At 39.5% G+C, this 523,628-nt stretch overlaps 2 protein-coding genes, 1 long non-coding RNA gene and 2 pseudogenes across 17 annotated transcripts; 3 read left to right on the top strand and 2 right to left on the bottom strand.

Annotated features, from left to right (window-relative positions):
* Window positions 1-49,317: 49,317 nt before the first annotated feature.
* LOC147372608 (MORF4 family-associated protein 1-like) lies at window positions 49,318-50,439 on the top strand (annotated as a pseudogene).
* A 74,548-nt stretch (window positions 50,440-124,987) lies between these two features.
* On the top strand, window positions 124,988-387,179 carry PLEKHA5 (pleckstrin homology domain containing A5). 13 transcript variants are annotated; one of them, XM_086401872.1, is made up of 30 exons: window positions 124,988-125,143; window positions 125,300-125,379; window positions 127,671-127,728; window positions 280,888-280,971; window positions 281,862-281,982; window positions 284,844-284,948; window positions 287,282-287,354; window positions 293,985-294,085; window positions 298,274-298,389; window positions 304,199-304,666; window positions 310,034-310,583; window positions 314,663-314,746; window positions 317,548-317,667; window positions 318,465-318,518; window positions 342,163-342,243; window positions 347,976-348,038; window positions 349,232-349,312; window positions 349,449-349,598; window positions 362,423-362,524; window positions 365,382-365,493; window positions 366,397-366,443; window positions 367,229-367,417; window positions 368,256-368,373; window positions 373,277-373,395; window positions 378,341-378,550; window positions 379,409-379,549; window positions 380,023-380,147; window positions 381,796-381,941; window positions 383,517-383,622; window positions 386,289-387,179. In XM_086401872.1, the coding sequence occupies exons 1-29, from the start codon at window positions 125,052-125,054 to the stop codon at window positions 383,609-383,611; spliced, it is 3,885 nt and encodes a 1,294-aa protein (XP_086257998.1). In that variant the 5' UTR covers window positions 124,988-125,051; the 3' UTR covers window positions 383,612-383,622; window positions 386,289-387,179. The 13 variants fall into 13 exon arrangements, with proteins under 13 accessions (XP_086257998.1, XP_086257985.1, XP_086257987.1 ...); XM_086401859.1 differs by lacking the exon at window positions 367,229-367,417; XM_086401861.1 differs by lacking the exons at window positions 317,548-317,667; window positions 367,229-367,417.
* Window positions 313,172-313,500, bottom strand: LOC147372607 (ubiquitin-like protein 5 pseudogene; annotated as a pseudogene).
* A 7,180-nt stretch (window positions 387,180-394,359) lies between the features above and the next one.
* AEBP2 (AE binding protein 2) lies at window positions 394,360-518,516 on the top strand. Of its 3 annotated transcripts, none has more exons than XM_086401875.1 (9): window positions 394,360-394,514; window positions 479,480-479,687; window positions 487,095-487,202; window positions 503,637-503,823; window positions 506,521-506,645; window positions 511,959-512,026; window positions 513,950-514,063; window positions 516,352-516,378; window positions 516,931-518,516. In XM_086401875.1, exons 2-9 carry the CDS (start codon window positions 479,496-479,498, stop codon window positions 516,974-516,976), a joined length of 867 nt encoding a protein of 288 aa, XP_086258001.1. In that variant the 5' UTR covers window positions 394,360-394,514; window positions 479,480-479,495; the 3' UTR covers window positions 516,977-518,516. The 3 variants fall into 3 exon arrangements, with proteins under 3 accessions (XP_086258001.1, XP_086257999.1, XP_086258000.1); XM_086401873.1 differs by lacking the exon at window positions 394,360-394,514 and adding an exon at window positions 456,665-457,537; XM_086401874.1 differs by lacking the exon at window positions 394,360-394,514 and adding an exon at window positions 457,698-457,900.
* Window positions 412,439-432,272, bottom strand: LOC147372605 (uncharacterized). The gene is made up of 2 exons (XR_015164218.1): window positions 430,718-432,272; window positions 412,439-416,513 (listed from the first exon to the last, which is right to left on the bottom strand). It is a non-coding gene; the product is annotated as an uncharacterized LOC147372605 (long non-coding RNA).
* Window positions 518,517-523,628: the final 5,112 nt, after the last annotated feature.

The raw sequence follows: 523,628 nt of genomic DNA, 5'->3' as shown, positions 1-523,628 counted from the left end.
TATTGTACAATCCATACTGGGCTTCCCTGGTGGCTCAGGGATAAAGAATCTACCTGCCAATGCAAGAGATGTGGACTTGATCTCTGGGTCAAGAAAATCCTGTGGAGAAGGAAATGGCAACCTACTGCAGTATTCTTCCCTGGGAAATCCCATGGAGAGGAGCCTGGCAAAGCAACCAAACAACAACAAATAACAGCAACCCATTTTAGGGAGAGAAACTGGCTGCTCTCAACTCTAACCACAGCATATGTAAAATAACAGGCTCTGATATTCTTCTGGAAGTTTCTACTTCATTTTTTTGGAAACTATAAAAAGAAATATCTTTTGTTGCTGCAGTTCTGCTGCTCTAGATGCTTTGTATTGCTTCCCTTCAGTCGGGTTCTTAAGAGAAGAGCTTTATCCTGCATACCTATTAGCAAAGAAAAGGGTCTTAGAATCCTTATACAAAAGAATTATTCTGTAGAGGTGCAGGCCATAGGTTTATATTCATTCCTGGTTTCTCAGGTGACCTATCACTTATAACAAACTTTTCGAAGAGATTAGAAAAAAAGATGGTGGGATTAAAGAAGAATTTGAAAGCTCACTGAATCCAATAACCCAAGAAGAACTTTAAAAGAAAGAAAAAAATCAAGCATTAAGAGAGACAGAGTGGTTTCTAAAATAAACAAACAGGGATCTGCCTTAATAAAGTAGTTGACAGCTTCTCTCCCTCTTTTCCAGGCTCAGCCACTAGCAACAAAGAAAAGGGCTCGTTTGCACAGCTGTTGCCCAAAGAACTGAACAAAAGGCTGAAACTTTAACTTGAATTTGAAAGAAAAAAAAAATCAACTGACAGAACAGAAGCACAAGTATCAGGGAAGTCAAGAGAGACAAGAACTTCATGAGGTCAGTAAGAAGAATTTTCTAAAGTGTAAATTTCCTGGGAGCTCAAAGGAGACTGGAAACCAGAGTCTGATAGAGGCCCAGAGGGTGAGTTCTGGAAGTTCCTAACCCCACACTGCCACTCATCAGAGTGATGATCACAACAGCAGGGAGAAACCCATTGCCCGAGATGGTGGAGTGGAAAAGGCATCAACTCACTCAGAGTTCAGAAGTTGGAGATCAGTTTGGTTCTCACTGTGAAAAGCTGGGGCCAAGTGAGGGATAATGTCAAGAAAGAGCTTGCCTGATAGTGCTTCTTCTCACTTCTAGAATCTGCCTCAGTATCTGTCTCTGTCATGGAGAGAGATAGGATTCAGGAAAAATAGAAGAAGGTAGTAATTTATTTATATCTCCTTCATTTTAGATATTTTTCTCATCCTTCATTTGTTTAACAATCTATTAAGCTTCACAAAAGAAAAGGCAACTGTGCGTTTACAAGGAAAGCCTCTTGGGAAAATAAGCAATATGCTGGTTTAGGATATTTATTATTTATAGACTGTCGACCTCCAGAAAAGGTTGAAGCATGCATACAATAGAAACTATGAAGACACAAAAACAATTAGAACATTACACCAGCAGTCAAAAAACAAGACGGCAGGATCTCACAGACAGGGAGGGGGAAGAATTGTACCAGAGAATATAGAAATAGGCTTCTTTGCTGTGTCAGCTATGACATACAGAACTAAAATTTAAGTTCAACTGCAGTGAGTTTGGTTCATTTTTTTCCTGTTCTTTTCCAGCTGCAATAAGAAATGATGAAAAAATTTTGAATACAGCCCCAGATATAGTAATTAAATATTAATGACATATCTCCTACGTACTAGGTCCCTTTAGAGAGTCTTGAAGTCTGATGAGAAGTAGAAACAAAACCAAATAATCTCCATGTAGTATGATCAATTTGGGTTGAGTTTCTTTCCATATATGACTATGGGAGAGGTTCTGAGAAGCTAGGAGAAGAAAGCCTTCACTTGGTTGGGAAAGAGAGGAAAAGCATTATTAACACTTCATAGGAGTGACATATTGGCAGGGACTTAAAAGACCAGTTTTCCAAATGGAAAAGAAGGAGAAGGACAGTCCCCAAAGAAGGAGTGGACAGAGGAGGAAAGACCAGTGTGTTCAGGAAGATAGTGTGTTCAGGAAGTTTTCACCATTGGGGGCCTGGGGATAAAGTGGAAAGGTAGCTTGGAATCTCAAACAACTATGCAGAAGACACTGAAAAGCTTTTCAACCAGTAAGTGAAACTTTCCTATTTCAGTTTTAGAAGACAATTTCATATTGTAATTTGAAGAGTGGATAGGAGTGAGACTGAAGAACTTCCCAGGCAGTCCAGTGGTTAAGATTCCATGCTACCCAGAAGTTTAAAAACAGACCTTTTGAACTCTGTGGGAGAAGGCTAGGGTGGGCTGATTTGAGAGAATAGCATTGAAACATGTATATTACCATATGTAAAATAGATGACCAGTGCTAGTTTGATGCATGAAGCAGGGCACTCAAAGCCGGTGCCCTAGGACAACCCAGAGGGATGGGGTGAGGAGGGAGGTTGGAGAGGGGTTCAGGATGGGGGGAAACATGTACACCTGTGGCTGATTGATATCAATGTATGGCAAAAACCACCACAATATTATAAAGTAGTTAGCCTCCAATTAAAATAAATTAATTAATTATTAAAAAAAAAATAAAAGATTCTGTGCTACCACTGCAGGGGGTGCATGACCAGATTCCTGGTCATGATCCCTGGTCAGGGAACTAAGATCCCACATGCCACAAGTGCAGCCAAAAAACAGAGTAAGAGTGAAATTAAAGTAAGGAAGCTGTTTTAGGGTTCTTCAAAGAAACAGAACCAAAAGGAGGTGTATATGTATATATAGAAAGAGGTTTCTTTTAAGGAATTGGCTCATAGAAGATGGCAAATCTAAAACCTGCCAGTTGGGCTGGTGGGCTGGTAGGCTGAGACCTGAGAGAGCTGATGCCACAGTTCTAGCTGAAAGCTGTGTGCTCTACCACTCAGAAGAGTCATCCAGTATTGCAGTGGAAGTCCAAAGGCAGAGTGCTGAGAATTCTCTCTTGTTCAGAGGAAGTGAGTCTCTTTGTTCTCTTCAGGCCTTCAACTGATTGGACAAGGCCCACCAAATTATAAAGAGCAATCTGCTTTACTCAAAATCTGCTCATTTAAATGTTAATTTTAGGTGGGGAGGGAGGTGGGAGGGAGGTTCAGGGTTGGGGGATACACATGTATACCTGTGGCTGATTCATGTCAATGTATAGCAAAAACCATTGAAATACTGTAAAGTAATTATCCTCCAATTAAAATAAATGAAATAACTTTTTTTAAAAAAAAGCACCCTCCCAGAAACATTCAAACCAATGTGTGGCCAAATATTTGGGTACCTGTGGCCCAGCCAAGTTAACACATAAAATTAACCATCACAGAGGCTATTTGTGTATGTGTATTCAGTCACTCAGTTGTGTCTGACTCTTTGCAGCCCCATGGACTATAGACCACCAGTCTCCTCTGTCCATGGAATTTTCCAGGCAAGAATTCTGAAGTGTGTTGCCATTTTCTACTCCAGGGGTTCTTCCCAACCAGGGACCAAACCTGTGTCTCCTATTACTCCTGCATTGGCAAGTGTGTTCTTTACCACTACTGCCTCCTGGGAAGCCCATTAGTGTACACAGAGGCTATGTACACATATACTACATGTATATGTAGTATATGTGAGTGTACACATATACTACATGTATATGTAGTATATGTGAGTGTACACATATACTACATGTATATGTAGTGTACATGAGAGATGGTATACTGTCTGGACTGAGCGCAGAGTAATGGGGACAGAGAAAAATAAAATTTAGGGGGAAATTGAACACAAAGATGTAAAAGAGCACATTGTAAGGATGACATCAAGATTGTTAGTTTGAACAAAGATGTAGAGAAAAACAAAACAAATTCGATGACTAGTAATCTCCAAGAATACATTTTTATTTTAGTTTCTTTTCTTTTTCTATAGCAAGTACAAGTTTCTTCTGCCTCCTGATGCCTGTATTTACAATTTGCATTTTTTTCTTATTACAAACTGCATCATCAGTTACTCTAAAAATCATTACAGTTGCAAAAGACATTTCATCAATCAAATTTCATGTGTGAAGATACGCACTGTACTTTGAAAAATGCATTTTCTTAACTTCTGGAGAAACCTGGTAATTTGAATACACTTTTTTGCCCCTAACTTACCCAAACAAAATGTATAAACACATAAGAACAAGAATACATGAGAAACCATAACAAAGACGTCCCTGGCGATCTGGTGCTTAAGCCTCTGAGCTTCTACTCTAGGGACACAAGGTTGATCCTTGGTTGGGGAACTATGATCCTACATGCCGTGCATTGCAGCCAAAAAAAATTTTTTTTAATAAAAGATAAAAATAAATAAACATTGTATTCCATTAAAAAAAAAAAAAAGAAACTGCAACTGAGAGAAATAGTGACAAAATTTTGAAAACCAAAATTAAGTAGCTGAGTGACATATCACAGGTAAGCAGAAAATCAAGAAATTAAATTCCCCCCACAAAATCCCAGAAAAACCCAGCAGTTGGTGAAATAAGATGCTTCTGAAAAGAGATGGGAGGTGTTCAAGGGGAGCAGAAGGTCTAAAGAGAAAATCACCTAGATACCTAAATCAACTCCCTACAACTAGGTGTCTACCTGTCACCAACTCCAGCAGATCAGAGGTTTTCTCTTTGGAGAAAATGAAGCAAAAGGAACATGGACTTATCAACAGATTGGATAAAGAAGCTGTGGTACATATACACAATGGAATACTAATCAGCCATAATGCATAAAAAGAAATGCATTTGAGTCAGTTCAAATGAGGTGGATGAACCTAGAGCCTATTATACAGAATAAAGTAAGTTAATATCGTATATTAACACATATATATGGAATCTAGAAAGATAGTACTGACCAATCTGTTTGCAGAGCAGCAATGGAGACACAGACATAGAGAACAGACTTATGGACAAGGGTTGGGGAGTAGAGGGAGAGGGTGAGATGAATGGAGACAGCAGCATGGAAGCATATACACTAACACATGTAAATAGATAGCCAATGGGAGTTTGCTGTATGACTCAGGAAACTCAAACTGGGGCTCTGTAATAACCTACAGGGGTGGGAATGGGCGGGAGGTGGGAGCGAGATTCAAGAGGGAGGAGATATATGTACACCTATAGTTAATTCATGTTGATGTTTGACAGAAATCAAGCCAATATTGTACAGCAATCATCAATCAATTAAAAATAAATAATTTTTTAATATAAAAGAATATGAACTTGAGGACAATAGAGCTGGCAGCAAAAGATGTGTGTAATCATAAGAACCAGGATTAAATGAAAAATCTGCAGTCTGAATAGTAAAGACTCCAATGCCTTTTCCCCGTTTGTTCCCAGCATGCAGCAGCTTAAACAATAAGCCTCAAGCAAGAGATAAACTCTGATCAACCCAGGAGAAGACCCACAGGGGCAGATAGCTGGAGATTCCCCACTGAAAGACACAGGTTCCATGCTAATTATCCAGCAATGAAGCCGACATTTGACACACCTCTCAGATACACACAGAAATTTCAATCAGCTTTTTACTGCCTTACAGTTAAACCTAAAAGCACTGCCAAGGATCACTGAGCATGCAGAAGGCTTTTAATATGAAAGTAGAAGGCAAAACTGGAGAAGGCAATGGCAACCCACTCCAGTACTCTTGCCTGGAAAATCCCATGGGCACAGGAGTCTGGTAGGCTGAAGTCCATAGGCTCTCTAAGAGTCGGACACGACTGAGAGACTTCATTTTCACTTTTCACTCTCATGCATTGGAGAAGGAAATGGCAACCCACTCCAGTGTTCTTGCCTGGAGAATCCCAGGGACGGGGGAGCCTGGTGGACTGCCATCTATAGGGTCGCACAGAGTCGGATACGACTGAAGCGACTTAGCAGCAGCAGCAGCAGCAGAAGGCAAAACAGGTAAAAGGAAAAAAGATGACCTACAACACAAGAAGCAAGAGAAAATGTCTTAAACCAAACCCCAGTGTTCCCAGGTAGAGAAAAGAAACTATTACATCCATTAAATAAAAACAGGACACTTTTTTTAAAACAAATAATCCTTAGAGAACAAGCACTCTTAAAATTAAAAAATAGTAGAAATAAACATTTCAATAAAAGTGTTGGAAGATGAAGCTGTCAAAAGGAAATAAAACCATCTATAAGTAAATATATATATATATATTTACTTCTATATATATATATATATATATATAAAAGTTAAGAAAAAGAAAACTGGCAAGAAAGTTGAACCTTCAGGTGGCAGAAGCTCCAGAATGAGAGAACAGAGCAATGGATAAGCAGAAATTGTCAAAAAGAAAACACCAAGGCTGATTCATGTTGAGGTTTGACAGAAAACAACAAAATTCTGTAAAGCAATTATCCTTCAATAAAAAAATAAATTTTAAAAAAGAGAAGAAAACACCAAGAAAAGTTCCCAGAACTTATGAAGGTAAGTTTTAAGGTGGAAGGAGCCTAGGGCCCCACTGAGCACTGGCCCGATCGAAACATACATATATACACCAGGAATATTATAGGAAAACTTCAAGATATTAGGAATAAGAAAGCCCTAAACACTTCCGTTGGAGAAGGGAATGACAACCCATTCAGCATTCCTGCCTGGAGAGTCTTATGGACAGAGAAGCCTGGCAGGATACAGTCCATAGGGTCACAAAGAGTACGACAAGACTAAGTGACTAACACTTTCACTTCCAGAGAGAAAAGCAGATTACATACAAAGTTAGAGGGAATGAAAATTATACTGGCTGTTCAAGAATTCCTGGAAGTTACAAAACAGTCAAATTATGGAGGAAAATGATTTGCACCTTAGAGTTCTAAACCATTCGAATTATCAACCATGCATGATTACAGAATAAAGCAAGGTCTCAAAAGTTTTCCTTCTTAAAATTTCTTTCTCAGGGAGCTTCTAAAGCTATGATTGCCAAAGCAACATCAGCATCTTTTAGAGATTTGTTTAGAAATACAGGTTCTGAGACTTCACCCCAACTCTACTGAAGTAGAAACTCAGGGGCTGGCACAGGAGTGGAGGGGTGGGAAAGACTCCAGGGAGAGGAGAGTTTACAACCTGTATCCTATCAAACTTTGAGCACAAGCCAAAGCCTGAGAAGCACTTTACCAGTGGATGTACTCCTTCCAAAATAAGGAGTAAACCAAGGAAGAGGAAACATAAGCCCCAAGACACACAACACAAGTACTCCAGAGCAGAAGAACAGAGGCTACAGGAGAGCTATTACAAATTAACATTTACAACACATCTGTTACTGTTCTAAAAGTTAGCCATTTCTTATGTTCATATCACCCCAACATCTTCTTAAACCTTATGAAAAGTGTGAAAGTGTTAGTAGTTCAGTCATGTCTGACTCTTTGCGACCCCATGGACTGTAGCCAACCAGGCTCCTTTGTCCATGGAATTCTCCAGACAAGAACATTGGAGGGGGTAGCCATTCCCTTCTCCAGGGGATCATCCAGGGATCGAACCCCAGTCTGCCTACAATGCAGGCAGATTCTTTACATCTGAGCCCGCAGAGAAGCTCATCCCAAGAAGTCTAAATCCAGGACCCAATGGTTCAGATGGTGAAGAATCTGCCTGCAATGTAGGAGACCCCAGTTCAATTCCTGGGTCAGGAAAATCCCCTGGAGAAGGGATAAGCTACTCACTTCAGTATTCTTGGGCTTCCCTGGTTGCTCAGACAGTAAACAATCTGCCCGCAATGTGGGAGACCTGGGTTCAATCCCTGGATCCCCTGGAGAAGAGAATGGCATCCACTCCAGTATTCTTGCCTGGAGAATCCCATGGACAGAGGAGCCTAGTGGGTTACAGTCCATGGGGTTGCAGAGAGTCAGACACAATTGAGCAATGAACACTTTTCACTTTCAGATACTGTTAATTATAACATAAGTTGCACATACCATAAAAACCGAGGAAATCCCTGGTGTTTTTAAATATATTGAGACACTTCGAAGGAAGTCTTCAAAAATAAATAGATACAGAGAAAACCTAACAAGCAACACTGAGACAAATATTCCAGGGAAAAAAAAGGATTGAACTAGAAAGAAAATGTAATCAGGCTACGTGATGGATATTCACATGGTCCTGTGAGAATAAACACTGAATGATGATTTAACAAAAATTATTATTCATTATATTAGGAGTATAAGTAGCAAAACGGCCAGCAGCAGACTATGCCACTCCCAAAATATGACTACAGAAATTCAGGACCTGCCACCCCAAAATATGCGGTTTGGGTACATTAAGAGGCCTTCTCTGAGCTCCTGTTATCCGTCTAAAGACAGATTCAGTGCCCTGTAAGGAACTCAGTGGTCATAAACCCCTTCCCAGGAGTTTCTTAAGTAGGGAAGATTGATTCTTATTACAGAAGAGGAGACTAGAAATGGACACCTTACCCAGATAAACTTCGTCACAAACTATCATTCCTCCCACCTATTCTTCTAAGGGCCCATTTGTCATTGGTGTGTGTCTTCCTGCCCTTTTCCCTATTAGGAAGGCAATTTAAGTGTGAATTCTATGCCAACTAGGGGAGTTACCTGTTTTTCCCTGGGGATCTCTCATGATCACGTGAGGTATCAGTTCAGTTCAGTTCAGTTCAGTCGCTCAGTCACGTCCGACTCTTTGCGACCCCATGAATTGCAGCACGCCAGGCCTCCCTGTCCATCACCAACTCCCGGAGTTTACCCAAACTCATGTCCGAGTAGGTGATGCCATCCAGCCATCTCATCCTCTGTCATCCCCTTCTCCTGCCCACCAATCCCTCCCAGCATCAGAGTCTTTTCCAGTGAGTCAACTCTTTGCATGAGGTGGCCAAAGTATTGGAGTTTCAGCTTCAGCATCAGTCCTTCCAATGAACACCCAGGACTGATCTCCCTTAGGATGGACAGGTTGGATCTCCTTGCAGTCCAAGGGACTCTCAAGAGTCTTCTCCAACACCACACTTCAAAAGCATCGATTCTTCAGTGCTCAGCCTTCTTCACAGTCCAACTCTCACATCCATACATGACCACTGGAAAAACCATAGCCTTGACTAGACGGACCTTTGTTGGCAAAGTAGTATCTCTGCTTTTGAAAATGCTATCTAGGTTGATCATAACTTTCCTACCAAGGAGTAAGCATCTTTTAATTTCATGGCTGCAATCACCATCTGCCGTGATTTTGGAGCCCAAAAAATAAAGTCTGACACTGTTTCCCCATCTATTTGCCATGAAGTGATGGGACTAGATGCCATGATCTTAGTTTTCTGAATGTTGAGCTTTAAGCCAACTTTTTCACTCTCCTGTTTTACTTTCATCAAGAGGCTTTTTAGTTCCTCTTCACTTTCTGCCATAAGGGTGGTGTCATCTGCACATGAGGTATACACCTTAATAAACTGCTGTTTGCTTTTCTCTCGTCAAATGGTCTCTTATTATAGGTGTCTCAGCCAAGACAAAATGGGAAGTCCCCGGAAGGGATACACAAGCTAAATTCTCATCCTCCATATTAGGAAATGGAATATTTAATGCCTAAAACTGAAAAAATAGGAGATAGAAGTATAAGCATAATAACTAAAAGAGTTAAAATTAGTTGCCACTTTAGCAGAAAGGTCAAGAGTAAAGAGAAGTAGGAGAGGAGACTTTGGGGGACTTCCTGGTGGTTCAGTGATTAAAACTCCTTGCTTGCAATGCAGGGGTCAAAAGCGCAAGGAACCAAGATGCCGCATAATGCTCAGCAAGGGCAAAAAACATTTTTTTTAAGCAGTGGGATGTAGAAATAAAGAAAAAAGACTTCTTGTTTTGTTATAAACCTTATACAACTGCTGCTGCTGCTGCTAAGTCGCTTCAGTCATGTCCGACTCTGTGCGACCCCATAGACGGCAGCCCACCAGGCTCCCCCATCCCTGGGATTCTCCAGGCAAGAACGCTGGAGTGGGTTGCCATTTCCTTCTCCAATGCATGAAAGTGAAAAGTGAAAGTGAAGTCACTCAGTCGTGTCCGACTCTTCGCAACCCCATGGACTGCAGCCTACCAGGCTCCATCCATGGGATTTTCCAGGCAAGAGTACTGGAGTGGGATGCCATTGCCTTCTCCACCTTATACAACTATGTAAACTTTTATATCACTCCTGCATAGTTTGATAAAAAATAAAATCAAGTTAAGAAAATAAATGTCCTACAATGTAGCAGTCAAAGTTTAATGACTGTTTCTAAATTTCTTCTGACAGGTAATTTCTACCGTGCTCTGTTTGCTGACACTCAAAGAAGAGCAAACGCCTTCTTGAGGCATCCTCCTTGTTCTCACAATCCTTCCCTGTCCCCGTCAGAAAACCTCAGACTCTGAGACTCTGAGCTTCAAGTTCAAAGGCACAGAGGTGAGAGTCACTGGGGATTCCTCACCCTAATTGTCCCACAAGAATTTGACAGTGTTTTTTTTCTATGATCATGTCTGCAGAAACAAACTCTCTAAATCATCTAGAAGTTTCTACCATGCATAAGGTTGCCATGCCAATGCTTATGTTTTAATAACATCCCCATGAATTTTTGATATCATGCTTTCATTCATTCATTCAAAAACAAGTGTTTAATGAGGCCCTACTGTGTGACAGATTCTTGCTATTAAGTTTCTTCAAATTATTTTTCCTCTATGCATGGTTTCCATACTTAAGGATTTAAGATGTTTCAAGGGTCTTTATAATCCCTGCCTTTCCGTGTGTTGATTACAAAAGGCAACCTACTGTGATGTAATGATTAATTAAAATAAAGATAAACTGGATTGTCTTAAGAAAAGAAAAGCTCCAAGATTCACTTTCTAAATTTAGACCAGGTCAGTTAAATTTTCTCTTACCCAACATGTCAGTGGGCTCTGTTGTCACACAAAAAATAAAACTGTTAACATTTATCTAAAAGGTTATCCATTTCCTGCTGATGGTTTATGAGCAAATGACTTCTGCATTTCCTCTCAAAAGAGAAAAGTACATTTACAGAGTAGGATAGTATTTTGAAGTACTGATTCATGTATCCTGACTTCATCCCACTCTACTCCAACCTCAAATTCAGGCAATTTAACATAAGGATAGTTGTCCAAAAAGATAGTTATAATGGCATAACAAGAGTACAAAGAGGACGAATTTAAAATCCGTGAGCATAACCAGAGTAATATTAGGTTGGTACAAAAATAATTGTGGTTTCAGACCATGAATTTTAAATTATTATAACTAGGCTCAAACACATATTTATTAATCAAAATAGAAACCATTACAATCAACACATTTTTGCCAACGAGAAATAAGTTTGCTTATTCCTGTACCATAAAAATCCATGCTTCGGTGTTCAGTGATCTCTTGGAAAGCATTTTCTGCCTCCTGCAGATTGTGGAAGCATTTTCCCTGCAAAAAAGTTGTCAAGATGCTTGAAGCAGTGGTAGTCAGTCCGCGAGAGGTCAGGTGAATGTGGCAGATGAGGCAAAACTTCATAGCCCAATTTGTTCTACTTTTGAAGTGACATGTGGTCAGACATCATGCAGAAGTATTAGGCCCTTTCTGTTGACCAATGCTGTCTGCAGGCATTGCAGTTTTCAGTGCATCTCATCAATTTTCTAGGCATATTTCTCAGGTGTAACGGTTTTGCCGCGATTCAGAAAGCTGTAGTGGATCGGATGAACAGCAGATCACCGAACAGTGACCATGACCTTTTTTCAAGGCAAGTTTTGCTTTGAAAAGGGCTTTTGAGCTTCTTTTCGGTCCAACCACTGAGCTGGTTGGAGAAGGAAATGGCAACCCACTCCATATCCTTGCCTAGAGAATACCGTAGACAGAGGAGCCTGGTGGGTTACGGTCCATGGGGTCGCAAAAAGTCAGACACGACTGAGTAACTAAACTACTGAGCTGGTCATCATCAGTTGTTATATAAAATCCACTTTTCATCACACATCACAATCCGCTTGAGAAATGGTTCCTTGTTGTGGTGTACAATATGAGAACATGACACTTCAAAATAATGATTTTTTACAATCAGCTCACAAGACACCCACTTACCAAGTTTTTTCACTTTTCCAATTTGCTTCAAATGTCAAACAACCATAGAATGGTTGACGCTGAGTTCTTTGGCAACTTCTTGTGTAGATGTAAGAGGATCAGCTTCAGTTGGTTGTTGTCAACTTCTGATGGCCAGCCACTGGCTTCTTATCTTCAAGGTTTAGTTTCCAGTTACTGACTGAATGTTTGTGTCCCTCCAAATTTCATATTGGCCTTCCCTGATGGCTCAGTGGTAAATAATCCACCTGCTAATGTGGAAGACTCAAAAGATGTGAGGGTTCAATTCCTTGCTTGGAAAGATCCTCTGGAGAAGGAAATGGCTACCCACTCCAGTATTCTTGCCTGGGAAATTCCACGGACAGAGGAGCCTGGCAGGCTACAGTCCATAGCGCTGCAAAAGAATCAGGCATGATTTAGCAACTAAAAAGTGAAGTGAAGTCGCTCAGTCATGTCCAACTCTTTGTGACCCCATGGACTGTAGCCTACCAGGCTCCTCTGTCCCTGGGATTCTCCATGCAGGAATACTGGAGTGGGTTGCCATTTCCTTCTCCAGGAGGTCTTCCCAACCCGGGGATTGAATCTGGGTCTCCCATTTTGCAGGCAGATGCTTTACCATCTGAGCCACCAGGAAAGCAACTAAACAACAAGAAAAAATTCATATGTTGAAGACCTAATTGATGGTATTTGAAGGTGGGGCACCTGGAGGATAATTAGATCATGACCTTTGTGCCTCCATGGTGGAATTAACGTCCTTATAAAAAGTGAAAGAGAGCTTCCCTTTTTCTCTGTTCTCCATCATTGGAGGAAATAAGATGTCCATCTACAAGCCAGGAAGAGGGTTCTCACCAGACACTGGATCTGCTTATGCCTTGATATTGGACTTCCCAGCCTCTAAAACTGATAGAAATAAATATTCATTGTTTCAATCACCAAGCCTGTGGCATTTTTGTGATAGCAGGCTGAACTATTACCCAAATCAGGAACTGAGTTCCCAGGAGGGCCCAGCTGACATGCAAATCAGGAACCCACACTCCAGAGACAGCTGATAGGAATATTTGCCTTCTGTTATCCACATATCCATCAATACTAGCTTTTCTAATTAGCATCATGAATGTTAGCAACAAGATCTCATAGTGGAAATGAGTGGAATTTGAGATATGTTGTTCAATGAACAGAATACAAAAGTCCACCGAGGCCTGTAGCCTGTTGTTGTTCAGTCACTAAGTTGTGTCTGACTCTTTGCAATCCCATAACCTGCAGTATGCCAGACTTCCCTGTCTTTTGCTATCTCCCAGAGTTTGCTCAGATTAATAACTACTGAACTGCTGATGCTGTCTAACCATCTCACCCTCTGCCACCCTCTTCCCCTTTTGCACTCAATCTTTCTGAGCATCAAGGTCTTTTCCAATAAGTTAGCTCTTCACATCAAGTGGCCAAAGTATTAGAGCTTCAGCTTCACCATCAGTCCTTCCGATAAATATTCAGGGTTGATTTCCTTTAGGATTGACTGTATTAAGTACAAGTCACTCAGTCGTGTCTGACTCTTTGTGACCCAGTGGCTTGTAGCACTCCAGTCTCCTCTGTCCATGAATTCTCCAGGCAAGAATGCTGGAGTGAGTTGCCATTCCCTTCTCCAGGGGATCTTCCCAACCCAAATATCAAACCTGGGTTTCCTGCATTGCAGGTGGATGCTTTACTGTCTGAACTACCAGGCACACCCAGGATTGACTGTAGCCTGTACCCTTAAGGATAATGCCGAAGGCTTGACCCACAAATGAACCTGTGTCCAGTTGTTGAGTCAGAGGACTTCTGGTAGCCTCCTGTGACTCCAACAGCACAAGATTCTGCCTCTGGATATTTTTGCATCTGCTTCAAGTAAACATTTCCTATAAAGAGGTAGTTAGAGCTCTTCAAAAGAATAGAGAACTTGGACTTTATCGATCTTACAAAACAGTTTGCATATATGTTTTTGAGTCTGCTTGCCAGTGAGTTTTTTTTAATAAAGTCTGTATTTGTGGCATAATTTGTGGATGGTAAGTCAATTTTATGGTGGTTACTATTATTTACTAAAATAACGTAAAGTTGTTATGACCAAACTGGCTTAGGTTTACAGAGTTAGTTGACAGACAGTGAAGAGCCCTGAATGAAAAAAAACACTGCAGCTTTCTTTGGAGGCTTGGATGGTAGCACCAGGAATTACAAGGAACATGAACATCTCAATAGAAACTACTGTAGAATAGTGACTACTACATCTGGAAACCATACACAATGACCTCAGCAAATGACAGCAAGGACAACTACTTACCAAGGCCTGGATACTTCCTCCTTCCTGGAGCCAAAAGGCTACTCAAATGCAGTCCGGGAATTGCCTGCATTAAAACTTGAAGTGACTAAATTTGCCAGGAAATGACTGAAATTATGATTACTGCCATTAGGAAGAATAGAGTCTTTCAATAGATATTGCATTGAAATTAAGAAAAAAATCTAAAAATGTTCTTTTCTTGCCCATCTGAATTTTGGATTTTGAGAAATTCATACTCACTATATGCAACACAAGGAAAAACAATTCTGGGGCTCTCTCAGTTTTTCTCTCAAAGATCTTGTACTTTAAGGCTTGGCACCTCTCTTGCATTTTCTCCTCTAGTAGCTCTTCAGGAGGGATCCCATGATCCTCTTGGACTCTTCTTTGTAATCCAAAGTCTGGTACAAAGCCCAAGAAAGGGATAGTCATGTCTTGTTGAAATGTCTATTCAAATCAGGCAAAAGAGAAAGTCAGCATCTTAAATATGTAGGTACGTGTCTTAGTCAACTTGCGCTTCTATAACAAATACCATGGATTGGACAGTCTAAACAGCAGACATTTATTTTTTATAGTTCTGAAGGCTGGGAAGTCCAAGATCAAGGTGTTAGCAGACACCTTGATTTCTGGCAAGAGCCCCCTTAGGCTTCTTTACTAGTGATAAAGAATCTACCTGCCAATGCAGGAGGCACAAGAGATAAACGTGGTTCAATCCCTGGGTCAGGGAGATCCCCTGGAGGAGGAAAATGGCAACCCACTCCAATATTCTTGCCTGGGAGATCCCATAGACAGAGGAGACTGGCGGGCTACAGTCCATGGGGTCGCAGAGTAGGACATGACTGAGCTTTCACTTTCAATTCACAAGAGCCTGGTTTTGGCTTATCAACAGCCACCTTCTCACTTTATTGTCACATGGCAGAGAGGGAGTGTCTTTCTCATGTCTCTTCTTATAAGGGCACTAACCCCAAGCTTTGGGGTTCAATACTCATGACCTAATTACCTCCTAAAAGTCCCACCTCCAAATATCATTACATTGGGAATTAGGACTCCAAGATATAAATTGGTGGGTTGGGGGCAGAGGGTAACATTCCACCCACAGCAGTGTATATTGTGGCAGGGAGGAAACTAGTGATGATGAAAAAGTTATGCTGAATTCACCCCTCACCCCAGGAATTTTACTTCCAGAGGGAAGTAGAACCATCTTGCATTCAGCGAACATCTAACTATCAGTGTTAGGAAAGCACTAGTCTCACCAAGATGAACAAAATATTTTCTAATGTCAAATAAGGAAACAAATCATATAATGTGCTAAGTGCTGTGATGGGGTTGAGTGCAGAACCAGTGTTGGGGGTCGAAAGAGCCTGGCTCTGATTGTAAGAATCTGAAAAGCCTTTCAGAAGTGATGAGACTCAAGCTGGGTCCTAAATTTCACCAGCAGCCTCTCTAATCACACTAATAGAAGATGCCAAGGCAAAAATGAAAGTGTTGGAAACAGTGACAAGTTCAGGGGTTAGAAAGTATGTGGGTGGACTAGCAAGAGGTGATAGAGGGTAAAGTTTGCTCAGGTTATAAAGACTCATGAATGCTTTTCTGAAGAGACTGGCCTTCATGAGTTAACCAGGTCATCCAATGAGCCCACGGGTCCCAAAAAGGTCCCCTAATGGGAGCACAACAGATCAAAGCTCTGACCCCCCTCCACTCTACCCCACCCCATTTGATATCTTTATCTCTTTTATATTTCTAATTTGGAAGTAGAACCCTGCTGTTATTTTTAGGTTATAAAATTGCTCATATAAGCAAATGAATGTCATAAAAGATCTTTAATTAGGGAAGTTAAATGAGCATATTTACATTTCAGACAGCTAATTCTGGTTGCAGGCCAGGAGGAAAGAGTAGAGAGAGGAGATATAAGAGGCAGAAAAACCATGAGACTGTTAAAAAATAACTCGTACAAGGGATGACAAAGGGTCCAAATCACTGTAGTGATAGTAGAAGTGTGAACAGATGCAGGAAGAGGGAATGGGTTTTACAGACATTTTAGAAATTGAATGAACAGCTTTTCACAAGTCCTATTGCAGATGGAGCAGGTCTCGACAGTGTTTGGACCGAGCAGGCAGGAATGGTACATACTTTACCTTTCCTGTGGTGAACTGATGTAATATCAAGGTTTCACTTCAACTCCTATGTATTACACAGGGCGGTGAGGTAAGAGCCTCTGGCAACATACTAAAGTCTAGGTTGTTGAACGTATTACAGTTTGTAGACTGATGTGACTTTGGAAAACAACAGTACATTTAGGGGTTTACGGACGAACATGGAAAAAGTCACCAATACAGAGGGTTCAGTTGATTTATCAATTCCAGAAGACTGATTATGGTATTTTGTTGTCTCTTCTCTCTTTCATTTTCTCTAAGTAAGATTTTTCCAATCCTAAAAAAATGAATTTGAAAAAAAGTGGATTTAGTAGTAAATAAAGTAAGCCATAGATATGGTTCATTTTACTGTTATCGTTATGTTATAGTATTTGGCATAGTGTCGTAGGCTTCCTTTGTGGCTCCATTGGTAAAGAATCGCCTGTGATGCAGGGGTGCAGGTTCGATCCCTTGGTGGGGAAGATCCCCTGGAGAAGGAAATGGAAATGCACTCCAGAATTCTTCCCCGGGATATCCCATGGACAGAGGACAAAGGATCCTGGTGGGCTACAGTCCATGGGATTGCAAAGAGTCAGATACAACTGAACACACATGCACAGGGATCAGAGGGAAGCCAGGGAGAGGTCATGGGCAGGTTTTAGGAACAGGTTTCAGCCACACGAACCAAATGAAAGAAGAAGGAAACCCTGAAACAGTGGCTGGCATTTGACCCATACCCATAGAGCTGTAGTGGCAGAGGCTGCAGCCTCGTGGCATAGGACATGCTGGGAACAGGACATCACACTCAGCAGCCAGGTAGATTCTGTGGCTAGTGTATCTGAACCTAGCTCTATGTACACACTGCTCTGGTTAAAATTATTCCCAGAACTCAAGTTGTAGGCATCAGGGTCTGAAGCTGAAAAATTTGGTGAAGTTTCTGACAAGAGCCACCTTCATGGTCTCCCTAAATCCACTTCTGTCTCATTCCAATCAATTTTTCAACAAAAATGTTTGAAAAGTCCATTAAAAAAAAAAAATCTGATAACTATGCTCATGAGCAGTCACTAAGTCATGTCCGATTCTTTTGCAAGAAAAAAGAATCCTAGACTGTGGCCTACCAGGCTCCACTGTCCATGGGATTTCCCAGGCAAGAATACTGGAGTGGGTTGCCATTTCCTCCTCTAAGAGATCTTCCTGACCCAGAAATGGAACCCACATCTCTTATGTCTCCTGCATTGGCAGGCAGATTCTTCACCCCTGAGCTACTATCGGGCTTCACCAGACCCTACATTCTGTGGTCTTTCATCACACATTGGGTTGGCCTCTTAGAAAAGTACTATCTTCCAGATACAAGTCTGTTCTACCAGCTGCTTCCACCTCGGCTGTTGATTCCCTCCCTGGTTTCAGCTCTGTGTTAGGTCAAGGTCCTCACCTGGCCCCTCCTCTCCCCTAAAGTGCCTCTGAGGTGAAGCTTGTGAAATGATTAAAAATAAACTGCAATAAATATCACACAATGGCGGGTTACCTATCTAGAAGAACTTCTCTTTAGAAGACAGCTTTCTTATTTCTTATTCTTCTGAGATAGCAAGGTAAGATTTATTATTTCTTAACAGTTCTACGGAACATTCCAGTGTGGATGAAGCACTGATGTTTATCAAAAGAATGAGGAACATGTTTTACAGTGTTAAATATCATAAGCTTTGGACGAAGATTTTTTTCTCAAACGTGTTTAATTGTTCAGGTCTATTCCCTTTTAACTGGCCTGCATGTCTAACTCCCACGTTTCTCAGAATTTCCAGCAGTAAAAAATGATACACCTCAGTGAAGAGGGATGTTCAGATGTGAAGAGTCAAAGAGAGACTGGCATTTAATCTGTAGCAGGTGTGTTGTTGGATTTAATAAGCATTTCTGGGAGGGTTTGTGTTTTTTTTCCCCTTCTTCATGAAGAGTCCTTGAAGCACATGAGCAAAATTTAAACGAAAACATGAAATATAATCAGAGCAGGATATGACAAATAATTCTCCACCCTTACACTTTCTCTACCCTTGAAAGAAAACAATTTTAGAGGCAGAAAGTTTTCCCTGAGCTTGCTAAGGATATATTTCTTTTTCTTTTGTTTCCTCTTTTCCTTTTCCAGTCCAGGCAAGACAGAATCATCCATAGAAATTAACTAATACCTCATTTCCTAAGTCTGATGTTGGAAACACATCCATAAGTTTCAGGATAACATCTTTCTACATCTGTGCTTGTGGTTCCATACTAAACACCTTGTTCTAAAAACAGAATTCTCTGTGTGACCAGAACAAATGCAGACTGGGTGAAAAATGTTTCTGCCTGATTGTGAGATTGATGTGAATTAAAGTAGCTGAAATGTAAGTCCACAGTATTGTGATCTGAAGTGTTAGAGCGTGCCCTTCAGCTAAGAAATGCAAAGTATTTTCAAAACAAGCATCATGTGACACTCAGCAGATTGAGTCATATTATTACAGCTCTCCAGAGGAGGTAATTTGTTGTGCAGAGGCTTGAGGATGTTTTGCTAAAATTTGACCCTTTTTTTCTTAATGCAGCTCAGAATTCTCCATTTTTTGATGTACATGTTTTTACATTTTCTTCTGATAACCAGATTGCTGTCAAAAATTATAACCAATCCTATTGTACTTTAAGACAGAAGGAATGGCAAAAAGAAATGAATAAGAATGAATGATAAAGCTTCAGATGTTTTGACTTAATAGGTTTTTGTGTGGTTGTAGAATCCCCAACCATCGGAGAAGGCAATGGCACCCCACTCCAGTTCTCTTGCCTGAAAAACCCCATGGGCAGAGGAGCCTAGTAGGCTGCAGTCCATGGGGCCGCAGAGTTGGACACGACTGAGCGACTTCACTTTCACTTTTCACTTTCATTCGTCGGAGAAGGAAATGGCAACCCACTCCAGTGTTCTTGCCTGGAGAATCCCAGGGACGGGGGAGCCTGGTGGGCTGCCCTCTCTGGGGTCGCGCAGAGTCGGACACGACTGAAGAGACTTAGCAGCAGAATCCCCAACCATACTACTAATTTATCTAACGCAACACTTTGTGACCTGTTCTCAAATTGGGGATTTTCTCTTTTATTTATTTATTTTTTTTAAGATTTTCCTTTTAATGTGAACCATTTTTTTTTTTAAGTCTTTATTGAATTAGTTACAGTACTGTTACTGCTTTACGTTTTAGTTTTTTGGCCTCGTAGCAGGTGGGATCTTAGTTCCCCGACCAGCGATGGAACTCGCACACCCTGCATGGGAAGGTGAAGTCTTAACCACTGGACCACCAGGAAAGTCCTTGGGATTTTCTTTATCCTTCCTTCCATGTACTCTGATAGCAAATATTTTATAATCTGTAGATTAGTTTACTTTTTCTCTAATGGTGAAACATTAAAGAGCTTTAGCCACTTGAGCTGCCGATTAGAAATTGCAACTTCCAGCTCCATCTAAGCAGAAACAAGCCCAAAAGGAAAGGTGAGTAAGAGTCAGAAGGATCCAGTGGCAAAGCCTCTGTGGGAAATATGGAAGAATAATGTCGTTTCTGCTCACTAGATATGTGACCACAGTGCAAGGGCGATCAAAATCTGAGGCTGGAAAAAACAAGCAGAGGTGTTGACTTATATCAAAATTGGTCAGGAGAGAGGCAGTTCTTTTCAAATAACTTCCAAGAGATCTTCCTAGCTTGCACTACACCCTCCATTCAGTTAGTCTTTTGTCTTCCATCCCTTTTTTTTCCTTTGGGATATTTTGAGGGTCTGTTTTGTCTTGCTTACATTGATGCTTAGCCTCTGGCTTCAAAATTTCTCAAACTCCAGCTCATGACTGGACTTTTCTATAACTAACGAAAAACTTTCACAATTTAATGAATGAAATTAATTTTCAGATTTAAAAGAAATCCAGTAAATCCTGATGCTGGGAAAGACTGAAGGCAAAAGGAGGAGGGGGCAGTAGAGGATAAGATGATTAGATAGCATCACCAACTCAATAGGCATGAATTTGAGAAAACTCCAGGAAATACTGGAGGACAGAGGAGGCTGGCGGGTTACAGTGCATGGGGGTCTCAAAGAGTCAGACACAACTTAGTGACTGAACAACAACAAATAAACCTCAAGAAGAATAAATATGAGCAGAAACATGCAAAGGCACCTAATAGGCTAAAAACCAAAGAGAAAAAAAAAAAAAAAGCTTGAGAGCAGATAGACAAAAATGGCAACTATATTTAAAGGAGCACACAGTTTGAATCTTGTTAATTTCCTATCAGAAACTATGGAGGTGAAAAGACAACATCAAAGAGGTTTAAAAAATTCTGCCAAGACAAAAGTCTGCACCCAGCATAAGTATTCTTCAGGAACAAAGGTGAATATAGCCATTTCAGATAAATGAAATCAAAACAAAAAAGTTGGCACAAACAAACCTAACCATAACAAATGGAAAAAAAAAGTCTTTCAACTTGAAGGAAAACTATACAGATGGAATTATGTATATATTTATATATAATCATAAATAAATAATTTATGTCTTAAATAATACATAATTATAAAATAAACAGCTTATATGTAAATTTGATCATTTTCATTTTTCCATATTTTTTAGCTGGGAGAATTAAAGAGTAAAATTGTTTCGTCAGTTTATTTATTTTTAATTGAATGAAAGATTCTTTAGATTCTATAGTGCTTTATAATTTTCTGAAGTTTCACATACATGACTTCATGCAATCCCATGATGGTGGTTTAGTTGCTAAGTCATGTCTGGCTCTTGCAACCCCATGGACTATAGCCTGCCAAGCTCCTCTGTCCATGGGATTCTCCAGGCTAGAATACTGGAGTGGGCTGCCATTTCCTTCTCCAGAGGATCTTCCAGACCCAGGAATCGAACCAGGTCTCCTGCATTGCAAGCAGATTCTTTACCAACTGAGCTATGAGGGAAGCCCACAATTCCATAACTTTTTTTTTTTTCATATTACAACTCAGTGACTTTTTTGGTTTCTTTGCATTTAGTAGCTTATTCCTAGGCATCTGATATCATCTGGCTATATTTTTAGCACCAATAGTAAGATTTTAGCTATGTGAACTTATTTTTTTAATTAGTTCTCCATCCAGCCCCAGCTCCCTCTGTTATTCTGTGCTGGCTCAAACCGCTGATTCATCTTCCTGGTAAGATGCTGCCTGTCTTTGCCAAGAAAAAGTAGACCCATCTCTGGAGGAGGAAGGGTTAAAAGTTCTCTAAGGACCCAATTTCTGTGAATTCATAATCCAAACATAACTTAAACGAAAGCTGAACAATTATCTCATAAATGTTGGAGAACATAGTTGAAGAAGAGCAGTATGTGTATGTGTTTAATTATCTTCATGATTAACAAAAAAACACTTTCAAAGGACACAAACATCTTTAGTTCATTTAACCAAATGAAGATCAAGCCTGCATAAGTCCTTTCAGTTTAAGGGGTTACTCTTTTAAGAAAAAGAATGCAAAACTACAAATAAAATATTAGGAACAAATGTGAATATATGTGTGGAAGGAAAAATAAATCACAATGAAATACAACTTATGAAACAGACAAATACATTAAACCTAATACAGAAAATAGCTATTTTATTAATTAATTGCCTGATAAGACTCTGATACATATTTCTATTTTTTAATATTTATTTATTTGGCTGTGCCAGGTCTTATGTCACATGGGATCTTTGACCTTTGCTGTGCTTTCAGATTCTTTACTTGTGACATTTAAACTCTTAGATGCTGCATGTGGGATCCAGTTGCCTAGCCAGGGATTGAACTCAAGTCCCCTGCATTGGGAGTGCAGCGTCTTAGCCACTGAACCACCAGAGAAGTCCCCATAGTTCTATTTTTTTGGCTTCATACTCTGAAATGTATATACAAAATTAACTGTAACACAAGAGGAATTAAAATACAGTTTTAAATTGTTGCTACATTATATTGAGCTGCATCAATATGTAATCAAATTATTCTTACACTATATACATTAACTAAGTTGATGAATATGTACAGATATCTTGTCATTGGAGCACTTATTTTTTCAATCTGTATTTCTTCATGTACAATTTCATCAGGAACTGCTAAACTTTGCAAGGACAAAATATGTCAGATACTACAAGAAAGGCTCTGACAGAATGAAATGCACAGCCTGTAGAGAGACTTATTCACTGTTTGTAATACTTCTAAAGTTTGTGACCTATAAACACAAGAGTTATTGGATAAATTTTATTTTTGTGATTCTCATCCAAAAAAGAAAAAAAATATATGGTGCATTTATCATTGTACATCCTGCATTATTGTGTGTTACTGATAGGAGAGAACAACCATTTTGATTAGGTGATAATGAGAAGGAGATGCTTTTCTTACAGTTCTACACTTCTAATGCTTAGAAGAATTTCCTACAGGCTAGCTTCCTGATTTTATTGTTTTATTTTTTTTTCATTTTGAATTGTTTTTAATATAAATTTATTTATTTTAATTGGAGGTTAATTACTTTACAATATTGTATTGGTTTTGCCATACATCAACATGAATCCGCCACGGGTATACATGTGTTCCCCATCCTGACCCCCCCTCCCATCTCCCTCCCCATACCATCCTTCTGGGTCATCCCACTGCACCAGCCCCAAGCATCCTGTATCATGTATCAAACCTGGACTGGCGATTTGTTTCATATATGATTTTATACTTGTTTCAATGCTGTTCTCCCAAATCATCCCACCCTCTCCCTCTCCCACAGAGTCCAAAAGACTGTTCTATACATCTGTGTCTCTTTTGCTATCTCACATACAGGGTTATCATTACCATCTTTCTAAATTTGATATATATGCGTTAGTATACTGTATTGGTGTTTTTCTTTCTGGCTTACTTCACTCTATATAATAGGCTCCAGTTTCATCCACCTCTTTAGAACTGATTCAAATGTATTCTTTTTAATGGCTGAGTAATACTTCATTGTGTATATGCACCACAGCTTTCTTATCCATTCATCTGCTAATGGACATCTAGGTTGCTTCCATGTCCTGGCTGTTATAAACAGTGCTGCGATGAACATTGGGGTACACATGTCTCTTTCAGTTCTGGTTTCCTCGGTGTGTATGCCCAGCAGTGGGATTGCTGGGTCATATGCCAATTCTATTTCCAGTTTTTTTAAGTAATCACACTGTTCTCCATAGTGGCTGTACTAGTTTGCATTCCCACCAACAGTGTAAGAGGCTTCCCTTTTCTCCACACCCTCTCCAGCATTTATAGCTTCCTGTTTTTAAATACCCTTTTTCTCTTTCACTGTTCACATACCTCAGCGCCTGGTTCTATAGGACATATTCATATCACTAGGGATGTTTTATTATTATAAGGTACTTGAACTACCCATTGGGCTGTTTAAGGTTATTTGAAAATGGTCTTGAATTACTTGTAAATGTGTATTACAAACTCTAGGGCAACCACTAAACATAAAGTTTTAAAAGAAGAATAATTGATACGCTAAGAGGGAATATTTTTCAATGCTAAAAGAAAAGAGCTATCAGTCCCCGAAAAGACATGGAGGAACCTCAAATACATGTTACTAACTGAGAGATGTCAACCAAAAAATGCTACATACTGTATGATTCCAACTATAAGACAGTCAGGAAAAGGCAAAACTATGCAGACAGTGGATACCTGGGCACTGGTGAGAAGACATAAACAGGTAGAGAAAGAACTTTTAGAACAATGAAACTACTTTATATGAAATCGAAATCATGCATACATGCCATTAGGAAATTGTCCAAACCCATAGAATATACAACATCAAGAATTAACGCTAATATAAAAAAATAGATTTCCAATGATAAGGATATGTTGAAGTATGTTCATAAATTGTTACAAATAATCTACCCTATTGGAGATTGTTGGTAAGATGAAAGACTATGGATGTCTGGAGAAGGGATTACATGAAAATTTGTGTATCTTCTGCTCAGTTTTGCTATAAGCCTAAAACTGCTCTAAAATATAAAGTCTATTAAAAATAAAAATATAAAATAAAGTTAACAGTTTTAAAAAATAATAGTTGCCTGCAATTGTTATAGATAAAATTATATTTAGTGACCATGGAAAATAAAAGCATTTGCTCTGCATTAAGATCTGTAAGCATATTTACAATCATATTGGAAAACATAACAAAAATAATGAAAAGGGTTTTCAGTCAGATACCAAAATAGCTGTCTTTTGTTTGTTGAAGAATGACTTTCTTTATCTCCCACCTCACTCCATCTGCTTCCTACACTTAGCAACAAGAAATACAGCAGCTATTTCACTTATCCACTCTCTTTTCCTTAAAATCCTTTCTTTTCTATACTTTGGTTATTTAAAAGTATGAGGTTGTATTTACCAAAAGAACCACTATCAGTTAGCCATGGCCAGATTTTAATTTAGATTAACTTTAGTTGGGCAAATAAATAAGAATTTGTGAACAAAACTAAAATAACTATGAATCAGCTAAAATAGTTACATATAAGATGGTGTTTATTTTGATATTACATACTAACTTATACTTCATTTTTTAAGTTAATTCAGCAAGTATTTCTGTCCTTGGCACTTGGGGGGTGGTGGGCCACAGATTCAAATAAGCAAACAATTAAATGTTTATTTTAATAGCAAATAGTGATCAGTACAACCTGGAATCAAGATTGTAGGGAGAAATATCAATAACCTCAGATATGCAGATGACACCATACTTAAGGCAGAAAGTGAAGAGGAACTAAAGAGCCTCTTGATGAAAGTGACAGAGGAGAGTGAAAAAGCTGGCTTAAAACTCAACATTCAAAAAACTAAGATAATGGCATCTGGTCTCATCACTTCATGGCAAATAGATGGGGAAACAATGGAAACAGTGAGAGACTTTATTTTCTTGGGCTCCAAAACCACTGCAGATGGTGTCTGCAGTCATGAATATAAAGACACTTGGTCCTTGGAAGAAAAGCTATGACCAACTTAGACAGCATATTAAAAAGCAGAGACATTATTTTACTGACAAAAGGTCTAGTCAAAGCTTTGGTTTTTCCAGTAGTCATGTATGGATATGAGAGTTGAACCATAAAGAAGGCTGAGCACCGAAGAATTGATGCTTTTGAACTGTGGTGCTGGATAAGACTCTTGAGAGTCCCTTGGACTTCAAGGAGATCAAACCAGTCAATCCTAAAGGAAATCAGTCCTGAATATTCATTGGAAGGACTGATGCTAAAGCTCCAATACTTTGGCCACTTGCTGCAAAGAGCTGACTCATTGAAAAAGCCCCCGATGCTGGGAAAGATTGAAGGCAGGAGGAGAAGGGGACGAAAGAGGATGAGATGGTTGGATGGCATCACCGACTCGATGGACATGAGTTTAAGCAAGCTCCAGGAGTTGGTGATGGATAGGGAAGCCTGGTGTGCTGCAGTCCATGGGGTCGCAAAGAGGAACACAACTGACTGACTCAACTGAACTGAACTGAGTGATCAGTGCCATAAAGGAAATGTTAGGAGGATATAATAATAGGAAGATCTGGCTGACATCTTGGAGAGGGCGGGGAGGTGGCATAGGGGATGGAGAAGGCTTCCCTGAGGAAGTGGCATTCGGCTTAGGCTTGGAGTTTAAAGAATAATAAATAAGTTTAAGAGACATAAAGTGTAGGAGGAGAAGGAGGAGACAATGGATGAGATGGTTGAATGGCATCATCAACTCAATGGACATGAGTTTGAACAAAATCTGCAAGAGAGTGAAGAACAGTGTGTGCTACAGTCCAGGGGGTTGAAAAAAGTCAGACAGGACTAAGCAGCTGAACAGCAAAGACACAGAAAAGAATATTGCTGGTAGAGGGCATGATGTGTGAGAGGGTCTTAGGAAACCAAGGAGTATCATTACTCAGAGGACTAAAGACAGTTCCTGTGCCTGGAACATAGTAAGCAAGGATTATCACAGGATGAAGCTAAAAATTAGGCAGAAGCTGGATCATGAAGGGCCTTTCCAGACATACAACAGTAGGTGACTAAAAGTTTTAAAGAGCACTGTCAGATTTTAAAAATAATAATAATTCTGAGATAGAATATAGAAAAGTTGGGAGGAGTGATACTTCTCTAAGGATATTATTTTTTATCACTTGACTTTGAACCATGTTAATGTTTTAACACATAAAGTAATTAATGAATATATTTTATTCTTAAAAGGAAATACAAAGCAAATGAAAACACAAATAAAGCAAACAAACATTATTGTATTCCAAAAGGATGATATAACCATACTTGAGGTGGGGGAGTTGGGGGTGGTGGTGGACCAAGAAAAGCTATTTAAGTAACTTTAAAATTTTTTATGTATTTATTTTTGGTGGGGGCACTGCATTGGGTCTTCATTGCTGTGTGTGGGCTTTCTCTACTTGCGGCAAGGGGGGCTACGCTTTAGTTGTGGTACCTGGATTTACTGCAACGGCTTTTCTTGTTGCAGAGCACTGGCTCTAGAGCACAGGCTCGGTAGTTCTGTTACATGGGTTTAGTTGCTCCAGGGCATGTGGGATCTTCCCAGACCAAAGATCGCCAAGGATCCAACCTGTGTCCTCTGCATTGTCAGGTGGATTTTTAACCACTGGACCACCAGGGAAGTCCTCAAGTAACTTTTTTGAAATTGAGATTTTAATTGACATAGAACCTTTATATTAGTTACAGGTTCAAATAACATTTGAACACAGCATTTAGGAGAAGGCAATGGCACCCCACTCCAGTACTCTTGCCTGGAAAATCCTATGGACGGAGGAGCCTGGTAGGCTGCAGTCCATGGGGTCGCTAGAGTCGGACACGACAGAGCGACTTCACTTTCATTTTTCACTTTCACGCATCGGAGAAGGAAATGGCAACCCACTCCAGTGTTCTTGCCTGGAGAATCCCAGGGACGGGGGAGCCTGGTGGGCTGCCGTCTATGGGGCTGCACAGAGTCGGACACGACTGAAGCGACTTAGCAGCAGCAGCAGCAGCAACAGCATTTTAATACTATATCTTCATTCTAAAGAGAAAGAACTTTTAGTAAATATTAAACATATGAGTTTTAAGAGTGGTTAGCCGTTCCCTTCTCCAGGGAATCTTCCCAACCCAGGGATCAAACCAGCGTCTCCCACATTGCAGGCAGATTCTTTACCTGCTGAGCCATCAGGGAAGCCCATAAAAGAGGAAAAGAGGTCAAGAAATAGCTGAGGGATATGTGTATATGAATGTCCATATGTGTTTGAAGTAATCACTCCCCAGTAGCAGAGAGTACAATTAATGACTAAATTTTGACTTCTAAATGTATTTTGTACCAAAGGAATCAAGTCTCTTTAGAGAAACGGCTGATTCCAGCCTAGAGCAGAAAAAGTATAAGAGGAACTGTGAACATCTTACTGTGCCAAAAAGTAAGAAAAGGTTTCAAAAATGTTAGGGATGGCAATAAAACACAGAAATCATCTTGAAAAAGTTCTTACCTGGCCAAATGTAAAAATCATTATATTAGCAGATTAAAATAATTATCTTATTATTTTTAGGAAAATATATACACTAACAGATTAAATTCCATTCAAGGAAATAAGAATCCATGAATTTATCCTAATGTAGAAGACATATGAATGAATTAGGGAAAAAGACTAAGTGGAAGATATTAAGATTTATCTAAAAAGCAAAAACAAAAGAAAAAAGAAAACATATGAGTAAATGAATGGGAAGATAAAAAGCTTTTCTATAACAAATACAATTGAATTAGGCAAAAATCATCAATCAAACTACTGAGTATAAGTTTGGTGATGAATCGAGAGACGTGTGTACCTTACAAAATATAATCTTCCCAGAAAATACTTGTTAATTAAAAAGAGAAAAGTAGCAACTTTACAACAGAGAAAACAAACCAAATGATCAAATTTAACATCACATCGAGTATTAAGACAAATCAACATGTAACCCACATACAGGGCCCTGAGGAGCATACAGCGTCACTTTTGTAGTTCAGTTCAGTTCAGTTCAGTCGCACAGTCGTGTCCGACTCTTTGCGACCCCATGAATTGCAGCACGTCAGGCCTCCCTGTCCATCAGCAACTCCCGGAGTTCACTCAGACTCACATCCATCGAGTCGGTGATGCCATCCAGCCATCTCATCCTCTGTTGTCCCCTTCTCCTCCTGCCCCCAATCCCTCCCAGCATCAGAGTCTTTTCCAAGGAGTCAATTCTTCACATGAGATGGCCAAAGTATTGGAGTTTCAGCTTTAGCATCATTCCTTCCAAAGAACACCCAAGACAGATCTCCTTTAGAATGGACTGGTTAGATCTCCTTGCAGTCCAAGGGACTCTCAAGAGTCTTCTCCAACACCACACTTCAAAAGCATCAATTCTTCGGCGCTCAGCTTTCTTCACAGTCCAACTCTCACACCCATACATGACCACAGGAAAAACCATAGCCTTGACTAGACGGACCTTTGTTGCCAAAGTAATGTCTCTGCTTTTCAATATGCTATCTAGGTTGGTCATAACCTTCCTTCCAAGGAGTAAGCGTCTTTTAATTTCATGGCTGCAATCACCATCTGCAGTGATTTTGGAGCCCCCAAAAATAAACTCTGACACTGTTTCCACTGTTTCCCCATCTATTTGCCGTGAAGTGATGGGACTAGATGCCATGATCTTAGTTTTCTGAATGTTGAGCTTTAAGCCAACATTTTCACTTTTCTCTTTCACATTCATCAGGAGGCTTTTTAGTTCCTCTTCACTTTCTGCCATAAGGGTGGTGTCATCTGCATATCTGAGGTTATTGATATTTCTCCCGGCAACCTTGATTCCAGCTTGTGCTTCTTCCAGCCCAGCATTTCTCATGATGTGCTCTGCATATAAGTTAAATAAGCAGGGTGACAATATACAGCCTTGACATACTCCTTTTCCTATTTGGAATCAGTCTGTTGTTCCATGTCCAGTTCTAACTGTTGCTTCCTGACCTGCATACAGGTTTCTCCTGTCCAAAATTTATAACCTCAAACTAACCACAAGGAAACATCAGATAAATCCAAACTGAGAAACATTCTATGACAATAACTGTATTATATTCAATTATCTGCTTTCTTCAGTTATCTCAAGGATAGGATCAGCAAAAGCAGTCTGAAGACCTTTTCCAGATTAAATGAGACAGAAGAGATATGACAAGTGCAACGTATGATGTTGGATTGAACACTGGACCTCATTTCTTTCTTTTCCTTTCCTTTTTAATTTTTTCTTTTAAAACTAAGAACTTCAGTTCATCAAAAGATATTGTTAAGTATATATTTTCTCCACTGGGAAATCATATTTGATAAACAACTTGCATCCAGGGTATATGAAGAAATCTCGAGACTCAACAATGAGATGACAAGGATTATCTGGTGATCCAGTGATTAAGAATTTGGCTTCCAATACAGGGGACATGAGTCCAGTCCTTGATTGGGGAACTAGGATCTCACATGCTGTGGGGCAACTAAGCCCAAGCACCACAACAAAGACCCAGTGAGGCCAAAATTAAAAAGTGAAATAAATTGTTAAAAAGCCAATAAGACAACAAAGAATCCAGCTTTTTAAAGTTGACAAAAGGTCTGAACTGACACTTCATGAAAGAAGATATACGGATGGCAAATAAGCACCATGAAAAAGACACTCAACACTACTAGTTATGAGAGAAATGCCTGTGAAAACCACTGTGAGATACCTCTCACTACCTATCTATTAGAACGGCTAAATTAAAGAGTGCAAAAAGTATTAGCAGTACCGCGGAGCACCTGGAGGTCTCAAACAGTACTGAGGGAACGTAAAATGGACCAACCACTTTGGAAGACAGTTTGGTAGTTTCTCAGAACGTTAAACATACACTTATCGTGTGACCAAGTCATTCCATTCCAAGGTATTTATTTACCCAGAGAAATATAAGCATATATCCAAAGATTTGTACATACATGGGCTGCTGTCTCTGGGGTCGCACAGAGTCGGACACGACTGAAGCGACTTAGCAGCAGCAGCAGCAGCAAATGTTCATAGAACTTTCATTTGTAATAGCCAACCACTTTCCACTACATCCATGATACAAAATCTAATCCAAGTTATGTTATTTCTAGCTTTAATTATTATAATAACCCCTGCACTGGACTCAATGTTTGAGTCCCCCAAAATTCATATGTTGAAATCCTAACACCCAGTTAGTACCCAGATGGTACTTAAAGGTGGGACCTTTGAAAGGCAATTATGTTAAAAGGATGGAACTCTCGTGAATGGGATTAGTGCTCTTATCCCATTCACAAAGTACCTCAGAGAGCCTTCTCTCCTTCCTTCTGCCCTTTGAGGATACAATGAGACTGGAAGTCTAGAGATCTGAGGTCACAGTGCCAGCATGGTCAGAGTCTGATGAGAACCTTCCTCTTTCTGTTGTTTATAAGCCACCCAATCCAAGGCACTTTGTAATAGCAACCCAAACTATAAGACACCCCATAACTGGTCTCCCTGTGGCTGCCCTGATCCCAACCCCAACAATGTATTCTCAACATAGCAGCCAGACATCTTTCCAAGCTTTGAGTCCTACAGGTGTACTTCCATAATCTGACCTGCGGTTCCCACCCCCTCCCACCTGTCTATCTGACTTCGTCTTCTACTACTGTCCTTATTTCTCAGTTCCAACCATGTTACTTCCTTGCTTTTCTTCACATACATTAAGCATGCTCCTTCTTCAGAGATTTTTGCACTTGTTACCTGGAAACTCTGTTCAAATATCCACAGTGATGCCTTCCTTACTTCCTACAGGTCTATGTTCAAATGCCATCTTCTAGTTGGAGATTCTATTGGATAAACTCATATAAAATAGCTAGTTCTTCACTACTACCCCCATTCCTCTATCCTTTCTTTGTGGGACTCCTCATCATCCACCATATTGTATATTTACTTGCTTAGTTGTTGTCCCTATTTTCTCACCACCACTAGAATATAAGCTCCATGAGAGCATGGACTTTGTTCACTTCTGTATTCTTCAACAACTGGAACAGTACCTGGCAATTGGGCATGCAATAAATTCTTATTGAGTGGGTGCATAAATATCATAATCACATTATCTTTAATCTTATTCTTGACATCTGTAAATTGGTAAAGGTTTCTGACCTAATAGAAGCAATTGAAGTGAGAACTTTTACATTAAACTTACTTTGTTCCATATGTTATGGGCTATTTTTTTTAAGTGACTTGTCATCATCCATTCTTTCCTTCCCTCGTTGCTATCACATTAGTCCATTTAATTTCAAATGTAAACAATACTCCCTGATCATACATCCAGAGTGTTAGACTTTTTTCTCTACTTCATTTCTCAAGGTTTGTACTAGCTGATGAGGGGAGGAAGGATAAGACCTAGTGCTAAAATGTATGGTTGACATTTTCCTAGTGGTTTGGGAAGGAATCAGTAATTTTAAAAGGCAGAGAAAAAGAGGAAAAAAAGAAAAATGACTTTTCCTGGCAGCAGTATTTCTTAACCCTGGTTTTTTGGTTACTAAATACATAGCATTTGAGAGCCGCTGCTCTTATAACACCCGTCTACATTGTCATGATGATTGAAAGGCGTAATTTGATCACCTGCAGTTTATTGTTAAGGATGCATAGTAGTTATCACAATGCATAACTGAATTAAAAGAGCAGGAATCTGTCCAGAATGACTGCCACTGTTGTTTAGTCTCCAGGCTCTGATTGTAGACCACCGGTCACTCCCTACACTTAACTAGCACAATATAAGCTTCTTGCTGTGACACCATTTTCTTACCCCATCCTGCTGAGGTAACCTCGTTACTTACAGAAAGAAAGCTGCCTCAGGAGTGGCTGAGACTCTTTGCTGCTTATGAAAAACATTATTCTATGACCAATGTGAAGAACATAAGGTAACTTGAAGAGTCAAAGAATTAAAAACAAGGATAAATCCCGAGAAAGGGTATTTGACATGTTTTTGGGATCAAAGAAGAAGAAAGTCTAAGCAATTCTAAAGGGAAGATTATTTTGATCCTCCAGTTGGCAGTGGAGGAAAAGGAAGGAAAATGAGGATTATGAAACAGAAAAAGGACTCACATGTGGGTAGTTATTTCCTTAACTTGAGATATACAGGAATGAAATTAAATAGATACCGCTGACAAAAATGATTCAACTGGGGGCTTCCCCAGTGGCTCAGTGGTAAAGAATCTGCCTGAAAATGCAGGAGACATGGGTTCAATTCCTGATCTGGGAAGATCCCACATGCAAAGGAGCAACTTAACCCAAGCTCCACAACTATTGAGCCTGTGCTCTAGAGCCTGGGAGCCACCTACTGAAGCTCCCATGCCCAGAAGCTAGGGCAATGAGAAGCCCTCACACCACAACTAGGGAGTAGCTTTCTACTTGCCGAAACTAGAAAAGGCCTGCACACAGCAACAAAGACCCAGCACAGCCAATAAATAAATAACTAACATTATTGTTCAAAATCATTCTACCGGTAAGCTTCACTATAGGTGGGGACGTTAATCCAGCTCATTTCCAGTCTTCTCCACTTTGGATTAACCTCACCTAGTTGCAATGGCACCCCACTCCAGTACTCTTGCCTGGAAAATCCCATGGATGGAGGGGCCTGGTGGGCTGCAGTCCATGGGGTCACAAAGAGTCGGACACAACTGAGCAACTTCCCTTTCACTTTTCACTTTCATGCATTGGAGAAGGAAATGGCAACCCACTCCAGTGTTCTTGCCTGGAGAATCCCAGGGACGGTGGAGCCTGGTGGGCTTCTGTCTATGTGGTCGCACAGAGTCGGACACAACTGAAGCGACTTAGCAGCAGCAGCAGCAGCAGTTGCCGTACACTTCTCTTCATAACATAAATACCTAAAAATGAAAGTCTGTCTCAATTGTTATTGTTCCCTGAAATGAGTCATAACACTGAATATCCCAAAACTATAAAATGGGGTGTTGGGACCCAACAAATGCTTGGTACAGGTGATCTTAATCCTAAAAAAATGACCATTTCACACAAAATACTATAAACCACTCTTATTCTCTTAGATCATCCTATAAGATGTATGACCTCTATCCAGAGGATCAGAAAGAAAACTCAACACTTTTTCTCTTTGATTCTCTTCCTTCTTCCTTAATAGACTTAATGAAGACATCTGGCTGACAATAGTCATGTTGTCAAATTAGACAAGAAACAGCCAAATTTGCCTTGTCATCTGCAAAAAAAAAAAAGGAAAACAAAAAGGAAGTCAGAACTATATCGACTTTATCTTGCCTTCAACCCATTCCTTGCTAATTATAAGAAGAATGAAGGATGCTGAATGATTTTACAATTCTTTTACTATCGATGCTCCCTCCTGAAAAATGAAACTTTATTACTACTTATTATACCATAAGCAGCATGCATAAAACCGGGAAAGAAATTGCCACAGAGAAAAGTGGATAGTAAATACATGTGGCTCAAATGCTTGATCCACTATGCAGAAAACTCTACCTGTTAGAATGGAAGAAGAAAGTTCAATATAAAAAAAGGGAAAGGAGGTTTCCCAAGATCTTTAAAATCAGTTGCACTGTTGGTGGGAATGCAAACTAGTACAGCCACTATGGAGAACAGTGTGGAGATTCCTTAAAAAACTGGAAATAGAACTGCCTTATGATCCAGCAACCCCACTGCTGGGCATACACACTGAGGAAACCAGAAGGGAAAGAGACACGTGTACCCCAATGTTCATTGCAGCACTGTTTATAATAGCCAGGACATGGAAGCAACCTAGATGTCCATCAGCAGATGAATGGATAAGAAAGCTGTGGTACATATACACAATGGAGTATTACTCAGCCATTAAAAAGAATACATTTGAATCAGTTCTAATGAGGTGGATGAAACTGGTGCCTATTGTACAGAGTGAAGTAAGCCAGAAGGAAAAACATAAATACAGTATACTAACGCATATATATGGAATTTAGAAAGATGGTAACAATAACCCGGTGTACGAGACAGCAAAAGAGACACTGATGTATAGAACAGTCTTATGGACTCTGTGGGAGAGGGAGAGGGTGGGAAGATTTGGGAGAATGGCAATGAAACATGTAAAATATCATGTAGGAAACGAGTTGCCAGTCCAGGTTCGATGCATGATGCTGGATGCTTGGGGCTGGTGCACTGGGATGGCCCAGAGGGATGGTATGGGGAGGGAGGAGGGAGGAGGGTTCGGGATGGGGAACACATGTATACCTGTGGCGGATTCATTTTGATATTTGGCAAAACTAATACAATTATGTAAAGTTTAAAAATAAAATAAAATTGGAAGAATAAAAAAAAAATAAAATATAAAAAAAAATAAAATATAACTGATTAAAGCTCAAAAAAAAAAAATAAAATAAAATAAAATCAGTTGCAAGTTTCCACAAATAAGTAGATCTGCAAATGATGTATATAAAATGCTGATCCATTCATATCTATTCCCCATGTAGCTCTCTTGTCTTTATCCTTGATTCAGATTTATTCTTTCTCTTCTCTCCTTCTTTTCTATAACACCTCAACAGAAGCCCAACAGATAATGTCCATATAGACAAAGCTATGGTTTTTCTAGCAGTCATGTACAGATGTGAGAGTTGGACCATAAAGAAGACAGCACTGAAAAACTGATGCTTTTGAATTGTGGTGCGGGAGAAGACTCTTGAGAGTCTCTTGGAAAGCAAGGAGATCAAACCAGTCAATCCTAAAGGAAATCAACACTGAACATTCATTGGAAGGACTGATGCTGAAGCTAAAGCTCCAATACTTTGGCCACTTGACACAAGGAGGTGACTCACTGAAAAGACCCTAATGCTGGGAAAGGTTGAGGGCAAGAGGAGAAGGCAGATAGAGGATGAGATGGTTGGAGGACATCACCAATTCAATGGACATGAGTTTGAGCAAACTCAGGGAGACAGTGAAAGACAGGAAAACCTGGTGTGCTGAAGCCCATGGGGTTGCAAAGAGTTGGACACAACTTAGCATCTGAATAACAACAACATATAAGGTAAAAACAATGAAAAAACAGAGACCATCTCTTGTGCCCATTTGGGAATACTTGTTTGTGTATACTATTCTAAGTTCTTAGAAGGCAAATACATACGTATTATCTAGGACTATTTCCTATAACAGATAAGTACATAACTGATAATATTTGATGGTTTCATGAAGTTGTATTTAGACTCGGTTTCCCTATAGCTGATGAGCAGCTCAATCCAAAATGTTTGTTTTCTTTTTTTCACAGATATTGGTCTTTATTGGCTGCAGTCTATTCACCTTTCCCTGATTTTCTTTCAAGAAACTACCTCTTCCCTATTGTATGTTTTTACGGTAATTGCATGGCTTTGGAGACCAAGGGACCCAGGTCCTTTATGTGGTAAACCCAAGGGTCAGACATTTGACAACTTCAGCCAACCAGTTTTTCTCTCCTGGGACTGGGAATCTTGAGAGTGTGATGCAACAATGAAGAAAACATTATGGAGATGATTTCATTTCAGTGGCAGCTAAGGAGATGTCTTTTGCCATGGGGTGGTGGTTGGTCCTCCTGGTCCTCTAAAGCTCTCTTTGCTTCTCTTTGGTTCCAAGCTTATCCTCACAGCCTCCTTACCTGTTATTCCTGCATATAAAAACACCGTATCCATCACCATCATAGTCTTAAGTAAATTCTCTTTTAAGTTTAACAGCAGTCAGTTTCTATTGATCATAATTAAAGAAACTGATAGATTACCCTAGAAATAAAAGGGAACTTCAAAATATAATTTACAAGCTCTTCCTGATTTCAGTGAAACTACATGTGAGAGGAAAATTCAAAAGGGTGTTTCTTTGCCACATGGAGAAACAGAACACATGACTTATTAAAAACATACTTTTTAAACTATCCTCACATTTAAATACTTTCAGGCTGTTCTGGGGAAATACGAGCCAAATTTTATGAGAAAGGGGAGCAGTTACTGATGTGAAAGTGTTTCTGTGGTTCAGGAAAGAGTTAGTGAGAAGGATATTCATAGATTAAAAAAAGGGGGGGTTTAACTTGACTTGTTGTGAAGTCTGACACATTGTAAAATTTTTCTAGGTTAGGGAGAGTTCGAGATGAAAGCCTGAATGGTCAGTGTAATGTTAATGGAGTGAGTGGATGTGACAAGAGGATATGTCATCAATGGGCCCAATTAATACTTATGTTGACAGGCAGCTGAGTCATGAGATGACAGTGAGCAAAGAACTGTGAATGAGTGGACAGAAACCTATGGATGAGCAAAGATCACATAAGAAAACAAAAGATTGCACACCCTCAGACAAAATGTGATAATGGCTCCACTTGGTTAATACTAGTTAATAATTTTACTGAGAAACTTCAGTATTGATCACTAATTTTTTTAGGAATTTACCCTGATAATCTGTCTCTAATTTTCTCAAATGTTTCTGGAAAAAACTCAAAAATTGTGAATTCTGTGACATAGTGATTTACCCTAGTGTGGGCAACACAGAGCTTGCACTGAATGGATTGCTGGTGTGTGTGTGTGTGTTGGGGGGTGGAGGGGGTTGGTCAGGATACTAGCGTAAGTATACAGAAAAGCAAAGTGGGAAGAATGGAGGAAAATTCAAGCCTGAATCAAGATTCATACTGGAAAGAAATAAAAGCCAACATGAAGATTGCAAATGCTTAAGAGATAATAGAAAAGAAAAACGTAACAGAATACTTATATAAGAGCTCTGTTAAGGAGAAAGAAGAGCTGCAAAAAATAACAGAACTGACTGAAGAAGGACAGAGAGAACTACATGTGCTACAGTGTACAAATAGATTCAGGAAAAATGCTATACTTATGTCAAGCAAATTGCTGATAAAGGAAAGGCCTTTGGATTGGGTCATCCATATGTGTTTTACTACAGCATTCTTTTTTCTGATTTTTAATGAAAATACATCAATTGTTAAATTTAATGAAATGCTGAAGGGCATTTAGAAGATACCGTAGATCTATTGATGATGTTTCACCATCACGTAATTATTTCAGACAGCAGGCTGAATATATGCATGTCCATTTCAGTGGCTAGAATTACAGAGCCAGGGACTTGAAGCTCTATTAGCATCAAAATATGTGTGCTTGCAGGGGGGATAACGGCGGGGGTGGGGGGAAGATAGGGAGTTTGAGATGGATATGCACACACTGCTACATTTAAAATAGACAACCAACAAGGACCTACTATATGGCACAATGAATGCTGCTCAATTGTTAAGTGGTAGCCTGGATGGGAGGGGAGTTTGAGGGACAATGGATACATGCACAGGTATGGCTGAGTCCCTTTGCTGTCCACCTGAAACTATCAGAACATTGTTAATTGGCTACACTCCAATATAAAATAAAATTTTACCTATGTGCTTGACTAGCAAGAATGAAACAAAAGGAGGCAAGTCCAAAGTCAATTGTAGGGGCAGGTCTACAAATTATGATTTTTTTAAATTTTTGTACATGACAAGAAAAGCACTTTGGAGACAAACACACTTGTGTTCAAATTTGAGCTCAGCTCAGCTCTTTTCTGGGTGTGTGACCTCAGACAGTTATTCAATCTCTTCAAGCTTCAGTGCTTTCATCTGTTTTTTTTTGTTTTGTTTTGTTTTGTTTAAGACAAATGCTGTATGATCTATTTTAGTGAGGGTTGCATTGGATAACATATAAGTATAGTCAGTGATCTGGGGAAGGGAATGGCAACTCACTCCAGTGTTCTTGCCTGGAGAATCCCGTAGACAGAGGAGACTGGGAGGCTACAGTCCATGGGTCGCAAAGAGTCGGACACAACTGAGCGACTTTCACTTCACAATCGGTGACATAAAAAGTGTTTGATACTAGAGTTATTGTTTAATACCTGGACGTATGTAGTAAGATTCCAGGAGCTCCAACTTGTTATTTCCCTTCTTTTCTCAACTCTACCACCAGAAGTGGAAAAAAAAAACCTCATTGATACTCAAAAGAAAATCTGAAAACCCCTCTTAAGATTAAATTATTTCACTAAAGATTGTGTGGGCTTCCCTGATGGCTCAGTGGTAAAGAATCTGCCTGCAATGCAGGAGACGTGAGTTCCATCCCTGGGTCGGGAAGATCTCCTGGAGGAAGAAATGGCAACCAACCTCAGTATTCTTGCCTGAGAAATCTGATGGACAAAGGTGCCTGGTGAGCTACAGTCCACACGACTAAATGACTAAACACACACACACACAAAGATTGTGTATTATTTAAAATTTTTTAAAATACTTTTAAAAAGATAGCATGATAGCTTCATCAATCATTCTTACCTCAATTTATGAACATTTATGAACTCCTCTGTGTTGAATGCATTTTAATGGAAAGTCCACAAAAGCCCTGAACCCATTTGCAGTGATGGTGTGGATGAGAGGAAAAAGGGGAACTGGGAGTACAAAGACAAATTTTATCTTCTTTATGGTTATTATCTAGGGATTAACTTGGAGAGGAAAGTTATTACCAACCTAAATAGCATATTAAAAAGCAGAGACATTACTTTGTCAACAAAGGTCCGTCTAGTCGACTATGGTTTTTCCAGTGATCATGTATGGATGTGAGAGTTGGACTATAAAGAAAGCTGAGCACCGAAGAATTGATGCTTTTGAACTGTGGTGTTGGAAAAGACTCTTGAGAGTCCTTTGGACTGCAAGGAGATCTAACCAGTCCATCCTAAGGGAGATCAGTCCTGGGTGTTCATTGGTAGGATTGATTTTGAAGCTGAAACTCCAATACTTTGGCCACCTGATGGGAAGAGCTGACTCATTTGAAAAGACCCTGATGTTGGGAAAGATTGAAGGCAGGAGGAGAAGGGGATGACAGAGGATGAGATGGTTGGATGGCATCACTGATTCAATGAACACGGGTTTGGGCGAACTCCGGGGGTTGGTGATAGACAGGGAGGCCTGATGTGCTGTGATTCATGGGGTTGCAAAGAGTCGAACACGACTGAGCAAATGAACTGAACTGAACTTGGAGGGTTTAGAAGTGTTAGTGCGGGACTTCCCTGGTGGTCCAGTGGCTAAGACTCTGAGCTCCCCATGGAGGGGACCCAGGTTCAATCCCTGGTCGGGGAACTAGATCCCACATGCCACAACTAAGACATAGTGCAGCCAAATATATTAAAAAAAAAAAAAAAGAAGAAGTGTTAGTGGGCTAGGGGGTGGTGAAAAGATCTGTTTGATATTCAATAGTTATGACTTCCCAGTGTGCCATGAGGGTAAAATATAAAAGTCTTGATTAATATGCAGACATTCATAATTTGGGCTTCCCTGCTAGACCAGTTGGTAAAGAATCCGCCTGCAATGCAGGAGACCCCAGTTCGATTCCTGGGTCAGGAAGATGCATTGGAGATGGATTAGGCTACCCACTCCAGTATTCTTGGGCTTCCTTCCCTTGTGGCTCAGCTGGTAAAGAATCCACCTGCAATGCAGGAGACCTGGGTTCAATCCCTAGGTTGGGAAGATCCCCTGGAGAAGGGAAAAGCTACCCACTTTAGTATTCTGGTCTAGAGAATTCCATGGACTGTATAGTCCATGTGGTCACAAAAAGTTGGACACGACTGAGCAAGTTTCACTTTCATTCTTCATTCCTAATACATTTTTATTTATACATGGTCCTTATCCCTAGAACTCCTGGGAGTTTACTACATTACAATTCAGCCTCCACTTACCTTCACAGGTGTGTCAGTTAAGTGTATAAGGAGGAGGTCAGGTTACAGATACAAGAAAGAGAGCAGAGACAGATGAAACAATTTATCTATGGTCTCACCACCCGTAAGTTGTCAAGTAAGGCATGGAACCGGCCATGAACTAGATACCTCTACTGACAGGTAAGTGTACCAGAGTCCCATCCTAGGTGAGAATTGTCTTTTTCTGAACCCTCAGTGTCAACAGATGGAAAGATGGGAAGGTGGGGTTCAGGGAAGTCTGAATGAACAGTTTAGTAGACAATGAGTCATCGAAGATATGGTTGCTGTAGATTTGGTGGCTGTTAGGTAAGGTGGGAGTCGAGGCTGCTCTAAAGTTCAGAGCAGCTTTCTGTTGATTAGATGAGTGTCCCTATAAAGCCCTGAGAGCTCTTGCCTGCTGCCCCTTCCATTACATCCTCCTTTCACTGACTTCAACCTGGTGTTTGTTGAGTAAGTCCCTTTGCAGCTCTGCCACGGTTGAATGGGTCCTGAATCTTAGCCTTGGTGCATCTCCAACCACCAAGCCAGAATCACCTGGCAGCCACTTTTCAAGGCATAACTTGTCACATACAGAGCTCTGGCACTGAGCCAATTCTGAAGCCAGACTTTCACTTTGTCTCTCCAGTTATTTTTATCTTGAAGGTCACCATTCAAATGAAAATAAAGGAACACCCAACATGAGTGGGCTTCCCTGATCGCTCAGTTGTTAAAGAATCTGCCTGCAATGCAGGAGACCCCAGTTCTATTCCTGGGTGGGAAAGATCCACTGGGGACAGGATAGGCTACCCACTCCAGTATTCCTGGGCTTCCCTTGTGGCTCAGCTGGTAAAGAATCTGCCTGCAATGAGGGAGACCTGGGTTTGATCCCTGGGTTGGGAAGATCCCCTGGAGTAGGGAAAGGCTACACACTCCAATATTCTGGCCTGGAGAATTCCATGGACTGTGTATAGTCCATGGGGTCACAGAGTCAGAAACGACTGAGTGACATTCACTTTCAGCATGAGTATTTTCACATAGGGCTAACAAATGAGCACTCATCTGTTCTTTTTGCTTATAAAAATCTACCTTGCTTGTTTCTTGAGAAAAATGAAATGAGATGGTAGAATAATTATTAAAACTGAATGTTTAAGAATAAATGATTACGATCATTTATTCTGGGTAAAGTTATGAAAAGATGTCTAAAGCTTTAAATCATAGTCTTTCATACTGCTTATGATTATGAACAGCTTGAATTTAGGTCAGAAAAATGACATTCGTAAATTTGGTATGGAAGATCTACTGGTGATGCCTGGTGATCTAGTGGTTAAGACTCCACACTTTCAATGCAGGGGATTCGAGTTCCATTCCTGGCTGGGGAAAAAGGCTCCCACATGCTGAGAAGCACAACAGGAAAAAAAATTGGAATGGCTTATATGCAAACTCCTTCCCCTGACACTTAAAGCAAACCAAAATAAAGTTCCCACCGATTTTTTCTAGTTTTTTGCTTTTTTGGGGGAAATAATTGACATATATCACTGTATATGTTTAAAGCCTGATGGCTTGATTTACATATATTATGAAAGGATTGTCACAATAGATTTAGTTAATATCCATCTTCTCACGTAGATACAAGAAAAAAAAATCACCTTGTGATGAGAACTCTTGGGAGTTCTATTAACAGTCACTCTTAACAACTTTCCTATGTATCATAGGAAAACAGTGTTAACCAGAGTCATCATGTTGAACATTACATTTCTAGTACTTATTTAATCTCTTAATTAGAAGTTTGCACTTTTTGATCACACTCCCCCAATTTCTCCTCATCCTATATTCTACTCTTTATTATTATTATTTTTTTAAAAACTGCTCTTTAAGGGCAGTTAAAGTTTTACAGCAAAATTAGGGGAATGGTACGGAGATTTCCCATATATGCCCTGCTCCAACACATGTGTAGCCTCCCCTGTTATCAACATCCCTCACCAGAGTGGTACATTTGTTACAACTGATGAACCTACACTGGTACGTCATAAGCACCCAAAGTCCGTAGTTTACATTACAGTTCACTCCTTGTGGTATTCATTCTATGGGTTTAGACAAATGTATAATGACAGGTATCTTTCATTAAGGACTTCCCTGGTGGCTCAGTGGTAAAGAATCCACCTGCCAATCCAGGAGACATAGGTTCGATCCTTGGGTCTGGAAGATCCCCTAGAGAAGGAAATGGCAACCTACTCCAGCATTCTTGTCTGGAAAAACCCCATGGACAGAGGAGCCTGGCCGGCAACAGTCCGTGGGGTTGCAAAGAGCCCAACATGACTTAGTGATTCAACAACAATCTTTCATTATGGTATCATATAGAGTATTTTCACTGCCCTAAATATCCTTTGTAATCAGCCTATTCACTTCCTCAACCTGGGCAAACACTCATTGCTGATCACTGATTCTACTAGGTCCATAGTTTCTCCTTTTCCAGGACACCACACACTTTAAGACTGGCTTCTTTCACTTAGCAATACACATTCAAGTTCCCTCCGTGTATTTTCATGGCTTGATAGCTACTTTCCTTTTAGTTCTGCATAATGCTCCCTTGTCGGGATATACCAGAGCTTTTTTATGCTTTCATCTACTGAAAGACATCTCGGTTGCTTTCAAGTTTTGACAATCTTGAATAAAGCTTTTATAAACATTCATGTGTAGGCTTTTTTGTGGACATATTTTCCCACTCGTTTGGGTAATACCAAGGAGTGCAATCAGTGGATCACATGATAAAAATGCTTAATTTCATAAAAGAGAACAAAACAAACATGAAACTGCTTTAAAGTGCTTATCCCATTTTACATTCCCACCAGCAATGAACAAGAGTTCCTGCCTTTCCACATATTTGTTAGCAGTTGGTGTTGACAGTGCTTTGGGTTTTGGTTGTTCCAATAGCTAGGTGGAAGCTCCCTGCTGTAGTTTGCAGTTCCCGAATAACATATGATGTTAAGTATCTTGTCCTCGGCTTGTTTGCCATCCATATACCTTCTTTGGTGAGGTCTCTATTCAGGCCTTCGGCCTTTTTGAAATCTGGTTGTTTGTTTTCTTATTTTTGACTTTTAAAAGCTCTTTGTATGTTTTGGATAACGGTCCTTTATGTGATGTGTTTGCAGGTATTTTCTCCCAGTCTGTAGCTTGTCTTCTTATTCTCTTGACAGTGCCTTTTGCAGGAAAGTATTTTTAAATTTAATGAAGTCTAGCCTACCAATCATATTTTTAATGGATCATTTCTCTGGGTATCTAAAAAATCATCACATACCAATGTCATCTAGTTTTTCTCCTATGTTATCGTCTAGTAGTTTCATAGTTTTGTGTTTTACATTTAGGTCTGTGATCCATCTTGAGCTGTAACTTCCAGTATAATACTGAAAAGGAGGGATAAGAGGGAACATTCTACCCTTGTACTTGGTTTTACTGGGAAAGCTTCAAGTTTCTCACTATTAAATATAGTGTTAGCTTGAGGGTTTTTTTCCTTTATCAAGTTGGGAAAGTTACCATCTATCAAAAAGGAGTCTAATTAAAACGAGTTTTGGATTTTATCAAATGCTTTTCTGCATCTATGATAAGATCATGTGGTTTTTCTATTTTAACCTGATATTATGATGAATTACATTAATTAATTTTAAAATATTGAGCCAGCCTTGCACACCTAGGATAAGTTGCACTTGGTTGTGGTTTATAAATCTTTTTATATATTGTTGGATTTGATTTGCTAATATTTTGTTTATGATTTTTGCATCATTTTCATGGGAGATATGTCTATAGTTTTCTTGCAAGGTCTTTGTCTGGTTTTGGTATTAGGATAATGCTGACTTCATAAAATGAATTATAAAGTTTTTCCTCTGTCTATATCTTCTGGAAGACATTGTAGAGAATTGGTATAATTTCTTTCTAAGATGTTTCGTTGAAATCACCAGTGAACCTCTTTGGATTTGGTGCTTACTGTTTAAAAAGTAGCTAATTCAATTCCTTTAACAGATTCAGACCTATTCAGATGGCCTATTTCTTCTTGTGTGAGTTTTGGCAAATTGTATCTTTAAAAGAATTGGCCAGCTTTAACAGGTCAGGAAGCAACAGTTAGAACTGGACATGGAACAACAGACTGGTTCCAAATAGGAAAAGGAGTACGTCAAAGCTGTATATTATCACCCTGCTTATTTAACTTCTATGCAGACTATATCATGAGAAACACTGGGCTGGAAGAAACACAAGCTGGAATCAAGATTGCCAGGAGAAATATCAATAACCTCAGATATGCAGATGATACCACCCTTATGGCAGAAGTGAAGAGGAAATAAAAAGCCTCTTGATGAAAGTGAAAGAGGAGAGTGAAAAAGTTGGCTTAAAGCTCAACATTCAGAAAACGAAGATCATGGCATCCGGTCCCATCACTTCATGGGACCAGATGGGGAAACAGTGGAAACAGTGTCAGACTTTATTTTTGGGGGCTCCAAAATCACTGCAGATGGTGACTGCAGCCATGAAATTAAAAGACGCTTACTCCTTGGAAGGAAAGTTATGACCAACCTAGGTAGCACATTCAAAAGCAGAGACATTACTTTGGCAACAAAGGTCCGTCTAGTCAAGGCTATGGTTTTTCCTGTGGTCATGTATGGATGTGAGAGTTGGACTGTGAAGAAAGCTGAGTGCTGAAGAATTGATGCTTTTGAAGTGTGGTGTTGGAGAAAACTCTTGAGAGTCCCTTGGACTGCAAGGAGATCCAACCAGTCCATTCTAAAGGAGATCAGCCCTGGGATTTCTTTGGAGGGAATGATGCTGAAGCTGAAACTCCAGTACTTTGGCCACCTCATGCGAAGAGTTGACTCATTGGAAAAGACTCTGATGCTGGGAGGGATTGGGGGCAGGAGGAGAAGGGGACGACAGAGGATGAGATGGCTGGATGGCATCACTGACTCAGTGGACATGAGTCTGAGTGAACTCCAGGAGTTGTTGATGGACAGGGAGGCCTGGCGTGCTGCGATTCATGGGGTCGTGAAGAGTCGGACACGACTGAGCGACTGAACTGAACTGAACTGAACAGGTTATCAAATAGGTACATATAAAGTTGTTCATAGTATTCCTTCATTATTCCTTATTTATTTTATTATTATTCTAATAATGTCATCTCAAAATATGTACAGCAAAACTTTATCAGAATTACAAGGGTTAAGTATTCAAATCCACAATAAAAGAGTTTTTTATGCAACTCTCACTAACTTACTAGAGTAAGAAGACAGGAATTCAGGAAGGATATATTAGAATCAAATAACATTATAGCAAACTTGACTTTTTCAAATACACATGGATAGCCTCTCAAGAAGCCTCTCAAGAAGATAGCTGAGAATAGGAAATTAAGTAAAATAATTTAAAATGAAGTAAAGCTGGACAGCTGCATGCAAATCAATGAAGTTAGAACATACCCTCACACAGTACACAAAAATAAACTCGATATGGCTTAAAGACTTAAGTATAAGATAGGACACCATAAAACTCCTAGAAGAGAACATAGACAAAACATTCTCTGACATAAATCGTACCAATGTTTTCTTAGGCCAGTTTCCCAAGGCATTAGAAATAAAATAAAAAATAAACAGATGGGACCTAATCAAACTTATAAGCTTTTGTTTGCTTATAATGTTACAGTAAAGGAAAATATAAACAAAATGAAAAGACAACCTACAGATTGAGAGAAAATATTTGCAAATGATGTGACTGATAAGGGCTTAATCGCCAAAATATACAAACAGCTCATACAACTCAATAGCAGCAACAACATAAAAAACAACCCAAAGAAGATATACAGATGGCTGTTAGGCACATGAAAAGATATTCATTATCACTAATTATTAAAGAAATGCACATCAAAACTACAGTGAGGTACCACCTCACACCAGTCAGAATGGCCATCACTAAAACGTCTATAAATAAGAAACGTTAGAGGGGGTGTGGAGAAAAGGGAACCCTCCTACATGGTTGGTGGGGCTATAAACTGGTGTAGCCACTGTGGAAAGCCGTATGGAGGTTCCTTAGAAAACTAAAAATAGAGTTGCCATATGATCCAGCAATCCTATTCCTGGTCATATATTCAGACAAAACTATAATTTGAAAGCATGCATGCACCGATGTTCAAAGCAGCACTATTTATAATAGCCAAGACATGTAAGTAACCTAAGTGTCCATTGACAGATGAATGAATAAAGAAAATTTGGTAAATATATACAATGGAATGTCAATCAGTCATAAAAAAGGATTAAATAATGTCATTCCCAGAAACATGGATGGATCTAGAGATTATCATACTAAGCAAAGTAAGTCTGAAAGAGAAAGACAAATGCCATACGATATCATTTACACACGGAATCTAAAATATGACACAAGTGAACGTATCTACAAAATAGAAACAGTCTCACAGACATAGAGAACAGATTTGTGGTCCTCAAGGGGGTTGGGTGGGGGAAGGAAGGATTGGGAGTTTGGGATTAGCAGATGCAAACTATTATATACTAAATGAATAAACCACAAATTCCTATTGTAGAGTACAGGGAACTATATTCAATATCCTATGATAAACCATAATGGAAACAAACATGAAAAATAATATATATGTACAACTGGATCATTTTGCTGTATAGCAGAAATTAACAGTGTAATCAAATATACCTCAATAAAATTTTTAAAAATAAATTAAATGAAGAGAATATAAAGATAAGAACAGGAATTAAGGTCTCTGTCTCATATTCTTGTGTGTGTGTGTTTGCTGTTGTTTTGTTTTCATTTGCTTTTTAAAATCCTTTAAAAATATAAAAATTATTCTTAGCTCACCGAGCCAAACAAAAACAGGCCATGGGTCAGATTTGGCCTGAGAGCTTTGGTTTTCTGACTCCTGCTATAGATCATACAGACATTAAAATGATCATAAGAGGATATTCTGAAAAACTTCATGCCAATAAACTTAAAAATTCAGATAACATGGACAAAAGCACAAGCTACAAAACAAATACAAGAATAGAAAGCCTAAATTGTTTTATAACTATTGAAGAAACTGGATTGGTAATTTAATTCCTTCCCACAGAGAATAACCACAGGCCCAGATGGCTTTGCTGGTGAATTCTACCAAACATTTAAACAGATTTTTCTAGAGGACAGTAAACCAGGGACTACATCCCATCATTTTTAAGGGAGCCTAATAACCTTGATATCAAAACATGACAAAAACATCATGAGAAAGGAAAATTCCAAGCCAATGTCACTCATAACACAGATTGAAAAAAGTCCAAGTGAAATATTAACAAATCAAACTTAGCAAAATATAAAAATTTGGGTTCATTCCAGGAATACAAAATTGATTGAACAGCCAAAAATCAATCAACATAATTTATCACGTTAATGGAAGAAGGGAAAAATCGCATGACTGTCTTAATAAATGGAGAAAACACTGTGATAAAATTCACTGCTTATAATATTTTTAGCAAAAGAGAAAGAGAATGGAATTTCTGTATTTCAAAAACAGTATCAACAGGAAATACGCAGCAAGCATTAAGGTTAGTTGTGAAATGATAAAAGCGTTCCTACTGAGACCTGGAACAAGACAAGCGTGTCTGCTATCACCATTCCCTTCAACACTGAACTGAAGGTCCCAGACAGTGCACAGAGGGAACACAGCTATTATAGAAAAGAGAGAGACAATTGGAAAGGAAGAAATGAAAAAGAACACTTTCTCATTATTCACAGATGACATGTGCATATGTTCACAGACATTCCAAAAAAGGAATGTAAATGGGACAGCCATTTTGGAAAATAATATGGAGGTTAAACACACACAAATAGAACTACCATATCATCTAGCAAATTCCAGTTCTGAGTGTTTATCCGAAGGAAACTAAATGACTATCTCAAAGAGACACCTGCAGAGCAGTAAGTTGATTCCCTGTGCTATACAGTAGGTTCTTATTAGTTATCTATTTTATCTGAAACTAGTATAATATTGTATATTAATTGTGAAAGTGTGTTAGTCATTCAGTCATGTCCAACTCTTTGCAACCCCATGAACTATAGCTAGTTAGGCTCCTTTGTCCATGGCATTTCCCAAGGAAGACTACTAGAGAGGTGGCCATTTCCTTCTCCAGAGGATCTTAGCCACCCAGGGATTGAACCCACGTTGCCTGCATTGGCAGGCACATTCTTTACCACTGAGCCACCAGGGAAGCCCAATGGTTATGTTACCTAAGCTAATTGTGCTAGTCATTTTACTATATATAATCATCAAATTGTACACCTTAAATTTACACAACACTATATGTCAATTATACCTCAGTAAAGCTGGGGTGTGGAGAAGGAAACGGCAGCCCACTCCAGTAATCTTGCCTAGAGAATCTTGTGGACAGAGGAGCCTGGTGGGCTGCTGTCCGTAGGGTCACACAGAGTTGGACATGACTGACGTGACCTAGCGTGCATGCGTGCACTGGAGAAGGAAATGGCAACCCACTCCAGTGTTCTTGCCTGGAGAATCCCAGGGACAGAGGAGCCTAGTGGGCTGCCGTCTATGGGGTTGCACAGAGTCGGACACGACTGAAGCGACTTAGCAGCAGCAGCAGCAAAGCTGGGGGGAGGGAGAAGAAACTCCATAAGAATTACAGATATTTGGCACTAACAAGAGAGTTCAACAAATTGCTATATAAAATACACAGAAGCATTTCTTTCTGTATGACAGGTCATAAGTCTCCTCCTCTGTTATCTTCTAAAGGCTTCAATTAAACACCAACGTATTTCTGTATATCAGCAATGAACAGTCAGAAAATAAGAGTTTAGACCATTTATACAACAAAATTGAAAACATCCAATTACCGAACATCGAACTTAACATAAGATACACAGGACTGGCTGTGTTGTGAAAGAATTACTAACACCAGCAAGTTGAGGGCTCTGCTGTTTGCCTGCGAGGCAGTTCTTTCCAGATCAGCTGGGAAGTTGGAGGAGTAAAGGGAAATTTTTAAAAGATAATTCAGGAATACTGTTGACCAGGAGTGTGGATCACTTCGACTGCAGCAGAGAGTGTTGAGCAGTAACAGTCCTGGGGCTATGGATCTGAAGCAGTGGCAGGAAAAATGGGGACCTTGGACCTGGACCAAGTGGAAGCTCCAGAGGAGGTGGGTGTGCTGGAGCCCGAGATAGATTTCGAGCAATTTCTGCTCCCAGGCATCAACTGCATGCCGGAGGACATCAAAGTGCTCACCTGAGGACCAGGAACAAGTGGTGGGAGGTGGACCATCTGCTGAAAACACAGGTGGAGGCCTCAGAGCAGGGCACCTTGAATTGCATTCAGCATCCCTGTGGGCAGGCTGACGACAGAGCATCCGAGTTGTGTGAGAAGGCCAAGGGAAAAGCCAAGGAGATGGAGAAAGAGGCCGAGATGTCAATGAAACTGGTCTGGTGCAGGGAGGAAAGCGAATTGCCCAGAAGGAGGGTCATAGGTTCACAGGTGATGGACTCCGGTCAACTGGTAAGATTAGGCTAACACCTCAAGGAAACTGACACAGCTTATTATTTTCTCTATAATAATAGAGAAAATATTATTATTTTTGTTTTTGTATGTTTTTCACCCCCATGTAACAGCCTCCCTTAGGATCAGTGGTGGGTGACCTCCTTAGAGGTTTAGATTGTCAAATACATTTGGTTCTTAAAAAATTACTTTTGTTTGAGAAATACTCTAATAAGGGATATCGGGCTTATTAAATAGCTGTTTCAGTGGTCAGATTTATTTTGTTACTTTGTTGTGTTTTTTAAATGTTGGGCACGGACCAACAGTAGCTTTCACCCATGTGACCAGGTTGTTTTAAGTGTATGTTGATGTTTATGTGTATGTAGTTGGTTTATTGTTGCTTTTATGGAATTCGAAGAGAAGATTCTAGACAATATATTAAAATTCAGTGGACTAGCTTGATTCCAAAGTGGCAACCAATGGAAAAGCAATGGACTAAGAACAGTGAGGGCACCCTTAAAGAAATTCATGGTGGGAGAAGCTACTCTACAAGACACTGATAGTTTCCCTCATGTGGCTGTAATGAAGACAAGCATATTAATGAAAGGATAGGCAAAATAATGGCATAAAATCAAGACTGCGCACTTATAGATTCCTGAATGATTAAGATAACACTTCTGAACCTTAGGGAAAGCGAAACTTTACGATCAATGTTGTTGAAAATATTGCTTATCCCCACTGGGGGTAGCTGGGGATGGTAACAGGGGGAAATGGACTTGAATTCAATTATATACCACTCAGAAAAAAACAGCTCCAGATGGATTGCAGATTTAAATGTGAAATACAGAACTCTGAAGCTTTTAGAAGATAAGATAGATGAATATATTTATGATCCAAGGTAGGAAAAAACTTTATAAACAAGACACCAAAAGTATCATCATAAAGGAAAGATTGACAAATTTTGCTACTTTGAGTTCATTAAGACACCAGTAAGGAAGTACAAAGTAAGCCACAGAGTGAGAGGCAAAGTATTTTGAATCAGAGAAACAATTCTGCAAATCAACAATAATAATAAAATCTGGGACTTCCCTGGTGATCCTTTGGTTAAGACTCTGTGCTTCCAATGCAGAGGGCACAGGTTTGATCCCTGGTCGGGGAACTAAGATCCCAAGTGCCATATGGTACCATCAAAAATAAAATAAATTTTAAAATCATCATAATAATAAATTCTGGCAACCAAAAGGAAGATGGGGAAGAGATTTGAACAGCCACTTCACAAAATATGATAGTCAATAGCCAGTGAATATATGCGCATATGAGTTGAATAACTCTTCCTTGGTAGCTCAGATGGTAAAGCATCTGCCTGCAATGTAGGAGACCCGGCTTCGATCCCTCAGTTGGGAAGATCCCTTGGAGAAGGAAATGGCAACCCACTCCAGTACTCTTGCCTGGAAAGTCCCACGGACAGAGGAGCCTTGTAGTCTATAGTCCATGGGGTTGCAAACAGTTGGACACAACTGAGCAACTTCGCTTTCGCTAATGTAAAGTCAGGGGAAATGTGAACAAACATTAGTGAGATAACAGTACTGTGACAAGAAATATTATATTTGGCCTCTGCCCTTAGTTTCTGACACAGAACTCCTAAAACCCTTGTAATTTCCTGAATGACAGGAATAACAGGAGCATTTTTGTTATAATCTTTGGTCTAAGTCCCTGGTTCCTGACATAAGAGTTTCTGAGATGCTTGGCATCTCCAGAGTGATAGGCGTGCTTCATCACAAGCTAATGAGATGACTGGTAACCGGGATCCCTGGATAGTTTCATGATGAGGGCTAATTCCCCCAAAAATCAAGGCATAATTAGAAACTTAGAAATTTCAGCCCCACTTTCACCAACATCCAGGAAGGCATGAGAGACTAGAGTTGCATTAATCACCAGTGGCTCGTCATTTAATCAACCATTCCTATGTATTGATAGTAAACTTCCATAAAAACCCTAAAGAGCAGAGTGCAGGTCAGTGAACAAATGGAGGTGCTGAGAAGTTGGCACAACCAGAGAATACATGGAAGGTCCACACCCCTTTCCCCTACCTTGCATTATGTACCTCTTCATCTGGCTGTTTAATGCACCCTTATAGCTTTCTTTTCATTGGAAAAGACCCTGATGCTGGGAAGATTGAGGGCAAGAGAAGAAGGGGGAAGCAGAGGATGAGATGGTTGGATAACATCACCAACTCAGTGGACATGAGTTTGAGCAAACTCCAGGAGATAGTGAAGGACAGGGAAGCCTGGTGTGCTTCAGTCCATGGGTTCTCAAAAAGTTGGACATGACTGAGTGACTGAACAACAACAACAATAACATTCTTTAAAATAAACTGGTGATAATGAAGTGTTTGCCTAGGTTCTATGAACCATTATAGCAAATTTTCAAACCTCATATTAAGGGGATTAAGAGAACCCCCAATTTTTAATAGAGTAAGACAGAAGTGTGGGTAACCTGGAACCTTCTGTTAATACTTGCAGTTAGCATCTGAGGTGGGGGCAGTGTTGTAGGACTGAGCCTTTCAGCTGTAGGGTCTATACTAACTCCAGGCAGTGGGTCAGAATTGAATTAAATCATGTAACATCCAGTGGGTGCCAACAGAGGATTAGAGAATTTCTTGGTTTGAAAAGCCCACACATTTGGGGTCAGAAGAGTTGTGCGGAGAGTGAATTCTCCTTTGACTATAAAACCCATCAAAATGGCTAAAATTTAAAAGACTGATAATACCAGTCATTGAGGCAAGTAGCGAGCAGCAGGAACTCTTATTCACTGCTGCTTGGCAAGTGTATCAGTACAACCTCCTTAGAAAAGAGATTGGCACTAGCAGCAGAGTTGAATACAAGCACACCCTAGGACCCAGCATTTCCACTCCTAGGAAGAGAGAGAAGAGAAATGTGTATACATGTGCACTAAGAGATGGTAGAAGAACGCTCTTAATGGTGTTATTCTTATCTCAAATTGGAAATACCCAAACACACATTATGAGTAGAATAGATAAATGGGAGACACTATTTTCGGAAAGATACCCAGTGTTCTTATTTGCTGCAAATAAATCTTTTCTTTTCCTGGAAAAAAGGGAGTAAAATAGATAAGAAAATTTTAGATATATACAATCGAAGATTGTAAAAGAGTGAAAATGAGCTAACTACAGCTGTGATGAGATCCTGGGTAAATTTCACAAATATATTGGGGAAAAAAAGTCTGTCATGAAAGCATTTATTCTGTAGGATTCCATTTACCATAAAATTCAAGATTCAAAAGAGGCAGGACTATAGAGTTTGGGATACATTGGAACTGTAAAGCAGGTAGGAAATGATTACCGTAATTACCAGGAGGAGGTGAAGGGGATGTGACAGGGGCTTTGGAAGCGCTGGCCAGATTCTACTTCTTGATCTGAGTGATAGTTGCAAGAAGACTTGCTTTGTGATAAATCATTAGGGCACACATTTTTATTTCATGCCTTTTATATATCTTTATTTCTTTTATTTTTCTTCAAATTGTCTTTGGAAATTTAATCAGTTTAGTGATAATGGGGATTTTTTTTAACTGAGATGTAACTGATATATAATACTGTATTAGCTTTAGGTGTACTGATAATGATCTGATACATGTATATGTTGCAAGCAAGATTTAGTTAACATCCATCATCCCACATAGTTGGGCTTCCCTGGTGGCTCAGACCAAAAGAATCTGCCTTCAGTGCAGGAGACCTGAGTTGGATCTCTTGGTTGGGAAGATCCCATACTCTGCATTACATCCCTGGGACTTATTTATCTTAAAACTGGAAGCTTGTACCTTTGGACCACCTTTATCAATTTCACCATCCCCTACCCACCCACCCACTACTACCTCTGGCACCACCAATCTTCCTTTGTATCTACCAGTTTGCTTTTTCTCAAAAAATTCACTCACATATAAATGAATATCATGCAGCATTTGTGTTTCCCTATCTGCTGCATTTCAGAGTTTCACAGTGGTAAAGAATCAGCCTGCCAATGCAGGAGAGGTGGATTAAATCCCTGGGTTGGGAGGATCCCCCAGAGGAGGAAATGGCAACCCACTCCAGTATTCTTGCCTGGAGAATCCCATGGACAGAGGAGCCTGGTGGGCTACAGTCCATGTGGTCACAAAGAGTTGGACATAACTGACTGACTGACTGACTGATCTGCTGTATTTCACTTAACATAATGCCTTCAAGTTCCATTCATGTTGTTGCAAATAGCAAGATCGCCTTGTACGTGTTTTTAATTTTTTAAATCAAAGTTTAATTGATTTATAATATTGTGTTAGTTTCAGGTGTGCAGGAAAGTGACTCAGTTATATATATAAATATATTCTTGGCATTTTTCCCTTATAGATTATTACAAAATATTAAGTATAGTTCACTGTGCTATATGGTAAGCCTTTATTGATTTTCTGTTTTATAAATATGGTGCTGGAGAAGACTCTTGTGAGTCCCTTGGACTGCAAGGAGATCCAACCTGTCCATCCTACAGGAGACCAGTCCTGGGTGTTCATTGGAAGGACTAATGCTAAAGCTGAAACTCCAATACTTTGGCCACCTCATGCAAAGAGTTCACTCATTGGAAAAGACCCTGATGCTGGGAGGGATTGGGGGCAGGAGGAGAAGGGGACGACAGAGGATGAGATGGCTGGATGGCATCACCGACTCAATGCACATGAGTTTGGGTGAACTCTTGGGAGTTGGTGATGGACAGGGAGGCCTGGCGTGCTGCAATTCATGGGGTGCAAGGAGTCGGACACAACTGAGCAACTGAACTGAACTGAACTGATATGTTAATCCTAAACTCCCAATTTATCCCTCCCCCCCATTCCCTTTTGGTAACTATAAGTTTGTTTTCTGTTTTGAATGCAAGTTAATATGTATCATTTTTTTTAGATTTCACATGTAAGCAATATGTTATGATATTTGTCTTTGACTTTCTTCATTTAGCATGATAATCTCTGGTTCCATCTGTGTTGCTGCAAGTGCCGTGACTCCATACTTTTTCCAGCTGAGTGGTATTCCATTGTATATATATACTACATCTTCTTTATCCATTTATCTATCAATAGAAGCAAGATAGGTTGCTTCCATGTCTTGGCAATTGTAAACATTGCTGCGATAAATTCTTGTATTTCTTAAGCTCTTAATTTCAGAATTTAAAAGCTTAAGGAAAGCTTCAACATGAACCAGTGGGTGGTGTGCAATGACACTGGCTAGTCACAACCAATGGCCTGTTAAATTCAGGCCTGGCCTTTGCATGGTAACTTGAACAATCCTATATGACAGCCCAACACAACAATCCTTACTGAAGCCATCATGACATTGATTTAAATGAAGGACTTTGGAGTTTTCTTTGTTTGTTTTAAATATTACTTTTTATTTATTATTTGGCTATTTTGGGTCTTAGCTGCATCATGCAGGATCTTTCACTGCAGTACAGGGACTCTCTACTTGTGGCCTAGGCTTCAGCAGTTGCATGTGGGATCTTAGTTCCTCGATCGGGGATTAAACCCATGTCCCCCGCATTGCAAAGTGGATTCTTAACACCTGGACCAGCAGGGAAGTCCCTAGAGTTTTCTTTTTACAGAAGTTGAATTACGAGGTGGTCAGAAGCAACCATTTTGACTATGTGTAGCTTTTGTGTGTGTGTGTTCTCTTGCACTATTCCATCTATGGGCCCCCCAGGACCTCCGTTGGAGTGCTCTGCTTCCCATAGAACTGTCAGCATGCACACACATTAAAAAGCCCAAGGACTCCAGTGACAAAAATCCACATCCCCATGGAGCTGAGCGAGAGCCACAGGGCTCTCAGGCCTTCCTTAACAATCTTTTAATATATTGGCTTCCACAACCCTTTCCTCCTTTGTCATTCCAATTAAGTTATTAAAATTGAAGTAGAAGCATTTAAAGCAAAAGAGTTTTGGTAGAAGTTCATAAAGGGATCAGAAGTCTGTGCCTTGACTCCTTAGCAAAATGCTTTCCCAGTTTTTCATTTGTTTGTTTTTTACCTCAAAAGGAAACAGTTCTGAAGCTTCACACACATGTTCTTGTAACTTCTTTGGTTTCCTCAGTTTCCATTTTGCCAGATTAAAGTTTAACTTCTCAATGTTTTCTTAAAAAAAAAAAAAAAAAGGTCTATTTGTATGATGTAATTAAAATTTACATTTAAAAATTCTCTCCACTGGGCTTCATCCTCCTCTAAACGAAGCTCAATTTCTCCTTGACCAAATTCTCAAAACTGGTATCTCCAACACATACATAGAGCTGCTGCTGCTGCTAAGTCGCTTCAGTCGTATCCGACTCTGTGCGACCCCATAGACGGCAGCCCACCAGGCTCTCCGTCCCTGGGATTCTCCAGGCAAGAACACTGGAGTGGGTTGCCATTTCCTTCTCCAATGTATGAAAGTGAAAAGTGAAAGTGAAGTCGCTCAGTCGTGTCCGACTCCTAGCGACCCCGTGGACTGCAGCCTACCAGGCCCCTCCGTCCATGGGATTTTCCAGGCAAGAGTATTGGAGTGGGTTGCCATTGCCTTCTCCGATACATAGAGCGGATGAAAGCAAATGGGGATTTTCATGTGCTCAGTAAAATTGAGCTCAAAGTCACTTATTTTATGAAGAAAAGGCAACCACCCTTCTCATGCCAGCATACTGGCTCCTCAAACAAAGTTCAGTGGTCAAGCTGGGGAGAAAAGGACATATTTCTGATGCCAGATAAAACAGAATGGAAAATTCCCAGGTTAAATGCTAGAGAAATCTCTTAATGAAGATATTTTTCAGGCTGGAGCAACTTTCCTGAGGGAAATGACTTGAAGTGACATCCTTTGAGACATTTAAATTATAGTGGGTAAAAACTCAAACCCACCACGAAGAAACACTCTTCGTAGAACTCATGGGAAAATTACTGGGATCTATAATAGGCATTTTCTAAGAGGAAGCTAGCCCAGGAGGCAGACCTGCTGTGGAATAAATTTTATTTTTAATGGAGTGTGGCTGTATAGTAACTCTGTTCCTTATTTGGAGAAGAGCATGAATCGGTGGGTTAGCCAAAAATTAATAGGTTTGTATAAAGTGGTGGATTTCTTCACCAAACCTTCCTAATTATGTAAGTTTTTCCTCAAGAACTCCATGCCTCAATACTCATTTTCTTTTAACTATTTTTTTTTAATGTTATGTACCCCTTAGGACTTCCAACCCCCTTTCTCTAATAAATCAGCATATAACAGAAGAAAAGTTCAGAACTCACACAGCTTTCAGTGTTAAATTTTTAAATTTAACTTCACCTTTTTTGAGTAAAATGAATTTAATGGTGATCCTCCACGCTAAGCCTTTCCCACAGCAGGGCTGACCCAGCACAGCCCTAATTAAGCATAAAGTGTCCCACAGTGAAAAGACCACTTGTTTGGAATCAGAGTTTGTAAGTTAAAAAAAAACAACAAAACAAACAACAACAAAACAAATGCTACCTTCTAAAGAGCCTTCATTAGAAAGTACAATTGCCATATTCTGTAAGCCTATTGATTTTTCCTCATTGTTGAGATGGAGAAAGTAAACAGAATTGCATATTTACTCATCTCCTTTTCTGATACCTTTGCTCTAGGAGCTCCACTCTTCTGTCCCACATGGATAGGAGGCTGCTATTTCCAGAGTTGGTCCGTGGAGATGACGGATGAATGATCAGACAAAAATTCTGATTAATGCTCTATAATTAGGAGTTTGCCTCTACCTTATGAGTTTTTTTTAAGTCCACGATTTTGACCCCGCAACCTTCTTTCCCCTTGGTAATTGCTGAAGTCTGACAGCCTCTGTGTTTGCTGCCTGTAACATATGGCTAATTGAATCTGAGCTGGGGAAAGAATGACCGGATTCCTAATTATGATCCATTCGGCAGATCTGAAGACTGGATAAAGAGAAAACAAGGAAAATGCTGCTGAGCCAGAAAACATCATGATACACAGTAGTTGTAGCAGGATGTAAGTATTCCCCCAAAATGCCTGAAGATCACTTCTTTATGGTGTGTTCTTTCTGTCTTTTAATCACAGAAAGCAGACAAAGATTAGACAGAGTTTACTTTGATCTATACGGTTTTTGCAAGTCTGGACACCGGACCTGATATGTAGTCTTCTCCTGAAATTCATGTAATCTTACACCGGGACACTTTGTATTTCTAGTAAGGTAAAGGTTGGATTTTCATTTTGTAGGTTCTTCCCCATCTCCACCGTTCGTATAATGAAGATACATGTATGTGGATGGGCAATGTCACCTGCCATATCAATAAACAAAGGATGTTGTGACCATCAAGTCCCCCACCACAATGTACACCCTGAGGGGATTCAGGATAGATAAAAATGGGATACTGGCCCTAGATAGTTAATGCAAAACAAAGGAATAATTTCAATGAGCCTGGACTCTTGCATCTTCCCATACACAGAAAAATGCTAAGTTCATTAATTTGAGATGTTTGCTTTTTCTTTAATTAGAAGAAATCTTTTGATGCTCAACTACCTGGTTTATTTTTGCAAAACTCTGATATATCCTGACCCCTCCTTTACTCTTCAAAGCAGTGCCTTAGAGGTATCTGAGAGGATTCCTCCCAGACTTAAGTCCTCAGCAAGTCCACCAAATAAAGCATAAATCTCAACTTTTAGATTATGCTGTTTTTCAGTTGACACATACATATTTTTAAATGTGTGCTTTGATTTTAAACAAATTTTTCTATAGCAGTTAACATAATGGTAACATACTTTTTATTGCCTCTCCTGGAGTTGGGGGAAAGCAGTAAATGAAACAAACCAAGAATATTCATGCATCAGATATTTTTGCTGAATATGTAACCAATAGTACAAGGCACAGTACTACGTGTCAAGAGGGTATACAGATGATAAGACAGTTTTTCCTTTTTTTTTTTTACCTTGTAGAGGTAAGCAAGATGAACAGAAGTAAAACCTGAGACAGCTTGTAGAATGTGCATGAGAAAATATTGTTTGTTTAATGTATGAATGAAATCTAGCACAGAGATTGCACAGTGGATGTTCAATAAAATCAATTGTAAAATAGTATAGGAAATACTGAATATAATATAGTTATATTTGGACTTCCCAGGTGTTGCTAGTGGTAAAGAATCCACCTGCCAATGCAGGAGACATAAGAGGTGCAGGTTTGATCCTGGATTGGGAAGATCCCCTGGAGAAGGAAATGGCAACCCACTCCAGTATTCTTGCCTGGAGAATCCCGTGGACAGAGAAGCCTGGTGGGCTACAGTCCATAGGATTGCAAAGAGTCGGACACGACTGAAGTGACTTAGCACACAAAAATAGTTATATTTGGATATAGAAAGGAGTCATTTCTGATTGTGGGATTCTAGAGAGGCTTTTGTAAGGAAGTAAATTTTTAGTTTAAGTCTTTAATGAAGGAATAAGTTTTGGGGGGTTTTTTTTTTGGCTACCCTGGGTCTTCATTGTGGTATGAGGGCTTCTCTAGTTGTGATGCATGGGAGCTTCTCTAGTTGCAGCACATGGGGTTGGTTGCCCCACAGCATGTGAGATCTTAGTTCCCTGACCAGGGACTGAACTTGAATCCCCTGCACCTGAAAGGCAGAATCTTAAGCACGGAATAATCTTAAGCATTATTCAATCTTAAGCATTGAATAAGTTCATAGTTCTGTGATGGGAGTTACTCTACTAAGATGGCTCAAACATAGGGAAACAAAGATACAGGATGTATTTGGGTGGCACAACAGATCTAGTTTGTTTGAGAAAGTCATATAATACTTCACATGTTGCAAAATTTAATAAATTTTTAAAAGATACATGAAAAAGAGTTGTGTGAGATAAACCTAGAAAGATATATTGGGAACAGATCTTGGATGACCTTGATTAGAGGCTAATGATCATGATAAAAAGCAGTGTTCCATCAATATCTATGGGATAATCTGAATCTTAGCCATTTATTCGTAACAGGAAATGTTTTCTCCTCCAAAATCTCTCAAGAACTCATGTACTGAAATTAGCATATTATGGTGGAAAAGGTAAAGTATGGTTTTCCTTGTAATTCATTTTCAGAATGAAAGATTGTAGAGATACCACTGAGAATAAACTCCATTGGGAATAAATGTGCATGTTAGAAACCTCCTTCCTTCCACCTTATTCTTAGCAGCTTGCTAGCTATAACTAAAAATAATTCAGAAAGTTAATTTAAGGAATATTATCTATGGTGTCTTTACTGTTAACAATCATATTTTTGTTGTAAGAATTTATAAGAAGAAATTAAATATCTGATGTAAAAGCTTAATAGTGATGGACTTCTCCAGTGGCTCAGTGGTGGGGAATATATATAAAGAATCCACCTGCTGACATAGGAGAAGTGGGTTTGCTCCTTGGATTGGGAAGATCACCCGGAGGAGAAAATTGCAACCCACTCCAGTATTTTTGCCTGGAGAAGCCAATGGGCAGAGGAGCCTGGCGGGCTGCAGTCCATGGGGTTACAAAGAGTTGAAGAGCTACTGAACACAGCCTCAGAAGTGCTGAGTGAGAATACAAATGGTTTCTTTGTAATTTTGTGGCAAACTCACCCAATTGTTTACACTAACAGCTGTTCTTCCCTAATAGTATATTAACATCATAAAACATTATTTTTCACAGGAAACATGGCCACCTGGAGACTTTCAAAAATAAAGTATAAATTTTCATCTTCCCTTGCTCGTATAATTATGTGAATAATTTCTGACCAATAAATTGGAGCCAAAAAATTGTATGCAACTTCTGGGAAGACAGGAGATGGGATTTTCTTCATCCCATTTCCCGTCTTGCTGTCTGGAATGTAAACTTGATGGCTGAAGCAGTTTGATTAGCATCTTGGACCAAGAAGTGACCTAGAAACAGTAATAGATCTAGAGAGAAGGCACTGGGCTCCAGATTATGAAGATACCATGTCGCTTTGGATTGCTTTCCTATGAACTTCATTTACAGGTACAAAAAAATTCTATATTGTTATCTAGCAATTTGTAATCTACTGGTATCTAGCAGTTTCTATCACTTGAAGTTGAATCTGGGGACTACCCTGATGGTCCAGTGATTAGGAATTCACTTTGTAATGAAGGCAATATGGGTTCCATCCCAGGTCCAGGAAGATCCTCCATGTCTCAGAGCAACTAAGCCCATGCTCCACAACTACTAAAGCCAGAGTGCCTGGAGCCGTGCTCCACGACGAGAGAAACCACTGCAATAAGAAGCCAGTGGACCGCAACAGAGAGTAGCCCCCACTTGCCACAACTACAGAAAGCCTGTGCACAGCAACGAAGACCCAGTGCAGCCATAAATATACATACACATATATATATGGAGTGGGTTGCCATTCTCTTGTCCAGGGGATCTTCCCGACCCAGGGATCGAACTTGGGTCGCCTGCATTGCAGGCAGATTTTTTTACTGTTTGAGCCACCAGGGAAGCCTGTGTATATATGTAAATATTTTAAATTTAAAAAATTGAATCTGAACTGGAGTAATTTAAAACTTGAGATATAATAGAAAGTAATATATAACGCATCCTATTAATAAGAATAATCATCTTATTAATAAGCAACTAAGCATCATTGTTAGTTGCTCTGTTGTGTCCAGCTCTTTGCGACCCTATGGACTGTAGCCTGCCAGGCTCCTCTGTCCATAGGATTCTTCAGTCAAGAATACTGGAGTGGGTTGCCATTCCCTTCTCCAGGGGATTTTTCTGACCCAGGGATTAAACCCAGGTCTCCTGCATTGTAGATGGATTATTTACCGTCTGAGCCATCAGGGAAGCCCATAAAGCAACTTAAAATAAATTCTAAGGGAACATTCACCCTTCCCCTTTCCATCTGAGGCATATGCTTTCATATCCCATTGATGTTGGATTTCACTATGTGAGTTGCTTTGGTCAATAAGATTCGTAAAGGGTTGACTTGTGCCTGTGCGGTTGGACTTGCCCTCTTGCACTCCTCACTGCCGTGGGACAAATTTCCACTAGATGGTCATTATCCCTTTGACCCCAGTCTTAAAATGAATACTCATGTAAGAGACCTAAGCCCAACCCTCAGCTAAAGCTTGGAGCCGCTGAACTCCAGATGACACCAAACAGATAAACAAGAAATAAATGCTTGCTGTTTTATGCCCCTGAGTTTTGTGATTGTCACCCAGCATTAATGGACTAATGCACATCTTCTCCTGCTCAAATTTATCAGGATTCTCTGCATTAAGAATTGCACTTTGGTTTTCAACCACCCAAAAATCATCACTACAATTCATTAGACCAGCAGATTACCAGCCTTTTATTGCCAGTAAAGTGACTTAAAGAGATGAATATTTAATTCGTATTTATGCTATAGACCCCTCCCCCATATAATTAAATTCAGAATTGAGTTCGATGGGATGGCAAGTTCTTTCTATGCCCATTGGCTTTTACAACTGTGACAGTTTCAAATAGAACTCACAGACCAAGTTTATCTGGAAATGTGACAGTTTAGTCACCAACTGCCTTTGCTGTGACCACCAGAGCGTTTGAAGGGTTCCTATTGTATTTATAAACTTGGAAACTGAAATCGCCTCACACCATTTATTTTCTGATTTCTCTCATTCTTAGCAACTGACACAACAATCATTCTTGGTGAGGACATTAATAACTACTTTACTACAGTTAATGACAATAAGAAAAGTGCAGATTATTGCAAGATAGGTAATTCGTTTCAAGAGAGCTTATTTAGTTTTATTATCCATCTGTAAAACTTTCCAGCCCCCAGAATCCAATGTGGTCTTCTTTTCTCTTTGGCAGGCTATGTGCTCAGATATCTGAGGAAACTATCCAATCCTGATCTTCTTAAATAAAATTTTTATTTATTTGTTCAACTCTCCTCGTTCTCCCTGACCACCATCACTGAATACATGTGGACATATTTTTTCCCTCCAGAGTCCCAATTTACCAACAGCGACTCCAGACACTTGACTGTGAATCCACAGGGCTAACAGTTTTTCCACAAACTTCCCTATAAGCTCATCCTTTGTTATCTATATGCTTGGCTTATTTGGGTTTTCCTGCAGTCCTTGACTTTTCACTCATATCATAAATTGGTTAGTGATTCTTCTCTCATTTCTTTCTTCCCTTTTCAATTATAAATCTCCTGTTAGAATACTACTTATGTTGTTGTTCAGCTGTGTCCAACTCTTTGTGATCCCATGGACTGCAGCATGCCAGGTTTCTCTGTCCTTCACTTCCTCCCAGAGTTTGCTCAAACTCATGTCCATGGAGTCTGGAATTTACTGATTGAACCCATTTGGGGGATTTGTTTGCTTATTTGTTTTTCAATTGAAGCATAGTTACTTTACAATGCTGTGTTAGTTTCAAGTGTACAGCAAAGTGAATCAGATATGATTCAGATATATGTATGTATTCTTGTTCAGAATCTTTTCTATCTTTTCCCTTATAGGTTATTACAAGATATTGAGTATAATTCCCTGTGCTATATAGTAGGTCTTTGCTGCTTACCTATATTATATTAATATATAATAGTGTGTATATGTTGATCCCCAACTCCTAATTTATTTCCCTCCCACCCTTCTCTATCTCCTTTGGTGACCATAAGTTTGTTTTCCATGTCTATGGGTTTATTTCTGTTCTGTGAGTTAGTTCCTTTGTATCATTTTTTTTATTCCACAAATAAATGATACTCTATATTTGTCTTTGTCTGACTTACTTCACTTTATATGATAATCTATTCATTCATTCATGTTTCTCCAAATGGCATGATTTCAATCTTTTTAGAAACTGAGTGGTATTCCATTGTATGTACCACATCTTCTTTATCCATTCATCTGTTGATGGATATCTTCCATGTTGCTTCCATGTCTTGGCTATTGTAGACATTGGGTGCATGTGTCTTTTCAAATTATATGTGCAGGAGTGGGGTTGCTGGATCATATGGTAGCTCCATTTTTAGTTTTTTAAGGAATCACCATACTGTTCTCTATAATGGCAGCACCAATTTACATTTCCATCAACAATGTAGGAGAAACCCATTTGGGTTTTTTTTTAAATTATTAAGTATGATAACACATGTACAGGAGACTTGGAAAATACAGAACAAGGTTACATATAGATCTACTATATATTACAATTATTTTTAAGTAAATTAAGATCTTTAGTTGAAGCTTCAATATCAAACACTCAAAAATTGGTAGAATGAATATATGGAGAAGTAGAAAGATACAGTGGACCTGAAAGCACTGTAAATCAGTTCAACATAATTAAGATTTATAGAATTTTCACGTAACAGTAGGATACAAATTCTATTCAAGTTCCCATAGATTGTAAACTAGGAGACATTGGAACTAGGAGCATATCCAGGGACATAAAACAGGTGTAAAAATTTCATGGTCTAAAGATACTGAAATCATACAGAGTCTGTTCTCTTATCACTGTGGAACCCATTTGTTTTTGTAGCACTTGCTTTCTAGTATGTCCTGTTCCCTTGCTGCAACCCCACTGCTCACTATTGTCGATAAAATTGTCCTTTTTGAGCTCCTGTGCATACAAAAACATATAAAGTCAAAGAGTGAGTCTTCTTGGATTTCAATAGCCATAATTTTTACCATGAATGTATAGGACCACAGTGGCATATTTAAATTTTTGAGCCATCTGTGCACAAAGTACTGCTATTAAGTTGTTTGGACCTAACAGTTTAATGAATGGAACTGTTAAGACTCATTGCTCATTGTTTACATTTTGTTTGCTTGCTTGTTTAGGCACATGGGTGTCATGAAAAAACTATCAGCACACTATGGACACCAGAAACCCAGGAAGCTGGGGAGCTTCTGGAGACTAGTAAGGACTCATAGCATTGGAACAATTCAGGAGAAAACATAAAGAGTAGCAGCAAGCCCCTGACTATTATAGGTCTGCTTGGTACAGGGAGGGGGGGTAATCAGGACCCAGCACTCTTGTCCTAGAACCAAACTGCTGTGATGTAGCAGGACTCCCAGATAACTTTCTGGAATCTTAGAGGAAAGGAAACCTGAGCCCTATTTTATGACTAGTCTTCCAAGTATTGGCAAGAGAGGGTCTTCCCAGCCTCCACAGAGTTTTACAAATGCCAGCATGACCTGGAGTAGTAATATGATTTTCAAAAGCCCTAGAAAGGTGGGAATGTAGCTGAGACCAATGCCAGAACTGAAGGCCTCTTCCAGACAGAAATGAAGAATGCACGCATGATGAGATATGAGGACAGGATGGGCCACTGGGGTGTCTCAGAGACGCATGTGTCATCAAACGTCCTCTTTAGCCCTAAGGGCTTAGACCTAAGTAGGTTATTCTGGTCTTAAATGCAACCTAAGTAAAAGGGAAATAAAAGTATAGGGAAACTGACCACTTTAACCACCATTAAGTTTCTACCATTCTAGAGGAATGCGTGTTCAAAGAGAAATTAAATTTGAAAAATAGAGGTATATTTCTTCCATACTTTGACCTGTGCATTGAGATTTATAACATGTACATAAGCACATAAAATGGAAGCGATTTCACCACTATTAAGGCAGGTGCTATTTTCAAGAAACTCTGTGTGTTTGGTTTTTTTTTAAAGAAAAATATCCTGTCCAAGCACCAAGAAGAATTTTTCAATACCCCTGACCAAGAGAAATTGTGACTCAAATCAAAATCCACTCGAAATCCACCATTGCCAACTGTGACACATTTTATAAATATGAGAACTAGAAAGAGATACCATTTCTCCAGTGGTTTCAAACAATTTTAAGTTCAGAAAATATTTCCCAGGTGTAATATTCTAAAAAGAATATTAATAGACCCCCAAGAGATAAAGGGGGTATTATACTAGCACAATTTTATTTTTAACTCAAATTTATAATAAGTTTTTATTTAAAAGAACAACCAATGAAAATTGCAAAGCAGTTTTGCAAATGCCAAGATATTGAAAACTAAAGGTTACTGGTGTTAACTGTAGTCTTAAATCAGACTTGCGACCCCCATGGACTGTAGCCAGGCAGGTTCCTTTGTCCATGGGATTTTTCTCAGGCAAAAGTACTGGAGTGGGTAGCCATTCACTTCTCCAGGGGATTTCCCGACCCAGGGATCAAACCTGACCCAGGAATCAAACCTAGGTCTCCTGCATTGCAGGCAGATTCTTTCCCATCTGAGCTACCAGGGAAGCCCCTTAAATCAGACATGTGGTCTTAAATCAGACAAGATGTTCTAATTTATTTTTATATTTTGCATTCTCCATTTCTGTTGCTCAAGATAAATAGGTGTAAGTGGTCATAACTTTCTAATAGTTTATCTTGTTATCAGATTATTCTTCAATATTCTAATTATCTATTGCATGTAATAAACCATCCTAAAATGCAGTGGCTTAGAAAATCATTGCAATTGAAGAATTTAGGCAGAATTCAGATGGTTGGTTCTTCTTCTCCATGTGGTTTCAACTGAGATCAATCTTCAATGGTACTTAGTTGAAAGATGACCTCTTCTGGAGTGATCAAAATTATTTCACTCACACATCTGATTTCTTTGGTGGACACAGCTGATAGGAGGGCTCAGTTGAGCCCTTACACCTCCCTGCAAGCTCAGGACCTCTCCATGTGGCACTCCAGCTAGGTCATCAGATTTCTTTCATGGTAGCTCAGGGATCCAAGAGTGAGAGTTCCAAGAGGCTTGGGCAGAAGTTGCAAGTCTTCTTGTGAGCTCACTTCAGAAATTTAAAGCATCCTTTTCAATACATTCTATTGAACAAACAAGTCGCTAAGGCCTGCCCAGGTTCAAGGGGAAAGAAGAATAGACTCTCAATGGAGGAATGGCATATGCATTCAAAAAGCTGAAGGAATGCATGGTGGCCCTTTTAGGAACAAGCTACCACATTCAGGAAACACCAATCCAGGCATTTAAATTAAGAGCAAAGTTTTAATATATATTAAGTAATAATGTGTGTGAAAGTTGCTCAGTCATGTCTGACTGTTTGCAACCCCCTGGACTATTCAGTCCATAGAATTCTCCAGGCCAGAATACTGGAATGGGTAGCCTTTCCCTTCTCCAGGGGATCTTCCTGACCCAGGGATTGAACTCACGTCTCCTGCATTGCAGGCAAATTCTTTACCAACTGAGCTATCAAGGAAGCCCTAATAAGTAACAATATCTACAAACATTTCTTAATTGATAAATGTTCAATGTTGAGAGAATCAATGAATGGATTCTTCAGACTGTTATTGATGGAAAAATAATTTTTAAACATACATTGTTAAATTATGACATGTTCAGTGGTATCTTTTAAAACTTCAGGTACTAGGACAATTTTGTCAGATATTTCTTGAGATTTGTAAAATAATCAGATTGTGTTATTTTGTATATCAAGTCTTTTCATTTCTTTACTGACACTTTAATCTGTGGCTGCAATTCATGGGGATCTTGAATCGCCAAATAAACATGAGCTTGTTTACGTTCTATAACTTACTACCCATATCGATGCAAATAATCCTGAAAAACCTGCAGTTGAAAATTTAAGAGTTGATGATATTAGTATGGCACTATCTAGGGCTTCCCTGGTAGATCAGCTGGTAAAGAATCCACCTGCAATGCAGGAGACCCTGGTTCGATTCCTGGGTCAGGAAGATCCCCTGGAGAAGGGATAGGCTGCCCACTCCAGTATTCTTGGGCTTCCCTCATGGCTCAGATGGTAAATAATCTGCCTGCAATGAGGGAGACTGGGTTTGATCCGTGGATTGGGAAGATTCCCTGGAGGAGGACATAGCAACCCATTCCAGCATACTTGCCTAGAGAATCCCCATGGACAGAGGAGCCTGGCAGGTTACAGTCCATGGGGTTGCAAAGAGTTGGACATGACTGAGCAACTAAACAGAGCACATGGCACTATCTAACACTGCATACAAAGATGCTAGAATCCTCTTGGTAGCTAGTGTTTCTTTTAAATAACATATGATGACTAAGTACATTTTGGCAATAAATTTTCTCTGAGCCACCAATCCCTTGGTGCTTTGTTCCCCAACACTGCTCTTACATACTCACTGAAAACATTACTACATTAGTAATATTCAATATTTGAAAAATGATTTTAACTCTTACTATTTCTTTCTGGTTCCTACGAATCATGTGTTTGACACAGCCTTAAATCATCTTCCTATATGCATGCCAGAACATATGATAAATCAAGCAAAAATGAAAAATTTACAGTATTTGCAGCATTGTCAGTTGAACTATAAAGAATTTGTATCATCTCAGCTTACCTTCAGTAGGTACATTCTGAAATCCTTTCTGGAATATTTTATCAGATAATGTTGCAGATCTGCTCCCATATTTGTTATTATGTTGCATCAGTTATTTGTTGCTATGTAACAAACCACTCCAGAGATCATTGTCTTAAAAAAACAATATTGTTTTTCACAATTCTATAAGTTAACTGATTGGCTTTTCTGCTAGTCATGCCTGTGTTCACTCCTGTGGTCGTATTGATAAGATGACTTGCCTAGGGCCAGAGTGTTCAAGGTGGTCCCACTCATGTCTTGGGCCTTGGTTCTGGCTATTAGCTAGAGCACTCTTTCTGTGTGATTTCTCAGCAGTCGGTCGCTAGACTTCTTGACGAGATGACCAGAGCATTTTAAGAGGGAGAGACGAGTGCTCCAAGGCTTTGGAGTTCTAGTCTCTGCACAGTATAACCTCAGTTCAGTTCAGTTCAGTCTCTCAGTCGTGTCTGACTCTTTGCGACCCCATGAATCGCAGCACGCCAGGCCTCCCTGTCCATCACCAACTCCCGGAGTTCACTCAAACTCACGTCCATCGAGTCAGTGATGCCATCCAGCCATCTCATCCTCTGTCGTCCCCTTCTCCTCCTGCCCCCAATCCCTTCCAGCATCAGAGTATTTTCCAATGAGTCAACTCTTCACACTAGGTGGCCAAAGTACTGGAGTTTCAGCTTTAGCATCATTCCTTCCAAAGAACACCCAGGGCTGATTTCCTTTAGGATGGACTGGTCGGATCTCCTTGCAGTCCAAGGGACTCTCAAGAGTCTTCTCCAACACCACAGTTCAAAGGCATCAATTCTTCGGCGCTCAGCTTTCTTCACAGTCCAACTCTTACATCCATACATGACCACTGGAAAAACCATAGCCTTGACTAGATGGACCTTTGTTGGCAAAGTAATGTCTCTGCTTTTGAATATGCTATCTAGGTTGGTCATAACTTTCCTTCCAAGGAGTAAGCGTCTTTTAATTTCATGGCTGCAATCACCATCTGCAGTGAGTTTGGAGCCCAGAAAAATAAAGTCTGACACTGTTTCCACTGTTTACCCATCTAACTAGTCAAGGGACTTCCCTGATGCTCCAGTTGTTAAGAATCCAGCTTCCAATGCCGGGGATAAGGGTTCGATCCCCAGTAGAGGAACTAAGATCCCACACGCCTCAGGGGAATAGAGCCCACAGGCCACAACTAGAGAAAGCCCACTCACTGTAATGAAAACCCAGCACAGCCAAAATAGTAAGCAAGTCAAGAGGCAAGTTTAGGTTCAAAGGGTCAAAAATAGATTCCACCTCTGAAAGGATCTTAAATCCATATGTTTACTTCACAAAATTGCACTTCAAAATGATGATGTAATTTGATTGTTAGAACATAAAAGTATCTTGCAAAACTTCACTATGTATCTTGCAAATCTTCATATTGAAGCTTCGGACATTCATATTATCCCAGAGGCAAGTCTCAGTGATAAATAATGGTAAAAACAAACAAAAAATAGTGTTTTCAGATTTTCATATTTTTTTTTTACTGATTCTTCAATCTGCAGCTATAGTTCATTGAGACCCTGAATGGCCAAATAAATATAAACTTGTATCACAGTGACTTTGAAGAGAATACACTGCATATCACTTTCATTTTATATACTGCTGTGAGTCTGGCCGGTAAAACTGTAAGACGCATTCAGTTCTTAACAGTATGACTCGTTTTATTCTTAGCCTAATCAATACTGCATATCTATCCTAAAATGTGAGCCTAGTCGATATGATCATTTATCACATTTGCTTTTCAAATGTCCTACTTTTAACCATCAATCCGTTTCTAGTTGCAGGGGAATTATTCCACCTCACCTAAAATAAACAAACAAAAACAAATCCACAGAACACTCAAAACATGTAACAAGGTTAGCACTAAGATCAGGTAACAAGCACCCAAAATGAAAAGTAAGCATTTAAACACACTGTCAATTGCATTCTCAAGCAAAGATATAGAAAGCAGTCACCCTGACTATCCCAATAATGATTAGATGGTAAGTGGAAGGAAGCCAGGCAGATGTTTATGTTTCTGACTTGTCCTTCCTTTCTTTCTTTCTTTTTGGACACACTAAGCAGCACGTGGGATCCTAGTTCCCCAACTCGGGATTGAACCTGTGCCCCCTGCAGTGGAAGTTCAGAGTCTTAACCATCAGACTGCCATGAAAGTCCTTAAGTTGTCCTTTCTTTGACACCCATCTTTGTATTCACATGTATAGTTGTATTTGAGGACACCTGGGCCTGAATTTGCAGGAAATTTGCAGAATTTCCTAGAAAAACTGTATCTGTCTTGGTCAAGGACACATTTTCGTGACAGTCAAATATAAGCACAGGGATCCTTACACCAGGATTGACCTCAAAAAAGAGTTTGATATAACAGTATGGGAAAGTGCTAGCTGCTCAGTCATGTCTGACTCTATGCAATCCCATGGATTATCTCCTCTGTCCATGGGATTCTCCAGGCAAGAGTACTGGAGTGGGTTGCCATTCCCTTCTCCAGGGGATCTCCCCAACTCAGGGATAGAACCCAGGTATTGCAGGCAGACTCTTTACCCTCTAAGCCACCAGGGAAGCCCACAACAGTGTGTAAGTGGTCTCAAATACATTAAAATTAGGGACTTAGCAACCTTCAGTTTGTACCAACTGACTTTTTAATAGTCAAAAATTACCTTTTAAAGGCTTCCCTAATAGCTCACCTGGTAAAGAATCCGCTTGCAATGCAGGAGACCAGGGTTCGATCCCTGGGTTGGGAAGATCCCCTGGAGAATGGAAAAGCTACCCACTTCAGTATTCTGGCCTGGAGAATTCCATGGATTATACAGTCCATGGGTTGCAAAGAGTCAGATACGACTGAGTGACTTTCACTTTAAAGTGAAACTTGAGTTATATTTCTTAGAATGCCTGTAGCAGTATGAAAACCATTGATTCGGTTGAAAAGTATTTTCATAACACGTAAAACACAGCCCAAAGAAGTTAAGAATCTTGCTCACAGATAAAGAAAGTAGGGCAAAAATCCAGGTCAAGAGACTCCCAGTCCACCATCTTAGTACGGTACTGGCCGTTAGCTCTGATTTTTATCTAACATTGGTTCTTCCGCGTGCTTTGACCTCAAATATTTAAAGAAGTTTGGAAAGAGAAGTTTTGTTCAGATCACACAAAAACACCATAATTCATATTTCCAAGAACTAAAAATGACATTGAAAAATCATCCTTCCTATCAAGTTTGTGTAGATGTGTATAATGTAATATATCACAAAGAAGAAGCATTTAATGATCCCCTTAGGCCATGACAAAATAAATCCTCTTTTTAGCTTCCATTTACTTTAAGTTCTTAAATTAAATAAGTCAGGGTGAAGAGCTCCAGCTAACATAAACTGTTGGAGTTTATTATTATTTTAAGGCTCCAATCTTCACCAAATTGTTTATTGATTTAATTGCTCAGATACAATACCATCTTAATAGGACAGAAATCTAGTCTGACAAATTTTCCAAAAAGAAAATCATCTACTCCCTCAAAACAATAGAATTTTTAATTTCCTGGGCACTCCTTAAACATTTTTTGCCAACATCTGAAGAAAAGACAATACCTAGTGTTGAGAAGATTTCAGGAAACTAGGTACTATAAATTCCTTCAGTATTTCTAGAGGGCAATTTGGCAATAAGTATTACAAAGCCACTTTAAAATTGCGTAGTCCCTTTGAGCAACTTCTAGCAATTTAACTTAAAGCAATAATCTCCCTATGTTTGTAAATTTTCCTATAAATATGCTAATCACAGTTTTTTTCATATCATCAAATTAGCAATCACCTAAACGCCAAGAATATAAAATTGATTAAAATATACATGGAAATGCAAAATAATACAAAACTGGTTAATTGCTCAAATAAATATATATGATGTTATGTCCATATATGGTGTTATGTCCATAGATGAACCAGTAGTCAACAGTGACTGAGATCTTAGTATGTGGAATGATACAAATCTGGGTTCAAGTCACATCCTGCCAGTGTGACAGTGAGAAAGTTACTTAAATTTTCTAAGGCTCAGCTTCCTCAGTTGAAATAGCCTTGCAGAGTTCTTGTGAAGATTAAATAAGTGTTTAAAGTATATCTAACTGTAGTATACAGTGAGTGCTCAGTAGATCATAGCAACTAATATTATTATTGGTTTAGTGAATTGTTTGGGAGTCATTAAACATCGTTTTATAGAAGAACCTTTAATCAACTGAGTCTAAGGGTTATAAAATAGTATATATGTATTATGATGCCAAATTCTTTCTTACAGTGAAAAAAGTCCCCTTGTAAGATAATCACCAAAATGTTAAAAATTCCTACCTCTAAATAACCAAATACTGGATGAATTTAATTTTTTTCTCTTATATATAATCCAATATTTATTTTCTACAATAAAAATTTTAAATTTTATATTCAAGGGGAAAAAAAAGCCACTATTTTGAAGCCTTTAATATCATCTTACTACTTAAACTGTACACTGAGTTTTCTCATTTCCATTTTTACAGGAGGAGAAAGATGACCTCAGGCTGGGCAAGTCCCTTCTTGGGTTGGGACTGCTCCCTATCACCCCTGGAGGGATCTTCCAACCTCAGTGTAACACAAGTTACAGAGTTTTGTGGGTTTGTTTTTTTTTTTACTTTTTATTATTGTTTGATTCTATAGCCAGACAAGTTGTTTTGATACTCAGAAACTTGATATTTTAGTAATTTGACAAAATTTGAATAGCCAAATAATTTCTAGGGGCATAAAGCAGGGTTTTATTCTGCTTTCTCCACAGTTTTGTCTACTTTATTAATAAACGCACGTTGCTTGCCCACTATTGTGGTGAGGAGATGAGATGTTGAACCTTGGAAATAAATAAGATATAGTTCTTACCATCAAAGAGTTCATAATTTTAAAGAAATAACATTTGTATTGCAATTTACAAAGCACTTTGCATGTGTGTGTGTGTGTGTGTGTGCATACACACACATGTGTGCTTAATCGTCCAGTCGTGTCCAGCTCTCTGCAGCCTCATGGACAGTAGCCCGCCAGACTCCTCTGTCCATTGAATTCTCCGGGCAGGAGTACCGGAGTGAGTTGCCATTTCCTACTGCAGGGGATCTTCCCAACCCAGGGATCAAACCTGTATCTCTTATGTCTCTTGCTTTGGCAGGTGATTCTTTGCCACCAATGCCATCGGGGAAGCCTTTGCACGTTTACACTTGTGTAACTCTCAAAGCAACACTGGAGTGGGTAGGATTGTATTATAGTGATGATCAATTTATGGTTTAAGACATAAAGAGACAAACAAGTAATTTAACTCAATGACTGGTGAGCCTGGGATAGATCCTAGATCTCCTTATTTCAAGTCTGCTGTTCTCTCTTCTAAACCAAAATGTAAAACAGAAGCAGAAGTGTAACAAATTCAGTAAAAACTTTAGAAATGGCCCACATCAAAAAAAAAAAAAATCCTTAAAATCGACACATAATGTGAAGTAGAAGCTATATTAAATTCCAAAGAAAAGAAAGATTTTAAGAAAATATAACCAAAATTTCCAAGCTTATCTTTAAAAAATTTTTAAAAACACTACAAACAAAGAAAGAGATTAAAAGACTTTTCAGAATTTCAGATCAGAAAGGATGAAGGCCTGAACTGAGTCAGTGATGGCAGACATAGTGAGGGATGGACAAAGGCAAGAAAGTTTGAAAATTAAAACAGGTTGAATTGGTGAATGAGTGATGTAGAGAGAAAGAAAAAAGGAGTTGTTCTAGATGACTCTGACATCTTTGCTGTGGGTTACTGTAAGATTTTTAGTGTTACCAGCTGAAGGAAATAATAGCTGGAAATACAGACCTTAGTTTTCAACAAGTGTAGTTATGTATTACCCGTGGGATCTTTGGGTAAAAATGGCCATTAGAATATACATTGCCAAGGATTGGAGCAGACACGGGCAGATAGAATAGCAGAAATCAGTTCTGATATAACCACTTAGGGCAGTTCTAGGAGAGTGAGAGTGAGAAGACCACTGGGTTTTGGAGGCCACCAGCATTTACTGGGTGGGTAAAAAGACAAGAGTCACTGATGGAAATAGAGGATGGTAAAGAAATGGATTTTCCTGGAGGCTCAGAGGGTAAAGAATCAGCCTGCGGTGCAGGAGACCTGGGTTCGATCCCTGGGTCAGGAAGATCTCCTGGAGAAGGAAATGGCAACCTGCTCCAGTATTCTTGCCTGGAACATTCCATGGACAGAGGAGCCTGGCGAGCTACAGTCCATAGGGTCACAAAGAGTCAGACATGCCTGAGCGATTAAGAAATGGAAGGAAACACAAAGAAATGGAAGGAAAATTGAGACACAAAAGATTTCAAGAAGAAAAGCTTTTTCATCAGTGTGGAATGCGGTAGAAAACCCAGCAAGATAAAGACAGATAAGCATGCTAGGTTTTTGCACTTAAGAGGTCACTGGCAACCCAGAAAAGTGGCTTCAGAAAGTAAAATGGTTTGCCAGGAGCTGGGAGGAGGAGGAAATGGGCAATTGTTGTTCAATGTGCATCGTTTCAGTCCTGCAAGATGAAAATTTCTACAGGGACTTCCCTGATGGTCCAGCGGTTGAGAATCTGCCTTCTAATTCAGGGGACTCAAGTTCGATCCTTGGCCAGGAGCCAAGATCCCACATGCTTTGGGGCAACTAAGCCGGGAGCATTGCGACTAGAGAGGTCCACAGTGCCACAACTAATAAAGACACACACACTAGAGCCTGTGTGCTGCAGCTAGAGAAGCCTGCAAGCCGCAGTGAAAAGCCAGTATGGTCAAAGTAAAAATTAAAAAAAAAAAAAAAAAAAGAGCTCACTTAATAAATATGAAAAATTCTAGGTACTAATAAACTTTTTTAAAGAAGAAAAAATTCTAGAGATCTGCTGTACAACAATGGGCATACACTTAATAATCCTGTATCATACACTTGAAACCGTGTCAGAGGGTAGCTTTCGTGTTATATGTTTTTTACAATTAAAAAAAAAAAAAAAAGACATTCATACAAGAGCTAAAGAGTCAAACAATAAGAAAACAACATTTCAAAAAAGAAAAATAGCTTCAAGTCCCTTGAGTGCATGCGAAGTCACTTCAGTCATGTCTGGACTCTGTGTGACCCCCGTGGACTGTAGCCCACCAGGCTACAGAATTGTCTACAGAATTCTCCAGGCAAGAATATCTCTTCCCAACCCAGGGATCGAACCCATGCCTCCTGTGGCTCTTGCATTGTAGGCAAATTCTTTACTAGCCACTAGGGAAGCCCAGTGGTAGAAACCAGATTGAAGTGAACTGAGGGAACACAAAAGAGAATTGAAGACAGGGACTGAAAACGGAGAGGACATTTTGGAGAAGGATTCATATGAAGTGATGACAAGAGACTGGGTGGCAGATGGAGGGTGGATGGATGGCTTGTCAGTTCCTGGATTTTGCTGTGAGCATTTTCTTATGGGTGAGATAATCTACTTTTTCATACAATTTAAACCCAAGATGGAGAAGGCAATGGCAACCCACTCCAGTACTCTTGCCTGGAAAATCCCATGGACGGAGGAGCCTGGTGGGCTGCAGTCCATGGGGTCGCTAAGAGTAGGACACAAATGAGCAACTTCACTTTCACGCATTGGAAAAGGAAATGGCAACCCACTCCAGTGTTCTTGCCTGGAGAATCCCAGGGACGGGGGAGCCTGGTGGGCTGCTGTCTCTGAGGTTGCACAGAGTCGGACACGACTGAAGTGACTTAGCAGCAGCAGTAGCAGCAAACCCAAGATATACAAATTAGCTCTGAGAGCAACAGTAGCTTCCTATTTGTCCCTAATGATGATACATGGAGCTTTTCGAATTGCCTTCAGCACATGCTTGAATCGCTCCACTTACTGTCTTAGTCCTCTTTGTTAACATGCTTGTCATCTATTTCATGTGCCCTACCCAAACAGTTGACACGTGATCTTCATGGCCCAGATAGCTAAGGAGTGATACATTCCAGGGCTTTCTTTTCCAGATGAAGTTTTTGATTTGTCAAGTGATATGAATGATATTCCTGGGTAGTTACCTTAGTAATGGTATGCCATTCTTTTGGCTCTTTCATATGTATGGATCTTTATTCAAAAGAAGATTTGAGAGCCCTATGGGATTTTTTTTAACTTGGATAAAAAGTTGTAAATCATATACTGATACTGTGTTGTTTTTGAACTACATTCTTTATGATATTTATAGGTAGTTCTTTGGAGTTAAACATGATGTAAGAGAACAAAATTGGGCAATTTGCGGAGACATGGATGAACCTGGAGACTGTCATACAAAGTAAGTCAGAAAAAGAAAAACAAATGTTGTATAATATTGCTTATATGTGGAATCTAGAAAAATGATACAGATGGACTTATTTGCAAAATAGAAATAGAAACACAGATGCAGAGAACTGACATATGGATACCACGGTTGGGGGGAAGAGGGTGGGATGAACTGGGAGATTAGGATTGACATATATACCGCCTCTGTATAAAATAGAAAACGAAAGAGAACGCACTGTATAGCACAGGGAACTCTACTCAATGCTCTGTGGTAATCTAAATGGGAAGGAAATACAAAAAAAGAGGGGATATGTATACACATAGCTTATTCATCTTGCTGTACAGCAAAAACTAACACAACATTGTGAAGCAACTATACTCTAATAAAAATAAAAATAAAGTGTACCAAAAAAGTGATATCAATTATATGTCAATTTTAAAAATAAGTTTTTAGTGATACATGTGTGAGAGTACAAACAGAAGTAGGAAAATATTCCCTAAATTTTTTGAATAGAAATTACTTTATAGGATTTGCTTTATAAATAATTCACTTCGTTAATTCAAATATATAAAATATAAATATACTTAGTAAAATATAAAAAACTTAGTAATTCAAACATTTACTGAGTGTCAAATACCCACCACAGGGACGCACAATGTTTTATGGAAGTAAAGAGGAATTAACTACCTAACTTTGCCCAGGAATGTCACAGAGGTATTGGGGATGAGAGTGTTTGATCTGAGATTTGCAGGGTGAATGGCAGTTTGCCAGATAGACTACTTGTCCAAGGGCATTCTTTAATGAGCGAGCAGCTTTGTGCAAGATGAATCAGAATGGCTCAACCAAAAGTGGAGGAAGCAGGGAGTAAAATTAGAAGGCTAGTGCAATTATTAGTTCAAGGGAGATAGGACTACTCTGCTTTATGACAGGTTCTGTGCCAGAAGCTGAACATGTTAAAATCATGTAATCTCTGATCTCATATGTATACCTGTGGCGGATTCATTTCGATATTTGGCAAAACCAATACAATATTGTAAAGTTTAAAAATAAAATAAAATTTAAAAAAATAAAATAAAATACACACACACACACACACACACACATATGTATTTTTAAAACTTTATTTGTTGCAGTACACAAGCTTTCCTCCAGCTGCAATGAGTGGTGGCCGCTCTCCAGTGATGGTGAACAGGCTTCTTGTTATGGTGGCTTCTCTCGTTGTGGAGCACAGGCTCTAGAGTGAAGGCTCAGTAATTGTAGTGCATGGGCTTAGTTGCCCAGCAGCATGTGGAATCTTCTAAGACCAGGGATTGAACCTATGTCCCCTACATTGGCAGGCAGATTCTTAACCACTGGGCCACCAGGGAAGTCGTAGCCTCTGATCTCAAGAAGCTCAGTGTCTGGGGGCGGGGGCGGGGCGGGGGGCGGTGGTGGATGACATGTAAACACTTCTGTAAAAGGCCACACAAAAGAGAAGAAAACAGGGACAAGTAGGTGTGATGGGAGAAACAATCTTCTCCTTTGATATGCGCTGTTGAGTTGAATTCTGTCCTTCCCACAATTCACATGGTAACATCTGACACCCCGCAATACCTCAGTGTGGGCTTCCGGTGGCTCTAGTGATAAAGAAGCCAACTGCCAATGCAAGAGACCTAAGAGACAGGTTCAGTCTCTGAATCCGGAAGATCCTCTGAAGAAGGAAATGGCAACTCACTGCAGTATTCTTGCCTGAAGAATTCCATGGACAGAGGAGCCTAGCAGGCTACAGTCCATAGTCACAAAGAGTTGGACATGACTTAGTGACTAAACGACCACCACAAGCCAAGGAATATCAAAGATTGCCAGAAAACCACCAGGAAGTAGGGGAGAGGCTTGGAACAGACTTCCTGACAGACCTCAGAAGGAACCAACCCTGCTAACACCTTGATCTCAAATTTCTACCCTCCAAAACTAAGACAATAAATCTCTGCTGTTTAAAGCACTTATAGTACTTGGTATGGCACTCCTCTGCTGTGCTTGGTCACTCAGTCATGTCCAACTCTTTGCAATCCCATGAGCTGTAGCCCGCCAGGCTCCTCTCCTCTGTCCATGGAATTCTCCAGTGAGAATACTGGAGTGGGTTGCCATGCCCTCCTCTAGGGGATCTTCCCAACCCAGGGATTGAACCTAGGTCTCCCACATTGTAGGAAGATTCTTTATAGTCTGAGCTGTAAGTATACACCTAGCAAACCAATAAATGGCTTCATTTTGTCAAGTCAGCCCAAATTCATACAAGGTACTAAGAGTGCACCTAAGAAGTCCATGAGGGGCCCTCAAAACAGAATATTCTACCAGATACCCTAAAGTTTAAGAAAACACCATGACCACGTCAAACCAAATATTTTCCATCTTAGAGAGTTAGGTGGAAAATCAATAAAAAGTCACTTTCCTAATATCTGCTTCAAGAATCCTTTTCTTCCATGTCCTAGAGCCATTCACAAAATCTTTCACTTGTAATAACTCACTTGACTCTTTCTACTTTTCTTCTAATTTTAAGTCATTTATTTTTCATCTGTCAACTCAGCCCCACTCAGGCTCTGAAATTAAAGATATTCCTAGTCAGAGGATATTTAATAATAGTAGGCTAATCATCTACTCATCTTGATAAATGGTTAAGCATTGTTCTAGTAAACAGGCTCTCTTTTTGTTCTTTATGACCAATCCCAGCTTCGGGGCCTGTCCCCAAAGACCAGGTCAAGTTAGGCTTCTTTGGCAGCTTTAAGTCTCCCTGACTAAGACTGTTTCGTGACTTTCTGGGTGGTTCATTCTGTTGCTGGCACCTCCCCTGATTGTCTGTTCCAACTTGGTGTATCTAGCCATTTTCTGGATCCCTGTTTGCTCTGGCCTGTCTAGCCAGTTACTAAGTAAGCTTTGACTTAGTTTTCTTTCTACTATACAGTGAAGATTTTATTTCCTAGTTTAAAAAAATACAGCTTACCAGTTATCTATTTGAACCTACTGGATATCACAGGGTTATTGTTTAGATGCTAAGTTGTGTCTGACTCTTCTGCGACTCCATGGACTATAGCCTGCCAGGCTCCTCTGTCCATGGGATTTCCCAGGCAAGAATACTGAAGTGGATGGCTATTCTCTTCTCCAAGAGATCTTCCCAACTCAGGGATTGAACCCATGTCTACTGCACTGGCAGGCAGATTCTCTACCACTGAGCCACCTGGGAAGCCAAGGGAACTCTACTCGATACTCTGTAATGATCTATACGGGAAAAGAATCTTTAAAAAGTGTGGATATATGTATATGTATAACTGATTCACTTTGCTGTACACCTGAAACTAACACAACATTGTAAATCAACTATACCCCAATAAAATTTTTAAAAAAATACAACTTACTCTCGATCATTTGACATGTTGCTAATTGCTCAGTCGTGTCCGACTCTTTGTGACACCATGGATTACAGCCTGCCAGGCTTCTCTGTCCAAGGGATTCTCCAGGCAAGAACACTGGAGTGGATTTCCATTCCCTTCTCCAGGGGGTCTTTCAAACCTAGAGATCAAACCTGGGTCTCCTTATTTGGCATAGCTGCCAGTTAAGTTATGCAATGATAACTAACAACTCCAAATCTCAACAGCTTAAAACACCCAAGATTTATTTTCTTTCTTTTGCTGTATGTCCATTAAAAGTCAGTTATGGGAGGTCGTCTGCTCTCAGTCTTCTGTCGTACTTTCTGCTTTCCTTATTCTGGGATCCAGGTCTACATGTAGGCACCATCTGGAATATAGCCAAGAGTTACTGTGATCGAGAGAAAGACAGCTGCCTGCTTTGGGATGTGAATGCTTCAAACTAGAAGTGACTTGCATCACTTCCACAAAACTCATTGACTGGAAGGTTCAGTATTTGATTAGCCAGGAAGGAGTGAATGAGTGAGTGAAAGTCGCTCAGTCACGTCCGATTCTTTGCAACCCCATGGACTATACAGCCCATGGAATTCTCCAGGCCAGAATACTGAAGTGGGTAGCCTTTCCCTTCTCCAGGGGATCTTCTCGACCCAGGAATCGAACCAGGCTCTTCTGCATTGCAGGATGATTCTTAACCAACTGAGCTATCAGGGAAGCCAGAAAGGAGAAGAGAACCAAATATTGGTAAGTGGCACCAAGGACTATCACCCTCGACACTAATTATTTAACTTGCATGTTACCTGGATCCCTTTCTTCTTGTTCACAGACATCCAAATAAAAATAACATAACAGCTACATACTGAAAGCATGATTTGACAGATATTCTAAGAATAATATTCTGTAATGAACATAAAACCTGTTGAGAAATAGGTTTACTTCTTGGATACTCCCTGGTGGCTCAGACGGTAAAGAATCTGCCTGCAATGCAGGGGACCTGGGTTCGATTTTTGGGTTGGGGAAGATCCCCTGGAGAAGGAAATGGCAACCCACTCCAGTATCCTTGCCTAGAGAATTCCAATGATGGAGTCTGGCAGGCTCCATGGGATCACACAGAGTTGAACATGACTGAAAACCTAATGTTTTCACTTTCACTTGGATATTCATTTAATGTTTATCCAGTGTTCTTGCCTGGAGAATCCCAGGGACAGGAGAGCCTGGTGGGCTGCCATCTATGGGGTCACACAGAGTCAGACATGACTGACGCGACTTAGCAGCAGCAGCAGCAGCAGCATATCAGAATCTCTACAATATTTTTAAATCTGTTTAATTTTATTCAGAGTTTCCCTAATTTATTTAACCCTAATTTTTTTTTTTTTTAGTAAAACACCATGAGTTTGAAAAAACACTCAGGTCAAAACTATATTATCTCTTTTAATTTCATTACAATCCTATAGAATGAGAAATAAGGTGTTACAATAATTTTTGTGTTTATTGTTTTTTAAAAGATATCATAAGGAAGAAGAATAAAATTGTTAGTTTTGATAACCTATAATTTCAATCATATAACATTTATTTCTCACAGATACTTCAGACTTTGTAGTGACCATGTTTTTAGAAAAGTCAAAAATGTTAAACTGCATACTAAATGAATTACCACAATATCAAATATTTGTTCAAATTGCCAATAGTTTTCTAAATATAGTTCTTTATAAAAGTGTTATCATTGGAAGTGAAAACTTTCAACGGGTTTCAAACTTGGAAATTTTCTTTCTTTTTTGCCTTTCCTTTATCATCTTACTTTAATCCTAAAATCAACGTAAAGAACAACTTTTTAGAAGAACATATTATAAATTAGTTGCATTTAGTCCATATGTTTTTCTATTATTAGAAAATGACTGTGACTTCACTTAAGATAAAGTCTTTCATCTGGATAGAAAAATCTTTATTCTTGAAAATGAAAATAATAATAACAAGCTTTAAATGCTCTACCATAATTTTTTTTACAAGTCAAAGAAAAAAGCTGTCTTTTTAAACCTCACGGTTGTATAAAAAAATCCCTTAGGCCATTCATCGTGAAAAAAAATAATCTAATTCAGCATTTATGTAAGATGAAAACTGCTTTTAATGCTCTATTGTCTGTGGACTTTTTTCTTAAATGTGATGCTATACTTCTAAATCTCTGCTCTTTCTAAATTTCTTTTCTGTTTGTTTAGAAAAGATCAGGCCACATTTTCTTAGCAAATCACAAATTTTCAGTGTTGTACATTTGTTTTTCTACATCCATTTTTCCATTTCAGCGTATTATTTTCCTCTAATTATTCTTATTCTTTCTGTTTGCCCAGTAAACCTTCAGCCAGTGTGCATTTAATTTTATCTCACGTTTGCTAGCCAAAGGCATATTTCCATATGCCATATTTTCACTACTTTTCTTAAAACAAGAAGATTTCCCATAAATTTCCCTCTTCACTGCTCCCACCTACATACACACACACACCATTGCCACCACCACCACAACTACAACAAAAACAGCAACAACAAAAACTAGATCTTCCAGACTGAAAAGCTGCGCCACAGCCTCTGAAAGTCTAAGCAGAGCCGGAGCAGAACAAGTCCTTGTTTACCAGGAGTAGCTAAGCTGATCGGCTGCTGATGTAGAACAGACCTAACCAGTGTTTCTGGAAAAATGAAACAAAGCTTCTGTAATGAATAGAAGGCAGTTGTTGCACCCTAATCTTCACAAGAAAGGTAAAAGACAGGTTCCATAGATTTATTTCTTTTTCTAGACAAGCAGCACTGTTGAATTCCTGATGAATTATAGATTACTGGACCAACTGAGGCTTCTCTGAATTATGAGGTAGTGTAAAATGACACAGCTAAGCTGACATTTCTGAGAAGAGCTGGTTCCCCTGCCTTCTTTTCACCTCCATTAAGTGTGGCAAATTAAAACACTTCTTGTAGGGGTCTAGCTGAGACTTTCATCATGGGATTCAGTATGAAGAAGTCCATTTGGCTCTTGAATAAAACCTTTATTGGTAATAATGGTGCTGTTTGGACGTTCCATCTGTCTTATTCTTTTAGTTTATATTTCCAATCTGTTCAGAATCCAGATGAGGAAGAAAAGCACTATTTGGTGACTTTTCACCAAGACCCCTAATTTGGATGAGCTGTTAACATTGAGAAATAAAACAAAGGAAGTGGAATGAGGGGATAGAAAAAAATATATACACACAAAAGTGCCTTTTGATGGGGTCAGAACAGGTGGCAAAGGGCTTTAGACTTTAGTGTATGGGCAGAACATTTTGACCTGAATGGTTTGCGGAGGCACCTATTAGCCAAGCTGACTGAACAGATGGGCAGACGGCTAGGGTCTGAGAGTGAGCTTTGAGTTTAGGGTCATACAGAATGATGACTACAATTTATGGCAGCTTTATCCAGAGATGAACGGCTGTTTCTAAGAGACAAGGGCTACTTGTGGGGGGTGGAGAGGGGTGCTGCTGGGCAGAGGGCGCTCTACTTAAGTGCAGCTCCCAGCAAACACTTCTTAGACACTTGGACCACAGAGCAAAAGCCAGGAACCGCTGAACCCTACAAAAGTGTATGGGAGCCAGGAGTGTCAGTCTTGTAAACCAATGTGCCAGGCAGGTGGGTTTTAGCAAGGATAAGGGCAGCTACAGGATACAGACTGCTACAATTTACTACATAGACACAGCTTTCCTTGTGCCGTCCAGGAAAACATCTAACTAAGGAGAAAGAGCCTAGGTGCACGGGCCTTTGAGACATTAAGGGGTGTAACAAGTTTTGGGGTCTTTACTTTATTTCCCAGCCAGGCCTGAGACTAAACTAGACCGAGGAGTACTCTGTGTGTCCTGAGCATTAGGATGACTCTGAGTTAATGATTTGCTGCCAGTTTTAGGAACCTGCTGCTCCAGAGTCCATTCAGCACTGGGGCTGTGGCGGAAGGGAACAGTGCAAAGTCAGATCTTAAACTCATGTGGCTTGGGCATGGGTTTAAGTCTCAGCAGGACCTCAAGCTGACTCTTGACATGGTAATTATATATGAGGGAGAAACTTCTCAGCAGACGTATTTCTTCATTCTGATGGACACAAAGGAAAAATGGAAATTAAGAAGTTTCAGTATAGTGTATGAGAAGGAAAGACCCTTCAAATGAGACCAGGTGATGAAACTGCAAATTTCTGAATTTTGTAATGTCTTACTTGCCGATCTCAAATAGAAAGAAAAAAAAGGCAGAATGTAAAAGCAGGTTTTTTACCCTAGCCATGGTAAATGCATAATGCTAAAAGTAACTTCTGAGCGGCTTCTCCCAATTAAGATTCTGGAATGAACATTTCAGATATTTTGAACTTTTTGGATAAGAATGATGGAAGTATATCTTCTTGGCTCCAGCAGAAATCGAGAGTTAGCAGATGTGGCTGTGTTTCTTTGCTTTTTTTTCTTACTCCTTGGTTTATATTATCCATCTATAAAACTAAGGATAGATTTAACTTCAAGAAAATTTGAACAACGGCAGTTGACGATTTATACAGTAGCTGGACAGTACCTAGAACTCTAACCTGAAATATTCTAAGTACAAATGGGTTGTGCTTAGTTGCTCAGTCATGTTTGACTCTTTGCAACTCCATGGACAGTAGCCCTCCAGGCTCCTCTGTCCATGAGATTTCCCAGCAAAAATACTGGAGTGAGTTACCATTTCCTTCTCTAGAAGATCTTCCCGACCCAGGGACTGAACCTCCATCTCCTGAGTCTCCTGCTTTGGCAGGCGGATTCTTTACCACTGCACCACTCAGGAAGCCTTACAAGTGGGTTACATTGTTATAAACCCATCAAAAATGGAAAATATCATAAGTCAAATGCATTTATTACACCTAATCTACCAAACATCGTGGCTTAGCCTAGTCTACATTAAATGTGCTCAAAATACATTTGCCTACAGTTGGGCAGCATTATCTAACACAAAGCCTGTTTATAATAAAACGTTGAATAGCTTATGTAACTTATTGATGACTGTACTGAAAGTGAAAAAAGCATGATGCTAGTCTGGATGCAGAATGGTTGTAAGTGTATCAGTTGCTTACCCTCCTGACTGCCTGGCTGACTGGGAGCTGTCGTGGCTGCCACTGCTCAGGGTCATGAGAGAATGTCATACTGCATCATCAGTAGCCCCAGAAAAGGTCCGAATTCAAAGTATGGCTTCTACCAAATGCTTGTCACTGTTGCCCCATGGTCAAGTCAAAAAAATCGAATGTTGAGCCATAGTAGGTCTTGCACCCTCTGTATCAATATAAGAACTATACTTTCAAAAAAGCACTTGGAGGATCTACCTACAGTAGAGCATAGGAAACTCTGCTCAATGTTATGTGGCAGCCTGGATGGCAGGGGAGTTTGGAGGAGGATGGATACATGTATATGTATGGCTGAGTTTTGCTCTTCACTGGAAACTGTCACAGCATTGTTAATGGGCTATACCGCAATACAAAATAAAAAGTTTAAAAATAAATGAATAAATAATTTTTTTAAAGGTAATTGGAGATCTTGTGACATGTGCTTTTTCTGTAAGTACCCTCTTCCTGTGCAGTGTAGTCTGTTTGTTTCTGATTGTAGTGTTGTTCTCCTGGCTTTCTTTCCCTGAACTTTAGCTCATATTTTAATGCCAGCACAGAGGAGTACAGTGTACACGGAACAAACCAACTACTGTTAAAGTACATGTAGTACGAAACAATTTTACCATCATAACACCTTTTCTTTCTTAAAGGAGGACATCAAATGCAACGTAAATGCTACCATTTTTGACAGAACATCATTTTTTTAAAAAGGGAGGTTTTTTAACTTTTAATTGGAGGACAATTACTTTACAATATTGTGATGGTTTTTGCCATACCTCAACATGAATCGACCATAGGCATACTTACGTCCCCTCCCTCTTGATCCCCTCTCACACCTCCCTCCCCACCTTACCCCTCCAGGTTGTCACAGAGTACCGGCTTTGGGTTCCCTGCATCATACCATCAAACTCCCGCTGGCTATCTATTTTACCTATGGTAGTGTGTAAGTTTCAATGCTATTCTCTCATATCATCCTACTCTCCCCTTCTCCTACTGAGTCCAAAAGTCTGTTCTAAAAAGTGAGTTTTTTAATAAAAAGGGAATTTATTTAGTTTTATAGATTACTGCTGTTAGGGGTATTATTACACCATTATATTTCTACAGAGCCTCTCAACTAACCAGACAACACAGTTTATGCATTGTACCTATCATCAAAGAACTGTCTATTGACTTTGTTTTCAATCATTGCTTCCTTTACTCTACAAGACTACTGTGTCACCAGGTGGCAGACTGTAGCAGAAAATCTATGATAACTACACAAACACTTCTAATGCCACTACTAATCCATAACCAGTGTTTTCACTGCTGATTGTTCTAGAGATGGCCCAGAACCCATCAAGCTCATCTGCACCCTAAATCTAAAATGTAACAGTTGTCATTTTAGTCATCAAGTCGTGTCTGACTCTTTGCATCCCCATGGACTGTAGCCCATCAGGCTCCTCTGTCCATGGGATTTCCCAGGCAAAAACACTGGAATGGGTTGCCATTTCCTTCTCCAGGGGATCTTCCCGACTCAGGGAAGGACCTGTGTCTCCTGCATTGCAGGCGTATTCTTTACCACTGAGCCACCTGGAAGCCTCCCAAAATGTAACAGACCTAACCTCGATTGTAGGGGAAGGAATCCATTGGACATAATTCCATTGTTCTTAACCAAGAAAAACTTTTACTTCCAAAAGTAATCCAGAGTAGGCAGAAACCAATTGTCATCCAGAATGATCATGTAAGACCTCATCTAAGCCTGGATGGAAATACTCAAATCAAGTCTTAAAACATTACCTCTTTAGTGACTCATCTAAATTGATTCTTGTGGGCTGAAAATAAGGTGACTTCTCAAGAAAAAGAAGTGGATTGTCTAAGTTAGAACTCAGGTGACTCTAGAATTCCTACTCTGGACTTCTGGACTGCATGGGCCCTCTCTTATAACACTGCTCAACTCCTCTCCTTTCTGAAGAGTAGCAATGAGACACCCCTCTGCTGAAATCTGACAAACAAGATGTCCAGTTGCACCCCACTGATTCTAGACACTTGTTTGGTAGAAGTACACGGCTGTCTTGGTTCCCACACCCCAAATATGGTCTAAGAGGAGCCACCACATCCTATGTCTTCCAGACATTGTTGTCTAGGGAGTCGTGTCCTGTCTGGGAAGAGAGGTGAGGGCTTCTGCACAGGCTTTCTTTGGTCTCTCAGATATATCTTTCTATTTGTATGCAAATTAGACATCATAATGGGAAACTTTTCAAAGACAGGAATGTGTTTTCAAACATTTTTTGCATTTCTCACCATGATGAGTGAACAGTAGACCTTTTATAATTTCTGTTAATGCACATTTAAGATTCTTCTCTTTGCATGCCTATGTATTTTTTTCTATATGTCCTTAGGCAACAGTAGAGGTGTCATAGTTAGTAGAGAAGTAAAAGACTTTCCTATTTAAAGCTTCCTCTCTTTACCTTCCAAGTTATTCTGAAACTGCCTCTATAAAATAAAATTCATATTTATGGCAAGAAAAGAAAAATTGAAACATAAAATGTCTCCTCTGCCCATTGACTGCTCGCTTCCCCTACTGTGCATTGTGTATCCACTTTATGCATTAACCAGACCTCCCCTCATCAGCAGGAATACCTACTAACCATAAACAGCAACATTTTCCCAGCATCAATAAGACAACTCCTTAAAAGATAACATTCCTTCTGGATCTTGTAAAGGGTCACATGACCCATCATGTTGGTGCTTATATCTGGATTATGTTAACTGTCAATAATATGTCATTTAATGTACAGTCTTTTGTTTAAAAAAACTTACATAAACTGTGTCTTGATTTCTAATGGATGGAGCAGTTCTCAGAGCTTCCTAAGATGCTCTGAGTTATCATCGTCAAATTTGGCTCAAATAAAAATTTCCAATCCTTTTTTAGATGGACTGGTTAGTTTTTCTTCAACAGCTGGCATGATCTTGCTACTTTACTGCCAGATACTAGTGTATCGGTGTGACTGGGTTTTCATCACATACTCTTGTGGCGTGAATTCTTTAACACAACTTCTCTAGCTTCCCAACGTTACTCTTCTCTTTGGTATCTGAAGAAGAAGGATCAGAGCCTCCCTCCAAGGAATGCAGAGAGTCCAGTCCCTCCCCCAGACTTTATGAAGTCACACAGAAAGTTCTCATATGTTTCACAAATCCAACCTGAGTGTTTTGTGTCAACTCCCTCTGGGCTGCTGCTTCAGATTTCTCCACTGTTCACGCCTGACTGAAGCTCTCCAGGCTTCTTAACATCCCCAAAGTAGACACACTTTTCTCCCAAAGTATAGAAATGGATTCCCCCTGACACATATACACATTGAATTTAGAAAAAACACAATTAACACATTTTAGGATATTTCACTAGTGCTTGAAGATGATCTAAGAGAGTATAATAAAGAAAAAAAAGTAACAAAAAGAAAATGAAACAAAAAAGAAAGGAAAAGAGAAATCTGAACATTGATGTGAGATGTTCATCCTAAAGCCTAAAGTTTGTTAACATGCCTCTTCACAGGAAATCTCTTGGGGGATTGTCTCTTTGGGACCCAGTCTGCTTGTGTGTTTATAGAATCAACTTCATCTCCTCTGGCCAAAATTCTGTTTTTGATCTCATTTCTTCCCCTAGTACCTTATCCCTAAACACGGTCTCAGACTCAGCCAGAGGAAGAATAGTCAGGTCACAGAATCAAAAATCTCTTCTGTGAGAGGCATATATCTCCCTAAAGAAGTCAATAGACTTAGAGATCTATTTTTGCAGGACTTTATCAATGGGCTTCCTGAAAGGGAATGGTGGGTACTTCATTTACAAATACTCAACTGAAAGAAATATTATTTACTTAATTTACAAATATCTAACTCATGAAGTATGAGTTCTTCCAAAACAAAGGAGAATGATACCCTAAAACAAATCTACTTTTTATCATTTATGAAGGAACTGCAGGTAAGAATGCTTAATGGTCTAAAACTTTTTATTCCCTCTTCCAACCGTCAGCAACTTAGAATTATCAAGATCTATGGTCCTAGACTACTGCCACAATAGTATTATGAACTATTTTTTTTCTTAAGCCTAGTTATTTCTATATGATTTTTTCCTTTTGTATGCAGAAGAGCTTTAAATATTTGTAACCATACCCCCTCCTTTTCTTATTTTTAAGCACTATCTCATCACAGTGAAACTTACTGGATAATTCCTAAGAACCTTCATATTTGTATTAGTGCACAAATGTGTTGTTTGCTTTAGGAGCTATTAAGTTAGGAAGGGACTGACTTATGAACCACTTAAGAAGTAAACTTCAGAAAAGCACTTTTTACAAGGAAGAGGGAACAGAGTATGTGGCATTTTGTTGGCAAAAGTGTCATTTGAAAAAAAAAATCTGTGAGCCACTGCTTTGAGGGAAGCTTATGCTTCACCTACTGAACTTTGTCCTATTGTGATGGGTGTGGCAGGTTTAGCTAGAAAGAAAGAAGGCTTCTGGCAGTTTCACTACCCTTATCTTGAATTCTAGTTGTTTCTGCAGTACAGGGGTAGTATTCGATTTTTGTATTTACCTTCTTTGAGTTAACTACTCCAATATCAGGAATTTTAATTTCATAAGAGTTGAAAGAGGAGAGGAAACTGAATGAATATGTATGTATATATGTATACACACACACACACACACACATATATATATCAGATATATACATATGGTGTTTCTTGAAATATCTTCAAATGAAGGCAAAAAGGTTTGCATACTGTGTCAACAAGTTCGTCATATTTAAAATTCTGCCTAACAGTTTATATGTAACACTATGTTAAACAAAATTGATAGGCCTACATTTTCATAAAAAATTTGATCCCGTATTTTAAATTTCAGTACTAGTAGGAAAAAATTAATTTTTCCTGGCAAAGTTAAGTTCTTTCAGCTAAAAATTAACACTGAGGAAGCATAACCTTGGGAAATGATATGTTTAGTACTCATGTCTTTAAAACAAAACTTATGGTTCAGTTTTTACCAAAAAGCAGTAATTACACAAATGCTATATATGTACATTACTAAGTGCTTAAAATCTTAATTATAATTGTACCTGAACTTTTGCTGAATACCCAGGGACAGCAAAGACATGTTTAAACAGGTATATCAGTACATAATTAAATGACATCTGTGGCCTGTGTATTGCAATCTTATAAAGCTCCAAGTATGACTAGTTTCTATTGCACAATTTTTAGAGCAGTGATTTTTTTTAATGTTGCACAAACATGATAAGGACACAAAAGACTTATTTTTTTTCCCCCTCTGACCACTGAACTTTCATGAGAATGTTATGAGAATTTCATGTCTTACCACACCAGCCCAACCCTTGTCTGTATTGCCCAATAAAGGCCAGATTTTCCGAATATTATGTTTTAGCTGAGCTTGCAGCAATCACAAATCAGTCATTAGGAATCACGTGCATATAACAACGTTTGTCTTCATAGTATTTTGAACTAAATATAAGCAAGCATATTTAAAATGGTAATATCCAAAGAATCATATCTCAAGACTTCCCTGGTCATCCAGTGGTTAAGACTCGGCCTTACAATGCAGGAGGTGTGGGTTCAATCCCTGGTTGGAGAAATAAGGTCCCACATGCCATAGAGTGTGGCGAAAAATAAAAAAGTGAATCAGACCTCAGCAACTTGGTTTTATTTGCACACTCCATAGTGTCTATTATTAGCAATTAACTTGCATTGTCCCCCCACAGTCCATCTGGGGTGAATAAGTCATTCTCTAAGAAAAATTTTGTGGGCAAAAAAGAAAAACCTTAATTACCCTCTATGGGAAATTTTTTCTTCTGCTTCAAATTGGACAAAAGTGGCTCTCAGATATAATTTTACATAACCTCAGTGGCATGTTGAAGTATGGGAGGCAAAAGACATTTATGCAATTACCAAGTCTATTGTTTATGTGTGTAAGCATGAAGATAGAGTTATTTTATTGCTATAGCATTAGTTTTGTCTTCATATTCAACACCCAGAGTCATCTTTAGAGAATATCAAAATATCCCCTTTATTATCATGTATGATTTTTTTTTAAGGTTGTATCTATTTCCCTCCTAGAAAAATACTGCTTTGATCAATGAATTAATGACTGCAACTGAAAACTCTTTGGTAAATTTTTACAGGAAAAGCTTGGTGGCATGCAAAAGAAGAGATTTGACTGATAAACGAATGTGATTGCTTATGAAGTAGAAAATATATTACATTCATTTTAACTAAAGACAAGATAGTTGAGCCCAAGTATATGACCACTGCAACTGCCATACAGGCATGGCAGATATTCTGTTCTGGACTACTTACTAGTTTCTCCTATTTTCAGGTTAATTTCCAATTTTTTTTCCCCCAGAATGATTTCTCAGGGCTCGCTGTCCCCTGCTTTGAGACAGGATGCTGTGGCTCCCATAATGTTAACTCTATTCTCTGGGGTGGCCAGACCTCAGCTGAGGGCAAACCGTTCTCAGAATCATTGCTCTGTTCCCATGACCTGGACCTGATTAAACAAATTACAGTGGCAAGCCCAGAAGTATTTCTCCAACCAGTTAGGCAGAAATTTGGGACCTAAGCAAGAGACAAGTCACAAAGGAAAGCAGCAAAGTGGAGATAATTCTTTCGGGCAGAAGGACAGAAAACTGACAGTGTACACAAGGGGCAGAATTTGATAAGCCTGGATGGAGATGAGGAACAGCAGCACGAAACAAATAAAACATCGTGATATGACAAGCAATTACAGACTCTGTAGTAAGTACATGAGCAACCTGATACATTCGATAGTTGAAATGTTACAGTGATCGGGATCTATGAATCTAGCAAAAGAAATAGAATAATAACCAGCGCTTAAATCCCATATCAAAAACTGCCCCTCAGGGTAACTCTATCCTGCTTGCTTTGTTTTCATAACTCATTTTCTATGTCTCTAGGTCAAATTGGTCATAGTCCATCCTGTTTTAAAAGTTTGACACTCCAGACTGATCTCGCTGGTTAACATAAGCAATCTTTCTACAACTTGTAAACATAAAATTTGCCTGGAAATAGACTGTTTGTTTTTCCTTTGTAAACGTTAATCATTTCCAAGTTACAACGTGAACTTGAAATTCAGTTCAGTCTGGTTAGACATGAATTAAGTTGACTTTAAATTTTTAAATGATAAGAAATAATAAAAATACAAAAGAACATAGGCATACTGTTTTATCAGCATTTAAAATGGATTTTTGCAAATGTGTTTATTCCCAAATAAAACAAGTTGCAAGGGTTTGATTTAACAGTATTTAATAGTTTGATTTAGCAATCTGTTCTATAGCTGCTTTATATTGGGGAATTACATACATAGACAATTTCAGGGCCAAATGTTTTGCAATGTTTTTATATAGTTAAATGGATTCATTAACAAAAAGATATTTATCTTTCTTCTTGAGAATATGATAATTTAGCCAAGGGACTTCCCTAGTGGTCCAGTGGTTAAGAATCCACCTTGCAATGCAGGAGCTGCGGGTTTAATCCTTGCTCAGGGAACTAAGATTCCATATGCCTTGGAACAACTAAGTGCACACGCAGCAACTACTGAGCCCCAGCTCTGGAGCACGTGTGCCACAAATAGAGAGTGTGTGTGTTGCAGCTACTGAAGTCCAAACCTCTGGAGCACACACAACACAACTACCGAGCCCATACACCACAACTAGAGAGTCCAAGAGCCGCAGGATTCTGCATGACATGATGAAGATTCCCTGTGCTGCAACAAAGACCCTACTCGGCCAAATCAATAAATAAATCTTTTAAAAGACAATAATAATTTCGCCAGACCATTATCAATCCTTTTGATAGTTATTTATTGGCTGCTGCTGCTGCTGCTCCTGGTAAGTCGCTTCAGTCGTGTCCGACTCTGTGCGACCCCAGAGATGGCAGCCCACCAGGCTCCCCCATCCCTGGGATTCTCCAGGCAAGAACACTGGAGTGGGTTGCCATTTCCTTCTCCAATGCATGAAAGTGAAAAGTGAAAGTGAAGTCGCTCGGTCGTGTCCGACTCTTCGCGACCCCATGGACTGCAGCCTACGAGGCTCCTCCGTCCATGGGATTTCCCAGGCAAGAGTACTGGAGTAGGGGACCTATGTATACGGAACCCCCAGCTAGGGCCTGAAAATCATCCCTGTGTGTGTGTGTGTGTGTGTGTGTGTGTGTGTGCGAGTGTGCACTCAGTTGCTCAGTTGTGTCCAGCTCTTTGTGACCCCATGGACTATAGCCCACCAGGCTCCTCTGTCCATGAGATTTTCCAGGCAAGAATACAGGACTAGGCTGACATTTCCTCCTTCAGGGGATCTTCCTGACTGAGGGATTGTACCCGCATCTCCTGAGACTCCTGCATTGGCAGGCAGATTCTTGACCACTGAGCCGCCTGGGAAGCCCTAATGATGAACTGAAAATCACCGTAGACAAGATCAATATGTTCCAAACTCATTACAAGGAAAAAGGAGCTTACTGCAGCAGAGACCTTTGCTTTCACACAAGTCTGCTTTTTGCCATTTCTCATTTTACTATATCATGGCTTAAGATCATGGAGGAAAACAGAATAAGAAGAGAACAGATACAATGTTAAAGTTTCTGTGTGGGGCAGGGGATTTACTAGCAGCTAGGCTCTTCCTTCTCTCTGGGGATTCCAACCAAATAAGGACAAGAGAGATGGTGGCATGGGATGGGAATCAAACAGGGGAGCCTCAAAGATTCTACCTTTTAACAACGTGGGCAGATTTCCCCCGTGGCCCAGTGGTTAGGAATCCACCCTGGAGTGTGTAGGACCAAGGTTCGATCCCTGATCTGGGAGCTAAGATCCCACATGCCAAGTTCGTCACAACTACTGAGCCTGTGTGCCCTAGACCCACTGCTCCACAATAAGAGAAGTCTTGGCAGTGAGAAGCCCAAACACCTCAACTGGAGAGTAGCCCTTGCTCACTGCAATGAGAGAAATCCCATGGAAGCAACAAAAACCCAGGGTAGCCTCAATAAACAAATAAAATTATTTTTAAAAATAAGCAAAAATACTTTATATAAAAGCAAACCACATTGTGGTCACCACGAAAGCTTTGTTATCCATGTTACTTTACACTATGGCTCATATTTCTCCCAAGCCTTGTGTTTTCCATTCATCTTAAATTATACATTATAAATAATAATAAATACTGAGAATAGTTTTGTTCTTAAAGATGGCACAAAAGTAATATTCATTTTAGGATGATTATTTTTCTTTGATTCTATCTTTATAGCTTATACCTCTAGCTCATAGTAACCATTAATAGAACAATGACATTTTTCTTAGGTATTTTCTTCAACTATGGATGTGATTTATAAGCATCTTTTACCAGATAACAAAAATAAGAAGAATCTTATGTTTGTGAAGTGTTTTATAGTTTACAAATACCTTCACATACATTATCTCATTTGATTAACAGCCTGGCAGATGGCCAGGACAGACATATTTATCCCTGCTCTAAAGAAACTGAAACTTAGAGAGGTTATGAAATTCACCTAAGGCATCATGGTATATAGTAGGGAGCAGTAGGTTTTAAACCTAGACCACATTTCTTCACGCCCAGGTCATGTAATCCAGGTTCAATTTCCTCTCCTCCTTATTTTGCCTCCTGTCTTAGGACCCCGAGTGGATTGATCAGTACCATGACTTTTAGCCATCAGTGTTATAGATGTTGATAATAGAGATGATTTTACCCCATGTTTACTTAGCATAATAAAAGAGATAAGTAGTAAATTAAAAGTCGCTAGCTCCCACAGTGCATGAAGTAACATGAAAAATAATATTAAATCATCATGGGGGGCTTCCCTGGTGGTTCAGTGGTAAAGAATCCGCCCACCAATGCAGGAGACACAAGTTCAATCCCTGATCCAAGAAGATCCCACATGCCCCAGAGCAACTCAGCCCGTTGGCCACAACTATTGAGCCTGTGCTCTAGAGCCCGGGAACCACAACTATCGAGCCCACATGCCACAACTACTGAAGCTCGGTGCCCTCAAGCCCGTGCTCTGAAACAAAAGAAGCCACTGCAATAAGAAGCCTGCGCAATGCAATAAAAAGTAGCCTCTGCTCACTGCAACTAGAGAAGAGCCCACGCAGAAACAAAGACCCAGCACAGCCAAAAATAAATAAATTTTTAAAAATTAAATTAAAAAATCATCATGGAAAGAGTATTATGAATGACCAAAAAAAGAAGCGAGAAAATAAAAGAGCAATGGTCCATTACAACAGGTTTTTAAAAAATTGTTTATTAGGAGAAAAGCATTTCATCTAAACATTACAAAAGAATAAAGCCCCCTCTTAGTGATTGGTTAATATATTAGCCTTCCTGGGGTAATTTGTATACTTAAAAAATATATATCTACATGATAAAACTTGCTGCAGAGAAAATATTTAAGCTATTTTTAAATCACTGAGCCTTTCAATGACTCTTGTCTTCATTAGGTCCACATCATTTTCCATTTGATCCCTTATTATACTATTCCTTAAAAGCAACACAATAGTAACTTAGAACACCACTTTTGGATGGTTATTTTGTTTTCTTTCCACATTTTATTTTTTGGCTGCATGGTCCCTCATGTGAACTTCCCCCAACCAGGGATCAAACCCATGTCCCTTGCATTGGAAGCATGGAGTCTTAACCACTGAACCGCTAGGGAAGTCCTCTCCCCACATTTTTGGATATTCAAGATAATAGAGAAATAGAATTATTTCTGAACTTTTTCTTGTTTACCTGAATTTACCAGTATGTATGAAGTACCAGAAGCCAGATACCAGCAAAGACAAAGACCAATTGAACTTAGTCTATGAATTCAAGAAGTTTGCAAGAGAGACTTCCCTAGGAGCAGCAAAACTACTCATAATCTCAATTGATATTTAGCAGGTAACATTTTGGGCTGATTCATTAGCACTTACTTCTTTTCTGACAATGCTTCCCACCTATAGAGAAGGGCTCTAAGACTACCTTAGCACCAGGACTGGTCACTGACCCAAGTTGAATTAATTCAATTCTCCCTACTGAATTTTGCATGAGGACACAGAGGCCTGAAAATTATCTCTGGCATGGGTCAGGTATGGGTTTTCCTGGTGACTCAGATGGTAAAGAATCTGCCTGCAATGTGAGAGACCTGGGTTCAATCCCTGGGTTGGGAAGATTCCCTGGAGGAGGGCATGGCAACCTACTCTAGTATTCTTACCTGGAGAATCCCACAGTTAGAAGAGTCTGACAGGCTACAGTCCATGGAGTCGCAGAGTTGGACACGACTGAGTAACTAACACACACACACACACACACACACGCAGGTCAGGGACACCCAGTAAATGAGGGCAGTGGATTGACTAGGCATGATATGGTTGCCAGGTAAACTGCAGGCATCTTGTATTTTCATTTGCTAAATCTGGCAAATCAACACATATGCCATGTAAAGTAAAGAATGCTGCTCTGTAAAAAGAGAGTAAAAACATAGCAATAAGCAAAGTTAAAGAATATGGTGAGGGACTTCCTTGGTGGTCCAGAAGTTTAGACTTCGCATTTCCACTGCCTGGGGCACAGGTTCAATCTCTGGTCGGGGAACTAAGATTCTGCATGCCAAGCAGTTCAGCCAAAGGACTAAATACATAAATAAAGGGAATTAAAAAAAAAAAAAAAAGACTAGAGTGAATGTGCAGTGGGGGTGGGAATAAGGAGGGAAAGGAAGAAGCACACCAAGTGTTGCCTTGGTCACTGACAACTTTTCAGTCCTCAACTCCACTCCCTCAGGAGATCTGATTGTATTTCTTGCCCTTGAGTTCTCTGAGATACCTTGCCTCTTTATAAAAGATTCTTCTTTTCTTTAGCTAGCTCAGAGGAAATCTGTTCCTTATATCAAATATGTCCTAAGGCATGTAATATAATGTTCTCAAACTTTGAGGGGAAGTTTTTATTTTCTCACAAACTTTAAAGAATTCACATGGTCCATAAGATATGTGAAAGGGAAACTTGTTTCTTATTTATCAAGAGTAGGAAATCTTGCTTCTCTGTAATATATATCATGAAAGGTCTGAGTCAATACTTAAAAAAATTCTGTATTTGGAAATCTATTCACAAGAGGTATTCTTGGGCTCCTTAGAAGCCCAACTAGGGTTAAGGGTTGGGAGGGAGTTCGAGAGAGAGGGGATATACTGTTACATATAGCTGATTCACGGTGTTGTGGAACTAACACAACATTGCAAAGCGATTATACTCCAATTAAAAAATAAATGAAAAATAAAATAAGCTACAAGGATATATTATACAATACAAGGAATACACTCAATATTCTACAATAATTATAAATGGAGTGCATGTGTGTGTGTGTATTAAGTCACTTCAGTCACATCTGACTCTGCAACCCTATGGACTGTAGCCCATCAGGCTCCTCTGTCCATGGGATTCCTAGGCAAAAATACTGACGTGGATTTCCATGCCCTCCTGCAGGGAATTTTCCTAACCCAGGGATCGAACCTGCATCTTTTACATCTCCTGCACTGCATTGGCAGGGGCTTCTTTACCAAGAGCGCCACCTAGGATGCCCATAAGTGGAATGTAACTTTTAAAATTGTAAACCACTATATTGTACACCTGTAACATACAATATTGTAAAGCAAGTATACTTCAAGTTTAAAAAAAGGGTTAAAAAAAGTGTCGATAAAATCATTTGATGTGCTTCCTTAAGATACGATTCTAAATCATTGTGCGAAAAGTAAAAACTGTGAAGTGGTTAAATGACAAAGCCATCAGGTATTATCAGTTTCAATTATGCTTATTCCACCTCTTCCCTTTTCTTGCCTCTTCCCTTTTCTCTTTTCCTTTGTATATCCTCCCTCCCCTATTCTCTAACCTCCCTCCTTAAGTTCCTACTCAGGAAAAAAAGGGCTATCAAAAAAAAAAAAAAATCCCTAACACCTCGTGTAAATTAGCCAAAAGCGTTATTCACACTTGGAGTATTTGCATTAAAAATAAAAAGACCTTAAGAGAGGGAAGCCAGGAACACTTCTGGACTTGCTGAGAGTGACAACTCTACATAATGTGGAGTTTATGTTACATGATATTAGTTAATGTATTGCAGCAGATCATACTGAATGTTCAAGAAAAACATCGTGCTCTGTTTCAATCTACCTGAGCTGGGATTGAGTTAGGGCTGGAGATGACTTTCTGAGGGGAATGTGAAAAGTGGATTCAGGTGACTCAGTAAAGAATCTACCTGTTAGTGCAGGAGATTCGGGTTCAATCCCTGGGTTTGACCCCTGGAGGAGGAAATGGCAACCCCCTCCAGTACTCTTGCCTGGAGAATCCCATAGACAGAGGAGCCTGGAGTGCTACAATCTATGGGGTGGTCCTTCTTCTAATCCTGCTCTCCTGTCCACCTTCACACATACACACTTCAACATGGTACTCAGTGAAATGGGACTCATCCATCAAGACCCAGCTCATTAGTAGTTCCATAATGATTTTTCCCAGGAGAAGCTTCTTGTCTCCTTCCTTATATGAGACCTAGAGAAGCACCATAGAATAGTGACTAACAGTACCAATTCTGAAGTCAAACTGCAGTGTTCAAATTCCAGATCTGCCATTTATCAGATTTATCTGCATAATTGTCATCCTGTTCCTTTATCTATAGAATGAGGGTAATGTAAGTAACAACCTCATAAGTTTGTTATGGATATATGGCAGGTTAACACGCAGTAAACACTTAAAACAATGTTACATAGGAAATGAGCATTCAGTAGATATTTAGAATTTCTATAAGGAGGATAGTATATCACTTCAATTCAGATCAGTTCAGTTGCTCAGTTGTGTCCGACTCTTTGCGACCCCATGAATCGCAGCACGCCAGGCCTCCCTGTCCATCACCAACTCCCGGAGTTCACTCAGACTCACGTCCATCGAGTCAGTGATGCCATCCAGCTGTCTCGTCCTCTGTCGTCCCCTTCTCCTCCTGCCCCAATCCCTCCCAGCATCAGAGTATTTTCCAATGAGTCAACTCTTCCCACGAGGTGGCCAAAGTACTGGAGTTTCAGCTTTAGCATCATTCCTTCCAAAGAAATCCCAGGGCTGATCTCCTTCAGAATGGACTGGTTGGATCTCCTTGCAGTCCAAGGGACTCTCAAGAGTCTTCTCCAACACCACAGTACTTAGTCCATTGCATTTTGTTAGATTTGTATGAATCCAGTTTCTCTAGTCAAGAAACAAATTTTATTCATTTTTGGATCCATAGTGCCTGGCAAAATACAGGCAAGAAGATACTCAGTATGTTTCTGATGAATAAATGAACAAGACTCTGGCACTTGGAAGTCAAGGAGATTCTTCCCTTGGAAAAACAGAATTGCAGAGGGAGAGGAGTCCCCAAAGGTATTGAATCCTGTGTTTCTGGCCTGAGAACCACAGATCCACTTACATGAAAAGTAATGATACAGAAGTGGAGATGGTCAGATGATGTCAAGCTGTAGGGTTGGAGGAGAAAGCAAACCCACTGTAGTTTGAGGGCAAAGGAGAAAAGATCCTTGGATAGGAGCTGAAGATCCTCCTTTCACATCCTAAACTGTGGCCAATTTCCATTGTGGAGCTCCTCTTCTGTCATTTCCATATAAGAAAGTGAGATGGGTCCACATGAAACTGGGCAATTCTTTTTTTAAATTAATGTATGCATGTATTTTTGGCTGTCCTGGGTCTTCATTGCTGCACGCAGGCTTTCTCTAGTCCTGGCAAGTGGGGGCTGCTCTCCAGTGTTGCGCAGGCTTCTCATTGCAGTGGTTTCTCTTGTTGCAGAGCACAGGCTCTAGAGCATGTGGGCTCAGCAGTTCTGGACAGCAGGCTCAGTTGGTCTGTGGCATGTGGGATCCTTCTGGCCCAGGAATCAAACCCAGGTTCCCCTGCATTGGCAGGTGCATTCCTAACCACTGGACCACCAGAAGTCCCTGGGCAAATCTTTAACTGGACACACTCAAGGATAATTGTAAATGCTAAACAGAGGTATTTCCAATTATTCATAGCTAGACATAGGAAATTGACCAGGGACACTGAGTGGCACTTAGCAGACTGATTGGCACAATGTTGGTATTCAATAAACAAGTGTTGAATTGAGCCAAGAATGACAGAATAAAATTATGAAAGAATGAAAAGGAAGTAAATGGATCAATCAGTTGTGGGGGTCAATTCATAAACTGCACCATGTAGGTAATACGTTATCAGTATCTTCCAAAATGTGTCCCAAAGAAGCCTGAGTCAGGGACATGTTGAAAGGTTTATAATCATTTACATTTGAAAAAGGCAGCAAACTAGACCGTGGAGATTTTAAGAAATGAACATTAGCTTATTAAGGTCTCTGTTTAGCTTTGTTTGGTTAATAGCATGGAACATTTTTCCTCTGTAGAGTGTTCAGTCATCTGGCTCTGACTGAGAAATTTGAGGAAATGAATAATCTCAAAGTTTGAAAAACACATAAAATCAAGTTGAATTATATGCTTGAAAGATTAAATACAATGCATTTTCAAAAACAAGGGCCATTTCTGGTATGAAGCTGTGGCATTTCTCAAAGTTTCTGTGATAGTTAAATGCTGTTTTAATATTTATTTTTAATGTATTTTTATTGTGGTAAAATATATATAGCATAAAGCTTACTATTTCAACCATTTTCAAGTTACAATTCAGTGACATTAGTACCTTTGCTATGTTATGCAACCTTTATCATTATCCATTTCCAGAACTTTATTCTCAGAAACTCTATACCCATTATATAGCTGCATTCTCTTCTTCCTCCAGCCCCTGGTAAACTCTATTATGCTTTTTGTCTCTATTAATTTGCCTATTCTAGGTAACTTATTCAAAATGAATCATAAAATTTATGTTCTTTTGTCTGGCTTATTTTACTTAGCATTATGTTATCAAGGTTCACCTGTGTAGTAAGATGAATCAGAATTTCATTCCTTTTATTTTCTTAGACTGAATATATATACATTCCATTGTATATATATACCACATTTTGTTTATCCATTCATCCACTGATGGATGTTTGAATTACTTCCACCTTTTGGCTATTGTAAACAATGCTGGTAAGAACATTGGTGTATAAGTATCTGTTTGAGATCCTGTCTCAATTCTTTCATAATATACATAGAAGTGGAATTCCTGGATCATACAATATTCTTTTTGAGGAACTAGAGTTTTTTTTTAACTTCTTGAGGAACTCATATTTTTATTTTTTATGTGACTGAATGTTTTTCTTAATTGCTAAGTTAATAAAGTATAGATTTTGCTATCTGATACAGGAATTTATACTATCAGAATATAAAATTTAGCAGGAATTTTAATCATAATATTTTAGAGGAAAAAGCAATGCTTCACAATATTTAGGGCTAAAGAACATTCTTGGGATGCGGTAGAAGGTAACTGATTAATCAAGTAGCATTACAATGAGAATATCGATTAGTTGTGTTCGACTCTTTGGACTGACTTATACAGTCCATGGAATTCTCCAGGCCAGAATACTGGAGTGGGTAGCCGTTCCCTTCTCCAGGGGACTTTCCCAACTCAGGGATTGAACCCAGGTCTCTCACAGTGCAGGAGGATTCTTTACCAGCTGAGCTACCAGGGAAGTCCCATAACAAAGACAGTATGAATAAAAATACATTTGTTCCTCCTACTCCACTTTCTCCCAACTTCAGCCATTGGGTCAATGCAAAACCAATCCTCAGTGTCTATGTCCCAATTTGGCATGCTACCATGAGGTTCAAATGTTCTCCCTTTTCCCTTTTGATGACTATTGCTTGCTTCTTATCTACCCAAGGATAAGGCAAAACTAATCATTTCCTTGAATGTTTACATCTTCAAAGTTTCATCCTCTTACTCCCAAAAAATTGCTGTTATAGTTTTTATTCCATTAGTTAACATTTCTACATAGGCTTGTTGTTTCTTAAAAATCTTACTGACACCTCTCAATCCTGCACATCCTTCCATGAATAATGAGATTTCAGGTCCTGATGGATCAGTGGCTGACTCTGAGCTCCCAATGAAGGGGGCCAAGGCAGGATCCTTGGTCAGGGAACTAGATCCCACACGCTGCAACTAAAGGCCTGCATCCTGCAATGAAGATGTAAGATCCCACGTGCTGCAACTAAGACCTGGAGCAGTCAAATAAATAAATATTTTTTAAAATAATGAGATCTGAAATAAAAGTTTCTAGAGTTCTTGGTATGACTTGGACAGATTTCATCCCTCTATACAACCCTTTTCTGCTTACCATCTTCCTCCACTTTACGAATATTATTTATTCATGAAAATTTTTTCCTTGGATTAGTTTTTTAGAAAAAAAGAGAGAGAGATATAAACATTATATATAACATTATATTGGGCTTCCCAAGTGGCACCAGTGGTAAAGAACCCACCTGCCAACACAGGAGATGTAAGAGACTCAGGTTCGACCCCGGGATCAGGAAGATCCCCTGGAGGAGGGAATGGCTAACCATTCCAGTTTTCTGGAGAATTCCATGGACAGAGGAGCCTGGCGGGCTACAGTCCATGGGGTCGCAAAGAGCTGGACACGACTGAAGTGACTTAGCATGCATGTATGCATATTTTCTTTGGAAAAATGTCTCTTTAGATTATCTGTCCAAGTTTTAACTGTCCTGTTTGGGGAATTTCCCAGCAGTCCAGTGATTAGAACTCCAACCTCTCACTGCCATGGGCCTAGATTCAATCCTTGGTCAGGGAACTAAGAATCCCACAAACTGTGTGGGTGGGAAAAAAGTGTTGCTTTTTTTTTTTTTTTTTGGCTATTAAGTTGCTTGCTCTGTTTATGTAATTTGGATATTAACCCCTTATTGGAAATTTTATTTCAAATATTTTCTCTCATTTAGTAGGTTGCCTTTTCATTTTGTTAATGGCTTCCTTTGCTGTGCAAAAGCTTTTTAATTTGATGTGGTACCATTTGTTTGTTTTTGCTTCAGTAACCTCAGATATGCAGATGACACCACCCTTATGGCAGAAAGTGAAGAACTAAAGAGCTTCTTGATGAAAGTGAAAGACGAGAGTGAAAAACTTGACTTAAAGCTCAACATTCAGAAAACTAAGATCATGGCATCCGGTCCCATCACTTCATGGGAAATAGATGGGGAAATAGTGGATGACTTTATTTTTCTGGGCCCAAAATCACTGCAGATGGAGATTGCAGCCATGAAATTAAAAGACGCTTACTCTTTGGAAAGAAAGTTATGACCAACCTAGATAGCATATTCAAAAGCAGAGACATTACTTTGCCAACAAAGGTCCATCTAGTCGAGGCTATGGTTTTTCCAGTGGTCATGTATGGATGTGAGAGTTGGACTATAAAGAAAGCTGAGTGCCAAAGAATTGATGCTTTTGAACTGTGGTGTTGGAGAAGACTCTTGAGAATCCCTTGGACTGCAAGGAGATCCAACCAGTCCATCCTAAAGGAGATCAGTCCTGGGTGTTCATTGGAAGGACTGATGTTGAAGCTGAAACTCCAATACTTTGGCCATCTCATGCAAAGAGCTAACTCATTTGTAAAGACCCTGATGCTGGGAAAGATTGAGGGCAGGAGGAGAAGGGGATGACAGAGGATAAGATGGTTAGATGGCATCACCAACTCAATGGACGTGGGTTTGGGTGGACTCCGGGAGTTGGTGAGGGACAGGGAGGCCTGGCGTGCTGTGGTTCATGGGGTTGCAAAGAGTCAGACACGACTGAGTGACTGAACTGAAATGAACTGAACCTTTACTTCTGGAGTCAGATTAATAATTTTATACCTTCCCCAGTGGCTCAGTGGTAAAGAATCCACTTACCAGTGCTGGAGATGCCAGAGAGATGAGTTTGATCCCTGAGCCAGGAACATCCCCTGGAGAAGGAAATGGCAACTCACTCTAGTTTTCTTGCCTGGAAGATTCCATGGACAGAGGAGCCTGCTGGGCTACATTCCATGGGGTTGAAAAGAGTCAGACATGACTGAGCACACAGGCACATACTGATTGTTATAGGTTTGCAATATAGTTCAAAACCACTGTTTTGTTTGTCTTTCTCAAGATTGCTTTGGCTGTTTGGGGTCTTTTGTGGTTCCATGTAAATTTTTTTTTTTTTGGCTGGGACATTGTTGCTGTTCTTGGGCTTTCTCTAATTGTGGTGAGTCGGGGCTACTATTCATTGAGGTGCACAGGCTCTGGGGTACTTGGGCTTCAGTAGTTGTGGCACATGGGCTTAGTTGCCTCACAGCATATGGGATCCTACCAGACCAGGGATTGAACCCATGTCCCTTGCATTGGCAGGTGGATTCTCAACCACTGGACCATCAGGGAAGTCTCTCTATTCACATTTTTAAATCATTTGTTCTAGTTCTATGGAAAGTTCCATTGGAAGTTGAGAATGCAGTGAATCAGTAAGCCTGTTGTTCAGACTCCACCTGTGTGTGTTTTTTCTTCTAGCACTTTGAATATAGCATTCCACTTTGATTTGCAAACTTTCTGCTGAAAAGCCAGCTGATAGTCTCCTGGGGGTTTCCTTGTATGTAACAAATTCTTTTTCTGCTTACCATCTCCCCCTACTTTATGATATCATTATTTATCCCTGAAAAGTTTCTCTTTGCATTTGTTCTTTAAGGTGAAAAAAATAACACTAATTTTAACGGGTATTCTCTAAGCTGCAATTCCCAAAACCAAAAAGCAACATGTTTTAAAGTAAAGTTTGTTTCTCCCATGTTCTCCACTCTCATTTTTTAACAAGATAGATTTGGCAAAATTCACCAGTAGTCCTCTGGATTAAAGGGGGGCCAAGGAAGAGCTTAGAGGTAAAACTGCTGCTGCTGCTGCTATTGAGTCGCTTCAGTCGTATCCGACTCTGTGCAACCCCATAGACAGCAGCCCACCAGGCTCCCCGTTCCTGGGATTCTCCAGGCAAGAACACTGGAGTGGGTTGCCATTTCCTTCTCCAATGCATGAAAGTGAAAAGTGAAAGGGAAGTCGCTCAGTTGTATCTGAGTCTTTGCAACCCCATGGACTGCAGCCTACCAGGCTCCTCCGCCCATGGGATTTTCCAGGCAAGAGTACTGGAGTGGGGTGCCATTGCCTTCTCCGGAGGTAAAACTACACTAAGGTTAAAAAGGATCTTGGGGAAATAGATGGGGAAATAGTGTCAGACTTTATTTTTTTGGGCTCCAAAATCACTGCAAATGGTGATTGCAGACATGAAATTAAAAGACGCTTACTCTTGGAAGGAAAGTTATGACCAACCTAGATAGGATATTCAAAAGCAGAGACATTGCTTTGCCAACAAAGGTCCATGTAGTCAATGCTATGGTTTTTCCAGTGGTCATGTACGGATGTGAGGAGTTGGACTGTGAAGAAAGATGAGCACCAAAGAATTGTCCCTTGGACTGCAAGGAGATCTAACCAGTCCATTCTAAAGGATATCAGTCCTGGGTGTTCATTGGAAAGACTGATGCTGAAGCTGAAACTCCGATACTTTGGCCATCTGATGCAGAGTTGACTCATTGGAAAAGACTCTGATGGTGGGAGGGATTGGGGGCAGGAGAAGAAGGGGATGACAGAGGATGAGATGGCTGGATGGCATCACCGACTCGATGGTCATGAGTTTGGGTGAACTCCGGGAGTTGGTGATGGACAGGGAGGCCTGGTGTGCTGCAATTCATGGGGTTGTAAAGAGTTGGACACAACTGAGCGACTGAAGTGAACTGAACTGAAAAAGGATCATGAGCTCTGAGAGCTGTGAAGTGGATAGAGAAGGATGCAGTGATACTTAAAAAGGGATCTGAGGTGTTAAATAACACCTTGATTTGTGTTTTGCCAAGCATGCAGAAAAAACTAAGAGGAGGAGAAACTATCATAGCTATAATTCTTAACTCATAAACTCAGTCTAACTGCATTGTAACAAAACTGGTCAAGTGAGCGATTATAACAAATGCTACAAGAATTGTTGTGGGTTTCAAAGAATTCACAAAAGACCAGGACTGAGCAAAATTTTTTAAATATTTTCTGGAATAAGAAAGCATGTTCTAAGTATAGAGCATAGGCTTTTGTGATTGTTTTCATGACTATCATTCTTAAGGAAAAGTAATTTTACCATCATCTTCATCTTTGAAGAGTGTGCTGGACCAACTTCATGTATCAAATACCAAGATATAGAATAGTAGTTCCTAAACTATTTTCCTTAGAAATCTGGGGCACAAAACAGGTATGGCAATTGGGATAAAAGAATTATATACATATTTCCCTCTAGTCAGTGGACACTAAAAGTATAACAATTATGAATGACAACTTTTGAAAGTAAAAAAAAAAATTGTTGCGATCTACTAGTACAAAATATTTAGATATTTACAAGCAAAAACCAAAAAGATAGAAAATGGGATTTTAGAGTAAAGGAATGATCGGGTCCAATGCAATAGGCTTTTCAGTCAGCACACTCTTGCAACTTACCCAGCTCTTTCCAGTGGTGTGTGGCCTTCAGTATTGTTCTAAAGGAATTTTCCTCTCAGAGTTTTGTTATTCTGAACTTATAAGCTTTTCCCCAAAGATAATTACTACTAATATTTTCTTTTAATCCACTAGACATTTTTCTCTGCATATATTTTTCCTAATAAAATTGGGATTTTAAAATGGCACCAGTATGGCGAAACCAATACAATATTGTAAAGTAATTAGCCTCTAATTAAAATAAATAAGTTTTAAAAAATAAATAAAATGGCACCAGACTATTAATACTATTTTTTCAGCTTTATTGAATTAAATCATCAAAACTGTAAGATATTCAGAGGGTCCAAAATACACCTTATGAGAACATTCTCCCATCAGGTTCATGAACACATCTATGACCTCACATGGTTTTTTTTTGGTAAAAACATTTGTGTTTCACTCTAAGCAAATTTAATTATACAGTGCAGTGTTATCAATTATACAGTGCAGTGTTATCAATTATAGTTACTATGCTATATATTTGATCCTCAGAACTTATTCATTCATTGATGTTATAACTGAAAGTTTATGCCCTTTTACCAACTTCTTCCTATCCCCTCATCTCCCCTAACCCAGACCCCTACAACCACTTTTCAGTCTCTGTTTCTATGGGCTCAATTTTTTAAAATATTATTATTGTGTATGCATTTTTGGTTTCTATAAGCTCACAATAATTTTTGAAAGTTGGCTTTTCACTTTACAAAATATTAATGTAATGATTGTAAAACAGTTTTTCCTATAAAGTTACAAATATAAAATGTCACTGGGTGAGGTTCTAAATGAACCCTTGTCCTGGGTATTTTTATGGATAGAGTCTGGTAGATCAGTCTATCACACTATGAGAGTGTTCTGGGTGAAGTGCTTTTAACTTTCATATTCAGACATTAAAAAACAGAATCTCTGGTGAAAAGTGACACTAAGCATACAGTAGCCAAAAGTCAGTTATTCAATTTGGATGAATTTTTAAAAAAGCATCTATCCAGTAATACACCCACTTCCTTTTACTTTTTCCAAACACAATTATCTATAGGGTAGTTACAGAATATTGGTATTCTGATTTCTAATTAGCTTCTATTTGTTACAATTTATCTAAAAATCCAGTTTTTCATGAATAAAATGAATCTGTCTCTAAACTCAGTAAGTTTAGATAAAATTTATCAAGGGTATTATAGAGTCAATTTCTACAGAGAGTTAGCTTATATGGCCTGTATAATTCTTTCAACCATAAAGGAAATATTTCAATTCACCCAAGTTTATGATGGACATTGAGTTTAGTCTATCATGAGGCTTTATACATGAAACTTTAGTAATTTTTCCCAGTGGTAAAATATAGAATTGTTACCCTTCTCTAGGAATTTTAGGAAATGTAAATTTCCATAGTTAAATACAGGTGAAATGAAATTTATTTTATAATGAAAATAAAATATACTCCATAAAGAACTATTAGAAAATATGATGAGTTTCTAAAGGAAAAAACTAAACTAAAAGTTAATCACTGCAATATTTAGGTATATGTCCTCCCTTGCTTTTCTATCATAAGCAGCCAATTATATTTCCCCGTGTTAATAGTCTTCTAAAACCACATTTTTAATGGCCATGTGTTAACAGCATAGATACACAAAAAAGTGCCTAAAAAACCCAAGTTCTTGAGCCTTTATGAGAAAAAAAGTCATTGTGATGAACAACTCTGTATATATAACTTTGCCACGTTTTTTATTATTGCCTTAGGATAAATTCCAAAAAGTATTATTTCTGGGCCAAAGGGTACACCCATTTTAAGACATCTGTCAAATATGGCCGAGGTGCCCTCCAGAAAACTAATATCTATCTAACTCTCATCTGGGGCTTCCCTGATGGCACAGATGGTAAACAATCTGCCTACAGTACAGGAGACCTGGATTTGAACCCTGGGTGGGGAAGATCTCCTGGAGAAGGGAATGGCTACCCACTCTAGTATTCTTGCCTGGAGAATTCCATGCACAGAGGAGCCTTGCAGGCTACATTCACGGGGTCACAAAGAGTCAGACATGACTTAACAACTAATACTTTCACTTCACCTTTTTTTTTCACTTCACTCTTAAACTCTCAGTGGTAGAATATAAGAGTTTCAACTTCCGCACAACCTCTGTAGAAATGGATTTTCCCCCCTTAAATCCTTTTTCTGCACCCAGTGTTAAATAGTACTTAAGGAAAGGAATTGTCTTAAATTATTTATTTGATTCTTAATATAGTGGCTGCCACATACTCTGTATTCATTAAATTTATTTATTAAATTAAAGATGAATGAATATATACTATTCTAAGTGAAACATCAGGTAAATATGGAAAAATAATAGAATGTGGAGAAAAAAAGAAAATCCAGACACAGAACTAGGAGGCTAGCTCTCCTAACCAGTTTCATCACATCAGGCAAGTAATTTAACCTAACTACCATACAATTGCACTCATTCACACTCTAGCAAAGTAATGCTCAAAATTCTCCAAGGCAGGCTTCAAAAGTATGTGAACCGTGAACTTCTGGATGTTCAAACTTAATTTAGGAAAGGCAGAGGAATCAGAGATTAAATTGTCAACATCCGTTAATCATCGAGAAAGAGACAGAGTTCCAGAAAAACATCTACTTCTGCTTTATTGACTATGCCAAAGCCTTTGACTGTATGGATCACAACAAACTGTGGAAAACTCTTTAAGAGATGGGAATACCAGACCACCTGACCTGCCTCCTCAGAAATCTGTATGTAGGTTAAGAACCAATGGTTAGAGCTGGACATGGAACAACAGACTGGTTCCAAATCGGGAAAGGAGAACATCAAGGCTGTATATTGTCACCCTGCTTATTTAACTTATATGCAGAGTACGTCATGAGAAGTGCTGGACTGGATGAAGCACAAGCTGGAATCAAGATTGCTAGGGGAAATATCAATAACCTCAGATATACAGTTAACACCACACTTATGGCAGAAAGCAAAGAAAAACTAAAGAGCCTCTTGATGAAAGTGAAAGAGGAGAGTGAAAAAGTTGGCTTAAAACTCAACATTCAGAAAACTAAGATCATGGCATCCAGTCCCATAACTTCATGGGAAATAGATGGGGAAACAGTGGAAACAGTGGCTGACTTTATTTTTGGGGGTTCCAAAATCACTGCAGATGGTAACTGCAGCCATGAAATTAAAAGACGCTTGCTCTTTGGAAGAAAAGCTGTGACGATCCTAGACAGCATATTAAAAAGCAGAGACATTACTCTGTCAACAAAGGTCCGTCTAGTCAAGGCTATGGTTTTTCCAGTAGTCATGTTATGGATGTGAGAGTTGGACTATAAAGAAAGCTGAACACTGAAAAATTTATGCTTTTGAACTGCAGTATTTGGAGAAGACTCTTGAGAGTCTCTTGGACTGCAAGGAGATCCAACTAGTCCATCCTAAAAGAAATCAGTCCTGAATATTCATTGGAAGGACTGATGCTGAAGCTGAAACTCCAATACTTTGGCCACCTGATGCGAAGAACTGACTCATTGGAAAAGACCCTGATGCTGGGGAAGATTGAAGGTTGGAGGAGAAGGGGACAATAGAGGAAGAGATGGTTGGATGGCATCACCGACTCAATGAACATGAGTTTGAGTAAGTTCTGGGAGTTGGTGATGGATAGGGAAGCCTGGTGTGCTGCAGTCCATGCCGTCGCAGAGAGTTGCACATGACTGAGCAACTGAACTGAACTGCACTGACCTCTTTTGGGGGCTTCCCAGATGGTGCTAGCAGTAAAGAACCCACCTGCTAATGCAGGAAACATAAGAGATGCGAGTTTGATCCCTGGGTTGGGAAGATCCCCTGGAGAAGGGACTGGCAACCCATTCCAGTATTCTTGCCTGGAGAATTCCATACAGTCCAGGGGATCTCAAAGACTGAGCAACTAGCAGTTTCAGTTAGTCAGTTCAGTCAGTCAGTTGTGTCCCACTCTTAGCAGTTTATTTACTTATTATTTTGGGTGCTGCTGCATCATTGCTATATGTAGGCTTTCTCTAGTTCCAACAAACGAGGGTGACTTGCTAGCTGTGGTGCTTGGGCTTCTCTTTGAGGTGGCTTCTCTTGTTGTGGAGCGCTGGCTTAGTCGCTCCACGGCATGCAGGATCTTCTCAGACCAAGGATTGAACTTGTGTCCCTGCGTAGACAGGCAGATTCTTAACCACTGGGCCACCAAGGAAGACCTGCCTAATAATTTTTGAACAAGGACCCCAACATTTTCATTTATGCAAACTATACAGCTGGTTTTGCCTCTACTTCCTCATCTGTAAAATATAATAAAAGAAAATTAGGCCTGTTCAAGTTACAGCAATTTTGATTCAATGAGTTCTTCCTGAATACATGAGGCTACTGTTTAGGTACATAAATATCTTGAAACAATTTTGAGAGTCATTCTAATTGCTTGATGGAGAACCTCCATTCTGTGAATTGCTCAGCCCTTTTCTCTAACCCATCTCCTTAAATAGTCTCGTCCAACCTCTCCCTTCTCAATTAGCTTCATCATTGCACTGGATTGTATTTACTCCTCAAGCACTGCAACCATTAATTTTTTTAGTATGAAGGAACCGGAAAAGATAAAGCTATTCATGATGATAAATTCTTATGGTCCAAAAATAAAGAAATATCCAGTAAAATTTTCTATAAGGAGGGGATTGAGCAGAAACAAAAAGAAAAAATTTGGAAAATCAATTTGAGCTTCTAAGCTTTAACCTGGGCTTCCCTGGTGGCTCAGACAGTAAAGAGACCTCCTGCAATGTGGGAGACCTGGGTTCGATCCCTGAGTTGGGAAGATCCCCTGGAGGAAAGCATGGCAAGCCACTTTGGTATTCTTGCCTGGAGAATTCCCATGGACAGAGGGCCTGGCAGGTTACAGTCCATTGGGTCCCAAAGAGTCGGACACGACTGAGCAACTAAGCACAGGCTTTACCTTGTAGATAATCAGAGTCAAGGAATAGTGTGGTTCTTTTCACTTTCTTTCTTCCCTCGGCCTTCTTTTCTTTCTTCCTTCCTTTTCTTCTCTCCTCCCTCCTTTCCTTCCTTCCTCTCTTCTGTTTCTAAAAGCAATTCATTTCCATCCCTGAATTAAGTATAATTTCATGGAGGAGAATTTTCCTCTACAACTATTTCAAAACAAAAGCTGCTGTTCTAGTTTTATTTTGGAGTAGTCATTTTGAAAATAAGTGATGGTCTTTAGAGGAAAAAAAATCACAGCAAGCTGCCCAGAGATGGAGAGAGCATGCAAATTACTACTAATTTAAATGACCTTCCTTTTTCCCCTACTCTAGACAAATGCCATGTTTGTGTTTTAAAACATTTATATCTGAGCAGTTAAAGCTATTTCAAGCTGTTATCTGTTTCAACACACATAATGAAACGTGCTGGGTAACTATTCCGCCATTTTACAGAGAGATGGAAAGTGAAAACAATGGGCGCTGAAGTGACATAAGGCTGAGATCTCTGAGTCTAATGCTCTTTGCTGCATTTCAAAATGGTTAATAAAATGCACTCCCATTAATGAAGGTTTTTTTTTTTAATGTTTTCTAAGATGTTTACTCTTTAGACTTCATTGTATATAGAACAAACTAGATAATATAAATCTTCTTGAAAACTGTGTCTTGCCCCTAATAAGCACTGCTTTTCTACAAAGCATGTAGTTGGGAGAAAGTTGATGATACTGGCATACCTGGTGTTCAAACCCTCTCCCTGAGACCTGGGTAGAGAGACGACAAGCACAATACAACACATATCCAACAGTGCACAGTTGGCAAAGATGCTTATTTTGATCCAAGTTTTCCGTCTGCTTTGGTTTTTGTTTGCAATAATATGATAGCATATTGGCAATGCATAGTCACAGTGAAGTAGTATGACTGTTTGGGCAGTCAACTAACTTTGCCTGCTATAATTCAAATTAAGATATCAAAGAAATTGTCTAATTCCCAGAATGTATTAAAGCAGCCTGCCTCACTCCCAGGAAATAACAAGGTACAGCATAAGACTACCTAATTCATCCAAAAAAATAATTAGGAGTTATTGAAGCATAAGGCAAAGTTTGGGTAAGTAATTTTGATGTGTGTGTGGACACTCATATATTCATTAATTTATTCATTAAAAAAATTACTTACAATCTGACATGTGATAGGCAGTGTGTGGTAAGTGCTGGGGAGTAAGATCAATGTGATACATAAGATTAGGTTGAGCTGAGAGCAGCAGGAGATCATCCTGATTTCCCCAAACAGCATTAGCTTAATCAAGATGGAATTGAATTTCTCCCTCACTTGTAAGTCTGAAGGAAACACTTTAGAGTTGTTATGTTGGTGCTGCTGCCTGAAGTCCTAAGAGACCCAGGATATAACCAGGTGTCTGCTCTGCATCCCTAGGGTGTAGTCTTTGTCTTCTTCAGCCCAGGTGGAGGTTGTTGTTTTTGTCCAGTCACCCCGTTGTGTCTGACTCTTTGTGATCTCATGGACTTCAGCACACCAGGCTTCTTTCTCTGTCTGTCACTTTCTCCCTGAATTTACTCAACCTTATGTCCATTGAATCAATGATGCCATCCAACCATCTTGTCCTCTGTCACCGCTTTTTCCTCCTGCCCTCAATCTTTCCCAACATCAGGGTCTTTTCCAAAGAGTCGGCTCTTCACATCGGGTGGCCAAAGTATTGCAGGAGGTACAGTCGTCCAATCCACATCTCAAGCAACAGTTTAAAGAAGAGGAAATAAGCAGAATCAAGTATTTGCTAACCATATTTTAAGGAAATTTCCCATAATCTGCAATACATTTCTCTGTGTACATCCCACTCAGCAAAACCCAATTGAAGAGCTAATATCTAAGTTATAGCATGTCTGGGAGATATGTCTTTAGTTCCTGCATCCATGCATCCAACAGCAAGAACAACAACAACAAAACTAAGGGGGCTTTAAGAGGGAAGAAAAGATGATGGGTAAACCATTAGTTTCTGCCTCTTATGGCCCAAAACCTCTTGTACCTAATATTCTAATAGAGCTATAGCAGAAAGGAATGAAGGCAGTGTCAGCTGATGCTGTAATTTACCAGTTTCAAGAAATACTCCCAAGGCAATAGAAATAAAAACAAAAATAAACAAATGGGACCTCATCAAATTTATAAGACTTTTGCACAGCAAAGAAAACCATAAGCAAAACAAACATGGCAAATAGATGGGCAAACAATGGAAACAGTGACAGACTTTATTTTGGGGGGCTCTAAAATCATTGCAGATGGTGACTGCAGCCATGAAATTTAAAAAAGCTTGCTCCTTGGAAGAAAAGCTATGACAAACTTAGCATGTTAAAAAGCAGAGACATTACTTTGTCAACAAAGGTCTGTTGAGTCAAAGCTAGGTTTTTCTAGTAGTCATGTATAGATGTGAGAGTTGGACCATAAAGACGGCTGAGCATCAAAGAATTGATGTTTTTGAACTGTGGTGTTGAATAAGACTCTTGAGAATCCCTTGAACAGCAAGGAGTTCAAACCAGTCAATCCTAAAGAAAATCAATCCTGAATATTCATTGGAAGGACTGATGCTAAAGCTGAAACTCCAATACTTTGGCCACCCGATGAGAAGAGTCGACTCATTAGGAAAGACCCTGATGCTGGGAAAGATTGAAGGCAGGAGGAGAAGGGGATGACAGAGGAAGAGATGGTTGGATGGCATCGCTGACTCAATAGACAGTTTGGGCAAACTCTGGGAGATGTTGAAGGTCAGGGAAGTCTAGCATGCTGCAGTCCATGGGGTCACAGAGTCAGACATGACTGGGTGACTGAACAGTAACAACAATAGAATGGGAGGAAAAATTTGCAAAAAATGCAACTGACAAGGGCTTAATTTTCAAAATATACCCATACAATTCAACACCAGAAAAACAAACAACCCACTTGAAAAATGGGCAGAAGACCTAAAGAGGTATTTCTCCAAAGAAGAAATACAGATGGCCAGTAGGCACATGAAAAGATGCTCAACATTGCTAATTTTTAGAGAAATGCAAATCAAAACTACAGTGAGGTACCACCTCATGCTGATCAGAATGGCCACCATTAAAAATTTACAAATAACAAATGCTGGAGAGGGTTTGGAGAAAAGGGGAATTTCCTACACTTTGTAGGAAATATAAGTTAGGTGTGTAAGTTATGTATGTAGTCATGTAAGTTAGTATGTAACTGTATGTAGTATGTACATACTAGGTATGTAGTATGTACATGGAGGTATGTAGCATGTAAATGTATATAGGCATATAACTTAGTGCAGCCACAGTGAAAAACAGTATAGAGATTCCTTAGAAAACAAAAAAATATAATTACCATATGATCCAGCCATCCCATTCCTTGGCATATATCCAAACAAAATAATAGATCAGAGAGATACATGTATCCCTTTGTTCATAGTAGCACCATTCACTATAGCCGATTCATGAACACAACCTAAAAGTCTATCAACAGATGAGTGGATAAAGATGTGGTGTGTGTATATATATACATATATATATGTATATATATATAATGGAATACTATTTAGCCATAGACGGAGAAGGCAATGGCACCCCACTCCAGTACTCTCGCCTGGAAAATCCCATGGACAGAGGAGCCTGGTAGGCTGCAGTCCATGGGGTTGCTAAGAGTTGGACATGACTGAACGACTTCACTTTCACTTTTCACTTTCATGATTGGAGAAGGAAATGGCAACCCACTCCAGTGTTCTTGCCTGGAGAATCCCAGGGACAGAGGAGCCTGTTGGGCTGCCATCTATTGGGTCGCACAGAGTCGGACATGACTGACGCGACTTAGCAGCAGCAGCAGCAGTAGCAGCATTCAGCCATAGAAAAGAAGAAAATAATGCCATTTGCCACAACATGAATGAAAGGAGAAATTATCACCCTAAGGGAAGAAGTCAGAAAGACAAAAACCACTTACATGCGGAATCTAAAATATGACACAAATGACCGCAGTGATGAAACATAAACAGAACCATAGACATAGAGAAAAGACTGGAGGTTGCCAGGAGAGAAGGGGATGGGAGACAGATGGACTGGGAGTTTGGGATTAGCAAACAGCATGGATAAACAAGGCCCCACTATACAGCACAGGGAACCATATTCAAATCCTTTGCTAAACCATAATGGAGAAGAATATAGAAAAGAGTATATGTATATGTACCTGGGCTTCCATGGTGGCTCAGACAGTAAAGAATCTGCTTGCAATGCATGAGACCTGGGTTTAATCCCTAGGTCAGGAAGGTCTCTTGGAGAAGAGAATGTCTACCCACTCCAATATTCTTGTCTGGAGAATCCCATGGACAGAAGAGCCTGGAGGGCTACAGTCCTTAGGGTCACAAAGAGTCAGACACAACAGAGCTACTAACACTTTCAACTTTCATATGTATATGAATAACCAACTCACTTTGCTGTATAGCAGTAATTAATACAACATTGTAAATGAGCTATACTTTAATAAAATAAATGATTAAAAACAAATAAATCCTTATAGAGGTACCGTTGATTAACAACACAACTCAGGTAATGCTTTCTCCCAGAAAGACCTACCTACCCTCCCCCTGCTATGGTTGCAAGTTGGATGTCTTTTTTACAAGCTTTCTTCCATCTTTTGCACCATCTATCATATCATCTATTCCCAATATAATATTTTTTATCTCTTCTCCACTCCCTCCTACCTCAACTTGAGTACTGTGATGCCTTGAGGGCCATAACCTGCATTTGTATTTCTTTTTATCCCCAGTTTCCCTAGCCTAGGATGAGACGTATAATTAGGTTCATGAAAAGTGTCTATTACTTAAATTGGATAAGTAAACTGCAGATAAAGAATCTCTAATCATACTAAAGCTAGTTACCACAGGGTAATAGTATAAAGAGAATTTCTCCAGCTATCAAAATATTTAGCACCAAACTTTTTACTTATGAACAGAAGGGATTCTTTTATTTTCATCAATATTTAGAACCTCATCTAATCTTCTGAGCATGTTAAATGTTGCTGACAAATTCATAAATCATTACATTTTGCTTATGATGAATGTTACGACAATTATAAAAATTTTAAATTTTATGACGATTGCTTACCCAAGAAACTTTCTTAAAATACTCTAGTGAAAAACATACACAGGGGTTTCCCTTGTGGTCCAGTTGTTAAGAATCTGCTTTGCAATGCAGAGGACATGGATTCAATCCCTGGTCAGGGAACTGAGATCCCATGTGCCACAGACCAACTAAGCCCAAGTACCATGGACCACAACTAATACTAGGAAGTCCATGCACCACAGTGAAAGATCTCACATGATGTAACAAAGATCCTGCATGCCACAGCTAAGAACTGACACAGCCAAATAAACAAATAAATACTAAAACAAACAAAACAGCGAGATAAAGAGCTATTTCTATCTACTCTATACAAATGATAGCGTTGGGCTCAGAACGACGCACCTGCAAATATATGCAGACATGTACACGCACGTAGTTTTCTACAATAAGATGAGTTGGGAGAAAATCTCTTGCTTTAAGCAAGCAGTGACTCAAAATATTGAAGAAAAAGTCATCTATTCAGAACGTAAAGTACTAACATGCATTGCTTAGTCACTTCAGTTGTGTCCAACTCTTTGTGACCCTGGGGACTGTAGCCCATCAGACTCCTCTGTCCATGAAATCCTCCAGGCAAAAATACTGGAGTGGGTTGCCATGCCCTCCTCGAGGGGATCTTCCGGACCCAGGGATCAAACCTGCATCTCCTAAATTTTGGCAGGTGGATTCTTTACCCACTGAGCCACCTGAGATGCCCAAAACACTAACAATGAGGGAGAAAATGACTCCCTTTCTTTCTTTCACTTATTCCTTGGCCTTAGGGCATGAGATCTGATAACCTCTATCACGTACAGCTACACACATAATTCATGATTGTAAGTTTGTTTTTTCCTCCAGTTCATTCAGCTATAGTATCTGATTTTCTAGGTACTACGTATTATTTTTATCAATATTGCTTTTTCTAGGAAGAACTTACATTCAAAAGAAGATGCCATAAGGCCCTTTAGCAATTACAGACAATGCTTAATCCTTTCTGTCCTTCAATATCTCACTCAATAGAACTGCAAATCTTACTATTCTTTAAGCCAGGTAGACAGTTATACAGAAAACAGCTATTTTCATATACTGCTATGCTGGTCTTGGGCTCATGCCATTTTTTTTTTCTCTTCTATATGGGATATTCTATAAAAAGCTAAACAGAATGTTAAATCTAAGAAAGGAAAGAAGCGTGACTCACTGGCAACTTGCAGTAATAAAAACAGAAATAAGTATCAAATAAGGAGTGCTTCATAAAATACAGTGCACTATGTAAATATCAGTGTTATTATTCATTCACATAAGCAATGTTTATTGAATGTTAGGTGATAAAGATAGATAAAACATTTTCATTGAGGGAATTAGGATGGAGAAAGAGATGTAGACTATAAGAGCAATTCAGTAGAGAAGGTATGGGAATATGGCAGAAGGAGTAGCTTGTTGACCCAAAGGAATCAAGGATGGTTTCTCTTTTTGGCCACCCCATCAGGCATGCAGGATCCTACTTCCCTGACCAGGGATTGAATCTGTGCCCCTTGCAGTGGAGTGCAGAGTTTTAACCACTGGACTACCAGGGAAGTCCCCCAGAGATGGTTTCTTAGTGGAAGTCTTGAGCTAAGAGTGTAAACATAAGTAGGAGTTTGTTAGGTAAACAGGGAAGAGGACATTGTAGGGAGAGAGAGGAGCATGTAAGGAGACCTGAAAGAGCCTGGCTCAATTAGAGAACAGTAAGCTTGGGCTTCCCTGGTGGCTCAGCGGTAAAGAATTTGCCTGCAATGCAGGAGACACAGGAGATACAGCTTCAATCCCTGGGTTGGGAAGATTCCCTGGAAGAGGGTATTGCAACCCACTCCAGTACCCTTGCCTGGAGAATCCCATGGACAGAGGAGCCTGGTGGACTGTAGTCCATAGGGTGGAAAGAGCTGAAGATGCTGACGTGACTGAGCACACACTCAGGCAACTCATGGTGACCAGTGGGTGGGCAGGGCTCAGATCAAGAAGGGTCTGGAATACCAGGCAACAAGCTTAGGATTTGTTTTCTCAGTTTTTTGAGCCTTGAGAAGATTTTCTGCAAGAAAGAAACATAATCTGATTTGCATTTAAAAAAATAATCCTTCTTGTAGTGGCAATGAATGCTCATATTAGGACCTGAGAAGTGAGGAAGGGGATAGCTTTGTGATATATTTAATGAATAATTAATACAGTTTATTAACTGGTTACGGAAGGATGATTCTGAAGTTTCTGGTGTGGATGTTTGTTTGGATGCTGGTACCATTCACTGACGCAGCGGACATGAATTCGAGCAAACTCTAGGGGATAGCGGAGGACAGAGGAGCCTGGTGTGCTGCAGTCAATGCGGTTGCAAAGAGTTGGACGTGACTTAGTGACTCAACAACAACAATAACAACAAATCAGTCAATAAGAGGGGAACACACGGGGTGGGGCAAGTATTTGGAGGAAAATGACTTGTTTGGGAATGTTGAATTTGAGTTATTGAGGACCACCCAGAAGGGATATTCCAGAAGAAATATGTCTAGAAAGAAATTTGATATGGTCTAGAACTCAGGAGAGAGGTATAGGCTGGAAATAAGCTAGGAATTATCATCATATCGGGCGGTGGTTCTAAGACATTAATGCATACAAAAATCACTGAAGTGATATAGTCAGATGTGCATTCCTTGGTCTAATCCTCAGAGGTTGTGGTTGAATGGATCTGGGGGAGGCCCAGGAATCAACACTGAGATAAGCTACCAGGTGACTATGCTGCAGATGGTTTAGAGCAAAGAGCAGGAGGAGAACCACAAGGAAGTGACGTTAAGAAACTCCAAAATGGAAAGTTTCAAGGAGTGGAAGTGGTGACATATAGATTACAGAAGGGAGATCAAGAACGCTTGGAGCTGAAAGCATCTACTGGACTTGGCAGCCTTCAGGAGGGACCTGGTGACTCAGAAGAGCAGGTGCAGTGACGTGGTGAGAGCAGACATGGGCTGCAGTAGGGAGAGAGTGATTACAGGTAAGGAAGAGAGTGAATGAATGGAGCTTGGCTAGGAGGGGAATCCCTTATGGACAGAATTTGAAATTGAACATCCAAACCCTAAGTCTCATCGAAATCGACCAGGCTCAAGCCCTAAGTTTGCCACTTAATGGCTAGATTACATAATACATTTGTGGAGCCCATATTCTTGTTTATAATACATTAATAATACCTATGCACAAGTTAAATATGACACTGCATGTGAAAGAACTTTCTAAATTGTTTTTCCAAAGTTTTCTATAATAAACCATCTGAGTAGCAGAAAATCCTAAACAGTTTTATACAACAGGCGTCTTACTTGTGTCTGTTCACAGTGATGAAACAGCCCCAGCTTCAGCTACTGGAATGCTCACCCCATGAAAGCAGAGAACTTCAGAACCAAAGAGAATCACGGGTGACGTACTAAATAGACCAATGCCCTTACTTGACAGATGAGAATCCAGAGGTCTGAGACGGGAATGGAGGTTAAATGACTTGTTTAAAGGCAAACACTGATTCATGGCAAAGTCAGGAAATTCAGCCAGACTCATGACTCACTGTATCCAGCCTCTTGCCTGTGCATCACAGAATACTTCTTTTTCCCTGCAGCATGTGGGATCTTCCTCAACCAGAGATCTAACTTGTGTCCCTTGGAGTGGAAGCATGGAGTCTTAACCACTGAAAGTGAAAATGAAAGTGTTTGTCACTCAGTCATGTCTGACTCTTTGTCACCCTATGGACTGTAGCCCACCATGCTCCTCTGTCCATGGAATTCTCCAGGCAAGAACACTGGAGTGGGTTGCTATTTCTTTTTCCATGGGATCTTCCCCATCCTGGGATTGAACCCAGGTCTCCCGCATTGCAGGTAGACTCTTTACTGACTGAGCCACCAAAGAAAAGACCAAAATGCAAATGGTGGAGAATTAAAAGAAGTGTTAAGGATTTCCCTGGTGGAAGTCCTTTTACAGCAAAGAAAAAAGCAGATGACTGAAGCTTTGATGACAGGGATAAAGGAAGAGGTGTTTAATTTGAACGAATCCAGAGATTCACAGGTAAGTTCCTTGAAGACATTTTTGATATCCATCCCTGTGACTCTCCAAGCCTCCAAGCAGATGCCAACTTAGCCTAGAACCCCAGCTGTGGTAGACGGATCAGCCAGTAATAGGGTTACTAGTGCTACTACATATTTCTTTCAATTATCCCCGTTTAGAATTGAAGAGCTCTCCAAAACATCAACATAAAAAGACTGTAGTTTGGGATAAGCCTTGAGGGTTCACAAGACACCCTTAGAGAGCAATTGCTGTGGTTTATTTCTATGCGAAGGGTAGAGATGCTTCTTCTAAACTGTACTTCAATATTTACATCTCCATCTTTCTTTCTAAGCCTCCAAGAGAAGGCCAAGATTCTGATTCCTCTCACCCAGCTGGTACCTCATATACAGTAGAGATTCTATAAATGGCCATTGAATGAAAGAGGGAAATAATTTCAACTATAACTCTTTGATCAATTTATTCTTTAACAGAAAAAGAAATCTCTAAAACATTGACTTTGAAACATTATTTGTCTTCTTTTAGATCCTCAATTTCCATCTTTTCTCTCTGGATTTTCAATAAGCTAATTGCATCCTCTATTTGCCCCTCCTCACAACTTCTCTTGATATATAGAGGTTTCCCTGGTTGCTCAGCTGGTAAAGAATTTGCCTGCAATGCAGGAGGCCTGGGTTTGATCACTGGTTTGGGAAGATCCCCTGGAGAAGGGAATGGCTACCCACTCCAGTATTCTGGCCTGAAGAATTCCATGGACTTTATAGTCCTTGGGGTCGCAGAGTCAGACACAACTGAGCAATTTTCACTTTCACTTTCCCTGGTGGCTCAGCGGTAAAGAATCTGCTTGTCAAGGCAAGAGATGCAGGTTTGATACCTGGGAAATCCTATGGACAGAGGAGCTTGGTGGGCTACAGTCCGTGAGGTCACAAGAGTCAGACATGACTTAGCAACTAAACAAAAACAATAATACATGCTATAGTTGAGTAAATAAAGGAACTGTTTACAATATTCTTTAGTCTGTGAATGAATAAAGTAACACAACATATAAGGTAACACAAACATAGTTGGAAATACAACCTAATCAAAGTCACAAAACTTTGTTGGTAAATGGAAATATTGAGGACAGGAGGAGAAGTGGGCGACAGAGGATGAGATAGTTGGATGGCATCACTGACTCAATGGACATGAATTTCAGCAAACTCACGGAGATAGGGAAGGAGAGGGAAGCCTGGAGTACTGCAGTCCATGGGGTGGCAAAGAGTCAGACACGACTGAGCACCTGAACAATAACACTGTACATGAATAAGAGATGGTTCTTGATAGTGAAATAGAAATTTCTCTTTCTAGAGCCTCTGTCTACTTCCCAGAGCTCATGCTTTTATCATTTCCATTAAAAGGGGGAAAAATTTATTTGCTGTTTTCTAAGATGTCACTTTGTTCTCTTTTACATATTTTAAGAAATTTTTCTCTGATTTTTCTTGTCACAGTGTGTATTTTTCTGTTATATTTGAACTGGAAGCTCTTTAGGACAAGGATTGTCCTCTATATATAGACAGAGTGATGTTTACTTTTAGTGCTCAGCACTTTTAAACTTCTTTTCCAGAGAAGCTGCAACAGTCATAGGCTGATACTCCTCAAAAAGGTAGATCATGATGTATGAAATGGAATGGTTTCATAAGATGGAAGTATAAAAATAATAAAAAGCAGAGGTTAGATAGGAGTTTAGATCTGAGTCAGTTATTGAAGAGGTACAGAGTGATAAAAAGGGGATGTGTTACTGGAAACTAACTCTGCTGGGAGGTCAAGGCTAGGAAGAAAATGAAATCCAATAACCATCTGAGAACTGACTCAAGGTTGGGAAGGATTCAGTGATGGAAAAGACATGATTCTTTGCTTCCTACATGTACACACAAATAGTAAAGCAGACCTGGGTAAGGCAATAAAGCTGCAGAGAAAGGACATTCAAGGAAAATTTAAAGAAAATAGCTTTACTCATTAAGGGCGAAAATTATCCAGAGTACCTCACATTCTAACGTACGAAGCCACTTTTAATTGCTTCCCTGAAGCCACAGGGACTATTACTTTTCCAAATCAGGAGCATTTTGTATACGCCTCATTTTGTATATTGTCACTAACTTTATTTACTGCCTTTCCTAAATTTTGAGACATAGGGAATTGTACATAAGATTTTAGGTTATTATTTAAGCACTGCAAATGTGATTTTGTAAGATACACATTTTTATTAAGTGAATCTCTATCACTTTTTGAAATATGCCTTGCATTCATGAATCTTGTAAATCAAAGATTCACAGGTAAAATGAAATCTCCATACAACCTATGGTCAACTTAATGACTTCTCAGCAGTATGAAGTCAAAAAGTCAAATGATACTACTGTACTAACAGGTACTAGATTTCTAAAGTTATTATTATGATATTAAAGACTTACTTTAGATTTTTCAGTATATAATGATAGCACGATATAAAGTCAATACCTCTTGATTTTCTTGCTATGTTACATCCTGTGACCACTGATGGTAATGTGGAACATTTCCTGCTAGTTATTCATTGATTAAAAAAAAAAAAAAAAAAAAAAACACCTCATTTTTCCAGAGACTGGGCAGGAGATAAGATGTCAAGAAGTAATGAAATGAAAGAGGAGAATGCAAAGGAACCGAAAAGAGAGAAACATTAAAGTGATGTTATTTTTTTCCCCTGTGTATGCAGATGGACAGGAAAATTATAGCAGTAATTGCAGACTCCTTTTCACCAAAGACAGAATGGCCTTGGGGAATTAGAGGATGAGAGATAAAAGTCCAATGAAACTGCATTCTCATCCAGGCTCCATCTTAGTGGCTGGATCTTGCTTCGGCCAAGGTCATTTACCCTTTTCCTGACTTAGTTTCTGTAACTGTTGAAAAAGATTTGCCTCTTTGAGCATTTGAGAATATGAGTAAGATAATTCTTCAGAGGTCCCCCAAACTGGTCAGAAAAAGGTGCTATGAGAATACCAAGTAGTACTATTATTATTGAGCTGTGTACTCCTGTTGGCATGAGTCATCTTGCTGCAAAGACACAGAAGCAATTCCAAGTGTGGCTGAGCATCAGAGACAATAAGAGGAGGCCAGAGCTCTTAGCTGGCCTTAAGGGAGATCTTAGTTGCAACGAAATCTGCCATTCTCTGTTTAAAAACAAAGCAAAACAACAAAAAAGGGTGGGAGGGCAGAGGAAAGGTGGGACTTAAAATAAGTATAGCAATGTGATTATACAAATAGACTTTTGAAATTTTACAGTCACTTAAAATACAGGCTTTGTCACTTAGTACTATGACCTTGAGGGCTACCCATGTGGTGCAGTGTAAAGAATCCACCTGCCAATGCAGGAGACTTCAGTTTGATCCCCGGGTCGGAAAGATCCCCTAGAGTAGGAAATGGCAATCCACTCCAGTATTCTTGCCTGGAGAATTCCATGGACAGAGAAGCCTGGTGGGCTGCAGTCCATGGGGACGCTTGGGCAAGTTTCTTCAAACTTTATTTTTCCCATCTGTAAAATGGGGATTATAGTACTATCCACAGGACTGTTGTAGGGACTTCAAAAACGTACACGGTTTCAAAGGCTCTGTACAGTTAGCTAATATTATAATTTATAGGAGATATAAGAAAGTAGAAATTCAGGTTGGTAAATAACTGAAGTTTTAAAAAAGTAAGAGAAAAAGACAAGTTTGTATTTTACAAAATGTTAAAAGATTTAAGTGGTCCAGGAAGAGGCAAACTTGTTGTGTCGAGTCTGAATTCACTCTTATTTGTAGGTCTGTGGCAACTTGTCAAACCGTTGCTATCTGGCACACAAAACACAAACAGGAAAAACCTTCCGTGTGCTTGAATAAAAACGGCCTTCCTTTTTAAGGCGATATATATATATATATATACACACACACACACACATACACACACATATGTATATATATTTTTCTTTTGGGGGGAAAAATCTTAGATACCCAATAGCTCTTATAAAACAAAGCTCAGATGCTGTGTTTCTGTTGTTTTAGAGAGAGAGCAACCAGGGGTGTTCAGATTACGCTCTCTTTGAATCGCGCTTGGGGCTGGGAAGCCTTAGGCAAAGCCCGGGGGGCAGGACGCCTTTTTTTTTTTTTTTTCCAATCGATCCCGGAACCTTCGCTCGGGCGGCGGGGGCGGTGGGGAGGCGCGGGAGGGAGGGGTCTGGCCGCGGGGCGCGGCGCCGCTCGCCCATCCCCCGAGCGCGCGGCGGGGCGGCCGGCCGGCGGCCGCGGAGGATGCGGAGGGGCGGCGGCGCGGGCCCGACCCAGCCCGGGCGGCGGGGCGGGCGCCGCCCGAGGGGGTAGGGCGCGCGCGGGGGCGCGCCGGGCCGGGGAGGCGCGCTCCGGCCGCGCTCGCTCTGCTCGTTCGCTGGCTCGCTCCCTCCTCCCTCGGCAGCCGCGGCGGCAGCAGGACAAGGCGGCGGCGGCGGCTGGGGATCAGACATGGCGGCGGATCTGAACCTGGAGTGGATCTGCTCCCTGCCCCGCTCGTGGACTTACGGGATCACCAGGGGCGGCCGCGTCTTCTTCATCAAGTAAAGGACCGGGGCCGGCGCGGGGGGCCCGGAGGGGGGCGGGAGGCTGGCGACCGCGGGACAGCGCGGCGGGTCGGTGCCGCTCCGGCCCCCTCGGCTCCCCACGGCGCCCCCACTCACGCCCCGTCTCGGCTTCTTCTCTCCCCACCCCTGCAGCGAGGAGGCGAAGAGCACCACCTGGCTGCACCCCGTCACCGGCGAGGCCGTGGTCACCGGGCACCGGCGGCAGAGCACAGGTAACGCCGAGCCCGGCCGGGCCCGAGAGGAGTTGGGCTCCGCCGGGAGGAGGCGGCAGAGCCCGGGTCGCCCGCTTCCCTGCCTCGCTACCTGCCCCGAGCCGCCGTCTCCCGGGAGGCGGCGAGGTGGGGCGGAGGCCGGCGGGGGCGGCCGCAGGTAGAGGGAACCGGGGAGGGGGGTGCCCGCCGGGGGACTTCCCTCGAGTCTCCGGACGCCCCTATCCTCCGCCTCGGATCGCCGCCAGCCCGTGGCGCCCTCTGTCCCATCCTAAACTGCTCACCTTCCGCCCCCCACCCTCGTAGGGTGGCCCACTCCCCTCTCCCGGGAAAGCTGGGACCCTGAGTTGCTCCCCCCGCGGCCACTCCTGAGTCCTCCTGCCGCCCCCCGGCCCCCTTGCCACCTTTTAGGAAGTCCTTTCCCTCTCCCATCGTACAGCCCCGGGATCCTGCCTCCGGTCCGCCCGGAGAACGTATCCACAACCTCCCGGGCGGCTTCCTCCTCTGAGGTGGGACTTGAGGGTAAGGTGGCTGATGGAGGAGGTGAGGAGTTCGGGGGTTCTCCGATCGTTCCCCGCGCCGGAGAGGCTGGGGAAATCTGGGCTCTTTGCCTCATGCAGCCGGGGCCGGAGGAGGCATTTGCAGCTGCAGTTGCCCGCCAGCCCGATTCAAAGTCCCCGGCGGCAGCACCGAGGTCGCACACGCTGCCTGGAGCCGGTGGGCGTGCTGGGGGTGGGGGTAGGGGCGTCCCGCGTGCGGGCCTGGGTCCCCGATTGGAGAGGGTCGCCGGGGAACCAGCTCGGTGCCTTGGGTAGCTGGTTTGAAGGCTGCCTGTGAGCTGAGCTGGAGAAGAGAAGATTGGAGCTTCAGTGCTGCTCTGGCTTTCTTTTGTCAGTCTTTGTGTACATTCTTGAAACTTGTTTGCCTTTGAAACGTAACATGTGTTCTCTTCCTGGCCTGCTTCTGTTACTGGTGATTGGAAAGGCTTGAGAACAGTTTGGGTGGAAGGTGAGGCCGGCTTCAGAAAAGCTCTGTAGAGCTAGTCTTCCGGGATATTTCCTCTATAACTCCGAGGTTCTCTCTTAAAGTTGCCAGGTTATTGAACAAGCCTGTCTCCTGTATTACATGCTGGAGTTCAGCACAGTGACTAATATCCCCAAATTTGCAAAAAGGTGGAGGAGGAAAGAGAAAGCTGGTGTAGCAAGCATGATGAGGTTCCATTTTTAAGGCATTTCTGACTAATTCATCGTCATATTTCTTAACTCCTCAGTGTCCTCTTTGACTGAAATGTACATTTTGGTGTTTGTCATACATACAGTCAACTTCAATGGCCTCTTTGCCTTATGGATAGTAACAGGTTTGTGTCACAAGAGACAATGTGATGTTTAGGTTATGTAGCCTCATCGTGTCGTGGAATAGGTCCATGATTATTTTGGCTATGTGAAATACATATTTTTATCGTATTAACTCTCCAGGTTTGATAACATTCACACGTCAGAAAAATTTTATTCTGTGATTTTAGGTTAATTTGATTTTTGAGAGATGATCTTGATTTTTTTTTTTTTTTTCCTGGTTTGGTTTATTTTGCTTTGATTTTGCACACACATCAGTGGTTTTTTATTTCAGAGCGGTATCATGATTAAATCCAAGCCACTGGTCGTTTGTAAGTAATTGGCAAGCACAGAATGTTACCATCATTCACCAGCATTCTTGCCAGGTTTATGACTTGAAACTTCACATCTCTGCAAGCCAGGTCTGTAGAAACACACATGTATAAAGCATGTGATGTCAGATTTCATTCCCCTTAATTAAATACTTAGGAAGTTCTCTCTCATCAGTGACACTTCCCGGATGGATTCACTTATGTAGCTGAAAGGTGTGGTCTTAAATAGACTCAACATCCTTAGGAAGAAGTGGGTGTTACCTTTTATGCAGTCTTTTTCTTTGATTTTGGGAGGTATTTTGGCCTGCTGTTCATGGGTATTTACTTGGGATTAGAAGCCATCCCTTGGCTTCTTTTCCTCTCCACTCTCATCAAAGTGTATAATTCTGTCAGATAATCTCTAATGTGGTTGATAGTTTTCTGGTGGCATTACATATGAATTGCCATTCCCCCAAAATGATGTTGTATCTACTATGAATTTTACTACCAGTCTAATGCTTTTTTGGGGGGTGGGATTAGAAACTTAATAAATGAAAATCATTGATCGTGAAAAGAAATAATTAAAAATGGTTTGAAACTTACTATGCTGTTCTGTTGAAGTAATACTGATTGTGAAATACATGTTTTTTAGATTTGCCCACTGGCTGGGAAGAAGCATATACTTTTGAAGGTGCAAGATACTATATAAAGTGAGTCTTTTTAATTATGATTTTTTTCCCTTGGTAATTCAGATGTTGTGATTAACCTTTGGTTGTATGTCGAGGTACAATCATGATTTCTTAAGGTTTATCGTATTTTATTGATTTTATGCATTATGAGTGTTGGAATTTGAGGTAAAAGACAACACTCAATTTTCTTATGTTATTTGTCTGGGCATTCATTGATTTAGCAGTTAGATCATTTATGGCCACCGTTACGTTTTTGGGGCTTCTGTATATATTCTTGAGTGATTGTAGTAGTTTGTCTTTAGCATGTTACCTTTTTTCTTTTAAAGTGAATTCTGTTCATGTGTATTTTGACCAGAGCTATTAATAAGTAGTGAAAGTGATGTAAAGCTAGGTTACAGTTTGATGGATAGTGACAGGGCTGAAAGTAAAAACAAATAAATACGGAATATTTCACAAACATCTGTGGGAGCATTGTTTGTAATTTGCTTCAGTTTATGTAAATAGAGCTAAGTTTCAAAGTTTCATATCTAAATGTTTTACTGGCATTTGTGTTTGAATAAAAGGCTTTCAGTAGCACTTAAGGACAATTGACCAGTCCTAATCTTTAAATTAATTTTGTAGAATATTGAAATAATTTCTCTTAACTGTTAACTTGACAGTGCTTGGAGATGGATACACCAGTTTGAGGTCAAACATTATGTAGGAAGATTTTTTTTTTTATCCCTCGAGAACATAAAGGTGGTTTTATCTTCATTTTAAATTAGAAACTGTTTACTTAAGAGCTTGTTTTAAAATTTTTTGTTTCATTTTAAGGAACTGAGGCTTGAAGGAGAATGCTTAACTATGAGATTTGGTTGAGATGTCATTGGCTTATTAATAATAACAGATGGCTAGCTTAAGGTACCTCTGCTTCATCCAGCCCAATAAGGCACTTTACTGAGTGCCATTTTAAAGATGATGCCATACCTCATGAAATTATAATTATCTACATGGCTTAAACATTTTTTTAGAATGATTTTTTATAAAATATTAAGGGAAACATACAGATACTAGCTGTGCTTGCTTGTTTTGGATGTAGAAATGGAGAAAGCAGAATGAAGATATAGGAATGGAGTACGGTTTCATGATGTGGTCCTTCCCTGGATATGTTTGATTTGCATCTTTTATTTGGAGATTGTGCTGTGCATCATTAGATGGCCTAAAAAACAAAGGCATGAGTAAAGTGCAGAGTCACCAACTGTTTTCTTTAGAGTTCTTTTTCATCCTGAATTAAAGTGAGTTTGTATTGTCATGAAAGGGATTCTTTTTTTTTTTTGGACAAAGTATTGATATTTCCGAAGACAGCTTTTTTTGGATGGAGTTCGTTTATTTGTATCCAGTATAATCTTAACTGCTGTACATTAAGCCTTGCTGATCTTATAGAATAGGAGTAACACTGTAGTTCTCAATATTATTTAAATTTTGGTGAATGTGTACATCCTTAGATGAATGTTTATTTGGCAGTGCAAAATGTTACTCTGTGCAGGCCGAATATGTATGTTTTAATTTAGAACTAAGCTGTTAGAAAAGACCGAGTTTTCTTTTGTTTCACTAGCCCTTTTGATTAGAGTTTCTTTTATGTTGACATAAACAAATTAGAATCTTACTTGTGTCATGCCTAAGTTTCTCAGGCACGTAAGGACTGCATTCAGAAAGCTGTAATAATTTGACTTTAATTCTACGTGCATTTTTAAGCTAGCGGGTTTTCATCATGTGGTATTGGGAGACAGCCAATCGTTGTGTCCAAAGGTAGCAATAAAGAATTTACTTTATGAAGGTAATTTGTTCTAAAGTTGAGCACGTTTTAGAAATATGCATTCATTAAACCTCTAAACTTCTTTTAAGTAGAAGTTTAAAACAACCATTGAGAAATACATGATTTGCTGAACATTAGGTGCTACTGTTTTTCCTTTCTGGGTTGTATCAGAAGACTAATTTCTTTTAAGGTCAGATAAATCTCTAGTGTGGGCTGTCATTTCCTCAGAACCTTTTACCTTCTTGTGTTGTTATGAGCAACTAGGGGTGCTTGATTATTGTGTACTGGGGGCACTGCTTGTATCTGAAATTTCACAGTTTGCAGAGCACTCTCACATATGTTACCATGTCTGAATCTCGTTTTAATTGTGGTTGTTGTCAGAAGAACTCTTTTCCTTGTCACACCACATAATAAAACAGCAGAAACATGCCTTTGGAACTTAGGAGTCTGCAAAGACAGCAAGATGAGAAACAGCCGGGATGTGAACTATATTTAGAATGTTCAGAGTAGGAGAAAGGATAGGAGTTTGCCGTAGGAAAGTGATGGCTGTTGGTGGATATATTTTTCACTGTGGGTTCTATGTTAGATGAAGAAAGGAGGTTATTGACCAGATTATAATAAAAAGAGGTGATGGAGTGAGCAGGGTGGGTTTTGTTCACATGGGACAGAGAAGATGAAAGGCAGATAAAAGACCCATTGATCATCTTGTTATTCCTAATCCTGTGTTCCTGGGAGGCTCCCAGAGCAAGAAGGGAGACCAAGACCTGGAGTTGTTTCTACTTTAGTTCCCACGTGAAGTACATTCAACTCTCCAATTCCCTTCAGAACAAATGGTGGTGGTGGTTCAAAACGGCAAATGGCCAGGAAGAATTTATCTTTGGATTGTATCGATATTTTAGTGTCAACACCCGCATTCCTGTGGGCAGTAAGAAGAGCAGAAGGAAGGCACGACTGTGGCCTTGACCCTCTAAGACAGTGGAGCTCAGTCTTCACATCTTTAAATTAGGCGGGCTGCAAAAGGCAGCTTCTCTGTTCCAGCCAACTTTCAGATTTCTTTGAATTTTATATGGTTCTGGGAATTTACAATATTCTACAGAATAATGCACTCAGAGTGCCAAAGAAGAGATAGTATGGGAAATGTGGAAAGTTACTTAGCTTTCAGATCCTGCTTAACTATTTAATCTCGGTCTTTAAGCTGTGTGTAGATAACCGCAGATAAGTCTAAGTAGAGCCAAAGCTCTGGGTCTCTTTCTGTTGCCACAGTGGGAGAGTTGTGTGTGTACAGTTGACAGCGTTCACTAATGTCAACAGAGGGGCAGATCACAGTTAAGAGTTGTATAGATTTGAGCTGGATAATCAGTTTACTTTATACAGTTTTTGAAATTGGTTCTTTCATGAACCAATTCATGTTTCAGGAACAATTCATGTTTCAGGAAACAGAATATAAAGAGAAGGTATTTTACTTTAAGTCACTTTGGCCAGAAAAATGTTAAAATTTGAAAATTAATTCTTTACTGTAACAATAAATATTTAGGTTTATGTTTTTAATGAAGAAAGTTTGCCTTAAGCTACCCAGCCTCTAAATTATTTTATTGTGTGTGTGTGTAAATACATATACACAGAGTCTGAATTTGATTATTGTTTCCATATTGCTTTTTAACAATTAATTCATGTTTTTTATTTTTGGGGAAGAATGCTGAAAGTTGCCAGTGATTTTTATAATTTATGAAGTATAGCTTTAAATATTCAAATAACTCAGCTCAAAGTGCAGAAGATAGTCATATATTTGAAGGTTATAAAGCTTTCTGCTTACTCCTTGAAAATATTACTTAATGACTCTGTAATGACAGGTCATGGTAGCTTAAAATGTATGTGTCATTGACTGTTACTTTGTGCTTCAAAGCTTTAAGATGGTTAATTTAAAGTGCTAAGTAAATCTTAAAACAATGCTCTCTGAATAGTGAGCAACTTTGTTCTAATTATCTAGAGGTCATTGCCTTATGTGACAGGTTTGGGGATCAAAAAATGTCTTTGCAGGGTCATAAAGTAGTATGTAAATGTTGTGAGGTTATATTTTCATATTGCCTTTTCCCTTAATTTTAAATTTAAAGTTCTGAAAATCGAACTTAGATATGCAAATAGAGCAGTGTTTGATTTTTTTTTTTTTTTTTGACTAATGAAGTTTCATTTCAGTATCTGCTATAGTTGGATCTAATGTATGCTTAGAATTTCAAACTAATCTGCAGTGAGGGGAATTCTAGTATGAAATAACCATTTAAAGTTTCAAGTGAGAAGAAAATCTGTTTCTTCATAGAGTATCACAACTGAAACTATGAGTGAAGACAGGGAGCATAGCTGCCGTGAGAATGTGAGAATATATTGCAGTGCATTTGATATTTAAAATTGTTTGGTATGGTTCTACTATAATATTAGAATTGGGTGTAGCAACATCATGTTTCAGGACAATTCATGGACATTGTACATCTTCTCCATATCCCTAACAGTATTTGGAATGAATAATCCTTCTGTGTATGAAACACTTTATGCTAATTCGTTAGGTACAGCATAACAATGAACTGTGGTTTCAACCTTCAACTGTGGTGTAGAGAAAAGCATGTGGAGTATTAAAGGGAGATGGTGTGGGGCCCCCGGACTCCTAGTGTGAGGCACTTCAACACAGCATTCGATGAATTTAATACTCACAGTAGCCTTTTTTTACCTTCCTCTCCCCTCCTCCCCTTGCACCCTTTTTCATGATGAAACTGAAGCTTAAAGAAGTTAAAGGCCTGTTGTAGGTCTTATAGCTTCAATATTAGTCACTATCATTCAAATTAAGGTCTCTGGGCTAAGTCGCTTCTAGACCTAAAAATACAGAGCAGTATAAACAGATCCTATGGTATGTGTCCCTCCATTAATAGGTTGCTTGGAAATAGAGATCATTTCAAAGAAACAAGTACAGTGGATAGGTTAGTATGTGTGTGCTCACTCACTCAGTTATGTCCAACTCTTTGCGATTCTATAGACTGTAGCGCACCAGTCTCCTTTGCCCATGGGATTTTCCAGGCAAGAATACTGGAGTGGGTTGCCATTTCCTTCTCCAGAGGATCTTCCTGACTCAGGGATCAAACCTGCATCTCCTATGTGGGCAGGCAGATTCCACTGAGCCACCTGGGAAACCCCCTAGGTTAGTAGGTAGGTTAGTAGGCACATGAAAGCTTGTTTAACTCCTCAAAACCTATTGATCAGTATTTTTTTTAATAGAATCTCAGAATTTGGTCATTTCTTTACATCCACTCGAGAGTGTTGGTGTTGGGCACTATTCTAGGTATTTGGTGACTCAGCTGAGGCTTTCCTGGAGCATACAGTCTTACTAGGAAACAAAAAATGAGATTTCCCTGGTGGTCCAGTGGTTAAGAACCCTTCTGTCAATGAAAGGACACATGCAGGTTCGATCTCTGGTCTGGGAAGATTTGACATGCCTTGGGGCAACTAAGCCTGTGCACCTAGAGCCTGTGCTCCCCAACAGGAGAAGCCACTGCACTGAGAAGCCCGCACACAGCAACTAGAGAGTACCTCCTACTCACCACAACTAGAGAAAGCCTGCACAGCCATGAAGACCCAGTGCAGTTGGGTTGTTTTTAAAAAAAATGGAGCAAACATGTGATTTTAAAACAGCATCCTCATAAAGGAAAAGCAGAGTGTTTTGTGACAGATTATGAAATTTTCCCATAAATGTTTCAGTGATTAAGTGTATTTAGGGGTTTCGAGGGTGGGATAACAGGACTTCAAATAGTGTGAATTTTATCATGGAATCTCATGGTCCTTTTTAGTCCCAGGAACATTGCTCAGGACCAGGCCTGCTCAGTGTCTTCTTGTAGTGCCTGCCTATAGCTTAATGCCAGCATCTGGTGAGCCCCTGGTAAGTGGTGTCTGTGCTGATACTGCTGGCCTCCAGCCTCCAGAGGAGTTAGTTGGGGTAGGACCAGAGGAGTCCCCACAGTGTAAGTGACTGCATTTAGAGAACCCCTTTTGGATTTCTCAAGTGATTTCCCCCTTATGTGGATGGACCTCTTTCTTGGTTTGTGTTTCTGATTGTCAAAGCTGGTGTAGTTTAGGAAGGAGGAAGGAAAGGGGAGTAGGGTAAGAATTGGTTGGAAGAGTCAAGGAATCAGAGGCCACCGAAACTGGTGGGATGTCAACATCCCTGTTTAGGTACCGCTGTCTGTCCTACAAAGACAAGGGGTTTCTCAGCGCTTGTGGGCAAATACTCTCTCCTGGGACCTTTTCACCTTTCTATAGAGATATGTATAAGTTGGGGTTAAATGGGGAAAAGTGACATGTATAGCTATGTATGAGCAAATTGGAGTTCATATAAAAGTGATGCTGGTTGTCACTCAAATGGCATCCTAAGAAGTCAGAGAAAGAAGAAGAAACATAGGGCCAGGTTGAAGGGGAAGGGCTTGAGGAGGCAGGAGTGAGTTAGGCCTTCAGGGCATGGCTGAAATTCACATGTATACCAAATACCTAGGATAGTGCCCAGCACTAGCACTCTCGAGTGGATGGAAAGAAATGACCAAATTCCGAGATTCTATTTAAAAAATACTGGTCATTAGGTTTTGAGGGGTTAAATAGTGATGAATAGTGATAACTGCCCTGCTGGTAGGTGATTAGAAAAAATGCTAGGATAATGGGAAGTCAGACTAAGAATTCTGTTTGCAGCAATGTTGTGTCTGGTCTTTGAATGTAAGGCTGAGATTTTCATTTCTAGGCAAGCCACTGCAGATAGGTTGTTTTTGTTTGTTTGTTTTGTTTTTTGGTTTTTTTTTTGGTTAATAGCATAATAGCGTTAATAGCGTAAGGTGAAGGTATTAAGAGAGATTCTAATGCAGGCAGCATGGCTTAGAGAGGGGCAAAACGTGGAATGGAGGAGTCCCTTTCTGGGTCTGTGGCTATAATCTGGGAGGGAGTTAGTGCTGGAAGCAAGTTGGTAGCAGTGGGAATGGAAAGGAAGGAGGCTATTGATCAAAGTTATTAAGGAGGAGTTGACAGGCCTTGGGAGTCTTGGTGAGCTGGGAGGTTGTCAGAGAAAGAGAGGTCAAAAGTTACTTAGAGGCCTTTGTGTCTGAGTGGCTACAAGAATGATTGGGGCCCTTGACCAGAATAAGGGGGTTGGTGGTTGGGGGGAGCTCTAGGTAGAGGTGTTAATGATGGTTTGCTTTTTGAGCTGCTTACCTCAAAAAGGACATCACATTTTAGGTGGCTAAAATCTGGCCTTTCCAAAGGACTCCCAACATTATTTTCTGTTTCCCCTCATGAATAAGAAACATACCCTCTACCCCTTAAAGTGCTGTCTCAGCTGCTTTATCTCCAAATAATATATGTAGATCCAAGCCAGCACTGTCATATTCTTTCATCCAGTAACTCATTCAACAAATAGTTCGCAAGCGCTGTGTGCTGAGCACTTTAGGTTTTGTGAATGAAATAGACATGGACCTTGCTCTTATGGAGCTTATAGTTAAATTAGTGGGAGAGACAGTGGTAACATAATCACAAACGTGCAGTCTGATAAATGCTATGACGTGTGCATGATGCTTTGAGCAGATGCATTGTGAGGAATTGGTCCAGTATGGAAGAGGCCTTTCTCACTAACGTAAGGAATAAACCTTCTTCCTAAGCTCAGCTGTGAAACCCCACAGAGTGATCAGAATAGAGCAGCACAAAGTCACCTGACAGATGAAGAATTAATAGCATCTGGGCTTGAGACTGGACTGTAACCTGAGTGACAGTGTTGTTGTAGCCAATGAAAGACTTGGGGTGGCGTTGATGTGATGTGGAATTTTAGAAAAAAGGAGAAACACTGCAACAGAAGTTACCCTCTACTGTCTACTAGAGATCAAGGCTAAGCTGACTATGATTATGATTTTAACTATTATTTCAGTCTCAGTGGCACAGTCTTCCAGTTACCTAGTCATTCACCAACACATTTTTTCTTCCAATTCTCTTCAATACATTTTGAACTCATAATTATATGCCTTAGTGAATAGGATACATCATTAAGCAAAATATACCTGCCAAACTCTACTCTTCTCGGGGGTGACATGGTGGGGGAGGGAATATCAGACAAAGAAAATATAACATTGGTAAATAAGTTTTATGGTATGTAAGCATATATAAGTGCTCTAAGAAAAAAAAAATTAGAGCTAGATGTGGAGGATCAGGAGAGGAGTGTAGAGGAATGGGTGTGGGAGAAAAAAACAGTGCAATCAGAGAAGGACAGGCAGGGCTGTGTGGGGCCTCATTGGTTGGTATAATTGGCTGTTAACACAGGGTGATGTGGAGCTGTCGCAGGTCTGAGCAGAGGAAAAGTGTGGTCTGATTTTGCCCTTTGAAAGGGTCAGTCTGACTGTTGTGTTAGATGAGACTTTGGGGGGACTTAGTGGAGCCCCTCCAACAAAAGTTCTGCCCTCATCAGATTCTCTCCTTATGTTTCTTTTTAACACTTAACAGAATTATGATGAAATACTTAATCCTATAACCATCGTATTTCTTTTAAGCTCCCAGTAGTCATCAGTTCCACTGATTTAATAATAATAACAGCTTTTTAGGGGAGACAGAGAGATATAACCATATTAAATAAACCCTTTTATCCTTATTTCAGAAATAGTATATTGAAAAACCACATTTTAAAATCAAGCCAATGCTTGGTTAATACCTGTTTGCCTATATACACTCATGGTAGGTAGCCTTCAGGAAAAGCAGCTTGTTTATAGCTGTATTTTCTGTCCCTCAGCTCAAACCTTTCTCATAATACTTCCTCAATAAATATTTCTTGATGAATTTTAATGATGACAGTGATCTTAATTCCATGCTATTCAAAAGCCTTATAATGTGGCTTTTTGTGAAATTTAAATATTCTCATTATGTGACAGTCTGTCTGTCCCAGTATGAATTAGGAAATCAGTTGTTTCTCAAGTGTGGCTTATGTGATTCTCCTCCAAGATACAGATAGGATCTGCCCAGAAGCCCAGCTGAGTGGCCAGCACCAGGATGAAGCCAAGATAACGCGGGGACCTGTGAGGCTTGCTGGGAGACGGACCTTGGCAGTGACCATGCTGTTTCCACTTAGACATGTTGATGGTTCAGCCTACTGTGATTTGGAGAATAGAGGAAATACTGAAGTCTGTCTGCTGTCAGGAGGAGTATGAGTAAAGCAGATAGAGTCCGCTTAGAGACCACTGAACTCAGTGGATCCTAGAAAGGCCTGAGAGGAGTAGAAGGTGGGCCTCATGAGGTGCAGGTCACCGACGTGTCAGAAGCACTCGGGGAAGTCTTAGAAATAGCCTCCTGGCTACTTGGGAATTATTCTTTGAAGTGGCCAGTAATTTCAGAAACCCTAAGAGAATCCTTCTAGACCAGGGGTCCCCTGTTAGGGCTGCACAGCAGGAGGTGAGAGGCAGGCCAACCAGCGAAGCTTCATCTGTATTTACAGGTGCTCCCCATTGCTTGCATTACCACCCGAGCTCCATTGCCTGTCCATGGTGGCATTAGATTCTTGCAGGAGCATGAACCCCACCTGAGCTCGACTTATCCCTAAACCATATGCCCTGTCCCAGTCCATGGAAAAACTGTCTTCCGCAAAACCTGTGTCTGGTACCAAAAAGCTTGGGGACTGCTTCTCTAGACTGTTAACTCTTCGGAGGCAGAGACTGTGTCATAATCATGTTTCCAGCATCCGACACATAATAGCCAGTGAGATGTTTGAAATGAAGACCTATTACAGATGGTAGGAAAAGTAAATCTGAACATCCCAGGACATTTTCCTGCTTCTCATTTGTCATCTAGTTAGGATTCATACTGTTGCAAATGTCAGTGACCCAAAGCCAACTATTATAAGCAAAAGCCAGCTCTTCTCGCATGTTAATTCCAGGAGTGACACAAATGAATCCTTCAAGGCCCTTCTTACCCACCTTTTTCCACTTGAGAAAGCTTTTCTCCACTTAACCAGGAAAATAGCTGCTCACAGCCCCAGATTACATTCTTTTAGCTGTTTAAATCAAAAGATAAGGTTTCTTCTCTGTTCCCCAATAAAAAATCTTAGGGACTTTGACTGTCTTGTATCCCGTGCCCACCGCTAGAGTGAAGACTGGTCCTCTGGTCTTCAGTCATTCTCTGTCCTTAGCTGAAGCTGAGATTATAATACTATCAGCCAGCCTTCCGAGGACCCGTGCGATAAGAGAGGAAGGCCAGGTTCACGCAGGAAGTCTGGGTGTGAAAGTCTGTGTGATCAGAGACTACCGCTCCTCCCTGGTATACAGGGCACAGTGCTAAAGGCCAGGAAGGCCATGAACTTGAGCACCTGCAGTCTTCTAAGAAGTGATCGTATCAGTGATTGCAAGGCCGCTTTCTGCCTTCCACTGAAGAGGGAGTAGCTGAAGATACACACAGGGTAGTTCAGGCCTGGACCTGGGAGAATGGAGAGCAAGTGTTAAATTCTGAGGATGAAGCCATAGAAACCAATCCTGTCCTGGCTGCCTTGAGCAAGGGGAACTGAGGAAACCAACTTGGATTTAGTACGAGTGGCAGTACAGTCTCACTGTGGCCAAAACCCCACCCTGCTGGAGCGCACCAGGGGTTCCCGCTGGTTCTTCTGAAATCACTAGCCACTCATGATTCCCACACAATGTCAGTGCTTGAGTAATGCTACCCAGACTTGCTTACTGCACGAATCCCATGGATGTTCTACACATTCTTTCCCTCCATCCCTTCCAAGTGACTAAGATTCTTTACACATGTTATTTCTTTGGGATAGATATGGTTCTCAAAAGAGAATCTGCCTCTGAGATGAAAAATTGCTTTAGTCTTCATATTGAGTTAATTCCATCGGCTTTTGCCGAATTTGATTAAAAGTGCATATAATACCCATTTTATTAAATGTTTATAGTAAAGTTGTTCAACCTAAAATTTAAAACTCAGTAAAATGGGACAGTATGGCCCAGTCTTCAGAAAAAACAAGGAATTACTCCTTGCTCATTTTCTATAGTACAGCACAATGGTGCAAGGAAAGTAACATGTTAAACCTAGTGTCAATTTTTTTCTCTTGAAAATTCATCTGTGGTACTACATTTACTTTGAAAAATCTGTTCTACCATGGAATATAGATGCATCTAATAATGATGGCATTTAAAAAAATTTAGTAAAGAAATGTCAGAGAATGATTCCAAATCCATCTTAAGTGTGTGTGCTTTTTTCCAACCTGTTTTATAATGTTAAGTGTTTCTTTCTGATTATAGAAGTAATGTATTTTTATTATAGAACATTTGGAAAAAAACTGAAGAGTATAAAAGAGAAAATAAAAATCACCCAGTCCCATTATGCAGAGGGAATTTCTATTAATATTTCAGTATATATGCATAAATATTTTTAAAGATTTGGGTCTTATTGCTAATACTGCGTTGAATGCTGTTTTCATTAAAGTTATATTGTGTGTCCTCATGTTACTATATATTTATTCATTGAAAGATTTTTTATTAATCAGATAGTCTGTCTTATGAATATGTAATAGTTTAATCATCCTATTTTTAGATGGCTGTGAGGCTTCCTTGGTGGCTCATTGGTAAAGAATCTGCCTGCCAATGCAGGAGATGCAGGTTTGATTCCTGGGTTGGGGAGATCCCCTGGAGAAGGAAATGGCAACCCATTCCAGTATTCTTGCCTGGAGAATCCCATGGACAGAGGATCCTGGAGGGCTACAGTCCTTGGGTTCCCAAAAGAGTTGGACACGACTTAGCAACTAAATAGCTGTTTCCAACTTTTTGCCGTGAGAAAAATCCTATGTAATACTCTTATATGCATGTTTGTTTCCTAGACTTGGAATTATTGGGATAGGATATGAGCTTTTTGGGTCTTCCCTGGTAGCTCAGTTGGTAAAGAATCCACCTACAATGCAGGAGACCCCAGTTCGATTCCTGGGTTGGGAAGATCTGCTGGAGAAGGGATAGGCTACCCACTCTAGTGTTCTTGGGCTTCCCTTGTGGCTCAGCTGGTAAAGAATCTGCCTGCAATGCAGGAGACCTGGGTTTTTGATCCCTGGGTTGGGAAGATCCCCTGGAAAAGGGAAAGGCTACCCACTCCAGTATTCTGGCCTGGAGAATTCCATGGACTGTATAGTCCATGGGATCCCAAAGAGTTGGACATGATTGAGTGCCTTTCACTTCACTCACTCATGAGCTTTTTAAAAGGTTCATTACTTAACATTTTGCCCAATTGCCCTCTAGGAGATTTGTACAAAGTTATGTTCTCCCCTTGTACGTGAGAATGTTTAAAAGTGCCCTTGTTTCTCCAGACCTATAATAAATACTCTGATTGGATAGGTGAAATTTGAAGGTATTTCTTGAAGAATTTGATGGAGAATCTGTGTGGGTTTTTATTAGCAATTCTGACAGTTTGGAACAAGAATTAGTCTTCCAGTTATCTGTTGTTACATAACTGACTATCCTAAAACTTAGTAGCTAAAAACAGCAATGGTTTATAATTTCTCACCTTTCTTTGGGTTGACTGGGCTCAGCCAGACTGCTCTTCTGTTTCCTGTGCTGTAATTGAGGTTACTCGTACAGATACATTCAGCTGGAACTTGATGGTGGCCGGAGTTTCCCAATGTCTTCTCGTGGCCTCTCATGCCTTAGTGGTCTATCTAGAGTTGCTTGATAACAAGGCAGCTGGGCTTCCAAGAGGGAATATTCCAAAAAGACAAGCCCCTGGGTGTAAGCATTTATGTAATAAAACCTATGATTGTTTTATGCCTGCTCATGTCCTGTTGATCAGAGCAAATCACATAACCTAGGCCAAACTCAGAAGTGGGAGAGAACTATACAAGCCTCTGAATACTGGGAGATGTGGTTCATCGCAGACTATTGAGGTAATGGACTACCAGAGATAGTAAATAATTCTCGAGTAGCGTAGCAATTCTAATTGATTAGCAGTAGTACTTTGGAGCACTGTATTGGGAAGAATTTGGAGAGTAACTTCTGGATCAGTAGGAAAGTATATTGTGACAAGTTGATGTTGCAAGGGCTTAGGTGAGGATGTCGGTACAGAGTTGTATTTACCATCTTTAATATCTACAAATTTATATGATAAAATTATAAACCTCAAAATGAAAAGCAATTCAAGAGCTTGCATGTAGGCCCAAATATTTTTAAAACATGGGTACACTTGAGTAAATTGAGTTTTAAGCATTTGTTCATCCTGGGTTCACACAATTAATACAACTGGAGTATAGGAGGTCAATTATTGGTATCTTGTGCTAGATTAATTTGCAAAATATCTATATTTTACACCAGGACTGCTCTTCCCCATTGCTGAGTGAAAAAGCTGTAGCAGAGTTCATCGATGAGGAACAAGTACCCATATTAGTGATCACAGTGGTGTCCCAGGTCATATGTGTCGGTGGGTGGATGGCTAGATGGACAGATAATCTCACATATATATGTATTTGCATTGTGAGTGTGTGGTTTTAAGTGCTTGACTGACTTGTGAACTTGACCTTTGGATTAACTTATATGATTTAACTGGTATTATTAGTGGCAATATTTAAGAGTAGGCACTATAACCTATGCATTCCCAGGGAGACTTATAGGAAAATGTTACTGTTGCTTTTGATACAGTAGTGTAGAGTCCCTCTCACCCCATACTTGACCTCCCAGAGGAGGTTCCGTGTATTGGTAGTTTGGTGTTTGTCCTACTCCCCTTTCTTTGCATACCTATCCAAGCATATATTCATTTATTTATTTTTACCAAGATGAACTTGTCCTATGTGTATGATTCTTTGACTTTTCCTTTTTATTTAATATCTTCGGTCTCTTCACATTAGTAGTTAGAAGTCAACACCATTCTTTCAGTAGCTACAAAGTATTCATTAATTATTTAGCTGTACCCACCCCTAATTGTGTGGACATTAGTGTTTTTCCATTTTTCCCCCCTCAGTTTCTAAAATTGTTGTGAACATATTTATACATAAACTTTATGGTCATATGCAAATATTTTTATAAAATAGATATGGAAATTGCTGAGTTAGGTTGTATATGTATTTTAGCTTTTGATAAATGTGGTAAAACCCTGGTAAACAGCATAAATAGTATCTGAAAATATTGAAATGTGTAATTATAAGATAAATGAGAAGTAGTATTTTTCATTAAGTTCATGGAGTTACATGCAAGAAATAAGAAAGTGGTAGAAACTGACACATTGTACAGAGCTGCATAGTGAATCTGAAAGCCCCAAATGATAACAGTGCGTCACTCCCTAAATTCCTTTTGCAGTTGGAGTTGGACCAACTATTGGAGCCCTTCGACAGTCACATTCAGATTGGTTTATGGCTTTACTCTTTGTGGTTAGGCCAACTTCCAAAAACTCTTCACCATTTTATCCTTGCATCATGTAGGATTATTATCTCCTGTATCCTTGCCAGTAGTTGGAGTTACAAGACTCAAGTTTTGAGGGAATCCAATGGACAAAAGTGATATCTTGTTTGAATTCGCATGTTCTTGGTTTTGGCCACGCTTGTCGTCTTTCCCTCTGTTTGTCTCCTGTTTGAGTCTCTTCTACCGATTGCTTCTTCCATATATTTTCTCTATTCTTCTCTTGCTATTTTTCTTAATGATTTATGTCATTTATATTATTTGTATTTTTGATGTCAGAGCCAGTTAGCTTAAAGAGCTCTCCAAAATAGTTTCATTGTGCACCCTGGTAAGTAAAAAAAAATTTGGTTGTATTCTCTCATTATATGTCTATTGATTTACAGATTATATACATGTATTGTCATTAGTCTATGTCTTACAACTTAGTAAAGCTTATTTTTTCCTTACTTTATTGTGTCTTAAAAATAAGTGTAAATAGGGGTGCTAACATGTCAACAGCTCAATGAAGAGAGTCCAGTGTGCATTCACCTAGGAATTTAGGAGTTCTCCATGATACATGATGTAGGCCTATTATAGGCCTATTAAGTTGGCCAAGAGGAGATGCTTTTTGTCCTGTGACCACAGTGTGCAAATCTGTAAGCCTCTGGCCGCTGAGTGTTCTGGTGAAGTGGAAAGTAGCCAAGGGTCAGACCTTGGCTCTGTTACCTCTGTTAACTACACAGCTTGGAGAAAATTGCTTATTCCCACTAAGAACCAGTTTCTTGGAGAGGGTAATTCTTGTCTTGCCTTCTTTATAGGCTTATGATGTGAGTGAATATGTAAACAAACTTGGAAAAACTGTAAACCATGGTTACATATGAAATACGTGGGTATTTGTTTTGCAAGGCCATAACATTTTGTATATGCACACTTCCAGATCATTTATGCTAAACAGTTGAAAATCCTGGCCTACTAATAATGGTTCAGAAATATTTTTTTAAAAAAGTAATCTTTTTGGTGGCATGGAGGATCCAACTCCTGCCTACCGCATTGGAAACACAGTCTTAACCTCTGGACTGCCAGGGAAATCCCCAGAAATATCATTTTAAGCCTTCAACTTGTATAGATTCTGAGTTTCTTGTAGGTAGAAACTGTCACACAGGCTAGTCAGTAAGTTTTGTTGTTGATGGTATCAGATCAGATAACATATATATTTTTGGTTTTTAAAATGGTTTTTATTTAAGAAAGCCTTGTGATTTAAGAATTAGAAATCAGCTTATTTGTGAAGTACCCAGTGGCGCTAAGGAAGACTTTCTTGAAAGAGTAAAGTAGCTTTTGTCCAGGCTGCAGGTAAAAGGCAGGACCTAGAATGAATATATTCTCCAGGGTAGAGGAGAACTCAAGGCATTGTAACATAAGGGCCTGTTCACATAGGTGGAGTGAACTGAATTATACGGGAGGTGGTATAGGATACAGTGTACCCAGGAGTGATGATGAAAAGGCAGTAAGAACATGGATAATGCTGTGTTTTAAAAATGTGTTTCATAATTTTTTTAAAGAATGTATTATCTGTAGAATAAATTATTATCATCTGAAGAAGGTGGTAGATGAAGGGAAGAGAAATGAACTGAACCCCTGATAATCAATAAAAAGGAATAGGAGAAATTGGGATTGCTATACAAGTTTAAATATAGAGGTTTGAAATATTTCACAAGTATTAACAGTCAGGCCCTGCAACAGTATTGGAAAACAGGCGCTCACAGGCCTGCGCTGCTGGCTGGCCCGGCTGGCCTGTGACCAGTAGTGGCCTGGGTAGGCTGGGACTGGAGCTGTGGGCAGTGGGCCAGGTGAGGTCACATTCCTTCTGAATACCCTCCTTGCCTTCCCTCTCCTTTGATTCTCAGAACAGCCCCACAGGGTAGAAAGCTGGACGGGCCGAGTCCAGTTAGAGTCACTAAACCTTTTATGCTTACCCAGATGAGTGGGAAGGGGAGGTGGCGTGCTTCCTTTTTATATCTACTTTCAAAAACTTATTTAAGACTCTCGGAGGAGGTAGAAGACTGTGCGAAAAAGAAATTCTTTGCGAACTTGGAAGAATAGCTGTATTTCTCAGAAATAGTTCATGCTGAGGAAATTCTGTATCTCAGAAAAGAATGATAGAAGGACTTTTTTTTTTTTTCTGATACAGAGAAATCACAGGTCCATTTTGAACATTTACCTAATAATCCAGATTTTTACAAAGGCATGTCAAGCCCCCACCCCCAACCCCGTTATTTTTATGTGAATGAGTCTCAGTCCAGCTGCTGTTCCTTTCCCAGTGGAGCTGCAGAGGAAACTGAGTTCAAAACAGGCAGTATTATTGGTAGGAGAAATAAACTCCTTTGATGGGGTTCTACATCTTTTCCGTATATAACAGTTCCTACCTAGTATGGTATTAAAGCCTCCTTGCAGAAGACCCTGAGATGAAAATATTTTACAATTTTGGGCTTCAATTCCTCAAACACATTGAAGGAGAAATGTAATAGATGATTCAAGTTGAATAGATATGATTAATCTTGCTGCGTTAGTTAGTGCTATATAAGAAGCCATCTCCAAACTCAAAGTCTTGAAATAGTCACTGTATATTGCTGAACACAGGGTTGGCTAGTCAGTTCCTCTAGTGTCTGTTGCATTTATTCTCTCTGTTTTAAACTTCTTAGTTTATATTGGAGTATAGTCAATTAACAATGTTATGATAGTTACAGGTGGTCAGCAAAGGGACTCAGCCATATGTATCAGTTCAATTCAGTCGCTCAGCTGTGTCCGACTCTTTGCGACCCCATGAATTGCAGCACGCCAGGCCTCCCTGTCCATCACCAACTCCCGGAGTTCACCCAGACTCACGTCCATCGAGTCGGTGATACCATCCAGCCATCTCATCCTCTGTCGTCCCCTTCTCCTCCTGCCCCCAATCCCTCCCAGCATCAGAGTCTTTTCCAATGAGTCAACTCTTCACATGAGATGGCCAAAGTATTGGAGTTTCAGCTTTAGCATCATTCCCCCAAACTTCCTCCCATCCAGGCTGTCACATTTAGCAGAGTTCCTTGTGCCATTCACTAGGATCTTGTTGGTTTTCCATTTTAAATGTCCTGTTGCTTTTACTCTTGTCTGAGATCAGATGTGGGTCAAGCAGGAGGCTCTGCTGATCTTGGCTGGTCTGGGATGGTCTTTTCTGCGATGGTAGAAATGACTGGGCCCTCTTCCACATCCCCAGTAGGCTTCCCCAAGCCTGCTCTTGCGTGGAAGGCAGGTGTGCAAGCAAGTGTGCCAAAGTGCTCCAGGTCTCTCGAGGTCTGGGCTTAGAATTAGGGCAGCATCACTTCATGCACTGCTTTCCATTGGCCAAAGAAAGTCTCACAGCCAGCTCCAGTTCAGGATGTGGAGAGAGAGATTCCATCTTTTGAGAGAACTTGGAAAACCACATTGCAAAGGTTGTACATAAAGGGAGAGGTGGAGAACTGGAACCTTTTTGTAAGCTGTTGTGTAGTGCATGTGCCCCCAAATTTACTGAGCCCATTTGAGGTTTATGCTTCCTCTGCCTGAGATAGGAGATTACACTCGATCCTGTTCACACAGTTGATTGTGTACTTCCGTTAGGTAGAGAATTAACTGGACATGTGTGTACGAGTCTTTTTATTAAATCAGTTAGTTGCTGATGCCTTTAGAGCAGGGGTTTTTTTTCTCCTTTCATGATGTGTTCAGTTGGTTTGATGGTCATATTGAGGCTAAGTCATTTTAAGGTTCAGAATGAGCCCTAGTGCTTCTACTGTAGGTGGTGGAGAACATATTATAGGTTCAGTGTATTTAAGAAAGCTCTCAAGTAGATGAACTCCCCTGTCTTCGGTCAGTCAGTCAGTTCAGTCGTTCAGTTGTGTCCGACTCTTTGCGACCCCATGAATCACAGCACGCCAGGCCTCCCTGTCCATCACCAATTCCCAGAGTCCAGCCAAACCCATGTCCATTGAGACAGTGATGCCATCCAACCATCTCATCCTCTGTTGTCCCCTTCTCCTCCTGCCCTCAATCTTTCCCAGCATCAGGGTCTTTTCAAATGAGTCAGCTCTTTGCATCAGGTGGCCAAAGTGTTCGAGTTTCATCTTCAACATCAGTCCTTCCAATGAACACCAGGACTGATCTCCTTTAGGATGGACTGGTTGCATCTCCTTGCAGTCCAAGGGACTCTCAAGAGTCTTTTCCAACACCAGAGTTCAAAAGCATCAATTCTTTGGCGCTCAGCTTTCTTTATAGTCACACTCTCACATCCGTATGTGACCACTGGAAAAACCATAGCCTTGAGTAGCTGGACCTTTGTTGGCAAAGTAATGTCTCTGCTTTTGAATATGCAATCTAGGTTGGTCATAACTTTCCTTCCAAGGAGTAAGCGTCTCTTAATTTCATGGCTGCAATCACCATCCGCAGTGATTTTGGAGCCCAGAAAAATAAAGTCAGCCGGTTTCCACTGTTTCCCCATCTATTTGCCATGAAGTGATGGGACCGGATGCCATGATCTTAGTTTTCTGAATGTTGAGCTTTAAGCCAACTTTTTCACTCTCCTCTTTCACTTTCATCAAGAGACTCTTTAGTTCCTCTTCACTTTCTGCCATAAGGGTGCTGTCATCTGCATATCTGAGGTTATTGATATTTCTCCTGGCAGTCTTGATTCCAGCCTGTGCTTCCTCCAGCCCAGCGTTTCTCATGGTGTACTCTGCGTATAAGTTAAATAAGCAGGGTGACAATATACAGCCCTGTCTTACTCACACCCAAAACCCGTTGACCAGGTACCTGCTGTCATGTGACCTACCGTACTTTACTTTCCTCCTGGGATTTAGCACTACTGGCTCAGGTTCTTGTTCATATACTTCTGTCATTTGTCTCCCCTCACTGAGATGTCAGCTTCCCAAGAACAGGGACCTCCTCCAACCTGCTCATTTCTGAACTCCCAGGGCTTAGAAGGGTGTGTTCCTCTCCTTAGTAGATGCTCACTAAATGTTTGTTGATGTTTATAATAAAAGTTTGGTGATAAACAAGTCAGCAACTCATGAAACCACAGCATGTTATGGTTTCAGGTATGTCTCAGGTACCTTGTAGACACTATGGAAGCTTTAGGGAGGGTCGGGGATAAAGTGAATGGTTGGAGCCACAGAGGGTTTTTCCAGATTGATGCCATGGAGGGCAGATGAGCAGGAGAGTTTAAGGTGTGAAAACTTTGTTGAAATGTTAGACCCTTGGACTTCAGGCTGGGAAGGAAGGAAATAGAGCAAGAAAGAACCTGATGAACTTAGAACAGAGACTCTCCAAGAACATATACTCCACAGAGGAAGAGTAGTTAGACATGCATGCTGGCAGTTGGGGGTTGCATTAATGTACTGTAATCGCTGATGTTGTTGATTTCAGATTATATGCAGGTTACGGGCATGATGGGGTCCAGGGATTAAGTTCTGTCAAGTGGTTGAAGAACCGTGAGGAGGAGGGAATAAACAGCTGTTGTTTGACAGGGGCGAATAGGACAGGTGGTGTCCTTAAGGGAAAGTCCTTAACAGCCAGAGTATTGGGGTAATGCTTTGAGAGGAGGTTTGCTAACAGTGGGGCACGGCTTCCACAGGTGGTTTAGTTTACAAGATAGAGGCAGAGTGGAGGCTAGGTCAGAGCCAGACCCAGCAAAGTCTGGTAAGGCGAAAGTTGCATCAAGAGATGGATTGGGAAAGGGAATGGAGATGGCATGAACTTGGGCATTGAGAGGCTCAATGGATTTAGTTTCAGTAGAATCTTCAAGAAAAGTGACCCTGCCACTGACCAGACAAGAAACCATGTCTCATTGGTCAAGGGTGGTGGTCAGCCCAGAATTTCTGGGCTCTGACTGTGTGAAGGAGATCTAGGTAGACATCCATGAACTCCTAGGAGTTCATATACTAAACAGATGTGTGCTGATTTGTTACTGCAGTATTTTCATTGTAAATTCTTCAGAATATATTAAGTATCTTCTTAAAATTAAAAATGACATTCTCCAAATTAAATTATTTTAAAATGTAAAGCAATGATATATGCAAATATTAAAGGACAGTGACTTAATCAGTTTGTGGAGTACTGTTTATCAAGTCTAAAATCCAAGGATTAGGGCTTTCAGATTAATATTTTAATCTATCTTTGGGTCATAAAGTTTTTTACATAGGTGTTAACCACAGTAGATATTTTTACATGTAAATATTTAATCTCTCCTTTTTGCTGTCAGTCATTTTGAAAGTCCAAACTGTGTGGTGAACCAGAGCAAAATTTCATAATCTTTAAACCACAGAGTTGCCTAATAGGCAACAAAGTAGAAATGACAGCAGTCAGGATTTTACAAATTCCCAGAACCGCCTGGCAATAACTTTAGGAAGAGCATTTGACTGTAAGCTCATAAATAGGGACTCTGTAACATGACTAATTAATAGTAATTTCTTTCTTGCCTTAAACCCTTTGGTCAGACTCCTTCCATGGAAACAAGCAAAGCAGGTTAAAGTCATCTGTATAATTTAAACTGTCTGCTTGTGCAGTACAAGTAAGTTTATTTTGTGCAATTAGCAACAAAGTGTCTAAATTCTGTGAGCCAAGTATTTATTTAACTACTACTTGTATCTGATGCTAAGTATTTTTTAAAACTTTTTTTGAGTTCGTGTTTTATTCATTATGAAAAATCTAATACAGATTTAGATGAAAAATCTAACATATACCAAATGAGTATAAAATTTGTCCAACAAAAAGAAAAATGCATTGATCACTGCACAAGATAACTCAGCCTTAAAGAGAGAACATGTCTCAGACCTTTGAAGCCCTCTCTTGCCCCTCCTTGACTCCATTTTTCTGTCACTACCCCCTACCCTTACCCCGTAGGCAACCACCATCCTGAATGTTTATAACATTCCATTGGTTTTCTTTAAATTTTCACCACATATGTTTGAGTCAATATACAGCGCATGGTTTAATTTTCTGGTTTCTTCTTTTAACTTGATAAAAGTGAATTCATTCTGTATGTGATTTATTTTGTTAAACATTATTATTTGTAAGGTTCATACCAAATTGATGTGGCTCATTTTTATGACTATGCATTAGTTTAGTATATGTTTGTTTATACTATAAGCGTTACCCATTGGTGGACATAAGTTTGCTATTTTATTTTTTTATGGCTTTATGTGAGCATCATTGTATGTCTCCTCATGCTCATTTGTAAGATTATCTCAGACATAGAACTATAGGTATAATTTGAGGTGGTAAGGTGCATTTCAGCCTCATTGAATAAATCTAAATTGTTTTCCGAAGTAGTTGTACTGTTAAACTCCCTCCAGCAGGATGAGTTCTTGCTCCTTCATGTCTTTCTCAGAACTTGGTATTGTTCAGCTTTTATATTTTTTGCCAGCCTGGTGGATGTCAAATGTTTCCTGATGGTGCTTTTACTTGAATTTCCCAGGTTACTGAAGTTAAGTATCTTTTATTAGGCTTATTGTATATTTGTATTTTTTCTTTGGTGAAATGTCTGTTTATATCTTTTGTTTCCTTTTTGTCCTTTTTCTTCTGATTGTAGGCATTTTTTGTTTGCTTATTAAATATAGATAGTAATCTTTTGCAGGTCTGCTGTTTGGTTTTGTACTGTATCTTCACTTTTTTAAAGTTATGCTCCGTTTATAATTACTATAAAGTACTGGCTGTATCACCTGTGTTGCACAATATATCCTTGTAGCTTATTTTTATATGTAATTATTTACACTTCTTAGTCTACTTCACCTATCTTTCTTCTTTCCTTTCCCCACTGGTAACCACTAGTTTTTTCTCTATATCTGTGAATCAGTTTCTCTTCTGTTAAATTTACTAGTTTGTTTTATTTTTTGGATTCTACATATAAGTGATATCATATAGTATTTGTCTTTCTGTTTGACTTGTTTCGCTTAGCATAATATCCTCCAAGTCCATCCATGTTGTTGTAATTAATATAATTTCATTCTTTTTTTTTCTTAAGGCTGAGTTGTATTCCATTGTGTCTGTGTATACCGCGTGTTACATCCTTCCATCTGTTGATGGATACTTAGGTTGTTATCATATCCTGGCAGTTGTGAATTGTGAATGACAATGCTATGAACATTGGGTTGCAGGTATCTTTTCCAGTTAGTATTCTTGATGCCTTCACTTTTTTAAAGGGATTTTTTGATGAACATGTACTTATTTGTCAATCTTTCTACAAGTCATGAGAGGAATTTTTTATTGTTTCTGGTCCTGACTTTCTCTTCTACCCTTTGTTTATATTTCTGGTTAGTACCTTCAGTATAATGATAAATAGAAATAACTACAACTCTGACTTTAACTGCCTCTAATTTTACCATTAAGAATAATATTTAATGAAGATTTTTGGAGGGTGTCTTTTCTAGATTAAGAAAAGTCTCTGTTATTCCTAGTTTGGTATAAGAACTTCTTTATGAGTATTAAATTCTATTAGATATTTTTTCTGCATTCATTGAGATAATTTTTTTTTTTTTTTAGTTTGCTAACTTAGCGCATTCCTGTAAATGGTGTTAATACATTTGTTAATGGTGAACCGACCTTGCAGTCTTGGAATAAACCCAACATGGTCACTGTGTACTTTCATTTTTATACATTGGTCCGTTGGGATCGTTGGTATTTTGTTTAGGATTTTGCCATTTGTCACCTTAGGTGAAATTGCCCTGTAAATTCCTTGTCTGTGCTATCATTGTCTGGCTTTGATACCAGTGTTCTAGCCTCAAAAATGAGTTAGAGGGTATTGGACTTTGTGTGTTCTGGAAATGTTTACATGAGGCTGGAATCTGATACTAAGAAAGGTATATTATTGTAATTTTCAACTGTTGTGATGACTTTTCATTTTCTCTGAAGTTCTGTCATTTTAAAAACAATTTTGAAATTATGTTATCAGATGAATTTATGTGTAAAATTGTTATGTTTTGTTAAGTGTAGACTATGTCATCATAATGAAGTCAACATTTTATCATTGGGAGTTGACCTCTACCTCCATTTTTACTAATGGTCTTGTCTATTTGTTTGATTTTAATGTATCATGTGTGTGTGCACACACAGTCACAGTTATGTCCAACTCTTTGTGACCCTATGGACTGTAACCCACCAGGCTCCTCTGTCCTTGGAATTTACTTCAGTTCAGTTCAGTCGTTCAGTTGTGTCTGACTCTTTGCGACTCCATGAACCACAGCATGCTAGGCCTCCCTGTCCATCACCAGCTCCCGGAGTTTACCCAAACTCATGTCCATTGAGTCAGTGATGCCATCCAACCATCTTATCCTCTGTCGCCCCCTTCTCCTCCTGCCCTCAATCTTTCCCAGAATCAGGGTCTTTTCAGATAAGTCAGCTCTTCATATCAGGTGGCCAAAGTATTGGAGTTTCAGCTTCAACATCAGTCCCTCCAATGAACATCCAGGACTGATCTCCTTTAGGATGGGCGGGTTGGATCTCCTTGCAGCCCAAGGGACTCTGAAGAGTCTTCTCCAACTTACATTTATTTATTTGTTTATTGGCTACACTATGCAGCATGTGCAAATCCATGCCCCCTACATTGGAAGGCAGAGTCTTAACCACTGTTACCATCAGGGAATTTCCCTTATAGCTCTTGTGATTACTGATGTAGTTAAAATTATTTTCACACTGTTTTGTACTTTCCTCTTTTCTACTTTCTTGGTTCCTGGTGTTTTCTTTTGGAGGTCGGGGAAGGGTTCGTTTTTAAGAGGGTAATATTTATAGTCTTTTACGTTAGACCCCAAATACTTAGATAGTACAGTAGATAATAAATTTTCACATTAGTAGTTGACTTAAAAGAAATAGATTGTATCTACCACAAGTTCAGTAAGAAATTGTTAGAAAACAAGCCAGATAAAATTCCTTCATAATTTTGGAAGAAGTCATTCTAAGGAAGAGTACTGATCTTTTTTTAGTGAGAAGAGTTAAATTTGCTGGTTGAACACTTTTTTTTTTTTTTGATTTGTACTCATTGATGGAGGCAGCATGTTTGGTGTGTTTTTTAGATTTCAATACTGAAGTCTTCTGTTGGTAGTCTGATATTTATCATCACTTCCAGTGATTTAAAATAAAATGTCATTTGTTTTATCAGGACAGCAGGCAACTTTGAATGCCTTTGTACTAAGATCTGTACCTTGTGGACACAATGAAATGAAGGGCTTTGTCCTGAGGGGTTCATATGGCCTAGCGTTACCTATTGATGTTAAACCAATGTCAGGTAAGAGTCGGGTAAATGTCAGTCAATGTCAGGTGAGAAACCCCTTTCTTGATATGTCAGTATTGGGCTAATCCTATGGGTTTATATGCGCATGGCTGAAACAGAGAGAGGAAAATGAGGCAAAGGGGTGAGAAGCAGTAAGGAACAATCAGAAAAGAATACTACTTGAGGTATACAAGGGGATGGAATTACCTGTCTTTAAACAGATTCTTTTGAAGGTGTACATAAGAACTCTTGGACTTACCCGAAAGTTCATTGTCACATGTTGGGAAGACCTCATAAGCTCAATGTTAAAGAAAAAAAAAAAAAACAAAATTGGCTTGTTTTTATATGATCAACTGTTTACCTGGCGAGAAGGAAGTCCAGACAGTTCTAAACTTGTTTTGATCATGATATTAAATAAAAATGCTTTTATTAGATGGTTCTGAGTAATGAACCTGACTCCATCTAGTAAGAGAGCCCCTGCCAGGAATGGAAGAAAAGCAAGGTTCTTTCCTATCAAGTCCTTAAATCTTGGTTTTTCTTAAGATCCTGTTTGTTTACTGCTGCTCTGTTAGTCTTCGGTCAGCCTGAAGTGCAGTTTAGGGACCTGTAGATTTTTTTTAATAGCTTTGAAACCCCCAGGATCAGGACTTTATATGTAAACTACTTAAAATCACGTGAAATATGTTTTCCTCTGCAAAAGAAGATAACAGTTTAAAGGTGTGAATCCAAGTCTTGGGCATACAGTATTATTACTCTTGATCTAAAATTTGTTACTGCTCTGTACTCAGGATTGCACAGGCTTCATTCACTTAGGTGACAGGATTCTATCAGAGATAGAATTACATTCTTCTAATCCTCATAATAAATCAAACCCATGGGAAAAAATACTGAAGGTTTTGTTGGCTTCTGTGGCACTGAGCGTAATAACACCTTCATGACCCAAATATCCTGATACGCCCTGAAACAACTACAGGGCTCTCTGAAAATAACTTATCTCTGATTGAAGATCTTTATCTTCAGACATTCCTGAAAAGTGCTTTTTGAATGAATGGTCCTTCTTTCTCTAAGAGTTGATATTGGCAGACCCAGGTATACAGTGAAGGTAATTTTTATAATTAGTACTTTTGTTTGCTTTTTGAGAGAATTTCCTGTATTAGAAAGTAGAATCTTTTGAAGTTTCTTATTCCAGTTCTTACCTCTCAAAGTTAGTATTGCAGGGACCTCCCTGGGCGCACATTTTCTTAATTGGCAGAGGGATCAGAAGGTGAGATAGGACTGTTTCCTCGCTTTGTTTTTGTTCCTTTAGGGAACAGAGCCAAGCCAGTCCTTCCACATTCTGAGAAACAGGAAGTAATTGGAGATTTTTATACAGCAGTGTCGAACTTTGGCTTTTTACTTTAGAAAGCTGGTTGTATGGAGTTTCTCTGGTCAAAAACATGTGTTTTTGGTGAAACTGTATATGACACTGAATTCTTATGTTTTGGTTTTGGTAAGAAAACACCTAAAAAATCCTAGATGCCATGTAGAGTAGATGCTTCTAGGATCTAAAATGATAATACTGCTGTGAGTTCCTTAATGTGATCAGCTTTTAAGACTTTCCTGTTTTTTTAGTTTTATTGATAGATAATTAACAGATACTAAGACTTTCCTAAAACAGAGCTTCCAGCAGTAAGTTTTCCATTGTAGCCTACTCACATACTTGTTTGGTCTGAACTCTGGTTAGGAATTACGGTTTTGTTCCCTTTTTTTATAGAACATGAAAATTTATGCATTTGTTCAAACATTTGAGCCCCTAGTTTATGTTAAACATTGAGCAAAATAATATACTTAATTATTTATTATAATATATAATAAATATATATTTATATATTGTGATCCCAGGTCTAAACTGACCTCAGGCTGTACTGACTTGCTTCGTTATAAAGAATAATTAACCAGACAGACTTGGCCCTCACCCTTACGTAAGTTATAGTCCAAACCCAAAACCCCTGACATGGAATTAAATTACAAATCAAAAGTTTTAAGAATTCAAATTATTTTTTAATTGCATGAGAAAAGGTGAAATTAACTGAATGTGTTACCTAATCTGCCAGGCACTGAGATGCAAAGATGAAATAGTCAAGGTCTACAAACTAGAAATTCTCAGAGTTTCAAAATAGATTTTGATAGTTATTATTTAGGAATGTATCAATATTTATCGAGCACCCACTGTTTGATAGGTATGGTGCTAGGTGGTAGGGATAACACATTGTATGTTAATAGTGGGATGGTTTTTTGTTTATTTGCTTTTTGTTTTTCTCAGATTTTGAGAAAACAGTTATTTGCATTAAAGACAGCATTCTTTTTTACTTCTTATTTTAAGTTCTTGTCTACTTGTTTTATGTAATATCTGCTCTTAATGGAACGCTGACTAGATCCAGGTGCTCTGCTGAATATTTATCTGCATTACATCATTTATTACATACATCTATGGACCTGTCCACCAGTAATTGAGCACTTCTGTACCATTTCATCTCCCTAAAAATGAGGAGTTCAAACCTGAGAGAACTGATGGAGCTGGTATTCAAAAGGGGGATGGGTCGACAATTGTGGAAGTGAACCCTACCAGAAAACATTGTTTAGCAGTTGAGTTTCTTGATGCTTAAACTTCCACCTACAGTAAAGTAACCAATGATCAGATTATTAAGATACACCAGATCAAAAAAGAGGCAATAGAGGATTTGTGATGTCCAGCTATGGAATTTATTCATCATTTCGTGTAACCAGGGTATCTATTGGGTTGTTCAAAAAAGTTTGTTTGGGTTTTTCCGTAAGATATTACAGAGAAATCCAAACGAACTTTTTGGCCAACTCAACATTATGGCCAGCTTTAAAAAAAAAAAAAATCATACTTCCATTCATTTCAATAAATATGGCTATTGCTATAAACCTAGGGTTTAAGTTTACAATAAAACTAAAAATAATAATCCATAAAATTAGCTTGAAAATTCGTGTATATCTTTACAGCCAGTTGTCTTGTGTAAAGGTAGTTATCTTATGCTTGATGGCATTAGGAATTGGTAGCTTGAAGAAGGTCTGCTTTTTAGTAAAGTTTTCAATTTCTTACAGATTCTAGGCTTCCAGTTACTTCACAGTTCTCCATTTAAGCTACTAACAGAGTGGTATCTAAGGTACTACTCTGGTGTTATTCTAGTTTTGCTTGTCTGGTATTCACCTGTTCTAGTGTTGCCTGGTCTCCATCTGAACATATCCCTGGCTCCCTTATTTCTCCTGGAGTAGAAACCTTGTATTGTCTTTGAAGGGTGGAGAACAGCATTGTTTGTGGTTGTGATCCTAGGTATAAACTGGGATCAGTCAGGCTGTACTGACTTGCTTTGTTATTACCCTAAATTATCTTTTGACAGCAAATCAGGTATGATTTTTAACTTGACCATCTTTTTTTTTGTATTTTAAGTCACTTGCAAGTGATGAGATGTCTCTCTTGTCATTTCTGCTTTTAAATGGCATTAAATTAGGATTAGCTCCTGAATCATTCAATTGATGTTGTACAACTTAGACTATAGACCAGACAATAAATTACTGAATCAAACATTCCAGGTATTTTCTAGCGTGCCTTTAACTTGGCTGGGTGCAAATGGGAATTCTCAGCCTCTAACTGTCATAAAAAGGGTTTTCTTACTGTTTAGTAATACAAATTAAAACACAGCTGGAAATGAAGTAGTTAGCCCAGTCTTACAGATATTAGCCTCCCTCTGTTTATTTCCTCCTGTTTGTATTCCTAGAAGCAAACAGCTGTGCATTCAGTTTTTTCCCTTTATTCCTTTACTTAAGATCTGGCTCTCAAAAGAAATAAACTGGGCATTTAGACTTAGAAAAATTGCCTTATCTCTCTTAGGTGAAACAATGATTTATCCATAATGTTAAAAATTTTTTTGAAGCAAATTTACCCAGAATTTCAGCATCACCGATTCTGGTAATCTGCTGTTTTCACTTGATGGTCGTTGTAACATTTTCTTACATGTCTATAGAGTCATTATCCGCCTGCCAATGCAGGAGACTTGGGTTTAATCCCTGGGTTGAGGAGATGCCCTGGAGATGGAAATGGTAACCCATTCCAGTATTCTTACCTGGAAAATTACATGGACAGAGGAGCATGGCGGGCTACAGTCCATGGGGTAACAAAAAGTTAGACACAAATGAGCACGCGCTCACAGAGTCATTATAATGTTAACCTCTGCATAGAATTCCATTGTTCAACATTTCATTTAAAACTCTCTGCAGTTCACTTAGTTCTAAAACAGCATTACTTTCAGTAATGAATCACATCCATTTTAAACTTTACTGTTCAGATGTCTTTTCTGGACATTGCACTGATTAAATATTAGTATTCTCTTAGAGCCATTAATGCTATGCAAATTAGCATAGGTTAAAATTTTCAGTTCAGAGAACATCGGGTATGAATAAATGAAAACTTTTAATTTGAATAGTGGAAATTACTACCCAAAGTATTTAAAGTATTTCTTAGTCTGAAATCCATACAAAGCCTTGAGGAAAATGTCAACGATCTTAGTGAGTTCATTTTTTATCTACTGAGCATTGTTCATGCGTATCAATTTTTGTGTAATTGGTAGTAGTAAACTTTATTATAGCAAGTTGATGTGATTTCTTCAACTGATAAGCTGTCTGTAGTGGAATTAAGGTGATTTTATGGTGTGGCATATCCCTGGGTCAGGAAGCTCCACTGGAGGAAGGTATGGCAACCCACTCCATTATTCTTGCCTCAAGAATCCCATGGAGCCTAGAGGGGTACGGTCCATATAGGCTTGCACAGAGTGGACACGACTGAAGCAACTTAGCACACACACACACACACATCATAGGGCATAGTTGGCTATAGCTTCCCTAGTATCTCAGTGGCATAGACCCTGCCTGCCAATGCAAGAGATGGGTGTTCAGTCCCTGGGTTGGGAAGATCTCCTGGAGAAGGAAGTGACAACCCACTCCAGTATTCTTGCCTGGGAAATGCCACTGACAGAGGAGGCTGACAGGCTACAGTCCATGGGGTTGCAAAAGAGTCAGACATGACTTAGTGACTGAACAGCAACACCATAGTTGGCTTCTGTGATTTAGTGATAGATCACTACATATCTCTCATTTAGTTAACATATTATGTATCTATCATCCATGGACTTATTTTCACTCTATTAAATCTTTTTTTAAAGTATATATTAACTAAACAACTTCATAATATAGTGTTTTCTGTATTTATTCTATGACATAGAGACATACCATAATCCAAGTGTTGTTCTTTTTTTTTTTAGATAAAGTCCTTGCTATTGGACATGATAATCACTTCCTCCCCATTCCTATCATCATTATCATCGTTTACCTTATAGTATGATCTTTTTTTGCCGAAATCATAAATTATTCCTTTTCTTTTAAATCAAAGAATTTTTAACTTTAGTTATTATATGGCAGCCAAAATAGTATATTATGTGAAGTAAAATTTTGTTTCTGAGTATAAAAGAAACGCTTCTTCTGGAAAATACAGAAAATTAATACTAAGAAATTACCTATATTCTACCATCCATATATACCAACTGTTGACATATATTCTTTTCAGTTTTTTTAATGTACATTTATACACATAAGAGGGTTGGGATCTTAGTATGCACATTCATAACTTGATACCTTTAATATGTCTGGGGGACTTCCCTGTCAGTCCAGTGGTTAAGACTGCACTTTCACTGCAGGGGTCATGGGTTCCATCCCTGATGAGGGAGCTAAGATCCTGCATGCCATGGGGTGTGGCTGAAAAAAAATACTGTAATACTGTGTGTGTGTATGTCTAAAATATTTTCTATTAAATACACTGACTTCCACATCTTTCCAGTAACTGTTGGAAAAGCAGTACATGCTGGTGATAAATTGAGGCAGTTTATGTAAAGGGATGTTAAGAGGGCTGAAAAAATTCTTATGCTTTCAGTCCCTCTGTCAACAATTTCTTTTTCTATAATGACTGCACAGTATTTATTATATAGATGTATCATAATGTATTTCATTAATTTCCTATTTTCAGTGGTTAGTTTTTCTTATCTTTTTTGTTAAAGCAATTTAATTCTATGATAAACATCTTTGAACATAAATTCCTTAGGAATTTTTTTTTAAGACAAGTATACTGTTGTAGAATTGCTGGATCAGTGAGTATAAATTTTAAACTTTTGATACTTTATAGGAAAGTATTTTAAAATTAATTTAATGAGAGAGTACAAAGACATTATAATTTTATTATTGTCTTAAGAAATAACTTTTTGCTACTTGAATATCCTGTGGTGGCTACATACCAAAATAAAATCAATAGTGTTAGTAGTAATAGCTCATATTTATAAAAGAAAACAGTAAGGTTTTTGTTTTCATTTTATTTTAAAAAATATTTATAAATTTTTACTTATTTGGCTGTGCCAGGTCTTAGACGTATCACATAGGGTCACACGCTTTAGTCGCAGTGTGTGGGATCTGATTCCCTGAGAAGGCATTGAACCCAGGCCCCCGGCATAGGCAGTGCAGAGTCTTTCTTAGCCACTGAGCCACCAGGAAGTCCCTGTTTTCATTTTAAATCAACGGATTTGTTGTAGAAACACGTTAGTGTTTTATATTAGAAGTGTTTAGAGTATTCCCTGAAGAAAGAGAGTAGGAAAACTGAAGTATTTTTATGGAATATTTTTCTTTCATTCTTCAATTCTACCTTCATTGTTTAAAAGAAAAAGAAAAACGGATTTCTCTTTCTGTCCCTCTCTCATAGCTTATTTTGAGTTTATCACTGGGAAAACACTTCAGTGAATGTCATAGAATTTCCATCTGAATTGGCCAAAATATGTTTGTCTTTCCGAAGACTGAAATGTAGTTAACTTCACTTGTAAGAAAATCCCTAATGTGCTAAGAGCAGACAGGTCTAATAGTCCGCTACATTATTAAAACACAGTCCCAGTCTGTGATTCCAGTGTGCCCCAGAGGTTACTGTTTTAAAACTTGCAGACTTAATAGATAGAATCTTGCACAAAGTAAAAGCCAACCTTTTGTAGATTTCAAAATGGAACCTTTACTTTTCTAAAGTGTGTGTTGGCCAGTCTTGCTTCTCTAGGATTAGCAGATATTGAGATACTGATATGTTGAGAATATGCCAGTAAAACAATTTCTAGGAGCAAAAACTTTCTGGCATTACAAGAAGAGGATTTACTATAACATATGTGCCTTTGGAAATTAACCAAGATTGAGTTCTGCGTGTGCCAGCTTCCAAACAGAACTGAGAATGTACTTTGCTTCAGGGCATAGGGAAGAAATGCAATCTTGATTATCCAAATTAGATAACCCTTTAAAAACAGAATGAGTAGATTTTTCTGGGGTCAAAAATAGTCTTACTTTGTTCCTGTGGTATGAATTTGTACACATTTATTTAAGTAAATGGCCGAAAAAAAAAATAGTCACCTGATGTAAATCAGAGATCTTTTAACCTCTGAAAAGCAATTATACCATGATGCAATCATCTTTGGGAAAATGCAGGAAGTTCACAATTAGGTTTATTGCTTTAGCAATTGCTTTATGTTTATGTTGAAATACAAGTTTGTTTTAATATAAAATGGAATTATTATACATTTACCTTAGTTAAATGTTTTTCCTTATTACAGAACTTACGCTTAAGTAATTAAAATGAGAGGACACGTTTCTACTCCAGCTTTCAGTTTACTCCCACTGGAAAGTTTTTAACATTAAATTGCTTTATTTAACAAATATTTACTGAGCTCCTACTATGTGCTAGATAAACACGCGCTGGTTTTTTTTCCCTGCCATCATATTGGTAGATGATTTTAAAGTAATGACCACTAATTTATGCATTATTCTTTCATAAGAAATAAGTTTCCATTTAATTTCAACTCTTCCATGTAAGAGTGTTATATTAAACCTTATTTTGGGAAAATGTTTTTTATTGAGGCAAGTAGGCAAAGAACATGGGCAGTATATGGATATGATCAAGTTTTCTTGAAAATGAAATTGCTGGATATAGTTCATCCTTTCTAGTCATTTCCATGCAGACAGTATTTTTTTTCTGGTAGTGTTTTAAGATTTAAAGGAACCAAAATTATAAGGCAGCCTCTGTCTATGCCCTTTCTAGTTCGACCGTTCAGTTTTAGGATATATTCCTTATCAGATTGTTTTGTGAATTTAAAGAACAGAGCACTTGAACATTTCATCTTGTAAGAATGCGGCCCTTATGAATAAATTTAGATAGAAGTTTCATTCCAGGTATTATATCACCAAGGTAGTGATGAAGTAATAACTTGAAATTATAGGGGGAAAAACTAGACGGTATAATTAGACAAGTTCTACTGTGGTAAGTACCAGAGGGTCAGCACTCACAATTACTTTGGGAAATGCAGTTGGCTTTTTCATCTTCTTCGAGTGTTTACAGTCTTGGTGTGTTATCACATCCCAGTATTTTCAAGTAGCAGGAAGGTGGTGTTACATCACCTTGAGTTTAAAATATTCTTATTTGAATGTTAATTGCTACAGTAACAAAGTGTTTTCCTAAGGCCTATTTTACTTACACATCAGAAGCAAAAAAAATTCTAGTTTTATTTTTCTATATGTCTTGTAACTGCACAATTTTTGCTATATCTTTTAAAAGAAATACATTGTATCATGTAAATAGTATTCCTCATGTTGATTTTCTGGTTACTTGAGAATGTGTTTTGTGTATGAAAAAGAAAGCATTCTATTGAAAAATGTTCTCATAGAAAAGTAGCATAGAAAAATAACCAGTTTGTATGTTTTAAAATTTATGTGAAAGCTTTGAATTCATACAGTAAATTAAGCTTGACTTAGCTGTGACTTTGTTTTTAACAACTGAAAATGTAATCAAATAAAATTTGTACAAAATAGTCCTTATAAAAATGTTTAGTGTGTGTTAGTCACTCAGTCTTTTCTGACTCCTTGTGACTCCATGGACTATAGACCATCGGTCTCCTCTCTCCATGGACTTCTCCAGACAAGAATACTGGAGTGGGTTGCCATTTCCTTCTCCAGGGTATCTTCCTGACCCAGGGATTGAACCCAAGTCTCCCGCATCACAGGCAGATTCTTTACTGTCTGAGCCACCAAGGAAGCCCTTATAAAATGTTCAGTTCAGTTCAGTCGCTCAGTCATGTCCGACTCTTTGCGACCCCATGAATCGCTGCACGCCAGGCCTCCCTGTCCATCACCAACTCCCGGAGTTCACTCAAACTCACGTCTGTTGAGTCAGTGATGCCATCCAGCTATCTCATCCTCTGTCGTCCCCTTCTCCTCCTGCCCCCAATCCCTCCCAGCATCAGAGTCTTTTCCAATGAGTCAACTCTTCATATGAGGTGGCCAAAGTACTGGAATTTCAGCTTTAGCATCATTCCTTCCAAAGAACACCCAGGACTGATCTCCTTTAGAATGGACTGGTTGGATCTCCTTGCAGTCCAAGGGACTCTCAAGAGTCTTCTCTAACACCACAGTTCAAAAGCATCAATTCTTTGGCACTCAGCTTTCCTCACAGTCCAACTCTCACATCCATACATGACCACTGGAAAAACCATAGCCTTGACTAGACGGACCTTTGTTGCCAAAGTAATGTCTCTGCTTTTGAATATGCTGTCTAGGTTGGTCGTAACTTTCCTTCCAAGGAATAAGCGTCTTTTAATTTCATGGCTGCAGTCACCCATCATCTTAATGTTTTTATCGTTTCTTAAACTTTTGCTTTCTTTTTCACTGTCATTACTTTTGTTTGGTGCATAATTAGTAAAAGTAGTTCCTTGTCATGACCATGTTCAGACTTTAAATGATATATTTAGAACTTGCAGTGCATTGTCTCATAGAAACAATATTGTGTGGGTAAATCAGCCAACTCAGAGTGTATAATACTGATAGTACTGGGAAACTTAATTCATTTGCAGTATTTTTTTTTTTTTTTTGGACAGATAGATCCCTCTACCATTAACATGGTAAGGATTCTCCTTTCCCTTCCCCCTCTCTAACAAATCAAGCATGTTGGAGACCTCTTTCTCTAGCTTTAAGCTTCTGCAGATGGCTCCTGGGCTTGCTCTAGGGTCTCCCTTGGAGTTTGGTTCATGAAAGCTGGGGAGAAGAACCACATCAATACGAACCAACCTAAGCTTTCCGTTTGGACACTTCTTAGTCTGAACCGAGTGCTTGACTGACCCCTCTGCTACGAAGAACTAACCAGCAGGTCCTCTTTCTTCACTGTTCTCAGTTCAACTGGTACTTCTTTTCTTGCCTACTTCCAAGAGGGACGACACAGCTTTACTCTTTCTTCTTCCTTTAGAGCAGTTTCATCACCCATGGGGTGGTTTCTCCAGATGCGAATGGGTGTGTATGTGTTTCCTTTATTCATCCCTTCTTTCTTTCCTTCCGACACCAGGAAGATGAAAAATAAAAAGCTTTTGCTGCAGCCCACCTCCCTTCCCCAGCCTGTTCCCTCCATTACTCAGTTCTCTGTTCTGCTTCCTCATTGTTTTTGGGTATTAAAAAACTGATCTGTCCAGTTGAGAGTGGCACGCTGACTACCCTTGGCATTTTATTTCTGATCTTGGTGTTAGGGTTTAAGGAGCAAAGAATCACGAAAGACACTTTGGAGTTTAGGAGAGGGAAATGGGTTTAGAGGCTGTGGATATAAATAATCTATCTGAGGGGAGAGGAGCAAAGGGAGACAGAATTGGCCAAAGGTTTTGCTCTTTGTCCTCTTCCCAAAGTCCTTGCATTTGAAGCCAGGCAGAATGGAGAAGGGTGTGAGGTGGGCAGACTGGGGATGAGGAGGTAAAGGGTGGCGAATCTCTTGGAGTCGAGCACTGAGAGAGGGAAAGTCTGCAGGGTCTTAACTGTCCTTTGAAGCAGAAGTTCTTAACCTTTTTAAAATCTGTGTTACACGTACATAGACAAATTTATGATTGCAAAGCCGTCCAGTCCTATTGAGATATAGATAAGACAATTTTCAAGCAAATTTGTGACATGGTAATATCTATGTCACATTAAATAAAACCCAGAAGTGAGTCTGGTCACTATGGTAATTTTGAAGTGGTGATGAGTGTAAATGATATTTCAGGATCTCTGCAGTAACTGTAACACGATATAAAATATGTGAATTCTATTGTTGATAAAAATCAGAGGTGTTGCTAATACCAGAGTGGCTTCTTGTCTGTGTTCATAATTAAAGGAAATGCTGAATTTCAGTTAGAAGGAAGATGAAGAATAATTTACTTCTCATTTAACATAATGGATTTTCTGAATTCCACTCACAGATGTCTATATTTCCTCAATTCCTTGGGGTACTATTTGTATGTAGGGAAAAAAACAAATTAGAGTGTATCTTCGTCTAAACTGTAGCCCGTCCCCCAATGAAACAAATTATACCTGCAAATACAGAACACAGGGAGAGAGCCATGTGTATTAAATTATTAAGAAATTTATAGGCTTGCATCAGAAGCTGTTTTGCATATCAGCAAACATCTACTGGGTGCCTGCCGAGTCAGATTACCAGTCTAGGTACCTTCAGACACGTATCTGCTTTTGTGTATTTTCTCTCATTTCTGAGTAGCTTTTAACTTGGGCCTTTTAAAATGGACACGTGAAATGTCTGACAAAGCACAAGGTAAGTTAGCTTTATAAAAGGAAAAGCCAAGGGAGCCTATGTTTTAAACAGGAAGAGGTTGTCTTTCTTTTTAATGAATTTCAGCACTTTTACAGAACAAAGATAACAAAATGAACGTTAAATTGACCTAGGACAAGTCATTTTCTTTCCCTGCCTCTCAGTTTCCTCATATATAAATTGATAGCAGTTAACTATTCTCTCTCTATCAGAGTCACTTGTTGTCAGAACTAGTGAATGAGATAGTGAAAGTAAATGCTTTTTTCTTAAAAATTTTTTTTGATGTAGACCATTTCATTAAATTTGTTACAGTATTTTTACTTCTGTTTTATGGGGGATTTTTTGACCCTGAGGCATGTGATATATTAGATCCCTCACCAGGGATGGAACTCCCATCCCCTGTATTGGAAGGCAAAGTCCTAACCACTGGACTGCCAAGAAAGTGCCCTGTAAGTACTTTTTAAGTGGCAAAGAACCTTACAAATGTAAGATGGTATCATTATTAGTCATAGTGTCGGTAGTGGAAAGTAACTTAGAAAATTCACAGGATATGAAATGTGGTCAAGACAACTAAAATCTAAGACAGAATTTACAGTGGAATGTAATTCCAGGCTGGTTTCATGTTCTTATTTTATGCAGGTAAAAAAAAAAAAACCCAAATTATATTCATCTATTGCCTATCAAGTGGCAGAAACAATGTGGGGTCTTTTCATATATTATCTCCTTAAATACTCAGAATAATTTGGTAAAGGTAGTTATTATAATCCAACCCCCTTTTAAGCAGATGAGGAAGGAAGGCATAAAAAAACTAGCTTGACTAACGTCACATCTACTTAACTAGGAACCAGAGTTTGAAGCCACTTGTATCTGTCTTTCTGTCATATTAACCAGAGAGGAGAGGTATGTGTGTGCGTGTGTGTTAGTGTCTCAGTCCTGTCTGACTCTTTGCCACCCCATGGACTGTAGCCCACCAGGCTCCTGTGTCCATGGGGATTCATTCCAGGCAAGAATCCTGGGGTGTGTTGCCATGCCCTCCTCTAGGGGATCTTCCCAACCCAGGGATCGAACCCAGGTCTCCATCATTGCAGGCAGATTCTTTACTGTCTGAGCTACCAGGGAAGTGCAGAGAGGAGGTGTTATGCCCCCAAATTTAGGTCTGCTCTCTGTTGCTGGTCAGTTCCAGTGTCCTCTTGGAAACTGTGGCTGACTTCTTGTTCATGTTTTCCATTCTGAGTTTTTCAGTGTGGGAAACTCACCCATCTCTTCTTATCTGCTAATTGGGAAAAATAAACTACTATTTGGGTCTATCACAAGTTTCTAATTTCCACGTCTCACCTGGGTCGTCTGTAATGCTCAGTGACCCTTTAAATGGTCTCTCATCACCTCTACAGAGGTTATCTAACAACCCCCATCTCTTCTCTCTCTTGAGAAAAGTAAGGCTGCCTGATAAGAACTTGTTTTTCTTTCACAACCAAACCCAGATAGAGTTTTTTTTAATAAGAGTTTTACTTATTTAGTTTTTGGCTGCACCCTGCAGCGTGTTGGATCTTAGTTGCCTGACCAGGAATTGAACCCACATCCCCTGCACTGGAAAGCAGAGTCTTAACCAGTGGACAGCCAGGAAAGTCCCCAAGATATAGCTTTATCTCATCTTTGCTGTGTTGTGTTCAGTCACTGTCATGTCCGACTCTTTGCGACCCCTTGGACTGTAGTAGGCCAGGCTTCTCTGTCCGTGGAACTCTCCAAGCAAGAATACTGGAGTGGGTTGTTATTTCAGGGATTGAACTGCATCTCCTGCATTGGCAAGTGGACCTGTATTCAACATAAACAAACCCCCCTCTCCCCACTTCAATCGCACCCCCATTGTTTCCTCAACTTTTCTCCTCAGAAAACAACCAATTAAACAACCTCCTGCCAGGGGGAAAAAAAACAAAAGCAACCTTGCTCTGTCTTCCTTGAAGGCCCCAGGTTGGAGGACACACTCGTATTATGTAAAATTCCTCAAAGGTGATGGTTTTGGAGTTGCTGAAAATTTTTCTTTTGATAGGGTGAGAATGATGTTCCCATATAGATGGATAGGTTGCAGGTCTTCTAAGAAATATGTGAAGTTTGGTTTTATTTGGCACTCTGTAAGTGGCTTTATAAGGAATATGAACTGTATCACACCATTCGGTCAAGCTTACACGCTGGCATCCTTATACCCAGTCCATTCCTGATGCTCAGCACACGTTTGTTGTTTTATTGAGGAACTTAGGATGTGAGCACCTCACTTCTCTGTTGTTTAACCCTAGTTTCTTTTCAATCACATAGTAAACCTTGGATCAAAAGAATCTTATTCTTGGAGAGGAACTTTTTATATTATCATCTTAGACATCATTTTTACAGATTTGGGGAGAGCGTTTAGTTCGCCCACATCCCTGTTGAGTTTTACACTTACGTTGACAGTGATAGAATCTTTGACATTCAGAGATAAAGCCTGAAGTATAGAGTATAGAAAAGAGTTCAAACTAGAAACCTGTAATACCTGTTCAGCTTGTGCAGTAACCAAGACCGGGCAAATGCTCTGCAGAAACCACTCTGGGGAACTTCCTACACAGTGATTTATGATGTCTTCTATTCTCTTGAATTTCTATATCTTTCTGTCAAACTATTCAAACACACGGACCACTTTAGCGGGTGTGGCTCCATCATAGCGATACTGTGAGCAGTTTTAAAGAGGGTTGTCAAAAGGGAAAGTGATCAGTATCATTCCAGGTATCATTATTTACCTGTGCTTTCAATTTATAAAATACATAGAAGCGTGGAACTTTTCACTTCGAGAGCAGAGATTTACTGAAGGCTCACTCTGGGGGCTCTGTGACTGGATCGTTTGAGAATACAGTGTAGGGTAAAAGATCACATTCTAAGGTGATGTGCGTGTGTAGATGAGAAGCTGTGCTGGAAACTGGATTTGACTAAAAACTCTTTATTTCATCCTGAACAAGTAGTGAACAGGGCGTTTCATTGTAAATCGAGGGTGGCTGCCCCATTGTTCATGGAAATCCCAGGGGTTGCTGTGTGCCGGACATGGTGGGCTCGATGGCTTCTATGTGCCTCTCACACCCCCTCCTGACTTCCTTTAAAAAAGGAAAAGAATATTGGTATTTGCATTTAATGTCCCCATTATACTTATTTTTGCTTTTTACTTTGATGCGTGGCTCATCTGAACTTAAAAATATGATTCAGGGGCTCAGTGGTAAAGAATCCACCTGCCCATGCAGGAGACATGGGTTCCATCCCTGAGTCGGGAGGATTCCCCTAGCCACAGATCAGCTAAGCCTGTGGCCACAACTGTTGAGCTTGTGCTCTGGAGCCCAGAAACTGCAACTCCTGAGCCCACACACCATGACTTCTGAAGCCCGTGCTCCACAACTGATGAAGCCCACACACTGCAGGGCCTGTCCTCTGCAACGAGAGGCCACTACAATGAAAAACCCTTGAACTGTGACTAGAGAGTGGCCCCTGCTTGCCACAACTAGAGAAAAGTCCTCAAAGCAATGAAGACCCACCACAGCCAAAAGTAAATAAATAAAATACGATGCAAAAATGAGGCATTTTAGGGATTTCTTCAGAGAAGGCAATGGCACCCCAATCTAGTACTCTTGCCTGGAAAATCCCATGGACGGAGGCGCCTGGTAGGCTGCAGTTCATGGGGTCGTGAAGAGTTGGACACGACTGAGCGACTTCACTTTCACTTTTCACTTTCATGCATTGGAGAAGGAAATGGCAACCCACTCCGGTGTTCTTGCCTGGAGAATCCCGGGGACAGGGGAGCCTGGTGGGCTGCCATCTATGGAGTTGCACAGAGTCGGATACAACTGAAGTGACTTAGCAGCAGCAGCAGCAGCAGCAGGGATTTCTTTGGTGATGGAATGGCTAAGACTCAGTTCCCAATTCAGGGATCTGGATTTGGTCCCTGGTCAGAGAACGAGGCCCCACTATTGCCTGGCAAACAGAAGGGGAAAAGGTGGAAGCTGTGACAGATTTCCTCTTCTTGGGCTCCTAAATTATGGTGGATGGTGACTGCAGCCATGAAATCAGAAGGTGATCGCTTCTTGGCAGGAAAGTAATGGCAAACCTATACAGTGTGTTGAAAAGCAGAGACCTTAGGGAAGCAAAGTCTCTCAGTCGTGTCTGACTCTTTGTGGCCCCCATGGACTGTAGCCTACGAGATTCCTCCATCCATGGAATTTTCCAGGCAAGAGTACTGGAGTGGGTTGCTGTTCCCTTGTCCAAGGGATCTTCCCAACACAGGGATTGAATCTGGGTCTCCAGCACTGCAAGCAGACGATTTTACTGTCTGAGCCACCAGGGAAGCTCAGTCCTAATATGCCAGATTAAGAGACCTAAATCTGGTGACAAATATCCATATAGTCAAGTCTATAGTCTTCCCAGTGGTCACATATGGTTGTGAGAGCTCGACCATAAAGAGGGCAGAATGCCAAAGAATTGATGCCTTCGAACTGTGGTGGTGGAGAAGACTCCTGAAAGTCCCTTGGACAGGATGGAGACCAAACCAGTCACTCTTAAGGGAGATCAACCCTAAATATTCACTGAACGGACTGAAGCTGAAGCTGAAGCTCCAGTATTTTGGTCATCTGATGTGAACAGATGAGTCATTGGAAAAGTCCCTGATGTTGGGAAAGACTGAGTAAAGAAGGAGAAGAGGGCGACTGAGGACGAGATGGCTGGATGGCATCACTGATGCAATGAACGTGAACTTGGGCAAACTCTGGGAGATAGTGAGGGACAGGGAGGCCTGACATGCTACAGTCCATGGGGTTGCAAAGAGTCGGACATGACTGGGCGACTGAACAACAACAACAGGGAACTAGATCCTACATGGAACTAGATCCTGCATGCTGCAACTGAGAGTTAGCATGTGAGTGCTCAGTCGTGTCTGTGCAATCCCATGAACTGTAACCCACCAGGCCTCTCTGTCCGTGGGCTTTTCCAGCCAAGAATACTGGAATAGGTTGCCATTTCCTCCTCCAGGGGATCTTCCCAACCTAGGGATGAACCCATGGCTACTGCATTGTTAGGTGGATTCTTTACCACTTGAGCTACCTGGGAAGCCCCATGAGTGGGGTTAGTAACATCCAATTTATAGAATTGTTGTAAGGGTCAGGTGACATGAAGTATGTGTAATACAATGTAAGTACTCAATAAGTGATGGCTATTTTTTGTGGCCATTTTTCTATGTAAGTTGAATAAAAGTAAAAGATGGATACTTTTCTTTTAATAGAATTTGTTGTATGAGCAGAAGGTATTTACTGCATGAGTAGACGGTATGAGCAATTAGGTCTCAGAATAGATACTTACGCTCCTTCATGTGTTTTATGAGATGGAAGCCTACTTAACCTAATTAAACTAAAGAAAGCAAAGAATGTGAAGAGTGCATGTTTAACAGATAATTCCAAAAGGATATGATGTTCTAGGTCTTTTATAAATATTAATGTACTTAATCCTTACAACCAGGAAGTAGATACTATTACTGGGTTGGTCAGAAAGTTCATTCAGAATTTTCCATAGCCTTTTACAGAAAAACCTGAACAAACCTTTTGGCCAGCCCAATATTTTTGACATTTTACAGAAGGAAACTGAGACAGAAAAAATGATGACTGCCCAGAGTGGCATTTGGCTCTGAAGTCCTTGTTTTTACCCCAACCCTAGGCACCCTTTCCTAATGTGCTTTTTTTTTTTTTTCTATAAATTGTATGTGGGCTTAAAAAAAAAAAAATAGTAACAGTTCTTTTCTAATGCTGAAACATGAAAGAACTCTCAAATTAGAACAGGGTTGAGGAAAGTTTAATCTCAATGTAATACCTGATTTAATTTTATCTATCTTATTCCAGGTGGTATTGACCTTACTGAAGCACTTTGCAAATGCCTCATGGTACTGCATGTCTTGTACCTAAACCTTTTATCCTTAAATAACCAGAGATAACAGTGTTACCTCGTTATCTCTGCTCTTGCCTCTCCTTTTCATCTGAGTGTCTGGCTGTCTTTTCCTGGGTGAGATCTTTGTGTCTGTACTAACTGTCGCATGTTGTTGATTACCACCCCTAAATGGCCTGCCACACCCCAGACATGCCCTCTTGTACTTCAGCTGACTGGTGACTGCGAGCCAGAAGCCTGCCTCCCTGGTACCCACTCCAAGACTGTCAGCTGTGCAGGAGAAGTTCCAGATCACATGGTTTACTAGTTAAGTGTCAAGTGTCCAGGTTGGTAGCTATTATATTGGGCATCCCTGGTGGCTATTATATTAATACCCTGACAATGGAAACAGGGACAGACTTTATTTTCTTGGGCTCCAGAATCACTGCAGATGGTGATTGCAGCCATGAAATTAAAAGACGCTTACTCCTTGGAAAAAAAGCTATGACCAACCTAGATAGCATATTAAAAAGCAGAGACATTACTTTGGCAACAAAGGTCTGTCTAGTCAAGGCTATGGTTTTTCCAGTGGTCATGTACGGATATCAAGAGTTGGACTATAAAGAAAGCTGAGCGCTGAAGAATTAATGCTTCTGAACTGTGGTGTTGGAGAAGACTCTTGAGAGGCTCTTGGGCTGCAAGGAGATCCAACCAGTCCATCCTAAAGGAAATTAGTCCTGAATATTCATTGGAAGGACTGATGGTGAAGCTGAAGCTCCAGTACTTTGGTTACCTGATGTGAAGAACTGACTCATTGGAAAAGACCCTGATGCTGGGAAAGATTGAGGGCAGGAGGAGAAGGGGATGACAGAGGATGAAATGGTTGGATGGCATAACCGACTTGATGGGCATGAGTTTGAGCAAGCTCTGGGAGTTGGTGATGGACAGGGATGCCTGGTGTGCTGCAGTCCATGGGGTCTCAAAGAGTCAGACACGACTGAGCAACTGAACTGAACTGATGATAAACTGATTGTTTAAAAAAAGATGCTATGTATTTCACCTTTTCTCCTTTTTGAAAGTAGTAGTGATCATGGCAACGTAAATTGAGTTTTTCCTAAACATGTAGACCATTGGACCTGTGATTTGTCACCCTTTGAGACCCTTGTCTGTTAACGTGTGGGCCACCTTATATTGGATTGGCCAAAAAGCATCCCATGACAAACCCGAATGAACTTTTTGGACAACTCAATATTTTCTTTAAATTGAGTTAAAAATTTATGAAATAAACCAGCCTTTAAACTTCTGTACATTCTCTTTACCCCCCCCAAAAAAAAAATCAAAAGTGAAGGAAGTTGTTAGCGTATGTTCATCTAGCCAGATAATCCTTGCTGTTTTCATAAACAGGATGATAACTCTTCACACACCCAAGCCCCACCTGTCCCACCTCACTGCTTACCCAATGGTTGTATCTGTTTAGGGTGGTTTCCCTTTTTGCAATCCAGGTTTTCCACACAGATCAGTGATGAAAGCAGTCTCTCCAGGGCAGTTTCTGGCAGTTTCTGATGTGTTTCTTCTGGGAACTGAGAATGAACTAGCTGGAAGAGGTGAACTGAATGTAACTTCCTTACAGAGAAGACAGATAAAAGCAGCAGAAGATACAGCCACTTATTTGACTTCTTGTTATTTAGTCTGTAAGTGGCATCTGACTCTTTTGCAACTGCATGGGCTGTAGCCCTCAAGGCTCCTCTGTCCGTGGGATTCTCCAGGCAAGAATACTGAGTAGGTTACTATGTCCTCCTCCAGGGTATCGATGACCCAGGGATCAAACCCATGTCTCCTTCTTTGGCAGGCGTATTCTTTACCACTGAGCCACTGGCGGCTGCTGCAGCTGCTGCTGAGTTGCTTCAGTCGTGTACGACTCTCTAGCCCCATAGACGGCAGCCACCAGGGAAGCCCCTTATTTGACTTAGGAAATGGTAGAAAGAAGTCTCGATTCTGGTGTTAGCTTAATGCTTACGTGAGACTCCACAAGTCTTCAAGACCTCCTTTTTTGTTTTTTTTTTTTTGTCTTCGGGAACATGGCTGTGGGCAGATTTGATCTTGATGCAGCGATAATGATAATGTTTTTGTAATTCTTAGCTATGCTGGCAAGTTTCAGGTTTTGAAATCCCGTCTTTTCCCTATACGTTTGACCCAAGTTGCTGTTGTTCCACAGCCTTTCATTTCTTCCTTTCACTTGATTCATTTGATCGACTGCAAGATGTTTATTCAGCTTCTGCCCAGTCTCAAGTGGTGTGTTCTTCTGTGGGTTATTGTGGAGAACACAGATGTCCTCATGGAGCCTTCATTTTAGGCACTAAACCAGCTGTCACACAAATCAGTGTCACATTTGCAAGTGTGATAAGCTTGGTGAAGGAGGGGCTCAAGTGTCATAAGACCTAGCGAGCAGGGACTTGACAGAGATCCACAGGATAAACAGGACTTACCCCAGGCAACGATAGGAAGGCTAGTCATTTGCAGGCATCAGGAAATGTTTGCTAAAAGGCCTTCTGGAGGGAGGAAGCATGGTGGGTTTATGTAGACCAAGGCAAGCTGACGGAGGGAAAAGTAGGCATGAGATTATTACCAAGCAGGACACGAACGCCATGCTAAGGATTTTTGTGTTTGTCCTTAGAGGTGGCTCAGATGGTAAAAGCATCTGCCTACAATTCAGGAGACCCGGGTTCGATCCCTGGGTTGGGAAGATCCCCTGGAGAAGGAAATGGCAACCCACTCCAGTATTCTTGCCTGGAGAATCCCATGGACAGAGGAGTCTCGCAGACTACAAGTCCATGGGGTCACAAAGAGTAGGATACGACTGAGCGACTTCACTTTCACTTTTAGAGCTGAAGGGGCCAGCATCACATTTCTGTTTGGAAAACCCCATCCTGTGAGATGAGATCAAAGAGGCCAGAGTAGATGTAGAAAAATGAGTTAGGAGGCTATTGCAAATGACATTCTGATGGATTTTCAGATACAAAACGGTGCCCCTATGTCAATATCTTTGTGCTTTGTGTTTGGAACTTCCCTGGTGGAGGCTTGTCTTTCCACGTGCCTTGCAAAGGACCTTGAGTCTACTTGGAATTTGGTAGAGAGGAAGGTTACTTGAGACCCCCTAACTGTCTGACCATGTGACCGCAGATGACCAGCTGTCAGTCTTAGAGAATAAGCTTGGCTGCACTGAGGTCCAAGTGCTATTCACCTTCTGATGACATCATTCGCTTCTTATTTATTTTTCTGTTCGATATGTGACTGCTGTAGGTGGTGGTGTACAAGCAGCAGCAACAGTGGTGCCAGCTACACATACACAATTATGTCAGACACTGTCCTGATTGCTCTGCATGTATACATCCATTTATTTCTCATACATTCTCATGTGGCCTTAGACCTTTTATTTTCTCTATGTATGGATGAAAAAGCTGGAGAGATTTATGAAGTTCCAGAGCAAGGTTTGAACTCAGGCAGTTTACTTCTGGAACCCAAGCTCTTAACCTTTCCTTTAAGTGGCGAAAGGTCAGAAGTGGCCAGTCAGTGAGGTTAGAGCCCCAGGTCGTGCTGCACAGCATGTCAGGACCCAGGACTCCAGCCCAGGTGCTCAGCCTTCAGCGCCCACGTGACATTTCCAAGTAAATTACAAACCTCAGGAAATTAGTTTTCTCTAAGTCAAGTAAGGCCAGGTTGCAAGTGTCTACAACTATTTCACTTTATAGAGTGGTGGCCAGTTTTCTTTTTGTGTTTTTTTAGGCATTATTTTGCTTCCCAGGTGGTGCAATGGTAAAGAATCCACCTGCAATGCAGGAGATGCGGGTTCAATCACTGAATCGGGAAGACCCCCGGATAAGGGAATGGCTACCCACTCTAGTATTCTTGCCTGGGAAACCCCATGGACAGAGGAGCCTGGCAGGCTACAGTCCATGGGGTCACAAAGGGTAGGGCATGACTGAGCACACATGTACACGCACGCTGGTATTCTACTCTGTTCCAGTAGGCCAAACTACTGAATGTAGACCCGAAATATAATGAGATAACAGACACACTGGTTATTTTTCTCACACAATAGTCCAGGGTAGATATTCCAGGTGGGGATGGGGTAGGGCTGTTTCTATTCCTGTTTGTCTTTCTAGAACTCGATATCTCTGCCACCTTCAGCATATAGCTCTAAGATTACGATTACCCAGGGGGATGGTATGGGGAGGGAGGAGGGAGGAGGATTCAGGATGGGGAGCACATGTATACCTGTGGTGGATTCATTTCGATATATAGCAAAACCAATACAATATTGTAAAGTTAAAAAATAAAATAAAATTAAAAGTATCAGCATGTCACTAAAAAAAAAAAAAAAAAAAGATTATAGCTCTGCCTATTGCAGGGAATGTACTCACAAAGACACAGCAGACTGAGTGTGTCAGGAGCAGGGATGGAGGTGGAAACAGTCCACTCTGTGCCCAGGAGGAGCATGCTTTAATTGTCAGTAGTCTTTGTCATCCACATCATTTTTATTGTTTTGTGATCTCATTTTTCCCCTCACATACTAGTAGTACATTGTGACTGTCTTTTCATGTCAACGAATATACGTCTCATTCTGGTTTTAATGGCAGTAGATTATTCCATTGAACAGATGGGGTGAATTATAAGTTAACATTCACATTGATAGTTTTGTTTGTTTGCTTGGTGTTTGCTTGTATTCACAATGCTCAAGTGAATCCTTGTTAAGAAAATTGTTTTCAGAGAGTAAGTTATTAGAAGCAGAATTTGATGAGTCAAAAGGTAAGCCCGTTTTTAAGGTTCTGATATAGATTCCTGTGTTGGTCTCCAGATCAATTGCTTTCAGCGTCTATTTTTGTTTGGCATGTTAGTCATTTTCATATTGATTTTAAATACAGTTTTCATTTGTATCAGTTCAGTTCAGTTCAGTCGCTGAGTCGTTTCCGACTCTTTGCGACCCCATGAATCGCAGCACTCCAGGCCTCCCTGTCCATCACCAACTCCCGGAATTCACGGAGACTCACATCCATCAAGTCGGTGATGCCATCCAGCCATCTCATCCTCTGTCGTCCCCTTCTCCTCCTGCCCCCAATCCCTCCCAGCATCAGATTCTTTTCCAATGAGTCAACTCTTTGCATGAGGTGGCCAAAGTACTGGAGTTTCAGCTTTAGCATCATTCCTTCCAAAGAAATCCCAGGGCTGATCTTCAGAATGGACTGGTTGGATCTCCTTGCAGTCCAAGGGACTCTCAAGAGTCTTCTCCAACACCACAGTTCAAAAGCATCAATTCTTCGGCGCTCAGCCTTCTTCACAGTCCAACTCTCACATCCGTACGTGACCACAGGAAAAACCATAGTCTTGACTAGATGGACCTTTGTTGGCAAAGTAATATCTCTGCTTTTCAATATGCTATCTAGGTTGGTCATAACTTTTCTTCCAAGGAGTATGTCGATTGTCATTTCTTTACTGTCAGAGAAGTTTTTGTTCAGTTGTTTAATCTATCAGTCTTTTCCTTTATTGATTTCTCTTTTTGGTGTCGTGCTTGGATTTATCCTTAGATTATAAAAATAGCTGTAGCTCCTTCTGTATGTTTATGTTTTTATTCCTGGTATTTACATTTCTTGTCCACCTGGAAATGATTTTGCATGTAGAATCTAATTTATTTTTTGCTAAGGGCTTGGTTTGTTTTCCTATATGAATTAACTTTTTAGAAATATATAGCATTGTATGGATATGTATAAAATTATTAATGAAGTATTTTAAATCATCCTCATAATTAGTTACTAGGATGGAATATGGGAGAAGGTATTCAGTTCTATGAACCATTTAAGCAGAGACAGCCCCATTGCCTCAAACAAACAAAAAGCAACATCAGTAAGCATTTAATGCTATATTGTGGGGAAGGTGGAATCCCTTTATTTGGCTCAGAGAGTGTGATATGCTTTTCTGTTTTATTTTTTTGCTTGAAAGCTATCATTTTATTTATTTTACTATTGAGGTAAAATTGCTTTATATTATTGTATTAGTTTCTGCTGTACAACAAAGTGAATCAGCTATATGTATACATATATCACCTCCGTCATGAGCCTCCCTCCCTCCTCCCCTCATCCCACCCACCATTCTAGGTCATCACAGAGCAGCAAGCTGAGCTGAGCTCCCTGTGCCATATAGCAGGTTCCCATTAGCCACTGGTTTTATACATGACAATGTATATGGTATGCTTTTAGATTCAGACAATCTTCTCCTTACTCCAAGCTGGTCCCTAGTTACAGGGGTATCATCTAATTACATGAGGCTCTACTTGGCTGCTATTTCCTGTGCCATCTCACACTGAGTCATGGGGGAGGTGACTATACCTGGGAGGCTGAATGCTGATTGAAGCTAAAATCAATTCTTTTTAGTAGAAATTGAGGTCAGGATACTTTAGGGACTATGTTTTTAATGAACACTTTATAGCACTGTAATTTCCTTAACATGTGTGACTATTAAAATTATTATTAAAAGTAACCAAAAGTTCTTGCACCTCACTAGACATTATAGTAACATAGTTTTCTCCTTCAGTTTACATAACATGCTTTGAGCAAGTCTATATATGTGCGACAACTGTCAGGTCTCTGGAAGAAGAAAGAGGAAACCTTGCTTGCTTGCTGTACTTTGCTCACTCAGCAGTCATGCCCAGGTTCTGGCAACAGAAAGACAAACAAAATTTGAGTCTTGGACTGGTGACTCAAGGGTCAGCTAGAACCACCCATCTAGCTTCTCAGGCTCACTGTTAGTATTTGTTAAGATTCCTTGGGTTGCTGTGACAGAAACTTAAGTCTCAGTTCACTTCAGTTCAGTTCAGTCGCTCACTCATGTCCGACTCTTTGCAGTCCATGAACTGCAGCACGCCAGGCCTCCCTGTCCATCACCAACTCCCGGAGTTCACTCAGACTCACATCTATCAAGTCAGTGATGTGATCCAGCCATCTCATCCTCTGTCATCCCCTTCTCCTCCTGCCCCCAATCCCTCCCAGCATCAGAGTCTTTTCCAATGAGTCGACTCTTCGCATGAGGTGGCCGAAGTACGGGAGTTTCAGCTTTAGCATCAATCCTTCCAAAGAACACCCAAGATTGATCTCCTTTAGAATGGACTGGTTGGATCTCCTTGCAGTCCAGGGGACTCTCAAGAGGCTTCTCCAACACCACAGTTCAAAAGCATCAATTCTTTGGCACTCAGCTTTCTTCACAGTCCAACTCTCACATCCATACATGACTACTGGAAAAACCATAGCCTTGACTAGACGGACCTTTGTTGGCAAAGTAACGTCTCTGCTTTTGAATATGCTATCTAGGTTGGTCATAACTTTCCTTCCAAGGAGTCTTTTAATTTCATGGCTGCAATCACCATCTGCAGTGATTTTGGAGCCCAAGTCTGACACTGTTTCCACTGTTTCCCCATCTATTTCCCATGAAGTGATGGGACCAGATGCCATGATTTTCGTTTTCTGAATGTTGAGCTTTAAGCCAACTTTTTCACTCTCCTCTTTCACTTTCATCAGGAGGCTTTTTAGTTCCTCTTCACTTTCTGCCATAAGGGTGGTGTCATCTGCACATCTGAGGTTATTGATATTTCTCCCGGCAATCTTGATTCCAGCTTGTGCTTCTTCCAGCCCAGCGTTTCTCATAATGTACTCTACATATAACTTAAATAAGCAGGGTGACAATATACAGCCTTGACGTACTCCTTTTCCTATTTGGAAGTACTCTACATATAACTTAAATAAGCAGGGTGACAATATACAGCCTTGACGTACTCCTTTTCCTATTTGGAACCAGTCTGTTGTTCCATGTCCAGTTCTAACTGTTGCTTCCTGACCTGCATATAGATTTCTCAAGAGGCAGGTCAGGTGGTCTGGTTTTCCCATTTCTTTCAGAATTTTCCACAATTCATTGTGATCCACACAGTCAAAGGCTTTGGCATAGTCAATAAAGCAGAAATAGATGTTTTTCTGGAACTCTCTTGCTTTTTCGATGATCCAGCAGATGTTGGCAATTTGGTCTCTGGTTCCTCTGCCTTTTCTAAAACCAGCTTGAACATCAGGAAGTTCACGGTTCACGTACTGCTGAAGCCTGGTTTGGAGAATTTTGAGCATTACTTTACTCATGTGTGAGATGAGTGCAATTGTGTGGTAGTTTGAGCAGTCTTTGGCATTGCCTTCCTTTGGGATTGAAATGAAAACTGACCTTTTCCAGTCCTGTGGCCACTGCTGAGTTTTCCAAATTTGCTGGCATATTGAGTGCAGCACTTTCACAGCATCATCTTTCAGGATTTGAAATAGCTCCACTGGAATTCCATTACCTCCACTAGCTTTGTTTGTACTGATGCTTTCTAAGGCCCACTTGACTTCACATTCAGCCAGGATGTCTGGCTCTAGGTGAGTGATCACACCATCGTGATTATCTTGGTTGTGAAGATCTTTTTTGTACAGGTGTATTCTTGCCACATCTTCTTAGTATCTTCTGCTCCTGTTAGGTCCATACCATTTCTGTCCTTTATCGAGCCCATCTTTGCATAAAATGTTCCTTTGGTATCTCTGATTTTCTTGAAGAGATCTCTAGTCTTTCCCATTCTGTTGTTTTCCTCTATTTCTTTGCATTGATTGCTGAGGAAGGCTTTCTTATCTCTCCTTGCTATTCTTTGGAACTCTGCATTCAGATGGTTATATTCTTCCTTGTCTCCTTTGCTTTTCACTTCTCTTCTTTTCACAGCTATTTGTAAGGCCTCCCCAGACAGCCATTTTGCTTTTTTGCATTTTTTTCCATGGGGATGGTCTTGATCCCTATCTCCTGTACAATGTCACGAACCTCCGTCCATAGTTCATCAGGCACTCTATCTATCAGATCTAGTCCCTTAAATCTATTTCTCACTTCCACTGTATAATCATAAGGAATTCGATTTAGGTCATACCTGAATGGTCTAGTGGTTTTCCCTACTTTCTTCAATTTAAGTCTGAATTTGGCAATAGCCACAGTCAGCTCCCGGTCTTGTTTTTGCTGACTGTATAGAGCTTCTCCATCTTTGGCTGCAAAGAATATAATCAATCTGATTTCAGTGTTGACCATCTGGTGATGTCCATGTATAGAGTCTTCTCTTGTGTTGTTGGAAGAGGGTGTTTGCTGTGACCAGTGCATTCTCTTGGCAAAACTCTATTAGTCTTTGCCCTGCTTCATTCCATATTCCAAGGCCAAATTTGACTGTTACCCCAGGTGTTTTTTGATTTCCTACTTTTGCATTCCAGTCCTCTAATGAAAAGGACATCTTCTTTGGGTGTTAGTTCTAAAAGGTCTTGTAGGTCTTCATAGAACCATTCAACTTCAGCTTCTTCAGCGTTATTGATTGGGGTGTAGACTTGGATTACTGTGATATTGAATGGTTTGCCTTGGAAATGAACAGAGATCATTCTGTCGTTTTTGAGATTGCATCCAAGTACTGCATTTCAGACTCTTTTGTTGACCATGATGGCTACTCCATTTCTTCTGAGGGATTCCTGCCCGCAGTAGTAGATATAATGGTCATCTGAGTTAAATTCACCCATTCCAGTCCATTCTAGTTCGCTGATTCCTAGAATGTTGATGTTCACTCTTGCCATATCCTGTTTGACCACTTCCAATTTGCCTTGATTCATGGACCTGACATTCCAGGTTCCTATGCAATATTGCTCTTTACAGCATCGGACCTTGCTTCTATCACCAGTCACATCCACAACTCGGTATTGTTTTTGCTTTGGCTCCATCCCTTCATTCTTTCTGGAGTTATTTCTACACTGATTTTCAGTAGCATATTGGGAACCTACCGACCTGGGCAGTTCCTCTTTCGGTATCCTATCATTTTTGCCTTTTCGTATTGTTCATAGGGTTCTCAAGGCAAGAATACTGAAGTGGTTTGCCACTCCCTTCTTCAGTGGACCACATTCTGTCAGACCTCTCCACTGTGACCCCCCCATCTTGGGTGGCCCCACATGGCATGGCTTAGTTTCACTGAGTTAGACAAAGCTGTGGTCCGTGTGATTAGATTGACTAGTTTTCTCTGATTATGGTTTCAGTGTGTCTGCCCTCTGATGCCCTCTGATGCCCTCTTGCAGAACCTACCGTTTTACTTGGGTTTCTCTTACCTTGGACGTGGGGTATCTCTTCACGGCTGCTCCAGCAAAGCACAGCCACTGCTCCTTACCTTGGACGAGGGGTATCTCCTTACAGCCACCCCTCCTGACCTTGGACGTGGAGTAGCTCCTCTCGGCCCTCCTGTGCCTCTGCAGCCATCGCTCCTTGGACGTGGGGTCTAACCTCATCAAAAGAAGTTATTTGTTAAAATGGATTATTGATAGATTACTTGGGGAGCTTAAAGTCTTGAATGAACTGCTGGTAGATTCTGAGAGGGGCAGGAATCGTGAGCAATACCTGATCAGCTGGAGCTTCAGAACCCCCCCAGAGCGCTTTCAGTAAGATGGCTCAACCTTGACCATCTCTTCACTCAAGCTTCAAATTCCCTAGAGAGAGAATCAGATTTGCTTGGTGGATGGGAGGACAGAACCACATGTAGTAAATTGAATCATAATAATTTGCTGTTATTGGGTCGTTTTTGAGCTGAAAAAGCATTGTGTGTGTGTGTGTGTGTGTGTGTGTGTGTGCGTGTGCGCACGCGCTTCAATCTAGCCTTTAGGGCCACATTGTAACTGTCAGAATGGTGAGGTGGAGAGTCTCCTCAACTAATGTCTACGATATTATCCCTTTGGTCTTCTCAGCTCCAGGGATCTTGGTTCGATTTCCTCATATTCTTTTCCAAACTGCTATGTTTTTGTTGTTTAGTCACTCAGTTGTGCCTGACTCTTTGTGACCCCGTGGGCTGCATCCCCCCGGGCTTCCGTGTCCTTCACGATCTCCAGGAGTTTGCTGAAACTCACATCAGTTGAATCTGTGATGCCATCCAACCATCTCATCCCCTGTCGCCCCCTTCTCCTCCTGCCCTCAATCTTTCCCAGCATCAGGGTCTTCTCCAATGAGTTGTCTCTTCGCATCAGGTGACCAGAGTATCAGAGCTTCAGCTTCAGCCTCAGTCCTTCCTATGAATGTTCAGGGTTGATTTCCTTTAGGTTTGACTGGTTTGATCTCCTTGCAGTCCAAGGGAGTCTGAAGCGTCTTTGCCAGCACCACAGTTCAAAAGCATCATTTCTTCAGCACTCAGCCTTCTTTATGGCCATTTTGCTATAAACCCCCAGGAAAACTCCAACCCTAGGTCAGCTTTTCTATGCAGAGAAGCTGCATACGGCTGGGGGAAATGACACAACCCTTGTGATGGCTGTCTTCCACTTGTCACTGGATGCTGGAGATCTTCCTAGTCATGTCATCTTTGTGTGAGGCATCCTTGGTAGCGTGGGTTCTTTTTGGCCCCTGATAATTCTGTATTTCACTGCAGGCTGCTTTGCTCTTCTAGTCTAAAAGTAGAGTACAGTTACTTAACGGAGAGATTACTTCTTCACGCTAGCTCGTACTGGTGGGAAGTTTCCATTTGTCATCCCCGCCCCCACCTAGCCCCTGAAGGAGATCTTGATTACTTTCTGACCGAGGAGTTCAACCCATTAAAGCCGTGTGTTCTTAATAGAGACAGCCTTCAGATTGGCTTCAAGGTATAAGCTGTCTCAGATAAACAGAAGGAACCGTCTCCTGGCTGCCATTTTGTTTCATTTCTTTTGAAGTATTCGCCTTGGCTGACTTAATGGTTTTTGAGATTTACTTTTCTTTGAAATCATGTATTTGGATTCCATCAGTGGAAAAAAAGGTTTTTTTTTCCGTCTTATGTATACATAGGCTATTCTAATACAAAATAAACTTCAGCGTTTGTACAGCCAAAGTGAGTTATATCTTATTTGTGCCATAGATGAAAGAAATCAACGGTGGCAAGTACATTTGTGAAAACCACAAGACTATGAAGTGGAGGCAGTTTATTGCCATGATTTATAAAGTAATAGCCATCTAGCAATTTCTTTTCGGGTAGGAGAAATAAAAATTTGATACCAGTATCTTTGCCTTCATTTGAATGTTAAATTTACTTAAAATTCTATATCTTCCCGTGTACTCCTCTTCCCCATACGCACACCTGTAAGCACACACACATTAAAGGTTTTCATAAAACTTTATTACAAATGACGTCAACATGAAAGAGCTCTTGTTTCTCTTACAAAGGGTAGAGTGTAGTAGTAGTAGATAATACCAAATTTTGAGATTCCTCTTAAGAATGTATTGTATTCGCAAACGTAGATAAAGGTAAATGAGTGATGGTGAAATAGTACATCAGTATCCTGGAGCCAACCTGATAAAGTGGAAAAGGTTGGCTTTAAAGTCAGCCAGAGTTGGCTGTGAGCCCTAGACCTGATTTTAGGCATATATAACCCCTGGGAGTCTCTTGTTTCTTTTAGTCTTCTAGTAAGATTAACTGCTGCCACACAGGATTAACAAAACATACTTTGAGTTCTGGTACATAGTATATAGACAGATAATACAATTCAGTAGTTACTATTTTGAAATAATTTATGAACGATAAAGCAAATGGTTTGGCTTATTTTATTCTAATAGTAGTCCTAGAAAGCATTTGCCATCTTTCTCTTGCTTTTACCGTTGAAGAAAAATTGTGTTTAGTTGCTCAGTCATGTCTGACTCTTCGAGACCCTTCAGACTGTAGCCTTTGGACTGTAGGCTCTTCTCTATCCATAGGATTTCCTAGGCCAAGAATACTGGAGTGGATTGCCGTTCCCTTCTCCAGGGGATCTTCCTAACCCAGGGATCCAACTCATGTCTCTGGTGTCTCCTGCATTGCAAGCGGGTTCTTTACCCACTGAGCCATTAGGGAAGCTCTGAGAAAAATGGGCTTATCCATAATGGGTTTAGTAACTTTGTGGATGTTGTACAGCTGGTTTAGACTGGGTGGTTAACTTAGACCAAGTTTCAGTTTTATCTTTGGACCTAAGTAAAGAGGCCTACTTAGATATTATCAAGTAAAATTTAAAAAGGGAGGAGGTTGTAAACTACAGCCACCCCAGATGAGTGAAGTTAGTGTCGCTTGCCGAGTTAGTTTCTGCCGATACTACGTTGTAGGGAACGAAGCTCTCTCTTCCTGTCCAGCCCTGGGAGGGCCTCCAGCACATTCTGGCCTTGACCCACCCAGTCTCCAGTGCTTCGAATGACAGTAATGAGTTGGCTGCCTCTGTTGACCAGTCGTAGAGTTGAGTTTCACGTGGCCTTCTGAGACACTTCGAAAGATTCACCAGTGATTTAATGATGACTTTTCTAGGGGGGGAAAATCAGACTACTACATTAAATTCAGACATCAAATTAAGTTGAACCCAATTTCATAAACATTAAACTGTGAAATAATATGTTTATACCTCCAGGACTTGGAGGGCATTATGCTAAGTGAAATAAGTCAGACAGAGAAAGACAAATACTGTATGATATCACTTACATGGGGATTCTAAAGAATACAGCAAACTAGAGAATAAAACAAGAAGGAAGCAGACTCATAGAGAATATATCAGTGGTTACCAATGGGGAGAGGGAAAGTGAGGGTAGGGGAATAGAGGGGGTTTTGTTGTTGTTTAGTTGCTAAGTTGTCACTCTTGGTGATCCCATGGTCTATAGCCCTCCAGGCTCCTCTGTCCGTGGGATTCTCCAGGCAAGAATACTGGAGTGGGTTGCCATTTCCTTCTTCAGGGGATCTTCCCAACCCAGGGATCGAACCTGTGTCTCCTGCACTGTGGGTGGATTCTTGACCAATGAGCCACCAGGGAAGCCCGGGGTAGGGAGAGAGAAATGAGTTATCATGGGATTATATGAAATCATGTGTGTGAAACTTTTCAAACTCAAAAAGCACTATAGAACTGAAAGACTCTTCATTGAAAAAAATGTATACATCCCGGAAATATATAATTTGAAGGACCCAGTAGTGATTTTTGTGTGTGTGACTTTGCATGTGTTGATACAGTTGTATTTGAGTTAGGGTCTTTCAGAGCTATCTCTGCATCCCACACACAGGACCATCAGTGGTTCCGTGAAAAGGCCTTGGTGAAAACCACATCAAGATTTAACTGGGCCACTGTCTCTTAGACAGAACTTGGACTGATACATGCCTCGACCATTACTGATACCTTGCAGTTCTTCTCACTTTGTGTAACTCTTTGCTCTATTTTCTAGAGCAGATTTAGCTTCACAGTTAAATTAAGAGGAAGGAGATTTCCCATATGCCCCCAGCCCTCAAACACGCGTGGCCTCTTCCATTATCAACATCCCCCACCGGAGTCCACTCTTTTTTTGCAAACTGTTAGTCATGCAGTCTCTTCTCATTCCTCACTCATTGCTGTGCTGTGAGACGTCAATGTTAAGCATAATGTGTAAAAAGAAAGTAACATGCAAAAGAAATTAATATTTTGTCAGTATTTACTATGCTTTGTTGATTGTGTGTATTCTGTCTTGTTCTAGAGCTGCCTAGCAAGCTCTAGTGCTGTGTGAACCCCTCTAGGAAGTAGCTTATGTAGAAATTCTGCATTAAAATATAAAGCCAGATCAGTCAGAAACCCTGATCCCAGTGAACTCCATCTCTTGCCTGTTTTCATTTATTGGTAAAACACAAGTGTGAGTGACCTTGGAGAGTCACACTCCTTTGGAAAGGTTTGTTTTTAACCTCTGGAGTGGCATATGGATCATCCGTCTGACTTGTGGTAGATGGGATGGTGTATTATTTATAGAGCTTCATTTTCAACCTGAATGCCTTAAAGACATCCAGTAAATACTTTAATGGCTTTCTATTGTGTTTTAAGATTTCAGTTCAGTTGCTCAGTTGTGTCTGACTCTTCGGGACCCCATAGACTGTAGCCCGCCAGGCTTCCCTGTCCATCACCAACTCCCAGAGCTTGCTCAAACTCATGTCCAGCAAGTTGGTGATGCCATCCAACCATCTCATCCTCTGTCGTCCCCTTCTTCTCCTGCCTTCAATTTTTCCCAGCATCAGGATCTTTTCTAATGAGTTGACTCTTCGCATCAGGTGACCAAAGTATCGGAGCTTCAGCTTCAGCATCAGTCCTTCCAATGAATACCCAGGAATGATCTCCTTTAGAATGGACTGGTTGGATCTCCTTGCAGTCCAAGAGACTCTCAAGAGTCTTCTCCAGCACCACAGTTCAAAAGCATCAATTCTTCGGCTCTCAGCTTTCTTTAAAGTCCAACTCTGACATCCATACACGACTACTGGAAAAACCGTAGCTTTGACTAGACAGACCCTTGATGGCAAAGTAATGTCTCTGCTTTTTAATATGCTGTCTAGGTTTGTCATAGCTTTTCTTCCAAGGAGCAAGCGTCTCTTAATTTCATGGCTGTGGTCCCATCTGCAGTGATTTTGGAGCCCAAGAACATAAAGTCTGTCACTGTTTCCACATCTATTTGCCATAAAGTGATGGGACAGGATGTCATGATCTTAGTTTTTTGAATGTTGAGTTTTAAGCCAACTTTTTCACTCTCCTGTTTTACTTTCATCAAGAGGCTCTTTAGTTCTTCTTCACTTTCTGCCATAAGGGTGGTGTTATCTGCATATCTGAGGTTATTGATGTTTTTCCTGGCAGTCTCAATTCCGGCTTGTGCTTCATCCAGCCCAGCATTTCTCATGATGTACTCTGCATATAAGTTAAATAGATTTAAATGGTTTTAAGATTTAATTTACCACATTTATGTGTTTTGTTCTTATTGTTCAGTTGCTAAGTCATGTTAGACCCTTAGTGACCCCATGAACTGTAGTCTTTAAGGATTCTCTGTCCATGGCATTCTCCATGCAAGGACTGAAGTGGATTGCCATTTCCTTCTCCAGGGGATCTTCCTGACCCAGGGATTGAACCCATATCTCCTACAGCTCCTGCATTGGCAGGCAGATGATCATTGAGCCACTTGTGTTTACAGAATGGGTTTGGTTTTTTCCCCCTGTAAACATTAAACTAAAAGGAAAAAATAAGGCATCAGTGACTGTGATTATCTAGGATTTTGTTGTTGGGCATTTAAACCCAGTTAATGGAGATTGCACAAAATATGACTGAAGTCTCCCTGCAACGATGTTATAAGTAATTTATCTTCCTTCACTTTTGGTGTCCGCATAATTTCTTGAAACTTGGCTGTCTGGCTGTCTGGCTGTCTGGGAGGGTAGTTGAATTACTTGGGTGGATGACTGCGCCACAACTCATACCTCACCAACCACAGTTGTGGGGCTTCCCTGGTGGTCCAGTGGCTAAAAGACTTTGTGCTCCCAAGGCAGGGGGCCTGGGTTCGATTCCTGGTCCAGGAACTAGATCCCACAGGCTGCACTAACTGTCCTGTGTGCTGCACGCAAGTAAGACTTGGCACAGCCAAATAAATAAATGCATTAAAAAACTAAGGAAAAACACAGTTGTAACTCTTATTTGTAGTTATAGTCTGTTACTGTTGCTAATTTTGTTGGGAATTTGGCCAATAAGACAACTGTACAAAGTGCACAAAAAAGTGAGGAATTTTGTGCAGTTTAAGGTGTAAAATGAGGATAGTAGCTACAATAGAGAGAGAGAGATTTCTCCTAGTCTTTTTCTTTCCCCTACTCCAGAGAGAAACCCCAGGCAACCTGGCTTGACTTCATGGGTTGGAGATGCGGTGCTAGAGAAAAATCTGTTTTTATAGCCTGAGAACTGATGACAAGTTATGCCCTCCCCAAACTGAGATTATTAAGAAGAAATTGATTGAGGGACTGGGAATTTAAATTCTGTTACAAGACTTTGATAAAAGGTCTGGGAAACAAGGAGACAAGGAGATGATCAGCTCCTTGAACTGCACCTGGGAAGATTTTAATATTTCCTTTACTATAAGGAAAAAGAGACACTTGATACTAGCTATGAGTTTCAACAACATTCTATAAGAACAGCAGCTTGTAAGTATATATTTACCCACATAACACAGCTCCAATTAGTTATTCTGAAATTTCTGTGAGTTTATTTATATGTTTATTTATATAACCAGAACACTTTTTTAAAATAACAACAAGTATAGGAGGACTGTTACTACCTGTTTTCAAGGTTCACTGTAATCAAGACAGTGTGACCTCAGGGAAAGTCTAAATAGAATAGTAACAGCAGTGGGACAGAATAGTCGAGAAGGAGACCCACAGAAACATGGTCGATTTTTTCTTTTTTTTTTTTTGACAGAGGTGCAAATGTATTGCAATGGAGGAAAATTAGTCTTTTAAACAAGCAGTACTAGGACCAGTGGACATTCATATGCAAAAAAAAGAGAGAAACTCAATCCATATCTTACACTTTATATAAAGGTCCGAATGGCTCATAGATCTAAATTTTAAAATCATAAAACATAGGCGCTCTTCTTTGTGATTACTCAAATACACATTCAGTGGGTCATGTGCCATGGGGTTTTTAAGTTAGTGGGAGTTATTGTTGCCCTTATGAGGGGTTGTGTTTTGCACCTGGGCAGTAGAATGGGAAGACTTTTTTTTTTTTTAAAGAAAATTGCTCCTGATTTTCCTTTCTTATGGATTCATATACACAAAATTGTGCCATCTATTTATGGGAGAATACTGTTTCATGATTTCTTTCTCTTGCTGATTTTCCATCTTTGCCTGTCAGAGAAGAGTAAGGAGAGGATCCTGCAAGAAAAGCAGGCTCCATTCTTAGAGCCAGCCACAGTTGAGGTTGGAGACACTAATTCTACACCAGCTGGAACCAGTGGTTCTGCACCTCCCCACCCCCCGCCCCACCACCCCCAGACAAAAAGATACCATACAGCTAGAACTTTTTACTAGCAAAAAGATCTCAGCATGCATAAATCCCTCACCGTTGGAAACTGTCAGTATCCCACTAACTAACCCCTTTGGCTCCCTGGAACCAGAGCAAAGACAAGAGCCTGGGGTGGCCTATAAAGTGTCATGTTTGATTTATAGTAATTAACCCCATCTTCAGAGAAAGCACCACATATTTTCATCTTAGAAGGCTTGTGTTTGGCCATGTCTCACTGGGATCCAGTTCATGAAGTAGCATGGAAAAGTCATGAGCTCCACCCTGGGCCCTCAGCCACCGGAAATCAAATAGTGAAGTTTCAAGTGTTGGAAATGTGAATTTTTCACCTTTCCGTTCACATAAACTGAAGCTACTGTTGCTATAGCAATGATTTTCCGCCTACATAGAATTTGTGTTTGACAGCTTTTTTTTTTTTTTGAAATACAGCTTTTAAAACTGTAAAGTGAATAATTGTAGGCATCATAATGCTGAAGTAAGTCTTCAAATGAGAGAAAGGTGGTTTGTGCTTAATAGGTTTATGAGTGGAAACATGAAAACTCGATCACAAATCTCAATTGATTTCATGGGTAGGAACATAGAGTCGAATATAAGTCTAGTTGGTTTTTCCAGTGGTCATGTATGGATGTGAGAGTTGGACTGTGAAGAAGGCTGAGCGCTGAAGAATTGATGCTTTTGAACTGTGGTGTTGGAGAAGACTCTTGAGAGTCCCTTGGACTGCAAGGAGATCCAGCCAGTCTATTCTAAAGGAGATCAGTCCTGGGTGTTCTTTGGAAGGAATGATGCTAAAGCTGAACCTCCAGTAACTTTGGCCACCTCATGTGAAGAGTTGACTCATTGGAAAAGACTCTGATGCTGGGAGGGATTGGGGGCAAGAGGAGAAGGGGACGACAGAGGATGAGATGGCTGGATGGCATCACCGACTAGATGGACGTGAGTTTGAGTGAACTCCAGGAGTTGGTGATGGACAGGGAGGCCTGGCGTGCTGCAATTCATGGGGTCACAAAGAGTCGGACACGACTAAGCAACTGAACTGAACTGAAATGTGATATATCTCATTTAAAATAGCATTTGAAAAAATTCAAATAATGTAAATGTCAATAAGCAGCATGATGATATTCCAGCAACAAGAAGCTTTTAATAGTAGTGGGTTCTGAACTAGGTTTATTTTTTATTCTTGCTAAACTTCTCAAAACGATTGTAGAGAAAATTCTAAGGTGGTAAATTAATGCTTTGACTATATTCAGGATATATGTTTTCCCAAGTTCCTAATGTATTGAGTACTTGAAAATATGAAACGTCTAGGAAACCAGATAGTACAACGTTGATAATCTTGTTATATTATGAATTTTTAATATTTTACTTATAATTGAATATATTATATTCAAATTGAATATAATTGAATATATTATATTCAAATTGAATATAATATATTCAATTATATTATAATTGAATATATTTTATTCAATTATTTTCATGTGGAAAAAATACAGAAGATGATCAAAACTAAGTAAGTAAAATCTTAATTCCATAATCATCCTCTGCAAATGTATAAAACAAGAAAATGCCCTTCTAATCAGACTTAAGTGAGATAAGCAATATATTATGATTTAGTTTTATTTTTTAAAATACTTACTTGTTTTTTACTCCATAATGATCAAATTATTTCATTATGACCTTCTTTAGATATTTCATGGGCCTATGAGCCTATGAAGAAAATGTTGAAATCTCGTAGATTTATGGGGTTTATACCTAGAAGTAGTCTTAGGGATATGCCCAACTTCTTCCTTCTATTAACTGAGGACCTGATTCTTGAAGGCAGAAGGTGACACCTATGGGTTTTTTAGCTTACTGTGGCAGAGCTGAGACCAGAATTCAGTGGACCCGGGCCTCTTGACCATTCCCCTGATTGATGCTGTGTCCTTGTTACTTCCTTCCACACTCGAGTACCACATGGTTTTTTTAATCTATTTTTACAATAGATTTATGCATGTGAAAACAAATCTACATGCAGTTATTTCTGTTGGACAGAATTCTTAACAGGCAATTCAGATAACAAGGTAACTACAGCCAGTTTTATAGTTACTTTTGTAATGAGAGAAATTTTATGGAGTGACCTTGAACATGTAACACTTTAAAATGTTTGATTCCCAGTTAGAAAATAATGAGCAAACTAGTAGAAAATTTGAGTAAAAGATGGGAACAGTGAAAGTCAGCTCATACTAAAACAAATACAAATAGCCACTAAAAAGATGCCAGCTGGAATGTGCTGTCTTACTCATCTGTAGATTGGCCAAGATTTAAGTGTGGTATATTAGTGAAGGCAGAGGTAGACTAGTCAAATATCAAAGGCTCACTACCTTTGATCTGTTCAGTTCTATGGCTGCAACTTTGTCCTGCAAATGTATAGTATTTATATGAAGTTGAACTTTCATATATCTTATAATGATGTGCAAGGATGGTTACTGAAGTTTTGGTTTTATATATTTACACACACACAAAACACAAAAAGCAAAAACTGGTTACTGTTCAAATATCTTTTAATAATGAACTACTTGTATATAAATTACAGCACAGTAGAACATAATAGAATATATGTAGCAGTGGATGGGTATCTTCTAGAGACCAAATTTATTACGAGGAAAAAAAGAGCAAGTTTTAGAGCTGTGTGCATACTAATAAAGATATACATATTTATGTTTTCTTATTTAAAAATTCTGTTAAGATACAAGTGAAAATATTAATAATGTCTTCTGGGTTTTATTGGGTTTCAATGAGAAATATTGAGGATAGAGAAGAGGAAACTTTCCTTTTCACTTTGAATCTTTCTGTATTTTGCGATATGTGTGTGTATATATATATATATATATATATATATATACACACATACACACACACACACTTGTATGCACTCTATATTGAGGATAGAGCAGAGGAGACTTTCCTTTCCACTTTGTATCTTTCTGTATTTTGCAATATATATAGATAGATAGATACACATTTGTATGCACTGTATATTGGGGATAGAGCAGAGGAGACTTTGCTTTTCACTTTGAATACACACACACACACACACACACACACACACACTTGTATGCACTCTATGGCCTTCCCTGGTGGCTCAGCAGTAAAGAATCCACCTGCCAATGCAGGAGAACACAGGAGACCTGGGTTTTATCCCTGGGTTGGAAAGATCCTCTGGAGTAGGAAATGGCAACCCACTCCAGTATTCTTGCCTGGGAAGTCCCATGGACAGAGGGGCCTGGTGGGGTACGGTCCAAAGGTTTGCAAAGGGTCGAACACAACTGAATGACTTGAGCACACACACACATGGACTCTATACACATAATTTGAAAACATACGTGTACCTGAATGTCCATTGCAACAGTATTTACAATAGGCAAGACATGAAAGCTAAACGTCCTTTGACAGGTGAATGAATAAAGAAGATGTGGTATGTATATACAATGGAATATTTCACAGCCATAAAAAAGAGTGAGATTAATGCCATTTGCAGCAACACAGATAGACCTAGAGATGATCATACTAAGTGAAGTAAGTCAGACAGAGAAAGACAAAAATCATACAATATCACTTATATATGGAATCTAAAAAAAATGATACAAATGTATTTACAAAACAGATTCACAGACAGAAGACAAATATATGGTTACCAAAAGAGAAAGTTTGGGGATGGGATAAATTAGAAGTTTGGGAGTAACATATATATACTACTTTATATAGAAAGATAATTAACAAGGACCTACTGTATAACAGCACAGGGAAGTCTACTCAATATTCTGCAATAACCTAAATGGGAAAAGAATCTGAAAAAGAATATATACATGTAATACATAACTGAGTCACTTTGCTGTACACTTGAAACTAACATAGTATTATAAATCAGCTATACTCTAGTGGGTCAGTGGGTAAAGAATCCTTACCCACTTCAACGCATTAGACACAGGAGATGTGGATTCTGTCCCTGGGTTGGGAAGATCCTTTGGAGGAGGGCATGGCAACCCACTCCAGTATTCTTCCCTGGAGAATCCCATGGACAGAGGGGAGCCTGGCAGGCTATAGTCCATAGAGTCTCAAAGAGTCAGACACGACTGAAGCAACTCAGCATGCACGTGCATACTCCAATGTAAAATTTAAAAAACATTTTTAATGCAAACAAACAAAAAAAACCCTGGAGAGACAGATTGCATTCGTGGGTCATCCATGAAATAGAGCATGGGGTAGAATTCTTGACCATACTTTCCATACTAATTTTATTTTTAGTTTCATGATTGATGTTACAAAGTCCACATAGTGGAATAAGTTGTGCTGATTTGCACAGCGGTAGAATGGAGCCTGCTCAGCTCTGGTGAGATAGTGACAGGATTTTCCTGGTTGGCGTGGGTCTGTCCTGGGCAGAAAGTGGTAGGACTGCCTTCCTCCTTTTCACATCCCATCTCTCTCACTGGGTGCTGTTTCCTCATCTCTATAGAGGAGCTATGGGCTAACAGGTGGTGATGTCTGTTAATTGCTTTCTTTAAAAAGGAGAAAAGAAGTAGAATTATTTATAGTGAGCGGTGGTATGTTAGCCTAATTAGTTGAAATCTAGAAATCCATGTATATCTTACTTACTTGCCTTCTTCTGTTTGGGAATAGAAACCAAATGCTTAGGAGAAAGAAGGGCAAGTCTTACCTTTGTGTTGTTTTAATTGCAAACACACAGTTCCTATTTCAGAAACTCACGTTGACTCCTCTTATAACCAATGATTACATCACCTTTTCAAGCAAGATATTTAATTCCTTGGCACTGGGAAATCAGTTTGGGGGATATCATTTTTTTTTAATGCAAAATTGACTCTCTTATAACTAATCCTGAACACCTTTCCATTCCTTTTGCTTTTTGATCCCATGCATTATTGTTAAAGACCTCTGCATAACGATATTATTTGTATTGAAACAGAAGAAACAAGTGTGATACTCCTGGATCTCAATATTATAAATTCATGCATACTGCTAAAGACAGGAGGAGAGCCTGAAAAACAACTGGAGTTGCAAAAGAATGAAATATTAGTTAAATCCAGATTTTTAGGATATAGGTTTTCCCCTGGTATATGGAGAAAGAATGGGCTTTTGCAGTAATAAATGGGCAGGTTAATTTCAGGATTGTTGAGGTTTAGCCTCTTATTTGTAACAGAATAGTCATAATGTAACTTTTTCAGTGAGAGAAATACAGGAAAAAGAATGAAGTAGAAGGTAATTTGATAAATTGATATGAAAATATAGCATTTATTGAAGCAAAAGTCTCTCGAGCCTCCCTCTTCTCCCATATAATTAATGTTATACTTAGTTTTATGCTTTGTAACTAGAGTGCTGTATACCAATGATTTTTTTTTTTTTTTTAAGAGCTTGGGAGTGTCAGGTAGTAGGCAAATCTCACACTGTCAGCCTTGAGATTTATTATGTGTGTCTGCTGTTTGAGTCCAAAAGGGCTTAACAGCTGAATATAGATTTTAAATCACCTTTGGGATTTAATTTTTTTTACTCTGTAAGACTAGGTCATTTGACAGTAATCAAGGGCATTTTCATTCTCAAGACTGTTTGCAAGCCCAGCAGAAAGCTCGTCCATCAGCCCATGAGGGGTGTCATTCTCTGTGCAAGGCATACTAAACCTGGGGTCTTTCACACAAAAAATAATAAAACACGGGAGGGTTTGCTTTGTAGACTAATCCAGCAACTGAGTTTTAAATTGGCAGCACACAGATGGGGAACAATTTGGCCAGATACAGAGGATTAAAGGTATTTAGAACACAAATTGTGTTATTACTTTTGATGCGCAAAAAAACTTTTACACCCGAAAGTTTATTTTAGAAAATCACCAACTTGAAGACTGGTTGCTGGGGGAGATCTGTCAGTGATTATTGCCGGCAATTATATTTTCAAAGACATGTGCAGTAACATGATGATTGAAAATATGTTGGTTACATGAAATTTTTAAATAACTGGATGCAATCAACATATTTTTAATACATATCTGGGGCACCCTGGTAGCTCAGCGGTAAAGAATCCACTTGCCAATGCAGGAGACGTGGGTTCAACCCTTGGGTTGGGAAGATCGCCTGGAGAATGAAATGGCAACCCGCTGCAGTATTCTTGCCTGGGAAATCCCATGGACAGAGGGGCTTGGTGGGCTACAGTCGGTGGGGTTGCAAAAGATTGGGACACAACTTAGCAACTGAACAACAACACATTTATATAGAAAGGTATGTTATATCTTTGAAATACAGAGCTTTCTTTTCAAGAAAAGAAAGATTCTTAAAGCTGTGCTTCTTATTTACTGACTCCTGAATACACATCAGCAACAACATTCAAACTTGGGTTCACCAGAGACCAACCAAGTCAGACCCGTCTGGTGTGAAGTCTGGGGGTCCTGGTTTTCAAGAACTCCAGAGGATCACAGTGCACAGTCAGGGTCCCAAACCACTGTTGAAAGGTTTTGTTTGTTTCACACGGAAAGACACATAGTTGAAAGAAATCTTCTGGTTATTTTATAGTAAGTGTAAAAAGAAAAAAAAGATCAATTTACTTCTTAGTAGTCTGGAAAATATCAGATTAAAAAGAACACCTCCCTCTCTAAGAAATAATTTGACTCCTTACCTGCTGCTGCTAAGTCGCTTCAGTCGTGTCCGACTCTGTGCGACTCCATAGACTGTAGCCCACCAGGCTCCCCTGTCCCTGGGATTCTCCAGGCAAGAACACTGGAGTGGGTTGCCATTTCCTTCTCCAATGCATGAAAGTGAAAAGTGAAAGTGAAGTCGTTCAGTCGTGTCCAACTCTTAGCGAGAGATGACTGCAACTAAAAACACAACCAAATAGAAGATAGCTGCAGACCAGCTCTGACACGAGTTAGACTTGACCTGGGCTTAGATTATCAAGCAAGTTAAATTCAGCACTAAGCTCAGGCTAAAGGAGAAGCATGTGAGTAAGTGAAGCAGCAGAGTAGCATTGTATTATCTTTTAAATGTGTTAGAAATCTCTGGTTGAATGAAGCACAGTGATTTCATAGAACTGAAGACTCTGAAGGCTTAAGGTACAATGACTCAGTATAATTAAAGGTGAAAATGCTGGAAAGCATGAATGTGGCTATGTTGATGATTATTTTGATATTTTAAAAACATGTTGAATGCAACAGATTAGTACATTAAGATAATTAAGGTAAGGTCATGTAAAAAAAAGTCGCTGGAAAACTGAGAAAAGTTAAATAGTGTCAGACATTCATAATTAAAAGCAAGGATAAATTTACCTGTGTTTGTGTTTTGGTACCAGTGATTGGGGGAAGGGTAGTAAACAAAAAGATGTTTTTGCTGATTGCTACTCAGCTATGGATCAAATATGACTCATTTCATCCAAATTAGCTTAATCAGAAATAAAACTGAGTGTGTTCGGGTCTGGAGGAATTCAGAGATGATTATGACATAGTCCTTCCTCACAATAGATAAATAAGGTAATACACCAGGGTGTGCCTCTATGCTCAGTTGTGTCTGAGTCTTTGCGGCCCCATGGCCCCGCTAGGCTCCTCTGTACATAGGTGAATAAATACAGATGGGTGTGTAGGTGAGTAGGACATATACCAATAACAACAGTCACATCATCATGTTGACTTTTTTCATTGAGGCAGTTGTTGGAAAGGGGGTTTGTTCACTGGAGAAGCCAGTGCTGGAAGGACTAACATCTATAGGCAGACTTGTTGAAGTCATAGTATTTAAGTGGATAAATGGAATGGTGCTTAAGAAAATATATTAAGGATCTGATCTGTGAGTGGTGGGGGTGGGAGTGGGGGGCGGGCAGAATCGGTCAGGAGGAAAAGGGGAAGATGGTAAAAGGAGGTACTGCTTCGTAGTGATCTCTGTATTGTAGTCCCGAGGGTTGGGAGTTGAGCTCCACCTGGTGGAAACCGAGGCATAGCTTCGCTTCATGGAATAGGTCACAAGGTTCAGCCTTCTCGCAGAAAGGAAGGTAATGATTAGATACATCACTTGTGTTGGCCAAGGGCTTCTCACGAGGCTCAGCAGTAGAGAATCCACCTGCCAGTGCAGCAGATGTGGGTTTAGTCCCTGTGTTGGAAAGATCCCCTGGAGAAGGAAATGGCCACCCACTGCAGTATTCTTGCCTGGAGAATCCCGTGGACAGAGGAGCCTGGTGGGCTACAGTCCATGGGGTCGCAAAGAGTCGGACACGACTGAGCATGCACGCGCACACTCACTGCGTCTCACTGGTGTACTCACTCTGTATACCAGCTCTTCTGCCAGCTGCCTGTGCTAATCCAGTTAATCCTTGAAACTGCCCTATTCCCTGTTTTTCAGGGAAGGAAACTTAGTCCAGAAACATGAAGTTGCCCTGGATCACAAAGCTGGGAAGTGGCAGAGCCAGGATTTTGACCTGGAGTCTGACCTAAGGGGCTTCCCAGGTGGCACTAGAGATAAAGAACCCGCCTGCCAATGCAGGAGACATAGAAGACACGGGTTTGGTCCCTGGTCAGGAAGATCCCCTGGAGAAGGGAATGGTAACCCACTCCAGTATTCTTGCCTGGAGAATCCCGTGGACAGAGCAGCCTGGTGGGCTACAGTCCATGGGGTCGCAGCGCTGGGCATGACAGAGCAATGACCATGGTAAACCACCTCCTTTAGCCCAATCAGGTCGTTAGTACCTGAAACCAAACAGGGCTGGGCAGGAAGGGCTCACTGGGCTAAAGTCAAGGTGTGGGCAGAGCTGTGCACCTTCCTGGAGGCTCTGGAGGGGAATCAGCTTCCAGAGGCTGCTGGTCGTATTCTTTGGTTCCTGGTCCCTTTCTCCATCTTCAGAGCCAGCTCTGTTGCCTCTCTCCCACCTTCCTCCCCGGTCACACCCCAGCTCTGACTCTTCTGACCCCCTCTTCCACTTTTGACTGACTCCATCAGGCTGCCCAGCGAATCCAGAACAATCTCTCCATGTTATCTCCCCATTTTAACCACATTTGCAAAGTGCCTTTTGCCACATAACGGAGTAAAGTAACAGTCACAGATTCTAGGGATTAGGACATGGAGGTGGCGGGGTACCCTGCCCACCTCCCACAGTGCCACAGTGCCTGGCAAATTGCTGCCATTTGAGTGATTTATAATATTATTAGTATTATTGTCTTCATTATCATTACTGTTAATGATAGGATTACTCATTGCTAGTATTTCAGTTGTAACATTAGTGTCACAGCACTGCTGAAAATTGTATTTTCATTTGGGACTCTACTGGATCTGTTTGGCAGAGATGTCAATCTGATAATAAAAATAATTTACCATCATTTAACTTTAGATGACATGTTAGTTTTTAGAACTACTAGGGAAGAGAAATTATGAGCTCTTAAGTAGTGCAAAGATACTTTTTCCAGATGGTAGCATACGTCATTAGTCTTGTCACTAAGAATGTAAAGTTACGTGTGCCATTTTATTATTAATGACTTGGAAATATGAAGACTGGTCACAATTTATTTTCTTCCTAATATATTTCTAATATATCTGTCTGAGGAGAAACTACATATTATATAATTTACTTTATATTTTATGGTTTAAATCGTTGTTTTTGAACAGCAAATAGTTACGTTTGTAAGAAGCAGCAAAAAAAAAATTACACTGTTGGCTTGCTACTTATTTTAAAAATCTTCAAATTTATTTATATACCAATTAAAGCCCTGGAAATTACACTTGAACAGGAGTTAATATGTGCACTTAAAATGTTAAGTTTTTGTTTGGCCAGATGAGGGCACTTTTTCTTTATATTTCTGGAATTTGAGCTGTGAAGCAGATTTGTTTTTCTCCATCCAAGCTGTTAACTTACTTTCGGTTATTATTGCCAGTGAGAGAAATAGTTTTGACATTTTTAGTGTTTTGATTGTGTTGTATTCTTACAGGTTGATCTTTCCCCCAAAAGACAAGCTTCAGTGTTTGTTTGTTTTTTTGCGAAATTTTTACATATGGAAACTTTAAAATGAATGACAATTTCTGTGGTACAGGATAGTTTTAAGAAATATATGTGTGTGCAATTTGTAATTTTGCTTATAATTAGTAATAGAAGTTGAAATTTACATTTACTCTAATTTGACTACTCTGTCTATAGCAAGATGAAGTGGTGTTAGCTGGTGTTAACTCTTCTCCTTATCAAATGTCTTGTGCCAACTTTACATTGAATCAGTGTCACTTTGCATCTCCATCAAAACTGCAAGTAATGGAAAAGAAATAAAAATACCAGAAATATTTTGTCTTAAGACATATCCCCAAACCAAAAATAAATAAAGTTAGATAGAACACAGTCTGACACCTATAAGTAAAATATCAGATGTGGCATGTTTAACTTTTTTATTTTCGTGCTGGCTGTCAAGGGCTGGGTCGAGTTGAATAGGAGAAGGTTTCTAAGGTTATGTGCTTGCCTGTTTCTAAGGTTATGTGTTTGTGGTCTGTACTAAAAACATACAGACTGCAAACTTGATGTTGCTGTGAATAACCTTAGGAGAAAGCCAAAGACAGAGTGGTGTTGAGCATTCTCCTAAAGGGCCCCTGTAACAAAGGTCTTGTCATCTCACCGTAAACAAAACACATTTACAGCTTCTTTTGAAAGTTAAGTTTCTGAACAGTAACAAAATGAGAACTGTTGCTTATTAAAGTTTAAAAAACACTAGTGGAAACACATCATCAAAACTTGATTGATTTGAACGAGATTCAAAAAGGGGAGAAACCAGCAGCTTCGTTTAAAGCTGTGAGAGACAATTTTAACAGTCGTGGGAAGGAATGAATTATTTCTAAAATATAGGTGTAACAAGATGAGTATCTGGTCGGGGAGAGACTAAGGAGTCTGTAGTGAATTAAAGAAAGCTGCTGTCCAGTGACTCTGGAAGGGGGTGGGCCATCGGCTCAGCGAGGCAGCTGCCCTCAGTGTGCCCTGTGATCGCTGTCATCACCGCCCTTCTTTTGGGTACTCGCTGTGCTGCAGGGCCTTCTCCTTCATTTGCTCTCATCAGCATCCCTGTGAGACATGGATTATTATTCCCATTTTAAAGATGAGGAAATTTGAGCCCAGAGGCATTGAGCAATGCGTTCAGTGCCACAGAAATTAGAAAATAGTATATCCACTTCTGTGGTGGCTCAGTGGGTAAAGAATCTGCCTGCAGTGCAGGAGACCCAGATTCAGTCCCTGAGTCAGGAAGATCCCCTGGAGAAGGGAATGGCAACCCACTCCAGTATTCCTGCCTGGGAAATCCTACAGAGGAGGCTGCTAGGCTACAGTCCATGGCATCGCCAGAGTTAGATATGTCTTAGTGACTAAACCACCACTTCCAGACCAAAATTCAAATCATAAGAATTAAAGACACTTTAAAGATAGGAGGAATATTGCCAAGAAGCAAGGGCTTTGGATCGAAAGGATGGCGTTCCCAGTCAGCTCTGTCTCAGAACGCCATCTCTTGGTGGGTTGATGGATAGCAGCTGAGCTGCTTGGTACCTACAAGGAAAAATTTGCCACGGCCTCAACAGCAAGCACGGGGCTTCCCAGGTGGCGCTAGTGGCAAAGAACCCGCCTGCCAATGCTGGAGATGTAAGACATGCCAGTTTGATCCCTGGATCGGGAAGATCCTCTGGAGGAGGGCATGACAACCCACTCCAGTGTTCTTGCCTAGAGAATCCCATGGACAGAGGAGCCTGGCGGGCTGCAGTCCATAGTGTCGCAAAGAGTTGGACAGGACTGAAGCGACTTAGCACGCACACAGGCATGCAACAGCAAGCACATGTGCGGCCCATTGATGGGGGAGAGCAAAGAAAAAAAAGGGGGGGTGTTTCCTGTTGCTTAACACCTTTTACTTTATGGCTGTGCCACTTGACATGTGGCTCTTAGTTCTGTGACTAGGGATGGAACCCGTGCCGTCTGCAGTGGAAGGGTGGAATCCCAACCACTGATCGCCAGGCGAGTGCGTCCCTCCCCCCAACTTTTTGTTTATACATTTTGGTGCCGACCTTTTGCTTGCCTAGAGCTTACCAAGACACTGAGTGTTTGAATAATAATGTCAAACTTTTTTGTTTTCCTGACAGCCCTTTATAACAAGTAGTAAATATTTGAGACCTGGAAAATTATGTATCTTTAGTAAGAATTAACATTTTTCTCTCCCTTTCATTAAACATTCATGGGGAGCCTCCCATGCGCTAGCCGCCCTCCACGGCCTGTTGGGATACAGTTAGATGTCAGACACAGCTGTGCCCTTGCTGTTGGCTTAGTCTGGGGTGGGAACTCTGGACGTGCAGCAGTCCTTCCACTGAAGTGGATAAATACTGTGGCAGTGGCAGAGTGCCCTGTGGGCACACACCCAGGCCTGGGCAGGGTTGGGAAGGGGCGGTGCTTCACGGAACGCGTGATGTTTGAGCTGAGTGCTGCTGCACGAGTGATCAGAATGCTTCTCACATGGGTAACGGAGAGAGAGGAATGGCTGGCTTTGAAAGGGAAAGCATCTGTTCTGGATATTTGAGAGGCAGTACCTAGGTTTTGAGGTGTATATTTGGGGTATGTTTGGAAGTGGAATTTTTAAAGGAGTTTTCCTTTTGGGGGTTCGGGGGATGAATATTTGAGCATCTTGAGTGGAAGCGACAAAAAGATAGGCTAGTTATAGAATGAGATAGAAGGAAGAGAGGAAAACTGGGGAGTGAATGCCCGAGGAAATTGGAGCGGTTCCTGGAGGCTCAGAGTCCAAAGGCTGAAAGGTGCTTCGAGAAGAGGTGGTGGGGTCTACGGAGGGATTGCACCGCCCCCTTGTGGAGGAGTACGAGGAAGGCACAGGGTGTGGTTAGGCTGCCAGTTTCCCGAACACAGCAGATGTCCTGCAAGGTTAGACTTCAGGTGACTTTTCAGAAACGTGCCTGCCTTGGTTTTACACCGGTTTTTGACTTTGGAGAGGGCGTCCAAGGGCCTCTTTGAAGCCGTGTACAGACGTAGGTTCATCTCTTAATTTCATTCCCTGGGCATTGTCCTCTCCCTGCCCATCTTCCTCTGAGAATCTAACTTTGTATTTTCCTGGGAAAATAACTCCCTCCTCGCTCTCAGGCCTGGTCTTGTTCTGTGTGTGATGCAGATCTGACCTTAGCAATGCGACCTTAGGTGATGTGACTGGACCAGTGAGACTGGACCCTGGGACTTTCCCGAAGCTCTGGAGAAAGAAACTCTTTTGCTGGATTCCAAGCTTGTAAAGCTGTAAACCCACCACTGTCCTCAGGGGAGGAGAGTCTCTGAGAGCTGGGGAGGGAGCCAGGGAGTTGAGACAGACAGATACACACACTCCTTTATCATTTGAGTTGAGTCTCTGAATCTGCTCCTCAACTTTTCAATTTTTTGAGCCACTAAATTCCCTTCTTTTAAGTTATGTTATTTTGAATTGGATTTTCTGTCATTTGAGGCTCAAAGAGTCTATCGTTCCTCTAAATCTATGTCCTAACATTATTTTAAACCCTGCAAATGATTCAGGGGTTTGCAGTTTGGTAGAGGCCCACACTGAACAGAATTAAATGGTTTTCTCTGTCCAGTTATTATCAGGAAGATTTGCCCCACAGATCTAGATCCAGTATTGCTGTCATTAACTAATTCATAATGGTCATTCTTGGGACAGTTTGATCTTTATTATAGACATCCATGTAACTTTTTTTTGTTGTAGTTGAAGAGATGGGATAGTTTTATTAATGCCTTTGAGATTCATCAAGGGTTAACCCATTTATCTCCTTTACCTTCTTTCAGCAAGGATATTCGTTTGAAACGTTGGGATTCTGTTTTATTCGTTATCTGTCTCTATAGACTTATAACTATTCTTGCCAGCCATAAATCTGAGATCTCGGAATCAGACCGTAAAGCGTTAAACCAACATAATTTGCCAGAGGCTCCATAAAATAAAATATGAAGTCGTCCCTGACTCTTGCTAAGTTAAATAACTTGAAGAAAAAGAAAAACGGTTTTGCTAATTTTGTCATTAGGAGTAAGCTTCCGATTCAGTAGAAAAGGATGGATATTTTAAAATTTAATCCAGTGAAAACTTCTTACTGGAAGGTAACATTAGAAATAGTAGGGCAGTTGGAGAGTACCTGCTGTGGTCATCTGATTTCTGGGGGCATTAAGACACGTGGCCTCTGGGTTGAGTTAGCGAGGCTGGTCGCAGGGAGGGTGATTACTTACTTCTGGCTGCACCTGCAGTGAAAGAAGCTCCTCCCGGGCACCCGCTGATGCTTGTTGGGTTACATAGAAAAAGAAACTTAGATTACAGTCACCTGTGGGTAGCTGAGAATGTGCCCGAATTTAATACATTAAATTCACTTTTTTCTAAGGAAAGAGACATTTCATAAAAGAATAATACTGACTAATTTCTAATTAGTAGGTAGAAGAAAAGAAGTAAGAGGAAAAAGGTTAAATTGAAATTGACTCCCTGTCCACACTCCCTTGGGCTTCCCTGGTGGCTCAGATGGTAAACAGTCTGCCTGCAATGTGGAAGACACGGGCTCAATCCCTGGGTCAGAAAGATCCGCTGGAGAAGGGAATGGCTACCCACTCCAGTAGTTTTGCCTGTAGATACCGTGGACAAAGGAGCCTGGCAGGCCCTATGCTCTGGTTGTGTGTTCCTTGAAATTAGTCTGAAGTTCTCAGCGTCCGTGCTTTTTTACTTTATTCTCTATCTAAAATACCTCTTATGAGACTTTCCTGGAAGTCCCATAAATGTCCTGTCTCAAAGAGTCGGACATGAATGAGTGACTGATTAACGACCTGGCGGTCCAGTGGTTAAGACTCCAGGCTCCCACTGCAGGGTGCGACCCCTAGGGATCAGAGGAACTAAGATCTGAGGAACTAAGATCCCATATGCCTCAAGACACAGAAGAAGAAGAAAAAAAACCTCTTATGAATTAGTGTTAAATTATATATCTTACAAATTATCACTAATTAGTATATGAAGTCCTGTATTCTAGTGCAGCTCACACTCCAAGAAGCTTTGGGGCCATTATAGTCAGATTTAGTCCCTTTCCACGCAAGCATATCTTCCCTTCTCTCCCCCTCCATTTGTGCAGAATTTTTATTTTATTCCTACTACACCCTTTAGGCATTATGTTAGGTATTAGTAGGTCAAAGAACAACATGCTATTCCTGCCCTCTGGTGGTTGAAATAAACATTGCAAACAAGTGTGTAAAGATCTGTGCTGCGGCTCTTCCCAGCCTTTGCATCATCCATTTATTCCAGTCCCTGCTGGATTTATTCGTTCACTGTTTTGTCAGCCATGTGACGAACATCTTCTGTATGACAATCTTTATCAGTACTTTAAAGGTACCTTATCTGGTATAGCAGAATTTTGGTGTTTGTAGTAACAGCATCGGAGAAGGCAATGGCAGCCCACTCCGGTACTCTTGCCTGGGAAATCTCATGGACGGAGGAGCCTGGTGGGCTATAGTCCATGGGGTCGCGAAGAGTCGGACACGACTGAGTGACTTCACTTTCACTTTTCACTTTCATGCATTGGAGAAGGAAATGGCAACCCACTCCAGTATTCTTGCCCGGAGAATCCCAAGGACGGAGGAGCCTGGTGGGCTGCCGTCTATGGGGTCGCACAGAGTCGGACACGACTGATGTGACTGAGCAGCAGCAGCAGCAGCAGCAGTAATAGCATACGTAGGTGAAGTCTTTCAGATGGAATTCCAAAAAGCATGCTTTCGATGTGTCTAGATCTGATTTTGCCTCTGTTTTGGGTTGCAAAGCGTTTCCTGTCTGCATCTAACATTTCTAACCCTGCTGAGCTGCAAATGGGTTGTACATGTGATGGGTGGAAAATAAAGAAATGTTGTATACCTTGGCTCTCTCTCTTTTTCAAAGATGTATTTATTTTTTCATTTTTGGGTTGTGCTGGGTCTTCATCGCTGCACGCAGGCTGTCTCTAGTTGCGGAGGGCAAGGGCTGTTCTTTGTTGTGGTGCTTGGGCTTCTCGTAGCTGTGGCTTCTCTTGTTATGAAGCACAGGCTCAGTAGTTGTGGCACGTGGGCTTAATTTCCTTGCTGTGTGTGGAATCTTCCTGGAGCAGGGATTGAACTGGTGTTCCTTGCACTGCAAGGCGGATTCCTAATCACTGGACCACTAGGGAATCCCCCTCTACCTTAGTTCTCTTTTGCCGCCTAACAAATGACCTCAAAACTCAGCAGCTTAAAACAATAAGCAATTACTATCTCAGAGTTTCTGTGGGTCAGGAAATATGGAAGTGACCTAGCCAGGGTAGGGAAGGGGTTCTGGCTCAATCTCTTAGGGGAGTGCTGTAAAGATGTTGCTCAGGGCTCCAATCACCTGATGGCTTGTCTGAGGCTTGACTCTGCCTCCAAGTTGATCCTGATTGGTGGGAGGCTACAGCTCTTCAGATCATGGTCTTGGCTTCCCCATGGTGTGAGTGATTCAAGAGAGAACAAGAGAGAGACCTCAGTGTCTTCAGTGACCTTGCCTTAGAGGTAGGGTTTGACTCTCAGGAGGTGAGAGTCAGTGGACTGCTGGCCACCATGCTTGTGAGCATGCATATGAAGATATGGGCCCCAATTCACTGGTATCTTCAAGTGAAAGTATTTTAGAGTGAAATAGAAGGTTGAAAAATTAGACCAGCTCACCTTCACTATAATTTCATTCTTCACTGCCCTGGGAGAATGTCAATAAGTTCTCAATGCTCCCACACTAGAGCTTTTATACTATACTGTAGTCTGGTAAGTGTGCAGTGTATGCCCAGTGGCTTAGTGCTGTCTGCCTCTTTGCGATCCCATGGACTGTAGCCTGCCAGGCTTCTCTGTCCTTGGGATTTCCCAGGCAAGAATATTGGAGTGAGTTGTCATCTCCTTCTCCAGGGGACCTTCCTGACCCAGGACTCAAACCCACACCTCCCACATCTCCTGCACTGACAAGCAGATTCTTAACCACTGCACCCCCTGGGAAACCCCCCAAACTAATGCTTTTAAATGGAGAGAAGTAGGGAAAGACTAATAATAGATACAAGTTTTATGGGAACAAGCTTTTTATAAAGGTGAGACTGGAACATTTTCAGAGTTTAAAGCTGTGTTCTGTTTCTGGACTAGTCAGTGCTGAGAAATCTTCCCTCTGAGAGAGTACTTAGTGATGGCTGCTTGTTTTTCAAAGATTCTTTGTCAGATTGCTTACATATTTTAATTTGAGCAGTGAGCACCATTTGGGTCTGTACCCTGTCAGAACACCACCAGTCTCATCACAGTTGTGATGAAAAATGGCAGAAATTCAAGCAATTGGGTAATAAGAAGACTGTGGCCACCTCATGCATATGCAGGTTGAAACATTGCTAGGTTGCTAAGCACGGATGTGAGCAGAACTAAGAGTAAAGTGTCTGGAACAGAATTTTATTTTGGTATTAAGAACATCAGGTCTTTGAAGTAAAATTAGAAAGGAAAATTAAAGTTGCCATTCCTCCCTGCCACCTTCCGCCCCAGTAATCTTTCTCCTCTCTTTCTCATCATATCCTAATACATGTTTTTCCTAAGTGAAATCTGTCTTCAGGTGGGTGTGTTCATTCTGAAAGTATAGCAGGACTACTTTCAGCATCATAAATGGATGAGAAAGAAAAATATGGGAAGGATGTAAACACCTTAAAATATTAGCATTCTGTTGATCTGGTTTTTCATATCATGGGTTCAGTACCATTTTAGAAACAAATCATATTAGGAATGATGTTTCTAACTATGCAGTTTTATTGATGCTTCTGGTAATAGCCAACCTAGAGTACATATTTCCATGGAATAGCTATAACGATCTTCAATGTTCGTTTATCTTTAAGGTCTTATATTGCAGGTAAGACTTAAGAAATTAATGCACTAATAAATTTGTAATCCCCAACAGCAAAAGGTTTGATTATAATACATTAGACATTGAGATTATTTTCTTAAGAATTTACTTCATTTACTTCATTGACTATTGAGCTGAACCCATTCATTTCTTATTTTGTGATCGAGTATTTACATTTATAATTTATATGTAAAGGCATTGCATAATTTTAATGGTGAGATAAATTTATTTATTTTGGTCTTAAACAATATCTTTGTTTTTACACAAAGCAGTACAAAATGAGGCAGTTCCTTAAAGGGTGACTTGGAGCTAGAAAATCCGTCCTGAAAAATGTTAGTGTTAGTTGCTTAGTCACGTCCGGCTCTTCTCTACATCATGGACTGTGGCCTGCCAGGTTCCTCTGTCCATGGGATTTCCCAGGCAAGAATACTGGAGTGGGTAGTAGCCATTTCCTTCTCCAGGGATAAATCTAAAAGAAAGTCCTTTCACTGAAGAAATATTTACTGGGCTTCTGTGATACACCAAGGCCGCTGGTGGCTTCAGGGGTCACTATCATGAAGAAAACAGATACTGTCACTGAATTTTTGCAGCTGCCAGCGTAGAGGAGAGATGGATGTTGAACTCATACCCATGCATATATAAGCATATTTGAAAAGATTTGAGCTGAGACTGGATGGATGAGTAGAGGGAGTTAGTTTCCCAGGAAAGAGCCTTCTAGGCTGCAGAGATCCACTAGGTCTGGCAGCTGCCCGAACGCCTGGAGGAGTGGGCGAGGCCTGGGCTTATGGTGCAGGATCCATATGGCCCAAGTAGTGAAGGTTTTAAACAGGGGAATGGTATTGTGTGTATTACTTGAATGCCGGATAGAGAATTAAATGACTCGAGGCTTAGAGAAAAGGGGAATAGCTAAGAAGTGATGGCTTCTGTCCAAAGGTGCGAAGGTGATAGATGTGTTAGGGAATTCCAGCCGAGTCAGGGGCTTCCCAGGTGGCGCTACTGGTAAAGAACCCGCCTGCCCGTGCAGGAGACAGAAAAGACATGGATTCGATCCCTGGGTCTGGAAGATCCCCTGGAGGAGGAAATGGGGACCCACTCCAGTACTCTTGTCTGGAGAATCCCATGGACAGAGGAACCTGGTGGGCTACAGTCCATGGGGTCGCAGAATTGGACACCACTGAGCCACTGAGCACACACGCATGCATGCAGCTGAGACAGAAGAAAGACGACCCTCTAGAAAGAGAAGTTAGAGGGTGGATGACACTGTTAGATCACACGGGAGAAATAATTTCTAGTTTTGTGACATAGGCATCTGGTTGGAGGTTCTCTGTGTGTGTGTGTTTTAATATATATGTATATATATATTTTAAAATTTATTTATTTGGCTGTCCTGGGTCTTAGTTGCTTCACGTTGCTTAGCTGCATGTGGAATCTTTAGTTGTGGCATGAAGGATCTAGTTTCCCTACCAGGATCGAACCCGGGCCCCCTGTCGTGGGAGCATTGAGCCTTAGCCACTGGACCACCAGGGAAGGCCCAGGATTTTTATGTTTTAAAATGAGAAAAACGGCTCATACTTTTGGAGGGTGGGGTGAAGCTGTGTATTGACGATTCGAGATCTACAGATGGTTTGGGGTAAAGGGTGAGTTTGAGATGGTTGTGAGTGGGCCAGGTGAAGATGTCAGGCTGGCAGTCCAGGTATGCAAGTCTGGAACTCAGGAGGGGGTCAGAGAAAGGAGTCTGGCAGATGTCAACATATTTGTGCTGGTTAGGCTAGTAAACAGACTGTTGTACATACTCTTGAGCTTTGTCTGGACCAGCAATGGGACTAGGATGACATAACTGTGCTAAAATTGTATTGACATGAAAAAGAACTGCTATTTGAATAATTGAGAAAAATCGGGAATGTTGTTTAGAAAAGGGGCTTTTAGAAAGAGCCAGAACTTTCCTTTCATTAGGGCTTTTTTTGTGATTTAGTGCCCACCCTCTCTTCTTGATCTCATTCTCAAGGAATTTGATTACTTGCTGTTCTGTGCTTTTCCAAAGACATCAATCCATTTTCTTATTAAATCTTGAGATCTGGTTACAACATGTTGATTCCCCATTTCCCCTTGTAGCATGTTTTTTTTAGAAATTCCTAATCAGCTCATTCTTACTCTTAGTATCATTTTTTCCAGAGCTTTTCTGAAGCTTCACTGTGCCTTTTGGTTAGAAAGAAAACCACCAGTGCACAGTAGAAGCATCACCCTGAGCTTTTTTGTTCATTTTGTCTCATTTCGGGATACTCTTGAAATCCTCTCTCCTATTAGACAGTTTTAAGAAATGTTTGACTCTAGTGTTTATATTTTTAGTGGTAGAAGTACTGCCTTAAAGCTAGGACAACTTCCCTATGGATAATAACACCTTTCTCTTGAAGCAGTACGGATACATTAATGAACTATCTGTTGATTGGATAAATTTATTTTTTAGTTGGCGAAATAAATGCCTTAAAAAAATTCATTCATTCATTGATCAGCTTAATGCCCAGTATTTCTAAGTGTTTCTAGCACAAAGGAGAAATGAAGGTGATTCATTTAATCAGAAACCCCAGTGATGTCAAGGTCATTTCAAGTTCCCTCTGTGATCTTCGTCTTCTTTCTTGCCTACTCTTTGGAGAGGACCACTGAGCATGTTTCAAAAGGGATGTCCCCAAGGAGAAGGGACTTCAGTCTCTCAACCCTCGAGATGGACAGAATGGAGGTGAGGAAGAAGCAACTGGCCAGAGCTGATTTCCACAGAAATTTAAAAATATTAACATGAAAACAAAATGCACAGTGAAACCCAGGCTTTCAGCTAGCAGGCAGAAAAGGAGCTGGAAATGGCGAGAAGAACCAGCAGAGTACGGTGACTCGTTAGTCTTCTAGGATGTTAACATGTTTGGTGTTTTATGTCACTGGTGTTAAACTTTTGTGAACATTATGCACAACAGGAAATACATATTGGCCTTCCCTGGTAGCTCAGTGGTAAAGAATCTACCTACATGCAGGAGACACAGGTTCAATCCCTGATCTGGAAAGATCCCATGTGCTGCAGAGTGACTAAGCCCATGTGCCACAAAAGAGAAGTCTGTCGCTGCAATGAGAAGCCCTCGGCACCGCAGTTAGAGAGTAGCCCCATTTGGTTGTAACTGGAGAAAGCCCTAGAGGCAGTGAAGACCCAGTGCAGCCAAAAATAAATAAATAAAAATTATTTTTTAAAAAAAATGAAATACATATTATTGCATGAACCACTGTTCACATATAAATTCATTTCTTTATTTAAAAGTGCTGTTGGCATCCTTTCGGCTCCATTTTCATCATCCTCTAGTAGGTCAGACCAGGGTTTAAAAATACTGCCCTGGGAAACAGTGAGATTCACATAGACAAGAGCAGAAGTGAAGTAAGGGTTGTTTTTTCAATTTAGCTGTTGTGGGTCGTGTGCCTGTGTGACTAGAAATCCAACCACCTTGATTGTCTGGCACACAGCTCTCCACATAGCAAGTGTCAAGTTACTGCTGAACAAATGCGGCATAGTAGTCATCACTAGCGTGCAGCCAGATTGCTTGTTACTGATATCAGTCTCACCCTCTAAATCCATCCAGTTGCAAGACAGGAGACGCTTGTTTAGCAACTGCAGCTCCACTAACCAAAAGAGTTCTGCAAAATAAGCTCAGTTGTAACCTAATCAAATGAGGAGGATCCCCTGTGGCTTCATGACGAGGCTCTCATGACATGGCAGCTAGTCTTGTCCAAAGCGAGCCATCCTGGAGCCCAAGACAGACAATGAAGGGGGTGATACAAAGGTGTGAGTACCAAGAGGTGAGGATCCTTGGCTGTCTTAGAGGCCAGCTATCATTCCTTAAAACGTTATCTTTGTTAATCATTGCCTTGATTTTTTTTTTTTTCTTAAACGAAGAGGAAAAGAAAGAAAGTGAAGTTACTCAGTTGTGTCCAACCAGCTCCTCTGCCAGTGGGATTTTCCAAGCAAGGATACTGAAGTGGGTTGCCATTGGAAACATGTAAATGCTTCTTTTATTTTTGAATTTTGTAAGACCTTTCATTTGTGGAGAAGTGCTGACATTTCTACATTTCACAGGTAATTTGGTGAGATTCCAAAGGAATAAAAATGATAAATTTTAGAAAATATGATTCATGAGGAAATACTGAATCATTAGACAAGTTGTATTTAAAGTGCAGAATTATGAAAAATTAAATATTGGGAAGAATATAGATGGAATCAATAAGGATAGAGAATAATTTAGTAAAGTCAGTAATCCTAATCATTAAATGAGTAAAATTACCCATCAGTTGTTGGTCAGAGACATGAGTCACTAAACTTTAAAAGAGTAGATACTATGAGAAGATGGTCGTGCACATTTTACTTAATTGCTGCTCTAAATGAGGAGGTAGCAGTAGTGGCCTTTGGACCAAATCCAGCCTGCTGCCTGTTTCTGTAAATAAAGTTTTATTGGAAAACAGCCACGTCCATTCGTGAACATATTGTTGATGACTGCTTTTCCACTATAGCAGCAGAGATTGTAACCTAGTCTGTGTGGTCCACAAAGCCTAAACTATCTGATAAACTTTGCAGAATAAATTTGTTGACCTCTGCTCTAGATTTTAGACTTTTATATGCAAGATTAGATTCTGTAGTGTTGATTAAATGCATAAATCCAAGGACTGTAGTATGTAAGTCAGCTTCTAAACATGACTGAAAGTACAGTGTTAAGTGTTTCTATTCTTTTTTAGAAGAAAAGTCTTAATAATTAGAAGAGGGACTGAATATAGGAAGATTCACGAGAAAAATGTTTCATTAGGCAAAGACTTTGTTTATTAAGATAATCCATGAGCTTCACATGGGGCTCCTGGGGGAAGATAAATGCAAACATTATGTTGACTGGATTATGTTACTGTGAAAAAGCAATTTAAAATTTGTGATCAATTTCTTACTCTGAATTGGAAATGAAGACTGTTTTATTTACTTTGAAATTTATTCTGGTTTATGGTGAAGTTTTCTTTCCTTTTCCTTTTTTAAAATGAAAATGTAGTCTTAAGAATATGCCTCTCCCCTCAAAAAAAAAAAAACAAAAAACCACCAGTATGTCCTCAAGTGATACCTATCTATTGCAGGATGACTTGACGAGATACAGGTACTTATTAGTCTTAGATGATATGTTGCAGACAAATTGAAAAATGAAATTTCTGGGAAAGAAGCACAAAGCTGAGGGGTCAGGGTCAGATGACTGAGAACAAGATGCTAGGTATTCACATGCAGGGAGAATAGGAAATGCCAGATGTGATGTATTTCTGATAGGACCAGCCACATGCCTTCCTTCTACTGGATTGTCTTTATGGTCATTATTAAAATGTTTACTTTTCTAAACTAGTGAAAATAATTTATACCACATACAGCATTTTTAGATTATGACATAAAGAAGAAAAGACATAGAGGTGAAGTTATTCTAGTATTCTTTGAAATTAATAACTACCAGTTTATTAGGAGAGACTTTATTAGTTTATTAGTGAGAGACTTTATTTTTGGGGACTCCAAAATCACTACAGATGGTGACTGCAACCATGAAATTAAAAGACGCTTGCTCCTTGGAAGAAAAGCTATGACCAACCTAGACAGCATATTAAAAAGCAGAGACATTACTTTGCCAGCAAAGGTCCTTCAAAAACGTTGGTTTTTCCAGTAGTCATGTATGGATGTGAGAGTTGGACCATAAAGAAAGCTGAGCGCCAAAGAATTGATGCTTTTGAACTGTGGTGTTGGAGAAGACTCTTGAGAGTCCTTTGGAATGTGAGGAGATCAAACCAGTCAATACTAAAGGAAATCAACCCTGAATATTCATTAGAAAGACTGATGCTGAAGCTGAAACTTCAATACTTTGGCCACCTGTTGTGAAAAACTGACTTGTTAGAAAAGACCCTGATGCTGAGAAAGATTGAAGGCTGACGGAGAAGGGGATGACAGAGGATGAGATTATTGGATGGCATCACTGACTCAATGGACATGAGTTTGAGCAAGCTGAGGGAATTGAAGAACAGGGTAGCAAGACTAAGGCTTGTGTCTAGGGGCGTCTCACTCCGGACCTCTCCACCCCACACTGCTCACCCACGTACCTGTCACTTTGTTCCGACTCCTCTTGTTTTCCTTTCCATTTTCCCTTCTTCCCATCTCTTCTTGCATTTCTGATTTCCTTTTTTCTTTGTAATTGTGTGATAGATGCCATGGGAAACAAAGTAAACCATGGAAGTCACGTCACCCGGGCTGCCAGCCTTCACTGTGCCCATCACCCGCTTCTGGAACGATGTATCGATACATGTACCAGACACGTGCCAGGACTGGGCACGGTTTTGCCCAGTTCTTTTTAGGGTTTAGGTTTTTGTTTCTTTTTAGAAATTTTGAACTTTTATTTATTTTGCTGCTCGGGGTCTTAGTTGTGGTATGTGGGATCTAGCTCCCAACCAGGGATCAAACCCAGGTCTCCTGGGTTGGGAAGCACAGTCTTAGCCGTTGGACCATCAGGGAAGTCCCCTGCCCTGTTCTTTTTAACAGGCGCGTGACCTGTTCCACAGTTACAGATACTAACACTTTAACTTATGCAGCCATTCCTACTGAGTATCCTCTTGGCTCTCGGCATCTTGTTTTCTGTCTTTGTTGCTGTTTATGTAACTTTGCCTAATGAGCATCTGGTGTTTGCCTTACCTCCACTAATTGAGACGACTCAAGTGTATCTATGCGTCTAGATGATTTTTCGAAAACAACAGTCACATCTTTTCCATGACCTTGAGTCGTTTAGTTTCTTGAAAATAGGATTTTGTTTCTGTGTCGTGAGGTCTTGTCACCCCTTCTTAAATTCCTTGAAAAGTCTCTGTCTTTGTTCATTTATCAACAGATTACATTTTATGTGTCAATTCTGATTTAAATTTTTTTAGGGATCTGCTATTTCAAGCACGTGTTTTAAAATACCACATACAGGTGATTTGAGAGTTTGTTATAGGTCATTAGACTTTAAAATCATACATGTTGTTAAATGTATGTAGTATTTGAGTCACAAGATGTAATTTTTCCAAAAGAACATTAAAATAACTAACCTAATCCCCCGTGTCATTTTAGTGAGTTAGTAGTGAAGATCACAGTTTATCATCATTGTTGATATACTGGTTAATTACATTTTTTCTACAGAAGTGATGCTTATTTTGGAAGTTTTTTTTTGTTTTAGAAGACGAACTTTTCTAAAATGCACTAGGACTTTGTGTACAGTGTCTTATTGTATATAGTAGACACTGGTACATATTTTTAAATGATAGAAGAGAGAGGTGGATGGACAAATGAATAGGAGGGAAGAAGGAGAAAAAGTAAATTGAAAAAATTTTAAATGTGCAACTAGTAAGAGGGTCTTACAAAGCAGGAAGAAAACCTACTGTTTGCCTGTTGTTTTCAGTTCAGTTCAGTTGCTCAGTCGTGTCCGACTCTTTGTGACCCCATGAATCGCAGGCCTCCCTGTCCATCACCAACTCCTGGAGTTCACTCAAACTCACATCCATCGAGTCGGTGATGCCATCCAGCCATCTCATCCTCTGTCGTCCCCTTCTCCTCTTGCCCCCAATCCCTCCCAGCATCAGAGTCTTTTCCAATGAGTCAACTCTTCTCATGAGGTGGCCAAAGTATTGGAGTTTCAGCTTTAGCATCAGTCCTTTCAATGAACATCCAGGGCTGATCTCCTTCAGAATGGACTGGTTGGACCTCCTTGCAGTCCAAGGGACTCTCAAGAGTCTTCTCCAACACCACAGTTCAAAAGCATCAATTCTTCAGCACTGTGCCTTTGTGGTTTATAATAGAATGAGAAAATAGGCAAAATGGGCTTTTTGGAGTCCAAAATTGATTGATGATGTTGATGTTATTAAAATGTTTAAATCCTTGGTTAAGTCCCAAGGACCTGTCTTATTACTGTTAGAAGTAAATATGCCCCCTGCCACCTAGACCTCCTGCCCTGCCCTTCCATTGAAACAGCTCCCTTCTCTGCTGGCTCCGCACTGCACTTCCAGCATTAAGAATCTCTTCTTTCTCATCTTACTCATCCCCTTGGCAGCATTCAGTGTAGTCGGCCCTTGACATCCTTTCCACTTTTGGCTTCTGTGAGATCACATGCTTCTGGGTTTCAGGCTGCCTTTCTGGACGCTCCTTTCTGGTTCCTTTTCTTCTGCTGCAGTCGCTTTGGTTGCCCTGCCATCCTTCATATACATCAGTGATTCTTATTTTAGGTCTTAGGGGCCTTAGTGCTGCCTTCTTCGTCTGCCTGGCCCTTCATGCACACCTCATCTTTTAAATGAGGCTCACCTTGACCCCCATTTAGCTCCATCATCCTAGCCACACTCCCAGTTCCTCTACTGTTTCTTTTCTCATAGCAGTTACCCCTTCTGTCATACCACGTGTGTCTGCTAAATTGCTTCAGTTCTGCCTCTTTGCAACCCCAGGGACTGTAGCCTGCCAGGCTCCTCTGTCCATGGGATTCTCCAGGCAAGAATATTGGAGTGGGTTGCCATGTCCTCCTCCAGGGAATCTTCCTGACCCAGGGATCTAACCCAGTTCTCCTGCTTGGCAGGCAGATTCTTTACCACTGAGGCACCTGGAAAGGCCCTGTCATACCACACAGTGTACTTATGCTTTAAGTTGTATTTGCCTTCTCTAAGAGTATAAGCTCCACGAGGGTAAGGGTCTGGCCTTTTCACCAGCATCCCAGGCATCTGTGGTAGGCGTTGTGGATTCACGAACGCATGGCGTCTGTCCTGTGTCACTTCATTCACTTCCACGGCCCTCTGCACACCATGTGCCAGTCACTCATAAGCCCTCATCTCCAGCCAGACCTTTGCTCACTTCTCCATACACTGACCTCACCACGTATCATCTAATGGACACAATCAGAAAAAAAATGTCAGTGCTGCACTGTCCTTAATTTCTATCTTTCCTTCACTTCCCCCCTGACCCCCAACCTCCACGCTGTCAGTAAGCTCTGTTGACACTTCCCCGTCCCAGATAGCACCTCAGTATTTCCCAGCCCCCGCTGTACCTCCCAGCTGTCTGGCCATCACCTCTCACCTCAAAAATTCCAGTGGCCTCTCAGCTGTTCCTGCTTCTCCTCTTGACCCTTTACCATCCATTTTCCACACTGTAGCCAAAGGTGTCTTCTTAAAATGTACACAAATCACCTCACATCACAGGCTTGGAGTGACTTTTCCATTAGCACATAGAATAAAACCCAGAGTCCCTTCTCTGCCTCATAAATCCAACACCAGTGGACCTGCGACAGCTCAGGCCTCATCTCTCAGCTTTCCCCTCACTCGTCACACTCTAGTCACCGGGGCCTTCTTTCTTCTCTTTAGCTATGCTGGGCCTTGGAACGTTCACACTGTCCACTCTATCTGGATTTCTTTCCCCTCTTTTCTGCCATTATTTAAGCCAGCGCTTAAATGTCACCTCCTCGAGACTTTGCTTGACCATCCATCCTTCACTCAGTCACTTATATTAGTTCATGGCATAACCCTCTCCCTCTCTCTTGTAGTCAGCCCTCCATATCCACAGTTTTGCATCCTCAGATTCAACCAACCACGGATAGAAAATATTCAGGGAAAAAATCCCAGAAAGTTCCAAAACACACAGCACTTAAATTTGTCTTGCACCGGCAGCTATTTACATAGCATTTACAAGGAGATCAAACCAGTCAATTCTAACGGAAATCAACCCTGAATATTCATTGGAAGGACTGTTCCTGAAGTTGAAGCTCCAACACTTTGGGCCTCCTGATGCAAGAGCTGACTCACTGGAAAGGACCCTGATGCTGGGAATAATTGAAGGCAGGAGAAGGGGGCAATAGAGGATGAGATGGTTGAATGGCATCACTGACTCAATGGATATGAGTTTGAGAAAACTCTAGGAGATAGTGAAGGACAGGGAAGCCTGGCATGCTACAGTCCATGGGGTTGCAAAGAGTCAGACACTACTTAGTGGCTGAACAACCATAACATTATATTAAGCATTATAAATAATCTAGAGATGATTTAAAGCACAATTTTATATAAGGTACTTGAACATCCACAGATTTTGGTGTCCATGGGGAATTCAGGAACCAGTTCTCTGTGGATCCTGAGGGGATATGGTACATTCTTTACAAATTGAGTTTCTTTCCCATGAGAATGTAAGCTCTGTGAGAGTACAGGCCTGTTTACTGCTGTATCCCTGCTGTATAGGACAGTGTCTGGCACAGAGTTGATGCTCCATAAATATTTGTGAGTATAATGAATATAGACAATAATATTACGTTGTAATGGTGTGAGTTGATAAGCATTGCTTCAGTGGCAATCATGGTACAATATATGCATGTATCAAAGTAACATGCCATGCACTGTAAATTTACAAATAAGTCAAATTTGCCAAATAAAAATATAATTAAAAATAAATATTTGGGGATTTCCCTTATGGTCCTGTGGTTAAGAATCTATCTTCCAATGCAGGGTACATGGGTTCCATCCCTGGTCAGGGAACTAAGATCCCCCATGCAACAAAGCAACTAAGCCCGTGCATCACAACTAGAGAACCCATGCATTGCAACAAAGACCCTGCTGCTGCTGCTGCTGCTAAGTTGCTTCAGTCGTGTCCAACTCTGTGCAACCCCAGAGACAGCAGCCCACCAGGCTCCCCTGTCCCTGGGATTCTCCAGGCAAGAACACTGAAGTGGGTTGCCATTTCCTTCTCCAATGCATGAAAGTGAAAAGTGAAAGTGAAGTCACTCAGTCGCGTCTGACTCTGAGATCCCATGGACTGTAGCCTACCAGGCTCCTCTGTCCATGGGATTTTCCAGGCAAGAGTACTGGAGTGGGGTGCCATTGCCTTCTCGGACCCAGCACAGCCTAAATAAATATTTGCAGAATGAATGAATGAACAAAGGGAACAAATTGGTTTATTTTGAAGTTATACATTTCTGTGATACTTAAGATAATGTTGTAACTAATTGACTATGAGTCTTTAGGCAGTATGGAAAGAAATAGACTATTCTCATTTTGGGCAGGAATTACTAAAAAATACTCCTCTGTCTCTTAGTGGAAAGCAGGAAACAGTTCTGCCCCACCCTGATTTTCTCTCTCTTTTTTTTTTTTACACAATACAGTATTTTGAAACATGTTTTTCTTTTATATCTTTATTTAGAAGCAAAATTTTGCACTCACTTTTGTTTTTCTAGTAAAGCAGGAGAGACTTCCTTATAGTCTTAAGCACTGTCTATAGCAGGAGACAGCTTGAATGCCAAAATAATGTATAATTAGGTCTATTCATTATCTTGCCACATGGTAAGTAGATGCTAAGGGTTTATCACTGCAGTAAAAGTCACTGGGATATTTAAGTTTATTTTATGAAAACATGCTTTAAAATTTACAATTCTTTTGTCAGACAGTAACAAATTATTGTGCAGAAGGTATTCCTTTACCAAAGGCTTTTGGAGATAAATGGCCCAGATTTTGTAGAGATTCTTTCTGTTACTTTTTTTTTTCCTCATTGTACATTGCCTGGTCCCACTTTCTTGCTATATATTTGGAAAAAAATTCTGATTGTATTAGTTACTAAGATTGCATATTATAAAAAAATCACAGTGCTTCTGCTTTTTTTCCCTTTAATACCCTCTGATGATCTCTGAATAGGAATGCAGTAAAATATAAATAGGAGTCTTTTACCAACATGATGTATAGACTGTTCTATTTTGTTTTCAGTTTGTCCCAAAGAAGGAAGTGGTGACTGATGCCCGTGGCTGTTCTCTAACTTATGGCTTATTTCTCATCTTCAAGAGCCTGTTGCTTGGGGCTGGGGATGGAGGTGGGGTCTCACTGCAAATGAGGCATGAGGAAATTTTTAGAGGTGATGGAAATATTCTAAAAGTGGATGCAGGAACTTTCTTGGCAACCCAGTGGTTAAAACTCTGTGCTCCCAATGCAAGGTCAAGAGTTTAATCGTGCTTGGGGAAGTAAGACCCCACATGCTTTGTGGTATAGCCAAATAAATAGATAAATTTTTTTGTAAGATTAAAAAAAAGTGGATGTTGCGTGGCTTATAAACTTATTAAAAGCCATTGGATTGTGCACTTTATGAGTTTTATGAATGTAAATTTAACTTCAGTATAACTGAACAGAACCTGATTTAGTCCTCTTTGCCTCATGGTCCTTGCTTCTCCCTTTACTATCAGTTCTTATCTTCACAGTTACTCTCCTCTCTTCCACTAGGTCTTTCGACATTGCCTCAGCTATTGAAAATTATTTTTTTAAATAATTCTACCTCCTTCATAAGCTTACTGCTCTTTAAAACTCATTCAGACTGTGGGCTTGGGGGTCCAAAATCTGGATCCAAATTCTAGTACTTAATATCTGTGACATTGAGTAAGTGTTTTGAGCCTCAGTCTCCAGATCTGTAGAATAGGTAGAATTGTAATCGGATCTGTTGCATTGGGATGTTGTGAATGTTACATGAAACTATGTTTGTCACATCCTGTGTTATTTGTTGCCTTTATTTTTTTTTTTAAAGCATCCTAACAGTTGAGTTAGTATAACAAAGTTCTGGTGGACACACCAACTAGGGAATCATAGCACAGCTGTACCACTTTCCAGCTGTGTGAGCCTGGGAAAGACAATTAACAAACCTCTTTGCCTTCATTTTCTCATCTCTGTTTGAGATTTTAGAGTAAAGTTATTGCAAGGGCAAATGATACAACCCATGTAAAGTTTGTAGTGGCGTGTCTAGCAAAAAGTAAACCCTCAATAAAAATTTGTTATTAAGTCTCTTTAGGACTTACTTAGGCCTACCTGAGCCTTTCCTAAGCTGACTTTCATCTCTACAGTACTATTAAAACAGTGTTCATGGGGTTTGTGGTGATGTTCTATGATAAATCTGTTGACCTTTTCTAGTCATTACTCTACAGACCCTTCTGTCCTTGACAGTCTGGCCACTTCCTTAAAGTTCCCTTCCTTGGATCCCTCCATATTGAAAAAAAGTGAAAGTGTTAGTTACTCCATGTCCGACTCTCTGCGATCCCATGGACTGTTGCCCACCAGGCTCCTCTGTTCATGGGATTCTCCAGGCAAGAATACTGTGGGTTGCCATTTCCCTCTCCAGGGTGTCTTCCTGACCCAAGGATCGAACCCAGATATCCTGTATTGCAGGCAAATTCTTTTTTGTCTGAGCCTTTAGGGAAGCCCATTCCCCCTTATTACCCCTGCTCATTATTTCCTCCATGAGTGGTTCTCCCATTCTGATCTCCCTTCTCAGATTCTTTACCCAGTTTCCTTTCTTCTTCTGTAGATTTGTGCCTTTGACCTTGATCTCTGTTTTGAACCCCAGACGTGTATTTCTGTCAGTCAATAGTAGATATCACCAGGTAGCTGTCAGGACACTCATTTCCACCTGTTTCACACTGAACTAACTCTCCTTCCTGTCCTCTCTCCTGCTGGACTCACGCTCCCTTGAGAGGCACCCCTTGCACCTGTCTGTTGCATCTTTCTTCTCCGGCTTAGTCAGTTCCCGCATCACACCCACTTTCCCCCAGAAGCCTTGTAGTTGTGCTCTAGTTTTCCATCTGTTTGACACCCTCCATCCATTCGTATGCCCTATCCTGAAGATTCTGTCCTTAAGTTTTCTCAAATTTATTATTTTCTCTCCATTCCTTCCCTTATTGTACTCCTTTGGAATCTCTCTCTAATTCTCATATCAATGACCAACTCATTCATGTCTGACTCTTTGCGACTCCATGGGCTGTAGCCAGCCAGGTTCCTCTGTTCATGGGATTCTCTAGGCAAATTACTGGAGTGGGTTGCCGTGCCCTTCTCTAGGGAATCTTCCCAAACCAGGGATTGGAACCGGATCTCCTGTGCTGCAGACAGATTCTTTACTGTGAGCCACCAGGGAAGCGGATTACTCATAAAGTCTTTTATAAACTGTCCATGTGCCTAGCTGGCTACTTGCTGCTTTGCTGCCCCTGGGCTGTGCATTTGGGGGAACTGCCTTTCCCCACACTGTATGCATCTTCTCCGGCTTTCTGCCTTGCCCACATTATTCCTTTGTTTGCTGTAAAGAATCCTCTGAAGTATTCATCTGCCCTTTTGTACCAGAACATCTTCATTTTCTTCCTGCCAATCTTGCTCAGATATTAACTGATTTGTAAATTATGCAAAATTATTGTATCCTTAACATACTCCCTTCGCTGTCTCTATCATTGTCTCTGAATTTTTTATGTGTTCAGGGTTTCCCTGGTGGCTCAGATGGTAAAGAATCTGTCTGCAATGCAGATCTGGGTTTGATCCCTGGGTCGGGAAGATCCCCTGGAGAAGGAAATGGACACTCCACTCCAGTATTCTTGCCTGGTGAATTCCATGGACAGAGGAGCCTGGCAGACTACAGTCTACAGGGTCACAAAGAGTTGGACACGACTGAGTGACTAACATTTAGCACCCTGTAACCTCCTGGGTACTTCAAACAGTGGCTCTTAACCAGGGGAACCTCAAAATCATGTAGGGAGCATCTTCTTCATGTCTGCCCTGCCCCAGCACTGAATATGTTCAGAATGAAAGATTTCTGGACCCTGGATGCACGTGCTTGAGTGTGTTTTTAGCTACCGAAATGATTCTGATGTGACCCTCTGGTTTAAAAAAAAAAAGAGACAAATTGCAATAAAGGGCTCGTGTTGATTTCCGTTGTCCCTCCTGTCCTTCCCTCCCTGTGCTTAGGAATGAATGCCAGGTGTGTTTATTACACAGCACGGTCCATCCAACCTCACATGTGTTCATGCAGTGAAATACACTCTGACCGTGTACAGTCTTCAGAGGTTACTCCTCAGTCGTCATGGAAATAGGTTCTGTCTTTTGTTGAACTTTTACAGATTCATCCATTCTTTTTGGGGTAGCGTTTGGGAAAGTTTTTATCACGTTTTGTAGATAGAGAAAGGGTAATGAGCAAGTCAGTTAAAGAATGAGTGATGAGACAGAAAGATTTAAAAGACAAAAAAATACAGGACTGCTAGGTGAAAATCAAAGGTTACAGGTAATTACAAGAGGACCTCAGATTTAAATCAAAATGCTGAGGTTGAATATGCAGGAGCAAGGAAATTCAGGTTGAAGATCTATTCAGTGATATGGCAGAATTCAAAAAGTACATTTGAAAAGGGATATACATGTGCTGGGAAAAAATGCCAATTTTACCCCCCTCCCCCTTTTTTTGTATCTCCCTGTCTTTCCAAAGTTGACTGCTTCATTCCGCTTTTTAACACATTACATGACCCCAGTGCTTCCATTATGCAGGGTGTCGAATGCTCCTTTGGGCTTCCCTGACAGCCCAGTTGGTAAAGAATCCGCCTGCAATGCAGGAGACCCAGATTTGATTCCTGGGTTGGGGAGATTCACTGGACAAGGGATAGGCTACTCACTCTAGTATTCTTGGGCTTCCCTTGTGGCTCAGCTGGTAAAAAATCTGCCTGCAATGCCAGAGACCTGGGTTCGATCCCTGGGTTGGGAAGATCCCCTGGAGAAGGGAAAGGCTACCCACTCCTGTGTTCTGGCCTGGATAATTCCATGGACTGTATAGAATGCTCCTTGCCATCTGTTGACAAGTATTAATACCATCCCAGAATAATTAACTGCTTTTTCCTCTTCTCTCATCAAAGGTATTGACCCTTTCTGATCCCCATACTGGTTCCCAGGGTAAAGAACCCGCCTGCCAATGCGGGTAGACTGGAGAAGTGAATGGCAGCCCATTCCAGTATTCTTGCCTGGAGAATCCCATGGACAGAGGAGCCTGAAAAACTATAGTCCATAGGGTCACAAAGAGTTGGACATGACTGAAGCGACTAAGCACACACACGCTGCTGTCCTTCCCCGTCCCTGAACTGGGTGTTCCCTCTTCCTAACCTCCCCTTTCTGATCCAGATCCTTAGTATTTATCTAAGAAGTTCACCCCCTTGCAAAACCTTTTCTAAATTTCCCTTCTCAGAACTCTTTCTGTCTTCCCTCCAAACACTCCAGAACATGAAGGCACCTCTCTTCTGCCATGGTGATCTGATCTTAGTTACTGGTTTTCTTGCCTTATCGTCTCTAATCTCTGCTGGAGAGAGAGACAGTCCTCGTTTTTTTATCTCCACTCTGTGTTGCCTTGTACCATGTCTCATATGTTGATTTTTGTTTGTTTGCTAGTTTTCAGTGAAGAACTTTTTCTCATTCAGCAATCACAGAGAGCTTTCCTTGAGTATTTTAGGTAACCTCCTCTTTCTACAGAGCCCTCACCCTGACATGTACAATGCATAAAACTTAGTAGACATAACAGTACACGAAATGTAGGCATATTGACACTTCTTGATGATTTGCTTTTGTTCTGTGTTCCGTTACTTCCTGTGCTTTTTCATTAAAGATAGAATGTTTACGTAGACCCACAGACCTTGCAGTTGTACCTACTGAATTTTCCTTGACAGTAAGAATGAGTTGCTTTGGTACAATGCCAAAGAAACTGGTGTGTTGGCAGTTTTCTTTGAACTTAACACCTTTATTTTCTAGAAAAGTATTGGAATTACAGGAGTTTCCTTGGTGGCTCAGTAGTAGAGAATCCACCTGCCAGTGCAGGAGATGAGGGTTCAATACTTGGTCCGGGAAGTCCCCTGGAGAAGGAAATGGCAACCCACTCCAGTATTCTCGCTGGGAAATCCCATGGACAGAAGAGCCTGGTGGGCTATAGTCCATGTGGTTGTAGAGAGTCAGACATGACTAAGCAACTATACAACAGCAACATTGGAATTACATGTGGTTCCGTAAACAGTTCCCTGTGATCTTTTCTTTTTTTTTAAACTTTAACATTTTATTTTATATAACCTCTCTGAACCTTTACAAATCTTGTCCCACTATGTATGAGGGACCTTGCCTCAGTTACTGCCATGGAATCTGTCTGTTTCCTATGCCTTCTCACTTTCCCAAGCCTTCCACATTAATTTGGGGGTGGGGGTTGGAGGGAGGCAGGGCTACTGTTCACAGAATGAGAACTTGGTGTGTTGGGGAGGTACACAGGTGGTTTACAATCAAGAAGCGCTAGAAGCAACCAAAAAGGACTGTGAAGGAAGCGAAATCATACCTTACCTCAGGCGCCCGTCGCAAGACAGGTCAGCCCCACTCTGTCCGTGGTTTGCTTCCCCAGGGTGGGTGTATGTCGAATGTATAGCCACTTCCTAGGCACTTCCTAGTTTTGCTTGTCTGCCCAGGGTGAAAATAGGAAGTGGGCAGTCAAGAATCATCTGGTTGGTTTGATCGGGTTGTATCCCCTTGCTAGGTTTCTGTGTCTAGGAGACTGAAATGGTCACAGTGAGCAGAGGATAAGCCTCTTGACCGTGTTTCCATCGTGTAGAACTGCATGGTCTTTGCAGCAGCTTACTCAGCAAACCGGGCAAATGAGCTATTTGATGACATCAACATACATATGTGAACTATTTGGGTGATTTCTGTGTGTATGGTTGTGTGGTATTTTGGTAAAAATTGTTCTTGAAAATGTGGGGGGAAATTTTTTTAAGTCCTATTTAAAGTTCTATCAACATTTGGGTGAGGCCTGTTTTATATAAGCATGTAATCTGTTATGTAATGTATAATCTGTAGGTGAGAAAAATCTTATCTGCTGTAGTTTGAATACAGTAGACATTTTTAATAAAGATGCTGACCATTCCAGCTTACTGATATTTACTGACATTTCCAAATCAGAAATGAAAATAGTGCTGGATAAGTTTGTAGATGATTTTATTTAGGGCCTAGACAAGAGGACAGAATGAGAGGTTAGAAAGTGACATGAATGGCTCAAAGTTTGCTTAATTCATCAGTGGTCACATTTAAATTTGGGGGATCACATCCTGGATATCTGGAAGTTTCCAGTTCATTCCAGCATTTTGGATGCTCATGTGGACATAGCTAATGTGATAATTGAAACCTAAGGACTTGTTTGAATAATAGAAAAATAATCATTTACAGTGACATTAGGTTAAATGAACCGCAAAAATCATGAAGTTAAAGACAAATCAATGTTCATTCGGTGGTTCTGTTCAGTTTATTGCAGTTAATGATCTTCAATTGAATTTGCGGCTCTTGGAGTTTGCTTGGAAGTAGGCCGTCACATGCCGACGTGAAATACCCAGTCATTTAAATTAGATGCTGAGCATGCTCGTAGGGAGTACTTATTCTTGGAGGCTGCAGTGTGGTTCAGTTTTCTTCTAGTGGCAGGAACAGAAAAGAGGTCCCCGTGTGCCCTGTTCATCACTCTGTCAGAGTGCATGTAATCTGCCTCTGGAAACCAGAGGCCTGAGACAAAGAGGAGCGTGGAAGTTGTTAGCAAGAGGCTGTTTGGTGAGTTAACTAGCTGTTTTATTCTATTCTGTAATTCCTAGCAAGGCTCTGTCTTTACTTGTATCTTCTGCATTTTTTATACTAACTTGTAGCTTTATGTAGCAAAGTAACTTAGCTCGACTGGGAAAAAATTGTTTCTGCTATCCATATCTCACTCTTTTGAAATATTTTCAGTATATTTCTGAGGTGACAAGTTTGTGAATTGCTATGATGGTATTCCTCCGTGTTCTCTACAGATTTCATTTGCTCACTGGTGCTGAATAATGCTAGCAGAATTGTGTGCTGAGGGAATTCAGGATTTGTCTGGGTGGACAGTCTAACAGTTTTGCTCTTAGATTTTAATTAAATTAATCATTTTTTTTTTACTTTCACATTTTAAAACTATATGTAATAAAGCAGTGGTAAGAATTTAGCCTAAAAGCAAGAATTTTAAAACTGTATCTAATAAAGTAACAGCACAAGAGCAAGAATTCTTTAAAGAGAACGAGAGGCTCTGTTGTCCATGTTTTTACATAGGTGGTTCAAAAATAAATTGGCTTTATAATGTAATTGATCATTTAAAAACTACTCTAAAAATGATATGAATTTGTTAACACTGTAAAATATGTTGCAGTTATTCAGGATTCATATTTAGAATTTGTTTTTAGTTATTGAATTAGCTTTAAAAGTGTTGTGAGTACAGTAATTGTGCCAATTGGGGCTCTTCTTACTTCCCTTGAGTTCATATTACAGTGATTGCTGGGCAGATAATCTTAAAATGTTTTGTGATTATTTGTTATCCAACATATTCATGTTTTACCATGAAGTTAAAGGAGAAAAAAAATTTTTGCAATTTTTTTATATTCTTATAATATCAAGCAACATTTAAAATCTATACATCATTATTTCATAATAAACATGATCTTGATTATGTTTATAATAGATAAACTTGGCAAACAAGTCTTCAGGGTATTCTCCTAAAGACTAAAATCGCATACTCTGACCAAGATAAATCATATTTTTGAAGATTTGAGAAAAAGCATAAAATTACCATGTTTATTTCCTTGGGGAAAAATCATGTTGGTGACTAAACAGAAATGTCAGGTAGGGAAATTGAGGTATAGAAGGCGCATTAAAGAGCTCTAGAAAAACGACGAGGGGGTGGGAAAAATAGGAAGAGAATACGAAAAGCCTAGTGCCTTCAAATGCCAGGCAATTATGGGATGCTTTCCTAAAATATCTTTGTTTTGAGAACTGCCCCCACTATGCCATTTTCCAGGATTGGCACCTGTGAAGGAGGTGGGTGTGTACTTAAGCTTGTATATTCATGGAAACAGGAGGGTTAGCAGTTAGAGACGAGAACTGGGTGACATCCTCAAGAAATCTGTTCCCACTTCTAAACACTGACTCATTTGTATGGCCTGGGGCAGCACGTACACCCGGTTTATTTCCACTTATTTTTAATATATAATAATATTTTCCCATGGTAATAGAAGGTTCATTTAAGGTTTCTAAAGTAATAATAAGATGATTTCTTGGACTGTGGCAAAGATTTGCCAGGGCTGTATGTCATTCACAGAGAGCTACTGTGGGGAAAAAGCAAATACTGCTTTGATAGAATCCTATCAACTGTTTTCTTTTTTAATGAAAAATATTTCAAATGTGTAAGTTCTCTGTGGTCTTTGAATTTTTCAGAGATACATATTCCATGTATATTATATAATTAGAAGATTGCAAATTTTAACTCCCCCCCCCTTATTTACTCATGAAATAATCATGAAATTTTCATGGCAAAATACACTATTTTCTTTTACGTATTTAGTCCCATTTACCTCTAATCATAGATCTTCTGTAGAAGATAAATGGATAATCAGTAGAAGATCTATTAAAGAAAATAGTAAGAAATACTGAGGAAATGAAAAGAGGGGACTATGAAAAGAAAAATTACTAAGACAAGGATTTCTTTGCTAGGTTTCTGAAGATGAAGCATATACCGCTATATTTGGTTCTTTTCCACATCATTAAGTTCATGCAGTCACTTATTTAACTTAACATCTGCCTAATGAGGAGCATTTATTTCCCTAGCTTTTATGAAGTTCAGTAGGACTTAAAGGTCCCCAGTGGTGTTAGCTGAAAATGGGGTCTGTGGTCAAGTAAGTTTAGGTAACAGTGGGCCTCTAACATCTTATTCAGAACTTTTTTCTCTGGAATATAGTTTACTTTGAAAAGAGAAACCAGTACATGATATTAAACATTAAGCACACATTTCAATTCTGAATATATTTTGTATATTGAAATATCCAGATAAGTGAAGGAAGAAGTAGGGATTTGTATATATCTTCCAGAAAATTACCTCAGTTCTTTTCTCATTACGTATTTAGAAGAATCATCTTAGAACCACAGTGTAAATGGGACTTACAGGGTATGATTAGATTTGGTGATAAAAATGATGCCAAAGTTACATTTTTTTAAAGTCCTAAACTGTAGAAGCATTGGCAGTGAAGGATTTGGGGCACAATGTGACCACGTAAGGATTTTGATAATTCTCACAAGTTCTCATTCGTTCTCAAAGTTACTTCTAGATTAGACCCCTGGAGAAACAAATTAATTTTAAAAATATTTGTAATGGGAAATAACTGGAAGTTATAGTCTGGTGGGCCTAGGTATTTCTCTGTCCTCTGTGTTTTCAGTAGTAAATAGAAATGTCAGTTCTTTTTTAAAGATTTATGGGAATTGAATTTTATGAAAATACTGTAGCATGATGTTAGTCACAAAATACGTATAGAATAAATGTCTGTCTTCTTAATTTCCTTTCCAAACAATTAAGTTATTTTCTGTATTAAAGATTTTTCAAAATATTACCTATCAGCTGTCTGAAATATCAGATTCATAGAACTGTACTGATTTACAGTGGCAACCCACTCCATATTCTTGCCTGGAGAATCCCATGGACAGAGAAGCCTGGCGGTCTACATACAGTCCATTTGGTTGCAAAGACTCGAACACAACTGAAGTGACTTAGTACACATGGATAAATAATAATATACTTGGAATCTCCTTATAATAACATACTTTTAAAACCAGAATGCATGCATGATGAAATGTTAAAAGGGTCTCAGTGGCTTAGTCAACTTCTAAAAATAGAGTAGTTGCTAAATACCTGTTACGTTCCAGCTGTGTTTGGCCTAGTAGACAAAGTGATAAGTATTTTAGCTAAAAAACAAATACTCAGATTTGTTTCTATTAGTATTTAAACAATGTTAAATAAATAAAATTAAATTTAGTGAAGTATGAACTCTTAAATTAGTGGAAACCCAACTGTACCGTACACAGTAGGCACTTAACTAAATGAGGGAAAGTGAAGTCACTCAGTCGTGTCTGACTCTTTGAGACCCCGTGGACTGTAGCCTACCAGGCTCCTCAGTCCATGGAATTTTCCAGGTAAGAGTACTAGAGTGGGTTACCATTTCCTTCTCCAGGGGATCTTCCTGACCCACGGATCAAACCCTGGTCTCCCACATTGCAGGCAGGTGCTTTACCGTCTGAGCCACCAGGGAAGCTTAACTAAATGTGTACCAAATTGAATTTTTTCTTCTCAAATTTTTCATCCATATCAATGAATAACCTGCTTAAGAACTTATATATTTTTTTGTTCTTTACTTTTGTAAAACTTGTCTTTAAAAAAAAAATTCATAATATTATTAAGAACACGTTAAAATTATTAGATTCCACTCTGTTATGTAATCTCCATATGAGACAATAATATGAATTGATATAGACTTTTAAAAAGAAAACTAAATAATTCTTTGTTGACCTTGATAAATTTTGTAATTACTTATAGCCAGAAAGTCTAGAACTCTGTGCCCAGCCATTGAGATCTGTCTCAATGTAGCCCTTTTAGAGCAAAGTTGTTCAGCCATCAGAGATTGAATGGCTGTGTGGGTTGGCACTGGAGAAACACCTTAAATACTTTGGCTTTTGGGCCATGGCCATTGTACACTTCCTTCTCTCGAGCACATTTCTTCTGACACTGGCTTTTTGGCAAATTTAAAGTCAGTTAACTAACTCGATATAAAACTTTTAATGAGAGCTCAGGGGGGCATAAATGATTTAAGATACATACATCAAAATGTTATGCATATGTAATCCCATTACTTGGGGCTTCACTGGTGGCTCAGTGGTAATGAATCTGCCTGCCAGTGCAGGAGACTTGGGTTTAATCCTAGGGTTGGGAAGATCCCATGGAGAGGGGAAAGGTAACCCACTCCAGTATTCTTGCCTGGAACATCCCATGGACAGAGGAGCCTGGCAGACTGTATAGTCCATGGGGTTGCCAAGAGTTGAACACAACTGAGCAACTAAACCTTTCACTTTCAATCCCATTACTTAACCTAACTTGACATAACTCTTTAATTAGGTCACTAATAGATGGTTACTGAACTCTGATCAAATTCCTGTGAGTTTGCCCTCAGTCCGTTGTTTCCTTGATGTTTTGTTGATAGTGCCCAGATGACCTGCTCCATTTCATGTTGTCAGCCTCTCAACTGTTTCTGACTCAGTCATTTTCTCATCTAGATTCTTCTTAGCAACCTTTCATCAAGTACTTGTTGGGATTTACAGCTCAGACATTTAGTCCAGGAATCATATTTCAATGTTTCTATTTCTTAGGTTCGTTTTGCTCTTTCTTCCCATTAATCTTTGATTCATTCATCTGTAGGCTTTTTTTTTTTTTAACTTGGCCATTTTGAGGCTGTGGGAATCTTAGTTCTCCAACCAGGGATTGAACCCTGGCCCCTTGCAGTGCGAGGATGGAGTCCTAACCAGTGGGCTGCCAGGGAATTCCCAGGATTGCTCATCCAGGTCTTTGCTCATGTCTCGCACAGAAGAAAAGAGACTTTCAGTTAGTCACACGCATGGGATCCATCTTGCCTAACTTATGTTAAATAGTTTCAGTTTTGTGTAGCCTGTATTTCCTCAGGCGTCATTGGCTTGAGCAACAAAAAGTAAGAACTACAGGTCAGAATAAAGGTTAAAAATAATAGCAGCAGTAACAATAGCTTTACGTTGTTTCCAAACAGAAATATCTCCTTCCCACCCACATTAAGTGTAATGTTCGAATGCACACAAACCGTCTCAGGTGCTCCGGTTTCTAGAATGTCTGTTCTGTTTGACTGATTGTGGGCATGCTCTCCTTGCCAGGTCTGCCACACGTATTTCCTGAGGGTTGAGCCTTAAAATGGCTTGAATTACAGTGTACTGTAATAACCTCAAAATGATTCCTCCTCAGCAAGTTGTTAGCCCACTGGCTCTGAACTGAATTTGTAAACTTTTTCTCTTCTGTCATGATGACATGCTATTTCTTCCCCGTTATCCTGAGTGCTGCAAGGGAGATTACAGAATGGCCCTTTATTCTGAGTCTCAAGCCTCCTGCCTCTTCAGTGACATACTCAGACTCACGTGGAAGTGAAATACCTACCGGCGGCTCCCTGACCCACGCACTTACTTTAGGGGCACTTTGTTTTCATTTTGCTTCAAAAAATTGATAGTTTGATTTGGTTAGCAGGTTAGGCTCTTATTCTGGCATCTCTGTTAAATTTGAAATTAATTTAAACTGTGGTTTTCCTTGCTTTAACCTAACAGGTGTACATGTTCTCAAATCTTACTGAATTCTGAGAAGCGAGGGTACAAATATTACTGAATCTGGGACCAAGGACATCTACCCCAAGTTATTTAGGAGCCTGAGATGGGCGTGGTCACTTTACTCCAGGATGCTCTGCAGGTTGAATGTCAGTCTTATTTGGTTTCTGAGAATGGAGACAGACCAAGTTTCTCATTAAGCCTAGTGTAGAATTGGTATTTTGGTGGTTTAAGAGCCATATTTACTCCACTGTAAAGGACTAGATGGGCTTCCCTGGTGGCTCAGTGGTAAAGAACCTGCCTGTCAGTACAGAAGATGCAGGTTCAATCCTTGGGTCAGGAAGATCTCCTGGAGAAAGGAAATGGCAACCCACTCCAGTATTCTTGCCTGGGAAATCCTGTGAACTGAGGGGCCAGGCTGGACAACAGTGTGTGGGGTTGCAAAGAGTCAGACACGACTGACCGACTAAAATAGCAACAACCGAGGACTAGACATTGAATATGCGATTTAGAGAACCTTTAATGGAAAATGCACATCTGAGTGAAGTCCTGCAGATATTCTGAGATTTTAATTTCTGCCATTTTTCAAGTATAAGTTTAAAATCTACTTTGTAAAGATAGAAAAATCACAAGTCTAGAGCAGAGTCTCTGGGACTTATTTGATACAGATGGAATTACCCTTGCTGAAGCCATCATTTAGCATGGAAGATATCCAGTGGAAGAGGTTCAGAATTAGGGATCAAAATCTTCATGTCTGTTCATGGCTTGTCTGCTGTCTCACACACGTCTTTGGGGCTTTTTTAAAAAACAGTTCTAATGAACTATGGTACAGATTTTTTTTCCTGTGTATCAGAAGAGAAAGTGTGCTTTGAATATAAGCATAAATTTTTCTTGGAGCTAGACTTTTTCCTTAAGAATAAATTTCTGAAAATACAGTTTAAGTCAACAAGAAAGTACAATTTTCATCTACTAAAAGCAACTTTATAAGTATTTCAGAAACATATCTTTCTTTTGAGGCCAAGTTGCTTGTGTCAAGAAAGGGAGAACTGCGGCAGTTAACATCCAGCCAGCAGAATCCATCTGGAAGATGAATAACTTAGTCTTAGTAAATAGTGAAAAAATCTTTCTGTATCAAAAAATAGAAACTGTAGGGCAAAGGATGTGAAGGTCGAGAGACTTCATCAGCTGGTCTGTTTCCTAGTTGGTCAGAGACCTTCCCATTTTCAGTACCTTTTCTCCACTTCCCTAAAGAGTTATTAAGGAAGCAAGAGGTTTTTTTTTTTCCCCCTATAACCAAAGAGTTGGCTGGTTTATAGATTTTGGCAATGACATTTGACAGGATTACTGATGTAATATGAGGCAGTGACATGAAGCTTAGTGCATTGGATGCTTTGTAGGGCTCATGGAAGAAGGTTACATTGTACCCGTTTTTCTTTTTTAATGCTTAAAAATTAAAAAGTAATACTGTAAAGATATTACAGGCCTACAAAGGACAGGGATAAAAATGCCCACATACTCACTATCATGGAGAAAGAAATGGCAGCCCACTCCAGTATTCTTGCCTGGGAAATCCCACAGACAAGCTACAGGCAGGAGAGTTGGACAGAACTGAGTGACTAAACAATATTTACTATCTAGTTTAAGAAGAAAGAAGTTGCCAGTACATTTTAAGCCTTGTATATCATGTGTACAATTTATGACTGCACTGCACATTTCAATTATTTTCGGATAGCTGAGGACTGACTTAATATTAAATGTCTAGTTCCTCTTTTAATGTTAGATTTATATCTAACAATATCTAAACAATTTTGAGATATTATTCAGTTTCTCTTTTTTCCTCCTTTTTTTTAATTATTATAACAAATTTGAATCTTTGATAGTGTTTTCCTCTGTATAAAATTCTTCTCAAAAAGTAATTGAAGCTACTTGATCAGGTGGATCAGGTATCTTAGTAGATGGTGACTTTTAGTAGTACTGGGCTGGAATAGCAAGACCATAGCTATCAGAGCAGTTTTTGTGAAACTGCCCTGTGAGTATAAAGAAAGGAAGACAGTGGAAGTTGCCCCTTACAGCTTTGGGACTTTGTTCTTGGGTCTTGTAAAACCTCCTGCTTCCAGCTAAGTAATGATCCCTGGATGTTTACTGATCATGTCCTGGTCTCCAGAACCTGGAAGGTCGCCTTACATGGCAAAGGTTTCGTACTGGGACTTCCTTGGTGGCACAGTGGCACATGGATGGGAATCTGTCTGGCAGTGTAGGGGACATGGGTTTGATCCCTGACCTGGGAAGATTCCACGTGCTGCGGACCAGCTAAGCTTGTGTGCCACAAATACTGAAGTTCACACACCTTAGAGCCCATGCTGTAGAGAAGCTGCCTCAGTGAGAAGCCTGCGCACTGCAATGAAGAGTAGCCCTGCTCCCCATAACTAGAGAAAGCCTGCATGCAGCAGTGAAGGCTCAGAGCAACCAATAAGAAATATTAAAAAAAGTACCTTGAGATGGGGAGATGATCCTGGATCCTGGGAGTTGGAAGTACATATAATCACAGTGTCCTTGTAAGGGGAGGTGGGCAGAGGAGATTTCAAGCACAAGAGGAGAAGGCAATGTGACCCCAGAGGCAACAATGGAGTGGTGGGGCCACAAGCCAAGGAACACCAGGAACACCAGCATCTATCCATAGAAGAGACAAAGGATGGCTTCTCTTCCAGAGCCTCCCTGAGGGACTGTGGCCCTGCCAACACCTTGATTTTCATGCAGCTTCAACTGGTTTCAGCCTGTTTTCTTATCTGCAGAACTGTGAGAGAATAAATTGCTATTGCTTAAAGCCACGAATGTTGTGATAATTTGTTTTGATAGTCATAGGAAACTGATGGCACACCACCGACCTGGGTTGTTTGGCTCACGTGCATTCCACCTTTGTCTGTTCACGCTGCAGAATCTGGAGGGGTAACCTCACAGTTGAGAAAGGGCTGAACCAGGGACCCAGAGACTTGCATGTTACGCATCCTACATAGCTATGAAACTTAAAAGAATTCTGGCCTAAACATACCTGCCTTATTCTGAAAAGGATGAAGACAGCTCGCTCACAAATTTGAAACAACACAGGGAGAGAACTTTAAAACAAATAAGAAAGATGACACATAGAAAAATAATAACAAAAATAACTAAGTCAGGAGAAACTTGGAGTAAGTCACTTTACCTCTGCTGGCCTCTGATTCTTGACTTCAGAAAGAGGCCTGTTGTTACCATCCATGTAAGGATTAGGTTGCACATCATAAAATGCTGCTCACATATTAGGTTTGTTTACAATCATTATTTCCATATGTCATCCCGTGACCACAGTGTTTGCTAATTGAATTTTTGGAGGAGATGGGAGTACTTTTTCCTCTTTGTACATTAACACAAAACATTTTGTAAGTCATATATCTGATAAGAGACTTGTATTTAGAATACATTTTTTTAAAACTCCCACAGCTCAATCATAAAAAGATAAATAGCCCAATTTAAAAATGGGCAAAAGATCTGAGTACTTTGCCAAAGAAGAGTAAGTTCTTGCAAGATGCTAAACATCATTAGCCGTCACAGAAATGCAAATCAAATCCATAATGAGCTCTCACTTCAAACCCACTAGGATAGCTGTAATCAAAAAGATGGGCAATAGCACGCGTCGACAATGATGTGGAAAAATTACTGCTCTCCTCCATTCCTGGTGGGAACATAAATGATGCAGCTGCTTTGAAGAACAGTTTGATGGTTCCTCAAAAAGCTAAACATGGAGTTACCAAACAACTGGGTGGTTCCACTCCCTGTTGTATATCCAAGAGATTTGGAAACGTGTATGCAAAACATGTACACGAACATTCCTAGCAGCATCATTCAGAATAGCCTCGAAGTGGAAGCCAATGACAGCTTGTAAATGGACAAACAAAATGTACTCTGTCCAAACACAGGAATCATGCTTGGTGACAAAAAGAAATGAAGTATTAATACATGCTATAACATGAATGAACCTTGAAAACATTATGCTAAATAAAAGAAGTCATTCACAAAAGACCACATATTATATAATCTTATTTATATGGCTTCCTAGGTGGCTCAGTGGTAAGGAATCCACCTGCCAATGCAGGAGATGCAGGTTCGGTCCCTGGGTCAGGAAGTTCCCTTGGAGGAGGAAATGGAAACCCACCTCCAGAATTCTTGCCCGGAGAATTCCGTGGACAGAGGAGCCTGGTGGGCTACAGTCCATGGGGTTGCAAAAGAGTTGGACACAACTTAGCAACAGAACAACAAGGTGTATATGAAATACCCAGAAAAGGTAAATCTGTAGAGACAGAAAGTAGATGGAGGTTGCCAGGAGCTAGGAAGAGGAGGTAACGATGAACTGCAAATAGGTCCGGGTTTTCTTCTGAGGTGTTTAAAATATTCTAGAGTTGATTACAGCAATAGTTGCTCTGTTTTGTGACTATCTACAAACAATCGTACAATTTAAATGATTAAATTCTATGGTACATGAATCCAAAAAGAAGTTATTTTTCAAAGTAATACTAGATCATCATAAAGAAATTAGAAAATACAGAAAACAATTAAGGCCACTAAAACTACTGCTAATTTCACCAACCAGAGAAACCAAGAATATTTTTAATATATTGCCTTCTAGTTTTTTTCCCTCGATATGTAGACCCTCCCCAAGTATACACTTTTTCTTCCATAATAGGTGCCATATGGAATATATAATATTATATGTTTATCTCTTCACTGACAGTTTATTTTGAGCATTTTCCAAAAGATTTTTAAAATAAGTTTACTGTAAGAAAAGATACATGCTTTTTATAGAAGAGTTTTTAAAAGTGAACGTAGTAAAAAGGAACAAGTAAAAAGGAAAAAATAAAATCATTCATGATCCTGTTCTAATATTGATATTTTGCTGGGTTTTGATTTTTGTGTGTGTTCACTTTTAACCTGATGCTTCTGAATAATGGCTGTCTTGTCTTCAGATGGCTTTTCCGTATCTAATTTATGTGGTTTTCACCCTAATTAGCTAATGTCTGTCTGTTCCATCTGTCTTATAGTCATTTCTTTTTAATTTCATTTGGAGGCAGCAGAGTTAATGAGTAGTAAGATAGAGGAAGTAATTGAATCTCAGTCATGTTGAATTTGAGGAAATAGATCAAATTAGTGATTTTATGTTTCTTTCCATTACAAGGATTATAAAAAATTATATATTTTTTTAACTTTTTATTTTGTTTTGGGACATAGCCCATTAACAATGTTGTGATAGTTTCAGGTGGACAGCAAAGAGACTCAGCCATACATACACATGTATCCATTCTCCCCCAGACTCCCCTCCCATCCAGGCTCCAGGTAACATTGAGCAGAGCTCTCTGTGCTATACAATAGGACCTTGTTGGTTATCTGTTTTGAATACAGCAGTGCATACATGTTCATCCCAAACTCTCTAACTACCCCTTCTCCCCGCCCTTCCCCTTTGGCAGACGTAAGTTCATTCTCTAAGTCTGTGAGTCTGTTTCTGTTTTGTGAGTAAGTTCATTTGTATAATTTCTTTTTAGATTTTACATATAAACAATGTCATACTAAAAAATGTAAATATGGAGTAGCCATCAATTAAAATCAAAAGAGAAATAATTCCAGTTTGGTTTTAATAAAAATAAACTGTACTTTTATGTAAATATGTTGATAAGCACGTTTTGAAAAATTAATCTGTGCTCACGTTTAATCTTAAATATTTATAATTGTTGAAATATTATGTGACCAATATGTTCAGAAATTCACCAAACACTTTATATATTTCATGTTAGCAGTTGTTGAGTATCCATTATCTCATATAATCCTCGCAAGAGTCTATGGGAAAAGGTATCATTATCCCCATTTCAGAAACAGGAAAACATGTTGAGAGCATTTCTTTGAAGTTAATAGAGCTTGTAAATAGTGGAGCCAGGATTTAAACCCAGATTTAGATAACTTCAGATTTCTTTGTCTCAAACCTGAAGAACTCTGTGTTTTCAGTTCTGTTCCAGTGCTTGTGCTAGATTCCTGTGAGCCTCAGACAGCTCGTAATCTGACCTGTAGAGAGGAATCTTGACAAACCTAGAAAGCAGAGACATCACTTTGCCGACAAAGGTCTCTATAGTCAGAGCTATGGTTTTTCCAGTAGTCACGTAGGGATGTGAGCATTGAAGCGTAAAGAAGGCTGAGCACCGGAGAATTGATACTTTCGAACTGTGGTGCTGGAGAAGACCCTTTAAGAGTCCCTTGGACTGCAAGATCAAACCAGTCAGTCCTAAAGGAAACCAACCCTGAATATTCATTGGAAGGACTGATGCTGAAGCTAAAGCTCCAATACTTGAGCCACCTGATGTGAAGAGCCAACTCTTTGGAAAAGACCCTGATGCTGGGAAAGATTGAGGGCGGGAGGAGAAGGGGTCAACAGAGGATGAGATGTTTTAATGGCATCACCGATTCAGTGGACATGAGTTTGAGCAAACTCCAGAAGATGGTGAAGGACGGGGAAGTCTGGTGTGCTGCAGTCCTTGAGGCCACAAACAGTCATACATGACTTACCCACTGAACAACAACAAAGAACTTTTGTTCTTTCTGCCTAGCTTTTCTGCTGGGAAGAAAAGCAGGAGTGGGTCACAGTCAAAGCAAGAGTGACCAGCAAGAGCAAAGGCTTGAAGATCTCTTCAAGGAACAGTTACTCCAGGGCTGCTGTGGGGGTGAGGACTTTGGGTAGGCAGCTCAGGAGTGTTAGTCAACCATTTGTCAGGGTTTACATAGGAGAGCAGAGCAAGACAAGCCTGCATATTAGAAAGCTAAACCTGCCTCAGTGTGGAGGATACCCTGGCAAAGGAGGAGATGTTAGGAAGACATCAGTGATCTTGATTGAGGGAGAGGGGTGAAGTGAGGTGACAGTCCTTGGAGGAGTGAAGGGCAGGGAGCAGGGTAGTGCACACAACCTGTGTGAACTAGTCTTTGGGCCTAGAAAGAAAGCACTTCCCTGATAGCTCACATGGTAAAGAATCTGCCTGTTGTGTGGCGGACCCCTGGGTTGGGAAGATCTCCCGAAGGAGGGCCTGGCAACCCACTCAAGTATTCTTGCCTGGAGAACCCCATGGACAGAGGAGCCTGCTGGGCTACAGTCCATGGGGTCACAGAGAGTTGGACATGACAGAGTGGCTAAAACTTTCACAACTTCACTTAAGATGTGTCAAAGAATGGGAATGCCTAAAGTGTGTTTTTTATCTGTAAAGTAGGAGCCAGGAGAGAGGTGCTTGAAGATGCAAGAAAGAGAAGAAACAGTGTTAGAACAAGGTCCCAGGGATTTGGGAAGAAAACAGGGCAAGGATATAAAATGGGGGACAGACATCTCATCTTCTGAAGACTTGAAGGAAGAAATAAAAATGGATGTGAGTTGAGTAAGTGATAGTTGCTAAGTCATGTCTATCTCTTTGCAACCCCGTGGACTGTAGCCCACCAGGCAAGAGTACTGGAGTGGGCTGCCATAAACTTGAAGGAAGAAATGGATGTAACTTTAGTCAAATTTAGCTGTAGGGCAGCCAATGTCTACTTGGGGGCACAGGAGGAATTGGGTAGGTAGCTTAAAGAGAGTGACCAAAATTTTTAGAGTAGCTGCCAAAGGGAGAATAAAAGCAAATTTAAATGTTGCCTGCCAAGTGGTGGTAAATCTGGAGCTGGAAACCAGAAATTGTTAATGACATTAGTCTGTGCTGGTAGATGCTGGGTTTCATTTGAAAGCAAGTATTTTTCTTCTTGTCTTTTCCTTTCTTTTCCTTCCTTCCCTTCCCTTTCATTTTTTTTTTTAAATGCAGAATTTATTTACTAAAAACTAGTTCTTCTCTTCTTTTGCAGTACTTGAAATCCATGTCAGTTTGTTTAGTTAGCCAAAAGTTTTTTTTTAATGTGAAATATAAAAGTATGTTATGAGTTATTAATAATACAGAAGCTATAATAGAATCCAGACGTTGAATAACTATTTATTGTTTCATATTCTAGCGTGCAGAGATGGCCAAAATAGCATGGACTCTGACACACAAACAGCTGAAATTTTAGCCATGTGTGTGTATGCATGTGTGGGTTGCATATAAGTAGTTTGGATCCAACCACCTCCTTCAAATTACATTTGAAATTTCCAAAAGCATTTTTACTGGGTTGGCCAAGATTTTATGGAAAAACCTAAACCAACTTTTTGGCCAACATGATATATTTGAAACCATATATTCATGTGCTGTAAATGTCCTAGTAAGGCATATTCAAGACCCAATCATATTCCCTGAGATCCCTTTAAAAAAATCTATTTAGCAATTTTAGAGAAATCACAAAGTATTTAGCAAATGTAGAGAATGTTCCATTCAATTGTTACTGGAGCGCTGCATTATAGCTCAAAGAAGTGCTGGGTTTTGGTTTTCAGACTGAATTTGCGTCTTTAAAGATAAAGTGATAATTTAACAATTAGTCCCCAACTTATAAACAAGATGAATTTTCCAGATAAGAATACTGGAGTGGATTTCCATTCCCTTCTGCAGGGGTCTTCCTGACCTGGGGAGTGAACCCAGGTCTCGTGCCTTGCAGGCAGATTCTTTACCATCTGAGCCACCAGGGAACTCCAAGTGGTGTAATAGACACTACAAAATGTTTACAGCAGAACAGGCAAACTTCCTATAGCTTTTCGTTACAGCTGCATTTGAAAAAACCTAAGGAAATGACATTGGTCATATCTTTTGATGGTCTCATTCATACCTTTTTACAAAACTTTATTTTCAAGAAGAGAATTGCTGAATCACAGGATATGTGTATATTGAACTTTAGAAAATACTGTCAGGGGCTTCCCTGGTGTCTCAGTGGTAAAGAATCCATTTGACAATGCAGGAGACACAGGCTCCAACCCTGATCCAGGAAGATCCCACATGTCTAGGATCAACTGTGCTCACGGGCCACAACTCCTTAGCCTGTGCTCTAGAGCCTGGGAGCCGCAACTGCTGAAGCCTGAACACCCTAGAGCGTGGACTCTGCATCAAGAGAAGTCACCGCCGCGAGAGGCCCACGTACTGTAACTACAGAGTAGCCCCCACTCTTGGCAACTAGAGAAAAGACCGCTCAGCAGCCAAGACCCAGCACAGTCAGAAATAAATAGAAAATACCGCCAAGCAGTGTCTGAGTAGCTATACAACTTAGGCTTCCAAAAGTATTGTGAGAAAGTTCTAGTGGGCCCACATCTTCACCAAAAATATATATATTGCCAGTCATCTTTTTAGACATTGTTATTCTGCTTTGGTCCTTTGCATTTCCATATAAATTATTGAATCGGTTTTAATTTCCACAAGAAATCTTGCTGGAATTTTAATGGTAATTGTATTGAACCTGAAGGTCAGGTTGGAGACAGTCGACATCTTTGCAGTATGGGTATTGCTCCAGCTCCTAAGAACTTTTATAACTTTACTCAGTAGTATTTTGCAGTTTTCTGTGTAAAGGTCTTGTACAACTTTTGACATGCTGGTGCTTTATAAGATACATGGAATGATATAAATGTGCTTTAGAAATGGGACCAGCAGGTTGAATTCCTAATTATAATCCTTGTAGCTTTGAAGCCAGTAGTCTAGTTTTGTATGGCAGCCCACCCTATGTCAAAAGAGATGGGATATGTGTGGGTTTTCCAGTTGTTTATGCAGCAAATATCCTACCATGTGCTTCATAGATAACTGCCGTATGTCTAGCACTTTTCTAAACACTGGGAAGACGGTGATAAACCCCAGAATAAGGTATTTGGAATTCAATTCACTACCGGAAAAGAAAAGAAAGCTTGACTAAAGTGGTAGATAGCCAGAATTGCAGAGTATATTTAGGCACTGAGAAGTTGAGAGGCTAGGCACATATGGGATGATCTGTCCTCTGCTTAGTTGCTCGGTTGTATCTGACCCCTTGTAACCCCATGGACAATAGCCTGCCAGATTCCTCTGTCCATGGGGATTCTCAGGCAATAACACTGGAGTTGCCATGCCCTCCTCCAGGGCATCTTCCCAACCCAGGAATCCTGCATTGCTGGTGGATTCTTTATGGTCTGAGCCACCAGGGAAGCCCATGAATACTGCAGTGGGTAGTCTGTTCCTTCTCCAGGGGATCTTCCCTACTCAGAAATCAAACCAGGATTTCCTGAGTAGTAGACGGATTCTTTACCAGCTGAGCTACCGGGGAAGCCAATGGAATGATCTATATAGTATACAAAGAGGTTGGCATAAGGCCTCACATATTTGTACTTGATAACCTGGTTGTGGCAGTTGATACTATCATACCTATTGTGGGGAAAAATGGGGACAAAAGTCAGAATCTTGGAGAAGTAACCTGTAATTCATGGATAGGAATAAAAATGTAGCACATGAAAAAAGTCAGAAAATTAGTCCAGGGAGCCTGGGTCGGTCCTCAGGAGAATTCACTGTTGTGGAAGCCAACGGTGTAAAGATTTCCAGTTGTCAAAAGTTGTATAGGCATCAAAGGGATGAGAAAAAGAACTCAGATAATTGATGTAGCAATTATGAGAGTACTGATTGACCTTTGAGAAAGCAGTTTTAGCAATGTGGACTCTCTAGAGAAATTTTGGCAGAAGGAGAAAGATGGGAGAACCGAAGGAAGAGTGCTTTTACATTGAAGAAAACTTAGTAATACGTGAAAGCTTTAGGAAAATTTTAATGGGTTACATTAATTTACCTATTGCTGCAAAACACATTGTCCCAAAGTGTAGCCTTTAAAAAAAAAATGATAAACATTTCTGCAGATCAAAGGTTTGCTAAGATTAGCTAGATGATTCTGGTTCAGGATCATTGGATACCATCCTAGAAGCTGACTGTCCAGGTGTGGTAATGGAAGGACATGGGTATTGTGATTTCAGTTATCTCCGTATATTAGAGAATAAGAGCATCTGCTGAGACTTGTTTAGACTGATAGGCAGGTGACTTCTCCAGTAGTTGTGGATGTGAATGAAAGAGAAATGGGATTGTCGAGTAGCATGGCTTTACACCTGTCAGGGACAATACTCTGCAGAGAGCTGAAAGGGGTCACCAGTAATTTTTGCTCAAGATGTTTTCTCCTGCAGTGTCACATGCTTGAACTGACTTATTTTTGTCCAAACCCCAACTGTTGACCTTCTTTGTAAATTTAAAAGTTGGGGACACCAGCAATTAAAAAACTACCAACTATTTAACCAGTTGTCCAAAACACTACAGGATGAGGAATAACTATGTTTTATTCTCATTTGGGAAAGGAACCTTACTTTTCATTAGACCTAACAGGAACCTTACTTTTCGTTAGACCTAACAAGAACAAGTGATAACAACATATTCTCCTATATTAAAAATTCATGACCTTAGCAGCAGTATCCAAAAATACTATAGAACAGAAATGTTGCTCCATAAAATAAATCCTTTTCTCTGTGAAAAATATATCTAAATTATATGATTGACTTTGCTCCTGTGAAAGGAAGGAGGGGGTTACAATAATTGGTCTATCTGAAGTAGAAGGTGACAACAGGTTGCCTGGATTGGAAGGGCAGGGTTTGGATGGGTTTTACTTCTCACTCTCTGCCTAAAAGAGCTTCTGAATTTTCAAATCATCTGTGTATATTTCATTTATTTATTTCTGTGTGAACAGATTATTCTGGGCATTGGGATCATCTGATTGTTTTGTTCTATTTTCTTCCACATGTCTACGTATATTTTTAAAAATTAATAATCCTTTTAAAAGATACTACTGTGTGGGTAGTGATATATAGTACATTCAAAATGTGATTATATTTCCAAACTTGAAATGCAGTCAAACCTCTTTAATAACAAACTTGTTGCTTATACGTCTATTTTTAATCCTCCAAGACTACTGTTGTTGTTAGTCACTCAGTCGTGTCTGACTCTGTGCAACACCATGGACTGTAGCCCTCCAGGCTCCTCTGTCCATGAAATTCTCCAGGAAAGAATACTGGAATGGGTTGCCACTCCCTTCTCCAGGGGATCTTCCTGACCCAGAGATTGAACCTGGGTCTCCTGCATTGCAGACAGATTCTTGACTGTCTTGAGTTTTTTGTTGTTTGTTTGGGTGTGTGTATGTGTGTGCACACGATTTGTTTTGTTTATAGAGGTGACTACAAAAGCTTCATGATTCATTTGGATATGTACTGCTCTGGATTACCTCTGTTTCTTGCTTTTTAAATTTCCTGTCATGAATTGGCAATCATAATTTAAATAGGCTAACTTACTACATAATGAGTGCTTATAGGCAACCTACTCGTATTTGAAAAGCATACTGGTGTAACATTTCACATATCCTTATATTTTTAAAATACAGTTAAATTGTTTTCAGTTTTAGTTGAATTTTTTCTCCTATGGATTTTTTTCAGAGGGAAAGATGATCTTCGACTTAATGAATATCTGGAATTTTTGGTATCATTCAAGGAAAGCTGTGTGATTAAATCTTAAATAGTTAGTTTGGGTAGATATGAAGGGGGGAAGTCATTAAAAATGGGAACAACAGAAGCACTTTTCTTTCTGCTTGTCTGTGTCGTACACTGTAGAATAGCATTTGGTACACACACTCACCCCAGATTTTTCTTTTTCCTAAAAAAACAAATTCACACAAAGAGAAAATCAAAAACCTCTTCAATAGATGTTTTTTAAAAACCAGTGATTGAATGCATGCATCACATTGTCCCATTGAATGCTGTTATAATTCCTACAGAAAATAAAGGAGTTAATTTCCTTTATATTGTTACTAGCCACATTTCCAGGTAAAAAGCCACCTGAGAAAAATGACCAGTTAACTGACTTGGAATCTGCACCATTAAGCTTGACTGAAGTATGGAAATGGAACATAGATGTTTACCAAAGCCCTAGTAGTGGATCAGATCAGATCAGATCAGTCGCTCAGTCGTGTCCGACTCTTTGCGACTCTTTGCGACCCCATGAATCGCACACGCCAGGCCTCCCTGTCCATCACCTGCGCCATTTATTTTACATGGTTTGTATTTTAAATAGCACAGCTCTCAATCTTTTATAAAGCCAGACTGTGCTCAGAATTTATAATTAATGTGTTAAAAGCTCTATAGTGCACTTGTTTCATGAATGTACCTTAATTTCAATTATTTCTCTGCAGAAGACTGGTGTTTGAGATTGATTGCATTTTATGTACTGCCTTTTTTTTTTTTTTAAATAAGACCAAAGAATCAAGTAGTTTGTTGTTGGTTCTGTTTTTGCTGACCTAGGTGAAATGATGAGATTGATTTATAATCTCTTCTCTAGTAAATTGTGTACATCTGAACAAAAGCCAATTCTTTTATAAAAAATGTCTTTATTCAACAATAAGAAAACAACTCAATTAAAATATGAGCAAACAAAGATTTGAGTAGACATCTTGCCAAAGAAAATACACAGATGGCCAAGAAGTGTATGAAAAGATGCTCAACAGGTTTGTCATTGGGGAATTCAAGTTGAGTAATAGTAAGATAACACTACACACCTTTGAGATAGGCTAAAATCCAAAAAAAACTGGCAATATCATCTGCTGGCAATGTTGTGGAGCAACAGAAACTCCATGACGCATTGTTGTGTTGGAAACAAAATTGGAAGACAGTTTGGCAGTCTCTTATAAAGCTAAAGATAGTCTTAGCATACAATTTTGTAATCATGCGTCTTGATATTTACCCAAATGAGTTGAAAACTTATGTCCACACCAAAACCTTGTACATGATGTTTATAGCAGCTTTATACATAGTTGCCAAAACTAGAAGCAGCAAAAATTATATCTTTTAAGGGGTGAATGGATAAACAAACTGGTACATCCATATATAATGAAATATTATAGAGCAGTAACAAAAAATGGACAAGCCACAAAAAGACACAGTTCATTTCAGTCACTCAGTTGGTTCTGACTCTTTGCGACCCCATGGACTGCAGCATACCAAGCTTCCCTGTCCATCACTGATTCCCAGAGCTTGCTCAAACTCATTTCCATCGAGTTGGTGATGCCATCCAACTATCTCATCCTCTGTCATCCCCTTCTCCTCCTGCCTTCATTCTTTCCCAGCATCAGAGTCTTTTCCAGTGGGGTTGGGATAACCCCTGAAGAAGGAAATAGCAACCCATGCCAAGGATTCTTGCCTGGAAAATTCCATGGACAGAAGAGCCTGGCAGGCTATGGGGTCTCAAGAGTCAGACATGACTTAACGACTAAACCACCACTGCCAAATGAAAGAAACCAATCTAAAAAGTCAGCGGAACTGCATGGTTCCATGGACATTCTGGAAAAGGCAAAGCTATAGAGTCAATGAAAAGATTAGGGGTTTGGGAGCAAGGAGGGTTGAACATGTAAAGCACAGGTAATTTTTAGGGTGGTAAACCATTCTGTGTAATGTTGGAGTTGAGGTAACTGGACAAAACCCATTGGATTTTACTCACAAAGAGTGAAACAAAACTATACATATTCTAAAAATCACTTAGGGATCACAGGACAGGATGCAAACTGTGATAAAAGAAGCTAACTGTTACAGAATTATGACACAACCTTACTGGGGCAGAAAGTTACGGACCAGAGTGACTTTGAAGGGAATGGTATCTATAAGACTAAAGACAAAAGACACTGTACACACCTATGGCTGATCCATGCTGGTGTTTGACAGAAAACAACAAAATTGTGTAAAGCAATTATCCTTCAATTAAAAAATAATTTTTTTACAAAGGCACTGTACATAAACACTCTAGGGTCAGGAAAAACAGGGAAACTCTGAGAAGTGTCACAACCAAGAAGAGCCTGAGAACACAAAGACTGAATATAACATATGGTACCCTGGGTGGGCTTCTGAAATAGAAATATGACGTTAGGGAAGATGTAGTAAGTATCACCTAATTTACTGATATGTTTGTTCTTAGCTGCAGGAATCACACAATGTAGTTGTATGTGTGCACCCTCTTAGGGGCACACAACAGCCCCTCTTGCTAGGCACACTCAATCATTGCTAACTGAACTAGTGAAAGAGCGCAGAGCTGGTTCAAGCACTAGAAACTTCCATTAATTCACAAACCACCTCTTGCCATGAAGAATTTGAAATGGCTTGTTAACAAAGACAGTAAGTTAACAATAAATACATCAAGAAGGGAGGTGAAAAATCAGTGCCAGAGAAAATAACATGTTTGAGTCAGACCCAGAAGTGTACGTAAATATTTTTTTAAACAGAGGTATGTCAGGTTTCATTTTAGTTACTCTTTAATCCTGGGATGACATGCCTGAATGCCTGAGAGCCAGGTGAATACTGTAAACATGTGCATTGGGTCAAGCGTAATGCCGTTGGGGTGGGGAGTGTCTACCTTCCCTGCCAGTGGCAGTCACTCCATCCAACTCCACGCTTTGGGGAGGTAGCTACCAGTTTGCTTGGCCTAAGATTTTGCTCAGTGGATCAGCTCACATAATCCAAAAGATGTTACTAGATAAATATTTATCTGTTTTACTGAGGCAGGAAGAATACTTTATGTGTGTGAGATTTTTTGTTGTTTCGTTCAATTATTGTGCACATCACATCTGGGATTTTATCCAAATAGCTTTGTGGTGAGTTGATCCTGGCCTAATTTTGATTCCTGCTTCCAAAATGTTGCTGATGACCCCCTCCCCATAACTGTAAAATTAATGTGTTGTTGTTGTTCAGTTGCTAACTTGTGTCTGATTCTTTGAGAACCCATGGACTGCAGCACGCTAAGCTTCCCTGTCTTTCACCATCTCCTGGAGTTTGCTCAAACGCATGCCCATTGAGTCGATGATGCCATCCAACCATCTCATCCTCTGTCATTCCCCTCTCCTCCTGCCTTCAATCTTTCCAAGTATCAGATCTTTTCCAAAGAGTCAGCTCTTTGCATCAGGTGGCCAAAGTATTGGAGCTTCAACATCAGTCCTTCCAATGAATATTCATTGGATATTAATATGATAATACTTCAAAATTCTGTGGCTTTAATAGGTACACTTTAAAAAAGTAAGATGTGCCATTGACTTGTGAAATGTGTTGTTGTTGTTGCTCAGTTGCTCTGTCATGTCTAACTCTTTGCAACCCCATTGACTGCAGCATACCAGGCTTCCCTGTCCTTCAGCATCTCCCAGAGCTTGCTCAAAGTCATGTCCAGCAAGTTGGTGATGCCATCCAATCATCTCGTCCTCTGTCATCCCCATCTTCTCCTGCCTTCAGCATCAGGGTATTTTCAGATGAGTCAGTTCTTCACTTCAGGTGGCCAAAGTATTGGAGTTTCAGCTTCAGCATCAGTCCTTCCAATGAATATTCAGGACTGATTGCTTTAGGATCGATTGGTTTGATCTCCTTGCAGTCCAAGGGACTCTCAAGAGTCTTCTCCAACACCACAGTTCAAAAGCATCAGTTCTTCAATGCTTAGCTTTCTTTATAGTCCAACTCTCACATCCATACACAACTAGCGGAAAAACCATAGCTTTGACTAGACGGACGTTTGTTGGCAAAGTAATGTCTCTGATTTTTTGCTGTCTAGGTTGGTGATAGCTTTTCTTCCAAGGAACAAGTGTCTTTCAGTTTTGTGGCTACAGTCACCATCGACAGTGATTTTGGAGCCCAAGAAAACAAAGTCTATGTGTATGCTTTGTACCTTATAAACGTATTAGATTCTGTCAGCATTGGAGTTCTCTTTCGGCCACAATGCAACAGCACTTCTAAGACAATAAGGGATAGACATCCTCAAAAAGGGTCTCTTCATGCTCTCTGGGTGAAGTGCAGGTGGTACTTGGCTTTTGCCGGTTCTGCTGATCCCAGAGTGAGCATCTCTGTACCTAAATGTTTCATGGCCCCAGGATTGCTGGGGTTGCTCCATCTGGATGGAGACTTCTAGACAAGCACGGAGTTAGCCTCTTTTGTTGTTGCTGTTGTTTGTTTGTCTTCTGCTGGGCTCGGCCTTTCGTTGCTGTGTGGGCTTCTCTCTAGCTGCGGTGAGTGAGGGCCTGTCTCGAGTTGTGGTGTGTCAGCTTCTTACTGCAGTGGCTTCTCTTGGTGCAGAGCACAGGCTGTCGGCACACAAGCTCGGTGGTTGCGGCACATGGGCTCAGTAGTTGCAGCACACGGACTTAGTAGCTCCACAGCATGTGGAATCTTCCTGTATCAGGGATTGAACCTATGTCTCCTGCATCGGCAGAAGGATTCTTTACCACTGAACCACCAGGAAAGCTCCAAATATGGAGTTTTATTTCCAGAACATGTAGAGTTTTAGCACAGAATTGCAAATGTTGCTTGTTCTTTTCCCTTGTTATGTCATACTGTATGGTCTGCCTTCTTGGATGGACCACTCTGGTGCCCCATAGAACCTTCCTGTTAAAACAACAGGGGTAGCAAACAGTCTATTTATTCCATCTTTCTCTTGAGAAGCAAAAACAGCTATAAAGTGATGTTAGAGGGTCCTAAACTACCAAGAAATTTCATTACGGCTCCTCGTGTTAGTAAATAATTAGGTTCTCTTTCATTTGTGATTTAGATCAGAATGCTTTTTAACTTGGCTTTTTCCTAAATGAGCTGGATTTGTGTTGTGAGAATTAATCTGAAATTCAGAATGTAGATTCACATATTAAATCCTAGAATGTTGTATGTAATGAGAAAGATCCCGGATTATATCCAACTGGAGGAAGAATTGTAGAATGCTGTGCTATATTATAGCAGGTTGAAGTACTCCTAATCAGTATCGACTAAATTTAATTGCACGTCTTCCTTCAGATCTTCACGTATTTCATATTACAGCTATATCAGTTATTTTTTAATATTTGTAAAATTCATACAGCATAAAATAAGCCATTTAAAAGCATATGGTTCAGTGGCATTCAGTTTATTCCCAATGGTAGACAGCCATCACCTCTAGGTAGTTTCAAAATAATTTCATCGCCTCAAAAGGAAACCCTGTGCCTAGTAAGCAGTTGCTCCCAATTTCCTCCTCCTCCCCCAATCCCTGGCAGTCATTAATCAGCTTTCTGTGTCTGAATTTAACTTCTCTAAGTATTTCTTATGAATGTAATCATACAGCACGTGACCTTCCGTGTCTGCCTTTTTTCACTTAACGTAATGGTTTTGAGGTTCAGCCATGTTGCAGCATCTTGGCTGAATATTGTTCCACTGTGTGTATGTGGTACGTTTTCTTTACTCATTGACCCCACTGATGGACGTTTGGGTTGTTTCTGCCTTTTGGCTTTTGTGAAGCGTGCCGCTAGAACATTTGTGTACAAGTATTTGTTTGAATTCCTGTCTTCCATTCTTCGGAGTATATATCTAGGAGTTGAATTGGTAAGTAGTAAGGTAATTTTAATTCTGTGTTTAACTTTTTGAGGAATTACTCAACTGTTTTCCATAGCAGCTGAATTTTTACATTCCTGACAATACTACATATTTATGCTGGGCCCTCGAACTGACACTGGGACTTTCAGCTGGAATTCTGAATAATCAGGATGTTTTATCTTTGGGTCCAAAAAAACTAGTATATATTGTTTGTTTGAAATTTTTCAGTGGAAGCCTATGAAAGTGGCCCATATCTAAAGATTGTGTTTCAGTATCCATAGTGTTATGCCATTGATCCTCAGGCATCTGAACAAAAGTTTTAAGAACAGTATTTAAGAAGTGAATGTGCTCTGTTATTTGTTAGGGTATCCGTTCCTTTCATTTTGTCTTTTATATCTAATGTGTAAATAGCATTTTTGAAATATTTAACTGACTTAACAATCAGAGTAGTAATGGACACACAGGTTGCTTTCAGTAGGAAAAGATTCCTGACTAGTAATTTTCAAATGCAGTTTTTTATTTGATTTACGGTAATTTCACTGCATAAGAAAGTACCAACTTTCTGTCCTTCCAGTTTTCAGTTGGATACATCTTTTGTTTCTTTTTCTGTTGGCAGCTTGTGTGTTTGTGTTAGTCACTCAGTCGTGTCTGACTCTTTGCAACCCCATGGATTGTAGCCCACCAGGTTCCTCTGTCCATGGACTTCTCCAGGCAAGAATACGGGATTGGGTTGCCATTTCCTTCTCCAGGGGATCTTTCTGACCAAAGCTGGCAGCTTGATCTGCCTTTGCTTGCTCATTGCTAATGTTTTCCAGTCTCTTACTGCACTGAACTGGTTTCTCCCTGCTGAATTACATTTCGATTGGTTTAAACATGGCTTATTACTTTGTCACAGAATGTGATGGACCCTTTTGGTCCCTACCAATCTGCTGTCCACACATCCCTCCAACTTTCTTCCTGTTGGAGGGAGTCCAGACTTTGTCCTGGTGATTGTTTCTTCCATGTGTTCTGGGAAAGTGAGTCTCCTCAGTCCTAGGGTGTAGATTATAATTATTCTTAGGGAGTTAGTCCTAGGCCGTATGCCAGTGATTGGTCTAAGCTGAAGAACTGTGCCGGTTTTCTTCATTTTCTTTAAAAAAAAAGGAGGGGGCGGCCTAAGACAAGAATTCGTTCCCTTTTTTACAATGAGAGCACGATACTTAGAGCTTCAGTGGCTGCTGTGGAACCATGAGAAAAAAGTAAGGGACTCACAGAGGAGCCCACCCAAGGGCCATGGCATGACTGAGCTTCTGAACTAGTCATCCCAGAGGCCATTCTGCCTCTTCTTGCCATTTGAGATACTGAATTTTTCACTGTTTGAGCAGCTTTTTAAAACAACTATTTAACTTTTTATATTATATTAACGTTTAGCTGATTAACAATATTGTGATAGTTTCAAGTGGACAGCAAAGGGACCCAGCCATACATATACGTGTATCCGTTCTCCCCCAAACCCTACTCCTGTCCAGGCTGCCACATGACACTGAGCAGCATTCCCTTTGCTATACAGTAGGTCCTTGTTGTTAATCCATTTTAAATATAGCACCCAGTTTTAAAACAGTATTTATTGTTAAAATGTAAACCCACTCCAGTATTCTTGCTTGGAAAATCCCACGGATAGAGGAGCCTGGCGGGATACAATTCATGGGGTCGCAAAGAGTCGGACTCAACTGAGTGACTCTGAGCACATTGTTATTTATTTGGCTGTTCCAGGTTGCCACACGTGAGATCTTTGATCTTTGTTATGGCATTCGGTGTTTTAGTTGTGGCTTGTGGGGTCTAGTTCCCTGACCAGGGATCAGATCTTAGCTACTAGACCACAAAGGAAGTCTTAAGCCACTTTTTAATTGAGTATTCTGTTACTGTGCACATCCTAACTCATACCAAAGGATAGATAGAAAATGTTTTGTTAAAATGTGAAGGAAAAAAAAAAAGCAGCTTAGTATACTTCCTAATTCCTACATGTAAAACTCAGGAAATTTTATAGGTAAAAACACCAGCTCTCCAGTGATTCTGAGGCAACCAGAATTTGAGTTTAGGAACCACTGGCCTAGAGCAAATGTCTGAAATTTCTCAGTTATCTGGAACTCTTAATTACTGCTGCTCTTTTTTTGCTGATAATAAAAAAGTATTTGAATTTCACATTTCAGAAGCTAAACTGATGCTGAAACATTGGTTATCAAAGACAGGAAATATATGTGGAAGTATCATTCTTGAATTTGTCCTTTGTTCTCTTTGCCCTGTTTATTTAGCAGCTTTGTTTAGACGTAGCAAGTATTTTATAATTTGGGGAAAGGGATTTTTTTTTTAATTAATTAATTTATTTAGCTGTGTCAGGTCTTACTTGTGGCATGCATGATCTAGTTCCGTGACAAGGAATCGACCCCAGACCCCCGGCACTGGGAACACAGAGGCTTAGCCACTAGACCACCAAGGAAGTCCCTAAAGGGACTTGATGTTGTTGTTAGTTTCTTTCCTATTCTGTTTTATATACCTTGAAAATCACTTTGCCATTTCCTAAATGCATTATCTTACACTGGACTCTTTTGTTATGGAAATCGGACTCGAACCTTTAGGCAAGAGAAATTAGCTGGTTTATATACTCAAACTCTGTAGAAGCCACGGATGCAACTCTGGGGAGTGGCAGTAGGGTTTGGAATCAGTAACGCTTAACTCACTGGCAACCCACTCCGGTACTCTTGCCTGGAAAATCCCATGGATGGGGGAGCCTGGTAGGCTGCAGTCCATGGGGTCGCAAAGAGTCGGACACGACTGAGCGACTTCACTTTCACTTTTCACTTTCGTGCCTTGGAGAAGGAAATGGCAACCCACTTCAGTGTTCTTGCCTGGAGAATCACAGGGACAGCGGAGCCTGGTGGGCTGCCGTCTATGGGGTCACACAGAGTCGGACACGACTGAAGCTACTTAGCAGTAGCAGCAGCAATGCTTAACTCATAGTGTTTTTGTTGCTTTTCTCTGTGTTTGGTCTTATTATCTCAGCCCTTCCTCCACAGCTAGCTGCTGACAGATCCCAGACCCATAGCTTCATCACCCTGGAGGACCCCCTATTGACTGACTATTTTGCAACAAGTTCTGGGCCAGGTACGAGGAATACAGCAAAGAACCAAGACATCCCTGACATCAGTCTAGCGATGGTGACAGAGCTGCGTGGACCCCTGAGTTTAAGGACATAGTCGTTATGTGACATCGGTTGCAGTGAGTTGTAGTAACATTTAGTGGCTAGCTGTGTTATTTGGGAAGTCTATTTGGCTATGATGGGATTGACCTGCTAAAGAGCAGTTTCCCCTTTCAAGTGAAGCATCCTCAGAGTCAAGCCTTCTAGGATTGGAGTCAGGGCCCTAGAATCCTTCCATTTTTCTACTTCCATCTAGCATGAGACTTCCTTTCTCAAGGTTACTTTGTGTCCTGAAGTGGCTGTCATTCCATCCAGGAGAAATAAAACCAGAAGAGCCAAAAAAGCATTCATTGCCTATCTAAGTCAGCTCCCTTTAAGCATCCTTTCCTGGGCCCCACATGGCACCTGTTCACAGCTGTATCTTAGTACTGTGGTCTTACCTGATTACAGGGAAGCCAGGGAAGGTAATCCTTTGTTTGGGGGCATTGCTTCCCGGAATGAAGCTGTATAAGAATGGGAGATTGAGTGGTGGATAACTACACATTGGTAGTTCCCAGAGGTCGGCTGTATTGAGAGCTCACTGGCACGTTTTCACTCAGAATCTAAACAGGAATATTAACTATTGTTGTTCAGTCTCTCAGTCATGTCTGACTCTTTGTGACCCCATGGACAGGCCCATCCTTCCCATCTCCTGGAGCTTGCTCAAACTCATGTCCATTGAGTTGGTGATGCCATCCAACCATCTCATCCTCTATCATCCCCTTCTCCTACCTTCAGTCTTTCCCAGCATCAGAATTTTTTCCAAAGAGTCAGCTCTTTGCATCGGGTGGCTAAAGTATTGGAGCTTTAGTAGCTTCAGCGTCAGTCCTTCCAGTGAATATTCTGGGTTGATTTCCTTTAGGATTGACTGGTTTGAGCTCCTTGCTGTCCAAGGGACTCTCAAAAGTCTTCTCCAACACCACAGTTCAGAAGCATCAATTCTTCTGCGCTCAGCCTTCTTTATGGTCCAACTGTCACGTCTATGCAGGACTACTAGAAAATCTGTAACTTTGGCTATGCGGACCTTTGTTGGTAAAGTGATGTCCTGCTTTTCAGTACACTCTCTAGGTTTGTCATAGCTTTCCTTCAAGGAGCAGGCGTCTTAATTTCATGGGTGCAGTCACTGTATGCAGTGATTTTTGGAGCCCAAGAAAATAAAGTCTGTCACTGTTTCCATTTTTTCCCCATCTATTTGTCATGAACTGAGTCAGCTTGTTTTCAAATCAGTATCATATCTCATCTTCCTTCCCATTCATTTGTTGACTCATTCATCTCCAGACAGTGGAAGCCCACTTAGACGCCAGCTTCATACTCTATTTGTGCTGGTGAGCTTGTTAGTATAAGTCCTATTTTTCAGTAAACAAACTTGCTATATGGGAAAATCCACTTCCTCAGGGGCATTTGTGAAAAATCCAAACCTTCACCAACCCCTGTTTGATTAATCTTTGATCATAACTCCTCCTTAGCAACTCCTCATGGCCTTCTACGTGACACCCAGGCTCCTTTGTCTGCTGTTCACACCTTCAACCCTGCTCTTCACCCAGCTTTCTGAACACCCACTTTCTAAACCACTGCATTATGACTGGGCCGGACATCAGCAGTGTCATTTTTACTACAGTAGTTTTTCATCATGACTTTTCTGTTTCCTACCCTCCTGATTCTACCTGTTCTCTATGCATTTAGGCTCAAAGTTCATGTACATTTGTCTCTGCTTTTTTGATCCATGTGTCTTTCAGAACAATAATTGTAGTTGCTTGCTGTTGCTAAGTCGCTTCAGTCATGTCCGACTCTGTGCGACCCCATAGATGGCAGCCCACCAGGCTCCCCTGTCCCTGGGATTCTCCAGGCAAGAACACTGGAGTGGGTTGCCATTTCCTTCTCTGTGTAGTTGCTTAATGAGCTCTAATTATGTGTCAAATACTTCTATAAAGGCTTTAATGCTTGCATTCATCTAGTCCTTGTAAAGATCCTATGAGGAAGATGCTACTGTTACACCATTTTAGTGATGAATGGCACAGAAGAGGTACAACAGTTTTCCTAAGGCCTGATCTAAGATTCTGACCTAGACAGTCTGGTTCCAGAATCCATTTATGTTAGAGCATCTCATATTCTTCAGTTCAGTTCAGTTCAGTTGCTCAGTTGTGTCAACTCTTCGAGACCCCATGAATTGCAGCACGCCATGCCTCCCTGTCCATCCCCAACTCCTGGAGTTCACTCAGACTCACGTCCATCAAGTCAGTGATGCCATCCAGCCATCTCATCCTCTGTCGTCCCCTTCTCCTCCTGCCCCCAATCCCTCCCAGCATCAGAGTCTTTTCCAGTGAGTCAACTCTTCGCATGAGGTGGCCAAAACACTGGAGTTTTCAGCTTTAGCATCATTCCTTCCAAAGAACACCCAGGGCTGATCTCCTTCAGGATGGACTGGTTGGATCTCCTTGTAGTCCAAGGGACTCTCAAGAGTCTTCTCCAACACCACAGTTCAAAAGCATCAATTTTTCGGCTCTCAGCCTTCTTCACAGTCCAAGTCTCACATCCATACATGACCACAGGAAAAACCATAGCCTTGACTAGACAGACCTTCGTTGGCAAAGTAATGTCTCTGCTTTTCAGTATGCTATCTAGGTTGGTCATAACTTTCCTTCCAAGGAGTAAGCGTCTTTTCATTTCATGGCTGCAGTCACCATCTGCAGTGATTTTGGAGCCCCCAAAAATAAAGTCTGACACTGTTTCCACTGTTTCCCCATCTATTTCCCATGAAGTGATGGGACCATGGATGGTCCCATGATCCATGGAATCATGGATGCCATGATCTTCGTTTTCTGAACATTGAGCTTTAAGCCAACTTTTTCACTCTCCACTTTCACTTTCATCAAGAGGCTTTTTAGTTCCTCTTCACTTTCTGCCATAAGGGTGGTGTCATCATCTTCTTACTGATGTATTATTTATGTTGCAGTTCTTACTTAGTCACCAAGTTGTGTCTGACTCTTTTGCAGCCCCATGGACTGTAGCCCGCCAGGGTCCTCTGTCCATGGGATTTCCCAGGCGAGGATCCTCGAGTGGGTTGCCATTTCCTTCTCCATATGTATTAATAGTTACTTACCAACAACTAGTTTTGACATTTCAGTTCTTTTTTGTTTACTTCTCCTGCAGGAGCCAAGCAAATGTTTCTTCTACAGAAGAAGTAATATCCTCAATAAGCATTTGTCAAATGAATTTTTTAAAAATCCACTAATAATAGCCAAGGAAATTAAATCTCAGCCCAGGTTGTTTGATTTTTCTTTTCAACACTAGATAGCGGTATATATAACATTTCCAGTGAACTTCTGAAATAAGGTATTCTCATTTAAAAGAAAGGAAAAAACATATAGGCTAAGGAATTTGTACAAATGAGGTATAAAAACAGACAAAGGAATTATGTACCCCTTCATTGCCAGAAATGTAATTGTAGAAGTGTAGCATGGACGGAGAAAGCAATGGCACCCCACTCCATTACTTTTGCCTGGAAAATCCCATGGACGGAGGAGCCTGGCAGGCTGCAGTTCATGGGGTCGCTGAGAGTCCTATACAACTAAATGACTTCACTTTCACTTTTCACTTTCATGCTTTGGAGAAGGCAATGGCAACCCACTCCAGTGTTCTTGCCTGGAGAATCCCAGGGACAGGGGAGCCTGGTGGGCTGCTGTCTGTGGGGTCGCACAGAGTTGGACATGACTGAAGTGACTTAGCAGCAGCAGCAAGTTAAAACTGTTTTGTTTTTTAAGGGAGATAACTCATACCTCGAACTTGGCAGATGGTCTTGGAGTTGTTGCCACAAGACCACCTGATTGTGTGTGTGTTATATAATCATGATGAGAAAAGGATGACTTGGGAGGACCCTTCATTGAGTCAGTTGCATATGTTAAAAGTCTCTTTGGTCCCCAGGCTATGTCTCAATTATGAATCTGCATAATGGATTTCACCCTGTTACGTGGTGGTGAAACCTTTAAGAACATGCATCTTTTCTACCCTCTTTGCAAGTGAGCAATACGCCTATTGAGTTAATGAAGCCAACGCACAAAGCAGCCATTATAATAAGTTTCTCTGAGGCCTGTTTTTTTGATGATAATGAGACTGGTGACATTGTCATATGTTTGATTCTATTCTTGCATCAAAAACAGACCATGTATCCTCCAGGCAGATGGCTTAAGTGTAGAATCGACCTAGTACTTGAATAATAGATGTTTTGTTGGTACATCAGGCTTTTATAGAAAACTAATTAGAGTTTATGGTTTCTTTAAGAATGAAAATCAATCTATATCCAAGTAGAGTATAAGTCACAAACTATCGTTCAAAACTATACATTTATCCAGAATTGAAGTTAGGACCTTGACAAGGAAACTAGATGTATATTAGTGAGCATTGCATTTTTAAAGTATACAAAATCAGTTAAGTTTTCATACTATATTTATGGCAGGCATATACTTTGACCTGGAACCTTTCTAGAATTTTATTGGTTACAGTTAAAATACAGTTACAGATTCCAGAGCCTATTAAAAAAAATTGACTACTCAGAATCCATTTTTCCCCTATCAAGAGAAAACACCCAGAGATAGTTTGGGTGTTCACGTATTCAAAGGAGATATAAATATAACCAGACATTTCACCTGGCTCAGAAGTTGAGACATCATTTGATAGTTGTGAACGGGAAGGAAGATAGTCAAGTTTTAATGCCTGCATCATTGTTGCCTTTTAGAGTGTCTCTCTCATTTGGGTTTTTATTTAGTTTTATCAATCTGTAAAATTATTAGTCCACTTTCCATGAGTATATTTTTGTTGTTGTTTAGTTATGTTCTATTTATTTTGCAGAATAGCTTATAAACATCTCTATTGACAGAGTCTTTGAAATGTAGGTGTGTATGACTGCAGATTTTTTGGTCATGATATTTGTTCCTGATATATACTGCATCTTGAATGAAGGAGACTGGAGGAAATCTCTCCAAGGAGATAACATTTGAGGTGGACCAAAAAGGTGTACAAATAAATTGTTGAGATACACAAATTACGACACAGTTTATAAGGAGGAAGTCATAGCTACCAATCTCACACAAAAAGTGGAAACAGTTTTGAAAGGATCAGAAGATATAAAGTGATTATAAAATGGCTGAATCAGTATCTTATTAACTGGCCTTTAAGGGCCAAGTTGCTCATTGATGACCTGAGAGATATTTTCAAATTAGAAGGTTTCAAGTCTTGTTAGTAAGCAAGTATATTTAGTAGCTACCACTCCCTGGGGAAAAAACTCTTGTGGTATGACGGACTTTTTTGTTATAATTGGTTCCTTCCTAAGCAGGTATTTGTGGATTAATCTGATTCTTAAATCATTTAGCTCTTTCAACTACATTTTCAGAATTTGCTGTGTTATGAAATTTTAACCCTAATAGAAAACCTAACTGGTTGCATGGAACAACCCTTGAACATTTTGAAGGTAGTGAATCAAGAATATCTGAACTGTTAGGTCATTGTCAAGTTTGGGTTGACACTCGTAGTGATTCTCTTCCTATATTCATAGTGATTGTCTTCCTTTGTGGTGTCGAGTTTGTTTCTGTCCTGACCTTCAGGTGATGTAGTTACCTGTGCAGTACGCTCGTGGAACGTTTGGAATCTACCTCAGGCTATCACTTGCTGTGAGTGTTCAGCTTCTGTGAGTTAATTTGCTCTTTGCCTGATTTTCACCTTTTAAGAGAAGATAATGAGGATAATGCTACTAAAAGACGCTTGCTCCTTGGAAAAAAAGCTATGACAAACCTAGACAGCATATTAGAAAGCAGAGACATTACTTTGCCAACAAAGGTCCGTCTAGTCAAGGCTATGGTTTTTCCAGTAGTCATGTATGGATGTGAGAGTTGGACCGTAAAGAAAGCTGAGCGCTGACGAATTGATGCTTTTGAACTGTGGTGTTGGAGAAGACTCTTGAGAGTCCCTTGGACTGCAAGGAGATCCAACCAGTTAATCCTAAAGGAAATCAGTCCTGAATATTCATTGGAAGGACTGATGCTGAAGCTGAAGCTCCAATACTTTGGTCACCTGATGGGAAGAGTCGACAAATTGGAAAAGATCCTGATACTGGGAAAGACTGAAGGCAGGAGGAGAAGGGGATGACAGAGGATGAGATGGTTGGATGGTGTCACTGACTCAATGGACATGAGTTTGAGCAAGCTCTGTGAGATGGTGAAGGACAGGGAAGCCTGGAATGCTGCAGTCCTTGGGGGTCTCAAAGAGTCAGACATGATTGAGCAACATGAATAGCAACAACAAAGGTAGGAGAGACAGCATATTTTTGAATTAAAGTCAGTCCTTCACCTCCAAGGATTCTGTATCTGCTGATTCAAGTAACTGTGAATCGAAAATATTGGAGAGGGGGGATTTCAAAAAGTACCAAAGAGCAAACCTTGAATTTGCCTGTTTACATAACATTTACAATGTATCAGGTATTGTAAGTAATCTGCAGATGATTTAAAATATACTGGAGACTGTGCAGCATACTGTGCCATCTTATATAAGGGTCTTGAGAGTCCATGAATTTGGGGATGGATGGTGTGCTGGAACCAAGACCATGAAGATACTGAAGCACGACTGTATTTTTAATTTACTTTTGTAATCAGTGCTGCCTTGAGGTTTCTCTTTAAGTCGTGAAGATATGGTGGCTGATGTGCCAAGATGAATTAATTTGGAAATTTGGGAGAAAGGAAAACGAGGCTGTAAGCACTCTGACTTTCCCTCTGTAAACTATATGCCTGTGTACCTTCTGTCTGGATATTTATAGCCTTTATAATATTCCTGATGCACATGTGCTAAGTAGCTTCAGTTGTGTCTGACTCTTTGCAACCCCACAGACTGCAGCCTGCCAGGCTCCTCTGTCCATGGGGTTCTCCAGGCAAGATACTGGAATGGGTTGCCATGCTCTCCCCCAGGGGATATTTCTCACCCAGGGATGGAACCCCAATCTCTTAAGTCTCCTGCATTGCCAGGTGGGTTCTTTACCATTAGCGCCACCTGGGAAGCCCAATATTCCTTATAATAAATTAATAAATGTTAAGTAACTGTTTCTGTGAGTTCTGTGAGCTTCTCAAGCTAATCAGTCAAACCTGAGATGAGGGTCATTTGAACCTGATGTATAGCCAGGGGTCAGAAGCAGGGATAACCTGGATTTGTGATGGTATCTAGAGTGGGGGCAGTCTTGTGCGACTGAGCCTTCAACCTGTGGGTCTACCGCTGTCTCAGGTAGACACATAATTGCCCGGTAGCTTAGAAGAACTATGCATCGTTGAGTATGTGGCTGTGGGTTTCTCGTTGTAGTGGTATTTTTCTGACCTGGAAGTTTTGCATTAAGTGACCTGGGAGATAAAACTCAGTTACCAAGTGATGGGACATTTCAGTGCTTTGCATTAGCCAGCACTATGAGACAGTATGGAAAAAAACACGGGTAGGTCTGTTTCTCATCTATTAAAAAGAGCTTCATCTTTGGGTGCTAGTGATGAGTAAGCTAGCATCAAATTATAGAGACAGTTGGGTGCTCGATCAAGTCATTTGAATTCATGCCTGACTTGCAAAGTGAAGGCTGGGGAACCAGGTCACATAGTTTGGGGTCCATGGTGGCATTTTTAAGAACAGAGTGGTCAAGAGTTTTAAATGCCACTAAGTGAAGTGAGAACTGAAAAATGATAGTTATCACAACTGAATCCTCAGTCATTATCACAAACAGCCCTAAAGAGTGTTCTGAATGAAGCACATGACTTGGTGGCAAATACTTTGCAGGCCCTCACTGGACTGTTTTTCTGTGGCTTTCTAACAAAGCATGGTTCCTGCCCTACAGCACAGAGATACATGAAAAGAGAATCAGTATGGATTGAGATTTAGGCTTCTCTACTGATTTGAAGACACTTAATAGCTCCAGCAAACAATGGGGCATATATCCACAATCTCCCTTAGCTTCCTGTCCTAAAAATATGGTGTGGGCAGAATCGTAAAAAGCTAAATTAGCCATCCCTGGCTTTGGGGAAAAGCAGGGCAAAATCTCACCAGGTGCTTGTGAGAATTGCCCTATTGGTATGCTTCCCCCCCCCCCCCCCGCCCCTCTGTTAATTGGGTGCCTTTTGTAGGTGTCAAGTTTAGATTGCATCTTAAATTTGTGCTTTCACAACTACTGGTACCTCTAACTGCAATGTCCTCTGGAAAGAGTTCCTCCGCTGTCATTTACTGTCCTCTGCTAAACCTCTTCCAGATCCCCCCAGGCAGTTAGCCACTTCCTCTTCTGTTCTCTGCAAATCAGGTTACGTTATAATGATCTGTTTACAGCTCTCTCTGTCCTAGTAAACTGTCAATTCCAGGCTGTTCTGGCCTTGAGAGGAGGGACCTTATCTAATTCCCCCTTTTATGTTCCTTGCCCAAGAACCCCGTTTTCCCTGTGGAAGTCCTGTAAACCGTGGTGGGATAGCAGAGGGGCTGAGCCTCCCAGGTCCTAGAGAAATAATGCTGAGTGCTGGTAACTTTGTAAACCAAACGCTCCGTCAGCTTGTTAGTTCTTGGAGTTCCTGGTAATCTGGTCAGTTTGTTAGTTCTTGAGTTCACGGTGTTCCTGGTAATCTTTCAGAGTCTCTTGACAGATCTCTGCTGCTTCATTATTGCTTTCTCTTGGCAGCTGTATGTAGCACCACCAAGGCACTGCAATTCTGTAAACATATTATAAGTGTTAGTCACTCAGTCATATCTGACTCTTTGCACCCCATGGACTATAACCTGTCAGGCTGCTCTATCCATGGGATTCTCCAGGCAAGAATACTGGTGTGGGTTGCCATTTCCTTATGCTGCCATTTAATTACAGAAATGTCTGCCTTCAGAGGTGATAATTTTATAGCATATACAACAATGACTACACCTAAGCCAGATCTACTAGAAAAATATATAGCTTCCTTCTTAGTAGATTTGATAAGTGTTTTGTTATGCCTGCCCTGATGATGTGAACAGTTGAAGACTTTATTACATAACACAAGGTCACATTGGCTTAGGGTAGGAGTAATAAGCTTACTACATTCTAACCTTCATATATTGTGCTTAAAGGTTGTTATCGTTTGTGTCATTTAATAGGGACTGTCCTTTGCTTTCAGAACTATAGCAAAAGTTATTTTGTTAACTTTTCTTTGATGTCTTCAAGAATGGGTTTTGTTTTCATTTTTAGTGTGAGAAGTTTAAACAGAGACTAATTGAGATTCACAAAACCTTCACTTTCAAAAAAAAAAAAATAGGACAGATCCATGAATGACTGACTACTATTCTAAAACATATGCAAACCCTTCTGGTTATAGCAAACTGCTTCGGCTTGCTTGTCTATATTTCAAGCTATGTGATGAAACAATTTTGTTTTCTCAACTTGAAATGCTATTTTTAATTTCTGTTATTGCAGTTTCATATGAAAGGAGTGTTTTTTTTTTTTTTTTAGCACTGGTTATGTTACATGCTAGGTTAATTGTAAGACAACTCACTTTGAGGTATCTTCACATTTTTGTGTCATTAGCATGCTAACAAGATATTTTCAGTACATCTTATAAAAATAAGACTTATAAAAGTCGTATTAAGAATCACTTTTTAGTTGAAGGGCATGAAATGCAGAAGAGACATGATTGGTCATCAAATATGAGTTAACATTTAATTAAACACTTGTTATGTGGTAGGCATGATTCCAATTGCTTTACATGGGTTTTCTCATTTAATTCTCACAAAAATCCCGTGAGGATTGAATTGTTATCTTTATTTTCCCTATAAGGAAATTGAAGCGTAGAGAGGCCAACTAACTTGCCTGTGGTCTGAAAACTGCTGGAAGGAGAGCTGGTCTTAGTCATCTGACTCCAGACCTTACATGCTTGTAGACTTTAACTGGACTGCTTCCGTGTTAACAAGCTCATGAAGAGAGCCTTAACCTCACTTGCAACTAAAACACACAAACACACAATTAAAGCTGTATTTTCTGTTAGATTTGCAAGGAAGAAAAATAATTGTCAGTATCCTTTATGTGGGAAAGAAGTATAATGTATTAAATTATAAATATAAGTTGTTACCTCTTTTTGGAGTGTCAAAGAGGCAAATGTTGAAAACACACACATGCTTTGACCTATCTGCGTCATTTCTAAGGATTACCCTGCACAGATAAACACAAGAAAGCACAAAGGTATCTAGGCTACCTTAAGCACTGTTCATAACAAAAAGTTTTTAATTAAGTGTCTAGTAGGAATTAGCTTTAGATCAATGTGATAGGCAGCCATCATGAAAAGAAAAGTTAAGAATATAGTTACTGACATGGAAAACTGACCATGGCGTATTAATGAGTTTTTAAAAGCAGATTGCAAAACAACATACATAGTTTGATTTCCTTATATTGAATAAATATGTGTTTATATACACAAACTCTGGTCGAAAAGATTGTTCACCAGAATGTTAACTGGTGTTAACAGCTGGTATCTTTCCTGCTAAATGGTATAACTTAGTGATCAGATGTATGGGTTTTAAGTCCTGCTCAGTCACTTACTGGACTTCCCAGGTGGCTCAGCGGTAAATAAGTCGCCTGCCAGTGCAGAAAATGTGGATTTGATCAAGTGGGTTGAAAGACCTACTTGAAGAGGAAATGGCAACCTACTCCAGTGTTCTTACCTGGGAAATTCCATGGGCAGAGGAGCCTGGTGGGCTATATAGTCCATGGGATCATAAAAGAGCAGGACACAGCTTAGCGACTAAAAAACAACAGCAACAGTCACTTACTAGCATTGTGGCGAGGCAAGTTCCCTAACTTCTCTGTGCCTCAGTCTTTTCCATAAAATGCGGATAATTACAGATACTAGATGGTTGGGTTCTGAGGCTCAGCTGAGATTGTAAAGTGCTTGACATAATATGTGAGCATTCATTATCATTATTATCATCATCATTTTAGGTAATAGAACTGAAGGCAGTTTTAACTTTTTTTTTTTTATAGGAGTATTTTAGGGCTTCCCAAGTGGCACTATTGGTAAAGAACCCACCTACCAGTCCCTGGGTCTGGAAGATCCCCTGGAGGAGGAAATGGCAACCCATTCCAGTATTCTTGCTTGGAGAATCCCATGGACAGAGGAGCCTGGTGGGCTGCGGTCCATGGGGTCGCAAAAGAGTCGGACACGACTGAACAACTAACACTACTACCATAGTTCCTTTACAATGCTGTGTGGTTTCTGCTGTACAGCAGAGTGAATCAGCCACACATACACATACATTCCCTCTGTCTTGGATTCTCTTCCCATTTAGGTCACCACAGTTTTAGCTTTCTTTGTACCTTTTATTGGCTGAATTTTTTGAAATATGGATCAACTTTGGAAACAACAGCAACCCAAAAAAATGTTTTGAAAGGAATCACTTGAATAGGTTTGCTTATAGTTTTAACAGAAAATGTCTATTTGAGAGCTAAGGTTATTTAAAAATCCTCACAACACTCTTCACAAGCCGTTGGCAGCCACGTATGCTGGTATTTTACCCTGTGCTGTGTGCCAACTTGAAGGGAACTGAAATCATATTCTACTCCTCTGGCTGGAAGGCGTACAGAATCACAACAAACTGTTCGAGAGAAGCTGCCTCAATCTGCGGCTGCAGTGACATGTTGGCGTGACGTCAGCCCAGTGTCAGACTGGCAGGGTGGCAAGCAGTCCGCCGGCCACAGTGCGTTTCCTGAGGGCTTGGTCCCCAGGGCGCTCATCTGGGAGCCGCTCAAGACAAAGCAGCATAGTCAGAGTCTGCTTTTCCTTCCAGTATCCCCTCTGCCTGTAGTTGAATGTAATTTTGATGGAGGCTGGTGAGTAATGCCTGTTACTTTAATATGTAATAATAAATAGCTGATGGCTAAATGAGCAGTAGTTCTTTTCTCAGTTAATGAGCCTGTGGTAAGGAAGCTTTAGAGCCCTAGTGCCAGGATTTACTTATTATAAATACTTCTATAACTAGAAGTATTGTATTCTTAGAGAAATGTAAATACATTGTGAGGTTTTTTCAAATGACTAAAGCATTTGAAGATGTAATCTTCCTTTTGGTCTCTCCTTAACTTGAAGCTACATAAATGCACAGTGGTTGCAAATTGCCTGAAAGCCTAAGGATTTTCATTCATTTATTTTTTTTAACTTATTCCGAGGAGAAACTTGATTTTTTGTTTTGTTTCTCACTTCACAAGAAAGAAATGAATAAATTCTCAGAAGTTCCTTTAGAGATGTTAACAATGCTCGTTACATAATACTTTTAATAAAAAGTATATCACTAGTCTGAACTAATTAACAATTAGCTGAAACAGCTCTTTAATTCTTTAATTATTTGGGGTTATTTCAGCAATGTGATTCAAAATAGGAATCTTCATTTATGAGCCTAAAATTTAAGAGCAGTAAGTTACTACTGCCTTTGATTATAAAGGATGGCAACATGCCTTTTAAAAATTTATTTCTTTTTGCAATATTAATTCATGTCTTTGAATTGCACTATAGAAATTGAGTTAGTTTTGAAATCATTAGTTTCAGAAGATTGGGTAAAAGTGTGTGTATGTATGTTTGAGTAACTATATTTTGCTTTTCTCCCCCTCCCTTTCGAGTGAAGGAATGACATTTTTATTTCATACTGTTTATATAGAATAAACTGAAGCCTTAAAAATCTTAGGCTTTATCATTTCTGGCATAATTCTTCTCTTGAAAGTTCAATCGCAGCCTTATTATTTCAAGGTCTTTTGGAGAATTTTCAAAGTTTTCTCTTAACAGTCACTTTTTACTTTGTATGTCTAGTTGAGGAAAAGACAATATAGAAATTCTTTATAGATAATGTTGAATATTTTCACATCAGTTTTTTGAAGCAAATAAAGAATTAAACTATCTGCACGTATTTTCTTTTACATGAATAGGATAGTTATTGAGAGGAAATGATCAAAATCAGTTTTTTATGTACAGATGTACAAAAATATCAATAACTGCCTTATTATGACTCCTAATACATTATACTTCTATATTTTTAGAAACAGAGAGATATAGAAGTGGGGTTTCAGCTTCATTTTGTTTGACTTGACAGGCTTAATTAAAGATCCATTTTTTTCCATAAGTTGTAGAATTTTCAAATTCTGCCCAAATCTAGAAGCTTTAAGTATATAGAGAACTCATTAATATTTTTATTGCTTTTAAAATTTATCTCAAATGTACTTAAACTATTTTAACATGGTTTTAAAATAGCCAATATTTTAATCAGTAAGTTACTGTAGTAATGATGAATTGAAATATATTGGGTATGCATTCTTAACAATGATGTTTTTGAGGCATTATGACCTCAGAGGTCACTGACCTAAATACCACTAGAGTTCAAGTCAAGAGAAGCTACTTTAACTTTTTTGTATGAACAGGAAATTAAATCTGACAAAAGAAGGGAGGATGAGCAGAGCTTGGGGTGGGGGTCAGGGGGATAACCTGAAATTGACATAAAAGCCTGACTCAACTCTGAAGCACTGGGAATAAAGTACTTGTCTGTTCATGAATAAGGTGTTCTTTGAGGAACTCATTCCCAAAAATACTGAAGCCTGGTGGTAAAATATGACTGTGGTATTCTTCAAGTTTGAGATTTGGCTTGGTCCACTCAGATGGAACAGTATTCTGAAGCCCATTATAGTCTTGAACTATATTTTTGTTTCATAGTGGTGGAGAGTACAAAACTTCGTGCATAATAAATATTTAATGAATGTTTGAGCATGAATAAATGAATTGATTATACAAGTTAAATGAATGAGGGGAATATCTTGAGCCTTGCATTAGAGAGTTTTAATCTTTACTGTGATGATGAAAACCTACTAGTTATCCTAACCATCTAATAGCGTGCAGTGGCTTCACACTCTGTTAGAAGGAAACATATCCTGAGTAGCACTCGGCCATCACAGTGGCCGCAAGCGGCCATCGGAGTTCACTGCCGGCTCTGCTCTGTGTCTGGGGCTCTGCTGCGGGAAGTGGGCCCTGCCTGCTATTCTAGGTCAGATCTTTCTCCGACTTCTGCCTCATCTGTAAGTGAGAAATTTCTCAGTACTTAGGGATAATGATTTGCTGACGAAACTGAGCCTTAATTAACGTGCTGTGTGCATCACATAAATGCATTACTCTTTGGACCTTTTCAGGGGTAAAAAAAAATGCATTCCTTTGAAGTTGAAGTGACAGAGAACCTAACAATGGAACAAATATCCTGCTTCAAAACTTACATAATGGAAATTTTATATATAAATATGTGTGTGTGTGTGTGTGTGTGTGTGTGTGCGCGCGCGCGTGCGCGCGCTCAGTCATGTCTGACTCTTCACCACTCTGTGGACTGTAGCCCACCAGGCTCCTCTGTCTGCGGAATACTCCAGGCAAGAATACTGGAGTGGATTGGCATTTCCTTCTCCAGGGGATCTTCCCTACCCAGGGGTCAAACTCAGGTCTCTTGCGTCTCCTTCATTGGCAAACAGATTCTTTATCACTGCACCACCTGGAAATCATATGTAAATATATTGTCACTCAAAGCCTGGATTTTCAGTCTCATTTCTGTGCCCCCTCCCTGCCATCTGGGTTAAACTCTGGTCACATCTGAATATTCTTGCTGATCCCATGGAGGCTCAATTCAAGTGGCAGCCACTTCTGGGCCACCATCTCGGCTCTTCCCCTTTCTAAGCAAGATCAGTCCCGAATTGGGCTCGTTTTTGGTTAGTTACTCCTCATATTTGTTTATAAGAATATCATTAAGGCCAAACGTCATCAGTGCCTGTTTCATACTGAGTGAATGAAAATATTTAAGTTACACAGAAAACATAGCCATTTTGAAGGCATACCATTTCTTAACAAAATGTTTTTGTTGCATAGGGATATCATTTGACTTATCAGTAGCTCCCTTTTTATTCTTGAAGTGGTTGTTTTGGTAAAGCTCATGCAGTATGAAAATGATTAATGAAGAATAGTAAAATTCAATAATTACTAATTTTTTTCCTAATTTGAAAAACTTCTTAGTCTGTCAACTTGATTCTTTTGGGAAGAAAGTTTCACCTACAATAATTGGATCTTTTTTGCAACCTATTTAGAACTAGGTTAGCTTTTTAAAGTAGTGTATAACCACCCAAAAGCAAACGAGATGGTGCTTAAATTCTGCTTTTTCTAATTTGTTGTTAACTTTCATAACAAGGGTGTAGTAATCCTCCATTTAATACATGTTACAATAAAAGATTACTAATTAGGATTCATTAGGAAGCAATAGAGTTGTCTGAAATATTTCTGACTACTGACATGTTCCTAAGTTGGAATTCTGCTTAGTTTTATTTTAAAACTCCATTAGACTTTTGTAATTAATAGTGTTTTGAAATAAGTGACTACTTTTTCAAATAAGCATTCTTTGAAATCACTGGAGTATATATCCTGTGATCATTTTTACTCTTGTGTGGTTTTACAAGGACTTTTTACATAGATCATTCAACAGTAAACTTTAACTTTTGATCAAATTATCAGCTTCCTCATTCATTAAATTATAGTTGTACTTCACGTTAAACATAGGGCAGAGAGCCAACAACTTTTTAAAGCAAGGATGTGACATAATTTGACTCCTCTTCAGGAAACCTCACTCTGCTAGCACATTCATGTTTATTATTTATTTCTTTAAATTGGGGTATAATTGCTTTACAATATTGTGTGTGTTCCTGCTGTACAACAAAGTCAATCAGCTATATGTATACACATACACCCTCCCTCTTGAACCCTCACCCCCCACCCCCACCCCTCTAGGTCATGACAGAGCACCAAGCTGAACTCTCTGTGCTATACAGCAGCTTCCCACTAGCTATCTATTTTATATATGGTAGTAAAATATATATGGGCTTCCCTGGTAGCTCAGCTGGTAAAGAATCTGCCTGCAATGCAGGAGACCCTGGTTCAATTCCTGGGTCAGGAAGATCCCCTGGAGAAGGGAAAGGCTACCCACTCCAATATTCTTGGGCTTCCCTGGTGGCTCAGATGGTAAAGAATCTGCCTGCAGTACAGGAGACCTGGGTTCGATCCCTGGGTTGGGAAGAGCCACTGGAGGGAGGGCATAGCAACCCACTCCAGTATTCTTGCCTAGAGAATCCATACTGACAGTGGAGACTGGCGGGCCTCAGTCCATGGGATCACAAAGAGTCAGACACGACTGAGCAGCTAAGCACACACAGTGTATATATGTCAATCCTACTCTCCCAGTTTGTCCCGTTCTCCCCTGTCGCCCACCCTGTGTCCACATGTCATATTCAAGTTCGGCTATTTACTATTTAGTGAGGGCTTTAGCAGCAGTAGCAGCAGCAGAGGGCTTTATTAGGTAATGTCTGGTGGTGCTACCAGGTACCTTTCAAAAGCCCTCTGGAATAAGGTTTGTTGTTCTGGTTTCGGTTGCTGTTTTATAGAAGGAAGTTGAGGTTCAGTGGAGGATGCTCTAAATGGGGGATATCCTGATTATAATGAGATGAATTCGGATGTTGTTAAGGGCCTTGGGAGACTTAAGAGCCTAGACTAAGGCAGTGATGGAGATGCCATTAGCGAGCTTCTTATGTAGGGTAATTTCTGGATAGCAACCAGAAATGTCACTTGATTCTTGAGTGCATGACAGAAAATGACTCTGGTGGATTAGCTTGTACATTCTAAGAGCCATTTTTCTGTTTTAACCATAAAGTGTCATTTAACCTTCCTATTTAAAAGCTTCTTAAGAATCACTCAAATGACTTCCAAGTGAGACAATTATCTAAATTATTTTAAGCATTTTTGTTTATAATGTGATTTATTAAGTGGTCTAAATGTACCTGTCCCGTAAAACTCAGGATGGATAGCAGTTATTAACATGCTGTGTTCATTTTTTTCATAACTAGCATGGTGATAATTGAATTATTTTCTAATTCCAAAATTATTTAAAGTCTATTGTCAAATTTATTTTGTAGATTCTAAATTAGTATGTTGGTTTTATTTAGGATTTTTTTTTCAGAAGATGATTTAGAAATTATCTGTAAATACAAAAAACTAAAACATAATTTGTATGTGAATCTCATATTTTGAATTTTTTTCCTTTATTTTGTTCCTAGTCTATGATGCTTTGAGCTTTGTACTTGCAGCATTACATCATACTCCTATTTCCCCAGTGGAAAAAGCAAAGTTTTCAATTCCTGTTGGGTGCTTTTGTAAAAATTCCATTGTTTACTATTGATGTTATTTGTGCTTCAATTCTTTGGGACCTATAATCAGGGAAATATGAAGTTACATTTACATCGTGATAATGTTGTCTGAGCAACTGAGAGTGAAGAATGATTGCAAAGCCGTAGAGAATAAGAAGATGGAAAAGAAACACTGGGTTTAAAATTCCGTTGGAATCTGTAAAGGTTTCATTACTGTGCTTCAGATGGGAATAACCTTGGGGTGATGTTAGGCAGTGAGACATGAGAGGGCAGGGGAGGGTACATGTTCACGGTGTGCGCAAGGAGAGGGTAGTGTTGAGGTGTGTTGTGTTGTGTTGTGTTTTAGTTACCATTGAGCAGAAACCTGGGAGAAGATGTAAGGCAGAACTGAGAAGGCTCACTGGCTGTGATGAGTCAAGAAGGGGCAGCTGTTGAAAGCAGGAAAAGGAGACTGAAAAGGACAGAACTGGAGCTCTGGGGACCACGTCTCCATGTGGCTTCTGACACATGGAGAATACAAGTGAGGCTGTGAGCCTCAGTTTATTCACATGTAGAGTGAAGACAGTAATGCATACCTCGGAGGGGCTGTGTGAGGATTGCTTCCAGTGCAGCAGGCTCAGATGGAGAGCGTGAGCTGCACTCAGAGTGACGTCACGTGGTGGTTGCTATTTAGGTGCTGATTTTTATTTTTCTTGTTGGGAGTGTGGATCAGAGAGGGTGTATCTTTTGTTCCTTACCCCCCTCCCCACTCCCAGCCCCCAAGAAATCTGAGATGCTCCGTTTCCTGAATGATGAGAGGAGAAAGGAGAGAATATAAAGGGTTAAGGCTGAAAGGAAAATTTGGAGATGTGGGTAAATGAATCACTGAGGTTTTAGCAGGACGTCTGGAAGCAGTTAGTTCGAAGTTAAAGGCAAATGGCATTTAGAACTAAATGTGGGGAAAGGAAATATATACTTTACATGTTTCGCAAAAGAAAAAAAATTGCAATCTTTTAGATTGCTAACTCAGTGGTTATTCACATAACTAAGGCTCAAGAATTCCATTTCTCTCAAGAAAAGGCATGGCACTTTCAGTGTTTTCTTTTGTTCTTAAAACACTGCCTTTAATTGCAGGCATAATTTTCCATGCCAGCATATTTTCAGTTTAAAAATAAATTGCAGAAACAGTCATTGTGGTAGTCAGATTTCAACATAGCATTTTTTGCCTTTTTATTTAAAGGAAATTAAATCCAAATAGTTATCTGCATAAGACATTAATCAACTTTACATGTAACAGTGTTTTAAAAATTACTCTGGCCCACCATAGACCCAATTGGTTTAATAACTAATAAATAAAAATCATGTTTAATAACTAAGTCACTGCTTCAGACATAGTTTTTAAACCTGATTTGAGACTAAGTCTCAGAGTGACACATTATAGCATCATAATTTCTATTGGTAAAGGCACTTCAGTTTTTTTTTAACTGAAGTATAGTTGATTTACAATGTTGTTAATATCTACTATACAGAAAAGTGATTCAGTTATATCCATTTATACATTCTTTTCCATTATGGGTTATCACAGGATATTAAATATAGTTCCCTGTGTTCTACAGTAGGACCCTGTTGTTTATCCATCCTATATATGATAGTTTGCAAAGCTCTTCAATTTTAAAACAAGTCAAAAAGTATAATTGTCTGATAGTATAATGAAACCAAGGCCACTTTGAGAATGTACAGTATTCTTTTTGGTTTGAGTGGAAGGATATTGAAGAGTTGTCTATGCACATCTGAGCTGTTTGCTTTTTGGTTTTGTACCTAAATTTGAGAAATACAATCACTTCCATAGTCCACACATCTCTCTGCCTTGCTCCAGTCTAACAGCATTATGGGTACGAGGCACGTTTTAAGGTCTCGGCCCTTGTAAAAGTCCAAGTCATGATACTGGCTTCTTGACAGGGTTGCAGAAAGAACTGCCAAACCACTATGATATCCTATTTTTCTTAGACTAAATTAAATCCTTCTTTCTCTCCCATAAGGGAAATACATGATGCTGAGCAAATCATACAAATGGGGGTGTGCAGCTGAATTTAATAAGAGAGAATCAAAATCTCTTCTGTGGGACAGAGTTTTCTAAAATACATACTTTGTGCATAGTCGATAGATTTTCAACCTTCTTACCACTGGTACACGGATAAAACAATACCTAGTAAACTTTGCTCTGTCTGACATATCACTCAGAAGAATTATTGGCTGTTACTGATGTTCAGTTCAGTCGCTCAGTCGTGTCCGACTCTGCGACCGCATGGACTGCAGCACACCAGGCCTCCCTGTCCATCACCAACTCCCGGAGTCTACCCAAGCTCATGTCAGTTGAGTCAGTGGTGCCATCCAACCATCTCATGCTCTGTCATCCCCTTCTCCTGCCCTCAATCTTTCATTATTGATGTTAGCAATTTCAATATTTATTTCTTAAGTTAAAAAATAGAATGGATTTTGTAGTAAAGCAATCATTGGAGTCACTCATGAAGCCAAAATATTAAAAAAAAAATCACTAAAACAAATATTCCCACAGGGGAGAATTGCAATACTAAGAAGTAGCTAGTACATAGTTATTAATGGCCAAAACGTTAAAAAAAAAATCTTTTCCTAACACCAAAGAAAACAGCAACAAAAACAAATGGGACTAACTGAATAATAAAGGGAACCATCAATAAAATGAAAAGGCAGTCTACCCAATGGGAGAAAAAATTAGCAAGTCGTGTCTGATAAGGAGTAATATCTAAAATGTATAAAGAACACACACAACTCAATGGCAAAAAAAAAAAAAAAAAAAATCTTCAGTTAAAAAATGGGCAGAGGGTCTGAATAGAGGTTTTTCCAAAGAAGACATATAGAAGACCAATGGGTACATGAAAATGTGCTCAACAGGGAAATGCAAGTCAAACCTGTTAGAACCACTATCATCACTTGTTTTAAGAGGTAAGTGTTGGTTAGGATGTGGAGAAAAGAGAACCCTCAGTGCACATTAGTGGGAAGTAAGTTGGTGCAGCCATGGTGGGAAACAGTATGGAGGGTCCTCAAAAAATTAAAAACAGAAGCACCATGTTGATCTAACAGGTCCTTCTGGGTATTGATCCAAAGGAAACAAAAGCACTAATTCAAAAAGCTGTGCACTGCCGCCCACCCAGGATCACTGCAGCATTGTTTATAATAGCCAAGATGCGGAAACAACTGAGGTGTCCATCAGTGGATGAATAGGTAAAGAAAATGCAGTTTGTATGTATGTAATACATAGGCACACAGTGGAATATTCCCATTTGCAACAACATGGATAGACCATGAGGGCATTATGCTAAGTGAAACAAGTCTGAGAAAGGCAAATACTATGTCATCTCATTTGTATGCATATGTGGGTGCTAAGTGCTTCAGTCATGGCAGACTCTGCAACCCTGTGGACTGTAGCCTGCCAGGCTCCTCTGTCCATAAGATTCTTCATCCCACTAAAGTGGGTTGACCTTTCCTCCTCCAGGGGATCTTCCCAACCCAGGGATCAAACCCATATCTCCTGCTTTGGCAGGCGGATTGTTTACCACTGAGCCACCTGGGAAGCCCTTTTGACACATATTTCTGGCCAATGAGAGTCTAGACAAGGATGGCCAGGGAGTTCTTGAGAAACTTCTTGAAAAGGAATAGTGTATGCGGAGACTTTCCTTTCACTTCTAGACTCTGTGGTCTGCATGTGATGTTTAGGACCACTGCAGCCAGTTTGAGACTGGTCAGATGCTCAGCTAAACAGGATAGACTAGTCAGTATTGCCATATTATGCAGTCATGAATAATCATATCTCCTTGGAATCTCAAATGTTCTTATTTTTAAATCTAAAATAGCTTCTTTCCATATCTGGTTTAAAGAATATACATATACCCTGTGTACTGTGCTGATTCATTTTAATTTTTCAATCTAGTACTGTCAGTGATACATTCATTTTTGCAAAAACCAGACAAATCCTCATGTTTCAAAGGACTTAATGTGAGGGCATTTCACCTGTTTATAAATACCTGATACAAAATTTACATTTACACTCAACAAAGGTTGCAAAGTTGTAGCCTGAATGTTGGATAACAGGAGTTTTAAAACCAAATTACCTATGACTGATTCATGTTGATATGTGGCAGAAACCAAGACAGCATTGTAAAGCAATTAGCCTTAGATTAAAAATAAATAAAGTTTTAAAAAAACTAGATTTCATTTTTCAGTTCATAGCTGTGCTAAATATTTCATGTTTTGCCTTGTATATTTTGAAATTATCACTCCAGTAAGAATGAAAGTTCTTTCAGTGTTAACCTCCTTTCATCATTATACTCAAAAATTTAAACACCGTGTTAGCAGACATCTTTTTTCCTCTTTCTAAACCCATACTTGTACTGGGGTTTATATTTGAAATGGATGTTTCAGGCATCTGTTTAGTGTATGGGAGATTGTTTCCTTAGGGATATCCTTGACTGATGTCCTCCCTTATTAGTGTCCTGCTGAGAACAGACTAGCAGGGTGGACTGAACCAAAAAAATGGCTTCCTCTAGCCAGCCTGGGAATGGACATGAACACCAGCATTCCCAGTCTTCGGAGTGTTGTCATACAGTCTAAATTACTCTTCATATAACACTAGCTGCCACTTAGAGTTGATTCTAACGCATTAAATTCTGTTTCCATTAATGGGTTATAGAAACCGTTGTAGTTTATCAGCTTTCCCTTTTGATGTAAAGCTCAGAACTGCTTAAGGTGGCACACCTTCACCCACATTTTCTGGTACAGTAACCTTCATGAGGCGTTGTTTGGTTCACAAATACGATCTGAAAAAGAATAAGGCAGAATAATGAATTTCTACTCCATCTCCAGTAGATTTCTGATTTAATTTGTTTTTTTGATGGAAATATGCCATTTTATACACACACGGATTTATTCATCAAAAGATCTTTTAAAATCCAGTTATCATTGAGTGAAATAGTTCCATAGGGGTTGGAATTAAGCAGATCTTTCGTTTAAATTCTAGTAAATGATTAAATGTCTAGTAATAAAGAGTGAAGAGGGCATAATGCCAAAGAACAAGCAATTTGTGTTGCTGTTTCTCAATTTCTTGATATATTTTCTAAAAGTGCCACAGATTTGATCCTTTACCTTTGATAGAGCATGATCCTCAGAATGAGCTCCTGGATGTGACCTATTTCATTCAGTAATGAACTCTTCAGAATAGCAGAGTCCATTTTTTTTAAGTGTTGTTTGTCATTATTTAAAAACCTTCTTGAATACTGCCTTAAAAACATAGCTACTCTCTCCTTGGAGCTTTTATATTAGAATGACTTTTCTCCTCTATTTTCTGTTTTTGGATATATTAGGAATATCTTGACAAGAAACATGAGAGCCACGAGAGATCACACCTTTATTCTTTGACAGTAAATACTGACTAGCGGGATAACAAGAGTTTTTAACATTTTTCGGGTTGCATGTTCATTTGAACTATTTCAGTTTAAATAGGTTACTGAACCTAATAAGTTGTCCGATGACACCAACATATGCTCAATTCCTCTAGTTCATAACAAAAATAAATGTCTTCAAGGCCTTGTCTGTTCCTGGCCATGTTTATACTCTTTACTCATTTAATCTTCATAAACATCCCCACTAGAAAGTAAATTCCACAAGGGCAGTGATTTTTATGTTTTGTTCACGGCCATCACCAGGTACCTAGAACAGTTATAAACAAATAGACAAGCAACATGTGACATAGCTACTGTTACCTAACTGTGAGGCAGCTGAGACGTAACAGGTACAGTGAACCCACAGAAATAACACACATGGCTTATGTGGTAGAGTTTATTGTTAGAGGGCAATGATGCTCGTCACATAGGGTTTATTACCCTCAGCACTATTTTTAAAAAATATTTATTTATGGATTAAATGCCATCTTAGTTGTAGCACATGGAACCTTCATTGCATCAGGGAGGATCCTTTCTTGCAGTGCACAGACTCTCGAGTTGTGGTTCGTGGGCTGAGTAGTTGCAGTACTTGGGCTTAGTTGCTTGTAGTGTGTTCAGGCCTGGTTCCCCAGCCAGGGATTGAACCCATGTCCCCTGCTGGTTTTGAAAGATCTCCTGCAGAGCTGTGGGTTGACAGTGGCTCACCGCAGGGACCAGGGAACTGGCAGCAGCAATCCTGAAACATGCCCCCTGGTGCAGGTCCTCCTGGAAGTTGCCCAGCCTCAGCACTATTGATATTTGGAGCTGGATCCTTTATTCCTGTGAAAAACTCTCCTGCAAGTTGTAAGATGTTGAGCAGCATCCTGGCCTCTACTCACTACATACGAACCCCAGTTGTAATGTTCAAAAAGTGCTACCAGACAGTGGATGTACACAACGAGGTCTACTGTATAGCACAGGGAACTATATTCAATGTCCAGGATAAACCTAATGGAAAAGAATATTAAAAAGAATGTGTGTGTGTGTGTATATATATGTGTGTGTGTGTATATATATGTATAACTGAGTCACTTTGCCATATAGCAGGAATGACACATCATTGTAAATCAACTATACTTAAATAATATATACGTAAAACCAGACATCTTACCACGCATTTCCCAATGTCCCTTGGGAGATAAAAATTATTCCCAGGGCTTCCCAGGTGGTGCTAGTGGTAAAGAACCCCACTGCCAATGCAAGAGGCGTAACAGACAAGGGTTTGACCCCTGGGTCGGGAAGATTCCCTGGAGGAGGACATGGCACCTCACTCCAGTATTCTTGTCTGGAGAATCCCATGGTCAGAGGAGCCTGGCGGGCTGTAGTCCATCTGGTCACAGAGTCAGACAGAGCTGAAGCAGTTTCAGTTCAGTTCAGTCGCTCAGTCGAGTCCGACTCTTTGCGACCCCATGAATTGCAGCACGCCAGGCTTCCCTGTCCGTCACCATGCCGAAGAGTTTGCTCAAACTCAATGTCCATTGAGTTGGTGATGCTTTCCAGCCATCTCATCCTCTGTTGTCCACTTCTCCTCCTGCCCCCAATCCCTCCGAGCATCAGAGTCTTTTCCAATGAGTCGACTCTTCGCATGAGGTGGCCAAAGTACTGGAGTTTCAGCTTTAGCATCATTCCTTCCAAAGAACACCCAGGGCTGATCTCCTTCAAAATGGACTGGTTGATCTCCTTACAGTCCAAGGGACTCTCAAGAGTCTTCTCCAACACCACAGTTCAAAAGCATCAATTCTTCGGCGCTTAGCTTTCTTCACAGTCCAACTCTCATATCCATACATGACCACTGGAAAAACCATAGCCTTGACTAGATGGACCTTTGTTGGCAAAGTAATGTCTCTGCTTTTGAATATACTATCTAGGTTGGTCATAACTTTCCTTCCAAGGAGTAAGCATCTTTTAATTTCATGGCTGTAGTCACCATCTGCAGTGATTTTGGAGCCCAAGTCTGACACTGTTTCCACTGTTTCCCCATCTATTTGCCATGAAGTGATAGGACCAGATGGCATGATCTTAGTTTTCTGAATGTCGAGCTTTAGGCCAACTTTTTCACTCTCCTCTTTCACTTTCATCAAGAGGCTTTTTTGTTCCTCTTCACTTTCTGCCATAAGGGTGGTGTCATCTGCATATCTGAGGTTATTGAGATTTCTCTCAGCAATCTTGATTACAGCTTGTGCTTCCTCCAGCCCAGTGTTTCTCATGATGTACTCTGCATATAAGTTAAATAAGCAGGGTGACAATATACAGCCTTGACGAACTCCTTTTCCCATTTGGAACCAGTCTGTTGTTCCATGTCCAGTTCTAACTGTTGCTTCCTGACCTGCATACAGGTTTCTCAAGAGCCAGATCAGATGGTCTGGTATTCCCATCTCTTTCAGAATTTTCCACAGTTTATTGTGATCCACACAGTCAAAGGTTTTGGCATAGTCAATAAAGCAGAAATAGATGTTTTTCTGGAACTCTCTTGCTTTTTCTGTGACCCAGCAGATGTTGGCAATTTGATCCCTGGTTCCTCTGCCTTTTCTAAAACCTGTTTGAACATCTGGAAGTTCACAGTTCATGTATTGCTGAAGCCTGGCTTGGAGAATTTTGAGCATTACTTTACTAGCATGTGAGATGAGTGCAATTGTGTGGTAGTTTGAGCATTCTTTGGCATTGCCTTTCTTTGGGTAGCGCAGAGGTATGTTAATTCATAATTTAGTTAGTACAGTCACTTTTGCTGTAACACAGCACACGTCTTCCTAAAAATCACCTCCCTGTGTGAACTCAGACAATGAAAGTTTAGGGATTTTGTGGAAAATGGCTTTAGGAGCATAGTACTCAAAAACCTCATTAGTGACACATAAAAATAAAAATAAGAGGACTTCCCTGGTGGTCTGGTGACTAAGACTCCACACTCCTAATCATGGGGCCCGGGTTCCAACCCTGGTGGGGAACTAGATCCCACATGCTGCAACTAAAGACCTGCAGCCTAATAAATTAATTAAACAAATAAAGATAGGAGCCTAATGAAAGACATAACAGTTTCATACATGTTAAATGCTTAGGGAAAAAAAGTACTACAAATACACTTTGCGTTGAAAAAGACCGGCAGTTTGCTTGTGGAAATGGACATTGGAGAGGTTTCAGCTTGTGAATTATTGGGAAGTGTTGAAAGTGGAAAGACATGAAATTAGACAGTTGTGTCACTGTGAATGGGTGTGTTTTGTAAAACAGACAATGAACTGAAGTAGCTGCTGGACATTTGAGGGTGTGCAAGTGTGTCATTCATGTGCTTCTCGCTATCAACATCATCAGGTGCCGTTTCTGCACTCACCTAGGCTTTCTTGTGAATGTGCTCATGAATACACAAATGCAGAATTTATGTGATGTTTCAGCTTTTCTGTAGTACACAAATTGCATCGGAACATCCTTGTACATAAATGTTACAGGAAAACTGATGCTACTTTCATCTGGATTTTGAGACCCTTCAAAGGAGGAGGGGAAAAAAAGAAAAGCTTAGACTACAAAAAGGATGGTGAGTGTTGGATGAAAAGATATACTTCGTAAATAATACTGCAGACAGACCGGTAGAACTGAAGAAAGGCTGGAATTTTGTCTTCCCTTCCCTCTTGTGGTCCTGAGCAGTCCCTCCTCCTTTGTGCCAAGCGTGATGGTCATGACTTCATATGTGGCCAGCCACCTCCCAGGGTGCCCCGTTGCTGTGTGTATTAAAGAACTTGTGTATTATGCACTAAAAGAATTCTGCACATTAACAGTGATGGCTTTTTGCTTATTTTTTTTAAAGATTCATTTGGGTTATATTTACATTGCTTTCATTTGTTGGCTCAGTATATTTTTAACTGATTTTTAGTTCCTGTGGATGATTTAGAAATTAATTTTTGAAATATAAAAATAAAATTTTAAGTATATAAAAATACGTTTGCACAAAGAAGAGCAGTAAGAATTGACAATCCTACCAGGTTGTGGAAAATTACCACATTTAAACACTTGTTTGGTTGATATTTTGGTTTTTCATATTCTTAATTTATTTTAATTGATATTTTAACAAAATCATTAGAAAACATTACTCTGATTTTTATTTGATAAGTATGTTGTTTTATGAGAGATGACATTTTATAACTAAACTCATTGCCTATAAAATCTCAATCTTATGAATTTTAATTTTATAGAAACCTAGTAATCTTGAGTGACTATAATTAAGTCAGAACAAATAAACATTTGAGAGGACTTCTTTGTGTACGTATTACAGTTAGGCCTAAGTAATAGGAAAGATGATTTCTTTGATTAAAGAATAGCAGAAGACTTGCATGTTAGAGTGCCCTTGTAAATAAATGATTTTTTATGTCAACTTAGTATAACATTAAATAAAAGAAAACACAATGGATACTTTAAAAAAGTAAAAGAAGAGCATAGATATATTCATTTTTCATGATTGATTTTAATCACTGATCTTTTAACTAAGGGGCTTCCCAGGTGGCTCAGTGATAAAGAATCTGCCTGCCAATGCAGGAGACATGGGTTTGATCCCTGGGTCGGGAAGATCCCATGGAGGAGGATATGGCAACCCAGTCAGTATTCTTGCCTGGGAGATCCCATGGGCCGAGGAAGCTGGCAGGTTACACGACTGAGCATGCATGCATGCACTTTTAACTAAGATAGAATGCTAAGATTTTTATTTATTTAGTGGGTTTTACTTAAAGACATTGTGATCCTAAAAGTACTTGGACAATATAACTGTATTCAGTTTAATAGAAAGAGCATCCACTTTCAGGGTAAAGAGTGTTTATGCTCCTTTATGATTGTTCTTTATTTTAGTGTCTCCTTTGCCCTGTGTCCTTGTCTGCATGTGTTACTCAGTTGTGTCTGACTCTTTTGCAACCCCATGGACAGTAGCCTGACAGGCTCCTCTGTCCATGGAATTCTCCAGGCAAGAATACTGGAGTGGGTTGCCAGTCCCTTCTCCAGGGGACCTTCCTGACCCAGGTATTAAACCCAGGTCTCCTGGATTGCAGGCAGGTTCTTTATAGTCTGAGCCACCAAGGAAGCCCATGTCCTTGTCTAATGGATACTCAAATCTATTGTCTGGTGGTCAGAGTAATAATCTCTTAGGCCAGTAACCGTTACAGGGTCCTGTAGTTATAATTTACAGTTTCTGGAATATTAGGGTTAGAGTCTGCTGTATTCCCTCTAGGCAAGATGGCATAGTACTGGAAAATAATGCAATACAATAGGGAGTATTTGTTTTATTTTTGCAATATTGGTTTTTATAAAAAGAATTTGTGTATTTCTCTTCTACCTTCCACTGAACCAAGTCTAGCTTTTTAATGCCCCTTCTCAAGTAGAGACTTAAAAAAAGATGCTGTCCTCCTTTTTTCATTATTAAGGTGTCTAATCTCTATCATAGGTTTACTCCCTTCCCCACAGCATTTTGTTCTGTTAGAACATCAGAATTTATGTACCTTGACATATTCATGGTATTCATCACATTTAGGTACTTCAGCATTTTCCACTTCATCTCCAGAGGCTGTTTGTTCTTAGTTATTCTGTCATCAGTTTATTGCTTATTGTATAAGCTGATATCCCATTATGAGACTTTAGGTTTCCATTGTTGCACTTTCTTAAATTAACTGATAAGAAAGTCATTTGCGTGCTTTTTATGTAGTGAAAGTATCACCACAAATAAATATCTAAACCCACCGCCTCTTAACCACCTATCAAATGTGTTAATACAGATCACATGCAATAATCTTTTAAAATTAACAAAACAGTATTCAGTACAACATCTTGACTGTTTTCTCCATAATTAAAGTTGTTTTCTAAGGTCTAGCATGTCAGTGATTGATCTTCCTTACAGTTTTCTTTGTGGTATGTTAGTCAGTGGAGAAAAAAATATTTGTTTACAAATGATGTATATTTTTTAGGTATCATTGCATGTTGCATATTATTTTAGGCATCTGTTATTTTGGACTTAGATAAATAGATTGGGATTTTTCTCCTTTCATATCCAGAAGACAGTTCAGTTCAGTCACGTCCAACTCTTTGCAACCCCATGAACCGCAGCATGCCAGGCCTTGCTGTCCATCACCAACTCCCGGAGTCCACCCAAACCCATGTCCGTTGAGTCGGTGATGCCATCCAACCATCTCATCCTCTGTCGTCCCCTTCTCCTGCCCTCAATCTTTCCCAGCATCAGGGTCTTTTCAAATGAGTCAGCTCTTCACATCAGGTAGCCAAAGTATTGGAGTTTCAGCTTCAATACCAGTCCTTCCAATGAACACCCAGGACTGATCTCCGAAGACAGTAGTAGGCATAATCTTATCACTTGACCTAGGAAGAATAGCAGTTCTTAGGCAAAGATCTTTTTCTCCAAAAAATAGCCACTCTTAAAGCAGTTTTTTTTTCAGCAAGCATAAAAGGTAGATTTTTCTTTGTGCTGTTTGTACATTCATTAGACAGTTTTGTTTACTCCTTCCATTTCTCCTCTTACATGTTTCTATAGCATACTTTCTTCAGATATAAAAATCAGTCCCTTTACATGATTTATGTAAAGATTTTTTTGTGAAACGACAATCCCATAAATTATTGCTCTTCCAGTGCTACACTCTACATTTAATATTCTGATGCCCGTCTTGTAGTGCTATTAGATTGATCTTTCCATATTTGAATTTGATAGTGGGTCTCTATAATGTGCGTAGACTGGGATACAAAATAATGGATGTAGGTGGATACTCATACTTACTTTCTATTCATGGCCCACCTGTCATGTAAAATGCAATGATTGTGGAGCCAGATCAGCTTCCTTTTGTTTATGAAAATAGAAGAACAGGTTGAGGTCCTACTCTGGATAGGGGTGGGTTGGGAACTGGTGAGTCTAGCTGTATTGTAAAACTAAGTTAGCATTTACACACACATGTACATACAGTAGATAGTAGAAAGGGCTATGTAGGAGTGTCAGTACCTGGGGCTTTGAATTGCATCACCTTTACTCACTAACTTTATTGTTGCAATGAAGAAATTGGCTATTTCGCTACCTGGTATTTTGTAAAGTTTGTGGTAATAGTACATTCATTTTCTCTTATTCTCTTTTCTTCCAGCCATAATGAAAGGAAAGTGACCTGTAAACATCCAGTCACGGGACAGCCATCCCAGGACAATTGTATTTTTGTAGTGAATGAACAGTAAGTAAAGCGTTTCATGGAACGCCTCTATTCAAAATGGGGTCAGCATTCCAATTGCTGTTATCCGTATTTAATACAGTACAATTGAACAGTTCTTTTATCTGGACATTTGTAGTCAAGGGTAGTAACAGAATACCATCTATTTACTATGTGTGGTTTAGAAACATGGCTTAGAATTTTTTTCATGAGGAATGTAATTTCAAAAGCTATTTTTACAATAGCTCAAACACAGAGAATAAACTCAAGATCCCTGGATGCAAGGTCAGGGGGAACTAAACTTGGTCAAATTATTAGACTAATTTGAACTTAGGTTTCTCATCCTTAAATAGAGATACTGGGAATTACCATTTCTCAGGATTTTTATAAGCATCAAGTGAAATTTATTTGAAAATAGTTTATAAACCTGTTCTTCAAAAATTAGTTGTTGGTACCATTGTTATTATTTTCTTTTAGGGGGTTGGGAGAGGGCTGCTGCACTGCCTGTCTTATGGGATCTCGGTTCCTCAACCAAGGAACGAACCCGTGCCCTCGGCAGTGAAAGTGAGGAGTCCTAACCACGTGACCACCTGGGAATTCCCTATCATTTTTATGGCCTTCAGTATTATAATAGCAAATCTTGTAATTAAAACGTTCCAGTTAGATGACCAAGTAACATAACTGTATGAAAGCTTATTAAAATAAACATGATATTAACTTAAGTTGTGCTTAGTTATATTTCAAGTAGTTATAAATATTAAGCTGGAACTATAGAGCTTATTAAGCTCGAACTAATACCCAGCTGTTTGGAAAAGTCAGACAGACACCAGCATTATTAGCTCCAGGAAAATGTCATTATAAAGTGGTTTACAAAAGTAGCACGTTCTGCCACTCTTGACATGTTATATTTTCAGGACTGTTGCAACCATGACATCTGAAGAAAAAAAGGAACGACCTATAAGTATGATAAATGAAGCTTCGAACTATAACATGAGTTCAGACTATGCGGTGCATCCAATGAGCCCTGTAGGGAGGGTAAGTTATTTTGCTTACTCTTAATTATTGATAACTGACATAGTTGGTAGTATCCATTATTATTACTCTTAATGAACTTAGAATTATAGAACAATCATTTCATTTTTGCTATTACATGAATCTAATTGCATTTGAAGTAATTGGCATAAGAAGCAAGGCCTTAGAATATAAAGAACTAAGATTATATTTTAATAATTTAATGAGTTATAGTTTTTAAATATTATAGAGTTATGATTTTGAATTGTTTTACAAATATAATGGATGTTTGTGTGAGACAGTGGCAGTTTATTGAATCTACTTAAGTTTTAAAGGTGACGATTAATTCAATGACCTAGAAATCCTATTATTAAGTATGCCTGGAATGATATATTGGAAAAGGAAATGGCAACCCACTCCAGTACTCTTGCCTGGAAAATTCCATGGATGAAGGAGCCTGGTAGGTAGGCTACAGTCCATGGGGTCGCAACGAGTCGGACACAACTGAGAGACTTCACTTTCTTTCTATAGTTCATTTTGGAGAAGGAAATGGCGGTCCACTCCAGTGTTCTTGCCTGGAGAATCCCATGGACAGAGGGGCCTGGTGGGCTACGGTCTATGGGGTTGCAAAGAGTTCGACACGACTAAGCCACTAACACACGCACACAGAATGATATATATATATATATATTCTATTTTATTCTATAATATTATACTACTTTGTTAATGTTGTATCCATTACTGCTAAAAGGTTTCAAAACCCTATGTCAGTTGTTTGATGACTGAAATATTTAGAATCCATTATGTGAAAAGTATTATAGCCATAGGGATACAGAAGTGGATGGTTTTTCTTTGTAATCAGAAACAAAAATACTGTTTAATCTATGATCTCAGACTTGTGTGGCTATAATAATTTATAGTTATTGCTTCTTGTACCATAATGTTTATGTTTTGATATAGAATTTTAATGTAAAAATGTCTTCAAACTCTTAGAAAATCTGCTAAATCTGAATAAATAGTTGCCTTAAAGTTACTGCTTGGTGCCTAAATTAAGGATAGCAAGAGAATCAAAAGATGATAAAAGAATTGTCTTTATTTATTTAGAAAATAATTATGTATTTTATAATAGTAAAACAGTTGTAATAGTAAATTATGGTTACTGTAAAGAAATACTTAAGGTTTTTTTAATGAAATATTGTAGAATATTAAAATCAGTATAGATTTTCAAATAATATAAATTATTTCTATTTTGTATATGACATAAAGTATAAGTGAGCATCATGGTGCATTTTAATTAAAATCTAGAAAAATGACTGGTGGGTAGAGAGCCACTAAGTCACTGTCTGGAAAGAAAGTTGAATCTGTGCCTCACACTTTACACCCAAAATTTTCCAGATGGAGCAGGTGTTTGAAATGGTAAAAAACAAAACCATAAAAGCAGTACAGAAAATAATGGAAGTTTTTTAAAAAAACAAAAACAAAACAGCCAACTCAGAATGCAGATGTGCTGTCTAAATATGACAAATCCCACAAGTCAAAAGAGAGAATGAGAAATTCAGTCACAGAAAACTATCATGCGTGCATAATATTGATAACTTATATGACAATTAAAGAAGAATACTGAGGAGTAGGTGTTATATAGGCGGTTATTTGAGGGGGAAAGACAGAGATTCTGTAACTGTGAACAGTCATTTACATGAGTAGATACACATATATACACAGTGACATTCGTTGCCTAGAGTTGTGTTTGGGTTGTTTGAATGCTGGTGTCCAGAGGTGAGAAGTAGACTGGTCCTTCTACATCTTTTTGTACCATTTGAGGTCTATACTGTGTTTTTATGCATTATTTGTTCAAGAGGAAATTAAAATTTATCCAGAAAAAAAAATGCCATGGTTGATATTGGACCTTAAAATTCTATTATGTACTAATATAACTTTTACAAAAGGAGGTTTTAATGAAATGTGCTAGCTTTCCAAAGATTCTAGTAAGTTGAAAAATAAGAGATAAATTGATACTACTTACCTTCCTTGTTGCTGCTGCTGCTAAGTCGCTTCAGTTGTGTCTGACTCTCTGCGACCCCATAGATGGCAGCCCACCAGGCTCCTCTGTCCCTGGGATTCTCCAAGCAAGAACACTGGAGTGGGCTGCCATTTCCTTCTCCAACTTACCTTCACAGAGGAATTGAAATTCAGCTTCTTTTGTCTTTATGTTTGTTGGTCACCGCTATTGTTCCGACTAAGATAAATTGTTTGGGTTAAACATAGCAATATTTTAAAAGATTATTTGTAGTTTTAAGAATATGGTAAACACCATCTGGCTGGCATCATTCAAGTTCAGAGTTGTCCTTAAAGAAGAAAACACTACATGACATTAAGCAGTTCCTTCCAGTCTTGTTTTGATTTGATGTGATATGTTTGTTTATATTTTATCTGTGAGATCTGCTCTTGTAACTTGACACTGTTGACTTTAATTGGGACAACACTGTTAACTGCAGATATGAGTCAAAAAGTTCTGTCATTTGGTTTATTCTTTAAAATGCGTTAATATAATTTTTACTGAAGATTCATTTTATTTAGCAGGTAGGGCAAAATACTGCCATACACTGTGCCTTTTTAAAAATTGTTCCTGAAAATTTTAAAGGAGAGAAATACATGATCCTTTTGTAATATCCTTGAAGAGGAAAAGCCTTTGTGCAGAATTCTTATACTTGAAACAACTAAGACACAAAAGCAGAATTGCAATAATTCATCTGAAAAGATTAAATCCTGAAAGTTTCAAAGAAATCTGGAGAAGAGATTTTAAAAGGTTAAAATTATGAAGATAAAAAGTAAACTCAATATCTAGGCATTAATACCATATTTTCTGTTGGGCTTTTTTTTTTTAGACTTCACGGGCCTCAAAAAAAGTTCATAATTTTGGGAAGAGATCAAACTCAATTAAAAGGAATCCTAATGCACCTGTGGTCAGACGAGGTTGGCTTTATAAACAGGTATTTTTTCCCCTGTTTGATGTGAAAAAAGAAGAGAATATAAAGAAACCTTTTCAGCTGAAGGTCCTAAGACAATTATATAAAGTAGAGAAGAAACTGTATAGTTAATCATCCAGGTTCTTCCCTTTTTATTACCATGAAGAGTGTTAGAGAAACAGTGAAAAAAGAAAAAGTAATGGGTGTTACCTGGAACAGAGGTATTGTGTGTGTGTGTGTGTGTGAGAGAGAGAGGTATTTCTAAATTTGAAATTAAATGTATGTTGTATGAAAATGTTAAAAATAACATGCTAAGATCTTCTAGGCAAAAATATTTTTTCAGTGGAAAAAAATACAGAGTTGTTGTTCATTTTCTATCCTTATAAAAAGGTACAATTATGTACTTCTCTGCTTTGATTTATAGAGAAATTTGATGATAATTCGAGATTTTCCTGAGTTTTGCAGATTTTTGTTTCCATGCCCTCAAAACTACTCTTTCAAGTGTCTGCTTTTTTTTGTTTCTTTTCTTGTTTATCTGTTTGCCCAGGCATAGGTCACTCTTATACCCTGATAAGTAGGGGTTTACATTGTTCCATTATCTGGAAAACCTGGTAACTAAGCTTTTTTGGAACCTTGTTAGTTTTGTAACTGGTAAGGATGTGTGTACATTAAACTTGGTGGCATCTGTTTTGATTGCTGAGAGGCTGTTTTCTTTTTCACTTCCCGGTTTGCATCTGGATTTCAAATGACCTCCAGATAACTGAGATAACTGCACTCGGGACCTTTATCTGCCTGTGTTCTGTCTTTCTGATTCTACATGTATGCAGATGATGTTAGTTAAATATTAGTTCATTAATAGTGCTAATTTACTCTGTCAAATAATGCTAATTGCTTTCAGATGACCTAATAATTATATTCATTAAAATTCACGATGAGGTCGTTATGAAACATGCATTAGACGTTCCACCTGACAATTGGATGGCAACTAATCTAACGTATTGGAAGTAGACCCACTTAAAATCCAGAGAATCCCCATTCAAGCAAATTAATTTTGCCAATTTCTGACTGCATTGATTGAGTGTGTAACTTGGATACCAACTTTTAATTTTTATTTAAAGATCACTTAACTGTATTTTAACCGTCTGACATTTAAACTTATCCAAGCTGAAAGAATTTTAACTAGATTTTCTAATGAGTCCAGATTCTGTTCAAATAGCTAAATGTGATATTGAGCTTTATAGAGGATATGGGACTCCTTACTTAAAATGATTGCCGTTCTTAGTTCTTGATCCCTTGATTAATTTAGTATTGCCAAAGCTCTACCAACAAGTTTCTCTACTCCTGAGTATTTATTCTGTAATAGGTGTGTAGCTTATAGAGAATATTTGTAGAACTGCTTAAAAATCTAAACTTTGAAATTATCTATACTAAAGAAATAATTAATGAAGAAATTGAAAATGTATATTTGGGGGGGCGGGAATACTTTCCTTAAGTGTAACTGTAAATTTTAAGGATGAAATCTTACTTAAGAGATTTTTACCCATATAATTTCTTCAGTTCTGAAACCATCCTTATGTGATGGTCACAACTAGAAATAAATTGAGAAATATTAATCAACACACATACAAACTGGCATCTTTTTTACCTGTTTATGTCTGTGTTTGTGTGTGTCTGTGTTTCATTTTCTCCTATGGTTTTGGTTTATTGCATGTGGGAAGGTAGTTTTTATTTAAATTGTAGTTTTGTTTGAGCTTGGTATTTTTATTACCCAAATTACTTAGAAAAAGCTGCCAAGTGGGTACTCTCTTCTGCAGGATAAGCAAAACCCAGGCTGGATATGTAAGAAGAAAAAAATGTTTATTAAATGTGTTTGTATGCTAAGGTTCCTTTATTCATAATCATTTTAAATCACATTACCTTTGGAATAATTTCAAATCACACACTTTTCTTCATGTTGAAGATTAACATATTTATTAAATCTGGCTTACCAGAATGCACACCCTACTGCACAGTCACCTTATTCTCATGCTCAGACGTGTTCACATCGCTTGCAAATACGAAACCAGATCAAACTGCTTCAGCAGAATTCCTTTTTACGTGACAGTATTATTCTTCAAAGACCAGTGTACTTAGAAATACGTTACCATGTTATAAATCCCTGGAAAACTACCCCCAAATTTTGATTAGGGTTTTAGTTAGATTTCTTTTTTTTTTTTTTTTTTTAAGTTAGATTTCTATGCAGCATATATCAAACACACCTTGTTTTAAGAGCTTATTTTAAACAAATGCACCAGAAATGAGTTTTCACTTTCTGAAATGAAAAAGAAATAATCCTTTATCATGCTGGTTTCATGCAGGACAGCACTGGCATGAAGCTATGGAAGAAACGCTGGTTCGTGCTTTCTGATCTTTGCCTCTTTTATTATAGAGGTGAGTTTACTACCACAAACTATAGAATATATGTGAAGCATCAGATACTCTTTCGAAGAAAAAAATTAGAAATCTTTTTACTATTTTATTATCAACAAACTGATATCAAGAAACTCTTGATATGTGTGATATGTGTGTGTTAGTCACTCAGTCATGTCCAACTCTTTGTGACCCCATGGACTGTAGCACACCAGACTTCTCTGGTGAGAGTCCTTGGGATTCTCCAGGCAAGAATACTGGAGTGGGTTGTCATTCCTTTCTCCAATTGACGTATGTAATTTGAAGTAAATAAGGTGGGACAGAAGGCAATATAGTGCTTCAAACTGAATGGTCTTAGTTTTGGTCTGGTTTTTGTAATCTGTTTCTGCTAACCTGATTTGTTTATATGAAGAGCATGTGAGTATTCACTCTATAATGTTATCCTTGAATTCAGTGCCTAATAGATAAGAAAACATTAATTTGATGGGATTCTTTTTATATGTCAATTTTGTCACATCTAGCCATTGGTCCACTAGACACCCCATTCTCCCCAGCAAATGATTTTAGAGCATTAGAGACTACTATGATGTATTAGCAAATAAGAAAAATAGCAAAGAATTTATTTATTATGATCCCTTCCAGTACCCCCTCTCTGTCTCTGTCTCTCTCTCTCTCTTTCTCTCACACACGCACACTTTTCTTTTGAACAATGGCAACCCCCTTGAAATGAGAAAGTTGCAAAAGGGATTAATAGCCTACAGATTAGGCTATTAATGTTGATGGAGAAGAAATAAAGGTATCATTAAAAGCAGTCTTCATTTATATCTCTCTCTCATTTAATGTTTTTGTAGGCTTTAATAAGTTGTTGATTAACGCAGAGTCAGAGTCCAGAGAAGTCTCTGTTCAGGTGCCATGTGGCTACGTTAGTGTCCCCAGAGTTGGTGTCAAACAGTGCAAGGGATGCATATGCCGTGTGGCCCTAGAAATCTGCTTCAGCTACAGTGTAAAATCATGAATCTGGACAGTCAGCCCTTCTTCCGTACTTTAGAATCTGGTTGGAATCAGTCAGTATATAGTTACCAATTTACATACCACAAAATACAGTAGGATTTTAGAGCCTATTAGCAGTTTTTAAATTTACTTTGTGATTGTCCCCCCAAAAAAGGTGGGACAGAATTCTGTGGTCACCTATCAAAGCAACATATGCAAATTGACCTTCAAAATTTGAAATTACTAGAATTGTATTCATCTTTTTTTTCCCCTCACTGAATACTGAGGTTGAGAAATACTGCTGAGTCAGAATTAACCAAACCTATAAAATTTCATGTTTGGCGTAGAGATATTGGTTGGGCTGCAATTGTGGTATTATCTTTAGTTAAGTGCAAGACTTAAAATTTTCTTTAAAGGTTTTCCCAGTCTTTCAGAAAGTCAGTGTTTGTAACTCATACATTATTCCTAAGCTTATAATTTGTACTTTTCTTTCTTTTTTTCAGTATGTTTTATAGACTAAATTTAGAACTTTAAGAACAAGAAAATGTTTTCTGCTTCTCACATAAAAAATTTCTTAATGTTAATTTGCAACAGAAAGAACACTAAATTCTTTGCCATTTGATATTATTATTGCTTATGGAAGTATCCTTGCTACTCATCACTTTTATTAAAATAACTTTTAATGTAATTTGAAAAAAATAAAGGTGAATTCCAAAGCCATTTTGAGTATGAGATTCCATATTATTTTTAAACATATGTGTGTTACATTCAATACATCTATTAATTATAGTGCAGTTTCCCTAGACAGGAGGAATATGAAAAAGAAGAAAATATAGAAAAGAAAGAAATATCACTTCACTCACCTCTTGTTCTTCAGATGGTTGGAAAGAAGCATATGATACTACACTTTTGCTACTTTATCAACAGGAAATGTTAGATTTTGAATGAAAACTCAGATTTTAGTGAAAAGATCCTAATAACTTGCAATTTTTAGACTGTTAACCATTTGCTAAGCACATAACATTATGACCTACTGCATCTCTTCCTCACAGCCAGCTGAACGTGAAAGTGTTAGTCACTCAGTTGTGTGCAACTCTTTGTGACCCCGTGGATAGTAGCCCTCAAGGCTTCTCTGTCTGTGGAATTCTCCAGGCAAGAATACTGGAGTGCACAGCTGTTCCCTGCTCTAGGGGATCTTCCCAACACAGCCACCTGATAAGGTGGCAGATCTTATTCTGCACAGTCACACAGGAGGAAACTAAGGGCAGCAAGGTCCAGTAGCTGACCTGAGGTCTCCCCTAGCAAGTCTCAGGAGCCAGGATTTGCACCCAGGCACTTGTCCTAACCACAAGTTTCTGCCCCACCCAAATCTAATCTTCTCTTTTTTTTCTTGGCCACACCATGGGGCTTGTAGGGTCTTAGTTCCCTGACCAGGGATCAAACTCCGGGCCCGGAGCAGTGAAAGCACAGAGTCCTAACCATTACACCGCTAGAAAATTCCTAATCTCGTCTTCCCTCGTGCATTGAATATAGCAGCCCCATTCATTTCTTCTCTATCTGTCCAAGCATCTAATACTCTAACATTGAGAGTGTGCTGTCAGAAATTTTTAACAGATCAGTCTGTGTTTTACAGATATGGAAAATAATACAGTGAGAGAATAAGAGCTTTGCTGCTTTTTTTTTTTTTTTACAATAGAATAGCATCCAATACCAGATGGAAGCCCAGGTTCTCACTGTTCTTTACAAAACACCGGGCATTTTGTGAACACTGTGATAAAGCACGGAAATTGCTCTCTTCTGTAGTCAGTCTATTGATGAAACTTAACATGGGATATAATTCACTCAGCAAATATTTATTGAGCAAGACCTGGTTCATTCCAGGTATTATTAAAATAGCAGTGAAAGAAAGCTTCCATAAAGCTTGCAATCTCCAGAGGTCAGGGAGACAGTGGATCCACTCAGATAAATAAACAAGACCACGGTTAAGTGCTTTTAGGAGAAGAAGGTCATGATACAAAAGAAGGTCACGGGGCAGGAGCCTGTTTGGATCAGTACTCTGAGCAGACGGTTTAGGTACCACGATACCAGTGACAGGGAGGAGCCAGAGTGAAGCAGAGTATCCCAGACAGGAGGGACAGTAGTTCAAAGGCCTTGTGGTAGAAAAGTGTTGGGCATATTGAAGGAGCAGGAAGAAAGCAGTAACCCAAGCTCTAGGGTTAGCACTAGGGAAAGAGATAGATGGAAGAAGTGGATGTAGGATCCATGTAGGATGCTATTGGAGTTTAGATTCTGCCCAAAATGCCACAAGGAAGCGACAGTATATTTTTAGTCACAAGAGGAATGTGCTTTAATTTACATTTTCGAAAAGCTCACTCAAGCTGCTGTTGAAGAGAAAGTGAAAGTCTCTTAGTTGTGTCCGACTCTTTGCAGTCCCATGAACTATACAGTCCATGGAATTTTCCAGGCCAGAATAGTAGAGTGGATAGCCATTTCCCTTCTCAAGGGGATCTTCCCAACCCAGGGATCAAACCCAGGTCTCCTGCATTTCAGGCAGATTCTTTACCAGCTGAGCCACAAAAGAAGCCAAAGGATACTGGAGTGGGTAGTTTATCCCTTCTCCGGGGGATCTTGCCGACCGAGGAATTGAACCAGGGTCTCCTTCGTTGCAGGCAGATTCTTTACCAACTGAGCTATCAGGGAAGCCCCAAGCTGCTGTTAGGAAACAGGTTGTAAAGTAGAAGGAAGGAAACATTGTGTAGAAATGATGGTGGCTTCAGAGTAGGGTGGTAGCCAGCAGTGAGCTCTTTTGATGCACCAGACATCTTAATAGGTGGTAAGATGCAGAAATTAACAATATAGACTCCTCTCCTTATGGAGCTCACAGATTAGCTGAAGGAGTCTGAGAAAGAATGTTGTAGTATTCAGTTGTGTTGATGACTGTTGACCAGGCCTGTACAAGGAAGGGGTCAGGAAAGGTTGATCTAGAGACAAATGACTTGCTTAGTACATACACAGCATGAGTGAGCATGGCATATTTGTAAAATAACACGCAGAGCTTAAGGAGTAAAGGTACCTGAAAACCTAGCAAGAGGAAAGGCTAAAAAGTAGATCAAGGCATAAAAGACATTTGTTTGTCATTCTAGTAAATTTAAACTCCTGTATTAAACACGAAACTGTAATTGTATGTATGTCTTATGTTGTTCTCAAACTTCCTTGAAGCAGAAGAAACGGTGGATCTAAAATGTCCTTTGAATCCACTAAGGTGTTGGGATTCTTATGGCTCCTGTCCCAGGTTGTGTTCCTGAGGAAGCAAGCCTTGAGATAGAGATCAGTGTGCAAGAGGCTTACTGGGGAGTGGTCTTGGTATCAGGACCTGGGGCTGGGGAGGAAGGGAAGTAGGACAGGGCAGAAGGAGGAGTTAGGCTTCCCTGCAGTCTGGGAAACACCTGGCTGACCCCCAGTCCCCGACAAGGAGTTCATTCTTTCTACAAACATCAAGTACCTTCCCTTGGCTTGACCAGAGTACAAGGCCCTCTGTGTGATTGAAACTAAGACAGTTACCTAGGTAGAGAACTAAAAAAAATGCCTTGATTAAGAACATTTAGGGCTTCCCTGGTGGCTCAGATGGTAGAAAAATCTGCCTGCACTGCAAGAGACCTGGGTTCAGTCTCTGGGTGGAGAAGATCCCCTGGAGAAGGGAACAGCTGCCCACTTCAGTATCCGTACCTGGAGAATACCATGGACAGTGGAGCCTGGTGCGCTGTAGTCCTTGGGTCTGCAAAGAGTCAGACACAGCTGGGAGACTAACACTTTCACTTTCAAGAACATATAAGTAATGTAGCATATGACTTTGGATAGTCATTTGATGAAGATTTTATATGCCTTCAGTTTTATATAATAATAATGGCAGTTGTTACTGAACTTGTAGCATGGGCTGAGTGCCTCATTGCAGTCATTATGTCTGTTAACTCATTTAACCCTCACAGCATGTTCCTTTGTGGCAAGTCCTGTTTTCTTCAGTTTTATGATAGATGACACTGAGATACCCAGCATCCGGTAGCTTGGCAAGATCTTACCGCTACTTAGAATCCAACTGGGAAACAGTCCATGATAATTGGTGAAGTCACTCTATGCTTATTACCTCTGCATATTCTGAAATAACTTTAGGAAAGTCAATTTTCCAGTTATACAACATAGAAAAATTTATTATTTGATAAAAAATGATTTTTTAATAAAGATGATTTCATGACCTGTTTCTGATTATATGTTTTATATAAACATAAAATTGGATTTAAAATTAGAATGTGACTCATTCTTTTAAGTTGTCATTCTTTATAATTGTTGTCTGCTTTCTGCCCCCCCCCCTTTTTCCCTTTCAGAATAAATCTACACTTTTGTTCATTCTGTCTTATATTAGAGAACTAATGAATATAATAAAAGCAAAATTTTGTTCCAGTGTTATGAGAAGAGTTACAGAAATTAACCTCTAATGTGACTTTTTTCTTTTGGAAGTTTCAACATATATTCTAGAAATGAGGGGAAAATAAGTGAAATCCCTTGTTAAGTTTATAATAATAATAATAAAAACATGGCAAGCATAATAAAAAGATTTATTTCTAATTTATGATTTTTCTCATTGCTGAGTTCACCAGCCTAATGCATAGCTTTATTAACCTGTCTTACGGGTCTCTAACAATGTACTATATATTTCAAGTTTCATAGACATCTCTGCCCCCAAGCAGCAAGTTAATAATGTGAATCTATACTGTTCGAGAATGAATGTTTTGACATTTTCCTAGGTATATTTTATGTGCTTGCCTTGTAGGTCTGTGATTTATTCTCTTAACTTTATTGTGTATCATAGTGACTGGTAAAAACAACCCTTCAAGAATACATGTTTAAGAAGCATATAATATTTCAAGTATAGTTTAAAAGATATTTTTATGTGTATATATTCATGTATTCAAAAATGTTTGAGCATCTACTATTGTTCTAAGTGTCTTTGTGGAGTTTACATTCTAGTCGGGGAGAGGAAGATGATAAGTAAAAAATAAAACATACAGGGTTTCAGAGGTATTGGGGCACATGTTAAGGGTCATTGTGGTAGAGCTCCAGAAAGAGAAGAGAAGGTTCTGGGACAGATCAGGATGGAAGCACTTCAAAATAAAGCAGTCAAGAAAGGCTTCATTGATAAGACATGGAACAAAGTCTGAAGGTTGTGATGAGAGAGCCATGCCTATCTGGGCTTTAAAATGGTTGCCTGTTTAAATCCTATGGGAAACATGGGTGGATTCATTTTGTAAATTTTCAGTGTCACCATTTACACGCTTATGTAGTTTCAGTGAATCACATGCCAGAGGACTTTGTAGAATGCAGTCTATATGCCAAAGGTTTGCCATTTTTATGTCTAATTGACCTTGTTCTGACATGTGGGCCAAGTTCTGATTTGCTTAAGACAGGGAATTTTGTTGAAAGTAAAGCAGTATATATATACTCCATTATTTAATGTTTTCCCTTAAAACCTTACAATATAATACATGAATGAATTACACAAATTTATATATGAAAGTCTTTTGGTTTTGTCAAAATAAGTTTTGAGAAAATTTATTCTGCTTCATGAGAACACTGGAAATTCTAATCAGATGTTCAATTACCTCTCAGATGAGAAAGAAGAGGGTATTCTGGGAAGCATACTGTTGCCCAGTTTTCAGATAGCTCTGCTTACCTCAGAGGATCACATTAACCGCAAATATGCTTTTAAGGTAAGGACATAGTCATACTTTTTTTTTTCTGAATTTGAATGTTGCATTGGTTAAGAAATGGATATTGACTGTGGATTATCACAAAAAGACATTTTAGTTACAGTCATTTTTAATATTTGAAATATAATAGCGGTCTTAGGGTCGAGGAGAAGAGTGTCCCTTTAATTAGTAAGAAGTACATGCTGAAGTATTAAAGGGCCAGGTGTCTTTCGTGCCTCCTTTCAAGTGGTTCTAGATCAGGGGTCCCCAACCCCCGGGCCACAGACATGTTAGGAACCAGGCCACCCAGCCCCACGGTGAGAGGCAGGCAAGCAAGTGAAGCTTCACCTTATTTACAGCCCCTCCCTATTGCTTGTATTACTGCCTGAGCTCCAGCTCCAGTCAGATCAGCAGAGCCATTAGATTCTCATAGGAGCTTGAACCCTTCTGTGAACTGCGCATGCAAGGGATCTAGGTTGCGGGCTCCTTATGAGAATCATCCTGAAACCATCCCTCCCTGGGTTCATGGAATAATTGTCTTCCATGAAACTGGTCCCTGGTGCCAAAAAGGTCAGGGACCACTGTGCTAGATATAGCAAATATGTTAAAATGCTAATAATTGATAGATATAACTGTACTATCCTGGTGATCATTGTATTGTTCTTTAAAAGTTACTGTATATTTGAATTTTTTCATAATAAACTTGGGGATAATGTGTTTTTTAACCTCATACATGTGCACTCATGATTTTAGAGAAGATTTGCAAAGGTGCTCTTAGATCTAAGTACATCATGAATATCAGATAGTTTTGAGAGCCTATTGAAGATGAAACATTAAATCTATTATTAAATCTAAGCAGACCGGAGCTCGCTTCCCTTAACTAATAATACTCACCCATCTGTGATGTGCTAGTAGAACACCCTCAAATAAGAAGCCCCTTTAATGCTAGTTCAGTTCAGTTCAGTCACTCAGTCATGTCCAACTCTTTGTGACCCCATGAATCGCAGCATGCCAGGCCTCCCTGTCCATCACCAACTCCCGGAGTTCACCCAAACTCATGTCCATCGAGTTGGTGATGCCATCCAGCCATCTCATCCTCTGTCGTCCCCTTCTCCTCTTGCCCCCAGTCCCTCCCAGCATCAGAGTCTTTTCCAGTGAGTCAACTTTTTGCATGAGGTGGCCAAAGTATTGGAGTAGTTTAGTGCTAAGTTGGTTATTTTGTTGCTATTGTTCTCAAAAACTATGCTGCATTCTTTGCTTTATGATGATGGCTGACATAAATTTCGGAAGTCACCTATTTTTTTAAGTCAGTTTTAAATTTAGAACTCTTGAGGGGTTTGATGTAAAAATTTCATTTTAAGAAAAAGAAGAATATAAAGGTAACGTATGCTGTTATTTAACAGTGAAAATGTGTGTACCATTATAAAATTGAGTCACTCTGTAATTCCTGTCCACTTTTAAAGAATAGTCAGGACTGCAGCTGAGCTACAATTTTGGCCAGTTAACATGTTGCATTTATAATTACAGAGAAAAGACTGGGAAAGGCAGAGTGGTCGGAGGGTTGTGGGTGGCTTCAACCAGAAGGTTATATCCGAACAAAGACCACTGGTTATGAAGGCATAAGCTACCCATTTCCGTATGTTACAACAACATTTAATACCAATAAGTCAAAATAATAATTTGTTAAAGTACAATGCCAAACTCTCTGATACTGACAGTTAGTTACTGGGGCACTGGTTTAAATTCTTTTGTTTGCTCATCAACTTAGCAAATGTTTATTGAATTTGTAGTAGACAGGATATTTTGCTCAGGTCTTTGACTCTATATATATATAGAGAGATTTTTTTTTAATATCAATAAATATGATGTTAAAATAGCAATAAAAGTGACCGTGTATGAGTATATTGTCTCTGTAATTATTTAGTTTAATTTTGATTGTATTTTATCTGTAACAAGAATGATGATTTCTGTTTTCAAATTCTCTCCTCCACGATGTTGTTTTCTCTGAATTTATGAGCCATGTTTACTACTAAGTCTGTTGGCGTTGATCCTGCTGTTTTCACAGTGGTAAGTAGGAAGTAGAGACAATTGCTGAACAACACTGTGGAACTTAAAAGCTAAATCGGGAACTTTGCCATCATATTCCCATTTGACAGATTGCAAGCTTGGGTGTGGTTTGTTAGTGTCTTGAGCCCTGGCCACAGCTGGAACTTCTGAGTGCCAGCCCAGCATTCCTTCCACTCATCACAGATATGGGCAGTGGGTCTTTATCCATCTCTCCAAAACACCCCTTAGTCTAGTCTAGAGACTCTGGTGGTTTTAATCACTTTAACAGTATATAGCGCTTGAGCTGATTCTTTTTTTTGTTTGTTTGTTTTTGAGCTGATTCTTTCTCATGGTTTCTGTATACAATTTTATATCCCTTCCACAGTCAAATGGTATTTGTTGGTTCTGTAAGTTGATTTTCTCAGTGTATTGATTCAATTTATTTACATCTTGATTCTGAAAAAGGTTTCCAAGAAGCTAATTTGACGCTGTAGATAAAGCAGACAGTCAGGATCTCAGAGTAAAGTCTGTTGCTCCAGGTCTTCTCCTTGCATCTCTTTAGACTAACTCTTTTGCCTCATTCTGTGCTGAAATAACTTGTGTTTATTTATCCTTGTCTTTCAGTGTCTACTGGGGAGTTGTCACAGGCTTTTTAAAATTTATTTTATTTACTTACTTATTTTTGACTGCACTGGATCTTGGTTTCTATGTGGGCTTTCTCTAGTTGCAGCAAGCAGGGTTTACTTCTAGTTCTGGTGCGTGGGCTTCTCATTATGATGGCTTCTCTTGTTGCAGAGTGTGGGCTCTAGAGCAGTTGTGCTGCATGGGCTTGATTGCCCCCAGGTATGTGGAATCTTGCTAGACCAGGGATTGTCGGGCAAATTCTAATCTATTGTACCACCAGGGAAGTCTGTCTCAGGCATTTTTAAGTGGAAATTAAGAATGGTTCAGGACTTAACTGGTGGTACAGTGGCTAAGAATCTGCCTGCCAATGCAGGGGACATGGGTTCGATCCCTGGTCCAGGAAGATTGCATGTGCCACGAAGCAGCTAAACCCATGCGCCGCTGAAGCTGGTGCACCCTAGAGCCCATGCTCTGCAACAAGAAAAGCCGTTGCAGTGAGAAGTCCCTGCTCGCCACAACTTGAGAAAGCCAGTGTGCAGCAACGAAGACCCAGCACAGCCAAAAAATAAAAATAATAAATAAATAAACTAGGAGGCAAAAAGAATGTTTCTCCCACCTTGGCCTTTGTTTTCTTTTTAAAAATTTTTTTTATTAAAGTCTAGTTGATTTACAATGTTGTATTAACTGGCCTTGGTTTTCTGCTCAACAGGCAGCTACTGCTGCTGTCCGTCCTCGCCTTGCTGGCCCAGGGCTGAGCCGAGCGCTCAGTCCTTGCACTGGGGAGCTGTCCCTCAGCAGGGCCTCCATGACATTGTTTTCCATCTGCTTCTGTGGGTGGAGGCAGGTTAAACCACTTACTGGTGATATAGGGCTTCTTCCTCAAACCTAGAGCATTTATATTTTACTCTGATACTTGAGAAGAAAACCTAAAGGGCAGTGCCATTTGGGGTCATTTATGAATCTTTTATGTTTGTGTATAGGTGTCTATAATGATTAGCCAAACTGCTTTGAGAGCAGCAACTTTTAAGGGCTGAAGGAATTGCTGCCACAGGAGGGAAATGCAATTAGTGACTTTAGTTGCTGTTTGCTGTGAAACATTCTTGAACAGAGAGATGTGAACTGTAAATAGAAATTGCTTGGGGTGTGTCCATGGAACAGGGATAGCCAGGTGCTTTTTTTCTTACCTCCTTCTCCTCCTACCTTCCCTTCCTTTAAACTTTTTTTTTTTTTTTAAGAAAATGAAAAATGATAAAGATAGGAGAAAAAAATGTAAGATGTGTATATTTTTTCAATATTGAATAGTGTTTTTCTGAAGTCCCTTATTTCTATATCTATATGTATTGGGTTGGCCAAAAAAGTTCATTCATGTTTTTCCATAACATCGGAAACCCAACATTTGGCCAACTCAGTAAGACAAGTCCACTTTCTTTGAAATTTGATAGTAATGGTCTGTGTAGGGAGCCACTGAACTTACTTTCTTTCTTTTACTTTTATAGGTGCCATATTTCTATTTAAAACAATCATGTCGTTTTCGATCAGGCTGCCCATCCGAACATGCGGACCTATTATTTCTGCACTGACACAGGAAAGGAAATGGAGTTATGGATGAAAGCCATGTTAGATGCTGCCCTGGTGCAGACAGAACCTGTGAAAAGGTAAAGGCTTGTAGGGAAAGCAGTGGTGATTTCCACTTATATTTATCCCCTGCCTTGCAAATACATCATTATCATAGTACATGTCATTTTAGTAGTCATGATACAGAACCATTTCTTCCCCAGAAAGCAAGGATTAAGTTCATCTTCTATATTAAATCAGTACACCTCTAGTTGGTTTGAGATACCACCTGAATTTTTATCCCACCTTCCCTCTTTATTCATTCTCACCTACCCATGTACTGAGGTGAATCCCAAATCCTAACATTCCAACTGAATGTTCTTTCTTCTTACAGAATTACCTTTAATATCCGGTAAGTACATTTTTAATTGCTATCTTAAAAGTACACAGAACAGTGTTTTTTAAGGTTCTGAATCTTAGAGGAGAATTTATATTCATGAAGTTAATTTCACTGTGTTTTTATATTATGTTGTATGTTTCTCAAGTTTAATCAGTTGAAATAAAAGTTTTTGATATGTTTCATTTCTTTGGTGTTTCCGGGATATTTCTGATTGTTTCATGATGAATGTCTCCAGAAAATAGTTCATCAAGCATCTAGATTATTTCTAAATATATCTACTTCTTAATGAATTCTATCTTCTTTCTTTTAAAACTCCAGGACTTACTTTGGTTATATAAATATGTACTGTTAAAATTGATGTAAGTGTGATTTTTCCCCCCTGCCTTAACATATGAATCATTTTAATATTCAACTATATTAAAAGCTAGTGAGAGGAAATCAGCTTCTAAAATATGTAAATATTAGCTGAATTATGAGCTTGTGGCATTTTTAAAATATATTCCTATATTTTGGACAAAGATCTATGATACAGTTAAATTTTTTTTTGAGTCAACAACAGTTGAGCACATATATAAGGAAGATTGCTAACTTGCATGTCTGGTCTTTTTACTATTTTCTCAGGAAATTAAAGTCTTTTGAGGTGTTGATTAAAAGACTCAAGTTGATGCTGTATAAGTAAATTTATGTTTATCTATTTCAGATCAGTTTAACTAATCACTAGTAATTAGAGCTAGGCAATAGTATGCAGAAAAAAATAAAGAAGGTCCAAGGTTGAACTCTGGGACACCTGTTTATAAGAATAGCTACCTCAAACATAATGCATTTTCTCGATTGAGAGCTAATAATGGGAAAATCTGCTTTTGGAATTCCATGTGTAAAAATGACCTGGATGGACATAAAGATGAGATTATTATGACAGAGAGCTCCAGAAAATTTGTTAGGTGAAAAAAAAAAGAAAATCTTAGGATAAAACTAACTTCAGATAATACTGACTTTCAGGGAATTGTTTAGAATACAGAAATCAATATAGTCATTAAAATATATGATTTCTAGATAAATTTAGTTTCATATATTGCACTTATCCCAGAATTTCAACTTCTATTTCCTTTTCTTGTATTTTCCACTCTAAAAACTAGTCAGTTCAGTTCAGTTGCTCAGTCGTGTCCTACTCTTTGCGACCCCATGCCTCGCAGCACGCCAGGCCTCCCTGTCCATCACCAACTCCCAGAGTTCACTGAGACTCAAGTCCATCGAGTCAGTGATGCCATCCAGCCATCTTATCCTCTGTCGTCCCCTTCTCCTCCTGCCCCCAATCCCTCCCAGCATCAGAGTCTTTTCCAATGAGTCAACTCTTCACATGGGGTGGCCAAAGTACTGGAGTTTCAGCTTTAGCATCATTCCTTCTAAAGAACACACAGGACTGATCTCCTTTAGAATAGACTGATTGGATCTCCTTGCAGTCCAAGGGACTCTCAAGAGTCTTCTCCAACACCACAGTTCAAAAGCATCAATTCTTGAGCGCTCAGCCTTCTTCACAGTCCACCTCTCACATCCATACATGACCACTGGAAAAACCATAGCCTTGACTAGACGAACCTTTGTTGGCAAAGTAATGTCTCTGCTTTTGAATATGCTGTCTAGGTTGGTCATAACTTTCCTTCCAAGGAGTAAGCGTCTTTTAATTTCATGGATGCAATCACCATCTGCAGTGATTTTGGAGCCCCCCAAAATAAAGTCAGCCACTGTTTCCACTGTTTCCCCATCTGGTCCCATGAAGTGATGGGACCAGATGCCATGATCTTCGTTTTCTGAATGTTGAGCTTTAAGCCTACTTTTTCACTCTCCACTTTTACTTTCATCAAGAGGCTTTTGAGTTCCTCTTCACTTTCTGCCATAAGGGTGGTGTCATCTGCGTATCTGAGATTATTGATATTTCTCCCGGCAGTCTTGATTCCAGCTAGTGTTTCTTCCAGCCCAGCGTTTCTCATGATGTACTCTGCATATAAGTTAAATAAGCAGGATGACAATATACAGCCTTGACGTACTCCTTTTCCTATTTGGAACCATTCTGTTGTTACTAACAATTACTCCTAATTTATGCTGATAAAGATGATATTCAATATTGTGTCTTGACTCTGGACAACTATTTGTTGATTATCTGCCCATAGCAATTGTTAGCCAGTTGTGTTGATATAATTTGCCCAATTATCCAGGAATTATTGAATACCACCTATGTGTCCAACCTGGTGTCAGTCACCATCATCCTGTAGAAATTACATCTTCTAAGGACTAGTGGTTCAGTGGCTAGGACTCCATGCTCCCAGTGCAGGAGGCTGGAGTTTGATCCCTGGTCGGGGAACTAAGATCTCACATGCCACAACTAAAGATCCCGCATGCTGCAACTAAGACCCAGAGCAGCCAAATAAATTAATTTTAAAAAAGGAAGAAAGAAAGAAATTACACCTTTTATTCTATCTCTAGCTCATTTATGAAGTATTTTAACCTATGAACTTCAATGTCATCGTTCCCCAATGGGCAGGCCATTGATGGCATTAAAAAATTCTAAGCATAATATACATTCTCTGAATAATTTTCTGTCTCTCAGCCCATTATGATCATTTTCTGTATTTGCATGTATCTTCTGCAGTAACTTAAATGTTACTTTTTAAAATTAGATCACAGGTTTTACATTATTTATGTTATCTTAATATACATTTTTGAATAAGTTTTGGTTCCATTTAGGGAGAAGTCAGCATGTGTCTTTTTTGATTACATCTCTTAAGTCTTTGGAAAAACTGAGGGAAAAGTCATTGCAGTTGTAATTTAAATTAAGAGCTTTAGGTAGATTAGAGGTAACTTTTTAAAAAGACCTTTTCATATATTTGATACTTAGTGTTTTAAAAAATTCTCACTACTCCTGAAATTAGCTTGGATAAATGTGTTTATAGCATAGATCTTCTCTGACTTCTATCTTTCAAGTGGAAGAAGCTCCATCAGATCAGATCAGATCAGTCGCTCAGTCGTATCCAGTTCTTTGCGACCCCATGAATTGCAGCACGCCAGGCCTCCCTGTCCATCACCATCTCCCGGAGTTCACTGAGACTCACGTCCATCGAGTCAGTGATGCCATCCAGCCATCTCATCCTCTGTCGTCCCCTTCTCCTCCTGCCCCCAATCCCTCCCAGCATCAGAGTCTTTTCCAATGAGTCAACTCTTCACATGAGGTGGCCAAAGTACTGGAGTTTCAGCTTTAGCATCATTCCTTCCAAAGAACACCCAGGGCTGATCTCCTTCAGAATGGACTGGTTGGATCTCCTTGCAGTCCAAGGGACCCTCAAGAGTCTTCTCCAACACCACAGTTCAAAAGCATCAATTCTTTGGCGCTCAGCCTTCTTCACAGTCCCAACTCTCACATCCATACATGACCACAGGAAAAACCATAGCCTTGACTAGACGAACCTTTGTTGGCAAAGTAATGTCTCTGCTTTTGAATATGCTATCTAGGTTGGTCATAACTTTCCTTCCAAGGAGTAAGCGTCTTTTAATTTCATGGATGCAGTCACCGTCTGTAGTGATTTTGGAGCCCAGAAAAATGAAGTCTGACACTGTTTCCACTGTTTCCCCATCTGGTCCCATGAAGTGGTGGGACCGGATGCCGTGATCTTCGTTTTCTGAATGTTGAGCTTTAAGCCAACTTTTTCACTCTCCACTTTACTTTCATCAAGAGGCTTTTGAGTTCCTCTTCACTTTCTGCCATAAGGGTGGTGTCATCTGCATATCTGAGGTTATTGATATTTCTCAGTGTCTAATATTGCTTCCAATGTGAAGCCATGAATTTTATCTAAACCTAAATATATGGACGGTCTATAACTGTACTCTGAGGGAAATAGTCACATTTCTTTTTATTTTTTCTCGCTGATTTTATTCCTAACTAGCCATCTCTGTATAGCTGAACAGAATATGTATGTTGTTAAGTCTCTTCAGCTGTGTCTGACTTCTTTGCAACCCCATGGACTATAGCCCACCAGGCTCCTCTGTCCGTAGAATTCTCCAGGCAAGAATACTGGAGTGGGTTGCCATTTCCTCCTCCAAGAATATATATAGATTATGCATTTTTAACACATGCATTTTTATCACTGACACTGGCAGCAACAGCACAGTTAGGATCCAGCAGGATTGTTATTATATATTGAAATGTGCAAGGGTAGTCAGTTCCCTCTTCAAGGAGCCTCCCAGTGTGGTATCATCTTGGCAGTTTTGTGCAGGTACAGACACTTAGCTTGGTCTGGTCAGATCCTGGAAGTGATTGGTCTCAGGAAAGCTGATTCTCATCAAAAAGACCCAGATAGAGCAATTGACATGGTGAGCAGTAAAACCATCTGCTGGCTCAGGCGCACACTGCTAAGCAGCACATTCTTCCTGCAGGGACGTGGACATGAGATGCCAGATTCTAATCCACAGTTGCTTGATGAGATTGAATGGTAGTGGTGATAAAGTCTGTGCCAGCCACAGATTTACTCGTGTGGAGCTCACAGCAGTCCCGAATCCTTGGTGCTAAAGTTTTCCCTACTTGCTAAAGAGGAGTTTGAGGCTCAGTAATTTCTGTACCGTGCTGGAAACTCAACTAGTAAGAGGTGGAACTATGGACTTCCGTGGTGGTCCAGTGGTTAAGAATCTGCTTGCCGATGCAGGCGACACAGGTTTGATCCCTAATTCGGGAAGATTCCACCACATGCTGCAGGGCAGCTAGGCTCGTGCACCAAAGCCTGCTCCGCAGCAGGAGAAGCCACTGCAATGAGAAAAACCTACACACAGCAACTGGAGACTAGCTGCACGCTCTCCCTCCTCCTCCAGTCCCCACCAAACCTGGCCGCAACTAGAAAGCCTGTGCTCAACCAAAAAATAAATAAGCAAAACAACAGTGTAACTACTAGAAGTTCCACAAATTAAAAAAAAGAGAGAGCACATGTAGTCTAGCTCAGAAACTTAAGTCCTCAGGAATACAGAGAGTTGGTCACATGGTCTCAGTCTTTGATAGCATCAGAAGATAATGTCCATTTCCACAAACCAGAGTCATGTTTGTCTCATGATGCATTAACCCTCCTGGCTGGAAACCATGTTGTTTATTTCAAACGACCAGCTACTGTGGTCTTTTAAGCATGGATTTTTGTGGTTTCACGGTCAAAGGGCAGCCTCATTTGCTTTCTTTTCAGATTTCTAATGGTAAGGACACTCACCACTTTTTTTGTTTTCCAGTGCTTTCTACACTGTGTATTTTATGGTTAGTTTTCTGCCCTTTCTATTTATACATTCTGGTGTCGTACTTGAATTTTCATGCCATGACACTGGGGATTTGTGCAGACGTGTCCTCTGCAACCCTTTCAGGGCTTTTTGTAAAGTCAAAGGTAGTTTTATGTTTTTTTTTTTTTTTTTTTTTTTCAGAGTGAATCCCAAAAATAGCATGTGCATTATTTCATCTGATTTACTCTGCCTTTCTTCTCTGATTTCAGAGTGGATAAGATTACATCTGAAAATGCACCAGCTAAAGAGATCAATAACTTTCCCAATCATAGAGTGCTAATTAAACCAGAGGTCCAAAATAACCAGAAAAACAAGGAAATGAGTAGAAATGAAGAAAAAAAGGCATTAGAAGCTGAAAAATATGGATTTCAGAAGGATGGCCAAGATAGACCTTTAACAAAAATTAATAGTGTAAAGTTGAATTCTCTGTCGTCTGAATATGAGAGCGGGTCGACATGCCCAGGTCAGACTGGACACTACAGGCCAGTCAATTTGAATAGTTCAGAGAACAAAACAGTCAATGTGAGCCTGGCAGATCTTAGAGGCGGAAGTCATCCCAATACGGGGCCCTTACACACAGAGGCTGATCGAGTCATACAGAGAACGAATTCAATGCAACAGCTGGAGCAGTGGATTAAAATCCAGAAGGGAAGAGGTCATGAAGAGGAAACCAGGGGGTAAGTGTCTTGTGGTGTTGTGGGAGACTGGTTTCTGAGATACAGAGTCAATGTATTAAATTCAAATTCCATTGTGATATTACAGCTTCATGACTCATCTTTTCTTCAGGGTAATCAGATGTGTGTGTGTGTGGGTTTTTTTTTTTTTTTTTCTCTCTGTCTCTCAGTGTTCTGAGAAATGTTCATCCAACTTTACTGATGGCAAGGAACCATCCTCCCTGGCCCAGCATAAAAGAAGGCTTAGGCCGTGGGTACAGATCATGTTTGTTTGAGGCAAGGAAGGGGGCAAGACCTAGCCTTGCCCCCTTACACACACACACACACAACTTGTCTTCACTCTCTCCACCGTCCTGCTCTGTTTTCCATTAGTAGCTTCTACAGCTTAATGTAATGTGAAGCTCTCCTGAGACATGTAGTGTGGTGACCGGAAAGGCTTAGGTGCTCTGGTTCTCAGTCTTGTTCCTTGGCTTTCTTAAACTCATGATGCACATGACTAAGTATTATTATTTATTCATCTAAGCATTTATTCATTCATGTACACACTTGTTCTTTTGTATACTTATTGTATAATTACTATATGGTAATCATGGGACCAGGAAGTAAAATACTGAAATGATATAGTCCCAATTTCTTGCAGCCGTTCTTAGTCTTGTGGAGGAGAAAGTTAAACAGATACTGCATACGATGACAAATACAGCAAGAAGAGAAGATGTTTCAGGGACAACCAGCCCAGCCTAAAGTTTCAGGGAAACCTCTCTGGAGGAAGTAAAGTAGGAGCCCAGATATGAAGGATGGTATGCTTATCTTGGTTTAGGTATGCACAGCTCAGGAGTGTGTAGTGCTGGGAAGAGGCTCCAAAGCCGTGAGTCTGGCTTAGGCTCACATCATCACAACTGCTATAATGATGGACAAGAAGCAAGGCTGGAGAGAGAAGCCAGAGGAGTTGTATGTTTGCAGAATGGTGGTTCAGTAGAATCTGGAGAATGAGTTGGAGAAAGTTCAAAAACTGAACTTGTAATTGACAAGGCTAGTTGAGTACTTGGATGTGCTTGATTGCAGACTGGTCTCACTCAAATCTAATTTGAGTGGCTGGGGGAAATCAAGAATGGTGCTCTGCTTTTTTGGTCTGGTTGTCAGGCATTATCCAGTGCCTCTCACTGCATAGGGAAGGATTGGGAAGACAGAAGGTAATGAGTGATTGGATAGGTTAGATTTGAGGTGTCTGCAGTCTGTACCTCCAAAGAGAGATCTGGACTTGAATAAGATTTGGAGTGTCATCATCATTATATCAGACATGCTTAAAAGTAAGGATGAAAGGAGAAGCATTCATTCAGCAGGAGGCTGGATAAAGTAAAGATTCTAAGGGAAAACCGGAAAGAACTTTTACATTTAAAGGAAAAAAAGGATAAACAACAAGGTCATACTGTATAACACAAGGAATTATATTCAATATTCTGTGACAAACCATAATGGGAAAGAATATGAAAAAGAATACATATGTGTGTGTAAATATGTACTTCAATACAATTTTTTTGAAAATTAAAAAATAAAGGGAAAAAAAGGTTTGGAGGGTCTGCAAAAGACCAGAAGTAAAGGCCAGAACATGGAGGAAAAGCAGGTGCCCGTGGATGAGAAAGTGTTGTGTTTTTACGTGGGAAGCTGGTGATGCACGATTTATAAAGTACTGTAATGAACTAATGCATACACAATTAACTGAAGACCTACTATAACTCTTACCTTTCAGGAGTAGAGAGCCAGACAGCATTAAGTTAGTAATGTTTTGGTTGAAAGAAGATGAACTTTTGGGGTAGCGGGACATCCTTCTGGTCTGGACGGTTGTCAGCCAGCCTCTCCTCTCCAGAGTGCAGCTCGGCCCCTCTCATCCCATGATGCGTTGCTTCTGGTCTGGGCGGTTGTCAGCCAGTCTCTCCTCTCCGGAGTGCAGCTCGGCCCCTCTCATCCCATGATGCGTTGCTCATCTCTGTTTTCTCCTCCTCCACCCTCATTGCTCACATTCCTAATTTTCCCAAGGGACAGCTGTGAGAAACAGTTGCTGTCTCAACAATAAAATTTGATTGCACAGAGGGAAAGCCGGAGGTATTGACGGGGGCGGGGGTGGGTAGGAAATGACAGGATGTTTGAAAGTACTTATGAAGGTAATCGTTTTCAGGGAAACAGTAATAAAAACCACAGCCAGAAGATTTGCCGCCTCTCTACCCAGCAAATTAAATCTCGCTTCTTAATAGAATCAGTTTTCCTCAAGTAGAATCATACTTTCTTAAGGTTGAAAATGAACCATTAAAGGGGTTCAGTATCTAAAGTTTTTTTAATTGTTGAGCCATAAGTATTAGTTTTCAAGCACTTCGCGAAGTCCTTGGTTGGATGTAATTAACATCCATAAAGGCTCCCTGTGACTTACTAATTTTGACTGCAGACCTTCCAGCTTCTAAAGGCTGGCCTGAGGTCATTTGGAGCTCAGGTTCCCTTCACGTTGCTCCTCCAAGTTTGGGTTCCCTGGCTGGAGTCCAGGTTAGATCATTGACATAGGTCATCTACATTATTATGTGGACTTCATGCTTCAAAAACAGTGGTGAGGTTTTACAGCAAAATAATTTTTATCGGTGGCAAGAAGCATAATGGTCATAGATGGCAGAATTCATTTGGTGAAACTATGAAAGGCTGGCTTTCATTCCTAAAGTTCTAATAGAAAGAAAAGAGGTTTCCTATGTAGTCATATAGTAGGTGCCTGCATCCGTGAACAGAGCCTGAAAGTTCCTTTGTGAGGGGCGGTCCCGTTCAGATGCTGGGGCCTAAGCCATTGTTCTGCATGGCAGACTCACGTGTCAGGGTTTTCAGGGCGCTTGACAGGCAGGTGCTGTTGAATGGGGCACAAAACCTGATGAAGGCGCCGACAGAGCTACTTAAGCTTTCACTTAAAAAGTAAATCACAGTTTGCTTAATTTGAATTTCTTTGGAGAAAAACACTGTAGGAAACTAGTTTTTTTAAGAAAGGTCTCAAAGTGGTAGAAAGTATATGGGGTGGAAATAAACTTGCTTGATGATAAACAGATTTTCCATTAAAATCCTCCAAAAGGTAGTTCCAAAGATGGCAGAAGAGCCCTTTACACTTTGTAGTCACTTTTAATTAGCCAAGCTTGGTAGGAAAATCGCCTGCCGTTGTCGATCACGCAGTTAGATGATCCAAGTGCAGTAGCCATCTCAGCCACAGGGTCCAGCTCGTGTGGATGCCCGAGTTCTGTGTCGTCAGATTTCTGAACTGGAATTTAAACGTTAGTCCACAGGCAGTTTTTCATTTGCTTTAAACCGAAAATATGTGACCCTCCTTTATGTACCTATAAATTACCTTTTTACATATTTCTGAACAGCATACATAAAGTTAATATCATTTATGTTTTTGGTATTTGTTACTCTGATACAGTTCTGTGCCTAATCCAGAGCTTCTTACACAATAAGGTGTCTGTGGTATTTCTTAAGTTTGTGAGTGGCCCAATAACCAAGGTAAGCTGGAGTACACTGCTGGAGCACTAGGGCAGAATTTATCGAATGGAATCATTCCCCTGTCTGACATGCTTCCTAAGCACATAGCTGTGGGGTTGCCAGCTCTGGACTTTATTCAGTTTCTGGCTTCCATGTTAGCAGAGAAGATGAGGATCGGAGGGAGATCAAGCAGGGAAAAAATAGGAAATTTACATGGAGAGAAAGCAGTAAAAAGACTTCTTTTTACTGCTAATATCAGAGTATGGGGTACCTTCTTCCCCCACTCCAAAGTTGTCAGATGGTTGGGCTCTCAGAAGTGGTTTGTGTGTGTTGAGAGGGAGGGTTAATTTTGAGCAAGTCTGTTTTAGATTAATGAGCTTCCCTGATAGCTCAGTTGGTAAAGAATGCACCTGCAATGCAGGAGACCCTGGTTCGATTCCTGCGTCAGGAAGATCCGCTGAAGATAGGATAGGCGACCCACTCCAGTATACTTGGACTTCCCTTGTGGCTCAGCTCAAGACATGGAGAAGCTGAGGGACATTCAGCAAGATGAAGAAAACTCAGTTAAAAGAATGGTTGAAGGAACTGGAAATATTTCAAAATACAAAATAAAACATGGGACTTTAGAATTGTAAGACCACTGTGTGATCAAATCCTCTTCTAGATGAGAAAGCCAAATCCCAAAACATTTCAGCTGGCCAGATTTCAGTAGCACCCAGCACTTTAAGATTATGCCCTTCCTAATTTAGGGGTATCTTTTTATCTTTAAGTATATTATTGCAATAGAATAGTAAAGTTTTTTAAAATTATTTCCATACTTTTGGCAAAAATTTTTAAATAAAAGAATGAGTTTGCTTTTTCATTGAATCTCAAAGTCTTGAGAAATCTTAAGTCTCAAAGGGAATCATTGACATAATAAAGAGAGTAGATTGCTGCTTAAGGAAGTAAGAGGCCACTAACTCTTCTTTAATCCCAAGTATTGAAAGGAATATAATCTCTTCTTAGTCTCCTCCCCCCACACACTTGAACCTTCTCTCAGTCCCAGAGGTGTAACTAACTCCTCTAAGGTCTCTGTATTTGGGGGGAAAACAAGAATGCAAGCTTGGCCCTCCTGATTTTTGACCAACTGCTTCTTCCCACTTGATTAATAATAAAGTTCACAAGTATTAAAACATCATACTATTCTGGAGATCTGCAGTTTTGAGTCTGAAATAGCATGTTGAAGAATTTTGTCTTTAAAAAATAAATTTTTAGCTTTAGCTTTGAGTCATTTTTATTTCTCAGAAGTTATCCAGGGAAATGATTCCTTCAGACCACAAAGGTACTGATTCATGTACTTCTTCCCGTAAACAGTTATGCTTTCAGAAGGACGTAGTACAATAGAGCCTCACCACCTGCAGTCCTTCATTTCCAGTCTCCATGCTCTGTAGGCAAAGCTCAAAAACTCCAGTGTTCCATCCACACCCAGAAATTAACTATTCTGCTGAGATGTGTAAAGATGAGATTCTAGGAGATTATTTATGTAAAAACAAGTAAGACATGAGGACGGACTTGATATCTTGAACATTTTTATTTCTGGAAAAAGTATAGTACCCTTCCTTCCTGAAACCAAACCATACATTGTGTGGAATAAATGGTCTTTTATGTGAGCAACACAGATGCTGTTGACTTAGTATATTCAATCCATCAAATTAGATTTCATTAAAAAAAAATAAATCTGTTCATTAGTCACCTTAAAAAAAAAAATGAATCTTCAGTATACATTTTACCTACCAGGAGGGGAGAAAAAAAGAAAAAAACGTACTCTAATTTACTATCTGGAAAGCAGCTGTCCTTCGGTTTTATGTTGCAATTGTTCTTTTATTTCAGAGTAATCTCTTACCAAACATTGCCAAGAAACATGCCAAGCCACAGAGCCCCAGTCATGGCCCGCTACCCTGAAGGCTACAGAACCCTCCCGAGAAACAGCAAGACCAGGCCGGAGAGCATCTGCAGCATAACACCCTCGGCCCACGACAAGACAGCGGGACCCGGAGCCGAGGAGAAGCGGAGATCCATGCGGGATGACACCATGTGGCAGCTGTATGAGTGGCAGCAGCGTCAGTTTTACAACAAGCAGGGGACCCTCCCTCGCCACAGCTCCCTGACCAGCCCTAAAACCATGGTTAACATCTCCGACCAGACAATGCACTCCATCCCCACGTCACCCTCCCACGGCTCCATAGCCGCCTATCAGGGCTTCTCCCCTCAGCGGACCTACAGGTCGGAAGTGTCTTCGCCAATTCAAAGGGGAGACGTGACCATAGACCGCAGAGACGTAACCATAGACCGCAGAGACATGACCATGGACCGCAGAGACATGACCATGGACCGCAGAGACATGACCATGGACCGCAGGCACCGGGCGCATCATCCCAAGGTAAGACATCTGCTCATCAGGGTTCATTGCTCCTCTGAGGATGCTGCAGCTTACTTTTAGTTGTTTAGTCTCTTAGTCATGTCCAACTCTTGTGACCCCATGGACTGTAGCCCACCAGGCTCCTCTGTCTATAGGATTTCCCAGGCAAGAATACTGGAGTAGGTTGCCATTTCCTCCTCCAGGAGATCTTCCCAGCCCAGGGAATGAACCTACATCTCCTGTATTGGCAGGCAGGTTCTCTACCACTGAGCCGCGCGAGAAGCCTTTTATTTCTATTAATAGTACACTGCTCTTTCTTGTGAATGCCAGAGACAAGATAATGGGCAGGAGGCAGGCAAAACCAGCTTTTTTTTGTTTGTTTTAAAAATTAATGAAGCACTTTCTGCAATGTCAGACTCTCATGTATAAAACCTAAGCTTGCAGGACTTCTCTCAGGAGCAGCTCTTTGGAATGGATACATTATGTATTCCTCTCTGCTTGAGAGTGGCTCTCATCAGCTTTCCCTGTAGGTTAAGACCGCCTGCATTTGGATTGACCCTATGCACACTTGCAAATTCTACACTGCCTCTTGTAGCACCCCTACAGTCTTCTGTCAGGCTCTTCATGTTCTGTGCTAAGATAAAAGTATGATCCTCATCTTCTAACCACCAGCTGAAGATACAGCATACTGAAATACCTCCTCAGGTGCCCAGTTGCATATTAAAGTAACATCACTTACTGGTATATATACTTTTTTTTTTTTGGCCACACCATGCAGCCTGTGGGATCTTAGTTCCCCTACCAGAGATCAAATCCATGACCTCGGCAGTGATGTGCAGAGTCCTAATCACTAGTCTGACCGGGAATTCTCCAAATATATATTTTTTTAAATTAAGATATAGAGATCATGCTTTAATGCACATATTAAGTTGGTTTAGGGGCTTCCCAAGTGGTAAGGAATCTACCTGCCAATGCAAGAGACATAAGAGACAGGGGTTCAATCCCTGGGTCAGGAAGATCCTCTGGAGAAGGAAATGGAAACCCACTCCAGTGTTCTTGCCTGGAGAATCCCATGGACAGAGGATTCTGATGGGCTACAGTTCATGAGGTCACAAAGAGTCGGAAACAACTTAGCTAATAAACAAACAGCAGCAGCAGCTAAGTTGGTTCAAGTCTTGCTTAGTAGGTTTTTTGAAGTGAAATTGGAACACCTTGCATCGATCAGCTTTTCACAGTGCTGAAGCAGATCGTTTTGATTAGTCACTGTGTTTGCAACCAAATCCTAATGTCTGTCCTAAAGTGAAAAGGAATTTTTCTTTCCCTTTGTTTAAATTCTAAAGAGCCTCTCGCTTTATGCTATTTTCAAAAGTGCCTTTTCTTGTCCTTGTGATGGGCTGACTCCTTCAGTTACATCATTGCATAAAGCGTTCGCTTGATTTTTCCATAAATAAGCATTAGTTAGGAATTAATAAGTCGATCAAAAAGTTTCTTTTGAAAGAAGCTTTAGTTTGTCTCACCAAAAAAAGGCTCACTTTGAATGTCCTTGTAACAGAGTTCAGTGTTTTGACACTTCGTACATCCGAAGGCTAATAAAAATTATTAACAATATTCAAGAGAAATCTGATCAAATGCAAATTATTAGTGCATGGTTGAACAGTGTTCTCATGGTCAAAATTGATCATCTGTTTCAATAGCAAATATGAGATGAGGGTGTGCGGTCTAGCCAGTTTTCCTAGTCAGCTAACATCTGGTCCTCCTGAAAATCTTCTCCAGTGTTGCCAAGTTTTCTTTGTAACTGTCCTATCATCTTCCTTGATGTGATCCGTGGTTCTCAAAATAAGCTTCATGGACCCTTAGGGAGTACCTGGGATTACCTGAGGTACCCATTAGCCTTTCAGGGCGTCTCTGATAAGCTCAGAACTGTTTTTGTAATAATAATAATAAGGCATTGTTGACTGTGTTGTCATTTCCTACCAGTGCGAAAACACTGAAAATTGGGTAAAAGCACTAGCGCCTTAGCCTGAGTCAAGGCAATGGCTCAGAGTGTGAGTGGTCATTGTAATATTTCACTGTCACAGATTTGCTGTAAAAATAAAGGCTCACTCTCACTCAATCCCCGGCATGAAACAGTAAAAGAAAACTGTGTTCAGTCTTGACTGTTCATCCCATAGTGTTTGTGTGATGAAATGGGAAATGTACTTAAAGCATGTCTATTGCATACCCAAGTACTAATGGTTGTCTCAGAGAAAAATGCTTGCGTGGTTATTTGAGTTGCAAGCTAAACTAGCTCCTTTTTTTTTTTTTTTTTCAGTCTCTAATGTTTTGTTTTGTTTTTTATTTATTTTTGACTTTGCTAACCCTTCACTGCTCTACTCAGGCTTTCTCTACTTGTGGCGAGCAGCGGGGACTCCTCTCTACTTGCAGTGCACAGTCTTCTCATTGCCATGGCTTCTCTTGTTGTGCAGCACAGGCTCTAGGACACAGGCTTCAGTAGTTGTGGCACACGGGCTTAGTTGCCCCGCAGCATGAAGCATCTTCCCAGACCAGGGATCAAACCTGTGTCCCCTGCACTGGCAGGCAGATTCTCAACCACTGGACCACCAGGGAAGTCCAACCTCTAAGTTTTTATTAGCATGAGTTTTCAAAAACAAACGTTCATACTAGTGTGGGGGTTGAAAGAGGGGGAAGAGGAAAGGGCAGGGAAGAGGAATTCTGCCCTACTGGTAATAAAGCTCCCAAGTTCATCCCATCGTGGATCTTATAGTCCCTCAGAGACACAGTCCTTAAAAATCATGAACCACTTCTTCAAAATGACCTTGTTCCAGCGGGTGCCAGATTGGGCTGTGATCAGGTTCTTGAGATCCCAACTGGTGTCAGCAGCCCTGTGTTTAAGGCAGACCTTCTTCCCCAGGTGGTTGTTGTAGCCAACCTCGATCATCCTGGCTGGAGCTCGAATCGCCTGGAACCACCTGATACCGCAGCCTCCTAACTGGGGTGCAGAGCCTGGGTCCTTCTTTAAAAAAAAAAAAAAAAAAATATATATATGTATAAAACACCATTTTTACTTGAAAGAACGAACGACAAACTAGAGTTGTTCAGACTTGATGTTTGACAGACACTTCCAGAGTGGAACGCTTGCCTGTCACTTCAAGGAAGGCAGCCCACGATATTTGTCACCAATGACACCACTTGAGCTTTCAAGCAAAAATTAGAATTTGGGGAATCTTGTACCTGCCTCTTTGAGCTTGACAGCTTTCTAGTGTTTAAAGATCAGCGATGGTATTAACAGATAGGAGCTGCTCATCTCATATAGTGAAAAACAAGTGCCAGCCATTGGAAACTCTACATATTTTACTGAGCCAGTATTTCCTACCTGACCTGTGTTTGATGTCACAAAACCAAGAATGGGTAAAAGGATCATTTGAAATGTGGACATGTGCAAATATCCAAAAAAAACTATTCAAGTTCTCTTCCCTTTTCCAAATACCTGTATCGAAGGTGGATTTTCTTCATGTACTTCCCCTAAAAGAGATTATCACAACAGATTGAATACAGCAGCAGATAGGAAAATCTAGCCAGACATTAAAGAGATTTGCAAAACTGTAAAAGAATACCACTCTTGTCATGAAAATCTTCTTTTAATGACAGAAAGAAGGCTTCCCAGGTGGTGCTGATGGTACCCAGGCAACCCACCTGCCAGTGCAGGAGACATAAGAGATGTGAGTTTGATCCCTGGATCGGGAAGATCCCCTGGAGGAGGACATGGCAACCCACTGCAGTATTCTTGCCTGGAGAAACCCATGAACAGAGGAACCTGACGGGCTACAGTCCATAAGAATCTCATGGAGTCAGACACGACTGAAGTGACTTAGCAACCATGCAAGGCCATATAGGGATCCTGAGACCAATAAGTTTGAGAACCACTGAGCCAAACGACTATATAGAATTATTCTGTCAATCAGAGTGTGTATTTTAGTCCTGAAGCTTTAGTATCTGTCTTCTTTCATAAGCACTAGTAGCAGTTTTAAATGGCATTTTATATTACAGTTTTCATCACTGACATTGACCACAGAATTTATACCATACCTTTATCTTCCTAGCACATGTACGTGCCTGACCGGAGGTCAATGCCAGCTGGCCTCACTTTACAGTCTGTTAGTCCCCAGAGCCTCCAAGGCAAAACGGTGAGTACAATATCTTTATTTACCATATCATGTTTTATTTATGTGCTGCACATGATAGCATGTATCTGACACAGCTTTTAAGCTTGAGTTTTCAGAGAGGTGCCTCTCAGAGAAAAACCATTACCAGTTTTGTGGAAGAGATGCTCAGTGGTAGAGTTTGCAACCATGTAGCCACATCAGTGTCTGCCTGATTCCTTTTCGCTAAATGTCTGACTCGGTATAAGATGCTGTTTTCCACATTTACTGTATAACCTGGGAGGGTTTCTTTACTTCTTTGAATGTTAGTTTCCTTTTCCTTAAAACAGAAGTTGGAGTGGTTCATTAGGGGAACAAATCCAGTAACGCTGTGTGTGTAGTCAAACCACAGGCCTGGTAAGTTTCTCCGGTGGATTTTTATGTAGATTAACTACTTTAGAGCAGAAAAGAAACTGATTTACATATTTATACAGAGAGACTGTCCCGGATCCTAGGTTCAAGCAAGGGCTTACTGTGATCAGTTCATAGTCAGTGTTATTTCTATTCAAATTGAGAAGGAGTTATGTTACCAGAACACTGTTGTTCTTCAAATTAGAAAGAAAAGATGACTTCTCAAAATTTCATTGCATTCTTCTATCAGGGGAGCTATGCTTTAATACTAGTATTTAGTCTCAGTTTCTGTGAAGATGAGGACCATATAGTTGTCCATTATTTAAAGTCCTGTAACAATCAAAACAAATTCATCTTACATGTATTTCTCAAACATTTTTTATTTCATCTCTTACATGCTTAGATATAAGGAAGATTTCCTGGTTTTGAAGTACTTGTGCTTTATTTATTAAAGGCTATGGATACTATTATACTTCTCTAAAACTAGGGAATTTTAACTGTTGGAATTTTAAAATATTGTTGATCTGATGGACATTAACGCTGCTGCTGCTAAGTCGCTAAGTATCCTGTATTGAGCTTTCCTTCTCCCTTTCTCCCTCTAGTGGCTGTTTAGGATAAAATTTATGTGTCACCGCCTCATTTTAGAGGAGTCCACTGTGCCTTTTTATTTTGCCTTAAATCTAAATATCTGGCAGATTTGTTGGAATCTTTCATCCTTTTGAAAATCTCTTTAACTCCATAAATAGTAAGCCAGAGTTTTAAGGTTTTTTCTTTTAGTATTTCTGTCAAACACCACTCTGGGTCTTAGACTGTCTAATCCCTTACTCCACCCTCCCCTCTCTCTGGCAAGATCTCTCAGAGCTTGGGGATATAGTGACATAAGATACGGACTTTCCCACAGCCATGAGATCACAGCATGTAGTTGGCATCCGAGCAAAGGCAGTTCTTTGTTTTCGGTTAAGAAATGTCTTCTTTAAGTTATACGCACACACGTTCTGTGACTGTTTAATAGAAGAGGCTGTTGTCTCATCTGCATAGATACCCACTTTTATCCTGAGGATCCAGTAGTAATGATGGTTTACTTTTGACATCTTTTTCCACCTGAAGGCAGGAACTTTTAACATAACTTCAAATAACAGTTAAAATTGATTTGTAATAGATACAGGGTACTACACATAAAGTAGATAAGCAACAAGAATTACTGTATAACATAGGGAACTACATTCAATGTCTTGTAATAAGCTACTATGGAAAATAATCCGAATACATATATATAACTGAATCACCTTGTAGTATACCTGAAACTATCATAATACTGCAAATCAACTATACTTCTACTTCTTACAAAATTATTTGTGTCTCTAAAAATTGTTTTTATATGAAAGATAAAGAGCAATAACAAACAGAACAGAAGAGAGTGGGTGTGATGCTATGGTGCTGGCAAAGCAAGTCAGTCTTGGGAACAGTTTTTGGCTTGGACATTTTCAGGGCACTTTGCAACCCTTAAGTGAAGAGAGTCTCCCTGTGGACTCTGTGTGGTTTTTAATCATAACAAAGCTCAGAAAAAAACATGGAACACTAGTTTATGGCCTGTAAGACTGTCGATGACCACACTTTACTGCATTTCTAATGAAGAAAAATACATCAGATCGGCCTGTTAAGCAATTTTTATCTACCTTTGAAAGTTGATTCCCCGTCAGGGATCAGAATAACCAGTCAGGAACCGAAAGGTTCTGTGCTGTCCTCCGAGCATGGAAGGGAGATTTGTGCACACCTGGAAGCTTTCTACGTGTAGTAGATATATATATATATATATATATATATATATATTTTTTTTTTTTTTTTTCCTTTTAAAAAAAATTTGGTCTTTTGGTTAATACTAAATATCCTGTGAAAACACTAACAGTGACATTTAAAAATATGACTGGGAAGCAATTAATAGATCCCAGGTGCTAACTAAACTTAATGATGTGAAGATGTCATCCACATTTTACATGAATTTTATTTCTTTGCATTTATGTCCTATTCTCTAAAATAGAGTGTTGGGCATGCAGGTATTGTTCTACTGCTGTAAAAGTCTTAGACACCATTTTTAAACAACTCATGACAATATATTTTAATTATAGCTCTCATGTACAAATTTTTTTTTGGTGTTATGCTTTTTTATACTGAATGTATGAATAGTCTCTCATGAGTTCTGAGAAAATGCCTGAATATACTGTTGTTTTGCTGTACCTTACCAAGTAACACTGTTCCTTCTATTTCTCTGGATATCTATGCATTTATGTAGAACCTATCATCATAGTGCCTAGGCATTATGTTTGATGTCAGCCGTAATCGGAAACTTGCCAAGAAATCTTGGTTTAATATCTGTCACTTAAGACCACAATTAATCTGTTTTCCACTGTTTGGATTCTTAAATTGTACTCCTTCAGCCCGAGGAGCTTACACTGCTGCTCATAAAGCTGAGACGGCAGCAGGCGGAGCTGAGTAGTATCCGGGAGCACACTTTAGCACAGCTCATGCAGCTCAAACTCGAGGCCCACAGCCCAAAGGTCAGCCCTGGAGCCACGTGTCTGTGTGTCTGCTCTCGTCACTCACTCTGAGCCGCTCATCGTCAGTCAGTCCGACCTGCGTCATTCCCATGAGCACAAGCCATGCTACCATTGCAGGACCTCCTATTGACCCTTTGAGAACTCCTTTGGTCATACCTTATCAATGTGGGCTGAGTACATTTCTTCTCAGCCTTCCCTTCACCCACTCACCCACCAAGTTTTGGTTGTGAGCAAGGAAAGGCAAATAAGACTTCAGAATAGCTTTGTCATCCACCAAACACCGCAACTCCGATGAACCAGATTGAATAGTCCTGTCATTTCCCATAAAGTAACCAGTGGAGAATTGATCATCTTTCTACAAATGCTGCCTTTTCATTGCCAAAGATCAATTTCCTTGTGTTCTCAATTTTAAAAATGAACACACGGAAACATTTCTCAAAGGGTTTAATAGTCTCTGGTTATAAACATCCCAAGAAGTAGTCCTCTATTGCAGAAAAGAATTAACATGTAAAGTTTCTAACATGGAGTCTGCTAAAGCCATTTGAAGGATTTTTCTGTTTACTGTTTCAGCTTATATGCATGTCTACATAATTTCTTACAGAACAGTTTTTTTTTTTTTTATAGTAATGGAATATGTCATCTGTACCATTTATGGGGGGGCATGTGTGAAAGTTGTTGTGTATTGTGACATAATAGGTGGTGGCAGACTACCTGTTTTTCCTGTTTCAAAACTGACTTTTTCATGAATTCCGCACCCTCTTTCTCTGTCCCTTTGTTTCTTGATTGACGTCTACTAGAATGAAATCCTTTCACATCACCTTCAAAGGAACACCATATATTTGGATCATCAGGTGGGATTTGAAGAATTTTTCTTTCTTATCGTACCTTACGTTTTAATGTTTTAAGTGTAGTACAATTTTCAGGCTACTCGGATATTTCAGACACTTTGAGTTAATAGCGTGACTTTTACAAGTGGCAGGCTGATAAGAAATCCTTTACCAGGGAAATTCAGGAATACCATAATAACCAGGTTAGAAAGGACAGGTGTGGAGATGAGGCAGGATACAAATGTCAGGTCTCTGGAAGTTGAGAGCCTGGACTCACTAGATTTCTTTATTCTTACCCCAAGAAAACTTGTACTTACTGGCTTACATCAGCTTGGAGGTAACCTCATTAAAGAAATAGACACCCAGCTGTGAATGCCTTTTTTTTGGAAGGCTAGGAGGAGACGGGTGTGGTGGGCTCTGTATTCCTAAAAGGGAGGTTAAGGATGGGTGAAATGTGTGAAGATACTGTGTTATTGTTCACCATCTCCTCCCAGTGTCAGTTTGATAGAGACTGATAGTTGCATTCTCTCAGTGGTGGTAGTGAGTGTGGTTGGTTAAGGTGAATGTTGAGAAGTGGAAGTTCATAAACAAAGACTGACACTCCTCAGTGTTGGTGTTTATGAAATTCCCTGTTAATATTTAATTTTAATTTGATGAGAATTTTCAATATGTTCTTAAATAAAAATTTCTTCTAGTGAATGCTTTTTTTCCATACAAGTTAAGCTAACTTGCTTTAGCTTGTTTTCGAAATGTTTAAACTTGAATATTTTATCAAGTGAAAGAAGTTACTGTGGAAAGTGTTATAAGAAATTATTTACATATTTATATTTGCCCTGTCCTGTTTGAAACAAAATAATAATGCACTGCTTTAAATTAGTTCTACTTAAAGAGGGATTTTGCATTAGGATAACCCTTGAAAAGACCTTCAGTCATATTTCTTTTAATTTTTCAAAGAAACACACTTTTGTTGATATATAACTTATTTTCCCACAAAATATTTTCATCCTAGTTTTGCCCATCAGAATGCTTTAAAAAATCAGCATTTCATGAATCCAAATTTTGATCTTCACTTCAGAATCTGGTGCTATTAATTTTAACCACAGTGTACATTATATACGCTATCAGTAATAAAGACATGTTTGCCAACAAAATAGTAAGATAAGTCTTCGCTTAAAATTCCAAACTGCCAGAAAGCTTCTAACATACATAGGAAATAACTTTCTTAGAAGCTCCTTTGTATATAAATCTAATGATAGTTCTGAAAAAGTGGGATTCACAAAAAAATGAGGGTTAAAAGCAGTGATATAAATGTGAATCTGAAGTTATCTAGAATCTCTGGAAATAAACCTAGTGATTTATTAATTTACTATGTACCTCATCAAATCAAATCTGTTATTGCAGACCCACAGAACTTAAGCACCTTTTGGGAAAGGGCAGGTAAATACATGGAAATACCACCATTTGCACAAATGTCTCTCCTCATCCTCCTTTCCCAGGTCGAGCTGCTTCTTCCCTTGGCTTCAGTGGCCTAGATCTGGCTGAGGCTCTGTTCCCATCCTTTGCTCCCTTGGCATGCCCCGCCAATCCTTTCCTGATGTGCCATGCTGACAGTCCTACAGGTGGCTTCTAAAATCTCAGCTTTTTAGACACAAGCCCCTGGTAGTCCGGTGGTTAAGACTTCACCTTCCAGTGCAGGGGGTGTGGGTTCAATCCCTCTTCAGAGAACTAAGATCCCACAGACCTCTTGGCCAAAAAAAAAGGGTAAACAACAGAAGCAATATTATAACTAATTTAATGAAGACTTTAAAATGGTCCACATCAAAAAATTAAAGAAGATGGAAAAGGCCAGGAAGTGGGCTCTCCCCTCCACAGTGTGGAGGGAACATGACCCTGCCCACACAGTGGTTTTGGCAGATGGAAATGATTGCAGACTTCTAGCCTCTAGAAATGTAAAAGAATAGGGTGTGTTGTTTTTTAATGAATTAGTTAATTAAAATTAAACTTTCAACTTTGTATCCCATCCTCTCTGTACTCTCAGCATGTCAGCAGAGCTTTTCCAGTGATTCACCTTTTTCTTAGATTAGATCCTGAAATAGCTGTCTGATTCCACTTTAAAAATTTATGTGATAGTGAAAAGAATTATAGAGTTTGATTGTTGATGACTTGCAGTGACTATTTCTGATGGCAAAAATTGGGCCATTCTTTGGTAATATCAAGTATACATAAAAACATGGTGAGGGCTTTGCCCAGAAACTCAGATATGCCTAAGTGTGGATATTGTTAAGGGTTCCTAAAGAAAAATCTCTCTTTAAATAAATCAAAAAAATTTATGGTTTCAAATAATTGCATTTGATATAAATGAAATATTTATTTTTGAACTGTCCTATATTTTATTTATATCAGTAGTATGATTATTAAGTTATGTAGAAAGGTTATTAAGTTATATAGAAAGAATTCTTGGTAATTTTAATTTTAATGAAATTTTTCAGCTCAAACATTTCCAGCTTTTAATCTTATTACTGCCAGTAGCCAATTTTAGATGACCAGGTAAATTTTTATAGGCATTATTGGTTGCCTGGGTTTATAAACTAATTCACCAGTTTTATATGATTGTAAATTTGAAAGTAGATTTTAAAACCTTAACGTCAGAGGCTCTGGTCACATTTTACAGACTATATATCATACCAAGAGAATATGTACTAATTGATACTCTTTCAGCACTTGTTCTGCTTGTGCAAATAAATCATCAGAATAACCTAAGGCCAATTTTTAATTGATTTAAATTCTCTTAATCCCTATCATTATTCATGAAAAATAGAATCAAAGTATAGTCTCTAAAGTGCTTCTAGGTAAATTCATTTCTGATACTATAACAAAAAAATACCTTATCTGAAATTCTAAAAATTTACATATTAAACAGTCAACCCCAAACTCTTAACTTCTGGTGCCATATCACCATTATGAAGATAAGTCATTTACTGGAGTGTTTTTTATAATAACAAAAACTATACTAATTGTATGGTAGAATTTTCTTCTGCTTTCTGTTTTACTTTGAAGTACACTATCACAGTTTGCTTATGTTTTTATAGCCCAGTTAGTAGACTGTTCAAAGTCTATATTTATTAAGATGAGCCTAGGTTTGTTTATTTGTCATTTTTATGAATTTTTAGATATCAAAGCCCTAATGTATAATCTGTGAACATACAATAATCCCAACTAGATACTTTATGTACCTCATCCAGGTTCTATTTAGAAAATGAATAAATACATAATGTATCAGTAACTCATTTTCTTCTCATTTAACTTAGCTATCATTGAACATTAGAGAAACTTTTGGTTACAATTTGTGAAACCTGACAGTTTCATCCTAAAATACATCTATGGAATGGATTTGACATTGACTTTTCCCTTGTTTATTTCTCTACCTACTAGAATATGGGGGGTAGGGGGCAGGGCGGGGGGAAGCCATAAGTACATCTTGCAATGACCTCTATTTTCCAGGAAGCTAGAAGTAAATTTGAGACTATCAGCAACTGTAATGATATCTCCTCCTGAAGAGTTCTTTGACAATGAGGGAAAAGAGACTTTTCTTGATATATTTTCCTTTTTTCTCAGAACAGGACAAATTGAGCTTGAATTTTAGAACTATGCCTTTGAACCTTTATTTGATGATTAGGAGTTCCTGATGTTTTCACAGAGCCAGATGTACATCATTGCTTTGAAGCCAGAGTAACAGGTTTCCACTGAAGCTTACTGTAGTCAACCTTCTGCTTGTCAGCTGGGGTGTATATCTCTGCTTCACCAGGCCTAACAAGGTATAGGGACTTCATTATCTTCATCTTGTCCCTTACAAGGATTCCCTCCCTTGTGTAGTTCTTGGCTCCTGTCGTATGGACCAGGACTGGTTGGATTGAGCCAAGGAGTGAAGCTGGGGTTGTAGAAACTAGAGCAAGAGCTGGGGAGAGGGAACTAGGCAAGACCTCTGTGGATGAAGAGGTAGACAAAGCTGGGGAGAGGGAACTAGGCACGACCTCTGTGGATGAAGAGGTAGAGCAAGAGCTGGGGAGAGGGAACTAGGCAAGACCTCTGTGGATGAAGAGGTAGAGCAAGAGCTGGGGAGAGGGAACTAGGCACGACTTCTGTGGATGAAGAGGTAGAGCAAGAGCTGGGGAGAGGGAACTAGGCACGACTTCTGTGGATGAAGAGGTAGAGCAAGAGCTGGGGAGAGGGAACTAGGCACGACCTCTGTGGATGAAGAGGTAGAGCAAGAACTGGTGCTTATTTGTTCAGTTGTGATGGGAGGAGTAACAGGATTGGGGAAGTTAGGACATGTTGCCATCTGTCTTCTCCTTTCCCTTTGCTTCTTTCCTCTTCACTTGCTGTTTCCTTCTTTTTCTGTTGGTGATCTAAGAGCAGTTATGAGGGAGTTTCTGCCAGTTTTCCATGTAGGCCATGGTGACAGAAAAGGAAATGCTTAAGAACTGAGATGAAGAGATAACGTAGGTAGGAGTGGACCAGAAGGATCTAGAGGCTTGGAGCAGCGCTTTGCAGACCTTTTGCAAGCACGCTGCCTGCTGGTAGGTGACCTTGAGCCTATACCAGCCCTCTTTCCCCGCCTTCTCCCCTAGCACTCCAGTGGCCAGCCTCCCCGTTTTAGGAAACCTGGTAGAATAAATGGAGTTTGACTCCTATAGATGCATGCTTTGCTTGTGTCGGTATTGTAGCAGATGATTTTTCATTTTTTAAACATAAAATGGTAACATGGAATGTGCTTTCACAGATGACCTTTAAATGATGACATTCCACCTTTACCCCTCTCCCTTCAAGAGTCACTATAGTTAATTGCATCAGAAATATCTTCATAAAAACTGGAAAGGGAGGGACAGCCATACCTGTCTTGAGGATTGCCTGTTCCTAGTATACTCAAAAGTTCTTCATGAAAAGAAAGTGACTCTGCTAGTCACTTTATAACATTCATTTGCCCTTACCCAGCTGGAGTTTGTCCTCCCCACCTGGAACAGAACTAAATCATTTCTGAATTTAGCATCGTATAGTATATTCTTTAACACCAGATGGTTAAACCTTATCCTCAGATTTTCATGGAAAAGCTGGAAATTTCTCATGAAAAACCAGTTCGCCAAAGTACAGAAAAAGAAAAATACAAGTCATGAATGCCTGTGGTGTTCTTGTTGCATGAAAATGTTTAAGGTTTGCAAGGCAAAAGCTCAGTCTTTCTTTTTGAAAAACTTTATTTATTTTTGGCTGTGCTGGGTCTTTGTTGCTGTGAGGGCTTTTCTCTAGTTGCAGTGTGGGGTGGGGGACGGTGGTTACTCTCTGGTGGCAGCACGTGGACTTCAGTAGTTGTGGCTCCTGGGCTCTAGAACACAGTCTCAGTTGTTGGGGTGCACAGGCTTGGTTGCTTTGTGGCATGTGGAATCCTCCCAGATGGGCCAGGAATCGAACCCCGTGTCTCCTGCATTGGCAGACAGATTCTTTACCACTGAGCCACCAGGGAAGCCCTCAATACGTCTTTTATCAGGAAATTTTTTCTTTTTTTCTTTTTAGGTATGATCAAATGCTTATGAGGAAGTAAGAGTCTTTTATTATACTAACTGTTGTGGTCTGGGTGTGGGTTGGAAAAGAATTTCCAGACATGAGACAGAATGAGAGAGAAATAAAGTTTATCAGAATGGAAGATGCTGTTAGAACAGCAGGCCAGCTCAAGGGAGAACTGACATTGAACAGGGGTCTTTATTTCTAGGGTACAAAGAGTGGGATACGGGTCTTGTGGGTCATTTGCTGATTGGATGAAGCACATATACTGGATGGAGGGAAGAGTAAAGCAAATACCTTCTCTCAAGTAGGAGGGGAGACAGGTTATACTGCTCAGGAGGACTTGAAATCCATTAATAGAAACAACATGGGGGAGGGAAGGATGATAAGGGTCTGGTTTTTCCATTCCTGCATTCCAAGACCCTCCTTTGTTTTATCTGCTCTTTTGTCCTTGGGTCACCACTAACCTCTAAAACATCTGGAAGAGTACATTGAAGTTTCTAAAATGCAAAAGTTTGGTAGTAGCATTCAGATTATATAATGTAGCTCTTTTATAATACTAACATTTTGTGACCCATGCGCCAATACTACTAGTGACTTTTGGAAGAAGTCTGACACCCTATTATTGGTTCTGTGGACATCCCTTATCTGCATGCTTTCTATATCCTTTGAAGAAACCACAAAAACAGGAAGTCTGACCACTTCTAAACATACTTATGCCAAGGGAAATGGAAAAATGAACAGTTAACCGGGTGTATGTAATTGGTACTGAAACCATTCAAGGTAAAAAATCTGAGTACTTTCTTGCATTTTGTTCTTTGTGTTCATGAAAAACAGCTTCCCTAAAAGGGAAGAAATGCTAACAAGATGACTGAAAAGATTCTCCATGGCTTTCATGGTTGGCCATTCAGCACCTTTATTCCATTGAGCTATTAAGTAAGATCCCATTTTTCTCTAATATTTGAAGGGATCCTAGAGCTTCTATTTTTAGGGGTGATTGAAAGCTCCAGGGGGTAATGTTTCTAGGGGATATAGGAAAGGCATTTGGAAAAAGCAAGCTAAGGAAACTGGAAAATTGAAAATATCTTATTTAGCACATACGGACCCAAATTAATTACGTGGTATAGAATATCAGTATTTTCTGGTGCCTTGCTGTTCAGAGCAGTCCTCTCTCTCACATATCCCATTTCTCTTTTTTTCTGTTTCTATCTCTCCCTTCCTCTGCATATTTGATCATAGTAGTGGTAGGGAGAGGGAGATGTCATCAAGAAATATCTTAACCAGGATATGACATCATAATCAGTTCAGTCTCTCAGTCATGTCTAACTCTTTGCAACCCCATGGACTGCAACACACCAGGCCTCCCTGTCCATCATCAGTTCCCAGAGTTTACTCAAATTCATGTCCATCGAGTCAGTGATGCCATCCAACCATCTCATCCTCTGTCGTCCCCTTCTCCTCCTGCCTTCAGTCTTTCCCAGCATCAGGGTCTTTTCACATGAGTCAGTTCTTCGCATCAGGTGGCCAAAGTATTGGAGTTTCAGCTTCAGCATCAGTCTTGCCAATGAATATTCAAGACTGATTTCCTTTAGGGTGGACTCTTAATGGCAGAATATAAATAAATGGACAGCGTGTAGATTAGAATTTAGAATGTGGAAGTGTAAGTGTGTCAATACACTGACCTGTCAGCCTCTCTGATGCTTCCCCATTATATCACAGTTCTCCTGTTCCTTACAGTGATGGATCTGTCCCTGTTTGCTGTTTTCACCCATCTCAACCCTAATTTTATGGAAGTGCCCAGTGTCTTGGTGTTCTGTCATCTGAACATTCACTAGTTGTCTGTTACTGTTCATCTCTAGCCCCTGGATTTCTCCTGAAAAGCAGAGTCTGTGATGTGGGCTTCCTTGATGTGGGCTTGTTTGCAGGAAGTTTTACTTTTGAGAAGTAATCCCAAGGTACAGGAATAAAGAGAGTGAGCCGGGAAGGTAGGAATAGCTTATCAACTGCCAGAAGCAACTCGGGCCTCTTCTGATACTTGTTGACAAAGAGATAGAAATCCTGTGGACTTACCAGCTGACCTAGAGAAGAGGGCAGCATTTGTATTCGCTCCCATCCTTCACTGACCAGAGTTGCCCCTAGAGACCAGCTCTTGAGTACACTGACGTTACTCATACATGAGCGCCCGGAGGTTCTCATAACACAGAGCAAGGGCTGAAACACGGAGACGTGGAGAGGGAGCACAAAGGGTGTCTAAAACACCTGTCTCTGCAGTTCCCATCATGTAGTTCTAGTTGATCAAAGAAATCTCCATTTGGAAGCTCTGCCTTCGATGCATCTCCTGTGTGTCCAAAATTAAGGCTGTCATCTTGATCCCTCAATTCCCTGACCAAAAAAAAAAACAAAACCGAGAGCAGAAATGGTTCAAAACACTGGTCCCCTTTAATCCCATTGATGTCACAAACGTTTATTGAACATATCATCCTCAGGGAAGAGCTTGATGGACTTGAGAAGGATCAGGACCTTAGTTTTAGCTCTTTGCTTAGACATAGAACTTGAAGTGATTGAAGTCCCCAAGAGAACAGAGGAAAATCTTTGCCAGCTATGGCTGGGGCAGCCTCTCCCAACCTGGTGGGTGAAAAGGAAGACAATTAGCAGGCTACCTGAAAGGACCCCTGGAGTTGTGTTCTACCAGCTCATATTAAAGCTAAAAATACCTTGAAACTGGAGTTAAAAGTGCTTTAAAAACACTTGAAATGGTTCTGTATGATTCTGCCGAACTATCCGAACAGATTGTACTTTAACTGATACATAATGTCTGCATGGTATTGAGTATGGATCATCAGATCAGATCAGATCAGTCGCTCAGTCGTGTCTGATTCTTTGCGACCCCATGAATCGCAGTACGCCAGGCCTCCCTGTCCATCACCAACTCCCGGAGTTCACTCAGACTCACGTCCATCGAGTCAGTGATGCCATCCAGCCATCTCATCCTCTGTCGTCCCCTTCTCCTCCTGCCCCCAATCCCTCCCAGCATCAGAGTCTTTTCCAATGAGTCAACTCTGCATGAGGTGGCCAAAATACTGGAGTTTCAGCTTTAGCATCATTCCTTCCAAAGAAATCCCAGGGCTGATCTCCTTCAGAATGGACTGGTTGGATCTCCTTGCAGTCCAAGGGACTCACAAGAGTCTTCTCCAACACCACAGTTCAAAGGCATCAATCAGCCTTCTTCACAGTCCAACTCTCACATCCATACATGACCACAGGAAAAACCATAGCCTTGACTAGACGAACCTTTGTTGGCAAAGTAATGTCTCTGCTTTTGAATATGCTATCTAGGTTGGTCATAACTTTCCTTCCAAGGAGTAAGCATCTTTTAATTTCATGGCTGCAGTCACCATCTGTAGTGATTTTGGAGCCCAGAAAAATAAAGTCTGACACTGTTTCCACTGTTTTCCCATCTATTTCCCATGAAGTGATGGGATGGGATGCCATGATCTTCATTTTCTGAATGTTGAGCTTTAAGCCAACTTTTTCACTCTCCACTTTCACTTTCATCAAGAGGCTTTTTAGTTCCTCTTCACTTTCTGCCAAAAGGGTGGTGTCATCTGCATATCTGAGGTTATTGATATTTCTCCCGGCAATCTTGATTCCAGCTTGTGTTTCTTCCAGTCCAGCGTTTCTCGTGATGCACTCTGCATATAAGTTAAATAAGCAGGGTGACAATATATAGCCTTGACGAACTGCTTTTCCCATTTGGAACCAGTCTGTTGTTCCATGTCCAGTTCTAACTGTTGCTTCCTGACCTGCATACAAATTTCTCAAGAGGCAGATCAGGTGGTCTGGTATTCCCATCTCTTTCAGAATTTTCCACAGTTTATTGTGATCCACACAGTCAAAGGCTTTGGCATAGTCAATAAAGCAGAAATAGATGTTTTTCTGGAACTCTCTTGCTTTTTCCATGATCCAGTGTATGTTGGCAATTTGATCTCTGGCTCCTCTGCCTTTTCTAAAACCAGCTTGAACATCAGGAAGTTCACAGTTCACATATTGCTGAAGCCTGGCTTGGAGAATTTTGAGCATTACTTTACTAGCGTGTGAGATGAGTGCAATTGTGCAGTAGTTTGAGCATTCTTTGGCATTGCCTTTCTTTGGGATTGGAATGAAAACTGACCTTTAAAGCCACCAAAACACATTACACGTACTAAGCTCCTCAGCACCATTTAGTCGCCAAATCCTGGCTGTACTTAAACCTGCTGCATTGTCTTTCAGCTAACTCAGGAAACTTCAAGCTCCCTGTTCCTCAGGCCCTCATTTCATCACAAACACCTCCTCCCCCATAAAGCCTTTTCTCCAGTGACTCATCGTTTCTCAGATGAGGCGAAAGCACCCGGTTCTCTTTACCATGCACCTGTCCAGCATCTGTCCATGCTAATAGCTTGTATCTCTCCACAGCTGTCCAAGTTCTGACACATTCCATGCCCCACCTGCCTCTCATACCCTCCTCAGCAATGTGTGGCCAGCGACTCTTATCCCCATTCAGTCAGGTTGAAATGACTTGTCCAAAATCACAAAGCTAGGATGAATACCTTGTATTAATGAGTTTTCTTTCTTTTCTTGTTTAAAATTTGTTTTACTTCCTTCAGAATCAATAAAGTTGTTCTTGTACCTAAAATAGTTCTGTTTCAGGTTGCTGATCTTTGTTACCTGACAAGTATCAGCTCTTGGTTATATAACTGGTTATTTTTCCCACCTACCAAGGTAAATTCAGCTTTCACAGTACCTTAATGATGTATAATTAGTTTTATAAAGATAAAAGATTTAATTTTAAAGATTCTTCTCCAAATAATTTGCTATTAGTAAACTTTAGTTTAATAAAACTGTAGTATTTCTATATGTATCTTTATATGTTTTGGAGAAGAAAATGGCAATTCACTCCAGGATTCTTGCCTGGAAAATCCCATGGACCAAGAAGCCTGGCAGGCTACAGGTCATGGGGTCACAAGAGTCAGACACAACTTCTCAAGTACCACCACCACCACCACCAAGACAGGAAAATGAAAACAATAGTTCCCCACCCTTCCTAAAATGCATAATGTTTATACAGTTCCACGATTTATTTACAAAAACTAATATTTTATAACCCAATTATTGTGGCTCTTGTTTGCTTCTATCTTTTGTTATTATTTTTTTTTTTTTTCCAGTAAGTTCATTCAGCAGAGATTTATGGAGCTCAGTGTCAGGCAGGATGTTAGAGCTTATAAGGTAGAATTGTAAATGGTTTTCAAAGCTCAGGAAGGAAATAAAGTTGAGCATAAATGCCAGAATCTTTTCTGGGATCAACCTAAGGATGTGATTATGTAGTTAAAACATAAGCTGATAAATCTTTGAATTAATGGTAGGAATTCTGTTAGTGCCAACTTTAACTCAATAGGAATGCGATTGCTATTAATAAAGCCCAGATCCTGTATCTAGAGGATATTTTAATTTTGATTTAAAGCTCAAATATATCTTAGAGTAGATTTACCCATTGGCCAAAACAAATACTTTTTTTTTTCCCTAACAGAAATGATGTAAGATTTTGACTTTGAGAATGTTTTGTTCCTTCAAAATAGTATCGTTTTGGGACTTCCCTGGTGGTCCAGTGGCTAAGACTCCAGGCTCCCAATTCAGGGGGCCTGGGTTCAGAACAGGTCAGGGAACTAGATCCCACATGCTGCCCCTGAAGATCCCACATGCCGCCCCTGAAGATCCCACATGCTGCAACTAAGACCCAGTGTTCCAAGTTAGGAAAAAAAAATATATCATTTTTTGGTATCATTTTGCAAAATGCTTTCAAGGAAGAGAAATATATGGCCATTTCAAACATGTTTTCCACAATAAAGCATTTTTACAAAATGTATTTTGAGTTCTTTTCATATTTCCAGTTTCCTGTAGATACCAGGAATAAAGATGGTGTCATCAGATAATAGTACATTGCTTAAAGGAACAGTATTTTTTTAAAGTTATTAATCAAGGAAAACAGGCTCGTTCACGTTGATATATGGCAGAAATCAGCACAATATTGTAAAACAATTATCCTCCAATTAAAAAACCTAAAACAATATTCTCCAAGGGGAAGAAAAGGAAAACAGATTTAAGCCACTGAAGCAAAAATCAGATCTATAAAATGTATCCTTTAGCCAAAAGGATTTTAATTAAAAAAAAAAAAAATTCTTAAAAGACCCATAGATGAAAAAGGATGACCCTATAATTTGTAAATTGTTTGGAAAAGTACAAATTTAGAAAATTCCAAACAATTTACGTTTATAATTGATGCAAATTGTAGATTGTTTAGAAAGACATTAGCCTAGACCTTAAAAGTTTCCTTGAAATATACCACAGATATGTATCTCAAAATTGTGACTTAAAAAATTCAGCAGTTTAACTAAGGTTATGAGTATAGAGATTGCCCTCCTTTTGTTCTGCTGGATTAGGGGTATTTTCATAATATGCCTCAATAAGTGGATCTTATTCCTAAAGCCAGTACTTAGAGTCAGTTTAAAAAGGCTCTTTTTTTTTAGGGGAATGTCAGATATGACTCCTGTGTTTGTGTCCCAGTTTGCTTTCTCTTTTTCTTTCTTGTTTTTTTAAATCTATCTTTCTCCCTTAAAGAAAAAGAGGATATATTATATAGTCTAGCTGCATCTTTTAAAGCACCATTGAATTTTTTCTGAATATATATATATATAATAATAATACTTTGCCAAAGTTCTACCTTTAGAAACCACATACAGCATGAACCGTCTGTTCTGATTGCTTTAAAATTTCCAAAGTAATAGACCTCCATACTTTGCCCCATTAGTTATAGAGAGACTTATTTACATTCTTCTGTTTAAAAAGTCACTTCAGATTTTCCTGGTTCCTGTTAAACAATGAGCAGTTTCTATAGGTAGTCATACCCTTCAATCTCAGGTTCTGGGACTTTCAGCTGTGCCTGGAATGAGAGTGGAAAGCATTTACGTTGTCATTATCCAAATGACCTGTTTATAAAGGCCCCTGCAATCCTCACAGCTTCACCCCGGGCATGTCAAATTCTTTAGCCTTTTCTTTTTATTGCCACACATCTTAAGAGTTTATTGATCTAGACACAGGAGGACATTCTTGAGAGATGGAGTCTTTGGTGATTAGGCTATCAGGGTTTTGGGCTATTGTTAAGACAGAGTCCCAACTTAAAAATTCTTTTTTCTAAAATGCCATTAAAAGCTCAGGAAAAGTCCATTTTCCATTTAAATGGAAAATGACCGCACAGAAATGGGTCTTCTCATTGGTTATCAGTGAAGGACAAAAGCGCTGTAGGGTGGCTAGAAATCATCCAGACTGATTGCCCCCACCCCACCCCCACCTGAAAAAGGAGAAAGCTGTTAGTGCAGAATTCAAACTCAAGGAACATCCATTACTAGACAGAGCTTGAGCGAACGTTTTCCCTTCTGAGAATGAGATCCAAATTTAGGGGAAAATTATACTTAACTTTGCCAGTCTAGAATTTCTAGGCTTATACTGTCCACTATAATAGCCACTAGCCCATATGTGGCTATTTAAATTAGAAAGGTAAAATTCATCTCCTCCATCACACTAGCCACATTTCAAGGGCAGAAGAGCCACTGGTGTGGCATTTTGGACTGTAGTGGTAGAGAGCATTTTCATCACCACAGAAAGTTCTGTTGGACAATGTTATTCTAGATGATTTATTATATAAACTTTTTTAAAATAATAAACATTTATTGCACCAAGTGTCAGGCTTGTAATTTGCCAGATGTACATTTTTGTTGTTATTGTTGTTGTTTCTTTGTTTATTTGTCTATACCAAGTCTTAGTTGCAACACATAGGATCTTCGGTCTATTTTCATTGCGGCATGCAGGATGTTTCAGTTGGTAAAGAACCCACCTGCCAGTGCAGGAGATGAAAGAGACACAGGTTTGATCCTTGTGTTGGCAAGATCCCCTGGAGTAGAAAATGGCAACCCACTTCAATATTCTTGCCTGGAAAATTCCATGGACAGAAGAGCCTGGTGGGGGCTACAGTCCATGGAGTCGTGGGGAGTCAGACACAACTGAGCTCATGCACTGGCTGGCTGGCTGTGGGATCTAGTTCCCTGACCAGGGATTGAACCCAGGCCTCTTACATTGGAAAGGCAGAGTCTTAGCCACTGGACCACCAGAGCAGTCCTATATAAACTTTTTAAAGAGCATTTAAGCCACGACTTAACCACTTCTTATACACAAAGGGGGATTGGGAAATTAATCGTCCCAAGGACAAATTATATGAATGATTGTCCTGCCTTTGCTCACTGCTAGTCTTTCTCCTTCCTGACCCTCCCCTTAAAATTATTCAGGAGCATTTATCTTATGACTTACAGCATACTGATCCATCTGCAATCCTAGCTGGTCTAGTTTCTATAGCAATAGATATTGTTAAACAGATATTTGAAGTTGCTAGAATAATAGAACAACAGGCAGTTGGAAATTGAATTCTAAGTAATACCCCCAGATCTCAGTGGATTCTGCTGAGCCCACTGACAATAAAGCGATTCAATTGATTTTTTAAAGGGAGTGAAGTCTTTTAAAGCTGTATTTCATACAAAAACAAGAATATTTTAGTCTCCATGAAATATACTTGTGTTTAGATCATTAGTTTCAAATTTTTCATCTTTTGATAGTTGACCAACATTTAGTACCAGCTTATCAGGACCTTGAAAAAATTCCTAATTGGTGGTGGTTGAATTGGTCCTCAGTTACTTAAATTAGTACTGGGGCAGGATCGAAGTTCTCATGCCTGATGTCCTGCCAGAACTACCACTGGATCTTTAGCAAGACAAAAACAGAAGTACAATTCACAAGGACTTCTGCACCCCAGCTGCTGCTCAGGGTTGCCAGAGCCCCTCTCCCCAACTCTGCATGTTTTTAAAACCCCACCGGTGATTTATTTTCCCCCGTCAGCCAGGTTTGAGAACTATTAAGATAATGACAAGGAACACCAAAGAAAGAGGAGACATCCGGGTTATTTTGAAACGTAAACACCGTCTTCGTGCTTTCTGCCTTTTTCATGTATGGTGCACGTGGAAGAGTGACCGCGGGGAGTTCCCTCGTGGTGCGGCGGCCAAGACTCCATGCTCCCAGCACAGGGGCCTGGGCTCCCTCCCTGGTCGGGAGCTAGATCCAAGAAAAGCAGAAGGACAGGATCTGTACACACCTTGACAGAAACTGGAGGCCATGCTCTGGGGGCATCTCAGGCCCTCTAAGGACTAAGGCGGTGTCTGTCTCATACACCTGGAACCCTTTCCCAGCCCACAGGTGTCTGTTGGAAAGCTGCTCACGATCCCACCAGCTGTGGTATAAGTTGCATAGAATTGTGTTGAGTAGGTGGATTCTTAACCACTGGACCACCAGGGAAGTCCCAGTGATGGGTTTTTAATCAAGATATTTCCAACAGTAACATCAAAGAAGGCTCTGTATTCATACTTGCCCAAAATGCCTCAAACCTGAGAAAGAGACTAGAGTTAAGTATCAAATTTTCTAGGTCGTTTTATAAACATTTGGACTGACACATTTCAAATAAAAATATGTGTTTTTGTTGTAAACAGACATATCCTGGCACCACCACCTAAATCTATCCATTTAGATTTTTTATTTATTGCTGAAGTGAATTATGAAAATAGTGTAATGCCTGAATCCTGTGTTCTCGTTTTTATTATTATAAAACAATGGACCTTTCATAGTGCTTTATAATTTTGCAATTAACTGGAACCCAAACCTGTATTACCTTTCACTTCAAAGAAGGAATTAAAGCAGGAAGCGAAGCATTTAACTGATTTCCAAGTAAATTATTAAGCATCCCTCACATACTAATTAGTCTTTCTCTTGCTCTGATTCCTTAAAACCAAAATACATCAGCTATTAGAAGCAGTTCCTTAATGCTGCCTAGGGTTCTTGTAGTAGTCAAGCCAGAAGAGAATTACTGGATTGTCCTTTTGTTTTTGTCTTTTCAAGAACTTAAGCATGAAATTCCGAGGTCTCATAGAGCATTATAGTTTTTGTTTTCAGGTCATATTGCACTGCTTTAATTTGAAAGCTGTTGTATAAAGTTCCCATAGCAAAAACTAAGTAGAATGTGCTCTTTCAGTGTAAATTATAGAAACGATCATTTTCTATGTATTAAAATATAGGTATTTCATGACACAAATCAACCTATCTAAGACACAGACTCACAGACGTAGAGAACAGACTTGTGGTTGCCAAGGGGGAGAAGGGTGTCTGGGAGGGATGGATTGGGAGTTTGGGGTTAGCAGCTGCAAACTAGTATATATAGAATGGATAAACAGCAAGGTCCTACTGTGTAGCACAGGGAACCGTTAATATATACAATATCCTGTGATAAACCATAATGGAAAAGAAAAAGAATGTATGTATAACCAAATCACATTGCTGCACAGGAGAAACTAACACAGCATTGTAAGTCAAGTATGTTTCAATAAATTAGAGAGAGATAGAGACACTGATAGATAGTTTTCAGAGGTGATTTAGTAAAAGAAACCACTAGCCTATCTCTAGGATTTTTTGGAGCAAAAAAAGATCAAGTATTTCTGATTCAGTGATGTGCAGAGAGTAAAGGTTCAATCAGATTATTAAAATTGTTTCAGTTCACTTCAGTTGCTCAGTCGTGTCCGACTCTTTGCAACCCCATAGACTGCAGCACAATGAGGCTTCCCTGTCTATCACCAGCTCCCAGAGCTTGCTCAAAATCATGTCCATCACGTCGATGATGCCATCCAACCATCTCATCCTCTGTCGTCCCCTTCTCCTCCTGCCTTCAATCTTTCCCAGCATCAGGATCTTTTCCAATGAGATAGTTCTTCCTATCAGGTGGCCAAAAGTATTGGAGCTTCAGCTTCAGCATCGGTCCTTGCAGTGAATATTCAGGACTGATTTCCTTTAGGACTGACTGGTTGGATCTCCTTGCAGTCCAAGGGACTCTCAAGAGTCTTCTCCAACACCACAGTTCAAAAGCATCAAATCTTCTGTGCTCAGCTTTCTTTATGGTCTGATTCACACATACATACATGACTACTGGAAAAACCATAGCTTTTACTAGATGCACCTTTGTCGGCAAAGTAATGTCTGTGCTTTTTAACATGCTCTCTAGGTTGGTCATAGCTTTTCTTCCAAGGAGCAAGCGTCTTTTAATTTCATGCCTGCAGTCACCATCTGCAGTGATTTTGGAGCCCAAAACAAAGTCTGCCACTGTTTCCACTGTTTCCCCAACTATCTGCCACGAAGTGATGGGACCACATGCCATCATCTTTGTTTTCTGAATGTTGAGTTTTAAGCCAGCTTTTTCACTCTCCTCTTTCATCTTCATCAAGAGGCTCTTCAGTTCCTCTTCGCTTTCTGCCGTAAAGGTGGTGTCATCTGCATATCTGAGAGTATTGATATTTCTCCCGGCAATCTTGATTCCAACTTGTGCTTCATCCAGCCCAGCATTTTGCATGATGTACTCTGCATATAAGTTAAATAAGCAGGTGACAATATAGAGCCTTGACATACTCCTTTTCTAATTTGGAACCAGTGTGTTGTTCCATGTCCAGTTTTAACTGTTGCTTCTTGACCTGCATACACATTTCTCAGGAGGCTGGTAAGGTGATCTGGTATTCCCATCTCTTTAAGAATCTTTCACAGTTTGTTGTGATCCACACAAACTATTTGGCGTAGTCAATAAAGCAAAAGTAAATGTTCTTCTGGAACTCTCTTGCTTTTTTGATGATCCAGCAGATGTTGGCAATTTGATCTCTGGTTCCTCTACCTTTTCTAAATCCAGCTTGAACATCTGGAAGTTCTTGGTTCACATACTGTTGAAGTCTCACTTGGAGAATCTTGAGCATTATTTTGCTAGTGTGTGAGATGAGTGCAATTGTGCAGTGGTTTGAGCATTTGTCGGCATTGCCTTTCTTTGGGATTGGAATGAAAACTGACCTTTTCCAGTCCTGTGGCCACTGCTGAGTTTTCCAAATTTACTGGCATGTTGAGTGTAGCACTTTCAATAGCATCATCTTTTAGGATTTGAAATAGCTCAGCTGGAATTCCATCACCTCAGCTAGCTTTGTTCATAGTGATGCTTCCTAAGGCCCACTTGATTTCAGACTCCAGAATGTCTGGCTCTAGGTGAGTGATCACACCATTGAGGTTTCTGGGTCTTGAAGATCTTTTTTGTACAGTTCTTCTATGTATTCTTGCCACCTCTTCTTAATATCTTCTGCTTCTGTTAGGTCTGTACCATTTCCGTCCCTTATTGTGCCCATCTTTGCATGAAATGTTCCCTTGGTCTCTATAATTTTCTTGAAGAGATCTCTAGTCTTTCCCATTCTATTGTTTTCCTCTACTTCTTGGTATTGATCATTGAGGAAGGCTTTCTTATCTCCCCTTGCCATTCTTTGGAACTCTGCATTCAGATGGGTGTATCTTTCCTTTTCTCCTTTGCCTTTGGCTTCTTTTCTTTTCTCAGCTATTTGTAATGCCTCCTCAGACAACTGTTTTGCCTTTTTGCATTTGTTTTTCTTGGGGATGGTCTTGATAACTGCCTTCTGTACAATGTCACAAACCTCTGTCCGTAGTTCTTCAGGCACTCTTGTCTATCAGATCTAAGCACTTGAATCTGTTTGTCACTTCCACTGTATAACTGTAAGGGATTTGATTTAGGTCATACCTGAATGGTCTAGTTGTTTTCCCTACTATCTTCAATTTAAGTCTGAATTTGGAAATAAGGAGTTCATGATCTGAGCCACAGTCAGTTCCCAATTTTGTTTTTGCTGACTGTATAGAGCTTCTCCATCATCAGCTGCAAAGAATATAATCAATCTGATTTTGGAATTGACCATCTGGTGATGTCAGTGTGTAGAGTTGTCTCTTGTGTATTGGGAGAGGGTGTTTGCTATGACCAATGCATTCTCTTGGCAAAACCCTGTTAGCCTTTGCCCTGCTTCATTTTGTACTCCAAGGTCAAACTTGCCTGCTACTCGAGTTATCTCTTGACTTCCTACTTTTGCATTCTAGACTGCTATGATGAAAAGGACATCTTTTTTTGGGTGTTTGTTAGTTCTAGAATGCCTTATAGGTCATCATAGAACCATTCAACTTCAGCTTCTTCGGCATTAGGGATTGGGGCTTGGATTTGGATTACTGTGGTATCGAATGGTTTGACTTGGAAAGGAACAGAGATCATTCTGTAATTTTTGAGATTGTACCCAAGTACCGCATTTTGGACTCTTGTTGATTATGAGGGCTACTGCATTTCTTCTAAGGGATTCTTGCCCACAGTAGTAGATATAATGGTCATTTGATTAAATTCACCCATTCCAGTCCATTTTAGTTCACTAATTCCTAAAATGTCGATGTTCACTCTTGCCACCTCCTGTTTGACCACTTCCAATTTACCTTGATTCGTGGACCTAACATTCCAGGTTCCTATGCAATATTGTTCTTTATAACATTGGAGTTTAGTTCTGTCACCAATCACATCTACAACTGGGTGTTGTTTTTGCTTTAGCTCTATCTCTTCATTCTTTCAGGAGTTATTTCTCAACCCACAAAATATAGAACAGTTATACCAAAGAAATTCTCTCACTGTTAAGAAAGTTGTAGGACCCACAACAGATTTCCCAACCTGGGGATGTGGCAAAGGGACAGAGAACCCCTAGGGAATTTGACTTTGGAGGCCGGTGGGATTTCATTATAGAACTTCCACAGGACTGGGGAAACAGACTCTTGGAGGGCACAAACAAAACCTTGTGCGCACCAGGAGCCAGGAGAAAGGAGCTGTGTCCTGACAAGAGACTGAGTCAGACTTGTCAGTGAAATTGTTTAATGGGGACCAAACTCCTATTGTGTGAGATCTTGAGTGTTGTGTTTAGCTGCCCTCAGCCATTGCATGCTGCATACAAGAGGAGTGTCGCCATGTACAGGACCACTCCTCTGTGCCCTTCATTCTTGGAAGCCCACTGCCCAGGCATCCTAGCAGCCCTTGGTCAGGTGGGTGTGATGCCCAAGGGGATTCTGAAATGGTCCCCCTGCTGCTTCTTTCCATAGATAGACTTACCCATCTCTCCAACTTGAGTGAGATGAGATTCTCTAAGAGTATGTGAACTGAAGAACATTCACTGTGCTCAGATTACATTTGACTGACTTCAACACTTTGAGAAAGAACATTGTAGTTACTTTTCTGTCAAAAGGAATCTTGAGGCCAGACCGTCACCTTGATATTTTAATGATACTGTCTACATCACAGATTTTCGAGGTGTACGTTATCATTATCTGGAAGTCAGGATCTCTGTTCTTTTCAAGCTCCTCACATGATTCTGGGTTCAGAACCACTGGTGGAAATAAACCTTTACTGTACTAAATTGTCACTTTCCAAAGATGCCTTCTAAGTTTAATATTCTAGGATTTGATATATACATTTGAAATTTTTCATAATGAAAAGTAGTCAACTTCAGAAGTGGTCTCTGTGACACTCTATACTTTGTAACTTTAAATGTTATTTTTTTCCCTGATTCCTCAGTTGGTAAAGAATCTGCCTGCAATGCAGGGAACTCCTTTGGTTGGTAAGATCTGCTACAGAAGGGATAGGCTACCCACTCCAGTATTCTTGGGCTTCCCTTGTGGCTCAGCTGGTAAAGAATCTGCCTGCAATGCGGGAGACCTGGGTTCTATCCCTGGGTTGGGAAGGTCCCTTGGAGAAGGGAAAGGCTACCCACTGCAGTATTCTGGTCTGGAGCATTCCAGGGACTGTATAGTCCATGGAGTCAAAGAGTCAGACTTGACTGAAGGACTTTCACTTTCACTTTGTTAGAGAAAGACAAATACTGTATGTTATCACTCATATATGGGATCTGAAAAGTGAAAACAAATGAATGTAACAAAACAGGAACAGACTTACAGATGTAGGGAACAAACTAGTGGTGACCAGTGGGAAGACAGGAGTGGGGAGGGGCCTGTTAGAGGTAGGGAATTAAGAGGTATAAACAACTGTGTATAAAATAAAGAAGCTACATGAATATTTTGTACAGCATAAGGAATGTAGCTCATTTTGTAGTAACTTTAAATGGGTTATAATCTATAAAAATACTGAATCACTGTATTGCACACCTGAAAATAATATAGTATTGTCAATTGACTATACTTCAGTTTTTAAAAAATAGTCATTTTTTAAATGTTATTTTTGCTCTTTGTATTTTTTAGTTTTTCTGTTCCTACGTCAGTGTCTTCTCACAAGGTCCCCCCTCTTAGTGACTTAATAGTTAATGATCTTTGATAGGTAAATTAAATGGAGGCAGTTTTTAAATCGAAAATGTGGCTTCCCTCTATAACATGCATGTTTACCCTCTCGAAGTATTCTGCTAAATAAATCAGGCTGGATTACCCTTCAGCTGATGATATTGTCCCTTTTTAAATACATTTAAAAAAAGTAATTCCTAAAGGTCTAAAATCTGAATACTAGTCACTGGTCTGTACCCTGTTGAAGCTCCACTTAAGGGTGAAAAACCACCATATTGAAGGCAATGGCAACACACTCCAGTACTCTTGCTTGGAAAATCCCATGGACGGAGGAGCCTTGAAGGCTGCAGTCCATGGGGTCACTGAGAGTCAGACACGACTGAGTGAGTTCACTTTGACTTTTCACTTTTGTGTATTGGAGAAGGAAATGGCAACCCACTCCAGTGTTCTTGCGTGGAGAATCCCAGGAACAGGGGAGCCTGGTGGGCTGCTGTCTATGGGGTTGCACAGAGTTGGACACGACTGAAGCGACTTAGCAGCAGCAGCAGCCATGTGATAAGGGCCTATTTGCAAGACTCCACAGGCAGTTGCATTTTTGACCTTGAGTGTCTTTTATGTTTGGAGACTATCCAACCTGCATTATTTCTTAAACATTCATGCTCTTGACCATCTTTCAAATCCCCAGGCCCTCTACCCTGTTCCTCCCAACCCCCTCATGTAATCTGAATCAAGTACTTTTCTGTCTAATTTTCATGGCATGCTATTGAAAAATAGCAAGTGTAGATGAAATTGCTTTGAAAATCAAAATGATATAATACTGAAAATGAAGAGAGACTAGGCTACCTACATTATATGAAAGAAAGAAAGTGAAAGTCACTCAGTTGTGTCTGACTCTTTGCGACCCCATGGACTTTATATAGTCCATGGAATTCTCCAGGCCAGAATACTGGAGTGGGTAGCCTTTCTGCTCCAGGGGATCTTCCCAACCCAGGGATCGAACCCAGGTCTCCCACATTGCAGGCTGAGCCAGAAGGGAAGCCCACGTTATACGAAGTATGTATCAGTGCAGTCAAATGATGAAGCCAAAACCAAAGGCAGTTACACTTTATTACAAGATCAACATTTGATTGGGCTTCCCAGGTGGCACTAGTGTTTAAGAACCCGCCTGCCAAGGCAGGAGACATAAGAGATGCAGATTGAATCCCTGGGTCGGAAAGATCCCCTGGAGGAAGGCATGGCAACTCACTCCAGGATTCTTGCCTGGAGAATCCCATGGACAGAGGAGCCTGGTAGGGCTCAAAGAGGGCTGCAAAGAGTCAGATTTGACTGAAGCAACTTAGCACACGCTCAACTCTTTGGTTAAGATAAAACGACAAGCATTCCTTTAAAACATAAACTTTAAAATATAAAGAGGTCTTAAATTTCTGTATAAAAGTTGTTTTCTACTAAAGAAAACTTTTTGTCATAGTTGCCTATTTATAAGTTACTTCCCAACAGTAAAATTTTATCTTGTACTTCCTATCAATACAGCCCTTTCCTGTGTGCATGAGAGGTCACCGGTAAATGCCTCGGTCCCTTACTGGGTAATAGTGAGGGGAAGAGAGTTTGAATTCAACCAGCGTGTAGATTTGAGTTTTACTGACATACAGACGTTTGAGTTTAACTAATATTAAATGTTTAGATTTAAAAACAAATTACTTAGCTAGAATAAAACTTTTTAAAAGGAGATTAAACCAGTCACAGGTTTCTCATTTGACAGCTAAAACAGAAATTACTGACTTGAAACATTGGTAACTAGACTGCAAATAAAATTGTCTAGGTGTATAGTCTTCCAGATTTAATTTTTACTTATGCATTCAGTCTTAATATTAGTAAACTTTTACAGATTTTGTTAAATCAGTGAAGTAGCATTTGTTAACCATGATAGAAATGGTTATTTTCTATAATATGGGGGATGAAAATTATGTAAACTAAATGTCACAAATTGCAATTATAAACAGACTTGTCTGCTTACAAATAGTACAAATATGTTGGCCTTTTATTGTCTATACATAATGATAATTGTCTTTTGAATGCTTTAACTTTTGAGTCCAGAGCCTGCTAAAACAAATATTTTTCTAGAGGCAGTAATTAAGTGCAATATAGCTGGAAATGTGAAACATGATTTCAGTCTTTTAAAGAGCTGGGAGATTCACTGAGTCTTTGCTTGTTTAATTTTAGTTTGCACAGCTTTGAAATCATTCTGCATATGGTGTTCTACTTTGAGATAATCTGAAGTAGAGTATATATAAACGTTTATCAAGATTAATAATAAAGTGTGTGATTGTTTAAGTGAGAAGGTATTATTTGTTGAGAGCTGTTTTTTCTGAATAACCTTATAAAGAACTGAATATCATTTTAAGCTTTTTTACTAAATAGCTAATTAAGTTATGCCATTTTTTTCCTTTTAAGTTTGTAGGTGGTTGCCTTTTAGTTTATCCTTTGAATCTTGATGCTTTATCATCTGTTCTAATGTATATAAGGATATTCATTAATTGACTGTTGGTTATGTTTATTAAGTAAAACATTTACTGCAGTTAGTAAGCCCTTTTTATAACTGGCTTTTTACAATATTTTTACAATATTTTACAGCTTTTAATACTTGTTTGAAATGGCTTATATTAAGTTGATTCTGTACAACCTTGGGATAATATATAAGCAACTGCACTCTTAGGAAGATATTAAAGTAGAGGCTATATTTACAGTGTCGTCTTTCAAATCTAGCTATGCTGTAAACTGATGTTTGCTGTATGCTCCTCCTGATTTGAAATAGATGAAAGAAAATGAACCTATTATCACCATGGTTCACACAATGATTGAGAACTCGGCGCTAAGACCCCAACTGTACCAGCAAGTAAGGTCTTGGACAGTGAATGATACTGCTTTATCATCTGCAAAACCCCTCAGTGACAGTTTTGGTTTCTCCTCAAAGTTACTCATAACATTAGTCTTTTTCTTATTCCATTTTTTGTTTCTGTCTCTTTGGAAAAAAAAATAAAAACAACCCAACTCATCCATGCTTTTCAAGACGCTGCAGTTCTTCGCATGGCTTTGCTGAACATTTTGCTGTTGAATATTAAGTGTGCCATTTTCTTGAAGTTTTTGTACAGAATACTTGATTGAAATGTACTTGGAGGTCTGCAGTACATGTGTAAAGATTTTTTACTAACTTGCCATTAATTTTTGATTAAAGCATTGTAACTGATTTTTACGGAAAACTTAAAAGAATTTCTTTTTCCCCTTTCAGGGGCAAGCTCCCCAACCTCTCTCCCCCACAGTGTTTTAGGAAGTTTATATTTGTATGGAAGTTCTTTAGGGCTTGTTTCTGTACTGTGGTATGGTAAAAACTAAAGATGACTATTTCTTACCATACTGGGAGTGACTTCTCCCTGTATTCTTTTCACTCTCTGTAGTCGTCATGGTCTTCATATCTTGCCCCGTTCTCTTCCCTAACTCAAAATATGTGCCATGGCGTTGGCTGGCTTGAACTTAGGACCTCGGTAATCTGCAGATCTGCAAAAGAAGTCATGTTACGCATTCCTCTCCAGTATTTTTTTTTCTTTTTTGTATTTCATGGTCTAAATGTTCTTAGCTGTGTGTTTTGCAACATCAGCTTAGCTTCTTCCACTTCAACACCCTCGAATTAACTGTGGCCTATGACCTGTCACAATATTTTAAAAATCATACTGAGGAAGAAAATTAACTAACATGAAAAATGAATATACCTTTTAATTGAAATATGTAAAAGCACCTGGTAAAAAGAAGCACCTTGAACTTGCACTGGCTTTAAAGGTCTCTGATTTGCCTCAAGGTGCCTTGAGGTCTGCGTGATGGAACTTGTAACTGGGAGACTGAAGCAGTTGGCAGGAGGGTGACTCTTATTTCTGAGCTCAGTTTTCAAAACATGTAGAGTATGTGATTGAGCATAGTTTTTAATTTTCAACAAGGAGATAAACTATTAAATATTTAAAGTTAAACAGCTTTACTCTTCAAAAGAAAAAGGAATCTCCATTCTTAAAGTCACGAGATTATAGAACCTTGTCACTTCATTCCAAAAAGCCACACTTATTGAAATGAACCTTAGGACTTGATCTGGAATTGATAACCTTTTAACCATCCAGAGCTGTCAGTTTCTAGCTTTATATAATGCTGACTGACATGAGATCGAAGGCCTTTTATTCTAACAGGTTGTGTTTTCGGTTTTCACATTTTGTATATTTCCAAAAAGTAAGAGGTGAGATTTTCTGTTTGGTTTGATTTTTCTTTTTTATATTGATCGGTAATCAAGGCTGATGGTGCACAATTCATTGCTGATTGAAATCATTCAGCTGCACTAGAAGTTCTCCCTGGAGTTTTTCAAAAAACATGGAGGTTATCTGAGACTGGTCTTCCATAGCATCACTGACCTTGAATACTGAAAGAGTAATAGATTTATATACACGTATTTCCACATACTGATTCTTGAAAGAAAAAAAAAAAACTGAAATTCCACAGAACAGGAAGATCTGAAGGTCTAAGAGCAGTAGCCATGCCTGAGTTTGAGATATGGGCAGCCAGGTAATCAATATTGACTATCAGTGCTGTCCAATTTAGGGAGTTTTTAGATGATTTTTTTCTTTAACTAGCCAGTAGTAAAGTGATTGATTATTGGAAGAGCATCACTGGTAGATAAAAGTGACAGACACATTTCTTAAACTCTGTCTGTATAGACTTACATGAATTGAAATTACATCTTGTTTTTCTCCAGATTTCCCTTCTTGTGTTATTATTGAAAGAAAATCTTTTATGAAAATTTTTGTTGTACACCTGATGGTTTGCTTTTCTGGGATTGCGTTGCAATGCTGTCTTGATAGGTTCCTGAAATTTAGCTGAAAATGAAGTGGCAATACGGGCTTCCCAGGTGGCGCAGAGGTAAAGAATCCACATGTCAATGCAGGAGACACAAGAGAATTGGGTTTGATCCCTGGGTCAGGAAGATCCCCTAAAGAAGGAAATGGCAACGCATTCCAGTATTCTTGCTTGGCAGATACCGTGGACAGAGGAGCTTAGCGAGCTACATTCTGTAGTGTCACAGAGTTGGCACATGACATAACATAGCATAGCATAACAGTGTCTTATGACCAGTTATTCTGAGTCATAGCCATTTCAAGTTTTCTCTCAGGAGACCCTCTGTGTTTCCATTTTCCTAAAAGAAAGAGGACACCTGAGAAATCACCTAGGCAGTCATTTTTTTTTTTTTTTTTAATTTTTGGAGTCACCATTCAGTATGCAAGATCTTAGTTCCCTGACCTGGGATTGAATCCACACCCCCTACAGTGGAAGCATGGAGTCTTAACCACTGGATCACTAGGGAAGTCCCTGTAATTTTCTTAAAATTAGTCAAACAAAAAGAACCTAAAACTGAATCAAAGCAAACGTTAAGTGAGCATCAAGTTTAAAAATTCCTCTGGTTCTATTAATCATTCTATCTCCTTTCACAAGTACAATTTGTACTAGAATTTTTATAGCATAATTAATATCAGTGAAATTAATCACATGATAATGGTTTTAAAAGATACAGATTGATTAGCAAATACACATGCATAGCCCTAAGAGCATTTTTGAGTTTTTGTAGGACATGTCTAATTTTATCGAAATATTTCCCCTTGGATCTGTTTTTGTCTTTTATGCATATATTCATATGCTTTAAAAGATATATATATACACACATATATATATTTCACATACTTAAAAGGGATACTGTAGAAGGTTCAGTTTTAATTGGCAAAAATGATTTTGTTTGAACTTAATGCCAAACCAGTTTTTAAAAAGATTATGATACTATACTATGAAAAAGTTCTGAATTTCTAAATATAATGTATATCCTTATATAATTAATAAAGTCTGTATAATATGCTTCTCAAACTGAATTAATTACTTAAGTAATCCCCTGTCACTTAACTTTTCTAGTGTTGCAGAGGTACCTCAAACAATGGTATTCAAACTCAGAACTTTCTTGCTAAAGATGTGTTTGAAAAATGATAAAAAGTATTGCCATGAAACATTATTTCATGTAGAACTTGAGTTATTCAGAGTATTCATGAAGTTAATTTTTCTTATTAGTAGGATTTTGATATGGAGAACAAAATAGTAAACGTCTTCAGTTCTAGATAAATAAATATAATTTATTTTAAAAAATAAATTATATTCTAGAATCCCATGGTGGTCCAGTGGTTATGACTCAGCAGTTTCACTGCCATGACTCAGTTTCAGCCCCTGGTTGGGAAACTAAGATCCCTCAAGCCTTGTGGTGTGGCCAAATTAAAAAAAATTTTTAATAAATAAATTCATCTTTTCTTAAATCATCAGTAATTATAATCAGTACTAGGAAATGGGCCATGCTTAAAAGTTAATTTTTTAGTGAATCTACTGTACTCCAGTTTAAAAAAAAAAGTTAATTGTTTAAAGAACCATCTTGTTTTCTTATGCTTTGCTTTTCTTCTGACAGGCAAAAGAAATGCATATTGCAAGATTGATTATTTTAAGATTTTATTAGTTGATATCCAGTTATTTTTATTGAATAAGTTGATAAAAGATTTAGATAAATCTTCATTGGTACCAAAAATACAGGTGCAACAAAATAAATCTAATTTGTCTGTAATATTACTTCTATAGTTTTCAGGAAATAGCATTCTAAAATTATAAGTACACTATATACATCTTTCCTTTTTATAATTTGCCAACTCATATGAAAATGCAGTGAGATTCCCTAAATAAAAATGTTATACCATTATCCAAAATATTTGTTATAAATTACTGAGTTTTCATTTTTTAAATACTTGGCTTTTTCTCTTTTGACTTGGGATATAAGGTGCAAATCACATTTTAATCTAGATATAGCACTATTTATGCCCAAATTATACATACCATGGTTTAGTAAAGCTGTTTGGCGTTTAACTTTAAATATTAAATAAGCAAAGTCTTGTAGACATTTAGCAGCTAAAGGCTTTTCATCTTTTATTTTTGTAAATGAGAAATACTGATTTTGGGGTTTCTGACTTTTTTTTGTCTTAGATGTAGGCATTTTAAAACTTATTTTCCATTACTTTCTTTAGATAGAAGTGTAAACTCTTCTTGGATCTAGGTGCTTTTATTGAGAATGACAATCGACATTTTTCAGGACATATTCAGTGGCATTTATTTTAAAATGGTGCATAAATATTCTGACTTTTGTCATTCAATTCATTTTTCATGTGATGTTCTTTTCTATGAAAGTTCTATGGTTTAATAATCACTGTGCATACCCCTTAAGTAGTCACAGAATCATTTGCATGAGGTACGTGAAAGCAATGTCTTGAAGTGAAACATGGAAACCAGGATTGATTATTGTATGTTTGGAATGCTTATTACCTTTTTTAATCTTCTGATTTCTACATTCCTAGATCCATTTAAAGTTATCTATTGTTTAAATAGTGCCTTCTTGAGATACACCTGTCAAACAGTTTTTTACAGAGAAGGCATATATAGTTGTAACTTTTATATTCTTATGCATTTGTAGTGAAATTTAATTTTCCAATCTAGAATGTAGTTGAGATACATTATTCCTGTCCCCATTTTGAGAAAAAGTATACCATTTCGTGAACATGCATTGAGCCCCAATTACATTTTCCTGCTATGTTTTTCTTACACTGTCTAGCAGTCAGTATAAAGTGAAAAGACAAGAGAAATACTAGTGTTGCCTGCAGAGGTGCTGCGATATACTCTATGTTATAGCTGACTGGAACGGCTTATTGAAATCTTGGTTAGCACAGTCAGAAATAAGGATTGGCTTGACCAAAAGATATTTGGAAGAAGCTGAAAATAGGATGTTTAAATACAATGAATAGTAATTCATTACAATAGAATAAAACAAATGGTGTCAGTGAACACATCCGTACTTTTTATGAAATTTGGCCGTCCATACTTATAATGTAGACTTTCAGTTTTAAGAGATTCTGAGTGCTTTTCCTCTTTTCGATTAAACCCATCCTTTTCCTCCATTCTTTTAGTTCTTAAGACAGAGGAACAAGATAAGTCTATACTGTGTATGTGTGTTTATATATTACGTATATGTATACAATGTGTTCTAGGTTTTGTTAATAAAATTGTACAAAGATGTGTTGGCATCTGAATGTACACATACACAGTTGTGTGGTTATGTGTATACCGTTGAAAGCACGGTTTTGACTGCTGAAATAATGCCTGATTCGAGATTTGATTCAATACAGCTGCTCTGATTGTATTTGTCAGTTTTTTTCATTAAAATAATGTGTGTCTCGCAAATGGAAAACATGAGGTTCTGCATAATTTCATTTGACCAGCTTCTTATTTTGTCTGACAAGCTGAAGTTAACATCATTCTTACGTATCTTGCATATTGATTGTATTGATGTTCAATAATTTTCTATTTTTGTAATGATCTGTGTTTGAACTAAACTTTTTAAAAGTATAGAATCATTAAAAAACCCATTTCTGTTATTGTTCTTTAAATTAAAATATTAACTATAGACTAAGTAAATGTATATTTTTTATCATTTTTAAAGTTGTTGTGTGACATTTTCTCTTATAGCTGTCACAGGATGAAAGCAGAGGCACATTATACAAATATAGACCTGAAGAAGTAGATATTGATGTAAGTATTAGCATGAATATATAATCAACGCTCTGCCAAAACACTGGAAATAGCGTGACAAAAAAGATTTCCTCTTCCTGTTCTGCCCTCCAAAATGACATCAAATAAACAACATTTTCTTCTTTTGCACTTAGATTCAATTAAATCCTCACTCCCTGATTTGTCCTCTTCCCACCCCACCCCCATAGTTAGCAGTTGAACAAATTTAGAATCATTTAAATGAAAATAAAGAGTATTTCTGATATAAAATTATGAAGGATTAGAGACAAAGTAAAACTTTGTCATCTGGAGAAAGTGTCAACCTCTAGAAATTCTGTCACTGCATCCTTTTGTTATTGCTGTTAATCGTGTTTTACATCACTAACGTCCTTATTTATATCTCATTCTTCCCTCATTTCTGCTGGTTTTATTCCACTGAGCTGGACCTCCTTCTCATTTCAATGTATCCCATCTGATGTGGCTTGAGTTGTGTTGTCTAACAAAGATAAGGTGGTTACTTTAATAGATAAATGACAAAGAAAGAATCTCAAATTTCTTGGTTTCTTGTGTCATTATGCAGTAACACTTGGGATATATTTACTGTTTGTCCAGGGTTTTTATTTTCAGATATGTGATGAACTGGTTTATTGCAGGAGCGAAGTCTTATTAAAGTGTTCTCTCATGTTTTATAATTAAAAAATTGAGGTATTATCAAGAATTTAAAACATTAAAATTGTTGAAAGTCATTTTTCTCCATTAGCAATGTTTTTACTTGTATTATTATAGTTAGAAGCGATTTTTTCTGAAGAACATAAAAGCATAATTTTAAAAATATAAAAAGAGAATCCAGTCTGTGTGTTAATTAAGGATTGCAAAAGTTACTTAAACTCTCCAGAAGTTTGTAGAGAAAATATCTTAACCACATTAAAATGATTTGCTGAAGTCATAGGAGACTGCCTGGTTACTAAGAGTATTTTGAATTGTGTAAGTTAAATAGTATGGTAAAAAATGCTTTTTTACTTTATATGCATTTTTTAAAGCGTCCTATCTCTGTATTCTATATTTTAATTTTAATTTTATTGATTGAAATGAAGATTGACCTGATAAGCTATTCCTTGGCTGTTTTAAATGTGAGGGGTTTTTTGGTTATGCCTAAATCCAATTACAGGAAAAATTAAAAACTGCTAACAAAAGACATCTTCTCTGTAACGTAGGCCAAGCTAAGCCGACTGTGTGAGCAAGATAAAGTGGTACACGCTCTGGAGGAGAAACTTCAGCAGCTCCACAAGGAGAAAGTAGGACGATTATGTTTATTATTTACAACTGATGTTACTTTACATGATGATTATCAGGACACTGATAACTGAAGTAGAAAAGAATTAATTCGATGATGCAGAACATTAAGTGTAATCATTTTTTTTATTATAATAGTACACGCTTGAGCAAGCTTTGCTGTCAGCCAGCCAAGAGATAGAAATGAATGCAGATAACCCAGCAGCCATTCAGACCGTGGTGCTTCAGAGGGACGATTTACAAAACGGACTGCTCAGCACATGTCGTGAACTCTCTCGAGCCACTGCAGTAAGTAGCAGAGTTTCCTTCCTGGTAAACACCAGAATGGTGTGCAGTTCTTTTTTTTTTTCTATTTAATTTATATCATTTTAATTGGGCTTTCTGTAGAATTTTTCTTTATTATTACAAAATTTTAATTTGTTACTCTTAATTAAGACTAACAAAAATAAAGGGTGGTCTTTGTTTTTTTAATTAGTGGACCTTGTGTTCTTTGTGAAATAGTTTTACAGGGAACGTCAACACACCTGTTTATATATTATGAAGATGAAAAGTTCTTTATAATGTTAAAAGTTGCTGCTGTTAGGAAAATAAATGTCATGTTAGAATAATTTTTGGAAGGTGATAATTGGATTCATTGAACCAGCCGTTTCAATTAAAGGCTCCCGAGAAATGCTTTTAAGAAGCCGCCAGCATTACCATTTTACAGCTGCAGTGTGATCTAAAGTTAGATGATAGTTTTGAGTAAGAAATATAATTAGCAGAACCTTTAACCCACAGTCCAGTTACTTTATAATAAAGAGTCTCCTGGGATTACCAAATCTAAAAGTCTTACTTAAGAGTTTATAAATTGAGTGTTTTATGAGTTTAAAGAGTCTGCTTTAGATCCTATGACGTACTCATTTCTAAACATAGTAAGAGCACCTGCCCAGGCAGCCCTTTGAAAGGGAAAAAAGCCATCTGTTACAGAGAACTGCAAACACACCCCTGTGTGTACCTTCCGTGGGCTGTTTAGGGAGCAGCTACCTTTGAAGAAAGTCCTCAGACAGTATAACGTAACTAAGAGAGGTCTTTCCCAGCTGGGAAGCTACCAGACTCTCAACATGGCATCCATTCTAAACACTAAATTCACTTTCCAAACACAAACTACTTTTAAAGGAATATACCATGGTTTTATATAAATCATAACTTGGTTTTTGTGACTCTTAAGTACTTTATATTTAATATACCTATTCTTCCTGCCTGTCAGTGCAGGAGATACAGATTTGATCCCTGGGTTGGGAAGATTCCCTCCCTGGAGTAGGAAATGGCAACTCACTCCAGTATTCTTGCCTGGAGAATCCCATGGAGAGAGGAGCCTGGTGGGCTAAGGTTCATAGAGTCACACAGAGTCAGACACAACTGAAGCATCTTAGCATTCTTTAAAACAAACAAACAAGAATGCTGTTACTTCCATTATCTTATCTGAGTTTCTTAATTATACACTGGCATATATAGATATTTTAAGAATTTAATATCCTTGCAGTTGTGATATCCTTGAAATCAGAACCATATCTTATTCACCTTTGTAACTCTAGCATTCAGCAAGATAGTATGTGCATTAAAAATGTGATAAATCGGGGACTTACTGATGGTCCAGAGCAATGCAGGGGATGTGGGTTCAATCCCTGATCAAGGAACTATGACCCCACATTCCGCGGGGCAAGTGCGCCTGCACCACAACGTAAGATCCTGCATGACACAACTAGGACCCACTGCAGCCAAATTAAAAAACTGTGATGAAGGAACTGAATGACTTACCCAGCGTTATAAAGCCAATCGAATGCAATGCCTCCTAGAGGTCAACTCCAGGTCTTCTATCCATAGCCCTGAAGCCTTAGATCTACATAGCTTTTTCTAATATCATCATAAATGTTATCAACAAGGAAGTAGTCATTTAGTGCATCAGTGACGGGTAGGATTTGGAAGAAAGGTGAAGTGAAGGGCAGCCCATACAGGACAAAACGCTCTGAACCAGACCCGACAGGTGAGAATGTGAAGGGCATATTTGGAGAAGCAAGAAATAGAACTGAGTAGCTGGCTGGAGTCCAGGGTGGGAAATACGAGATAAGGAAGGGAAAGAGGGGTTAAGCTGTCAGTGCCAAGTTAATGAAAAGCTTGGAATTTGTATGACAATCTGAGTCAAATCAAAATTAAGTTGGAAACTATTTCACAATTTCGTGTCTGTTATAAAAAGTTTTAGAGATGTGTAGTGTTTAATTGAACTATTATTTCTTCCCTTATCAAATAGGTTTCGTAACTTAAATCTCATCTGTAGGCTCTCTCCCAAGATACCTCCAGTCGTGATGGAAGTTTATCAGATACGTTCAAAGAAATAATCATTTTTGAGTATCTCACTTTCTGGTTGTTATCACATATGATCACTTTCCAGGGATTTTTTTTTTTCCTTTGCCTTCAGCATTATTCACTGGTCATTTACAGACCCTCAATATGTTCTTCTAAGGTCTTAAAATGCATAGACTACAAACTATGTTATCTGTGCCTTTAAGTAAACATATTCATATTTGTAGCTTAGGGCTACAAATGGTTGGAACTCACTGGATGTTGACCATACTTGAATTATATATCTGCCAACAGAATCCCAAAGGATTCCTCTGGTTCTTTAACAGTTGATTTTGGGGCATTGGTTCCAATCCAGGTCCTGAGATATAAAATATATAAGGTATGATGTTAGGCTTCCATAGAGCAAAGCTTTGATCATCTCACCTGGTTGGCTACTGAGGTATTAAAACCAAGATTTAATACATGATAAACATGTAAAGCAGTGTTGCCTATGTGTTTAATTCTTGATGCAGCATCTCTTCTCTCTAAATCCTATCTAACACACACAAACACACACACTCACGCGTGAGTGTGCTTTAAAGCACATGATGTCTTTATGTGATCTCCTGGCCTCTGCTTCTTTTTTTCTTTGTTTTTAATTTTTTTAATTTTTTTTACTTTATTCTACTCCTTTTTGACCTAAGCCTAATTAGTGGGAAGGATTATTGTAACGGTCAGTTATCCCTTGAAAATTGTCAGCATGTTGCTGTCTTAGTTTGGGTTTTTTCTGAAAGCAGAGCCTGGGATGAGGACCTGGGAGCTGTTTCCAGGAAATGAAAGTGATGGAGGGAGAGAATGAGACGGGGCGGGGTGAGGGGAGTGGTGGGTAGAAGAGCCAGTGGAGGTTCACTGCTGAGTTGGTCACCACTGTGGAGTAGTAGGGACCCTCTGAGGAAAGGAGCTAAATATTTCTAGATTTCCCACTGAGAGGTGGGGAGGCTGGGCTGTCTCTCACTCCTTGGTCACAGTCGCCCCAGGGTCCTTAATTCACCGGCATGTCCAAAGCGCCCTAGTTAATTGACCATGAACACCGGCACACGTGGAGTTGGCCACAGTGCCTTGAAATCAGGTGGACAGAGGGCTAAGCATCTGCTCCAGTCACCTTGCTCAGGAAGTTTACATTTAGGCTTTATCTCTGATTGTAAGAGAAATATTCTCATGCTTTATTCATTCAGCAGTGTTGCTTTTATTCTTTCTGACAACTCAAGGAGCCAGATAAAGCAGATGCTCTTCACATACCTTAGATGAGAATTTAGGGTTCATCCAATAATGGTAGCAAAATATATTTGTATTTCTGTGTTATGTACATATATTATCCGGTTTGATCCTTTAGCAGATACTGTGCAAAATAGATGTAGTAATTATCTCCATGTTATTTTCATTCTCATTACCTCCACTGCACAGATGAAGAAGCAGCTCAGGTTCATAGAGGTTAAACGACTTCCAAAGTGACATAACCAATTAAAAACAGATCAACACCTAAACCCAGGACTTTTAAGATTTTTTTTTTTCAATGTGGACCATTTTTAAAGTATTTATTGAATTCGTTACATTACTGCTTCTGTTTTATGTTTGGATTTTTTTGCCTTGAGGCATGTGGTATCTTAGCTTCCCGACCAGGGATTGAATCCACATCCCCTACAGTGGAAGGTGAAGTCTGAACCACTGGGCCACCAGGGAAGTCCCTAGGATTTTTTTATTCTAGGACTTCTGTATTTTCTATTCCACTGTACTCATAGTAGTTACAGAATTTGTATTTTCTGAAACATGAAATCAAATCTAGATTCTCTTACTCAAACATCTATAGTCGGAATTCCATGGTTCAATCCTGGGTTTTGGCACCAAAGAAATACATGAACAAGTAAATAAAAATAAAGTTGGAATTTAAAGAAAACAACTATAAAGCACCCCAGTCGTCCTGAATCATGCTAGTAGATGGCTTATGCACTTAGCCATGGCAGAATAGTACCAATATATGAATAGTAGTAAACATTGTGAATATTTCTGGAGCAGTTTATTGGGTGCCAGTTTCCATTATAAGTGTTTTCACACATAGTTAAGTCATTTAAGAACCCTTTCGCAGGGGTACTATTACTACTGTGTTAAAAATAGAAAAATGAAACAGAGAGATTCCCCAGAGTTACAGTGAATGAGCATTTTGTATAGACTTCCAGTAACTTTAAATTTATGTTCTAGACCAGATTCTGCATGGGAGGGACTTAAGTCATTGGAGACTTTAGACTAGAATGGATAAAGTTTAACGGGCTGGAGAAGAGGACAGATAAACCACCTTGAAGAGAAGCCTGCACTTGAAATATCTTCATCTTTCCATTCTCCGTATCACACAGAGCTACTGAGAATTATAGTTATAGCAAAATGTGATTTTTTTTAACAGATCTATTGACATACATGGATTGTCATGAAATACACTTTGAAAGATTTCATGATGTCTTTTAAATACACTGGTTGTTTCATGATTGTAATACAATATCCTAGAAACAGAGGCAGCCAGGGGTGATAAACCTCCTGAAATGCTGCAGTGGAAAGTACCCAGCAACATTCGTGAGGTTGGGGGAATCAAAAATCAAGTCTGAATCTCAGCAAACCTCAGCATCTAACTACGAGTTTATAGGAAACATAGAAAACACAAGCACAAGCTAAACAATACCACAGGAATTCAGTTAACAGACTCTGCTGCTGCTGCTAAGTCGCTTCAGTCATGTCCGACTCTGTGCGACCCCAGAGACGGCAGCCCGCCAGGCTCCGCCGTCCCTGGGATTCTCCAGGCAAGAACACTGGAGTGGGTTGCCATTTCCTTCTCCAATGCACGAAAGTAAAAAGTGAAAGGGAAGTCGCTCAGTCGTGTCCGACTCTTAGCAACCCCATGGACTGCAGCCCACCAGACTTCTCCATCCATGGGATTCTCCAGGCAAGAGTACTGGAGTGGGGTGCCATTGCCTAGCATTGGAGAAATTCTACAGAACAAGTAACCCATTCTCTTCAACAAATAAGTAGCAAAGGAATAGACAGGGAAATTGTTACAGTTTAAAATATTTTTTAGGACTTCCCTAGTGGTCCAGTGGTTAAGAATATGTCTGCCAATGCAGGGGACACAGGTTCAATCCCTGGTCTGGGAAGATTCCACAACTACTGAGCCCTTGCTCTAAAGCCTGTGCTCTGCAGCAAGAGAAACCACCACAGTGAGAAGCCCGAGCACCACAACTATAGAGTAGCCCCTGCTGGCCGCAACTAGAGAAAGCCCACACAGCCATAAAGACCCAGCACAGCTAAAAATAAATAAAATGATTTTAAAAATATATTTTAAAAGAAATACATGTGTGTGCTCAATTGCTCAGTTGTGTCTGACTCTTTGAGAACCCGTGGACTGTATGTAGCCCTTCAGGCTCCTCTGTCCATGGGATTTTCCAGGCAAGAATACTGGAGTGGGTAGCCATTCCCTTCTCCAGGGGATTTTCCCAACCCAGGGCTTGAACCCAGGTCTCCCGCATTGTAAGAGGATTCTCTACCATCTGAGCCAACAGGGAAGCATATTAGTTATTAAAATTCATTAGAATTTATCTGTTTATCTTTTTCATTTTTGTTCCTTTTCTGAAGTGGTTATAAATGAAACAATATAATCTCTGGTACTTGCTTTGAAATGATCCCATGGGGATGGAAAATGGATTCTATAGATGAAACCAGATTGATCATGTATTGATAACTTTTGCATTTGGGTGCTTGTTGGCTACATTTGTTTATATTTGGAAATTTCCGTTGTATATATCTAAGGAGGATTAAAAAAATAATCCACAAAACTGCTAACAAAGGGGGAGCATATTAGATCTTCTTATCTTTTCTTGTGTTCTATTCTACTTTTATTATTAGAAAAATTCATTATGTCTTCAATTTGTACAATAAAAAGCAACCATTTTCTTTGAGATGGAATATTATTTTGTTTCAAAGAGAAGATTAGAGGAGAAACTAAATATATGAGTTCAAGATTGTAACTAGCCAGTAAGTTAAAGATTATAAGTAGCCAAAAAAGTAAAATGACTATAATTGTTATCATAAACTAGATATTTAAAATTAAGGTAGCTCCATAATCATACCTGATTTAGTTGAGCCTCACTTTATATAGTTTGAATTTGTCCCTTGTAACATCTTTTTAAGTTTAAAAAAGCCAATATACTAGTTATTATTAGATAGTATAATAAGATATGTTATGTGTTTAGTAAGAAGTGATTTTTATCTCTGATGCAGTTATATACTAAGGTAAGTATAAAATCATTTAAAATGTTATTTTTTAAAAAATTATTCAAATTCTAAACACATTGTTAATATCTATGCCAAGAAATCCCTACATCCTGAAGGTAAAACTGAAATTACATTAACTTTATTTTGATTGATCTCAAAAATCAACTAGTTCTGATACCCAGTTCACAGAATTGTTATCATTGGGTTGTAATGGTCAAAATCAATATTTTGTGTGCCTAATCACCGAAACATAATGGTAAATTTAAATTGTTATTTGCTGTTTAGTCGCTGAGTCAGGTCCTACTCTTTTGCAACCCCATGGACTGTAGCCTGTCAGGCCCGTCTGTCCATGGCATTTTCCAGGCAAGAACACTGGAGTGGGTTGCCATTTCCTTCTACAGAAGATCTTCCTGACCCAGGGATTGAACCCACAACTCCTGCGTTGCAGGTGGATTGCTGAGCTACCAGGGAAGCCAGATTTAAGTACTGCAGTATTTTAATTTTCCAAGGTGTAGTTGTGGACCTTAATCTGTAATATTTAAACATGAAGAGTTACTGGAGCTTAAGAAGCTAATTTTGTTGTTGTTCAGTTGCTATGTCCAACCTTTTGCAACCCCATGAACTGAAGCATGCCAGGCTTCCCTGTCCTTCACTGTCTCCCTTTCCTCAAACTCATGTCCTTTGGGTCAGTGATACCATCCAAGCATCTCATCCTCTGTCGCCCCCTTCTCCTCTTGCCCTCAGTCTTTCCCAGCATAATGAGTCAGCTGTTCGCATCAGGTGGCCAGTGTCTTGGAGCTTCAGCATCAGTCCTTCCAGTAAATATTCAGAGTTGATTTCCTTTAGGATTGACTTGTTTGATCTCCTTGCTGTCCAAAGGACACAATGGAAAGACAAAAAGAAGCTAATAATTACAATTTCTGTATTACTCCCTCATCTCTATTTTGAAGCAAAATCTACTGCCAATTTCTTATGCTTTTTTTAATAAAAAGTAGAATAGTGAATTAACATTTCTTAGATTAGAACTCAGGAACACTGCTTGAGAGGCAAACCAGAAGCAGACCAGTCTATTAGCTCTAAGTATAATGTAATAAATAACATTTACATTCATGTGTATCATACTGTGTAACTATTCCCATGGGTAGATTCTGTTATAAATTGCCATTGGTTCTGGACAAGGAAAGGAAAGTTCTTATTATATTAAAAACTTGGAAATGAATCATCAGTCTTAATCCCTTCTTAATAAAGCCCACAATATGTTGCTGCTGTGGCTCTGTAGTTACATATTAAAATTCTCTTTCATCTCTTTTTGGTAGTCTGGGTTTCACTGCCTCTGAATGTTGCAGACCTACTTAAAGTTTGGGTTTTTTCCCCCTACAGTAGCCAAATCTTATCTCAGTATAGACTGTAAAGAAGTAACCACTATTAAAATTTACTTGTTCCATGCCGTAAACTTAGACGGAGTCAAATTTTAAAAAAGTTTTCTGCCATCCTTGTAGCAAGTCCATATAGGCACATGCACTTTCTTTTTAAACCTTTGTTAGAGTAGAACATTTTCTCAGAAAAGTACACAAATAAACCACACAGACATGGCCAACATCCTTATTGAGGCATTGCATTTTAATGGGATGCTTTCTTCTCCATGACTGCCTCCTCCCCCAAAAAAGTGACTACCTGACTTTTAAACTGTATATTAAGTTTGCCTGTCTTGGACTTTGTTAAAGTATAACCATATAGGATATACTGTTTGGCTTCTCTTAACATTATGAGGTTCATCCATGTGGTTCTAAATCACAGGATTTATCTCATCCTCTTAACTACATGGCTTGAAAAGTCCAGGTCTTTATTGAAAGCACTGCTGTGTTTCCTGACTTGTGCCTGTGATTTTAAGATAATTGTATATGTGCAACTCATCACCCCTTTTAATTGCCTTAGTGTACCTAGATATTATCTTCTTGACAAAAAATGCTAATGTCACATTTAAAGATTTTAACCTTGTACTCGGATAAGCCACTAAACTCTTTAATGAAATGCTTGGCCAGGTGTTGGGAGGACTGGTATGGGGCCAGTGCTTTCCTGTTGCTGGCTGCTTCCTATAGACTTGTGTTATTACTCACACGTAATCATGCTGGAGGAGCCCAGAGGGAAAGGCAGAAACAGGTACAGCAGGATAACGGCACTGGTACAGTGGAATGGCAGGACTCTCCAGGTTAGGGAAATTCAAACTATATTGTGTTTCCTCACCCCTAGAATATTAGTAAAGTAGGCTGCCTGTAGATCTGTTTTTTATGTGAAGGACAAGAATTCCCCACCATTCTAAAATATTCTCAGATTTAGTTGCCTCTGTAGCAGTTTGGGGCTTCCAAGGTGGCCCAGTGGTAAAGAATCTGCCTGCCAATGCAGGAGACACAGGAGATGTAAATTCAGTCACTGAGTCAGGAAGATCCCCTGAAGGAGGAAATGGCAACCCACCCCAGTATTCTTGCCTGGAGAATCCCATAAACAGAGGAGCCTGGTGGATTACAGTTCACAGGGTTGCAGAGAGTCAGACACAACTGAGCATCTGAGCACACACACAGCAGCTTTGGTCTCCCTCTGAACTTTTCTACAAAAGAGGTTCTGTGTCGGCCTGGCAATGCCATCTCCTTACATTATTGGACTGCCACTGAGTCTGTGCAGTTCAGTCTCTGAGTCGTGTCCGACTCTTTGAGAACCCATGGTCTCCAGCACACCAGGCCTCCCTGTCCATCACCAACTCCCAGAGTTTACTCAAACGTGTCCATTGAGTCAGTGATGCCATCTAACCATCTCATCCTCTGTCATCCCCTTCTCCTCATGTATTCAATTTTTCCCAACATCAGGGTCTCTTCCAGTGAGTCAACTCTTCGCATCAAGTGGCCAAAGTATTGGACTTTCAGCTTCAACATCAGTGCTTCCAATGAACAGCCAGGACTGATCTCCTTTAGGATGGACTGGTTGGATCTCCTTGCAGTCCAAGGGGCTCTCAAGAGTCTTCTGCAACACCACAGTTCAAAAGCATCAATTCTTCAGCACTCAGCTTTCTTTATACTCTAACTCTCACATCCATACATGACTACATCCATACAAGCCATAGTGTCGACTAGACGGACCTTTGTTGACAAAGTAATGTCTCTGCTTTCTAATATGCTGTCTAGGTTGGTCATAACTTTCCTTCCAAGGAGTAAGCATCTTTCTTTTTTTTTTTTTTAGGAGTAAGTGTCTTTTAATTTCATGGCTGCAGTCACCATCTGCAGTGATTTTGGAGCCCAAAACAATAAAGTCTGCCACTGTTTCCACTGTTTCTCCATCTATTTGCCATGATGTGATGAGACCAGATGCCATGATCTTTGTTTTCTGAATGTTGAGCTTTAAGCCAACTTTTTCACTCTCCTCTTTCACTTTCATCAAGAGGCTCTTTAGTTCTTCTTCACTTTCTGCCATAAGGGTGGTGTCATCTCCGTATCTTAGGTTATTGATATTTCTACCAGCAATCTTGATTCCAGCCTGTGCTTCATCCAGCCCAGCGTTTCTCATCATGTAATCAGCATAGAAGTTAAAGAAGCAAGGTGACAATATACAGCCTTGACATTCTCCTTTTCCAATTTGGAACCAGTCTGTTGTTCCATGTCCAATTCTAACTGTTGCTTCCTGACCTGCATACAGGTTTCTCAAGAGGCAGATCAGGTGGTCTGGTATTCCAGTCTCTTTCAGAATTTTCCACAGTTGTGATCCATGGCAGTCAAAGGCTTTGGCATAGTCAATAAAGCAGAAATAAATGTTTTTCTGAAACTTTCTTGCTTTTTCGATGATCCATTGGATGTTGGCAATTTGATCTCTGGTTCCTCTGCCTTTTCTACAACCAGCATGAACATCTGGAAGTTCACGGTTCATGTATTGCTGAAGCCTGGCTTGGAGAATTTTGAGCATTACTTTGCTAGCATGTGAGATGAGTGCAATTGTGCAGTAGTTTAAGCATGCTTTGGCATTGCCTTTCTTTGGGAATGGAATGAAAACTGACTGTTGCCAGTCCTATGGCCACTGCTGAGTTTTCTAAATTTGCTGACATATTGAGTGCAGCACTTTCACAGCATCATCTTTTAGGATTTGAAATAGCTCAACTGGAATTCCATCACCTCCACTAGCTTTGTTCATATTATGGCATCCAGTTCCTTCATATCATGGCATCCGGTTCCATCACTTCATGGCAAATAGATGGAGAAACAGTGGAAACAGTGCCTGACTTTATCTTTTTAGGCTCCAAAATCACTGCAGATGGTGATTGCAGCCATGGAATAAAAAGACACGTACTCCTTGGAAGAAAAGTTATGACCAACCTAGACAGCATATTAAAAAGCAGAGACATTACTTTGTCAACAAAGGTCCGTCTAGTCAACACTATGGCTTTTCTGGTAGTCATGTATGGATATGAGAGTTGGAGTATAAAGAAAGCTGAGCACTGAAGAATTGATGCTTTTGAACTGTGATGTTGGAGAAGACTCTTGAGAGTCCCTTGGACTGCAAGAAGATTCAACCAGTGCATCCTAAAGGAGGTCAGTCCTGGCTGTTCATTGGAAGGACTGATGTTGAAGCTGAAACTCCAATGCTTCAGTCACCTGATGCCAAGAGTTTACTCATTGGAAGAGACCCTGATGCTGGGAAAGATTGAAGGCAGGAGGAGAAGGGGACAACAGAGGATGAGATGGTTGGATGGCATCACTGACTCAATAAACATGAGTTTGGGTGAACTCCAGGAGTTGGTGATGGACAGAGAGGCCTGGCGTGCTGTGGTTCATGGGGTCGCAAAGAGTTGGATATGACTAAACCATTGAACTGAATTGAACTGTACTTTCACAGCATCATCTTTTAGGATGATGAGTCTGTTACCCTCATTTTATCCTTCCTGACAATGTATTGTTGAGCACTTGTAGAATTATTCTGTATTAAATAGATTACATGTGGTTAAGGATTAAGTATGAAAGTTTTCTCTCTGGTTTGAGGTTTAGGGATAGTTTTCTTTTCCCCAAAGAAGAAAAGTATAGGTGGGAAGTACCTCTGTCAAGTCTCTACAAGCAGGATTCACTGTATTAGTTAGCTGAACTAGGTTCATTTGTTGTTGTTCAGTTCCTAAGTTGTGTCCAACTCTCTGTGACCTATGGACTGCAGCACACCAGGCATCTCTGTCCTTCACTATCTCCCAGAGTTTGCTCAAACTTATGGCCATCAAGTCAGTGATGCCATCCAACCATCTCATCCTCTGTCGACTCCTTCTCCTCCTGCCTTCAATCTTTCCCAGCATCTGGGTCTTTTCCAGTGAATTAGCTCTTCGCATCACGTAACTGAAATATAGCAGCTTCAGCTTCAGTCCTTCCAATGAATATTCATGGTTGATTTCCTTTAGGATTGGGGCTTCCCTGGTGGCTCAGAGGTTAAAATGTCTGCTTGCAATGCAGGAGACCCTGGTTCGATCCCTGGGTTGGGAAGATTCCCTGGAGAAGGAAATGGCAACCCACTCCAGTATTCTTTCCTGGAGAATCCCATGGATGAGGAACCTGGTGGGCTACAGTCCACGGGGTCACAAAGAGTTGGCCACGACTGAGCAACTTCACTTTTCCTTTAGGATTGACTGGTTTGATCTCCTTGCAGTCCAGGGGACTCTCAAGAGTCTTCTCCAGCACCACAGTTCAAAAAGTGTCAATTCTTTCGTGCTCAGCCTATTTTATGGTCCACTCTCACATCAATACGTGAGTACTGGAAAAGCCATCACATCGCTTTGACTATATGGACCTTTGTCAGCAAAGTGATGTCTTTGCTTTTCATTATGCTGTCTAGGTTTGTCATAGCTTCTCTTCCAAGGAGCAAGTGTCTTTTAATTTTGTGGCTGCAGTCACCATTTGCAGTGATTTTGGAGCCCAAGAAAAGGAAATCATTACATGACTGTATATTTATTCTAAGTAAAGTCATGTGAAGCTTCCACTGTTATTGAAAATCTGACATGCTAAAAATACAGGCTATTTAGTGTTTTTATTTCTGGACAAATGTTAATCATGACATATAAGAAAATATTTTACTTATGCCTCTTCTGCCTTTTAAGAAATCACTTACAAGAAAAAATTAATGTATTATCATGAATAAAATAACATATTTTCTCCAAATAAACCTCTTTAGATCCTACAATCAGCTGAATATTTTGATGTCATGAATGAATAATGTAAAGTATGTTTGTTTGGGTTGTTTGGGGGTTTTTTTTGTTTGGTTTTGATTTTTTTAAGTGAAATTTGAATACAGCAGCACAATAATAAATAATTCATTTGCTCAGCATTCTTCTTAAATTGAACTAAATGAGAGGAAAAAAGGGAAATGAGTTATAACATGTTGTACTTTGCCCATTATTGATTACAAGAGTGATAACACACCAGCACATTTTCTCCGTGAAAGTAATTAAAGCCCTTTGCTTTTAGGAACTGGAACGAGCGTGGAGAGAATATGATAAGTTAGAGTACGACGTAACTGTTACCAGGAACCAGATGCAAGAGCAGCTGGATCGCCTCGGTGAAGTTCAGGTACAGAATTATAATAAGTTTACTTTGTTCTAACTGGCTTTGACTGGTACTGTGCTATCCATCTTGTTGGATTCACTCAAAGCTTCAACATTTGTTGCATAATTAGCTACCTAACATCTGGATTTCAATGATACTTTCAATGATAGGAATCTTACTGTCTCACAAAGTAGCCCATCCCTCATTGTTTAAAAGTTCTTTATTCTGTAGAGCACATAGTGAGCCCCAGGGTGTTCTGTGCTCCTGGCTGTCACTTGACATTGAAGTGTCAAATTATTTTATCTATTCTATTTTAAATCCCTCTCTTCTATCAAACTGTTTTAGCCCATTATCTTGACTGCTATATTAATTAGAATAGGGGAAGATGTGGCAACTTTGGGCATAAAGAACCCAATTTTGTGGATAGGTAGATAGGGAGCCAAGGTCCAGGTGTTTGTTTTCTCATCTGTAAACTGAAAATAATAATAGCTGTCTTAAAATAATACCCTGGGGAATGGAGATTATATATGTTTGAAAAAAAATAAATAAAAGTCACTTCATGCTGTGACCCTATGTAAATTTAATCATTTACATTGGAATCCCAGTGGACTCAACAATTCAGTATAATAAATAGATAGTAAGGTTGACATAGAAAGTCACCTGTCTTCTATGCATGCTATCCAAAATAGAATCACTAAACCACATGTAGTTTTTAGGCCCTTCAGTGTTGCTAGTGTAGTTGTTGGGCATTTGCAATATTGCTAGGAATTTTTAATTACCTAAATTTAAGTAGCCATGTGTGGTTGTGACTTCTGTTTTGTACACTGAAGTTACTAAATGGAATATTTAAAAAATGGTAAATATCTAAAATATAACCAAGGGATCAGCAAACTTTATCTGTAAAAGGCCAGATGTTAAAGACTTTAGATGTTGCAAGTATAAACACTCTGCCACAAAATCTTTGGTACTTGGGATTTTTAATAACCCCTTAAGAGTAAGAGAATAAAGTTAATTTTTAGGCCATAGGCCATAAAAAAGAAGCTGTGAACCAAAGCAGTTTGGAGTCCTGATTAATCTAATAAAAAAGTTCATCACGAAAATTTAGGAGAAGGAAATGGCAACCCACTCCAGTATTCTTGCCTGTAAAATTCCGTGGACAGAGGAGCCTGGCAAGCTATAGTCCATGGGATCGCAAAGAGCTGGCCACGACTGAGCGACTGAGCACATGAATATTTCATTAGTGTAGGACATGAGAGAAGACCTGAATAAATGGAGAGGTATTAATTGTTATACTGTGTTGTCGATGACCTGATTTAACATTATCACAATGAAAATTCTTCCCATAAGCATAATTCTATTCCAACCAAATTTCCAGAAAAGAAAATCACAAAATGGTTCTGTATTTTTAAGGTATAATAAAGACCACAAGTAGTTAGACATTTTGTAAAAAAATGAAAAACTAGGAGGCACATCTTATAAGAAGTAGCATTGCGCGTATAATCTTAGGCCAGTTACATATGCCTCAGTTTCCACTCAGTAAAATAAAAATAATACCAGTATCTAGCCCTGTTGGGTTATTATGATGGTTAAATGTGTTGATTTTTTTTAAGCACTTAGAATAGAACCAGGCAAATAAAACATACTATATATAAAACATATATAATTATTTGTTAAATACATGAGTAAACAATGAAAACAACATAGAAAACTTAGAAAATGACATACTAGGAAGAAGTCTCTTGAACCTCTAAAAATTCAACAAGTTACTTAACTAGATTTGCAGAAAACTTTTTCATTTTGGTTTGGAGAAACAGAAATGCATTAGCAAAATAGACAAAGAACGTGAAAAGTTTTAATTGATAGAAAACTTAATAACACAGTTTGCTAACAAGTGTTTGAAAAGTTGGTCAGTGTAACTAGGAACCAGAGAAGTGCAAAATAAAATAAAAATGAGGTTTTCATTAAACACCTTTCAGATACACAGAAATATGTATTCTTTTAAATTATTGCAAAAATAATACATATTCTGTATGTGCAGTTGTCTGATTTGTGTAGTTTATATTCCCTCTCACAAGTCTTTATTGGTATTCACATTTCAGGGCTAGCATAATCATGACAATTTTCGTACTTACTTACCTGTTTCTTTTTAAGTTATAGTCCTAAAAATTATATTTATTGTTTTACTGTTTATCAATGAGTCATAGAGTTTTGTTAGAATCTTACCAATATTATTTTATTTTGGCTTCAATTAGAGTATTTAGCCGAAGGTCATGAAATGGGGTATTAGAGGTAAAAAGAAGTAGATACAACTTTAGGTTAGAATAAAAATGGCAATAATAAAATGGCAAACTGAAAATTTGTCCTGAAAATTCTTTTTAACTCTATCAGTCAAAACTCTTCAAAATATATTTTGTAAATTGCCCTTTTGGCATTTCTCTATGTTCTAGAACTTAGGAAGCTAAAATACTTTCCTTTTTTTCCCCTAAAAATGCTTTGTTTAATTTGAGGTTGGTGAGTTTCTGTTCTGTTGTGTTTTTGTGTTGTTTTGTTGGTTTTGGGTTAGGGGAAGTTCCCCATTTTTAGTCCCATCTAGTCAGTATTCCTTCCCAATTGTAAATAATGCAACACAATGCTTATTGAAAAAATGTGAAATAGTGTACCATGTAGGTCTGAAATATTAAATTTTTCTCTTTCTTTGCTTTTTCTTTATCATTAACATTGCAAAACTGAGAAGGACACACAGATTATATTAAGTAGTCTCAAACGTAACCACTGTGGTTCTCATTTTTTAGATATGTAATTAGTGGAATTTATAACTGTATCTCATGATTTCTCTCCCTCTCGCCGCCCTCATGTGTGGTCTATCCATTTTTACGGATAGACCGAATCAGCAGGAATTCAGCGTGCACAAATTCAGAAAGAACTCTGGAGAATTCAGGATGTCATGGAAGGACTGAGTAAACACAAGCAGCAGAGAGGCACTTCGGAAACAGGTACATTGGTTTCGTCTTTTATTCTGCACTAATTGACTATATTATTATATCTAAGTGGAATGACATGCAGAATTGGATTTCCCTTGTTATTTTACTGGATTTTTGGCATTAGAAAACAGGTACTTTGTAATAATGAATTAGTACCCAAGTTTATATGTAATATATAGAAAGAAAAAGTTCTCCCAGCCACACTCAGAAAAAAATAAATCATTGTTTTGTATCTGTAATTATAAACACACACAATAATTTGGTTTGAGTAGTTTTTTCCCCACAATAGAAAGTGCTGGTTTTCATCGGTATGCTTTTTTCTCCTTAACAACACAGTATAGTAACAGCTGTGTAAAAATACATTGTATAGGTAAACTGTAATTTATCAATTTCAGTGTTGATGGACAGTATTTTTTTCAGTAGGTTGATTCCAGTAGGTTGTTGGTGGGTTGGTTGAGGCTTTTTTTTGTTTTTCTTTGATATAATGAACATTACTGTGTACATGATAAACACACATGCTAGTACTAATGGATTGTAGAAAATGAGAAATAAGTTTACATTTTTCATTTTGATAGGCACAGCCAAATTGCCCTCCTAAAAGATTGTATCAAATCATACTTAAACCAATTGTATTTGAGAAAACCCATTTGCCCGTACTGTCGTTTAAATTAGATATTTCAGTTTGTATTTTTAAGGTAATGAGTTTTTAAATTTATTTTATTGTAGTGGCTTTATGTGTTAATTTCTACTGTATAGCAATGTAATGGGTTTTTAATTCAGAAAACGTTAATAAACGGGGGGTTAGAAACTAAAGCTTTTGTTGAAAATAAGCAAAATGAAATTGTTCCTTTTTTCTATAGATTTAAGAAGGTATGTTTAGTATTAAGTAGTTATAGTTTACATTTTTTTTAATAGGTATGATAGGATCAAAGCCTTTCTCAACAGTTAAGTACAAAAATGAGGTAAGTTTGGATTGTTTCTCTAACTATAATTATTTTAATTTATAATTAAAACATGAATTAGAATTTACTCATAACAAAAATGTTTTCTAAATATATCTGTTATTGTCTTAATCTTGAAATTTCACTGGTTCAGTAATTTGGTGCTTTGAACGAGTGTGATCTTCTTCCCTTTTTTTAATGCAAAAAAGTTTGAATCACCACTTTTTATCTATGTTAGAACTTTAACATTGTCATACTTTTTCTAATGTAAGTAATTTGAGTATTTATTTATCATTGTTTGGTGTATTTTTTAAAGCGTATGAGATGACTGATAGATAAGTTGGCTGCGTATCATGCATACCATAAAGAAATTACAACTATAAAGAGATACTGTCAACCTAGTTGAAAGCATCTGTTGTCGTGAATTTTGTATAAAAGTCAACCAAAAAGAAATGGCTTTTTTTTCCCTCTTAAATTTACCTAAACAAAGTGGAGCAAGATTTTTAAAATTAATTCTTCTATTTTTAAAATGAAATACAGTAGTTTCATAAATTTGTTTTGATGTTGAGCTTCAGAGTAAACCTAACCTATGGTTACCAAAAAAATGAGATGCAACCAAATTTAAAACCCAGTTATTGGCTATCATAAACATTTTTGGTTTTACTTTTTGATATGAGACTCTTGACTTGGCAGTGTCCCTTTAATTTTCTTAAAGTGAATGTAAGTTAATTTACCATTGCAAAGAATTTCGATATACTTAATTCAGTATGCTTATCTAAATAAGGTGACTGTTCTACAATCTTTAGGAAGAGGAAGTAGTCCCACCTCGTCCTCCACTTCCTCGGTCCTATGACTTTACAGACCAGCCTCCCATAATCCCCCCTCTGCCCAGTGATAGCAGCTCCTTGCTCTGTTATAGCAGGGGCCCAGTCCATCTGCCCGAAGAAAAGAAGATTCACCAAGTTCAAGGATATCCAAGAAATGGATCCCACTGTGTAAGTGGCTGCAATAGCCACAGAGTAATCAATCGTACATGCCCTCATTTTTCCCAACAATTTATTTTTGACTCAGTCTTTTCTTTTTATTATTATCACATCACTTTTAGCCAGTACTTTTGTGTTCATATATAACATTATCGTCTGTTTTTCCTGTTTTAGTTTTATGTTTCTTATTTTGTCATTTCCCCCCCCCCACAATTTTAATATTTCATAGTTTGTTGCTTTTCATGAATATTTTAATCAAGTGGTTATGTTGCATGTGTTTAAGGAGCCATATTTTAAATCTACCATTTCAGGATATTGGAGGCAAAGTGATATCTTTAAATCAGAAAGATGCAAGGAAGAAAAAGATTCTTATCAGGAACGATAAAAAGGTTGGGATATGGGCAGTTCAGTATAGGAAAACTTAGAGGATTTGGACATTGCCAGCAAGAGACATTACCCATGGAAACTAGAAAAAAGCTTAGAGATTAAGTAAATGTGTTAAATGAATAAGCAAGGAGAAGAGAACAAGAAAAAAAGAAATAGGGCTAATTGAGTTAATATGATATAATTATTTTCAGACTTTAGTTATACTATGATAAAAATGTTCTGATGACTTTGTCCTTAAGAGGAATATTCTTAATTTTAAAGCCAAAAGATATACTGGTTAAAAATCTTACGAAGTCTTTTTTTTCCCTATCCTAATTATAACATATATATTAATTGATTTATACCCAATATAGCTGACTGAGGCTTTTGATTGTTAAGAGTGTGAGTTTTTGGAGGTAAACATTTTTAAAAAGACTTTTACCTTTTTTTTTTTTTTTTTGTAATTACGCATCTTTCTTTCAAGGGTCCAGATTATAGACTCTACAAGAGTGAGCCAGAATTAACAACAGTGGCGGAAGTTGATGAGTCTAATGGAGAAGAAAAATCAGAACCTGCTTCAGAAATAGAAACTTCTGTTAAAGGTCAGCATTTGTGATATGTCTTATCTCCTGTGTTTTTCAGACATTTTAGAAACAAATTCAGTTTGCATGCTGACAGAGTACATATACGAGCCCGCAGTCCCTTATCTGAAACCTGTGGAATCTGACGAGTTTCTGAATTTAGAAGTTTTCAGATATTGAGACAACAGCATGACCCATAAACTGTATATTATAAGTCACCTTCTCTGCTAGGAATCTCCCTTTTTAAACAGTAATATTTTTGGATTATTCATCCTTTGTGGGATAAAGACTAAAAAACTTCATGTCAGTTAAGGTGAGGTTTTATTGAGTATAAGTTTATGTCAAACTTGTGAAAAACTTTCTATTTCCTAACCTGACACTTTATTTTTTGGTTTTTATTCTTTCAAAATTATATATAAAAGATTAGGAATAAGACAGACTTTTATACAATTTCTATAAAAGTAAATTCTATGAAATAATGCTTATTTTTACTGTGTATACTCTGATTATCTTTTAATACTTATTTGGCTGTGCTGAGTCTTAGTTGAAGTATGTGGTATCTAATTCCCTGACCAAGGATCAAACCTGGGCCCCCTGCATTGGGAGCTTGGAGTCTTAGCCACTTGACCACCAAGGAGGTCATCTGATTATTTTTTAACGCTAGTCATTCTTTAAGAAATTAAAAAAAAAAAAAAAAAAGGATAGAGAGGGGGCTATTCAGGAATAAGACAGAAAAAAACAGATATAGTACAGTACTTGAACTTTGAGCTGATCATGGTTTAAAAGAAAAGCTCTAAAGACATTCTTTGGAGAATAATGGAAATTTACATAGGTTCTAGATGATAGGTTCTAATGATACTGTGATACTGTGGTTATTTAGGAGATGTAGTAAGTGAATTCTGAAACACTTAGGAGTAAAGTATCTGTGACTTACTTTTAAAAATGTTTCACCAAAAAATTTGTTAGAGATAAAACAAATAATCTACAATGTGGGATTTTTCAGAAAAGTAATTTCTGATCATCATAACTCCCTAGTCAATTTTTTTAAACCTGCTAGAGGGTTACAAAGTAAATTTTGAACAATATGAAATGATAATATTCACATAGTTTTTTCCATAATTGGAATATTTTTCAAGGTTTTCTAATGTCAGTGTTTTTTTTTTCCCATTAGAAAAATATTGCTATCTTGAAAAGTTAATATCTATACACCTTTCTCATTCGAATCATATCTTCTCATTGAAAGTCTTTTTTAACTTTCTCTTTTCACAGACAAATTTAAGTTAAAGAGTCACAGTCCTAGTCCTTACCATATTGTTGCATGTAGTTATAAATACGCAGGAATTATCAGACAGCAAACAAAGTAAATGTTTTTGGTAACTAGATACCCTGGCCAATCCTCCCACAAACAGGGATTATAAAAGCTGGTTCAGGGACTTCCCTGGTGGCCCAGTGGCTCCAGTGTTCCGATGCAGGGAGCCCCAGTTCACTCCCTGGTCAGGGAACTAGATCTTACATGCCATAACAAAGAACTTGCATGTCAAAACTGAAAAGATCCTGCCTGCCACAACAAATCTTCAGATCCAAAGTGCCACAACTAAGAGACTTGGTGTAGCCGAAAAAAAAAAGCTAGTTCAGGAACTTCCTGGTGGTCCAATGCAGGGAGCCTGGGTTTGATCCTTGGTCGGGGAACTGGATCCCACATGCCGCAACTGAGTTTGCATACCGCCACTAAAAGATCCCGCATGCTGCAACTAAGACCCAGCACTTTTATATAAAAGCTGGTTCATATCACTTAAATTTTTTGAGAAGCTTCAACAAGTTGAAGAAAAGTAAAGAAAGGAATGTTTAGGTGGAAAATTACGTGAAGGGTGGTTCATTAGTCTAGGCTTCCTTGGTAGCTCAGATAGTAAAGAATCCACCTGCAGTGCAGGAGACCTGGGTTCAAGCCCTGAGTGGGAAGATAGCATGGCCACCCACTCCAGTATTCTTGCGTGGAGAATTCCATGGACAGAGGAGCCTGGTAGGCTAACAGTCCATGGGGTCACAAAGAGTCAGGCACAACTAAGCAACTAACACGCACATCATTAGTCTACTCAGACCACCGTAACAAAATACTAGAGAACAAGTGCTTGTTTTGTGGGGGTTTATTTGTTTGTTGGTTTTGTTTTGCATATTTGGCTGTGTTGGGTCTTAATTTCGGCATGCAGGGTCAGTTAGCCCCAAAGCATGTGGGATATTAGTTTATGGAGCAGGGATCAAACCCATGTCCTCTGCATTACAAGGCAGATCGTTAACCACTGGACCAACAGGGGAGTCCCACCAAGAGCTTTACACAACAGACATTTGTTCTTACAGTTCTGCAGGCTGAAAGATCAAGTTCTGGGAAGATTTTCTAACTTTTTATTTTGCATTGGGGTGCAGTTGATTAACAATGTTGTGATAGTTTCAAGTGAACAACAAAGAGACTCAGCCAGCCATACTCCCCTCCCATCCACGCTGCCACAGAACAATGAGCAGAGTTCCCTGTGCTATAGAGTCCTTGTTGGTTATCCATTTTAAGTATAGCAGAGTGTACCTGTCCATCCCAAACTCCCTAGCTATTCCTTTCCACCTCCCTTTTCCTGGGTAACCATAAGTTCATTCTCTTAAATCTGTGAGTCATAACAACCTCTTTTTAAGAACCATTTTCAGGTCTTCAACATCAGGGGCTAGCATTTCAGCAGGAATTTTAGGAAGACCACTTCAATCTATAGCAGGAGGCATCCAGGAAGTTACTAAGTGGAGCATGAGAGCCAGCTTTCACTTTGCGACAGGACAAAGCTCAGAGCATGAACATACTAGTAGTCTGCTAGGAGACCCAGTCAGATAAAGTTGGGACCCTCTGAGGGGTATACTCTCATTGAAAACTGATTAATTTGGTTTCATCAAAATTTAGAACTTTTGCCCATCAGAACAGGAGGAAAAATTACCAATACATACACCTGACAAAACCCTTGTGTTCAAAATATATAAACAACTCTTGTAAATCAAAAATAAACAACCCGGTGCAGGCATATAAGCCTTGGAGAGCTAACAAATAAGGTATACAAATGACCAGTAAACACATGGAAAAGTTTACAACTTATTGATCATAAAAGAATTGCAGTTTTAATGCAAATAAAAATCACAACGCACACCATCTAAAATGATTGAACTTAAAAGACTGACTGACTACCTAGTGTTGGTTAGGATGCGGACCAGCTGAAATTCACACCCATTTCTGAGGTGGTCGAAGATAGAACAGTAGTCTGGCAGCTTCTTATAAAGTTAAACATGCATTTATCAAACTTAGGAATCCTATGTATCTACCTAAGAAAAATGAAAACATAACTCCTCACAAAGACTTATTCAAGGGTCTTTAAAGCAAGCTTTAATTCATAGTAGACAAAAACTGGAAGCAGTCACATATCTGTCAAGAAGAGTATGGATAAACAGATTTTAATACTCTTCAGCAAAAAACTCATAGATATATTTACTCATAAAAACTGTACTGTCTGAAATATGTTCTCTCAAAGTTTTTCCTCTTTTAAAATTTGGGTTTTTTTTTTTTTTAAGTGTAATCCTAAAAATAAAATTTTTTTTTAAATTTAAAAAAGTGTAATAGGCTCTCATCTGAATAAATTGTCTGAAGTATACAGATCAATTACAGTGTAATTTATATTGTACCACATGACTTAAAATAGAGCTCTTAAAAATGGACCACTATTGTAAAGCAATTATCCTTCAATAAAAAAAAAAAATGGACCATTGACTGGCACAACAGAAAAGTCTTTTGTTTGCTTTATAAAATTACTTGTAACATAGCAGTCCAGCTCTTCACATTCTCAAATATACAATTCTCATAAATACACAGTTTCATAATATTTTGCCTTGATTCAGCTGCAGATCGTCTGGTTCTTAACCTATAGGGACCGTGAATGGTTGACCACTATCTGGTTTTAGTGGGAAAAATAAGATTTCATTTTTCTGTTGATACTTAGTTCATGTAACGTTAGTGAGCCCCATGAGAGTGATTTTTTTTTTTTTTTCAACAAACCATCAAGATTTGATTAATTCCTTCCTTTACTTGTGTCCTCCAAGGACAAAAGTGCGCCTCTTCTGCTTAAACAAGACAACTATGATACAAGTGAATACATTTTCTGTTAACTGACCACTAGCTTTTATTGTTATGTTAATGATTTTGTGTGTACAGCTGTGTGTTGTTTTCTAATTATAAAAGTAGTATGTATTCATTCTAGAGATTTTCAGAAATGCGAAAGAAAAGTTAACTTCAATTACCTATAGTTAACTTCTCTTAACGTTGTTAGTAGATTCTTTACTGAGGTAGTGCAGTGTGATCAAAAGAGATTAAATGAAAATGAAGGACATTTAGGTAAATGACTACCTTTCAACAATAACTTTGCTAATCTGTGTGACAGGATTAGATTAAGGTACTTTCAGCTTCTGAAAATAATTGTAAATATTTCATGAAGAAGGAGAGCAACAACAGGAAAAGCAGAAACCCCAGCCATGATGCTGCTGAGCTATATGGATGTGAAGAAGTCCATTAACCCAGAAACTGCATTTCCTTTACCTTCTTGTCTTTACAGAGCTGTTGTGAAGATATATGACCCATTGAGTATTACTGAATTTTTATAATGTTTTAATGTCATCTGTTATAGTCAGTAGAACGTTACTTCTAAATCTAACCTTAAATTTGTCTGGTTAGCATCATTGCTGGCTTATAGATAAAATGACTAATGAAGGGTTATTATGTTTCCCTATCTCTTTTCAAACAATAAATTTGCATTCTAATTTTAAAAGTCTCAGAAACTGAATAGATCAGTGAGAGAGATGGTGTCATGTGAAGATGTTTTATAGAACTTACTACTCTTTTTACTTTTAGGTTCCCACTTTCCTGTTGGAGTAGTCCCTCCAAGAACAAAATCACCAACACCCGAATCTTCGACAATAGCCTCATATGTAACGTTAAGGAAAACTAAGAAGATGATGGATTCAAGAACGGTATTTAACTGTCCATTAATTTCTAGAAGGATTCTGAAACCTATTTATTGCCACATTTATGTACGTTTTAATTTTAGGGGGTTGTTTTGGAAATTTTTTTTGGCGCACCACGCAGCTTGCAGGATCTTAGTTCTCCAACCAGGAATCAAACCCATGCCCCTGGCAGTGGAAGTTCGGAGTGCTAACCACTAGACCACCAGGGAATTCCCATCAAAACTTTTTTTTTACATATTCTAAGAAAAAATTAGCAATCTTAATTTCTAAAATTACATTCAGGGAATTAGCACCTCAGGAAGCCCTGGTGGCGTGCAGCGGTACCATGCGCCACCAGGCATGGCGCCTGCCCTACAGGCGATGTGGGTTCAATGAGCCTGCCCATACAGGAGATGTGGGTTCAATGTGCCTGCCCATACAGGAGATGTGGGTTCAGTCCCTGGGTTGGAAGATCCCCTGGAGGAAGAAATGGCAACCCACTCCAGTATTCTTGCCTGGAGAATCCCATGAACAGAGGAGCCTGGCAGGCTACAGGCCATGAGGTCACAGAGTCAGATACGACTGAAGTGATTTAGCAGCCACACAGTTGGCACCTCAGAGGACAGGCCTAATTTAGGTTTTCTTTGCTCAGACTCCACATGAAGCCTTTAGTGACCAGTTTGTGGAATCTGTTCTCAGATAGCTGCTCCTTGACACCTCTAAGAATTTCCTTAAGAGAGTGATAAACACATTCTGTGGTCAGACAAGCTGATGGATTTACAAGCCAGCCTGAGTTTTCAGGGCCTTTCTGCTGTGGGAGACTTAGACTTTGCACCCACTCCAGCACTCTTGCCTGGAAAATCCCACGGACGGAGGAGCCTGGTGGGCTGCCAGTCCATGGGGTCGCTAAGAGTTGGACACGACTGAGTGACTTCACTTTCACTTTTCACTTTCACACACTGGAGAAGGAAATGGAAACCCACTCCAGTGTTCTTGCCTGGAGAATCCCAGGGACGGGGGAGCCTGGTGGGCTGCCGTCTATGGGGTCGCACAGAGTCGGACACAACTGAAGTGACTTAGCAGCAGCAGCAGTCCTCTGGTTACAATGAGAAATGTGAATTAAGAATGAGAAGGAAATCCTCTATTTTTCACACTTTCATCTAAGATCCATTTAATTCAAACTGACTTTTCACCAGTCTAACCTTGGTCTTCTTGGGAAGATTCCCAGAGGATTTAACTCACTTCCCCAAGTACTCTTTCGAAATTTGGACTGCAAAAGGACTTTTACTTTTCACCTTTTTTTTAAACTTTTCATCTTTATAAATTCTATTTATTTGGTATGAGATAAAATGATAAGAAAAGACTGAAAAGCACAACAAATGATGATTATTCTTGAAAGATACTAAAGTACAAGTACAAAGTATATCCCCAAAATTCTGACAATACTTAACCTCTGCCCTGGGTTCTTTCCAAAACTCTAGCAACTCCACACCAACATCCTAGTCAGTCCTCAGCAGTTGAGTCCAGAGGGCACAAAACACCTATGCACTCTCTTCTGTAGATCTTCAGTTCAGTTCAGTTCAGTTTAGTTGCTCAGTCGTGTCTGACTCTTTGCAACCCCGTGAACCGCAGCACACCAGGCCTTCCTGTCTGTCACCAATTCCCAGAGTTTACCCAAACTCTTGTCCATTGAGTCAGTGATGCCATCTAACCATCTAATCCTCTGTCATCCCCTTCTCCTCATGTATTCAATCTTTCCCAGCATCAGGGTCTTTTCCAATGAGTCAGCTGTTCGCATCAGGTGGCCAAAGTATTGGACTTCCAGCTTCAACATCAGTCCTTCCAATGAACACCCAGGACTTATCTCCTTTAGGATGGACTGGTTGGATCTCCTCGAAGTCCAAGGGACTCTCAAGAGTCTTCTCCAACACCACAGTACATAAGCATCAATTCTTCGACACTCAGCTCTCTTCACAGTCCAACTCTCACATCCATACGTGACCACTGGAAAAACCGTAGCCTTGACTAGACGAATCTTTGTTGACAAAGTAATGTCTCTGCTTTTCAATATGCTATCTAGGTTGGTCATAACTTTTCTTCCAAGGAGTACATGTCTTTTCATTTCATGGCTGCAATCACCATCTGCAGTGATTTTGGGCCTAAAAAAATAAAGTCAGGCACTGTTTCCTCGTCTGTTTCCCATGAAGTGATGGGACCAGATGCCATGATCTTAGTTTTCTGAATGTTGAGCTTTAAGCCAACTTTTTCACTCTCTTCTTTCACTTTCATCAAGAAGCTCTTTAGTTCTTCTTCACTTTCTTCCATAAGGGTGGTGTCATCTTCATGTCGGAGATTATTGATATTTCTCCCGGCAGTCTTGATTCCAGCTTGTGCTTCCTCCAGCCCAGTGTTTCTCATGATGTACTCTGCATATAAGTTAAATAAGCAGGGTGACAATATATAGCCTTGCCGTACTTCTTTTCCTATTTGGAATGAGTCTGTTGTTCCATGTTCAGTTCTAACTGTTGCTTCCTGACCTGCATACAGATTTCTCAAGAGGCAGATCAGGTGGTCTGGTATTCCCATCTCTTTCAGAATTTTCCACAGTTTATTGTGATCCACACAGTCAAAGGCTTTGGCATAGTCAATAAAGCAGAAATAGATGTTTTTCTGGAACTGTCTTGCTTTTTCGATGATCCAGCAAATGTTGGCAATTTGATCTCTTCCTCTGCCTTTTCTAAAACCAGCTTGAACATTGCAAGTTCACAGTTCATGTATTGCTGAAGCCTGGCTTGGAAAATTTTGAGCATTACTTTACGAGCGTAAGAGATGAGTGCAATTGTGCAGTAGTTTGATCATTCTTTGGCATTGCCTTTCTTCGGGATTAGAATGAAAACTGACCTTTCCGAGTCCTATGGCCACTGCTGAGTTTTCCAAATTTGCTGACATATTAAGTGCAGCACTTTCACAGCATCATCTTTCAGGATTTGAAACAGCTCAACTGGAATTCCATCACCTCCACTAGCTTTGTTCATAATGATGCTTCCTAAGGCCCACTTGATTTCACATTCTAGGATGTCTGGCTCTAGATGAGTGATCACACCATCATGATTAACTGGGTCGTGAAATCTTTTTTGTACAGTTCTGTGTATTCTTGCTACGTCTTCTTAATATCTTCTGCTTCTGTCAGGTCCATACCCTTTCCGTCATTTATAGAGTCCATCTTTGCATGAAATATTCCCTTGGTGTCTCTAATTTTCTTGAAGAGTTCTCTAGTCTTTCCCATTCTGTTTCTTTGCATTGATCAATGAGGAAGGCTTTCTTATCTCTCCTTGCTATTCTTTGGAACTCTGCATTCAAATGGGTATATCTTTCCTTTTCTCCTTTTGTTTTTCGCTTCTTTTCTTTCCACAGCTATTTGTAAGTTCTCCCCAGACAGGCATTTTGCTTTTTTGCATTTCTTTTTCTTGGGGATGATCTTGATCCCTGTCTCCTGTACAATGTCACGAACCTGATTCCATAGTTCATCAGGCACTCTGTCGATCAGATCTAGTCCCTTAAATCTATTTCTCACTTCAACTGTATAATCGTAAGGGATTTGGTTTAGGTCATACCTGAATGGTCTAGTGGTTTTTCCTACTTTCTTCAATTTCAATCTGAATTTGGCAATAAGGAACTCATGATCTGAGCCACAGTTAGCTCCCCGTCTTGTTTTTGCTGACTGTATAGAGCTTCTCCATCTTTGGCTGCAAAGAATATAATCAGTCTTATTTCGGTGTTGACCATCTGGTGATGTCCATACATGTTTAATCTCTAAAGTTTCTGTTATATCAAATAAGCTAAAATTTCCTTTTGACAGTTATTGGTGTACTTAGTAAGAAAGTGAGAAGTAAAAACTGGTTGTTTAATGTGACTGATGTTTTTAAACCGTTCAGTAAACCATAAAAGTGAACCATGTATATGCATATATATATATTTATATAAAATATAGCCATCTGATTTATAGAAAATAAATTCTTCCTTAGTTTTATTATTGCTCATAAACTAAGAATGTCTTCTCTACCAGTCTTTTCACAGTGAAAAAAAAAAAGTGTGACTTGAAACACTACATTTTTTACTGTAATAACAAAAATTACTGAGGGACTTCCCTGGTGGTCCAGTGGTTAAGACTTCACTCTCCCAGTGTAGGGGGCCCAGGTTTGTTCCTGGTCAGAGAACTAGAACCCACATCCCATAATGAAAATCTTGTGCAACATAGGGGAAAAAAAATTACTGATATTTAGAAGTTATGCCTCTTTTTTCTCCTAATTTGAGTTTTATACAATTTCCCATTTTAGCACTGTGAGGTAGGGTCACTTCAGAGCTGCCATACCATTTGGTATTTTGTTTTAAACGAGCAAATATCTTCCTTAAGTTCCTCTTTTCTCCCCTTCCTCCTACCTCCCACCTCTCTCGCTCTCCATCACTGATCATGCATCAGTGTACTCGTAATCTGCCTTTCTGGTGTTATGTAAATGACATCTAAACCTGCCACTTTTGGTTTTGCCAACAAAATTAATGCATTTTAAAACACTTTTTTTTTTTTTAATTAAAAATATTAGGTTTATTTTTGTGCTGCATCTTCATTGCTTCTTTTTTCAAAGGCTTTTCTCTAGTTGTGGTGATCGGGAGCTTCTCCTCAGTGTGGTGTGTGGGCTCTTTGTTGTGGTGCCTCTCTTGTTGTGGAGCACGGGTTGTACGGCCTGCACGCTTCAGTAGTTGCAGCTCGAGGACTTTAGAGCAAGGACTTTTGTGGCACAGTTGTTCTGTGGCATGTGGGATCTTGCCAGACCAGGGACTGAACCATGTCCCCTGCATTAGTATGCAGGTTCATATCCACTGTGCCACCACGGAAGTCCATTTTAAACGTTTTTTTATTTTAACATACTTTTACCCTGTATTCAGGATTCATCTGTTTATTTTTAATTTAAAGGAACGACCAAGAAGTGCAGTGGAGCAGCTCTGTTTAGCTGAAAGCACTCGACCTAGGATGACTGTGGAAGAGCAAATGGAAAGAATCAGGAGGCATCAACAAGCATGCTTAAGGGAAAAGAAAAAAGGATTAAACCTTATTGGTGCTTTAGACCAGTCACCCTTACCAAGTCCTTCAAATTTAAGGGATAATCCATTCAGGATTACCCAGGTATTTATATCAGTTGTTTTTACTCATTCTTGTGGGTAAATCTAATATCAGTTGAATCTTAGAATCATAGAGTTACATGGTAGATGGGTTTTTAAATATTGGCAACATAGATAGTTATATTATTTAACTCTTATGATATGCCAAGACGGCTTGGTAAAATGGAAATAGCCCTGGATTCAAAAAAACCTGGGCTAAATTACTTGTTGACTGCCCTCCTATTGCTTGTAAACTTAATCTCCTCTACTATAAATCAGTAAAGACATAACCTGTTCTGTATATGTCACAGAAATACTAAGAAGATAAAATTTGCTTTCAACAAATGTAAAATTTCCATGTAAGATAGTCCCCAATTCCCCTCCCAATAAAATGTGCAATACTCTGTATCCTAATTTAGCATGACCTAAATTGTAGCCGGGGAGAGCTTTGGAATAAAAGTTGTAGTATGCAGCACATTTTAACTTCAGTCTTATGAAGAGACACCATTCCATCTCTTATTATTTGTTTGTTGGTTATCCTGATTCATAAATCAGAGCAGACTAGTGAACCTTTCCAGAGGCTTCAGTTGGTCGATCCCTGTTTATTGATGTGGAATAACTGAAAGTGCCTCCCCATCATCATGGAAATCTCTTAGCGTAGTTGGAGAGCAGGCATTTCTAGGAGAGGTTAATAGTTGAGTAACTGTACATTCTACACATTACCAAATAGACGATTAACATATATAAGATGCTACTGTTGTTTCTCATAAGGAAACTTTGCAAATGAAGGGCCAACTTAAAAAAAAAAATTAGCAGGTACTATCTGGAAACTACACATACCTGTATAGTATGAATCTAAAATACTGTCTTATCTGTTGAACAGGCTCGAAGAAAGGATGATAACTTTAAGGAACTGGACACTGTCATCAGAGAAAATGACATGAAGCCAAACCATGACACTCCTGCCACAGACACTGTTCAACTAAAAGAAGCTGAACCTCAAAATACGGATTTCAGCGGAGAGGTAGCGAGATTATTTTAGGACACATATTCCAAAGGGATAGATTTTTTAAGATGAGATCAGGTGGGAAGGTTGAAGATAGTTTTGTGTGGCTTTCTGTCACAGAGGATGCTGATCTCAGTGAAATGATAGGTTTCGTGTAATTCGATCAATATATTCAGCCACGTCAAAAACTGGGTTAACTGAAAACTTAAAACATGATCAGTTGAGGCTGGAATAAATTACCATTACCCCAATTAAAGAATCTTTAATCCCAAAGCAGCCAGCTAATGGCAGTGCACTTTTTGTCCTTCTGATGTAGGAAAGGATGTCACTATTTTTAATATACTTGATTCTAAAATATATTTCAGTAAATATTTGATATGGTATAGTATTTAATAAACTTTTATTTGGGAATCATTCTAGATAATTCACTCATATAGCAAATATGGTAAAAAATAATCATTTGAAAAAGCAAATTTTTCCTTCTTCCGTAGTTTAAAAAAACTGAAAATGTTTTTTCTGAAACACTTTTCACACCTGAGCCAAATGGAGTGAATTCTGAGGAAGTGATGGATAAAGAAGGAGACAAAAAAGAGGTGCCTGAACATGTGCCATACAGGTAATAATTAGAGAAAACAAACAAGCAAACAAAGGGATCATTCATTAAATTAAATTCACCTGCTTAAAAATGGTAACTTTCATGGTTAGAGGTCTTAGATGCCACTCCCGTAATATCTTACAAGCTGTAGGATCTTAAGCAAGTTACATAACCTTAAATTCGAGTATCTCACCTGTAAAAATGAGGGTAATAGTAGTAACCATCTCACAAGTGTGTTTTAAGGATTAAATAAGAAAATAAATGTGCAGCACTTAACTCTGTGCTAAACACCTAGGAAGTGATTTTAGCTTTTTATTTTATAATTGAGTATAGCCAATTAACAGTATTGTGATAATTTCAGGTGGACAGCAATGGGACTCAGCCAGACATATACGTGTATCCATTCTCCCCCAGACTCTCCTCCCATCCAGGCTGCCACATAACATTGAGCAGAGTTCCCTGTGCTATTCAGTAGTACTTTGTTGGCAATCCATTTTAAATATAGCAGTGTGTACATATTGATCTCAAACTTCCTAACTATCTCTAGGCACACAAGCTGTAGCAAAGTAAGCACCTTACCATTGTCTGTCTAATGACAGACGTTGATCAGCTGTCTAAGCTGTCTGATAAGCATTCCAAAAATTATAGTGATTTTCTGTTTATTTTTTAATTGTATTTGTTAACTAGCCTTTTAAAATGCATCTCCTCAATCTCACCCTCCATAAAAACATTCTCAGTGCTAGAAAAGAGAAATACTGTGATTTCATGTAATAGGAGTGCCTTATCTCTGAAATGAATAGCAAAAGTGAATCTGGGGTCTTTTAGTTTGTGTTTTGTTTTATTTACTTATTTATTTTTGGCTGCACTAGATCTTCATTGCTGCTCTGGGGCGGGCTCTAGCTGCTTTGAGCAGGGCTCCTCTCTGTTGCGGTGCTCGGGCTTCTCACTGCAGTGACTTCTCTCGTTAGGGAGCACAGGTTCTGGGCTTGTGGGCTCAGCAGTTGTGGTACACAGCTTAGTTGCCCCGAGGCATGTGGGATCTCCCTGGATCAGGAATTGAACCCATGTCTCCTGCATTAGCAGGCAGGTTCTTCACCACTGAGCCAGCAGGGAAGCCTTGGGGTGGTGTGTTTTAGATTAGACATTAAGGGACTTGTCAGGCAAATATAATCAGACTTTGTTTGGATCCTGATTTAAACAGGTAACTCTTAAGATGATGTTATAAAGCAGTTGAGATCATTTGAACACTGATTGGGTATCTGATGGTATCTGATGGTATTTACAGATTGAGTGATAGGTCCTTAATCTGGTTGAAAATAATTTGGGGAGGAGCAGGCTGAGGGCTTAGAATGAAACAAAATTGACAAAATGTGGATTTAAAAAAAACTTTGAGCAAAATGTTAGCAGTTATGAAATATAGATGGCTGCATCGTTTCTGTAAAGATTTTTCATAACAGTTGGAAGAAAAAAATTGCATTCTAATGTAACAAATTTGGGGGGCTTCCCTGGCAATTCAGTGGTTAAGACTCTACACTTTCAAAACAGGGGGCGTGGGTTCAGTCCCTGGTTGGGAAACTGGGATTCCACACACTCTGCAGCCAAAATAATAATAATAATAAAAATAGATTTAAAAATAACAAAATTTAAAATATATTTCTATTTTCATTAGCCCTCAAGAGGAGTCACAGATCCCAAATCATAAACCAGAAGGCCCCCCTGCAGAAGATACAAAGGATGATATTAATGAGCAGGAAGAAAACGTTCTTTCTTATGAACTAACTCCTGAGGCTTCTAGAGGAAATCAGACAATGGCAGGTAGATATTACACGTTTCCTAGTTTTCTCACCGGTGCTTCCTCTGAACCTCTGAATTTATTTGCTGTGTGGAGACTCTAGCAAGGGAGCCACTCGGGAACATCAGCTGCAGACTGAGAGGTATTTGCCTTCCCACACCTGCATGGTCAGGAAGACTGCTGCTACTCAGGATCCAGGGCCAGTCCTGTCTCAGCAATTAGAGCTGCCCTCTCTCTCCAGCTTGGATGTCACTTCCTTCGTTTGTTTTTTTGATCTTAACCTTAACACATCCCTTAAACTTTTTTCTAAGAAGATCTTTTACAACTTGGAAATTCTACCTATTTCTCTGACATTGCATTCCCAGAGTATTCATAAACCTCTCCCCCTCTGGGAACTGTGGAAGATTGAAAATCTAAACTATTAATAGTAGAATGGATTTACTTAGCTCCTACCATAATCCACATCTGGGTTTTTCTGATAGTAAAGGATCATGAACTGTATAGCATGTAAAAAAATACATTTTTGTCTATGCTGTTCTTTTATACTTTCTGGATTCTTCAAAATATTTTTTATGATTTTTGGCAAGGGTAGGGCATAGGACAATCATACCACTAGTATAAATCATCAGCTTTCCTTCTCATAGTCCATAAGCAAAATCTATTTCCTTTCTCCACCTCCCACCCCCCACCCCTAGTCTTTTTGCAGAAGGGTAAGCACAATGAAATTCAATTACCTAGGACTGTTCTTAAGAGCATTTTCTGTATCTTATATACCTGTAACATGGAAATGTATATTATCAGCCATGTTCCTTTGTAACCAGTGTGAAGCACTGTATTTTCCTTGTCTCTTATCACTTTCAAGGCAATGTGCATGGGCATTCTCATTTTTTACAAAAAATTATCATTGGTCACATCAGGTTATTCATACAGCAGGTCTGGGTTAAAGGGTGCGTATGTGTGTGTGTATGCGCGTGCGCGCACGCGCTCAGGCCTGTCCCACTCTTTGCAACCCCTAGCAGACTAGGCTCCTCTGTCCATGGGATTTTCCAGGCAAGAATACTGCAGTGGGTTACCATTTCCTACTCCAGGAATCTTCCTGACCCAGGGATTGAATCTTGGGTCTCTTGCACTGGTAGGCGGATTTTTAACCACTGTGCCACCAGAGAAGCCCAAAGGGCTATGTGGATATATTTAAACCCCAGCACTTAAACCATCTGTAATATTTAGCTGCGTGGAACTAGAAAAACCTTTTAAAGTGAGAAAGTGTTAAGTCACTAAAGACACCTGAAAATTAACCTTGAAACAAAAAAATTAAAAAGAGAATTCTTAATTTTTTCCAGTTTCACTGCAATATAATTGGCATATAACATTATATAAGTTTAAGGTGTACAAGCAAGAAGAATTTTTAAACAGTCTTCAAGAGACATTTCATCCTGAATAATTAGCTGTCAGAATAGCCAAAACGCAGAAGCCAAATGCAGCTAATAATTCCTTCCCGGAACATGTTCTTATCGTGCTGGGACCACAGCATCAGAATTTTCTGCTCCAGAGGTGTCTCCGCGGCTTTGACCTTGTCCCATTTTCTCGGTGTGTTCTAGCGCAAAGCCTGCCTCCGTCTCCCGACTCCTCCGCGTCACCCGTCCCGTCCGCGCAGCCGCAGCTCACGGAAGGCTCACACTTCATGTGTGTGTAGTCTCACAACAAGTACGTCATTTCCTTTCGATTCTGTGGTTTACCGTTAAAGGTTTCAACTTGACTTTTATTCCTCTGTTGTTTGAGTGACCAAAACCTGCAATGAATTCTGTCCTGTGTATTAGTGATAGTTGGCAGAGCAAGTAGACCAAGAACTTAAACCATGGGCAATAAAGCTTTCCAACATCGGCCCTTCAGTGATGCGCTCCGTGACCACATTTTCTCCTGTCTCTTCTTTCATTGTCTGTAAAAACACCCCAACTCGGAGGGAAGGGCCTGTGCCAGGACAGGCCCCCTGGTGTTTTGCAGCTGTGTTCCCAGCTCATGGTTCTTTCCATAGTCGGGTCTGGGAATTCTGTTCAAGTCATTACATTTTGATCCAGAAATGTTTTTTACAGTCAGGGTGACGTATCTTACATATTGAGAGTTTGCTAATTATTTTTAAGGATAAAGAGGTTGTCATGGTACAGCCAACTAGATACGGAATCTAAAATCTTTTAAGATCCATCAGAAATTATTTCTGAATACTTTTAAGTCAGTAAAGTAGTTATCTAAAAGCCACTAGTGGGGACAGGGAGAAGGGCCCTTTCTCAACCAGTATTTCTTTGACCACAATTTAGAAATGAGAATAATTTTCTAAGGTCCTTTTTTTTTTTTTTCTTTCTTAATTTTATGCCTTTATTTTTGGCTGTGCTCGAACTTTGTTGCTGTTCGGGGTTTTCTCTAGTTGCAGCAAGTGGAGTCTACTCTGTAGTTGCGGTGCATCGACTTCTCGTTGCGGTGGCTTCTCTTGTCCCAGAGCATAGGCTCTAGGGCACACAGGCTCCAGTAGTTGGAGCGCCCAGGCTCTAAGAGTTCAGGCTCAATAGTTGTGGTGCTCAGGCTTAGCTGTTCTCACAGCATGTGGGATCTTCCTGGATGAGGGATCTAACCCATGTCTCGTGCATTGCAGGTGGAGTCTTTACCCATAAGCCACCAGGGAAGCTCCCTGAAGTCTTACTTTTAAACTTTATCAACAATTGGTACATTTTACATCAATTTTGTACTTTCATACTTTATTTTTCAGAAAAGCTGTGAGGTATAGAGTCAGCATTTTATACCTTTTTCTGCACTTTTTTTTTTCTCTCCGTATCTGCCAGATCTTCTAATGTTTAGTGCCTTAGGATTACCACCTATTTCTGTTAAACAGTTAAAGCTATGAAAACACCTACAGATTTTTTGAGCATAATTATAAACATGTTCTTTGATTTTTGGATTCTCAAAATAAATGACTACAGACACTAACTTGACTCAGTTTTTTATCCAGTAGTGCTCACATTTTCTAGGATCTACTTCCATTCACACCTTTTTTGGTAGAAGCTGTAACCTATGTCCCTTTTTTTCAGCCAGAGGATTTATTTTTAACTGAAGGCAATGGCACCCCACTCCAGGACTCTTGCCTGGAAAATCCCATGGATGGAGGAGCCTGGTGGGCTGCAGTCCATGCGGTCGCTAGAGTTGGACACGACTGAGCGACTTCCCTTTCACTTTTCACTTTCATGCATTGGAGAAGGAAATGGCAACCCGCTCCAGTGTTCTTGCCTGGAGAATCCAAGGGACGGGGGAGCCTGGTGGGCTGCCGTCTCTGGGGTCGCACAGAGTCAGACACGACTGAATCGACTTAGCAGCAGCAGCAGCAGTCTTGTATCTATAACTTTTATTTGAGATCATGTCTGTCTGGAGCCCAGAAGAGGCTTGCTTTGTTGTCATTTGGATCTCTGCAGGATTGTCGTCCTTTCTGGGGTTATAAACCCCATATTTGTTACAGTCTTACCTGTGTCTTTGCTCTGTCACTCATACATTTAAACTTTAAATACATTCAGAAGTGGCAGTTGCCACTAGTGACAGAATAACACCAAACACAGGGATAATAAACATTATGTGCCCTTGATGCCTCCTGTGCAAAAAATTGATCAATGGCCTCTGTCTGTCTTGGTGGGAACATGTACTCTAAGAGCCACTCTCATTATCTTTTGGTTCAGTAAACAAGTTACAACTCACTGTACTCAGACCATTATGACAGTTAGGCATGTTCACAGTTAAAACTCGAATACATGGCCGGGTTCCTTAAGTTGTTATTATTGGATTTTGTTTTGTTTTGCTTTTGTCCCAAGAACCATTGGCATTACCTGCTGGCATGAGATCCAGGGTTTGCTGGATATTTTCTAACCTTGTGGCGTGCAGCCATCGCAGTCAACCAGTGGCATTCACGCTTGCATTATTTTACAGTCCATCTTCTCGTTGTGCGTGTGTCATTTTTCTGAACTTTTGGGCAAGACTTAGGGAGGTTTCACACAAGACAGACACACCACTATGTAGGCAGCTTAATATAATACTACATATTTTAGTAAAGTCATGCAGATCTCTGCTCATTTTGTCAATCTTTTGGATTCAGCCAGAAGTTTGGGTCCTTTTTTCCATCTGAATTGCAATTTAACTGCATTATGTTTCTTTGCTTTGTCAATTAAGCTTATGGAAATGAAGAGAAGATGTCCTTCAATGGTTATTATGTTTTAGAATTTTCATGGCCATGCTTGTCAGTTCTTTTGTTAGAGAATGTCACCCTCAGTTACTTTAGGAAAGGGTCATTCATTAACTTTGCAGATGTCAAAGTAATTTTCCTTCTCTGTATTTTTCAGCTATACTGACTTCTGTTGAAACCATTCAGAGCTGAGGACATGGACCTTTGGCAATGTGAGAAGATATTGTACAGTATATTTTAAATCTATGAAATTCATAGTTCTGATGCTTTTGGCCACAGAGCATCGTTTTATCACTTCTGGAAAATGTTTATTCCAAAACAGCTTTAATGGCCCATATGTACACTCAAGATTCTGTAATGTAATCTCAAGGTTATTACTCTGACACCAGCTTGCTGCTATGATTTCAAAGCACATAAGTAAAGGTGCTTTTTAGTGTGCAGTCTACAGCCAGAGCTTACATAGTTGCTGATCTCCAGGTTTTGATGTTTCTAAAGTCTGGGTGGATTTATATTTCTTTTCACTTTTCAGTACAGAAAATTTAGTTGTTATTTCCAGTGAAGCTTGTTTTCCTTTTTTTTTCTTCCTTCTTCCTCCCATTTCAGCTACTGCAATGCTTTGTTTCACACTTAATTTGTAAAAATTTTATATATATATTTAAAATGTGCCATTTTATTATTGCTAAGTGAAGTATGTCTCGTTTCCTGCTATAATTATTTCTCAGTCAGATTGCATTGTCAGCAGTTACTGCCACACTCTTGTCAGCTTAAACACAAATGTTACCGCTTACTTTTTCTTAAAAAGCAATTTAAAATGTAGGTATTTTGAAGTACTGGGCTTCTACTTCATTGGACTAGATGTGTACAGCAATAAGCAGGTTTTCAAATCCAGTACTTAGTTTGTGTACAAATGTAATTATGTTCATTGTGTATATATTATACAATGAGCACACGTAATGTAAGTATTAAAGGCTACTTACTATTGTTTAAATGCAAATGTTCATATCTCATTTCTTTTTTATCATGTTAAATAAATGTTGATGTTCTTAAATGACTTGTGTTAGAATTTTTGCTCTTCCCATGTGAAATGGAAAGTCTGAGACTTTAAGAGACTTCTCAATGAAAAAGTAGTCTGTTAATCTCATTGCAGACAGCACCAAAACAGAACTGTGTCTGTCGTCCAACTCAGCTCTCCCATGTGGAAGCTGAGAAACTTGAAGCTCAGAGAGAGAAACTGACTTGGCCACAATCGCTTTACACTTAATGACAAAATCTGCACCAGAATAAAGTTTCTCTGACCTTTCAACACCAGTGGGCAAACTTAGTTTTGTCAAGTCTTCTGTACCTACTTCCTCTTTCCGTTGGTTTTGGTGTCATAGAAAGTAGCTTCTAGCATCTGTAATCTCGTTCTACTTAGGGGATTGGACTTGGGGTGGGGGCAGGGGCAGCCAGTTACTTCTCTGACCTGGGTAACGAGAAACCGTTCATCATCATAAGCAGGACCCTCCGAGATCGTTTTCTCTTACAACACATTCTCTGCAGATGTTCACGCTCTTCAGAATCAATTACATTTCCTTCCCTGTATAACCTTTTGTTCAGGCTATATATTGTTCCCAGAGTACAAGGAAATGTGATGCTTTGGGATTCCTATATAACACAGTTGAAACTAAAACGGTGCTGGTCAGTCTTTTTTTTTCATTCTATGTTAAAACAGATTTAATTTAAAATGCACATGTATAAGAATTCATCCAAACAGAAATACACAAAATGAAGTGCAAATAGATACAGTCTGTAATGTAGGAGGTGAACGAAAAGAGAGGTAAAAACGAGAGAAGAATGTATAGCTCTGTCTGTCCATATAAACATGATTACATGTGTCACCTTTTTCTGAAGATGGCTTCTCAAAAGAAATAGTCAACAGATGAAGATTTCCCTTTAGTCATGATACAGAGATTGTTGTCAAGTTTTTATGGGTATGTTGAGGTTGAAAGTTGATGTTATTCTTTGGGTTTTGTTTGGGTATTTTTGTGCAGTTTGTCTTTATGTTTGACTGGTGTGTGTGGTATGTTACTTTTAATTTACTCTAAGCACATTTTTTGAACTATTGCAAGAAGGAAAAAATGTCCTATCCTGGAATATGTGGATGCTAGGAAAAATTTGAAGAAAGCAGTATAAAGTAGTTGTAACTCTTCATTCTGGCTTTCAACGTTTCAGAAAGCCAGATGAAAATCATATATTTACAAACAGTGTGTCAACACAGGTATTTGTTACAGGGTATAGTAGAGGGACTATTAATATGCTTTAAAAACTTGTACTATATCAGTACTCTCTATCCAACCTAAAGCTCACCTTTCCCAACTTTCCCTTCTTATAGGAGAGGTACATAGAGAGTTCAGGAAGTCCCAAGGCTCGTGGTAAGGAGGGCAGAGAGACTGGTAAGGCCATTACACCAAGTTGGGGGCGTAGGGGTTACCGTAAGGGCCACCTCTCAGCCATGGAAGTAAGCTTTAGAGTTCAGTGCATGGCTAGTTGGGTTGGTTTCTCAGTCATCACATCCATGTACCTCACCCATCCCCGGTGATTTGACAGTTGACAGCCATAGGGTGGTTGAAAAGTAAACAGGTTGGGAATTCCTTGGTTGTCTGGTGGGTCGGATTCCAAGCTTCCATCGCAGAGGGCAACAGGTTTAATCTTTGGTCAAAGGGAAAAAAAAAGAAATAGATAACCATAGACAAGAGATCTGCAAATTTCTCTGGTTCAATACCCTCAAAAGTTTTTCACTTTTAATATTTAGCTTAGCTGCATCAGGTCTTAATTGTGGCACCTGGGATCTTCCATCTTCATGGCAGCATGCAGGATCTTCCCGGTTTTTTTAGTGGCAGCATGTGAACTCTTTAGTTGTGGCATGTGGGATCTAGTTCCCTGACCAGGGATCCAACCCAGACTCCCTGCACTGGAAGTACAGAGCCTTAGCCACTGAATCACCAGGGAATTCCCCTACAAAAGTAGTTTTAATAATCATGTACCCCTTTGTACATTTAAAATTTGATATCCACAATTTTTCATAAGTTGGAATAGTTAAAAAGAATGCAGTTTCTAGCATGCTGTAAATATTAACTTTTAAAATAAACCTGTTACCTCAATTTTTATAAATGTACCCAACAGAGTCTACATGCTATTTTGGTACATATATCTTACATTTTTAAAGATACAAACCAGCCTTTTAATTTTTTTGTTTTTGTTTTTTTGGCTGTGCCACACAGCTTATAGGATCTTAGTTCTTTGACCAGAGATTGAACTTGGACCACAGCAGTGAAAGCCCCGAGTCCTAACCACTGGACCTCCAGGGAATTCCCACAGCTAATATTAATCAAGGGCTAACTTTATCTAACTTTACAGTTTCTAAATTTACTAGGGCTCTATTACTCATTATCTTGTTTGAGCAGTGTTTTTAGACTGGGCCACAGTTTATCATGTATCAGAATCACCTGAAAAGCTTGTTAAAACACAAATTGCTGAGCCCCATCCCTAAAATTTCTTATTCTGTCTGTCCAGAGTGTGATCCAAAAATGTGAATTCTAATTCTCAACAGTTTTCCAGGTGATACTGATGCCTGTGCTCCAGAGACCACACCTTGAGAACTTCCGATACAGAGCAAGGCTCTGTGTTGTTCACTGAGTTTTTGTGTTTGTGTTCACTGAGTTTTTGTGTTGTTCATTGAGTTACATGTGGTGGTAAAAAGGGGCTTCAGGATAAATTCAGTTTTTATTTATGAAGGTGTGCATCAGTCAGTTCAGTTCAGTCGTTCAGTCGTGTCCGACTCTTTGCAACCCCATGAATCGCAGCACGCCAGGCCTCCCTGTCCATCACCATCTTCCGGAGTTCACTCAAACTCACGTCCATTGAGTCGGTGATGCCATCCAGCCATCTCATCCTCTGTCGTCCCCTTTTCCTCCTGCCCCCAATCCCTCCCAGCATCAGAGTCTTTTCCAATGAGTCAGCTCTTCGCATGGGGTGGCTAAAGTACTGGCGTTTCAGCTTTAGCATCATTCCTTCCAAAGAACACCCAGGGCTGATCTCCTTCAGAATGGACTGGTTGGATCTCCTTGCAGTCCAAGGGACTCTCAAGAGTCTTCTCCAACACCACAGTTCAAAAGCATCAATTCTTGAGCGCTCAGCCTTCTTCACAGTCCAACTCTCACATCCATACATGACCACTGGAAAAACCATAGCCTTGACTAGATGGACCTTTGTTGGCAAAGTAATGTCTCTGCTTTTCAATATGCTATCTAGGTTGGTCATAACTTTCCTTCCAAGAAGGTGTGCATAGAGTGTGGCAAAACTAAAATGTAACAACTCAGAGATGTTCTATCCCTAGGCCCAAAGGGGTAATGGAAGAAGCAGATAGAACCCATAGAAGAGAGTCATTTGAAAGAAGCCTTACTCTGAGAAACCAAGCCAGCTTCAGTGAATGCACCTGCAAAGATGAGGTAGAGCAAGAAATTTCCGATGGCTCTGTCTTATTGCCAGGGCTCCCATTGGCTGAACCCATTGAGATTCGGAGGTCACAAAGTTGTGTTGGGTGTGGCTGGGAACTCCTGAGGGTTTCCTGGACCTTCTCAGAAGATCTTTGCAGTCAAAGCTGCTTTCATAATAACACTAGGATTGTTGTTCAGTCGCTGTCATGTCCAACTCCTTGTGACCCCACAGACTGCAGCACACAGGCTTCCCTATCCTTCACTGTGTCCTGCAGTTTGCTCAAACTCATGTCCATTATTTCGGTGATGCCATCCAACCATCTCATTCTCTGACGCCCCTGACTAAGATGGTATTTGCCTTTTTCCACTTTCATTCTCTCAGTAGTGAATAGTGGTGTTTTCCAAAGGCTGTCTTGTGATACTTCAGCAGCTTGAGTGCAGAAGGAAATGTGAAAATCCACCTATCTTCTGTTAATCCTGATAGAAAAGGGCATTATAATGCAAAGCAATTTTTTTAATTAAAAAGTGTTTATGTTAACATGTAGTGGGTTTATTACTGTAATTTTTGATGAGCAAGTAAATATTTCAAACATGTTTCAGCTTTATAATCTATTGCCATAAATTCTGATAAGATATAAGTCACGAAACAAGCTATGTAGAGTCCTTGATAGTTGTTTAATATGTGAGAATTGTGAGACCCAAAAGTTTGAGAACCCCTTATATTGTCCATCTGTACTCATATAGAAAGGATGTGGGAGCTGGCTCTTAAAGAAGGCTGAGTGCTGAAGAACTGATGCTTTGCTTTTGAACTGTGGTGCTGGAGAAGACCGGAGAAGGCAATGGCACCCCACTCCAGTACTTTTGCCTAGAAAATCCCATGGACAGAGGAGCCTGGTAGGCTGCAGTCCGTGGGGTCGCTAGAGTCAGACATGACTGAGCGACTTCACTTTCACTTTTCACTTTCATGCATTGGAGAAGGAAATGGCAACCCACTCCAGTGTTCTTGCCTGGAGAATCCCAGGGATGGGGGAGCCTGGTGGGCTGCTGTCTCTGGGGTCGCATAGAGTCGGACACGACTGAAGCGACTTAGCAGCAGCAGCAGCTGGAGAAGACTCTTGAGAATCCTTGGACTGCAAGGAGATCAAACCAGTCAATCCCAAAGGAAATCAATCCTGAATTGGAAGGACTGATGCTGAAGCTGAAGCTCCAATACTTTGGGCCACCTGATGCGAAGATCAGATTCATTGGAAAAGACCCTGATCCTGTGAAAGATTGGAGTTAAAAGGAGAAGAGGGCAGTGGAAGATGAGATAGTTAGATAGCATCACCGACTCATGAAAATGAATCTGAGCAAAGTCTGGGAGACAGCGAAGGACAGAGGAGCCTGGTGAGCTGCAGTCCATGGGGTTGCAAACAGTTGGACACAACTTAGTGACTGAACAAAAAACAACATATAGTCCATAGAAGTCAGCCTCCTGCCACAGGGGATAAGTTGAAAACTTCTAATAGGGGAAGGAGATACCAGCCCATCTTTCCAAGGACGATGCTTCTTGCAGTCAATACTTACAAATCATCACCAGTCTGCTTCTTGAACTGGAAGCCTCAGTGTCTATGAGTCATCCAGAGCCTGTGAGCCCCTCTTGGGCCCTGCGGGCTACAAATCATTAATGAAAAATGACTCAGAAAGCTGGCATCCAGACATACAAAGGTGTAAAAAGGCTGAGAATTTTTACTTTAGCTCTCATACCCAATTCATACTTTCTTATTCTCATTAGCCTTGGGTGATTACAAAAACATAGTTAAAATATTTAAACAGGACTTTCCTGGTAGTCCAGTGGTTAAGACTTCACCCTCCAGGGGGTTCAGGGTTTGATCCCTAGTTGGGGAACTAAGATTTCACATGCTGTGCAATGCAACTAAAAAAATAATAGTAAGTAAAATATAATTCTGTAAATATATATTTACATATATATATATTATATATATTTACATAAATATATTTACATATATATTATATATATATTTACATAAATATATATATTTACAATAAATATATTGTAAATATAGACATGTTATTCCACGACAACATGGAGTAGCAACCATGAAAGAATCCATGACATGATCTACCCAAATGATATTTGCTAAATGTGATTTCTGCACAGACATTTGTGTCACCTGTAAGAAACTGCTATCCTCTGACTACTGGGGTGTCTGGTTCCACCCAACATAAGAAGATGAATGACTCAGCCCTTTGGATGACAAGTGGCAATTTAAGCTGTTCAGAAACTTGTTCAGCATATGCCTGAAAGTAGCAGATGCTCAAAGGATCCCTAACTTTTTTTTTTTTTTGGAGACATCTCTGACTGAGGTCCTTCCCAAGGGTGCTGGGGTTGTGGAGACATTTGGACTGCCAAAGAGCAGGCCTGAAACGGAGATCATGTCTGTAACATCCTATGGGCAAGTGACAGGGATGTAATAGAATTGCTGGAATTTCAAACAAACTGGCTAGATGTTTCCCCCAACACTGCCCACAAGCAAAGAGAAAGGAAGCAGGCTGCTTCCAATAAGTTAGTTCCCTGATCTAACCTGAAATTTACAAAAGAAAGAATACAGGCATTCACTAAACATATGCATTATCCCTGGTAAGCCAAGATAGACAAACTGAAACAATGAAGTACCCTTTTTTAATCTATCAGTTTGGAAATGGTGCAAAAAAAAAAGAAAAAAGATAATGCAATCCATAATGCACGTGCATTTCAAAATTTGTTAAGTAAACTTATGCAATATTATATGTCTGTTGTCTCAATGAAGCTGGGGAAAAATTTTTTTTAGAGCCTTGTCAATGGTTTTTCTTAATTTATTTATTTCAATTGGAGGATAATTACTTTACAATATTGTGGTGGTTTTTGCTATACATCAGAAGCTGGAAATTTTAAAACGGCAGATCTCAGGTTAACTATTCTTAACATGCCCATGGGCTTCCCAGGGGTGCTAGTGCTAAAGAACCCGCCTGCCAGTACAGGAGACGTTAAGTGACTGTGGATTAGATCCCTGGATCGGGAAGACCCCCTGGAGGAGGGCCTGGCTATCCACTCCAGTATCCTTGCCTGGAGAATTTCATGGACAGAGGAGCCTGGAGGGCTACAGTCCATAGGGTCGCATAGAATCGGACATGACTGAAGCGACTTAGCACGCATTCACAGCAGAGAAAGGCATATACTAAAATAGAGGTAGGCTGGGACTTAGGACCCAGGGTTTATCAGGCGGTGCAGTAATAAAGAATTTGCCTGCAATGCAGGAGATCTGAGTTCGATCCCTGGGTCGGGAAGATCCCCTGGAGACGCGAATGGCAACCCACTCCAGTATTCTTGCCTGGAGAATTCTATGGATAGAAGAGCCTGGTGGGCTACAGTCCATAGGGCTGCAAAAAGTTGGTCATGAAAGAGCACGCATGCACGTGACCAGTGTGCTTGCCCCATGTGATAGTTGGGAACCTTGGGAGCCTTTACTGAAGTGCAGAGTGTAACCACCTCCTTGAGCAACAGAATACAAAAAAACTATAAAGGACTAAAAATAACCTCGGTCCTGGCAACTATGAACAGTAAGATACAAAAAGGCTACAAAGCAACGGCCACTGCTGTGGTGCCGGGAGCAAAAACCAGGGTACTGCGCATGAGCCCTGCACACAGCACTACCAAGGGGTGGGCAGACCATCTAAGCCACGCCTTCTGCCCCACCCACCGATCCGCCCCTACCCTCACCTTATTTAAGGAACCAGCCCGCTCTCCTCGGCACCTGGTTCTAGTTTTCGATCTCCGGTGGTTCTGCGGGAGCCTCGAGAAAGACTTGTCTGAAATTCTCGTCTCACCTCTTGTCAGTTTCTATTGCCTGAAAAGCCCAAGGACCCAGGTCAGTAACAATTCAGGATTGGTGGCAGTGTCCGTTGATAAAATGTTTCGAAAGTATTTTAAGACGTATCTTTAATCTACTTCTGCGAGTTTTTCTTAGAAAAAATAACCGAGTGAGTACCCAGAGGCATTTTGCAGTTTATTTTTTTAGTGGTTTAAATTAAGGTGTCTATTCATCTCATGCCCTAAGAAGTCCAACAGAGAAGTAACTAGGGGCTGGCTGGAGACCTGGGGTTGCTGTGAGGGAGCCCGGCTTCCCGCTTCCTGATGGCTGTGCCTGGGGCCACCTGTGGGGAGCAGGAAGCCTATGAGGGAGGCAGAAAGTGTTAATCGCTCAGCCGTGTCCGACTCTGCGACTCTTTGCGACTCCATGGACTATATAGCGAACCGGGCTCCTCTGTGCATGGGATTTTCCAAGCAAGCATACTGGAGTGGGTGTCCATTCTCTTCTCCAGGGAATCTTCCTGACCCAGGGATCGAACCGTGTCTCCTGCGTCACAGGCTGGTTCTTTACCGTCTGAGCCACCAGGGAAGCCGACCTTAGGGGTGTCTGGAAAAGGAAGTGCTTATTTTTCCAGCTTTTAGAATTAAGGAGGGCAGTGAGAATGGAGTTGAAATGGGTGTTGAGTGAGTCAAAGGGCAGTACCCCACGACTTACCTGTCCATCTTTGAACTGTTCAAATAGAGAATATGCATTGTAAGCAGCCATTTCTTTTGGTGTAGTTAATCTATGAAAGCAGTTCACTGTATATTTAGTGGAAAGGGTAGTTGATAAAATAGTATGTTTCATAGGACTCTGTGTTGTTAAAAATACATGTGTGTACTGTACATTTGCAGAAAAACCTGATATATATGATATGTTAATTCTGGATCCTTAAAGACTTCTACATTCTCTGAATTTTTTTTTTTTTTTTGGCAAGCATTCATGCCTTAGTTTTAGAATAAGGAACAGAAAATAGATTCACTTTTTTTTTTTTTTAATATTTGTTTATTTAATTTATTTTTGGCTGGGCCTTCATTGCTGTTCCTGGGCTTTCTCTAGTAGTGGCCAGTGGGGGCTACTCTTTGTTGTCGTGCCAGGCCTTTCATTTTGGTGGCTTCTCTTGTGGAGCATGGGCTCTAGGGCACATGGACTTCAATAGTTGCTGTGCGTGGGTTCAGTAATTCCCACTCTCAGGCTGTAGAGCTCTGGCTTAGTAGTTATGGTTCGTGGACTTCGTTGCTCCATAGCACGTGGAACCTTCCAAGACCAGGGCTCAAACCCATGTCCCCTGAGTGGCAGGTGGATCCTTAAACACTGGACTACCAGGGAAACCCTCCCTAAATTTCCATTTTTAAGGTTGACACTGGACCTGAAATAGAAGATAAACTAGTCAGTCGGTTAAAATCAACCTGATGAGGGCTTCTGAACCCACGTGACCTCCAGATCTTAGCCATAAAACTTTCAAGATTGATTCAAGGCCAAGACTGTAAAGAGAATAAGCCATTTTAGAAAATACAGCTCTTTGTGGTCTGTTAACGTTTCACTTACATTTCCAAAAGGACAAACTCCAGCACATCCCCAGTTGAGCACAGTTGGTGAAGCCAGGTGATAATTATTTCAGAAACAGACCCAGCTCAAAAGCATGAAAAACTGATTCTGAAAGAAGACAGATCAGCATGCCAGAAAGAAATATCATGGGTCAGGATACCAAGGAAAATTTGTTTGTAAGTTGGTCTGGTAGAAATTGATACTGTAAACGGATCATCTCCAAGGAAATCTCAGGGAGAGCAATATAATTCGCAGGTTCTCCTCAGAGCTTTGACTTGGCTTGTTTGATTGCTGGTGGAATGGCTCAGAGGTAATTGAAGACATTGTAATAGATGATTTGCAGAGTCACATTTTAAAATCAAAACTAGCCCTGTTTTAAAAAAGTGTTGTTGCTGTTTATCGCTACGTCGTGTCCAACTCTTTTGTGACCCCATGGGCTGTATCCCACCAGGCTCCTCTGTCCATGGGATTTTCCAGGCAAGAATACTGGAGTAGGTTGCCATTTCCTTCTCCAGAGGATCTTCCCAACCCAGGGATCGAACCCGGGTTGCCTATTGCAGGTGGATTCTTTACTGCTGAGCAATCTGGGAATAGTACCATGTAAATCTCCTATCTTGTTCAAAAGTCCTCAGGTCTGAAGAAGCACTTAGGCTTTGATCTTAAAACACTTCTGGAAAACTCAAGGGAGGCCTGTGATTCCTTTCAAAGTCTAGCCATCAATTCCCAAAAGATGCCGGTGGATCAACCAAATAAAGGAATCAGCACATAATACTGTGTGGGTATAGTATGTAAGCTATGATCCCTTTACCTCCTTTTATTAAAGAAAAAGGAAGTAAAAAGTAAAGAAGGTAAAATCTAGGGAGTTCCCTGGTGGTTTAGTGGTTAGGATTCCAGGGTTTCACTGAAATGGCCTGGGTTCAATCCTTGGTTTAGGGAGCTGAGATTCCACAAGACTGGTGACAAGGTTTAAAAAAAAAGAAGGTAAAAACTAGGAAGCAACAGTCAATAATTGTATAAAAACATGAGAACCTGGGGCAGAGGGAGCTACCTACCACCAGAAAGTGGATCAGAAGCTAAGAGACTAATGATGGTCAAGAGCACTTAGGTGTTGAGAGCAAGGGTACTGGAGTGGGGTGCCATTGCCTTCTCCGGAATCATTTGGGGATTTTGTTTTAACATAAATTCTTGACCATCCTGGCTATTTATAAGTATTTATTTGCCTGTGTTAGTCACTCAGTCATGTCCTACTCTTTGCAACTCCATAGACTGTAGCCTGCCAGGCTCCTCCGTCCATGAAATTCTCCAGGCAAGAATAGCCAAGTGGGTAGCCATTCCCTTCTCCAGAGGGTCTTCCCGACCCAGGGATTGAACCTGGGTCTCCTGCATTGCAGGCTGATTCTTTACTGTTTGAGCTGTTTGCCTGTGCTGAGTCTTAATTGAGGCACGTAGGATCTTTGATCTTTGCTCTGGCTTAGGAATCTTTAGTTTCAGCATGTAGCATCCAGTTCCCTCATCAGGGCTTGAACCCTGGCGCCCTGCATTGGGAGCACGGAGTCTTAGCCACTGGACTACCAGGAAAGTCCCCCTACCGTCTCAGCTTTCTGATTCACTAAGTCTGGAGGGTATCCAAGAAAATTGCATTTTTTTTAACCGTTTCATTTTTTAGATGAACTGTTAGTAAGTTGTAATTTACATAAAATAAAATGCACCCATTTTAGATGTATGGTTAGGTGATTTTTTTTTTTTTTTTTTTGCAAATATATATGCCCCCCATAACCTTTACAACAATCAAGGTATAGATCATATCCATCCAACAAGGACTACTTCCCCTAAGTGACTTTCAAACCTTAGCTATGAGATTTTCTAGAATGATTCAAACTCAAGTATAATAAGAAAACCATAAATCCCAAAATGTTCCTTTGTGCCCTGGCAAATCATGCCCCCAACCCACCCCTGACAGCCTCCACCCCAAGCAACCACTGATGTACTTCTTAACCCTGTAGATTGGTTTGCTGTATCTAGAATTTTGTATCAGTAGACTTGTACGGTATTTGCTTTGGGGGTTTGGCTTCTTTGGCCCGGCATAATGTTTTTGAAACTCATTCATGTTGTTGCAGATATATTTAAATAGTTTATTCCTTATTAAGGGTAATAATATTCCATTGAATGGATATACTGAATTTCTGTATCCATTCATCTGTTGATGGATGTTTGGGCTGTTTCTAGTTTTTTGCTGTTATGAGTAAAGCTTCGTATATATTGATATAAAAAAGTTTGGGCATACATTTTCATTTTGTTGGACTAAATACATAGAAGTGGAGTTGATAGGTCATATGGTTAGGTATAAGTCTAACTTTTTAAGAAACTGCTGAATAGTTGTCCATAGTGGTTAGACCACTTTACTACCAGCAACTCTGAGGATTGCAGTTGCTCCATATCCCTATTAACACCTGGTATTATCAGTCAATTTTAGCCATTCTATATTTGCATGTATGCTCAGTTGCATGCGACTCTTTGCAACCCCATAGACTTTAGCCTACTAGGCTCCTCTGTCCATGGGATTTCCCAGGCAAGAATACTAGAGTGGGTTACCGTTTCCTCCTCCAGAGGATCTTCCTAACCCAGGAACTGAACCCACATCTCCTGCATTGCAGGTGGATTCTTTACCCCTCTGAGCCATCAGGGAATCCTCGATTCTATTTAGGGTATTGTGGTATTGCACTCTACTTTTTTAGGCACTTGCTTATATTTTATTTATTTATTTTGGGATGCACAGGGTCTTCCGATGCTGCTCATGGGTTTCTCATTGTAGTGGCTTCTGTTGCAGATCACAGGCTCTAGGACAATCAAGCTTCAGTAGTTGCAGCACTATGGGGTCTGTAATCATGGCTCAGGAGCTCAGTTGTTCTGTGGCATGTGGAATCCTCTGGACCAGGGACTGACTGCGTGTCCCTGGTGTTAGCAGGAGACTCCCATCTACTGAACCACCAGGGAAGTCCTTGCTGCTGCTGCTAAGTCACTTCAGTCGTGTCCGACTCTGCGTGACCCCATAGATGTCAGCCCACCAGGCTCTCCTGCCCCTGGGATTCTCCAGGCAAGAACACTGGAGTGGGTTGCCATTTCCTTCTCCAATGCATGAAAGTGAAGTTGCTCAGTCGAGTCCGACTCTTAGCGACCTCATGGACTGCAGCCCACCAGGCTCCTCCATCCATGGGATTTTCCAGGCAAGAGTACTGGAGTGGGGTGCCATTGCCTTCTCTGAGGGAAGTCCTTAATGTACTTTTATTTGTTTTTTTCTCACTGTACTTTTAAATTGCTTTTCCTAATGAATATTGAGTGTGTTTTCATGTGCTATTGACCAAACATATCTTCTTTTGTTAAGAATCTATTCTAACTTTTTGTCATGTTATTATTGGGTTGTTTACTTATTGTTGAATTTTAAGATACATATATTCTGGATATAAAATTAAATATATGTTTTACAAATATTTTATTAGATTTTATGGTTTGTCTCTGTTTTCTTTACAATGTCAACAAAGAACAAGGTTTCAATGTTGATAATTTATCAACACCGATTTTCTGTAATCGGTGATTAGATTGTATCTCGTCTGAGAAATTTCTCTTGTACCAGGGTTGTGGTGATTTTCTCCAATGTATTTTCTAGACCTTACATATTATTAGCTTTTACTTTTATGTATATGATCCATTTTGAGTTAATATTTATCTATAAGGATCAGTGTTCACTTTTCTTCAGGTAATATCCAGTGGTTCACCTTTTGTTGGAAAGACTTTTCCCATTAAATTGCCTTCACACAGTCAAAAATCAATTGAAAAAATAAATATATAAAGCATAGTTTATATAATGTGTATCATGTTATACATTATTTTACAACTTATATATAATACAATTATTTATGAATTATATATGTAATTGTATGTATTATATATGCATATATATGTATATGTACATATATATATGTATATACACACACATCTGTTTCTAGACTCTGTTCTGTCCTGTTGGTCTATGTCTCTGTTATTTCCCCAGTACAACATGGTCTGAATTACTATGCATTCGTGCGTGCTAAGTTGCTTCAGTCCTGTCTGACTCTTTGCCTCATGGACTATAGCCTGCCAGGCTCCTGTGTCCATGGGATTCTCCAGGCAAGAACACAAGAGTGGGTTGTCATGCCCTCCTCCAGGGGATCTTCCCAACCAAGGGATCAAACCTGAGCTTCTTATGTCTCCTGTATAGGCTGTCGGGTTCTTTACCACTAGTGCCACCTGGAATGCCCCTGGATTACTGTGTCTTAAAACGAAATGGTTTAAGTTTTTCATTTTTGTTCATTTTTAAGATTGTTTTGGCTGTTTAGGTCCTTTACATTTTGATCTCGGGATTCAGTTTGCTAATGCTTTGTTAAGGATTTTTATGTTTGTCCTTCAGAAACAACATTAATCTGCCGTTTTCTTGTAATGACTTCATGTGGTTTTGGTGTTGGCAGATTATGACCTCATAAAGTAACATATAAGAGCTTCCTCCTCTAATTTCTGAAAGAGTTTATGTATTATTTCTTCCTTAAATGTTTAATGGAATTCACCAGTGAAGCCACATAACATGGATTTTTCTTTACAGAAAGATATTTAAATATAAATTTTATTTAATTACTAGATATAAGACTATTCCAATTTTTTTTATTGTTTCTTGAAATAGTTTTAGCAATTTATGTCCTCAATGAATTCACCCATTTTATTGATTGGCATAAAGTTGTTCATGCTACCTACCTCCTTATTAGTCCTTTAATACCTTCAGAGATGTCCCCTCTTTTATTCCTGATATTATTAGTTTCTATATCCCTTTTCTTTTTTCTTAATCAGTCTAGCTGGAGGTTTACCCGTTTTATTCACTATGTTTGATGGATTTATTTTATTTCAAATTATTTTCTAATTTCCTTTGCAACTTCTGTAACCTGTGAGTTATGAGGATGTGTGTAATTTCTATATACCTGGGCAGCTTTCCAGATAACTTTTGCAATTAATTTCCAATTTAATTCTGTAGTAGAAAGGAACATTCTACAGTTTTTCAATCATTTTGTATTTATTAAGACTTAGTTTATGGCTCAGAATATTATCTGTCTTGATAAATGTTTCACGTGTACTTGAAAAGATAATATTGTTTCATGTCCCTTGTGTCCTTAGAGATGTTGTTGAGTCTTTTTGTTCTGTCAGTTGCTGAGAGATCAGTATTGAAAGCTCCAAGTAAAATTGTGACTGTGAATTTGTCTGTCTCTCCTTTTGAGTCCATCTAGTTTCTTTGGTTCTGTCAGATTTCACTTAGCATATTTTGAAATTTTGATATTAGGTACACACATATTTAGGATGGCCATGTCTTCTCAATGAATTGACTCTTTTGTCATTAGGAAATGTATTGCTCTTTAACACTGGTGAAATGTCTTGTCTTGTCTTTATGTCTTTTACCTGAAAACTGGGTTTGCCTCTTGGTGGACGTTGAGCCAAAGGACAGAATTGGGAGAAGGAAGGATTTATTATTACTTGCAGCAAGCAGGGAGAATACCAAGGATCCTTCTCAAAGCAGTGTCTCCCTGGACAGCAAAATTGGGGAAGTTTTAAGCTAAGGGTTCATGCATATTCATAGTGGGATTTGGCCTTCCCCCGTGACTCAGCAGGTCAAGAATCCTCCTACAATGAGGAAGACACTAGGGACTCTGGCTGGATTCCTGGATAGGGAAGATCCCCTGGAGTAGGAAATGGCAACCCACACCAATAGTTTTGCCTGGAAAATCCCATGGACAGAGGATCCTGGAGGGCTACAGTACATGGGGTGATGAAGAGTCGGACATGACTGAACTCATTGGGCAGTCCAGTCCAAACTTTAGTTGATTGAAGTCACTGAGAGTCAGAAAAGTCAACATCTTGGTCCCTTGGATTCTAGTTGATCTGGTGGTTAAAGGGCCTGAAAGTTGGTGATAGTCGCTCAGTGTGTCCAACTCAGTCATGTCCATGACCCCATGGACTGTAACCTACCAGGCTCTTCTGTCCATGGGCTTCTTCAGGCAAGAATATTGGACTACAAAAATAATGGGCTGGGTAACCATTCCCTTCTCCAGGGGTTCTTCCTTACCCAAGGATATAACCCAAGTTTCCTGCATTGCAGGGAGATTGCTTACCATCTGAGCCAAAGGGCCTGAGAAGAAATTTAAATCTAAAAACCAGCTCAAAACAGTGCTTTAAGCTAGTCTTTACCATTGCTATACAACCAGAAATCTTTACAGCTGATTTATTACCTTTGCTATTGTTACCTCTCTTGCTGATAACAGTCCTTTGTTTCTGGATTTTTTTGTTCGCTTGTTGTTGTCACTCATGTCCCATTCTTTGTGACCCAATAGACTACAGGACACCAGGCTTCCCTGTCCTTCACAATCTCCAAGAGTTTGCTCAAACTCACATCCATTGAATTGGTTATACCATCCAATCATTGCATCCTCTTTGAGAGGCAAAGTGATAGGCAAGAAGTAGATTTATTAGTATAGGACGCTTATAAGAAATGCAATCGGGCAGGCGAGGAAGCTCTGCCCAGACGATTGAGTGGGCTACAATTAATAATGGAAAAAAGGGGATGAGAAAAGATGCCTTCTTCAGGTAGATGTAGATGCAGATATACGTCATTAGCTCCTCCTTCATATTAGGCAGGAAATTGTCTGACCCTATGAGGTCAAACTGCGATTATCTTATTAGTACAAGGGTGGTGACCTTTCTTCCATCTATTCAGGGCAGGGGGGTGGGATATCTTGTGGTTCTGTTTATGGTTTTATAATTAAGCAAGCCTGATTCATTGAATAATGTTCCAATAGCTTTCTTGAGCTATCATTGGCTTAATAATGGCCTCCCAAAGTTTTTTAGGTTTCCTTCTCAATCTATAGTCAACCTATTGGGACTTCTACAACTGCTTGTATAACTATCCTATTTTATCTCCTTGCGGTCCAAGGGACTCTCAAGAGTCTTCTCCAGCACCGCAGTTCAAAAGCATCAATTCTTGATGCTCAGCTTTCTTTATAGTCCAACTCTCAGATCCATACATGACTACTGGAAAAACCATAGCTTTGACTAGACGGGCCTTTGTTGGCAAAGTGATATCTATTTGCCGTGAACTGATGGGACCAGATTCCATGATCTTCATTTTTTGAGTGTTGAGTTTTAAGCCAGCTTCTTCACTCTCCTCTTTCACCTTCATCAAGAGACTATTCAGTTCTTCTTCACTTTCTGCCGTTAGGGTGGTGTCATCTACATATCTGAGGTTGTTGATATTCCTCCCAAAATCTTAATTCCAGACAAGACAGAGTGTGGGCCATCTCGGAAGGCAAGAGCAGCCCCAGAATATGGGGTTGTCAGTTTTTACAGTTCAGTTGCTCAGTCGTGTCTGACTCTTTGTGACCCCACTAACTGCAGCACTCCAGGCTTTCCTGTCCATCACCAACTCCTGGAGTTTGCTCAAACTCATGTCCATTGAGTCAGTGATGCCATCCAACCATCTCATCCTCTTTTGTTCCCTTCTTCTCCTGCCCTCAATCTTCCCCAGCATCAGGGTCTGCTCCAGTGAGTCAGTTCCTTACATCAGGTGGCCAAAGTATTGGAGATTCAGCTTCAGCATCAGTCCTTCCAATGAATATTCAGGACTGATTCCTTTAGGATGGACTGGTTGGATCTCCTTGCAGTCCAAGGGACTCTCAAGTATCTTCTCCAACACCACAGTTCAAAAGCATCAGTTCTTTGGCGCTCAGCTTTCTTTATGGTCCAACGCTCACATCCATACATGACTACTGGAAAAACCATAGTTTTGACTAGACGGGCCTTTGTTGGCAAAGTAATATCTGCTTTTTAATATGCTGTCTAGGTTTGTCATAGCTTTTCTTCCAAGGAGCAAGTATCTTTTAATTTCATGGCAGCAGTCACCATCTGCAGTGATTTTGGAGCCCAAGAAAATAAAGTCTGTCACTGTTTCCATTGTTTCTCCATCTATTTGCCATGAAGTTATGGGACTGGATGCCATGATCTTAGTTTTCTGCATGTTGGGTTTTAAGCCAGCTTTTTCACTCTCCTCTTTCACTTTCATCAAGAGGCTCTTTAGTTCTGCTTTCTGCCATAAGGATGCTGTTTTTAGTTTTTACAGGAGTGGACAATTTCATACACTAATGAGTGGGAGGATTGTTCTAGTTCAGTTAAAGGATGGGATTTCCAGGAACTGGGCCACTGCCCACCTTTTGATCTTTAATGGTCCATCTTGGAACTGTCATGGTGCTGGTGGGTATGTCACTTAGCTTGCTCATGTGTTACAGTGAGCATTTATTAAGGCACTGAGGCTCAAGTTCAAGAGCAACTCGGACTATTTGGATTATTTAGTTCTAATCAGTTTATGTCATGTCCTCCAGGCATGTCATTCTTTTAAAGTTTGTGCCCTGTCCCCTTCCTTCCTGTTACAAAAACACTAATTTGCTTCCCAGGTAGTGCTGGTGGTAAAGAACCTGCCTGCCAATGCAGAAGACATAAGAGACTCAGGTTCCATCCCTGGGTCAGGAAGATTCCCTGGAGGAGGAAATGGCAACCCACTCCATAGGCAGAGGAGCCTGGTGGGCTACAGTCCATAGGATGTCACAGAGTAAGACACGCCTTAGCTTGCACACAGGTCCAGTTTTCTAGTTGTTTACAGAGGTAGGCTATATCCAGTCCCAGCCACCCAGTCAGGGTTTGAGATTAAATCCTGGAATAAGTAGTGGCATAATATCTAAAACAGGCCTAAGATGGCATTGCTCATGCTGAACCCCACATCAGCAAACTAAACCTTACCTAGGTATCTCTGCTCAGCTCTCCCAGAAAAGGAAGCTCTCCTTTTCTGCAGCACTTGCCTGCTCAGCACAAGTTATATCACCCAAGAGATCTTCTTTACCCCATGTAAGGAAGGCAGTGCTGCTGCTTTAACCAATTAGAGGATGCTTGTATAATTCCTTGATTCTTTTAGCTTTAGTCTGTAAGATCACTCACGTTGCACAGTTCTTTGGAGCTTCTTTCTATCTGCTAGATTGGATGATTCCTGATGCAAGAATTGCTGAATAAAGACTTACTGGATCAGTCCATTGTCTATGGGTTTAACAGTATTTAACAAGTTGTATCCAACTCTTTGTGATCCTATGGACTGTAGCACTCCAGGCTCCTCTGTCCATGGAATTCTAAACACAAGAATACTGGAATGGGTAGCCATTTCCTTCTCCAGGGGATCTTCCTGACCCAGGTCACCTGCATTGCAGGCAGATTCTTTAATATCTGAGCCACTAGGGAAGCCCAAGTTTAAATTCAGGAAAATTAATTAGAAAAATATATGTACTAGGCAGGAAAAAATTTCCAATACTTCTTTTCCCATTCATCTAGCCAAGTTTATTGGACACCTACTAAGTACCAGGGACTCAGTATGGCTGTTTAGAGATGTAATTATGAGCAAAAATACATATGGCCTCTGCAGACTTTTAGTTTTGGTAGGGAGGTATGACTGGTAATTTAATCATGTAGCTATTGGCTCTGGAAAGATTGTTATGAAAGCATGTAAGAGGTGATCTGACAGGTGTGGTCGAGATGGTGGGGAAGACTTTCTCACGGAAGTAAATCCGAGCTGAGATCTGAAGAGTTGAGTAGGAGTTAATTAACAGGAGGGGAAGAAGCCAGAAGCTTAGGACAGGCTTTGGCAGTGAAGGAACCTGAAATCAAGCCAGACCTTGATTGTTAGTCCTCAGCTTCAAGCAGTAGAAAACTGCTGCGTCATCTTGAGCAGGAGATTGACATGATTGGATTTGCCCTTTGAATAGATAACTGTGTCATTCTCTTTTTTTTTTTTTGTCATTCTTGACTATGCATGCAATGAAAAGATTCCACTACATGGAAAGTAAATGGACCAGGACAACACCTTTCAGCATGAACACTTCACACTAATAAGAGATTAAGTGAGGTAGGGGTGAGGAGCCATGGCAGGCAGAAACGACACATAGGATGTGATTTCATCTCTATGAGGTATTAAAATATTCAAGAAAATATACAGATACACATATGAAGACATATGGTTGCTGTTGTTCAGTCACTCAGTCGTGTCTGTCTCTTCGCTACCCCATGGACTGCAGCACAGACACTAGACTTCCCTGTCCTTCGCCATCTCCCAGAGTTTGCTCAAACTCATGTCCCCATTGAGTCAGTGGTGCTGTCCAACTGTCTCATCCTCTGTTACCCCCTTCTCCTCCTGCCCTCAATCTTTCCCAGCATCAGGGTCTTTTCTAATGAGTTGGCTCTTCGCATCAGGTGGCTAAGAAGGGATACTAATGTTGTAAAAGTATACAGGTATATGAGGAAATGATAAATAGCGCAATCAGGATAGTAGGTAATCTGTCTGCAATATTTAAATACAGACAGACCTAGCAGAGGAGTTTTGGGTAAAGCAGAAAAGAATAGCTTTATTGCTTTGCCAAGCAAATGGGGACACAGCTGGCTCCTGCCCTGAAAAACTATGTGTCCCAACCCGGGAGGATTTGATGGGGAGTTTTATGGTAACAGTTCAAGGGTGGGGTTGCTGCTAAGATCAGGGTGTGTGCAGAGCCTGCACTCCTCTAATCTGATCTCAGGTAATCTTGATGAGCTTCTCTGGTTTCTGGCCTCAGGTGATTTCTTGTGTGTGCATGCTCACTCACTCAGTCATGTCCAACTCTTTGTAACCCCATAGACTGTAGCCCACCAGGCTCGTCTGTCCTTGGGATTTTCCAGTCAAGAATCCTGGAGTGGATTGCCATTTCGTCCTCCAGGGGATTTTCCCAACCCAGGGATCAAACCCTTGTCTGTTGTGCCTCCTGCATTGGCAGGTGAGTTCTTTACCACTGCACCACCTGGAAAGTCCGGTTTCTTAGCTGCTCCTCCTTTATTTAGCAATGGTTGGACACTGCCCTTTGGAAGTCAGAAAAGGTCACGGAGGTCAGATTCTGTTCCCTCCAAGCAAGAGAATGGAGGACAGGCTTCCAAGCCCAGGGGCCCCATAGGATTGGTTCAGTTTTAGTTCCAACCTCCAATGCCACTATGATTTTCCACCTGGATTACTAGACCAGCTTAAACCAAATGCAGAGTTACCTTCTACTTTCAGTCTATTTTCTTTTTCCTTTTTGGTCACACCATGGGTCATGTGGGATTGTAGTCCCCTGACCAGGGATGGAACTCTTGCTCTCTGCAGTGAAAGCAGAGTCCAAACCACTGGACCTGCAGGGGAGCCCCTCAGTCTTTTTTCTATATGTCATGTATCACTGTCCGATTTGAAACCCCTTAATGAGGACCCTAACTGTTTTAGACAGGAGGTAAACTATGTTGATTTGGCCCTTACCCAATTAAAACAAATTGTTATAAACTACTTGCTACTAGACCCAGTTACATGCAGTTACATTTTCTGTTCATTGATAACCGTCAATCAACAATTTCATATGGTTCAACTAATTCATGTCAAACACTGCCCTATACATATTAACTGAAATGTATACATATGAGCTAAAGTTAATCCTCAGAATAACCTGGTAAAGGAGGCAGCATGATTTTCATAGTTTTACAGATGAAGAAACTGAGGTCCAGAGAAGCTAAGGCCTTGCTTGTCAAGGCTTTACAACTGGTGAGTGGTAGAACTGGGAGTAAAACGCAAATGGCTCTGGCAAGACGTGGAGAAATTGGAACCCTCACACATTGTTGGTGAGAATGTTAAATGGTGCAACCCCTCTAAGAAAACAGTTGGATAGATCCTCAATTAATTAAAGATGACTGGACTATTCTTGTATATACCCAAAAGAACTGGCTTTCAAACAGAAACCTATACATAAATGTTCACGGCAGCACTATTCACAAGGCCAAACGATGGAAACAACCAAAATGTCCATCAGTGGACGTAAAGAAGCTGTGGAATATCCATACAATGAAGTACCGATACATGCTTCCACATGAGTGAATCACAAAGTGTTACGCTAAGTCAAAGAAGGCCACATATTATATAAATCTCTTGATATGAGCTATCCACAGTAGGCAAATCCGTGAAGACAAAATTCCATGGACAGAGGAGCCTGGTGGGCTACAGTCCAAGGGGTCACAGAGAGACATAACTGAGCGCATACACATGAAGACAGAAAGCAGATTAATATTTACCAGGGACTGCAAAGAGGTGGGGAAACTGAGAAATGACTACTTCATGGGTATGGGACTTCCATTTGGGGTGCTGAAAAGGTTTTGTAACTAGATAGTGGTGATATTTTTACTCAAGATACTGTGAATGTACTTAATGCCACTGAATTGCACACTTTAACATAGATAAAAGGTAAATTTTATCTTATGTGCATTTTACCACAATTTAAAAAAAAAGAGCTTCAGAGACAGGACACGTAATCTTTTCACTACCCTGTCCACTCAAAGAGCTTCCCTGGTAGCCCAGCTGGTAAAAAATACACCTGCAATGCAAGAGACCCCAGTTCGATCCTGAGTCAGGAAGATCCCCTGGAGAACTTGAGCCTGCTCAAGTCTTCTTGGGCTTCCCTGGTGGTTCAGACGGTAAAGAATCTGCCTGCAATGCGGGAGACGTGGGTTCGATCCTGGGTTGGGAAGATCCCCTGGAGAAGGAAATGGCTACCCACTCCAGTATTCTTGCCTGGAGAATCCTATGGACAGAGGAGTCTGGCAGGCTACAGTCCATGGGATTGTGAAGAGTCGAACAAAACTGAGCGACTAAGCACAGTCCATTCCAAGTTGACTGCTCAAGGTTCTTGGAATGTAAAGATCTGGTGTGCGTATGTATGTTAGTTGCTCAGTTGTGTCCAACTCTTGAGACCCCAGGACTATAGCCGGCCAGGCTCCTCTGTTTAATGGCATTCTCCAGGCAAGAATACTGGAGTGGGTTGCCATTTCCTTCTTCAGGGAATCTTCCCAACCCAGGGATCAAGCCTGGTCTCCTGCATTGCAGGCAGATTCTTTACCATCTGATCCACCAGGGAAGCCCAGAAAACCCTGTCCCCTCAAAGCTGACTGCTTGCTCATGCTTCATGGAATGTAGAGATCCAGATCAACTGCAAAGACAGGTCATTCCCTCTGCTGGAGACCATCCCTCTGCAGGCATGCAAACACATTCTGCCCTTATCTCAGAAATGCCTGCTTACCTTTGAGCCAGCTTAGACCTCATTCTTCTAGAAGCCCTCCTGGATTGTGTCACCCCTCGTGGAGTGAAACTCTCATCTTGTGTGTTCCTCACAGCTTTAGCATCTCCCTATTACAGCACTTAGTAACAGCTGAGGTCAGTAACTGGATGTGTGTATCATTGCTGTAGTCCTACCACTTAGCAGAGTGCTTTGCACATAGTAAATCGTCACTGAATGAATAAGTATGTCGTAAATGTTTGCTGTTTTTTAATACTGGGATAAATTGTTTTATTAAGCTTCTCTTTATTGTGCTTTGCAGATTTTTTTTTTTGTTTTTTGAAATTGAGGGTTTGGGGCAATCCCCAGGTGGCACTAGTGGTAAAGAACACGCCTGCAAATGCAGGAGACATAAGAGACCCAGGTTCAGTCCCTGAATCGGGAAGATCCCCTGGAGGAGGAAATGGCAGCCCATTCCAGTATTCTTGCCAGGAGAATCCCGTGGACAGAGGAGCCTGGCGGGCTATGGTCCACAGAGTCACACAGAGTCAGAAGGGACTTAACCCAGATGCACATCAAGCAAGTCTGTCGGCACTGTTTTTCCAACAGCATTTGCTCACTTCATATCTTGGTGTCACATTTTGGTAATTCTTGCAATGTTTCAAATATTTTCACTATTATTATATTTGTGATGGTGATCAGTGATCTTTGATGTTGCTGTTGTGTAATTCACTGAAGGCTCAGATGATGTTTAGCATTTTTTAGCAATAATTTTTAATTATGGTATGCACACTTGAAAAAAATATTTTACATATATATTTTTGGCTGTGTTCTTTCTGGCCACGCGGGTTTTTCTTTAGTTTCGGTACAGAGGGGCTACTCTCTAGTTGCAGCGTTAAGGCTTCTCATTGCGGTGGCTTCTCTTGTTGCAGAGCACAGACAGGCTCTAGGGCGTGTGGACTCGAGTGGTTATGATTCTTGGGCTGTACAGCATGGGCTCAGTAGTTGGGGCACACGGGCTTAGTTGCTCATCAGCATGTGGATCATCCCGAACCAGGAATCGAATCCATATCTGCTGCATTGGCAGGCCGATTCTTTACCATTGAGCCACCTGGGAAGCCTGAGAACTGTTTTTTTAGATGTAATGCTATTGCACACTTCACAGAACTACATTAGAGTTTAAATATAGCTTTCACATGCACTAGAAACAAAAAGAAAATTGTGTCACTCATTTTATTGAAATACTCACTTTATTGTTGTGGTCTGGAACTGAGTCTGCAATGTCTCTCAAATATGCCCAGTAATCAAATGTTATTATCTCTCTGTCCCCCCCACCAAGGGTACAGGAATGTAGGATCTCACCACAGATAGGGAAAGAGAATAGCAGGAAGTGCATTAGCTCTCTAAAAGTCTGACTTTGGCTTTAAAAGAGCAACAAATTCAAGTGGGAAAGTGAGACACACACCCCCCCCGCCTCGCCCATCTCTTCATGGCCCAGGTAGGTCACTTTGTCCAAAGCCTTCAAGATAATTGCACTTGCTTTTTCCAATCCACACAAGAAGGTTGAAGGACTCCCCTGGTGGTCCATTGGATAAGACTCCACACTTCCAAGGTTTGATCCTTGGTTGGGGAACTAAGGTCCCTCATGCTTCTTGGCATGGCGGAGAAAAATAAATAAAATAACAGTGTGTGCTAAGTTGCTTCAGTTGTGTCCAACTTTGGGAGCTACCAGGTTCTTCTATCCATGGGATTTTCTAGGCAAGATACTGGAGTGGATTGCCTTGCTCTCCTCCTAGTATCTCTTAATTAAGACTAAGACACTAGTGGGACTTCCTTGATGCTCCACTGGTTAAAATTCCATGCTCCCAGTGCAAGGGGCACATGTTCAATCACTGGTCTGGGAACAAGGTCCCATCTGCCATAGGGTGTGGCCAAGAAAGAAAACTTAGAGGGCTTCCCTGTTGGTCTAGTAATTAAGAGTCCACCTTGCAGTGCAGGGGACATAGGTTCAATCCCTGGTCTTGGAAGATCCCACATACATCGGAGCAACTGAGCCTGTGCTCTGAAATAAAAGAAGTCGTACAGAAACATTTTTTTTGTTGTTGTTAAAAGCAAAAACTGCTGCTGCTGCTAAGTCACTTCAGTCGTGTCCAACTCTATGCGACCCCAGAGACGGCAGCCCACCAGTCTCCCCCGTCCCTGGGATTCTCCAGGCAAGAACACTGGAGTGGGTTGCCATTTCCTTCTCCAATGCATGAAAGTGAAAAGTGAAAGGGAAGTCGCTCAGTCGTGTCCGACTCTTAGTGACCCCATGGACTGCAGCCCACCAGGCTCCTCCGTCCATGGGATTTTCCAGGCAAGAGTACTGGAGTGGGGTGCCATTGCCTTCTCCAAAAGCAAAAACTGTGGCTGCTGCTGCTGCTAAGTCACTTCAGTTGTGTCCGACTCTGTGTGACCCCATGGATGGCAGCCCACTAGGCTCCCCCAAATCCTGAGGTGTTAATGTGATATAAATAACAATAGAGTTTTCACTGGGTTTACAGTGAGAGCTCACAACCCAGCCCTTGCTTATGTCATTATAATCCAGCAATAGTGTTTATCTGTCTGAGGAAATGGATTCAAGTGATGACCAAAATCTGTTTACAGCAGTAATGTAAAATGACATTGAACATATGCTTTCGGTGTTTTTTGTTTTATTATTATTATTACTATTATTGCTTCTCATTTTGTTTTGTTTTGGATATACCACATGGTATGTGTAATTTCCCTGATCAGGGATCAAACCCATGCCCCCTGTAGTGGAACTGAGAAGTCTTGACTCCTGGACCACCAGTAAAGTCCTAGACATATACTTTAAAGGATGATAATGTGATTTAATTCCAGAACCCTCCTTTGAGGGTCCACCATATTTCCGGCGTTGTGCTGAGTACAATGGCTGCGTGAAACATAGTTACAGCACAGAGGAATGCGCTGTTGTTAATAGCACTGCCCAAGAGGACACCTACAACTTTGCTTTTCTGCTCTACCTGCTCTAGTTGAATGACAATGCGCCCTCCTTTTCTCCCTTCCTCCCAGGGAACCACTTCTTCAGAAGGGTTCTAGAGGTGGTGGCATGAACCAAACTGTGTTCCCTGCTTATGGTCTACCCAGCCATCTGCCTATATTCAGACACCCTAACTTTTCCCAAGTTTCCCCTTTGTATATAAAGGAAGTTGAGGAATTTCCCAGTCCTATACTTGGCACTAAGGAGATGCTCAAAAAATTCTAGTTCCCTTGGCCTCCTCTCCATTCTCCAAAGACTGTAAAAGAAGAGCTGTGTTGTTCTGGAAGCCCAGCTCCAAGTCCAACCGTTTGATAGACAAAAAGTATTCTTAGTAAAAGAAAAATTAGAGACTTATTAAAAAAACAACTTTTTGTAGAAATATGGCTTTTAAGTTGTTTGTTAATGATATCTAGGTTCAGTGGAACTATAATGATTAGAAAATCAAATCTCTAAACCTCTTCAGACCAGAAGACAATGGGACTTTTCTAGAGAAAAAGGCCATTAAAAGATGCTTTCTCTTCCAAATTCTTGTTTTCCCTCCAAAGATTTCACCCCAACATAGATACCCTGTCTTTGCTAGCTGTTTCTTCTACCTGTTGCATTTTGTCTACAAAGATGACAAACAAATTACACATTAATGAAGCCCAGTCTTGCTGGCAGGTTGGATGAGAAGGCTTTCAATATGAGAAGTTGCTCAGAAACTATGCTGGAGGGTAACATGGGTTTAAAACTCTGTGAATGTTATATATATATATGTATATGTTATGTGTACATCTCAGATCAATCACTGAATGTTCAGCAGTCCCCAGTGGTGACCCCTTGTTACAGCAAGGAAACAAACTCACTAATGTGTAGCCAGATTCAGAAATGAGGGGAGGATTTCCCTGACGATACAGTGGATAAGGACACCTGCCAGTGCAGGGGACATGGGTTCCATCCGTGGCCCGGGAAGATCCCACATCCTGCAGAGCAACTAAAGCCTGTGCACCTAGAGCCTGTGCTCTGCAACAAGAGAAGCCATCATAGTGAGAAGGCCATGCACCGAAACTAGAGTAGTCCCCACGTGCTGCAACTAGAAAAAGCCCAATCACAGCAATGAAGAGCCAGTGCACTCAAAACCAAATAAAAAACAAAACCTTCAGTTCATTTCAATTGCTCAGTTGTGTCCAACTCTTTGCAACCCCATGAATCACAGCACGCCAGGCCTCCCTGTCCATCACCAACTCCCGGAGTTCACTCAAACTCACGTCCATTGAGTCGGTGATGCCATCCAGCCATCTCATCCTCTGTCGTCCCCTTCTCCTCCTGCCCCCAATCCCTCCCAGCATCAGAGTCTTTTCCAATGAGTCAACTCTTTGCATGGGGTGGCTAAAGTACTGGAGTTTCAGCTTTAGCATCATTCCTTCCAAAGAAATCCCAGGGCTGATCTCCTTCAGAATGGACTGGTTGGATCTCCTTGCAGTCCAAGGGACTCTCAGGAGTCTTCTCCAACACCACAGTTCAAAATCATCAATTCTTAGGCGCTCAGCTTTCTTCACAGTCCAAATGTCACATCCATACATGACCACTGGACAAACCATAGCCTTGACTAGACAAACTTTGTTGGCAAAGTAATGTCTCTGCTTTTCAAAACAAAGCCTTAGAGACTGGAAAAAAAAAAAGGAGCTAGTTCAGCTTGCAACTCATAACCGTGCAAGTGTTTTTCCCTGAGACAACCATTAATACTTGGGTATACAATAGAAACGCTTTAAGTATATATATTTCCCATTTCATCACACAGAATATTGAAATGCTGTGGAAAGAAAGATCATTGAAAGAATGACAGATTGAATAAAATTATCTTTTATTGTTTCATCAAAGGGAAGCCATTACAATGAGAAACCCATGCACCACAACTAGAGAAAGTCCATGTGTAGCAATGAAGACCCAGTGCAACCAAAAATAAATTAATAATAATTTTTATAAAAGAAATGAGAGAAACACAAGGGTTATTTTTCTACCCCTAGCATCTCACTTAAAACATACAGCTGTGAAATAATTGCATTTAAACGAAGAATCCAAACCACTCAGCTTGTTGAACTTTGATGCCAAGGAGACCAAAGACTTCCCCCAAAGGAAACAGGAGATTCAAAACACAGGCACATTTTCTTCCATCATCACCACCCCCTAATCCTGCTGTGTCACCTCAGAGAACAATACTGTAAATTCCCAAGGAATTTGGAAGAGGCAGTGTAGACAGAACATTTTCAACACTCCTAGCGGAAAGTGTATCTTTGTATTTTCTTTCATGTATCAGTAGCATCCTCTTCAGAAGGGCCTGCCAGATCTTAAAAAATAAACTTGAGAAACTCACATTAAGTTTCTAATGTTGAAGTTCATGCTCAAGGTCAGCTTGCCTCTTGACAAAGGAGACTTGCACACGTAAGAGCCTCACATTTGTAAGTGGTGTAGATCCTGATTTCCTTCTCGGTCACAGGTCTTTCCCTAGCCAGCCTCATACATAATGCAGTGGTATCTGCTTTTGGTGAAAGCTTGATTGATTCCTCCTCTTTCAAAAGCAATCACGAGAATGAAGCAATTAAACATAATAACGCAGAGTAGAAAGAAAACAGCTCTGTTTGTGTTGCAGTCTTACCTCAGGAAGATCATGTGGCTTTTGCATAATTTTAAAGAATTTTATGACAATAGCTGTATGGGTTGTTTTTTTTTTTTTGGTATACTCTTAATTGAATCAACCTGTCCAAACAGCTCCCAATTTATGAAGTTGAAGTGTTCTTAAGTAATTGGATAGGAGGTTTCTTAGTAGGATATTAAAGGGCGTTTCAAGTGAATAAGGACAGCATTGGAGACATAATTTACGACTTGGGCTCATCTTACAAATAGGCAACCATGAGTGACCTAATGTCCTGTTCCTTCCCAAATGATACTGAGTAACACTAATGTGTCATTTATTTTAATCAGCAAATATTAATACACTCCTTGAAGTGTTCCTTTAAAATTTTAATTAACTTGTTCATTTAGATTTCCCTCCTAATCAGCATGTAGGTATACTCAGTAATCTCCCAAAGTGATGCTGCTCCTTTGTGTCGAGTCTTTGCAACCCCATGGGCTGTAGTCTGCCAGGCTCTTCTGTCCATGGGATTTCCCAGGGAAGAAGACGAGTGGGTTGCCATTTCCTTCTCCAGGGGATCTTCCTGACTCAGGGATCGAACCCAGTTCTCCTACATTGCAGGCAGACTTTTTACCATCTGAGCCACCAGGGAAGCCTAGTCTCCCAAAGTTATGCTTTTTATAAAAATATAGCAAATGCTTTTTATAAACTGATTGGGACTAAATAAATTAAAGCTGCATTTTCTAATCTAATTTTCACAAAGTGTTAGAAGTTTGAATTTGGGACTTTCCTAAAAGGGAAATCACTGAGTAATTCTTAGTTCTGAGGTACTTCACATCTCCTTACCAATAAATATAATCTGTCCATTTAGGTAGAAAAGTTAAAAACTTTTAAAAGATACTGGCTGTTCTAATAGGTGTATGGTAGTGCTAGCGGAACTCTCATTCATTGTTGGTGAGAATGCAAAATTGTACAACCGCTTTGGAAGATGGCTTGGTAGTTTCTGAGAAAACTAAATATAATCTTCCTGTACAATCCAGCAGTCACATTCTTTGGTATTTACCCAAATGAACTGAAAATTTCTGTTCACACAAATAGCATGCACACCTGTTTATAGCAGCTTCATTTGTAATTGCTGAAACTTGGAAGCAACTGAATTGTCCTTCAGGAGGTAGATGGATAAATAAATTGTGGCACATCCAGACAATGAAATATTACTGAGCACTAAAAAGAAATGAGCTATCAAAGCCATGAGAAGACAGGAGAATTTTAAAACCATATTAACTACATGAAACAAGCCATTCTGGTAAGGCCACATACTGTATGATTTCAACTAGACGGCATTCTAGAAAAGGCAAGACTCTATAGTTCTAATGAGGTGGTTGAACCTAAAGCCTACTATACAGAGTGAAATAAGCTAGAAGTTGTTGTTCAGTCTCTCAGTCATGTCTGACTCTTCTGCGACCCCATGGACTGTAGCCTTCCAGGCTCCTCTGTCCATGGAATTCTCCAGGCAAGGATACTAGAATAGGTTGCCATTCACTTCTCCAGGGGATCTTCCTGATCCAGGGATCAAACCTGGGTCTCCTGCATTGCAGGCAGATTCTTTACCGTCTGAGCTGCCAGGGAAGAGAGAGAAAGACAAATATTGTACATTAATGCATATATATGGAATCTAAAAAGATGGTACCAACGGTCCTACAGGTAGGGGAGCAAAGGAGACACAGATGTAAGGAACAGACTCTTGGACTCAGTTGGGGGAGGGGAGGAGAGGGTAGGATGATTTGAGAGAATAGCATTGAAACATACACATTACCATATGTAAAAAGATAGCTGGTGGGAGTTTGGTGTATGACGCAGGGGACCCAAAGTCTGCACTCTGTGACAGACTGGAGGGATGGAGTGGGGAGGAGGTGGGAGGGGGGCTCAGAGGGAGGGGACACCTGTATACCTGTGGCAGATTCATGTTGATGTATGACAGAACCCATCACAATATTGTAAAGTACTTATCCTCCAATTAAAATAAATTAAAAAATTTTAAAAAGAGAGAGGGGGAAAAAAAGGCATGACTATGGAGACAGTAAAAAAATGAGTGGTTACCAGGAGTTAGGAGAGAGGGAAGAACAGGAAGAATACAGAGGATTATTTTTGGGCAGGAAACTATTCTGTGTGATACTACAATGATGGATATGTGTCGTTACGCATTTGTCCAAGTGGTAGAAATTGGAACGGCGCGAGTGAACCCTAACATGCACTGTGGACTTCGGGTGATTATGATGTATCAATGTAGGTTCATTGATTGTATCAAGTACACCAGCACGCTGATGCTAGATCGTGGGAGAAGCTATGTGTGTGCAGGAATGGAGGAATATGGAACTCTGTACTTTCTGCTCCATTTTGCTGGGGACCTGAAACAGCCCTAAAAAATACAGCTTATTTTTTAAATATTTCTTTATTTGGCTGTACCATATCTTAGTTGTAGAGTTTGGGATCTAGTTCCCTGACCAGGGATCAAACCCAAGCCCTTGCATTGGGAATATGGAGTCTCAGCCACTGGACCACCAGGGGAGCCCCTAAAGTTTATTGATTTAAAAAAGAAATCTGCTTGGCAAATCCTACATTGAGCTCAGCAGTGTTTTAGAGATACAAAGGAAAAATGGGTTCTGACAACATATCTGCCAGAACTCACAGTCTTGCAGAGAGATAGACCAGTAACAAAAGATGCTTGATGCTCTAATGGAATGATGTGAGTTCCTCTCATGAAAGTATATCTTCCATATTTGTTGTTGTTCAGTCGCTAAGTCATGTCCAACTCTTGGTGACTCCATGAACTGCAGCACACCAGGCTTCCCTGTCCTTTACTATCTACTGGAGTTTGCTCAAACTCGTGTCCATTGAGTCAATGACACCATCCAACCATCTCATCCTCTGTTGCCCCCTTCTCCTCCTGCCCTCAATCTTTTTTATAGGGAGATCCAAAGATGGGCTTTTCTCCTGTGGGATGTGGAGGACAAGGAAAGGATTTCCCAGAGGAAGTGGCAGTGAGGTTTGGTAAAGGATGGTGGTTAGAGTTCTGTTCTCCTGTGCTACAACTAGAGAAATGATCCTTAGTGGGGCTTCTCTGGTGGCTCAGTGGTAAAGAATCTGCCTGGCAATGCAGGAGACACTGGTTCAATCCCTGATCTGGGAAGCTCCCACGTGCTTCAGGGCCACTAAACTCAGTGTGCCACAACTCCTGAGCCTGTGCTCTAGTGGTTTCGGGAGCCACAACTACTGAGCCCCCATGCTGCAACTATTGAAGCCCATGCGCCCTGGAGCCCGAGCTCCACAGCCAGAGAAGCCACAATGAGAAGCCTGCTCACTGCAGCTAGAGAAAAGCCCATGCAGCATAGCCAAAAATAAACAAATAAAAGTGATTCTTAGTGTTGCCTTCTTTCTACTCCCTGAAAAATGTGTAACAGAGTAAGGGAAGGAGGTGTATCAACTGATGTTTTACTTGCTCTTCTGACCAGCCCAGGATGAGGTCTAAATAATCATTGAAAAATAGTAAAATATTCTATTCTTTAAGCATTGATTCTGTGCTTATTAGAAACCAAATGATGAGTGGAAGAAGAGAATTTGGTCAAGTTCATGAACTACATTGTTTCAGCCTCCAGCTTTTCTCACTTTATATTTTGTCCCCAAATGATCTCAGAATGAGCTGCAAACAGAAATATCTGGAAGCACATCACCTTCTCAGGCAAGCATCTCCAGCTGCTTGTCTGACATCTCTACTAGAATGTCTCTAAAGCACCCTCCATACGATGTGCTGAAAGCTGAATTCACACACTTTCGCTCTAAACCTCGTGCTCCTCCAGGTCTGACCTCATGGTTGGCATCACTCTCCGTCCAGCTGCATAGACGGACCCCAAGGAGATATCGCTGTCAAGCTCTTCCTGCCTTGCCTCTGACATCTGCCTCCCAGTCCTGCTGTTGGACCTTTGTATTCCTCAGATGTATGCTCTTCTCTTCAACTCTTCCTTCATCTCCCAGATCAAACCACCATCAACACTCACTTTATTACTCTCCCAGTCCACTTTTCACCGTGTGCAGAGATATTTTCAAAAATGGAAACTTGAGCACATCCTGGAAGTGGAACTTAAAATCTGTAGTATCATAAATAATAAAGATTTAGGGGATTCCTTGGTGGTTTGCGCTTGCACTGTAGGGAACATGATCCCTGGTCAGGATATTAAGATCCCAAAAGCTGCATGTGTGTTAGTCGCTCAGTTGTGTTCGACTGTTTGCGACCCCATGGACTGTAGCCCACCAGGCTTCTCTGTCCATGGGATTCTCCAAGTAAGAATACTGGAGTGGGTTGCCATTCCCTTCTCTAAGAGATCTTCCTGACACAGGTATTGAACTCCAGTCTCCTGCATTGCAGGAGCCACCAGGGAAGCCCTAAAAGCCACATGGCCAAGTAAGAAGAAGAAGAAACATTTAGTCTCTGTCCCTGGTTCCATCTATGTCCCTGGCATAGAGTTCCTAAAACCCTTAGAATCTCTGCAGTGATAAGATTGTCTTTTCTGGGAATTCCCTAAAGGTCCAGTGGTTAGGATTCAACACTTTAACTGCCAGGAACCAGGTTCGGTCCCTGGTTGGGGGAACTAAGATCCTGGAAACCATGGCACAGCCAAAACACAGAAACATGTTAAAGAAAAAATAGAATTAAATGATTCCTTCACATGGAGCTCCATGAAATAAAAAGTTGTCACATAGCAGGATGCTAATGTCATGGATTGCGATAGAAACACTCAAAATGATCTTTTAAAATCTGGAATACAGAGAATGAATAAAAAAAAGAAGGAATTTTAAAAACAGAATGTCCATTGAAGGAATACATTCACAGACAGACTGTGGGCCGTCACAGAGGGTGAATGTGGCCTCAAAATGTGCTGTGGTTAGCTTTTATGGGCTGGGTAATTTCGTAGGCTAATGAGTGAGAGGATTAGTGCAACTGTTTTGGGGAAGGGGCGAATATTTCCAGGAATTGGGCCACCACCCACTTTTTGGTCTTTGATGGTCAGCCTTGGAACTGTCGTGGCAACTCCGGGTGTGTCATTTAGCTTGCTGATGTGTTACAGTGATCATATACTGAGGATCAAGGTCCAGTTGAAGTTGACTCATCTGCCATCATGGCCCCATTTGATTCTAATTTGGGTATGTTGGGTCCTTGGGCTAAGTTATTCTTTCAAAGGTTGTATGGCCCTGCCCCCTTCCCTCTTGTTTCAAAAGCTGTAAGCCCCTTCCCTCATATCCTGCCCTTCTCATCTTTTCCCCTGGCTGTTCCTGAGCTCTATCTTTTTTTTATAATAAACGAGTAACAGCAGGAAAAACTTCCCTGGTGGCTCAGATGCTAAAGAATCTGCCTACAATGCAGAAGACCCAGGTTCGATCCCCGGGTTGGGAAGATCCCTTGGAGAAGGGAATGGCTACCCACTCCAGTATTCTTGCCTGAAAAATTCCATTGACAGAGTAGCTTGGCAGGTTATAGTCCATGGGGTCGAAAAAGAGTCAGACACGATGACTGACCATTAATTTCACTTTTCAGCAGCAAGGAAAGCACTTTCATGAGCTCTGTGAGTCATTCTAGCCACTTCTTAAATCTGAGAAGCTGTTTATGAGAACCCCTAATTTATAGTTAAGAAGCTTGTCTGACTCTTGCAACCCTATGGGGTGTAGACCGCCAGGCTCCTCTGTCCATCGGATTTTCCAGGAAAGAATACTGGAGTGAGTTGCCATTTCCTTCTCCAGGGGATCTTCCCGACCCAGGGATCGAACTTGGGTCTCCTGCATTGTAGGCAGATTCTTTACAGGCTGAGCCACCAAGGCTAATATTTGACTTATATGCAGAGTACATCTTGTGAAATGCCAGGCTGGATGAAGTACAAGCTGGAATCAAGATTTCCAGGAGAAATATCAATAACCTCAGATATGCAGATAACACCACCCTTATGGCAGAAAGCAAAGAGAAACAAAAGAGCCTCTTGATGAAGATAAAAGAGGAGAGTGAAAAAACTGGCTTGAAACTCAACAATCAAAAAGCTAAGATCATGGTATCTGGTCCCATCACTTCATGACAAATAGATGGGGAAACAGTGAGAGACTTCAATTATTTTTTGGGGCTCCAGAATCACTGCAGATGGTGACTGCAGCTATGAAATTAAAAAACACTTGCTCCTTGGAAGAAAAGCTATGACAAACCTAGACAGCATATTAAAAAACAGAGACATTACTTTGCTGACAAAGGTCTGTCTAGTCAAAGCTATGGTTTTTCCAGTAGTCATGTATGGGTGTGAGAGTTGGACCTTAAAGAAGGCTGAGTACAGAATTGATGCTTTTGTACTGTGGTGTTGGAGAAGACTCTTGAGAGTCCCTTGGACTGCACAGAGATCAAACCAGTCAATCCTAAAGGAAATGAATTCTGAATATTCACGAGGAACTGATACTGAAGCCGAAGCTCCAACACTTTGGCCACCTGATGCAAAGAACTGACTCATTGGAAAAGACCCTGATGCTGGGAAAGATTGAAGGCAGGAAGAGAAGGGAACAATAGAAGACGAGATGGTTGGATGGCATCACGGAGTCAATGGACATGAGTTTGAGTGAACTCTGAGGGATAGTGAAGGACAGGGAAGCTTGGCTTGCTGTGGTCTATGGGATCACAAAGAGTCAGACACGACAGAGCAACTGAACAACACAAGTTATAGTTGGTCATTCAGTGGTAAGAGTGTCCTGGAATTATAGTTGGTGTCTGAGGTGAGAGCAATCTTGTGATACTGAGCCCTTTAATCTGTGAGCTCTTACTCTCACTTGGAATAGATAGTGTCAGAATTGAATTGTTGCACATTTCGTTGACGTCAGAGATCCTGGTCCAGGAAGATTCCACACACTGCAGAGCAACTGAGCTCGTGCACCAAAAGTACTCATGCCTGCGCACCTAGGGCCTAAGAGTTGCAACTACTGTTGAGCCCCTGTGCCGCAGCTACCAAAGCCCACATGCCCAGAGCCTGTGCTCCGCAACAAGAGAAGCCACTGCAATGAGAAGCCCGGGAACTGCAACAAAGAGTAGCCCCTGCTCACTGCAAATAGAGAAAGCCCATGCAAAGCAATGAAGACCCAGCACAGCCAAAAATAAATAAATGCATTTTTTAATAAAAAAAGAAATGGTGAAGTGAAAAAATGCCCCAAATCCTTCTAAGGGTTGCCATTGTTTTGGACCAAAAACCAAAATCCTTTAATGTCCCACAAAGTGCTGAGTGCTCTCTGGCTGATAGCTACTCCTTCTTCTGCCCAGTTATCACCTGTTGTCCTCTGTCACCAGTGCTCCAGGCGCCCCAGAGTCTTTTTGGGCCCTTGAGTATGCCTCCTCCGTCCCCTCTTTCTGCAGCTCTTGCTGCAGATATTACTTCCTGAGGGATTTTTGTTTTCAATGCCCTCCCCTCAACACACATCAGAACTAAACCCACTGCCCTGTTACGGGCTCTCAGAGCAATGTACTTTCCCATCAGAACAATTATCCCAGTTCATCAATATAAATTTAGGCTGTGCTGTGCTCAGTTGTGTCCAACTCTATGCAACCCTATGGACTATAGCCTGCCAGGCTCCTCTGTCCATGGAATCCTCCAGGCAAGAATATCAGAGCAGGTGCCATTTCCTCCTCCAGGGGATCTTCCCGACCCAGGGATTGAATCTGTATCTCTTGCATTTCCTGAATTGGCAGGCAGATTCTTTACCACTGTGCCACATGGGAAGCCCCAATATAAATTTGGATGACTATTTATTAACGTCTGTCTCACACATAAAATCTCCCGTAAGTGTAGAGACCATAGCTGTTTTGTTCATCATTGTAACTTAGCTCTTAGGATAGTGTCTGTTCTGTAACAAATGGCAGTAAATATTAAAGTAATAGTGGTTTATAGGGACTTCCCTGGTGGTTCGGTGGCTAAAGACTCTGTGCTCCCAAGACAGGGGGCCCAAGTTCAATCCCTGGTCAGGAAACTAGATCCTGCATGACACAACCACGAGATTCCAGGTGCTGCAACTACGACCTGGTGCAGTCAAAATTAACTCATTTTTTAAAAAAGAAAAAGTGGTTTATGGTAGAGTGAGGAGAAAGTGCTGCTAAGCACTTTTCATGAGAGGAGAGCACTTCAAGATACTAGAATGAAAAGAGGCTACTGTGCCATTTTCTAAAAGTCCAAGGAAAATACATTTCTCTGCAAAACAACTTCATGGGTTAACTATAATGTCAAGTTACTTGCTTTGAGCAAAAGGAGATGTGTCAATATAGTATTTCTGATGCATCACCCTCACCAGAAGCTCTGATTACAAGATTTATGCACCTTCAACTAAAAAGCAGATGAATGGATACATAAATAATGCAGATTTGTAGACAATATAAGGTGTGGCGAAGGAGTAATAGAAAGTTGGTCAGCTTGAAATACCAGTGATAACCAGATTGGTTATTATTATTATTATTGTTGTTGTTGTTATTATTGGTGCTAGTGGTAAAGAACCCACCTGCCAATGCAGGAGACGTAAGAAATGTGGGTTCGATCCCTGGGTCGGGAAGAAACACTGGAGAAGGAGATGGCAACCCACTCCAGTACTCTTGCCTGCAAAATTCCATGGACGGAGGAGCCTAGTAGGCTCCAGTCCATGGGGTCACAAAGAGTCGGACATGACTAAGACACTTAACTTTCACTTTCATGGCCTCATGGTTAAGAGGAAGTTTTCTGGGGAGACTTCCCTGGCAGTCCAGTGGTTAAGACTCCACATTTTCACTGAAGGGGGCTCGGATTTGATCCCTAGTCAGGGAATCACTGACAGCAATTGTCCCAAGGAGATCCAACCAGTCAATCCTAAATGAAATCAACCCTGAATATTCATTGGAAGGACTGATGCTGAAGCTGAAGCTCCAGTACTTTGGCCACCTGATGCAAAGAGCCAACTCATTGGAGAAGACCCTGATGCTGGGAAAAGATTGAGGGAAGGAGGAGAAGGGGACGACAGAGGATGAGATGGTTGGATGGCATCACTTCGGGAGCTAGTGAATAACTGGGAAGCCTGGTTTGCTGCAGTCCATAGGGTCACAAAGAGTCAGACACAACTTGGCCACTGAATAACAGCAGCAGGAAATTGAGATCCTGCATGCCATGTGGCATGGCAAAAAAAGAAAAAGGTCTCTGAAGCCAACTTCCTTGCCATCTGTATATCTTCTCTGTTCAAGTCCAGTCCATTTTCTTTTTTCATTGGCCATGCCACATGGCTTGCAGGATCTTGGTTCCCTGACTAGCGATTGAACTCCAAGGCTCTGGTAGCGAAAGCACTGAGTCTTAACCACTGGACACCCAGGGAATTCCCATCCAGTGCATTTTTAATCAGGTTGTTTGTTCGTTTTTTTTTTTTTTTAATTGTGAGGCTTTTCCCCTCCAGACGTGAAATCCATGGTGTCTTTTCATCAAATATGTGGTATCTTTTCAGCACTATCAGTTTTCTGACACCAGTGGGGTGCCCAACTATTCCATTTGTTCTGACACTGTCTACCTGGAGTTAGCATCAGATCCCACAAGTTGAAGGGCTCAGGCTCAAAAGACTGCCCCTCTTCAGCTGCCAACTGCAAATCCATGCTACCTGTACTTTTACCTGATGAATGACAAATTCAGGGCTTCTCACGAACCACTCTCCTGTTCAGTAATTTGCTACAATGGCTCAAGAAACTCAGGAAAATGCTTAATTATGTTCCCCCATTATTAGAAAGGATACAATTCATGAACAATCAGAGGGAGGGATTCATAGGGTAAAGAGTAAGGGTAGGAAGAGTCACAAAGCTTCCACACCCACTCTGTATGCAGCACCCTCCTAGCACTGTTTAAAAAAGATACTTATTTATTTTTATTATTTACTTGGTGGCTCTGGGTCTTGGTGGAATACAGGATACACACGAGGAATCTTTGAATTGTAGCATATGAACTCTTACTTGGTGGCACATGGCATCTAGTTCCCTGACCAGGGATTGAACCCTGGTCTCCCTACATTGGAATCAGGGAGTCTTAGCCACTGGACCCCCAAGGAAGTCCCCCTCCTAGCACTTTAATAGATTCATCAACTCTTCTACAGCTCAATCTCTTTCCTCCCTTCCCCTCCCGAGGTTGGTGGGGAGGGCTGAAAGCTACGACCCTCTAATCATTAGGTCTAGGTTATCTAAGGGCCCCTCTATGAGCCCCTCATTAGCATAAATTCATTGTAGTGAAAGGTGCTCATTATAAATAAAAAGATACTCCTATTACTGAGAAAATCCCTAAAGTTTAAGGAGTTCTGTGTCGGAAACTGCGAGCAAAGACCAAATATATCTTCATGATACCCACTTAATTGTTAAGTTTTCAGAGTTCTTCAAATTTTTTGGATAATAGTCCATCACCAGATATCATCTTTTGCAAATATTTTCTCCCAATCTGTGGCTTGTTTTTTCATTCTTTTGGCAATGTGTTTCATTGAGCAGAAGTTTTTTATTTTAATGAAAAATAGCTCATCAGTTTTTTCTTTTATGGATCCTGTTTACAGTGTTGTATTGAAAAAGACATCCACTGGCAATCTGGTGGTTAAGACTTCCTAATTTCACAGCAGGGGCATGGTTTTGATCCCTGATCAGTTAACAAAGATCCCTCAAGCTTCAAGGCACTGCCAAATAAATAAATAAAAAGGCATTCACCATACTCATGGTTTTTTGGGTTTTCTCCTAAGTTATCTTCTAGAATTTTTACACTGTTGCGAAGAGCTGACATATTTGAAAAGACCCTGATGCTGGGAAAGATTGAAGGCAGGAGGAGAAGGGGATGACAGAGGATGAGATGGTTGGATGGCATCACCAACTCAATGGACATGAGTTTGAGTAAACTCTGGGAGTTGGTGATGAACAGAGAGGCCTGTCAGGCTGTGATCCATGGGGTCATGAAGAGTCAGGCACGACTGAGCAACTGAATTGAACTGATTCTACATTTAGGTCTGTGATCCATTTTGAGTTAACTTTTGTGATGGATGGAAAGTCTGTGTCTAGATTCATGTTATTTGGATGTAAATATCCAGTTGTTGCAGACTTAGTGCTTTTGTCAAATGTATATTGAGTTTTTTTTAAAAAGGCACAAATTTAATATTTTGCTGTGCTACCCTTTGTATAAACACAAGTATGTGAACATGTTTGTGACTCAGTCGTGTCTGACTCTTTGTGACTCCATGAACTGTAGCCCTCCAGGCTCCTCTGTCCATGGGATTCTCCAGGCAACAATACTGGAGTGGATTGTCATTTCCTTCCCTGGGGGATCTTCCCAATCCAGGGATTGAACCTGAGTTTCTTGCATTGCAGGTGGATTCTTTACTGTCTTAGCCACCAGGGAAGCCCATATAAACGTAAAGATTGGGAAAATTCCCTTGGGGTCCGGTGGTTAGGACTTAGTGCTCTTACTGCTGTGGCACAGGTTCAGGCGCTGGTTGGGGAGCTAAGATCCTGTAAGCTGCACAGCGCAGCAAAAAAAAGAAAAAAGCAAGTTTTTTTTTGTTGTTTGTTTCTCTCCTGTAACATATATTTTGTGTATATATAAGCAAGTATGTATTTATCTACCTGGAATAGAGTTTGGCTTAGGATAGGCAATAGACAAGGGAAGAAAGGCATTCCAGAAAGACTCCAACTTGACTACAAAAGATAGCAGTCTTCAACTGGTGATGTTTTTTAAGAAAAGCTTTATAAGGAATAGTTTATTTTCAATTTGTCTTTAGTTTCTGCTGTAGTGCAAAGTAACTCAGTTATACACATACTCTTTTTCATATTCTTTTCCATTATGGCTTATACAAGATACTGAACAGAGTTCCCTGTGTTATACAGTAGGACTTTGTTGTTTACCCCCTTTTTGCTGCACTGCACAGCAGGCAGGATCTTAGTTCCACTAGGGATCAAACCTGCACGCCATGCAGTGGGAGTGTGGACTCTTAAGCACTGCAGTGCCAGGGAAGTCGTGTCTAATCTGTATATAATAGTTTGCATCTGCTAATCCCAAATTGCCACTCCGTCCTTTCCCCACTCCCCTTCCTCTTTGGCCACGGCAAGTCTGTTCTCTATGTCTGTGAGTCTGTTTCTGTTTCATAGATGTGTTCATTTGGGTCATATTTTATATTCCACATATAAGTGATATGATACGGCATTTGTCTTTCTCTTTCTGACTTACTTCGCTTAGTAGGATCATTTCTGGGTCCATCCATGGTGCTGCACATGACATTACCTCATTCTTTTAAATGACTAATATTCCGCTGTATATTTGTACCACATCTTATATCCATTCATTTGTCTGTGGACATTTAAGTTGCTTCCATGTCTTGGCTGTTATAAACAGTGCTGCTGTCAACATAGGGGTGCATGTATTTTTTCAAAGTAGAGTTTTGTCTGGGCATATGCCCAGGTGTGGGATTGCTGGATAATATGGCAACTCTATTTTTAGTTTTCTTTGAGGAAACTTCATACTGTTTTCCATAGTGGTTGCATCAACTAGGGATTTTGAATTAGCTTATTTAATTCTGCAATACCAAAGCCAAAAAAAAAAAAAATGCTTTCTCTATCATTTAATCTACCTGCATTGATATTTCCCTGGCAAGTGGCTGCAGAATCACATTAGTTCAATTATAGAACTTTGCATTGTATTAGGCACCACTATTTCCCTTGGGTCCTCGTTAAATAAGGTTAAATCAACTTTCTGCCTACAGCATTTGTGCTTAAAAAGGAAAAATCCAAAAAACTCCATTGCATTATTCTATATACCCTTAGAGAAATAAAAAAGAGAAAAAAAAATCTTCTCTCAAAGGGTTAAATTCAGAATTTTTTTCCTTAAAACCCACTGGAAAATGGCTTCCACATTCCAAAGGATAAGGAAGGAAAGCTATGAAATCATTTTGAATGGATTTTTTCAGCAGGGGAAGAACTGGCTCATTTTCCATGTGGACTGCCAAGTTCGCCAGTCTTGGGGAAGAGGGGGGAGGGGGAATGGTTTTACTCTTTCTTACTTCACATACATTTTTAAACTGCAGTCTTATGGAATTGAAAATCCCATTTGGAGATCAGATTCTTCAGATGGATTTAATTTATATACCATTTGACCAAGTCAATCAGGCCAGGCTTAGTAGATGGCTTTTTTCTTTACAATGTTGGGAGCTCTGCTGAAGAATCCTGTTTTCTAAGTTACAGAAAGTCGATCTAGCAAGTAGTGCAGCTCATTTAGGTTTTGTAGCTAATTATCTTTGGGCTGCATGAGAATTTTCTTCTGAGCAATAATTACATTGCCTCTCCTTAAAAGCAAACTTTCTGAATTATTGTCTTCTAAAATCTAGAGTTTCTCCCAGATTCCCTGGTAGCTAAATACGGTCAAGGGAACTGATTTCAACCTGTAGCTTGTTTGTGTACAGGGTCAGAAATGTACAAGAATGGAGCAGAGCAGAGTGAGAAAACAGCAAAGCGTCTCTTCCAAGAGATGAGGCTTCAGTCTCATTCTAAGAAAGAGCCCGGTGTTCACACTTCGCTGTGAGCCACCTTTTTCTTATTGTTTGAAAATATCAGTGAGTTGGGTTTAAGCCCATTGGGTTTAAGAGACAATTGCATACCAGCGAGCGCACCCACACGAAAATGTGTGCCCTGGCATTAACGGAAGTGTCTTTAGCCACTCTTCTCTCCCTTCAAGGGAAACTGGAGTAAAGCATGCCTCCTGCCACTTGATTATGTCAGAGGTTTGTGTCTCCTGTTAGCAAATCCACATAGAGCAGGGACTTCCTGCCAGCCAAATGGTGTTGATGGAATAGATTCAAATATTTGAGACAGAACCTGCATTGTGTCATGCTTTCACAGACATTTTCTCTAGCCGAGGGAGTCCCTGCGAGTGCCCTGCTCTTTCCACAGCCTCCCCGTGCCTCTAGGAATTGCTTCTCTGCTGTTTCTAGGCTTTCTCCATCTCCTTTCCACACTGAAGACGATTTCTGAATTCTCTGCCAGACTTGACAAATCCTGGCATATTGTTGGTGTTCGGTCAATATTTGCTGAATAAGTAAAAAAACCGATTTATGATATATGCGACCTGTTTGCCAGAAGGCTGGAAATGATCAAAACTCTTTCTGTCAACATGGATCTTGATAGCAGAGAATTCTGGGGCTGGAAGCATTTTAAAAGACTTCTCATTGCTTTAAGTTTGAAGAGATCCATCAGTGATTACGTTAACAATGTAAAAAGCCGCATGGGAGGCAGTGGAGAAAAAGCAGGGACACGCTTTACAAGTGCTAAAATGCATCATTTGTTTTGGGTAAACTGACTTTTGTTCCTTAAAGTGCATTTCCATATCAGTGGTGCAAAGAAGTTGATGACAGAAATGACTAGGTTCACTGAAAGTTCTCAGGGATGCTGAAGACGTGAAACACACACCCATTTATGAAACACACCCATTTTGCTGACAGATGAAGAACTGGCAAGACTTTTGGCAAATGATTGAAAGTCAGCATGTGGGAACTTGTACTACAAATTGGGAGTGGATCTTCTGAAACTCCAGTAAACAAGCAATCTCTTCTCTTTTATAAAGCACAAAGGCAATCATCTAAGCATCTAATGTTCATCATTAGCTCCAGTGTTATAAGAACAGCACAACTTGTGTGATAATTCACAATATCAGAAACTGGTCGAAGGGAGGCTGTTCATGCTGGAGGTCCAAGCATGATACCCGCTGGGCAGGCAGTGTGTATACCCTGACCTCTTTGCCACAGGCCAGGTTAGGAGACCCAGCTTGGACAGATATCCACATGGACTAGAGAGAAAAAACAAAGAAAATTTCCTCTTCTGCCTTTGGTTTTTAGCTCTTACTGAGCCAGAGGAGCCTCAGGACTCTGGAGAGGATCCTTTTGCATCTCTACACCAGGATTTTACGAATTACTACCTCATATGGTCAGGAGGATTAAATGAGTTAGTGAGTGAGTGAAACTTGCTTAGTTGTGTCCAACTCTTTGTGATCCTATGGACTATACAGTCCATGGAATTCTCCAGGCCAGAACACTGGAGTGGGTAGCCTTTCCCTTCTCCAGGGGATCTTCCCAACTCAGGGGTCTAACCCAGGTCTCCTGCATTGCAGCCGGATTCTTTACCAACTGAGCCACAAGGGAAGCCCCTCTTATATACATGGATTAAATAAATTAAAGCATGTATATTTCCTAGAACAGTATCTGGCAGAAGCAAAGACACTAAATTCTCCTTCTTCCTCTCCGTCACCATTTCCCTCCTCTTCACCTTGCCCCGTTTACCAGCCCTTCCTCTTCCCTTCCCCTTCCTCCTTAGTATTATTTTTATTTTCATCATCATCTCAGGTCCTGGCAAGTCTCAGACCTGCACTGCTGCTGGAATGTCTTCTGAAGGAACCAGATGTATTAACTTTCTATTGAGATCTTCTAGAGAAATAAGCATTCAATGAGCACCGCCTATGGTAAAGAATGCGCCTGCCAATGCAGGAGATGAAAGAGATGCAGGTTCAATTCCCTGCATCCGGAAGATCCCCTGGAGGGGGAAATGGCAACCTGCTCCAGTATTCTTGCCTGGGAAATCCCGTGGACAGAGGAGCCTGGTGGGCCACAGTCCATGGGGTTCCAAAGAGTTGGACATGACAGCACACACATGCCCACACACACAGCTATGTTACAGACAGAAAGTGCTTTACAGATGACTCTTTTACTCCTTAACAATAACGCTAAAGAAATAATGATGATTACTCACATTTTAGGGATGAGGAAACTGGCATGACCGAGTCAGGTGAAGCCCAGAGTTTCCTGGCAAATGTCTTGGGTGGATTAGGAAAGGTCTCTCCAGTACCCATTTCATCACCCACGTCCGAGGTACAGATCACAGATCCCTGCCATTTGGGAGGAGCAGTTTCTGCGCTTCCCCAGGCCACTGCCTGTCCAGTGGGTACCCTCTGCAGAGTCTTGTCCTGACAAAGCACCTTTCTGAAGTCACACATAGGCTTTCTCTGGACTCTCAGAGGCCCTGGGAGTCTCAAATCTTAAGGTGCCGAAATTCAAGTAACCTACAAAGAGTTGCCAAGAATGCTTTGATTTCCAAAGTCTTTGTAAGAGGGAATCTCAGACTCAGTGCGTTTTCAGGATTTGCTGACATTGTTTGTACAGGTGAGGTGCCTGAGGTCTCAGGGTAGGGCCTAGGGCGAGGTGAGGGAGGTACCCAGGACACAAAATTTAAGGAGGCTTCATGCAAACACGGGCTTCCCAAGTGGCTCAGTAGTAAAGAATCCACCTTCCAATGCAGGAGACTCAGGAGATGCAGGTTCAATCCCTGGGTTGGGAAGATCTCCTGGAAGAGGAAATGACAACCCACTCTAGTATTCTTGCTTGGGAAATCCCTGGACAGAGGAGCCTGGTGGGCTACAGTCCACGGGGTAGCCAAGAGTCGGACACTAGCGACTGAACACCTTCAAGCACAGGCATGGCATTCTCCTGTCCCAGTCATTTTCTTTGACTGTACTAGAAAATCTCTTTGCCCTCATCCCTGGCTATCAACAAAGAACCTAGAAGTTGAATAAATCTGGGTACCTATGTGTGGACAAAAGGCAGTGGAAAAGTGGTTTGAGGCCAAATCTTAGCCTTCAAGAACCATAACTGAGAGTTTGCATGTTACACCACCAGCCAGTGTTTCTCCACATGTGGTGTTGGAATCATCTGTTCTCTTAACTTCAGAATTCTCAGATTGAATTGGAAAGGCAGATAACTCTTTTCTGCAGATAATGCATGTTAGCCTGGTTCAGTCTTTTGGAAACCTTTATCCTTTTGGGGGAAGGGATAAATGAGATGATGTTGGTAAAATATCTAGTAATGTCATTATGAGGTCTGTGATTTTCTTTAACATATTTTAACACATAGATTCTGTTGTTATGTGTGCACCATTTAGATTAAGCAGCAATTTAGATGCTACCAGCGTTCTAATCTAGACAGTACAAGCCAGTAACAGCCAAATGCAAGGCAAGATCCTCATTGGGTCTGATTTTTAAAAATCAAATGTAAAAGACATTGTGGGGACAAATGTGGAAAACTGAGTACAGATTGAGCATGAGAGGATATCATGGATTACTGTTAATTTTATTCAGTGTGATGTGGTATTGTGATCATGGGGAAATGTATTAGGTTGTTAGAAATGGATCATTAAGAATTTAAGGGTGAAAATACCATGATGCTTATAATCAACTATATAATACTTGAATAAATATGATAAAATGTTAAGATTTATTATGAAAGATGATAAGAATTATTAAGTCTAGGTGATGAGTATATTGGTATTCATTATACTATTCTCTCTACTTTTCTGTATGTTCATAATGAAAAGCTAAAAAATAATAAAACACACAGTCCACGAAGGGTAGTTTTCTGGCTTTTGTAAACACTTCTGTTACCAATATCTTGTCTAAACCATGACACTTTATCACTTGCTGGGATTTCCCTGGTGGTCCAGTGATTTTTTCCAGTGAATGATTTTTCCTTTCTTTTGTGGCCATGCTGTGTAGACTGCTGGATCTTAGTTCCCCCACCAGGGAATGAATCTGTGCTCCCTGCATTGGAAACGTGGAGTCTTACCCCTGGACTACCCGGGAAGTCCCTGATATGTGATTTTTTTCCTAAAAATATTCCCTCCCATTGTCTAAGCAGGGTGTACAAGAGGCTTGTAGTCTCTACCCTTAGCAATGATGTGTGTACATGTGTGTTAGTCACTCAGTCTTATAAACTCTTTGTGACCCCATGGGGTGTAGCCCGGCAGGCTTCTCTGTCCATGGGATTCTCCAGGCAAGAATGGGTTGGAGTGGGTTGCCATGCCCTTCTCCAGGGAACTCTTCCTTACCCAGGGATTGGAACTGCAGAATCGTCTTCGGCATTGCAGGCAGATTGTTTACCATCTGAGCCACCAGGGAAGCCCCCTTAGCAATGATGCCCTAGGCTAATTCCTTCAAGGGGTCTCTCACCAAGAACACTGGAGGATTCTGGGTGTCTGATCGAATTCTCCTTTTGGAATCTTGGCTTTTACTGGAAGATAAAATTTTTTTTTTGGCTGATTGTACCAACTACAAAGAACCTAGAAGTTGCACATGTTCACATTGACTCAGGTTCATTTTTAAGAATAGGACTTGCACATAGTAGATTTTCAGTATTTGCTCACCACTTCCACGTCCCGGTTTTGAACTTCTGTTGCTGTAAATAATCTGGGGTACATGTTGTCTTCTTAGCTGTCTTTACAAAACATCAATGTTCTACAGCTCTGTTTCACTTACTACGCACTCCACCTAAGCTGATTATTCAACTACTAGCTAGATCTTTTCAATGCAGCTTTCCTTCCATTGAAATGAAATGGACATAACATTATGACCAAATGACCAGTGAACAACACGACGCCCTTGAAAATCCAGTCTCTCCATAGTCTGCAGAAGTTGAGGTCAAGGATGCATTTTACTTACCCTGTTATTGTTAAGTGTCTAAGAAAATCACACTGTGTTTTCCTTTCACACTCAGGATACTTCTGACTCTAACCACCTGTAGGGTGTCCTGCAGTTCAGTTCAATTCTGACCAATTGCCGGGAGTTAGCTCACAAGGTAAACTCTCAATCCCATGAGACTGATCCACTGCGGACTCCAGTTGAAAATCCCAAGTTGTCACCTGTACTTTTGAGCCACTGGCTATCAATCAGGCTCCCATGACCCCCTCCTCAGGTTTAATAGTTTGCTAGAATAGCTCACAGAAATCAAAACATTTATATTTAGCAGTTTATTATATAATAAAGGATATAATCACAGACACAGATGAACATCTTGATGAAGAGATATACAGTGTAAACCAGAAGGGTCTTCTCTGCCCTAGGAGCTGGGAAACACCACCCTTTTGACTCATGTATGTGTTCATGAACCTGGAAGCATCTGAACCCCATATCTTGGTGATTTTCATGGAGGTTTAATCACATACACATGATAGATTATTAACTCAAGCTCAAGCCCCTCTCCCTTCCCTGGAAGAGGGGAATGGGACAAAAATTTCAAGCTTCTAATCAGGGCTTGGTTTTTTGCTGACAGGCCCCCATCCTGATTTATCCAAAAAGCCCTCTAAGAGTTGCATCGTTAGAACAAAAGATGTTTCTATCATCCAGGATATTCCACATGGTTTATAGCTCTGAGTCAGGAGCTGAACTTTTAAATATTAAAACAAAATGTGCTCCTAACAGCTTTATTGCTTGTTGTTGCTGTTCAATCGCTAGGTCATGTCTGACTCATTGTGACTCCATGGACTGCAGCATGTCAGGCCTCCCTGTCCCTCACTATCTCCCGGAATTTGCCCAAGTTCACGTCCACTGAATCAGTGATGCCATCCAGCCATCTCATCCTGTGTCACCCTCCTCTCCTTCTGCCTTCAATTGTTCCTAGCATCAGGTCTTTTCCAATGAATCGGCTCTTTGCATAGGGTGGCCAGAGTATTGGAGCTTCAGTTTCAAGATCAGTCCTTCCAATGACTATTCAGAGTTGATTTCCTTTAGGATTGACTGGTTTGATCTCCTTGTTGTCCAATCTATTCTCAAGAATCTTTATTGCTTAAGAAGTTATAATAGTTTTAGGAGCTTTGGCCAGTAGTCAGGCAGAAGCACCAAAATATATGTTCTTATTATGTCACAATATTACAATAAGACACTGCTTACACTCTCAGGTCATCTGTGGAACTACGTATATGTATTAATATGCATAGCCCAGAACCTATAGCATTTCGAGAATACATTGTTATCTCTTTTGATATAAATAAAATTCAATATTTTATTTAATTTTTTTTAATTTTTAAAAAATATTTCTGTATTTATTCATTTGTTTTGGCTGTGTCAAGTGTTAGTTGCAGTGCGCAGGCTTAGTTGCCCCTCAGCATGTGGGGTTTTGGTTCCCTGACCAGGGATTGAACCCAAGTCCCCTGCATTGGAAGGCAGATTCTTAACCACTGGACCACCAGAGAAATCCCTCAATATTTTATTGATATAAGCTTAAAATACTGTAACCAGTTTAATAAAGTCCTGCTTTTAGTTCCTTTTCTACCCTCTTGCATTCTGTTATCCATTCTCCTGCTTACATCTTCAACACCTTTGGGCTTTTGTCCTTTTGACTTGCCCTCCTAGCAGACCACTGACACTGGAGCAATCCAGTGTCCTTGTCCTGGACTCCTGCACGAGGTCTGCAAGCATCCCCATCATCCTGCCCAAGGAGAGTATAAATGTCCTGTGACCTGGCCAGTGCCAATCAACTTGGACATGGATCCCAGGACCTGGATCCCAGGACCAAACTGGGAAGATTATAACTCCTTCCCTAAGGTAATTGGGATGAGATTCAGAGAGTCTTGTTAGAGTCTTCATGGCTAAAGATTTGAGCATGAGTGTATCATTTCTTTTTATATTCCACATATAAGGACGTCATACAATATTTCTCTTTCTCTGTCTGACTTACTTCACTTAATAGGACACTCTCTAAGTCCATCCATGTTGCTGCAAATGGAATTATTTCATTCTTTTTAATGGCTGAGTAATATTCCATTGTATATATGTACCACATCTTTTTTACCCATCCCTCTGTTGATGGACATTTAGGTTGCTTCCATGTCTTGGCTATTGTAAACAGTGCTGCAATGACTTACAAAACCGAAAGATACTCAAAGACTTAGAAAGCAAACTCATGGTTGCCTGGGGGAGGAGAAAGTTACGGACTTTGGGAAGGTCCTGTGCACACTCTACATGCTTTCCTTGTGGCTCAGCTGGTAAAGAATCCGTCTGCAGCGCGGGAGACCTGGGTTCAATCCCGGGGTTTGAAAGATCTGGAGAAGGGAAGGGCCTGGAGAATTCCATGGATTATATAGTCCATGGGGTCGCAAAGAGTCAAACACGACTGAGCAACTTTCACTTTCACTGTACACACTTCAGTTCAGTTCAGTCACTCAGTGGTGTCCGACTCTTGTGACCCCAGGGACTGCAGCACGCCAGGCCTCCCTGTCCGTCACCAACTCCCGGAGCCTACCCAAACTCATGTCCATTGAGTCGGTGATGCTATCCAACCATCTCATCCTCTGTCGTCCCCTTCTCCCCCTGCCCTCAATCTTGCCCAGCATCAAGGTCTTTTCAAATGAGTCAGCTCTTTGCATCAGGTGCCCAAAGTACTGAAGTTTCAGCTTCAACATCAGTCCTTAAAAGAACTCCCACTGATCTCCTTTAGGATGGACTGGTTGGAGCTCCTTGCAGTCCAGGGGACTCTCAAGAGTCTTCTCCAACACCACAGTGCAAAAGCATCAATTCTGTGGCACTCAGCTTTCTTTATAGTCCAACTCTCACATCCATATGTGACTATTGGAAAAACCATAGCTTTGACTAGACAGGCCTTTGTTGGCAAAGTAATGTCTCTGCTTTTTAATATGCTGTCTAGGTTGGTCATAACTTTCCTTCCAAGGAGTAAACATCTTTTCATTTCATGGCTGCAATCACCATCTGCAGTGATTTTGGAGCCCCCAAAAATAAAGTCTGCCACTGTTTCCCCATCTATTTGCCATGAAGTGGTGGGACTGGATACCATGATCTTTGTTTTCTGAATGTTGAACTTTAAGCCAACTTTTGCACTCCTCTTTCACTTTCATCAAGAGGCCCTTTAGTTCTTCTTCACTTTCTGCCATAAGGGTGGTGTCATCTGCATATCTGAGGTTATTGATATTTCTTCTGGCAATCTTGATTCCGGCTTGTGCTTCTTCCAGCCCAGCGTTTCTCATGATGTACTCTGCATATAAGTTAAATAAGCAGGGTGACAATATACAGCCTTGACGTACTCCTTTTCCTACTTGGAACCAGTCTGTTGTTCCATGTCCAGTTCTAACTGTTGCTTCTTGACCTGCACACAGTTTTCTCAAGAGGCAGGTCAGGTGGTCTGATATTCCCCTCTCTCTCAGAATTTTCCACAGTTTATTGTGATCCACACAGTCAAAGGCTTTGGCATAGTCAATAAAGCAGAAATAGATGTTTTTCTGGAACTCTCTTGCTTTTTCAATGATACAGCAAATGTTGGCAATTTGATCTCTGGTTCCTCTGCCTTTTCTAAAACCAGCTTGAACATTGCAAGTTCACAGTTTATGTATTGCTGAAGCCTGGCTTAGAGAATTTTGAACATTACTTTACTAGCCTGTGAGATGAGTGCAGTTGTGTGATAGTTTGAATATTCTTTGGCATTGCTTTTCTTTGGTTTAGGATTGGAATGAAAACTGACCTTTTCCAGTTGTGTGGTCACTGCTGAGTTTTCCAAATTTGCTGGCATAGTGAGTGCAACACTTGCACAGCATCATCTTTTAGGATTTGAAATAGCTTAACTGGAATTCCATCACCTCCATTAGCTTTGTTCATAGTGATGCTTTCTAAGGCCCACTTGGCTTCACATTCCAGGATGTCTGGCTCTAGGTGAGTGATCACACCATCGTGATTAACTGGGTCATGAAAATCTTTTTTGTACAGTTCTTCTGTGTATTCTTGCCACATCTTCTTAATATCTTCTGCTTCTGTCAGGTCCATACCAATTCTGTCCTTTATCAAGCCCATCTTTGCATGAAATGTTCTCTTGGTATCTCTGATTTTCTTCAAGAAATCTCTAGTTTTTCCCATTTTATTGGTTTCCTGTATTTCTTTGCATTGATCGCTGAGGAAGGCTTTCTTATCTATCTTGCCTTGCTATTCTTTGGAACTCTGCATTCAGATGCTTGTATCTTTCCTTTTCTCCTTTGCTTTTCGCTTCTCTTCTTTTCACAGCTATTTGTAAGGCCTCCTGAGGCAACCATTTTGCTTTTTTGCATTTCTTTTCCATGGGGATGGTCTTGATCCCTGTCTCCTGTACAGTGTCACAAACCTCCGTCCATAGTTCATCAGGCACTCTATCAGATCTAGTCCCTTAAATCTATTTCTCACCTCCACTGTATAATCATAAGGGATTTGATTTAGGTTATACCTGAATGGTCTAGTGGTTTTCCCTACTTTCTTCATTTTCAGTCTGAATTTGGCAATAGGGAGTTCATGATCTGAGCCACAGTTCACTCCCAGTCTTGTTTTTGCTGACTGTATAGAGCTTTTCCATCTTTGGCTGCAAAGAATATTATCAATCTGATTTCGGTATTGGCCATCTGGTTGTGTCCACGTGTAGAGTCTTCTCTTGTGTTGTTGAAAGAGGGTGTTTGCTATGATCAGTGAGTTCTCTTGGTAAAACTCTTCTAGCGTTTGCCCTGCTTAATTCTGTACTCCAAGGCCAAATTTGCCTGTTTTCCAGGTGTTTCTGGACTTCCCGCTTTTGCATTCCAGTCCCCTATAATGAAAAGGATCTCTTTTTTTGGGTATTAGTTCTAAACGGTCTTGTAGTTATTCATAGAACCGTTCAACTTCAGCTTCAGTGTGACTGGTTGGGGTGTAGACTCGTATTACCATGATATTGAATGGTTTGCAATGGAAATGAACAGAGATCATTCTGTACACACTACTGTATTTAAAATGGATAATCAACAAAGACCTATTGTATAACACATGGGACTGTGCTCAATGATATGTGCCAGCCTGAATGGGAGGGGAATTTGGGAGAGAATGTATACATGCATACGTATGGCTGAGTCCCTTTGCTTTTCACCTGAAACTACCACAACAGTGTTAACCGGCTATACCCAATGCAAAATGTTTTTGGTGATAAGAATATATATATATATCTTTGACAAAAAAGAAAAAATTATTCAGTGATTTGAATTGTGTAGGTGCTGGCCATTCAGGATGGGTACAAACCACAGGACAATAGGCGAGGCCTGTTGACTCCTGATGCCTTTTTTTGATCCTGTAGTTGCTGGATCCTGAGGAGGATCCGGGAGTCCTAGGGAGGTAACATGCTTCAGAATTTTAAAAGCTCTGGGTGAAACTTCGGAGTTCTGAGCAACCATGCTTCCTGCCATGTTGTTGTATTGCCTCTGTAATAATTTACTTTAAAATACTTCCTTCTAAACAGTGTAATGTACTTGTGTGTAAATTAACTCTAATCTACACTCTAGGGGAGGTTAGTTATCATTAGAGTTACCCTATTAGGAATTCACACTCCAGAGGTGGTTAGTTATCATCTGAAGTGCCCTAATCAGGAATCCATACTCCCCAGGTGGCTACTTAAGCCTTTCAAGGATCTTTATTGAAATTTATATCAGAAGATTCATTAATTAGCATAAGAGATGTTAGAAATACATTTTCATTGGTGAAATGAATGGTGTTCCTGATATATGGCTGGCCAGAAAGACTTCAGAGCCCTGTCATACTTGTGAGAATAAGGTACAAGAACACCTGATCAGAGAGTTAAGTTCTATGAAAGCAGGAATTTTTCTTGGATTTACCCCCCATAGCTCTGTATCAGTGATGAGCCCACTGCCTGACACCTAGGATACACTCATAGGTCTGATGTATGGTGAATAAGTGCTAGAAAGCCCAGCAACCTACTATGTTCTCATTGTAAATTCTGTATGATTCTGTGCTGTCTACCTCTCCCCAATGCCTTCTGTTCAGTTTTTTAAAAAATAGTGTCTTTTGTTTTCTTTATTCTTTTATTTTTTTAAATTTAATTGAAGTTGATTTATAGTGTATTATTAACAGTTTCTGATATACAGCAAAGTGATTCAGTTACGTATGTGTGTGTGTGTGTGTGTGTGTGTGTATGTATTGAATTACTCAGTTGTGTTCAGCTTTTCGACCCCGTGAACTGTAGCCTGCCAGGCTCCTCTGTCCTTGGGATTTCCAAGGCAAAAATACTGGAGTGGGTTGCCATTTCCTCCTCCAGGAGATCTTCCCGAACCAGGGATCAAACCCATGTATCCTGTATTGGCAAGTGGATTTTTTATCGTTGAGCTTCCTGGGAAGCATACACACACACATATATATTCTTTTTCAGATTCTTTTCCATTATACTTTATAACAAGATATTAAACATAATTCCCTGTGGTATATAGTAGGTCATTGTCATGTATGGATGTGAGAGTTGGACTGTGAAGAAAGCTGAGCGCTGAAAAATTGATGCTTTTCACCTGTGGTGTTGGAGAAGACTCTTGAGAGTCCCTTGGACTGCAAAGAGATCCAACCAGTCCATTGTAAAGGAAATCAGTCCTGGGTGTTCATTGGAAGAACTGATGCTAAAGCTGAAACTCCAGTACTTTGGCCACCTCATGCGAAGAGTTGACTCATTGGAAAAGACTCTGATGCTGGGAGGGATTGGGTGCAGGAGGAAAAGGGGACGACAGAGGATGAGATGGCTGGATGGCATCACCGACTTGATGAACGTGAGTTTGAGTGAACTCCAGGAGTTGGTGATGGACAGGGAGGCCTGGCGTGCTGCGATTCATGGGGTCGCAAGGAGTCAGACACGACTGAGTGACTGAACTGAACTGAACTGTTGTTTATCTACTGTATATATAGTAGTTGTTTCTGCTAATCTCAAACTCCTAATTTTTCCCTTCCCCACTTCCCCTTTGGTACCCATAAATTAATTTTTTATTTCTATGAGCCTGTTTTTATCTTATAAATAAGTTCACTTGTATCGTTTTGTTAAGATTCCACATATAAGTGATATCGTGTGATATCTGTCTGTCTTTGTCTGGCTTGCTTCACTTAGTATGATAATCTCTAGGTCCACCTACTATTCAATTCTTGGAGTGTCTCCTGGAAGACTGAGTAGAAAGTTGGCTGATTCTGCTGTTTGGACATTGCTTGACCCACCTCAGAGTGAGCCTCTCATACAAGATGCTTTAGGAATACCTTAGGACAGAGAGTGAGGATTTCCTTAATCTTAAATGGGCATGTATGACTATTTTTTTGCCCACTTGCAAATAAAAATTTATACATTTCAAAGAATTTGGACTAAGGCTTGTTTGCCTTGTAATCTACTATCTGATGTGAATGTTGGGTGGGGGAAGGGGCTTGCATAGCTTCCTCCTGATTCAATTAGTGGCCTCTATTGATGTTCACTCAAAGAGCCTGACAGTTCTTGAAGGACACAGAAAAGCTGAAGTCAATTGGTCATATATGAGGAAACTGTGGGACAGACAAACATACAATTTTTTCTACTGGTGCCGTATAAATGAAGGATCCTGTATGTTAGGGAGGCATTGGTGCTGTCCAGCCATGTAGAGAATGAATCTGAGAGACTCTTGAGATTCATCATCAAGGCATCAGAATAAGGATACTGGATGTTATTTACCAGGAAAACTGTAAAATAAGAAGAGAGTTGGCTAAAGATGTAGACTTGGGAACCAACATTTAAAGAACAGAAGAGCAAAAAGAAATGATGAAGGGTATTGGCAATCTAGATGAGTGTCAGTTCAGTTCAGTCGCTCAGTGTGTCCAACTCTTTGCAACCCCATGGACTGCAGCACTCCAGCCTCCCTGTCCATCACCAACTCCCAGAGTTCACCCAAACCCATGTCCATGGAGTCAGTGATGCCATCCAACCATCTCATCCTCTGTCATCCCCTTCTCCTCCTGCCCTCAATCTTTCCCAGCATCAGGGTCTTTTCAAATGAGTCAGCTGTTCACATCTGGTGGCCAAAGTATTGGAGTTTCAGCTTCAACATCAGTCCTTCCAATGAACATCCAGGACTGATCTCCTTTAGGTTGGACTGGTTGGATCTCCTTGCAGTCCAAGGGACTCTCAAGAGTCTTCTCCAACACCACAATTCAAAAGCATCAATTCTTCTGCACTCAGCTTTCTTTATATTCCAACTCTCACATCCATACATGACTACTGGAAAAACCATAGCCTTGACTAGATGGACCTTTGTTGACAAAATAATATCTCTGCTTTTTAATATGCTGTCTACGTTGGTCATAACTTTCCTTCCAAGGAGTAAGCGTGTTTTCATTTCATGATTGCAATCACCATCTGCAACGATTTTGGAGCCCCCAAAAATAAAGTCTGCCAGCTTTTCCACTGTTCTCCCATCTATTTGGCATGAAGCAATGGGACTGGATGCCATGATCTTAGTTTTCTGAATGTTGAGCTTTAAGCCAACTTTTTCACTCTCCTCTTTCACTTTCATCAAGAGGCTTTTTAGTTCCTCTTCACTTTCTACCATAAGGGTGGTGTCATCTGCATATCTGAGGTTATTGATATTTCTTCTGGCAGTCTTGATTCCAGCTTGTGCTTCCTCCAGCCCAGTGTTTCTCATGATGTACTCTGCATATAAGTTAAATAAGCAGGGTGACAATATACAGCCTTGATATACTCCTTTGTAGCATCAGAGAAATCAAGAGAGAAGAGGAAGATATGCCACAAAGTGCATGCACAATGCAGAATTTGATCTGAGACTTATTTTCATCATAATATGATAGCATATTTGTAAGGTCAGAACTGGTTTGACAATTAATGATTCTACTGAGAGTAGTTTATGAACATGTAGTGGGGTCAGATACCATTTTGCAGTGGTGGTTTTGTCGCTGAGTTGTGTCCAACTCTTGCGATCCCATGGACAAGGGATCCTGGCAGGCTACCATCTATAGGATTTCCCAGGCAAAAATACTGGAGTGGGTTTCCATGCCCTCCTCCAGAGTATCTTCCCAACTCAGGGATCAGACCCAGGTCTCCTGCATTGCAGGCAGATTCTTCACCAACCAACTTACCAGGGAAGCCCATTATTGTGCAGTAGGGAGATAATATATGGGAGGTGAGAGAGTCAACAAGCAAGTGCAGTTCACATTTTTGGATGTTTAGATGAAAATGGAATCAGTACTTAGTTTATAACCACAGAAGTACCTGATCATGTTTATGAACTGAAAAAAAGAAAGAAAAAAAAAGGATAGGATTGAAGACTCAGAAGAGGAAATGGAAGCTGATGGGTTAAGTTGTAAATGTTTGTTAATTTCAGTGAAGGCTAAGTTGCCATTTAAAAAAAAAGTCACCCCAGGGACTTCTCTGGTGGTCCAGTGGTTAAGAATCTGCCTGCCAATACAAGGGACATTTTTTTTTTTTTAAATAGCTACAAAGACACGGCATATTTTATTTGTAAAATCATCTCTCCATAAAAATCGTACACAGCCATCTTATCATAGGAAAATACTCAAGGGCTACATTTCCACTTGTTGAAAAGGAACGAAGATCACAAATGCCATGGGGCAACTGTGCCCATGTGCTGCAACTACTCAAGCCTGTGCATCCTACACCCTGTGCTCCACAATAAGAGAAGCCACCACAATGAGAAGCCTGCACATTGCAACTAGAGAGAGGATCCCCACTCGCTGCGACTAGAGAAAGTCCTTGCGTAGCAACGAAGACCCAGTACAGCAAGATAAAAGAAAAAAATCACCCTAAAATATAGTAGCTTAAAGAGAAGCTTGTTTCTCTGACAACATATAACAGTCTGGTAAGTCTAGGTAGGCATGAAGCTTTGCACCATGAAATCAGTCAGGGGTTCATATGCCTTTCATCTAGTTGCTTCGCCATCATCGCGTGTTGACGTTGGGTCGATGGCACAGCCTTGTTCAAGCACATGGGAAAGAAAGTCAAGGGCGCTTCAGGTGAAGGTTGTACTCATCACCTCTGCTCATATTTTCCTGGTGAGGATTTAGTCATGGAACTACCACTCACTGATAACATTTCTGTAATTCACTTAAAAATAGTGTATTTCAGTATAGTTAGTGTGATGTTATATATATCTGCCAACAATGTAAGCTTTAATTCTGTAACAGGTGAGCTAATGCTTAAAAAAACACTCAATTCAGTAGTCTTCTGCCAGCATTAGATCAGAAAGGGACACACTCCAGAGCTTGCTGATAACACATTCTTCTATGATGAATACCTCCATAAGCCTTGCTAATTGGCATATTAACTGTAAAAATGGGTTTGGTATTGGTGAAGCTGGTGATTTGTTAAATAGAATGTGAATGTTAGAGTGAAATTAAAGTTACTCAAGGTATGAGGATTATCTGTAATGGTTAGGAAACTTATCTTATGCTTTCATGAACAGTAACTTTGTTGTCTGATGCCCTTAGCAATGACTCCTAAGCCATTCTCTGTTGAGCCAGGATTTCTGATTTCATCATAATAGCTCAAGGGCATAGAATCCTGCTCCTTAATTGTTTCTGTATCTAAAGTCATTGTTCATTTGGCAAGTAACTTTTGTCCTAAAAGTACAAAGGGAGCTAGATTTTCACCCAAGGTTATAGAACTGGTTATATTCACATTTCTTTGGTAACTGCTTCTCTCCACCCCAAAGAATCCACTGCTTGGATTGACCAGATATGCTTAGGTTTATGAACTGGGTGTAAGGGAGCATAAAGGATGCTAGAGAAGCATGATCTCCACTGAGCTGCCGTGTGCCCAAAAAGTGGAAGAAAAAATCCATATATACACTTGCAGTCTTTTTTTTTTTTTTAAAGATACCTAAGACTCTGCAATAGTATAAACCTTGATTAGGATAGGGACAGATAAATAAGTGTGGATATAGATGAGTTTATAGATGGAGAGGCAGGAAATTGAAGGATTTTACTCACCAGAGCATCAAATTGCTGGAAAACAGGAAAGTATGTTTGTCTGTTTATTTTACCTACATTAATTAAGATATTGATTTGGCCAGTTTAAAAATGACAAACTAGATAAAAGATTTATTTCTCTTTTACAAGATAGTCTGAGATGTTAATCCATGGGGGTGAGTGGCATTGAAGTCATGCCGGCTGGGGCCCTGTCATCCTAGGATGTGGTCCTGGTAGGCATGGTGGAGGCTGGCTCACCCCCACCACCATGTCCGTGTTCTAACCTAAGGATGGGGCACAGGAAGAGTGAAATGTTTTTGTTGTTCAGTCGCTAAGTTGTGTTCAATCCCATGAACTACAGCACACCCGACTTCCCTGTCCTTTACCATCTCCCTGAGTTTGCTCAAACTCCTGTCCATTGAATCAGTGATACCATCCAACCATCTCATGCTCTGTTGCCCTCTTCTCCTCTTGCCCTCAGTCTTTCCCAGCATCAGGGTCTTTTCCAGTGAGTCACCTCTTGGCATCAGGTGGACAAAATATTGGAACTTCAGCTTCAGCATCATTCTTTCCAATGAATATTCAGGGTTGATATCCTTTAGGATTGACTGGTTTGATCTCGTTGAGTCTTCTCCAGCACGACAATTTGAAAGCATTAATTCTTTGACACACTACCTTTTTTGTGGTCCAACCCTCAAATCCGTATATGACTGCTGGAAAAACCATAGCTTTGACTATATAAATCTTTGTTGGCAAAGTGATGTCTCTGCTTTTTACTACACTGTGTATGTTTGTCAGAGCTTTTCTCCTAAGGAGCAAAGAGTGAAATAAGGGAGGGAAAGCAGCTTCCTTGGGAGTTCGTGATCCCTTCTGCTTACAGCTCGTTGGTCAGAACTTAGTCACATAGCCAAACCGAGTTGTCTGTGATGCTGGGAGGTTATATGCCCAGCAGACCCACATGGTGGGAGTGAGGAGGGAGGAGGCTTAGTAGGTTCTACAAAAACAAAACCAGAGTAACTCAGTCAAATTCACTTGAAAAAATAATTTACCAAGATATATAAGGACTGTAAAGTAGATAAGAGCAAGCAAGGAAATAAGGGAGAAAGGGAAGAGGAAAGAGAAAAAGAGGGTGAGTAAGAGTACTAATCTTTGGTTTGAGAAAAGGCAGACCACCTGATCTGCCTCTTGAGAAATTTGTATGCAGGTCAGGAAACAACAGTTAGAACTGGACATGGAACAACAGACTGGTTCCAAATAGGAAAAGGAGTATGTCAAGGCTGTATATTGTCACCCTGTTTATTTAACTTATATGCAGAGTACATCATGAGAAATGCTGGACTGGAAAAAACACAAGCTGGAATCAAGATTGCCTGGAGAAATATCAATAACCTCAGATATGCAGATGACACCACCCTTATGGCAGAAAGTGAAGAGGAACTCAAAAGCCTCTTGATGAAAGTGAAAGTGGAGAGTGCAAAAGTTGGCGTAAAGCTCAACATTGAGAAAACGAAGATCATGGCATCTAGTCCCATCACTTCATGGGAAATAGATGGGGAAACAGTGGAAACAGTGTCAGTCTTTATTTTTGGGGGCTCCAAAATCACTGCAGATGGTGACTGCAGCCATGAAATTAAAAGACGCTTACTCCTTGGAAGGAAAGTTATGACCAACCTAGATAGCATATTCAAAAGCAGACATTACTTTGCCAACAAAGGTTCGTCTAGTCAAGGCTATGGTTTTTCCTGTGGTCATGTATGGATGTGAGAGTTGAACTGTGAAGAAGGCTGAGCGCCGAAGAATCGATGCTTTTGAACTGTGGTGTTGGAGAAGACTCTTGAGAGTCCCTTGGACTGCAAGGAGATCCAACCAGTCCATTCTGAAGGAGATCAGCCCTGGGATTTCTTTGGAAAGAATGATGCTAAAGCTGAAACTCCAGTACTTTGGCCACCTCATGCAAAGAGTTGACTCATTGGAAAAGTCTCTGATGCTGAGAGGGATTGGGGGCAAGAGGAGAAGGGGACGACAGAGGATGTGATGGCTGGATGGCATCACTGACTCAACGGACGTGAGTCTGAGTGAACTCCGGGAGTTGGTGATGGACAGGGAGGTCTGGCGTGCTGCGATTCATGGGGTCGCAAAGAGTCGGACACGCCTGAGCGACTGATCTGATCTGATCTGAAGATTAGTAGTTGAAACAGGAAAGGAAGAGGTGGGTTGCCTTTTTTTGGTTTGTTTGTTTTTATTTTGACTTCAAACTGAGGCTGTTTACAAACTGCTGATATGCTGTTTTTTTAAAACAAGCTCAAGGCTGTCTTTTTTTTTTTTTGGCCATGCCCCTTGGCTTGTAGGGTCCCTGTTCCCTAACCAGGGATTGAATCCAAACCTGGGGTGACAGTGAAAGTGAAGAGTCCTAACCACTGGATTGCCAGGGAATTTCCAACTTTTTAAAATATATATGTTATATATGAAATATTATGTTTAGACTCTTCCCTGCCTTCTTAGAGATTTGATGGATAAAGTTCTAACTGGTATTGTTACTTGTATGTTACAATAACTAATCCATCAAGTTCAGTTTCAATAACTGAGAGACTTGAATGTTGAAAAAAGTTATTTGGAACGTTGTAAATCGATAATACTTCAACAAAAAGTTTTTAAAAAGTTACTTGGTTAGCAAGTTAGATATAAATTATATGAAAGGTCAAAACCATGGTGTTTATGTTATTTACTTTTCATACTTTTCCTATCCTTTCATTGCTAGTTTACAGGAAAAGCATTTTACTAAATTAACAATGAGAAACTATTCAAAAATAGCAGACATGTATATGATCTCCTTATGGTAGAAAATTACTACCCAAAAAGCAGTTACATCTTTAAATGGTCCTACTGACAACAGAACCTTTAAAAAACTTTTAATTGTAGGCTTTCTTGATAGCTCAGCAGGTAAAGAATCTACCTGCAATGCGGGACCTGGGTTTGATCCCTGGGTTGAGAAGAGTCCCTGGAGAAGGGAAAGGCTTCCCCCTCCAGTATTCTGGCCTGGAGAATTCCATGGGAATTCTGTGTAGTCCATGGGATCACAAAGAGTCAGACACGACTGAGTGACTTTTAGTCACTTTCCATCTGCAACATAGGAGATACAGGTTTGATCCCTGTTACGGGAAGATTCCATATGCCTGGGAGCAACTAAGCCCATGCGCCACGACTATTGAGCCTGTACCTGTAGAGCCGATGTGCTGCGAGAGGAGAAGCCATGCAATGAGAAACTCGAGCACTGCAAATGGAAAAAAGCCTGTGCAGCAAGAATGCGCAGCACAACCATAGGTAAATAAATAAAATCTTTTTTTTTTTTTTTAAAAACACCCTATAATCCTCAAGAAGATGATGATAATGATAGTAACTAACATGTACTCTTGGAGAAGGAAATGGCAACCCACTCCAGTATTCTTGCCTAGAGAATCCCAGGGACAGAGGAGCCTAGTGGGCTGCCGTCTATGGGGTCTCACAGAGTCGGACACGACTGAAGCGACTCAGCAGCAGCAGCAACGTACTCTTTTGAGCCCCTCATGGATACTCAATGTTTGATCTTCACAACAACCCTCAAGGAAGTACTCTCATAAACCTCCTTTTACAGGTCAGAAAACAAGTAAGTTGCCCAAGGTCACAAGTAATAACTGGAAGAAATACAATTTGAACCCAGGCAATTTGGTCGCAAAGCTCATGCTTTTAGCACCACGCCACACAGCTTTTCCAGTTTCATGAGATAAGGGATGCTACAAAGCTTTAGAAACTAGAAAGTGCTACAGTAAATGTAAGATACTTTTATGAAAGGAAAAACTATAATCATTATTTGGTTGTATTTTGGTGGATGACAATCTACAAATTGGAGAAGCTTTCATCAGATTTTGAGTTATTTTCAGCTTTAGTGTGTTAGTCGTTCACTTGTGTCTGATGTAGCCTGTCAGGCTCCTCTTTGCATGGGATTCTCCAGGCAAGAATACTGGAATGGGTAGCCATTCCCTTTTCCAGGGGATCTTTCTGACCCAGCGATGAAGCCCGCATCTCCTGCATTGGCAGGCAGATTCTTTACGTCTGAGCCACCAGGGAAGATCTAATCATTCCATCTTCCAATAAGATATTGTCTCTTTTCACATATATTTTCTTTAGATGTCAAGTCAATCAGAGAGTGATGTCATTACATTGTTACTGATTCTGCTCACCATGACATTGTTAACAAGAATGAGGAACCTTGAATAAAGACGCACAACCTGCTCTGGCTGCGTATTTTAGACAATTTTTCAGAAATATATCATGTGTGATGTTGTAGGAATCTCAGCCTGACTCTAAGCTGGGTGTGCTGCTGAGGTTCAAGCTTGTCTGGGCATGTCTGGGAACTGCTTAGGTAGGGCTGAAAGAAGCTGCTGACCTGGGGGCTGAGACTGCTTCCTGGAACAGGACTCATGTTCATGGAAGAGAATTAGACAGAGAAGCCCTAGAAGAAAGACTTAGTCATTGGATGGGGAGTAATCAATACAGCTAGGAGTAGCTGTTACTCAACTCTGTCACCAATCTAGGTTCATGAAAGCATGTCTGGGTTCCTAAGAGAGACAGATCTCTGAGTAAAAACATAAAGAACTGTTTCATTGAAAACCGTGTGGGCCAAGCAGTCTGCTCCAGGGTTCCCCTAAAAGAGGTCAACACAGTGATCTCCATTTCTTCAGGCTACACCGTGGCTTTGGCTGTTTTGCTTGTATTACAGGTCCAGGTAGTAAAACCGTTTACCTCAGACTGGGACTTGAACCCATGTGGCTGGGACTCAAACCCAGCCAAGACTCACGGTCTTCCAACTGAGATCATAGACCTGGCTTTAGGACCTAATGAAGCTCAGGTTCTTGATATCTCATCGCAGAAAGAATTCAGTGAGAGACAAAGTGTTGGGTAAGAACTGGATTTATTCAGAGAGAAGCACACTCTGCAGATAGAGTATGGGCCATCTCAGAGGGTGAGTGTGGTGTGGGGAAGTGGTTAGTTTTTGCGGACTGGGTGAATTTCATAGGCTAATAAATAGGAGGATTATTTGAACTATTTGGGGAAAAAGGGTGGAGATTTCCAGAAATTGGAACACTGCCCACTTTTTGGTTTTTTGACAGTGCCTTGGAACTGCCTTGGCACCTCTTGGTATGTCATTTAGCTTGCTGATTAAAGATCAAGGTCTAATCCAAGTTGACTTGTCTGCCATCTTGGACCCATTTGGTTCTAATCAGTTTATGTTGTGCCCTCGGGCTATGTCATTCTTTCCAAAGTTGTGCCCTGCTCCCTTCCCTCTTGTTTCAATAGGAATCTGCAGTTCCTGAAGGAGCAGAACTGGGGAGGGAGCCGTTGGGTGAGCAGGGTGTGAGCAAAGGAGAGATTCCCCCTTCCCAGGGGCTCCCAGAAAACTGGAGGTGAGCTGCCTATGTTAGTAGGCTTGGTAGGTGGAAGTGCCAGTGAAATTCAAGTTATCATTGTTAATTTGACCTCATTAGTACTGTGGCTGATGAGTTTGAATACTATCCCTAATAAAATAGCTCTTATGCAATGGTGGGAGAAGGCAATGGCATCCCACTCCAGTACTCTTGCCTGGAAAATCCCATGGACAGAGGAGCCTGGTAGGCTGCAGTCCATGGGGTCGCTAGGAGTCGGACACGACTGAGCAACTTCACTTTCACTTTTCACTTTAATGCATTGGAGAAGGAAATGGCAACCCACTCCAGTGTTCTTGCCTTGAGAATCCCAGGGACAGGGGAGCCTGGTGGGCTGCCGTCTCTGGGATCGCGCAGAGTGGGACACGACTGAAGCGACTCAGCAGCAGTATGCAATGGTGTGTTATTGGGTAACATAATTACAGGTAGAATCACAGTCTCTAGGCAGGAAGGTGGGAAATACACAGCAGTGATTCTCAGTCTATGAAGGACAGTGTTTTACTTCCAGGGGACTGATACTTTTGGAACATTACCATATTAAGAAGATAAAAAATAAACTGGCGACATAATAAAAAATAAAAGCCTCTTTTTGATGATTAGGTTTGCAGATATAAAGTTACTCTGCCAAGTTGTTATAGAAGTTCCCTGGGACTTCGCTGGTGGTTCAGTGGCTAAGACTCGGCACTCCTGATGTTCAATCCCTGGTGAGGGAACTAGATCCCATATGCTACAACTAAAGATCCCATGTGTCCCAGCTAAGACCCGATGCAGCCAAATAAATAAATAAATAAATAAATATTTAGAAAAAGTTTCCTGAAGCTAATTTCCTGTAGCTAGCTGCTGGCTGGTAAGGACCAGGGAGTGGATGGGCACTGGTCTACAGACCATGGTGCTTTCGTTTCATCCAGCTTCTACCTGAAGCCACCCGAAAAAATTCTATCACCCAGAGGACTGCCTCTGGCCAAACACTTCATGAATGCCTCAGTGACATTGTGACCTTGTTCTAAGGAGATGCTTGCAGAGTAATTAATCTGCAATTAAACCAAAAGAAAGAAAGAAACAGAGACAGAGGGACCCAGGCTGCACAAATGTGGCAAAATGTTAGTGATTGATGAATGCTGGCAGGTTTATGGGCTTCCCTGGTGGCTCAGATGGTAAAGAATCTGCCTGCAATGCAGGAGACCCAGGTTTGATCCCTGGGTCAGGAAGATCCCCTGGAGAAGGGGATAGCTACCCACTCCAGTATTTTTGCCTGGAGAATCCCATGGACAGAGGAGCCTGGTGGGCTAAGAGCTGGACACGACTGAGCAAGTAACACACACACACACACACACACACACACAGAGGCAAGCAGGTGTACAAGTGTTTATTATTATCCAGTTCTTTAAATTTTTCAAGAAATTTGCAATTAAAAAAAAAAAAAACCACTCCAGTGATGGGAAACAGAGTTGTTTTCTTTTTTCCAGAAAGCCAGTTCTAAGATAGTTTTTGTCTTCAAGTATAAATACTGCAGTCCAAGCATTCGTTTGTGGGTTTGATACCTGCCATTTCCACTTATCTAATTGCCATGCACCTTTCCATCCTTTCCTGTTTTTCTCCATATCACCTGTGACATTAGATAACCTTATAACATAACTTTAATCATATCACACCTTTAAAAATTTTTCTGAATACAAACATATATATATATACACACACACACACACTGTCATCTTTCAAAGTAAACCTTTTTACTCAAGGTTTTCTGTGATCTCATCTTGAAGTCTTTCTCACTTGTGTAGCTTCATTTTTTCATGCTTAACAGTCACAAATCAAATTTGTATGCTTTTCCAATGTCTCAGTCCTAGAATTCGCCCTCACACAGATTTCTAGTCTATTCAACCTTCAAGATCTGGCTCCATGGTAAATGTAGTGTATGTTACGTACACAGCTGTTCAAATCCTATATTCTTCATGATGTTTTCCTTCAGTAAGTCGGCCAAACACAGCCAGAATCTCTAGGGCTTAATACAGTGCTTGGCACATACACTTAATACACGCTTTTCAGTTAAACTGTGTTAGTTTTTAACTGACAACACAGGAGGATGAAAATACTTTCCCAGTCTATCTCAAAGATTGGCTTTGAGGTTGAAATGTTTGTGGTTAGCATTTTGCCTTGTATGAGTGTTGTGAAGGTATCTGTGAGCCATAATGCCCTATGCTATTATTTATTATTTTTATTTTTGCTTTCTTTTGAAGCAACATATGGAACAAAGCTGTCCAAAGGCCTAAGGCTGTAGACATAATGCTGGGGTATTCATGATGTATGATGACTTTCTAAGATGTGTTTGAGCGCAGAGCCTGTTTTAAGGCAATCAGTTCTCTGATTTTCCCTTCTCTTACACCTAGAATTGATCTGCCTGAAAATGTGCCTCGGGGTCAGGTGTAAGGTGGGCTCCTTTCCAGCTTCCCTTATCCCAAGTGACCCTTTGCTACTGTACAAAAGAAAGGCATAACTCTGCCTCACCCATCTTCCTAACCTACCTAGCAGGGTATGCAAAATCCCAAAAGGAACAATTAAGGGTGAATGAGAATGAGTAACACATCTTTTTACAAGTCAGGTGGTTTTCAATTACTTGCTTTCAACAAAGTTGAAAGAGAACCTAGTCAGAGTTGTCAACTGATAGATCATTAAAAGTATTTTTTCCTTAAAGAATCGAATTGCATTGCTCTGACAAAACTCCATTCTTTCTCATGTACTTATTTATGTGAACAAGTTTTTTTCAGTGGTTACATCCATGGAATTAAAAGATTGTAACTGAATGGAAGTGGTCAAACAGGAGATGGCAAGAGTAAACGTTGACATTCTAGGAATCAGAGAACTAAAATGGACTGGAATGGGTGAATTTAACTCAGATGACCATTATATCTACTCCTGCGGGCAGGAATCCCTTAGAAGAAATGGAGTAGCCATCATGGCCAACAAAAGAGTCTGAAATGCAGTACTTGGATGCAATCTCAAAAACGACAGAATGATCTCTGTTCGTTTCCAAGGCAAACCATTCAATATCACAGTAATCCAAGTCTATGCCGCAACCAGTAACGCTGAAGAAGCTGAAGTTGAACAGTTCTATGAAGACCTACAAGACCTTTTAGAACTAACACCCCAAAAAAGATGTCTTTTTCATTATAGGGGACTGGAATGCAAAAGTAGGAAGTCAAGAAACACCTGGAGTAACAGGCAAATTTGGCCTTGGAATACGGAATGAAGCAGGGCAAAGGCTAATAGAGTTTTGCCAAGAGAATGCACTGGTCATAGTAAACACCCTCTTCCAACAACAAAGAGAAGACTCTACACATGGACATCACCAAATGGTCAACACTGAAATCAGACTGATTATATTCTTTGTAGCCAAAGATTGAGAAGCTCTATACAGTCAGCAAAAACAAGACCGGGAGCTGACTGTGGCTCAGATCATGAACTCCTTATTGCCAAATTCAGACTTAAATTGAAGAAAGTAGGGAAAACCACTAGACCATTCAGGTATGACCTAAATCAAATCCCTTATGATTATACAGTGGAAGTGAGATATAGATTTAAGGGACTAGATCTGATAGAGTGCCTGATGAACTATGGGATGAGGTTTGTGACATTGTACAGGAGACAGGGATCAAGACCATCCCCATGGAAAAGAAATGCAAAAAAGCAAAATGGCTGTCCAGGGAGGCCTTACAAATAGCTGTGAAAAGAAGAGAAGCAAAAAGCAAAGGAGAAAAGGAAAGATATAAGCATCTGAATGCAGAGTTCCAAAGAATAGCAAGGAGAGATAAGAAAGCCTTCCTCAGAAATCAATTCAAAGAAACAGAGGAAAACAACAGAATGGGAAAGACTAGAGATCTCTTCAAGAAAATTATAGATACCAAGAGAACATTTCATGCAAAGATGGGCTCGATAAAGGACAGAAATGGTATGGACCTAACAGAAGCAGAAGATATTAAGAAGAGGTGGCAAGAATACACAGAAGAACTGTACAGAAAAGATTTTCACGACCAAGATAATCACGATGGTATGATCACTCACCTAGAGCCAGACATCCTGGAATGTGAAGTCAAGTGGGCCTTGGAGGGCATCACTATGAACAAAGCTAGTGGAGGTGATGGAATTCCAGTTGAGCTATTTCAAATCCTGAAAGAAGATGCTGTGAAAGTGCTGCACTCAATATGCCAGCAAATTTGGAAAACTCATCAGTGGCCACAGGACTGGAAAAGGTCAGTTTTCATTCCGATCTCAAAGAAAGGCAATGCCAAAGAATGCTCAAACTACCTCACAATTGCACTCATCTCACACGCTAGTAAAGTAATGCTCAAAATTCTTCAAGCTAGGCTTCAGCAATACTTGAACCGTGAACTTCCAGATGTTCAAGCTGGTTTTAGAAAAGTCAGAGGAACCAGAGATCAAATTGCCAACATCCACTGGATCACGGAAAAAAGCAATAGGGTTCCAGAAAAGCATCTCTTTCTGCTTTATTGACTATGCCAAAGCCTTTAACTGTGTGGATCACAATAAACTGTGGAAAATTCTGAAAGCGATGGGAATACCAGACCACCTGACTGCCCTCTTGAGAAACCTATATGCAGGTCAGGAAGCAACAGTTAGAACTGGACATGGAACAACAGACTGGTTCCAGATAGGAAAAGGAGTACGTCAAGGCTGTATATTGTCACCCTGCTTATTTAACTTATATGCAGAGTACATCATGAGAAATGCTGGGCTGGAAGAGGCACAAGCTGGAATCAAGATTGCCGGGAGATATATCAATAACCTCAGATATGCAGATGATACCACCCTTATGGCAGAAAGTGAAGACGAACTAAAAAGCCTCTTGATGAAAGTGAAAGTGGAAAAAACAACAACAACAAAAAGAAAGTGAAAGTGGAGAGTGAAAAAGTTGGCTTAAAGCTCAACATTCAGAAAAGGAAGATCATGGCATCTGGTCCCATCACTTCATGGGAAATAGATGGGGAAACAGTGGAAACAGTGGCAGACTTTATTTTTCTGGGCTCCAAAATCACTGCAGATGGTGACTGCAGCCATGAAATTAAAAGACGCTTACTCCTTGGAAGGAAAGTTATGACCAACCTAGATAGCATATTGAAAAGCGGAGACATTACTTTGCCAACAAAGGTCCATCTAGTCAAGGCTATGGTTTTTCCAATGGTCATGTATGGATGTGAGAGTTGGACTGTGAAGAAAGCTGAGCGCCAAAGAATTGATGCTTTTCAACTGTGGTGTTGGAGAAGACTCTTGAGAGTCCCTTGGACTGCAAGGAGATCCAACCAGTCCATTCTAAAGGAGATCAGCCTTGGGTGTTCTTTGGAAGGACTCATGCTTAAGCTGAAACTCCAGTGCTTTGGCCACCTCAAGCGAAGAGTTGACTCATTGGAAAAGACTCTGATGCTGGGAGGGATTGGGGGCAGGAGGAAAAGGGGACAACAGAGGATGAGATGGCTGGATGGCATCACCGACTAGATGGACATGAGTTTGAGTGAACTCCAGGAGTTGGTGATGGACTGGGAGGCCTGGCCTGCTGCGAATCATGGGGTCGCAAAGAGTCGGACATGACTGAGCGACTGGACTGAACTGAACTGAATGGAAGCATCTCATTTTCATTCTAGAAATACTCGTCCACTGATAATAATCTAGCTTTAAAAAAAATATTCAATTCCATCTCTGCAAGATGCATTGGCAACTTTTGGGTTTAATATCTATTTGTAAATATTTGAAATATATTTGTTTTGATCAGTTGAAATAAGTGTTAACAGTGTTATGATCTCAGGAGATTTAGAAAGAACCTTGAATTTCAATTTCGATACACATTTTTTGTGTATATAGATGTATACAGGAAATATATAAGATGAACAATAAAACAGTTCAAATATAAAATATTAGGATAAAATTCTGGAGATGTAAAATGTAAATGAACTCCAGAGAATAAAGGATGGAAATTGCCGAAGTATAAACGAGACTGTATTTAAAAGATATTGGTGGGTATTAAATCCGTATGGAATTCAGGATTCATTGGTTGACTACATTTTAAAAAGTGTGACAGTCGTAAAATATGAGGCTGGAAAAAAATGTGGATGTCACTTTAAACATGTGGATGTAGGAAGATGTACAAAATCGTTTCAGAGGGCTCAGGAGCTAAAAAGTTTGAAGATGTTGCACAGAGATGTTTGCTCTCAGACTGTGATTTAACCACTCCTCGGGGGTATTCGAACGTAGGTTAGATAAAAACCTGTGGCTCTGCGTCGCGCGTATGGATTCAGTACCTAGCACTGTATTATTTATTTTTACTCATTTTCCTTGCCTCTCCTCTTAGACTGTCAGCTCTCAGGAGCCTAGGGACTTGTTCGATTCTTGGCTCAGCGCCCGTGCGCCGGGGACGCTCCCCAAACACTCCCGGAATGAATGACTCGATCGTGAGCCCTCGGGGCGGGGGCTGTTAGAATCCACGGCCGGCGCCCAGCTTTTCGTTCCGCGTGTTCCGCCCGCCGCGCGGCCGGGGAAGGCGTGGGCAGCCCCCGCGGAAACTCTGAGTCCCGGCGGGTCCGGGCGGGGGCCCAGAGGGGGCGCGGCCGGGGGCGCGGGCGCGGAGCCCGAAGCCGAGGGGAGGCGCCACCGCGTGCCGCCGCGCAGGCGCGCAGCCGTCTCCGCGTGAGTGAGCGCAGTGGCGCGCCTGTCCCCGCGCGGGTTCCGTAGCGCGTGTGCAGGCTGACGCAGCTCGCGGGCCCTCCTCCCGCTCTGCCGCGGCGTCGGCCGAGTTTGGGGCGTTTGGGAGGGGGGCGAGGGAGCGAGAGTCGAGAGAGGGAGGCGGCGGCGGCGGCGGGGAGGCGGAGGAGCCAGAGGAGGAGGAGGAGGAGCAGGCGCCGCCATGGCCGCCGCTCTCACCGACATGGCCGACCTGGAGGAGCTCTCCCGCCTGAGCCCTCTGCCCCCTGGCAGCCCCGGGCCGGCGGCGCGGGGCCGGGCTGAGCCCCCCGAGGAGGAGGAGGACGAGGACGAGGAGGAGGAGGCGGAGGCCGAGGCGGTGGCGGCGCTGCTGCTGAACGGCGGTGGGGGCGGCGGCGGAGTGGGGGGCGGCGAGGCGGAGACGATGTCGGAGCCGAGCCCCGAGAGCGCCAGCCAGGCCGGGGAGGACGACGACGAGGAGGAGGACGACGACGAGGAGGAGGAGGACGAGAGCAGCAGTGGCGGGGGCGAGGAGGAAAGCAGCGCCGAGAGCCTGGTGGGCAGCAGCAGCGGCGGGAGCAGCAGCGACGAGACGCGCTCGCTGAGCCCCGGCGCCGCCAGCAGCAGCAGCGGGGATGGGGACGGCAAGGAGGGCCTGGAGGAGCCCAAGGGACCGCGGGGCAGCCAGGGCGGCGGCGGGGGCGGCAGCAGTAGCAGCAGCGTCGTCTCCAGCGGCGGCGACGAGGGCTACGGGACCGGGGGAGGCGGAAGCAGCGCGACCTCCGGGGGCCGGCGAGGCAGCTTGGAGATGTCGTCGGATGGGGAACCCCTGAGCCGCATGGACTCGGAGGACAGGTCAGTACCCCGAAGCGTTCCTCCGCTTCCCTTCCTCCTCTGGCGCTCCTGGGCCCCTCCGAGGGGGACTTTTCTGCTGAGAGTCCCCCTGTTCCCCGAATCCTCGGCCCCTCCCCCCCACCCCCCCGGCTCTCAACTCGGAAACCTCTCCCTGCCGCCGCGCCCCTCTCGCTGCGGATAGCGGCTTCCAACTCTTCAAAACCCTTTTCCCCCCAACTCTCCTTTCCCCGCCCTCTTTCCCCCTCGGCTCTGCACTCCGTTCGGACCGAAGGACGGCTCCAACTCGGAAACCATCCCAAAAGTAGGCCCAGAACCTCCGGCGGAGCTGAAGAGGGCCTTGATGTACACACCTCGGTACACAAGGTTAGCTTCCCCGGGCGGTGTTGGCGAAGACTTGTCACAACTGTAACTGACAAGTGTTTTCCAACATGGCTGGTCTCGCCTGGATGTAAGAGAACTTCCTTGTTCAGGGAGGGGGACCCCAACCATCACTTTTCTTTTACTTAGGGAAAAAAAGACTATTCTTTTCTATTTGACTAGCGCTTCCAGAATTCCTCATATCTTCCTTAACCTGGTCTCCAAAATGATTTTAATAACCTCTCTTTATTTGGTTGGTGGTCAAACTGGGGAGAAAGTTCTCAAACTGTACACATCGTTTTGTAAGAGAATAATGAGTTCGTGTCGTTTAAGGTAACTTTACCGAGCCGAAGAGAGTTGCAGTAGTAACAAAATGCAGTCTTAAGGTACAACATGTTAGTATGCGTTTTAAAATCTGTGTACACTAATGATTCAACATGAGTCGTGATTTTAGGTGATAATATTTAGAGTCATGTTTTGGCGAGATTTCTGAAGGGATTAGTAGTTTTCTAAAGCTTTTTAGAAAGAATGTGGAGACTGACAAAAATGCGCTTCATTTTTTGGGGGTTTTAAGATACTCATTGTTATGGTGTGTTTCAGATGTTATTGTCATTACTTTTCATCTCCGGAAGATTTCATATTTTAACTAATTGGTTAATGTATTTTATTTTGATTGAACAGAACCACGTCATGCGTATTGTACTGCATCTAAAGTATATTAGCAGTTATTTTGACCGTCTGCTAATGTTTGGATGAGCAGTAGAATTTTAACAATCGATATTGGCTTGGATTTGAAAGTTTAAGTATTCTAAAGTTCCAGGAGTTCTATTGTTAACTGATAAAAATGAACACATTGGCTTATATTTAGTATTATGAGGAATTCACAGCCCTAAATATTTTGAAAATACAGCATCAAATTCTATTTGACATTTATTTTAATATCTAAGGAAATAACCTTGAATGGGGTAAAATACACTGCAAACCTTGAAAAAATTGTCCTGAACTATGTAGGCAGGATAGGAAGGAGAATGTCTTTAAGAAAATCAAAAATTGGTGTGAACTGCCTAACGAAGCATGTATTATTTGTCGTTTTACTGTATACGCCTTCATTGGTACCAGTAGATACTTAAAAGTTTACATTAGTTCATACAATTCAGTGTCTTCCACAGTTGTTCTGTTTACCTAGCATACACACAAACTTGCCTAGTAGCACTGCAGGATTTAAATGTGCCAATCATTTCATTTTCACAACTCTGGTGCAAGGCTTAAACACAGAAGAAGCAAGTTAAGTGTCTTACTCAAAACAGTAACTATGGAATGGAAGTGGTGGAGCTGGATCTGAACAAAGGTTCTCAAGTCCCCTGCTAGTTCCACTTCACCAGAGTTAGAATTACTCTCTTTAAATAAGCTATAAGCAGTATATGCCAGATTGTTGGGGTTTTGTTTTTTTTTTTAATTTAATGTCTGTCTACTATTTCATTTTAGGAGACTGAGTAGTTGGTCCAGTAATACTTCAGCAAGTGGAGTTTTGACGTAATTTTTATTAGATACTCACTTGAATATGTAATTCTTACCTCATTTCAGAGTAAGGAGTAAGATGCTGGTGTCACAAGTCCAAATAAGGTTAAAATTTGATAAAAAGGCATACTTGCTCTTCTGGATGCTTAAATATTAGAGACTACAAAATACTATAATCTTTTTACCATTACAGGGTAATGAATTTATCACTTGTATGAAAAAACCTTTATTGCTAAGTGAAACTGGTTGTGATCTTGATAATATTAACTTTGAAATGCCCCCCTCCTTTGCTTTTCAGGTTTTTTTTTTTTTTGAGAGTTATTTTAAGTTTGCAAAGGATTCATAATTCTTATAAACTGCCATGCAGATTACATCAATCTGTGGATTTTATAGATTGATTTCATGGTGGGAAGTCTTTATATTTATAACTGATGGAAGGATATCGTGGTTTTAAAGTGCTTTTTAAAAACATGAGGCATTCCTGTTGCAAAGATTTTATTATCATTAGAATTTACTCTTTTGTTAGAATGTCTATTGAGCTTTCACATTGAAATAAGATTATACTTTTGAGTTTATGTAACATTCTTTAGAACGTGTTGAAATATCTTAAATATTTTTAACTCTTAAGTGCTTCTTTTGAAGAAAGAACTAACTGTAAAGATTTGGATATAAAGCTTGTGATCCAAGGAGTCAGTTCACAACACATATTTGAAGTGTTGTGAAAATGATTAACTTATAAAATGATTAAGTCACACAATTCCAAAAACATTGTTTTCCCCAGGAGAAAGTTATTCAAAACCAGCGTTAAGTGTACTGATGTTTATTTTGGTAAGATTAGGAAACCTTAAAGTTGATATATAGTTTACTCTTAACTTCGGTTATAAAGATAATGGAATTTTCTTTGGGGAGAATATTTAGCCATGTGAGGCCACTTAAAAACTAGCTTTTGTTTAACTTTGAATCTAAGCTTAAGTACTTTTTAAAAAATTACCACCTTTTAAGCTAATTTCAGAGCCTAAGTTGACTTTTAAATAGAATTTTAGAACTTGAAATGCCTCTGAAATTGTTTTTTAGTGTAAAAGTTAGTTTATATTTTTAGTTGCTTGTCCGTATAAGTGAATTGATAATAACAGCCTGTATTTTGTGGTTATTTGTCTCTTTTTTGTATTATAGTTTTTCCTCCCCAGATAGAATATAAGGTATGATTTATTTTGAAAAAGCCACTTTTATCAGCCTTTCTAGGTAAATTCAGATGTCAAGTGATGGGTGCATATAGGGAAGGGCATTTAGTGTGAAGCTTAATCATCAGCATAGACTACAGGCCCTTACTGTTTTGAGAATTAACATTTGGATTCCCAGCTTTATGGGTTGCAAACTTTGAGGTTTAATTAAGATCATTTTGACGCTGGGAAAACAGGGTTATGTTGCCCACTTGCCCAGTAGTATGATTGGGAAGATTTTTTTTCTAGTATGGAGGCTAAACTTTTAAATTGGATTAATACTAGAAAGCTTCATGCTGAGGTTATCATCAAGATCTATTAAGGCTCTGTATGGTTGAGACAATCAAATATTGATAAAAGTATTTTGCTCATACTTCATGATGGAACTGCTTTTCACTATTTGCCTTTCAACTCTGAAGCAGCTGCTTATAGTCTCTCCGGAACCACTTTTAAGCTACCTTTTAGTTTTGACTAAATTTAGAGAAGAGCTGCTAACAATTTAGTCTCAGTTTTCATTGATTACGTATTGTAATTCTCAGTTAAGGAAGGTATGGCTCTGTGCTAAAAAGTAAACAACAGTAAAACTACAGCCTTCAGGATTGAACTTATATGGAAAGATTCAAGGGAACCATTTTACTTTTAAGAAACTTTGAGGCTGTTCTCGTTGGGTCAGTTAGGAAATCTTGTGTGTATGCTAGTTTGTTACCAAGCCTAGGTATTTACCATGTGCAGGAAGGACTCCATTGGATATGGTGAGAGATAGACAAAACACTTTCCTCTCATCCATCTTGCATATTGCTCTGAAACTTTTAATTAGCACAGACTTTGATTTCAAAGTTAGCCATTTCACACCTTAACTATTGTGTTAGCTATTTATTGCTGTCTAACAAATATGCTCCAGATTTAGCAACTTAAAGAAACAAACATTTAGTATCACATGTGGTTTCTAGAAGTCAAGAACGGAGCTACTTAGCTGGGTGGTTCTGGCTTAGTCTCTTATTGCAGCGAAAGTGTTGGCCAGCACTGCAGTCATCTGAAGGCTTGACTGGGGCTGGAAACCATCTCACTTATATAGCTTTTGGCAGGTGGCCTCAGTTACCAGATCAGTATCTCTATAAGGCTCCTTACGTGTTCTTAGGACCTAGCAACTAGTTTCCTCAGAGCAAGTCTTCTGAGAGAAAGAGAGCCAAGGATTTTATGACCTAAATGTACCTGCTCACATTTTCTTCATACATCTTCACTTAGCAGACAACATTTTCCCCACTTTTCTTTTTATTCATATTATGATACAAAATAATTGCTTCAAATTTCTGTTGATGGAGACAGCCTTTCAAAACCCTTCAATATACCATGACAAATTAGGTCTTTTTAAATGATATTAATTTTTTCTTCCCTTTAATTAAAAGGAAATATGGTCTTCCTTTTAATTAAAAGAAAATGTGGTCTTTTAATTAAAAGGAAATATGGTATTGCTCTTAGTACCGTATTTGTATTTCTTCCTTGCTTTTTCCTCCCAGTTTGTGGCTCTGTTCTATATAGATGGAAGGATGTAGAATATTGCAACATGAATAGCCTGTAATCAAGGGTCAAAGGATGAGATTCAAATCTTAGTATTGCTAACATCTTTGACCCTTAATTCCTTAACTGTAAGACCAGGTTAGGTTTTCCCATGAAGGTTTTATTAAGGTTTTCATGACTCTCTATTAAGAAGCCCTGTCGACTATTCTGAAGACCTCCTATTTGAATGCTTTGCTTCATCCTTTTTGTTGTAACATGGTAGTTTTGAGAGCAGGGACGGTTTAGCTCATTTCCATCTTTGTAGTGTCTTAGCAGTATGTGCTTACGGTGTGTACTCAGTTCTTAGAATTAAACTGAAATACCAGCAGTAGAATTTGTATAAGGAAGACTATAAAGTGAGGGCCAGGAATTGATGCCTTTGATTGGATTATTGTACTTGGTATAGTGATTTAAGGCCAACTTTTTCTCTGGGGGCATACTCTAGTAAGGTCAGTGAGATTGAATGGAAAATTTCATGTGGACGTTTCTCTGAGAAGATGTCAGTAGTTTTTATCAGTCTCGGAAATGTCTGGTCTAAGCTAAGAACTGTCAGTTTAGAGGCAATCCAGAGGTGCCTAATAAATACTTTTTAAATGATTGGAAACTCTGTAACTTTCTGTAAAGAGCATATTTATAAAATAAGTTGATAGAAAAATCCAAAATGGACAGGCACTTGGGGTTTTTTGTTTTTATTTTAACCACTGTTTAGAAGCATTTATAGTAGAAAAATGCCCAATGTTTTATCAAAGGCAAATGGAAAATTTGAAGTTAATGAGAGAAGGATAGCAAGAGAAGTGGTTAAGAGTACACCATGAGTCAGAACGCTTGGATTTGAATTCTGGCTGTCACTGAAGCTGGGTGACCGTGGGACAGTCATTTAGGTTATTTAACATCTTAGTACTACTTCAGGTTTTTTATCTGCAGAAGAGGGACATTAATAGTTCCTTTCCTGTAAGGTGGTTGTGGGGAATAAATGTGCAGTATTTGGCACACACTTTACTAAGCATTTATTATGTGCTAGGTAGGTATTTAGTCCACAGATGTATGCAGAAGCCCCATTATGTGGGTACTATTCTAGGTGTTCGGTACACAACGGCAGTGACTGAGACAAAGCACTTGACCTCATGGACGGGGGTACAGACTGTGCGTTTGAGCCAATTGTAGCTAAGGTAACATTGGTCTCTTGTTGAAGCAGTTTAAGATCTGAAATGCCAAAAGATACTATGCTGTTGTTCAGTTGATGAGTTGTGTCTGACTCTCTGCAACTCCATGGACTGTAGCTCGGCAGGCTCCTTTCTCCATGGGATTTTCCAGGCAAGAAGACTGGAGTGGGTTGCCATTTCCTTCTCCAGGGGATGTTTCCCAGCCAGGGATCAAACCCACATCTAAGGCGGATTTTTTTTCTTTCTTTCTTTCTTTTTTTTTTTTTAACCACTGAGCCACCTAGGAAGCCACACCTAATTATGTGCAGTTCTCAGTTGCTCAGTTGTGTCAGACTTTTTGCAGCCCTTTGGCTCCTCTGTCCTTGGAATATTTCAGGCAAGAAGACTCGCGTGGGTTGTCTTTTCCTCTTCCAGATCTTCCTGACCCAGGGATGGAACTTGTGTCTTTTCTTGCATTGGCAGGTGCATTCTTTATCATTGAGCCACCTGGGAAGCCCCCCAAAGTCCTAAACAAGCTGTTAAATATGTGGCATGTTATCTGTGAATGCATCAGAAACTTGCAAACGGATATGCCATATCAAAAGATTTTATTACAAAATCTACATCTTAATCATTTACTTTAACATATATGGTTGATCTAAAAGGCTTCTTAATGCCTTTCATTTTTAATAGTTTTTAATATGTAACACTGCTGATCTATTACTAAAGGGTTTTGGGATATGTTTTCTAGTAATGGTAATGGGTTTGCAATTAATTTTACCACAGGTTGAGTTCATTTTTGTGACTGATAGTATACATTTGTGGAAATAATAAAAACATTGACCTTAGAACTAACTGAACAGTTTTGGGCATGGATAGGAGATCAGGTAGATGTTTGGGTGTTTAAAAAATCTTTGTTGAGCATTGACTGATGGTTGGCATTGAACTGTTTAGTGATAAGAAGTATACATGTGTTTCTTCCCATTTGGTTCGTTTTTAAGGAGAGTAAAAAGACGATTCCATCATTTTCTGGTTTTTCTGTAAATTGTTTATGACCTAGTATATTAAAGTTAAGGCTGTAGAGGACTTCCCTGGTGGTCCAGTGGTTAAGAATCTGCCTGCCAGTGCAGGGGACACAGGCTTGATACCTGGTCTGGGAAGATACCACATGCTGTGGAGCAACTAAGCCCATTCACCACAAGGAAGAGTAGCTTCCGCTCGCTGCAACTAGAGAAAGCCCTTGCGCAGCAACAGAGACCCAGGGCAACCAAAAGTAGATAAAATGGTGATATTTAAAAGAAAAAAGCCCGAACTGTAGCGTATTGTAGTCGATAACTAAAGTTTTGATGAGAGAAACGGACTGGATTTTAGAGTTAGTTGAGTGATGAAAAGAAAATTTCTAGAAAGCTTAAATGAAGCATAGGAAGGAAAGAGCCTAGCGTATTCAGGAAACTTCCTGCCGAGACAAGAGGTTCCACATTGAAAACTGGGAAATAATGAATGGGAGAAGTGTGGCCTTTTGTGCCAACACAGATGTGCCCATCTTTCTCACTGTAGGTTGGTGAATGGGTTTCTTTGGCTCTCCCCGACTTCTGTTTTTGTAACTCCAATCATGATCAGGTTTTACCTTAAACATTTTCTCAAGCAGCCTCTCCCTGATTCTTTGTTAGATACATAGTGCTTGCACTTCCAGTTCTGCATTGTCTTTATCACAATTTGAGTGATGATTTACTACTCATTGCTCTTGGGAGAATGTGTGCTCCTTGAGAATGGGAACCACGTCTGTTTTGATCATTGCTCTATCTGCATTACCTGGTACAGTGCTTAATGCTTATTTTAGGTATTTTAAAATGTATTTTGAACGAACGATGAAACTTTGTGTTACAGGAAAATTAATCACACGTGGCAAAGGTAGAGAAAGAAAGCTTGGGAGCTGGGAGACCAATTAGGAGGTAGAAGGAATAGTACAGGTGTGAAGTGAAGAGACTTTGAGCGGGGGTCAAGCTGGGGAAAGTCACACTTGGGAAATTGACTTGAAGGAAAGAAAAGCTAATCTCTGCAGTGATGAATAAGAGAAATAGTGTTACTATTTCTGAGTAAAAAGTTTTTTCCTTGAGGATTTTATTGGAACAATACCTTACTGTATTTTTGTAGACACGTCTATCACTGAAACAATGAAAGAAACATTGGGTAGTGAAAGAGCATGAACCCGTAAGTCAGAAAGCCTTGGTCTTATAATTTGTCTTCTCAGAAGTTGTTTCCTTACCTTTCAAAACAGGAGACATATCTTGATTAAGTGAGATGGAATATGTAAAGGGCCTAGGGCTGTGATTGATTGATATTGTCATTTATCCTCCCATTTCTCCTGTGTAAAATGTGGAAAGAATACTCAAGTGAGAATAATCAGTATTGTAGCTCTGGCATTACTAGAGACTGCCTGCAGGAAATCTGGCAGTTGATTTCATTTCTCTGAACTTCGGTTTGACTCTCTTTCTTGGAAGTGAGGGTTTTGGACTAAATAATAAAAAGTGGTTTGGAACTCAGATATGATTTGGCAAGTGCTCTAAATGGAAGTCAGGAGATAAATATAGTAACTCCTGTCTTGATTAGGTCTTATCTTGAACAATTTCTCAGGCAACTATCCCCAATACTTTGTTAGGCTCATTGTCCATTTCAAATTCTGCATTAGCCCTGTCACAATTGGAGTAATTATTTACTGTTCATCTGTTGTTAGAATGTGTGCTCACTGAGAATAGGAAACTGTTAATATATCCTCAGTGTGTCTGTATTTCCTGTCCTTTAGACAAACAGATATTTTAGGTTCTTCTGGGTTCAAAAGTCACCGTAATTCTAATTCGTATTTATGGTGTTGTTTTGAAGTATCCATTTGTGTTTGTCTTCTGTAGGCTATAATATTTTAAAATCAGGTCCTATTTATCTTTATACTTCCAGCACTTAGCTATACCACACTCACATATTACACTCTCTGAGTAAAGTAACTCATTAATTCGTTGAATTCAGCTGATTGTGGATGATGTTTAGTCGCTAAGTCGTTTCCGACTCTGTGACCCCATGGACTGTAGCATGCCAGGTTCCTTTGTCCACAGGGTTTCCCAGGCAAGAATACTGGAGTGGGTTGCCATTTCCTTCTTAAAGGGATCTTCCCCACCCAGGGATTGAACCTATGTCTCTGAAGGTGGATTCTTCACTGCTGAGCCAGCAGGGAAGCCCAACTGTGGGTGTACATATTTCTTCTTTCTTGCTGTCATTTGTGTGGCTGCAGGAAACAAGAAGAACCATTCTGTCCCTTATGTCTTCCCCTAGTTCCTTTTAATCAAGTCAGTTCCGTCACTCAGTCATGTTCGACTCTTTGCGACCCCGTGGACTGCAGCACTCACGCCACACTTCCCTGTCCATCACCAACTCCTAGAGCTCAAACCCATGTCCATCGAGTCAGTGATGCCATCCAACCATCTCATCCTCTTGTTGTCCCCTTCTCCTCCTGTCTTCAGTCTTTCCCAGCATCAGGGTCTTTTCCAAAGAGTTGGCTCTTTGCATCAGGTGGCTAAAGTATTGGAGCTTCAGCATCAGTCCTTCCAATGAATATTCAGTTCCTTTTAATAGCATAAGGGGAAACAGTATTTGAAAAAAGTTGTGATTATTTGAATAGTTTTAAAAAGCAGGATTCCCAAACTTACATTTTGCTTCTCAGGAGAAAAAAATAGATCGACACGCTGTTTTAGAAGAAAACCACTATTGATTGTCTAGTTTGCTTAAGAATCTGAGGCTTGAGCTTATTGAAAGGATTTGATGAAGTTCACTGCATCCACATAGTTCACTGAAGCTATGATTAAGTTCATAGCTTCCCTGGTGGCTCAGATGGTAAAGCGTCTGCCTGCAATGCAGGAGACCTGAGTTCAGTCTGGGTTGGGAAGATCCTTTGGAGAAGGAAGTGGCAACCCACTCCAGTACTCTTGCCTGGAAAATTCCATGGACCAAGGAGCCTGGTAGGCTACAGGCCATGGGGTCGCAAAGAGTCGGACACGACTGAGCGACTTCACTTTCTTTCATAACTGCATCCACATAACCAGTGAGGTGAGAAAGTACACACTGACTGTACCCTGCCCAAAGTCACACAGCCCCTGGAGAAGGCTGACGGGCCTGGCTCTGGGTGGGGTCTTAGCTGTTACACTGCCTGTAGGACTGTTTTAACAGCTTTGACCAGGGAAGCTTAACTAAAATTTATTGGCTGTTTTAATATTCATCCTGTCTTTTTTGCAAAGAGTGTCTTCTGTGCTTGAGCTCATTTACATTTCTGGGCTTTAGTCTCTGTTTGTAATTGTATAGTTAGACTTTGTAACCTAGATACCTTATAAGACTATGAAATACAGGAGTTAATTTTTTTGAAGTATTGTAGTTACTCAGTTTTTAGGGGGGTAGAGTCTTTATTGACATTTTTTTCTTTAATTGTAACACTCTTCAAAGTCCTTGACTTGTTTTCTGGTTTTGATTTATATTTCGAGTTTCTAGAAAGATAAAGTATTAAACCAATTAGAGAAAACAAAGATTTTAGATGGATATTAGTATTTCTTAGTAAATACACTTACTAGTTCATTTCTTTCTTTTTTTTTTTTTTTTTTAACATTTCCCTTTTATGTACTTATTTATTTCTTTATGCCTGTGCTGGGTTTTCGTTGCTGTGCTGGCTTTTCTCTAGTGAGGTGGGCAGTGGCTACTCTGCAGTTGTGGTGCACGGCTTCTCATTGCTTGGCACGTGGGTCAGTAGTTGCAGCATGTAGGCTTTAGAGCACAGGCTCAGTTGTGTGGTGCAAGGGCTTAGCTGCTCCTCGGCATGTGGCATCTTTCCAGACCAGGGATCAAACCCATGCCTCCTGCTTTGGGCAGTAGATTGTTTCTTACTCAGCCACCAGGGAAGCCCACTAACTAGTTCATTTCTAAGTTATAAAATGTTTGTCATTACTTTATAAATACTTGTTAAAGTACTGAGGGTGGGATGAATGAGCAGTAGACTTTTTAGTGATTTAAATTGCTGTTAGCAGTCATTCAAACATGTTTTTGAGGTGTTGGATTCTACTGTAGTCATTCTTAGGCTGAAGTCATCTGATAAAATCATTTTCATGATTTAACACTTAAACACAAAATGACTACGTGATTGCTTCTGTATAAAATGAGTATTGTTTTTCATAGCAGATTTTTAAATATATCATTGTGTATAGACATTTTTTTGGAAACTGTTTTAAGAAGGTAAAAGATAACTCTTAGTGTAATTTTACTGAAGTAGAAATGTTTCTAGTATTACAGTTTTTCTGAAGATAATTGCTTACTGATGTCTTAAGCTGGATGAAAAATGTGGGTGGAGTAATCTTAAAGGGCAATAGACTAGAGATGAGAAACAATTGAAAATAATGTGCACAGTGCATGGTGGTGATACAAGATGTAACGTCTTGTTTTCCAAGAACTATATTTCATCATCGTTGCATAAAGTCCCTTTTGGCCAATTTGGTGAATACTGCTGGATCTTGGGGAAAAATCTTTTGTCTTTATTCAGAGAAATAATTGTGGGGATAGAGAGTAGTCTTTTTCTTGATTAGAAAAATCCATTTAGCTTTTTAAATTACAGTGATAATAGCTTGTAATTACAATAATAATCGTAATAATAATATCTTGGTGTTGGCCAATGATTTTGTGTGCCTCTAATTAATTTTTATGATTATCTCAGTGTGACAAAGCCATATATTTTACTTGCCTTAAAACGCCTACTTAAATTTGTGACTAAAATGTGAGCTTTTCCCACATGCAAGGCACCAGCTAGGTTTAGGAGTTCAGCCTGAATAAGAGGTTTATAGGTGACTGACTCATCTTATACAAATCAACCGGATCTTCCATCTTAGATGAGTAGGAAAGACCTTAGGGAAGTTTGACCTGAGCATATATAGCATGTAAAATAAACGAGGCACTTACCTTTACTTTTGTCCCCCTAATTGCTTCTGAGTTTAAAGCTCTGAAAGCCTACAGGACCATGGCAGTTGGGAAGGCAAAACCAAGCAGTCTTAGAGAAATCAGATATAGTCTAAATTCCTTAATTCTGGTTGAGACTAATCTCAAAACTTACTGTTTGTTTTTTATATATGAAAACTAAAGTGAGTGCTTCCTTGTCCCTGGAGCAAGTATTTTGGAGTTGAATTTTACACTGATATTGTTAGGCTCATGATCTGGTTCCGTGGGCCACTATCTAAATTTGGGACAGGTTCTATGTGAGAATAGTGTTGCTTTCTATGACTGACCTTGAGTTAATTTTTTTATGAAACCAATTGACTTGTAGAAATCAAATTTAATACATCATCTTGTTAGTAAAGCCATCTGTTCAAACGAGGCAAATTACATGTAGATGCTAAATATCTTCTGTGTGTATGTATGCATTGTAGATACAAAAGCAAAGAAATAGTTTCCTATGGGTACACACCAGCTGAAACTGTGCCACCTTATCTTGATGTGTAATATAGACAACATTTCAGTATTTCTGAAGTCAGTAATTGACACATTTGTCCTTCATATAAATGTGACAGGTTGTTTGGCATTAGTGCTTTGGACAAGTCACATAATTTTTGTGTCTCTTTTATCTGCTGAGTCTTTTTGCTCAGCCTCTCTTATCTGTAAGATGAGGCTACTCATACTTGAAGTGAAGTGAAGTCGCTCAGCTGTGTCCGATTCTTTGCGACCCCATGGACTGTAGCCTTCCAGGCTTCTCTGTCCATGGGATTTTCCAGGCAATAGTCCTGGAGTGGATTGCCATTTCCTTCTGCAGGGCATCTTCCTAACCCAGGGATCGAACCCAGGTCTCCTGCATTGTAGGCAGACGCTTTACCTTCTGAGCCACCACGGAATTGAATATTAGTAAATAGTGATTACCTCATGTGGTTGTTGTAAGCACTACATGAGTTAATACACATCAGGCATTGTTTCAGTTACTAGGGCTGCATGACAAGCAACGCCAGCATTTAGTAGTTTTAAAACATTATTTTGCTTACAAATCTCCTGTCTGAGCAGGGCTTGACGTGATTAGATCATTCCTGCTCTGCTTGCTGTCAGCTTGGAGGAGCATAGAGTCTGGGGACACCAGTCACCAGAAAGCTCACTCACGAAGCTGTCCCATGTGTGAGGCCTGGACTGAGAAGACTCAAACAGCTGGAGCTGGAACAGCCGGGGCTCTGGCATCTCTAGCTCTGTGTACTTTCTTTCTGGGATCTCTTTAGCATAGTGGCTTCCGGAGAGCCAGATTTCTCTACTGGGTGAGTGAGTGTGGTTCAGGGCTCCCACGCTGTGTCCCAAGAGCTAGATTGTCTTTGATGACCCAGCCTAGGAAGTTCTGAAGTGTCACTTCTACAAGTGTTAGCTTGCTGAGATTCAGAGGAGGTAGGCTAGACACCCCACCCCTCAGCCCCCCATTTCTTGATGCCATGTTGTAAGAAGAGGATGTGGGAAGGTGTGAGCATGGCGTGGAAATCTTTGGAAAATACAGTCTGACACAAGTGCACAGAAAAAGACAGGGCATGCGGCAGACACGGCAGGGCATGGAGTAGCGCTTGTTCACAGTTGTGGTGAAGAGTGGGGCGTCGTCTAAAAATAGTAGAGCCTGCCTTTTGTGAGACAAATTTTCATAATCTCCTTTTTCCTTAGGGTAAAGTCATAAAATGTAATAGGCAGGCAGTTCATAGTTTTCCTGAAGTTCCTGTTTCTTTTAACTGGTTCAGTTTTAGCTTTTAATTTCTGTCAGTTCCTGGAATAAAGAGCCGGGCACAAAATGAAAGTCTCTTCCAACAAAAGGACGTGAGGAGTGGTGTTAATAACTGACGTAAAGATGTGTAATATCTTAAAGTTGTGTAATATCAGGCGTACAACTTCAGACTTTTCAAAAATACAGAATTGTCATTGATTGACCAGCAACTGGAACAGTTTGACATCAATAAGGACTTACCATCTCCTCCACATATGCCTTAGTTTGCCTAAAATAGAAAATATGGTCTTTGTTTTAATTTAGTAAATTAATTAAAATCAATTTATTTGAATTAAAAATAAAAGATTATCTTAAATATTTTTTCTGTTTTTGAATTTTAATTTCTAGTAATTTGATTACAGGTGTGGGGGAGAGAGTAATCTTTGTAGTAGTGAGTGGCAGTTTTATTATGGATGAAAGGAGCATCATCTTTTAACCATATAATTTACCCTGTTATATGATTAGATAAGGAATTCCCTGTGTGTAGTTACGTTTACCTACAATATAAGTACTTTGAAAGCTAATTTCTATCCAAAGTTTATTACCAATAACAAAATTAAACAAAGTTTATAATTTTTGTCCCTGTTTAAGTGTTCCTTAGAGTAATAGAATTTTTGTCTAACTCGTCACTTTCTTCAGTCCATATAGGGAACAATATTTCATTCTTAAAAAATTACATTTATAGAGTAAAAGTTAAAATTACAGAATATTTGTTTTGTAGTAATTCAGATACAGTCAATGAGCTGAAGACATCCTAAAGATTATGTATTTTCACTTATAGAACAAAAATAAAACAACCTTGATCCTTAGAGATTAAGGGGGTTCTTTTGTGTAACTTCCATGAGTAACTTCCAAATCTTGAACATAGTGGCTGGATGCCTTGATCATTCTGTTTTCCTCCTCCATTTTTATGACACTCGATCTGTATATAATAGAGCTCAGTGGTTTTTAACCTTTTAATATAAAAGTTAGTAGTTTGACAGTTTTGAGGTCTGTTGTTACAGATTTTTATTTGTAACCCCAATGCATAAGATATATTAAAATGGTGTTACTATTTTTTTGTAAGTTCAAAAATTTAACAATTTGTCAAGTCAATTAAAACAGGAAAGCTTTTTGAGATGAACTTAAATTTCATGTGAGGTTTGTGGGTGATACAAGTTTATGTCAGTTTTTAGCATCCAGTTTTTTTCTTTCTGTTTTGGCTGCATAGCTGTGAAAATGTGACTTGTGGACAAGGGCACTTTGTCTTTAGCCTGTATTTACACTTTAATTCTCCTGGCAGAGAGCTGGAATTGCTCGGGAGAAAGGGAATTGCCAGGAGAAAGAGAATTGCCAGTAGGGAAGTCTTGTTTGGAAGACGCCATTAGTTAGTGGTTGGTCTTAATAGTCTTTACTTCATATCACAAATACAACAGTGATCGGAATCTTAAGTTTAAACAATAAAAAATAGTTTCATGACAGCTCTTTGATTTGTTAGCAGCCACCTGGCTAGTCCTCTAGCAGGAGAGCATTCAGCAAGTAATTGGGTCTTGGGGAGACATTTAATTGGGTAAAGCATAAAGTGTGTGATTCACAGACCTAACTTATCAGAGTGGACAAGTGGAGGCCTGAGTTAGGGTTGGAGAAGCACCAGTGCAGAGCTGCAGCTTTGCTAATCAATGTTACAGGAGATTCTGAAATTCCTATATTTTAGTTTTTTGATAACAAGAATAAAATACATTTGATTTCATGTTACACACTTACATATCATGTTATACATTTGCTATATATATCAAGTGTGTGTGTATATATATATACATAATCATGACACCTCATCCTCAACCCTCTTGTAAAGTTACACATTTCAGTAGCCTAGAAAGAGGAGAAGGACCCAGATTTAATGAGGAAAATTCATACCCCAGATGAGTTTCCTCACAGATAACTGGAAAGAAGACCGCAGATAAGACTGCCCCCATCCATGTCACCTCAAACTGAATTTCAGACTCAGATTATATTTAACCCTAGAATAAAATCAGGATATTCCAGGTCAGAAACATACTCTTTCCAGGCTATTTCAGAGAGACCTTGAAACTTTGCTTTAAATACAGTCTGGATCAGTGGTTCTCAAACATTTTGCTAAGGACCTCTTTGCTTTCTTAAGTATGGAGAAATACAAATTATATTTCAGTAAAGCTGTTAAATGGAGAAGGCAACGGCACCCCACTCCAGTACTCTTGCCTGGAAAATCCCATGGACGGAGGAGCCTGGTGGGCTGCAGTCCATGGGGTCGCTAAGAGTCAGACACGACTGAGCGACTTCACTTTCACGCATTGGAGAAGGACATGGCAACCCACTCCAGTGTTCTTGTCTGGATAATCCCAGGGACGGTGGAGCCTGGTGGGCTGCCGTCTGTGGGGTCGCACAGAGTCGGACACGACTGAGGCTGTTAAAAAGGTTATTGAAGAAACCAAAGAGCTTGTTTATGTAGATTACAGTTACCACTATTACAGGGTCAAAAATAAAAACTGAGAACATTAAAAACATAAAAAAATTTGTTAATTTTAAAATAAGCCAATTAAAAATAAGTTTTTTTAAATAAACTACTTTCCAGTTATATTAGAAGAGTGACATTGTTTTATGCTTAATGTCTGGCTGAACAACTATTTCTTATGTCTGCTTCTGCATTCAGCCTGATGCAGTGAAGTGATTTAGTCGAGCCATATGAAGAAAATCTGGCTTCATGCAAATATTTAGTTGGAAAAAGAAGTATTTTAATAGACTTTTAAAGTTAATTGTGTGGCTATTTGATAATTTGCCAGAACTTAACAGTTTGTTTTTTAAGAGACTATTTGCAGTGTAGAATCTGAAACCATGTCAATGAACTTCTCTTACTCCGTTACTTTAAGACCACTGTTTCATCCTTCTCCATAATGATAAGGTAGCATCCATTTATTTCTTCCTCTGCTCCTGTCTTCTCAGTATTGACAGCCTTATTGGCAGTGGTCATGTCTACCAAACATGTTTTTCTTGGAAGTAGTTTGAGTTATCAAAGAAGAGGCTATTATATGTATGTGTGAGTTGGCCCTTGAATTTCCAAAGGAACCCATTTTCATAAAATCCATGTAGTTGGTTACTCTAAATGTTAGAGTCTGATCTGCCAGATAGTTTCTTAACAGGGCCCATGGGAAAAAAAGGAAAAAGGGAATGTTGTTATGTTAAAAATAGCTTGTAGAAGTGAAGTGAAAGTTGCTCAGTTGTGTCCCGATTCTTTGCAACCCTGAACTGTAGCTCACCAGGCTCCTCTTTGCATGGGGATTCTTCAGGCAAGAATATTGAAGTGGGTTGCCATGCTCTCCTCCAGCTTATCTTCCCAAACCAGGGATCGAACCAAGGTCTCCCGCATTGCAGGCAGATTCTTTACCATCTGAGCCACCAGGGAAGCCCCAAAATGGCTTATGCCCTTCCCCAGATATTGCATAGGAATCTTTAGTAATGTGTGTGTGGTTTAACTTAAGGATTTTCGCTCGTCATGGTGTATGTGTGTTTGCTTTAGCTTACTCTTCTACAGTATGAGACAGTTCCTTAGTTGGGTCAGTCTCAGTTGGGTAATAATAATGAAAGAGATCTTTTAGAGTCTTGCTACTTAAAATGTTGTAGCAGCGTCATCAAGTAGGTTCTTGTTAAAATCACAGTATGTTGGATCTTACCCCAAACCCACTGAATCAGAATCTGCAGTTAATAAGATCACAGATGTTCATATACGTATTAGTTTGAAAAGCACTGCTTTAAGTTACTGAAACTATCTGAATAGAGTGAGTGCTTTTTCTGGCTCAGGTTTTCTTCCATATCCCAGGCTGCTTTTGTTCACATCTTATAGAATCAGTAAGTGTTCACTGGGAAGGAGAACTGACTGAATGAAAGATTTTAATACATGCTTAAACTTAGACATAAGATTGGGTGGAAGTAGAAAGTCAGTTTTTAGTTCTGATCATATTGTTATACAGTAGGAAGAAGGACACTGCTTTCTATGAAATCTGTATCTGTCCTGTCAAGATTATAAATTACTTAGGATTTGTCTCCTTTGCTCTCCTGTATTAAAACTGTTGTCTTTATCGGTCTTGAGACTGGAGGGAACCACTGATTCTGGGATGAATCTGGAACCAAAAGAGAGCCTGGAGATTTAGGATTGGACTCTTTCTAGCAGTTGGAGGTGCCAAGCAGGGGTCATGTGGCAGGACTCCACTTTGTCCTGTTGGGCAACGGGAGGCTTTGTGGGGATGCCACCCAGATGTAGAGTGTCTCTCAGTCTTTCAGGGCAGAGAACGTGCCCCTTAAGCTCCTGCACCATTGCATTTGCAGCTTGTTGCCAGTGGTAGACAGAGTTCATGTGCTTTAATACCTGCAATACGCTTTCCTTTCATGAGGATCTGCATCCACATGAAGTACTGGTTTTCAAATGAGTAATACTGCATGTGAGCAGTATTTCGCTATTGCTTAGGGTTCATGGCTATTTGGACTCAGAAGGCTCTCCTTCTGGGGTGAAGTTCATAAGCAAAACATGTTACGCACTGGGTAGATGGACTCTATTGCTAGTTGGATTTATTGCAAGGGTATGAGTCTCTTGACCTTGTTCTACTTTGTTCAATTTAAAGAAAATTAATTTGGTTTCACTTTCAGCTAATTTTGGACTTCCAAGTAAAAGCAATGGAGATACGTGGTTAAAATAAAACAGAAGTGTGTTTACAGTTAAAGTCTGTCTTGCTTCTCCCATCTGCCCCAGCACAGAAGCACTTTGTGTATCCTTGAAAAGAGGTTTGCCTTGAGGGGTGGCTGTATCTCCATGTCTGCCTCCACTTAGGTATGCAAAGTGGAACTGTACTACCCTGCACTTCTGTGGGGCTTTTTTTTTTTTAACTTGGAGGTTGTACCATAGTAGGCCATTGAGATTTATCTCTTTTCTGAGGTTGTTTATAAATTGAGTGTGATGGATTGCTCATTTAACACTACTATTTATTTGCCTTTGGAGTTAATCAGTATGGTTTATGAAAGTATGAACTTTACAGGGGAAATGTTTTAAAATATATGAAGCAAGTGGCAAGGAAAATAGGTAACCATTTTGCTGTTAAGGGCCTCATGAAACTTGGAATTTCTGGGGCTCAAGTAAAAATTTGTATTTCAGTATAAACCATACTTATGGTTTATTCCTGCAGAAACAATATATACATAAAATTTCATATATTCAAGAGTTGATTCGCATTTAAGAGTTTTCTAGAGATTATGGAGTTTTAGAATAAAGGGTTAGAGCTGACGTTTAGAATCTGTAGATAGACTGGGAGATATTTAGCCAGATGAACTTAAATACATGAATATCCTTTAAAGAGAAATCTTGAGTCATTTTTCCTATCTTTTTAAAAATCTTTATTGATTTGGCTGTGCCATGTCTTAGTTGTGGCATTAGGGGATCTAGTCCACACATTGGGAGTGTGGACTCTTAACCGCTGGACCACCAGGGAAGTTCCTATTTTTTGTATCTGAAGCATCCTAAAAACATTTTTGTTACCTTTGAAAAATGGATGCATTTGATTTTAGACAATGCTGCTGCTGCTAAGTCACTTCAGTCATGTCCAACTCTGTGTGACCCCAGAGACGGCAGCCCACCAGGCTCCCCTGTCCCTGGGATTCTCCAGGCAAGAACACTGGAGTGGGTTGTCATTTCCTTCTCCAATGCATGAAAGTGAAAAGTGAAAGTGAAGTCGCTCAGTCGTGTCCCAACTCTTAGCGACGCCATGGACTGCAGCCTACCAGGCTCCTCCGTCCATGGGATTTTCCAGGCAAGAGTACTGGAGTGGGGTGGATTTTAGACAATATATAAGTAAAATTTCAGATGTTCAAGAATTGATTCACATTTGAGAGTTTTCTAGAGATTTCACATTTAAGAGTTTTCTAGAGGTTACCGAGTTTTAGAATGAAGTGTTAGAGCTGAAATTTAGAATCTGTAGGTCGACTGGGAAATGGTTCAGGACTTCAGTTCAGTTTAGTAGCTCAGTTGTGTCTGACTCTTTGCCACCCCATGGACTGCCGCACTCCAGGTCTCCCTGTCCATCACCAACTCGTGGAGTTTACTCAGACTCATGTCCATTGAGTCGGTGATGCCATCCAACCATCTCATCCTCTGTCGTCCCCTTCTCTGCCTGCCCTCAATCTTTCTCAGCATCAGGGTCTTTTCAAATATGAAAAGTATCATGATACTTTCATCATGATAAAAAGTATCATGATACTTTTTCAAGTATCATGTTTGCAACCTGTGGATAATTGAGAAAGACAAATTATATATAGCAAACAGGACAGTGTTATTATTGAGTTCAGATTTAATTATTTTTATTGAGGTATAGTTGATGGTACAATATTATATATTTTAGGTGTGCAGCATAGTGATTCATAATTTTTAAAGGTTATGAAAATATCCTCTGCCTGCCTTTTTTCTGTAGAAAAAACTTTAGCCAAAGAAAAAGTTTAATCACAAATGTGAAAATGTAGAAACAACGGAAAACAGAGAGCACCAAATAATGTAGTTTGTGTGCATAGTCAAGGACCTTTAGTTCCTTCTCAAGGGCTATAGGTAATCCTCTGAGCCATATCCTGTGAGCAGTCTTACAGATACTGAAACCCTCACCAGGTAGAGGAGTTAACTTATGTGATAACCAGACTGTAGCCATGACATAAGCTGCCACAGTTTTGACAACTGGCCTCAGGAAATGGAAACAAACGGACCCTCGAACTGAACTGAACTATACTTAAAACAATCGAGATGACTCTGATCAGACCACAGATGACCAATTTCTGTATGACTGTCAGAGCTGACTGTACTGTTTCTACAAGTAACCCCCTCCCTCAGCCTATAAAAGCTCTTGCCCACTGATGGTCATTGGAAGGTCTCGGCCCTTTGGACAGGTCCCCTCCCACTCCCGCCCCGCCCTACCCCACCCCCATCCAAAAGAAAGCAAACTTGACTTTCCACCAGCCTGGCCTCTTTAATGATTGCTTTTGAGCAGCAAGCAGAGCAGCTGGACCCCACTTTTGATTACAGTTATATTCCATTTATTAGTTATAAAATATTCCCTGTGTTGTATAGTATATGCTTGTTTCTCCTAGCCTGTTTATTTTATACACAGTGGCTTGTACCTTTTAATCCCTCCCCCTTGTCTTTACTTCCCCACTACCTGCTCCCTACTGGTAACCATGAGTTTGTATCTAGTCTGTATCTGAGTTCAGGTTTAGATATACTTTTTTGTGTTTTTGAAATTTTCTATAATAAAATCTTAGTGGAATGGAGAAGCATGCCCCTTAAAAGTTAATGTGAATTGTATAATTTACTGGTACTTAAATTAAGTACAGGCAGTTTTAGCTTTTAATAGGTTTGAGAGTCTGAAGCATTCTTACTGTTGGTCGTTCTGTGATTGATACTACTTCCATGTAATTTCTCTATTGAGAAGATACGAAGGAAGGAAATAAAGTGAATTGCTCTTAAGATGAAGGCAAAATGTGTTACATATTTTATGATGTGAAATTCTTAACATTAAAAATTACTCACTTTTATTAATGACTTTTATTACTAGTATTTTTTAGTAAATAAAAAAATTAGTATATAATACTTTGTTTATTAAATAAGAAGTAAGAGTTTGAGGTGCATAAGACTTTGAAAAAAATTAAGGGCCAACAAAGTACTTTTTGGACTTTGGTAAAATCAGAGAAACTTTTGCCCTTAGTTCTCTCTTTTGCTTTTTTATCAAGAGGGAAAATACAGCAAAATTTCCCAACTGCGTTGCGATGGAAAGAGGTAGGATGTGGTAGCAGTTGTATTGTCAGATTAGTGAATGGAAGAAAAGATCAACAAGTGATTTGCAACACTGTAAATATAATCTTTTGATTCTAAATTATTTGCAGCTGGAAACTTTATTATTTTATCATGCTTCTTAGAGAACTCTGGAAGGGGTAGAATGTGGTGAGCTCTGTGTGTGTGTGTGTGTGTGTGTGTGTGTGTGTGTGTGTGTGTGTGGTTTGGTTTGTTTTCTGTGGGGTATGGTGTTGGGGACTTCATGTCTGCCAAAAGTTGCTTAAATTATTCCATGGCTGGTTTGAGGTACTAGTTTTTTTTTGCCTTGATTTGCAATTTATTGCAAATAATATTTATTTGAAATTTAGTTTTAGAAATAATTATTTGAAACTAATTTTAAAGCATGTTGTTTTCTGGTGGAAAATATGGTTCGTATGCTTTATGGGGCAGAATGTCAAGTTGTAATCTTAATTATTTATAAGATCATATTCATGTTAGTGAACTTCTAGGAATAACACAGCCTTTTTTCTTCTTTTGTAGCATAAGCAGTACTATAATGGATGTAGACAGCACAATTTCCAGTGGGCGTTCAACTCCAGCAATGATGAATGGACAAGGAAGCACTACTTCTTCAAGCAAAAATATTGCCTATAATTGTTGTTGGGACCAGTGCCAGGCTTGCTTCACCTCTAGTCCAGATCTGGCAGATCACATCCGTTCCATACATGTAGATGGTCAGCGAGGAGGGGTTGGTTTTGTCATTTCTTTTTTTCACTCCCTGTTTTCATTAGTTTTATTAATTTGTATTTTCTAGTTAGGCTTTTTTTTTTAAGTAATTTTTAAAAATTTTTATTTTTCAAATGTTTTATTTTTTCAAATGTTTTTTCCCTTTTATTTACTTTCCACATATTTGAATCAAATTAAATAGAACATATTATGTGTTGGATTTTAATTTGCTCTTAGGTGTATTACTTTGAAGAAATTAGACTTTTTAAAATATGGTGGGAGTATTGTAATGAATACTGTGTATTTCAAGGTTCTGATGTTTCGAGTTGAAGGCTTTTAGGAATTGGCACTCTTAGGGATTTCCGTTGTTAGAGTGGTCTTAAATTGTCCCTGATGCTGACATTAACTGGAGAAACTATTGGTATCAGGATTAGTATATACAATCCTGTTAAATGGCTATCTGTACTCATTATTTGTGACTATTGATCATCTTTCGTAGGTTTGTCAGAGCTCATTTAGTATTGACCTATAAACTTAGGAATCCATTTAGTCGTGTCAGTTCATATAATTTTTATTGAATAGTAAGTAAAGAGCTAAAGCAAATTAGGTAAGTCACAGCATAATGGGGCAAAATATTTGTAAAATTGATAGCATAGTACATACTTTTCAACTTTATCTAGATTTTTGTCTTGAATAGTTAACCAGTCTTAGTATGTTTTTTAGAAATTCAATGTCACATTTTTAAGTACAGATAATTTATTAGGCCACACACTGTCTGTCAGTATGGTATAACTATTGAGATACACTGATACTAACATGATTAAAATCTTCTTAAGTAAGTGGGTAACTGTTTCCAAGGTAGTATTAATATTTAGATTGTATTACTGATCTTTTTTTTAAAAGCATGCAGCCATAATAGGGACTCCTAATATTTTTACCATTGGTATTGCATTTGAAATTTCTTTTTAAAAATATTTACTGTTATCACAATATGTTATAATGTTTCAGTAGTCTTTCAATTACTTGTATAAGTGAACATTTGTCTCTTTATTAGATTTAATACATATGGGGTCTGGGTAGATATCAGAGGGTGTATTAACATATTATTGACTGGGGGATTTTTGCAGAAACTTAACGTGTATGGTCGGCAATGTGTTATGTAAGTGAATATTGAAACACTGTGGTCAGTAACATTTGGGTAACAAAAGACATCTCTGGTCAATAAGTTGCTAATGAACTCTGCCCAGCTCAGTGGTTAAGCTGCTTTGGTAACAGTCTTTATTTCACCCTGTGTATATCCCTTGGCTTCTTGGTCATTACAGAGTTGCCTTTTGTACACCAGTGCTTGGAATCACTTGATAGATCACCAAGGCAGTCCTGTGAACCACGGCATGATGCTTTATAGTCACTTGACTTGGCAGCTACATGCAGGATCCCAGGCTCTGCAGGCATGGTCTCTTAGTAGTAATAGGAGACTTTCACATTTCTAAGTCTTGATCCTACAAGTTGAGTTGGCACACGGCCTTTATGAGAATGTTTTCAGCCTTTTACAGATTTGGAAAAATGGAGTTACAGACTGAATGTGTAATGTAATCACTGCACCTGCATGTATCTTACTGATATTACAGAGCCAGGCGTGAAGTTTTGGTATTTCTACTTTAAACATGTTGAAACGGAAACCCCCAATGTCATTTCTTGAATGCTTATTCATAAAATTACTTTATTACAAATAATAAGATTCTCTGGCTAATTTTAAGAGTAATTCTATTTTGACTTGAGAAAGGAGTTCTGATCTTTGAAGGACATTAGTTGCTAAACTACAGACTTAAAGGCTCAGCTAAATGAACAAAATACATTTCATTACATTCCCATTATTTTTGCATATCAGTCTTTGATGTATAGACTTAAGCTTTCAGAATGAGAGTTTGAATGAGAATTTGAAAACTTGATGTGTTGTGTGCTCAGTTGCTTCAGTCGTGTCCAATTCTCTGCAACCCCATGGAGTTGTCCAACTCTCTGCAACCCCATGGAGTGTAGCCTGCCCCAGGCTCCTCTGTCCATGAAGTTCTCCAGGCATGGCTACTGGAGTGGGTTGCCATGCCCTCTAGGAGATCTTTCTGACCCGGGGATTGAACCTACATCTGTGTCTTCTGCACTGCAGGCAGATTCTTTACCACTGAGCCACCAGAGAAGCCCAAAACTTAATTACTACTAGATAATTTAGGAAATCTCAATCTGGTTTGTGCTTTAAAATAGAGTAGTTATCTTATGGCCATACCACCCTGAACACGCCTGATTTCAGTTACAATTTAGTAGTTGTTAATTGTTGTTTTTTTTTTTAAGTGACCTCTTTGAAGGGAAATTTTTTTAAAGTCATTTTAATTATTTTTAAGTGTGCACTTCAGTGGCATTATCAAGTACATTCACATTGCTCTTCAATGACTACTATCCCTCTCCGTAACTCTTTCGTTGTCCCAAACTGAAATCTACCTATTAAATAATACCTCCCTAATCCTCCCTTGTGCTAACCTCTAGTAACCATGGTCCTACTTTCTGTCTTTAAATTTGACTATTCTCACTCGCTCTCCTGTATAGTGGAAAACAGCTGATTTTGATGACATTTTTAAAGAGTTTTTAATTCTCTTCTTTCTATCCCAAATGTGAACTGTCACAGTGGAACAGAAACAAATGAGGAAAATTATTGGCAACTCTAGAGGATTTTATGTTTCTAATTACTGAAAGATGACAGTTCTTCTGGAGCAGTAAGGTAGCAAGATCTACATCCTGTATTAATTCCTGTTCTTTTTCTCATCCCACTCTGCTGTTCACCCTGGGAAAACAAAAACTATAACAGTTTAGTAACTTCTTTATGTGCCTTAAGCTATTTATGTTGCTATGTCACGTGGACTTTAATTGTATTTATAGGCTGAAGGCAAGTGGAATTTTAAGGTTTCCTGACCTTTTCATATGTCAAAGTGGGTGGATACTTAATCCTGTAGTAAAAGTTAAGCTTATCATTTAAGCACCTTTTTTTTTTTGGAATGTACCTTTTTTTTAAAAGTCATGAAAGTACTTTCTTTAAAAAATAAAGACAAGCAAGAAAAACTTAACCTTTTTTTGTTCAGTAAAACAGAATTGTGTTCTTGGGTTCATACTTCATGCATGACTGGATTTCAGAAACTAGACCGAGCTACTTTGCTAGTCAAATTTCAAAGGCCTGTGTCCTCTTATTACACACGTAAGTCTTGGTAGGAGGGGAACTTCGTCTTGTAGGGTCTCAGTGGTTCAGTAAGATCCATTAGTGTACTGTGGTTTTTCTTCCCCCTTGTCTTAACTGTTTCTCACTTTAAAAACAGTTGCCAGAAGGAAATCTGTTTATCAGGGGTGCTCTTACACGTGTTATTTTTATTAAGTTTACTTTTGTATATGTTCTTTGGTGCTCTTGAGGCAAGAGGGCCAGAGGGATATTTTGGGGGAGCTGATGACAGGGTATTACTATTTGGAGAGCTGAATGAGTTAACCTTGATGTTACATAAAATTAGGCTTGTAGACTCTCATGGTTACACTGAATGCTACTAGGAAATGGGGTCAATCTTAGGAGGCCAGTTTGAGTTTTGATTGCCAGTCTGATATTACTAGATTCTGAACATAACATGAAATTGGGCATATCTTTTGCAATAAATGAGGGATGTTTTTTCCTTGTATTGTGAGAGCTTACTGAATAGTTGTCCTCTGTTTATTAAATATCTTTTAACAGAGGAAATTGAAAATGTTAACACATTTAATGTGGCTAAACATTACAGAATACAAAATTATAGCCTTCATTTTAGATCTTGAAAGAGTAGACTGATTAGAGACAAAATAATTAGACGTAAAAAACATTTACTTCTCTTTTATATGTTCACATTTTGTGAAAAACTGAACTAATTTTTTTCTAAGAGCTTAAAGGAACCCTGAGATCATCCATTCAACCCCTTCCTGACTTTATTTTAGATTGTCTGTCTCTTATTTAATATAAAATCTTTTTGTATCATTTTACTACAGAAGGAATCTATTTAGTAAAAGTAGGCTTTTTTCACTCCCTTTGAGGATGTAAATTATATTGCTTACCAGCTCTATTTATAGAGTATTAGGCTGATTTTACTTTACCAGTAGTAACAGAATTTTCCTTATACATGCTTATTAGACTTTGTTAGGTTGCATTGTATTGTTTTGCAGTGAGTCTTAAAATTTACTTAATTTCTTGATGGATTCATTTATGCACTTCATGTATGATATGTTGGTAATCAGGTGTAAGTGCATTTATTTTTACTGTCACACAATCCATCATAGGTGTAGAACTTGTGTTGTTATTATTGTTTAGTCTCTTAGTTGTTTTTGACTCTCTTGTGACCCCGTAGACTGTAGCCCGCCACGCTCGTCTGTCCATGGGATTTCCCAGGCGAGAATACTGGAGTAGGTTGCCATTTCCTTCTCCAGGGGATCATCCTAACCCCAGGGATTGAACTCAGGTCTCCCGTGTTGCAGGAGATTCTTTACCGTCTTAGCTACCAGGGAAGCCCATGCATACATTCAGGTAAATACTCTAGTTCAGGAAAATTGACCAAAGTAAGACTAGGACTACCCTTGGTTTGTACAAGCTTCTTCATTTTAGGCCTTTTGGAGGGGACCCCTGACGGTAAAGCTGACTTGTTCTGACAGTAATGGGCAAGGTTTTCTAGAGGAGTTCTGAACAGAAAGCCTGAGCTTCCCTCTAACATAGAAATTTTAGACCTCTTCATCTTACAAGTTAGGTCATTATAAATCTGAAGCTGGTAGTAGAACGATTCTTTTAATGGCCGTGTGCTGTTTTTTTCCTTGGACAGTCTGGCAGAAAAAAATGTGCAGCAGTTATTTTGAGAAGGGACCTCCAGTGTCTAATATAAACCCAAGTTTTCTGTTAACTAGTCCTGAGAGAAAATATTATCTTGTATTTTCATTGTGTTCTGGACTTACAACAGGTGTGTGCTCATAGCATCTATTTGGTGACAAAGGAAATAGAGACTTAAATTAGTGGTTCTTTGAAGACTGTGTAGCTGCAAAATATGAAAGGGCTGGATAGATTTTAGGTTGTTTACTTTTGTTCTGTTTGTTATCTCTAATACAGCCTGTTTTAACTAAGCCAGTTTATCATGAAAGACTGGACTATGAACCTCAGTGGTCTAATTAACATAGTTAGATCTTAATTCATTTTAAGATAGTTTAGAGGAACCATGTTAGATTTTGTTCTTGAATAATTCCATTCATATTGAACTCCTGTAATGTTTTCAGTGTTAATTTTTACAATGAGAAAGTTTCTAAAAATGGAGTATAAAAATGTTTTTCATATGTTGTGCATACAGAAAGTCTCAGGTCAAATACCCCTTTGTCAGATTTTGGACTGGACTTAAGGAAATTTAGCTTTTTAAAGATTTGTGGTTTGGGGGAATACTTGATAATGGATTTTTAGTGCCCATGTTGTGTATCAAGATTATCCTTATGCAAGTTTACTTATCCCCTTTCCCCTCAGAGTAGTTTTCAGGTATTAATATTCTGCCCGAATATAGCTAAACATAGTTTGCTTTGATCTCTTTACACTTATCTCATTTCCTCTAAAATTCACTAGGTTGAAGGTTATGGTTTTTCTTTGAACCTGAAGGTGTTGGTGCCCTAATAGTGTTACTAGACATTATTCCATCTAGAAGGATAGACCGTACCTGTTCACCCTAGAGGCTGTTATCTGATGGAATCACATGGCCGGCAGTTGCCTCCTATTAGTGTTGGTTCAGAGGAAAAAGAATTAGAAATCAGACATGGTTGGTTTTCCCAACTGTAGCTGTTGAGTAGGGACAGAATGTGAGTATTTATCTTGTTTCTTTGAGAGTAACTCAGCATAGGTGTTTCTTAAGTGTTATAACAATTCTTTACTGTTAAATTTTTTTTTTTGCATAACTGAGATTAATTTTGTTCCCAAATACTTGCTTTAGGACATACCTGTTTGTGTATGACTTGTGAAAGCGTTTTAAACCAGTCTGTTTATTACTTGGATTGAAAATTTAAGACAGTCTTTGTAGTCTTGAGTTAGGAAGTTGATAGGATTGATATCCACATATGATTATTAAACACTGGATTAGTCTTCACAGCATATTGGTGTACCTTTAAAGACTTCTCTACATTCATTAAAAAGTGGCTTTTAATTTTGGGAACTTTAGGAATCATTTTATAAACATGTACTAGGGTCAGGAATTTTTTTTTTTTAAAGAATTTTAAATATTCAGGAGGAAATGTGACATCATATCTGCTTAACTAAAAGAAACTAGCAAATGCTTTAAGCACATCAGCAGCAATAACAGTGTTGTCTCGTTGTGAAATGGTTTTGAGTAAAAATTGATCTCAGTTATTTTAGACTGTTTTTCTAGATTTCTAAAAATGTTCCTTTAAACTTACTGTTTAGTGATTGTTTCCTCAGTCCTGTGTGTATCTTTGTTTTGTTCTATATGCAGTACATTATAATCTTCAAAGTGTGGCTCTATTTATAATTGTTGTAACCTTAGAAAAGAACAGAGCCTATAAATGGTTCTTTGAATGTAATGGTTACTGTAGGTTCATACTTCTTTTACCGATGATGGGGAGCAGTTTTCAGTTTGATAAAAATAGAATCAGTCAAAAAAAAATTGGTATCTCAGTGGTAGGAAGATGGTAAAAATCATGTTAGTTGTTAACCCAGTCATACTCAGCTGCCTGAACCCAAGAATGTGGGTCTATTATTATAGAGTAACTGCGGTCATAGCTTCTGCAACTATATTAATTTTAGCATTCTGTATTAGATTTTGCTTCATAATCAAGACAATTGGAAATCATTTTAAATAAATCAAAACAATATAAATATAAACATATTGGTATGCATTTGAGAATAGGAAATCAAGAGCAGCAAAATTATAATTGGAAAATTTGTTCACTCATTTTTTTGAAGGTGAAACTATCAGTAACTACCAGTTGACTGTTTTGATTTATTGTCATCATTTCTTTATACCTTAATATATTCCTAATATTTACAGTTAGTACATGCTTGTTCCTTCATGCAGTAAACAAAAAAACTAAATTATGGTCCATCGTTCTAGTTCTTAGGACTATATTGTTAATATTTTGTATATTTCCTTCTGAATGGCCCATTGGGATTGGTATATCAGTTCCTTATTGAGGGAGTGGACAGCAGCCTTAAAGGGGAACGGTTAAAACTGTGCCTCATGTGGGAGGTTCAGAAAGTTCCTACAGTAAGCATTTTGACTGACTGGTACATTCAATGTCTCTTTGTCAATTGAAGACTTGCAGCATGTTTACTTGAATTTACAGGGAATAAAAGTCCCTGTTGAAAAAGCGATGAAAATAATTATGGCCCTTCTGTTAACAGGTGTTTGTTTGCTTATGGAAAGGGTGTAAAGTATATAACACTCCATCAACCAGCCAGAGTTGGTTACAGAGGCACATGCTGACACACAGCGGAGACAAGCCTTTTAAGGTAAGTAAGTGTATATGAGTTATTTTTCTTAAGTTCAAGTTGACATGTTTCTTAATAGGCATACTTTTGCCCTCCTAAAAATTTTTTAAAGAACCATTTGTTTTAATATTCCTGTAGATGCATGAGATTTTATAAAGTAGATGAAGGTAAAGATAATTTAATCTGACTTTTATAATTTGAAGACCAGAAAAAAGTCAGTGTGAAGGTAGGGTCTTGAAAACAGCTAGTAGGCAGAGTAGCACCTTGAATGGATGTCTTTAAAATTGCTTGGTTGTGGTTAGTACCTTGTACTCTAATTATGTTTTCTTAGTGTCATAGGTTTCAGCCTTTTTAATTAGCCAACAGTCCTGATTATTACATGAAAAAATTTTGAAATTGTGGAGAATTAAAGGGTTTGATTTCTTTCCCTCACTTTGAGATCGTGTTACTAAGCTTAGTCATAAATTACTGTGTCAAATAGATGTATTTGGGGAATTCTGAGGAATTTCATGTAAAAACCATTTTTTGTTTTATCCTCATAAAAAGTTAAAATATTTTGCTTTGTAACTATGGAAAGCATATATCATAGAGATGAAAAGTTTAGAAGTTTAGTATGGAAAGCATATATCATAGAGATGAAAAGTTTGTCTTTAAAGGAGTTTAGTAGTTGTTAAATACAGTGTCTACTGGTATGTATTAATAAGCACTGTTGTGCCAGAAACTCATTTTGGGTTTCATTAGAGGAGGAGGTAATTTGTGTACAGTTTTTTTTTAATTACTTAATTTCCTTGAAAAAGATAATCATTAACAATTTTAAGAAATTATAAAGAAAAAAATTTGTATTCAGAAATTTTTCTACCTTTCTTATTTTCTCTCCCCTGAATATATAACTGTTCTTTTTAATTACTGGTGAATTCTTTATGGAACTACAAGTAGATTCATATGTAGTATCGTTATCCTTCCACTTACACAATGTCTAATAAATATATACTCTCTGTATATTATTTTTTATAAACTTTATATTTTAGAGCAGTTTCAGTTTTACAGAAACATTACAAAGATTAGAGTTCCCTTATGTCCTATACCGAGCTTCTCCCATTATCAGGAATTCTATTGTGTGTATGTGTACCTTGCTTGTGTAACATGCTTTGTAGTAGAGATCTTTTCATATCTGTTCATAAAGAATATTCTCTTTTTAACAGCTTCTTAGTATTCCATTGTGTGGCTATAGCAGTTCATTTAACCGGACTTGCATAGCTGCTTTGGTTGATTTCAGTCCTGTGCTGTTGCAAGTAGTGCTGCAGTGATGGATCTTTGAATATATGTCATTTTGTACATGTGTAATTATAAATGTAGGAAAAGTTCCCAAAATGATGAGAGTGGCTGGATCAAAAGCTATATAACCATTAATAATTTTAATAAATATTGCCACACTGCCTTGCTGGGGGTTGTGCCTTTATCAGCAGTGTTAGAGTGTTTGCCTTCTTCACAGCTTTGTTAAGAGGGTTTTGTCAAACTTTTATATTTTTGCCAATCTAATAGATGAGAAATTGCATCCTGATGTAGTGGTTGTCCCATCAGTTGCATCCCCCTCCTCCCCTTAATGTTTATTTTGGTCTTCCCTGGTGGCTCAGTTGGTAAAGAATCCACCTGCGATGCAGGAGACCTGGGTTTGATCCCTGGGTTTGATCCCTGGGTTGAGAAGATCCCCTGGAGGAGGGCATGGCAACCCCACACCTAGAGAATCCCCAAGGACAGAGGAGCCTGGCGGGCTGCAGTCCATGACGTGGGAAAGAGTCAGACTCAATTCAGCGACTAAGCCTAACACAGCATAGCACAGGATTGATTTATCTTTTTTTGACTACTCTGGGTCTTCCTTGCTGTGCATGGACTTTTTCTAGTTGCGGGAAGGTGCAGGGGTGGGGCTGCACATTGCTGCAGTGCTTGAGCTGCTCATGTGGCTTCTCTCGTGGAGCCCCGGCTCTAGAGCACAGGCTTAGTTGTTCCTCCGCATGTGGGCTCTTCCCAGCCCAGGAATAAAACCTTTGTCCCCTGCATTGGCAGGCATATTCTTAGCCACTAGACCACCAGGGAAGTTCCCAGCTTGTAGGATCTTAGTTCCCTGACCAAAGATTGAACCTGGGCCCCCAAAGTAAAAGCGCCAAATTCTAACCACTGCACTGCCAGGAAATTAATTCCCTCCCCTGATGTAGTTTTAATTTGATTTTCCTCTATTATCAGTGAAGTTGGGCATCTTTTCATATGTTTAACCATTTGGATTTCTTTTTCTTTATTCTCTTAAAAATAGTCTTATTGAGCTTTCTGTTGGCATGTGTGTCCTGTAATGTTAACCTCCTAGTCTTCCCTCTTCTCATACTGCAGGTTCTGGCCCTCGTGTGACCTGGGACAGTTTTTTGAACTTCCTGTCTGATTTGTAGCTGCTAATAGTGGTTACCTCATAGAACTGTACAGTATATAGTAAATGTAAGAGCTTATTGTTAAAAGTAAGAGGATCATTTACTTTACCATTGTGTTCCTTTGCATATATTTTTCTTTAAGGCAGCCATTCTTTTGCTGGTTGGTTATGATGTTCAAGTTAATTTCACAGTTCATAGAAATGGATTTTTTCCCGAAAATCTCTTTTTAGAAGCTGTAGAAGAGTCTCATTGAAGAGGGGGAAAGAAACTGTCTTTAAAAGACAGAAGTTAAAGGTTGTGATTTAGTGAGGCATTGTTCTGTAAATCGTAGGAACCATTTGAATCAAAAAAGTGTTTGTTGATGTTTGCATTGCATAGCATAGTGCTGGGCATTTGGAAAGCAGGGTGAATAAGAATGGAGACCTCTGCCCTTTAGAGAACTTTTTTTCTTTAGGATTTTACAGATGTAAGTAGGTTTTAGTAATAAAATGTCTTCAGTTCAGTGCAGTTGTGACTCTGCGACCCCATGGACGCCAGGCTTCCCTGTCCATCACCAACTCCCGCAGCTTGCTGAAGCTCATGTCCATCAAGTCGGTGATGCCATCCAACCATCTCATCCACTGTCGTCCCCTTCTCCTCCCTTCAGTCTTTCCCAGCATCAAGAGTCTTTTCTAGTGAGTCATTTCTTTGCACCAGGTGGCCAGAGTATTGGAGTTTCACCTTCAGCATCAGTCCTTTCAGTGAATATTCAGGACTGATTTCCTTTAGGATTGACTGGTCAGATCTCCTTGCAGTCCAAGGGACTGTCAAGAGTCTTCTCCAACACCACATTTCAAAAGCATCAATTCTTCGGCACTCAGCTTTCTTTGTAGTCCAACTCTCACATCCATACATGACTACTGGAAAAACCATAGCTTTGAGTAGACAGACGTTTGTTGGCAAAGTAATGTCTCTGCTTTTTTAATACGCTGTCTAGGTTTGTCATAGCTGTTCTTCCAAGGAGCAAGTGTCTTTTAATTTCGAGGCTGCTGTCACCATCTGCAGAGACTTTGGAGCCCTAGAAAATAAACAAATCACTGATTTGTTGTCATTCAGTTGCTAAGTCATCTCTGACTCTTTGCAACCCCATGGACTGCAGCATGCCAGGCTCCTGTGTCCTCCACTATCTAATAAAATGTGAAGTGCCAATAAATGTCTGTCAAAAGGTTCTCTGGAAACATGGATTAGTGACCAATTAATGGGACTGGGAAAGAGGAGTAGAAGTTGAGTGGGAGTTGACTACAGAAAGGGGATCATGTGATTTGGAAAATTTTTTTTTTAGTTGTAACATATCACAGTGTACATTAAAGTGTTTAAAGTATACTTAAGTATTTCCTGTGTTTGTATGTACCTGTGTAACCACCATTCCGATGAGGAATATTTACACTCCTTCCCCTAGACCAGATTATGATTTCTGTCATCTTGACTTAGTTGTATGAACTTTTGTGTCTGGCTGTTTTCACTCAACAGAATAACAGAGATTTGTCCTGTTGGAGGTTGTTACTCTTACCTAGTCTGAGTTGTGTCTGACTCCTTTGCGACCCCATAGACTGTAGCCCACCAGCCCCTCTGTCCATGGGATTCTCCAGGTAAGAATAGTGCAGTGGGTTGCCTTTTCCTTCTTCAGGGAATCTTCCTGACCCAGGGATTGAGCCCATGTCTTCTGCACTGCAGGCAAATTCTTTACCGCTGAGCCACCGGGGAAGTTCCCTGTGTACCAGTCATTTAAATAAATAGTTGCTGTGTAGTATTCCACTGTACAGTAAAGCAGTTTATTCTTTCTCCTGCTGATGGGCAAGTTGGTTGTTTCTGGTCTTTGGCTGTTACTAATCAAGCTGTCTTAAACATACTCTTCCGCATGTGTTCTGATGGCAGACATGTACTCATTTCTCTTGGTTGTATAGTTAGGAGTGGAATTACTGAGTCACAGATAAGTATATATTTAGCTCTAGAAACTACAGACTCTTTTCCAAATTGGTCATACATTTTATGTTCCCACCAGCAGTGAATGAGAGTTTTAGCTGCTCTAGATCTTGATATTTGCCTCTTATTAATTTTAGCCTCTCTGGTGTCTATTTAGTGGTATCCCATTGTGACTTTATTTTTTACTTCCCTGCTGAGTAATGATAGGTTGAACACATTTTCAAAGGCTTTGGCTATCTGAATTTCCTCTTTTGGGTGAAGTGCCTATTCAAGCCCTTTTTTATTTTACCGAAAGATTTGTTCTTATTATTATATAAAATTTTATATGTATTTTGGATAGAAGTACTTTGACAGATATGTGTATTTGAACGCCAGTCTGTCTTTGGTTATCTTTTTTACCTTTTCCTAACAGGATTTTTTGAATAATAGTTTCTAGTTATAGTGAAGTCTAATCTGTCAATTTTTTTATGGTTAGCGTTTCTTGTATTGTGTTTAAAAAATCTTTGCCAATCCTCGGTATATGAAGACGAGGAGGATCTTACAGAGAAGAGTTTTGTCTTATAGTGATAGAGGGGATCATTTCAAGAGGTGTGTGTATATATATATCAGTTCAGTTCAGTCGCTCAGTCCTGTCCGACTCCTTGCAGTCCAGGGGGCTCTCAAGAGTCTCTCCAACACCACAGTTCAAAAGCATCAGTTCTTTGGCACTAGCTTTCTTTATAGTCCAACTCTCACATCCATACATGACTTTGACTAGATGGATCTTTGTTGGCAAAGTAGTGTCTCTGCTTTTTAGTATGCTGTCGAAGTTTATAATTTGCTTATCTCAATACTTAACAAGTATATAATTAAGTTGTTTTTAGTGTATTCATAGGTTTCTGCGAGTATCACTGCTACTTAAAGAAATACATGATTTTGAAAAAAAGACAGGCATAGAAGAGTAAGTGAACTATTTAAAGAATAACATGCAATTTTATATATTCAGTGATACTTTATGGTGGCAATTTGAAATCGTTAAAAAAATTCTGACTAGTAAGCTTGGACTGTCTAGAAACTAAGTATAAAAGCAGTTGGTTGCAAAATGTTGTCTTTCCATACTTTTATTATTTTACTATCTTTTAGTCTGGAATCCAGTTATTACAAGGAGTTACATTATTTATTTAGTCTTTTATATTTACCATATGCTTCAAGCATTTGCCAAGGAATTCAATTTTATTCCTATCTTAAGCAGCCTTGATGTTGGCTGCTCTGATTTGGTGGTTTGTGTGTGGGATAATTGATAGAATCATCTTGATGAAGGATTTTTAGAAATGTATACTGTGTTTACTGAAAACATTTTAAATTGTTAATTTTTTTTGTAAATTAATTTATTTAATTAGAGGCTGATTACTTTACAATATTGTGGTTTTTGCCATACCATCACATAAATTCAGCAAGGGGTGTACATGTGTCCCCCATCCTGAACCCCCTCCCACCTCCCTCCCCATTGTATCCCTCAGGGTCGTCCCAGAGCACCAGCCCTGAGTGCCCTATCTCATGCATCAAACCTGGACTGGTGATCTGTTTCACATATGGTAATATACATGTTTCAGTGCTATTCTTTCACATTATCCCACCCTTGCCTTCTCCCACAGAATCCAAAAGTCTGTTCTTTACATCTGTGGCTCTTTTGCTGTCTTGTACATAGGGTCGTCGTTACCATCTTTCTAAATTCCATATATGTGTGTTATTATACTGTATTGGTATTTTTCTTTCTGACTTACTTCACTCTGTATAATAGGCTCCAGTTTCATCCACCTCATTAGAACTAATTCAAATACATTCTTTTTAATAGCTGCATAATATTCCATTGTGTATGTGTACTATAGCTTTCTTATCCATTCATTTCCCGACAGACATGTAGGTTGCTTCCATGTCCTAGCTATTGTAAACAGTGCTACGATGAACATTGGGGTACACGTGTCTCTTTCAATTCTGGTTAATTCTTTAGAATGAAGCCTGAAGGGAGAGAAGGGATGGAAGATAGGAAAAGAAAGGGCCAGTGTAGCGTTGCTGGCTACAACAGACTGGCCATACACAGCCAACAAAGCTTTTTCTTAATTGCTAGTTGTCTCTTGCTCTTCTCCTGCACTCTGTCAGATGGAAATAAGTGTGTTAAAAAAGTCATGCTTGCTTCATTTTAAGGAATTTGATTTTGAAAAGTTTAAATAGTGTAAATATAATCTAACATCTGTTGTATTTGACTTCTTAGCATATATGTACAAAGTAAAGAAATAAATGTAATCAATTTGCACATTGATTACAGTGCTTGGGGGAATCTTAGTTCCTTCACCAGAGGTTGAGCCCATAACCTAGGCAGTGGAACCATGGTGTTCTCTAACCACTGGACTGTCCCCAGGGAATTCCCTAGCCTCCCTTTTTAGTTTTGTATTGGACATCATTTCAGGTTATGCAATATTTCTGTGTAATAGTTTCCCTATATTTTATTTAATCATTCCTTAATGGGCTTTTTTGGTCCAGTTTTTCACAATATAACCTATGAGCTCATTTTTGTATACTACTTTTGTGAACTAATATAAATTCCTAGAAGCTCTTTTGCTAAGTCAAATAGTACATGTCTAAGCTTGCTTTTGAAAGATACAGTTAAATTCCCTCTGCAGAAAAACGTACCAATTTATATTCTCTCCAGCAGTGTTAGAATATAGTAGTGCCTGTTTCCCAACAGCCTTCTTGAGGCTTATTATTTATTCCCTTTTATTTTGCCCGTCTGCCAGTGTATGGTAATACCTTTCTACTTAGATACCATGCAGGTACATATAATGTAAATACAGTATAAATACTTTTCTGTATATTCACATTGTTTTTCCCCCTATGTTAATTATTTTTGTATTTTTAGGATGGAAAATTTATTGAGCTTACTCATTATTCTTTTTTATAGAGTAGGAAAAATATTTCCCTCCTGTGATAGGAGTTAAATATTTTCCCCATTTTGACCTTTTTCTAAAGTGCAAATTTTTTAAACTTATAATTTCAGCTTGCAAAAAAGATGGGAAAACTCCCATATATTTCTCTCTCTCACATGTATGTGTAAAGAACTCCCATATACCCTTCAGCCAGATTCACCGGTACTCTTTTGCCACATTTGCTTTCTCTCTATCCATCTCTCCGTCTGTCTTCCTCCCTCCCATCTCTCTCTTCTTTCCTCCCTTGCTTCTTGCAAACACATTTCACATACTACACTGTTTTTGAGGAGCCATTTAAGAGAAGCAGTAGCCCTAAATTGTGTATTTCCTAGGAATACTCATTTACATAACCTTAGTACAGTTACCAAAGTCCAGAAATTTAACATTGATGCTATTAGCTATTCAGATTTCACTAACTGTCCCAATAATGTCCCTCATAGTCATTTTTTTCTCTTTGTTTAGAATTCAGTTGAGCATCATGCATTATATTTAGTTGTCATGACTCTTTAAAACTTACTTTCCTCAGCTTTTCTCTATGTTTTATGGCAGTAATATTTTTGAGAAGTATAAATGTTTTATTTTGTAGTATATTTCCTATTTGGGAGTTATTTGATGTGATCAAATTCAGTTTATGTCTTTGGAGAAAATAAAAATTCTCACTATTACCACTTCAGGGAATTCTTGAGAGTTTGTTCCATCATGGGTGAGGTTACCTAGCATCACTCGGTTAAGGTGGAATTTCCAGGTTCTCTTACCACAAACTTTTCGTTTGTACCTTTACAATTAATAATCAGTTTGTGGAGGACACTTTGAATCTATATAAATAACATTGTTCCCCATTAGAACTAGTTTTATTATCCATTGATGTTTCTTGCCTGAATCATTTATTACTATGAGGGTGGTTACAAAATGAGTATTTTTCTAACTTTATTCCCATCTGAATTTATTAGTTGATACTCTTATTTTCAGAGCTTTCTACCCATTGTTCTATCATGTAGCTACAGAATGGACTCATGTATTATGTTATTCTTAAGCTTATAATACATGGCTATCATTTTGATCCTAATCTAATACAGATTTTTATATATTGAATTTTATCAGTTTTTGCTCATGTGGCTTCTGGGGCAACTGTCTGAAGATTAAAGATTCAGATGATGAAAGTCTGTTGGAGTTTTGGTAATGGCAAAGGTTGGAAACGAAAAGTCCAGAAAGACGTAATTGAGTTGATATGGGAAATCAATGAAAGTCACGGATGTGTCATTTAGGTTTAAACTGAATTTTATATTTCCTATACTTACTTGTTTTGCGCTTGATAATAAAAAAGTTAATGTCATATGAAAATAATCTTGGTAGCTCATTATCAGATTTTAGTTTTATAAAATCATACTCCTGAAATGCAGATACAGGTTTTTTTCTTTTAATAATGTTCGTCTTATATAATGAAAATGCAAAGATTATTCCTTAATAAGCAGCCCCCTTCCCCGCCACATTCACTTTGTCTTGTATATATACCCCTGCTTTGTATGTGCCTTTAGAGTTTGTGTGAGGGGAGTTGCTGCTGCCATTTCGTTAAATGTAGTGAAACCTTTTATTATTAAAGTTTGAAAAACATTACGTGTGTTAATAGGACTAGGATTTTGAAATTCTTCGTGCTATTCTCTGGTCTTTATTTTTAATGGTGATTTTCATTCTCCTTGGTCATTTGGTATTAAGCTTTATCATGGCTAATTAACCTCAGCTCACCATGCTTATTAATATTTTATTTAACTGAAGAAAATAAAAATTAGTCATACACAGCATGTTTGGTGATCATTTTGATTTCCATTTTGCCAGTGTGACAGTTACTTGTCTGGACAAATTTGTATAGTGTGGAAGAAATTACATAGTTGTACTTTTCAGATAGTCTCCATAGTTTCCTTTTTCTTCCTACACATTTCTCTTCTACTCTAGTATTTCTGTGTACTTTGAACACAGTACTTGTAGTCACTTTGTTGTCATGGGCTAATGTATTTATTGGGCTTCCCTGGTGGCTCAGAGGTTAAAATGTCTGCCAGTGTATTTATTATAGTATTTATTATAACTTTTCCTCAGCAGCTAGTCTCCCACAGCACAATATGATTGTGTTCTTTCATAATAGTGACATATCTGAATGACTTCTCATTGTGATAGAGTATTGCTTGAAAAACTTAAGACTTTCTTTCAGACCTGATATACGAAATAGCCAGTCCTTTTAAATGTTTTGGAGTCAAGAACGTAGCCTAAATTGTGATAAAGAAAAAAGAAATTTCATCAGACCAGAATTAAACTATTAAATACCCTCGTTAACTGTGCGTGTCTTGTGCATACAAGACACAATGATGCCAGTATTAGATCATTCACGGTGGCGGGTGATGAAAAAGTTCCTTCTTCAGTTCCTTTGTAACGTGTTTGATAATGGCAGTTGATACTGATAATTTAAAATTTTTTTTGCTTTTTCTCTCTAGTTTTATTGAGATATAATTGACAAATGAAATTCTAAGATATTTAAAGTGCACATTGTGATGATTGGATATGCATTACAATTGTGAAAGGATTCTATCCATGTAGTTAATTAACACATCCATCACCTCACAGATATTTTATATATATATTAAACTATATATGTATGTATATTTTGTGGGGGTGAGAATATTTTCCTTTTCAACATTCTCTGTAATAATTCAAGACTTAAGCACCCTGTTCTGTCTTTAATTCTCCTTTGCCTTTTTGTGTCTCTGTGTTTGAAGCACTCATTTTCCCTAGCCTTGGCAGCCAGATTTTAGGTTTCCACTGACCAAAGATGATACAATTTGAGTATAAATAAGGAAAATAAGTGTAATGAACATGATGATACTGAAAAACAAAACATGATTCCTTAACACACACACACCTATCCACCCACCCACCCATGAAGCTAATTGGTCACTGGTGGGGAATGGTAGGGATCTGGTTATCTGGAAATCTAAGAACAGTCTTGAGGTCATTCTTTCTTGACTATACGAGCGGTGCCACTGGGTATTCAAATTCTGGTGCCTGAGTTGCACCCATGCCCAATTAAATTAGAATCTTTTTGATGTGCTGCGGGTCGCTCCTTTATTTTAAAAAATCTTCCTGGTGATTTGGATGTGCACCCGTGCTTAAGAATTCTTCATGTGGCTGCTATGGATCTATGTGGTGCATGTGGGCTTTCTCTAGTTGGGGCGAGTGGGGGCCACTCTAGTTGCATTGCGTGGGTTTCTCATTATGGTGACTTCTCTTGTTGCAGGCAGAGCACAGGCTCCAGGCGAGCAGGCTCAGTAGTTATGGTTCATAGGCTTAGTTGCTTTACAGTATATGGAATGTTCTTGGACCAGGGATTGAATCCATGTACCCTGCATTGGCAGGCAGATTGTTATCCACTGTACCACCAGGGAAATCCAAGAACTTCTGTTTACAAAGTTTTTCTCTTACGAGGGGACCCTTAAGAGAAGTACCACTTGTTACAACACTGGGTGAACGTGGTTAGTTAAACATTTCTCTAGTAAATGAGGATACCAACTCAAAGCTCTTTGAAAGGAGGGGGAAAAGCACAGGGAAGAAAGATGTATGCTCTGTTTACTCTGTGCATGTTGCGTATGGGGTCTTGGTTTTTATTAACTTACTCTTTCCTGTCTGGGCCTCCTTGATACCACACTTGCCTGTTCATCCCCACCGAAACTCAGTGGCTGTTCCTTCTGGAGTCTGCTTTGCTGTTCTGCCTCACTTCTGAATGTTGGAGACTGCTATCAAAAACTCTCACCCTAAGTGTTTTTATCTTATCAAGTTCTTTGGTTTTAAATACTCTGTATATTCTGCTTACTCCCAGATGTTTACATCTAGCCCTAATTTTCCCTCTTGGATTCCAGAGTAGAATATTCAGCTTGGATGTCTTATGGAGCATTTCAAACTTAATATGTACAGAAGCTTCGTTTTCCATTTCAACCATGGTTCTATTTTAGACTCAGTGAATAGTAGTATCTTCAATCCACTTACCCTGACTTTAAGAGTCCTGCATTATTCCTGATTCTTCTCAACTTCTCGTATACAGCCCCCACATGCATTCCCAAATCTTATCTAATTTGCTTGCCTCTTGGTGTATTCTGAGTACCTTTACTACTTCTCATTCTGCTCTTTTGTTATTCATCTACCAGTTCATCTTCTAAGAATCACTTAGTTATTGCTATTTGAAATCCTTGGTAACTCCTCCATCTCTGTAAATGAAAACATCCATATTTCTTAGCATGATGTATAATATCATATCTGATACTTATCTGCTTCTCTCTTCTCATTCATTCCTTTACTATATATCTTCATAGGATTTGTGTTCCAGCCAAATACTGAACTACTTGTACATCTCAAATGGATCTCCTTTTTCTCTCCTTGTGGTTTTTGTATAGGCTGTGCTTTCTGCTAGCGAATGTTAAAAACTTTGTTTCAGAAAATTTTTAAAGTTACAGAAAATGTGCAAAGATAGTACAAAGAGTACTCACATACCTTCACCCCATTGGTTTCCCTGATATTATCATCTCACGTACTGTGGTGCATTTGTCAAAACTAAGAAACCAACATTTGTACCTGGAATTTTTGTTTCCTTTTAGATTACTTGCTAATAAATACTCCTGTGTCTTCCGTTTTCTGCTCTGTGTTTCAGTAGCCTCTTGTAGATTTCTATAGCACTTATGGGAATATGACTATGAATGACAGTCTTGGTGCTGCTTCAGTCGAACAAATCTGTTTGAAAAAACTGTCATTCCATGTTTCAAACTTTATAACAGCTACTTGGCCCACAGTAGCAGCTAACAAATGTTTCCGTGGATTCGGAAGATAGAACATTTGAAACACTTATCCAACCACCAGTTTTTCCCCTGATTGTTCAAATGGGTTTGCTTTTTTTTTTTTTTTTAATCAGCACCGTGTGTGGTAGCTTATGTTCAGTGGTCATTGCTGTATGTTTGGATGAAACATTGACTGTTTGAACAGTAAAATCACTCAACACCGTGAAATGCTTGTGTTAAGAGGAGTGAATGCACTAAGACCATTTGAGGCAGCAGGTTTGTCTTTCACCTTGTTCTCTGTGATAAACACTAAATTAGTGGAATATTGATTAGTGACATTTAAAATTTTTCTGTTAGGGTAAATGAATTTGTGTTTTAGTGAAAGGTGTGTGATTCTATTGTATTTGTTTTCATTAAAAGTGCTCTTTTCTGTCATTCTAAATTCTCGTTTACTTTATGTTTTTTAGGATTTGTTTTTGATTCTTTGTTTATTTTTTGATTCTTGATTGATGAATAATCAAAACCAAAGATAAAGTAATTTTCCATTAGAATTCTCATTATTGATTTTATTTCCTGAGCATTGAATCATTAATGATTAAAATAAACTTGAGATATTTACTCTCTTAGTTCTAGGTACTACCAGAGCTTATGTTTTGCAGTTTTGAAGGAACCCAGGACAAAATGAATCTGTTATCTTATTCGAATCCTTGTAATTAAGGATAATCCTGGGTGGATTTGTATGACAAAATCCCTAGAAATTTAAACCCTGGGGACTTGGGTCTGAACAGTTATTGTCATTGCTGCCTTAACTGTAGTCAGGTAGCAATTCTAAAATTTGGAATGTGGAATTTGTCCATAAATTTGTTTGAATAACCAGTACTTAAGCAAGAATCTAAGGGGAAAACTGTTTTATTTATTGCATTCCTTGAAGTATCTGTCACATGGGGCACAAAATAAGTAATTGACCCAAAGTATGTTGTTTTGGGACTTCACTGTTGGGCCAGTTGCTGAGACTCTGAGCTCCTAAGGCAGGGGCCCTGGGTTCTCTCCCTGGTCAGGGAACTGGATACCGTATGCCGCAACTAAGACTCAACACAGCCAAATAAATAATAAAGTATGTTTTTAGAATAGGTGTTAGGAAATAGGGGTGATGTCTTTTAAAATGGAAAAGCAAGAAAAATAAGTAGTGCATGTCTTAGTCTATGGCAGTACTGTACACTTTAACAGAAATGACTTGTGAACTGAATGTGTTGTTTTATATTTAAAAATTTTCAATGCTGTGTTAAAATACTTGAAACAAGTGGAAATGAAAAGAATTTAAATAACATCTTAGACTTAACCTATTTGATCATTTCAGCATCTTTTCAGTATGCATAGTTAATAAGATCTTTTGCATTTTCTGGTACTAAATCTTCCAAATTTGGTGTGGAGTTTATACTTAACACTTTTAAAAAAACTTGAACTAGCCGCATTTTAAGGACTCAGTAGCTCTATGTGTCTAATGACTGGCATGTATTGAACAGTGCGCAGCTAACTCTTCAGGGTGATTCTCCTTCAGCACTCTTAATTCAGTCTCTGAACACTTGCATCTATCTCATTTATTTTATTTTTTAGCCATTTTTTAATTGAAGTATTGTTAATTTGCACTGTTACGTTAGGTATAGGTATATAAACAGATTCAGTTATATATACATACGTATATTCTTTTTCAGATTCTTTTCCATTATAGGTTATCACAAGACATTGAATATAAACAGTAGGTCTTTGTTGTTAATCTGTTTTATGCATAGTAGTGTGTGTATGTTAATCCCAGTCTCCTCCTAATTTGCCCCTCCCTCCCTATCTTCATCTATATTTAGATATCATAAAATTTGCAGTTGCAGAAGTAGATTCACACACTCATGTTTTCCAACCATATTTAAAATTTTTTTTCGGTATTTAGAAGGAATTATCAGGTTTTAAATTAAAATGATTATTAAGGAAATGCAAGTGAAAACCACAGTGAGATTCCACTTCATACTCACTAGGATGGTTTTAATAAAATAAACGAAAAATGACAAGTCTGGACAAGGATGTGGAGCTGTCCTTATAAACCTTGTATTTGTTTGTAGGTTGTAGATACACTAAATACCACTGAATTATATACTTTAAAATGGTATGTTATATGAAATTCACCTCAAAAAATTAATAAAATCAAATAAAAATAAAAATTCAGTTTCTTCTAGTAGCATGTATTTATAGTGGTAAGTAGCAGCATCTGACTAGTGGGTCCTGTAGTAGATGGTGGTGTTTTCTGGCAGTGTGGTAATCTGCAGAAGATGGAAACTTTAAAAAGCATTATTCTTTTTTGGTGCTCAAAATACGTGTAGTTAAGATTTTAGGTTCTAAGAATTCAGCAACCGTCAGATGCCCAGCTTCTTTCTCAAGGTCAGAATCTATAGCTGAGCCTTCTGTGATGTAGGCAATCCAAGGACCACACTACTGATAAGAGTTGTAAGAATTAAATGAATTGTGAAGCCCTGAATATGTCTGATTGTTTCTTTTCAAGGTTCCATAACTCTTTGTGCCTTACCCTTGATGACAGTCCTTTGAAGTTGTCGCTTTATATATATATATGTCTTGCTGATCACATATAAGCACTTTCACTGCAAAAAGTATATCTCTTATCCATCCTCACACTTCTAGCATCTAACGTTAATAGTACCGAATATGGAATAGATAAGTATTTGAACTAAAATCTTGAGTCATTCTTCTCTCAACCTGCTGCTGCTGCTAAGTCACTTCAGTCGTGTCCGACTCTGTGTGACCCCGTAGACGGCAGCCCACCAGGCTCCCCCATCCCTGGGATTCTCAAGGCAAGAACACTGTAGTGGGTTGCCATTTCCTTCTCCAATGAATGAAAGTGAAGTCGCAGTCACTCAGTCGTGTCCGACTCTTAGCGACCCCATGGACTGCAGCCCACCAGGCTCCTCCGTCCATGGGATTTTCCAGGCGAGAGTATTGGATGGGTTGCCATTGCCTTCTCTTAACCTAGTGTGCACTTCAGAATGGTCAAAGGTTTTTGTTAGCAATACTGAGTACCGTTGGAGTGCTTAACATGTCTCTATATATAGTGAAATGAGTAGAATAATTCTTAACGGTACTATGCAAGGATTTTGCTGTGAAGTGTTTCAGCCAGCACTGATTTTTATCAGAATCTGTAAGCCAGTATATTTAGAGATAGCTATGATTTGTAGGACGCTTCTGGTAATGTATATATTCATAAAAGTATATTCTTGCCTTGAAAATGCATGGAAAAGATGGGCTGGGATAAATTCTCTAATTGTGATCTGAACATGTGAGGATGTTCCTCACACGAGGGTGAACTCTTTTCACGTGGTCAGATTTAAAGAGATTTTGTGAATAAAGTTACGATTTTTACTAATAGAGGGCTGTTGGTCTGAAAGATCCCCTGGAGGAGGAAATGGCAACCTACTCCAGTTTTCTTGCCTGGAAAATCCCATTGACCGAGAAGCCTGGAGGGCTACAGTCCATGGGGTTGCAAAGACTCGGTCGCTTCTGCGTGCGCGCACATGCACACACACATTCTCTCTCTCTTTCTCTCTCGCTGTATTGTGCTTTTAGAAGTTTGAAATGGTAGCGGTATCTCAACTGAAAGAATACACACACTAGAGGGCAGTATTGTGGAAACATGGGGAGTCTTTTGTGGTATTAATCTAGAGAAACGTAAGTTGAACCATCTGGGAATAATGTGTTGGATACATTTAGTGACCTACATGGCAAATTTGCCTGCTTCTTGTTTGGTTGTCAAGTCAGAAACGAAACAACTTGAGTAAATCACTGATGGAAACCCCCCAGCAGTCCAGTGTGGATTTCACTGTTTGAGGATCACTTCTAGAAAATGTTTTAGTTAGTAACATTCATTTCTTAGAAGACCTGAAAATATTATTTTTTAAGATCTAACTAGAAATCTTACTAAAATTGTAATTTTAGTGATTTGCAAACACTCTGCATCCATTGTTGAAATAGCAGTTGCCAGGAGACTTGGGCAGTTAAGTAGACCTTGTTTTCTCAGTTTTGCAAGTACAGAAGACTGGTGGTGGTGAGATTTAGTTGCTAAGTCATGTTTGCCCCATGGACTATAGCCCACCAGGTTTCTCTGTCCATGGATCATAGATCCTTTCTGGAATTACTTCAGTAGTGTTACTGATTTACTTCTGAAAATACAAAATATCTACTTGTTTCTATTTTGCTTGCATCATGTACTGCTTCCCTGACTATTATTATTATTTTTTTATTCAGTGTGTCGTCGGTGGCTGCAATGCCAGCTTTGCTTCTCAGGGAGGGCTAGCTCGCCATGTACCCACACACTTCAGTCAGCAGAACTCCTCAAAAGTCTCTAGCCAGCCAAAGGCCAAAGAAGAATCTCCTTCTAAAGCTGGAATGAACAAAAGGAGGAAATTAAAGAACAAAAGACGACGCTCATTACGTAAGTATTCAATACACACTGAAAGGCAGTGTGTGTCAGATGGTTTAGTTTTTATCTTAGACTCTCATGCAAATTCAGTTTCTACCATTCTTCAACTCTGCTTATCTGTTTTTGTTAATAGTAATGAACAGATAGGATCTTGGGGTGTCCCTGTGAGAATTCAGATGTATGTTTTATCTTTAGTAGCTAAGGGAGCAGTATATGTGGACTTGAGGACTATTGTAATTCTGAATGGAGAAGGCCATGGCACCCACCCCAGTGCTCTTGCCTGGAAAATCCCATGGACGGAGGAGCCTGGTGGGCTGCAGTCCATGGGGTCGCTAAGAGTTGGGCACGACTGAGTGACTTCACTTTCACTTTTCACTTTCATGCATTGGAGAAGGAAATGGCAGCCCACTCCAGTGTTCTTGCCTGGAGAATCCCAGGGACAGAGCAGCCTAGTGGGCTGCCCTCTATGGGGTCGCACAGAGTTGGACACGACTGAAGCGACTTAGCAGCAGCAGTAATTCTGAATAATTTAAATTATGACAAAGTTCCTGTTTGTAACAATATTTTAGAAAATTTGAACTTGTTAAAGATTTAAAAATCAGGTAAAAATAAAGTAACCTGTCTGTTCCAAAGTGGTGTGTGTGAATAGGGAAACTCAGTGTAGTCTGTGTCTCAGTGCTTAACAGTCTATTGTGATGCATATGTATAGTGTTCATGTGCTTAATTACAAGATTATTAGATGTAGCCTCCATATTTAGGACAGAACATAATTAGGTGATTGTGTACTTTTGAACCACAGGGAAATAGTCTTTATTTTTGTGGTCTTCAAACAAAAAGTTTTTGATTATATAATTTACTAAGAAAAATGGTTGGCCATTCAGTCTTAACTTGGTGTACTTACAGTGTATAGAGATAACACTGCTAGTGTACACTGACAAGAAGGAATACTGAAAAACATAGAAATGGGAAAAAGAAAGAAGTTGTATTATTTTCTTCCTCATGATAGTGGATCATGACACACACACCTGCTTTGGAGACCATTGTTCTAGTTTAGTATTCTTGATCCTTTAGTAGTGGACGTAAAAAGGTTAAGGTCTGATGCATAGAATCTGAAATTTGAGCGCTCTTTTTATTATTCTGAATTTAATTCAAGTGATGACCTCTGTGTTTATTTAATCTTGAGTTGAGGAGTGATAGATTTGAGTGATTTAGAGGGGTGAGTCATTATTAATAAGCTTATTCTTCTCAAGAGAAAGCATATTTGGAGAGTATGGAGAAAGTACGCATTTTTTCACCCAATAGCAGCAGATGAAGTAGGAAGGGGATTTGTTTCTTAGCATTAGGTAAAATCATGACTTTTTTCCTCTCATAAATAAATGTGAGTTTTTAAAAACTGATTTCCCATTGTCATTGCTTTGTTAATCTTGTGGGTTCTGTTAGTTTATTACTAGCTGTTGTTCTGTTTATTTCCCTTTGAGCAAAAATCCAATGAGAAAAGAGCTATTCAGACTGCTTTACTGAGTATACCAACTGGTAGATGTGTAGGTGTACGTGAGTAGTAGAGACAATTTTAGTCTACCCGTGTGTTAAGTCAGAATAGTGTGGTAAATTAGCATATATGTAATTTACAATATGCTGTACCAGGAAATTAGGCTGTTTCTTTTATTGTCAGTAAAATTTAATTTTTAATTACAGATGATATTGAGATATTTTACATGTATTAGAAAGCTCCACAATTGTAAAATAATAAATGCACTTTCCTTACTTTGAACAGTGTTATTAGGAACAGAAACAATACAATTTATAGTTATTAATGGGTTGAAAATAGAAATTTAAAAAATGATCCTATCAAATCTTTAGTGTATAACTTTGTTGTGATTATACTGAAAGATTGCTTACTCTAGGTTTGTCCATTTTTTAAAAAAATGACTTAAGCGTATCAGTATAATTGCATTATGGCTTAAGGCATTTTTCCTGTGCGTTTATTTTACTCATCATCTATAGCTGTTGCATTTCCATTTCTCAGATTAGGAAACAGACTAAGAAAGATCAGACAGTTTGTGCAAAGTCACATAGGTGATAACTGATGGGATTGGATGTTTGAAAGAATTTTGGAGGACTCATTGGCATTTAAATGTATTTATAATTTTTCTTAGATTATCATTAGAAGAGTTACTCATAATCAGGAAAATGTCAAAATTTTTAAATTTTAATATTACTACTTTGTCAAATCTGAAGGAAATTTTTATTACATAATAATGTAAACTGTTCATGAAATGTGTATATCATATGTTTGGCCAAGGTGAATGAGATCTTGTTGTAGTGCACAGATGAAGACGTTTGTCATATTGTTGAAAATGCAGGACTGGTGCTCAGGAGGGGTCCTGGAGTAAAATGCAAAACTGGATGAAAAAGAGAATAGCTAACGTGTACAGTCATGAGGTTGAAGGTTAAAATCTCACATACCAAGGAGCAGAATTAAACCACACTTCCTTCTTAGAGTTCTGCTTCTTACACCCTTAACCTTGTCAGCTTGGTTCTGTTTTGAAAGCAAAGAAAATCTTGATATTTAAACACTAGATAGATAGATAGTTAATTGTTTCAGTCTTTTTTACTTAGTATGTATTTTTGTGAAAAATGGATCACTAATTATGGCTGTTCTGAGACATTTTCCTAAATATTCTTTACTGCTTTTGTATTGACTTTTAGCACGGCCGCATGATTTCTTCGATGCACAAACACTGGATGCGATAAGACATCGAGCCATATGCTTTAACCTCTCAGCTCATATAGAAAGTTTAGGAAAGGGACACAGTGTTGTTTTTCATAGTACTGTAAGTATCTGATTTTATTTTATTTTTCAAATATTTCCCACAGTTCTATGTTTAAAAGATCACATGAAGTTTTTTAGCCTTTAATTTGAGCTATTTAGGAAATTGGGATGGTATTTGGGTTACTAAGCATTTGAAGATCCGTCTCTGACTTTAAGTAAACGAGGTGTGTTTTCTGACCTCTGGTTTCCTTATATGTAACGTTAGAGCATTAGACTTCCTTTAAGGTACATCCCTGTCTATGTTTCTGTATGCTGTCTGTTTCCCCTAAAATGCACATCTAAAGCTAGTGTTAAACAGAAAATAAGATAATGGTTATCAAATGAAAGCTTCATGAAAGAAGGAATTTTTATCTTTCTTTTTTTTCCTGTGGATGTATCTGAAGCATGTAGAATTGTGTGTATATTTGTTGGATAACTGTTGGAAAAAGCAAAATATCAAATTAAAAAAAATAACTAGTTTGTTTTTGGTTAACTAGAAGTTAATAGAGAGTTATTTTCTTCTCATTCACCTTGCCATTTTATTATCCAGTCATCTTTATATTGCTGTATTTTGATGTAGGTGAGTTAGTAGAGAGAAACTTTAGACCAGACTCAGTGATTTGAATCCCTAGAGTTTCTTTAATTTTGGCAGTTGAAATAGAATTTATGTTTTATATATTCTAATAAAAATGCATGAGAATTTAAATATAAAAGAGCAGTATGGATATTTCTACTGGTTTGAATCTTTTATTTTTCCCAACTCCTCTACTAATGAGGTTTTCTTGTACTTTCGCTTTTTCTTCTATGACTGCTTCAGTTCACAGTCCCTGATTTTGATTCCCAAAGTTAAAGACAAGAAGGTAGAAGATTAGACACAAGGAAAGGAAATCTTTTCTGAGCTTGGAGTACATAATAGGTGTGAGTTGGGTTTAAGGAAAGGTTTGCCATACGTATGTGCTTTTAAAGAATGTTGGAAATACATTTATTAAATAAGAAAGGGTCAGAAGGAACATTAGAGGCTTTGAAGACAAAGTTAAAATGGCTGTGCTGGAAATTTTGTTGGGATTCAGCAATATTAGGAGCTTGCTCAGCAGTGATGGTTAAAGTCCTCCTTTGGAATTTGGTAACATAGGTTTATGATTTGGTAGGTCTATAATTTTTTTTTTTAAGTTGAAATTAACATTTATTATCCAAGTTTACATTTATGTATTAACATATAGGAGATAGAAAATATTAATCATTTTACAAGTTGAAATAAACTGAGGATTGGGACTTTGCTGACTGTCCTGTGAATTAAGACTTGGCCTTCCAATGCAGTGGGGTGTGGGTTTGACCTCTGGTTGGGAAGCTAAGATCTCACATGGCTTAGGGCCAGAGAGCCAAAAAAGATAAAGTAGAAACAATATTGTAATCAATTAAATAAAGACTTTGAAAAGTTCACATCAAAAAAAATTAAAAAAAAAACCTGAGGATTGACTGATCATAAAAAATATTTCATGATTTGATAAAGTAGACTTAAAAGTAGACTTTTAAGGGTTTTGCTGAATAAAAAGCATGTGAGATAGAAAATAAGTTACTTAAATTTTATCCATGTGATCTTTTTCTCTTCTAGAAATACAGTTGATTTACAATATTGTGTTTCAGGTATATAGCAAGGTGATTCAGTTATATATATATGTTATTTTCCTGGTTATATTCCTTTATAGATTATAAGATATTGAATATAATTACCTGTGAAAGTGTTAGTTGCTCAGTCATGTCCTTACTCTTTGGTGATCCCATGGGCTGTAGCCTACCAGGCTTCTCTGTCCATGGAATTCTCCAGGCAAGAATGCTGGAGTGGGGTGCCATTCCCTTTTCCAGGGGATCTTTCTGACCCAGGGATCGAACCCCGGTTTCCTGCATTGCAGGCAGATTATTTACCATACTATACAATAAATTCTAGTTCCTAATCTATTTTATGTATAGTAGCTTGTATCTGTTAATCCCATACTTCTAATTTGTTCCCCCTTTCCACCTTCTAAGTTTATTATAATTTCTTTTAAAGGTTAGTAAGTTGTGGTCCCAGACTCAAAAGGAGTGTGGCATTAGGGCTAATTTGTTCATTTACTTAAATATTAAGCAGCTACACGTGCCAGGTACTAATGATACAGAAGTGAACAAAATGGATGAAAAACAAGAAACCGGATATGCTTACACTTTAATAGGGGATACATGATAAACAGGGTAAATGAATTAAAAGCTTGAAAGTGAGGATATGACCATTCACTTACTAGGGGAGGGGCATTGTGGCCAGAGGCAGGTGTAGAATCCTAAATTGGAATATGCCAGGTAGGTTTGAAACCACTGAGAAGGCTGGTGTAGCTGGAGGAAATGACTGAGGCAGAGAGAGTAGAAGTGTCAGAGAAGTAATGGGAGAATCTGGTTGCACTGACACTTGGCTTTTTATTCTGTATGTGTTGGGAAGCCGTTGGAGAAGTTTGAGTAGCCATGCTCTGATGTGATCTTTTAAATAAAAGTTCTGTTGAGGTGTAGTAAATATAAACTCACCTCACCCATTTTAAGTATACAAGGGAATTTCTTATGGTCCTGTGGTTAGGACTTTGTGCTTTCACTGCTGGAGCCTGAGTTTAGTTCCTGATCTGGGAACTAAGATCCTGTAAGCTGTGTGGCCAGGGGAAAAAAAAAAAAGTATACAATTCTCTGAATTTTGACAGTTTTACTTACCAATGAAACCACCACCACCATCACCACAGTTAAACTTTACTGGTGTAGCTTTGTGTGTTCATCTCTGTCTCTGCCCTCTGCCTTAGAGAACTTACCAGTCTCTTGCCTCTCATGCAGGTTTTAATGTGCTCACTTCAGTTTCTGTATTGAGAACATATTGTAGGTCAGTGTGGGGGAGAGAAGGGGTCAGTCTTTTCAGTATCTCAAGTGAGAAAACACCAGAGTGGTTGCAGTTAACAGTCTGTGAGATGAGCAGGTTGAGGGAGTCGTTACTTAGTTGCTAAATCATGTCTGACTCTTTTGCAACCCTATACACTGTAGCCCGCCAGGCTCCTGTGGCCATGGGATTTTACGGGCAAGAATACTCAAGTGGGTTGCCATTCCTGTCTCGAGGGGATCCTCCTGCCCCAGGGATCAAACCTGTGTCTTCTGCTTGGCTGCTGGATTCTTTACCACTGAGCCACGAGGGAAGCCCAGGTTGAAGGAGAGGGGAATATCAAGAGCCGTAATTTCAACACATTTTGTGAAGAATCTAATGCTTTTGTCATGTAGGCAGGTGGATATGAGTCTGAGCTTAGAGGAGAGATGTGACTACAGATAAGAATGGAAGTTATTCGTGTATTAGGGTGTTTAAAGATACCAGACTGGATAAGATCACCTAGGACATATTAAATAGAAAAGAGAAGAAATTGAAGGACTGAGGTTTGGACCTATCAACATTTAATGATTTAAAAGGGTAATCTGATGAAATAATGGTCTAATATTTAACAGGGACCTCTACCTGTTAGGGAATAGAGGCGACGATGATAGTTAAGGTTCTGTTTTAAAAAGTGTAGCATCGGTTTTCACATGATTTCACTAGAGCTGATCCTTGAGATGAAATCCTTAATTGACACAGGAGAAGTAAAATGATAAAAAAAATGGAGGAACTAAAAATGTGATATTAGGAGTCTGGAAGAAAACTTAAAATTTACTCTGCTAACATAGTCTATGAAAATGAAAAGTTTTCCATTTGTAGAAAACATCTGCGAGGGTTTAAGAACATGATTGATAGCTGTTATCAATAAATTTTTAAAAACCTAGAAATAAGAGTGATGTTGCACCCCAAGCGACATTGTGGTGGCAGAGGTACCTTGACTGAGGAGAAGTAACAAAGGTGTAATGTAATCTGAAGAATGCTTTTTCCTGGGGGAATTGGAAGGAAGAAACATCCATGATGGGTAATGGTCTTCCTTGGACACAATAGAAAGGAAAGGGGCTAGGTGAGGAAATCCTTGAAACTTCCATGACTGTGACTGAGAAAGGTTGATGAAGGCGGTTTGTATTATACAGAATCATTTCTGTTAGTAGTCAGTGTTCAGTACTAACTGTAAATAGAAGTTTTCTAGTATCAAATTAGCTTTTATAGTTAATTTGATAGCCATATTGATAGTGAAGCATTTTACATAAGAATATTTACGTGGTGTACTGTGCTGTTCAGTTTGCCTACTTTGTCTTCCTTAATTGAAACATTTTCTTTGAGCCTTCTCCAGAAGAGGTCAGCAGAATCCCAGTTAGCAATCAGTTGACTTGCTATACTTGGTTGCATTGTATTATTTTTATATCTTATTTCTTTGCCTGTAGAGATAGTTTGTTTTAGTGTCTTCAGATCTGTCTTTGGGCTTTTTAATTAATCCCATTACCGAGTCTAGAATTAGAGTACTTAACTATAGAGTTTTAAATAATGAGGCTAGAAAGTGTTTTGTATTTGTTTGAAGTACTGCTTTTACTTCTAATATATTTTGAGGATGACACGTAGCATTACTTTGTGAGGCTATTTGAAACTTAAAAACTTGGTAAAAATATTGACATGTAGATTATTAAAACACTAGTGTTCTAATTTCATTAATATGGAAGTTCTCAGAGTTATAAAATGCCATTTTGATCGATTTTTAAGAATCGTTACTTCAGTTTTTAGAATCTGGTAATGGAAGACAAGCATTTTGGGTTTTTTTTACACTTACATAGGTCCTTATAGTTCTAGTTGATTCACACCTTAACTTAGATTCCTTTATCAAATCACACCTTAAAATCAAACCAAATTCCTTAAAATCAAACCTAAACACTGATTGGTTAATGTTTCATTTAAAATAACACAAATCAACCCACAAACAAAAAGCCTCCACACAAATGACAAATACCTTAATCATAAAAAGGAGACTTGTCCTTTCCCAGTGTTATTTTTTCCTTCACTATTCATCTGTTCCTCAAACACATTTCACCACCACCCCCACCCCCGCCCCCAAAATACCCATTTTAGCCAATGTGGATTCTTGGTTGGTATTCTGGCTCAGCTAAAAACTTAGTAAAATAAACAGCATTTTAAGAGATAATATGATTTTTGTCTTTGGCTGTGTAAAGCTACTTCACTTTTTCTCTTCTTTTTCTTTTGTGAAAATAGATGATCAAGGGTGAAATTGCTGTGAACTAGGGCAGGACAAGATGTGGTGGTGGTAACATCTGGTCCCAGACGTGAACACTTCAGTTCTTGATTAGGACTGAAAGCTTTTTTAAAGCACATAAGAATGATGTTTTATAGTTTTTGTAATTTATTTTATATCATTGCTAGGTAATAGCTAAGAGAAAAGAGGATTCTGGAAAGATAAAACTTTTGCTTCATTGGATGCCTGAAGACATGTGAGTATTTGGAATACCACATATATAACTAATAGACTGATGTCTTATTCTTATTAAAGTCTTTTACTCAAAAATTACTTAAGCTATTGGGTTCAAATATAGAAGACTTAACAGGAATGAAATCACAGAACATTTTGAGGTTGTCAGCATGAAAAAGATAATCTGTAAAGGCTCTTAAGAGTACCTGGCTCAAGGTATAAACTTTAAAATTAACTTTTAAAATAGTAGTTTTTTTAATGTAAGTTGTCATAGCAATTTTTAATCATTTTTAGAATGTGATTATTTTTAGAACTTTTAATAACCTTCAAGTAGGATAGGGCATAAGCAACCTTAGTTATGCCTTTGAGACAATTATTTTTAACAATTTCTAAACATTTTTCAGGACATTATTAATGATATTTTATTGAAAAAAGCAATTGGTGAGTTTTCTAGGAGTGTTAACATTTTTCTTTGAGTTTTAGTACCCTTTTATTAGAGTGGTTCTGACCCATGTGCTCCTTAATTTGGATATTTAATGTTCAATAATCCTTTTATTCTTAAAAATTTTTTTAGTTGTTACAAAAGGTAAATGAAGGTATATCATAGAAAAGCACCAATATAATAAATTGAAATGAATGGAATCTCATTAAAAATTAATAAGATATGGTCCATACTTATTCTTGTTATTATATATTTTTCTACAACATCATTTCCCAAACTCCAGTCCAAAGAGATGTTAATGAACATGATATGAATTAAGAGCTTTAAAAATAGATTTGGGATGGGGTGAGGGGTGAGGGAGGTTCAAGAGGGAGGGGACACATGTACATGCTGATTCACATTGTATGGCAGAAACTGGTACAACATTGTAAAGCAGTTATCCTCCAACTAAAAATAAATTTAAAAAATAGATAGGAGTTTACAGTGCACATTAGCATATTGAAGTAAAGCAATCTATTTAACTTTTTAAAAATCCTGTGATTATCAAATGTCTGTGAGTGTAGGACATCCTTTCCACTTGCTTTTACCCCCTCCCTTCCAGGTTTTTAAAAAATGCCACTCTAAAATATTTTGAAATGTTCATGTAACATTTATTTAATGAACTTTTTACTGAACATTTAAAGCTACCCATTTTTCTCCACTGTTTAAAAAACATTAAACTTTGTTTTTATTTACAAGCTATGGAAAATGTTATGGAGATAGGCGTTGCCTTCCTGAAAGTTTGTGTCAGCTTCTAATATCATCTCTGACATTAGAGAGCTTACTTCTGACTTACTATCAACACTGGCTCTTGGAGTTTTTACATTTTGCATTTCTTTGATTATAAGGCAACTGCATCTTTGGTGAATTAATGGTTTATGCCCTTTGTCTCCCCTATTCTTTTTCCCCTAATGAGAGTTCACTTTTTTCATACTGATTTGTAAGAGCTCTTTTTATAGTAAGGTTATAACTGTTCCTTAAAAAAAAATTATATTCGGATGTCTGTAGTCTTAATATTTTAGAAATCGATCAATCCAAATATCAGAATGCTTTTATTCCGAAGTTCATTTTTTTCAAAGTGAAAATCTGGTGGGGTTTTTACTTCTTATTTCTTTATAAAGAAACTAGATTTCAGCTTTTTATCACATCATGATCTAATTGCACTTAGCAAGCTAAGAGATAGACAGTGTGTTAATATGTGTTTCCAAGTTGTAGGATGACTTTGCCATCAAAATTCATTTCCAGATTTATGTCTAAAATTTCACCATACCATTTTCTGGCTGGGTCTTTACATCCCAGTACTTAGATGACTGAGTTTCCTTGGTGTCTGATAAGCTTGTTAACCTAGGTGACCCAGTCAGAGAAGTCAGAAAAAGCTGGGTAATGTGAGTAATGTGAAGGTATGTGAAGGATAAATTTAAACTTAATGTTATTTTATATATGACTTGTTTTTTAAATTCACAGTCTGCCTGATGTGTGGGTGAATGAAAGTGAACGACATCAATTAAAAACTAAAGTAGTTCATTTATCAAAGCTACCCAAAGATACTGCCTTGCTTTTGGACCCAAACATATACAGGTAATTTAATTCTTGTTTTGATGTTTCACTTTGAATTGTAATCATAAATCTTAAATTTTGGATATAAGGTCAGGACTTAATAAGTACTGAGTTTCAGTATCAAGCACATCTTGCTTTCTGGAGCTTTGTGTATGGAAATTACATCACAGTGATACATACATTGTAAACTCTAGAAGGGCAATATTTTGGTCAAGTTTATATGCCCGGTTAATTCCAGATTTATCTTGAGTAGCTTAGACTGTGATATAGAGTGTTTTGAAAATAAGTGCCTTTTGTTTAAGTATGTAATTCTTTTTTAATAATATCAAACATGTAGACCTGGTCATAATATCACATGTTCACTGAATACCATTAATGGTTGAAGTTCTTAAACTTAAGCTCTTCCCAGACTTTTCAGAAGAGCAGTTCAGATATTACTGTGCTTGTTTTTAAGAGGTAGCTTAGAGTGTTCACATTTCTAAGGTTTTTGATCTTACCTTTGTTTTTGTGTGTGGTGCATATGGAGTATGTTTAGTGGGGGAAGGAGAAGAGACCACCATTTCTGTCTATTTGCTGAGTCACTGTGCGGGTGCTTTACATAACACTTCCTCCTCACAGCAGGCCTGTGAAGTAGGTGTTCCTATGTCTGTTTTACACGTTAGAAATCTGAGGCAAGAGGTACATAGCTTGCCCAAAGTGACACAGCTAGGGTGTGACTGAACTCCATTCTGCATCTGTGCAAATGACGTATACTACGGTGATTAAAAAAGTGGTTGAAAATGGTTAAAAGGCACTCTTAATGAGTGAACTTCCTGTATTTTAAAAAGGAATTCTATTTTAGTATATACTTTATATAGTAGTAGATTGGATAAGAATAAAGTGACAAAATGATTGATAATCCCAGATGTGAATTTCAGCTGTCCTAAAGTACACTATGTCTTGTGCCAAAATTTGAAACAGAGACTTTGATTTGAAGGATTTGTTCATTCCACGACTCAACTTCTTGGAATGTGAGACATCTTTTGAGAGTGAGATTCTCACATAATGGGCCTTGCTGCAAGGAGACATTGAGATGCTTCCAGACTTTGAAAGCATCTTTTGGTGAAGGTGCTAAGTCTGATGAAAACTTGTGTTTTTTCCAAAACTTGTGGAATGAACTAGGTTAATCAAGAAACTAGCTAGCAGAGAGAACAGTGAAATAACCTTAAATGATTTACCTTTCTCTTTTTAAAGAAAAATAATTGGATATTTATTATTTACTGGCTCCTAATTTAGGGCTTATTTCTGCTTATTCTTTGAAGGGAGTGATTAAAACTAGCATCCTAAAATAGTGGTATTTTGGGAGAACCAAGAATGGTCCTAAACATGCCTTAAGCAGTGAATTGATAAAGGGGCATGAATTTTAAATAAAAGGTTGAGACTAACTTGTGTTTCTGCCCTGCATTCTACTTCCCACTCTCTATGAGAGTCTTCCTTTTTCACAGAATCAGCTTATTTTTGCTGTTCTTATGCTATATAGGAAGCAATTTAGATATTTTGGTGAAAGTGACAAAAAAGTCGTTCAAGCTCAGAACTGATGTCCAGACGTGCATAGGACTTGCATCGCCTGTTCTCAGGGTATAATTCTGCAATTGTTACTAATTTCTGGGGTAATGAAAATACACATTCTTAAGATGTATTTGGTACTTATGTGGAGTTAATTTTCTTTAGTTGTAAACCATCTTCCACCATCTTAACATTTAATCTTGAGTCTATAAACTTTCATGCTTCTACGATTCTGGAAATTAGAATCAAATCTACCCTAAAGTGGTGCGGAGTTACAGAACTCCCTACATTTGCCATGCTGTAGCAGCTTAGTAATGCTTGGACTTTGAGTGGGAAAGCATGTGAAATTACGAGGGGAAGAAAGCAATTATTCTAATTTGTTTTAGGAGAAAAAGTTTGCAGCTTATGAACATCTCAAAATGAAAGCATGACAAACATTCCAAAAATATATTAACTTCAAAAGTAGCAGTAAAAAGGACATACTTATATGAAATTTAAACACTAAACACTAATTTAAATTTCATATAAATTTAAACTTGAGATTCTTTTTTAGAAACACATTAATAGGTTACATGAAAAGGATTTGTTAAAAAGCTGTATATTATGTAACTAAATTTATATCCACCATGTGAATGCTTAGGAAATAAATTTTCATGGTGATTGTCACATTTTCTATTTCTTATACATATTTGTATTTTTGAAGCACTTCATATGTGTTTTTCATTCAGTTGAATAAAAGATTATCCCTTTTTCTCTTTTTCTAGAACAATGCCGCAGAAGAGGTTGAAGAGGTAAAAAATAAATAAATACATAAAAAGCAAACAAGCGGGGACACCTGCAGTCTTAGTCACTGACAATGGGTTTTAGTAAAAGTTGCACATTAGAATCAACCCCCTTCCTTTTTTTCCCTTAAATCCAGTATTTAGAATATTTATGCTTAGTGTAAACATTCTGTGAATGAAGTAGGCTCTTTTGTGGAATATATTAATATATTACTGTATATCCACATTTTCATGGAGTGGTACTGTGGGAGACTGAGCAAACACTCTTCTGGCAACTTAGTGGAACAGCTTCTTAAAGGCTTTGCATGCTTGCTGCTTTAAGCTGCTTTTTTTTTTTTTTAAACCCTTTAGTGATTACAGTAGTTGATATTGGAAAGAAAACCAATTACAACATGTGCCCTTACAAATACCAAAAGCACTGTAAGGATATTTGTCTTGACAGTGTCTATTGATTTGAAGTCTTATTAGGAACTATTTAGACAATGAAAATTATCGAGAGATAATTTACCTTTCAATTATGATAAATAGATGTGATTGGTTGCCATTTGTGTTCTTTTGCAGAACTCTGATAAGAAAAGTGTTCAATTTGTATTTAAGCAAACAGTGAACGACATTTGCAATCAACTAAAAATTCGTCTATCGAATTAGGGCTGAGAATTTCTGTTAAAGAGTGTTGCAGAATGTCTGGTGGCTCCCCTTTCAGGAGTAGGGTTTTTTCTCATGGAGTACAGTATGTTAATATTTACCTATATAACTAATCTGTTAACGGTTTTTGAAAAACCTCTATTTCAAATTATTTGAATAATCCTCATATTTTCATTTTAACCTATATAATAAGCCTCTATTTTTTTTTTTTTTTTGAGGAAAGCATTTGGTTTGTGAGCTGTTTTTTTCTTAACATAAGAAAAATCGTATTTTTTTTACAAGTATCTTCAAACTGAATCCTTTATGCACCAAAGTTGGTTTTGAAAAGGAAAATAAAATCACTTTCTTGCTTGGTAAGCAAGAAGCCATATGGATTTTTTTTTTAAATTTACAAAAATGGAAATATGTGTAACTTGTTAGTATTGTATCAAACAAATGTTGCATAGAGTTAATAGAACATTGCTTGTAAATAATTCAGATTTGTAATATATTTTTATATTATGAAATGTACTGTAGATGTTTTTCTAGAGGCATGAAAAGTTAAATGTATATATTATGGGTAGAAATAATATTGAAGGATATTGTAATTCACTAGTGCTGCCAGAGGAATTGTTAATAAAGCACCTTCTTTAACAATAAATGTCTTTTGCAGACTTAAGGGACTATGTACTACTGTTAATATCTATAAGAGCAAAACACATTGAACATCCTTCCAGAAAGTCTTTGAGGGAGGACCTATTACCCATAATAGAATTATGGCACTCATTTCTGACAGTGACCGTGAAATCAATTATTTCCTTACTGTTGGAAGGACATATTGTAAAGTATGTGGTTATATGCAGTCAAACTGCAGAAACTACTCCTGATTGAGGAGTTTTCACTCTACTACAGTGATATAAAAAAACCAGCAGTTTTTACACTAAAATTTTTTAAAGAAAGAATAGACAAAAATATAGAATTAATAAGCCTTTTGGTTCCAAAATGGGAAAGGTTCCATGATACATAAATCATTTCTCATTTACTTTAAAAAAATTTAAAAAAACGATAAAAATTACGGGAGGCTTTATTCGTTAACAGTGGGGTTAAAGAGCTATATACATGAAGTAAGTCATATAAAGTTAAATGAAGTGCAAATAAAAGCACTGCTTCTGTAAGACATTCTGGAATGGTTGTTTAATAAGGGTATTATTCATACGATCTGTAGCAAATGTGATTTTATTTTTGAAAAGAAGAAAAGCAGTGTGTTTTCTTAACTATTTTTTGTTTTCTTTTGCTTAAGCACTTCATCAGTTGCTTTATTCTGTATCTATGAAGTAATCTGCAATCTCCTTTGTTCTTTTTAAATTTTGATTTGTTATAAAATTGCCAAATAGTGTTTCAGATATATAGTTTGTACCTGTATTTTTATTTTATTGCCTCATGTTCTTGTAAGTCATTCTTAATTGACCGATGATTGTAGACCTTGCCTGAGTATTTTTTCTAATAAAACAAAGCAAATCACATTTAGTTTCAGAATTGTAACAATTCAATTAAGTTTTAAAACGACATCTGAATTATACATCTAATGTTTTCTTCAGGGGCACAGCAGATAAATTAGTTTTCCCATTGTGTAGAAATACTAAGATGGTCAAAACCAAATTTCATGGTTATTGATTACCCTCTGAGTACTCAGTCACTCATGATACTCTGCTGCTTATCTGACTTTGTTCTGATACTATTTACACACACCAAAAAAGAATATGGAATTAAAATGAAATAGTTTTATAACTTGTATGTATACAAATATACACACATGCAATTGTGATTGGGAAATAAGTGTGGAAATTTTTACTTTATACTGTTTATTTAGTAATAGCTATCCATCTATATTATCCCTATCCCTGTATTCCCCACCCTTCTGCATCTCTTCTCACCCCTATATATATATATAAAATATGCATTGTCTTTTCAGCAGCAGGCAAAACGGCAGCTCACAGACATACCCATTCATTTACTTGTGGCTGCTTTCTTCCTGTATGACAGAGTTAAGTAGTGACACTTTATTACCTGCAAGCACAAAATGTTTGCTATCTGACCTTTTAAGGAAAAATTTGTCAATCCCTGGTTATAGTTGATAAATTTTTCTATAAAATAAACCTAGATTGCACAAATTATATTTTAATATGATAGTATTATCTTGGTAATAAAGCAGCACATTAAATTTTGGTGAAGCTTTTTAATATACATAAGAGTATAAATACTGCCAGACTAAGATACATGCAACAAATGGTGTTTTGTTTTTTTTTTTAACTTTTACATTGGAGTTCTTAATAGTTACTAACATTTCCCCATTTGTTATTGTATTTTGTTTTACTCAATAGGACTAAATGAGATTTTGTAAATTGGATCATGTTTAAATCATAAGGTTCATCTTCTCTATCTGAAAGACTCTTGGAAGTGGAAAATATTGTAAAATTTAAAGTTGTTTATTTTTCTAATAAACTTTTTCAAATATAAAATCTTCCCTAAAGTGGACACACATTACCTCTGAACTTCAGACGAAGGAAAATTAAGATGGACAGTAGTTGACTCTCAATGCGTATTTTAAGATCTGTTTTATTCTCGTTGAAAGCATTGATAATCATATCAGCAAATCTTTGTGAAACTTCTCCTCCCACACCTTAATAAAATATTTTAAATATGCAAGTACTCATAAAAGGATAGAATTTGCCACAGTTATTTAATACATCTTTTATTGTTTGCTCTTTGAATTCTTTTAAAAATATCATATGGTTGGTTAGCAAAAGTGTTAGATATTTGAATAAAGGATAAAAGTGGGTAAATATAGTTGAAGTCTTTAAAATAGTTGATGGGGGCTTCCTATATGATTACAACTTTTTTCTTTTCTTTTTATAGTCTAATACCTTTTCATATGTTCTCTAAAAGACAAAGAGAAATTCTTATTTAGGTAGATTCCCTATTGGAAAAACTGATACGTTTATATGTATAGCAAGGCTGGGGGTTGCACACCTACAAGGGAATGCTTATATATAAAGCCTTTATTAAAAAGAGTACAATCATATATGTCATTTGAATGTCTTGGGGGTTTTTTGTTTTTTGAGAGAAGTTTTTTTTGTTCGTTTGTTTTAATGAATAGTATTTTTCTACTTCTAAAATGTAAGAAATGTTTCTTAAAAGGTAAGATTTTAAGATAAAATGTCTTATATATTTTTATTTTTTAATTCTTACAAGAATCTGACCTAGTAGAGGATGTTTTGCAATTCAAACACTAGCTTTAATACAAATAAAGTCTGAGGAGTTTTTTTGTTTTTTAATGGTTTTAGAGTATTTTGTCATTACTAATGGTTATGAGCTTCAGTAGCCTTGAGAATGTAACGAGTGCTGTATTACTTTAAATTAAAATTTTTAAAACATATTTACATAGTGCAGTTCATTCTCTGAATCAGATTTGCATGGCATATAACACATGGTTCTATATTACTGTGAAAATTAAAAAGGACTTGTAAACAGAGCAGAAATTGAAACGCATTTTTTTTTTTTTCTAGGTCGATAGTCTTTCTACTATACCAAATGGCTTTTCACAGTGTGAAAGAGAAAATAGATGTGCTGTAATACCACTACAAAGTTGTTTTCAGTGTTTCAGCCATAGCCAGTCTCTAACATAATACATGGTACAAAATTAGTCTCTAAAATATTTATTGAATGAGTGTTATAGGTGAATTACTTGTTATAGAAAGGTATTTTGGAGAGTATGGCTGAAGCACACTGTCTTAAATGATACTCTGTGGTAATATTTATATTTGAACCTATAAAGGGAACTACAGTTTGAACATTCTCAATGAAAAGAATTATTGACATATTTTTGCATACTCAGTTGTAATAGGAGTATTTTTAGTTAGTTTACTTTTGTGAAAAATGTTCTCAATCTTGTTTTTGTAGAGTGCCCCTCCCCTTATTGAAGCACAGTTGATTTATAATGTTTTGTTAGTTTTTGGTGTACTGTAAAGTGATTCATATATACACACACAGACACACACATACATATTTGTAGAAGCCCTTTTTAAAATAATAAGACTTCAGTTACATTTATGGTATGAGTAATGTGTTTTGAAATAATAACACTTTTAATGGAGTTACCTAGTATTTGATTAATTTATCTTAATGCTTTTATCTTACAGCATTGTAAGGACCTTTTTTCCTTTTCAGTATTTATAAGACCCTGCTAGTGAGAGAGCTACATTTTTTAAGTCTTACAAATTTATTATGAAATTGCTAAAGGTTTTTATGTTCCTATTAAAGAAAGCCATTTCAGGAATTCATTTATATTGGGATGCCTAATAAGACTCATATAAGATTATTACATGTTTGAGGGAATTTTTTACTTTTAGAAAAGCAAATTTTTGTAGCTAAGTTACACAAATTTAGTGTGTAGCTAAGATTGTAAAATGTGAGCATGGTGAGCATTTACTCTTGGTTGCTGGGCCCAGTGCATGTAGTTTTGTGTTAATGTCATTGAGCATTGCAGAAGAGTAGGTCAGAAGATTTCCCATAACGTTCGTTTTGACACACTGCAGTTTGCTCATCATCAAAAGTTGAGTTTCAGTCTAATACCAGTTGACCTGCTTTACCTGTGGTGTTCTTCCACACATGTATTTGATTTGCTCATATTTGTTGAGTGCTTTTGCATCTGTGTTCATCAGTGACACTGTCTGTATTTTTTTTTTTTTATATTGTCCTTGTGCTAGCCTTGTAAAATGAGTTTAGAAGCATTTCCTCTTTTCAGTTTTTTGGAAGAGTCTGAGTCTAGCTTTTCTTTGAATGTTTGGTAGAATTCACATGTGAAGCCATCTGGTCCTAGACGTTTGTTTTTTGGGAGGTTTTTGATTAGTATTTCAATTTCTCTGCTAGTGATTGGTCTAATGATTGGCCCATTCAGGTTTTCTGTTTCTTCATGATCCAGTCTTAGAAGGTTACATGATTCTAACTATTTATCCATTTCTCTTACATTGTCCAGTTTGTTGGCATATAATTTTCATAGTATTCTCTTATAATCTGCTGTATTTCTGTGGTATCTGTTGTAATTTCTCATTTTCGTTTTCAGGTTTTATTTATCAGGTACTTTTTTCATAGTTTAGCTAAAGGTTTGTCAGTTTTCTTTTTTTTTTAATCTATTGTTTTTTTACCCTCTAATTGATTTATTTCTCCTCTTGATCTTTATGTCCTTCCTTCTACTGACTTTGGACTTTGCTCTTTTTCTAATTCCTTTAGGTGTAAGATTTGAATTTTTATTTGAAATTTTTCTTGTTTGTTGAGGTAGGCCTGTATTGCTATGAATTTCCCTCTTAATACCATTTTGGCTGCATCCCGTAGATTTGGTAATGGTGTATTTACGTTTTGATTCGTCTTCAGGTATAAAAACATTTCTTCTTTGGTTGACCCAATGGTTGTTCGGTAACATGTTGTTAAGTCTCCACATATTTGTGAATTTTCCAGTTTTTTCTTATAGTTCATTTCTGTGAGTTGGAAAAGATGTTTGATCTGTGTCTTAATTAATTTATTGAGACTTGGTATTACATTCTAGAATATGGTCTGTTCTTGAGGATGTTCTATGTGATCTTGAGAAGAATGTGTGTTCTGCAATATTTGGATGAAATGTCCTACATATATATTTATCAAGTCCAATCTGATGTATTGTTTCACTGAAGACTGCTGTCTCCTTGTTGGCTTCCTATCTGGATGATCTGTCCATTGATGTAAATGGGGTGTTAAAGTCCTGTACTGTTACTGTGTTGCTGTCAGTTTCTTTCTGTAGGTCTGTTTATAATTGCCTTATGTATTTTGGTGCTCCTATGTAATTTGCATATATATTATTAACTGTTATACCTTCTTGATGAATTGTCCCCTTTATCATCATATACTGTCCATCTTTGTCTCTTATTACCCTTTTGGGGTCTGTTTTGTCTGCTGTTTGCTTGGAATGTCATCTTTTTTCTTTCACTTTGAGCCTATGTTTGTCTTTAGAGCTGAGTCTTCTGGAGGCAACATGTAGTTGGGTCTTGTTATTTTAATCTTTTCAACCAGCATGTATGTATCTTTCTTATTTTTTTGGTCTGAAGCATGTGGTTTGTAGTATCTTTGTTCCCTGACCAGGGATTGAACCAGGGCCACAGCAGTGAAAGCACCCAAGTCCTAAGCACTGGAGTGCCAGGGAATTCCCATACCCTGTATCTTTTTGATTGATGAATTCAATCCATTTACATTTAGGGTGGTATTAACAGTTGATGAATAAGGACTTACTATTAATTTTATCTTTTATTTTCTGGTTATTCTGTATCTTTCTTGTTTCTTTTGTGTGTGTCTATTTCTGTCTGCCATTTTAGCTTGGTGGTTTTCTGTAATGTTTTTCTTAGTTCCTCTTTTGTTGTGTTTTGTATCTTACCTAGAATTATATTCGGAGAAGGCAATGGCATCCCACTCCAGTACTCCTGCCTGGAAAATCCCATGGACAGAGGAGCCTGGTTGGCTGCAGTCCATGGGGTCGCTAAGAGTCGGATACGACTGAACGACTTCACTTTCACTTTTCACTTTCATGCATTGGAGAAGGAAATGGCAAC

This window comes from Bos grunniens, chromosome 5 (assembly GCF_055505025.1).
Source record: "Bos grunniens cultivar Pamir isolate PY7600 chromosome 5, Bosgru_T2T1.0, whole genome shotgun sequence".
NCBI classification, from domain to species: Eukaryota; Metazoa; Chordata; class Mammalia; order Artiodactyla; family Bovidae; genus Bos; species Bos grunniens.
The sequence above is the reverse complement of the archived record's forward strand: the minus strand, read 5'-3'. Positions and strand labels throughout refer to the sequence as shown.

Excerpts from the sequence above, each read along its gene's own strand:
- AEBP2 (XM_086401873.1), top strand. The coding sequence starts at position 456,885 with ATGGCCGCCGCTCTCACCGACATGGCCGACCTGGAGGAGCTCTCCCGC. Across the intron at positions 457,538-479,479 it reads CGCATGGACTCGGAGGACAG|CATAAGCAGTACTATAATGG; the intron begins GTCAGTACCCCG and ends CTTCTTTTGTAG. Across the intron at positions 487,203-503,636 it reads GCGGAGACAAGCCTTTTAAG|TGTGTCGTCGGTGGCTGCAA; the intron begins GTAAGTAAGTGT and ends TTTTTTATTCAG.
- PLEKHA5 (XM_086401872.1), top strand. The coding sequence starts at position 125,052 with ATGGCGGCGGATCTGAACCTGGAGTGGATCTGCTCCCTGCCCCGCTCG. Across the intron at positions 127,729-280,887 it reads GGTGCAAGATACTATATAAA|CCATAATGAAAGGAAAGTGA; the intron begins GTGAGTCTTTTT and ends CTTTTCTTCCAG. Across the intron at positions 362,525-365,381 it reads ATCGCCTCGGTGAAGTTCAG|ACCGAATCAGCAGGAATTCA; the intron begins GTACAGAATTAT and ends TTTTACGGATAG.